Source organism: Acipenser ruthenus, chromosome 36 (assembly GCF_902713425.1).
Source record: "Acipenser ruthenus chromosome 36, fAciRut3.2 maternal haplotype, whole genome shotgun sequence".
Taxonomy (NCBI): Eukaryota; Metazoa; Chordata; class Actinopteri; order Acipenseriformes; family Acipenseridae; genus Acipenser; species Acipenser ruthenus.
In genome coordinates, this window is record NC_081224.1 from 10540492 (window position 1) to 10955491 (window position 415000).

At 44.1% G+C, this 415000-nt stretch overlaps 16 protein-coding genes across 38 annotated transcripts; 8 read left to right on the plus strand and 8 right to left on the minus strand.

Moving 5' to 3' along the window:
• Positions 1-1159: 1159 nt before the first annotated feature.
• On the minus strand, positions 1160-8912 carry LOC131706714 (ral guanine nucleotide dissociation stimulator-like 1). Of its 2 annotated transcripts, none has more exons than XM_059008335.1 (3): positions 8117-8912; positions 2047-2309; positions 1160-1393 (listed from the first exon to the last, which is right to left on the minus strand). In XM_059008335.1, exons 1-3 carry the CDS (start codon positions 8231-8233, stop codon positions 1321-1323), a joined length of 453 nt encoding a protein of 150 aa, XP_058864318.1. In that variant the 5' UTR covers positions 8234-8912; the 3' UTR covers positions 1160-1320. The 2 variants fall into 2 exon arrangements, with proteins under 2 accessions (XP_058864318.1, XP_058864319.1); XM_059008336.1 differs by lacking the exon at positions 8117-8912 and adding an exon at positions 5604-6069 and having other exon boundaries at positions 1162-1393.
• Positions 8913-17906: 8994 nt separating this feature from the next.
• Positions 17907-37219, minus strand: LOC117965603 (outer dynein arm-docking complex subunit 3-like). 2 transcript variants are annotated; one of them, XM_059008144.1, is made up of 14 exons: positions 37005-37219; positions 35213-35334; positions 33941-34018; positions 32810-32992; positions 31749-31784; positions 29591-29692; positions 29164-29289; positions 28112-28234; positions 27497-27634; positions 27244-27404; positions 23950-24106; positions 22416-22571; positions 20981-21065; positions 17907-19235 (listed from the first exon to the last, which is right to left on the minus strand). In XM_059008144.1, exons 1-14 carry the CDS (start codon positions 37090-37092, stop codon positions 19105-19107), a joined length of 1686 nt encoding a protein of 561 aa, XP_058864127.1. In that variant the 5' UTR covers positions 37093-37219; the 3' UTR covers positions 17907-19104. The 2 variants fall into 2 exon arrangements, with proteins under 2 accessions (XP_058864127.1, XP_058864128.1); XM_059008145.1 differs by lacking the exon at positions 31749-31784.
• A 2163-nt stretch (positions 37220-39382) lies between these two features.
• On the plus strand, positions 39383-52381 carry LOC131706609 (tartrate-resistant acid phosphatase type 5-like). Of its 4 annotated transcripts, none has more exons than XM_059008011.1 (6): positions 39383-40115; positions 47172-47262; positions 48006-48205; positions 49488-49615; positions 50156-50501; positions 51028-52381. In XM_059008011.1, exons 2-6 carry the CDS (start codon positions 47172-47174, stop codon positions 51265-51267), a joined length of 1005 nt encoding a protein of 334 aa, XP_058863994.1. In that variant the 5' UTR covers positions 39383-40115; the 3' UTR covers positions 51268-52381. The 4 variants fall into 4 exon arrangements, with proteins under 4 accessions (XP_058863994.1, XP_058863995.1, XP_058863997.1 ...); XM_059008012.1 differs by lacking the exon at positions 39383-40115 and adding an exon at positions 43794-43915; XM_059008014.1 differs by lacking the exon at positions 39383-40115 and adding an exon at positions 44233-44254.
• Positions 52382-53638: 1257 nt separating this feature from the next.
• On the plus strand, positions 53639-72228 carry LOC117409815 (phenylalanine--tRNA ligase alpha subunit). Its single transcript, XM_034016106.3, has 13 exons — positions 53639-54009; positions 55798-55935; positions 56324-56422; positions 56712-56830; positions 58892-58984; positions 62580-62708; positions 63360-63475; positions 64345-64429; positions 66157-66256; positions 66406-66574; positions 66981-67058; positions 68102-68216; positions 71119-72228. Exons 1-13 carry the CDS (start codon positions 53863-53865, stop codon positions 71222-71224), a joined length of 1494 nt encoding a protein of 497 aa, XP_033871997.2. The 5' UTR covers positions 53639-53862; the 3' UTR covers positions 71225-72228.
• A 1315-nt stretch (positions 72229-73543) lies between these two features.
• LOC131706604 (small integral membrane protein 44-like) lies at positions 73544-76083 on the minus strand. Its single transcript, XM_059008001.1, has 3 exons — positions 76003-76083; positions 75221-75456; positions 73544-73943 (listed from the first exon to the last, which is right to left on the minus strand). Exons 2-3 carry the CDS (start codon positions 75453-75455, stop codon positions 73726-73728), a joined length of 453 nt encoding a protein of 150 aa, XP_058863984.1. The 5' UTR covers position 75456; positions 76003-76083; the 3' UTR covers positions 73544-73725.
• A 9090-nt stretch (positions 76084-85173) lies between these two features.
• Positions 85174-92423, plus strand: LOC117409786 (synaptonemal complex central element protein 2). 2 transcript variants are annotated; one of them, XM_059007955.1, is made up of 5 exons: positions 85174-85480; positions 88612-88757; positions 89353-89432; positions 90205-90403; positions 91257-92423. In XM_059007955.1, the coding sequence occupies exons 2-5, from the start codon at positions 88680-88682 to the stop codon at positions 91449-91451; spliced, it is 552 nt and encodes a 183-aa protein (XP_058863938.1). In that variant the 5' UTR covers positions 85174-85480; positions 88612-88679; the 3' UTR covers positions 91452-92423. The 2 variants fall into 2 exon arrangements, with proteins under 2 accessions (XP_058863938.1, XP_058863937.1); XM_059007954.1 differs by lacking the exon at positions 85174-85480 and adding an exon at positions 86941-87494.
• A 750-nt stretch (positions 92424-93173) lies between these two features.
• LOC117409787 (glutaryl-CoA dehydrogenase, mitochondrial) lies at positions 93174-106763 on the minus strand. Of its 2 annotated transcripts, none has more exons than XM_059007953.1 (12): positions 106629-106763; positions 104832-104939; positions 104188-104223; positions 103639-103779; positions 101701-101763; positions 100465-100635; positions 99936-100065; positions 98602-98818; positions 98100-98203; positions 96575-96700; positions 95024-95184; positions 93174-94158 (listed from the first exon to the last, which is right to left on the minus strand). In XM_059007953.1, exons 2-12 carry the CDS (start codon positions 104929-104931, stop codon positions 94085-94087), a joined length of 1323 nt encoding a protein of 440 aa, XP_058863936.1. In that variant the 5' UTR covers positions 104932-104939; positions 106629-106763; the 3' UTR covers positions 93174-94084. The 2 variants fall into 2 exon arrangements, with proteins under 2 accessions (XP_058863936.1, XP_058863935.1); XM_059007952.1 differs by lacking the exon at positions 106629-106763 and adding an exon at positions 106546-106594.
• An 8851-nt stretch (positions 106764-115614) lies between these two features.
• LOC117966859 (choline transporter-like protein 2) lies at positions 115615-150903 on the plus strand. Of its 3 annotated transcripts, none has more exons than XM_059007950.1 (22): positions 115615-115754; positions 127377-127425; positions 128176-128249; positions 131818-131902; positions 132254-132338; positions 132659-132778; positions 132886-132946; positions 133104-133227; positions 133856-133939; positions 134906-135018; positions 136918-137049; positions 138151-138250; positions 138566-138658; positions 139821-139920; positions 140514-140776; positions 141021-141115; positions 141402-141505; positions 141619-141692; positions 142138-142208; positions 142657-142745; positions 143625-143709; positions 144257-144826. In XM_059007950.1, exons 1-22 carry the CDS (start codon positions 115718-115720, stop codon positions 144382-144384), a joined length of 2166 nt encoding a protein of 721 aa, XP_058863933.1. In that variant the 5' UTR covers positions 115615-115717; the 3' UTR covers positions 144385-144826. The 3 variants fall into 3 exon arrangements, with proteins under 3 accessions (XP_058863933.1, XP_058863932.1, XP_058863934.1); XM_059007949.1 differs by lacking the exon at positions 115615-115754 and adding an exon at positions 124443-124682 and having other exon boundaries at positions 144257-144825; XM_059007951.1 differs by lacking the exons at positions 115615-115754; positions 144257-144826 and adding exons at positions 124455-124682; positions 149123-150903.
• Positions 150904-152851: 1948 nt separating this feature from the next.
• LOC131706589 (interleukin enhancer-binding factor 3-like) lies at positions 152852-175212 on the plus strand. Of its 7 annotated transcripts, none has more exons than XM_059007957.1 (21): positions 152872-152948; positions 155548-155711; positions 156994-157123; positions 157726-157988; positions 158614-158794; positions 159810-159957; positions 161236-161327; positions 162362-162457; positions 163195-163306; positions 163961-164133; positions 164868-164979; positions 165418-165531; positions 166243-166448; positions 167022-167195; positions 167343-167480; positions 167597-167737; positions 168288-168414; positions 169529-169576; positions 172654-173106; positions 173442-173573; positions 174312-175212. In XM_059007957.1, exons 2-21 carry the CDS (start codon positions 155551-155553, stop codon positions 174443-174445), a joined length of 3135 nt encoding a protein of 1044 aa, XP_058863940.1. In that variant the 5' UTR covers positions 152872-152948; positions 155548-155550; the 3' UTR covers positions 174446-175212. The 7 variants fall into 7 exon arrangements, with proteins under 7 accessions (XP_058863943.1, XP_058863944.1, XP_058863940.1 ...); XM_059007959.1 differs by having other exon boundaries at positions 163961-164058; XM_059007958.1 differs by having other exon boundaries at positions 157744-157988.
• A 1654-nt stretch (positions 175213-176866) lies between these two features.
• On the minus strand, positions 176867-272482 carry LOC117966852 (potassium channel subfamily T member 2-like). The gene is made up of 29 exons (XM_059007956.1): positions 271943-272482; positions 225292-225371; positions 225102-225204; positions 222943-222999; positions 221665-221713; positions 220351-220410; positions 218679-218753; positions 217091-217174; positions 214953-215047; positions 211572-211752; positions 209372-209536; positions 208906-209042; positions 207828-207891; positions 204175-204283; positions 198517-198625; positions 197572-197724; positions 196882-197120; positions 195898-196147; positions 194402-194507; positions 193326-193498; positions 191573-191644; positions 189376-189510; positions 187929-188040; positions 187510-187611; positions 186783-186866; positions 184499-184627; positions 182478-182784; positions 181243-181327; positions 176867-179076 (listed from the first exon to the last, which is right to left on the minus strand). The coding sequence occupies exons 1-29, from the start codon at positions 272029-272031 to the stop codon at positions 178959-178961; spliced, it is 3522 nt and encodes a 1173-aa protein (XP_058863939.1). The 5' UTR covers positions 272032-272482; the 3' UTR covers positions 176867-178958.
• Positions 272483-274927: 2445 nt separating this feature from the next.
• LOC117409793 (queuine tRNA-ribosyltransferase catalytic subunit 1) lies at positions 274928-284968 on the minus strand. The gene is made up of 10 exons (XM_059008058.1): positions 284564-284968; positions 283945-284013; positions 283588-283726; positions 282721-282799; positions 281458-281573; positions 280257-280395; positions 278326-278401; positions 277254-277363; positions 277017-277101; positions 274928-275686 (listed from the first exon to the last, which is right to left on the minus strand). Exons 1-10 carry the CDS (start codon positions 284867-284869, stop codon positions 275534-275536), a joined length of 1272 nt encoding a protein of 423 aa, XP_058864041.1. The 5' UTR covers positions 284870-284968; the 3' UTR covers positions 274928-275533.
• A 1359-nt stretch (positions 284969-286327) lies between these two features.
• Positions 286328-291051, plus strand: LOC117409809 (uncharacterized). Its single transcript, XM_059008059.1, has 4 exons — positions 286328-286810; positions 289161-289351; positions 289743-289881; positions 290437-291051. Exons 2-4 carry the CDS (start codon positions 289186-289188, stop codon positions 290783-290785), a joined length of 654 nt encoding a protein of 217 aa, XP_058864042.1. The 5' UTR covers positions 286328-286810; positions 289161-289185; the 3' UTR covers positions 290786-291051.
• A 4787-nt stretch (positions 291052-295838) lies between these two features.
• On the plus strand, positions 295839-356677 carry LOC117965659 (dynamin-2). 8 transcript variants are annotated; one of them, XM_059008156.1, is made up of 21 exons: positions 295843-296225; positions 309309-309382; positions 311079-311228; positions 312074-312277; positions 313560-313658; positions 314837-314997; positions 315971-316113; positions 317483-317618; positions 318743-318810; positions 320044-320182; positions 324504-324590; positions 325718-325788; positions 329044-329095; positions 334645-334674; positions 338161-338274; positions 341330-341439; positions 344799-344910; positions 345253-345417; positions 345721-345947; positions 346046-346288; positions 356590-356677. In XM_059008156.1, exons 1-21 carry the CDS (start codon positions 296065-296067, stop codon positions 356630-356632), a joined length of 2589 nt encoding a protein of 862 aa, XP_058864139.1. In that variant the 5' UTR covers positions 295843-296064; the 3' UTR covers positions 356633-356677. The 8 variants fall into 8 exon arrangements, with proteins under 8 accessions (XP_058864142.1, XP_058864139.1, XP_058864137.1 ...); XM_059008154.1 differs by lacking the exons at positions 334645-334674; positions 356590-356677 and adding exons at positions 331975-331986; positions 350366-354040; XM_059008152.1 differs by lacking the exon at positions 356590-356677 and adding an exon at positions 350366-354040.
• Positions 356678-361289: 4612 nt separating this feature from the next.
• On the minus strand, positions 361290-371265 carry LOC117409767 (transmembrane emp24 domain-containing protein 1). Its single transcript, XM_034016022.3, has 4 exons — positions 370967-371265; positions 368268-368365; positions 364503-364686; positions 361290-364240 (listed from the first exon to the last, which is right to left on the minus strand). Exons 1-4 carry the CDS (start codon positions 371147-371149, stop codon positions 364022-364024), a joined length of 684 nt encoding a protein of 227 aa, XP_033871913.1. The 5' UTR covers positions 371150-371265; the 3' UTR covers positions 361290-364021.
• A 7278-nt stretch (positions 371266-378543) lies between these two features.
• On the minus strand, positions 378544-385000 carry LOC117409813 (tumor necrosis factor ligand superfamily member 14-like). Its single transcript, XM_059008328.1, has 4 exons — positions 384656-385000; positions 382382-382424; positions 381438-381476; positions 378544-379727 (listed from the first exon to the last, which is right to left on the minus strand). Exons 1-4 carry the CDS (start codon positions 384851-384853, stop codon positions 379318-379320), a joined length of 690 nt encoding a protein of 229 aa, XP_058864311.1. The 5' UTR covers positions 384854-385000; the 3' UTR covers positions 378544-379317.
• A 12603-nt stretch (positions 385001-397603) lies between these two features.
• Positions 397604-406085, plus strand: LOC117409792 (tumor necrosis factor ligand superfamily member 14-like). Its single transcript, XM_034910490.2, has 4 exons — positions 397604-397927; positions 400671-400713; positions 401624-401662; positions 403180-406085. The coding sequence occupies exons 1-4, from the start codon at positions 397730-397732 to the stop codon at positions 403587-403589; spliced, it is 690 nt and encodes a 229-aa protein (XP_034766381.2). The 5' UTR covers positions 397604-397729; the 3' UTR covers positions 403590-406085.
• Positions 406086-415000: the final 8915 nt, after the last annotated feature.

Sequence of the window (415000 nt, forward strand, 5' to 3'; positions counted from 1 at the left end):
CAGAAAGACAGAGAGAGAGGCAGTTATTCGGAAAGACAGACAGACAGACAGACAGACAGACAGAGAGAGACCAAGAGCTCAGCCCAGAAAAGAGTCCCCTCAGCCAGCTGGTCCTGAAGCTCACTGAGCTGAGCAACACTGACATCAGTCAGCTTCAGGACAGCACTGCAAAAACAATTCCAATTAGTGTAAACCAAATTATAAAACACCTGAAACACTCCTATCTGGACCATTGGGATACAAATACTAAAACACAAAACAAACTAGAGTGCTATCGGACCCTAAATAGAAATTACACCCTGGCAGAATACCTGGTAACTGTCAGAAACACAAAGCAGAGGCAGATCCTGACCAAATACCGGCTCAGTGACCACAACCTGGCCATTGAAAAAGGCCGACAGAGGCAAACCTGGCTGGCCAGGGAGAACAGGCACTGTGGTCACTGTGAGACAGGAGAGGTCGAGACAGAGATTCACTTCCTGACACACTGTGAAAAATATAAAAACATAAGGGACATTTTCTTCCCCAAATTCTGTGATTTAGTCCCAGAATTCCCAAAAATGTGTGATACCCAGAAGCTGTCAATCCTGCTGGGGGAAGACAAACACACAGCCAGACTGGCCGGTCAATACGTGGAGACCTGTCATAGCCTGAGGGACAGACCGTGAACACGTCACACTAGAGAGGGAAAAGAGAGAGGGAGGGAGGGAGGGATTCTGTTTAATATAGAAAGAGGGAGGGAGGGAGGGGGTATTGTTTAATTGAGGGAGGGGGGATTCTGTTTAATAGAGGGAGGGAGGGGGATTCTGTTTAATATAGAGGGGGGAAGGGGGTACTGTTTGATATAGAGGGGAAGGGAGGGATTCTGTTTACTGTATTAATATAGAGGGAGGAGGGATACTGTTAGTATTAAGAAAAATTCTTTGTCTGTATATTTGAGTTGGTTATGCCATGTATGTGCTTTGGCAACACAATTATTTTTATTGTCATGCCAATAAAGCCAATTTGAATTTGAATTTGAGAGAGAGAGGACAGTTAGTCAGACAGACAGGCATTGATACAAACACATAAAGCATATACAGGCATGGTAAGCCATGTTAAACTAATGCATACTATAACCAATGAAATTGCACTGAAAAACTGCAAAATTATTGTGGTAGTAAATTTGTGGTAGCAATGCTTTGTGGAAAACTTCGTAATGCACAGAAAAACCATGGGAAAGCTTAGGCCTATCAACACATACTAAAATAATCCAATTTTGCTGTCGGTTACATCTGGATATGAGGTCACACCACCTCATTCCCACAATGCAGTGCGGTCTCACCTCTTGCAGACTCCGGAGCCAGTCTGGTCAGCGTTGTCATCGTTGTTGTTTCCGTCGAAGCTGCTTGCTCTGCAGAAACACAGACAAACAGGAAAGCATTGAAACACTGCAGGGTGAGGGGGTCACGCTGCAGGGTGAGGGGGGTCACGCTGCAGGGTGAGGGGGGTCACGCTGCAGGGTGAGGGGTCACGCTGCAGGGTGAGGGGGTCACGCTGCAGGGTGAGGGGGGTCACGCTGCAGGGTGAGGGGGGTCACGCTGCAGGGTGAGGGGGGTCACGCTGCAGGGTGAGGGGTCACGCTGCAGGGTGAGGGGGTCACGCTGCAGGGTGAGGGGGGTCACGCTGCAGGGTGAGGGGTCACGCTGCAGGGTGAGGGGGTCACGCTGCAGGGTGAGGGGGGTCACGCTGCAGGGTGAGGGGGTCACGCTGCAGGGTGAGGGGGTCACGCTGCAGGGTGAGGGGGTCACGCTGCAGGGTGAGGGGGGTCACGCTGCAGGGTGAGGGGGTCACGCTGCAGGGTGAGGGGGTCACGCTGCAGGGTGAGGGGGGTCACGCTGCAGGGTGCGGGGGTCACGCTGCAGGGTGAGGGGTCACGGTGCAGACTCTACAGCTGTGGACAAAAATTTTTGTCAAGCACAATGTGTTCATTCTATAGGGTGATGCAAACAGCCATCGCTGTGGCTCCCTCCCTTTGCCCCTGACAGATTGCATCCTCTCAGATACCTGTCAAGCACCATCTCCAGGAGCTGTTGAGTGGTGGTGAAGGCCCGGTACGTTGACAGGAAGACGGTGGTGAAGTGGGGGTCCGTGCCGGGCTCCAGTAGGAGGGACACCAGTCTTTCCAGTGTGGCAGCCTTCACGCTGCGCACCTTAATGGTTTTGTACTGGATGAAGCTGCCCTGGGACTGCTCTACCGGAATCCTCCTCAAGGTGACGCTGTAGAGCACACCATCATCAGACTCATCTCCCCACTCCTGCACTGGGTCCTGTGAGAGAAAGAGAGGCGGAGACAGTAACACACTGAGGACTGAGCTACAAAGAACTGAGTCCGACATTCCAGAGCAAGGGGTAGCGGAGCACACAAACCAGGACCAGAGGGCTGGAAAGGAAGTGGACACAGATATGCATATGTGAAGAGTATATATAATATATACTGATATATTATGAACAGCAGTGTGGAGTAGTGGTCAGGGCTCTGCAGTCTTGACCGGAGGGTCTTGGGTTCAATCCCAGGTGGGGGGACACTGCTGCTGTACCCTTGAGCAAGGTACTTTACCTAGATTGCTCCAGTAAAAACCCAACTGTATAAATGGGTAATTGTATGTAAAAATAATGTGATATCTTGTAACAATTGTAAGTCACCCTGGATAAAGGTGTCTGCTAAGAAATAGCAGACACCCATTTCTGAAAGAATAGTGAATATACATATATATATATATATTGCCTGATTGATGCGCTGCCTGTTACACTGCATTCAGGAACCTGGCAGCCAGTTCAGTTTGCTTCATTCCAGTAAATGATTGAACACAGAGCTGCACGATTTTTTTAAAAACGTCTTCATGAAAAAGACACCAGCTGCATCTTTTAATACCTAGACCGTAAAATAAGGCTTTTTTTTTTACCTTGAAAACAATACAGCCCTAATTATATGTGTTTGTGTTTTTGTTGTTATTTGGAATGTCCAGTAGGTGCCGCTGCAGCGCAATCAGGATAAATAGTCCTTGCAGGTTTGACCTCCTTACCTGTGGAATCCCTCGTGATGATCCATGACATCACAAAGCCAGGGCTCCCCTGACTGCATGACTCACCCCCCCACCGGGCACACCCTTTACCAGGGCAGGCACTGGGCAGATATGTCAAGTCTCACGCCTGGGGCGTAAGGGACGCTCACACGCATTCCTAAAATAATCTCACGCATGCTGATTAAATCTTAGTGGTGTCAATGAATTGCAGTAAATCCGTGAATAATAACATTGAATAAGACGCCGTGTGCTCTGTGGTAACCATGGAGACTAGAGGCGTTCTACACGCTTTTGAGGAGAGGGGAGGCTGCACCGATTCGCATTGCATATTGAATTCTCGCATGCCCTAGACGTTAGTATGAATTAGGAGGACATTTAAGGCTTTCATTTGCAATGTGAAGCAGTGTGCATTTTAAAACTAACTGTGAATTGCTGGTTCGATTAAAAATCTGGACTATTGGATGTCGCCAAGGACCAAAGATGAGAGTCCCTGTCTGAAGCAATGACACGCACCTGGAAAGTCTTACTCTTTGAACTTGAATCTCACTCTTTGGGGCTGTTAAGAACGATGCACACCGGACCCGAATGAAGCGAGCGAGCGAATACAAGGCGAAAACTCTCACTCTTAAGGAAAAGCAGCCCTTGGCATCTCTGATCTGAGATCCTCATATACTATATCATGCGCATTTGTTGGTTGTTAAGAACACAGCACAGGATAAGAAGCACGTGACGTATTATACAAATTCAGAAGATGTGTGTTTGGTTTAGTTTTTGCTGATACCTCATACACGCTGCGTCACCAGACTTTACCAGTTCCTTTACATTTCCTAAAGGTGACCGTTTACATAAGCATCTAACTCCAGATCATTTGTGTGTGTCTGTGTGCGTGCGTGCGTGTGCGTGTGTGTGTGTCTGTGTGCGTGCGTGCGTGCGTGTGTGTCTGTGTGCGTGCGTGCGTGTGTGTGTGTCTGTGTGCGTGCGTGCGTGTGCGTGTGCGTGCGTGTGTGTGTCTGTGCGTGCGTGTGTGTCTGTGAGCGTGCGCGTGTGTGTGTCTGTGCGTGCGTGCGTGTGTGTGTCTGTGTGCGTGCGTGCGTGTGTGTGTCTGTGTGCGTGCGTGTGTGTGTCTGTGTGCGTGCGTGTGTGTGTCTGTGTGCGTGTGTGTGTCTGTGTGCGTGCGTGCGTGCGTGCGTGTGTGGCTGTGCTTACAAAGGTACCACGAAATGTTCCTGTCAGGACAACTGAGGAAGTCTCACTTTTTGGGGTTACACGCGTGACCTGCCTGTTCCGCTGTTGCTAAGGGCGAAGAAAAATGCAATCAGACCGCTTTTAAAAATATACAGACGCGTTCTCTGCTGGGTTTGATTTTGACGTAGTTTTTCTTTCTTTTTTTTTTTTTCCACGAATAACTTATAATTGCCCCCGGGGTTGTTACAACGCAATTGTGGTGGAAACGTGGAGCAAAACAAAGGCGTCTATTTCTGTCAATCACAGCCTCCTTATTATGTTTTTAACATATTTCAGAGTATTTCAAAGTATTCGCGTGACAGAATATATATATATATATATATATATATATATATATATATATATATATATATATATGTCACGCGACATTATATATAATAATAATAATAATAATAATAATAATAATAATAATAATAATAATAATATTTTAAAAAACAAAAAAACTACAACATGATATCGCAAAAGTCTACCGGAAGCCATAATAGTTGTACAATATTTCATGTTAGATTTCGAAATGTACAATTTTTTCCATTTTTTGTCATTTTTGCGTTAAGTACTATGGGAAAACTAGAAAGCGGTGTGCGATTCAATATGTTAAGGTAACATTGTTCAGCAGGGTTCATTCGATTTTATGAAGCAAAATTAGTTCATTCTATAACTTTTGAGACGTGGCTACGTTGTTACTGTATAGCTAGTGGATAATATTTGATCTGTCTACACACATGCACTCTAGGGCTTGTATTGCACAGTTTGATAATATACAGGAGGCTGTGTGGTCCAGTGGTTAAAGAAAAGGGCTTGTAACCAGGAGGTCCCCGGTTCAAATCCCACCTCAGCCACTGACTCATTGTGTGACCCTGAGCAAGTCACTTCACCTCCTTGTGCTCCGTCTTTCGGGTGAGACGTAATTGTAAGTGACTCTGCAGCTGATGCATAGTTCACACACCCTAGTCTCTCTCTGTAAGCCGCCTAAAGGTGTCTTCTAAATAAACTAATATATACAGTAATGCGTCACGCTGAGTGCTCGTACAGGTCCTGTTGCTGGGTCCGCATGGAGATTCGACATCTGAGGATCCTCTCTCATGTAAATTATGAAAACATTAATAAAATATTATGTCAATTAAAATGGAACCATCCTGTAAAAAAATAAATATTATTTGCCAATTTTTGGATCCCAATAATATTAGTATTATTATACTTTAGTGTAATAATACTAATGTTTATTAATGCACATTGAGAACAACTAATAATAATAATAATAATAATAATAATAATAATAATAATAATAATTACCATTGTTATTTCTTTCCCCATCCTCATATAGACGTTTCTGGTGAAGAATAACCTAATTTAAATAATCGTTTCCAAGTTTTTCACGCAGATAAATCCATCTTCAGTTCCTGGGAGTACTCAAAAAAGACTACATCGTTCCAGCGTATACATATATATTTTAAAAAGGCGAAAACTATCTTGTCATATTTTCTTAAAGGGTCCCAGGTTCACATTTAGCCCAGCCTGACTTTCGACAAATTGTTAGTTACTTATATCTTTTTTTTATTCTTTTTAGTCGGTAAAAATGTATTTTCCAATTAAGCAAACTCCGATTTTTTTTTTTTTTTTTTTAGGAACGTGCTCGAAGGACAAATTCGGTCGTGGTTTTTGCTTGTTTGTTTAAGAAAATAAATTAATATATTCCGTGTAGTTTTTGGTTGCTGGTGGTGTACAGTATAGACTCGCACACGGTGATACTGTGTTAGGCTACTGCAAGAAACACAGGGGCGGCCGAGACACTAAACTCACCTGAGTGTTTGCATATTCATGAGGTGGGAGGGGTTTGTGTCAGAAACTGGCCATTTCCGTTAGTGTGCACGGTTCTAAAGGCGGGGCAGTATTCTTGAAAGGCGACAGAATGGGAAAGTACTGTAAGCACATATTTGGTGGACAGAGGTCTAATTTCACCACAAGCTCTTTGATGTGTTTCGCCGCATTTAGTCCACAACAGTGAAGTTTTCAGACCCTTTTGATGATGAAAGACCACACTGAAGCTTGCTGACAGATCTGCACTTAGTGCTTATCTCACATACAGCCACACTCCCATACAGGCTGGATCGCACTGCTATACGAGAAGAGGAAGACTCCGCTTTTAGAGGAACTGAAGAATGGAGGCTGTGTGGTCCAGTGGTTAAAGAAAAGGGCTTGTAACCGGGAGGGCCTCGGTTCAAATCCCACCTCAGCCACTGACTCACTGTGTGACCCTGAGCAAGTCACTTCACCTCCTTGTGCTCCGTCTTTCGGGTGAGACATAGTTGTAAGTGACTCTGCAGCTGATGCATAGTTCACACACCCTGGTCTCTGTAAGTCGCCTTGGATAAAGGCGTCTGCTAAATAAACACATAATAATAATATTAGTGTGTGTACGTTCACCCCTGATCACTTCCACCGAGTGTCCTTCTTAGTCAGCTGGATCAACGATAATTACAGCAAGACGCCGCGTTCGCATAATTAGGAGCGCTGCAGCAGTTTTGTTAATTAACACTAATTAGGAAGCCCTTTCTCTGACGTCAACGCTGCTGAGTCGGCCGCACGGAGTCCTCCTTTTGTTTCTAATGAACTGATTTGCAATTCAACCCGTTTATTATTGCTTCAAAGAGCCGAGCAGAACTGAGGTCATTAGGAGCTAAAATGCAAAAAACAGGCCTGCTTTGCTTATGGATAGAATTAAGACTCCCGTTGCATAGCGGTTTGATCCGTTCCTGGTTTTACCATGCGTTTAGTAAGACACCACCACTGTGGCTAAACGTTCTCCTAATAAAACCTGGGATGGGGGAGACTGCTGTGCAACAGGAGTCTTATTTGCATCCCTGAGATATAGTATTAGCTATTGCATTGATTACAATTGTGTGCAGAAATACAATTTCTTTTTGATATAGAGTCTACTAACCCGTGCACCACATTGTAATATTTCAGTACTGTACAGCAACTAACCCACATTATTATTATTATTTATTTCTTAGCAGACGCCCTTATCCAGGGCGACTTACAATTGTTACAAGATATCACTTTTTTTTTTTTTACATAGAATTCATACAGTTGGGTTTTTACTGGAGCAATCTAGGTAAAGTACCTTGCTTAAGGGTACAGCAGCAGTGTCCCCCCATCTGGGATTGAACCCACGACCCTCCGGTGAAGAGTCCAGAGCCCTAACCACTACTCCACGCTGCTGCACATGTAAACCTGCTAATCTTATGCTTATTTTTAAGCCATAAGGCTGAAATGCTGCAATTGTATGTTGTTTTTAATCTCGAGAGTCTCTTGAGAGTCGATTGGGTTAAATAAAGGGCACTTTAATATAAACCAAAGCAGTGCCAGGCATTATGTTTGAAAAAGGAAAATCCGTGTGTTTCTTTCAAAACTCCACAACTGAGACCTGTTGTAGCCAATTGAAGTACAAAACAGGTAAGGTTTATGGAAATTGCTGTGGTCAGTTTTTAAAAAGGGAATTTGCGGTTATACTCTGCGGTTACCAAAGTTGTAAGGGTTTGATATTTAAATAATAAAAAAATGAAAAAGGAAACACACCAGGCTGTCAGCATGGAAGCTCACACAGGTGATGAAGGTGAGACTCAGAATCAAGCCAGCCTCAATACCTTCAGGCTTGTGTCTCTGAAGCTTCATCTTTTTATTTACCAATAGGTTATAATGATGTGCGTTACCCCACAGCTGCTGTAATACTGTATTCAACTCTGCAGAGACAGACCTTGTTATAATGTGCTTGTGTTAGAAGCTAGAAAAGAGACAGGACTCACCAGATCTCCCTCAACGTCTCTGGCATGGAAACTCTTCAGACAGACTGTCTCCTCCGAATTCAGCCGCAGGTCCGAGCTGCGCCTGATCTTGAATCCCAATCTCCGTCTCTCAAACATTCCCCAGGTCTCCTTCCGAGTCTTTCCCAGCTTTTCCCAACCTCCCAGTTTAGAAACACAGCTAAGCAGACCTAACTAACTACAGCGATTCCACAGCTTGGACAGCAAACATTTTCTTTAAACACATTGTGGTTCTTTTTTAAAATTATAAAGTTACACTTGACTTCAATTGAAGTTTGTACGGTAATTTTGTAAAAAATAATGTAAAACTCAAGGCAACATTCTCCCTACCCACATAAAGAATTTCATCTGGCACACGTTTTAAATTATTTTTAATAGACCTTTCAGGGTTTTTTCAATTTGCCGTTTGCAATTAACAGTTCTCCAGTTTGGTACTGGTTTGAGCTTCTCAAACTGATTTCATTCCCAGTACGCAGGGAAACAAATTTCCACAAGTACAAAAAAAAAATAATATTCAATCAGATTCCATTAAGAAACTATCCACAGAAATGGTGTGAGCCTCAATATAAACACTTAGCATCACTATAAAGCACGCGCAGTTCAAATCCAAGTACTCTTGTGTTACTTTAAATAAAGCTCCTTGCATCTTGCTCCTTCCTCAGCTTCTCTGACTGAAGTTGGTCTCTTCCTGTAACCCAGAGGGAGCTAGATACACACCCCTTTGTTTCTCTGTGTGTACGTTGTCTAAACCATTTAGTCCACCTCACTTGCCTGCAGCTGTCTCCCCCTCCTGCCCTCTCCTGTAGCGTCTAATGGCAAGGGCTGCTACACTGGGATGAGGCTGCCGTTGGTTAGGACAGCACACCAGTGAGATCAATGGTTTCCCAATCCTCACTCAACTGGAGCACCAGTTGGCACTGTTAAACTACTTTTCAGATCCCAGTCCTGTGGCAGGTACAAACAGAGACCGCAGATCTTTCTCTGTTGTGTACACTTGGAGTCCAGCTTTCCTGACACTAAACCCATTGTTCTGCTCTGTGGTTCTCATCTCTGGAAACGGGGTCAGTGTTATGCAAACAAGGCTGCCCTCAGATAGCACAGGGATATCTGGCAGTAGACTCGTGTATTTTGGCCGAGGGTTTGTAAGGAAGCTCACGTGTGTACGATACCAGCAGCAATGTAGCGCCTCGTTACCAACAGAAATCAGACGGTGATTGGTTTCCTAATTCTCTGGGAGAAAGCTCGGGTATGGTGATGGTCTGCGGTCAGGAGAGGATTCCGGTAGCTGTTTCTCACTCGCACCGATGAGTGCCTGTCTTATGTATCTTACCTAAATGCGCGTGTGTGAAACTGAACTTTGTGAACTCTCCTTGCACTCTGTTTTTCCTAGCAATATCAGCAGTGTGGAGTAGTGGTTAGGGCTCTGGACTCTTGACCGGAGGGTCGTGGGTTCAATCCCTGGTAGGGGACACTGCTGCTGTACCCTTGAGCAAGGTACTTTACCTAGATTGATCCAGTAAAAACCCAACTGTATAAATGGGTAATTGTATGTAAAAATAATGTGATATCTTGTAACAATTGTAAGTCACCCTGGATAAGGGCTTCTGCTAAGAAATAAATAATAATAATATCTAAACGCTGTCAGTTTCTTGCTGGGAGTTTACATCGTTGTTCCAGACAATGAACATCCATCTCTTCTACACGAGGTCATATGTGCCCCACTTTATTCTGGGTTCAAATCATCTCTGTTGATAACAGCACAGCTGTGACACGCATGTGAAGAAACGGTAGACAGGAGTGAATCACATACAGGCTGAGAAGGTTCCCATCTGTAACAGTGCTGCAAGATCACAAGCAGCTCCACTGCACTCTCTGTGAAGCTTTAGGGTAGCTCAGACTGGAGAATAGAAGGCTCTGTCGTTTCTTGTGTTTAGTTTATAAGGCGCACACTGGAAATGCTTCAAGTTACCGTACATCTCTGCTGGAGACGTCTCGCTCTACCTGTGCGCTAAGATCAAATGATGCGTCTAATATAAAATCCCTCAGTGTGGATCTAATACAGGCCAGCGTGCCTTTGTATATCCAGCATCTCATCCCTGCAACGCAATGTCTTCAAACAGAAAAACAGCCTCTTCACAACACCCTGTTAAATCACTCACTATTATAAATCTGACCAGGGGTTGCGAATCCTGTAAACATGATACCTGGTACTACTAGAGGTTAAAGGAAGCTCTCAGTTTGTATGCCTTTTTCTCTGGGTATCTGCTTTGCTTGTACTTCCTAGGGCAGTTCCCCTCAGCAGTGTCTTCTGGGTGATATTACTGGCTGAAAGCATGTCAGTCAGTCAGGGCAGCAGCTGATTGGTTACTGAAAGAAACCATTGAAAGGAAAGGGGGGAATTTCACTGGCTGAAACGACCCAAGCAAGTGCAACACTAACCGAAAATACGGCTTGCAAACAGAGATTTCATTAACCAAGTGTAGTACCGGAATTAAAAAAAAAACTGGAGATCTGAGAGTGATCTGGCGGATGAAAGAACATTGATCTTGGAGGCGATCAGCCCCACAGGAAAATAAAAAAAGGGGGTGGCATTGGATTCTTTGAATGCTCCAATACAGCACTGAGAAACTCCAAGAATGAGGGTGATCCGCTCCCCCCCCCCGTGAAAATGAAAGTGTGGAGCGTGCAGAAGTGGTTGCCGTGGGGATGGGTCACATGGTCTGACCTGCCTGTTTGCATGTCAGTGTTGCTTAACCTTCCCGCAGGTTTCACCTTCAAGGTGAGCTCTCTGTCAAACCAGTCCAGCTGCAATTCGAAGCACGCTGAAATGTTCCTGAAGCACGAGGGATTATCACACAGAGTGAGGCTTTGGGTGTTCTCTAGCTCTGACTCAGGAAAGAGGGGAGATGCCAGCTTCTGAACCAGGCGACAGAGTGCCACATTCTGCTTATATTATTATCATTTATTTCTTAGCAGATGCTCTTATCCAGGGTGACTTACACTTGTTACAAGATATCACATTATTTTTACACACAATTACCCATTTATACAGTTGGGTTTTTACTGGAGCAATCTAGGTAAAGTACCTTGCTCAAGGGTACAGCAGCAGTGTCCCACACCTGGGATTGAACCCACGACCCTCCGGTCAAGAGTCCACTACTCCACTACTATAGTATAAAGATATACTATAAATATCTGAAACTATTCTCCAAGACAACACTGATAATAGTTTACTTATATATTCAACAGAAGTAGAACATGGTTACATTTTAAGATATTAACAATAAAATGGTTTTAGCATCAAAAACGGTTTGTTTGTTTTTTTCTATTTGGTAAATAAAGAGCCTGAGTGGAAAAATGGGCAAGAAAACGGCCAGCCTCAGTAGTTCTGTAAATCATTGATGCTTTCTATACTCTGTGTGTCTTATCAGCAACCTAAAGAAAACACTTTGATTTTCTTCTAAATCAGAATGGGCTTTTCTAAGGTGAATAAAATGAAAAAAAAAATAGGAGCAACTCTGAGATTCTAGGGAACCCTGAAAGTTATTTGTTGTGAAAGCAGAACTCTGTTTTTAAAACCGTGCACACAACATATACACGCGCGTTTGATTGAGAAATCGAACCAGGGACTGCGTTCGTGGGTATACACCAGTACATGCCTATAGGGCAGCAGTGTGGAGTAGAGGTTAGGGCTCTGGACTCTTGACCGGAGGGTCGTGGGTTCAATCCCAGGTGGGGGACACTGCTGCTGTACCCTTGAGCAAAGTACTTTACCTAGATTGCTCCAGTAAAAACCCAACTGTATAAATGGGTAATTTTATGGAAAAATAATGTGATATCTTGTAACAATTGTAAGTCACCCTGGATAAGGGCGTCTGCTAAGAAATGAATAAGATTTGTGCATTAACTAAATATTGCATCCCTTAGAAAATTTGTTTAACTTCTTTCACAAAAAAACAATAGCTGGTTCTAAAATATATTTTTGGATGTGATCCATTCCTAACGTGCCATGGGGCTCCCTGGCGCTGTTATCAGCGCCGTGCCTCACAAATCGATCGCACTTCCTTCAAACAGAACATTCCTCTGATGCATTTTACACAGCCTTCCAGCAATGCATTCACCGCTGGTGTGTTTTTTCAGTCAGTTTTTATGAAGGAAAGCTTTTTTTTCAGAATATTAAACTTATTAAGAAAATATTAAAGCACGTCCTTTTCAAACAACTAGATTGCATCTTAAAATGATTTTTTTTTAAATGTCTGTACATTAAAGAATCGTAGTAATTTCTAGATTAACAGATTATCAGTACAGATTCATCTGCTAAGCAAAATCACGATGCTCTGTTGTTGTTGACATTGAAAGCTTTTTTAATTGTCTGCAAGATATTTGTGGTTGAAGTATTTTTTTAAATGCATATGCTTTCTGTCACATTTTCAAATTTATTTTAACACACAATAATTCAATGAAACTGTTATTAACTATGAGGTCTCAAATGTGCAGTTTTGAAAGAAACACATGTTACAGCAAACTTGCATTCTCATTTTAAAACAGGACTCTGTTACCAGCAGTGTAACCTGGGTCAAAGCTTGTCAGTCAACAGGGGAAGCAGCCGATTGGTTAATAACAGCAAAGGGGAGGGAGCTTTTTTTTTTTTACCCTCCAGGTGATTTGACCCAGGAAGTGTAAGACAGTCTAAAAACACAGCTTGCAAACAGAGACTTCTTTAGCCTAGTGTAGTACCAGATATCATTATTATTTATTTCTTAGCAGACAGCATCATCTTCTAAAATGAAAATACCTTCTGTTTCCTTCAAAGCTGCCCATCTGAGAGCTGGCTAATCAATGGATGGGCTCAGCAGAAAAAAAAAAAACGTATGGAACTGTCCCATTCATTTTAATTTCAGAAAAACCAAAATCGCAAAGTTATATAAAGGGATGTCGGGCTGTATTTCCAAAGCATTTAACCCAGTCTGTAATTAAATCCTTTTTTAATTTTATCAAACTGAAACCAAACAACACAGTGATATAATTCTCTTCAGCACCCTCGGTGCGTTTTGTGTCTCATTTTGAAACGTTAACGTGATTTTAATTAATTAGTTAATTAAAGGATGGAGGAAAGCCTGATGCTGGGGGCAGTATTGCCTACGGATGTGGGTTTAGATTCAGACATCTATCAATGTGAACGTTATGTATTTGAGAATATGTTTGTATAGAAAGTTTGCATGTATGTTCGTAAGAAAATGTTTACAGATATTTATATTTAAGCATTTTATTTCTTTGAAATCCACAGCCAAGATATCAACCCCCACAGAGCTACAGCTGTGGCCAGTTCAAGGATTGAGACATCATTTTTTCCGTTAAGTATCTGGAAAACTACAAAGCTGGGGTGCAATTCAATATGTTAACGTAGCATTATTCAACAGGTTTCATTCGACCTTATGAAACAGAATGAGTTCATTCTATAAGGTGATGATGCAACACTTTTGGCCCGAGCTGTAGAACCCTTTTCCTGTGTTTTTTAAGTTACAGATGCAAATCTGCTCCATGTAAATCATGACTTGTTTTTGAGCCAGACAGTAGCAGGGGTCCCCGAGGGTCTCTCCTGGTAAAGGCACGGCCGCGTGGTGTGCAGGAGGAGTCACACAGTCAGGGGAGCGCAGGGGTCCCCGAGGGTCTCCCCTGGTAAAGGCACAGCCGCGTGGTGTGCAGGGGGAGTCACACAGTCAGGGGAGCGCAGGGGTCCCCGAGGGTCTCTCCTGATAAAGGCACGGCCGCGTGGTGTGCAGGGGGAGTCACACAGTCAGGGGAGCGCTGGGGTCCCCGAGGGTCTCCCCTGGTAAAGGCACGGCCGCGTGGTGTGCAGGGGGGAGTCACACAGTCAGGGGAGCGCAGAAATTAAGTGTCAAGTTCACCAACATTTAAAGAAAGAGCAAAGGTAACAGGATATTTCTGTTTACGATAGGCAGCAGGTATGTGTGTGTATTTTGTTTAGATTTTTGAACAGTGGGATTAGGGGTGGTGTTCTCTGCACAGCATGCCATCTGTACACAAGATAAGATACACTGGAAATTTGGCAGATACTGTGATTGGCTGATTTCTGATATGTGATTTATAACAGCTGGTAACTGTTGGTAGCTTAAAGTAATCTCACCTAACAAAACAATTTCATGTCACGCAAATCCATCCATATGCAGGGCCCAGGCGTGCAGTTTCGGATTTCACAAACATGTGGTTTCATTCTAAAGCATGGGGTACTACAAAAAGTCTCAGTTTGCTAGCCTCCCTTTGCAGGAAGCCTGTTACACTTCCTGGGTGATTTCACCTCTGCAGTGCCTTCAGGGGTTCAGAGCATGTTATTGGCTGAAAAGCATGTCAGTCAACCGGGGAAGCAGCTGGTTGGTTAAGGACAGGAAAGAAGCCGTTGAAGGGGCAGGAGGCAATTTCACCCTCCACGTGAAATGACCCTGAAAGGTCAACACTGTCTAAAAACAGGAGATTTCTTTAAGTGTCGTTTTATATTGTTTTAATGTTGAAAACGCATGTTTTCTAAAACAGATTTCGTTCAAAACCACACATTGGAGATCCATATAGTGAACGGCATTGAAAATGCATGGAATAATTGTATCAATTTCAAAGGGCTCTGTTTTCCACTATGCTGTTATGTTATGGTTCTATAATAACACTATCTGTATTTACAAGTGTTACATTTTTCTTTTACTCTTAAAATACATTTGTTTTCATACTGCGTTCCCCATTAAGCTGGCATACAGAACGTCAATGAAGAGGCATATTCAACACAGCATTAATAAGGGGAAGTGGAAAATCTAGAGCATTGACTCTATCTACTTTCTGTGCCAGGTATCACTGAAATGGTTTCGAAACGTAATATCGAGCACAGTATCATTTCACAGATCTCCCAAACCAATACTGCATGCTCTGGAAAGCCGCCAAGCAAACACACTGCTAACGAAAATGTGAACCCACGCCACGATAAGGGAAGAGGACAAACGAAAAGGCATGAAGGGTAATGGCTGGGAAACGGCTTTTGAAATCTCACGCCTCGCGCTTTGCTGAGTTTGTATTATCCGTCTTGTACTCTGCCCTGCAAAAGATAACCAGTGGAAAGTGATTCTGCAGTGTGCCCAGTTTTCTTTTTTTTTAATATTATTATTATTTATTTCTTAGCAGACGCCCTTATCCAGGGCGACTTACAATTGTTACAAGATATCACATTATTTTTACATACAATTACCCATTTATACAGTTGGGTTTTTACTGGAGCAATCTAGGTAAAGTACCTTGCTCAAGGGTACAGCAGCAGTGTCCCCCACCTGGGATTGAACCCACGACCCTCCGGTCAAGAGTCCAGAGCCCTGACCACTACTCCACACTGCTGCCCGCCATAACACTGTCAATGAGGTGAGCAGCCAGGACCGCAATGATTATCATGCCTAAACATTTCTTTGTTTTACCATTAACTGTATTGTAATTCAACACCAAGGAATCCTGTGCACAGTACACCCAGTTCAAAAGTTTGAAAAAAAAAACCCTTTCTTGAGTTGAGGACTGGCTGCGTTCGTACATACTGGACTCCAGAATGTCACACCTAATGGAATTGCTTCCTTGACATACAGCTCGTATGTTTATGGCATGCGTTTCCAATGTGCTACCGGTATGTGACACGACACAGGGGGGCTAATTGTTAGGTAAGGAGAATACAGTGTCACTGAATTCTGTAACCGGACCAGGGAAGTTTGGGAGCCCTTTGTTTTACAGAGCACATCATAAAATAGAAATCAATTTAATGGATTTCCACGTTGATATTTCCAGATTCCTATGATGCAAGAATGGATGCCAGCTGCAAATAATTTAACTTGCCATGGTTTTACAGCGCTGACGGAGGTCTGCGTGCGAAACCTCTTTACATTGTACAGTATATGCTGTATGAGGAAGATATTCTAATTAAATTAAACAGATCACAGGAAAACAAAAACTGTAAATATGTATCATCTTAAATTCAATGTAAAGCATTTTGATTTAAGATTACTTTACTATATATATATATATATATATATATATATATATATATATATATATATATATATATATATATATAGTGCAGTGAAAAAGTATTTGCCCCCTGTCTGATTTTCTGCATTTATGCATATTTTTGACACTGAATGTTATCAGATCTTCAACCAAAACCTAATGTTAGATAAAAGGGACCCTGAGTGAACAAATAACACAAAAATTTGATACATATTTCATTTATTTATTAAAGAAAGTTATGCAACACCCAATGCCCCCGTGTGAAAAAGTAATCGCCCCACTTTTTTCCGGAGGTCTCCAGGAATTTCTTTTGTTCGTGGCATGATGTGCCTCTAGAACAGGGGTGGGCAATCCTGGTCCTGGAGGGCCAGTGTCCCTCCTGGCTTTTGTTCCAACTGTGCTCTAAATTACTTAATTGTACTGATTATTACCAATTATTGGTCTAATTAAGTAATTTAGAGCACAGTTGGAACAAAAGCCAGGAGGGACACCGGCCCTCCAGGACCAGGATTGCCCACCCCTGCTCTAGAACCTGTGTGCTGACAACTTCACTCTGATGGTAAGGGCCAAAGTTAGTCAGATTTATATTGGGCAGGGCTGGCCCAAATGAGGCTTGGTTGTTAACCAAAGTACTCAAACAGCTGACCCTAATTATGCCTTTAAATTGGGTTGAGTTAACTAGGGGGGTGTGGCAATGTGCCCCACCCCTGTGTGTATTTTTGTGTTTTATGTTGTATGTAGTGTGTTAATGTTGGTGTTTTTATATTATTATTATTATTATTTATTTCCCTTATCCAGGGCGACTTACAATCGAAAGCAAATACATTTCAAGAATCACAGTACAAGTAATAATAAAATTAAGAGCAAGATAAATACAAGTAGTTGCTGCACAGGATATAAATGGGTGTGTGCAGCACGAGTTATTTAAAATGTATAATTGTATTTAGGCACGGGGATTGCACTTCACTTCACATGCATTTAAAGTATTTAATATGTGAGCACAGGGTTTTCACAGATTAGTTCACGTGCTGGGATTCAAGTGAATAATTCATTGGTAATTGAATCCCAGCACAATTGTATATATAGATGCATGTTTCGCTCACTCGGGGTTGTGTGTTCGGTGAGTGGAGAACGGGTGTGGAGAGGAGAGAATTTCAGAAACTAAGGAAAAAGTAAATATAAGTTTCTTTGACTCACTGTGTTTGTTTGTCTGTTCGTCCACTGTCTGTTTAGTGTTAGTCCGTTTTGTTTGTCTATTTATTTTGGCCTCGAGTGCCGTGTCCTGTGTTTTGTTCAACCTTTTGTTTCTGTTTGTTTATTAAATGCACTGAGTGCAGCCACTGCGTCTCAGTTTCAACCCCAGTGCTGTCTGTCTGTCTACTCCTTTCTGGTGTGATGTCACCACTAAAGCCAGCTTGTCACGGGGGCGCAATAATTTTTTCACACCTGAAGATTGCATGTTTGATTACCTTGCACACCAAACAAATGAAAGAAGCACCAAACTTTGGTGTCATTTTTTCTCTCAGACTCCCTCTATATACTACTACAACCCACAAAAAAATCTGACCAAATACAATGTGAAAAATGTGCAAAAATACAGAAAATCAGACGGGGCAAATACTTTTTCACGACACTGTGTGTATATATATATATATATACACACACATACATACATAAACATACAGACTAAAGATTTCCAAAAACTTAAAAAAAAATAATAACACTCTTGAAATATATACTATGTTTAATCTTTACCCAACAGTTTAATTTGTACAATTGTAAATTGTTACAGCTAACAAAATAATTCTATGAATCTTACCCATTTTTATCTACAGAAGTCTCACATGTTTTGAATGAAATGTTACAGCACACATGTTTTGTTTTTTTCATTTTAAAAACGTGATATCTGGTACTAAAGAAAGTTCTCAGTTGCTCTTCCTTATTCTCAGTACAGCTTGCACTTCCTGGGTCACTTCTCCCCCCCGGGGCTGTGTCTTCTGGGTCATGTTACTGGCTGAAAGCGTGTCACTCAGCACGGGAAGCAGCTGGAAAGAAACCAGTGAAGGGGTGGGGCCTGTCTCCATGTGAAGAGACCGTGCAAGTGAAGCACTGTCTGAAAGCATGGCATGGAACCAGATTAGCGTGTGTGATTTAAAATATGACGTTACTACAACATTTGAGACATTTACTAGGACTAGAAAACCCCAAGCTAGTATACTTGAAAGCTCTGGCTAACCATTTGCACCTAGACCGAGCTTTGTACATAAAGCAATGTGCCTGTGTGTGTGTGTGTGTGTGTGTGGAGGGGTGCTCCTAGTTGTATGTCCGTGTTGTTCATTGTGTTACTCAGTTTGTGTTGATTTGCCCTCCATTACTATCACCTTTCTATATTGTAGAATTCGCTTCACCGTGGCTTCTAAAGATGACTGGCAAGGCTGGACAAGCAAGCTGTACAGAGGGATGGAATTAAAACTAAGAATTAAAACAAGGTGTCCTTTTAGATATTAAACTATGACAGGACGGCACTGCGAAGGTACTGCGGCTTTACTGGCGCTACTGTAAAACTAGTCAAGGCTGAAGACAAGTTCATGCAGTAGTGCAGTTCTTCAAAGTAACAATAACGGCTGCATTTGTTTAAACCAGGCTCTGCATTAGAACTGGAGGGGTCAAATTAAAAAGCTGTAATTGAATAGTGCTAGACCCATACATGCCTGCATCTTCTCCACATTCACGATGTGCATCCCCATCAGTTCATATACATTGAAGAAGACGCTTGTCAATACCTCAACTGCAGTGTCTTTAGTTTAAGTGTTTGACGTTCTGGGTGATTTGAGTGTAAGGTTCCCTATCGGACAGGGTGTCCCCGAGCCCGAATCCCGAATCCCGAATCCCACCCCCCTGGTTCTCCGTGCTGCCCGGCTGCCCTACTGCTTGCCCTTTTTCTTCTTGGGGCGTGTCTTTCTCTTGGTCCGGGAGTCAATGATTTGCTGGGACTGTCGCTTCAGCGCGGTGCGGGAGATGACGTCCGGGTCCTCATCGCTGCTCACCTCGTCTTCTGGAAGTGAAAAAGGAGACGAGGCTAGAAGGCTTTCGACAGGGAACTCAGGAACATTTACAAACAAGAAGAGGCCCAGCAATGCTCACTCAAATTCAAATTCAAACCTTTATTTAACCAGGTAAAGACATTGAGAACAAGTTCTCATTTAAAATGCCGACCTGGCCAAGAGGCAACATAAATACAATAAAACAACAAGACACAGACAGTTAGAGACATTACAGCAATACGAAAATAAAATAAAAAAGTATTAAAATCAGCGTCTGCTCTGACAAGCACATGAAACAAGGAAAAGAGCTTCAAGTCTAGAAAAGAAAGCACCCTCTGAGATAAAACCAGGGAGTTTAAGCCTTGATTGGAACTCATTCCAATCGTGAGCAGCTGCATATTGGAATGAGGTACACCCAACAGCAGCAAAAACACGAGGGACAATTAAACTCATCAAATTGCTGAATCGAAGGTTGTAATAGGAGACCGATATAGTCAACAATTCTCTTAAATAGAGGGGTAGTTTCCCGATTGGGGTTTTATAAATGAGTCTGTACCAATGACATCGCCCACGTGTTTGGAGTCCGGTGCTGAACAGCTGACTGAATAAAAACTCAAGCCTGGTCTTAAAGTGCATAGAGCTAACAAAATAACCTCAGCAAATCTAATCTGTCTTTCCACGGCGTTGCAGATCTCACATTTTCTTACATGAAGGACGCGTGCAGTATGTTAATACGCGTGTATTTGATTTGAAATCGCGCTCTTTTCCACGCTGTCACCTCCCGCTGAAGGAACGCACCCGACACACGTGAGCTGATTCTGGGACTTTGAGTCCTTGCAGGAAAAAACTATTCTGAACGGACTTTAGGCGATGACAGATTTCTAAATTATATATTTCTCCAAAAAAAAAAAAAAAAACACACATTCTAATGTTTGATATTTATTTTCTTTAAAAATTTCCAGAATCTAGACGCATTGCACAACCTCAACATAACTTTGATTTGTACTCTACACTTCTGTCTCTGTAACCCAGCATTCTGTGTGATTTTAGTATTATTATTATTTTTTAATATGGCATGACGTATTGTAATTGAAATGACCGGAAGCACTACATAACAACTTGAACTCCACCAAATGATTCATGAGCGTTGAAACGATGCGGTTCACAGTTAGCATGAATACATGCTGTAACAAGTGACCTGCAGGACCGCTGCGTCTCTCGCTGCCTTCCACCACCTCCTCAAGACCCCCCTGTTCAGACTGCTCTTGTAGATCTCCTGATCCGCCCCTCCTGCTCTGCTCTGGACTCGCCTGACCTCCGCACCACGTTACTGGATCCTCAGCTGATGCACGATTGCACTGCTAACGTGTCACTGTATATATAACTTGCTGTAATCCTAACTTGCTGCATCCTAGTTCATATTGTATTCTAGTAGTATTATTATTTGCACTGACTGTAAACTACACTGTGTTTCAATATTAATCTTGCATTGTAACCCTGTACTGCCCTGTAACACCTCTGAGTCGCCTTGGATAAAGCTGTCTGCCAGATTATAATAATAATAATAATAATAGCAGTGCCATTCACACCTCTGCAAGGTTAATGTCGAATTCAAAGCCAGCACAGTCCTCTTCAAGGGACTGTTTAAGAGATCCTTCCTGCTGTACGCTAAGCATGTGTAAACAGTGTAAGTGAAGCCTCATAGATTAACACAGCCCAATGTAAAGCGTTCCTCTGGGCGACCCCAGGCACTCACCGTCAAACAGGTCCTGCTTGTGTGACTCTGGCAGTGAGATCCTCATGTTGTATGCCGGCAGCTTGCCTTCAATGCTGGCGTTGAACTAAAAGAAAGACACAGACACAGACACAGACACAGACACACATAGACACACACACACACAGACACACACACACACAGACACACACAGACACACACACACAGACACATAGACACACAGGCACAGACACACAGACACAGACACACAGACACACACACACAGCTGGGTGAGAAAACTGGCTTGGTTGAGTTTGAGTCCTTGTAGGGAAAAAAAGTTCTGAAAGTTTCATTTTTCTTTGCTATTAATTTCCTTTAAAAGAACTCCCAGAAGCCGGAGACACTGGCTCGTATTTCATTATGAAACCTATCGCATGAACAGTCGTGGATTACCCTCTGTGAATGAAACAATATCTACAACTCTTATGTCTGGATATTGAGAATATAACGAAGAGACTGCATTTGGGAGCTATGTTTTCCCATAAGAAATAGAATACAGAAAGCACATATCATTTCTCACTGTGTAGGTACGTGGCATTAAACAACTAGGATATAGCAAGCACCCTGATTGTTATTGCAGGGACTTTGTGGGATTCAAAAAAAAGTTGGCTTAGTGACGGTTTTCAATTGTACAGGGAAGGTAAAACTACAAGAAGACAAGTCAAGCTGGCAAGAGTTCTGCTCCGAACCCCGAAGGAGGCGCTGGCTGAAACGCGTGTCTTCCTCACTTCTGCAGTTTTAACATACGGCTGTGCTTGAGCGTCTTGTTGTGGAGCAGTGTGCAGGTGAGCAGTGTGCAGGTGAGCAGTGTGCAGGTGAGCAGTGTGCAGGTAAGCAGGTGAGCAGTGTGCAGGTGAGCAGTGAGCAGTGCGCAGGTGAGCAGTGTGCAGGTGAGCAGTGTGCAGGTGAGCAGTGTGCAGGTGAGCAGTGTGCAGGTAAGCAGTGTGCAGGTGAGCAGTGTACAGTGTGCAGGTGAGCAGTGCGCAGGTGAGCAGTGTGCAGGTGAGCAGTGTACAGTGTGCAGGTGAGCAGTGCGCAGGTGAGCAGTGTACAGTGCGCAGGTGAGCAGTGTGCAGGTGAGCAGTGCGCAGGTAAGCAGGTGAGCAGTGAGCAGTGCGCAGGTGAGCTGTGAGCAGTGCGCAGGTGAGCAGATGAGCAGTGAGCAGTGTGCAGGTGAGCAGTGCGCAGGTGAGCAGTGTACAGGTAAGCAGTATACAGGTAAGCAGTGAGCAGGTAAGCAGTGTACAGGTAAGCAGTATACAGGTAAGCAGTGAGCAGGTGAGCAGTGTGCAGGTAAGCAGTGAGCAGTGAGCAGGTGAGCAGTGTGCAGGTAAGCAGTGTGCAGTGTGCAGGTAAGCAGTGAGCAGGTGAGCAGTGTGCAGGTAAGCAGTGTGCAGGTAAGCAGTGCTGGCCTCACCTCCGCCTCCTCCATCTCTTTCAGGATGTCGTTCAGCTCTTTGCCTTGCAGCTCCTCCAGTAGCTGCAGCAGCTTCTGCTCGGACACAGACAGCAGCTCCAGCACATATTCCTCTGAAGAGGGGGGGAGCTGGGCTGCTGGCACGTGGCCCCTGGGCTGGGGAGACACGACAGAACCACAGACAACATTAAAAGTTCTGTGTGCATGTCCCAATTTACGTTTTTAGATTTCGGGATACATGCATGTGTCTCTCTGTCTGGACATCTGTCCGTCTGTACGTCACCCTTGCAAAAGTTATTCCACATACTATGATACTAAAAAAATATCCTAGTGACACCTGGTCTTAAATACCACTTATCCAACTTGCATTAAACAAGCTTTCACTGTGCTTTATTACACTTTTACTATTAGAAACTTTCAAAAGGGTAACTCCTTGGCCAAACTCTTTGGTGTTATTCAGTTGTTTTACTTGAACACAAAGACTGGTTCACTTGAGGCTGCTGCTGCATACAAAATATTCAAAGTCATTTACACACAACAGACTATAGATGTTGCCAATACTAAAGTTAAAAGAAAAGCGTCCTATAAACTGTGTTTATTTAGTTGTGTAAATGGTCCAAGGCCGATAATGTTAGGGGGTACAGTGGGGTACATGAAAAATAAAACTCTGTTTCAATATTGACAGCACCAGAACTCACAGCAAACTGCACTCCCCTGAATGTGTGACTCCCCCTGCACACCACGAGGCCGTGCCTTTACCAGGGGAGACCCTCGGGGACCCCTGCGCTCCCCTGACTGTGTGACTCCCCCTGCACACCACGCGGCCGTGCCTTTACCAGGGGAGACCCTCGGGGACCCCTGCGCTCCCCTGACTGTGTGACTCCCCCTGCACACCACGTGGCCGTGCCTTTACCAGGGGAGACCCTTGGGGACCCCTGCGCTCCCCTGACTGTGTGACTCCCCCTGCACACCACGTGGCTGTGCCTTTACCAGGGGAGACCCTCGGGGACCCCTGCGCTCCCCTGACTGTGTGACTCCCCCTGCACACCACGTGGCTGTGCCTTTACCAGGGGAGACCCTCGGGGTCCCCTGCGCTCCCCTGACAGTGTGACTCCCCCTGCACACCACGCGGCCGTGCCTTTACCAGGGGAGACCCTCGGGGACCCCTGTGCTCCCCTGACTGTGTGACTCACCCTTGCACACCACGTGGCCGTGCCTTTACCAGGGGAGACCCTTGGGGACCCCTGCGCTCCCCTGACTGTGTGACTCACCCTTGCACACCACGCGGCCGTGCCTTTACCAGGGGAGACCCTTGGGGACCCCTGCGCTCCCCTGACTGTGTGACTCTCCCCTGCACACCCTGCGGCCATGCCTTTACCAGTCGAGACCCTCGGGGACCCCTGTGCTCCCCTGACTGTGTAACTCTCCCCTGCACACCCCGCGGCCATGCCTTTACCAGGGGAGACCCTCGGGGGCCCCTTTCACAACACGGGTCACTCCTGGCCCCCTGTTAGAAGTGGAATCAGCGACTCACGATCTTGACATGCTGCAGCTTGTCCCCCAGGTGCTCCACTCCAGCCCGCACGGTGCTCAGGACTCGGGTCAGTCTGTCCAGACGCTCTCTGGCCTCGTCTCTGCGCTTCTCCTCCTCTCGCAGGTGAGAAGCAAACTCCTCCAGCACCTGCTGACCGCTGCGCACAGCACAGACACACAATACAGGGTCAGAGCTTGGGCTGGGACAACACCCGCTTATCGGGATGTTAGCACAGCCTTGATGAGTCATTACAGTGCTGAAAAACTGTTGGAGGTCGTTGTGTTTCTGACAGTCACCTAAAGCTATAAAATGGTCAGTGCTACCAAGATGTTTCGCTCCTCTCTCTTGCTGTAGACCAGGGGTGTCCAAAGCTGGCCCTTCCACTCCTGGTCTTTGTTCCAACCCTGTTCTAAATGGTTTAATTCAACAGATTAAAACCCTGAAGTAGTTCATTATCTCATTGGTAAACCTGGAGCGGACTGGCCCTCCAGCACCGTGATTGGACAATCCTGCTGTAGAGATTCCATGGGCCAAGTAATTGAACTAGGCATAGCATACTTTTAAATTCTGTCCTTGGATTAAAAAATAAATAAAAGTAATAATAATAATAATACCACTTAAACAGAAACTGGTGGCAGTCTTCTCCTTGTTTTCAAAACTCCCTGCACTGACTGAGGGTAACACCTACTGGATTACAGAAGTAACTACAGGGAACAGGAACCTAGTTCTGCTGGAATTCTTCAAGGCCGGGACTCGACGGTGCGAAATGCAAGGATGGAAATAGGACTCCCATTCCATAGCAGTTTGATCCAGTCCTGGTTTTACTAGGAGTTTAATAAGACGCACCTGAGCTTGTTACCTATACACCGTGGCTAATCAAGCACATATTAAAACCTGGAATGGGTTAAACTGCTATGCAATAAGAGTCTTATTTTCATCCACTTCATCCAGTTTTTCTGAAGCTTAGTTTTGTTTAGAAGCAACTAGCACAGCCTTGCAATCTGATACAGTCTTAGAATTGACAAACTCTCTGTAAGATATTCACAAAGCCATGGAGAGGAAAGGGGATCAGTTAAAGTTGATTAAGCTTGGCTCCGCTTTGCTGGCACAGCCTGCCGGATCATTTCAATGCCACGTTTCCATGTGGGACCGGGCTGAAATCAAACTGGTCTGAACTGGGACTCTGCCTGGCCCAGTTAGGATTGCAGCTCGCTGGTAATAAAAACGATTTCGCTCATGTAAAATGGGTGCTGGTTTTAAAGGGCAGATGAGCCGTTCATATTGGACTCAAAGTAAGGAGGCTTAAGATTTTGTGTATGGTGATGGATCTGTACAGCTCTGGCCAAAAGTGTTGCATCCCCCTATAGAATTAACTAATTTTGCTTCATAAAGTCCAATGAAACCTGCTGAATAATGTTACGTTAACATACTGAATTACACACCGCTTTGTATTTTTTTCCATGTACTTAACGAAAAAATCGAAAAATGTGACATTTTTAAATCTAACATGAAATACTGTACTACTGCTATGGCTTCCGGTGGACCCTTGCGATATCATTTTGTAGTTTCTTTGATGACATGATGTTAAATAAAAAAGATCTGAATTATGTTCCTATAGTTTTTGTTTTTTTTAAAAGCTGTCTCAATCCTAAATTCCTAGGTGATGCTAAACTTTTGTCCTGAGCTGTACACACTGAAGTCTGATCCTCACCTGATAAGCCTGACATTGATGGCCTATCCTATTTAGCACATCATCTTGGAATGGTCCCAGGTAGTTATCAGTAGTTATCAGGTCTGAGTGGTTTGTGCAAGGCTGTGTGGAGTAAATGCTGGAGCTGGTGATGCTCAGTACCTGGAGAGCTTGCTGTGTGTGTGGAGTGAATGCTGGAGCTGGTGATGCTCAGTACCTGGAGAGCTTGCTGTGTGTGTGGAGTGAATGCTGGAGCTGGTGATGCTCAGTAACTGGAGAGCTTGCTGTGTGTGGAGTGAATGCTGGAGCTGGTGATGCTCAGTACCTGGAGAGCTTGCTGTGTGTGTGGAGTGAATGCTGGAGCTGGTGATGCTCAGTACCTGGAGAGCTTGCTGTGTGTGGAGTGAATGCTGGAGCTGGTGATGCTCAGTACCTGGAGAGCTTGCTGTGTGTGGAGTGAATGCTGGAGCTGGTGATGCTCAGTACCTGGAGAGCTTGCTGTGTGTGTGGAGTGAATGCTGGAGCTGGTGATGCTCAGTAACTGGAGAGCTTGCTGTGTGTGGAGTGAATGCTGGAGCTGGTGATGCTCAGTACCTGGAGAGCTTGCTGTGTGTGGAGTGAATGCTGGAGCTGGTGATGCTCAGTACCTGGAGAGCTTGCTGTGTGTGTGGAGTGAATGCTGGAGCTGGTGATGCTCAGTACCTGGAGAGCTTGCTGTGTGTGTGGAGTGAATGCTGGAGCTGGTGATGCTCAGTACCTGGAGAGCTTGCTGTGTGTGGAGTGAATGTACCTGGTGATGCTCAGTACCTGGAGAGCTTGCTGTGTGTGTGGAGTGAATGCTGGAGCTGGTGATGCTCAGTACCTGGAGAGCTTGCTGTGTGTGGAGTGAATGCTGGAGCTGGTGATGCTCAGTACCTGGAGAGCTTGCTGTGTGTGTGGAGTGAATGTACCTGGTGATGCTCAGTACCTGGAGAGCTTGCTGTGTGTGGAGTGAATGCTGGAGCTGGTGATGCTCAGTACCTGGAGAGCTTGCTGTGTGTGGAGTGAATGCTGGAGCTGGTGATGCTCAGTACCTGGAGAGCTTGCTGTGTGTGTGGAGTGAATGCTGGAGCTGGTGATGCTCAGTACCTGGAGAGCTTGCTGTGTGTGGAGTGAATGCTGGAGCTGGTGATGCTCAGTACCTGGAGAGCTTGCTGTGTGTGTGGAGTGAATGCTGGAGCTGGTGATGCTCAGTACCTGGAGAGCTTGCTGTGTGTGGAGTGAATGTACCTGGTGATGCTCAGTACCTGGAGAGCTTGCTGTGTGTGTGGAGTGAATGTACCTGGTGATGCTCAGTACCTGGAGAGCTTGCTGTGTGTGTGGAGTGAATGCTGGAGCTGGTGATGCTCAGTACCTGGAGAGCTTGCTGTGTGTGGAGTGAATGTACCTGGTGATGCTCAGTACCTGGAGAGCTTGCTGTGTGTGTGGAGTGAATGCTGGAGCTGGTGATGCTCAGTACCTGGAGAGCTTGCTGTGTGTGGAGTGAATGCTGGAGCTGGTGATGCTCAGTACCTGGAGTGCTTGCTGTGTGTGGAGTGAATGCTGGAGCTGGTGATGCTCAGTACCTGGAGAGCTTGGCCTCGCCCGAGTACTTCATCTCCTGGAAGTCAGCCCGCAGCTTCTCCCTCTCCTCCTTCAGCTGCTCCAGAGTCTTCTCATTCTCCACCTTCAGCAGCTCCAGGTGGCGCTGGGTGTCTCCCTGCGAGATGAAGCGCTCCACCACCTCCTGGAGGGGAAGAACAGCACGGCAGGGCTTTCACAGAGGCACGGCCTCCTCACAAGGCAGTATGTGGGCTGGATGGGGTCCCTGTGTGGTACCTGTGTGTTGGTGACTCCAGTTGCCTCTTTGATGCGCTCGAAAGCCTCCTCAAAGGTGGTGATGGTGTTCTCTTCGTCGACGCCGCTGCGCTGAGCCTCTGTGCTCTGGTCGTCTGGCTGCATAATCGCACGCTGGGCCTGCACGCAGCGTCATTGAAATAAACAACGCAATTACTAACATTGTAATGGATGCTTTCTATCTTTAAACCATATGCTGGTTTAGTACTTGCGGACTAAATGGGTTATCAAGTTTATTTCCCTGCAACACGGTATTAATGACATTTTTGTGTTTCAGCTCATTTCAAAACTGCTAAATTTAAAAAGTAGCAACTTTTCCAGCTTTGAAACATCACAAATGTGTTGTTACATGAACTGTTGACTTAGCTCCATATTGCTTATGAAATACTGTTTTGCCAATAAAGCAGAGTTTAATCATATCCATTAGACTGAAAGGAGCTCAATAAATACAATGACTTCGACTGGGTATCTTTAATCATTGTCTTTAAACGTTTAAATGTTTGTCATTGCATTTATTCCTTGAATTGGAGTCTAATCCCACCCTCTCTGAACGTTGTCCCGGTACTGAAGCCTATCCAGCTGCTCTCACACACTCACCCTCCTCTCCACGCGCTCAGCCTGGGCTTTCCTCTCCTCAGCCTGCTTCCTTAACTCGTTCAGGATCTTGTCTCTCTGCCGCCGCTCCCTGTACACCACCTCCTCCTGGTGCTGCAGCTCAGCCTGCCACAGCGAGAGCAGCGAGAGGCTGGCTTAGACACAGCGCTCACACACACACACACACAGCACAGCCTGCCACAGCGAGAGCAGCGAGAGGCTTGCTTAGACACAGCGTTCACACACACACATACACACAGTGCGCACACACACACACACACACACACACACACAATGCTCACACAGTGTTAACACACACACACACACACACACTTTACACCGCTGTCGTTTTCCCTAATGCTTAGTAAACGTACCTGTCTGTGTGCTCTAGCATTCTCTGCTGTCGTTTCTGGATAGATCATGATTTATCATGCTTACTAACGATTCTAACCAAAAAATGACCTTTTAACCACTTTGAAGTCATTTGAATTTCTGAGGCGGTTTGAAAAATGTACAGAGTTGTACAGCTGTCATTTGAAATGAACTTTGTGCGTCTCTCTGTGTCTCCGTTTGTCTGTATGCCTGCCTGTGTGTGTCTCTGTTTCTATATGCCTGTGATTCTGTGTGTGTCTCTCCCCTCCCTCCTCTCCCCTCTCCCCTCCCTCTCCCTCTCCCTCTCTCCCCTCTCCCTCTCTCCTCTCCACACCTTGGCTGCATCCTTGGAGAGCTGTGCGTCGCTGTTCATGTCCTGCAGCTCTCTCAGCTCCTGTCTCCCCTCCCCCTCTCCCTCTCCCCCCTCCCCCTCTCCTCTCTCCCCTCTCCCCTCTCCACACCTTGGCTGCGTCCTTGGAGAGCTGTGCGTCACTGTTCATGCCCTGCAGCTCTCTCAGCTCCTGTCTCCCCTCTCTCCCCTCTCCCCTCTCCCCCTCCCCCCCCCCTCTCCACACCTTGGCTGCGTCCTTGGAGAGCTGTGCATCGCTGTTCATGCCCTGCAGCTCTCTCAGCTCCTGTCTCCCCTCTCTCCCCCTCTCCCTCTCCCTCTCCCCTCTCCACACCTTGGCTGCGTCCTTGGAGAGCTGTGCATCGCTGTTCATGCCCTGCAGCTCTCTCAGCTCCTGTCTCTGACGCAGGATCTCAGCCTCCATGCTGTCCAGCTTATTCTGGAACGTCAGGCTCTCCTCCTGAGAACAAAAACAACCCTAACTGAAAGCAGGGCTTGCAAACAGAGATTTCTTTAACCAAGTGCAATACCAGACGTCGTGTTTTCCAATAAAGTTTACTACAACGCGTTTCATTCAAAACTGGCCACCTGAAACATACATAATGAATGATAGCACACTGCCTGTAAGACAAGTATTTTGCTAGCTGCGATCACTTTAGGAACTACAGAAAAGTTTGGTGAAATGCATTCTGATCCCAAGTGATCGAATCCTGCTGGGCTGGTCTAAGCAGTTCTGAACCCCCATTAGCTGAGAGTCTTACCTGGAGATGCTCCTTCAGTTTCAGGTAGACCTTCATGATGTGCTCGGCTTCCTGGCATTTCAGCTGAGCCTTCTCCAGCCTGTTCTCCAGAGAGCGCAGATTCTGAAACAGCGCAACAGCAAGCACGGGAGATTAAGTCATCTTAGCATGGAGCCAAAGCTGGTTAATACACTCATCGAGCCAGGAAAAGCACAGAGGTTTGGGACTGCGCATTCAAACTAGCATTATGCACGCTATGACTCTCTTTCCAATGAAACATTCTGAAATGACTGATATTAGTCCTGCTGGACTAATACATTCGTCATGTTTGAATACTCTTTCAAAACGGAAACATATATTCTTACATTTCGAATCCGCTGGAAACCTACAGTATATGCAGATCGGAATCTGACTTTCTTTTTATAAAAGGAGTGTGGCATTTATTATAAACTTTTGCAAAGACTGAAATGTGTTGCAAAGACACGGTGGTTCCTTTGCCTGCATTGTGATAGGACGAGGGAGCAGAGTTATCTGCAAGTGGAAGAAGCATTCTGAAAATTGAAAGGGCGACCAAACATGCTCTTATTAAATGCAATAAATGTGTTCTAAGAAACAGTAAGTCACGTTTCAATCTGCCACTGGGATTGACTTGAAAATCGATTTGAAACCAGCAGCTGATTGAGATCAAATCCTTTCAATTGGTGTGTGTGCCTGTGTGTGTGTCTGTGTGTCTGTCTGTGTGTCTGTCTGTCTGTCTGTCTGTTTGTCTGAGTGTCTGTCTGCGTATCTGTCTGTGTCTGTCTGTCTGTGTCTGTCTGTGTGTGTGTCTGTCTGCCTGTCTGTCTGTCTGTCTGTCTGTGTGTCTGTCTGAGTGTCTGTCTGTCTGTGTGTCTGTCTGAGTGTCTGTCTGTCTGTGTCTGTCTGTGTGTCTGTGTGTGTGTGTGTGTCTGTCTGTCTGTCTGTCTGTCTGTCTGTCTGTCTGTCTGTCTGTCTGTTTTGAGGACAGTCCATCAGAGCAGTAAAATTCCACGCTGGCTATGAATCTCAACACACAGAAAATGGAGCTTGATCATCACTGTGGGGAGGAAAACACCAAGACATGGATCATATTTAGGCTTCAGTTTGTTACATTGAGACTTCATTATCTGAAGGGCTGTATTTGTTTGACACTGGGAACGAGATGAGATTGAGTTTCACACACTTCTGATGGAAAGCAGGCAGGAGAACCACCTTGCCAGCAATCTGAGCAAAGCCGTTCATGCAGCAGTTATCCAAGCTGTCACCGATGTCACAATTGATTGCTTAATTGATGCTAACCTGCCCTGGGAAGCAGAGGTAACTGTGGTGGATTAGCAAGGGCCTGATTGCTGCCCTAGCCCAGATCCTGTTACTCACTAGAATACCTTCTCCAATCAAAGCACTGCACAGACACCAGACCCAGTCCTGCTGGATCTGGTATCACTGCATTCCCCGGTACATTCAATCAAATAATAAAAATTAACGTACAGGCCACTGATTTGCAGTAGAAGCCGCCACTACTCATTTTTGGAAAAGATATCAAATGATAATGCCCAGTTATTTTCTCCTGAATTTAGACTGTCCAATTATATTCCCTCACCATCCCCACAACAGCTCAGGAAAACTGAAGGTCAGCGAGTGTCCTCCGATCCCAGGACCAAGCTGGCTGACCCTTTCACACGCAGGAGCGCGAGAGCTGATGTCGGAGAGCTACCGACCCCTGGACGATGAAGGCCAGCCCTGCAGGAGTCCACTTGGGGCTCACCGGGTGCCTGGCTAGTAGATTTCACTGCATCGCGACAAGGAGAAACTCACCCTGCGCACATCTTTATCAGCTGAGCCACTCTGGGACCCCTTGAGCAGTTGAGAGTTCTACTGCAAAATGTATTTACTGATTGATTTACAGTCCTTTTCCTTAAAGCTGCAGTGTCCTATTTTAAAAGGTGTTTTAAACCAGTTAATAAATGATTGTCATTTTTAAAAGAGGTTTTGCTTTTATTTATTGTGGCGCCCTTGGCTTTTTTGGTTTATGTTTGCAATGGTTCAACTCGCTGCGTGGGAGACACAGCGTTTGGAAATTCTCCTGCTTGTCTGGGTGAGGCTTGTGGCTGAGGGACACTGCAGCTTTAATTCCCTGCGTTAATCAAAGATGTGAGTTAACCTGCTGGGGCTGCTCGGCTGGGCTTTCCCCTTCATTCTGTGGATAGAAGCAACACGTCAGACACACAGAACAGCTCATCCCAACACCCCTTCTTAAACGAGCCTTAAAATGATCCATGTGGCGGGTGTACAGCTCTAGACAAACGTATAGAATTATTATTATTATTATTTATTTCTTAGCAGACGCCCTTATCCAGGGCGACTTACAATTGTTACAAGATATCACATTATTTTTACATACAATTACCCATTTATACAGTTGGGTTTTTACTGGATCAATCTAGGTAAAGCACCTTGCTCAAGGGTACAGCAGCAGTGTCCCCCCACCTGGGATTGAACCCACGACCCTCCGGTCAAGAGTCCAGAGCCCTAACCACTACTCCACACTGCTGCCCTATTAATATGCTGTATAAGTATGTAATGTGTTGTACAGTAATGATGAGAATCCTATAGGCTCCGAATACCAGCTGCACAAATCTATCCATGCCTGTCCGGCTGCTAGCTGCTGGTTGAGCTCTTAAAGGATCCCAATGATTCAGCATCAACAACGTTACACACCCCCACCACTCTGCATAAAGAAGTGTCTCCTGCTCTTCTCCTGAGTCTGTCTCCTGTTCATTTCCAGCTGTGTCCTCTGGTCCTGGTTTCTGTGCTGCGCCTAACTTCGCTGACCCCCTTTAAGATTTTAGGATCGCCCTCATTCTTCTTTGTTCTGGGCTAAATAAATTCAGTCCCCTCAAATCTCCAAAGCTCGCTCCCTTTAAGCCCTGGGATGAGTCTGTTTCAGGAGTGGAAATAAGAATCCCACTGCATAGCAGTTTGACCCATTCCTGGTTTTACTGTGAGTTTAACAAGACGTGCCTGAGCCTGTTACCTCTACACTGAGGGCTAATGAAGATGGTTGTTAAGCCTGGAATGGGTGAGGCTATGCAATAGGAGTCTTATTTTCACCCCTGTTGCTTTTGGCTGTACTTTCTCCAAGTACCTTTTGGTACTGCGGTGGACTCGCTTTGTATTTGTGTTCTCGCTGTTGCGGTTCGATGATTTGAATGGGTTTGTTACCTTGGACTCCTCCATCTCAGCCTGGTATGTGGCCAGCGACGCGCCCGGACTCCCCTGCGTCTTCCTGTTGTACTCCCACTGCAGCTCCTGCAGGCGGCGCCGGCGAGTCTCCGTGCTGTGCTTCAGCGCGTTCAGCTGCTTGACCTTGTCACACACCTTGTGATCCACGATCTGAATCGCAGCCTGAAACCGGGGGAGGGAGGGGTTAAAGCTGGATTATCTATCCATATTATACAAGATCCCGGGGGGGGTAACTGTGGAGGGGTTCAGCATGGGCGTCCCCGAATTGCTCCTTATCCACTTGTGTGCATTTTGTGGGACTTTTGCTGCTCTTTGTTGCTTTGACTTGGGTTTATAAGAGCGAGGTGTATCTGTGAGATTCCACTGAACAAACGAAACCGCTAATGTGATAAAGATAACTGAGGGATGTTGACATATTAGAATCACCATTAAATAACTGCATGCAGTTAAGATATCTTTGTGCTATCTGATACTTTTTAAAGCAGCTATAAAGGACAGTGGTGCCATAATAAACTCTTAACAATGCCGGTCTTTAAAGAGGTCTAGGAAAAATAAGAAAACAGAATGCCAGTGCAGTCCACTCGATACAGGCAGCAGAGCCCTGGCTTGAAGATATAGAGATACTGACAGAATCTTTGTGTGATTCATTTGCATATGAAATTATTAGTTAGAGCACACTTGTTTTAGGGTTGGTCAAATTAAACTGTAGGGTTAGTCAAACCACAAAATGATCCAAAACTATGTAACTATATGCCATTTTTAGAACTATCATTTAACTGTTTGACTTGTGGATTTGATCAAGCAACAGATGGGTTTTATTTGAGCATTTTACATTATTTAAGAACCTGCGTTGGACCTATCCTGGGATAATCCCTACAAATAAATGGCAATCAACGTAGATTCCCCGATACTGTAAAGCGCTCTCAAAAATACTACCGCGAGCAGTGATCGAACCTCCATTTGGAGACACAGCGATTGGAAATGCCTTTTCCCTTCCAGTCGCTGTGTCTCCTTTGATTCTGATAGCCAGGAAGAAGAGGCGTGTTTCATGTCTTTTAAAATGCGTAACGGTGTACAAAACTGACTGAGGTTGCAATACCAACAGCCTACCTGTCCGGTCTTGTTCCGCAGTGCGTTTTTCTCAACATTGCGATTACAAAAGGCATCCTTTATCACACGGTCGTCTCCCTGGGAAAAAAAAAATATATCTACTTGTCATCACAGCATGATAAACTCACCACTGAATGTGTAGGTTTACTAATAGGGAGCTCTTCATGCATCTATAAGAAAGTAACGTTTTTTCAACATCCAAATTCCTGGCTCCTGATCGTTTAGATAATATCCATTAATAGTTGAAGGTAGTTCTGAACCCCAGGACTGGATGCAGCAGGTCCAGTGTGAGTTTCAAGCTGAGGTCCTGCATGCTGCTTTACTGCTTGCAAGAAGAAGAAAATGCAATAGAAGTGGATTCACTTCAACTCTTCAACTAGAACAAAATGAATGAACAGAAAGTAGGTTTCTGCAGTGCGGAAGGCAGCGGGTTTGAGGAGCTCAGTGGTTAGAGAAAGAAAGCGCTGGGCTGCAGTGTGGAAGGCAGGGGGTTTGAGTAGCTCAGTGGATAGAGAAAGAAAGCGCTAGGCTGCAGTGTGGAAGGCAGTGGGTTTGAGGAGCTCAGTGGTTAGAGAAAGTGCTGGGCTGCAGTGTGGAAGGCAGCGGGTTTGAGTAGCTCAGTGGATAGAGAAAGAAAGCGCTAGGCTGCAGTGTGGAAGGCAGTGGGTTTGAGGAGCTCAGTGGTTAGAGAAAGCGCTGGGCTGCAGTGTGGAAGGCAGGGGGTTTGAGGAGCTCAGTGGTTAGAGAAAGCGCTGGGCTGCAGTGTGAAAGCAGGGGGTTTGAGGAGCTCAGTGGTTAGAGAAAGAAAGCGCTGGGCTGCAGTGTGGAAGGCAGTGGGTTTGAGGAGCTCAGTGGTTAGAGAAAGCGCTGGGCTGCAGTGTGGAAGGCAGGGGGTTTGAGGAGCTCAGTGGTTAGAGAAAGCGCTGGGCTGCAGTGTGGAAGGCAGTGGGTTTGAGGAGCTCAGTGGTTAGATAAAGAAAGCGCTGGGCTGCAGTGTGGAAGGCAGTGGGTTTGAGTAGCTCAGTGGTTAGGGAAAGAAAGCGCTGGGCTGCAGTGTGAAAGGCAGTGGGTTTGAGGAGCTCAGTGGTTAGATAAAGAAAGCGCTGGGCTGCAGTGTGGAAGGCAGTGGGTTTCAGTTCTGGATAACATCATGTAATTATGGGGTGGGTCTGTCTCCAGCATGTTTAGCACACTCACATAACCCCTGCACTAGAGGATGAAGCACAGGGCTTCCTGGCCAGCCTGCGGGTTCTTATCCGAACAGTCACTTACTGCCAGCGTGTCGGCCAGCTTCTTGTGTAACTTTTTGTTCTCCTTCCTGAGCTGCAGAATGCTCTCCTTGTTTTTCTTGATGGTCCATTGGGAGCTCTCGTAATAGGCTTTCCTGTCACCCTCTGCAAGGCGAAAAAAACAACGCACCCTCAAACACGAAAGCCCATCGCACTGGCAATGCTCGTTTTTTTCCTCTGCCTGCTTTTTTTCGCTTATTGTTTTTTAAAAATATAGCCAGACAACACCAGAGGGGAGACTGAATTAAAGTGATTTTCCGATGCCCAGTTTTATTACATGACACCTACCACGCCCCCAATATCTCATCATGGACCAATCAGCAATAGAGAGAGGAGCAAAACATCTGGGCAGCAGTGTCGCTGATCCACTGTAACTTTCACAAACACGATTCTCGCCGGGAGTAAGATTAGCGATGACGTCACAGTACAAAGTACCACTGCAGGGATGGGAATGGCAATAATAAACCAATCCATCATTCTGCTTTCCCAGCAAATTCATAGGATATTGGATTACCACATCTGTTAGGGCTGTTGACTAGTGAACTGAATTTGTGATGCAATACAAGCGTCAAAAAATATATATATAAAAACAGTCTCGTCTAACGTGTGCTTGCAAATCTTTCGGGTCTGCTGTCGGGATTTCAGTGGGAACACTTTGCGTTAAACACCTGCCTCTGTCTCGTTGCCCCGCTGTGTTCAGACTTTCAGAGCAGTCCTTGTTTTTTTGGAAGCCGCACCAGCAACTCCTGCATACACGCGAGGCGTTGGAAGCACAGCGCTTCAGATTAGGATCAGTACTGTGAAGAAGGGACCGGTCTCAGCTGGTTCCGATTAGCGAGGATCTACTGAACTCGGTGTTCTTAAAGAACACATCCAGCTGTAACTGGGTTCCCGTTTTGGGATGTACTGTACTAATTTAAGCAGAGATCACATTTGACCCCGGATCGCATTTACCTGGGATGACTTTAATACATAATCCGAGGCGGCACGCAGCGGCTAACACAGATCCTCATTAAAAACCCCGTCAAACTGTTATGGTTTCATATCCTGCGTTGAACTGGGTATAGACGCTTTTATTTAAAAATGCAACACGCTGTTTGCGACAGTATGGATCGTTGTTGTATAATATGTCGTCTTTGTTTTATCACATTTACGTCTTTCAAGAGGGTGCAAAAAAACTGCGAGGGCGATCTGTCATCCTTCAGCAAATCGAGTCCAAGTCCAGCATAATGATGTTGTGTTTTAAGAATGCAATGTTGTGATTGAAAGATCAAGGAAACTACTGAAGCCGTGTTAGTTGGTGCTAGTCGTCTTTTTACTAAATTAATTTATTTTCATCAGTAGTTTGTACTTTTGTTTGTGTGTTTGTTTGTTTTTGTGAAATAACAATGCTTTGTGTTTCTGACAATATCTTAAAATGTTGCGGTTTTTCCTTTTATAAAGCATGTGCGACCCGCTAATGTACTTTTTCACGTACAAAAACATCCACTGTGAATCTATTCACGAATAATATTTGGAGAGACGTGACTTTTAGAAAATGTTGAGGATATCTTTGTCTAGCATTCGTTCTAAACATGTCGATTCTCGAAGCCCACCATAAAACTATATAAACAACAACAACAACAACAACAACAACAACAACAACAACAACAACAACAACAACAACAACAACAACACTTACTGAACGTATTTATTCGTCATCTAAATAGACAGCAAACCATGACCTAAACTGCAGTCCAGTTATATCATGTATTAATATATCGTTGTTTACGTACCCAGAAGCTGGATTTTCCTCTGTAACTCTGAAATCTGTTCGTGCAGGGGGGGTCTGATCCCATCAGCGTTGTTTGTAGTTACAGGCATTGCAAAGCTGCTTTCAGAGAGGCGACGTTTTAAACTTGAACTCAATAAATGCAACTTCTAAACTGAGCAAAGACCCTGTCCCGTATCGAGCTGTCGGACTCGGCTTTTCAATCTGTTGCTATGTCTAGTTGTGGTCGCTCGTCGCCTGGCAACCGAGCCACCGTCGCCTAGGCTACAGGTGGAAGTAAACACGCCACACGATTGGTTGCCAGGGGGAAGTGCGTTCGAAGCGGACTCTGGGAGTTGCAGTTTTATTCAGAAACGTGTAGTCCGCGATTAAACATTGGTACGGCATGGTATGTTGTGTATACCAAAATATCAGTTATAAAACAATTATTAGAAACCGCAGGTCCTTGTGAAATGTATATGCATAGCTTGCTAAACATAAATGAAGTCAAAGCGCGGGGAATCGTTTGCATTCCTCTGCTTTGAAGCACAACCCCCGCGTCCCGCAGGGAGATTGGGACCAGACCCTGCATGAGGGTGCGAGGAGGGGGGCAGAGACAGCGTGAACTGGCCCGGCTGCAGCGGGCCGACCCGTCTGCACATCGTGCACATCGGGCGGACAGCCGAAAGTATTGCATCACCCGATAGGATGAACTAATTTTGCTTCATAAAGTCGAACCTGCTGCATCATGTTACGTTAACACAACACATTGAATTGCACATACCGCTTTGTCGTTTCCCTATATATACTTAAAAGAAAAACGGACATGAATTGATAAAATGCGACATTTTGAAATCTAACATGAAATACTTTACTTCTATTATGGCTTCCGGTAGACTTTTGCGATATTTCTTTGATTACATGATGTTAAATAATATATATATATATATATATATATATATATATATATATATATATATATATATATATATATATATATATATATATATATACACACACACACAAATACATGTTGTTTTTGAATATCGCTAACCTTAAATTCCTATATCGTTGGGACAAAGTTTGACCTTTGGAAATAAACAAACTGGACAACCTAAAAGGTCTGTTTGCTGACGATGTAGAAATTCTACTTCCGGTTTTTGGTAGTACAGGCAGGAAGGTAGATAGTATACGTTACCTGGTGTTTTGTTCAAAAAAACGAATTAAATTAAATATGCACACCGCAAATTAATTTTCACTAAGGGATTCTGAATGTAGTTTATCCACGGGGGATACGCTCACAAAACCAACGCGGGAATCATTTATAATTTGCTTTAGTAGTCCGAAATACTAAAAGACGTAAACATTATTGTCAGTTTGTTTTTCCTATGGGCATTGTAACGGCGGTTTTAGCTAATTAGTTATGTTACTGATTGAACTTGTACAGCTGGTTATAACTTTCAACGTGAAAAAACTGAAACAGTAAAAAAAAGTCTTTTTTAAAATAAATAAAGGCATTGTGTGATATGTTACGCATTGCCTTCCTGTATATAAACCTTCTGAATGTGTAATATAAAACCAGTCTCCGGATCTAGATGTAATGAATACGGAGCTTGGACGCTAATTCAGTCGACGGTTACTTTTCATTAACGCAACAATAACTTTATAAGAAACAAGGACCAGGGGTCACAATTGGAGATTAGATAAAGGGGCATTCAGAACAGAAAATAGGAGGCACTTTTTTACACAGAGAATTGTGAGGGTCTGGAACCAACTCCCCAGTAATGTTGTTGAAGCTGACACCCTGGGATCCTTCAAGAAGCTGCTTGATGAGATTCTGGGATCAATAAGCAACCAACCACCAAACGAGCAAGATGGGCTGAATGGCCTCCTCTTGTTTGTAAACTTTCTTATGTTCTTATGTCTTGCCCCAGTTCTAACGCAATTAAATCATTAAGTTTGGTTTTGTGGCCTATACCATTTACCTTAACAAAAGTGCGCCTGGGTTTAATCAGTTTCATTGGATGTGGTACATTATTTCCACTTTGATTTGATTCTTTTTTTTAATTAAAACTATATATATATATATATATATTATATTATGTATTACCAATATTTTAATTAATAACATAGCAAAACAGCGAGGCAAGTGATTAAAAAGACATTTTTTAAAAAAAGGAGGGGGGCGCTTTTGTTTTCTTAAAAAAAAAAACATGAAAAAAACGTGTTCAGATACTAAGGGTTGGTCTTGTGTAACTAAATCAAAGCAAATCTCGCTTCCTCAGCAGAATGCTTTACCTTGACCTTTTGGCCTTTGTCTCCAGCCTCGCCCCCCCCCCCCCCCTCTCCCCCCTCTCCCCCCTCTCCCCCCCTTAAATATCTGCATCGCTGGGGCGTTTTGTTGTTTTGCAAGGATTGATTATCCAATAGGGGGACTGATCAGGAGGAGCCGGCGTGATCAGCTACCTGAGCAGAAGCTTTATCAGAGTCATTTTAAACGCACGTTCCAGTTTTGGAAGTGGAGGAAGAACCGGTGATAAAGAACGAGTCGTTTTAAAAAAAAAATAGAAAAAACATCGCTTTTAGTTACCTTTCGCTTTATTTTAACGATAACAAAACAAGACGCTGTAACCTTTTTTAAACCTGTAGGTACACTTTTAGAGTTTGCATTGTTGTTGTTTTAGTGTTAATGCGTTTTTTTTTTATCTGTGAGTTTAAACTGTTTGAAAACTTTTAAAAATATATTGACTATCGTCATTCGGTTAGCTGTTTGAAATTTTCGTTTATTTAAAAAAAAAAAAAAAAACATAGTCCGTAAGTTTAGGATCTATCCTCGCGTGGGGCTGAAAACGCGTGTTTTTGTGTGTGTTTTTTTTAGCTTTCTCTCCACTCTCGAAATGATAACGTTTAAAACGTACCCTTATCCGCAGCAAATCGGCCGGGGTTTAATCAAATAGCAGTTGCAGATATTTTAAAGTTTTCCGACCGTTCCAAAGTTTGTGAGACTTTTAATTTAACACCGAGCGCAAAACAAACCACACGAGCCGGGAGGCGCCTGAGCGGAGACTGGACTGCTGACCCGAAGCGACCCGACAGACTGCGCTTCTTTACACAGACCCGTCCACTCTCATTCGAGGTAAACGCATGTCCACCCATTACACATTCAAACTACCTTTGCTTTAACTGTGTAGTTTCCTACTGTAAATATTCTGGGATATGCAGTCTATATCTGTCAACTATCAATACTTGCCCGCTTTTAATGGTTTCATATTTAAAAAATGGTCCATTATCTCTGATACAAATGTCATTAATTCCCTGAACTAATGCAGCGTGAATATACACGTGTTTTTGGATCAATATTACGTGTCCCGAAGCTATAAATGCTTCTTCAAGTCAACGCAATGGTTTCCTTTTTGTAATTAACCCTTAAAACACCAGGCGTACCAATACTGGAGACCATTGCCCTAACAAAAACAAAATAATGACACGCCAGCGTGCAGTTTGGGGAGGTTTGCGTTAAACCCGCTGATAACCGCACTGTAGCCTGTATCACGAGGTCAAGGAGTACGATTTCCATGCTGTAAATAATACTTCACTTGACAGTGTTGGATAGATTTTAACCAAATGTGCTCCAGGCCCAAGATGTGACCCTGATTTAGTGTTTTTGTGTGATGGAAATAAGACTCCCATTACACAGCAGTTTGATCCCTTCCTGGTTTTACTGGGAGTTTAATAAGACACACCTGGGCTTGTTACCTGTACAGTGCGGCTAATCGAGCTCCTAGTAAAACCTGGAATGGGTGAAACTGCTGTGCAACAGGAGTCTTATTTCCATCCCTGTGCTGTGTTTGTGATGGTGGTAGCCCTGGCGCTGTAATAGTTAAAGCTGTAGCTGTTTCTAAAGGTAGCAGTTCTGTTATGAGGCACTGTCTCTTTAAATAGAATTGAGGTTTCAAAATAGTTTGCATTCCACTGCCAGTGGAACAGAGCTGTGAATAGTTTCCACACGCCCGTGTCATAGTCATGGCAACTTTTATTCATGCAGCCGACACTGAAATATTGGAGATTTTAAAACGTTGGCTGCCGCTGCGCACAGCATTATGGGTAGAGCGATGCTGTCATGTCACGATAGGCATTGCTGTCGCTAGGCAGAATCGCAACATGTCTCGCGAGACGCGTTGTGATTTCAGCACAGATTCAGTGAAATGGGGAGAGGATGTATACATGCCAGCTATAAAAAACACTTCCTCTTCAGTCAAGCACCGTTGGGTTAACTACATGAGCTGTGTCGTGCTTTTGGTGTGAAGACAGAAACGACGCAGACCTCTCTTACGATATAAGAACATCAGAAAGTTTACAAACGAGAGGAGGCTCCATTCAGCCCATCTTGCTCGTTTGGTTGTTAGTAGCTTATGGATCCCAGAATCTCATCAAGCAGCTTCTTGAAGGATCCCAGGGTGTCAGCTTCAACAACATTACTTGGGAGTTGGTTCTAGACCCTCACAATTCTCTGTGTAAAAAAGTGCCTCCTATTTTCTGTTCTGAATGCCCCTTTATCTAATCTCCATTTGTGACCCCTGGTCCTTGTTTCTTTTCTCAGGTCAAAAAAGTCCCCTGGGTCGACATTGTCTATACCTTTTAGGATTTTGAATGTTTGAATCAGATCACCGCGTAGTCTTCTTTGTTCAAGACTGAATAGATTCAATTCTTTTAGCCTGTCTGCATACGACATGCCTTTTAAACCCGGGATAATTCTGGTCGCTCTTCTTTGCACTCTTTTTAGAGCAGCAATATCCTTTTTGTAACGAGGTGACCAGAACTGAACGCTATTCTAGGTGAGGTCTTACTAATGCATTGTAAAGTTTTAACATTACGTGATCTGTCATTGTATAGAAAGTCTCAAGGTTCAATATGAGGAGTACAAGCACTTAGAAATATTTCAGCACATCTTATGCTTGTTTTGTAGGAAGTCCCAAGCCTTCATTTTTTGTGACTTTTACCATTTTTTAGTTTTTAGTTTGTCAGGCATTTTACTATCAACATTTACACAGGAGGCTGTGTGGTCCAGTGGTTAAAGAAAAGGGCTTGTAACCAGGAGGTCCCCGGTTCAAATCCCACCTCAGCCACTGACTCATTGTGTGACCCTGAGCAAGTCACTTAACCTCCTTGTGCTCCGTCTTTCGGGTGAGACGTAGTTGTAAGTGACTCTGCAGCTGATGCATAGTTCACACACCCTAGTCTCTGTAAGTCGCCTTGGATAAAGGTGTCTGCTAAATAAATAATAATAATAATAATAATAATAATAATAAAAATAATAATAATAATAATAATACTGTGAAAACCGTACATGCATAAAGAAAACATTTCTCTCATCATACGTTTGAGAATCAGCCCTCAAAACTTTCCTTTCGACTAAGTAGTGTGTCAGTGAGGTACGTTTTTTACATAGGAGGACACAAAGCAGTTTCTTCATGTATTCTTTCATACGTTCATGCAGCAGGGGGCGTCAAAGTTCAACTACGCAACCATTAGGGGAGTAGTGAAAACAACACAAACGCTAATACTGTTGCATTACGATCGCTTATCTAAAGTGCTGTTCTTGCGATCTTGACCCTATAGAACACAGGGTTATCGCCACGGTGACCCAACGGAACCCTGTTTCAACCTTTTGGGTCGAGCGGTCAGTGTTTCAGAAGTACAGGTGTGCTTTAACACACTCGCACCCCGTGACTGGGAACTGCTTCCTGCGTCGATCTTGCAGGGAATCCACATGCGTTTTCCAGACGTCTCTCAAACTCCTCGTGGAAAACATGTCTGGTGTAGAGAGGAGCAGACGGGTTAGTGTGGCCTGTGGGGATGGTTGACTTTACTGCTGGTAGACAGTATTGCTCATGGGTCTGTGAGGTTTAGTCACGTACTGTGGAGAGAGGAGGGGGGAGGGTATTAAGAGCTTTGGGGGAAGTAAGTCACTTTCTGGTACATTTTTAAACAGTAATGCTTTGTTTAAATTGGACACTATTATTATTATTATTATTATTTATTTCTTAGCAGACGCCCTTATCCAGGGCGACTTATTGTTACAAGATATCACATTATACATTATTTCACATTATACAGATATCACATTATTTTTACATACAATTCCCCATTTATACAGTTGGGTTTTTACTGGAAGCAATCTAGGTAAAGTACCTTGCTCAAGGGTACAACAGCAGTGTCCCCCACGGGGGATTGAACCCACAACCCTCCGGTCAAGAGTCCAGAGCCCTAACCACTACTCCTCACTGCTGCCCTATGTCAGAATCCCCTTTATTAAGGCTACAGAAAAATAAGAAAAATTCTTATTTAAAAACTAGGGAGGCAGATGAGGAGGAGGATGAGGATGATGAGAATAATGATGAAGAGGAGGATGAGAATGATGATGATAAGGATGATGATGAGGATAATGAGAAGGAGGTACATTTGGAGTAAGACTGTGAAGAGGTTTAACTGTACCTGGCTACAATACATTTGCTAAGCAGCTGTCCTTGACTGAAGGTTGAAGTCAGTGTGGGAGTCCACTTTAATTTCACTTTTGTTCTCGGATTTGCAGGTGCATTTAAGTTTACTGCCTGAAGCGTTACTGATGAAACACGGCCAATTTTTTTTTTTTGTTCTCCCTCAAAACAAAACAAAAAAAGAAACACACAAACTCCTCCTCAGTAAAAGCAGTCCCGTGCTGATCGCGAGCTGGTTTCACAGCAGCTTGAGTCACCGTCCTGTCTGTTAGACCGCTCGCTCCGCCCAGCTGCCTGGGCTCAACCTTTGACAGAGTCAGTTCTGCTTTTTATCAGATGATAAAGCGCGCTGTGTGCGAGCGAGGGAGCTGTCAACAGGAAGGGCAGGAGGGGGACTTTTCTGAGCAGCAGTAGTGAAAGAACAAACAGGACTGCAGAAGTAAGTTGCTTTTTCATTTAGTCGTTTTTCATTTTGACTTCAGTGTTTTTGCCTTTTCCTGTATCTTGGTAAATGTGAACGATGTATTTGAATGGTCATTTTATTTGAAGCTCTTAGTGAAGATAATGCATCCAGCTCTCCTTCCAGATACCTGCATTGCAAACACGTCAGTTACAGGACAGGTACTCAATGTGTCTGGCTACTGGGAGTTTGAGTTTGAGAAAGGAAAAATGTAGTCCAATTAGGATTACAGGACTACATCCCCCAGAATGCCTCGGGGCCAGGATGGGAAACACCTGTCTCTAATGGAATGAGGGACCCCTGCCTGTGGTTAAGCAGGTTAGAAATACTGACGAGTGTGTGCGTGAAGGGCGAGGCCTGTGTGTTCAGACAGGGAGGAATGCATTGAATACTTCTGTTTGTACAAGGGTTGGGTTTTGGTTACTGGTAAATGGCTTAGCCGTCCAGTTTATAGCTACTGGTATTCACAGTGTAGTGAGATATATAAGATTTACTGGAATTTGTTTTAACTCTGTGTAGTCCTTTTTAAACAGAGTCATCAGGGTTAGATCAAAAGTGTTGTATAGCAGACCCCGATATCGATGTGATCCAGCCTTGAAAACCTCTCTGTGTCACATTTGTAACAGATGGCTGTAAACGACACTGTTCAATTATTCAAACCCTAGTCCAGGGTGCGGTGTGAGACGCACACTGTTTTTTTCCCCCACTCCCTCAAGGTCAGAGCGACCAGCCTCTCTGACCTCTTGACCGTGGTTTGGTCCTATTTAGTTGCCTGACCTCCTGAATTGTCCAGTCAACACTATTCCTTTTGGTATCTCGCACAACAGAGGAGTGCCGTGTGCAGAAGATAAGAAATGTGAAGCAAGCCTTTGCATGCGAAGCGCTTCGGGATTAGAATGAGCAAACGCTCGGGAGCACTTCGTTTCACTAAAGACTGTGTTTTGTAATATTTGCATGTGTGCGTGTGTGCCTGCTGCTTTTATATTGCGAGTGATGTGTAGTAGGACAGGTTTAACTGGATCGCGTGGGGCTCCCTCGTAAACGACATTGAAAAAGCAAGGGCTGGACTCGAATCGCAAAACAAGCATTTCAAAGACCAACGTCTCTCCGTTCAAGAGCAAGCCGTGCAGCCGAGAGGTCAGTACCAGATACCTTTTGAGATACTGCTTTCATATTTGCAGGGTTCTGTACGCATGCTGTATGGAAAACATGTAGATCACAACCCGAACGCCCCGAGTTATTGGCTTAATATTTGGTACGGAGCTGTGTTCTATGATTCTTTTGGTCGAGTGCTGTTACCTGTGGTGTTCTCTATCCAGGGTTGCTTGCACCATTATGTATTATTATTATTTATTTCTTAGCAGACGCCCTTATCCAGGGCGACTTACAATTGTTACAAGATATCACATTATTTTTTACATACAATTACCCGTTTATACAGTTGGGTTTTTACTGGAGCAATCTAGGTAACATACCTTGCTCAAGGGTACAGCAGCAGTGTCCCCCCACCTGGGATTAAACCCACAACCCTCCGGTCAAGAGTCCAGAGACCTAACCACTACTCCACACTGCTGCCCTACATTAAGGCCTGCAGGTTTCTGAACGTCCGTTTCTCCCAATCAACCCATACGATCTCGTACATGAAACGAGCTGCATGGGGCTGGAATAACTGAAACGGTTCAGGAAACGCTTAAACATCAGGTCCAACCGCAAAACCAGACTGCTTCCTTAAAATGAGACGTTTCCTGCCTCCTGGTTTTACTGCATGCATTGAAACTGCTGCGTGCGTTCTGTCCTGTGCAGAGCACCACAGCTCTTGAGTAATAATAACAAAAACAAGTCATGTGGAGTTTGTTTTCTATAAAGCTGATTCTGCAAGTTAGGGGGTTTAATGAAGTATTTTTATACTATTAAAAATAAATTATAGTGCCCAATTACTTTACCCGTCTGAATTTGTTCCTCCAATTTTAGAAGGTCCCATCACATTCCCCACAACCGCTCAGGAGAACTGCAGGTCCGTGGCCGTCCTGCGATCTGACCATCATCCGTCTCTTTACATCCAGGAACTTGGCAAAGGTCCACGAGCTGCAGGCCTCCTAAAGGCCGGCCCTGCAGGTGTCCGCTCTGAGGTCACCGGGCGGCTGGCCGGTAGGGTTCGCTGTAGCGCGATCAGGAGAAACAGACCCTGCCGGTTTTGTTTCCCTAACCCGCGGGAACACCAGAACCAATTTCTTATCCCAGTCTTTATCACAGCAGTGTTTTGTAGTAACAGTTTGTTGTATGTTTGTTCTTTTGAATGTTTTGACAAGGTAAAACTGTAATTTTTTTTACCAGAGGCACTGGAACATTCTACATGTGTGGCATTTCAAAAACAAAACAAACGGGCCTGTGTTGGAATAAAGCCTGGGGCTGTAGTGATCCGTCCCTGGGGTTGATCCTGCCCCCAGGAGACCAGGACAATGGCTGTTGTACCAGCGGGGAGGCCCCATTGTTCTGTTGCTGATGGGCAATGCAGATGTGTGAACCCAGGTCTCTGTGTTAATCCACCAGTCACCAACCTGGGAAAGACCAGTAACAAAGCTATGGAATGGGTTACCTAGTCATGTTGCTGAAAGAGACTCTTCTTCACACAGAGAGTGGTGAGGGGATGGAATGGGTTACCTAGTCATGTTGCTGAAGGAGACTCTTCTTCACACAGAGAGTGGTGAGGAGATGGAATGGGTTACCTAGTCATGTTGCTGAAGGAGACTCTTCTTCACACAGAGAGTGGTGAGGAGATGGAATGGGTTACCTAGTCATGTTGCTGAAGGAGACTCTTCTTCACACAGAGAGTGGGGAGGGGATGGAATGGGTCACCTAGTCATGTTGCTGAAGGAGACACTTCTTCACACAGAGAGTGGGGAGGGGATGGAATGGGTTACCTAGTCATGTTGCTGAAGGAGACTCTTCTTCACACAGAGAGTGGTGAGGGGATGGAATGGGTTACCTAGTCATGTTGCTGAAGGAGACTCTTCTTCACACAGAGAGTGGTGAGGGGATGGAATGGGTTACCTAGTCATGTTGCTGAAGGAGACTCTTCTTCACACAGAGAGTGGGGAGGGGATGGAATGGGTTGCCACGCTCTTTCTCTCCGTCTGTATCACCCATTTGGTGTTTGACCGGAGTGTAACATTTACCAGTTGATCTGGTGTTGGTCCCGAGTCCTCTGACGTGCTGTCTCGTTCTGTCTACTCAGATGGTGCGCAGGGAGCTCCAGCTTGCTGTGTTGCTGTCGGCACTTCCCATGATGCTCTGCTTCCCTAAACCGTCCCTGGATCTTGACCACCGTAAGTTTGTTTTGTGAGACGCACAGCAAACCTCCAAAGAGCCGATTGCATGGGGGGGGGGGATTTTACAGAAGCTCAGAACAGTGGTTTTTCAATACTGGGGGAGTACTGGGAGAAATCTCACTGTGTCGGGATCACGATGTGAAAGTAGTTTACTTCCTTTTCTTAGAAATATAGTTCAATACCATTAATTACATATTTAACATCACATACACCTTGAACACACAGGTGTATTGTATTCTAGTATATTTGTTTTCTGTATAAATTAACTAATAATTCATAATCTGTACTCCAGTTCATTATAATTGGCATTTGTAGAATTCATAACCAGTGATTATACAAATAAATGATTGAGCTATATTATTTGTTTATTTAGCAGACGCCTTTATCCAAGGCGACTTACAGAGACTAGGGTGTGTGAACTATGCATCAGCTGCAGAGTCACTTACAATTACGTCTCACCCGAAAGACGGAGCACAAGGAGGTTAAGCGACTTGCTCAGGGTCACACAATGAGTCAGTGGCTGAGGTGGGATTTGAACCGGGGACCTCCTGGTTACAAGCCCTTTTCTTTAACCACTGGACCACACAGCCTCATATATAGTGTTGGTCGTGCTGCAAGGCGAGGGGTACAGTGTGTGTGAATCACGTCTATGTTTGGCAGCAGTTGGTCCATCGCTCTGCGCTGCAGGGCTCTCCTCGCCTCTCTGATCCGGTTTAGTGACGGCCCGTTCCTTCTCTCAGGTAACAGGTCCTCTATCCGGTTTCTAGCGCTGGGGGACTGGGGGGGGCTCCCGTACCCCCCATACCTCACGCCCATCGAAAAGGCGACGGCCCGGGAGATGGGCAGGGTCGCAGAGTCCATGGGGGCTGACTTCGTCCTGGCTCTCGGAGACAACTTCTACTACAGCGGCGTGCACAGCGCTCATGACAAGAGATTCAAGGTGAGGAGCCCCCGTCTGGCGGGGCTTGAAACTCCCTCCCCCTGCACGCAGTCCTGGCCTTCAGAACCACCTTTACTTCAGAAAGGGGGCTTGATGTTAAACTGTTCCTCCCTTATAGCTGCCACTCCTGTTCGTAAACCTACAGGCGTTGCTCATCGATGCTGCGATGAGAGGCGAGATCGAGTCATTCAGAGCAGATTGAACTGATTTGTTCAAACGCATGGCAGCTGGTTGGTAAAGTAGCGTTCTGAACCCAGGGCTGGGTGCAGGGCTGGTGCCAGTTTCAAGCCCTGTGTTTTCTACAGTGGTTCAGGAATTATCAAGTGGTCCCAGCTGTAGATATTATCATGATCACCAGTTGTGTCTTTTACATAATTCTAGAAAATACCAACTCATTTATTATTTATTATTTATTTCTTAGCAGACGCCCTTATCCAGGGCGACTTACAATTGTTACAAGATATCACATTATTTTTACATACAATTACCCTTTTATACAGTTGTGTTTTTACTGGAGCAATCTAGGTAAAGTACCTTGCTCAAGGGTACAGCAGCAGTGTCCCCCACCTGGGATTGAACCCACGACCCTCCGGTCAGGAGTCCAGAGCCCTAACCCCTACTCCACACTGCTGCCCCGATGTTTATTGCCATCACATGAAGACCTCGGTCTTTGTTGGACTCTCTCCAGGGCCACAATGTCCCTTTGTTGTCGTGGGGACCCGAACTGGACACACCATGCAGTCTCACATAATACAACCTCATCCTCGCCTCCTTAAACCCCTACTTTTGTCAATATACCCAAGCATTATTATTTTTTGTGCCGCTGCTCAGATTGATGTTAGTTTTATTTTTGTGTGTGTGTGTGTGATGTGGGACAGTGCTTTGTACTGTTTTGGAAAACCCCGCTGCTTCACAAATTTGCCAGATCTTCTCGTTTCTCTTGCACTTCCCCCATTGTGGTATAAACACCATGACTGCGTGTTTGTGTTGGAATAGATGCTGGAAAATGAACTGTCAGGTTATGTAGACGTCCTGACTGATCACTAATGGTTGTCATGGAGATTACCGGAATACAACTCAAAGTTCCGTCCGTTTCGATAAGGGTGTTTTTTTGTATTGTTTCAAAGCACTTTCCCTGGTTTAAAGAAAAAAGTAAATTGAAATAACTCTGAGCACTCCAAGTACTTTTTATGATTAGAAATATCCAAACCAGGTAAAAGGATAGTGTGAAATGAGATGTCTGCTCCCTGTGCTGACCCTGCGTGCATGTCTGTCCTGCTAGGAGACGTTTGAGCACGTCTTCACTGCAGACTCTCTGGAGGACCTGCCCTGGTACGTCCTGGCTGGAAACCACGACCACTCGGGGAATGTGTCGGCTCAGATCGCATACAGCAAGCTGTCCAAGAGATGGTGAGACCTGACACGCACGCACGCACGCACGCACGCACGCACGCACGCACACACACACTGCACATCTTACAGCAAGCTGTCCAAGAGATGGTGAGACCTGACACGCACGCACGCACGCACGCACGCACGCACACACACACACACACTGCACATCTTACAGCAAGCTGTCCAAGAGATGGTGAGACCTGACACGCACACACTCGCTGCACATCTTACTGTACCTTTTAAAAAAGGGCACCTAGAAACCAAATCTAAATGGAAGAGCACAATAGATAATTCTGATATTTTCATGTGTGTCCCTGGTTAGCTAGCTACAAGAGCCCCCAGAATAGGGCCCCAGGGTGATCAATTGAGCAATGAATATTTCATTTGAGGCGTGCAAACTAAAAGCCACGGTGATCACTAACTCAGTGATCGTCCCGCCTGTGTTTATTTTGTGTGCTGTGCAGTAATAGGAGCAGCAGCCCTAGTCGCACCACGCTCTTTGAGTAGTGACGCAGGCGAGCGAGTCCTTATCGGCGGATGCTGCTGTTTCTACAGGAACTTCCCCAGCTATTTCTACGACCTTCACTTCAGAGTGCCGGGCTCCAACGCCACCCTGACCGTCCTCATGCTGGACACCGTCCTGCTGTGCGGAAACTCGGACGACTTCTCCGACGAGAGGCCCCGGGGCCCCCTGAGCGAGTCCGGCGCGTCCCTTCAGCTCCAGTGGCTCTCGGAGCAGCTCGAGGGCTCCCGCGCCGACTTCCTGCTGGTGGCCGGTCACTACCCTGTGTGGTCAGTGGCAGAGCACGGCCCCACCCACTGCCTGCTGGACAAACTGAGGCCCCTGCTCTTGAAACACAAGGTCACGGCCTACCTGTGCGGCCACGACCACAACCTGCAGGTAAGTTAGGGAGGCTAAACCCCTCGTCGAGCGACGGAGACCCCTACAGGGAGCTCAGAGCAGACCAGGCTGGCCTTTAACCTCCCAGAAGCTGGAAGCTTGTCGCTGTAGAGCTCCTGGGTGTGGGATCGGAGGTTGCCCGCTTTTGTGGGGAGTCGCTGCGGTGAGGGAACGAAATTGGCCATTCTAAATTAGGGGGGGTGAAAAAAAAAGAGGGGGGGTAAAATAATTATGCTTAAATCTCCAGATGTCATCTTGAATGGTGCAGCACAGTATACAGTGTTCCAGCTAGTTCAAATGTCTAGTTTCCTCTGCATGATATCGTTTCGATATCTGTTCGTACAAACTAATGCATCACGGGGTCGTTTTTGCCACCAGATCTGAGCAGCGTTTTCATTTGATGTACAAATGTTTGCCCCAGCGCTGGAATAAAACTATAGGCTGGAGGATTCCGATTTTAAAATCTTGAGATTTTTTTTGAATCCCGCAGTGGCTGAAGCGTGTGCCTGTCTTCTCCTCCCTGCAGTATATTCAGGAGTCTGGGGTCGGCTACGTGGTCAGTGGAGCTGGGAACTTCTTGGAACACTCCCTGAAGCACAAGGGTGACATTCCGGAAGACTCCCTCAAGTTCTTCTACGCCGAACACTCCTCGCTGGGGGGCTTCGCCCACGTGGAGGTCACCCGACAGGAAATGGCCGTGACCTTCATCACAGCCATGGGGAAATCCCTGTACCGCACCACGCTGCCTCGCCGCAGCGCCCCCTAGAGCAAGGAGGAGCACACTGTCCGGAATGACATGACCCCTCCTAATATTTTATATGTAGCTTGAAAATTTTTAATGTTGATTCTATTTCTGTTCGTCCAGAGTTGTGTTGTACCTGTATTGGGTCAGTTTTCACCCAATAGATGTCTCTAAACTGGTCTAAAAAAATCATCCTTGCACAAACTCCAATTCTTTTACTTGCAGGACAAATATCAGAAATGCTAAAAGAAATATTTTGACCGGATTTCTTCAGTGACCAAACATTAAGTGTTTTTTTGGGGTGGGGTGGGGAACCCTGTGCAGTAAACGATATAGTTTCTTGTTCAGTTCTACAGAACTGAATATAGTGGTGCTGGCATGTTAGCAGTTCTTTCACTAGACCTGCTAGAGACAGGAGTTGAGGGTAAGAGTGGAACACTTTTGCCCCGAGGGGTGACGGTGGGCAGTAATGGGTTTTATCTAGCCAAGGAGGAACTCTTCCACTGTAAGGTCAAAGCTGCGGTCGCGATCTGTTTTGACTGCTGACTGCTAGAGTGATTATTGGCTGGTTTGTGGTCAGTAGCACAACTATTGTTGGTCACATGACTCCGTAGTAGCCAATGGGGTTACGAAGGTCTGCTAGTTGACGTCTATAGATGAAAAATGAACCGTACGGAAATTGGTGTTTCTGTTTTGTTTTGTTTTTTACTTCCTTTTGCATTGTGCAGGATTTCATGTTTTCAGAGAAACTGGAAGAAGCAAATTTTCACAAGCTTTGAATTAATCAAGTTATAAAATCAGTGACCTGTTTTACACTGTATAACTAGATGAATACCTACATATATATATGGTAAAGTTAAATCTATCCCAGCACACTGTTAATTTAGTAGAAAAGGCTCATTTTAATCCCACAAAAGATACATAGTTTTATTTTCTATGAAGATGGCAGAGCCTGCAAGTCCTCCAGTCCTCCCTTTTCAATAGGGGGTGCTGTGAGAAACCACCGACGGGGAAGTCTGCCTTTTAAGATATTTATCCTAACATTTTAAATCTGATAAACTACTTGCTGTAATCCTATTTTGCATGTTTATTGTTTTCAAAGGGTTGAATTAAAAGTATATATAACACAATTTAACAATTCTGTGCATGTTGCATGTTTTTTAAAAGGGCTGAATATATACCGAGCAGCAAAAGAAACGTATCACTTACTAGATGTGATTGAAAAATGACAAACTGTTTTCGAGCAGGTGCAGTGACTTTTTATCATGCTCATTAACAATTGACATCACAAAGATGCTGCAGAATGATGTGTCGATCTCGGGCAGGTGTTGTGACTCTTGAGTCTCCCAGTTGGTGGCGCTGTCATTGACAGAGTGTGTCTGGTTATACCGTCTCGCCAGGTTTGAAATCGCTGGCTGTGAGCACCCAAGACGGCGAGCCACAGCACGCTGCCCTCGTCCAGCCTCCAACATGCCGATCGCGTGAAGGCGCTGCTCTCTCGACAGCCGTGGCATACTGTTTTTGTTTTTTTTCTTGTAATTCAACAGCTGAAATCACTCCTTATCCAGTGTCCAATCAACTGTCTCACTAATTAGGTGATTAAGTGCATATGCTTCAGTCACTCAAGCGTGTCATGGTCAAGGATGAATGATAGAGTGATTACAAAGAAACCAAAAACATTTAGTCAATATCCTTCATTTAAATACCTTATTATTTTTTTTTAAAATAAACATGTTGTAAGAGTGATAAGTTTCTTTTGATGTGTGATATATTTCTATTGGTACAAAAAAATAATGTTACAGGTGTTAGGTTCTAGGAATGGACGAAGGGGTCTGTCTGTCTGGATGTCATACTTACATGTCAGGAGACCGGGACCAGAGAAGAGGGGCGGTTCTGGTCAAACCGGGACGTCTGGGACACCCTAGGAATATGATTATTTTTTTAATTGCAATACATTCTTAAAACTGAAATAGCTATGATACTGAATTGTGGGGTTGACAGTTTTTATGGAGAGTCTTTATTATTATTATTATTATTATAATTATTATTATTATTAAATAGAATCCATACAAAATAATACCTCCAGTTGAATTGATATTGGTCAGACCTTTACTTGAACACATCACAATTCAAGCCATATATTGAGTTAATATAAGAACATAAGAACACAAGCCATATATTGAGTTAATATGAATATACTGCAGTAGAAATATGAACTGCTTTACAGCTATGGAAGAATGCATTGCTAGATCATATAAACCAGAAACAGATATCCTATTCCTAAACAACGTCTGGTATAGCGAGACTTGACTTACCTGACTAGTAATAACAGTGACGTCATTGGTTGTGGGGCTGCATTAATACCTCACTCAACATGGCCGCCTCGCCCGTACGCTTTCCATATGTAACCCTTAGCAACGCGGACACAGTGTTATTTTCCTCAACCAAAACACAGAATTGATTCACGAGGGTTGCAACTGTTGTGTTTGCACCCATTACATTTAATCCAAGACGGCACAGAAATAAAAATATATATATTTTGTATTTCTGTTCCGGTGAGTGAGCCGCGTCGCTTCCGCCGCGGTGAGGCGAGTGTTGCTGTGCGGGTTGGTTTGCAGCATGGCTGACAGCGGCGTGGCGGAGTCTCTTCTTCAGCGGCTCGATCAGGCGGATGGCGGCGTTGACAGCCAGCAGGCGGCGGCGAGTCTCGGGGTGGATCATCAGTTGGTGGTCGGTGCCGTTAAGAGCTTGCAAGCGCTCGGGGAGGTAAAGGGTCCTGGCGACGCGGCGCTGCAAAATGAACGGGGAGGGGAGGAAAGTGATGCAATCCGAGCCCGAGTCTGTGCAAGACGCAGCGCTGCTGTACTCTGAATACCGTGCTTAAAAAAACTAACAAATGGGTAAATGATTCAAACAGAGCGCTCTGAAGCCGTCTCCAGTTTATCTAAGTCGGTTTTGGGTGGCGGGCAGCCCATTCTGGAATTGTTCGAGTCTGGTTCTGCGCAGTTCTAGAACGGGTCGTGTGTTCCAGAGCCCTTCTAGAACAGCTTCAGGACGAGGCAGTGTTAATGTAGTTTGAAGCCGAAACGTTGGTCATGTTGTTAAAATGTTACCGAAACGTGTGTTGTCAAAAAAAACAATACGCGGGTGATATAGGGTTTGTTAGCTTGGTGTCACACAGCCGTGGATATTAATATATTATTATTATTATTATTATTATTATTTATTTATTTATTTATTTATTTATGTATTTCTTAGCAGACGCCCTTATCCAGGGCGATTTACAGTCCTAAACAAAAATACATTTCAAGAATCACAGTACAAGTATTAATACAATTAAGAGCAAGATAAATACAATGACTTCGGTTCTAGCAAGTACAAGTATGACAAAACACGATTCAATAACGGAGCAGATAACAGTGTCTGTGATAGTTACATCAGGATATAATTAAAAACAAAATACCACAGATTAAATAACACTTGACAGATTACAGTACTCTAAAGTACAGGATTAAATGCAGTAAAATAGGGGGCAGATAAGAGCAAGTAAAGCACATTTAAGGAAGAGTGATAAAGTGTCCAGAGGGAAAAGAGGAGTTTCTACAGGTGCTGTCTGAAGAGGTGAGTCTTGAGGAGGCGCCGGAAGGTGGTCAGGGACGGCAGTCCTGACTAAGATAGGATGATGTACGGTACTGTATATTCAATCTCACCTCCCGGTCTTTTCAATATACAGTGGAATACTGTAGGCATAAAGTCGTATACACTGTATAGGGTTTCCATCTACAGTGGGACAGTTCAGGCTTTTCAACTCGCCTCGCAATGCAAAACCAAACCATCCAGCAGGTTTTACAGGTAACCTTTAATCATCAATTTCTTAACACCTGGAACAATTTCAGTGTGATCAATTAAGCAGGTGATTTATTAAGTTAAGCCATTTAGAGATCATTTGGTACAAAAAATGAACTACCCTTTTCAGCCCTCAATGGCCTGGATTACATGCCTGGAAAATGTCATGACTTCTCTGTCTACTGTCATGACTTATTTAAGGTGGTACGACTGAATTATAATTTGAGATCGTTTTGGTTTGTTTAATTTAACAATTCCTGCTTTGAAACTTCATGTTGTATTTGATTTTTTTGTATAATGGATTACATTTGTATTCAAACATAAACTAAACATAAACCAATATTGTAATCCCGACCGTACCACCTTAAATAAGTCATGACAGTAAACAAGTCATGACATTTTCCCAGCATGCAAACTGGCCCGATGACCAGAGTTCCCTTAATTGAACAAGTTATTCGCTTAATTGATCAATAACTTCCATGTGTTCCCAGTCTTTAGAAATTAGACATTTAGGGTGACCTACAAAACTTATCGGACAGGGGCTCTCCAGGACCGTGTTTGGGCAGCACTGGTGTAGGGTTTCTTATGATGTCTTTTCTGATGAACGGACGTGCCCAATATGTTTAACACTTTTCTAATCAGACCAATTAAAATGATTGGATTGCGGTGTCTCCCATCTGATTGAGGTTCTGGGGGTTGTGTCTGCAGGTGATCTGCGCTGAGCTCCGCTCCTCAAAGCATTGGGAGGTGACAGAGGAGGGGAAGGAGATCGCGGAGAAGGGCAGCCATGAGGCACGCGTCTTCAGCTGCATCCCAGCAGAGGGCATGGCTCAGAGCCAGCTCATGGTAAGGGCAGTGCCTGTCTGTGTGCTGCGGGGGGGTGGAGGCAAGACTCCTGCTGCATAGCAACTTCGCCCATTCCAGGTTTTAATAAGAGCTTGATTAGCCGCAGTGTAACAAGCTCAGGGGTGTCGTTGTAAACTCATAGTGAAGCCAGGATTAAACTGCTGTGCAGTGGGAGCCTTCTTTCCATCCCTGAGCTACTTGAGGTTAAATAAATCTCTTTGCATTCAGCCTGTGAAAATATATTACAATAAACTTTGTAAAAAGTTTCAGCAAGTCTTCTGCAGCTTGCAAGATGTTTCAGTTCTTTCGGCCTGCCTGCATGTCGCCCTGCTGAGTGTGGATCGCTCTGGCTGGGTCTCGGAGCTCACAGATTTCTCTTCTGTTGTAGACGCTGCCCAGTGGGAAGGTGGGCTTCAGCAAGGCGATGTCTAACAAGTGGATCAAACTGGACAAGACTGCAGAGGGAGGACCTCGAATCTGCAAGAGTGTGAGTTCACTGGCCTCCTGCCTGCAGCCGCGTGCCCACTGAAAACACCTCCTCAGTGCCAGCACTCCTCTGCCCAATCAGAACGCAGTTGTGCTGGCACTGAAATCTTAAAAAGGAGCTGACAAAGTGAATTCCAATTTTGTAAGCGCCGCACAGAAACCAGGACCGGAGATTGGAAATTAAGTAAGGGATCAGCTGTCCTCGACCGCCGTGGGAACTGTGTGTCGAGACGCTGGCTGTGCGCTGGTCCAGCCTTGTGTGTCCCTCACCGGTCTGTCCCTTCTTCCAGGTGGACAGTATTGAGGACACCGTGAAGGACAGGCTGCAGCTCGTCCAGCATGGACAGGCAGGGAGTCTGGAGGAGAAGGAGAAGAACGAACTGAAGAAGAGGAAGCTGCTGTCCGAGGTGTAGGTGCTCACAGACAAATAAAAGTGAAATCTGTTGATGTTTCTTGCCAGTATTCCAGATTGTGAGCAGCAAAGGGCGCTGAGGTCTCAGAAATGACTTTCAGAACATTGCATGTTCCAGGAAACCATGTGGGGTTCCAGAACCTTGAATAATACTGCTTGCTAGTTTTAAGTTGGTCTTAAAGCTGCAGTTATGAAATACATCCATGTGTTTTAAACATGGTTAAAGAAATCTCTGTTTGCAAGCCATGTTTTCAGTTAGTGTTGCAGTTCAAGTTCCCCGCGCCTTCCATCCTGTCATTTTAACCAATCAGCTGCTTCCCCTATTGGCTGACATGCTTGGCAGCCAGTCACATGACCCCCAGAAAACACCGCTGGGGTGAAATGACCCAGGAAATGAAGCAGTAACGGGCATTGGAAAGTGAGAACTTTCTTTAACCCAGCGCCTGACCCAGTGCAGGGGTTTCAAAAAAAGTTATAAACGGATTGCAAAATAAATCGGAAGCCTTCAGCATCGCTTCATCCAGATTCCGAATGGAACAACTCCAGCCCAGCGGGATTACTGGCTTGATGGAAATTTTAATTAAGCAAATGCACAGGGGAGCGCAGGATGGCTCTGGGTGCGTTAGTTTAATACATTGAAAAACGATTTCAGTGATAAACAGGAGCCATGCTGTGGGCTTGGCTGCTGAGAGGATTGGTAGCATGATAAGGAACTGCTTGACCTGATTTCAAATTCAGACAAGGTCATGAAGCCATTACACTGGAGTGGAACTGTGAAACAGAATGCTGGGGGATGGAATGGGTTACCTAGTCATGTTGCTGAAGGAGACTCTTCTTCACACAGAGAGTGGTGAGGGGATGGAATGGGTTACCTAGTCATGTTGCTGAAGGAGACTCTTCTTCACACAGAGAGTGGGGAGGGGATGGAATGGGTTACCTAGTCATGTTGCTGAAGGAGACTCTTCTTCACACAGAGAGAGAGGTGAGGGGATGGAATGGGTTACCTAGTCATGTTGCTGAAGGAGACTCTTCTTCACACAGAGAGTGGTGAGGGGATGGAATGGGTTACCTAGTCATGTTGCTGAAGGAGACTCTTCTTCACACAGAGAGTGGGGAGGGGATGGAATGGGTTACCTAGTCATGTTGCTGAAGGAGACTCTTCTTCACACAGAGAGTGGGGAGGGGATGGAATGGGTTACCTAGTCATGTTGCTGAAGGAGACTCTTCTTCACACAGAGAGTGGTGAGGGGATGGAATGGGTTACCTAGTCATGTTGCTGAAGGAGACTCTTCTTCACACAGAGAGTGGGGAGGGGATGGAATGGGTTACCTAGTCATGTTGTTGAAGGAGACTCTTCTTCACACAGAGAGTGGGGAGGGGATGGAATGGGTTACCTAGTCATGTTGCTGAAGGAGACTCTTCTTCACACAGAGAGTGGGGAGGGGATGGAATGGGTTACCTAGTCATGTTGCTGAAGGAGACTCTTCTTCACACAGAGAGTGGTGAGGGGATGGAATGGGTTACCTAGTCATGTTGCTGAAGGAGACTCTTCTTCACACAGAGAGCGGTGAGGGGATGGAATGGGTTACCTAGTCATGTTGCTGAAGGAGACTCTTCACACACAGAGAGTGGTGAGGGGATGGAATGGGTTACCTAGTCATGTTGCTGAAGGAGACTCTTCTTCACACAGGGAGTGGTGAGGGGATGGAATGGGTTACCTAGTCATGTTGCTGAAGGAGACTCTTCTTCACACAGAGAGTGGGGAGGGGATGGAATGGGTTACCTAGTCATGTTGCTGAAGGAGACTCTTCTTCACACAGAGAGCGGTGAGGGGATGGAATGGGTTACCTAGTCATGTTGCTGAAGGAGACTCTTCTTCACACAGAGAGTGGGGAGGGGATGGAATGGGTTACCTAGTCATGTTGCTGAAGGAGACTCTTCTTCACACAGAGTGTGGGGTGTTGTTTGAAGCGCATGGTAAGCGGGCGTGTTCGTATGTAGGGAGTGTGTCTGAACAGCCCGTGTTGGATTTGTTCACTGTTTTTTTTCTCTTTCCAGGACAGTAAAGTCTTACTGGATCACCAAAGGATGCAGTTTCAGCACCACCGTCACTAAGCAGGAGACAGAACTGACGCCTGAGATGCTAGCCAGGTGAGTGTGAGGCAATGCAATACAATGGGAGGGAAGCAGTGTGGCTCTAGTGGAGCTGAGGAGGGACTGGGAGGGAGGGAAGCAGTGTGGCTCTAGTGGAGCTGAGGAGGGACTGGGAGGGAGGGGAGCAGTGTGGCTCTAGTGGAGCTGAGGAGGGACTGGGAGGGAGGGAAGCAGTGTGGCTCTAGTGGTTAGAGCTGAGGGACTGGGAGGAGCAGTACATTTTCTACCAATGCAGAATGACTAGTGCTGTGTAGAAACTCGGGTTCGAGTAATTCCCTTTTACATGTTTTGAAGTTGTTCTTCAACTTCTCCTGTGTGTGTGTGTGTGTTTATCGGAGTTCGTTTGCTTCTCCTGTGTGTGTGTGTGTGTTTATCGGAGTTCGTTTGCTTCTCCTATGTGTGTGTTTGTGTTTATCGGAGTTCGTTTGCTTCTCCTGTATGTGTGTTTGTGTTTATCGGAGTTCTTTTGCTTCTCCTGTGTGTGTGTGTGTGTGTGTATTTATCGGAGTTCGTTTGCTTCTCCTGTGTGTGTGTGTTTGTGTTTATCGGAGTTCGTTTGCTTCTCCTGTATGTGTGTTTGTGTTTATCAGAGTTCGTTTGCTTCTCCTGTGTGTGTGTGTGTTTATCGGAGTTCGTTTGCTTCTCCTGTGTGTGTGTGTTTGTGTTTATCGGAGTTCGTTTGCTTCTCCTGTATGTGTGTTTGTGTTTATCGGAGTTCGTTTGCTTCTCCTGTGTGTGTGTGTTTGTGTTTATCGGAGTTCGTTTGCTTCTCCTGTGTGTGTGTGTGTGTTTATCGGAGTTCGTTTGCTTCTCCTGTGTGTGTGTGTGTTTATCGGAGTTCGTTTGCTTCTCCTGTGTGTGTGTGTGTGTGTGTTTATCGGAGTTCGTTTGCTTCTCCTGTGTGTGTGTGTGTGTTTATCGGAGTTCGTTTGCTTCTCCTGTGTGTGTGTGTGTGTGTGTTTATCGGAGTTCGTTTGCTTCTCCTGTGTGTGTGTGTGTGTTTATCGGAGTTCGTTTGCTTCTCCTGTGTGTGTGTGTGTGTGTGTGTGTGTGTGTGTTTATCAGAGTTCGTTTGCTTCTCCTGTGTGTGTGTGTGTGTGTTTATCGGAGTTCGTTTGCTTCTCCTGTGTGTGTGTGTTTGTGTTTATTGGAGTTCGTTTGCTTCTCCTGTGTGTGTGTGTGTGTGTGTTTATCGGAGTTCGTTTGCTTCTCCTGTGTGTGTGTGTGTGTTTATCAGAGTTCGTTTGCTTCTCTGTGTGTGTTTGTGTTTATCGGAGTTCGTTTGCTTCTCCTGTGTGTGTGTGTGTGTTTATCAGAGTTCGTTTGCTTCTCTGTGTGTGTTTGTGTTTATCGGAGTTCGTTTGCTTCTCCTGTGTGTGTGTGTTTGTGTTTATTGGAGTTCGTTTGCTTCTCCTGTGTGTGTGTGTGTGTGTTTATCAGAGTTCGTTTGCTTCTCCTGTGTGTGTGTTTATCGGAGTTCGTTTGCTTCTCCTGTGTGTTTGTGTTTATCAGAGTTCGTTTGCTTCTCCTGTGTGTGTGTTTATCGGAGTTCGTTTGCTTCTCCTGTGTGTGTTTGTGTGTTTATCAGAGTTCGTTTGCTTCTCCTGTGTGTGTGTTTATCGGAGTTCGTTTGCTTCTCCTGTGTGTTTGTGTTTATCAGAGTTCGTTTGCTTCTCCTGTGTGTGTGTGTGTGTGTTTGTGTTTATCGGAGTTCTTTTGCTTCTCCTGTGTGTGTGTTTGTGTTTATTGGAGTTCGTTTGCTTCTCCTGTGTGTGTGTGTGTGTGTGTGTTTATCAGAGTTCGTTTGCTTCTCCTGTGTGTGTGTTTATCGGAGTTCGTTTGCTTCTCCTGTGTGTTTGTGTTTATCAGAGTTCGTTTGCTTCTCCTGTGTGTGTGTTTATCAGAGTTCGTTTGCTTCTCCTGTGTGTGTGTGTGTTTATCAGAGTTCGTTTGCTTCTCCTGTGTGTGTGTGTGTGTGTGTGTGTTTATCGGAGTTCGTTTGCTTCTCCTGTGTGTGTGTGTGTGTTTATCGGAGTTCTTTTGCTTCTCCTGTGTGTGTGTGTGTGTGTGTGTGTGTGTGTGTGTGTGTGTTTATCGGAGTTCGTTTGCTTCTCCTGTGTGTGTGTGTGTGTGTTTATCGGAGTTCGTTTGCTTCTCCTGTGTGTGTGTGTGTGTGTGTTTATCAGAGTTCGTTTGCTTCTCCTGTGTGTGTGTTTATCGGAGTTCGTTTGCTTCTCCTGTGTGTTTGTGTTTATCAGAGTTCGTTTGCTTCTCCTGTGTGTGTGTTTATCAGAGTTCGTTTGCTTCTCCTGTGTGTGTGTGTGTTTATCAGAGTTCGTTTGCTTCTCCTGTGTGTGTGTGTGTGTGTGTGTGTTTATCGGAGTTCGTTTGCTTCTCCTGTGTGTGTGTGTGTGTTTATCGGAGTTCGTTTGCTTCTCCTGTGTGTGTGTGTGTGTGTTTATCGGAGTTCGTTTGCTTCTCCTGTGTGTGTGTGTGTGTTTATCGGAGTTCGTTTGCTTCTCCTGTGTGTGTGTGTGTTTATCGGAGTTCGTTTGCTTCTCCTGTGTGTGTGTGTGTGTGTGTGTGTGTGTGTGTGTGTGTGTTTATCGGAGTTCGTTTGCTTCTCCTGTGTGTGTGTGTGTGTGTTTATCGGAGTTCTTTTGCTTCTCCTGTGTGTGTGTGTGTTTATCGGAGTTCGTTTGCTTCTCCTGTGTGTGTGTTTGTGTTTATCGGAGTTCCTTTGCTTCTCCTGTGTGTGTGTGTGTGTGTGTTTATCGGAGTTCCTTTGCTTCTCCTGTGTGTGTGTGTGTGTTTATCAGAGTTCGTTTGCTTCTCTGTGTGTGTTTGTGTTTATCGGAGTTCGTTTGCTTCTCCTGTGTGTGTGTGTGTGTGTTTATCGGAGTTCGTTTGCTTCTCCTGTGTGTGTGTGTGTTTATCGGAGTTCGTTTGCTTCTCCTGTGTGTGTTTGTGTTTATCGGAGTTCGTTTGCTTCTCCTGTGTGTGTGTGTGTGTTTATCGGAGTTCGTTTGCTTCTCCTGTGTGTGTGTGTGTGTTTATCGGAGTTCCTTTGCTTCTCCTGTGTGTGTGTGTGTGTTTATCGGAGTTCCTTTGCTTCTCCTGTGTGTGTGTGTTTGTGTTTATCGGAGTTCGTTTGCTTCTCCTGTGTGTGTGTTTGTGTTTATTGGAGTTCGTTTGCTTCTCCTGTGTGTGTGTGTGTGTGTTTATCGGAGTTCGTTTGCTTCTCCTGTGTGTGTGTGTGTGTGTTTATCGGAGTTCGTTTGCTTCTCCTGTGTGTTTGTGTGTGTTTATCGGAGTTCGTTTGCTTCTCCTGTGTGTGTTTGTGTTTATCGGAGTTCGTTTGCTTCTCCTGTGTGTGTGTGTGTGTGTGTGTGTGTGTTTATCGGAGTTCGTTTGCTTCTCCTGTGTGTGTGTGTGTTTATCGGAGTTCGTTTGCTTCTCCTGTGTGTGTGTGTGTGTGTTTATCGGAGTTCGTTTGCTTCTCCTGTGTGTGTGTGTGTGTTTATCGGAGTTCGTTTGCTTCTCCTGTGTGTGTTTGTGTTTATCGGAGTTCGTTTGCTTTCTCTGCACACAGCGGCGCGTGGCGTGACAAGAAATTCAAGCCGTACAACTTTGACGCCCTGGGCATCATCCCCGACTGCGGACACCTCCATCCGCTGATGAAGGTGCGCACACAGTTCAGACAGATCTTCCTGGAGATGGGGTGAGTGCCTGTCTCTCTGTCTGTCTCTCTGCCTGTCTCTCTGTCTGTCTGGGTGATGTTTAGACACACATTAGCATGAAGGCTGTAAAGGGTTTCTCCAGGCTTGTTTAGCTCGGAGGTCGAGGCTCGGCGCTGTATCGTTCGCTGGAACTCTTTCTACCAGACCAAGCGTTACAAATCCCTGCTGCGTTTTAATTCTGTGGTTTTTATTCTCGCAGTTAAACCTCATTTCTGGGTCTCCTAGTTTACTGTTTCACTTAATTATAATTGGACACTGTGATAGTAAAGCACAGTTTGAGAGAGAGAGAGAGATTATAAATCTGTCATTTTTAAATTCAAAATGAAAATAACATAGAATATAATTACTAAAATCTAGATCTAGTTCAGGGGTGGCTGAAGCGGTCTCTTCCACTCCTGGTCTTTGTTCCAGCCCTGCTCTGAATGGTTTAATTCAATCAACTAACCCCCTATCCAGATCCTGAAGTAGTTTATTATGTCACCTGTTAAACCTGGAGTGGAATGGCCCTCCAAGACCGGGATTGGACCCCCTCTCCCCTGATTAAGATGTTTTCTCCAATGGGGAGGAGGTGTGGTGAGTGGGAGGGGTTAGAACTGCCCTGCCTGTGCTCTGATTGGTCCTTGCCTTTTCAGCTTCACGGAGATGCCGACCAATAACTTCATCGAGAGCTCGTTCTGGAACTTCGACGCCCTGTTCCAACCCCAGCAGCACCCGGCCAGGGATCAGCACGATACCTTCTTCCTGTCCGGTAAGTACAGCTCCAAAAAACCCATCGCATGCAGCGTGAACCGTTTCAATGATTTATTCCAGCAGCTGTCAGAATAGAATAATTAAAAAAAAAAAAAAAAAAAAAAAAAAAACAGCAGTTGTGTTTAACTGAAACGCTCAAGAGGGCAGAGTTTAGGAATACTGAAAGACTTCAGACTTCAGATCAGCTTTATATGCGACCAAAACGCTCTGTGAAAGACCCAGAGTGCAGCAAGCAACAGCCCAACGAATAACAGAAAGCCCTTTGGGAATTAGCACACCACTGCACCAGAATACACAGCCCTGCAGAACTCCTGCTAACCACCATCCTCCCCTACCTTCTCATCCTTCTGCGCTGACCTTTCTAACTCTCTCTGTCTTTATTTCTTTCTACCTCTTTATTTCCCCTCTCTTTCCAATTCTGCCAGCCCCTCCTCCTGTCCCATTGGTGGATAATCAGGACACACCCACCCCTCGTCATGTGACCATTAAGAGACCAGTCACACTGTCAATCGGGCAGGGAGTCCACACCCCGGAATACTATAAGCAGTCCATTATTATTATTATTATTATTATTATTATTATTATTTATTTCTTAGCAGACGCCCTTATCCAGGGCGACTTACAATTGTTACAAGATATCACATTATTTTTTACATACAATTACCCATTTATACAGTTGGGTTTTTTACTGGAGCAATCTAGGTAAAGTACCTTTCTCAAGGGTACAGCAGCAGTGTCCCCCCACCTGGGATTGAACCCACGACCCTCCGGTCAAGAGTCCAGAGCCCTGACCACTACTCCACACTGCTGCCCGCATTGATATAGACACTGAAACGCTCGCCGCTAAACTGGTTTGTTTTATCCTAGACCCGGCCATCGCCACGGAGTTCCCCCTGGACTATCTGGAGCGAGTGAAGAGAGTGCACTCTGAGGGTGGCTACGGCTCACAGGGGTAAGAGGCAAGGGGGCGGGGCGGGGGGCAGCAGTGTTTCTTAACAGTGCAGTACAAAACAGCCTTTCATCCAAAGCGTTTCACTCAAAGAAAATTCACCGCTAAAACCAGTGAATTGAAATACAAACTGAAAAAGACAAACGGGGGGTTTAATTGTGAAACTAGAAAAGAGAAAAGCTGGTTTGTAAAACTAGAACCCTTTCAAAAGATGTCAGATGTAGTTTTGAAAAGCCAGCAGGCCGGTTGACGTTGACCGCTGTGCTTTTAGATCGCTTGCTTATTCCGGTAAGTCTTGCCTCCTAAGACGACACGCTGAAGAGACAGGCAGAGAGCTCAAGCCTTTTTAGACCGTGCTGCCTGGACTAACTGCTTCTGAAGTTTAGTTTTCAAAGAAACAATCTGTTTTATAATGAGACGGACACAGTTTCACAGCCTCCCCTACAGCAGTTCTGTTAGGAAGTGCTAATTGAAAAGGTGTCGGTTTTATCAACGCGCTTGTCGAGGCGATGAGAGGGTGTCGGGATCGCAAGACTGGAAAATTAACTTCACTGAAATGAAAAATGAACTGCATCCTCAAGATGGGCTCCCCAGACTGGAATAGGGGCGTCTCCCAACGCTAAGAGAAAGGGTGCTCCCTCCAGTCCAGGGCAGGCTTGAGGCATGGAGATTGAACTGCTCCCTCCCTCACCCCCTAAGAGAAAGGGTGCTCCCTCCAGTCCAGGGCAGGCTTGAGGCATGGAGACTGAACTGCTCCCTCCCTCACCCCCTAAGAGAAAGGGTGCTCCCTCCAGTCCAGGGCAGGCTTGAGACACGGAGACTGAACTGCTCCCTCCCTCACCCCCTAAGAGAAAGGGTGCTCCCTCCAGTCCAGGGCAGGCTTGAGGCATGGAGACTGAACTGCTCCCTCCCTCACCCCCTAAGAGAAAGGGTGCTCCCTACAGTCCAGGGCAGGCTCAATTGTTGATGTGCTGTTTGTAATGTCTGGCTTCTAACAAGTCAAATGTGTTTGAACGTGGCTAACTGGCTTTCATTAACAAGGTATTAGCTGCACTTTTAAACCCAGTTCCTGTGTATTGAGAACAGCAAGTCAGTGAGGGAGGCTGTTTTTAAGAACATAATAAAGTTTACAAACGAGAGGAGGCTATTCAGCCCATCTTGCTCGTTTGGTTGTTAGTAGCTTATTGATCCCAGAATCTCATCAAGCAGCTTCTTCCCAGGGTGTCAGCTTCAACAACATTACTGGGGAGTTGGTTCCAGACCCTCACAATTCTCTGTGTAAAAAAGTGCCTCCTATTTTCTGTTCTGAATCTCCCTTTATGTAATCTCCATTTGTGACCCCTGGTCCTTGTTTCTTTTTTCAGGTCAAAAAAGTCCCCTGGGTCGACATTGTCTATACCTTTTAGGATTTTGAATGCTTGAATCAGATCACCGCGTAGTCTTCTTTGTTCAAGACTGAATAGATTCAATTCTTTTAGCCTGTCTGCATACGACATGCCTTTTAAACCCAGGATAATTCTGGTCGCTCTTCTTTGCACTCTTTCTACAGCAGCAATATCCTTTTTGTAACGAGGTGACCAGAACTGAACACAATGTTCTAGATGAGGTCTTATTAATGCATTGTAAAGTTTTAACATTACTTCCCTTGATTTTAAATTCAACACTTTTCACAGTATATTGTTTTGATCACAGCTCTTTTAATAAATGCAATCCGCGTGTTTGTTCTGTAGGTACAAGTATGACTGGAAGATTGAAGAAGCGCAGAAGAACATTCTGAGGACTCACACCACTGCCGTCAGCGCGCGCATGCTGTACCGCCTCGCTCAGCAGGTAGGGGGTAGTGTTGTTATTTGCTGTCACTGTGTTTCAATATGAATCTTGCATTGTAACCCTGTGCTGCCCTGTAACACCTGTAAGTCGTCTTGGATAAAGGCGTCCTGCCAAATAAGTAAACCCGAGGTGTGGAATGTGTCTCGCAGGAGGAGTTCACCCCAGTGAAGTATTTCTCAATCGACCGCGTGTTCCGCAACGAGACTCTGGATGCCACTCACCTGGCAGAGTTTCACCAGGTGGAGGGCGTGGTGGCAGACTACGGGCTCACGCTGGGGGACCTCATGGGAGTCCTGCACCAGTTCTTCATCAAGCTGGGTGAGTCCCACTGCCGGGCTGGTCCCGGGTTCAAGAAATCTCACACAATCCGAAACGCTAAGCGATTTTAGCACCGAGAATCCGTGGAGTAGTCTAACAGGCGCAGTGCAACACTTGGAGCAAAACCAGGCACAGTATTTAAATAGCGACAATATATCACATTATTTTTTACATACAATTGCATTATTTTTTGGACATTATTTTTACATACAATTACCCATTTATACAGTTGGGTTTTTACTGGAGCAATCTAGGTAAAGTACCTTGCTCAAGGGTACAGCAGCAGCATCCCCCACCTGGGATTGAACCCACGACCCTCCAGTCAAGAGTCCAGAGCCCTAACCACTACTCCACACTGCTGCCCATATATAAACTGTATGCTGTGTTTCTCTTCTCTTGTGTCCAGGAATCACTAAACTCCGCTTCAAACCCGCGTTCAACCCCTACACAGAGCCCAGCATGGAGGTGTTCAGCTACCACGAAGGTAAGACTAGTCGTTATCTGAAGCGACTTGCAGAGACAAGGGGGTGAGCTGTGAATCATCGTCGCTTCCAATCTCAGTGTGTGTGTGTGTCAGTGTGTGTGTCTCTGTGTTTCTCACTCAGGTTCCTGTGCTGTCTCTCTCAGTGTGTGTCAGTGTGTCTCTGTCAGTGTGTGTGTGTGTGTGTGTGTGTGTGTTTGTGTCTCTATCAGTGTTTCTCACTCGGGTTCCTGTGCTGTCTCTCTGTGTGTGTCTCTCAGTGTGTGTCACTCGGGTTGCTGTGCTGTCTCTCTGTGTGTGTGTGTATCTCTGTGTGTGTGTGTGCGTCTCTCTCAGTGTTTCTTACTCGGGTTCCTGTGCTGTCTCTCTGTGTGTGTCTCTCAGTGTGTGTCACTCGGGTTGCTGTGCTGTCTCTCTGTGTGTGTGTGTATCTCTGTGTGTGTGTGTGCGTCTCTCTCAGTGTTTCTTACTCGGGTTCCTGTGCTGTCTCTGTGTGTGTGTGTGTGTGTGTGTGCATCTGTGTGTGTGTGTGTGTGTGTATCTCTGTGTGTGTGTGTGTGTGTGTGTGTGTGTGTGCGTCTCTCTCAGTGTTTCTCACTCGGGTTCCTGTGCTGTCTCTGTGTGTGTGTCTCTCAGTGTGTGTTACTCGGGTTGCTGTGCTGTCTCTCTCAGTGTGTGTGTGTGTGTGCATCTCTGTGTGTGTGTGTGTGTGTGTGTGTGTATCTCTGTGTGTATCTGTGTGTGTGTGTGTGTGTGTGTGCGTCTCTCTCAGTGTTTCTCACTCGGGTTCCTGTGCTGTCTCTGTGTGTGTGTCTCTCAGTGTGTGTTACTCGGGTTGCTGTGCTGTCTCTCTCAGTGTGTGTGTGTGTGTGTGTATCTCTGTGTGTATCTTTGTGTGTGTGTATCTCTGTATCTCTGTGTGTGTGTGTGTGTGTCTCTCTCAATGTGTGTGTGTGTGTGTGTGTGTGTGTGTGTGTGTGTGTGTGTGTGTGTGTGCGTCTCTCTCAGTGTTTCTCACTCGGGCTCCTGTGCTGTGTCTGCTGCAGGTCTGAAGAAGTGGGTGGAGGTGGGGAACTCGGGGGTCTTCCGACCGGAGATGCTGCTGCCGATGGGGCTCCCTGAGGGGGTTTCAGTCATCGCCTGGGGACTGTCGCTGGAGAGGTGAGTGGAGGGCCAGAGGCCTGGGAGTCTCCACAGTGTGGCCTCATTACAGTCTTTCTGACCATGTGAGTGAACTCACACATACACTGCAGTGTATTCTGAAGCACTGGGTGCTGGGGATCTGAGAGCAACTAATTCAATACAGTCTAGTGTAGAGAACTCAGTGCTGTACTGGAGATCTGAGAGCCAGCTAATTCAATACAGTCTAGTTTAGAGAACTCAGTGCTGTACTGGAGATCTGAGAGCAGCTAATTCAATACAGTCTAGTATAGAGAACTCAGTGCTGTACTGGAGATCTGAGAGCAGCTAATTCAATACAGTCTAGTATAGAGAACTCAGTGCTGTACTGGGGATCTGAGAGCCAGCTAATTCAATACAGTCTAGTATAGAGAACTCAGTGCTGTACTGGAGATCTGAGAGCAGCTAATTCAATACAGTCTAGTATAGAGAACTCAGTGCTGTACTGGGGATCTGAGAGCCAGCTAATTCAATACAGTCTAGTATAGAGAACTCAGTGCTGTACTGGGGATCTGAGAGCCAGCTAATTCAATACAGTCTAGTATAGAGGTCTCCTGTACTGGGGATCTGAGACAGTAAATCCAGTGCTGGGTAGTCTAGAGCACTCGGACTCTGCTGTGCTGTGCTGTGCTGGTGTCTGGGAGCCAGCTAGTTCATCCCTTGAACACTGGTCCTCTGATCCAGTGTATTGATCACTTCACTTGTCATTGGGACGAGGCTGGCGGAATGACCCTGTGCTCTTCGGGTCGATCGATTCCATTAAGAGAGCTGCTGGAGACGGAGGTGCTTCCTGTCTGCTGGCGGGCGCAGAGGAGACCTAGAGAGCTGTCTCTGTTTCTGTGAGCAGACACCGGGCAGTCTGAGAGGAGACCTGCACCACACGCACACACACACTGACACACAGAGACACACACACACTGACATACACACACACACACACTGACACACGCGCACGCGCACACACATCTGATTCCAAGCAGTCTGAGCATTGGACTTGCAATCCCGTAGCCGATGTCCATTGGGATGTAGTGGAGGTGTGCCTACAGACCGGCTCACAGTGGCTTGTGTGATGCCTTGTGCAAACCATGCGTTATTCAAAGACGTCTTACTGTTCAACTGAAAGGCAAGCTCTGCATTGAAGAGGGCAGTGCGGGGTGTGGTGCTGATGTCAGTGTTATTAACTCATCCGCCACTAGGGGGAGCTCCATTAGATCGGGGACAGTCTCTGAAGTCTAAATGAAGCACAAACTACTGGAAATGAAAAACTGCAGATGCTAGTTGCTACTACAGTCGGGTTTTTAGTAAACCCTTTTTTTTCTGGTGTTGTTTTGTTCGTGACTACAGTAGTAATGTTAATAGATGAATGGGTTTCTCCTGGGCTGTGATCTGTGCTTTGCAGTGCGGAGCGTGGGAAGAGGGTTCTGATGGGAAGGAGGTGGGGAAGCAGAGTTCTAATCCCAGGAATTTAAATCTGGGATTGCCGGGTAATCCTGCGTTTTAACAGGAACGGGGAGCACCCTTGGGTCTCGGTGTAAGAGGATTAGCGGGCTCTCTCTCCGTTGACCACCTGTTCTTGAAATCCTCTCTTGTGTAACGGCTTGTTTGTGTACCATTGCGGGGATTGCGTGTGTGTTTTTTCTGTGCCTTGTTTTATTATTTATTATTTTTCACTTGAAATAGGATTGAACCCTTTTTAAGGTACAAGGGACATGCGTGTGTCCCACAAATACAAATTATGCTAACTTTATTGTTTTTTCAATGCGACAAACAAGAGGGGGTCAGTCTCCTCCTCGCGATGCTCGAGTCGCTCTCAAATGTATTTGAAGAAGAAACCGTTTGAACGAGCGCTCGGTTCCTTGTGTCCCTCGAGGGGTTAAAGCCGTAAGCTTTCTCAGTGCAGTCTTGGCTTTTAACAAAAAGGTTTGTTGTTTTTTGAATAATTTAACCGGACGTCATGCAGAGTTACCCCATCCGGAACATTGAAGTGTGGTTTTGACCCGTTGATCTGAGCAGAATGTAGCATCAAAACTCCTTTTCACTTCTTTATCACATTCCCTTCATGGTGTAGGCAGTTGTTCAGAGTAGTTCTGGATTACTTCAATATTATCCTGTTTCTTTAAATCTACCTTTACCTGGCTTTGAACTTCAATAGAAAACTAAAAATAAGCAATGTTATTATTATTATTATTATTATTATTATTATTATTATTATTATTATTTGCTTATTTAGCAGACGCCTTTATCCAAGGCGACTTACAGAGACTAGGGTGTGTGAACTATGCATCAGCTGCAGAGTCACTTACAATTACGTCTCACCCGAAAGACGGAGCACAAGGAGGTGAAGTGACTCGCTCAGGGTCACACAATGAGTCAGTGGCTATGGTGGGATTTGAACCGGGGACCTCCTGGTTACAAGCCCTTTTCTTTAACCACACAGCCTCCAATGCGTGCGTTCGTTCGTTCGTTCTGGTGGCATTTGTATTTTTATTTGTTTCTTTTTCCATGTATATAACTGGGACTATTCTGAGATCTCGTGGCAGCCCATTTCAGTTTGCAGAAACGTATTTAACTGACGTGCTGTGAAGACATTACCCCTGCCTACCTCCACAATGAAAGCACAGTGCGTGCGTATTGTTTGTATGTCTATCGGAGTGGGATCACGTGGTGTTAGCCACTGCGCTGTACACACGCACACGCACTGTAACACGGTGCCCTGAACCTCTTCAGCCACAGTGAGTGACACATGGCAGTGTTCTGTACACTGACGTGCATTCCAGTGCTGCTCCCGTCCCGTTTCAATTCACTCCTCTCCTCCCATTCAGCAGGACAGACCGGGCGTTTCTTCCAATATTTCATTTCTTCTTTCATGTTGTTTTTCTTGCAGGCCCACCATGATCAAATATGGAATCAACAACATCCGAGAGCTGGTTGGTCACAAAGTGAATCTGCAGATGGTCTACGACAGCCCAGTGTGTCGACTGGACTCCTGAACAGGCAGGCGCGTGGACACCGCTGGCCTGAGGACCCCTCGCTCCCCTCCTTCAGTTCCTTGCCCTCGCCAGCGGCTGGGCTGCCCTGAAACAATATTGACCAGGAAGGAGGACTGTGGGTTTCTGCTCTTTGGACTGGTTGCTAGGTGATGGGTCACAAGTGAAATTAGTTTGGTGTCAAGTTTGAGTATAACAAAACTAACAGCTTGAAAAAATTCCTTTCAACACTGCGGAGCGCTCCGGAGAACTCCACTCTCAACACTGCAGACTATTCATAATCTAATATGTATATGCATGCCTGTTTTTGATTTTATGGTTCAGTATAAATCCACTCCAGTGTGTGAAACTCACTCTCCTCTCGTTCCCAGTATCAGACTGGGGCTGCAGCCGGGTCCACCCGCAGTCTGCAATCCACTCTGCACCCTGATCTTACACAAGAGGCAAACCTGTGTGTGTGTCACAATTATTTTATAACTGCTATTTATAAGTTAATTCACCAACCTCCACTATTTCCCTGACGGTATCATATATTCACAGTCGTTCAGCCTACATATTATTGTTCTGCAGTCAGAGATTTTAAACCTGTCTCTCGCGTCCTTCTCATCGGACGCTCATCAGGTAACTTCCCCCATCAGTGTGGAGAGATGCAGATCTGCAGCCTGCAATACTAACTGGAGCTGAGAGACACACACACACACACAGAGACACAGACACACACACACAGACAGACAGGCAGACACGCAGACAGACACACAGACAGACAGGCAGACAGAGACACACACAGACAGACACACACACAGACAGACAGACAGAGTCCCACTGAATTTGATTTGATCTCACATCTGCTGCTGATGGAAATGAACAAGTCCAGTTTCAAACCGCTTTCAGCTCAGTCCTGGTGGCAGGTGGAAACAGAACAGGAGTCCAGGCATTTTACTGAGCCAGCTTCATGACTGTGGAGCCCACGTGTACATAATAACCCTACATTAAAAGGCTTTGCCGGATATCTATGTGTGTTTGCTGCTTTCATGTGTACATATACCCTGCCGCTGCCATTCTCCTGCATTGAGGAGAATCCATGCAGTAGGATCGGCAGCAGTGTGGAGTAGGGGTTAGGGCTCTGGACCGGAGGGGCGTGGGTTCAATCCCAGGTGGGGGACACTGCTGCTGTACCCTTGAGCAAGGTACTTTACCTAGATTGCTCCAGTAAAAAAAAAACAACTGTAAAAACACGCCCATAAATGGAGAACCTGACTTGATCAAATGTATTTGTTTATTTTTAACTCGACTGTTCGACTCTGTTGCCCAGGTTTGGTGTTGCGAGACTTTCTCAAGGTTTGCCGTGAAAGGAACCCTCTTCTCCAGAGAAGTGTGAAAGTCGAGACCCGTTGAAACGACTCAATAACGCTGCCGTTGCACTTTCTTTTAGGATATCTAAATTCAGCACCGCTGCGTGTTTCATTGTTATAGACGGGAGGTATAAAAACACGTGGCTCTGAATCCATTTGAAGTTTGTATTTCAATAAAATAAAAAGCAGAATATTTTTTATTTTTCAATTTACCTTTTACAGGCGCCAAAAAGACTACAAGTTCACTCCTAATGAAGATAATAATAATAACAACACTTTTTAATGTACCAATTACATTTCTAAAATTCTTAACAATGCCTTCATGTTTCCATTATTGTCGTGGTCCTCTACACACAGTAATCTAATAGGAATCTTAATATACAGCATCTAGGGCTGTCAGGTATGTAAAATACTACCTCTGTTAAATTTAATACATTGAAAACACAGTTTTAAAAAAGGCTCAAACTTCAACGACGTTTCTTTTTCTCTGAAGTTATTTGTAGTTGCTCGGTGTCCAGTCGGCACACGCTGGTCCTTTTTTGGCTGGCTTTCCAGGACGTATTGGTCACGTGAGCCAACTAGACCAATAGTTCAGCAGCTTGCATATACAGGAGGTCAGGGGTCGTACCTTGTACCCGACCAGATCGGAATACCTCGCTTGAAACAACTTCATCAAAGTCATTTTTTTCAGGTCCAGTTTGTTCATTCCAATGAACAGCTGTGTTTTTTTTTTTTTCAGCCTGTAGAAAGCCTGCCCCTCCCCTGCTACTGCCTTCCCCACCAATCAGCTTCAACGGAATGTGGGCGGGCAGTTAGCTTCGGCGCTGTGGGTCAGAGTTCACTCTGTGAACCTAAAACACGACTCCTTTTCTGCATGCAGTAGCCTTCGTTGCTGTCTGCGGCCAGGCTGAGGTTTAGGGTTTGGGGTCTTATCGGTGCTGACAGAGATGGAAAGGGCCTTAACTCTCCCCCTAGCCCAGGAGGAGTGCACCTCTCTGGGTCACCAGCTTGTCAAGGTCCCCTCCAAAGCCCGTTACATTGACCTTGTTGACATAATACAGGAATCAATACAGCCAAGGTGTGTGAAGGTGATAGCACGCTTTCTCTAGGGGAAGATGAAGGGGGGTAGGGTGAAGGGTGTAGGGGGTGTGTCTAGGACGCCTGTGGGAGGGGCTGGGCGTGCTCGTGGGCGGGGCTAGGGGGCGGGCTGTCCTCCAATGGCAGGGGGACGTGCACCTCGTCCTGATCCCACACGTGGAAGGCGTTGGTGTGCAGGGAGGAGAACGCCACTGCCGGCGCCTTGGAGGGCGAGATGCAGCTCAAATCAGTGTCCTTCTCCTGCTCCTCCGGGCTGGGACCCAGAACACAGTCTGAAAGCAACAGAGAAAGGACTGGCTAAACTCGCATGGCATTGCACTGCATTCACCCGACCTCAGAGCCACGTTACTGGATCCTCAGCTGATGCGCTATCCTTGCACTATTGCACTGCTGACATGTCATTGTAAATACAGTTTGCTGTAGTCCTAACTTGCTGCATCCTAATTCATATTGTATTTTAGCAGTATTTTGATTGTAAAATGTATTTCAATATTGTTTTGCACTGTAACTCTGAACTGCCCTGTTACACCTGCAAGTCGCCTTGGATAGAGTCGTCTGTCAAATAAATAAATAATAATAAAGGGGTTTAATGGTTAACTCTTTGCTGCCCAGTGTCTGATTATTATTATTTATTTCTTAGCAGACGCCCTTATCCAGGGCGACTTACAATTGTTACAAGATATCACGTTATTTTTACATACAATTACCCATTTATACAGTTGGGTTTTTACTGGAGCAATCTAGGTAAAGTACCTTGCTCAAGGGTACAGCAGCAGTGTCCCCCACCTGGGATTGAACCCACGACCCTCCGGTCAAGAATCCAAGACTCCACACTGCTGCCCTATATATATATATATATATATATATATATATATATATATATATATATATATATATATATATATGACATTGAGGTATAGGAACATACCCTGGGCAGTAAAGGGTTACAGTATTTTATGTATTTATTTATTTATTTATTTATTTCAGGGGTGGCTCTTCTGATTGTTTACGAGCGTTTTCAGTTAAGTTTCAAACTGTAAATTTAAATGGAACGGAAAACTAACAGCCCGCATTAATATTCATATCGCCTGTCTCTCAGATTCTTGGTTATAACAACAAAAAACATCTTTAAAAATGGATTGTGGGGAACTGTTTCCAGCATGCCCCAAGCTTTGATTTCCTACTTACTGAAATCAGCTATGGCTGATATATATATATATATATATATATATATATATATATATATATATATATATAGATAGATAGATAGATAGATAGATAGATAGATAGATAGATAGATAGATAGATAGATAGATAGATAGATAGATAGATATAGATATATATATATAATGAACATAATTTAAATCTCTATCATGTAATCAAAGAAACTACAACATGATATCGCAAGATACAGTATTTCAAAATGTCAGTATATGGGAGAAAAAACTACAAAGCGGTGTGTACCGTAACATTATTCAGCAGGTTTCATTCGACTTTATGACCGAAGGGATTCTATGGAGCCTCTTGCAGCTTGCATGAAGCGCCTCACCTGCTAAGTCGTGCGCCAGGTCCGTGATGAGATGACCCACGATGGCATACGCGACCACCACGATAACGAGCGCGGCCATGAGGAGGTAGAGCACGGCTTTGGGGAGCGGGATGAGGTCCCGCTGCGGCGGCTTGTAGTCCTTGTAGAGCGGCTCGGTATTGGAGAAGGAGTACTGGTACGCGTGGCCTTCCTCGTCCGTCAGGTTAAAACTGGTCATGTTCACCATGAGATCCATGCTTTCAAATGTGGAGGAAAGTGTTTTTTTTTTCAAGAACGTTTTCTTTAGTTAAAGAGTTATATAGTTAGACTTGTGTTACAGATTTCTGTAATTTGTCAAAACAAAAAAAAAAGTGAAACTTTGTTTATGTAATTAAATTGCTATACAAAGTATTTTTGTTATTAATCATGCCTTGTCAGATTTAAAAAAAAAAAATCATAAAATGTATACTACTGAGGCATAAGGAAAATACAGAAATGTTTGAGAATTGATTTGGGAAAAAAATAATATATAACTTTATTCTACCGTTTTTTTTATCCCAATACAAATTAATAATGAAAAATTTGTTTTTTCTTATTAAATAAAAAAATAAGCTTAAAAAAAGAGTCCTTATTTTAACAATCCACAAAAAGCGTCTAATTTATGCTGCGGTAAGTTTGAAGAATTTAAAAAACAAAACAAAACAGGAAGCTCTCTTTAATTTAATGCTGACAGTAGTCGGTTTTCAAATTCCTCTTTCAGACTAGACCTTTTCCTTCCCAAATAAGTAAAATGAAATGCATACTTCAGTCCTTCAGTATCGCGTCACGCTGGCTCGGAAGACGCGCACCCGTTCTGCAGTCGCTGTCCGTGGTGCTGAACGGTCTGGCTCCACAGACTCACGCCTGTCGGTGCCCACGCGTTGCTAAGCTTGCTCAGCCCGGACCCCCCTCTTCGTGATGTCACTTCAGTCGCTTTAAAACCGGGTCTGATTGGCCGCACTCCCGTCGGTTTGCTTTTGCCAGCCAAGCGGTGTGTTGCTTTCAATGCGTTTAGCAGTAAAAAAATAGAGAAGCATGACGTACGAGATCGAATTTCAGGAGTAGTTCTTTGAGACAGGGCGGGTCTTATTGTTACGTCAGCTTTCTAACCACTTTGGTAACCAACTATGGTGGTCCAGTGGTTAAACAAAGGGGCTTGTAACCAGGAGGTCCCGGGTTCAAATCCCACCTCAGCCACTGACTCATTGTGTGACCCTGAGCAAGTCACTTCACCTCCTTGTGCTCCGTCTTTCGTTGAGACGTAATTGTAAGTGACTCTGCAGCTGATGCATGGTTCACATACCCTAGTCTCTGTAAGTCGCCTTGGATAAAGGCGTCTGCTAAATAAACAAATAGTAATAATGATAATAATTATCGCTGGCTCCAAAGCGTTTACAATTGTAGCTGGTGCCAATTGCATCCTACTGAAGTGGCAAGCGGGTTTTCTAAATCAGGTCTGTGTCCCCTACAGTGCAACTACCTTTGGAGAATGTAATCAAACCGGACTGTCAACAGCACTGATGACAAATCTGAAAGCATGAGGGGGGAATTCACAATCCTATCGCTGAACCGTTTCATCCATTCCAGGTTTTACTACGAGCTTGATCAGCAGCCCCAGTGTGTGTAGAGGTGTGTCTCATTAAACTCCTAGTCAAACCAGGAATGGATCAAACTGCTGTGCAACGGGAGGCGTATTTCCATCCTTGTGGTCATAAAAAGACATTTTTTTTATTAAGAATGTGGATAGTCCAAAATTAGGACAGCACCAAATAGTCAACTAATTGCATAGCAAAGTGAGAGTCGAGCTCAGACACGGACTAATCACACGTCACGGGATTGTGAGCAGGCTTTATCAAATACATTCTTATTTGAAGTGGAGTCTAGCCGATCTATTTCACTGTTCTGTTATTCGCCTGTTCGTTCTGCTCGGTGCTGTATTTAACTGATAAGTATGTGTGCGTCGGCACACCAGTCCCACCTGAGATATGCTGTCCACGCTAACATGTATGATTAGGTGACAGTGCTTCAATTTAGATAAGGTGTCGTCGTTAACATTTTGAAATCCTGTTCTTTCTTTTTTTAAGTTTCTAGTTCAGTGAGTTCACAACACTGGGTTCAGGGGAGCTTTGGTTTGTATTGCAGGTATGTATTTGATGAAATGCTCAACAAATGATATACAAATAACTTAGGAAAAGGACAGTTGCATAAACGCATTACGATATTAATATTTATATAAAAACGAACCGCCACTGAGATTATCATTTATTAACTCCCAGGGTTTTTTTCTTTTTTTTTCTTTAACAATTACATTTATTTTCTTTTGATCTATTAAAAAAAAATGCTGCTCCAGTGACTGCCCTCCCCTCCCTCTGCACGCAGGTTCATTCAGGTCTCAGTGTGAGGAATGGGTAGTAAAGCACTGTGCTGTTCCAGTGACTGCCCTCCCCTCCCTCTGCACGCAGGTTCATTCAGGTCAGTGTGAGGAATGGGTAGTAAAGCACTGTGCTGTTCCAGTGACTGCCCTCCCCTCCCCTGCATGCAGGTTCATTCAGGTCAGTGTGAGGAATGGGTAGTAAAGCACTGTGCTGTTCCAGTGACTGCCCTCCCCTCCCTCTGCACGCAGGTTCATTCAAGTCTCAGTGTGGGGGATGGGTAGTAAAGCACTGTGCTGTTCCAGTGACTGCCCTCCCCTCCCTCTGCACGCAGGTTCATTCAGGTCAGTGTGAGGAATGGGTAGTAAAGCACTGTGCTGTTCCAGTGACTGCCCTCCCCTCCCTCTGCACGCAGGTTCATTCAGGTCTCAGTGTGGGGGATGGGTAGTAAAGCACTGTGCTGTTCCAGTGACTGCCCTCCCCTCCCTCTGCATGCAGGTTCATGCAGGTCTCAGTGTGGGGGATGGGTAGTAAAGCACTGTGCTGTTCCAGTGACTGCCCTCCCCTCCCTCTGCACGCAGGTTCATTCAGGTCAGTGTGAGGAATGGGTAGTAAAGCACTGTGCTGTTCCAGTGACTGCCCTCCCCTCCCTCTGCATGCAGGTTCATTCAGGTCAGTGTGAGGAATGGGCAGTACAGCACTGTGCTGTTCCAGTGACTGCCCTCCCCTCCCTCTGCACGCAGGTTCATTCAGGTCAGTGTGAGGAATGGGCAGTACAGCACTGTGCTGTTCCAGTGACTGCCCTCCCCTCCCTCTGCATGCAGGTTCATTCAGGTCTCAGTGTGGGGGATGGGTAGTAAAGCACTGTGCTGTTCCAGTGACTGCCCTCCCCTCCCTCTGCACGCAGGTTCATTCAGGTCTCAGTGTGGGGGATGGGTAGTAATGCACTGTGCTGTTCCAGTGACTGCCCTCCCCTCCCTCTGCATGCAGGTTCATTCAGATCAGTGTGAGGAATGGGTAGTAAAGCACTGTGCTGTTCCAGTGACTGCCCTCCCCTCCCTCTGCACGCAGGTGCATTCAGGTCTCAGGGTGGGGAATGGGTAGTACAGCACTGTGCTGTTCCAGTGACTGCCCTCCCCTCCCTCTGCACGCAGGTTCATTCAGGTCAGTGTGAGGAATGGGCAGTACAGCACTGTGCTGTTCCAGTGACTGCCCTCCCCTCCCTCTGCATGCAGGTTCATTCAGGTCTCAGTGTGGGGGATGGGTAGTAAAGCACTGTGCTGTTCCAGTGACTGCCCTCCCCTCCCTCTGCATGCAGGTTCATTCAGGTCTCAGTGTGGGGGATGGGTAGTAAAGCACTGTGCTGTTCCAGTGACTGCCCTCCCCTCCCTCTGCATGCAGGTTCATGCAGGTCTCAGTGTGGAGAATGGGTAGTACAGCACTGTGCTGTTCCAGTGACTGCCCTCCCTCCCTCTGCATGCAGGTTCACTCAGGTTTTTTAATGGTATTTGTTTCATAGCTCTTGTAAACACTGGAGAACGTTTTATCCAACCGGCGCTTACCGTTGAAGAAACTCATCCGGCAAAAGTGCGTTAGTGGGAGTTTGTGTTCTTCTAGAAAAAACAATTGAGACGGTTTTTTTGTTTTTTTTTAATGCGCCTGCGCTGTCGCGTTATTCAGAGGACTCGGTGTGGGTCCGGAGTCATATATGTAATGTGGTTTACTGCGCAGGCGCACCTGGAGCGCAATCCCACTCTCCCCATCCTGAGAACCGTTAGGTAAGCAGGTCAGAGTGATGATGAAAGCTGAGCGCTTATTCAACCCTAAACAGGGCTCGGATACCGATAAAAAACATTATATGAACTCAATAATACTCCCTGTAATTCACAGAACAGCCTCACTCTCCCGGGGCAGGCGAAATTAAAATCGACCGGATTACCTGCTTCGTGATGTGTAGGGGGCTGTCAGAACAGTTATGTCATGCAAATGAATAGTGAGCGTTGTTATTCCGGCCACTTAAAAGTTGGCTGAACGAAAAAAAATATGTTGACCCGTTTTAGTAAAACCACATGAAACAGGACACAGTCACAGTGGCAATGGCCCCGTATTGCACAAGAGGCGATGCTAGCACACGATTCCAGTCATTCTAATATATCACGATACGAACCCTTGTTTGCTTAACTCTTAAATACAGCTCTATAGAATTAACTCATTCTGCTTCATAAAGTCGAATGAAACCTGCTGAATAATGTTACGTTAACATATTGAATTACACACAGCTTTGTAGTTTTCCATATACTTCATGAAAAAACTGACACAAAATACTGTACTACTATTATGGCTTCAGGTAGACTTTTGCGACATAATTTTGTAGTTTCTTTGATTACATGATGTTAAATAAAATATTTAAATTATGTTCACATAGTTAAAAAAAATGATAGGTGATGCAAAACTCTTAGCCAGGGCTGTAGGGTTCAGAGGTCATGTTGTCACATGATTTGAATGGATTGAGGATGAACAAGGAGACCTTAATATTGCAGCAACAGAATCGCTCTCATTGCACAAAACATTGAGGGAAATTAAAAAAACAAAACAAACAAAAAAAAACATTAATATGACATCTAAAGGGACGAGGATCTGTGAATTATGCCTACAAGTGACGGCCACAAATGACGTATTTCCTGTGGTTCTTTCACCTCTAATGGGAGTTTTGTGGGTATGAACTTGTCTCTTATCTGCCCTCTATTTTACTGCATTTAATCCTGTACTTTATAGTACTGAAATCTGTCACAAGTGTTATTTAATCTGTAGTATTTTGTATTTAATTATATCCTGATGTAACTATCACTGACACTGTTATCTGCTCCGTTATTGAATCGTATTTTGTCACACTTGTACTTGCTTGAACCAAAGTCATTGTATTTATCTTGCTCTTAACTGTATTATTACTTGTACTGTGATTCTTGAAATGTATTTTTGTTTACGACTGATTTATCTCCGCAGCAGATAGATAGATAGATAGCTGCTCCTCCCGGTTACAGGCTGACTCCCGCGGACCCCATCGCTCGGCTGCAGTATTTCACTTGAAGAGATCTTTATGTAACCGCTGTCTGCACATCTGCCGCCGAGTTCTGTAACCTCTGCCGCGGCGGAAATGCTCTGTCCTGCAATGCGGAGTTAGGTTTAGCTGCTGCGCGTTATCCGCTCAAAGATCCGTTATCCAGCAGCCTGATGTCTCGTTTCAGGACGGATTTGAGCTACGATTCTACTGAATAATTGGACACACTACTTATAAAGATATTTTATTTAACCTCATGTAATAAAAAATAAAAAAAAAACTGTTAGATGTTGGGGCAGCAGTGTGGAGTAGTGGTTAGAGCTCTGGACTCTTGACCGGAGGGTCGTGGGTTCAATCCCAGGTAGGGGACACTGTTGCTGTACCCATGAGCAAGGTACTTTACCTAGATTGCTCCAGTAAAAACCCAACTGTATAAATGGGTAATTGTATGTAAAAATAATGTGATATCTTCTAACAATTGTAAGTCACTCTGGATAAGGGCGTCTGCTAAGAAATAGATAATAATAATAATAGATTTTGAAATGTCGCAATTTTGGTCAGTTTTTCATTAAGTAGATGGAATCAGTTAATTCTATAGGGTGATACAAAACCTTTGGCCAGAGCTGTCTGCTCCCACAAAGAGAAGCAGTACATGTCCCTGTGACTGTGTGGGGTTGATGAATTGAGTCCCAGTGACTGTGTGGGGTTGATGAATTGAGTCCCAGTGACTGTGTGGGGTTGATGAATTGTGTCCCAGTGACTGTGTGGGGTTGATGAATTGTGTCCCAGTGACTGTGTGGGGTTGGGTTGTGTTCAGGACAGGCTTGGACTCACCTGGAAATCAGCCAGGAGCCATTAGCAGAGAAGAAGCACACTGAGAAGGAGGTCGACAGGAATCCAATACCAGATGTGCTTTTAACTGATTTACTATCCATCTGTCCTCGGGTTTTAAAGCCAGGCTGGCTGATTGTATAACAAATGGATAACAGCTTGTTCAAAACAGCTGCTGCAATCCTGCAGAAAAAGGGTCAGCCCTGTGAAGATGCAACGTCAAGTTTAAACAAAACACAACTGGGACAAACTTTGCATTCTAATCGCAATTAGCAACACAAACACAAATTCAAATGCCACTTTCAAAATGAAACAACACTGAAAAAAAAAACTGCCGTTTTCTAAACCCTGGAACTACCAGCAAGCCCCTGTCTTTTTTGGAATGACAAACTTTAGCACCTCTTATTTTGGTGTGTAAATGTACACAAACTGGACCGTCAACAAGGTTTCTGTATATGGAGAGAGACCGTAAGGGGACACCAGGAGATCGCGTGACCTTGACTGAGGGACGCTGTCGCTTTAAGAAGCTGCTGTTGCGTTCTGTATTGCGGCCGAAGAGGTTTCTCTAAATGTTTATCTTCTACTGTTTGTCTGCCCGCTCCTTGAGTCTGCGCTGGATGTAAGACGGCTATTATAAGAATCTAAAAAACAAATCCCAGCCCTGGCCTGACATGACGTCTGCTCCAGAGACAGCGAGCGTTCAGAATAGTAACGGTAAAAGAAAACCATTACTCATCTTCCCAAAATAGCTGCTGAAAGGGAGCTGCCTGTCTCATGGGGGTTGCATCAAAACCACTTCCAGGGTTTACTTAGAAGCTGCACCCTTCTACACAAATTACTGAGAGGGGAGCCACCCGGGAGCCCAACTCTTTAAGGGGATTTGCAGTTAACAAAAAAACCCTGCAGAATTCTTAATCTTTTTGTGTACTTCCATTTGTTGCACAGGACTCAGTGTGTAGCTCTCTCATGCAACCTCATGAAAAACCCCTGCAGGCTACAAATACAGCTGTGTGGGAGAGTCCTGTGCAACTATTCAGCAACCCTTATGGGAAAGCAGAGAAAGACGTTTTTTTTAAAGACATTTGTGTTCTTGAGAGTATCAGCACCTGGGGTTACTTTGTATGTCACAAAAATGACTTCAAAGGTGCTGACGAAGTTTACCCTAGCTGACACTGTAAGCACAGCACAGAAACCAGGACCAGAGGACCCAGCTGGAAATGAAATGGAGATAGACTCAGGACAGAGGGAAGGAGACTCTTCTTCACGCAGAGAGTGGTGAGGGGATGGAATGGGTTACCTAGTCATGTTGCTGAAGGAGACTCTTCTTCACACAGAGAGTGGTGAGGGGATGGAATGGGTTACCTAGTCATGTTGTTGAAGGAGACTCCTCTTCACACAGAGAGTGGTGAGGGGATGGAATGGGTTACCTAGTCATGTTGCTGAAGGAGACTCTTCTTCACACAGAGAGTGGGGAGGGGATGGAATGGTTTGCCTAGTCATGTTGCTGAAGGAGACTCTTCTTCACACAGAGTGGTGAGGGGATGGAATGGGTTACCTAGTCATGTTGCTGAAGGAGACTCTTCTTCACACAGAGAGTGGTGAGGGGATGGGATGGGTTACCTAGTCATGTTGCTGAAGGAGACTCTTCTTCACACAGAGAGTGGGGAGGGGATGGAATGGGTTACCTAGTCATGTTGTTGAATCTGAATCACTGGGATCCTTTAAGACCCGACTTGATAAATTTTGAGATCAGTCAGCTGCTAGGAAGCGGACGAGCGTTGATGGGCTGAATGGCTTCCTCTCGCTCGTAAATGTTCTTATGTTCTCTCGTATTACCATTGTTGTACCATTATAGCTGCCCTTGTGCTATCATTGATATCAGTCCAGAACTACAGCCAATGAGCTGTGGCTGCTGCATTGCCATCGAAGATCATTTAGTTAAGATCATTGCTACTATAGCACAATAACATTGATAAGAAATCCACAGGGAACGTTTATGATGTGAAATACAATTCTCAACCGCTGTCAGCAGTCAGGCAAACACAGTAAGACATTTATTTAGAATTTTAGCACGGACAAATACAGCATTAAGAATATTTGTGAATATGATTTCAGCTGCATCGGCTTATCCAAAATATTAATACAATGTAAGAGCACTGTTAATGAATTAAAAAAAAAATAATGATACTCTGTATCGTATTATAATTGTCCATTAGCACAATCCATAAAACTTGTGGATTATCTCTTTCAATTTAGAAATATAATCCGCGCGCAAGCCAAAGTGAATTTGAGACGACTTTAATTTAGGACTGTCATTTTCTGTTCAATTATTTAGACATCCTAATACTTCTGGGGTCACAAAAGGGTATTAAAAGATTTCTGTTAAACCTTTCAGTGCCTTTGATCTGGTCTGGTCATTTTACTGAATAAGAAATGGAAGGAGTAGTTTAGGGAAGATTGGAGCGATATTTAACACCTACAGCTCAGGCCAAAAGCATCGCCTAGGATTTTAGGACTGAGACATCTTTAAAAAAAAAACTATAGGAAGATAATCTTTTATTTAACATCATGTCGTCAAAGAAACTACAAAATGATATCGCAAAAGTCTACCAGAAGCCATAATAGTAGTACAGTATTTTGTGTCAGTTTTTTCATGAAGTATATGGAAAATTACAAAGCTGTGTGTAATTCAATATGTTAAGGTAACATTATTCAGCAGGTTCCGTTCGACTCTATGAAGCAGAATTAGTTAATTCTATAGGGGGATGCAAAACTTCTGTCCAGAGCTGTATTTAAGAGTTAAGCAAACAAGGGTTCGTATTGTGATATATTAGAATGACTGGAATCATTTCCTTGTGTTCTCAAGATGTGTGTAAAAGCTTATGTGTGACACTCAGACTGAGAGATGCACACACACACACACACAAACACACACACACACACACACACACACACACACCTCCATGGATCCACACATGTTGATACACCCAAGAACTACTGCTAAATAAAGTTAATGACAATTTGATAAGTGTAACATAAAGGTGGAAAAATAGACACAGACAGACAGACAGACAGACAGACAGTTTCTTTGATTACATGATGTTAAAAGATCTAAATTATGTTCATATATATATATATATATATAAATGATGTCTCAATTCTAAAATTCTAAGTGATGCTAAAGTTTTGGCCAGAGCTGTGTGTGTGTATATAGATAGATAGATAGATAGATAGATAGATAGATAGATAGATAGATAGATAGATAAAGTGAAGTGGTGATGCGTGATCTAATGCAGGTTCACAATACCACATGCAGAGGACAGTTCTCTTTCAAAAGAAAACTCTCCACGAAAACAAAACCTTATCTCTTTATCCAGTTTAAGACAGAGCCATTTGTAGACAGCTTAGCTGCAGGCTAATTGTGCATGAAATAAACAGCTTTACTGCACCGTGCGGTTATTCATAGCCTCCTGGCACACGGTGTGGTTAAGGAACTGGAAGCCCCAGCTTACTGGAGGCTCACTGGTCTCTGATCCTGTGTTCTTCCCAGTATCTGGATTGAGATCACTCAAGCTAAAATGCACACGTGTGATTCTGCAGGGAAAGTGCTGTGGGCCCTTGCTCCTGGTTTATAATGCTCCCCTCTGCATGCTGGTCCTCAGCTATACTTGTAGATCTCCTGATCCGCCCCTCCTGCTCTGCACTGGACTCGCCTGACCTCAGCACCACGTTACTGGATCCTCAGCTGATGCGCTATCCTTGCACTATTGCACTGCTAATCTGTCATTGTAGATATAACTTGCTGTAATCCTAACTTGTTGCATCCTAGTTCATATTGTATTCTAGTAGAAGTATTATTTGCACTTACTGTAAACTACACTGTATTTAAATATTTTGCATTGTAACAAATGCCCCAAAATGATTATTTTTTTTCTCTTTGTCACTCCCCAGAACGCAGCATGTGGTAAATAGGTTGCCAAGGTAATTACAAAATCACAACTGGAAATAGAATTTGAGATGCGCACAGGGTGTTGAAGTCATTTCACAGCAGCTCAGGGATTGGCTGAGGGCTGCTGAAGATTCTGGAAGTTTCCAGAAGCCCTTTGAACGTTGGAAGTGGGTGGTTGGGCTATTGGATTGGCTGAAAAATGAATGGATAGGACTGTCCTGGGGCTGAGTTTTTTTAGCACCTTCTCTCTGCTTGGAAATGCTGGTGAAGTGAACGCTACAGGAATTGAAAAGTGTGAAGTGTTTTTTTTAAATTTATTTTAACCAGTGAACAGCAGCTTCTTTACAGAAAAAAAGCAATGATATTAACCAAGAATGAAAATGAAACTCTAACCCCTATATCCTATGGCTGCTACATACTTGGAGAAATTATTAAATATTGTTTACTTTGTATTTATCTGAGGGTAGGGTGCACATTTAGACTCATTTATGGTACCCGGTTTATTCAGTCTCACATCCACAATTCTGTCCAAGACTGGCGGGACAGCCGTTTGCCCTTTGACCGTATAAATTAGGACAACTTTTTTTTGTTTTGTTTGCTAGGAATTGTTGAAGAACGACAAGCACGTGATAAAAGCTCACAGAAGACGGTTACTTATTTAGGATTTAGCTTTGTGGATCGAAATATCACATTTTAGAGCAGTCAGACTAGACGTCGTTCGTGGAGTAAAGTTTGCTGTGCATAAGTGACATATTTTATTAAAACATTAAATGACTCCACTTATGCCCTGTCCACACTATGCCTTTAAACCGCATTAGTTGCATTTAAACTGGCTTAAAAGTGCTAAATACGGTTAGCGTCCACACTGCACAGCGTTTAATACCGTACTCGAGAACCGGACTCGAGACCATCTCAGGAGGCAGTCTCGAGTCCGGTTCTAATTACATCACATCAGGTATTGCGGTTTATCACAAGTGTGGACGCTGTAATACCAAAATACATAAAATGTGTATCCTCCAATATCCCCAAATGCTTTGTGGTATGTTTGGCGAAATACTCAGAGCAGGCGCCTGAAGCACTTGCTATCAGTGTCCACTCCGCACGAGGTATTCATTTTTATGCTTCAAAAAATTTGTCACGACATCTCTGTTAAACTAGTGGGGAAAATAACAAAAACACAACGTTAAATTAGGAGACAACAAAAATGAAATGCGAGTTAAAAGTAGGATCGGGGATGAACAAATTACGTAATGTGTCAGCTCTGTTTGAAATAAAATTAAGAGGACCAGAATTAGGCTCAGGCAAGATATTAATGTAAAAACAAATATTGTTTTGTAATTAACAGCCTTTTCTGAGTTTAATTATAAAACAGAATCAGCTCAATTTGTTTAAAGGGACGTCACCTGATTAAAAATAAAACCTGAAAACTTCAAGCCCTACTTGTGTGTGTGTGTGTGAGTGTGAGAGAGAGAGAGTGTGTGTGTGTGTGTGTTCGGATTTACTTTTTCCGCAATACTTGTTATATTTCATTTATGCAATATGGACCTCTGTTAATATGGGGCATAACACATTATTTTAAAATAAAATACAGTGCATGGTGGGATACTATCGTATTCATTTCCACGGTTCGTTGCGCTGCTGGGAATTGTAACTCAACTATTCTAAGGTTGTGTGGACGCACTAAGCCTGAGTAAACATGAAACGGTACTTCAGTGTGGACGCTTTGAGCCGGATTAAGTAGAGCGGTTTCGAGCACGGTTCTGCAGATCGGTGGTGCAGTGTGCACGGGGCCTTAGGCTAGCCCTTCACGCCGCGTGGGAAATGGCACGAGCCGGATCTCTCGGACAAAAAAAAAAGGTTGTCGTTGGTTTCCGTGGCAACGGGCGAGGAGCGAGAGAAAGATGCCGGTTATTTATCAATATTACAGTATCTATCGAAGTGGTTTGTTATTTAATAGCCTGTGTTAATTATTTTTACACGAACTATATACACAATAAATACAATTAGGAAAAGGAAGTAATAAAAATACAACAGCAACGGTGTTAGGTAAGTGGGGTCGTTTCCGCACTGCTTCATTTAATTTAAAATAATAAGCTACAAATGTTCTTGAAATAAGCCTTAATTACATATAAACATATACTATTGTAATTTTTCAATTACATTAGTACTTACGGGTGCTGATTTCCTCCCACGCGAATGAGAAACGAAGACTTGTCCTGAAAAAAAAAATAGCTACCCTTTATTTGTGTTTACATATTTATTTAATTTTAAATACTCCTTTTGAAACACTTGGAGTGCAAATCTACACGAAGGTGTTTAAAAGGGTCGCGCTGGAAAATGATTTTAAGTCACAGGTCGTTGAAGTAGAGGCAGGAAATCCCGATTTCACTTAAATTTCTTTGGGAGAATGTACAAGGATATTTTGTACAGTATCATTATCACATGCTGTAGCATACGACTGATCTACGTATAGAAAAGCTGTAGATTTTGTATTTCCGAAAGTTGGCAGGTATGTAATTATAGTATACAATTGAAATACATGTTGTTTTATTTATTTATTTATCTGTTTATGTATTTATTCATTCAAATACCAGTATTGTGAAAGGCGTTCGCAATGTATAGACGTATTAAGATGTGTATTTGTTTGTTTGTTAGTAAAAGTATCCGCTGTTTTCACACTGTAAAAGGTATTAACAGTAGAATATCTACTGGCAGAAGCCTTATTGAACATAAGAACATAAGAAGTTTAAACTTTAAGAACGAGAAGAGGTTTAATATTACTAGTACAAATTCCACTGCCAATAAGAAACCTCAAAAATACTGCCAGTAGTCTAAGAACACATGTCAAAACTCTCTCTCTCTCTCTCTCTCTCTCTCTCTCTCTCTCTCTCTCTCTCTCTCTCTCTCTCTCTCTCTCTCTCTCTAATTATTATTATTATTTTTTGAGAAAGAGAAAAATCTAAATTGTTAATTAACAATGTGTATTCTGCAACTACTGGATAGTAAAAGTCCTACTGGTAGTAACATCTGCCTTATTTTTTAGTTTCTCTTTGGTCTCTTTGAAACTCAGAAGTTTTAAATTGAGAGAGTCTTCATTTCTTCACCTGTATATTTGAATTCATCCCCCCAAAGAAAATCATAGAGAATGTCTTAATTTCTACAGGCTAGGACAAAACGTGGAGGGACCTACAATCTGGACTGGAGCAGCTGTAAAACCAGGGCAGAGTGAACATGGATCAGTTCTCATTTGAGCAAATCTTATCCAGTTCCCAAACTCCATTGAAACAACCGGACCCATCTGCAAAACAGGTGTTTTCTTTCGCTGTCTGATTTATATGATCTACTTTTGTATATTCTGTATATAAAAAAAAATAAAAAATCATCACAAAATGTAAGCACATGCAAAGCAGTAAGAGTATTCTATCTGAGCTCTAAAATCACGAGAGAGAAAAAATAGGCTTATCAGCATTCTTTTTGCGTGCTCCTCCTCGTTTAAATGAATGTTCTCTCCGAGTTTGAAAGTGGAAAGCCCATCAATTTGACAACAGGATCATCTAACCAGGATTTTTACTTTAAATTCCTGTCTTTGATGCACAGTCTAATCAGAGATCCAAGCTACCTGTTTGAAGAATAAAAGCACAGAATCTTTTAAAATGTTCCCTGTGTTTTAGATCTGTTAGGCTATTCCATGCATTTCTAACTCTCTGTGTAAAAAACGTGTAAAAAAAATAACTTCTATAATGATCCTGCTGGTGTCCCCTCCTTTTAACATTGCTAAATACAACACACAATCAACTGTGCAAGTTCAGTGTTATTATTTTCTCTCCTGCTTGCATTAGCTAATGCATTTTTTAAAGTGTACACAATGAGAAAGCTTGGCCCGTGCTGTGTGATTTGTACTCAGGTAACTGTCAGTGATGAAGGAGCAAACCAAAGGACAGAAGAGATTATTGCCTCTCAGAATACGGACGAGGTACAGATAAGGTGAGGTGAACTAAATGAGTTTATTACAATGCACAGGTTAGAAAGAGATTGTGTAAAGAAATGTTTTACTCTTGCTGTGTAGCGTCCTTTTAACACTGTTTATATGTACGTATACTTTTAGTTGATTCTTTTTTTAGCAAAGTCTGCCAGCATAGCTTTTGTTTGTAATAGTAAAACCAGCAAAAAGGCCTCTGCAGTGGATCTAAGTGAAAATGGTGTAGTCATGCGGTGTGCAGGGTGAGTCACAAAGTGCAGGTTTGTGTCCTGGCTGTGGTTTCAGAAAGGAGCGTTGCATTGGCTCTGGCGCTGCCGTGGGTTAGTGAGGCAAAACCGGCAGGGACTGTTTCTCCTCATCGCGCGACAGTGAACCCTGCTGGCCAGGCGCCCAGTGAGCTCAGAGCGGACACCTGCAGGGCTTGTCCTCCAGGGGGCGGTAGCTCGCTGACATCCACTCTGGAGTTCCTGGGTGTGGAAGAGGAAGCTGTCTCGGTCGTGGGATCAGAGGATGCTCGCTGAACCTTCAGCTCTCCTGAGCAGCTGCGGGGAGCGGTGAGGGGAAACAACATTCCAAATCGGGGAGAAACCCAGGGGTAAAATAATTGGGCACACTAAATTACAAGCCCTGATAAAAAAAAAAATTGTGGGAGGGCTCAAGGACTGAAAGCACTAGCCTAAGATAGAGTTCTATAATTGAAAGGCTCTTGCGTATGTGAGAGTTTTCAACTAAGAAAAACTAAGAGTTTGTTTTCTCTGTTGTTTTCTCTGTTTGAAGCAATTTGCCTGGCATTGAGCTCCCCAGCCACGGTTCAGACAGGGTCCTTAATTATGAGCACTCACGTTATTTCTCTGCTGTCAATGCGAGGATCGAAGGGATAGAGAGAAAAGCACAGGGCCTGATTGATAAGGTCAATGTGAGTCGGAAAAGGGACCTTGAGCTGATGACAAACTTCAGAGAGAAACTCCTGATGAAGGTATTTGGAATTATTATTATTTTAAACAATTAAATCAATTTATATGGGTAGGTTGAACATACAGCTCTGCACAAAAGTTTTGCATCACCCTATAGAATTAACTAATTTTGCTTCATAAAGTCGAATGAAACCTGCTTAATAATGTTACGTTAGCATATTGAATTGCACACTGCTTTGTAGTTTTCCAGATACTTAATGAAAAACTGACAACAATTGAAACATTTCAAAATCTAACATGATATACTGTACTACTATTATGGCTTCCGGTAGACGTTTGCAATATAATTTTGTAGTTTCTTTGATTAAATTATGTTAAATAAAAGATCTAAATGATGTTCATATAGTTATTTTTTTTAAATGTCTCAATCCTAAAATTCTAGGTGATTCAAAACTTTTGGCCATAGCTGTAGTGTTAATTCTACCCCACTGGGCTCAGTTCAGCACAGAACCCTCAGTTAGTCTTCAGGGACAGAAACTCTTATTGGTCCTAATGCACAGAACTCTCCATGCACTAGCAGAAACACTGCTCTATGTTTCTAGTTTCTGAGAAGTTTTGCTGTAGTAAATCACTTTTAGTTTACTGATGGGTGATTTGATAACTCTGTATCCTGATGGGATAAGCCACACGATGGATGGAGTGTTTTCCAGCACCGGGGAATCCACCAGTTGTTTTTAGTCACTAGACAACCACGTATAGGAAGTGGATACAATCCAGGGTGAGCCAGCACTCATGTAATGTGCTTAAAAAAATAATAATAATAATAATAATCCAACTGCGGCTTATCCAGGCACGGTGTAAGCTGATCAAATCCATTTTTAGAAGAAGAACATGGGTATGTTTTGTGCTTTTAAGGTTTCTGAGCTGTGTCACAAACTGGAGGACCAGTTGTATGATATTTACGAACAGGACAACAAAGTCATCCAAGACAAAATGCAGGAGTTGAGCACGATCATGCGGAGGAACGTCCACGTGAGCACGGAGCTGCAGGAAGCCTGCCACAACGTGGTGAGCCTCTACAAGGGCTTGTGCATGCAGCCTGAACTATGACACTGCAGCCCGCACTAATCCAGGTGGGCCCCAGTGCTGTATCTTGCAATAGGAGCTACACGGTTGCGTGTGGATAGAACAGTGGTCCCAAGTTCAAGGGCGTGATGATTTGACTACTTTTCAATTAATAATTCCAAAATGTAAAATGAAATGACATTAAGATGTCTTCGTTTGCACAGAACCAGAGGTTGAAAGCACAGTTTGCAATTACTTTTTTTTTGTTCATCCGCTACAACAGTAGAATTGCAGTATTCCAGATTGTAGCTGGCATGGCAGGCAGTTTTACCCACGTGCACTGGGCTAAAATATTAAACCAGGGTTTGCAGGCTTAGTTTGAGTAGCTTTTCTGTTATCCTTAAGCTAAAGCAAACCGACAACTTGTTTAAATGTTGTGTTATAATAATAATAAGAAAACAGATTTGTATGAATAAAATGCTGTTTGATATTGATGACATTTTTACAGCTATTCTGTTGCCTTTTTTAAAAAAATTTTTTTACAAAGTACAAATGGCAGATTAGTTTTATTCATCAATACAAACTTAAAAAAAAAAAAAAACACAAGGCCGGCTGTTTCTCGGCTTGTTTAAAGAAAGCAGGGCTAGGCTTGTCTTAGAAAGCTGTGTCTCTGTAGCGTTACTGGAAACCATTTTGCATAAGCATGGGCGTTACATGCGTGGTCCTTCGTACCTTTGAAGTTGCTTAGGTGTGTAGACCCAGCTTGAGAAATGTTAGAAAACATTACAGCATGAGGGTTGTAAGCACCAGGATTGTTTAGAGGCGTTGACATGTACAAAACAATCGATGTCAGTCGACGTCCTATTTTATTTTGCATGCAACGTGGGTTTCAGCCATTTAGGAGCATATACTCCACTCAGTTGTATCAAAAGAAGGAACATCTTCAGTTTGAAGTAGTGTTGCTGGTTTGGAGTTCATTGCTATTTATGTGGATATTTAATATGAACCAGCAGTGAAGTGATTCTCAGCATATTTAAATGCTTGATTCTAATAACAGAGAAAGTCTTTAACTTACACTGCTGCTTATTTGTAACAGTTCAAGAGATGTCTAATATTTTGCAGGTTATTTTTCCTAATATGTTTAACTGGCCCAACAGTTGTTTGTAGCTAATCCATGTAACTGATTTAAAAAAAAATAAAATAACATTCTGCCTACTTCAACCACTTGGGGAGGTTTAATATATCCGTACCTGTAAGTGATATAAAATAATGTACTATGAACAGTACACCCTTGTAGATATCAGTACTTGTGTGTTAATGGGATTAGTGGATTCCAGATCTCAGAATCACGTCTCGCCTCCAGTTACACCAGGAGTGTCCCTGACCCTAACCCTGCCTTTAGCGCGTGCAAGAAATACCACTTAGAAAAAAAGTGCCGTGCCTTACATCCACGCGGCCGTGTTGCAGAACAGCAGGTTACCGGCACACTGTGCTGTGCCAGCTGTAGTGCGAGAGGTCTACAGAGGCCACAGAATGAAGGCACGCAGCAAAAGATGTGTGTGAAAATTGCATTACATAAAAACACACCAATGCTAAAAGGTGGTTATGCAGGTTTCCATATATAGACATAGTCAGACACCTACAGTACTGTTAAATGTATTACATCAAGTATTACAAATGAAAGGGTCACATTACCCCCAATTCCGTTAAACCACGTAAATGTCAGCTAAATTCTTTCAATCAAAGGAAACTTTACAAAAGACAAAATCACTGGAAGAGCTTTATTTACCCACAGCAGGAGGAGAACAAATGTTCCAGCAAACGTGTTTCACTCATTATTACAAAAGCAGGACAGATATTGAGCAGACCTTACCGGTATAGAACCGTGTCAAAGGCTAGTTTGTATACAATAGGGGGCCTTTGTTTTACTACTGGCGAGACAGTGCGCAGTTAGAGCTGTGTTACTGGGAGTCCTATGAGGCTGACCTGAGCTTTTCCTTTCTTACAGTTTGTCAAGTTAGATTCCTGAAGAGCAGCCAGTTACACTGACAAACGTTTAAACTAGAAGTCCTTTTCAATGTTCAACGCATTATCAGAAACCACCTTTGTGGACTCGACTTCAAACCTTACAACGGTGATCAGAGATTAAACCCAAAAAAACAGCTTCTTAAATTGAAGCAAACTCCTCACTGTGACTGTAGAATCTAGTAAGAGTTAAGGACAAGGTTCAAGTCTCAAAGAAACTATATGAACACAACTTAGATCTTTCATTTCACAAAAGTCTACCGGAAACCATAACAGCAGTATAGTAATTCATGTCACATTTTTCAGTTTGTCAGTTTTTCCGTTAAGTCTATGGAAAACTACAAAGCGGTGTGTAATTCAATATGTTCAGCAGGTTTAATTTCGACTTTATCGAGCAGTTCGTTCTATAGGGGGATGCAAAACATTTGGCCAGAGCTGTATGATTCTACATCTTGAAGAGTAAATACGTAACACAAGTTGACACCCAAAGGCAAGACACTCATCCTGGTGAGCTCAAAATAAACTACATCTGTTTTTTATTTCTAAAACAAACAAAAGAAAAGTTGCAGCAGTAACTGGCGATTGCTCCCTTCAAATGGCAGAGTTCACTCAGTAGAAGATGTTGGTGTTTCTGGTTGCTGGTAAACCCTGGACTACTTCCCCACAGTGAAGGACTGAAGCCCAGTGATTGCTCTGCCCAGGATCAGTGCATGAATGTCATGGGTTCCTGGGGGAGACAAGAAAGGCAATACAGTTAACCAAGAAACTTTCGCAAGCATTAAAAATGCATTGTGAAATACAGATTGCAGCTGCAGTACTCATCCTGCAGTGAAAAGAAACTTCATACATTTAATGACTTTTAGTCTAAATGTTTGTCGTTTTAATATTTATTTTGGTATTTCTCAATGCAGCGCTGTTGAATGTTCAGTAGTTTATGATGATGTGTATACAGCAGAGCAGTGCACAGTGAGGGTCGATTGTATTTTTAAAAAATGTATTTTCTGTTTACACATGTAGGTGTCGAACATACATTTATTACAAAAACATAAATAGATGACTTGTATTGTGTCCCCTAAACAAGTATTCAATCGGGTTTTAAAATGGCAGGAATCAGAAAACAAAAAAAATCGGAAATAAAGTCAGTTAAAAGCTACAGCTGTGGCCAAAGGTTTTGCATCTCCCTGTAGAATGAACTAATTTCGCTTCATGAAGCCGAATGAAACCAGCTGAATAATGTTACGCTAACATATTGAATTACACACCGCTTTGTAGCTTTCCATATACTTAAAGGAAAAACTGACACAAAATGAAACATTTTTAAATCTAACATGAAATTCTGTATTACTATTATTATGGCTTGTGTTAGGCTTTTGCGATATCATTTTGTAGTTTCTTTGATTACATTAAGTTAAATAAAAGATGTAAAATTACAAAGCTTTTGGCCTTAGCTGTACAATCACCAGTTCAGAGAATTGTTTTTATCAGAATTGTTTCAGGCATCGAGTGACACCTGGTGGTGCGCGGCTGTAACTGCACCCCGCAGTGCTTGTGTTCCCCTGGCTCCGGCGCCGCAGCGCGGGGGCGTGTCTTACCCTCGTAGGTGTTGACAGCCTCCAGGTTCATGACGTGTCTGATGACGTGATACTCGTCCGCGATGCCGTTTCCCCCCAGCATGTCCCTCGCCTGCCGCGCGATGTCCAGTGCTTTACCGCAGGAGTTCCTCTTGAGCATCGAGATCATCTCTGGGGCAGCCCTGTGAGGATGAAGCACACAGACACGCACACTCAGAGCCAGCACGGGAAACGCTGCCTCGAACACGGAGTGGGATTGGAACACACCGACTTGTCAAATGTATGGAACTTATTTTACAAAATAGGTGGCATATTTGATAGCTGCTGCTGTACAATGAAAACAGGGCACTCAAATTTAAATTAACTTCTGAACTAAATAACTAAAGAAAAAAAAGCATTATTAGAGGTAGGTGTAATCAGCAACTAATGACCTCTTGTATTCAAAAATACAACTGAAAACATGCTGTGTTTAATATCACAGTATATACTAATATGAATTGAGAAAACTGGTTTAGAAGAAAAATATATATATACTGTTCCCCTAAAGCCTTTAACATCCTTCTTGTATGCATGTTTATTGAAGGTAAAACACACATAATGTGGCCGGTTTTAATAAAGATAACCAGGGATCCCCCTGATAGCACAGTCATACAGTTACAAAATCAGAATAAAATAGTCAATACAAAAATCTGACTTGGTTTGAAGCTATATATTGAAGCTAGCACAAGCTCAAAGGATTGCCCACAGAAGTTCATGATCATGAAAGCGGTTTGAAATGAGACTAGCTCATTTACATCAGCAGCAGATCTGAGATCAAATCTATTTCAATGAAACTGTGTGTTTGTGTGTGTGTGTGTCTGTGTGTCTGTCAGCCTCAGTTAGGATTGCAGGCTGCAGAACTGCATCTCTCCACACTGATAAGAACATAAGAAAGTTTCCAAACGAGAGGAGGCCATTCGGCCCATCTTGCTCGTTTGGTTGTTAGTAGCTTATTGATCCCAGAATCTCATCAAGCAGCTTCTTGAAGGATCCCAGGGTGTCAGCTTCAACAACATTACTGGTGGAAGTTACCTAATGAGCGTCTGATGAGAAGGATGTGAGAGACGGGTTTCAAATCTTTAACTGCAGAACAATAATATCTAGGCTGAACGACTGAATACATGATACTGTCAGGGAAATATTGGAGGTTGGTGAATTAACTTATAAATAGCAGTTGAAAATAATTGTTACACACACACAGGTTTGCCTCTTGTGTAAGATCAAGGTGCAGAGTGGACTGCAGGCTGCGGGTGGACCCGGCTGCAGCCCCAGTCTGATACTGGGAACGAGACCAGATTGAATTACACAGACAGAAAGAGAACAACAGCAAACGTAACAAACCTTACATTTCCACGGCCCTGCTGCAGATTGTACTGACTTCTGCATTGGCATGTCTGACGTTGTGACTGTGTGAATGTATGGTGAGGTTATTCCCTAGTTAAATGAATTGAAGAGGGTGCCACGTTATGTGTGTGTGTGTGTGTGTGTGCCACGGCATTGCACCCACAGTGATGCTGTGGCTAAGCCTCTTACTTTTTCTGATCGATTAGCCTGCCCAGCTGCAGACAGGACTGCAGCCCGATGGTGATCTCAGTCAGCATGTCCGCCATCTTCTTCTGCATCAGCTGGTTCCTGGCCAGGGGCACACCGAACTGGACCCTGGAGCGAGACAAGCAAGACAGGGAGAAATCACACAGGGAGCATGGAGAGAGGCCAGCGCTGCAGGGCAGGGAGCACAGAGAGAGGCCAGCACTGCAGGGCAGGGAGCGTCACACAGGGAGTATGGAGAGAGGCCAGCACTGCAGGGAGCGTCACACAGGGAGCAGGGAGAGAGGCCAGCACTGCAGGGCAGGGAGCACGGAGAGAGGCCAGCGTTGCAGGGCAGGGAGCACGGAGAGAGGCCAGCGTTGCAGGGCAGGGAGCACGGAGAGAGGCCAGCGCTGCAGGGCAGGGAGCGTCACACAGGGTGTATGGAGAGAGGCCAGCACTGCAGGGAGCGTCACACAGGGAGCACGGAGAGAGGCCAGCACTGCAGGGCAGGGAGCACCGAGAGAGGCCAGCGCTGCAGGGCAGGGAGCGTCACACAGGGAGCACTGAGAGAGGCCAGCACTGCAGGGCAGGGAGCACGGAGAGAGGCCAGCGCTGCAGGGCAGGGAGCGTCACACAGGGAGCACGGAGAGAGGCCAGCACTGCAGGGCAGGGAGCGTCACACAGGGAGCATGGAGAGAGGCCAGCACTGCAGGGTAGGGAGCACGGAGAGAGGCCAGCGCTGCAGGGAGCGTCACACAGGGAGCACGGAGAGAGGCCAGCGTTGAAGCTTACTGTCTGTCTGATTAGTTTAAGATTTTGAACAATAAGACTGTTTAAAACAGCAACCGATAGAGCTACAGTGTTTTCAATAGTCACATGTGTATAGATCACATGTAAAAAACAGAAATTAAATGATGAAAAAAACAATAATATTATTAAACTTATTACAAATGCTCTGGAATTACTGCCTGGTTTAAATGGCTGCTAATGTAACCCTAACCCTGGTAAACCAGCAACAACACAGAAACAGCGGGACAAAGAAGGCTGTTATACTGAGGAACTGGAAATGGAGCAGACCGCTCTGGACAAACGTTTAGCATCTTCTATAGAATTCACTGACTCCGCTTCATAAAGTCGAATTAAACCTGCTGAATAATGTGACATCATCATACTGGATTGCACACCGCTGTGTAGTTTTCCCACAAACTTAACGAAAAACTGACCAACTGAAAAATGTGACATTTTGAAAATCTAACATGAAATACTGTACTACTATTATGGCTTCCGGTGGACTTCTGCAATATAATTTTGTAGTTTCTTTGATTACATGATGTTAAATAAAATATCTAAAATTATGTTCATATAGTTTTTTTTTTTTAAATTAATCTCAATCCTAGAATTCAAGCTGATGCTAAACTTCTGACCCGAGCCGCAGCGCTCCCTCTTCATCTCCTAACCCACAGTGAACACTGAAAGCTGTCAATGAGTTCAGGGGTTTTCTTTCTGCAGCCTCCTCCCCTCCACTCACCTGTCCAAGGTGTACTGGCGCGCAGCGTGGAAACAGAACTCCGCCGCCCCCAGAGCCCCCCACGAGATCCCGTAGCGGGCGCTGTTCAGACACCCGAAGGGGCCCTGCGGAGAGGAGGAGAAGGGCCGGTCAGAGACGCGCACTCTGGAGCTAGAAACAGGACACCCCTTCCTGTCGCGTTTCCAGCTCCACGTACAGTTCACACACTGCTGAAGCAGCTTTCAGCTGTGTGCACCCAGAGTCGGGGTCATTTCCTTACCCCCCCCCCCCCCCCCCAATTCCTTTTTTAAATCAATCCCCAATACAAATTCCCATTCCCTTTTGATCAATTCCCCCCCGACACATCGCTGATGCATTCGGCAGCATTCTGTTAAAACAAGCTTCTCGCTGTGGTTAACAAACGAAGTCACCGCGTTTGTTAGTCAATTAAAATGGTTCAACGGCTTCCATTTGAAACCCCATCACAACAACAAAACCGGGTCTCTAAATCGAAATCGCTCACCGCCAGGCCGGTGACGTGCGGCAGCAGGTTCTCCTCGGGCACCTCCACGTCCTCCATCACGATCATGCCCGTGGACGAGGCGCGCAGAGAGAACTTGCCCTGGATCTGCGGGGTGGAGAGCCCTGGCATGCCTCGCTCCAGCAGGAACCCCCGCACCTCCCCGTCCTCGCACTTCGCCCACACCACGCACACATCCGCCATCGGGGAGCTGGTGATCCTGAGACACAGCAGAGGAGGAGGAACCGTTACAAAGAGACCAGCAGAGCTCGCACGGGTCTGAGGAGCTGGGGGCCACCAGAACTCGGTCCAGTTAGAAAGGATCTTGATGATTCGGCATTAACAACATGACTAGGTAACCCATTCCATCCCCTCACCACTCTCTGTGTGAAGAAGAGTCTCCTTCAGCAACATGACTAGGTAACCCATTCCATCCCCTCACCACTCTCTGTGTGAAGAAGAGTCTCCTTCAGCAACATGACTAGGTAACCCATTCCATCCCCTCCCCACTCTCTGTGTGAAGAAGAGTCTCCTTCAGCAACATGACTAGGTAACCCATTCCATCCCCTCAGCACTCTCTGTGTGAAGAAGAGTCTCCTTCAGCAACATGACTAGGTAACCCATTCCATCCCCTCACCACTCTCTGTGTGAAGAAGAGTCTCCTTCAGCAACATGACTAGGTAACCCATTCCATCCCCTCCCCACTCTCTGTGTGAAGAAGAGTCTCCTTCAGCAACATGACTAGGTAACCCATTCCATCCCCTCACCACTCTCTGTGTGAAGAAGAGTCTCCTTCAGCAACATGACTAGGTAACCCATTCCATCCCCTCCCCACTCTCTGTGTGAAGAAGAGTCTCCTTCCCTCTGTCCTAAATCCATCTTCCCTTTTCAACTGTGATTCCTAGTTTCAGTGCTCAAAGTATTGGTTTGTTAAATTTGTCTTCACCTTTGAAGATTTGAAAGACTTCAAAAATCATGTCCTAACTTTTCCTTGTACTTGGCGAAATAGATTCAGTTCATCCAATCCCGATCCTGGAGGGGTATTCCGCTCCAGGTTTTACAGATGAGATACTGAGCTACTTCAGGGTCTGGATGGAGGTTTAATTGGTTCAATTAAACAATTTAGAACAGGGTTGGAACAAAGACCAGGAGTGGAAGAGCTGGCTTTGGCCAGCCCTGCTTTGGGTCCTGTGATCAGTCTGGTTGCTGGACTCTCTGCAACGCTGCAATGTCATCTGTGTTCTGTGGGGACCTCAGTAACCTCCTTTGATTACTGCTCTACACTTTTGGCTACAACCGGACTCCTGCACAGACAGCAATGGGCCGGCCGAACCTACCAGGTCTTGGTTCCGTTGAGGGTGAAGGTTCTGCTGGAGGGGTTGAAGCGGGCCCGGGTCTCCATGCTGCCTGGGTCGCTGCCGTGGTTCGGTTCTGTGAGCCCGAAACAGCCCAGCAGTTCACCCCGGGCTGAGGAACGAGAGAGAGAAGATCTACAGTAAATTGCAGTATGGATCAAGAAGTCCAATTCTCACCCAGTTTGTGTGCGTAATGATTCACTGTGCCTCGATGAATCGTGATGCTTTCTTTCTAGGATATATCATATCGTAATAGAGGTGATCTGTATCGTGTGTATTGTGACACAAGACCAAAAGCACAGCAGAACTCACTGCAGTTCACCAAGTGCTTCCTGAATGATCAAGAAGTGTGTTTCACAGTTATGGATGCATGCATGATCCCCCCGATGCCTTTAAATTTGTCTTTTAACAAGATAGTCCCTCATTAAATGATCACGCGATCACACAAGCAGCCCCTCGGGACACGTTTCATGTGTCATGTCGAGACGCGAGTGTGCGGTTACACCCTTACCCAGCTTGGGCAGGTACTTCTGTTTCTGCTCCTCGGTCCCGTACGTGTAGATGGGGTGCATGACCAGGGAGGACTGGACACTCATCACTGACCGGTAGCTGCTGTCCACTCTCTCAACCTCCCGGGCAATCAGGCCATAAGCCACATAAGAGGTGCCGGCACAGTCATACCCTGTAGAGACAGACAGGGGGCAGCAGAGTTAATAACGCAGCACCACAGAAATACACAGTCATACCCTGCAGTGACAGACAGGGGGCAGCACTGCAGACACACACACAGTCATACCCTGTAGAGACAGACAGGGGGCAGCAGAGTTAATAACACAGCACCACAGAAATACACAGTCATACCCTGCAGTGACAGACAGGGGGCAGCACTGCAGAAACACACAGTCATACCCTGCAGTGACAGACAGGGGGCAGCGCTGCAGAAACACACAGTCATACCCTGCAGTGACAGACAGGGGGCAGCACTGCAGACACACACAGTCATACCCTGTAGTGACAGACAGGGGGCATCACTGCAGACACACACACAGTCATACCCTGTAGTGACAGACAGGGGGCAGCACTGCAGACACACACACAGTCATACCCTGTAGAGACAGACAGGGGGCAGCACTGCAGACACACACAGTCATACCCTGTAGAGACAGACAGGGGGCAGCGCTGCACACACACAGTCATACCCTGCAGTGACAGACAGGGGGCAGCACTGCAGACACACACAGTCATACCCTGTAGAGACAGACAGGGGGCAGCACTGCAGACACACACAGTCATACCCTGTAGAGACAGACAGGGGGCAGCACTGCAGACACACACAGTCATACCCTGCAGTGACAGACAGGGGGCAGCGCTGCACACACACAGTCATACCCTGCAGTGACAGATAGGGGGCAGCACTGCAGACACATACAGCCAGAGCACAGGGAGGCGAACTAAAATGAGACTTAGGGGCCGAGACCAAATGCACAAGACTAGAGAAACTGTATTGAACTCGAGAGAATTGTGTCAATTTGGAAATGAGTCTGTCCTTAACTAGAAGCCATGTTTTATACAGTAATAATAAAAGACGCTTTAAGTGATTCAGCGATTCTGGCTGACAAAATGTCTTCAATAAACCTCCGTTCGCTACACAGGTCTCGCACGTGCAGTTTGAAAGAAGCACGTGGATTTTCATTTTGAAATCCGTTTCCTGTTTTCAAAACGGAACCGCGTTCATTTGGAACTTTACCTTTAATAGTCGGCCCCAGCACTCCCAGTTCTCCCATCTCGTTCACAATCTCGCGGTGGAACACTGAAAAGAAAACAAAAGAATGATCTCGCAGCCCACTTCCCTGCTTCACGAGACAGAAAGCAATCGTTTTAACACCGAACTGTGTTTCATAACAAGAAACGGATACACCCAAGAGCGCTCTGCAGTGTGGAGAGTGGAGTTCTCTTTCCTATACTGCTAGAGCGCTCTGCAGTGTCGAGAGGGGAGTTCTCTTTCCTGTACTGCTAGAGCGCTCTGCAGTGTCGAGGGGAGTTCTCTTTCCTATACTGCTAGAGCGCTCTGCAGTGTGGAGAGTGGAGTTCTCTTTCCTATACTGCTAGAGCGCTCTGCAGTGTGGAGAGTGGAGTTCTCTTTCCTATACTGCTAGAGCGCTCTGCAGTGTTAAGAGTGGAGTTCTCTTTCCTATACTGCTAGAGCGCTCTGCAGTGTGGAGAGTGGAGTTCTCTTTCCTATACTGCTGGAGCACTCTGCAGTGTTGAGAGTGGAGTTCTCTTTCCTATACTGCTAGAGCGCTCTGCAGTGTGGAGAGTGGAGTTCTCTTTCCTATACTGCTAGAGCGCTCTGCAGTGTTGAGAGGGGAGTTCTCTTTCCTATACTGCTAGAGCGCTCTGCAGTGTTGAGAGGGGAGCTCTCTTTCCTATACTGCTAGAGCGCTCTGCAGTGTTAAGAGTGGAGTTCTCTTTCCTATACTGCTAGAGCGCTCTGCAGTTTTGAGAGTGGAGCTCTCTTTCCTATACTGCTAGAGCGCTCTGCAGTGTTAAGAGTGGAGTTCTCTTTCCTATACTGCTAGAGCGGTCTGCAGTGTTGAGTGGAGTTCTCTTTCCTGTACTGCTAGAGCGCTCTGCAGTGTGGAGAGTGGAGTTCTCTTTCCTATACTGCTAGAGCGCTCTGCAGTGTCGAGAGGGGAGCTCTCTTTCCTATACTGCTAGAGCGCTCTGCAGTGTTGAGAGTGGAGTTCTCTTTCCTATACTGCTAGAGCGCTCTGCAGTGTTGAGAGTGGAGTTCTCTTTCCTGTACTGCTAAAGCGCTCTGCAGTGTTGAGAGTGGAGTTCTCTTTCCTATACTACTAGAGCGCTCTGCAGTGTCGAGAGGGGAGCTCTCTTTCCTATACTGCTAGAGCGCTCTGCAGTGTTGAGGGGAGTTCTCTTTCCTGTACTGCTAGAGCGCTCTGCAGTGTTGAGAGGGGAGTTCTCTTTCCTATACTGCTAGAGCGCTCTGCAGTGTTGAGAGTGGAGCTCTCTTTCCTATACTGCTAGAGCGCTCTGCAGTGTTGAGAGTGGAGTTCTCTTTCCTATACTGCTAGAGCGCTCTGCAGTGTTGAGAGTGGAGTTCTCTTTCCTATACTGCTGGAGCGCTCTGCAGTGTTGAGAGCGGAGTTCTCTTTCCTATACTGCTAGAGCGCTCTGCAGTGTTGAGAGTGGAGTTCTCTTTCCTATACTGCTAGAGCGCTCTGCAGTGTTGAGAGTGGAGTTCTCTTTCCTATACTGCTGGAGCGCTCTGCAGTGTTGAGAGTGGAGTTCTCTTTCCTATACTGCTAGAGCGCTCTGCAGTGTTGAGAGTGGAGTTCTCTTTCCTATACTGCTAGAGCGCTCTGCAGTGTTGAGAGTGGAGTTCTCTTTCCTATACTGCTAGAGCGCTCTGCAGTGTTGAGAGTGGAGCTCTCTTTCCTATACTGCTAGAGCGCTCTGCAGTGTTGAGAGTGGAGTTCTCTTTCCTATACTGCTAGAGCGCTCTGCAGTGTTGAGAGTGGAGTTCTCTTTCCTGTACTGCTAGAGCGCTCTGCAGTGTTGAGAGTGGAGCTCTCTTTCCTATACTGCTAGAGCGCTCTGCAGTGTCGAGAGTGGAGTTCTCTTTCCTATACTGCTGGAGCGCTCTGCAGTGCTGAGGGGGCGGTACCTTCGTTGCGATTGGCCATGAGGATGCGTGGCATGAGTTTGTCTTGGCAGTACGTGCGGAAGGTGTCTCGGATCATCTTCTCCTCCTCCGTCAGCTGACCCTCCAGCTCCAGAGCGTCTTTCCAGTCAAACTGCACCTTCGCTGGGGGGCAGACACAGAGACAGGCGCTTCAGAAGAGCAGGAAAGGACACACACACACACCGAGGCAGGACCACACATGCCAGCCTCCGACAAGGTCTGTGTTCTACCAAATACAATACAGCAAGTAGCTTCAAATTAAACTTGTATTGCAATTGATAAAATGTCATTTTATGGTACATTTATTGATACTGGTGTTCAAGTGATAGAGTAGGAAGCGCCAGCACCATCTAGTGGACAGCAGGGTATTGCCAGCAAAACAAAAGCATACTTGATCTACAGTCACGGATCTGGCCTGTGTTGTCTTTGTCAGACAACTGGAACTGTACTTTGAGATACATGAGCTCTGTCCTTTCAGAACTGCACACGGGACCCCTAAACAGCACACAGAAGCACACAAGAGGTACTTACGCTTTTTGACAGCCTGTCGGAGCTTCCCGTCGCTATCTGTAATACACAAGACAGTCCCGTCAAACAGGACAGATCCAGCAGCGGGACGGGGCTGGAATCTCACCCCCCCTGAATGCCTCGTCAGGGCACTTCTCTTAACCCAGCATTTGAATTGAGTCAAAGAATAAGACAACTCATGCAACGAGAATCCGTTTCCATTCAGAGAGGGGGACAGAGAGGGGCTGCTTGATATTTCAGTTTTTTATTTTTCTTAAAAATATTTCCCAACATAAAACCAATGTCACCTTACAATAATTGATTTTGAGTTTCAGTGTTTTAAAATAAAATATCAAACAGAACGAAATTTCAATGTACCATTTGTAATTCAGTAATATGAGAGAATTGGTCAGGGGTCTGAATACTTTTGCAAGGCACTGTGTATATAATATATAAACAGATAATATGTATGTATTTTTTAATAGTGTAATTTCAGTAAAATTAGAAGGTGAAATACACTTTTATACATGAAAGAAATTGAGCAGCACTTTGCCTTCATATATTTCACAATCTTTTTTCTGTGTCTAACAGGGTAGCACAGCTATGTATTGTCTTGCATTGGTTTCACTGCACACCTGGGTCTTGTGCTCTGTACCTGACCCGCTTACCTTTCTGTGGGGACGCAGTGCTCTGCGTTCGTGCCGCCGTCAGAGCCACTCCACGTCCGTTACAGGTCAGGAGGCGTGCCACTGCGCTGCGTAAAGCCATCGCGGTTCCTGTCAAAACAGCACAGACACCGGGGCTCAGCCAGGCTGCATGCCTTCAAAACAGCACAGACACCGGGGCTCAGCCAGGCCTTTAAAACAGCACAGACACCGGGGCTCAGCCAGGCCTTCAAAACAGCACAGACACCGGGGCTCAGCCAGGCTGCATGCCTTCAAAACAGCACAGACACCGGGGCTCAGCCAGGCTGCATGCCTTCAAAACAGCACAGACACCGGGGCTCAGCCAGGCCTTCAAAACAGCACAGACACCGGGGCTCAGCCTGGCCTTCAAAACAGCAGAGACACCGGGACTCAGCCAGGCCTTCAAAACAGCACAGACACCGGGGCTCAGCCAGGTCTTCAAAACAGCACAGACACCGGGGCTCAGCCAGGCTGCATGCCTTCAAAACAGCACAGACACCTGGGGCTCAGCCAGGCCTTCAAAACAGCACAGACACCGGGGCTCAGCCAGGCCTTCAAAACAGCACAGACGCCTCCTCAAGACACACCTGTTCAGAAAGCACCTGTAAACCTCACAGCTCTCCACTATACTGGACTACATGGCACCCAGCTGTACCAGTACCTGCATCACCTTGTACCTGCACTGAACCGCTCCAGGTGTATTCAGCTACTGCTCTAAACTAGAACTGCTTACTGTATCTTGTGCTTGATTTTACTCTTACAGGTAACCACACTCAGGCTTGTTTTTTTTGTAATTGCTCTTATTTGAAATCATTCTCATCCATTTGTCATACTTCCTATGTGTTCTTAAGGAGGCTGTGTGGTCCAGTGATTAAAGAAAACAGCTTACAACCAAGAGGTCCCCGGTTCAAACCCCACCTCAGCCACTGACTCATTGTGTGACCCTGAGCAAGTCGCTTAACCTCCTTGTGCTCTGTCTTTCGGGTGAGACGTAGTTGTAAGTGACTCTGCAGCTGATGCATAGTTCACACACCCTAGTCTCTGTAAGTCGCCTTGGATAAAGGCATCTGCTAAATAAACTAATAATAAACATGGACTTTACTCATATAAGCAATGGTTTACTATACGATTTAACTGCTCTTAGTCAAGCTCGCTCTTACTTTACAGTATTTTTATTTTATTTTACTCTGGCTTGAATTTGATTTTATGGCACTTTCATAACTGCACTTACCTGGATTATGATATTCTGTAATGTGATCGTTTATAATGCGACGAACCTGTAATGTGATATTTTACAACGCGATACTTTGTACTGTGATATTTTGTAACAAGTGTAAGTCTAAGCTTGCGTTTCCGCATTTTTAAGATTTACTGACACACACACACACAAGTTACAATAACGAACTATATTTGTTAAACGTGTTTTGCAGGTAGTGTTCAGCTCTCTCGGTGTGCTGCTTTCGTCTTATAGTTGCGAGAGAAAGGTCGTTTTAAATCGCTTTGCTGAGTGTTGACCTTCTGAAATGCGTCCCGATTTGGGTCGATTATGCCAGGTTACCGAACCATGAAACGCAACGAGTCGATAACCTTGGTCAAACGATCTGCCCCTTCTTTAAAACGCCAGTGTGTTACACGATCTGTACTCGATTATACAAACTGTCAGGATCGGTCACCCGTCTGACAGCGATCTGCTCACCTGTCAGGGTATATGTGCGCCACGACACGCACATATATAATATCTTTATAAATCGCAGGCTTAATAAAATAAGCAAAACTTACTGGACTTCGCTGGTTGCACTGAGCGCTGGAAGAACACCGCCGCTTGTCACTGGCGATCAGGCTGCATGTGACGTCACGGGGACCCCACTGACGTAATAGGATAGGGTGTTCTGCCGCGCCATTTTGAGTGTGTCAAATCACAACATTCATGTGATAATTTCAGAGCTAGTTCAGTTTGTCTTCTCTCGAATTCAGAATAAGTAGCAGGAGCAGGCTTTTTGAAAATTGACTTTTTGAAAAAAAAACAAAAAAAAAAAAAGCAATTCTCTCCCTAAACTTATTTAACACGTTTTAAATTTTAGATTTAGACAATGATTCAGTGCCGTCAAAAATGCATCTCACATTTTTGTTCGTTTTTTGTATGCGTAGTGTGAAAGCAGTTGCGGTTGAACGGGAGACTTTTTTTTTTTTTTTTTTTTTTTCAATAAGACTCTGGATTTATTTTTTGCCACACACAAAATGGCTGTCTTCGCGCGTCGGGAGGGAGTGCCCTGGAAATACGCGGCTCGCCCAATGGCGTTCGAGTGGGCGGTGGCTCTGGAACTCGGGCTCTGATTGGCTGCATTAGTGGGGCGTGTGTATGCGGATTGGACGGCGTTCAGGCGCAGGGGATCCACATTTTAACCCACTGCGCTTGCGCAGTAACACCGACACGTTTCGGCTGACGTTATGCAAACTTAAAAAACTTTTGCTATGACAGCGCTTGTGACGTCATTCTCTGCATTTAACACAGGGCTATAAGGATTAAACGCATTAGGATTAAACTAGACAGTTTCTAAGTCTTAAAATAAATAAACATTTCAGTTTATACACACATGTATAGCGGATTATGAAAATTACAGATATCAATTGTTTTTAAAAAAAAAAAAAAAAAAAATCAGATACATATTATATAGCTGGTATATATAAGGCTGTAAGAAAATCGATTTATAGGTTCCGCAACTTTTAGACGCGACTACAATGTTTCTATTATTTATATGTAAATTTACTGCACAATAATGCTGAAAAACAAACTGAAACAGAACATGAAACGTCACTCTTACGTTGTCTTTTGCTAGCCAATCAGAGATCTTCTTTCCACATGATTATTATTATTATTATTATTTATTTCTTAGCAGACGCCCTTATCCAGGGCGACTTACAATCGCAAGCAAATACATTTCAAGTGTTACAATACAAGTAATACAATAAGAGCAAGAAATACAATAACTTTTGTTCAAGCAAAGTACAAGTGTGACAAACCACAATTCAATAATACAGCAGGTAATAGTGATAGTTACATCAGGATATGATTAAATAGTGATAGTTACATCAGGATGTGATTAAATACAAAATACTACAGGTTAAACACTTGGCAGATTACAGTATTCTGAAGTACAGGATTAAATGCAGTAAAATAGGATTTTCTGGCAGCCTCAGCTATATGCATTTCCATTGTAACATGCATAATAACAGCGTGTTGACTTCTACAGTGCGTTCTTGCGCATCGTGTATCATTCTCTTGGGCTCATTTGTCCAAACGCTTGTATTAATAACACGTCATTATATTTCAATGTCCTGTGTATCCTGCCGTTACGTCATAATAGCGGAGTTACGGTAGCCACGGAAGGAAAAAAAACTATAACTGTTAACAAAATGTGATTTATACATAAAAATCACATTTTCACTTCGTGATAAATCTTCTCTTAATAATATTCGAAGCAGCGTCCGCCTGAAGGCCATGCAAGACTCGCTCACATACTTCGGTCTGGCCGTGTTGTTTTGTCCGATTGTTTTCGCAGGTAGGATATTTATTTGATCAGAGATGTTTTTATTACACGAATCAACCTCTCTCGATAGTTCAGACATGCATGTTAACGACACCGTGCGCGTCCTACAGACGGCAATGCAACTCCGTGCGTCTGGGACAAATCCCCGAGCCTGATGATTTCTATACATTTATATCCACTTTCCTTACTCAGAAAGCAGACCTAGTTGACTGTCCAGTTTGTTTAATTGCAGCATTATTATTATTATTATTATTATTATTATTATTATTAAAATAATAGGGCAGCAGTGTGGAGTAGTGGTTAGGGCTCTGGACTCTTGACCGGAGGGTCGTGGGTTCAATCCCAGGTGGGGGACACTGCTGCTGTACCCTTGAGCAAGGTACTTTACCTAGATTGCTCCAGTAAAAACCCAACTGGGTAATTGTATGTAAAAATAATGTGATATCTTGTAACAACTGTAAGTCACCCTGGATAAGGGCGTCTGCTAAGAAATAAATAATAATTATTATTATTATTATTATTTTAGTCAAGCAGATGATATCTTGTTAACCAGACTAATCCCAGTGCTCACATGATTGAGCTACAAAGCAATGAGAGAAGTGAATCTGTTTATCATAGAGCTAAGAGCTGCTCTTCATTTTTGTGACAGCTGGTCATGGATGGTATGCAGTAGAATGTCCAGTCGAGGCGAGTTCAAGTGACAGACCACTAGATGGCGCTAGATATCATACAAGTATTTGAGTAATTGCAATAAGAACTATGAATTTAAAAATATTTTAAAAATCTGCCTATGGGAAACCTTGTCTATTATTTACAGTGTAGTGAATTTAGTTGGACTTTTTTTCCCCCAATGCAGATGCACAGCCATCAGCCAGCGACCATGTGGTCAAACAGGACAGGCTATTAAAGATAAGAAAAGACGTCCCACTTTTAAACGAGAGAATAAGAAGGCATGACACAGGACAGGGTAAGAACATCATTTTTAAAAGACTGAACTGCTCCCTCCCTCCCTCCCCCCCTAAGAGAAAGGGTGCTCCCTCCAGTCCAAGGCAGGCTTGAGGCATGGAGACTGAACTGCTCCCTCCCTCACCCCCTAAGAGAAAGGGTGTTCCCTCCAGTCCAGGGCAGGCTTGAGGCATGGAGACTGAACTGCTCCCTCCCTCACCCCCTAAGAGAAAGGGTGCTCCCTCCAGTCCAGTCCAGGGCAGGCTTAAGGCATGGAGACTGAACTGCTCCCTCCCTCACCCCCCTAAGAGAAAGGGTGCTCCCTCCAGTCCAGTCCAGGGCAGGCTTGAGGCATGGAGACTGAACTGCTCCCTCCCTCACCCCCTGAGAGAAAGGGTGCTCCCTCCAGTCCAGTCCAGGGCAGGCTTGAGGCATGGAGACTGAACTGCTCCCTCCCTCACCCCCCTAAGAGAAAGGGCTCTGTTAAGATATCTCGATTGTCACAGCACCCCTGATCATTGTGTAGTTGAACTGCTCACATTGATCAGCATGCATGTCACTAGCTCTCCTTTAAGTCCTGACTCAGAGAATGCACAAGCGAGGGCAGCTGCTGTTTGATGACCCGACAACGACTGCCCCCCCCAAGAATACCCGCGGCAGACCCCCCATTTGGAGCGGGCGTAAGTATGACGTAACGCCTCTGAAAACTGGGGGGGAATTTCAGGGGAAACTACTGGGGGAAACAAAGCTGTGTATTAGTATAGGAAAATACATCCGTAATAGAAAGATGTCTTATAGCGATTGTCGCTTTATAAGCTTCAAATGTTCCCCTATGCATATATTGTTTCCTCAATTATTCGACTCTGTCAAATTGCTAGTCATTCTAGTTGAACTGTGATTCCATCTGCTTGTGGATAATCCAAAATACTGAACGCTGCAATACTTCAGTGGACCAGCAGGTGGAGCAGCGTTCCATTTACACTGATTCATTATGACCAATTCAGAGCTGTCCAATCACACTCCTGGATGCTCCATTCCGCTCCAGGTTTAACAAGTACAGTCATGAACTACTCCAGGGTCTGGATGCAGATTTCATCAGTTCAATTAAACCATTTAGAACAGGGCTGGAACAAAGTCCAGGAGTGGAAGACACCACTTTGGCCAGCCCTGGTCAACGTGATCCGAACGAAAAGGTTTCGTTGCTGTTGACAGTTTTGTTGTTGTTTCCCTTCAGCTTTGGCAGTTGTCTTTCTGATCCTAATCATCTTCCTGATTGGAAAGTTTTTCCATCCCAGGGATCTGTTAAGAGGAAAGATGTACGTACTGCACATTGATTAAACACTGCAGGGTGTATTTCAATAGCATTTTCTGCGCACAGTCTTATATATATATATATATATATATATATATATATATATATATATATATATATATATATATATATATATATATATGGTTTGTTTTCTATTAATAAGAGATGTTATTTTGCACGGTTTGTGTAACCAGTAGAGCCTGAGCTGTTAAAACGAAGTCCTGAATTCAATCAAACATTTAAATCCACTGTAAATGATAGAGCCTAACTAATTAGAATTTACTTTCTTTTTCTTTTTACAGATCAGCAGAGACAGGTAAAACAAACCAAAAACACTTTTCATACACAATATGTTCCCGTTCACCTCATTAATGTTTAGCCAAAGTTCAATTGCTATCGTTGAGTTTCTTGTCTTATATATATATATATATATATATATATATATATATATATATTGTATTTTGTGAATCTCTGGGTTCTGTTCCAGTTGTCTGCCATAGACATTTGTATTATAGTCTAGATCAAACAACGTGTCTTTATAGAAGAGGCAGCGCCATCTAGTGGTCTGTCACTTATTAATTGTTTATTTGGCAGACGCCTTTATCCAAGGTGACTTACAGAGACTAGGGTGTGTGAACTATGCATCAGCTGCATATATATATATATATATATATAGCTTGATAAGAAGAAAAAATATTTTTTAAAACATGCAAATAAAATTAAATGTACACAAAAAGTTTTAAATGATTAAAAAAAATATTTTATTTCAGGACGTTTTCTTGCAGAAGCCCTTCTTCAGCAGTGCAGAAATCAGACACCCCAGTGCAGCGAGCGTGCTGGCTTTCAAACATTCTGAGGATGACGTTCAGATGATGTCACAGTAGAATGTTCATTCCAAGAGGCTCCAAAGCTCCAAGATTGAAGATAAGCGCGCGCCCTCTCTGCTTCAGAGCAGAATTTGTACCAAAACACCGACTGACTCCACCGATGGGGACGTCTCTCCAGCAGTGTGATTATTGCTGTTGAAGTGTCGGGCTACTGGAAACAGGTGTTGATTGGAATGCTTGGTAAATGTGCCACAAAAACGATCTGCTAAACGTCTTTTAGTTTTCCCCAGTGTATGATTGGTTGCATTTTGTGAAAATGATGCAGCATTTATTATTATTATTATTATTTATTTATTTAGTAGACCCCCTTATCCAGGGAGACTTACAATTGTTACAAGATATCACATTATTTTTTTACATACAATTACCCATTTATGCAGTTGGGTTTTTACTGGAGCAATCTAGGTAAAGTACCTTGCTCAAGGGTACCGCAGCAGTGTCCCCCACCTGGGATTGAACCCACGACCCTCCGGTCAAGAGTCCAGAGCCTTAACCACTACTCCACACTGCATGTGAAGGGCTGTTGGATGTGGAGTGATGATTTCAGGGCTCTGATCTCAGTTTGGGAGTTTAATATATTTGCATGTCGTGGTCTGTTGCATGGGACTGTGCCTTCTATAGGATATTAGTGGAGGACTTTTAAAAATAGATGCTGCAGATGGATCTTGCTGTAGAATTTGGTCTTTGCACAGTCTGTATTTCTCTGTTGGTGGGATGGTGAGTGAGGACTAGAGGAATTCTGTTCACTGTGTGTGTTTTTTAGCGGTATGTCAAACATGTTTTCTGTCTAAACACGATATACAGGTGCCGGTCTCTGAGATGCCCCATGTGTATATCACCAGTATATCATTTTTAAACATTTCTATCACAGCTGAGAATTCCACAATCAACACCTTGACATTTCCAGTAGCCCGACACTTCAACAGCAATAATCACACTGCTGGAGAGACGTCCCCGTCGGTGGAGTCAGTCGGTGTTTTGGTACAAATTCTGCTCTGAAGCAGAGAGGGCGCGCGCTTATCTTCAATCTAGTTTTGGAGCCTCTAGGAATGAATATTCTACTGTGACATCATCTGAACGTCATCCTCAGAATGTTTGAAAGCCAGCACGCTCGCTGCACTGGGGTGACTTTTGCACAAAAACTTTTTGAAATAAATGAATCATTTAAACTTATTTTTTGGCATAGGTGGAGATTAAGGAGGGGGGGGGGGTCACTAAAATGATAAAGGGGCCCATTCATAACGGAGAATTCTGATCGAAATCAATTGAAATCAGGTCCGTTCTGATCGCCCCTTCTCATTGAACTCAGTACAGCGTTTCACTATCAGATTCTGAACATGACTAATTTTTAAAAAATATCTTTGAGCTCTTTTAGATTTTGGGTGGTTCTTAAAGTAGCCTCTGGTGGTTTTTGCTTCCCCTTCTCCTGCCCGCCCTGCTGCTGCTGCAGAATATTTAGAAACGCCTCTCGACGATTTTATTTGGAAGCGGTACCCGACACAGGCAGAACATTGCTTCCCCCCTTATTCTCCACCAGCGAAGTTGCTGGATCGCTTATTCTCCAACTGTGCCATTTTTTGAGTACATTAATTTCATTTTTATTTGTGTTTTATTCTTTCATCTTATCAACCTTCATTTTTGTACACTGCCGTTCAGCCTTCTCTGAAACCTACCTACACACACAATGAATACACAGTGCAGGCGTGTTGTGTTTTCTTTTTACAGGTAGTTAACATAGACTACCAGAATACTGAGGTTAGTTGACCGTTGATGAGCCTTAAAAAAAAAAGCCACACATCTACAGTTAATACATTTTTAAAAATATGTTCTTGTATTCTTTTACAGGAGCTTGGAGAATACAGTTGGATGTCAGCTGTGTTGAATACATTATTAAAGTCATAGTCACAGTACTGGCCATCTTGTGGTTTAATGAATGCCTTTTAAAACCGAACAGCCTTCAGTATTCAAATCATGTGACTGTGTTCCCTTTCAGCTCTTTCGCTGTGCTTTATTACACTTTGCTATGCTTTAACTGTGCTAAGAATGCTTTAATGTTCTCAGCTGGGCCCCAGATTGCATGACACTGAACATAAGAACATAAGAAAGTTTACAAACGAGAGGAGGCCATTCGGCCCATCTTGCTCGTTTGGTTGTTAGTAGCTTATTGATCCCAGAATCTCATCACGCAGCTTCTTGAAGGATCCCAGGGTGTCAGCTTCAACAACATTACTGGGAAGTTGGTTCCAGACCACTGGTGTAAAATATAATGTTCCTCTCAAGGATAGGCTAAAGTCAGAGCCCCTGTTTTGAGTGCCTGGGGCTCTGAGCCAGCACTAGTCACCAGCAGGCTGTGCATTATGAATGAGGTGTAACTGCCTCTTGCATTTCACACCACACTCAGTGTATGAGATGAGTGTCGCCTGACAGCTGAAAGAGACGCTGTATTTCCCTGAAGAAACTCTAGCTAGCAGAGCTCAGCCGTGACAATGGAGCCGCACGGCTCAGCGGTCCTGCTAGCGCACTGCCTGCCTGCCTGCCTGTCTGGTACGGATGTGGTGGCTTGCCAGCTACTTCAGTTGTGTTTTTCGTACCACTGCGATACCTTTGATGTCGAAATACAAAAATTCGCCCTCATCCTGCTGTAGTTCCGTTCCTGCCCCCTCAGACCGCTGCAAGACTGGCAGACATCGAGCGCGATGCAGCCTGTGCGCTGGGGTCGTTGCCATGACAACAAGGGCAGCGCCTGCCTGGCCCAGCTGAGGTTGTGTGACATGAGACCCCGAAGGGTGGACAGGCTGGGTCTGAGATGTCACCTCTTTGAGGGGTGGGGTGGGGGGTGGGGGGGAGGATTTTAGGAATGTAAATAGCTCTGTAGTGGAAAGGTCAGCCTCATTATCCCACCCTTTGAAATGTTTGCCATGATAAATCTGCACAGTCATTTTGCAGTTTTTTCCATGTTTGTTTTCATGGCAACACTGTGCATTTACCATGATTTGCCAGTTTTTTTTTTTTTTTTTTTAATATGCTTTACTATACCTCTCTGCGCTTTGCAATGATTTCACTATGCAGCGATCATTGAGTTACTGAGACTGTCACAGTGAGGTACCTGTGTGTCTGTGTGTCTGTGTGTCTGTGTGTGTGTCTGTGTGTCTGTTTGTGTGTGTGTCTGTGTTTGTGTGTGTGTGTGTGTCTGTCTGTCTGTGTGTGTGTCTGTGTGTGTGTGTGTGTGTGTCTGTCTGTCTGTCTGTGTGTGTGTCTGTGTGTGTGTGTGTGTCTGTCTGTCTGTCTGTGTGTGTGTCTGTCTGTGTGTGTGTGTGTGTCTGTCTGTCTGTCTGTGTGTGTGTCTGTCTGTGTGTGTGTGTGTGTGTGTGTCTGTCTGTCTGTCTGTCTGTGTGTGTGTCTGTGTGTGTGTGTGTGTCTGTCTGTCTGTCTGTGTGTGTGTCTGTCTGTGTGTGTGTGTGTGTCTGTCTGTCTGTCTGTGTGTGTGTCTGTCTGTGTGTGTGTGTGTGTGTCTGTCTGTCTGTCTGTGTGTGTGTCTGTCTGTGTGTGTGTGTGTGTCTGTCTGTCTGTCTGTGTGTGTGTCTGTCTGTGTGTGTGTGTGTGTCTGTCTGTCTGTCTGTGTGTGTGTCTGTCTGTGTGTGTGTGTGTGTGTGTGTGTGTCTGTGTGTGTCTGTGTCTGTCTGTGTGTGTGTCTGTCTGTCTTTAAACTCTTCTTTTTAATAATTTTCCCTGTGAGGGCTAAAACAAAAAATACGTACATTAAACAACCATGCAACAGTGCAAAATATATTCTACTTTAATTTTCGATGTATTCAAATTATTAACCTTAGTATTATTATTTAATACGTCTGTTGCAATAAGGTGCAAAACTTAAGGATTGCAATTTTAACCCATAAATCACAGAGCGTGTCGATACTGGCTCTGCATTCCAGCCCAGAGTTAGCGGTTACAAAAACACGACAACATGACTGGCCAATACACCTCCCATAGACAACTGGCTGACGAGGCCATCAATCTTTAAATACTTGACTCTGATTCGCCTGGCCCTTCTAAGCCCCGCCCCCAGTAACCCTTTTAGTGCCAGCAATTCTAGCACTGTTTTCAGTGGCTGGACCTGCCTGTCGTTTTCCGTTATCAACTGAAAAAAACAAAAAAAACATTTTAAAACAAGAACAAATGGAACCAGAGGATAAAACCCCCGATAACAGATATGGTAAGATTGTTTTTTTATTACCGTTATTGACGCTGCATTTTTCTTTTGTCCATATTTTAAAACGCGAAGACGTTTTACAGACATGGGTGTTTTCTTTTCCAGTCTACGCTGTAATGGTATTTAGGCAGAAGACATCTTTAAATGCCCCTGGGTATTAAAACTGTAAACAGGATGCATTTGTTATTAAACTAAGACAATGTGTGACCATTTCAAACTTGCATTGCAATTTGAAAAACATCGTTTGGTCTTAACACAAACACACGCCTAGTAATCTAAATATAAGGACCCACGCAATGGGTCAAATATGATCTCCTATATGGCTTCCTTTTTGAGTGTTGTTTTAATGTAAGCTTCGTGGATTTTACTGTACATTAGTGATGAGCAAAAGTTTTGCGTTATCCTAGAATTAAACTAATTTGGCTTCACAAAGTCGAATGAAACCTGCTGAGTAATGTGTTAGGTTAACATGTTCGATTTTACACACCGCTTTGTAGTTTTCCATATACTTAACGACAAAAAAAACAACTGACATTTCAAAATCTAAAGTGAAATAATGTACTACTATTATAGCGTCTGGTAGACCTTTGCGGTATAATTTTGTAGTTTCTTTGATGACATGATGTTACATATTTTATTTATTTTAATTCTGCCTCAATCCTTAAATTCTAGGTGATGCAAAACGTTTAAATAAAGTGTATGGCTTTGCAATAAATTAAGGGTGTGCCACTAAGAAAAACAGCAGCAGCATAATATAATTACGTGAACTATTGTGCTGATGTCGACGGATAGCTGTCTGTAAGGCGGATACACTGGTTCACTTCTGCGGAAACTTTATTTTCAACGCCTGGACGGATGTTGGTTAGTTTCTGTTACGCGAAAGAAAGATGTGAGGTTTTTCGTTCGCTGTTGTGTTTTGATCGTTTAACGGGATCTGTTTCCTTAACCAGATTAGCTAGCAGTTTTGCTTGTAACAGTTTATAATTGATAGTCCTTCATAGGAATATATTTTTTTAAACGAGGTTCAGAGACGTTAATGGAGGTTTTGACAGCACCACCAGTGTGTATATTATTATTATTATTATTATTATTATTATTATTATTATTATTATTATTATTATTATTATTATTATTATTATTATTATTATTATTATTATTCTGTTTAATTCTCAAACAGGATTTCAGTAAATTCCCCTCTCCACATTGCCTGGGATATGTTTCATGGTTCATCTCAGTATATTAAACCGATTTATAACCGTCCTCAGGGTAAAATTTTTCAAATGAACGTTCTTTCACAAGAAGCACGCGCCCGTTTAAATGCAAGCCAGCTGGGTCTCGTGCGCTGGTTTAACCGTCGTTTTGACGTAACTGTCTTCAGACAGACAAAAACCCGCGCTTTAAGCGCTGACGTTTCTAAAGCTGCCAACGCCCGAGTTATTTAAAAGTTAATTTGTATGCTTTAAATAAACAGCGACCCAGTGGCGTTTCATTCCTCATGTAAATTTCAGCAATGATCAGAACTTAATACAATTTATTAAAAAGAGTCTTTAACCTTTTATGAACGGGCCCAATATTTGTGAAACCGAAAGCGCAGTAGTGTCAGTTTGTTATAAAGATTTCTTGAAGAGTTTGTAATTAACAACCCAATTTCGATTCTGAGGACCCCGTTTTAAAAAAAAATACTTTTTTAAGAGTGGATACTAAAATACTAACCCTACTCAATTCTAGACTTGGCAGGCTGTAGGCTCACTTAACACCACAGCACCAAGCAGGCAAACTTATCTCAAACAGGCAGTGTTTTTATTGCTGAAGTTCAAAGAGATAAAACACTTTGAACTGTAAAAAAAAAAATTAAAAAAATATGTAAATATACCCCAGCATAAGAAATTTTGCATTTTGAAAAGGTGGTCACCCTATGCAAGATAAAAACGTTTATGTAAGTCCATGGATGTTTCCAGAAATATCCGGACCACTATAACGTTACTACTGCATTTTTTTTTTTATTTTTTTTTTCTAGCTCTTAAGAACAACGATACAGTATTTGAAGTTTCTAACATGCTATCTGCAAAGGTTCGCTCGTCCAGTTCCTGGTAGCTGCTTTCTGGTGTTAGGAATTGACACTGAATTCTCAAACCCATGCCCGTCACTCACCAGGCTGTGGCAGAAACAGACACCATTGTTTCTCAATACTGTTCAAACCGATTGCTTCCAAACTAAGACTTTACAGGTTTAGACACTTAAATATTTTAATGAGCAGGACATCTCACAGGCAGAACGCTCCTCTGAAACGTTCTCCCTGTTCTTGGAAAGCAGCACAGCTGGGGATGGGGAGTTTGTTGCTGGATAACTTCACACAGACTCCTTGCTCACTAAATATCCAAAAAACACATTAAATACAGCAGGTGAAATCTAAAAACAAAAAAATTATAGTACTATCTGAATGTTATAAACTGTGCCAGATACATTACCAGACAGTACACGGCTGGCTTCAAGCTTGGACAACAGGAAACAAACAAATAAGTAGCGCTTTTGAATAGAGGCTTTATTCAGAGCGTGCGGAGCACACTGTAATGCACTGTGCGTTGTTAGTGATGCACAAAAAGTCAGACAGCCTGTCTTACCATTGCAGCCTTGAGACAGACTGCTCTGCACAGTACAGAGCATCACAGTGGAAACTCAGACCAGCGCTGCGTTGTTGCTTTTGGCATCCTCAGGGCAGTATAGTGGAGACGCCATTGAAGTTCCCCTCTGGGGAATTAAGGGGAGGAGGCGGTTGAACCTAGCATTTGGGGGTGTCAGATCTCGGGGGATACAGTGGGGTTTTTCTGTGTGCCTTTTACAGGGGCGCATATTTTCTTTGACTTTCTTAAGCCACGTGAAGGCAGAGATCAGAGGGTGATGGTTTCAACGGCACATGTTTTAGGGCTGGGAGTCTTTACAAGACCACAACAGAAGCCAGGCTGTCGTCCTGTGCAACGATCTTGAGATTCTACTGAACAGCAGGGTGGAAATCCCTTTAATGAGGGCCTGCTCACCCACCATGCTAAACACGATGCCTGGCATCGCACCAAATTAGAGACTTGCTTTGAAAAGGTTTGCAGTTCTAAATATAAGCATTTTTTTTTTTTTTTTAAGTCCAGCAATGCTCAGTCAGGTTTAACTTTACACTGAACAAGCAGCCCTTGCTGTCGAACACCACATTGTTCCATGCAGTTTAGCGTGCCTTAGGAGTAAGATGGCAGGCCTTGTTGCTGGGTTAAAAAGCTAATACATTGTGTGCAGGGTGTATTTTTATCAGAGATGTCTCTGTTTGGGAGGGAGAACTGAGCTGCTCAAACTGTCTCTTATATAAACCCTGCAGGCAACATATTCAATTGTAATAGGGCTTCTGATTTCATCACCTCTGATGGATGCGATGCTTTTAATATTTTCACTTTACCCAGAACTGTTGCTTGTCGGTGGGAAGTTGTGTTTTTGGACAGGCACACCCTTGCCTTTGGGCCACACTTCCTGTTTGATCCCTAAGGAACAGGAAGTTGATGAGCAGCACAAAAACAGGAAACCAGGTATTCTGGGACAGAACAGGGTGTGTGCAGTGGGGGGGGGGATTCTGATAGGACAAGATTGAAAACTTCATAGAGGATCTCAGGGATGGAAAACAAGACTCTTGTTGCATAGCAGTTTGATCCGTTCCTGGTTTTCTTACGAGTTTAATAATAAGACACACCTGAGCTTGTCACCTCTACGCTGTGGCTAATCAAGCTGGTAGTCATGACGATCCAAAAAACACGGTCTTCGGCAGAGAACATACTGCCAAGAAGCTTGCTCAGCACACGCGTTTTAAAATCATGTTTGAAAGATGTGATGAAAAATCAGTGTTGATGTAAGCTTGAAACAGAACTGTCATCGTTATGGTTGTCGGTTGCAGTCAGGTGGGCGTATCATGTGGAAAATAAGTCAGCACAGTGGAAAAATAACAGGAAAGCGCCCTGCATGCCAAGATGAGCTCCGTGCCAAAATATCCGAGTCAAGAAGCTGTCTAAAGGAGAGAGGGGCAGGTTAAGATATTGGATTAGGTATGGTGTCTTGTTCCAGCTATAACACAGGCTAGGTCAGCCAGTGTCTTTAGAGATGTGATCTAGCGATCTGCCAGTTCTGAGGAAGTTTCTTAGCTGGGAGTTATAACTGGGCTCAAACATGCTTCAAGACGTTAGACTCCTAACTACATTCAGAATCGATTTTTAAAATGTTCTCACGATCAGAATATGTCTCGAACAAAATTCGCATGAGTTATCGTTTAAAAAAAATCATTTAATAACTAAAATGTTATCAAACATAACTATAAAATCCTTTGGTTTGTACAGTAACCCCTTCACACCACATAGTACCCTGACATGACCCTTTTTCACTGTCGTTTTTCACTTGGTTTCAACAGATGTTCCCTCAGTCTGTTTTCATTTCCCCCTTTCTGTTTAACGGTATACAATCATTGTATTTTAAAACTCCTCTTGACTGACGGTGAGGTCGTCTGGAGAATCCTAAATGCCGGGAGTGAACAGCCTTCCTCGTTCCATTCACATCATGTCACCTTTCAACTCTGTCAGCCCCGGCCCCTCTCTGTCTTTGTCTGTAGGTAAGCCTTATTTACCTTATATATAGGCTATCTGAGTCAAAAGTGCCTCTTCCTTTTGTTCAGTACACTGAACATTTTCAGAATAAATATCGGTCTTGTATTTTGTATGTTTCACAGCCAGATTTAGTTTTCTCTTTGCAAGTTCCTGTTTGTTTTGCTGTCAATACACAGCAGTGCACTAGATGGCACTGGCTGATCTAGCCTGCATTATGTCTGTCTATGGCAACGCCGCTGAAGTGAAGAATTATTACACAAAGTCACGTTTTATTTGTCTGCTCAACTTCTCGTAACACATGTAATAGGTGATGCGTTTCAACAAGAATTTTCAGCTTGTCAGAATGCTGTGCTTTATTGACGTGTGTGTGTGTGTGTGTGTGTGTCCGCAGTCGTTTGCTGTCGTCTTCGTCAGTATCTGCAGCCTTCTCAAAGAAGCAGCTGGTAATTGAAGAAGTTCCTAATGCTCTTTCCATTGCATCAAGAGGACTGACTGAGTGAATCAGTGTGGGAGATGGGAGTCATGTGACTTAGCTTGTCACATGTCTGATGTCTGATGTCATCTGAAGCTCTTGCCTCTGCTGTTGAAGGCTCCTCACTTCCTGTTTCTCTCTGTCCGTTTTTAGAACTTATGTCTAGCTTGTGGTTTGTTCCTATTTGTGGCTTTGAGACCTAACCCAGCGTTAATGCCACAAAATAGTGACAACTGACAGGGTTGACTTAATCAGTTCACCAGACCACACCTCAGTAAAAAGACCACCTCGATACTAAGAACCCTTTTTTACAGATCTGGCCAAACGGTTTGTATCACCTAGAATCTTAGGATTGAGACGTCATTAAAAAAAAAAAAAAAAACTATATAAACATTATTTATATATTTTATTTAGCATCATGTCATCAAAGAAACTGCAAAATGAGATTGCAGTGTGTAGGGTGATGCAAAACATTTGGCCACAGCTGTACAGTAAGCAGGTTTGTCTGTTTCGAGTACACTTTGCATGGTGAGATCTGCCAGGTGCTGTCTGTGACAGCAGTCTCCTGCAGCTGTGTTGTATGCAAAGCATCATGGAGCAATTCACACTTAGTCATTACAGAGCCAGTTCAGTCTCTCATCTCGCTGCTCTCAGGCATCGGAGACCGTTTAACTCTTTAAGAACCCATCTATTTGGGCTCTGTTTGTGATTTCGAAGTTAAGGATGACCTCATAAGGATGACGTCACAGTATTAGCCAGTCCTGGTCCTGCTCAAGCTGTGATGCGATCTGAACCAATGCATGGTTCATCTTGTTTGAATCTCCACGTACAGACAGAGTTCTGTGATTCAGTCAGCATGTCAGTGGAGCTCTATGGAAAAAGTAAAGATACAGAAAATGGTTCACCAAGTGATTCTAAACAGGATGGGTAAGAAACTCAGAAAGCATGACAACAGAGCATTTTAATAATAATAATGTCTCTTATAAAACTTGACCACGGGAAATTTAAATTGCCATAGCTTACCATGTTTTTTTTTTTTTAAATGCTTTATCATACTTTTCTGGCCTTTACAGTGCTGACCTGTGCTTTACCATGCTTTCACTATGCTGTATTCCACTATGGGGAACATAAGGGATCGGTCTCAGCCTCATACCATTCTATCTGTCCACCAGACAGTGGCAATGGAGGAAGTGGACTCAAAGTGCTGCTGACCTTATTATCTGCAAATGAACTGATTGTGAGGCACTTCTGAGCAATGTGCTTATCCAGTCCTGAGGCGATTGTTCCAAAGGAAGTGGTTCATTGAGACAGCAGGAAACGGGCAGGTTTTAATTCACTTAACCCAGTGGCAGCCAGCCTAGGCTCTGTTTCATGGGACGCCAGCACGCGAAAATAAAGAAAACTGTTACTGAAATGTATTTAGGAACCGCGGTTACAATGGAGAGCCAAGCAAAACTGAGAGGGAGCTGTGAGGCAGGTTACGTTGCTCTCTCTGGTTACCTTTCTCTCTCTTGGTCTGGCAGGGAGCTTTTTGGCTGCAGAATATTTCCATTTTATAATTTTTCACAAATCCAAGGGGAGCAGCCAAACACTTTACTGGAAAATTAGACTCGACCAAGGAACTTTCTAAGAGATGGAAATGAGAAAATCCTCACTCGAAATAAGCATCTCATTTTCAAGCTCCATTTTTCTAAAAGACGAAAAAAAACGAACCTTGTGTTTGAGGTTTCAAAGTGCATAAAATCCAGCAGGTCGGGGCTGAAGCTGATTTTTAGCAGCAGTGTGCAGTTCTTTCGTTCCTTCAAATCCTTGAAAACTGTCTTGTTAATCTATCAGGTTAAAGTCCTGTTCTTTTACTGGAAAAATAACTTCCACCATGTCCATCCTCCAAACATGCCCCTGTAAGCTTTATTCTAAGTGTTTTGCATACTGACTTTAACTCGCTAACCTAAAAAGTTACGACTAATAATGAATCACTTGTTAAAAACACCTGCCATACCATTGTCAATAGGGTGTAGGGCCACCAGGTTTAACGTGACAGTTTGCAAGGTGTTGAACATATTTCACCGTTCCAGCTACACATTTCTCAGCCAGGTCTCATGCACAGCCTGGTCACTTTATTAGGTCCAGCCATTCATATTTCAGTCGGTACAGATGACAGCCGTTCAAGCTCATCCCATGCATGCTCAATCGGAATTGGGCGATGCCAAACCCAGCGGGGTAGACAGGTCCTAATAAAGTGTCCAGGCAGTGTGTATGCAGGGATGAGACTCGGTTCAGGGAGCACTGAGATACTAGTTGGTAAAGTGGTTCACCGCTACAGCATTTGTTATAGGGGTGTTTATATATTTTTGAACAGCAGGGGGAGGTAGCGCACACCTTGCCATGCCACTGCAGCCTTTCATTCTGCTGGGAGAGGCTGTTAGCTACTTTGCCAAAGAGCTCGGAGACACAGCCCACATCTCTGCTTGGCACCAAGCCAGCCTGCTCGTGGTTCAGAATGACATTAGGATGCTCCTTCATAAATAATGGACGAGAGCAAAGCAGACAGAGCTAGCGTGACCACACCCTGCTTACTGGAATACATTACAGACTGGAAGCAGAATTAGCTACCATAACTACACCCTGCTTACTGGAATACAATACAGAATGGGAACAGAATTAGCTACCATAACTACACCCTGCTTACTGGAATACAATACAGACTGAGAGCAGAATTAGCTACACTGCCATGGATATTTCTCTGGTGTCTGTTTACACTGTGTGCCGTATTCTTTAAACATGCTGAATATTACCTGTCCTACACTTCCATTCGTTCTATTGTGTTCATTATCGTGAACATGCATTTTCCTTTTAAAAACATCATCTGCAGCCCTTCTTTCAAGTAGCGTCACACTTCCTTGGTCACCCGGAGCGTGGGAGTGTTACTGCCAGTAACAGCCCTACAGCCAGTAGCACGACCCCGAAAGCACTGCTACAGTACTGAGCTGACTTGATCAGGAGATACAGTAAGCGCTGAAACACAGACGAAGGGCTGATAAACATGCCTGTGTTTTTATTTTCACCGTTTCAAAAGGTGTAAGCATTTGTAGCACTTTGAGCAGCTCAAACCCCTGTCATGGTAATATGGGGCGTTTGATTCAGAAAGACATGGCATGTTCTTAGCTGTGTGTTTCTGGACCCTTTCTCTAAGGGTTGTGATCATTCAGAGTGCTTCTTACTGCGTTTGCAATGACTCAAATACTTGGATTTGTTTATATGAATGCCTGTGTTGTGAGCTGCTCTTCAGTTCAGTCTGCCACAGACAGACAGTGCATAGGGCAGCCAAAGCATATTAGGAAGCTCCAGCACTATTTAGTTCACAAAACTAAAGGAAACGCGATCCAAAGTGACACACCTAGAACTGAAGAGCAGCTGCTGAGCTCAGCGTAAGCCAGGGGATGAGGGAGGAAAATAAAAGTGTTTCAAAACAACGGACTTACACATCACTCAGTAAAGGGCACTGTGTCTTTAAATACGCCTCCCTTTGTAAATTAACTCAAACAATTGGCACCTGAGGGGAGAGAACCCAGCCTAGCCTCACCCCTCCTCCCCCAGTTGAATTCCAGGACCAGGTGGGTGTGTGATTGTTGAGAGAGAGAGGGAGGGAGGAGGAGGCTGGTTTTGTTGAGGTGCACCTGAATCCTGTTAGACTAGTTCCAGCAGGAAAAGGAAGTCTGCACTCGACCTGAGAGGGAAAGTAAGAAAGGGGCCAGCTTCCATCAACAAACAGCGTCAGCCACACTGCACAAGAAATGGGGTCTGAGGGAGAGAGCTACTTTGGAAAGCATGGTACAGTACAGCACTTACTGTGTGACACGTGTGAGAGAGAGAGGCTGGAGAGGTCAGATACAAACCAGAACGTGTGCATGCAGGCCATGGCAATCTGCTGAACAGCACTGCGCAATACACAGCTTCATTACCAACCCTGAGCTATCGGGGGCCATCAGTCAATATTAAAAAGAAAAAAGGATGTTCTACTGCAAAGTTTCTATCTCTAATGATATTGTGATGGTAATAATGATAAATGAGCTTCCTCTTTTTCAGTAACAAGTATGTTTTAATTTTAGAAATGTATTTAAGAAGCAGTCAGTTTTGCAATTCAAAGTGTGTTTGTGTGTGTGTGTGTGTGTGTGTGCTGCGTGCGTGCGTGTAGGGCAGCTTGTGTAGTCAGCTCTGACCGCTGCCCATAGCACACATCTCAATGGGATAAATCCACATTAAACTGGGTTGATTTTCAGCCTCCCGGGTCGTTGTGTAATGAGCTAAACCGATAATCCTCTGCTGCTGTTTTTGTGGTTTACAAACAGGAGTGGTGCTTGCAAACAGTTTTGCTGTAAAGGGAAGCTGCCTGTTCCACCTGCACGCATATCTAATGCTTGAATGCTTCCAGTTTCTTGGTAGTTTTGCCTCGTTTCAAAGGGGCTGTGAATTCAACTCTCCAGCTCTCAGCACAACGATCACCACGGCTTATGGGAACAGTACAGACTAGTGTAGCATTACAAATGGGAAAGAATTGAATGGGAATTTGATTAGTGGCTTAGAAGATCTTTAGGTACGGAAATGTGTTCACAAGATCCATGAAAAAAGGTGACATACAGACAGGGAGACCGCTCCGTATGCCCCAGAGTCTGATATTGATAACTTCTGTCAATAATGCCAAGTTTCCTGACACTCGGATAAGAGATGCAGATCATGAAATAGCGTTTGCCTTTGCCAGTAGTGTGTTTTAAACCAATACATTTGTCAAGCAGACTCGAGTTTCTGGTTTACAACAGAAGCTACGAAGCACTTTTTCCAAATCGTCTGAAATCCATGGAATAGCCTCTGCTGTAGAGATGGCTACACTGTGAGCTTTAGAAACGGCTTGAGTCTCTCTTAATAAATGCGATCGCTTCAGTAAGGGTGAATGGGTATTGATATTGCAGCCTCAGTTGGGAGTCAAGTCCGAGATGTTTGGTTTTAATTTTGCGAACGCTGGCTGCTGTGAGAGCGCAATCCTACACAGTGTGGAAAGCGACTCTCGTGAGACCAGATTCCTCTTATTGAAAAGACCATCACAGCGCTTGTGAAATCCAGTTCATTCGTGGGTTCAGCTTCAAAACGAAGACTCGGCGGTGTTGAGCAATTTTGAGGTTTTTTTTTTACGTTAAAACATCACTAACTCCTGTTGTCCCGGAAGAAATGAAATGGCGGGGATCGGTTTGTGCTGGCATTTGAGTTTGCAGATTGCGGTGTCTGTCTGTGTGTCCGTACTTATGTCGTCCCCCCCCCCCAGATCGGATGGACACATGGAGTCGTCTCTGCCCGTCTGTGTGCCACACTTACATGTTATATCTTGACAACGCATGCTCATCCACATACTGCAAATGTCATGTACTTTACCGTGATAATAACACCTAGGTCCTGAATGCCACTGCAAAAGCATTTCCTAATATTAGTCATAAATCAACAGCAATCGATGCACAAATGCTTAGTATTAAAAAAAAAAAAAAGCATGCAATTTCATATTATTGTACATAATAATATAATATATTCATGAGGAAAATATTATTCAAAGACTTCATTCGATTGTGCCATTTCCAATTGCAAAACAAATACGCTGCCCTCTGGTGGGTAGGTTGTGTCACTGCAGGGCTGTTTCCTGCAGACGGAATCAGAGGAAAGGAATTCTGAGGGTTTCCACAGGGTGTGGCTCGGCTCCAGAGATTGACTATTTCAATACCATTGAAATGTCAGACCACAGCAGCTCTGCCTTCTGAAAACAGACTGGAGAGAAGCTGCTTGCAGATTGGGAACAATGGCATATTATCCATTTGTCTAGTCTTTTGTCTGTATTATTAATAGTTGTATTCTTGCAGGTAAGCGTGTTTCTCACGGTCAGGCTAAACAGATCAGCGGCACAGCTACTCTGAGATGTTCCTCTCTCTCCCTGTAGGGAAGCATCCATTAAGACATGCTGAGGGGGTTAAGTGCCATGTCATTAAACTGGGCTTCAGAAATGACTTGAATTCAGTCACCCCTGTACTGTGGGAGAGAACAGGAGTGTGGATTTATTATAAAAAGCCAACAAGTCTTTACACTGAATATAGAGACCACCTCCCAATTGAAGCCTGTTAGCATAGTCACCCCTTTAATAACGCCCGCTGTTTGCAGAGGCAGTCGTATTGTTCCTCTGTGAAATTGCCTCTGATGAGACCAACATGCTGTAATCCAGCCCTTCCTTTAAAACCCTCTTCAAACTGGGGTGTGTGGAGACACTGCGTGCATGCTGGGGTGTGTGGAGACACTGCGTGCATGCTGGGGTGTGTGGGGACACCGCGTGCAGGCTGGGGTGTGTGTGTGGGGACACCGCGTGCAGGCTGGGGTGTGTGTGTGGGGACACTGTTTGCAAACTTGTTTTTGCTCCAAAAGGGAAGTACTGCTGAAAACCAGAATGTAAATCTGATGTATTAATCAATATTCTCTTCTGCCTTGTCTCTCCAGGAGAACCACAGAAATATGACCCAACGTTTAAAGGTCCAATCCACAACAGGTAAGCGGTGCCTAAATCTGGAAGAAGCAGTGAAGTCTTTGGGGTTAGAGCTGAGGAGGGACTGGGAGGGAGGGAAGCAGTGTGGCTCTAGTGGAGCTGAGGAGGGACTGGGAGGGAGGGAAGCAGTGTGGCTCTAGTGGAGCTGAGGAGGGACTGGGAGGGAGGGAAGCAGTGTGGCTCTAGTGGAGCTGAGGAGGGACTGGGAGGGAGGGAAGCAGTGTGGCTCTAGTGGAGCTGAGGAGGGACTGGGAGGGAGGGAAGCAGTGTGGCTCTAGTGGAGCTGAGGAGGGACTGGGAGGGAAGCAGTGTGGCTCAAGTGGAGCTGAGGAGGGACTGGGAGGGAGGAAAGTAGTGTGGCTCTAGTGGAGCTGAGGAGGGACTGGGAGGGAGGGAAGCAGTGTGGCTCTAGTGGAGCTGAGGAGGGACTGGGAGGGAGGGAAGCAGTGTGGCTCTAGTGGAGCTGAGGAGGGACTGGGAGGGAGGGAAGCAGTGTGGCTCTAGTGGAGCTGAGGAGGGAGGGGAGCAGTGTGGCTCTAGTGGAGCTGAGGAGGTACTGGGAGGGAGGGAAGCAGTGTGGCTCTAGTGGAGCTGAGGAGGGACTGGGAGGGAGGGAAGCAGTGTGGCTCTAGTGGAGCTGAGGAGGGACTGGGAGGCAGTATTGCCGGGTTGTTAAACAGTAACCCTATTGATTTAGTCGTCTACTCTGTACAGCGGCTCTGCTTGGTTAATGTGCCTCTGTTTTGTGTACAGGGGCTGCACGGACATTGTCTGCTGTATTCTCTTCATTGTCGCAATAATTGGATACTTTATTGTGGGGATTGTGGGTAAGTATCAGAGCAGATCAATGGTGAGCTCATAAATACAGAATCAATGTTTTAATGCAAACTGCCAGTGGGAGACTTCAAACTGGGATCTAATTTGATGCATCAATATGTGAAGCTCTGGGAGTGTAAGGACGGCTGATCAGGGAGCGATGTATTGATATGTGAAGCTCTGGGAGTGTAAGGACGGCTGATCAGGGAGTGATGTATTGAGATGTGAAGCTCTGGGATTGTAAGGACGGCTGATCAGGGAGCGATGTATTGATATGTGAAGCTCTGGGAGTGTAAGGACGGCTGATCAGGGAGCGATGTATTGAGATGTGAAGCTCTGGGATTGTAAGGACGGCTGATCAGGGAGCGATGTATTGAGATGTGAAGCTCTGGGATTGTAAGGACGGCTGATCAGGGAGCGATGTATTGAGATGTGAAGCTCTGGGATTGTAAGGACGGCTGATCAGGGAGCGATGTATTGAGATGTGAAGCTCTGGGATTGTAAGGACGGCTGATCAGGGAGCGATGTATTGAGATGTGAAGCTCTGGGAGTGTAAGGACAGCTGATCAGGGAGCGATGTATTGAGATGTGAAGCTCTGGGAGTGTAAGGACAGCTGATCAGGGAGCGATGTATTGAGATGTGAAGCTCTGGGAGTGTAAGGACAGCTGATCAGGGAGCGATGTATTGAGATGTGAAGCTCTGGGATTGTAAGGACAGCTGATCAGGGAGCGATGTATTGAGATGTGAAGCTCTGGGAGTGTAAGGACGGCTGATCAGGGAGCGATGTATTGATATGTGAAGCTCTGGGAGTGTAAGGACGGCTGATCAGGGAGCGATGTATTGAGATGTGAAGCTCTGGGAGTGTAAGGACAGCTGATCAGGGAGCGATGTATTGAGATGTGAAGCTCTGGGAGTGTAAGGGCGGCTGATCAGGGAGCGATGTACTGATATGTGAAGCTCTGGGAGTGTAAGGGCGGCTGATCAGGGAGCGATGTATTGATATGTGAAGCTCTGGGAGTGTAAGGACGGCTGATCAGGGAGCGATGTATTGATATGTGAAGCTCTGGGATTGTAAGGACGGCTGATCAGGGAGTGATGTATTGATATGTGAAGCTCTGGGATTGTAAGGACGGCTGATCAGGGAGTGATGTATTGATATGTGAAGCTCTGGGATTGTAAGGACGGCTGATCAGGGAGCGATGTATTGAGATGTGAAGCTCTGGGAGTGTAAGGGCAGCTGATCAGGGAGCGATGTATTGATATGTGAAGCTCTGGGAGTGTAAGGACAGCTGATCAGGGAGCGATGTATTGATATGTGAAGCTCTGGGAGTGTAAGGACGGCTGATCAGGGAGCGATGTATTGATATGTGAAGCTCTGGGATTGTAAGGACGGCTGATCAGGGAGCGATGTATTGATATGTGAAGCTCTGGGAGTGTAAGGACGGCTGATCAGGGAGCGATGTATTGATATGTGAAGCTCTGGGAGTGTAAGGACAGCTGATCAGGGAGCGATGTATTGATATGTGAAGCTCTGGGAGTGTAAGGACAGCTGATCAGGGAGCGATGTATTGATATGTGAAGCTCTGGGAGTGTAAGGACAGCTGATCAGGGAGCGATGTATTGATATGTGAAGCTCTGGGAGTGTAAGGACAGCTGATCAGGGAGCGATGTATTGAGATCTGAAGCTCTGGGAGTGTAAGGACGGCTGATCAGGGAGCGATGTATTGAGATCTGAAGCTCTGGGAGTGTAAGGACGGCTGATCAGGGAGCGGTGTATTGATATGTGAAGCTCTGGGAGTGTAAGGACGGCTGATCAGGGAGCGATGTATTGATATGTGAAGCTCTGGGATTGTAAGGACAGCTGATCAGGGAGCGATGTATTGATATGTGAAGCTCTGGGATTGTAAGGACAGCTGATCAGGGAGCGGTGTATTGATATGTGAAGCTCTGGGAGTGTAAGGACGGCTGATCAGGGAGTGATGTATTGATATGTGAAGCTCTGGGAGTGTAAGGACGGCTGATCAGGGAGCGATGTATTGATATGTGAAGCTCTGGGAGTGTAAGGACGGCTGATCAGGGAGCGATGTATTGATATGTGAAGCTCTGGGAGTGTAAGGACGGCTGATCAGGGAGCGATGTATTGATATGTGAAGCTCTGGGAGTGTAAGGACGGCTGATCAGGGAGCGATGTATTGATATGTGAAGCTCTGGGAGTGTAAGGACGGCTGATCAGGGAGCGATGTATTGATATGTGAAGCTCTGGGATTGTAAGGACGGCTGATCAGGGAGCGATGTATTGATATGTGAAGCTCTGGGAGTGTAAGGACGGCTGATCAGGGAGCGATGTATTGAGATGTGAAGCTCTGGGAGTGTAAGGACGGCTGATCAGGGAGCGATGTATTGATATGTGAAGCTCTGGGAGTGTAAGGGCAGCTGATCAGGGAGCGATGTATTGAGATGTGAAGCTCTGGGATTGTAAGGGCAGCTGATCAGGGAGCGATGTATTGATATGTGAAGCTCTGGGAGTGTAAGGACGGCTGATCAGGGAGCGATGTATTGAGATGTGAAGCTCTGGGAGTGTAAGGACGGCTGATCAGGGAGCGATGTATTGATATGTGAAGCTCTGGGAGTGTAAGGACGGCTGATCAGGGAGCGATGTATTGAGATGTGAAGCTCTGGGATTGTAAGGACAGCTGATCAGGGAGCGATGTATTGAGATGTGAAGCTCTGGGAGTGTAAGGACGGCTGATCAGGGAGCGATGTATTGAGATGTGAAGCTCTGGGAGTGTAAGGGCGGCTGATCAGGGAGCGATGTATTGATATGTGAAGCTCTGGGAGTGTAAGGACAGCTGATCAGGGAGCGATGTATTGATATGTGAAGCTCTGGGAGTGTAAGGACGGCTGATCAGGGAGTGATGTATTGATATGTGAAGCTCTGGGAGTGTAAGGACAGCTGATCAGGGAGCGATGTATTGATATGTGAAGCTCTGGGATTGTAAGGACGGCTGATCAGGGAGCGATGTATTGATATGTGAAGCTCTGGGAGTGTAAGGACAGCTGATCAGGGAGCGATGTATTGATATGTGAAGCTCTGGGAGTGTAAGGGCGGCTGATCAGGGAGCGATGTATTGATATGTGAAGCTCTGGGAGTGTAAGGACGGCTGATCAGGGAGCGATGTATTGAGATGTGAAGCTCTGGGAGTGTAAGGGCGGCTGATCAGGGAGCGATGTATTGATATGTGAAGCTCTGGGAGTGTAAGGACGGCTGATCAGGGAGCGATGTATTGATATGTGAAGCTCTGGGAGTGTAAGGACGGCTGATCAGGGAGCGATGTATTGATATGTGAAGCTCTGGGAGTGTAAGGACGGCTGATCAGGGAGCGATGTATTGATATGTGAAGCTCTGGGAGTGTAAGGACGGCTGATCAGGGAGCGATGTATTGATATGTGAAGCTCTGGGAGTGTAAGGACGGCTGATCAGGGAGCGATGTATTGATATGTGAAGCTCTGGGAGTGTAAGGGCGGCTGATCAGGGATGTATTGATTAGTTGCTGCTTTGTCTCTTTGCCGCCCCACAGCCTGGTCTCACGGAGACCCGAGGAAAGTGATCTATCCCACTGACAGCAGGGGGCAGTTCTGTGGGCAGGCTGGCACCGAACTCGAGTGAGTATCTATCAATTTCTAAATCTAACATGAAATGCTATACTACTATTATGGCTCCCTTCTGGTAGACTTTTTTAGCGATATCGTTTTGTAGTTTCTCATTGCATGATGTTAAATCATTTTTAATTTAAAATTCGAGGTGATGCAAAATTTTGGGCTGTAGCTTCACAGGGTGAACACAAGTTTGACTAGTTTTAGACCTGTAGCACGTGATAGCAGCTGTAGAGAAGTCACTCGCTTCACATCTTTTGAAGAAAAAAAACCCCAAAAGTGTGTTCTTCATCTTCAGTTCTGTTTTAAAAAGCACAGATGATGCAGTGACTCCCCGGTGTGTTTGCTCTCTCCTGACAGGAAGACTCCCTTCCTGTTTTACTTCAACATCATGAAGTGTGCCAGCCCCCTGGTGCTGCTGGAGTTCCAGTGCCCCACGACCCAGGTGAGTAACACAGGGGCCCGTCCTGCTTAGCAATTCCCAGTCCCTTTTGAGTCCTTTCACGAGACAGGCTTTATTGAGCAGACGTCTATACAGCTTCAGTACACGTTGTATTGCAGTTGTGTAACTGCGTGCGTTGTAGTGTGTTTGACGAGCTGTGTGCAGTCCCTGCTGTTCATCTGTTCAAATGCATAGCAGATCCAGCCCAGGCTTTCCTGCCCTAAGCTGAAGCGCTGTGCCCTGGGAGTGGAATTGACAGCCGATCTGCTGCTCGAGCGCTCTGAGAGGTGGCGGGTGACCCTGGCCGTGTCGTTTTGTTTCAGATCTGTGTGGAGAAGTGCCCGGATAAATTCATGACGTTATTGAAGGCGTATGCCAATCCCTCAGACATGGACTATTACAAGAAGTTCTGTAAGCCTGAGTTTGCTGGCATGACCAAACTGGTGAGTGAGGAGGAGTACAGAGCACAATTATAACTCTGTCTGTGTGTGTATCTATAGCTCTGTATTAAATGGTTCTCGTATCAGTGATGTGATTGTGTTTGTTTCAGAGTGCTCCGGAGGTTCTTCGAGATGGATACTGTCCAGCCATGCTGATTCCCAGCAGACCATGTAGGTGGCCAGCCCGCTTCACGTCTTTTATGACTTTTTTAAAATCTAAAATAATCAATGAATCGATTTGAATTGTTGCATCTCTAATAGGTGTATGATGGGGGTGGGGTCAGGGGATTTGACAGTAACCCTAAACAATCCTGTCTCTCTTTCTCAGTCACACGCCGCTGTTTCCCGGCTCTCCGGGCTAAGAAAGGCGTGATCACCGTCGACAACCACACCACGTTCGACGACGGGATGGGGGAGAGACGCAACGTTACAGATCTGCTTGAGGGGGCCAAGTGAGTGCCGGGCTCGGACTGTGTGAACCCGAGCCCTGGGGCTGCTCCTCGGGGGCAGCTGCCTGCCCTAGACGTGTGAAACAAATGCTGGATCAGCCAAACCTGGCTTTGTAGAAGTGCGAGCCAGCGCCATCTAGTGGTCTGCCGATTTGGAGCGTCATTTTTGTCAAGACCAGGGCTGTGGTCAGTTTTGTTTTAAAATCAATCCCCAAGGATATATTTCAGCTTTTTAGAGACATTAATAATTGCTGTGATTTTTCAGCTGTTCAGATTTTTAATTTACTAACAAACAGGGACTTCAGTTGAAGTCATGTGCTGCCCCTGTGTGAAGCTCATTTTAACAGAATGCTGCCGATTGCAATTTTGATCAGTGATGTGCTGGAATTGATTTTAAAAATGAATTCAACAGAAATTGTCCCCAGCCCTGGTCAAGACACTGGCTAGCCTACAGACATATATTTAGCAGCAACTAGAAATGAAGAGCAGCTCTTGAGCTCTGGGGAATGCTGCTCGTGATGGGGGGGGGTGAGTCCGCTGAAGGACGGAGAGACGCTGACGTTTGGGTTTAAACGCAGCCTTGAGTGATCAACGCGCTGCTCTGCTCACTCCACTGCCATGTTTTTTTCAGGAAAGCCAACGTGGTGCTAGAGGCCCGTCAGGTAGCCATGAAGATATTTGAAGACTACACTGTGTCCTGGCACTGGATTCTCCTGTGAGTATCGCCTGCCAGAGCCTTCCTCTGCTCCACAGGGCCTTGACTGTCCGCCTGTCGCTCCAGTCTTCAGAGCATCGTGTTAGTGCTGCATTTTACACACGGTGCATCTGCAGTGGAGGCATCGCACTGAATGGGGTTTTGATCGTCCCCATTGCGAACCAGCCAGTCATTCTGCATTGGTAGTAAATGGAGTTTCATTCAGATCTCTTGTCTAGTATTGAACACTTCTCTGTTGAGCAGTACCTAGAAGTTTACTAAACAAGGCTCTGTTTGGGGCTGAAACACCCCATGCTTAGTACTTCATCATTCTGAGGAAAGTGGAGATGGTTTTGGGGTACTGTTGCTCTTGCGAGATGGTTTGCATATTATTATTAATATCACTGGTGTATAATTGATCTTTTCAGGAATGCCAGGATGTAAGAGGTCTATGATGTCTACATGGAGCAGGGATGGAAATAAGACTCCTATTGGAGAGCGGTTTCCCCCATTCCAGGTTTTACTATGAGCTTGATTAGCCCACAGTGTGTCTAGGTAGTGTGGAGTAGTGGTTAGGGCTCTGTACTCTTGATCGGCGGGTTGTGGGTTCAATCCCAGGTGGGGGACACTGCTGCTGTACCCTTGAGCAAGGTACTTTACCTAGATTGCTCCAGTAAAAACCCAACTGTGTAAATGGGTAATTGTATGTAAAAATAATGTGGTATCTTGTAACAATTGTAAGTTGCCCTGGATAAGGGCATCTGCTAAGAAATAAATAATAATAATAATAATAGGTAACAAGCTCCTAGTAAAACCAGGAATGGATAAAACTGCTATGCAAGGGGGTTCTTATTCCCATCCCTGTAGAGGCTCCTGTAATAAGTTTGTATTGTCTAGTAATAGTTAACCACACACCTTTTTGATAGGACACTCCTTTGTTCCAGTGCTGTGCTTGACTGCTCTGTCTGTCTGTCTCTGTCTTCGCAGTGGCCTGGTCATCGCCATGGTGATCAGTCTGATCTTCGTCGTGCTCCTGCGCTTCCTGGCTGGAATTATGGTCTGGGTGATGATCGTGCTGGTTCTCTTGGTCCTGGGTTATGGTGAGGAGCAGGACTCATTGCTGTTAGCTGCAGGCCCATAGCTACACAACAGGCAATGGCAGAAAAGGTTGTAATACTAAAAGAAACTACAAATTCATAAAATTAGAGAATCCAGGAGCGAGAGGAGGCCATTCGGCCCGTCCGTGCTTGTCCGGTTTCTAGCAGTGATTGATCTCAGAACTTTAAGTCGGGTCTTAAAGGATCCCAGTGATTCAGCATCAACAGCATGACTAGGTAACCCATTCCATCCCCTCACCATTCTCTGTGTGAAGAAGAGTCTCCTTCAGCAACATGACTAGGTAACCCATTCCATCCCCTCCCCACTCTCTGTATGAAGAAGAGTCTCCTTCAGCAACATGACTAGGTAACCCATTCCATCCCTTCCCCACTCTCTGTGTGAAGAAGTCTCCTTCAGCAACATGACTAGGTAACCCATTCCATCCCCTCCCCACTCTCTGTGTGAAGAAGAGTCTCCTTCAGCAACATGACTAGGTAACCCATTCCATCCCCTCACCACTCTCTGTATGAAGAAGAGTCTCCTTCAGCAACATGACTAGGTAACCCATTCCATCCCTTCCCCACTCTCTGTGTGAAGAAGAGTCTCCTTCAGCAACATGACTAGGTAACCCATTCCATCCCCTCCCCACTCTCTGTATGAAGAAGAGTCTCCTTCAGCAACATGACTAGGTAACCCATTCCATCCCTTCCCCACTCTCTGTGTGAAGAAGAGTCTCCTTCAGCAACATGACTAGGTAACCCATTCCATCCCCTCCCCACTCTCTGTGTGAAGAAGAGTCTCCTTCAGCAACATGACTAGGTAACCCATTCCATCCCCTCACCACTCTCTGTATGAAGAAGAGTCTCCTTCAGCAACATGACTAGGTAACCCATTCCATCCCTTCCCCACTCTCTGTGTGAAGAAGAGTCTCCTTCAGCAACATGACTAGGTAACCCATTCCATCCCCTCCCCACTCTCTGTATGAAGAAGAGTCTCCTTCAGCAACATGACTAGGTAACCCATTCCATCCCCTCACCACTCTCTGTGTGAAGAAGAGTCTCCTTCAGCAACATGACTAGGTAACCCATTCCATCCCCTCACCACTCTCTGTGTGAAGAAGAGTCTCCTTCAGCAACATGACTAGGTAACCCATTCCATCCCCTCCCCACTCTCTGTATGAAGAAGAGTCTCCTTCAGCAACATGACTAGGTAACCCATTCCATCCCTTCCCCACTCTCTGTGTGAAGAAGAGTCTCCTTCAGCAACATGACTAGGTAACCCATTCCATCCCCTCCCCACTCTGTGTGAAGAAGAGTCTCCTTCAGCAACATGACTAGGTAACCCATTCCATCCCCTCACCACTCTCTGTATGAAGAAGAGTCTCCTTCAGCAACATGACTAGGTAACCCATTCCATCCCTTCCCCACTCTCTGTGTGAAGAAGAGTCTCCTTCAGCAACATGACTAGGTAACCCATTCCATCCCCTCCCCACTCTCTGTATGAAGAAGAGTCTCCTTCAGCAACATGACTAGGTAACCCATTCCATCCCCTCACCACTCTCTGTGTGAAGAAGAGTCTCCTTCAGCAACATGACTAGGTAACCCATTCCATCCCCTCACCACTCTCTGTGTGAAGAAGTCTCTGTCCTAAGTCTGCCTCCAATTCCAACTGGTCCTGGTTTCTGTGCTGTGCTTAATGTTTTAGTTAGGGTTCACTTTATCAACTTTTAAGATTTTTAAAGATTTCGACCCTCCCCCCCCCCCCCCCCAATTCTTTTCTGTTTCAGGCTAAACACATTCAGTGCAACCCTCTTGTCCGGAGCAGCAGGTGCGGTCTCTCTTGAGTTTGATTTGTGCTGTACTCTTTGCTGCATGTGAGTGACAGCCTCCTTGTCTCTGCAGGGATATTCCACTGTTACATGGAGTACGCTGCTCTGAAACAAACCCCTGGGGCTGACGTCAGCATCAGAGAGCTGGGCCTGCTGACCGACTTCACTGTGTACCTGCAGCTGAGACAAACCTGGCTGGCTTTCAGTGAGTGCCACAGGCTTTCTGTACTGTGCTGAGGGCTAAACACTCCATTCCCAGCTCTGCAGCGCTGTCCTTACCAGCACCTTAATAATAATGAACGCTAGTCTACACACTCCTCTCTCAGCTCTGTCATTACCAGCACCTTAATAATAATGAGCGCTAGTCTACACACTCCTCTCTCAGCTCTGTCATTACCAGCACCTTAATAATAATGAGCGCTAGTCTACACACTCCTCTCTCAGCTCTGTCATTACCAGCACCTTAATAATAATGAGCGCTAGTCTACACACTCCTCTCTCAGCTCTGTCATTACCATCACCTTAATAATAATGAGCGCTAGTCTACACACTCCTCTCTCAGCTCTGTCATTACCAGCACCTTAATAATAATGAGCGCTAGTCTACACACTCCTCTCTCAGCTCTGTCATTACCAGCACCTTAATAATAATGAGCGCTAGTCTACACACTCCTCTCTCAGCTCTGTCATTACCAGCACCTTAATAATAATGAGCGCTAGTCTACACACTCCTCTCTCAGCTCTGTCATTACCAGCACCTTAATAATAATGAGCGCTAGTCTACACACTCCTCTCTCAGCTCTGTCATTACCAGCACCTTAATAATAATGAGCGCTAGTCTACACACTCCTCTCTCAGCTCTGTCATTACCAGCACCTTAATAATAATGAGCGCTAGTCTACACACTCCTCTCTCAGCTCTGTCATTACCAGCACCTTAGTAGTAATGAGCGCTAGTCTACACACTCCTCTCTCAGCTCTGTCATTACCAGCACCTTAATAATAATGAGCGCTAGTCTACACACTCCTCTCTCAGCTCTGTCATTACCAGCACCTTAGTAGTAATGAGCGCTAGTCTACACACTCCTCTCTCAGCTCTGTCATTACCAGCACCTTAATAATAATGAGCGCTAGTCTACACACTCCGTTCTCTTCTGCGTATTAAATTGTCGTGTGTGTGTCTCAATGCCTCTCCCTCTCTCTCTCCTCTCTCTCTTGCTCTCTGCAGTGATTATCTTGTGTATTAAATTGACGTGTGTGTCTCAATGCCTCTCCCTCTCTCTCTCCTCTCTCTCTCGCTCTCTGCAGTGATTATCTTGTGTATCATTGAGGTGGTCATCATCCTGCTTCTGATTTTCCTTCGCAAACGGATTGTCATCGCCATAGCCCTGATCAAGGAGGCCAGCAGGTACTGAGATCTGACAGAACTGAAAGCGTGCGAGTCACTGAGGAAGAAGCTTCACAGGTGCAGGGCTTTGAGATCACAGCGACTGAAGTATAGGGAGGAGAACCCTGCTGTGATCAAAATGAGAAACACTTGCCATACCACTGTCAATAGGGGCGTAGGGCTACCGTAGTCATACTGGTAGCGAGTCTGTGAGGTGTTTGCTACAAATGACAGCCTTTTTTGTAGTTGTGCCCTTTGTATGATTTAAACCCTGCCAAAAACACACACAAAAAATTCAAGTGGACATGAAATATTTGTTTCTGTGTTTTTTTTCAGGGCGGTCGGTCACGTCATGTGCTCCCTGATCTATCCCCTGTTGACCTTTGCCCTCCTGGCTCTCGTCATCGCCTACTGGGCCATCACTGCGGTGTATCCTTGGGCTTTCTTTGCATGCAAGGACCGCCAAAGCTGTGTATAAAATATTGCAAGTCTGTCTGCTTCAGAAGAACACTGTGTACAGAAAACATGAAGAACCGAGTAAAACAATTCTGTTTAGAAGTATGTGGTTGTTACTGTGCTAATAGGGACATGACAGTTGCTAATGACAGTTTTAGTATACGTTAAGTATTGGCAAAAAAACTATAGCCTGACAACCTAATACAAAAACTGTTTTAATGTAAAGTGTAAGCCTACATAGATGACCACAGGAGTCTGAAAACATGCTGTTGGAATTCTGTCATCATTGCTTTCCAAATGGCTACAGAATTGTTTAAAGAAATAGCCAGCACACGGAAAATAAACCTGGTAGTGTTTGTGCATTCCATCCACAAGGCTACGAGCGAGGGAGAGAGTGGGGAGGGGATGGAATGGGTTACCTAGTCATGTTGCTGAAGGAGACTCTTCTTCACACAGAGAGTGGGGAGGGGATGGAATGGGTTACCTAGTCATGTTGCTGAAAGAGACTCTTCTTCACACAGAGAGTGGGGAGGGGATGGAATGGGTTACCTAGTGATGTTGCTGAAGGAGACTCTTCTTCACACAGAGAGTGGGGAGGGGATGGAATGGGTTACCTAGTCATGTTGCTGAAGGAGACTCTTCTTCACACAGAGAGTGGTGAGGGGATGGAATGGGTTACCTAGTCATGTTGCTGAAGGAGACTCTTCTTCACACAGAGAGTGGTGAGGGGATGGAATGGGTTACCTTGTCATGTTGTTGAAGGAGACTCTTCTTCACACAGAGAGTGGTGAGGGGATGGAATGGGTTACCTAGTCATGTTGCTGAAGGAGACTCTTCTTCACACAGAGAGTGGGGAGGGGATGGAATGGGTTACCTTGTCATGTTGTTGAAGGAGACTCTTCTTCACACAGAGAGCTCTGATGGTTCGAATGGTCTCCTCTCGCTCATAAATTTCTCTTCTCAGCTGCTAGTATTGTAATGTTATTGTTTATTCCCCTTGTCTCCTTGGAAGATGTTTTGCTTCTGAATTTAAAACCTTCACATGTTTTGCAGAAACAGAGGCTCCTATTAAATGGCGCTTGATTGTTGAAACGGTCTGAACTTGTTGTAGGAAATCCTTAACTCTTCTCCTCAGCTTCTTATCCACCTCCAACGAGCCTGTTTACAAAGTGTTTCCAAACAACACGAACAACGAGTCATCGTGCATCTACTCCAGAAAAACATGCGACCCACAGGTGGGTGCAGTGAAACGGAAACACCACCACCTGTCTGCATTTACACCAAGTACTGGAAACTCACCTTAAAGTTCCTCCATTCTACCATCAGACCACACTCCTCCCTCCCAGACACTCCTCAGCTCTAACCACTAGAGCCACACTGCTTCCCTCCCTCCCCAGCTCCACTAGAGCCGCACTGCTTCCCTCCCTCCCAGTCCCTCCTCAGCTCCACTAGAGCCACACTGCTTCCCTCCCTCCCAGTCCCTCCTCAGCTCCACTAGAGCCACACTGCCTCCCTCCCTCCCAGTCCCTCCTCAGCTCCACTAGAGCCACACTGCTTCCCTCCCTCCCAGTCCCTCCTCAGCTCCACTAGAGCCACACTGCTTCCCTCCCTCCCTCCCAGTCCCTCCTCAGCTCCACTAGAGCCACACTGCTTCTCTGCGAAAAGTAATAACAAAAAAATCATCCTGCAGCGCACCACTCTTCTTTAAATGACACGGATCACAAATCAGCTGAAGTTGTGTCTGTTCAGCGGTGAGAGTTGGCCGGTGGAGTGCCAAAGCCCTGAGGAGGGGTTCGAACAATCCTCATCCGTTTGTCTTTTTTTTCAGACTTTCAACACCACCAACATGACGAAGGCGTGCCCGGATGCGAAGTGCTTGTTTGCGTTCTACGGCGGCGAGACGTACTACCACAAGTACCTCATCTTCTTCCAGTTCTACAACGTCTTCCTCTTCTTCTGGTGCGCCAACTTCGTGACGGCCCTGGGGCAGGTGACGCTGGCAGGAGCCTTCGCCTCCTTCTACTGGGCCTTCAAGAAACCCGACGACATGCCCGCTTTCCCCATCTTCACCTCGCTCGGCCGGGCGCTCAGGTAACCTCCCGCCACCAGGGGGAGCCGTGGACTTCTGAACAGCATCCAGATTATTAATGAGTCCTTCAGCAGACGATTTTATCCAAAGCGACTAGCAGAGACCAGGGGGTGAACTATGAATCATCAACAACTGCTGCTGCAGATGCAATAGGACCTCGTTTGTTTTACGTCTCATCTCAAGGACGGAGTACAAGGAGGTTATGTGGGCTGCGTTGTGTTGATTGTATTGGTGTTGTTCCTGCAGGTACCACACGGGGTCGCTGGCATTTGGATCGCTCATCCTGTCTATTGTGCAGGTCATCAGAGTCCTGCTGGAATACCTGGACCACAAACTCAAAGGTGAGGATCAGCTGCAACTGTTTGGAAATGGAGCTTCTTGTTTCACACAACTTGGTCAGCGTTTGAGTCTGGTTCCTATTTCACTGGACTGTACAGGCATGGCCAAAAATTTTGCATTGCTTAGAATTTTAGGATTGAGACACAACAGACACAGCTCTGGCCAAAAGATATTCTATATGTTTTTATTGTGTATGTGTCTCCAGTAGTCATTCCACCGCTGTGTAAAGTCTGTGTATTTTTCTCTCTTGTTTTGCTTTTAATGGAGATGTTTAACTGTTTCCCACAGGTCACCAGAACAAGTTCACCAAGTTCCTGCTGTGTTGTTTGAAGTGCTGTTTCTGGTGCCTGGAAAAGTTCATCAAGTTCCTGAACAGAAACGCCTACATCATGGTGAGACCTTGCAGTCTGTTCACAGCACATCTCCTCTTCATCAGCTCAGCAAAACTCTGAGCCTTGTCGCTCACATCTCTGATCCATTTGCTCTTATTTATTTATTTTTTTAGATCGCAATCTATGGAAAAAACTTCTGCACCTCTGCTAGGAATGCCTTCTTCCTCCTCATGAGAAATATTGTTAGGTGAGTCGAAACAGTGTCTTTACCTGGACTGGAGGGAGCACCCTTTCTCTTAGGGGGTGAGGGAGGGAGCAGTTCAGTCTCCGTACCTCAAGCCTGCCCTGGACTGGAGGGAGCACCCTTTCTCTTAGGGGGTGAGGGAGGGAGCAGTTCAGTCTCCATGCCTCAAGCCTGCCCTGGACTGGAGGCAACACCCTTTCTCTTAGGGGGTGAGGGAGGGAGCAGTTCAGTCTCCATGCCTCAAGCCTTCCCTGGACTGTAGGGAGCACCCTTTCTCTTTGTGGTTTTCAGTATTTGGTGGGGTTTGTTTTGTGTATGGAGAGCTAAGCTCAGACCACCCAACTCTTTTGACTTGTAACCTCAGAAGCCAGACTCGAAGCCTGAGGTCTGTCATCTCATAAGATTGTGCGGCTCCTCGTCTCAAAGCTGTCTGTTTCTTGTTTTATAGGGTTGCGGTTCTGAACAAAGTAACAGAATTCCTGCTCTTCCTGGGGAAGCTTCTTATCGTCGGAAGTGTTGGTGAGCTCCCATACAGAGTCCAGGGATCCCAGTGCAGCACCCTGAAGAAACGCCAGATAGCAGACCACAGCATTGCCAGCAATGGCAACGCAATGAGAACGAATATCACACCGTGCTCTATTCAGTTAATGGCAGATCTAAACACCACTGTTTACTAAAACTAAATAGCTGAGTGAATAGTTAGACATTGAACCAGACTGCAGATGACACAGCCTCAGTGTGCCAGTTGGCCTTGTATTCTTTCCAAACTCATTAAGAGTCTGGATCTGGTGCCTAGTATGGCTGTGCTGAAACGTGTGTTTTCAGAGTAATTTATCAATTGGAATTCGAATGGAATGAATGGATCTGACCCGACCCTGATTGCTGGACCTCTGGTCTGGTAACAGTGGGATCGCGGTGGGATGAACACACAATGTAATGCCTGTGTTCTTTCTTCTCTCGTTTCCAGGGATCCTGTCTTTCTTCTTCTTTTCAGGGAAAATAAAACCCATTGAGGACACGGCCCCGACACTCAACTACTACTGGGTCCCTATACTGGTGAGTGCACCGCGTACTGGGAGTACAGATTCTTCAACCAGTACCAAAAAAGACCGTGGAAGAGACCGCTAGCCTTCGATGAGAAACGTTTCGACTAGAAGGATTTCCCCAACGCCTTCCAACAAAGACGTTTACAAAGACTTCGAGTCGACATGCTTGCCATAGAATTTTTGTATTTTCTTTTTAGTTTATAATTTTAAATGTGTTGCAGGCACTATTGACATTTGACCACAGGTCATAAATAAACAGGGCAATGCGTTTCTTAAAGTTTGCACGGGCGTGTTTCACCAGGAGACAAAACATTTCTCTTGTGCGGACCGCAGTGCACCCAGATCACGCTCCCCCCTGCAACGACGCTGGTTTTCTGTTCCCACGTTACACCGCTTGTTTTAATCGGAGCGCCTGCATTGTTGCAGGAGGGAGCGTGATCTGGAAACACTGCGAGGTTTAAAAGATAAAATCTCTTTTATTCCCTAGTAAATGTTAAAAAAAAGGAGTTTGTTAGTTGATTTAACAATGACGCGTGATGAAAAAAAAGAATTAATCAAGTTAAGTCTAATCAATATAATTCAATAAATCCTGCGATATGTACAGCACAGGATACATCAAAGGTAAATGACATGTTTCTTGTAAACCATATTACTGTTATCAGAGCTAATGTTGATCATGCTGGTTCCAGAAACAGTAATGCTGGTTATAAATCTAGCCACAGGTTCAGAGAGAAGTCAGTTTGAAAGTCTCCTGACTGTAAATTCTAAAGCCAGGTCATTCTGTCCTCACTCTGGCTTGTTGTTAATCGTTTTTTTGTGGCACGTCAGCACTGACTGCGTTCCCATGGTAACTGACCTGTGCTCCCATGTCTGTTCCGTGTTCTCTCAGACGGTGGTGATCGGGTCGTACTTCATCGCTCACGGCTTCTTCAGTGTCTACGGCATGTGTGTGGACACGCTGTTCCTGTGTTTCTGTGAGTACACGCCTCTCCTCTCATTTTAAACATACTTCTGTATTTTGTTTGCTTTTAAAAATGTGGTGAATATTAAGGGGGATGAGGGAGCAGTTCAGTCTCCATGCCTCAAGCCTGCCCTGGACTGGAGGGAGCACCCTTTCTCTTAGGGGGGGGGGGAGGGAGGGAGCAGTTCAGTCTCCATGCCTCAAGCCTGCCCTGGACTGGAGGGAGCACCCTTTCTCTTAGGGGGGGAGGGAGGGAGGGAGCAGTTCAGTCTCCATGCCTCAAGCCTGCCCTGGACTGGAGGGAGCACCCTTTCTCTTAGGGGCATTCTGTAGCCAATCTCAAGCATGAAATTGCACTTTTAACAAATCACTCTGCTGAGGGACTGGGGGTCTGGGCTTTCTGCTTGAGCTGTCTCCTCCTGACATGAACTCTACTCCTTCTCGCTGCTAACTTCTTTTTTCTCTTTCTTCCGTTCTTGTTTTCCCACCTATCCTTGGTCCTTTTCTGCCCTGGTTCCCTGCCATACCTCCCCTCTTGCCTGCCTGCTTGCTGAGGGAAGGCGAGGACCTGGAGAGGAACGATGGCTCTGAAGAAAAACCGTACTACATGTCCATGGAGCTCCATGACATCCTGTCTAAGAGCCACGTCCTGGAGACTGAGGACAAGAGTACAGAAACCCAGGAGTAGCGAGGATAGGGAAAGAGATAGGGAGGGCAGTGCTGCCCCCTAGAGGACTGGTGGTGTATAGAGGTCTATAGGAAAGAGAACTCAACACTGCAGAGCTGTATAGAGGTCTATAGGAAAGAGATCTCCACTCCACACAGTTCATCTCTAGTCAAGCTTACAGAACTGCACTGCAGATGTTTCAGAAACACAACCGGTGCTGGATTTGCCCTCATGTAACATTTCCGTGAATCTCTGTATAAGAGACTGAATCTCTGCGAGGTGATGCTGCTGTACAGTAACTGCGTGTTTAAAACACTCTGGCTCCACTGCCTCTCTTGCCTGTTACGATGCTAACCCACTGACTGCTGTTTGTGTAAAGTGGCAAAATACAGTGCCTTGCGAAAGTATTCGGCCCCCTTGAACTTTGCGACCTTTTGCCACATTTCAGGCTTCAAACATAAAGATATGAAACTGTAATTTTTTGTGAAGAATCAACAACAAGTGGGACACAATCATGAAGTGGAACGAAATTTATTGGATATTTCAAACTTTTTTAACAAATAAAAAACTGAAAAATTGGGCGTGCAAAATTATTCAGCCCCTTTACTTTCAGTGCAGCAAACTCTCTCCAGAAGTTCAGTGAGGATCTCTGAATGATCCAATGTTGACCTAAATGACTAATGATGATAAATAGAATCCACCTGTGTGTAATCAAGTCTCCGTATAAATGCACCTGCACTGTGATAGTCTCAGAGGTCCGTTTAAAGCGCAGAGAGCATCATGAAGAACAAGGAACACACCAGGCAGGTCGGAGATACTGTTGTGGAGAAGTTTAAAGCCGGATTTGGATACAAAAAGATTTCCCAAGCTTTAAACATCCCAAGGAGCACTGTGCAAGCGATAATATTGAAATGGAAGGAGTATCAGACCACTGCAAATCTACCAAGACCTGGCCGTCCCTCTAAACTTTCAGCTCATACAAGGAGAAGACTGATCAGAGATGCAGCCAAGAGGCCCATGATCACTCTGGATGAACTGCAGAGATCTACAGCTGAGGTGGGAGACTCTGTCCATAGGACAACAATCAGTCGTATACTGCACAAATCTGGCCTTTATGGAAGAGTGGCAAGAAGAAAGCCATTTCTTAAAGATATCCATAAAAAGTGTCGTTTACAGTTTGCCACAAGCCACCTGGGAGACACACCAAACATGTGGAAGAAGGTGCTCTGGTCAGATGAAACCAAAATCGAACTTTTTGGCAACAATGCAAAACGTTATGTTTGGCGTAAAAGCAACACAGCTCATCACCCTGAACACACCATCCCCACTGTCAAACATGGTGGTGGCAGCATCATGGTTTGGGCCTGCTTTTCTTCAGCAGGGACAGGGAAGATGGTTAAAATTGATGGGAAGATGGATGGAGCCAAATACAGGACCATTCTGGAAGAAAACCTGATGGAGTCTGCAAAAGACCTGAGACTGGGACGGAGATTTGTCTTCCAACAAGACAATGATCCAAAACATAAAGCAAAATCTACAATGGAATGGTTCACAAATAAACATATCCAGGTGTTAGAATGGCCAAGTCAAAGTCCAGACCTGAATCCAATCGAGAATCTGTGGAAAGAACTGAAAACTGCTGTTCACAAATGCTCTCCATCCAACCTCACTGAGCTCGAGCTGTTTTGCAAGGAGGAATGGGCAAAAATTTCAGTCTCTCGATGTGCAAAACTGATAGAGACATACCCCAAGTGACTTACAGCTGTAATCGCAGCAAAAGGTGGCGCTACAAAGTATTAACTTAAGGGGGCTGAATAATTTTGCACGCCCAATTTTTCAGTTTTTTATTTGTTAAAAAAGTTTGAAATATCCAATAAATTTCGTTCCACTTCATGATTGTGTCCCACTTGTTGATTCTTCACAAAAAATTACAGTTTCATATCTTTATGTTTGAAGCCTGAAATGTGGCAAAAGGTCGCAAAGTTCAAGGGGGCCGAATACTTTCGCAAGGCACTGTAGTTGTCTGATGAAGTCTGCTTTCAATATTTAAGTGTAATGCAGAGATTAATCATGCCGGAGGGGATTTTAACTAGTGTTCTGTTTGACAAGATATTTGAACGCTTAGTTGGTCTCTAGTGACTTTCTTACCCTATATTGTGTATTCATAATTATGATGAAGGACTGTTATCTCCCAGTGTATCCTGGGTTTCTCCTTGCTGCAGTGCCACAGTGCCATCTACTGGTCGGAATTTACTGTACCGCCAGATCTGTGCGATTTGTAACCACACCCCAAACCCCATTACTTTGTTGGCTCTTTGTACCTTAAGTGGTGATTGGGATTACTGTAGATTGAAATCCCGGTTCTTTAGATCATGTAAAGAGCCCGTGTTTCTCTTGACATGTGAGTGAAGGATTGCACTGCTGATCAGCACTGTGTACTTATTTATAGTGTAGAAAACGGCTTCAAATCTCAAACAGGACTTCCCCTAGCGTGAGCTGTCAGGATGAGAATTAAAGGATCTGTCTGTACACGGACCTGTGCTGTAATGTGCCTAATATGTATTGTATCAATTTGTATCCAGTCACTGTATTAATGTGTGTGAAGATAGGACTGCCACTGCTTTCATTGTAATAACATTATAATGAGGGATCTGTCCTTTTTTAAATGTTTTACAAGCGGCTCTGGGTTTCTCCAGCAGTGAATTATTATAATTTCTCTAAATCTGTCTAAAGCTTGTCTGGAGAATCTTAAATGCCGGGACTGAACAGCCTTCCTCGGTCCATTAAAATCATGCGACCTGTCAGCTGTCAGCCCCTCCCACTGTGTCTGTATGGAGCAGGTGGGGCTGGCAGAGTTGTCACGTGATTTAAATTGAATGAGGCAGGCTGTTCGGTCCCGGCATTCAGGATTCTCCAGACAAACATATTAAAGCCAAGTAAAATCAATTTGATATCATTATTAGAACTCAATATTGGAGCATCATAACCCAGGACCACTCGGAACAAAATTAATGAACCCCTTGAGGTACACAAGGAATCGAGCGCTCGTTCAAACGGTTTCTTCTTGAAATCCATTTGAGAGCGACTCGAGCATCGCGAGGAGGACACTGACCGTGTGGATGACCGGATCCAAACCCGTCAGTACATTTTAAACTCTGTTTCGTGCTCCTTGTACCTTTTTTAAGGGTTTTAAAAACAATTAAATACACTTTTAAATGAGCAACTTTAAGCAGCGGTCAATGTGGTTTTGTCCACGGTCTTCAGTCAACCAAATAAAAAAACCCAAATGCCTTGCTGGGAATCCAGAGATATGTGTGTCTTGTGTGTTTTATGCAAACTTCGAACCCAGTAATCCTGCCCGTTGTTTAACTGTGATGACGATGGTTTTAAACACTCTGCAGTAAACCCCATCCTTGTGTGTTTGCACATTTGTCTCAAGTGCCTCTTTTGGATGTAGCTGGGTCCCATGAGATGAGAAGGACCTCCTCTTCACTGTGTCGTAGTGGAGGTCTACTTCACAGTGCTGACCAGGCTCCATCTGCAGTTCACCAGAGCACAATTCCCTACTCTTTACTAGGGCTGTTACAATACACTAACGTGACGATACGTGTATCATGATATGCATGTTGTGATATGATATAAGCGATGGTCCAGATTGGATACTTGTGTGATGCATTATAACATTAAATTGAACATCTTCTTGTTAAATAATAATAATAATAATAATAATAATAAAAATAATAATAATAATAATAATAATAAAACCTGGATGAGATAGGGAGATTATGTATTCATACCAACTATAAAAACACTACTTCATCCAATAACTATTTGGTGAACTGCATTGTGCTGTGCTTTTGATCTGGTGTCAAGATACGAACGATACAGACCTCTCTCATGGTATATATGATGTAAAGAAAGCCTCACGATTCCTTGATACATAGTGAATTGTTACACCCCTGGGGTTTGCTGCTACGCCTTGACCTGTCCAGCTTTCTGAGACCTGAGCAGATCACAATCCAAGATGAAGACATTCTGACCCAACTGCATAGCTTAGCTTTCTCAAATCTGACCAGAACCCCCATTCCAATTCCGGAATGGAGAAACGGCCAATGGCAGGAATCTCGGGGTCTGATTGGGTCAGTGTAGGAATGGAGAGCGAATGGGAGATGGTTAGGGTGGAATTCCCTGCTGTGATGAATGGAGGGTGAGCCGTTCCTCAGAGTCCAGGCTGTGCTGCTCAGTGTGTTACACTGCGGAGTGATGCAGTCTCTACACTGGGCTGGTGGAATATGCAAAGCCTCTGAAAACACAGTAAGTGTGTCAAAGCTTGCCACTTCCTACCTGTGCTAGGCATGGATTTTACGTTCCATGGTCAACCGCAGCTGTTGCCTCCACTTTGCATATCGCTAAAGGTAAATCATTTTCTCCAGGTGCTTGCTAAACACTTGGACTTGCTTATAGATACTTCTTCCCAGGTGTAGGGTTTGCTCTCCCAATAGGTAGTCAGTGTGGTTTTATTTGTAGTGCTGTGTTTTAAATGCTTTTATATTGACTGGGAATGGCAGTCTAGAGGTTTTGTAGCACAGCTTGACAGAACCGACCAAAAATCCTCCCCCCCCCCCCTTCCAGACCAGCAGAAAAGTGACGTCAATCTGCTTCTAGGAAGCGGCCAAGCTTTGGGGCCTGCTGTTGTTCATCAGTGTGCTGTGGAGTTGTGTCTTGACTGTGTGTGTCTCCTCTCCCCTCCCTGCTACAGTGGAAGACTTGGAGCGCAACGACGGCTCCCAGGAAAGACCCTACTTCATGCCTGACACCCTCCTCAAAGCTCTCAAGAAAAAGAACGAAACGAAGCCCAGCGAATAGCCACCCGGGCCAGCGGCTTCGTCTGCAGCAGGGCGTGTGGACAGCAACAGCACCGCCCCTCTCGTCTACAAGAGGAATTCTTTACTGTGGAGGCAGTTTCATCTTTAATGGAATTGCCATAGCATATATCTGCAGAATTAGATTTTTTTCGCCCATGTGTATCGATTTTAAGGTACAGTACTTTGCATCCATTTTTTTGTATTATTGGGAGTGTTTCAAACTTCAGTTATCGGCGTGTTATTTAGCATTATGAGACGTGATACATATTTTAAAGATTGATATTGTTTTAAAATGGAATCTGCAAATATGGCAGCTTAAAGGTGAAACAACTTCCATGGTAAATATTTTGTTTTTTGGACAACGTCTGTCCGACCGTTGTCCTTTTGTCTGCTAATGCCTCCTCTCCACAGCCTCTCCCCAGGTGTAACTGAGCTGGCCGGCCTGGATGAGGTGTAGTTAGACGGCTGTCTGTGTTACCTGTCTGTCAGGTGTAGCGACACAGGAAGTAAAACGTCACATTGGATTGTGGGATTGATTGAAGATAGACGAAGTTAAACAAACGTGTGTGGCTGTTTTTTTTTTTTATTTTTTATTATTATTTCTGGTAGTCTTACTAAAGAAAAGCGTTGGAAAACGACCTCACTGGAAACAGCCTCCAGCTACACCTGTCCCAGACCGGCCAGCTCAGCTTACCTGTCGAGAGACAGTGGAAACGAAGCATCCACTTCCTTGTGTGCTGCGTTCCATGGCTAATTCCCTCAAACCATGTGGCAAGCGTCTAGACCTGAAGCGCGTTACTAGATTTCTAGATTCAGTTTGGGTTTTGTTAGGTTATGTAGTTCTGCAGCGTCATTGCCAGGCATTAATCCTGATTGAGGGAAATTGTCATGTGACCGTCAAAAAAAAAAAAAAAAAAAAAGCTATATATCTTGTATAAATAAAGGACCTTATCTCATTGCTTCGAGCTGAGGGTCTGCTAGAAGAAAACCTCTCTGTGCAGGTCTGTGAGGAGCCGTGGTTGTGAACAGGATGTATTGAAACTCATGATGCAAGGTGAAGTGTACGTTTTGAAATGCCTTTAGTGGCCTGTTCAGAGATGGAAACAGCACTCCCATTCCGCGCTTTAATGCGAGCCCCGGTGTGTAACGGTAACAAGCTCAGGTGTGTTATTAAATGCTAGTAAAACCAGGAATGGATCGGACTGCTATGCAAAGGGAGTTTTATTCAGGGATGGAAGTGAGTCATTTTTTATAGTGAGTGATTATTACAGTAGCACTAATTCCACTGCCTGTTTTTCTCTTCAAGAAAGGTGCAACTAATTATGAGCTTTAAGACACTGCAGGATGTTTTAAGCAGTTGGTAATAGTGTACGATGCTTGTTACATCAGTGTACAGCTCTGGCCAAAAGTGTCGCATCACCCTGTAGAATTAACTTTGCTTCATAGAGTCGAATGCAACCTGCTGCATAATGTTACGTTAACATATTGAATTGCACACCGCTGTGTAGTTTTTCATATACTGAAGACTTTTGTGATACCATTTTGTAGTTTCTTTGAGAACATGATGTTAAATAAAATGTGTTTTTTTTTTCTTTATTTTGTACATTTAAAAGGCATGTTTTAATGAATATAACAGCTTTTGTACTGTTTTTAATGAATAAATAACTTCCTAGTGCATGTGTGTTTTTTAAATGGCATTTTCAATCTATTGTAATAAGTGTTTATTGATGTGCTTTCACCGAAGACCAGGAGCTGATCTCTTTACTTCAAGCTAAACTGGATTCGCCACAGAGCGAGCCAGCGCCCTCTAGTGTGTCTCTTTCTTACTGCAGTACACTGTGCCGGTAAAGACTGGCTGATCTATCCTTACATGAAGAGCAGCTCCTGTACTCAAAGCTCCTCAGCATTGACTTTGCACATTACTGCAGCAAAACTGAAGCTGTAATTGAACAAAACAGCCTTAATTGCAATTTCAGCAACCAAAAAAAAAAAAAAAACAGGTTAAAAACACCTTTGATCGCAAAGATCATACAAAGTAAAAGGATTTGAAGATTCTTGCCCTGAAGATTTGAACTCAACTCGCATTGAATTATAAAGGCGTGTTTCATTCAATCGAAGTATTTTTTTTTTTGCAAAAGTACATTGTGTAATATAAACTGCAAGGCAAGACGACAAAGCCTGGTTTCCGTGAACGCAAGCTGCGCAGACGGCGTCTGTTGCCTGCGGATCTGGTTTCAGTGTTGCACTTATTATTATTATTCATTTCTTAGCAGACGCCCTTATCCAGGGCGACTTACAATTGTTACAAGATATCACATTATACATTATTTAACATTATACAGTTATCACATTATTTTTACATACAATTGCCTATTTATACAGTTGGGTTTTTACTGGAGCAATCTAGGTAAAGTACCTTGCTCAAGGGTACAGCAGCAGTGTCCCCCACCTGGGATTGAACCCACGACCCTCTGGTCAAGAGTCCAGAGCCCTGACCACTCCTCCACACTGCTGCCCATGCACTGAGCAGGAGTGTGGACCTGTGTGTGCAGCTTCGATTCTGCACCGTGCCTGCACCTGGTTGCGTTAATAAATGATTTTTTTTTTTTTACAAAGAATCCGTCTGCTTGTCTTTTCAGAGCTGTTCTGGTAACTTTTGTTGTTTTCTCTAATTGTTAAGCTTTTGTGTGTTTGTCTGTCACGGTGCGGCTTGTCAGTTTCAGTGAGACTCCGGTGACTGCGTGCGCTCCAGAGAGGAGACGCACAAGCAATACAAGGAAAAGGTGACCCGCGTCCACCCCCGAGTCTAACACTGCTTTAATATCAGCAGACACTGAGCTCTGTGTGAGACCCGCAGCAAGATATGCATTCAAAGGGAGATATCATGAAGATACGGCGGTAGTGGGGGTTGAGAAGGGGCGGGCGACCGATTTGGGGCATAATACCCCAGCAAAATGAAAACCATTAAAAAAACCGTTACCTTGAAATCATAATGCACTAAAATATCCACAAAGGCATACAGAAAATATACATTTAAAAGAATGAATACACTAAAGTGATATACAGTGTATCTATCTATCTACTATAATACACAGTTATATATATATATATATATATATATATATATATATATATATATATATATGAGTGTGTATTATAGTGAGTGATACAGTATTAGACTGTGTAAAGGGACAAGGAAACACAAGTTTATTCATGCTAAGATTATATATCTAGCTAAGATAATATCGATTTTTGTTATTTCAATGTATTGCACATGTGACCTAGCCCGTTATCTGTTATAACTGTATTATTACTTGAGATGAAACTTCAAAAAGATAATGTTACACCGCGTATAATTGAGTGGTGACATTTTACTACTACGACTACTACGACTACTACTACTACTACTACTACTACTAATAATAATAATAATCATAATAATAATAATAATAATAATAATAATAATAATAATAATAACACACTTTTCAAACCCCAGCTCCTGCTAAATGTAAATTGGTCAATAAGAGGTTAATTTAAGACCCGCCTTCTTCTGGAGCGGCGACCGGGATTGGTGCATTCCGAGCGGGCGGCGCTGAACACGAAGCTGATTGGTTGCCCCGGCTCGCTCTCACGTCGTTGTGTTTTTTGGGGGAGGTTGCGCGCTGACGCGAGCTCTGCTTTCAGACTCCAGCGGAGGGACGGACGGGATCCATAATCACAGTAAGCGACTCAAACTAATTATTTAATGGGTTTTATTTGGTTAAATTCAGGATTGTAACTCGAAACCAGCGTGAATGTGGCGTTGGTGTACCTTATATAATAATAATAATAATAACAGGCGAAACGCGTCGTAGCGCGCGAGTCACTTGCTTATAAACCGTTAAAAAAATATTTAAATGCTCGAGATGTTTTGAAACACGAAATGAATTTATGTACCGCTACTCCTAATTTTTTCTTTTTATTCAGTAGTGGGTTAAGGTTCAAACTACATTTACTGGAACCGCCGCTGTTTGTAATCCGTTTATAAATGCTCCTTTCTTTACCTCACGTTTTAATGTTTGGCTGCGGTTCGTGTCGCTATGCCGACACTTGATGTTAATTTGTAAGTAACTGTGGGGTAAAGCTTTACCTTGCGCACTTGGGTTAATAAAACACGCGTGTGCGTGTTTTTCTGTCTGTTTAGTGCTGCTTTCAGCCTAGTGTTTTTTTGACAAAAATGAATAAAATGGCGGCGCTGGCGAAGCACACGAGGGGGAGGATGCAGTGAACCGGGAGCTGCACAATTTCTCGGTCCCAAATTCAGAATGACCAGCCCCTGTTTCGCTTTAATATAAAAATAATAATAAATAAAAACTCGATTTTGATAGTTTTATTCTCTCTCTCTCTTTGTATTGCTCCCCGAGTCTCTCTGTTCTTTTTGTGCCCTTTGTTTTGGGGGAGAAGATGGCGGATGGCGTGCAGCGCAACGCGCCCAGGCACTGAGAGACTGGAGCGCCACCCTGTTATTCGTGTCCTCCGGCAATTGCATGCTCGGTTCGCATGCCTGCTGTATTTTAACCTTATTTAGTCGGATGCAATTAAGGGTAAACTCTTAGATGACTGCATTGTAACTTAGTTGTCAGGTGCAACCATTAAAATATCCTTGTCCCTGTCATTTTTTGTTGAATATAATGTGTAAGCTGTGTGCAGTGACATTGGGTACATGTCATGAATGAAACAGGATTTGCTAACACAAAACTGGTGTAAACTCGCCAAACTACACTGTACACAAAGGGACGTGAAACGGATTCTCTTTTAAAAAAAATGCTTGCTAAAAAATCACTAGCTTCCAATTTTACTACGAGGAGTAGTTTTGCGCTGCTTGCTCCACAGTTTAACTCGAATCTCCCTAGCAATGCCCCCATATATCGATTTGCTTATCTGATCTGCACAGCTGCCGACTGACACTTGTTTTTTTTTTTTACTGTTTTTGAGACCCTGTGAAAGGGGATAGTGTTGCCGTTTCTATGGCAGCGAATGAGTCTTTTGTCTGGTCTCGGCACAGCAACATAAGCTGGCCTATGTTGGAATAACATCAATCCCGCAGCTTTGAGTTTAACACAGAGGTGTCTGTTTTACAGTAGGGTGCTTGTAAAATAATTATTTGAATATCGATCGTGCACGCTAATCTTTAAATGTGGTCCAGCTTGTGCCCTTTGTACGGTATTTAAACGCTTGACATGTAAACGGCATCAATGAATCGCATCTCTTGCCTAAACCAGACTGGGCAATGTAAGAACATGACAAGTTCAACCCGCTTAGAATTAAAATACTCAAGTTGTGGTGCAGAGTAGTCTGGCTGTAGATCGGTGCTCTGCAAGACCATGTGCTTTTTGCAGATTCCCAATTTGCCGTCCATTCTGGGTTAGGTATTCAATTCCTGGTGGATACTGGGTGATGTACAAAGGCCTTGGTATTATTAGAAGGGTTGCATTCACACAAAGTGCCCATTGTAGTGTGGCACACAGAAAATCCCATTGTCCAATGACCAGGCCCCTTCCCGGAGCCCACCAAGGTCATGTTAGTCTGCAGCACAGGCAGTTTTAGAAGTCTGTGCTGGTGAGTAATTTAGTATTTTTGTTAATTGCTTGCTTAAACTACCAGGTGGCAGGTTGCTAGTATCAATAGCTTATGAAGTAATTCTCCCTGAAATGCACACAAACCCTCCTGCTGTTTTTTTTGTGTTTTGGCATTGGGCAAAGGGAATGCAAGTTTAGTCTTAGCAGTGCCCTCTTTTTCATTAGTTTTTTGTCTAAACTCCTGTCTTCTCAAGCTGCACTTTGCCAAGTCCAGACCGGTAAAGCGACCCCCCCCAGTTGGTCTGGAAAGCTTTTTTTAATGGTTTGTTTGTCTCCCAGTTCCTTCCGGTCGCTAAAGTGGGAATGTTCTTATTTGGCCTGGCATTGTTCCGTAACCTTCCAGTACCTTTATTTAAATCAAACGTTACTGCACTGGCTTTCCAGAGATAATGTATCGAGTCTCCCAGCATGCTCGGAAGAGGGCTTGGAAGTGCAGGGTGAATCTACAACACACAGGACGTCTGGATATTTAAACATCAGATCAGGGATTTGCAGCCAAGCTCGGCTTTAAGTAGGTTGTGCATTAAAAACACAGAGACGAGGATGAAGTCCTTGAGCATTCATTAACACAAAGCACTGTGTTAATGTGCCACCTGTATCCTGCATTGGGGGCATTGCTAAGATTAAAAACACAGATTAAACCGTTCCTTGGTTGCCTGTGCTGTACTCTGTGGGTTGAAAGGCTGACCCTTTAATTGCAGGCAATGGGCAGAGTTTGCGGTGTTCAGAAAAGGGGTGGTAAGGCAAACCGAGTCGAGCTGGGGCCAATGCCTGCTTGGGACGAGCGGCTGGCATACGAGGAACTCCTTTACTGGGACAGTCTGGTTCACCTCGGCGGGCGCCTTCACCCACAAGACTACAATAGGTAACTGCAAGGAATTTGTAGTGCTATATTATGGGGGTGGGGAGCCCGGCAAAAAAATAATTCCTAATCTCTGGGCTGCGGGAGAAGTGGGTGGTCACTTTGCGTTGAGGGATCTGGGACAGTACGCGATTTAACGGTGCTTCAGAAGCACTGCGTATCGCTGACGAGCGTGGGTTGTTTTTGAAATTGGAGGTTGTGGTCTTGACCAAGGAAAACCTGAGGGCTGCGTTTTAATACAAGCCAATTAGCTCCCTGTGGTTTCAACTGAGCAAACGGCTGCTTAATTATTATTTATTTCTTAGCAGTCGCCCTTATCCAGGGCGACTTACAATTGTTACAAGATATCACATTATTTTTACATACAATTACCCATTTATACAGTTGGGTTTTTACTAGAGCAATTTCGGTAAAGTACCTTGCTCAAGGGTACAGCAGCAGTGTCCCCCACCTGGGATTGAACCCACGACCCTCCGGTCAGGAGTCCAGAGCCCTAACCACTACTCCAAACTGCTGCCCATCACCTTCAGGATGCACACAACACAGTTGCATAAATCTACACTTCAACAGGCTCTGAATGAGAATGGAAATTGACTTTTGTCTGGCCCTGTCTTGCAGCTTTGCAGTGAGGTGCTGAATTTGGGGGGGGGGTTTCTTTGTTTTATACGTTTAATTTCTCCGCATACGAGATGTAGTTTCAATAATAGGCCTGTCCTTGCTTGCTCAGGAACGTGATGTTTTTAAAATTCATTGTACATGAGTACTGTTCTCGAAGAGTGCGGTCTGGAGGCAGGATGAATTGCCTCAACTCAGTTTAATGAGATTTCGATGTTATGCTGTGTTCGAATGTGCAGTAAGAAGCGACTGTTAGGAACCAGCGCCGTCTGTTTGTTCCCAGCACAGGCTGCTTGCAGCTGGTATACAGCGTGACCTGGTATTCTCTTCAGTGGAAATATGGACTGCAAGAAGTTTGTGGTCAAACACTCGGTAGAGATAGCAAACTTTTTTATGGTCCGTCTGCATTATGGAAGGAAATGTTAAAATAAGAGGGAATGGTCCGTAGCAGAGTCCCTGAATTGTGCGATCACTGGTGGATTTAACATTGATTTTCAGGTCAACTTAACCGGCAGACTTCATTGAAGTCTGTTAATTCTGTACAGTGGTGCCTGAAGTGTTCCAGAAATGTGCTTAAGGATTGTAATAGGTTTTTATTCTCTCCTCCGCCCCAGCATTCACCTCCTTAAACCTGCGGGTCCATTTTAAACCTGCGCTCATGTCGTTTTAGATACGAAGAACTGCGCTACTGGTACGACTGTCTGTGTTACGAAGAGGATCTCCGACTGTATCAGCATTACACCGCACCGTTACCCAGACGGGATCCCCAGGAAGGAACCTCAGAATCAGAGTCAACCATGGTATGTTACTTTGCTTTGGAATAAATGAATTGTGGTGACACATGTGTAGGTGGATTTATTGCAAACTGCTTTTACTGACCCTGAGCCACTAATGCAGAGCTTGCCAGGTCAACTGCATCTGCTTTGTATTATTCATCTGCATCTTAGTCATCGGCAAAAGCAGCAGTCGTTTCTGGTACTAATTTATTTTTGTTCGTGGCCTGAATCGATTGCTGAATGACGTTGGAATTGTTTTGGTAAAGGTGTTCAACATCTTCAGATCTTAAGTGAGCGTATTCGAGATTACCTGTAGGTTTGTTTTGAAATAAATACAAAAGGAAGAGATTACTAGGTGACAAAATGTGTTTAGTTTTAACTAAGGCTTTATCTTAAATGTAGATTTAGAGCCTCAAATACTAGAAGAAAATTAAATTCAATGACAAATGTTTTGACATTGAGAGACTTGTAGTAGAAGCAGCTGTCTTTTGAATGTTTTTATTTGCATTTCTATCTTTGGCAGTGTTGAGTGTTTTAATAGTCCGTAGAAGATTTGCAGACTGATCTAGCAGTACGTTCTGCAATGCTTCCTCTACTGCCTCTCCGTAACTAATGCTATGTGACAGTCTCCTCCCTTTCGGCAGCGCCCCATCCGCATCTTCGTGAACGATGACCGCCACGTCATGGTGAAGCACTCGGCCGTGTACCCCACTCAGGAGGAGCTGGAGGGGGTGCAGAACATGGTGTCCCACTCGGAGCGCGCTCTCAAAGCCGTGTCAGACTGGCTGGACGAGCAGGAGAAGGGGCCCCCGAAGACGGCCGAGCCGCAGGAGCAGGGGGAGGCGGGCGCCGAGGAAGAGAAGGAGGGGGACGAGCCCGAGGAGACCCCGTGAGTTTAATGCACTGCGGGCTTGAGGAGGAGCGGAGCGCTGGCAGCTTGCACCCAAACCACCCAATTCAGTGGCAGAGCACTTTAGTTACTGATCTTGTGCTGAGCTGGTTTGCATGGATTAGTGGCAGTTTGTCTTTTGAAGGGATATAGTTTAGAACAGTGTGTGTGTATGTATGTGTATTTTATATATATATATATATATATATATATATGACACACACACGCACGCACGCGCGCGTTTAGTATATACACACTAGGCTTGATGAGCAGTGGATGCAACAGTTTGCCATCCAGGTTATTTATGGCTGCTTGCATCCAACACCTCTTAAATGGATTGGAGATCAGTTTTATTTTCTCCTCTGGCTCTATGCTATAGACAGTAGCAGTTTCCATTTGAAGGCTTGTTCAGGCAATCTCCTTCCTCAACAGCCTTCTTACTAGTTTGTTATAAGACGATGGTCTTCAACGGTGCTTTTAAATTGTGTAACAAAAAAATTGAATGAAACCTAAAGCAGAGAAGAAAAACCTTTTAAATTCAGAATTGTGGTGTTGATGCTTGAGCAGTTGATTGGGACCTGTTGTGTAAGGTGCTGACGTGTGCCGTTTCCTGTCTGTGTTCCAGTGAAGAGAGGGCTGCAGACCAGGCCACCAGGACCCTGCGAGGAGTGATGAGGGTGGGGCTCGTGGCAAAGGGGCTCCTCTTGAAAGGGGATTTAGATTTGGAGCTGGTCCTCCTCTGCAAGGATAAACCCACCATCACTTTGCTGAAGAAAGTGGCTGAAAACCTGGCTGTGCAAATCAAGGTAAGCCTTGTAGTTTAGTCTGCTGTGCAGCTACACTTACTGCAGTTGATTGTGGCAAAAAAAAACATACCTCTTCGGACAAACCATGACTGAAAAAATTACACATTTCTTCAATGTGAAGCTGTTTGTTCAAACGGCTCCAGTTTTGGTACTTAATAAATTAATGACTTTTTTTTAATAAACAGAAATATGTAAGTTTCAGTTGGCTACTGTTTTGCAGTATTTCTGTATTTAAAATGTTCCATTCTAGTCTCGGACATTTGAAGATTTAGACATGTGCTGCATTACTGCAGTATGAAATGTCTCATCCCCTGCTGGAATGCAGATCTATAGGCTGTAGTGTCCTAAAGAACGACTCCCCAGTTACATAACTGCTTTAGGGATGTGTGAATAGCCATGCTGGTCCATGCACAAGGTGCACAAACAAGGTGTTTTGGTAAAATCGGCTAAAATGTGTAAATATATTCACTAGCTTTCGACTGTCAAGCTAGTATGTTTTTTCTATTAAAGGGCTATTTAAAAGAGGTTTTCATAGACTTTGGACATGCTTTACCACAAGTTGACTATCACTCTTTGTATGCATGGAGTCTGCACTGGCGTTCATTTTTTTAAACGTGTGGGTGTGTGATAGGAGGCTGTGTGGTCCAGTGGCTAAAGAAAAGGGCTTGTAACCAGGAGGTCCCCGGTTCAAATCCCACCTCAGCCACGGACTCTGTGTGACCCTGAGGAAGTCACTTCACCTCCTTGTGCTCCGTCTTTCGGGTGAGACGTAGTTGTAAGTGACTCTGCAGCTGATGCATAGTTCACACACCCTAGTCTGTAAGTCACCTTGGATAAAGGCGTCTGCTAAATAAACTGATGATGATGATGATAATAATAATAATAGTTGCAGGTCGTGGTGTCCTGTTCCCAGTACTGAAGGCTGATCCTGTTCAAGCATCGTCTCTATCGTGAGATATGGCGATCTTAACAACGGATGCTCATTCATATATTGTCATTTTCCTGTTTGCATTAGACCGTCACAGAGGAGAAGTACGAGGTCATACAGTGCATCAGAGAAGCCGCCATCGTCGTCAAGAGTACGAAGGAGCCGGTTCTGACCCTCACCATTCACCTGACCTCCCCGGTGGTGCGGGAGGAGGCGGAGAAGCAGGCTGCTGGAGGTAAGGCAGTCTGGAGAGGGGACGCGCTTCAGCCCACGAGACCACGCCATTGTTTATTGGGCCTTCAACAGAGCTGAGTCCTGTATCTGTAATGTAGTGAACCCTGCTATTTTTAGCCTGTAACACTTTTTGTTTTAAGTGTAGCATTTGATGGCCCAATATACAGTAAGATTAACTATTATAAACTCTTGTAACTTTCTTTTTCTCGAGTAAAGAAATGCTTTTGAAGGCTTTTTTGAGAAGTGGTAAAAAAAAAAAAAAAAAAAAAAAAAAATTACTTGATTGCATGTGTTTTTATACTGAGATTGTATTAACGGTTTGTGTTGCAGCAAAAATGAGTAGCGAGGGTTCTCTGTTCTGGTTACTAGCTGGCAGACGGCTACATGTTTGTTGTAAATTTGTTTTAGGAGGGAAGCATGGCTTTTAGATAAAGTTGGCAATTTCTCTCTTGACTCTCTCTCTTGGCTGAATAACATTTGCCCAGTCACAGTCAATCAAAAAATAGATAGGGTCAGGACTAAGTATTGCGTATTTTATTTATTTTTGTTATTTATAGAAGCATATTTAAAACCTGCAGTTACTTAATCCCAGTGCATTTTCCCCTTTTTTTAAAATGACACCTTTTTATAGTGGTCCGATACAGTGGTAATACTGCCCACTTAGTTCAAGGCAAGGCAAGTCCGGTCCTAGATTTAGTTTTATACTAACGCTAGCCTTATCTAAACCCCATGCTCAGACTGAAGCCATCAGTTTTGCTGCAGTGCAGACATGTTTTTATACTGTGCATCTATTTGATTATTAATGCCTGTGGTTCCGATCTGATCTTTTCTATCAAGCCTTCTAGTTTGTCAATTTTAGGGACGCTGGACCTTTGACCAACTGGACGCTCTCTGTCTCGGGAGGGGCAATGCAGCACACCCATTGGAGTGGGAAAAGGGGGGGGGCGATTCCCCTTTTTAAATAATGCACATGAAGGACTAGTCTACCATAGGCAAGATGCAGTACCACCATTTTAAATGAAGGCAGCTGCGGCACTTTGCTGTAAAGTGTAGGGGCAGTATTTCTTGCCTCAGAAGTACAGGCTTGTGCACCAAGCTGTAGCTCTTCAGTCTAATCAGGTTTTAAATGACCTGCTGTAATAGAAAGCCAGGCTATTACTTTTAGGGACCCCCCCACCCCCCTTTTGCCCAGTTTGGGAGGCTGCCTCTTCCCCCTCTCCGCCTGACAGAACACCCTTGGTCAAACTGTGCCTTGTCTTCTTATTCCACCTGCAAATAGAAACGCTAACAGTCAACGATCCTCCGGATGTTCTGGACAGGCAGAAATGCCTTACTGCCTTGGCGTCCCTCCGACACGCCAAGTGGTTTCAGGTTTGCATCTTGTTCTTATATTTGTCTATTTTAGTTTTTTTAAAGTAGTGATTTTTGTGTTTTCTGTACTGCAATGTTCTACGTTGAGACAGAATAAGGCTAACTGGTTTAACTTTTGTAGTGCGGTACTTGGTGCCTGTCTTTGGACGGCTGCTAAAGAAGCACTCCGATTGGAAAGGGTATTTCATACATATAGGTTAGCGTTTTACTCCAATCTAGTCAGGCTTTTTTTTTGTTTTTTGTTTTTTTTAGTTGCTGCTTTGTTTTAAGAGTAATATTTGTTTTGTTTAATACATTTGTGTTGTATATTAATTCTGATAGAGACAATTGCATTTTTTACCCTTGACAAAGTAGCATTTACAAGTTCAAACATTTACAGTACTAATATGTCTCATGTCCCAGGTACACTATTCCTTCTGGCCTCTTGCTGTGAACTGTGATCAAAATGAAACTAAAAGCAGATGCACATGGACTCCTTTGTTTCCATGGAATGACCAAGCTGAGGCACTCAGACTTGGCTGAACTGACATGTATTCTGCTCTGGCTGTGCTCATTAGATAAGGGCGCTGGTAGTTTATCATTGCGCATTATTCCCAAACTACCCTTTACCTAACGATGGACTTGCCCACCCTCCCCACCCCAACACTACCAGCTGTGTTCCATGGTGTCTTGGAAAAGGCCTGCTATGAAAGGAGTATTGCACCTGATCTTGCCTTTTTAACTTTGTTGTATTCTTACTATGCTGGTATACTTGTTCACATATTCTACAACCAACTTGGCTACAAACACCCCCACGTATGTCTACAAAAATAAGTTCTGGATAACATACATTGCTGTAAATGTATTGCTGGCGACCTGTTATCCTATTGAGGCAAGCCCTTAAAACGTATTCATTTTCAATCCACAATAAAACTCAAATCCCTGTGCAGTTGTTGGCCAGCATATTTGACAAGTATGCCTGTAAGTTGTCAGGACAGCGTGCGAGCCTCTGGCTGGGTCTTGTTAACGTGTCTTCTCCGTTCCTAATGTTTTAGGCCAGGGCAAACGGGCTGAAGTCTTGCGTCATCGTCATCCGCATCCTGAGAGATCTGTGTTCGAGAGTCCCCACCTGGGCCCCACTCAAAGGATGGGTGAGCACCTTGCATGTCTCCACTTCGGTTTCTTCTCTGTCCACCAGAAGAGAACCTGCATGCTTTACCTTCATATACAAAATTGCTGTAAAAATATGACAATACATATGCTTTGTCACACATTCTCCAAACGCTCTTCACAATAAAAGAATATGACACTGTTTGAATATTGTTAGCTTCAGCTAACTGGTGCTCCACAGACGGCCCTGAAGCTACTGTGTGTTTGCATCCTAAAGCTGACCAATAAGTGTATCTGTTAAGAGACTCTAATATGGCATTTAATGAAACTGGTGGTAGCTTTTTAAATGGATTTAAAACCGTATCATGCCAATCTCCTCCCCCCACACCACCCAATAAGATGAATCAATCCTGTGTCTTGCATAATTACTAAAAGTGCCCCATTGATGGATTTGGTGCAGCACATAGAATTTTAGGATTGAGACATTCATTTAAAAAAAAAAAAAAAACTTCATAATTCAAAGAAACTGCAAAATCATATTTTAAAAGTCTACCGTGAGCCATAATGGTAGTACAGTAGTATTTCATGTTAGATTTTGAAACGTTACATTTTTCAATTTTTTCGTTGTGTATAGGGGTTAAAATAGAGCCGTATTTCAAAATGTTAACATTATTCAGCAGGTTTCATTCAACTTTTGAGGCACAATTAGTTAATTCTATAGGGTGATGCAGAGCTATAGATGGTTTCTGTTGTAACTCTTCACATTGCTGTCTCTCAGCCCCTGGAGCTGCTGTGTGAGAAGGCGATTGGAACTGGGAACCGACCAATGGGGGCAGGGGAAGCTCTTCGCAGAGTTCTAGAGTGCCTCGCTTCAGGAATCCTGATGGCAGGTAAATACCAAGCTGCTTTTACAATGAGCCCTGTCTTGTACACCTGCGCACACACACACACAAGAACCGCTGGGGTACTGGAACTTCATCAAACTAAATGTAAATGCAGCACAGTCCAGTTCACTTGGGGTTCAGTCTTAGACCAGTTTGACAGTGTTGTCCATGCTACTAAAAATAGGATTTAGAAGTTTCCCCAAAAGTAATATCCTGGCTTTCTATTCCATCAGGTCATTTTAATCAAGAGCTACAGCTTGGTGCACAAGCCTGTGCTTTTAGGCAAAAAAAAAAAAAAAAAAAAAAAAGTAATCTCATGCCTACCCAACATTAGACACCTGTCTACAGCAAACTTGTTCACCCATTACAATGAAAAGATCTATAGCCCCTTTCACACTGGCATGCTCTACCCGGGTGGTGGCCCGGTGTCATGATATTTTGGTCTCGCTCGACCCGGGTCAAAGCGTGCCGACCCACAGAGGTGGGTTGCTGTCGACCCCAGGTACGTGGTTTTACACTTTGCAGGATTGCGACCTGGGTACGAGTGACAGTGTGAAAGGGGGCTTATGAAGGTGCAAGTGGTAGTTTTAAAAAAATAAAAAAAACTTACTATTTAAGGGTGGTGTTAAATAATTCCTCCCTGATTGTCTTTCTTTCCAGATGGTCCTGGCCTCTCTGACCCCTGTGAAAAGGACACCACTGATGCCATCAGCCACCTGGACAGGCAGCAGCGGGAGGATATCAGCCAGAGTGCTCAGGTGAGCTTTTCTTCCACTGATGTCATCCTCCATTTGACCAGACAGCAGAGGGAGGAAGTGACCCAGAGTGCTCAGGTGAGCTTTGCTGCTGAAACCGGACTGCAGCTTCAAACTGCTGCTGAGTTTATATTGCTTTGTAATCCCGAAACCGGAAACAATCGCATACAAATTAAAAAATACAACTGTGTACAGTATCCAGTGGGTTTTAAAATTCTGTGCACCAAATCATTTTTGGAATCCCAGATTGGAAAAACAATAATTTAAACAATGTATCAAATTTGATGTTTTTTACACTATACCTTTTCTTTCAAATCACCCCTAATTGCTCCCCTAATTGCCAGTACTACAAACTTGCATTTTAATTACTTTTATATGCAAGTATTTTAACAATTAACTGGTGACAAGTTTTAATGCTTTAGTTAAGGGATCTGTAATAGGTGATTTATAAAAATGTTAATTGCTGTTCTATATTCTGTAAATGAGACCTACTCTTTTGCCATAGTGTTTTTTTATTTTAAATTTTTTTTGCTATCTGTAATCTCTCAATGGATATAGTCTGTCCTTTCAGGTCTGTTTTTTGTCTCTGTCTGTCTGTCTCTCTCTGCCTGTCTGTCTGTCTCCACTAATTGTTTGGGGCTGCTTTGCTTTTGCAGTAGTTATACACTTTTTCTATTTTATTTATTCCTGTTTTATAACCACTTGTATAACTGATCCCTAAACTAAAGTGTGACCAAGGGTTTTACATGCTGTAGGTTGGCTTTTCTAATTTTTTAAAAGCAGTTGGTTGAAGGTTCTCTCTTGTTATCCAGCATGCCTTGAGGTTGGCAGCTTTCGGACAGCTTCACAAAGTGCTAGGAATGGATCCTTTGCCTTCCAAGCTGCCCAGAAGACCAAAAACGGACACCCCAATCGATTACACTGGTGAGGAAGGCATCTGAGCGGCTTTATTAAACTGAATGCGAGTGAAATGTGTGCTGTAGCTGCTTTGTGTCGCAGTTCATTAATTCACTAGAGGGCGATTCACGTTGAGACCACACCGGCAATACGTTTGTGTTCTGTACTTTACTGTATAATGGACCTTCACTAGTGCGCTGTTTTAGTATTTTAAGATTTTGGTGCAAGTAAAGAGAGCACTGTAGTACTTGATCTGATTTCCCTGCTTCCCCCATAAGTAAATACAGCAGTCCTGTGTGATGTACAATTCCTGAAAGTGGACCATTTGGAGAACTGAAGTCAACCTTGTGTTGATATCAAAATCGTAGCACCCGAAGTAAATTCACACTTTCAGGGTTTAGCCTAGAGTCCTGTTAGACTGGTAGCTACGGTTTTTGAGTGTTGACTTCATCTGTTCTTCTGCAGTTCAAATCCCCCCCAGCACCACCTACACGCCCCCAATGAAACGGCCAATGGAGGAGGAAGACATGGGAGATGACAAAAGCCCCAACAAGAAGAAAAAGAAGCTGCAGAAAAAAGGTCAGCCAACCAGAGCTGCACTCGTGCCTGGTCTGTCTCAATGCAAGTTCAAAGGATTGTAGAACAGTTTTCAGTCTTTTTATATTGGCCTTATTGACTTTATTGGTCCACCCTTTGTGCTTAGAATTTACGTTGTTTCGTGATATACAGGTATTTCAAATACAATGCTCTAGATCAGGGGTCTCCAACCCTGGTCCTGGTGAGCTACTGTGGCTGCTGGTTTTTGTTTGTCAATTTCTCAATTACTTAAGTGAACCAACTATTGGCTTAATTAGTCAAGATTAACATGTGTTCCAGATATTTAGCCACTGATGATGTAAAGACACCTATAAAACCTGCTGGATAGGGGCTCTCCAGGACCAGGGTTGGAGATCCTTGCTCTAGATAAGCCATGTGGCCGACAGGAAACAGGACACAGCAGTTTGATAGCTGTTTAAACTGAAACAACGTCATTGTGTTCTAGGAAGCAGCGGTCTAACATTGTCTTTTGAAATAAACCATTTCAAATTGAATTATAAAACCAAAGCAGCAAAAATGAACAGTAAAGAGGACTGGTGATAATAACAGTGCTACTATGTAAGGAATTTGACTTTTTTAATAACCTTGGTTAAAGCTGATTTTATTCAGTAACCTGGACCGCCTTTTGATTCTTCCCCAGGTTGAAGTCTCTTGTACACGTGTCTCATGGTAGTTTTGTGTCTCCTCCCTTAGCCCCTGAAGAGAAGATGGAGCCTCCCCAAGCCATGAACGCCCTGATGAGGCTGAACCAGCTGAAGCCGGGCCTCCAGTACAAGCTCCTGTCCCAGACCGGCCCTGTGCACGTCCCGGTCTTCACCATGGCAGTCGAGGTCGATGGCAAGACCTTCGAAGCATCCGGACCCTCCAAAAAGACAGCGAAGCTCCACGTGGCTGTCAAGGTACTGGATTTCTCTGCATTTGGAAACCAAGTTCCTGCTTTATGTATTGGAATCTGACACTAACCAGCTAAGTGTTTGATCCGCGCTGTCGATTTTTTCTTTTCTGTGCTTTCCGTATGTGCCACACTAAACTTTCTCTAACCTCTAATGTAATACTAATTGAATCAGTATATTGATGTTACTTTTGAGCTTGGTTCGTAAAGCTTCTTTCTCCAATGCAATTTGTACAGATTGGAAAAACTAGACCAATAGTTTCCAAACCAGAAACAGAACTGTGTTTTAATGTGGGGCACTTTCTTAAAAAAAATTCTCCACTTCAATAATGTGGCAATTACTCTTTGCACTACTGATCTTATATTGCTGTCTTTTAAAAAAAAAAAAAAGATTTTTAGCTTGACTGGTACTGGGAAATGGTGAACAAATTGCTTTCAGATCCAAACTGCTTTAACACAGTTACACATATGCTGGGAGGCCATGCTCATCCACGTTCGAATTCCTGTTAACTCTGCAGCTTGTGATCAAAGTTATGTCAAGCGTGGCGTCCTACTGTCCTGTCTCTGCTCTCAATCGCAGGTTCTACAAGACATGGGTCTGCCGACGGGGATAGAGGTGAAATGTGCCGATCCTGTTAAAGTGGATGAGGTGGTGAATGACGTGGTAATGAAGCCTGCTTTTGTAGCTCCGGCAGTCGCTGTGGAAGCGGTTGACGCTGGGGCGCAGAATCCCGAGCTTGGGGACGGCACAGAGGTTCGTGAAGCCTGAAGCGTTTGCTGAGCAGTCCTTTCAATAGACGGGCTTTCGGCAAATGCAGGAAATAAAACTTCTCTTTTTGAATTTGAGGTGTGACGTTTGTTCGTTGGCTTTTCTAACTGCTGTATCCCATTCACTCTGCAGAACGCCCGGCAGCAGGGCCCTATCCTTACCAAGCATGGGAAGAACCCAGTGATGGAGCTGAACGAGAAGAGGCGAGGGCTGAAGTACGAGCTGATCTCAGAGACGGGGGGCAGCCACGACAAGCGCTTCGTCATGGAGGTGAGATGGGCAGGGAGATTCCTGTGAAACCAGCTAAGCTTTTTGGCCGAGGCTGTGCAAGCTGCAACCTAACCCCCTCCTCCCCATTCGGTACTGACCTGGTCTCCCTCTCTCAGGTTGAGGTGGACGGTGAGAAGTTTCAAGGCGCTGGTTCCAATAAGAAGGTGGCGAAGGCGTATGCTGCTCTGGCTGCCCTGGAGAAACTCTTCCCCGAGGGCCCAGCAATGGACATGAAGAAGAAGAAGCCCCCTCCAATGGTGCGTGTGACCCCACAACCTGTAGCCGTGCTTCAGAAGCGTTTCCCATGTGTTTGTATTGCACTTCAACAGGTCCCCCTAAACGTGCCACCCCAATACTTCCATTAAGGCCTTGCCCAAATCACTTTTGTGGGGATTGGCTTCATCTTCAGTTGAGAATTTTTATGAAATGCTCAAGCTATCTGTCCTAACTTTTTTTTTTTTTATAAAATATTAAACATATTTGAGATTATGCTTTGAGTCTAAGTTTTTAAATGTATATAATTTGCAATTACCAGGATCCACTTGTGTTGAACTATTACAAACCTTTCATAGCCATGTCCCTAGTGTAAATCATGAATACAGTTGCACTAATGCACAAGCACCCGTTAAATACACAGGGTTTAAAAAAGTACATCAATAATAATAGATACAAATCTACAGAAGTTTAAGATTTCTCTCCTAGTTGATCACAGGTTTGGGTATTTGGAGATGCCTTTCAATGGGCTCAGCTGAATACCTATATATAATAGATGAAGGAAGTCTGACCCGGTTTCATTTGCCCACACAGCACAATGCTGGGTTTGGTTTGATGGGAGGGTCTCCAACAGACGGCTCCATGAACCCCCGGGGCCGAGGCAGAGGCCGTGGCCGAGGGAGGGGCAGAGGCTTCAATAACGCTGGTGGATACAACCAAGGTAAGGAACCGGCCGAGATGTGGTAAAAGCCACGCATACTTTGAATATGCTGTGTCCGGATCAACTAGTGCTGTGATCCGCAGGTTGCTTTGTGATAGGCATCACGATGGGCTGCTTGTATGAGGCATAAGAAGATCCAATGACCATCTTAATAACCCTGTTGAAAGCATACATGGGATAGGGAGAATATATATATTCATAGTAGCTATTGCGCGACTGTATTTAAGAACAGTTTGATCTACAGTGATCTATGTTGTGCTTTTGGCCTTGTGCTTTCTTTATACGATATATTGCCTCTTAACCCTTTGCGGTCCATTTATTAATCGCACGTCAGGTCTAATTAATTTTCACACGCGCAGTTAGTTTTAGACGCGTTGTTTAAAAGTATTTTTTTCCAGTGTCAAACGGGTTAAAATGGCCCTGCATATCAACAAAGCACTCACTAGGCATCTCTAGCCCCGCCCCACCCTTTCGTTCGCTATAGCTTTCACCTATGTAAGAAATAAATAATAACAATCGTACATACCGATCGATCATCTCCTGATCACTCGTTTTATCACCAAACTCCTCAATAATGCGATCCAAGTCATTATTTTATTACTATAACATCTCAAAAAAGCTCTGCAAATGTCTGTGTTGTCTGTGCGCTGATTCAGTAAGCCAGCTTGTTTACTTACGACCCGCCCCGTTATCTGATACCAGATACCATGTAGATGAGATACGCCTTTTTTTTTTTTTACTTGTCTCGGCTCCTGTCGCTCCCACTCAGCAATTGAATGGTTTTCTCGGCTTTTTCCTGAGAAGAAAACGACTAGAACCCCGTTTTTTGCGTTGCTATAATGGTGTCGGACCCAGTCCGACAAAGGACCTGTCAGGAATAATTGCAATGTGGGACCCAGTCCGACAATGGACCGCAAAGGGTTAATAGAGGTATGCGTTGTTGCACAATGGATAGTTCTACCCTTAGTATTAAAGCTTGTTATCCTTCTGTCTGGGTACCACATGTGACTGGTGTCCTCTGCACTATGCACTGTAGCTGGCATGTAAAGCAGTGTTCGATGTGGGGTTCCTCTGTGGGGGTGTGTGCTGACCCTGTGCTCTCTTCTTCCCGCAGGAGGATACGGCAGTTACGGTTATGGATCCAACGCCAACGCTGGATACAGTAAGTCTCCCCTTTTTTTTTTTTAATGTCAGTTTTGAAGAATACATTTTTAAAGTCTTTAGTTCTGCAAGGGGGCCTTTTGGCTTCCATTGGGTGACTTGGAATCTCAGACAAATTCCAGTATAACCCATTTCAGTTCCTGCACATGGCTTTATTCCAGGTATGGCTTAGTGCTGCTGACTGACTGGATTTCATTCAGGTTTCAGCTGCATGCGTAGATCTAAACTAACTGCAGTCTCCCCCTAACCACACACAAGCCTTCAAAACATTCAGATTGAACAGATTACAGCACAGATTGTAGGGCAAACTGTCTTCAGAATCGCTAACCCTTGAATATCTTTAGCATACAGGATTCTGTACCCTGCATGCTGTTCGCTTGCAGTGAGTTTCATTATTAAGTCCACACTTGATTTAATTGTAGCTCTCTTGTTGGGGTATGTAATAGTTCGTATTGCATTGAACAGAGCATTTCTTAATATCCATCTTTACCTTTCTAAACACAGTGATCTGAAATGGCTGCTTATGCTTGAATTGGTGTTTTTGGAGAATCCACACTGATCTCGCAAAGGGAATATAGACGCGTTGTCTTGGTTTTATTGCTAGATCAGTATTCCAATCACAAAGGCGTGTTTTGTGAAATATTCATGCCAGATGCCAGAACTCTTGCCTCCTGTAGCTTCACTATAGGACAGGCAGAGCTGGGGTCTGTGAAGGTCAGGAGTATTTTAAAAAACAATTTAACCAGAACTCCTATTGCATGCAAAGTTTTTGGTCAAGCGGTTGTGAATATTTATGAACCCAGTTAGACTTTGACCCTAAACTTTGCTACCTCTAAATGGAGGGGGTGGTGTCGACTGATTTGGTCTGAATGTCGTAGGTTCCTTGAAGTGCCCCTTGTATGGGGTCTAAATATCTCTTGTTGTTCTCTAGCAGTGCGAGGTAAGCGTATTTAAGTCCTCAACTATTTGAATTGAATGAATAGACCCTTTTGTGAACAATGCTTCAAGGCAATGCAATATTGAGGAACTTTACAAACAGACTGGAGAACCATGATAATCCTGTACTGGGTAATTGCTACCTCTGTGTAGCCAGAGAAACAACTCCCAGTGTGTGTGCTCCTGCTTCGTCTTTGCAGCCTCATTATGCACAGTCCCTTAGCCTATCCCACCTCCCTCCTCGCCTCACAATTTTACATTTCTCTGCTTTTAATCCATAGACAGGACACGATCCGTCACTTTTTTTTTTTTTTTTTCTATTTTGATTCTAAACGGATTTTTCCGAAAAATATCCAGCAGCTTGTTCAGAGAAAAGGCCGTCTATCTTTGAGGACGTGTGACAGGAGCAGAGAAATCTAAAAAAAAAAATAAACTAATTTTTAAATGAAAAGGCCATCGTGCCACAATTAAGTCATCTAATTTTTTTTTTTTCTCTGCTCTGTCTCAATCTGTAGGTGACTTTGTCTCAGACTGCTATGGCTACCACGAATTTGCATCTTAGACGATCCAAAAGCGTTGCACACAAACAAACAAGAATTGTATTCTCTCCATCCTTACTCCGTCAACTTCAAAACCCAGTGTGTGTTTAAACTGCCCGTGACGATACGAGCACCAGATCGACAACATCTCTCCTGGACTTGCACAAAAGAACTCGATTGGACAAAAGCTTTAATCAAAGATGGATTGTATAATAAAATGCCTTTTTTTGGGGGGGAGGGATGGTTTTTAAAGGTAATTTTCCCAGGAAGAAAAAGACTTGGATTAACTATTTTTAACTTGCAAGGTCACACATGCTTGTGTTCCATTTAAAAGAAAAATAAGGGGCTAACCTCCCTTTATAAACTGTTGTGTACCTACCTGGCTGTTCCGCCTTCAACCTAGTTTTTAAAACGAACCCTTTCATTACTGTGCCCGTAGGGATCAGGGTTTGCTGTTCTGACTTTCGATCTGAAATGTGCTGCAAGCAGACAGTGTTTTTAACAGAGTAGTGTTCGTTCTTGAGAGCTACACCCCAGAATATGTACTCGCTGTCTTCAGTTGCCCCTTGTAACAGTTTTAAGAGTGACAATGCTGAGTCTTGCACGATACTGTGATTTTTATTTTTGTTTTTCTTTTAAACAATTACTGTACGGAAGTAGTCATGTCACTTTTTTTATACTAAATAAACATTTGTCTCCTATTCAGGGGGCATAAAAAAAGCCTTTAATTTGTGCGTCATTTTGTTACATTACATTAAACAATCATGTTTAAACAATCAGATGTAATTTTATAAAAATGCTACAAGATCTGCTTTTTTGTTTGGGGCGGGGGTAGATTACAGGAAATTATAAGTGGCACTGTCCAGTGTGTTTTCAATTTTATTTGCTGAATTTAAAAAGGAAAAAGATGCCCCTATGAATATTGCAAGCTTATACAATTACATACCTGGTCTTCCAGTGGAATATTTCTTTGAGGTCAAGTGTAAAATACAGTACAACCCCTTTTTAGCTGGGAGACTAGTGTATTTATGCAGTAGGACACCAATCTGTCTTTGTGTAACTACATAATCTCATTGCTCCAGTAGTCTGAACATCGGCATGCTGGATAGTGGGCTTGCTTGTTAATGCATACTAGCTATCAGTTTTGGTTTTAAAAGAATGTGCCTGTCTTGGTACACTTCAAGAACTGGACTTCCAAAATGCGGTGGGTGAGGGAGGACACATTTATGTTGAAGCATTGCTGTACACCTGGACCTGCTTTTAATCTGCTTTTAATGAAGTGACCTTGACATGTTTGTGTCTGTTCATGTAACAAAATATACAAAGGACTGTTTGAGATATTGCCTAATGGAATCCAGTGGATACATCTCTCAAGTGACACGCAGTTTTGCTCGCTTTACTTTCAATAGATAGATTGATGGGATACCAGCTTTCGATTTACTGCAATGTGGTTCCAGTTACACTTCCGATAATTCAAAATCCCAACTAATCCCACATTTTAAAATGGCACGATTTGTTTCAGGTAAGTGTGTTGCATAGAAAAGCTTTCTAAAACCCTGATCACATTTAAGTGGGGTGTTTTGTTTTCTTTCTCTCCCCCTAGATAATTACTACAATAACGGCGGGTACTCTGGGGGAGGCGGTGGCGGGGGTGCAGCAGGGGGTCCAGGCCCGGGAGCTGGGGCAGCGCCAGGAGGTGGAGGAGGAGGGTATGGCTCTTACTATCAGAACGATGGGGGCTATTCGGCTCCACAGGCAAACCCCAAACCAGCAGGCAAGAAGCCTCCCCACCACCAGGCTGCCGGGCTGCCCAAGCAGCCTTTCGTCGCAGCAGGAGGGGCTGCAGCCAGCGGCCCGACGGGAGGGTACCAGGCCCAGCAGGGCTCCTACACCCAGGGGGGACAGTACTCTGGATACAACCAGGGGGGCAACCCAGGCAAGAAGAACTTCAACCAGGGAGCAGGGGCAGGGGGGTATGCCAGCTACAGCACCGCGTACCCAAGCCAGGTCACCGGGGGTGGCACGGGAGCAGCCAGTCAGGATTACAGCTACGAAGGTGAGCCCTGTTCAGGAGGTGGGGAGGGGGAGCGACTTACTGCAGGAGTTATTTTAAACAGCTGTGACTAGAATGCTCAATAGTGCTAAATTTAGAAACTTAATACAGTCATTGACGCTTGGCAGTCCTTCAGCGTCTCCAAGTTTATTTGAGTATTAGTTTGTCAGTGAAATAGTTTGTGGGTTTTTTTTTTTTTTATATACAAATAGTGTTTTTTTTTTTTTTTTTTTTGTCACAACCACAAAAGGATTTCTTTCCTGGCGAGAGAGAGATTCAGGCGACTGGATGTTTTTGAAAGCACAGTATACCTAAAATCTATAACTTGCATTTAACAGGGTATGGAAGCAACAACTCCTATGGCAGTGGAGGGGGTTCCTATCCTCCGAGCACCCCGGGAGCAGGTGGGGGATATGGGGGGGCAGCGACGGCAGCAGCAGGGCCCGCTAGTGGAGGGAGCAACTACCAAGGTGAGACTTGAGATTCAAACTGGAGAGGGGCTGGTGCAGGCGACGCTGTAATGCTGTGTCTGGAGTGGCAAATGTGCTCCATTTCCCAGTAGGTGTAATAACACCTGACCTTGGTACTGTCTCCTTTTTCTTTTGGTCTTGTATGAAACGTGCAATTGCCTGCATCCTCGTACATCTACTAACTAGCATGTCAGTTTAAAAGGTGTTCTGTCCGCTTTTGAAAGTGGCATGGGCTCAGAATGTGTGTGTAAATCCCAGCGCTTGTTCAGGATAAGTTTATGCAAAGTAAGTCTTGGTGTTTTGTGTGGTGATAAGTTTTAATTGGCGGAGTGACATAGTCGCAGCTCAGTTCATTACCTTATTCAAATTTCCATATTTAAAACCCAATTTCAAATAGAAAATCATTGCCCCCAATTGAAAATATACATGCATGGAAAGAAAACTAATCAAATGGACATTTTAATGATTATTGGATGACCCCTTCAATGTGATGGGTATGCTGTGCTTTTCACAATACAAATGATGCATACCTCCTGTTACAATGCAGTGGATCATGCAAGGAAAGTATTGCGATTTTCATTGATTTGCACAATGAATCGTTTTGCCCTTAAATATACAAGGAATTAATTTAAACTTTGAGAATACAGTTGCAGCACACACAATCGCACCAGGTTTACTGACAGCATATCTTGTGTCTCTCTTTCTCTCCCCATGCCCCACCCCCCCCTCCCCATTTAGGCTACAACGCTCCTCTGAACTACAGCGCCCAGGGTGGAGGCACCCCGAGTTACAGTGCTGGCACCCAGTCCTCGTACTCCAGTCAGGGTGGATACGGCAGAGGCGATCAGAGTATGAATTACCAGTACCGATAAACTGAACACAGGTTTCACAGCACCACCCCCCTTTTCTTCTTTTCAAATGAGCAACAAATCACACTTTTTTTAAGAACTGCCATTTCCCTTGCATTTTCATTTTTCACACAATCTCTCGGATAACCTGACTGCTGTATAATCATGGGAGATTAAGACAGGGGGGCTTCTTAACTATTTGAGGCTTGAAGTTCTGTGTTGCAGCATTTTTGTTGGATCGTGTGCAGAGTTTTCGTTTTCTTACATATTTCAGACCAAAAAGTTCACGCTCGTCTGCAAATAAACTCAGCAGTTGACCAGAATCTTTGAACTCGCCTGCCCTGTAGTTGCAACATTTACAGCTCTGCCTGAGATTACCACTACATTTTTAGCTCCCAAGTTCCTACCGTATGTACAGACTCTGTTAAACCCATCATTGGAAGGGATTCCTTGGGTCCGGTGACTCGTTTCTGATCTGGTCTCCATTCAGCAGGTCTGTCGTCTGTTCACTTCTCATCCATGGCAGTGTGTAGAAATGCTTACTGAACCAATGACAAACTTGACTGAGTTGCGGAGAAGGGGCACAGTTTCCTAAAATGTAATATAAAGGCTTGTTTGTTTTTTATTTTGTGAACCCCCAGCGTTTAAAGGTTTTCAGAAAGGAGGCTGTATCTTGCACACATTTTTGTCAAAGTATTTGTAAAGAAAAACAAAAATGGTGTCATTGTAATTTTAAGCTATTTTTTTTGTTTTGTTTACTTTGTTTTAACAATGACGAGGATTGTGCTGTGTTTGTTTTTTTTTTTGTTTTTTTTTGTATGTCTAATTTCTGAATATTTTGGCCGGTCATCCTTACTAATGAATTGTAATTGACTGGGAACAAAAAAAAAAAAAAAAATATTGTAAAGTTGTGTCCTTTTTTTAAAAAAAAAAATTGTGTGTGTGTTTTTGAGATTTGGGTCTGTGGCAGACACACTGCTTAACCAGATTTTGAACATTTTACATATCCGTCCAGCTCAATTTTGTGTGAAGCGCAGATCTGTTGGAACTTTTGATTACACAGTTTCACCACACTGTCTGTGTGCGGTCTTGCGGTCCTGCGCTCTGTTCATGTGTCCGGACAGTCTGCTTTTATCCTCGAACGTTTTTGTTTCTGAAAGTGGCTCACCCAGTTGAAGCACAGCAGCAGGGTGAGTCGCACAGACAGGTGAGCGCAGGTTCGTTACACAATCAGTGGTCTTTGCGAGAGATTCTGCAGGGAGTATCGTTTTCTTAGGGTTAGGGATGGAGAGTAGCCCCATATATGAGAATAGGGGCCAGGACCTTGTTGCTGACACCTGCTGTTCAGCTCCTTGGTGGAAACTCACTGGCCATATCAGTGATGGATCAGGCACCTATTTAACATGTTCTCAAATTACTCCATTTTCATTGTGCTCCCTGGTGTTGCTTTGTTTTTATTCACAAGAACATACTTTTCCTGAATTCTGTTTTGTGGTTTTTGTAGGATATTAAACAGGCCAGATGTACCTTTTTCATTATATTGTTACAAATTATCCTTGTAAATAGGTTCTCATTTTATATAAACAGTACTGTGTACCATGTTTACAGAGTAATTAACCCTCACTGGCAACCAGTTTAGTGAGCCTCCCCTGCCACCATTGTAGATTCAAAATTGCAAACAGACTTACAGGATGCCTTTGTTCTGAACTTGCACTAAAAAGTTCTAATTGGATAAGCAGTTCTCTAGAATGATGTGTGATAATGTAAGTGTGACGTATCTGCTGGAGATTGAGACTCAATTTTTGATGATGGTTCTTAGCCAATCGTCTCAATTTGTTTAATTTTTATAAATTAAAAAAATTATAAAAAAGAAAAAAAAAGTTTGAAGTTGGACAAGTAGGACAGGTGCTTCTCTTTGTGTACAGAAGAATGAAGTGTTTTCCGTTAGCAGGTCTCGCTCTCTCCACCCATCACCCCTCCACTCACCTGTTTGAGGGTCTCTCCCCTCATCAGTGTTCTTGTGTTTGCACATCCTGTTGGGACCAGTCTCGTTTCTCTTGAGCCGTCACACAGAACTGACTCGCTGGGTATGCACAGGTTTGAGCCCAGTCAATCAAGTGCTTAATTAGACCTTTTTAATTGTTCTTAGTTCCTAAAAGGTTATTTATACAATTGTATAGGTAACTTGAAATCTCTAACTGTTTAAAAGCGGACAACAATAAAGGTCTAATTAAGCTAATGAATAGTTCAATTAAGTAATTGAGAACTCTGTTGGAATGAAGCCCAGCAGACACAGGGGTCCCCCAGGACCAGGATTGGGGACCCCTGAACTAGAGCACCACACTACCTTGGCTATTGTGGACACTAAGTATTGTGTGGTTCTGTCTCCATTGTGTGGTTCTACCCGATAGTGCATTAACACAGCTTACTGTTTGAATCCTCACACTCTGCTCAGACGTGAAAGAAAAGCCAAGACAAAGGCACTTAGTATTTCTTTAATGTATTTCCCAATATGTTTTGTTATAAATACAGTATGCAGCATCGTCACAGTGTAAATCCATAAACGAGAAGCTCAGGTTTTAAATGTTTAAGTATTTCCTTACATTCTCTGATCTTTACAGTTTTTAATAAATGAATGACACTCCTTCTGCACAGCTTGATAGTAGATGTAAGCTGATTATCTCAGAGCCCTATTCGGATGAGATGTAAAACAGAGGTCCTATTGTCAGTGACTCTGCAGCAGCAGTGGTGATGGATAGTTTGCCCCTTGGTCTCGTAAGTTTCTTTGGATGAAAGTGTCTGCTCAATGACCAATAAAATAAAATATTAAATACATAAATAGGCACGCGCGTTCTTGACGATTTCTGCCCTTGGGCCTTTGATTTGATGTGGAATGTTCCATCATAAAAAAAAGAAAGAAAAAAAAACATGCATCTTCACGTTTGGCACTAATGAACAGTTTTCTCAGAGAAAGCAAGGACTGAATGGCAATGAAGACAGAATTGCTCCCTTTGTCGCCCCTCATAAGAAAGGCATGGAGACTGAACTGCTCCCTCCCTCACCCCTTAAGAGAAAGGGGACTCCCTCCAGTTCAGTCCAGGGCAGGGCAGGCTTGAGGCATGGAGACTGAACTGCTCACCCCCTAAGAGAAAGGGAGGTGTCTGTCCTGAAAGGTATTTGGCGTTAGTGATGAGGCTGATCCCTAGTCTAATATCCCTATTTAAAACTGACCATAAGATTTTAAATATATATATGTATAAGATTTAAAAGAAAATTTGTGTTGCAGGAGCTGATCTTTCAGAATGAGTGGATCTCCACAGAAATCAGGTTCAGACAATCAGGTGAGGGTCATTGGTGTTGATTGGGCTAATTTACTATTCTAAGTGAAACATGTGAAGAAACAGCGGCTTGGGTTTGTGATGATTTAATGCTGCATTTCTTAAGAACAGTAATTGTTAATTAGCCCAATCAACACCAGTGACCCTCGTCTGGTTTCTGTGGCGAGCTCAATCTGACCAGTCAAATAAATCTGTCCTTGCAGCGCTATTAAAAAGGGGGTCACCGTAACACATTGTGAATCGCTGCTAATCACCTAGTGGGTGCTTCTTAACGTGCAGACAGGTAGTAAAGACAGCAGGTACAGCATGCTTGTGCAGTTCAGAAACACATTCACCTGGGCCATAGGGTATTTTAAAACAGTCCTTCCACAAAATGGTGCTATCGTCCCAAAACTTGAAAGATAACTTCAGGATCCCCATTCTTTGTACCCCCGTGTATTGAAACCCCCAACTAGCAGAACCACACCAATGGCAACACGATGGGAACTGCACAGCACAGTGATCCTGATAACATGCACTGACCTGGCTCCTGTGAGAGATTGTTCAACAATGGAGCAGCACAGCTGTGATCGTTTGCCACTGTTGTACCACCAGCCTTCTCCCTCTTTGTAGCTGCCCTTGTGCTACCCACTGCCTCTGTAGTACAGAACCACTGACTGGAGATCATTTGAAATGGATGAATAGAATAAAGAGCGCTTGACAACAGGTGGCAGTTGCACACTAAGGCTTTTCCTATGATGAAAGAACGTGCGTTTTGGAATTTTAATTAATAATTCAACGGGAAACACAGGCGTTTCCCTGATGGAACTGCATCTAAAAGACAACTTGGTGTTGGCTGGTCCCTTTTGATTTAAAAAAAATCTCAACGGTGCTCCTTGTTATAAATAAGGCTTCCCTTTGTACCGCAGAACAGGTTCTGAGGAGGTTATAGCTCCCGTTTGCCTCCCAATTGCATTAGCGGGACATGAGTTGCAGAGTCTCTACCTATAGCTCCTGACCACAGTGTTATGAAGAGGGATGCACACTGAATTGGAGGGGGAAAGGCATTTAAAAGCACATTTCTGCCACCAATTGTAAGTTCTGGTGATGTTTGTAAACTTGTTGCCATTGTGGGGACCGATCAAATCTGAACCCAGAGCCAGGAGTCTCCTGCCTGTCCAGTTTGTGGACGTCGGTCCCCCTGTCTGTCTCCGTGTCCCTCACAGGTGGGTGCTGTCTTGTGTGTTGAAGCGGTACCCGTCGCTTCTCCCCGAGCTGCCCGTTCGACTGCCCGCCTGGCTGGACACCAGAGACAGAGGGTCTGGTCTGATCAGGTACCTGTCAGGGGCACAGCAAACAAGCCACAGTCAGAACATCGGAGCGCAGGACAGTATGGTAGCAGTAAAATAATGACAGCAAATTCCAAATGAATCCTGGCTGTGTTCATGCGATCAACATCCTGTGTTACAACACGGCATGAACACGGCTACTTAAATCCACAGAAACTAACAGGGCTGAATTCAAAATGAATTACTTCATTCCATCCCCTCACCGCTCTCTGTGTGAAGAAGAGTCTCCTTCAACAACATGACTAGGTAACCCATTCCCTCCCCTCACCACTCTCTGTGTGAAGAAGAGTCTCCTTCAGCAACATGACTAGGTAACCCATTCCATCCCCTCACCACTCTCTGTGTGAAGAAGAGTCTCCTTCAACAACATGACTAGGTAACCCATTCCCTCCCCTCCCCACTCTCTGTGTGAAGAAGAGTCTCCTTCAGCAACATGACTAGGTAACCCATACCATCCCCTTACCACTCTCTGTGTGAAGAAGAGTCTCCTTCAGCAACATGACTAGGTAACCCATTCCATCCCCTCACCACTCTGTGTGAAGAAGAGTTTCCTTCAGCAACATGACTAGGTAACCCATTCCATCCCCTCCCCCCACTCTGTGTGAAGAAGAGTCTCCTTCAGCAACATGACTAGGTAACCCATTCCATCCCCTCACCACTCTCTGTGTGAAGAAGAGTCTCCTTCAGCAACATGACTAGGTAGCCCATTCCATCCCCTCACCACTCTCTGTGTGAAGAAGAGTCTCCTTCAGCAACATGACTAGGTAACCCATTCCATCCCCTCCCCACTCTCTGTGTGAAGAAGAGTCTCCTTCAGCAACATGACTAGGTAACCCATTCCATCCCCTCACCACTCTCTGTGTGAAGAAGAGTCTCCTTCAGCAACATGACTAGGTAGCCCATTCCATCCCCTCACCACTCTCTGTGTGAAGAAGAGTCTCCTTCAGCAACATGACTAGGTAGCCCATTCCATCCCCTCCCCACTCTCTGTGTGAAGAAGAGTCTCCTTCAGCAACATGACTAGGTAACCCATTCTATCCCCTCCCCACTCTCTTTGAAGGTGTTTGTTCCCCCCATCCTTCCCAGCTCACTCTTTTAAGCCCTGGGGTTAGACTGGATGTGCTGGACTCTCTCCATGGGCTTTAACACCATACTCCAGTGATTTGTTCGCTACACCTTTCACTGTATAACCGAGCATTCTGGTGTGCCTTTTCATTGCTTTCATCACACTCTGGCACAGTAAATACTCTCTTGATATTTTATGTCAATAAGGGTTGAAAGGCTTGAAAAGCCCGTGGATTCTTGACCTCGGTAAAAATGTCCTTTGTAGAAAATACGCCTTTTGATGCTTCTCGGAGCTCTCTCGTGAAACATTGTCAAAGCCAGGGTGCCGAGAAACCAATTTCCGACACGCAATGCCACAGAGAAGAGCTGCAGACAATTTCAAAGCATTATTTTTCTATGAAGGTCACATTGTAAAGTGGGATCGAAAAAAAAAAAAAAAGCACAGTTTTGAACGCACTTTTAGCTAAAATAATAATTCAGTTTTGCAATTGCAACAGCTACGTAGGTCTCAGATGTGCCGTTTGGAAATAAACAGAAGGAAGGAAGCTAGGGACGGGGCGGGGACAATTTCAAAGCAAGGCAAGCAAACCTAGAACATCAGGGTAGTACCAGGTGCCTGTTTTTAAAATGAAAACACATGTTTGTAGTATTTGTTTCTCAAATAACGTCACATTGGACTGGATTTATGGAATTCTTTTGCCAGCTACAATTACTTTAACCACCTAGATCGTTTAAAATGACCCCCATGCTGTATGCTCTACCTTGTTTATTGGTTATATTTGAATAACATCTGTTGTGTGTCGGGGTCTGTCGTACAAAGAGTGCAAGAGAATGACATACACTCTCAACATGAGTAGAGGTAGTCACAGACAGAATGCTAATATTAACGCAGTCTGTGTCTATAGAACCTGTTGTGGTCTAAACGTTTCAAATGCTTTATCCCTGAGTGCGAGACCAATCCTTCTCAGTGAAATCTCAAGTGTAGGTTATGCTAATAGATTACAACTGGGATTTGTAATAATATGCAAGTCTGTGTCCTAAAATAGAGCTTTTTTTTTTTTTTTTTTTTTTTTTTTTCCTCTCTACTCACACGACGTCGTGGAGTTCCAGCTGGGTGTCGGGGGAAGGGTTGATGAGAATGTAGGACAGAGTGTTGCCGTGATCCGTCATTTCATCTGAAAATATAAAAGGCAACGGGAGCTTAAAATCCAGGGAGTTCTGCACTGCAAGGAAGCTGTGCCTCTAAAACAAGCTGTCTGTGTGTGACCTGGCAGGTGATACAGCAGGTGCAAAACATTTGAGAACGTACATAAACCAGACAGTCAACACATTTCACATGAAGTAGATTGTGTTGACTAAAGGCACAATCACTGGATTTTGACCAGGAAACCTCCATTGATTTCATCCACCACTTTTAGGGGAAATCCCAGGATGATTGCGATGAGGTGGGTGATGCAATCTGCCTTACAGCTGCATGAACAACTCCTCATAGTAAACATACAGACCTACCAGACACCTCTGTGCTTTACAATGCTTCCCTATGCTTTACCAGACCTCACTGTGCTTTACAATGCTTCCCTATGGTTTACCAGACCTCTCTGTGCTTTACAATGCTTTCCTATGCTTTACCAGACCTCACTGCTTTACAATGCTTCCCTATGCTTTACCACACCTATCTGTGCTTTACAATGCTTCCCTATGCTTTACCAGACCTCTCTGTGCTTTACAATGCTTCCCTATGCTTTACCAGACCTCTCTGTGCTTTACAATGCTCCCCTATGCTTTACCAGACCACTCTGTGCTTTACAATGCTTCTGTATGCTTTACTATACCTCTCTGTGCTGTACAATGCTTGCCTACACTGTCCCTGTGCTTGACTACACTGTGCTGTGCTGTCCCTGTGCTTGACTACACTTTCCCTGTGCTGTCCCTGTGCTTGACTACACTGTGCTGTGCTTTCCCAATGCTTGCCTACACTGTCCCTGTGCTTGACTACACTGTGCTGTGCTGTCCCTGTGCTTGACTACACTTTCCCTGTGCTGTCCCTGTGCTTGACTACACTGTCCCTGTGCTTGACTACGCTGTCCCTGTGCTTGCCTACACTGTGCTGTGCTTTCCCTGTGCTTGACTACACTGTCCCTGTGCTTGCCTACACTGTGCTGTGCTGTCACTGCTTGACTACACTGTCCCTGTGCTGTCCCTGTGCTTGCCTACACTGTGCTGTGCTGTCCCTGTGCTTGCCTACACTGTGCTGTGCTGTCCCTGTGCGTTCCCTGCGGGGGGCGCGTGTATTCGGGGGTCTCGAGGGGCGGGCTGGGTGCGTACTGTATCCCGAGGGGGAGAGGCCCAGGTGTTTCATGCGGTTCTTGACGAGGGAGTTTAGCTCCTGCCTCTCGGAGCGTCGGAACAGAGACATGCGCTGCTGCGTGATGCGCTCGGCTGCGCTGGTCTTGTTGGAGTGCCGACCCCCCTTCCTGCTCAGCCGGCGTGCCCACTGCATGCTCTTGCGCCTCAGCAGCGGGTGATCCGACTGGTCGCTGGAGGTGGAGTTGCGGTGGTTCACCCGGCACATGATTGGCTCTCGGGGTTCCCTGGTGTCCTCGCAGTCCTCCACGCTGATCGAGACCTGAGACTGCGGAGAGAGGGAGAGAGTGGAGATGTCTGCCTTTAACCTGAGCTCAGGAGCCGCTCTGTCATGCTCCTGTCGGTGTGGTGAGGTGAGGATGAAAGCTTTAGAGCCACGAAAGCAGACGATCCCGGCGCTTTGGCACTGCGGGGAAGCCTCAGCCCTCTTACGCGTAGATTCATGTAATATAGGCTGTTTAGTCAAAGCCTCTCGTAGATTCAGGAGGCTGTGTGGTCCAGTGGTTAAAGAAAAGGGCTTGTAACCAGGAGGTCCCCGGTTCAAATCCCACCTCAGCCACTGACTCATTGTGTGACCCTGAGCAAGTCTCTGAACATCCTTGTGCTCCGTCTTTCGGGTTAGACGTAGTTGTAAGTGACTCTGCAGCTGATGCGTAGTTCACACGCCCTAGTCTCTGTAAGTCGCCTTGGATAAAGGCGTCTGCTACATAAACAAATAATAATAATTCATAGACATAATAGAGACACGCACTCCACTGTGTCTTGTGCAGACCTGTCGCACACAACGGCCGCTCTCCGGCACTGAACACTAACTCTGTAAGAGTAACTCAACTGGAATATGATCCTTGGACTGGAGTCACAACTTTACACAAGAGCCAGGATCATTGTGATTCACTGGCAATGGACAGCTGTGCACTAGTTGAAACTGCTTATGGGACTTGCTTATGTAAAATACCATTTGGGCTGTTTACTCCAAATCGGACCCAATAAAGTAATTAAAACAGAACAGTGCACGGTTTTTAATATGCTTTACCGTACCTCACTGTTCTCTGCAGTGCTTGCCTGTGCTTTTACCCTGCTTTCACTGTGCTTTATTACACTTGGCTGTGCTTTTACTGTGGGAAACCTTTATAAGGGTTGCAGGCAGTCTTCATTGCCATTTTGAATCTCAGTTGGTGTTTCTTTCAGAAAGAAATTGTGCACGTGGCTCTTTGTAGTAAATAGCTTTTAGAATGCAACACTGGCTGATAACATCCCATATATCAACGGCAGGCAACTCAGACTGAAGAGCAGCTCCTGAACTCGGAGTCAAAGCTGACTTGAGGCGTTTTAGCAACGTTTATAATACAGGGTGTAGCGATTAATCGGGCATCAGTGAATCAGGATACCTTCTCTACATGATGTATCTTAACAGAGGTCTGTATTGTGTGCATCGTGATATGCGTCGTATCGCGACATCATAATGCACATGGAAAATCTCTTCATTGATTTTTGGTGGAGATAATTACATTGCTGTAAAAATAAGCAAAAAATAATAGCAGGTCCCCATGCTTGTATTTTTTAGAAGAAAAAAATAATAATTAATATTAATGTCTATGAAAAATCATAGCTCATGCATTCATAGAAAATTGCACATGACAAAAGCATATACCGGTAATTTCATATGCAAGAAAACAAAACAAAACTCTTATCATCCATAACTATCAATCAATGAATCAATATTTAGAAATACTAAAAGAAACTCAATTCAATGACAAACATTTGGATGAGAAGTCTGTGTTAATGTGCTTTCGTGCAGCAGATGGTGCTGTTTCCTGTAGGAATATATGTGCAACATGAAATATCAGGGAAAAAACAAACAAACTTCTGGTCAAACGCTGTGCCGGTGGATTTAAGCTTCTTTTAGTACGTCTAGGTTAAAATGGACTGATTCCAAACTCCTGGATTCTCGGGAATTCCAGCGGTTGTGGGAGCCTCCCTACCTCGGAGGTGGGCAGGGTGTGGGTCTCGGTGCGGTAGATCCCGATGGGAATGTCTCCGGTGGAGGAGCAGAGCTTCTGATAGAGGCGTCCGTACGTGCGGATCCACAGGTCATCCTCACTGATCTTCATCTGGGAAGAGAGACAGCTGTCAATCAGATCATCTCACGATAAAATCGCCCCCAAAGCGCTTTATAGAGATAAAAAGTGTTGATAAATATTAAAACAGCAACAGTTGGTGCTTCCCTTACTATAGCTTCCAATCATTTTCTGACTGTCTCCCCTCCCCTTTCTATAGGGGCAGCACTGCACAGTCAAACAGCCGACAAGTCCAATAGAAGTGTCACTTTGTTTTTATTTTGTTCATGCCAACCTCAAGGCAATGGCAAGCTTACTGGCAACCTTCCATTCGTTCTGGTTGTCGGTTGGAATAATTCGATCCAAACCTTCAGTGTTTAAGGCAAAGGCAGTTACTGTAGTAATGTTTAGGGTTCATGTCAGTCGTGCACTGGCAGTGACAGTGATTGCATTGTATTCAGCTGAACTGAAACTCTGAAATGGTGAAGCGAACGGGTTCAATCAGTTAACATGTAAATGGCGTTTCAGAACATTAATAAACAGTTTTTTATTCCAAGCAAAATACAGCGTGCCAACAGCAAGGTGTTGCGCTACAGCACGGTCACAAACAGAGCGCTACAGCACGATCACAAACAGAGCGCTACAGCACGACCACAAACAGAGCGCTACAGCACGATCACAAACAGAGCGCTACAGCACGGTCACAAACAGAGCGCTACAGCACGATGACAAACAGAGCGCTACAGCACGGTCACAAACAGAGCGCTACAGCACGGTCACAAACAGAGCGCTACAGCACGATCACAAACAGAGCGCTACAGCACGATCACAAACAGAGCGCTACAGCACGTGCACAAACAGAGCGCTACAGCACGGGCACAAACAGAGCGCCACAGCACGATCACAAACAGAGCGCTACAGCACGATCACAAACAGAGCGCTACAGCACGATCACAAACAGAGCGCTACAGCACGGGCACAAACAGAGCGCTACAGCACGGGCACAAACAGAGCGCTGCAGCACGATCACAAACAGAGCGCTACAGCACGGTCACAAACAGAGCGCTACAGCACGGTCACAAACAGAGCGCTACAGCACGATCACAAACAGAGCGCTACAGCACGATCACAAACAGAGCGCTACAGCACGGTCACAAACAGAGCGCTACAGCACGGTCACAAACAGAGCGCTACAGCACGGGCACAAACAGAGCGCTACAGCACGGGCACAAACAGAGCGCCACAGCACGGTCACAAACAGAGCGCTACAGCACGGTCACAAACAGAGCGCTACAGCACGATCACAAACAGAGCGCTACAGCACGATCACAAACAGAGCGCTACAGCACGATGACAAACAGAGCGCTACAGCACGGTCACAAACAGAGCGCTACAGCACGATCACAAACAGAGCGCTACAGCACGATGACAAACAGAGCGCTACAGCACGATCACAAACAGAGCGCTACAGCACGGTCACAAACAGAGCGCTACAGCACGATCACAAACAGAGCGATACAGCACGATGACAAACAGACCGCTACAGCACGGTCACAAACAGAGCGCTACAGCACGGTCACAAACAGAGCGCTACAGCATGATCACAAACAGAGCGCTACAGCACGATGACAAACAGAGCGCTACAGCACGGTCACAAACAGAGCGCTACAGCACGGTCACAATCAGAGCGATACAGCACGGGCAGAAACAGAGCGCTACAGCACGATCACAAACAGAGCACCAGACATTACAAAAAACATTTTAGCGAGTCTATTGGAAACTACTCTTATACTTTCCAATAGACTTGCGATATCATTTAGTTTCTTTGGTTACATGATGTTAAATAAAATATCTAAATTATGTTCACATAATATATATAAATAATATATATATATATATATATATATATATATATATATATATATATATATATATTTAATTGTGTCTCAATCCTAAAATTCTAGGTAATGAAAACTTTTGGCCAGAGCCGTACAGCAGGTTAAATAAACACACGGTAACCCTTGCCAACCAGGGCGTGATATTAACCAGAGTGTGATGTTATCAGGAGCTCTCCCCCATTTACTCCCATTATATCCCGGTCCTTTCAGTGCGGATGATAATAAGCGGTGGGTTGCTGTATTAACAGCAGTGATATTAAGCAGGTTCCTCCTGCACAGCAGATCCGTAATCAATAGATTTTAATACTTACAGCACAGAGGAAACCAGAACCAGGCATCGAGTCCAGACCCAGCAGCAGCCTTGTGATGGAGATCATGTAGTCTTTAACGAAGGACTGGAGAGAGAAAGACAGCTTCAGCAACATGACTAGACAACCCATTCCATCCCCTCACCACTCTCTGTGTGAAGAAGAGTCTCCTTCAGCAACATGACTAGGTAACCCATTCCATCCCCTCCCCACTCTCTGTGTGAAGAAGAGTCTCCTTCAGCAACATGACTAGGTAACCCATTCCATCCCCTCACCACTCTCTGTGTGAAGAAGAGTCTCCTTCAGCAACATGACTAGGTAACCCATTCCATCCCCTCCCCACTCTCTGTGTGAAGAAGTGTCTCCTTCAGCAACATGACTAGGTAACCCATTCCATACCCTCCCCACTCTCTGTGTGAAGAAGAGTCTCCTTCAACAACATGACTAGGTAACCCATTCCATCCCCTCACCACTCTCTGTGTGAAGAATAGTCTCCTTCAGCAACATGACTAGGTAACCCATTCCATCCCCTCCCCACTCTCTGTGTGAAGAAGAGTCTCCTTCAGCAACATGACTAGGTGACCCATTCCATCCCCTCACCACTCTGTGTGAAGATGACTCTGTGGCAGTATGCATGTATCTGTGTCAGTGTGTATGTATCTGTGTCAGTGCATGCACGTTTCTGTGGCAGTGCGTGCGTGTCTGTGGCAGTGCGTGTGTGTCTGTGTACCTGGTACAGCAGGGTGTCCAGCATGCTCACACTGAACACCTTCCCTGCAGCGAAGGGCAGTCGGAACATGAAGACCAGGTTTGACCCTTTCTCACGCTCTTTCTGGAAACGACAAAAACAATTGAGCACCAAATCCATAAACAATTCAGCACCATGTTCTCTAGTTTGGAGAGCGCGGGTGAGTAGTGGTCCTGCTCTTACCTTCTCTAGTTTGGAGAGCGCGGGTGAGTAGTGGTCCTCCTCTTACCTTCTCTAGTATGGAGAGCATGGGTGAGTAGTGGTCCTCTTACCTTCTCTAGTTTGGAGAGCGCGGGTGAGTAGTGGTCCTCTTACCTTCTCTAGTTTGGAGAGCGCGGGTGAGTAGTGGCCCTCTTACCTTCTCTAGTTTGGACAGCGCGGGTGAGTAGTGGTCCTCTTACCTTCTCTAGTTTGGAGAGCGCGGGTGAGTAGTGGTCCTTTGCTTTGAACTGCATGAAGCGCATGTTGGCCGGGTGAGTCAGCTCTGTGATGATGCTCAAACTGGGGAACAGTCTGCAAACAGGGAGGACAGGGAGGTGTGTCTGGTTGCTGGATCTCTATCAGGGTTTTTATTTTTTTTAATAAATCATCTAGGAGTGCCCATTTTTCAAAGTCCCATCACATCTCCTCACCACAGCAACTCCCCACAGCAGCTCAGGAAGACTGAAGCTTCAGCGGGCATCCTCCGATCCCCAAGCCAATCGCCTTTGCACAGCCAGGAGCTCCAGAGCGGATGTCAGCGAGCTACCAGCCTCAGGAGGACAAAGGCCAGCCCTGCAGGCGTCCGCTCTGAGCTCACTGGACGCCTGACTAGCAGGGTCTGCTGTAGCACGAAGAGGAGAAACAGTCTCTGCCAGTTTTGCCTCCCTGACCCACAGAAGCATCACATGTGACGCTTGCTCTGGAATCCCCAGTTTGAGTGCGTGTGTTGCTGCCGTTGAACGAACACACCCAACTGAATCGCAAACCACTCCATCAGTTGTCAAGCAGGTTAAACAAGCTTCAGATCTGTAGACTGGTTAATGTGACTGCAGCTAACACAATAACTCCACACATTTTACCCACGCTGCATTGCCATTCGCTTCGTAGGTCTCCAGTTTGCAGTTTTGAAAGAAACTTTAATTTTAAAAACAGAGATCAGGAAAGAAGCCAGTGAAGGATTGGGGACAATTTTACCCTCCGGGTGATCAAAGAAGTGCCAGTGCCGACTATCTGAAAGCTTGGCTCGCAAACACATTTCTTTATCCCTCATAGTCCAAAACGGCCTGATATTTGTTTATCAATTATTCATGTTTTTATTACCTACATTACATTTTTGGTACACAGCAGTTTTCCTTTTTAAAATGAGAGAGCGCGAGAGAGAGAGCGAGATATATATATACAGGTGTTTACCACATCAATGCACCATGTCATTGATGTGGTAAATGTACTTTCTAAACACCCTGTATATAATCACCCTATGTATTCCGTCGAATTTAAGACTCACTTTTTAAAAGTACCAGCTTGGACAGATCGGAAGTGTATTTTTCGACAGGCCGAGCAATACCACAGTTCACAAAAAGGGAGAAAAACAGGCGTGAGTAATCGCGACTGGAACTGAGAAGCAGCGCATAACTGACAGCAGACAGCCACCAACTACGTCTTAAATTCTAAGGAATACAGTACATTATATATAAGCACGTGTTTCTTTCAAAACTGCACCATTGAAAGGCATGGAAGTGCAGTGCAATTGTAAACTCCAGTCTGTTTTAAAGCTGTTGATGCGGCAGTGGTAAACTGTAAAGCACAGAGCGGGCAGGGGGCGTTGCTCTTCAGATCAGCGTGCTCCGGTGATGGCATTGCCGTTACCTGAACAGAGTCTGCACGTTGACGATGGTCTTGGCGTCGGCCATGTAGTCCTCCTCTGCAATCATGGAGCTCTCCTTGTCCACCACCACCATGGTGGCAGCGAAGGTGACCCCACAGTGGAGCAGGCTGTCCAGACTGCAGCCAAACAAAGAAAGAAACACATTGCTTATCAGAGCCCGCCCTCCAGTGTCTGTGCTGCGCTGAAATCACTGGCCGTCTTTACCAGCTCCGTTTAAGATTTTGAAGACTTCAATCAAGACCTCCCACCCCCACGCTAAACAGATTCAGTTCTCTAAATCTGTCCTAGCTCGTTCCTTTAAGCCCTGGGATGAATCATCTTGGCTCAAAAAATAACTAAAATCAAATGCTTAATTAAAAGACTACTCCAAGTAGCTTTTAAAATTGATTTTTCTTCATTCCCCTCATTCTCCCTCATTCTAAGTGCTTCTGGGTTCTGCGGCTACAGTATTAGTATAATTTTCCTCTGAATCTGCTTTTACTTTACCTGGAGCTTTGGAGCTTGTCTGGGAGAATCCTAAATCGTCAGGACCATTCTCATCAAGTCATGTGACTATGCCACCTTTCAACAGCCAAGCCCACCTCCTGTGTCTCACTAAATGTCTGTAGATGAGGAGGGGTTGGCAGAGTTGAAAGGTCACGTTATCACATGGTTTGAATGGAACGAGGAACGCTGCTCAGTCCTGGCAATTAAGATTCCCCAGACAAGCTCCAAGCAGCTCAAAACCGGGTAAATGCAGAGAGGGAGAAATGATATTACAGAACCCAGAACCACTCGGAATTATTACCCCAGCAGTACAGGAATGTAAAAAAAGAAAAAAAGCATAAGGATACATTGAACCAGTTAGGACCAGGCCTTAGCAAGTGTCTGCCATACTTCAAAACATCAGAAACACCCAATCCAGGACGGACACGCGCACAGTAATGACATTTCAACAAGCCATTTCAAATAATGACAGCGCTTCATTGCTGAGCTTTAGTCATTTTCACTCGGCCATTAAGGAGCTTCGAACAATTTGCGAGCGATTTGAAGTCCTGCTCAGCGTCGCTTCTTCACTCCCTTGCTAATCAGGGACGGCAATTATACACTCCCGTGAATTGAAGAGGCATTTGCAGGAATTTCGTGTGATTAGTCGTCATTATTTAATTTAATTTTTGTTTAATTGTCATTATTTTTTTTTTTTGGTGTGAGAGAGGGGTAGGCACGCATAATATAAGAGTTACTAATGGATCAACTTAAAGTACTCCCCAAAAACTCTGTATTCATTCTATGAGTGAAATCACAGCTTACTTGCAGATTTAGCTTTATATAACATCACAGAAGTGCTGCATTCAACACACTGGACTGTTAAAACATGCTTTTAGAACGGTAGAGAGCTCCTTGTTAAATGACAGAATCAGATCTCACATCGTTGACCTCTTCTCTATGAAAATAAAACCATTCCATATCCGGCACTACTAAACTCTACACACAAGCAGAAAAGTAGATGATTGATCTCAGAACTTTTGTCAAGTCGGGTCTTAAAGGATCCCAGTGATTCAGCCTCATGACTAGGTAACCCATTCCATCCCCTCACCACTCTCTGTGTGAAGAAGAGTCTCCTTCAGCAACATGACTAGGTAACCCATTCCATCCCCTCCCCACTCTCTGTGTGAAGAAGAGTCTCCTTCAGCAACATGACTAGGTAACCCATTCCATCCCCTCACCACTCTCTGTGTGAAGAAGAGTCTCCTTCAGCAACATGACTAGGTAATCCATTCCATCCCCTCACCCCTCTCTGTGTGAAGAAGAGTCTCCTTCAGCAACATGACTAGGTAACCCATTCCATCCCCTCACCACTCTCTGTGTGAAGAAGAGTCTCCTTCAGCAACATGACTAGGTAACCCATTCCATCCCCTCACCACTCTCTGTGTGAAGAAGAGTCTCCTTCCCTCTGTCCTAAGTCTATCTCCACTTCATTTCCAGCTGTGTCCTCTGGCCCTGGTTTCTGTTCTGGGTTTAATGGCTGGAGTTAACTTAGTCACTAAAGATTGTAAAGACTTCAATCAAGACCCCCCTAATTCTTCTTTGTTCTAGGCTACATCATTTCAGGTCCCTCACCCTTTGTTCATATATAGATGTCTACATGCATGTACACATGCATACACACACACACAGCTCTCTGGCATCCTGACTTACTTATCGATGGACCCCACCGTGTAGTACACCATGGGGAACCAGCAGATCGCTTCCAGAAAATGTGCTTCTGGTCTGGAGGAGAGAGAAAATATATTTCAATAACAGTTTTATTACTTTAAACCAGGGAAGACCCTCGGGAACCCCTGCGCTCACCTGACTGTGTGACTCCCCCAGCACACCACACGGCCGTGCCTTTACCAGGGGAGACCCTCGGGGACCCCTGCGCTCCCCTGACTGTGTGACTCCCCCTGCACACCACGCGGCCGTGCCTTTACCAGGGGAGACCCTCGGGGACCCCTGCGCTCCCCTGACTGTGTGACTCCCCCTGCACACCACGCGGCCGTGCCTTTACCAGGGGAGACCCTCGGGGACCCCTGCGCTCCCCTGACTGTGTGACTCCCCCTGCACACCACGCGGCTGTGCCTTTACCAGGGGAGACCGTCGGGGATCCCTGCGCTCCCCTGACTGTGTTACTCCCCCTGCACACCACGCGGACGTGCCTTTACCAGGGGAACTCCCGGCACATGTATTTGTAAAACCGGGAATTCCTTTGGGTTGCTATTGGTATGGTCCTGGCTGAGATCAGACCCAGGCTGTGCTGGGAGCTGCAGCGTTGGCTGCGCAGTGTGGAGGGAGCAGACTCATGAGCGCGGCGGGGAGGGAGCAGACTCACGAGCGCGGCGGGGAGGGAGCAGACTCACGAGCGCAGTGTGGAGGGAGCAGACTCACGAGCGCGGTGCGGAGGGAGCAGACTCACAAGCACGGCACGGAGGGAGCAGACTCACGAGCGCGGTGCGGAGGGAGCAGACTCACGAGCGCGGTGCGGAGGGAGCAGACTCACGAGCGCAGTGTGGAGGGAGCAGACTCACGAGCGCGGCGGGGAGGGAGCAGACTCACGAGCGCGGCGGGGAGGGAGCAGACTCACGAGCGCAGTGTGGAGGGAGCAGACTCACGAGCGCGGCGCGGAGGGAGCAGACTCACGAGCGCGGTGCGGAGGGAGCAGACTCACGAGCGCAGTGCGGAGGGAGCAGACTCACGAGCGCGGTGTGGAGGGAGCAGACTCACGAGCGCGGCGGGGAGGGAGCAGACTCACGAGCGCGGTGCGGAGGGAGCAGACTCACGAGCGAGGTGCGGAGGGAGCAGACTCACGAGCGCGGCGCGGAGGGAGCAGACTCACGAGCGCGGCGCGGAGGGAGCAGACTCACGAGCGCAGTGTGGAGGGAGCAGACTCACGAGCGCAGTGTGGAGGGAGCAGACTCACGAGCGCGGCGGGGAGGGAGCAGACTCACGAGCGCGGCGGGGAGGGAGCACACTCACGAGCGCGGCGTGGAGGGAGCAGACTCACGAGCGCGGCGGGGAGGGAGCAGACTCACAAGCGCGGTGCGGAGGGAGCAGACTCACGAGCGCAGTGCGGAGGGAGCACACTCACGAGCGCAGTGCGGAGGGAGCACACTCACGAGCGCGGCACGGAGGGAGCAGACTCACGAGCGCGGCGGGGAGGGAGCAGACTCACGAGCGTGGTGTGGAGGGAGCAGACTCACGAGCGCGGTGTGGAGGGAGCGCAGCGTGGAGGGAGCAGACTCACAAGCGCGGCGGGGAGGGAGCAGACTCACGAGCGCAGCGTGGAGGGAGCACACTCACGAGCGCGGTGCGGAGGGAGCACACTCACGAGCGCGGTGCGGAGGGAGCAGACTCACGAGCGCAGTGCGGAGGGAGCACACTCACGAGCGCGGTGCGGAGGGAGCACACTCACGAGCTCTCAAGCAGCAGCACGATGGGGTTCAGCTCTTTCTTGGGCCGGTAGTACGCTCTCAGAGGCACGATGAAATTGTAGAGGCCGTTGCCAGCTTGCTCCGCGGACACGATGATCAGCTTGTTTCTGAAGCCGTAGGCGCGGGCATCCTCGTAGGGGATGTGGTGGCAGCCCTGCACAGTGCAGAAGAACACGGACACGGTCTTAGTGTCCAACATTCACATGTTCATGACATGTTCAGCTATTCAGGCAATGCACAGAAGCAAAATAACAGATTATGATTAAGCACAGAGATCAGTTATATAACATATTATACAGATATACACACATGCATACTGTAGATATACTGCATGTCTCATTCATATATATATAAAAACAGCTTGGGAACGAGAAAAGGCTGTTCTGCCCATCAAGGCTCATCCCTTGTTAGCGCACCACTCTCCTCTACTGGGGGGAACTCATTTAAAAACACAGAATCTGCTCTTTATTTAAATGTTCCCAGTGTTTTAGATCCCACTGCTTCACCTGGTGGGCTATTCCATGCATTTCTAACTCTCTGTATAAAGAAGTGCTTCCTACATTCAGTTCCACACACTTTTACTCAGCTTCACTTGTGCCCTCTCGTTCTTCTCTCTGCCGAATTTGAAGTCGTGTCTTACATATTCATAACATTGCGGGAGCATTGCGTTAACTGGATGGGAAGTGGAGGATGGCATTCAAAGGAAGAATGTCTATGACAGAGACACTGTATAAAGAGGGTGGGTGTCAACGGTACTCACAGCCTTCTCTGTGCGAATCATCAATCACTTCTGAATCAATTATTCTGTGTTTAGCCCTGTGTGTGTGTGTGTGTGTGTGTGTGTGTGTGTGTGTGTGTGTGTGTGTGTGTGTGTGTGTGTGTGTGTGTGTGTGTGTGTGTGTGTGTGTGTGTGTGTGTGTGTGTGTGTGTGTGGGTTCTGAATTCAAAGCTTGGCGAAGCTGTTATTGCGACATCACTGTGACAAGCTGGTCATTGATATCGCAATGTGGTACAGCTCGGCTCACAGCGCCCCCTGTGGTCGCTCTAGGACTCTCACCTTGTCCAGACGTAGGCAGCAGAATGGCACCTTGTCCTGCAGGAGGTGGCACAGAGTGGGGGAGCTGCCGATGTAGGGGGAGTTCATGGGGTACCCCTTCACCCACCTGCCACTCACACCACAAACAACAAGCAAACGAACAGCAAATCAGAGCCGTTAGTGACGCACGACACAGAGACACAGAGACACACACACACACACAGAAACAGACACAGACACACAACACACACACACAGACAGACATAGACAGAAACAGACACACACACACAGACAGACAGAGACACACACACACAGAGACAGAATCAGACAGACACACACACACACACACAGACAGAATCAGACAGACACACACTGACAGAGACACACACACACTCACAGACACAGACACACAACACACACACACACAGACAGACAGAGACACACACAGACAGACATAGACAGAAACAGACACACACACACAGAGACAGAAACAGACATAGACACAGACACACACAAACACACACACATTACAATAGTAGATTCAGTTACGTTGTAGGGAGCAGTTTGGCCGTGAATAGAAGCTGCTCAAACTGCGTGAAATGATTTGTGTTTTTATAAGAGACGCCCTGCACACGACGTGTTACTATAAATCATGAAAACTGTTATGATGCAAGCTCTTCAAGACGCTAGGTGGTGCTCTAGGTGTAAGGAGTTAAACCCTTTCCTGCTGTGCACTCTGCGTTAGCAGACACATGTTAGAGACACTGTGAGAATCAAGCCGCATTAAAACTCTTAATAAAGCTAATCAGTTCCTGATCAACATCAAAACAAAAACGAAGCCCTGTTCTGTGCAGAGGATGACATCAGCACACATGACAAGACGAACTGCAAGTCAGACAGGTTGAAGTCTCGTGTGGGATTTATTACAATGCATTCAATAACGTGATCAGCAAGAATCAAGATGTATGCAAAACCCACAAGTTTGATGTTAGAGGCCAGCATTGTAGTTTTGGAACTGCTGAATCGCACAGCGCTGTGTGCATGATGCCATTTACACGGGGGGCGCGGGGGGGGCATGTCCCCCCCCTCAGTTTCTCAACGATGGGGAAATGTCCCCCTCACTTTGCAGCAACACTAGAACGTGTGTTTCTCAATAATTTATTTGTATAATCACTGGTCAGTATAGAGTCTCCGCTAGGACCCAGTGGAAACGTCAATCTACAGAGGCAGCGTTGGCGGGCTGTGCATTGTGGGTGATCTCAAGCAGAGAGGACAAAGCACAGCCCGGTAGTAAAGAACTGTTTCTATGAGTTTTTAGTTATCTCTTTTCATTGTGAAATTTCTCAAATCGTGATACCATTTCCGATGTCTATGGTCTCAATTCTATAAAAAAAAAGGAAACTGCTCATCTGTCCATTCTCTTTACAATGACCTCACGATGACCTCACAATGCTGCGTCGTGTGATTGGCCCGTTTGGGAGTTGAGGTTTGTGTCTGGATGTCTGAACAGCTCTTACTCGCTGGTGCCCCCGCAGTCCGGCTCAGCCTCTCTGCCCTCGGGTCCGGCCTCGTCCTCAGACTGGTCACTCAGCAGGTCGAAGGAGGGCGAGGGCACGTTGTCCATCAGCTCCAGCACCGGGGCGATGCTGTGCCGCCTCTCCCGGGCCGGGTCTGGTACCGGCAGCGCCAGCGTGTTCCCTCCCACCCTGGCGCTCTCTGGACTGCCCTCACTGCTGCCCGAGTCCTGCAGGTCCATCGCCACGGTGCCTGCAGACAAGCACCGGACACGGGCTCAGCAACCAACCACAACTCATGTGGGCTCCCTTCAAACAACACTTTCTTTTTGGGATGTTCTTGTAAGGTGTCAACTTCCCTCCCTCCCTCCCAGTCCCTCCTCAGCTCCACTAGAGCCACACTGCTTCCTTCCCTCCCAGTCCCTCCTCAGCTCCACTAGAGCCACACTGCTTCCCTCCCTCCCAGTCCCTCCTCAGCTCCACTAGAGCCACACTGCTTCTATCCCTCCCAATCCCTCCTCAGCTCCACTAGAGCCACACTGCTTCCCTCCCTCCCAGTCCCTCCTCAGCTCCACGAGAGCCACACTGCTTCCCTCCCTCCCAGTCCCTCCTCAGCTCCACTAGAGCCACACTGCTTCCCTCCCTCCCAGTCCCTCCTCAGCTCCACTAGAGCCACACTGCTTCCCTCCCTCCCAGTCCCTCCTCAGCTCCACTAGAGCCACACTGCTTCCCTCCCTCCCAGTCCCTCCTCAGCTCCACGAGAGCCACACTGCTTCCCTCCCTCCCAGTCCCTCCTCAGCTCCACTAGAGCCACACTGCTTCCCTCCTTCCCAGTCCCTCCTCAGCTCCACTAGAGACACACTGCTTCCCTCCCTCCCAGTCCCTCCTCAGCTCCACTAGAGCCACACTGCTTCCCTCCCTCTCAGTTTCTTCGCTCTCCTCAGCATGCAGTTCCCCTCCACCCCAGTGGGTGTCTCCCTCTCTCACCCATGCTGGCGATGATGCTGTGCACAGGCAGGCGTGTCAGGCCGTGGTAGATGCTCTGCGGCGGGCCATGGCTCCCGCGCAGCGCCTCCTGCTGGTTGAAGATGAAGGCGGAGTTCTCCTCCTTGGAGATGTTGATGTAGAAGCAGGTGTCTGAGCCGCTCATGATGTGGCACGGCCCCGGGTTCAACAGGATGTTGGCGTTGTCCACCCTCCGTACTCCGATCAGACACACCCCATACCTGCGGGAGAGACAGGAGCTGCACTGGACTTCAATACACTAAGGAAGGCACCACAGCGCTGGACAAACGCTGTGCATCACCCTACAGAATGAACTCATTCTGCTTCATAAAGTCGAATGAAACCTGCTGAATAATGTCACGTTAACATATTGAATTACACACAGCTTTGTAGTTTTCCATACACTTAACGAAAGACTGACGAAAATGAAAAAATCGAAATCTAACATGACATACTGTACTACTATTATGGCTTCCGGTAGACTTTTGAAATATCATTTAGCAGTTTTTTTTGTCTACAGGATAAATACAATATCTCAATTATGTTCATACAGTTTGTTTTTTAAATTATGCCTCAATCCTAAAATTCTAGATGATGTGAAAGTTTTGTCCAGGACTGTACAGAGGTACTGACGGCACAGTGTGGGGAGGGGGGGAGGGGGGGGGTCCTCACTTCTTGTGGGCGTGGAAGGAAGCATAGGTGAAGCTCTTGCCCTGGTACTCCCCGAAGAACTTGCTCTCATCCAGCTGGATGTGATAGATCTCGTTAGCAGAGCAGCGGCCGTACGAGCGCTGCCACCGCTCAGCTGAGCCAGCACCCCCCTCTCTGAGAGGAGAGAGAGGAGAGAGGAGAGGGGGAGAGGAGGAGAGGAGAGAGAGGAGGGGAGAGGAGGAGAGGGGTTAGGGGAGAGGAGACAGGAGAGGGGGAGAGGAGAGAGGGGAGAGGAGGAGAGGGGATAGGAGGAGAGCGGAACGGAGAGAGGAGAGGAATGGAGAGGGGATAGGAGGAGAGAGTCGAATGGAGAGGGGAGAGAGGAGGGAATGGAGAGGGGAGAGAGGAGGGGAGAGGGGAACAGAGAGGGGAGAGAGGAGTGCGTAGAGGAAAGGAGAGAGGAAGGGATAGGAGGAGAGGGGAGAGGAGGAGAGAGAGGGGAACAGAGTGGAGAGGAGAGGAGATCAGAGGAGAGAGGGGAATGGAGTGGGGAGAGAGGAGAGGACAGGTGAGAGGGTAGAGGGTGAGGGAAAACGGTAAGGAGTGGGAGAGAGAAAGAGAGGGGGGGGGAGACAATTAGATACTGTGTTACACATCTTTTAAAACATTCTCATATGACACCAGTTCATAACTGGAGACAAAACACTGCATCAAGCAGCAGAATAGTTCACTAAAACGCAGATCCACCAAATAGTGGTGAAAATGACAAAACAGCAGCAAGCATGCAAGCTAAAAAGCGTGAGCCGTCGATCCTTAGTGGTGCTCAGCTTGTGTGCGGATATCCTAGAGCTGTGAATCCACCAGGCAGATCGGCCACCTCCCTGTATGAGACACACATACAAACCCCCCACCCCACCCCACACAGAGACAGACTGGGGGCCGGGGGGCCGCCGCTGGGGTACGTACTGGCCTCTGGAGGTGTGAATGAGCAGGGTGATGAGGGTGGAGGTCGCCGGACACACACAGTTCAGAGCCAGCATGGCATACTTGAACTCCTCCTCACACACCACGTGATCTGAAACGACACAAAGACAGGGAGGCTGACGCAGACACGGAGACAAGCGCACACACACACATACATGCAGAATGTTTTTCTCCCTTATTTAGGCTGTCCGGTTGCGTTCCCTGACCACAGCTGCCCCTTGGCTCAGGGGAAGGTCAGTGGGCATCCTCCGAACCCCAAGCCACTCGCCTCTTTACACCCAGCAGCTCCACAGCGGATGTCAGTGAACTTCTGCCCCCTGGAGGATAAAGCCAGCCCTGCAGGCGTCCGCTTGCTCTCACTGGGGCTGGGGAAACAGTCCCTGCTGGTTTTGCCTCCCAAAGCGCCAGAGCCGATGCGACGCTCCCTCCCAGTGAAAACCGGCGACCTCGCACAGCCTGGAACCTGCGCTCCCCTGAGCCTTACAGCGTTTAACCTCATTTCACCAGCAGGGGGCAATATGTGTGCGGCCCTTTACACTGACGCACACAAACGCACAGAGACACTCCAGAGCCTGGTAAACACATAACAAACCCCTCATTTCTCCTCGAATGGAACGGCACGCACACACACACCAACCACACTGACACACACACACACACACCAACCACACTGACACACACACACACACACACCAACCACACTGACACACACACACACACACACACACACACTCACACGTTCTCATGAAAAGCTGCTTAACTAGGGAGCCAGTTTTCTTGCAGTACTCCTGAGATTGCTGCCTCATTTGCATGTATTTATTCACAGTCCCCGGGCTGCAATTAGCGCCGTTGTAAAACGACAACCAACATTCAGTTTGGCAGCAATCTAATTAGTCAGACAAAATGAAGAAAAAAAAAAAAATCATAATAATAGTAACAATGCCACTGGTCATGAGAGCAGCTGTGAGTGGCCGCGTGTTGATAGTGTCTATATTCCTGTAATCCGTCTGCCAAGAGGTGTGCAAACAATGTGGAATGTTAAGGATAACCTTTTAAAATCCATTCCTGTAATGTCCAAGAGATTTTCATTACTTGTATTGCTCATTAAAGTCGCTAAACCTCATTATGATTGCTTTAGTATTTCATGGGGTTTCCTAGCAGGGGTGGCCCCCAAAAGTCAGCTACCCGAAACCCCGGGACTTAACAGACGTCCCCATTCCACTGAAATCATGTGACGATGCGACCTTTCAACTCTGCTTAGCCCCGCCTCTCCTGTATATTTACAGACAGAGAGAGGAGGTGGAACTGATGGTCACATGATGTGAATGCAATGAGGAAGGCAGCTCAGTCCCGGCATTTAGGATTCTCCATACAAGCTCACAGCCAGGTAACGGCAGAGACAAAGGATTCAATATGAGAGCAACACAATCCAGAACGACTGCAAACCTCGTCAGAGAGGAAGGAAACACAAGAGACATACGATGAGGCAATACGTACTACACTGGATTCCCCTTTAAGAAAACATGTTTGAATTGAAATCAAGAAGGCATCTTCCACACCGCTCTGTTTCCTCAGAGCTGTAAGAAACGCGTCTTCAGGGACTTCCAGCAGCACAGCTTTCTGCTTATCTGCACTTGGAGATACGGAGCGTGATGGGAAGCATTTACAAACTGGTACAGATGGAGATGAATCATTTACCAGCTCCCAGCCCGGGCCTCTCCCTGATTAGAGCTGTTTGGAGAACGCTCAAACAATAATAAACTCAGACAAACAAATGCACCAGACTTTTTACGATCTGTCTGTCGCTGAGATAACCGCTTTGGGTGTTTATTAGGGTTGCAATGGCTGTGAAATCTCTGAGCAATTTTCCAAAGAGCTGAAAAAACAAACAGCTTCTCTGTTTATAGAGGAGAGTTGTTTTTTTTTTTTTTTTACTATTGACAGTTTCATAATGCTATTAACTCTCAATAATTAACTACAGACTCTGGAGGACAAAGGCCAGCCCTGCTGTTGTCTGCTTGAGCTCACTAGACGTACTAGGGGGCGTCCCGCACGCCACACGGAGCGCCTTTACTGGACGTGCCGCTCGGGGGACCCCGGTTCCATTTCTTGCTTGTTCTGTGTACCACATGATCGCAGCTACAGCATCCAAAACATTTGATTTTCTGGCAGACTGAATCCAAACCACAGTACAGCAGACAGCAGCAACCTTTCATCTGTAGTGTATTCTCTGATCTGCATATTCCAAATTCAAAAGCAAAAATGTATCATCAAATCTTGAGAGAGATGAAAGGGGGTCGATGACAAGGTTACTGATGCTAATGAGAAATAAGCATTGGTTTTCACTTCTTGGCAAGAGCTCCTTTGCTTGCCTGTATTTGTTTTTTCTCTCCTCTCCTATCTCTCTCATCAACCCTGCTTCTCTCTTTCTCCCCCGCTGAGAGAAATCAAAAAGAAGACACGTGGACGAGCGTCTGAGAGGACAAGGGCCGAGCCCTTGCAGTGATTAATGGGCGAGGCATGTGTGTGTTTTTGTGCCGGGTGAAAATGGTTTATGGAAAATTAAGATTTCAGTTTTGCCAGCGCTGGAGGGAGAAACACAGCGTGGAGGTGTCACTCACAGTCTAGTTATTAGTTATTAGTCCTGTCACTGCCGATAAGGCTATTAGTTTCTCAGTTTTGAAATGTCTTGGGGCTTAATAACAGTTTAATATTTCCTGTATAGTGGGTTACCAGCAAAAAGCAGGTAAGCCCGTCACATAGACTAGCTGCTGTCAAATTACATGTCAATGTTTAAAGTGAAGGAGGCCTTCTCAAGGAAACATTAAGGATCCCAAGGAGGTAACCTATTCCATCCCCTCCCCACTCTCTGTGTGAAGAAGAGTCTCCTTCAGCAACATGACTAGGTAACCCATTCCATCCCCTCCCCACTCTCTGTGTGAAGAAGAGTCTCCTTCAGCAACATGACTAGGTAACCCATTCCATCCCCTCACCACTCTCTGTGTGAAGAAGAGTCTCCTTCAACAACATGACTAGGTAACCCATTCCATCCCCTCCCCACTCTCTGTGTGAAGAAGAGTCTCCTTCAGCAACATGACTAGGTAACCCATTCCATCCCCTCCCCACTCTCTGTGTGAAGAAGAGTCTCCTTCAGCAACATGACTAGGTAACCCATTCCATCCCCTCCCCACTCTCTGTGTGAAGAAGAGTCTCCTTCAGCAACATGACTAGGTAACCCATTCCATCCCCTCCCTACTCTCTGTGTGAAGAAGAGTCTCCTTCAGCAACATGACTAGATAACCCATTCCATCCCCTCCCTACTCTCTGTGTGAAGAAGAGTCTCCTTCAGCAACATGACTAGGTAACCCATTCCATCCCCTCCCCACTCTCTGTGTGAAGAAGAGTCTCCTTCAACAACATGACTAGGTAACCCATTCCATCCCCTCCCCACTCTCTGTGTGAAGAAGAGTCTCCTTCAGCAACATGACTAGATAACCCATTCCATCCCCTCCCCACTCTCTGTGTGAAGAAGAGTCTCATTCAGCAACATGATTAGGTAACCCATTCCATCCCCTCACCACTCTCTGTGTGAAGAAGAGTCTCCTTCAGCAACATGACTAGGTAACCCATTCCATCCCCTCCCTACTCTCTGTGTGAAGAAGAGTCTCCTTCAGCAACATGACTAGGTAACCCATTCCATCCCCTCCCCACTCTCTGTGTGAAGAAGAGTCTCCTTCAGCAACATGACTAGGTAACCCATTCCATCCCCTCACCACTCTCTGTGTGAAGAAGAGTCTCCTTCAACAACATGACTAGGTAACCCATTCCATCCCCTCCCCACTCTCTGTGTGAAGAAAAGTCTCCTTCAGCAACATGACTAGGTAACCCATTCCATCCCCTCCCCACTCTCTGTGTGAAGAAGAGTCTCATTCAGCAACATGATTAGGTAACCCATTCCATCCCCTCACCACTCTCTGTGTGAAGAAGAGTCTCCTTCAGCAACATGACTAGGTAACCCATTCCATCCCCTCCCCACTCTCTGTGTGAAGAAGAGTCTCCTTCAGCAGCATGACTAGGTAACCCATTCCATCCCCTCCCCACTCTCTGTGTGAAGAAGAGTCTCCTTCAGCAACATGACTAGGTAACCCATTCCATCCCCTCCCCACTCTCTGTGTGAAGAAGAGTCTCCTTCAGCAACATGACTAGGTAACCCATTCCATCCCCTCACCACTCTCTGTGTGAAGAAGAGTCTCCTTCAGCAACATGACTAGGTAACCCATTCCATCCCCTCCCCACTCTCTGTGTGAAGAAGAGTCTCCTTCAGCAACATGACTAGGTAACCCATTCCATCCCCTCCCCACTCTCTGTGTGAAGAAGAGTCTCCTTCAGCAACATGACTAGGTAACCCATTCCATCCCCTCACCACTCTCTGTGTGAAGAAGAGTCTCCTTCAGCAACATGACTAGGTAACCCATTCCATCCCCTCCCCACTCTCTGTGTGAAGAAGAATCTCCTTCAGCAACATGACTAGGTAACCCATTCCATCCCCTCCCCACTCTCTGTGTGAAGAAGAGTCTACTTCTCTCTGTTCTAAGTCTACCTCCGCTGGATATAATGTCTGCCAATTAAAGTCAAGGGAGTGGATTCTGAATGTGCACAATGTATCTGTGTATCACACTGGGATTAAAATACCCCACTGTGCTCCCGTTCCACCAACAGCTGCCTCATCCCATTGTAGATGTCCTTGTGCTCCTGTTGTCCCAGGACAGCACTGGTCCAGTAGATGATTTTGCTCAGGATTTGTCTGGGCTCTGAAGAGATTCTCAGTGGGCGTGCGGTCTGTCATTGTTCATTTTGACCATGCAGGTATTTCAGTAAGATCGCCCTTCGCTTCAGCGACTGTGTACTGTCTTACTGTGTTCAATCTGAGAGACCCAGCGGCTGATTTGTTTAGGAGAAATGATTCATATTCTTAAACAAAACTGCAAGCTATGTCCCTTTAAACCCCACTGTATGCTGTAAATGAATTGTATTTGATCTCAAATATAGTACAGTTTATGACTTGATTACTTGACCTGTTTTGTGGGTTTAGTCACTGACTGTACGTCGTAATATATATTTTGTTATTCCTCTATTTATGAATGGCATCGTGACATCAGAGCATCATTACACCTCCCCTCTCTCTGTCTGTATAGAAACGCAGAGGAAATGCGACTGGCAGAGATGAAAAGAACGATTTAGTAAAAAATTCAGAACCCGGAAGCACTCGAAACAATTGCAAATACCATAACCAACCAATATATATATATAAATGAATTTATCTGTCTCTTTAAAATCCAGATTGTACACAAGTTGAAAGCAGTGAAATGATCTATTAACCCTTTCAGTCCTGGTGGGACCTTGTCTTAGCTCCGTTTGTTAACACACGCTGTCGGAAATCACATCGGAGCCTCGCGGGACTCCTAGCTCCCAGTCCGAGGTCTTGTAGAAGTATATGTTAAAAATAAATAAACGATGTTTCGTCCTGTTCTCTTGGACGCTCAATAAAGGAGTTCCTTCTTCAGGACTGGAAGGGTTAAACGCGATTAAACGCTGCCTGCTTCCGGTTTCAAGCAGCTGAGACACGAGCCTCGAGTTTACCTGCGAACTTGACGTGGAATTTGTTCTCTGGTTTGAGGATCTGGACGTACAGAGGGCAGTTGGGGGCGAAATCCTTGACCGCCCAAGCCCTCAGGATGGTCTGGTGATCCTGAAACACAAAGACAGCAGCGTGAGGGAGTGGCATGTAAAGCCATCATTTCATAAACCTGACCTGCTCTTCTGCCCTTCTGAATCCACCACATGGGTCTCAAAATGTTTTGAAAGAGACGTGTGCATTTTTGTGTGATTGCTGGTTCTGCGTCAGGTTAAAGGAAGCTCTCGGTTTCTAGGCCTTATTCTCCGGTTATCTGTTTGCACTTCCTGGGTCATTTCACCGGAGCGGCGTCTTCTGGGTCAAAGCAGGTGACTGGCTGAAAGCATGTCAGTCAATAGGAGGAAGCAGCTGATTGGTTAAAGACAGGAAAGAAGCCAGTGAAGGGGCGGGGACAACACTAATTGAAAGCACGGCTTACAAACAGAGATTTCTTTGATCAAGTATATCACGTTTAATAATATCTATCTATCTATATATCTCTCTCTCTATATATATGGAAGCTGCTCTTTGAGCTGATAGATAGATAGATAGATAGATAGACAGATAGATAGATAGATAGATAGATAGATAGATAGATAGATAGATAGATAGATAGATAGATAGATAAGATAAGATAAAGATATAGATAAGTTTATTACAACTACTCTGGCCGCTTGTGGAGTGGGTATCAGTTGAGTGGTACAGCACACTACACGACACTCCCTGTAGATTTAGTAGATTTTTGGAATGAATTGTTAAAAAAAAATTTTTTTTGACATTTTCTTATCTGGCATCCACTGCAGCTCTCCCGGTCTGAATGAATGAATGGCCAATCAGAGAGGGCTTATTTAATCTCATTACAGGAGATCTGAAAATGTCAGAAGAAAACAGAACCGAATGGAAGAGCCCTCTAATGAGAAGGCATCAGCGATCGATGGGGAATTGAAAAGGTCAGGCTCCACGACACCGTATCAAACCTAGGGGACCGCGGTTCAAAGCACCGCCCCCTCCCCCTCAACCCTCTCAACCTCTCTGATGTCTGCGCAGTTCAAACCTGCCGTGGAGGAGAGATAGGCACCCGCGAGGAACTGCCTGTCTTTCAAAGAACGCACCGACTCTTCTCTTTAATAAGGCTCCCTCTGGGCAGTTCAACAACATCTGATAGAAACTGAACTTACTGTGAAGGAGTATGAATTCTTTAAAACTCCCAAGTCCAAAGTCTGTCTGCAGTTCACATCCACTGCCTGGATATTGCACACCCCCTTCAGTCACTGTGTGCAGCATTGTGCCACGTTGAGTTTCCCATCAATGTATCTATTTTATAACGCAAATATGATTATGGTAGGGCAACTTCTCGAACTCCACAGAGTTCTCAAAATGCAATATAATTTGTGACTGAATCAGGCTGTAGACCTGTCTACCTCGTTGGATTTGGCATCGCGCTGGCATGGGGCATGTTCTCCTGGTATACCCTGGGCCCCTTGATTACTGAATTTCATAGTCCACTTAAGCATTACCGCAGACGAAGTCTCCCATCCACTGAATGGTTTGAGGAGCATGGCAGAGAGACTTCAGGGTTCCTCCATGGCCTCCACAATCCCCTTGCTTGAAGGTGTCTTGAGGGATGACTTCACCACACTGCTAAGACGACAAATCACTCAAGCTCATCCCAGATGTGTATAATCGGATTGAGACCTTGGGGATTGTGGAGGCCACGGAAGAACCACAAGCCTGAAGTCAAGGATAGCACTGAACAACAAACATTTTGTCAAATCCTTTCCCTTTACCTTGGCTTACCTGAGCTAGGCTTACCATACGACTCCATGTACACTGGGACCATTTGGGACAGTTCAGGCTTTTCAACCCACACCCCAGTGCATTCTGGTACCTTTCACAGCAGGACTACGTTTACCAGAATGCATTGGGGGTGTGAGTTGAAAAGCCTGAACTGTCCCAAACTGTCCTAGCATACCTGGAGTCATAGGGTAACCCTAACCTGACCATTTCAAATATCCTTACCAAGTTTGATCTCAGATGCACGATCACGTCTCAAAAATGCAACACAAATGTAAGATGCATGGGGTGTTACTATGGGCCTGTTTCCAGGGCGGTAAGCATGTGTGACTCATATCTCTGGAATCCATTTGCCTTCATTACGCTTGGAAGCTAAACGCTTTCGTGGGAAGGAATTCAGAACTGCAGTAAACATGAAGCTGACGTTACGCTTTCATCCTGAAGCGGATTAAGATCATGACTCAGCTTGCAAACCACAGTAAACAAAACCTCCTCTTAATTGCAAGCGTTCGTATTTTCACGTCAATTCAATTAATGATCATTATTTTAAGTGCAGGGCTCCTCTGGTGCTTGGATATTTCACATAATAAAATGATTCTAATTGAAAACCAAAGAGGAAGCTTTTGGTGTCTGGATTTCCTGTTTCATTCAACGCATCCTGGTGGTTTTTAAAAACCGCCTTCTATTGCAAAGCAGTGTAGCCTTGGGGCTCGTCCATCAAGAGCTTCCAGTCTGACAGCTCCATTACTGCAGCTCACACGCTGCTCACCGTGTCTTCAGAGCTCTCCACTCACCTCCTGGGTTATCAAAACAAGACCCTTAGATAACGTTACACAAACAACGAGAAGGATGCACGACTACTGTAAAGCAAGCTTCACGCTAACAGGAGAGCTTAACCAATTGACTTATCAGACTTTTAACAGTAAAGTATTAATCATGTATTATTATTATTATTATTATTATTATTATTATTATTATTATTATTATTATTTGTATACTGATTTATTTTTAATATTTTATATGAATTATTATTTTTGTAAATATAAATGTTTTATCTAACTAATAATTACTGTTCTTGAACGTATTGGTCTAAATAATCTTACAGCAGTGTGATCCATTCCAGGTTTTACTAGAAGTTTAATAAGACACACCTGAGCTTGCTGTAGGAGTCTTATGTCCATCACTGTACCAAGCTGCTATTTAAAATATACAGCAGCTTATTAAGCTCCAGAGTTATACAGTAAACACTGCTCCTGTTACATAATGCTGGTTAGCACATTTATAGAGCATCATATATTCATATGAATCCTAATTTAACGAGAATTGTGAGGGTCTGGAACCAACTCCCCAGTAATGTTGAAGCTGACACCCTGGGATCCTTCAAGAAGCTGCTTGATGAGATTCTGGGATCAATAAGCTACTAACAACCAAACGAGCAAGATGGGCTGAATGGGGCCTCCTCTCATTTGTAAACTTTCTTATGTTCTTATGAGCCAGGACTGGGATAAAAATATCTTTTGCTACTTGATGTTTCAAAAGAGATTTCTAAACTAGTTATTTCAATTAGTTTTTTTTTTTTTTTACACACAATTTCCCCTCGTTGAAAACTCTCCACTGGGTCTAAATACTATTTCTATACTTGCCTTTGAATACTCTGAAAACGATTTATAAAAAGGAAAAGGATTTGAGGAACCAGAAGAGTGTGCCAATGCAGTAAAACCCACTTCATTCAGAACCAGCAGTCTGGGCAGAAGAGGCAGTCAGGGCCCGGAGGAAGCACACAGACGAACACTTCAAAGGGATTGAATAAAGGAAGAGGACCTACGGCTGCGATGCGGTCCACCTCAAAGCGATTGCTGAGGACAAAGCAGGCCTCCGCATCATCCATCCTTCAGCCAATAGCAAAGCAGGGGCGGGGCCACAGCGTGTTAGTGGAAAAGACAAGGGTTTCAGTTAGTAACACACACAGAGATGGATGCAATAAGGCCTGACACATTGAATATAGGGACGCCTCGGGTCTGTGTCTGAGAGGGGTGGATAATGTGAAGTCTGAGTTTTCCTGTAGCGTTTACACACCGCTAAAAAGTGACAAAGTCAGGGTGACTATAAAGACAGCGATTTTTTTCCCCCGTATATTTCTGTTTTGCTATCTTCCAGTTCATTTAATTGTTCTTCATCCAAATCTCACGTCTGCTTGCTACTGTTGGGATTTGTTTTGCTAGTAATTGGTCACTCAGTTTGATAGTTACTGTACATTTGTAACTGTAAACAAGATGGCTACCGTTACTTTAAATTCTGTGAGGCAGCACAGTGATTTAGAATATGTGACAAGACTCCAGCTGTCCGTATCCATCCAATACACGGACAGCTGGAACCTTGCTAAACCAATCGCATTGCTTGTTTCAGGTTCCATTGCCAGCCCTGGATTATATATATATAACGCCACTAAAATATAGATATTATTAAATACTAATTATTATACAAATCCCAATTTTATTTGCATACTGAACTTCTCGTAACACATGTAATAGGTGATGCGTGTATCTCATTTCTACAAGGATTTCCACAAGGTGTCTTTCTCCGTCAGAATGCTGTGCTTTATTGATGTGTGTGTGTGTGTGTGTGTGTGTGTGTGTGTGTGTGTGTGTGTGTGTGTGTGTGTGTGTGTGTGTGTGTGTCAGCGGCTTCGTTGGTGTTTGTGTCCACAGTCATTTGCTGTCGTCTTCGTCAGTATCTGCAGCCTTCTCAAAGAAGCAGCTGGTAATTGAAGAAGTTCCTAATGCTCTTTCCATTGCATCAAGAGGACTGACTGAGTGAATCAGCGTGGGAGATGGGAGTCATGTGACTTAGCTTACCCATTAGTTCTGACCCGTCTACACCACTGCTGCCCAGTGAAGACTTACTTGGCTCTCATGAGATCCAGGTCTTTGAGTGCGGAGCCCTGCAGGTAGATGACTCTCTGAGACCAGAGGGGGATCTGGAGAACCCTGCGCACCTGGGCATCAATCTCTGTTGGGCACAGAATCACCACGTAGTAATCCTGCAACACAGTCCAGGGATAGAGGCTCAGGCCTGGGCTGCAAATCTACCCTCAGTGCAGTTATTGAAATGATCAGGAGTTTGAGCAATCAGCTGTTTGAGCAATCTGCAGCTCAGGACAGGGTTAGCAGAGCCAGCTCCGGCTCACCCGACAAAGTTTTGAGATCAATCAGCTACTAGGAACCGGACGAGACCCGATGGACCTGAATGGCCTCTCGCTGGTAAACTTTCTTCTGATTGAACAGCGCTTTAGAAGAAGGGAGTGTGTGTGTGTGCGTGCGTGCGTTTGCGTGTGCGTGCGTGCGTGCGTGGGGGGGGCGGGGGATGTACCTGCAGGCGAGGGTGTGCGTAGAACTCATTGAGGAAGTCCATGAGCAGGTCTATCTTGAGGCAGCTGACACACAGCACCACGTGCTTCTCAGTCTGGGCGCGGTAGCGGCTGTAATTCCCTCCCGATTTCTGACGTTCCATCCACAGGTAAGCCAGCTGCTCGAACTGGAGCACAGAAACACAGGCAGAGTTCTTAAAATGTTTCTCTAAATCTGCCTTCAATTTGGGGGAATCCTAAGTACCACAACTGAACACCCTTCCTCGTTGCATCCAAACCCTGAGACAGGCCCCTCTGCTAGCCCCTCCCACTCTTAGCTAGCGAGAGTAGCTGGGGCTGACGGAGTTGAAAGGTCACGAAGGTTGAACCGCCCCCACTAAACCCACACGTGTTATTTTTTTGGTTTGTTTTTTTAAAGACTGTTAATTGTTTTTAATTGCTGAAAACATGACCACTCTGCAAAGCAGGTATGTTACTAAAGCACTTTTGATGGATTCCTTGAGCATTGAGAACATCACGCAGCTGTATCAGTTTACACGGTTTTATCAGCTGCATTGATAAAACACAGCTGCATTCAGGGCTCCAGAGAGCCTAGCCTAGCCCAGAAATCAGCATTTCAACAATGTTAACATACATTAGAGCCATCAGTGTGATGAAAAAGTTCACGACCAGGACTTCATATCAGCAGTAGGTACAGAATAGTACAGAATAAGAATTGACCAAGTTTCATGACAATTTGATAAGCGATTATCCAGATATAGGCGAGTCTGACAGACAGACACCCCCCTATATATCCACACAATCTGATACTCTCAAAAACAAGATAATGTTAATACACAGTTTCGTGACGTGAGAGAATCAGGGAGAATGAAGTGGGCTCCTTCGCTCCAGCTGAAACCACTAAAGAGATCTGCACCGCACTGGAAATGTGAAATGTATTTTGAGATGAAAGGATAGACAAGAACAAAGGAGGCATGAATGCCTGTAGGCAGGTCCGATCATTAATGATAAAAAAAACAAGCAAACGAACAAAAGACTGGGGAAGGATCGAGCCAGCGTCCTGCATCTTCAATCAGCACGCCGGGGGTCTGCCTCTGCCTCCCTCTGCCTCCCTCTCTCCCTCTCCCCTCCCCCTCTCTCCCCCTTCCTCTCCCTCCCTCTCTTCCTCTCCCTCACTTCATCTCCCTCCCTCCCTCTCCCTCTCTCTTTCCCTCTCCCTCCCCCTTCCCTCCCCTCCCCCTCCCTCTCCAATTTCCTCCCTCTCCCCTCTCCCCTCTCCCTCTCTATCCCTCTCCCTCTCTATCCCCCCCCCTCCCCTCTCCCTCCTCCCATTTGATCAGATTGTCCTTTCATCCAGACAGGGGCGGCCAAAGTGGTCCTTCCACTCCTGGTCTTTGTTCCAACCCTGTTCTAAATCTTTATATCATCTTACCTGTTAAACCTGGACTGGAATGACCCCAGGTGTCTTATGAGATCAGTTCAGAATAACTACTGAGTGTGTGAGATATGCCAAGATTAAATACTAACTCCCTCTGCTGGGGAATCCTGCTGGGGAATTAGTTTATAATTAGACAGATGTATTTAAAAAATAATAATAATTGGGCACATCGTTGAAATGTTAGCAAGGTGAATCCTTAAAAAAACATGTTTAACTCTGATGTGACCTTTGCAAAGAGCTCAAGACACTGTGAGCCACGTCGCAACCTGTCAAATGCAGATTCGATTTCAATTGAATTTGCAAATCAGAGACGTGAAATGAATGTCACTGGCTTGGCTCTCTGTAATGCGTTGACCTCACATCCAAACAGTCTGGTCTTTTTAATGACTGGTGATTTTAAAGTTCAAATTTCAATCACACCCCCCCCTTCTATGTTCCAGGCTAAACAGATTCAGTTCTTTCAGCCCATCTTTGTATCTCATTCCTCTAAGCCCTGGGGTTAGTCTGCTTCCTCTTCATTGTCCCACTCTGGTGATTGAAAAAATCACAAGGTCACATGAATGGAAGAGTCTGTTCAGTCCTGGCAATTAGGATTCCCCAGACAAGCTCAAAGCAGCTCACTGGCAGATACGCCAGTAAAGCCATATCGATGCAACAGAACCCAGAAACTCTCCGGAAGAGGATTTGGAATGTAAAGGGGGAATGTAAGAAAGCAATTCTAACGCTGGCGAGAGTCCCGCTCTGTCGAGCGACCGTGGCGTCACCTGGATGGGCAGGACGATGAGGGCCACACAGATCATGATGACCACCAGGAGCTGCGAGGGCCAGATCTTGGGGGTGACGTCTCCGAAGCCCACAGTGGAGAACGTCACGATGCAGAAATACAGCGAGTCGAACAGCGTCAGGTTGTTACCGGCTCGCTCCAAATGCTGGATCCCACAGATACTGCCAGAGAAACCCAAAGAAACAGCCTTTATTATTATTATTATTATTATTATTATTATTATTATTATTATTATTAATTTCTTAGCAGACGCCCTTATCCAGGGCGACTTACAATTGTTACAAGATATCACATTATTTTTACATACAGCAGCAGTGTCCCCCACCTGGGATTGAACCCACGACCCTCCGGTCAAGAGTCCAGAGCCCTAACCATTACTCCACACTGCTGCCCCATTTCAGCTTGGTTCAGGTCTACAAACACCGTACTTTTCATCAACTAATGAATTATTTTAGTATATATATATATATATATATATATATAAAATTCAGATCTTTTATTTTACATCATGTAATAAAAGAAGCTACAAAATGTTATTCCTAAAGTCTACCGGAAGCCATAATAGTACAGTTTTCATGTTAGATTTTGAAATTTCACATCTTTCAATTTTTTTCAGTTTTTCCATTAAGTTAGATGGAAAACTACAAAGCGGTGTGTAATTCAATGTGTTAACATCACATTATTCAGCAGGTTTCATTCCACTTTATGATGCAAAATGAGTTCATTTTGTAGGGAAACGCAACACTTTTGGCCAGAGCTGTAGATTATTGTAGTCAACACATTCTTGTCTCTCTTTTACGTTTAAAGCTGCCCTGTGTCTTCTATAGAGCTCTTAAACATGTCTACTCTCTGAGAACAGCGGGCACACCAGAGTGTCACCACTAACCTGCCCCCCCTGCAACACACTCCCAGTGCATTTGTAAAAAATACAATATTTGCTAAATGTGGTAATTGTAATGGATGTACTGGCTCCAATCACAAACACATATTGTCAAAGGAGTGTGTTGCTAGGCAGATTTGAGATGCTGACCAATAAGATTTGGTTTTAAATGTATGTAGCTGCGATTTATTTGTTCTTGTTTGTGATTGGTTTGCAATTCCTGGGGCACAGTTGTGCCAAACTGCCTCTCGGCTATCGTGTATAAAAGGACAAGAAATGTATTCAGGTAAACAAGTCGTTCAGCTGATGTGTGAAATGGTCTGGAGCGTGCGTGATCATATTTGGTCTGTTCTTTAACATGCTCACCTAAGATTTTCCCCAAATTCTACTGTGCTTTTGTACACTGCTCTGTGTTCTTTGTAAACTTTGTTTTTTCAGTCCGATTCAGAATGTCCAATTATATTGCCTCACCACAGCAATCCGCACGACACCTCAGAACTGAAAGTCAGCAGGCGTCCTCTGATCCCACAACTGCCTCTTTACACTCCAGAACTCGAGAGCAGACGTCAGCAGGATACAGGCCTCTGGAGGACGAAGGCCAGCCCTGCAGGTGACCGCTTGAGCTCACTCGGAGCCGGGTGTTGCCTCCCTAACCCGCGGGCGCGCCAGTGCCAACGCAACGCTCCCTGTGGAACAGGCCTGCTCTGCCCTGACTGTACGACTCACCCTGCACACCACGCGGTCATGTCTTTGCCAGGTGAGCCACTGGAGCCTTACGTACTTAATAATATTCACAAGGCATGTTGTTTATTCCATACGATGCCAATGTATTTTTATCTCTCACTTTGTCTCACTCTGTTAGCTGACTGGATGTGTAGCTGTTGAATTCAATTATTCTTTCTTTCTTGTAAGGGGTTCTTTCTGGACAGGCGAGCGCGGGTCTGTCTGTTTTCATTATTTTGTATTGGTACAATATAAAACTCTGAAACTGCTACACACTCCATTACAAGGTAAAATGTTTCTCCAGTATTAAGGGTTTTTTTTGGGGAGGGGTTACGTTTTACTCATCTATGTAGAACTCAACTAACCACTAAGTAATATAATTGGCCTTTAATGTTTTCAGCTCAATCTCATCTCGTTTCCAGTATCACACTGGGGCTGCAGCCGGTTCCATCTACAGTCTACAATCCAATCTACAGAGATCGTCATTTTGTATAGCTGCTGTTTATAAATCAATTATAAATCAACCTGCACAATTTCCCTGGCAGTGTAATATATTTACAGCTGTCATGTTCAGCCAACATATTATTGTTCTGCAGTCAGAGATTTTGAACCCGTCTCTCGCGTCCTTCTCATCGGACGCTCATCAGGTAACTTCACCCATCAGTGTGGAGAGATGCAGTTCTGCAGCCTGCAATCTTAACTGGAGCTGACAGACACACAGACAGACAGACAGACAGACAGGCAGGCAGACACACAGACACACACACAGACACAGACAGACAGACTGGCAGACACACACACACAGACAGACACACACACAGACACACACACACACACAGACTGACAGACAGACACACAGACAGACACAGACAGACACACACACAGACAGACACACAGAGACACACAGACACACAGACAGACAGACACACACACACAGACAGACACAGACAGACACACACACAGACAGACACACAGACAGACACACAGACACACAGACAGACACAGACACACAGACAGAAAGACACACACAGACAGACAGACACACAGACAGACACACACACACACAGACTGACAGACAGACACACAGACAGACACAGACAGACACACACACAGACAGACACACAGAGACACACAGACACACAGACAGACAGACAGACACACACACACAGACAGACACAGACAGACACACACACAGACAGACACAGACACACAGACAGACACACAGACAGACATACACACAGACAGACACACAGACAGGCAGGCAGACAAACAGACACGCAGACAGACACACACACAGACAGACAGACAGACACACAGACAGACACAAACACACAGACAGACACAAACACACAGACAGAAAGACACACACAGACAGACAGACACACAGACAGACAGACAGACACACAGACAGACAGACAGACAGACAGACACAGACACACAGACAGGCAGGCAGACACACAGACAGACAGACACACAGACAGACACACAGACAGACAGACAGGCAGACAGACACACACAGACAGACAGACAGACACACAGACAGACAGACAGACAGACAGACAGACAGACACACAGACCGACAGACAGACAGACAGACACACACAGAGACAGACACACACAGAGACAGACACACAGAGTCCCGATTGAAATGCATTTGATCTCAGATCTGCTGCTGATGAAAATGAACGAGCCCCGTTTCAAAGCGCTTTCAGCTCAGTCCCGGTGTCAGATGGATTCACAGCCTGAACCCGAACTCACCATGTGAACATGAGGCAGACCAGTGTGCAGATGAGGATCAGGACCTGGTTGAACATGGCCGAGTGAGTCCTCTGTATCGCTCGGTGGAGATCATTCTGAAAGAGACAGAAGCACAGACGTGAGAGAGGAATCAACACTGAGAGGAACGAGGAGCTGAGAAACATACAGCTGTGAACAAACACTCTGCATCACCTAGAACTGTAGGACTGAGACACAACTAAATATATATATGAACAGAATTTAGATCTTTTATTTAACATCATGATATCGCAAAAGTCCACCGGAAGCCATAATAGTAGTACAGTAGTATTTCATGTTATATTTTGAAATGGCACGTTTCAATTTTGTTCAGTTTTTCGTTTAGTATATGGAAAACTACAAAGCGGTGTGTAATTCAATACGTTAGCGTGACATTATTCAGCAGGTTTCATTCGACTTTATGAAGCGAAATGAGTTCATTCTATAAGGCGATACTGGGTTTAACCCAGTATACCTCACTGGGTTAAGCCACAAATGGGATTTATTGGAGCATTTTTCTGCAAAGGGGAATCACGCTGGCGTTCTCCATATGGAAAGAAAAAAAAAAAATTATATTGAAAAATATCCAGATACTTCTATAACACATTACAGCGTTCCATACACTGATAGGCTGCCCATATCGTAATGGATCCGCGTCTCTGAAACATGTCTCGTTTTGAGTCTCCTTTGACTTATCCAGTAGCGGTTTTAGGAGAGAGGAATTGGACACATCTCATATAATTGAGATTCGAATGAGAACTAAATGAGATTTTAAAAGCACTTCTCAAAGAGGTCAAACAGACAGAGGCGGACAGTGCACTCTCCCTCTGGCTGTGTCGCGTAACATTCACAGGAGCGTAGAAAAGGTCACTTTGAGTTTCTTATGGCTTTCTCCTCTCCGTTGCAAAGCACTGGATATTGAATAGGATCAATCGCCAGGCTCTACCTACAAGAACTCGGATCGATCTCCAGCTACACGACTTGACCTTTCTCCACTGAATTCATGGCGAGCAGACACCCGTATTCAAGTGGGACACAAAAAACTAAATGACACCTTCCTTCTGTGACCTTTTCCATCCCTTTTATTATCATGGTTTGCTGCGTTTCCTCTGAGGCGACGCTAAGCTCGTGATGAAGGTATGTTTAGGGTGCCCCACACCTCCCTCCCCTTCCCCACAGCGAGTGTGTAGGAAAAAAAATAAAACACTCAGCTAAGCTTTATTACAGCAATCATTGCAAACTAAACATTATCCTTACCTGCTGTGCACTTCCATTAGCTACATGGGTCTCAAAAGAGTGCAGTTTTGAAAGAGACACACACAGCACATGTGGATTTTCATTTCAGAACACTGTATCTGGTGCTATTTTAGCTTAAAGAAAGTTCTCAGTTTTTGGCTGTGTGTTCCAGTGGTTAAAGAAAAGGGCTTGTAACCAGGAGGTCCCCAGTTCAAATCCCAGCTCAGCCACTGACTCATTGTGTGACCCTGAGCAAGTCACTTAACCTCCTTGTGCTCCGTCTTTCGGGTGAGACGTAGTTGTAAGTGACTCTGCAGCTGATGCATAGTTCACACACCCTAGTCTCTGTAAGTCGCCTTGGATAAAGGCATCTGCTAAATAAACAAATAATAATAATAATAATTTTTGCTCCAGGTTCCTGTTCCTGGCTTGAAAGCATGCTGGTTAATAAGAAAGCACCCGTTTTCTAGCTAATTCTTTTTATAACCACACTTCTGGAGATCTCAGTACCCAATCGAGGTGAGATTTATAGATCTGTTTCGTTCGCTCCTGCCTCTTTAAAAGGATGGCCTGTGTAAGCACAGGTAAGTCTCAGGAAAGGTATTCCAAGTATGCCTGCAAAAGCTCTTCAGCTGAGATTCGTATTGAGATGGCGAAGAGGACAAGAAAACTTCTGAGCTTCATCCTTCTTTCCTCTGCCCGGCCGCAGTGATTTCTCTGGGCTATATAGTGTTATAACCTCCCCAGACTTGTAATCAACATCACAGGCAACCTAACCTAACATTGTGTGCATGTGAGCATGTGTGTGTGCGTGTGTGCGCGTGTGTGTGTGCGTGCGTGTGCATGTGAGAGTGTGTGCGTGTGCGTGCGTGCGTTTTACTTACTATCATGTTTTCCAGAGCATGCTTGGCTAGCCAGCAGTTCAGAAACACAGGGATGAACAGGTTCCTGAGAGAAGGTAAAACAACCTGATAAAAAAACACAAGACACAATATTAACTGGGATACGTCTGTTAATCCCAGCGGCACAGCGGAGATACTGTACCGTGCAACACCTGTTCCATGCTGTGATGTGCCAGTGACTTTTCAGACAGTTTGTGCAGTAATAATTAACAACGCTGCATATACCATGCCGAGATTCAGAGCGTGAAACAGCAGAACTATCACAACAAATGTATTCTTCTTGTTCAGAGTCCTGCTTTTCTGTTCAAGTCATCGTATCCTGGTGACTTTGCTGTCCTCTCTAGAGCTCTCAAACATGTCTACTCTCTAAGTGCATCCGGTACACCCGAGTGTAACCATTAACCTGTCCCCCCTGCAACACTCTGTCAATGTGCAGCCTCTCTGTTGTTTCCTCCCGTTATCCGTGTCAATGAAAGGGCTACAAGCTGTTTGGATAAGCCAGGCGTGGGCATGTCAGTCGAGTTCTCGACTAAACTCATCCAGAAAGGAAATCAAAACAGCAATAAGAATTGGAAATTAATTTCAGACATTTTAAAGTGGTTATAAAACCCGTCTCGGGGGCAGTTTTGTCTGAACTCCTGCCACGCAGCTCCGTCCTGAGTTTCAGCACCACAGCGCTGGATTGAAATGGAAGCAAAGACACACTGGGAACCGGTCAGCACGCTATTCCACTGAAGTTATTCCTCTGAAGTGAAATAACGAAAGTGGATCCCACGCTAGACAGACCCACACTTGTGGCATAAAACAAAGTTAGGAAAGAAGAAGACTGCATTGGTGATATTTCAGGTCGTTACCAAGTAAAATGTGCTGTCTCTGTATATCTCTCCATAAACGGTGGTCTGTCAGTTAGTTTCAGAGTCCCGTTGACACTTAGCGCTTGAAGCCAGGAGACTAGTTTTCAGTGTTGCAATAAAAGTCTGTCACTCACCCTGACTGACACCCTGTCACTCACATTCAGCAAAAAAAAAAAACTGCAAGACTGACAGGAAGTCACACGTGGCTGATAATGCAGATCCAAACAAAAATGATACAGAAGGCTTGGTTTAGAAAGTCCTCGGACACGTCTATAGGTCAACAACTTACCCCCCATTTCAACCCAGTTTCAACTTGCCATGGGCATTAAATACTAGAGCTCTCTTGCATGTTCTTCTTCTGGTTTAGATTCACTTTGAATCAGCTTCTGTTTCAGTTTAGAGCTGCCTCAGCACAGCTCTGACAATCATGACTAACCTTACGTCTGGCACACCAGAGTGCAACCATTAACCTGCCCCCCCTGCAACACTGCCCCCGGTGAATGAAACAAACACTGTTTTGAACACACGTGGCTATTCCCTACGTCCCCCATAAGTACTGAACACTCAGCAGTGCTAGATTTAGAAACTCTGAAAGACACCCGGTGAATTAAAACGACACACGTTTCGACTAGAAGTCTTTTTCAATGTGTTCAATCTGCTGTGCGAGGATGCACGGCATAAAAGGCTGTCTCCTGCCAGCTGCTGCAGACACTCACTGTAATCATGAAGGGGACAGCACTGATCATCTCCAGGATAAACGGGACCCGCAGCACCTGCTCCCACACGTTGCCCTGGAAACGAGGAGGACAAGGGTCAGGGGTCAGCTGAGAGCACAGACTCTGTTTATTACAGAAATCACCTTTCTGATGAGAAGTGATTTCAGGTCGAAGGCACGTGTTCCAATGTAATTGCAGGGCAATCGTTTGAAAACCGCAGTTTGACTGCAAATGGTTTCTTTTGTGCCTATGGGACAGCGTAGTGCATTTAATGGATTGAGCACAGAGAGTGGTGAGGAGATGGAATGGGTTACCTAGTCATGTTGCTGAAGGAGACTCTTCTTCATACAGAGAGTGGTGAGGAGATGGAATGGGTTACCTAGTCATGTTGCTGAAGGAGACTCTTCTTCACACAAAGAGTGGTGAGGGGATGGAATGGGTTACCTAGTCATGTTGCTGAAGGAGACTCTTCTTCACACAAAGAGTGGTGAGGGGATGGAATGGGTTACCTAGTCATGTTGCTGAAGGAGACTCTTCTTCACACAGAGAGTGGTGAGGGGATGGAATGGGTTACCTAGTCATGTTGATGAAGGAGACTCTTCTTCACACAGAGAGTGGGGAGGGGATGGAATGGGTTACCTAGTCATGTTGCTGAAGGAGACTCTTCTTCACACAGAGAGTGGGGAGGGGATGGAATGGGTTACCTAGTCATGTTGCTGAAGGAGACTCTTCTTCACACACAGTGGGGAGGGAATGGAATGGGTTACCTAGTCATGTTGCTGAAGGAGACTCTTCTTCACACAGAGAGTGGTGAGGGGATGGAATGGGTTACCTAGTCATGTTGCTGAAGGAGACTCTTCTTCACACAGAGAGTGGGGAGGGGATGGAATGGGTTACCTAGTCATGTTGCTGAAGGAGACTCTTCTTCACACAGAGAGTGGGGAGGGGATGGAATGGGTTACCTAGTCATGTTGCTGAAGGAGACTCTTCTTCACACAGAGAGTGGGGAGGGGATGGAATGGGTTACCTAGTCATGTTGCTGAAGGAGACACTTCTTCACACAGAGAGTGGTGAGGGGATGGAATGGGTTACCTAGTCATGTTGCTGAAGGAGACTCTTCTTCACACAGAGAGTGGTGAGGGGATGGAATGGGTTACCTAGTCATGTTGCTGAAGGAGACTCTTCTTCACACAGAGAGTGGGGAGGGGATGGAATGGGTTACCTAGTCATGTTGCTGAAGGAGACTCTTCTTCACACAGAGAGTGGGGAGGGGATGGAATGGGTTACCTAGTCATGTTGCTGAAGGAGACTCTTCTTCACACAGAGAGTGGTGAGGGGATGGAATGGGTTACCTAGTCATGTTGTTGAGGCAGAATCACTGGGATCCTTTAAGACCTGACTTGACAACATCAGCTACTAGGAACTGGACAAATGGCCTCCTCTCGTTCGTACATTTTCTTATGTTATTATGCATTAATATGCTTTTGTTCACCTACTAATCTTCAGTAAGCTGGTGATGTTATTAATAGCTTTTTTATTTTTATAACTGACTTTTTGGATTAGTCTTCTGCTAAGTGGATGCGCCAATATTCAAGCATATACTGTACAGGGGACATGGTCTTATATTCCAGATTATATGGTAGAGCTAAAATAAAACATTCAGCACATATACCTTATAGCTGAGATACACAAGCAGCATGGTCTCTGACAGGCTGATCAGTGCCACTAAAACCTGGGGAGGAAAAAAGACTTGAATTGTGTAAAACTAATACAAAACAGATGTTACGAAGAAGTAAGGTATACATGGCTTTTAAAAATTACAAAAGTCTTAACACCAATTTTAAAATAAAACGTATTCAATAATAATAATAATAATAATAATAATAATACCTACGCCTGCAGTTCCAGAGCATGAAACTCACACCCAGTCCTGCGTTTCTGAACTCCCCTTGTTTAAATACAGTATTGAAATGACCATGTGCTCTGAATGCTCTGATCTGCCGTCTCATCGCAGCATGAATACGCTATCCCCGAGTCTGCAGGGTTACTAATAGGAGCTGTCCTGCTGATAACAGGCAGCTGCAATATATTTAACATCAAGCTCCTGGCTCCTGATCTCAGGTAGCTCTGAAAGCCGGGGCTCCTGATCGTTTCAGTAATACACCTCATCTCAGGTAGCTCTGAAAGCCGGGGCTCCTGTGAGTTTCAGTAATACACCTCATCTCAGGTAGCTCTGAAAGCCAGGGCTCCTGATCGTTTCAGTAATACACCTCATCTCAGGTAGCTCTGAAAGCCGGGGCTCCTGTGAGTTTCAGTAATACACCTCATCTCAGGTAGCTCTGAAAGCCGAGGCTCCTGTGAGTTTCAGTAATACACCTCATCTCAGGTAGTTCTGAAAGCCAGGGCTCCTGTGAGTTTCAGTAATACACCTCATCTCAGGTAGTTCTGAAAGCCGAGGCTCCTGTGAGTTTCAGTAATACACCTCATCTCAGGTAGCTCTGAAAGCCAGGGCTCCTGTGAGTTTCAGTAATACACCTCATCTCAGGTAGCTCTGAAAGCCGGGGCTCCTGTGAGTTTCAGTAATACACCTCATCTCAGGTAGCTCTGAAAGCCAGGGCTCCTGTGAGTTTCAGTAATACACCTCATCTCAGGTAGTTCTGAAAGCCGAGGCTCCTGTGAGTTTCAGTAATACACCTCATCTCAGGTAGCTCTGAAAGCCGAGGCTCCTGTGAGTTTCAGTAATACACCTCATCTCAGGTAGTTCTGAAAGCCGAGGCTCCTGTGAGTTTCAGTAATACACCTCATCTCAGGTAGCTCTGAAAGCCAGGGCTCCTGTGAGTTTCAGTAATACACCTCATCTCAGGTAGCTCTGAAAGCCGGGGCTGCTGTGAGTTTCAGGTCCTGGGATTCTGGGACCTCATTATAAGGGACCCCAGTGAACATATAAAACCAGAAGAAGAAAAAGAAAGTGACTTCTCTACGTTACCTGCAAAGCCCACAGCGGCAGCGGTCTGTTGACCCAGATAATGTGAACCCTGAAATAGTGAGAACACGCCAGCTTACTCCGGGCAGCACGTCAGTGATCACAGCTGACAAAATAATCCCATTGCTCTCACAGGCTGTGAACTTCCATTCGTAATATACATAGGTCTCAAATGTGCAGTTGTGAAAGAAACACATGTTATGTAAACTGTCTTCACCTGACCTCAGCACCACGTTACTGGATCCTCATCTGATGCACTATTGCACTGCTAATCTGTCATTGTAGATCTAACTTGTTGTAATCCTAACTTGTTGCATCCTAGTTCATATTGTATTCTAGTAGTATTATTATTTGCACTGACTGTAAACTACACTGTGTTTCAATATTAATCTTGCATTGTAACCCTGTACTGCCCTGTAACACCTCTGAGTCGCCTTGGATAAAGGCATCTGCCAGATTAATAATAATAATAATAATAATAATAATAATAATAATAATAATAATAATAATAATACACGTGCTGCAGCTATCAGTCCCACTGTCAGCGGTGATGTGTTTGTTCACACAGAGCCTTCGGGTGTATTGATCTGCTTCAGTGAGGCAGGAGCACGTCTGCGGGGGAACACAGGGCTTGAACCCACGAACCGGAGATTAACGTTCATCTCTTTGATTGTCTCAAAGTTTGCCACTCTCTGACGCTGTGGCATCGATCAATCTTAAGTCAATAACATTGTGGCAGTGCAGGGCTCTTCCCTAGTAAATACTGGCAGGGAGGGGGTTAAATTCTCCTCCCTGCCCAGGTTGATTGCGTCAGGTGGGAGCAATCAATCAATTAATTATTCAATGATTACTCAGCCACCTGGCATAAAAGGAGGCCTCAGCCTCCCAGTAGGGGGGGGGGGGGAGTTCTAGAGAGAGGAGAGCAGCTGAAGCAGCTGAAGCAGTATGAGTGGGGTGTTTGTGTGCTGTCTTTTGGTTCATGTGTTTTTTTTTTATCCAGTGAAGGCAACGCCCAGCCTGGAAGCCTTATTTGTTGTAAGTTTCGTTTTGTGTGTTAATTGTTTGTGTTTTAGAAACCTTTTGTTTGGCCCTCGTGCTGGTTTATTTTGTATTTTTTGTATATTAAAAGCTTTATTTTGAACTTTTCACACTGTCTCTGAGTCTCAACCTCTGTCGTCCTGTCACAAACATATTTACCAAACTAGACCTTGCATGTTAAAATATATACATCTATATGTCCCGGCATTGATCTCTAGTCCTTGCAGAGAGAACGGCACTCACCAATCAAACTGGCTGTGCTGGTATGTGGCGTTGTTCTGCTGCTTCGGACAACCCCAGCTACAAACAAAGGCAGAAAGCACAGTTATTTCAATCTCAAGGTATTTCAATGCATTTTGATTTCTATAGCGCCTTTCACAACACAGTATCAATGGGTTTCAACATAAAAATAATTTAAAAAGTCTGAAATAAGAATGTTAGAAATAAATAACTATATATATATATATATATACATACTGTGTGTATATATATATATATATATATATATATATATATATATATATATATATATATATATATATAATGTGTGTATATATATATATATATATATATATATATATATATATATATATATATATATACAGGGCAGCAGTGTGGAGTAGTGGTTAGGGCTCTGGACTCTTGACCGGAGGGTCGTGGGTTCAATCCCAGGTGGGGGACACTGCTGCTGTACCCTTGAGCAAGGTACTTTACCTAGATTGCTCCAGTAAAAACCCAACTGTATAAATGGGTAATTGTATGTAAAAATAATGTGATATCTTGTAACAATTGTAAGTCGCCCTGGATAAGGGCGTCTGCTAAGAAATAAATAATAATAATACATATATATGAATCTCAGTTAACAATCATATTGTTTAAAATAAATCTGGTTATTTTAATAAAACAAAGCTACAATGTTAACTCCACTTTGCAACAGCGCTGGTTATAGCATCATACTGATCTTCATGGGTTTGCAGTGATCCTGAATTTCTAAAAGAGCGCTCTGACGGGTTTCGTTTGTTGCTGTGTTGTCGTCTGTAGCAGAAGAACTAATAGAAAGTGTATTTTGAGACGTGAAAGCATGTTCAGCAGCATGCAGGTGGTACAGCAGACTAGATGCACGTCTGTGATACTGGAACTCACTGTGACAGCAGATCCAATGAACCGTCAGAAAGTTTAAACAAAAATAAAACTTCCCATTCACAAGTCCTTCAGTTTGAGTGCTTTGTCACATAATGTGGTTCTGGCTGCACCCATTCGGTCCTGGCATGCACTAAAATGCTGCCGCAGGAAATGAATTACGGTATGCTAAGAAGAGGGGCAAGACGGGAGTGAGATTAAGGTGCGTTAAAAAAAAAGAATCTCCCAAAAAACGTACGCGTTAATCGCAGAAGTGAACTGCAATTAACTGACAGCCCTAATATCTATCTATCTATCTATCTATCTATCTATATACACACACACGTGAAGCTCTAAGAAGAGCAGTTAAATCAATCAATAATTAATAAAAGCAATCAATAACTGGTTAATCGATTAAATGGTGAATCTCTATTTTTCTTTAACCTGTTAACCTTTGACATCTCTGCTGCCCTTCTTCATTGCAGATGTCCCTGGTCCCTGAGCAGAGTCTCTGCTGCGTCTCCAAGGCAACTGTCCATGAAAGGGTCTGCCTCATGAACGCATGACTGCAAACGCATGCTTTACAGAAATCAATGTGTGTTCGGTTTCGTGGGCCATTCTGCTTCACTGTTTTATTGACAGGTTGGTTTGTCTGCGAATGACCACAAGAATCAGGTGTTATCTTAACCGTGATCCGCTGCCTGCCATACAGGCTTCAGCTGCAGCCCAGCCCTGCTGCACCCAGTCCTGGGGTTCAGAGCTCCCCTCAATGAAGTTTATTAATATTGAAATGATCAGGAGCCAGGAGTTTGAGCAGGGTTAGAAACACACACTAGCCCTGCTGCTGCTGCTGCTGCACCCAGTCCTGGGGTTCAGAACTCCGCTTGCTCTGTTTATTATTGAAATGACCAGGTAGGTGCCAGGAGTTTGAACAGTCAGGCCCCTGGTAAATCTGCTCTGAATCAACAGATTCTCACCAGAACAACACCTGAGTATGTAGGTTTACTAGTAAGAGTAATTCATGCAGCTACATGAGAGGCACCATGTATTTCTAAGCCTGATTCCACACGCCTGTCTGCAGCAACGGGCTCAAAACACACAAGGTAAAACGTGAAGGTAATGTGTCAAAGCAAAGCCAGTAAAGTTTGAAATCACGCACATGTTGCAACCAAGCCCAGATCATTTCAATAACATCCTTATTGAAGGGGAGTTCTGAACCCCAGGACTGGGTGCAGGGCTGCTGTGTATTTCGAACCCTGTCTACTACGATGGGAGAGTCTCACCAGCCTCCGCGGCCCTCCCTCGGGTCGTCCAGCAGCACCCTCACGATGTACAGCAGGCAGCTCAGCAGCTTCAGGGAGAAATTAAACAGCCGCACCCGCAGACCTGAAACACAGCAGCAAGTAGAGGTGGGACACAGCGACCCAGAGCACCACCATTGCACTTAACATTGCAGGAGAGTCCAATGCTTACTTGATCGCTGGTTTTTGATGAAGAACAACTTCAGGCGCTCCTTGAAAGTGTTTTCATTGACGTAGAACTCCACCTGCACCCTGGAATAGAAAAAACACACACACGACAAGCTTGTAATTAAAACACTCACTTTCTACACATGAAAACCATTACATCAGGGCCATCTCATGCCAAACCCAATGCGACAGTCTGAAAGACACGCAATGTTATAACTGGTTCTCTCAATAACAGGTCTGTGTGCTCTGGGAGGGTTTGCTGTATAAGATCAGAGTTGGGTATCTTCATTCATCTTTGAGGGAGGTGACTTCTTTTGGTTTGCTTGTAAATTGTGCAATCCAGCGATACTCCAGATCTCCGTGGTCGCCTGTGTGGTTAAGGTGGCGACTATCACGTGGTGGCAGCGGTGGGATGTTGCCTTGCTACCCAGAGGGGAAACTACGCCTGAATATAAAATAATAGCACATTTGCTACAGATTTTATGAGACTGGCTTCTGGAGAGCTGGGAGTTGGAGAAAGTGTTGTTCTCACCCAGATCCTGTAGAAGACAGATGTAGTTCATGTTACAGAGAGAGAAAATACGCACACCAGCGGGTAAAGTTAAGAGATTTATTTAGAAAAGGAACAGTGATTTGTCATTCTGTCGTTGGATTTGAACGCATTTCGAAATACTAAAAGACTCTTAATAAAATCAAAATACAGAATTTCAAAATACTAAAAGAAACTGAAATTCAAAGACACACGTTTTGACCGGAAGTCTTTTTTTTCAGCGTCTTCTAATTTATGACGTTTCTTTTAGTATTTCTAAACTCAACCCTATTGGATAACATACAAAAAAAACGTTTCTTTCAGTGTTTCTCAATTCTGCACTAAAGCGTGTTCAGCAGGTTTTGCATGAATGCAATCTAGAGTCCAAAACTATTAACTCAGAATACAAAAAATATACCTCCGCACATGTACTTGGGGATCCACTATATCCCCCACACTGGCTATATGAATCCCTAGATGGGGTAATAACTCTCTTACTGTGAAGCCGTTTAAACCATTAAGAGGTTCAATTAGTCACTCCTGAGCTTTTCAGCCACAAACAAAAATGAAATCTGACAGCTCAAATACGCGGGATCCTGCCAGGTTTAATTATGCAATGTTTTCAATCCACTTCAGTCCTTGGGGAGAATGTTTCCACAGGGTAAGCATGTATGCTCTCGAAGCCTCCTCTTTATCATAGCTTGAAAGCTGCCTCATCTGCTGGTTCAAGCAGTAATCAAAGAAGAGAGATGGTAATGCATTTCTCTTTTGTCTCGGGAGCACTTGTCATCGTCTCTGTGTGCTGTAGTGGACTCTCATCTTTCACAGCCACAGACGGCAGTGATAATCCAGCGGCATGCGCATGTGTGTGTGTGTGTGTGTGTGTGTGTGTGTGTGTGTGTGTGTGTGTGTGTGTGTGTGTGTGTGTGTGTGGAGGGGGCTGTTTACAAGGAGACTGGAGCACAGGGTCCTTTTCAATTTATATTCTCCTAATTGCTCTTCTCAAGTCTTCTTGCTACAGACATGGAAAGCTAGTCCGTGGGGATTGCAGTCTGCAGGAAGTGCTCACAGAGAGACTCAGCGTTTATGCTGTTAAAAAAATACAGGGGGAATTTGGATATGCGAACATGTCAAATTATCCTCAGGGATATTGATCTAAATGAACGAGGAAGACAAGAACTGGCTAAAATACATTTAAATGAAATGAGTATCATTACAATCCTGTGTTCCCTTAAGGATCAGGGACACACGCGATGGGTAAAGATTATGAAATCTAGACGTTTCAGTGCCTGGCGCCAGCAAGAGTTTCAGCCTCAGAAAAAAAAAAACACCCTAAAAATATTTTCCTTCTTCAAATCTCTTCAGCTTTGACTGTCCAGCACCCGACCCCGCGTGTGATAATGTTAAGAATTCTTACCTTGCATATTCTTCCGAGCAGTACTGGAACGACCCCACGAATGTGGTTCCGAGTGCTCCTGCTCCTGCTCGGAAATGAACCCAACAGCAGTGTGGAGTAGTGGTTAGGGCTCTGGACTCCTGACCAGAGGGTCGTGGGTTCAATCCCAGGTGGGGGGACACTGCTGCTGTACCCTTGAGCAAGGTACTTTACCTAGATTGCTCCAGTAAAAACCCAACTGTATAAATGGGTAACCGTATGTAAAAATAATGTGATATCTTGTAACAATTGTAAGTCGCACTGGATAAGGGCGTCTGCTAAGAAATAAATAATAATAATAATAATAATAATAATAATAATAATAATAATAATAATAATAATAATAATAATAACAAATACTATAATAACGGAATATCTTTGAATGGACTGTCTACTAACTATCTGTCTAGCAGGCTGTACCGCGGGGATGTGACGCTAGCACCTGCATGTGCCTCTGGTGGCCTGGCAGTCTGTGCAGGAAAAAAAACAAACAGAAAAGGCTTCAGATGCAGGATGTGCTCTATAGCCTGGACGTCGCCGGTTCGAGTCCAGGCTATTCCACTGCTAACCGTGGACAGGAGCTCCCAGGGGGCGGCGCTCAATTGGCCGAGCGTCGCCCGGGGGGAAGGAGGGTTAGGTCGGCCAGGGTGTCCTCGGCTCACTGCGCACCAGCGACCCCTGTAGTCTGGCCGGGCGCCTGCGGGCTTGCCTGTAAGCTGCCCAGAGCTGCGTTGTCCTCTGATGCTGTAGCTCTGAGGTGGCTGCATGGTGGGTCTGCAGCATGTAAAGAAGCAGTCGGTTGACGGCACACGCTTCGGAGGACAGTGTGTGTTCGTCTTCGCCCTCCCGAGTCAGCGCAGGGGTGGTAGCGGTGAGCTGAGCCTAAAAATAACTGGCTATTCTAAATTGGGAGAAAATGATTAAAAAAACAATTGGCGACTACTAAATATAAAAAAAGGCTTCAGATGAAGTTCAAAATTCGGTACACACGATCAATTTGTGGCGATTCTGTACCAAAGTTAGAAATGAGGTACTGTACCAGCGAAATCGGTACAGCTGGAGGGTATGTTATTATACAACAAATGTTCCTAAATATTTAAATGCTGACCTGAAAAACAGTAAACGCTAAATTGTAGAATTTTTTTTTTTATGTTCAGCTTTTAAAGACATTCTATTTTCATCGTCAGTGAATTATCAAACACAATAAAAACTTAAATAAATGTAAAAATACCAACAGACACATAAAAATATCCCCTTCTTGTGCTGGACAGAGGGATCTTTAGTAGAAATATTTCCGATCTTCGATGCAGCTGGTGTCTTTTTCATGAAGACGTTTTAAAGAAATCGTGCAGCTCTGTGCAGTGTGTGTTCAATCATTTACTGGAAGGAAGCAAACTGAACCGGCTGCCAGGTTCCTGAATGCAGTGTGACAGGCAGCGCATCAATCAGACAAACGTTTCTTGCATTTATTTCTAAGTGATAAAAACGATGTGTATTTACCCTATCCTTTCAGAATGGGGGACTCCATATTACACAGCAATGGATACATTTCACGGAAATCCTGAAATCCGTGAAAATTATAAATCACGAAAAACAAAGATTGCACTCAGGAACTAATATTAAACACAGCTTTGGTGTTTTTTAACTTTTAGAATGGTGTCATACTTTACATGCAGAGGGCGATATCCGTACACACGACATACAGAGCGCTCAAATTCTTGTCCCAGATTTAAAAAAAAAAAAAGTGATATCCATTAAAGACCGCAGTAAAAAAAAGGTTTTCTGATGCAATTCCTTCCTGTGGGGAAGCTGTTAATTACAGGTTTGTGACTGATCTGGCTGACAATTTCTCTCTAAGGGGAATCCTTGGCAGATTTAACACTTGTAAGCAAGCTGTGCCCCTCAGTACAGAGAAAAGGTTTCCATGGTGACTCACCAGCAGTATCTGCGATCTAGTGAAGTGCCACCCTGCCAGATGCCCTCGTGAATGTTTGATGTGCCCAGCATCTTATCTTGCAGTGACCGTGTCAGTACTGCAGGAGCCCTTTCTGCATGAGCACGGCTCTCACAGCCCGCCCTTGCTGTTTTTCTCTCGCTGTCCAGACTTCATTTGCCACGCTGTAGGTAACCAGACCTGGTCACATTGATCAGGGTTCCCACACGACCATACTAAGGCAACTCTGCATACAAAGTAAAGTCAAATGGTCTTCATACACAGCTGTGGCCAAAAGTTTTGCATCACCCAATAGAATTAATCCTGCTGAATAATGTTACGTTAACCTAAGTAATTTCATCATGCTTTGTAGTTTTCCCATATACTTAACAATCTATTATTATTTATTTATTAGCAGACGCCCTTATCCAGGGCGACTTACAATTGTTACAAGATATCACATTATTTTTACATGCAATTCCCCATTTATACAGTTGGGTTTTTACTGGAGCAATCTAGGTAAAGTACCTTGCTCAAGGGTACAGCAGCAGTGTCCCTCCACCTGGGATTGAACCCACGACCCTCCGGTCAAGAGTCCACAGCCCTAACCAGTATTCCACACTGCTGCCTTAATGATACACTGACAATTTTAAAATGTGACATTTTGAAATCTAACATGAAATACTGAAATGAACAGGACGTGGTGAGAGACGAGGGCTTTCAATTTATCTAGGTAACCCAAAAGTACAAAAAACTGACACGCGAGGCTTCGTATAATCGTGTGTGAAAGGGATGAGGACCAAACCTCACGTGACGTTGCTTCTTGTGGGACCTTAATACCTGCTGCACAGGAAACAAATCTGCAGTGTGGTGGCTGGTAAAACAGGCTTTAGCAGAGTCCAAGTGAAATTACAGAGAGGCCAAATGCTAGCTTTCAAGAATTGCCAAATGTAACGTCAGCTCTAATGTGAATGGGTCTGTGTCTTTCCCAGCTGAGACACTGCTGAATATGCGACACTGGCTCCAGACAGTAACCTTTGCTATGAGACCTTTTATAATCCTGTCTACGTTATGCTGGTCTTGTCATTTTGTATTACTTACTCACATACCCAACGCCTCGACGTTCATACAGGAAATCTCCATAGAGCATGACCTCACTTTTCTATTTGTTAGATGGTAGTCAACAAAGCTGCCGGCGATTGAGAATGAAACAATAGCCCTGTACGCTTATGAGATTTAAATCGGAGATACATTTGCAGTTTCCGACCACTACAGCGAATGCTTTCACCATAATCCTGTTTTTATATCAGTCATCGGTAAATGGCAGCTTCTGAACTCGTTTTAGATTAAAACAAAAAACCTATTCCAATCTGCCAGCAAGTTCTTCTTGAAACACAGCAATACAATAATTCAGCATCTTTTCTAAGTGAACATTTACTTTGCAATGAGCTGCTGTACAAGGAAACATCATTATCGAAATAAAAAATACACAGAATGCCGTGGCCCACTCTGGAACCCGAGGGGTTAAATATCAGCCGAATATGCAAATCAGCTTTTGATTGGACGAGGTGACCCCTCCAGGTCATTAAAACATGTTCCTCTCAAGCCGATCCTTAATTTGCACCATTTAGTGTGTCTATGCGTGTAAATAATTGGCTGCTAATCCTGCCAATTGACCTTGGTAAAGTCTTGGCTAAACTGTGTGAAACAAACCGTGGCATTTCCAGGGTAATAAGAGGATAAATGATTATTATTCCAAAAGACTGAACCCATGCACAGAGCAGATGCAGTGTCTAGTCGTTTTTTTTTTTTGGACCTTTTACATCATCGTGTTTAGAAATGGCAGATCAATGGGAAGATGTCAGTCTCCATGCCTCAAGCTTGCCCTGGACTGGAGGGAGCACCCTTTCTCTTAGGGGGTGAGGGAGGGAGCAGTTCAGTCTCCATGTCTCAAGCTTGCCCTGGACTGGAGGGAGCACCCTTTCTCTTAGGGGGTGAAGGAGGGAGCAGTTCAGTCTCCATGCCTCAAGCCTGCCCTGGATTGGAGGGAGCACCCTTTCTCTTAGGGGGGTGAGGGAGGGAGCAGTTCAGTCTCCATGCCTCAAGCCTGCCTTGGGCTGGACTGGAGGGAGCACCCTTTCTCTTAGGGGAGAGGGAGGGAGCAGTTCAGTCTCCGTGCCTCAAGCCTGCCCTGGATTGGAGGGAGCACCCTTTCTCTTAGGGGGGTGAGGGAGGGAGCAGTTCAGTCTCCATGCCTCAAGCCTGCCCTGGACTGGACTGGAGGGAGCACCCTTTCTCTTATATATATAAGTACTCCAGAGATTTAAAAAAAAAAAGATTCTAAAAGAAACAGCACTTAAAGGTTTTTCAAATGCAAATTCTTCCCCGTTCAACAATTCAGTTTTGACGAGCCCTCTTTTCCCTTTACAATTCTGAAGGACGCCTTTATTTTAATTTGTTATCTTTGAGAGAGCTGTTGTTTGTTTTGTGCATATTTTGTGATGAGGGAGGGAGCAGTTCAGTCTCCATGCTACAAGCCTGCCCTGGACTGGACTGGAGGGAGCACCCTTTCTCTTAGGGAGTGAGGGAGTTGTCTCCACGCCTCAAGCCTGCAGTTTTGACTATTGGCCCCCCCTACAGTGTTAAGGTGAGGTAACCACAGAGCCTGGAATAAGAACATGGGTCTCCATCTAGGCCCATGCTGTGAAGCCATCAACACCTGCACTCTCTCTCTCTCTCTCGCTCTCTGCCGGAAGAAGCGTTGCACTTCTCCGAGGAGAGAGGAAATAGATTTTCACACTCCCAGCCACACCACAGATTCCCTTCCCTGACACGTTTCGACGCCGAGCTAAATAGAAAACTAAAGTTTGTGCTTCCAGAGTAATCAGCGACCTCGTGTCCGTGCAGCGCTCAGCCCCGGCTGAAACCCCTGCCTCCGCTGAGACTGCGTTCCCAAGTTCATTCACCCAGCCCGCATTGGCTGCCCATCAAGTGACGAGTGGGCGTAAACTTTTAATCCACATCCGGGACGAGCAGGTTTCTCTGTGCTTTAATATTCTCGTGTCTTTAGGAACACCAAGCTCCAAAAAAACTGTCAGGGCTGTCAGAAGCAAAGCACCCTTTCGGTTGCATCAACAAATGCATGGGAGCTCAGCCGCAAGGCTTGCTGGGAAAGAACCGCCAACATCTGCCAGTAACTCATATCGCAGCTCGGGGTACCAGCGGGGGCTCAGGAGGGAAGCGGGAGAACCAGGTCAAAGGGATCCAGGGTAGACCAGGAGAACTGGTTACAGTTCCTAGCTACTCATGACCTCGTCACATGACATTACGGTGTAGATCACATAGACTTTGTCATGACCTCGTCACATGACATCACGGTGTAGATCACTTAGACTTTGTCATGACCTCGTCACATGACATCACGGTGTAGATCACATAGACTTTGTCATGACCTCGTCACATGACATCACGGTGTAGATCACATAGACTTTGTCATGACCTCGTCACATGACATCACGGTGTAGATCACATAGACTTTGTCATGACCTCGTCACATGACATCACGGTGTAGATCACATAGACTTTGTCATGACCTCATCACATGACATCACGGTGTAGATCACATAGACTTTGTCATGACCTCGTCACATGACATCACGGTGTAGATCACATAGACTTTGTCATGACCTCGTCACATGACATCACGGTGTAGATCACATAGACTTTGTCATGACCTCGTCACATGACATCACGGTGTAGATCACTTAGACTTTGTCATGACCTCGTCACATGACATCACGGTGTAGATCACATAGACTTTGTCATGACCTCGTCACATGACATCACGGTGTAGATCACATAGACTTTGTCATGACCTCATCACATGACATCACGGTGTAGATCACATAGACTTTGTCATGACCTCGTCACATGACATCACGGTGTAGATCACATAGACTTTGTCATGACCTCGTCACATGACATCACGGTGTAGATCACATAGACTTTGTCATGACCTCGTCACATGACATCACGGTGTAGATCACTTAGACTTTGTCATGACCTCGTCACATGACATCACGGTGTAGATCACTTAGACTTTGTCATCGCAAACGTCGTGGATATTATATATTTGAACAGCAAACTAAGTTGAATTCAATGTAACCTAATGTGTCTAGCTTTGCCTAGCGATAACGATCGATCTAACACCTTGAATGCATCAGGCACTCAGGAAACAAAAGGCTGATCAAACCCGTCTCTGCGATTGAATTACCCAGCCTAGTGAGGGAAGCCTACAGTAAGACGAAAGATAGAAAGAGGAAAAGAAAACTATGTAGTTGAAATCAGCTTACATTCAGATTAAAATCAGAATGATTCAGCAGACGTTATGTAGGTTTAAAAGTTTCCCCTTTCTAAAGTACGATAATGAACTCATCAAGCAAGAGAAAGGGGGGAGCAATCGAGGTTGCAAGCCCATTCAGGCACAAACTAGCCAATCAGAAAGTGCGGAGGGAAATTTTAAAAGATCCCTTTGTTTAAGAAGTATAAAGCCGACTGTAAACATTAGCTCCTTGCTCCCTGATCTCTGCCCACCTGCTCTCTCGGATTCAAAGAAACAAGGAAACTACAAGACTGCACCTGGAGTCCTCAGCTCTCCTTATCTATCCATCGAGGTCAGGGGCCCGGACACTCTGAGAAACACAAGGTACCAGAACGCTGAGAGTGACTTCTATCCAGGCCAGGTAACAATACTCTTAAACATCTATTCAGGTATTGTGCGATCCCTTGTTGTAGTGTCAGTATGTACTAATATTTCATCGGTAAATTGTTTTTTAAATGTTTATTGTAATGCTTTTATTATTTAATTCTTAGCAGACGCCCCTTATCCAGAGCGACTTACAATTGTTACAAGGTATCACATTATTTTTACATACAATTACCCATTTATACAGTTGGGTTTTTTACTGGAGCAATCTAGGTAAAGTACCTTGCTCAAGGGTACAGCAGCAGTGTCCCCCACCTGGGATTGAACCCATGACCCTCCGGTCAAGAGTCCAGAGCCCTAACCACTACTCCGCACTGCTGCCCTCAATTTAGTGTGATATTAAATGTGTAACTGTTTTGTGTGATTTTCAAACTTATTTTGGTTGCATGCTTAATAAATACCATCTTTCTAAGAAGAGATTCCCAGTATTGATTCATTCGCTCATGTTGAACAAACATGATTTATGAACTTTTGAACAGTCTGGTCTATTTCTGTCTTGTTGTAACGCGTAGATCCCGCTATTGTTTTCAGAGAGCGATATGCACATTATAATAGGACGCGGTTAACTGTCAGCGATATTATTATTATTATTATTATTATTATTATTATTATTATTATTATTTATTTCTTAGCAGATGCCTTTATCCAGGGCGACTTACAATTGTTACAAGATATCACATTATACATTATTTCACATTATACAGATATCACATTATTTTTACATACAATTACCCATTTATACAGTTGGGTTTTTTTACTGGAGCAATCTAGGTAAAGTACCTTGCTCAAGGGTACAACAGCAGTGTCCCCCACTGGGGATTGAACCCACAACCCTCTGGGCAAGAGTCCAGAGCCCTAACCACTACTCCACACTGCTGCCCCTACAACGCTTTGACATGCATGTTGGAAGCGCTTTCTGAACTTCATGTTGTGAATATCCGTTACCACATTTCTTTACCCATTTGAAATGAATGTACTCAGGTGACAGTAACGCGTTTCCTGTAGTTGCTATCTGTTCCATCCCCAGTACAGAGGGTCAGTTATATGCCAATCGCGCAGAATTTGCAGTATTGTCATGTGGTCATTTATTTTAAGTTGCGGTAGAAAATAGATTCCAGGCAGTACCAAGCAATCCTGGGCGTCTGGAGCCAAAGGGGTTAAATAAAAAGAAACGAGCAGGTGTCAGTTTGCTTGTCTTTCATGTCCATCTGCAGCCCCTAGGAAAGGGGCTGCCTGCTCCATAGTGCTGTTGTCGAAGGGCAGAGTGCACCCGGCTCCCTTTCTTTCTCTCTCCTGGCGCTCCCAGGGTCTTGTCCGGGGAATGCTGCAGACTGTGGAGGTCACAATGGCAGGCAGGTGTGGAACCTCACAGCTAGAGCAGGGTCACCAGGATTTCATTCTTGGGGCTGAACTCAGAAATGAATTAAGATCTCTGTTGTGGATAGCGTTGTGAGCGTGGCGAGAAGCGAGGGGGTTCCAAGTGCAGTTTTGATGAGATTAGAATCCTTTATCAAACAGCCCAATGCTTTCTTTATCTAACCACTGAGCTACTCAAACCCCACTGCCTTCCACACTACAGCCCAAGGCTTTCTTTATCTAACCACTGAGCTCCTCCAACCCACTGCCTTCCACACTGCAGCCCAGCGCTTTCTTTATCTAACCACTGAGCTCCTCAAACCCACTGCCTTCCACACTGCAGCCCAGCGCTTTCTTTATCTAACCACTGAGCTCCTCAAACCCACTGCCTTCCACACTGCAGCCCAGCGCTTTCTTTCTCTAACCACTGAGCTCCTCAAACCCACTGCCTTCCACACTGCAGCCCAGCGCTTTCTTTATCTAACCACTGAGCTCCTCAAACCCCACTGCCTTCCACACTGCAGCCCAGTGCTTTCTTTATCTAACCACTGAGCTCCTCAAACCCACTGCCTTCCACACTGCAGCCCAGCGCTTTCTTTATCTAACCACTGAACTCCTCAAACCCCACTGCCTTCCACACTGCAGCCCAGCGCTTTCTTTATCCAACCACTGAGCTCCTCAAACCCACTGCCTTCCACGTTGCAGCCCAGCGTTTTCTTTATCCAACCACTGAGCTCCTCAAACCCACTGCCTTCCACACTGCAGCCCAGCGCTTTCTTTATCTAACCACTGAGCTCCTCAAACCCACTGCCTTCCACACTGCAGCCCAGCGCTTTCTTTATCTAACCACTGAGCTACTCAAACCTGCTCCCTGTTAAATGTTTGGAACTTAAAAGAAAGCTACGCATTTCCGTTTAAATAACAGGCTAATATGCAAATAAGCTGTCAAATGAAGAGTTTTGATTGGAGGAGGTGATCCCCCCCTCCACCCCCCCCACCCCCCCCCAACACCCCAGATCATTAAAACATGCTCCTCTCAAGCTGATCCTTAATTAGCACCAACTAGTGTGTCTATGCTTGTAATTAATTGACTGCTAATCCTGCCAATTGACCTTGGTAAAAAGTCTTGGCCAACACAGTCTTGTGTGAAACAAAGTGCCATTTCCCCGTCAGGCAGCTCTCAGTGCATGAGAAATAAAACACTTTGATGACTCTCTTTCAATACTCCCTGCACTGATGACTATCCTCATATAACCTTCATGGCTGAATCTGGAGAATCACTGTCCCTAAATCAGCCTCCACACCTGCTTAGCAACGCAGCGTAATTTGAAACGGAAAACTAATTTCGCCCCGGCCATGCTTGGATTTGAATGAATGCAAGAGTTCACGATGAGACCCAGTAAGAAAGCAGTGGGGTCCGCCGCATGTGACAGGCTAGATATCTCAGCGCTTGCTGTATAAACTAACAAAGCCATCTACAACGTTAGTTAATGATGAAAGAGTTCAGTAAAAGTTGGAAACCTCCCCCCAAAAAATATATTTTTCATAAGCAACTTTGTTTGTTAGGTCCCCAAAAAGACACAGACACAGACACACACACACACACACACATCACACAGGCACACACCACACAGCCCCCCCCCCCCACACACACACATGTACAGACACACACACATACAGACACATACCACACAGGAACACACACACACACACATGCGCACACACACAGTATCCCCAAATTTTGATAAGCCTACCTGTTGTGAAAAGTCATTCTTTTTTTTTTTTTTTGTTCTCCAGATCCACGTTAAAAATACAGGCCAAAAAAAATAAAGACTGGGTTCCCCTGGACTCTGAAAGACACTGTCCCAGCTTGCTTGCAGCCTCCTGTTTCCCTGTCCTCTGCACTCAGCCCTGTCGCCTGTCTGTCCCCGTGCCCCGTCCAGCCCCTCGCACGCTCGCACGCTCACGAGGATCCTCGTGTGCTCAAAGTGCTTCAGCACCACCTTTGAGAGCTCTCAGGAAAAAAATAAATAAATCTTCAGCGGTTATTGACTACAAAATGAAATAATTAGAAGGAAAATAAAGAGGTCTTTTTGCTATTTTTTTCAATTTTCTTTTTTGTTAAAATCACAGCCCCACAGTAATAGGTTTGAAACCTGTGGCACTAAGGCGATGTGACATCATTATCACAACAGTGTGGCTGCCTCAGAGATGTGGAAGTACTTCAGCTGGAGGGGTTGCCATGCCGACGGGCCTTGTTATCTCCCATGAAGGCTTTCGTCGCAGTGGGAATGTAAAAACAAATCATCCAAAAAACATGAACCGCACGTGTCGCGCAAAACGAGGCTTACGAAGGCGCAGTGAGGAGGGGGGTTAATCAGCAGGGGCCTGCAAATTAGACTAAAATATAAAATAAACGTGTTCTCAGAAAATAATGTGCTTGCCTGGAAGTACAAAAATAGCAGCATTTTGCCAACTGTCAGTAAGTGGGATCACACAGCTTACCCTCCCAGTCCCTCCTCAGCTCCACTAGAGCCACACTGCTTCCCTCCCTCCCAGTCCCTCCTCAGCTCCACTAGAGCCACACTGCTTCCCTCCCTCCCAGTCCCTCCTCAGCTCCACTAGAGCCACACTGCTTCCCTCCCTCCCAGTCCCTCCTCAGCTCCACTAGAGCCACACTGCTTCCCTCCCTCCCAGTCCCTCCTCAGCTCCAGTAGAGCCACACTGCTTCCCTCCCTCCCAGTCCCTCCTCAGCTCCACTAGAGCCACACTGCTTCCCTTCCTCCCAGTCCCTCCTCAGCTCCACTAGAGCCACACCGCTTCCCTCCCTCCCAGTCCCTCCTCAGCTCCACTAGAGCCACACTGCTTCCCTCCCTCCCAGTCCCTCCTCAGCTCCACTAGAGCCACACTGCTTCCCTCCCTCCCAGTCCCTCCTCAGCTCCACTAGAGCCACACTGCTTCCCTCCCTCCCAGTCCCTCCTCAGCTCCACTAGAACCACACTGCTTCCCTCCCTCCCAGTCCCTCCTCAGCTCCACTAGAGCCACACTGCTTCCCTCCCTCCCAGTCCCTCCTCAGCTCCACTAGAGCCACACTGCTTCCCTCCCTCCCAGTCCCTCCTCAGCTCCACTAGAGCCACACTGCTTCCCTCCCTCCCAGTCCCTCCTCAGCTCCACTAGAGCCACACTGCTTCCCTCCCTCTCAGTTCCATTTCTTTATTTAAAATGATCTGCTGAAGATTGAGAATTGGATTCAGCAGTTGTTCCTTTTCTGTAATTGTTTTAGGGTAAACACATATTGATTGATGAAAATGCTAAGAAGCAAGCTGCATGAAAAGGACAAACCCGAGAACACACCGGAACGGCTCCTGATAAATGTCACTGCTTGCTGTTTCTATACACACAGAGAAAAACGCAAAATGAATAAACACGAAGAGACTGAAACGAAGAAGCTCTTCTTAACTCGGCATGGCATTGCTGGATGTGATGTAGAAATTAAAGTGCCTGGCATATTAGAGTTTGTCCGATACCCAGATCTGTCTCGGAGCTCACCTAATCCAGTCGTACAAAAGATAATTACATTACCAGAGCACTGCCTTAAAGAAGTCCTCGCAGAAATTCCTTGTTTGCTGGTAGAGCTGCCACAGAACTTAGAAAGGCTTCAGCTTCTTCACAACGCAGCTGCCAGACTGCTTTCTCACACTTGTGTTTCTCAACATATTCCCCATTGCTCATGTAATCAAAGACACTACAAACTGATATCGCAAAAGCCTACCATGACTCCCCAGTAATGTTGTTGAAGCTGACACCCTGGGATCCTTGAAGGAGCTGCTTGATGAGATTCTGGGATCAATAAGCTACTAACAACCAAACGAGCGAGATGGGCCGAATGGGGCCTCCTCTCGTTTGTAAACTTTCTTATGTTCTAGTATTTCATGTTGGATTTCGAAATGTCACTTTTTTTTATTTTGGTCAGTTTTTCGTTAAGTATATGGGAAAACTACAAAGCGGGCTGTAATTCAATATGTTAACAGAACTTTATTCAGCAGGTTTCATTCGAATTTATGAAGCAAAATTAGTTCATTCTATAGGCTTGAAACCTGGTTCCGGGAGACCTAGTTTGAGGTTTGCTGTATCAAACCCCAAGTCTCCCCTGGTGTGCCGTGCTGCGGTCTGAAACCTAGTCTCCTGAAACCAAGTTCCAAACCACAAAGTGGCTTTGTGTTCCCTCAGCTTTAGTTTCAAGCCCTGTGATGGAGTACCCAGTTTATTTTTCAGCATTTTTTTTCTTATCAAGACATTATTTCAGCAGGGATGTGTCTCAGACCCTCTCACTGCTCACACAGAGATAAGAGAGAGCTTTCTGCTGGACACAAGGCTTTTTATGAGGTGGTCCTGCTTTCTAACAATAGACAGGAACGGTCCTTGTCCTTTCCGATTATCCACCTCGCTGTTGTATCTTGCTGTTCATTACCACAATCCACACTCTCCTTTGAAAAGGGTTGAACTTGCACAATGGAATGAATAAGAGGTCATTTTCACAGACTGATAGAAAAACATCTCCTCCTCTTGAAACGGTTTCAGGTGCAGTTACAGCGTTTGCCCACTGGTGGCGCTGTGAGGAAAGCATTGGCGCCCTTTATTCATTTTAATATGATGCGACAAACGTTGATAATGTTGATTGTTAGATTTTTGTGCCCAATTACTGAAGGTCAGTGGGAGTCCTCCGATCCCTAAGCCAGGCACCTTTTTACACCCAGCATCTCCGCAGCCGTTGAGCCAGAGCCAATGCTCCCTGTGGAAGCTTCTCACAGCCAGGACCCTGCACTCCCCTGACTGTATGACTCACCCTGCACAGGAGCCATAGAGGTTCTTACTCCCTAGTGATGTGCAAAAGTGTGTTGAAAGCAATGCTGCACAGCGGATCTGAATGATCAACCAGCATGCCTTTCCTGGTTCAACAAATTAATGATAAACTAGAGATTATTTCCATCCATACCTTCACAAACACTGAATCGGAAACGTAAGGTAAAACACAGCACCTCATTGGTTATTTCTAACATGGACATTTCCCATACAAGTTGAAATCAGCCACCACCAAATGCTTACAAATGATGGATTGAGAATGCTCAATGCTTTAGGTAGCAGGGATCCAACTGAGATAGACTTGCAGCTTCCATGCATGCGGAGCAAAATGACAGAACAGAACTTATTAAAGCTGTCATAATTTGTCATAATTTGCAAAACATAATTGTTTTGCATTGTTTTTAATTCTACTTAAATGTTGACATTATTGTGAGACAGTGTGTCTCAGAGTGTCTCTGTGTGTCTCAGTGTGTCTCAGAGTGTCTCAGCCTGTGTCTCAGTGTGTCTCAGACTGTCTCTGACATGGACATGTTTCCTTTGCACGTCACGCTCCATGTACCCTCCAGTTTCCCCGAGGCTCTGACAATGTTGTGTGAATTAACGCAGCCTTGTGGCTTGATGATGCACCTTGAAAGCAACCCCCATTGTTTTAATGGAAAGGTGACTCATAGCAAGCGGTCAGCCTTGTGCAAAGACGTGAGACTCGCCTGTAATGTCTGACAACATCGGCAAAATGAAGCTTCTGGAGTCGTGTGTTGATCCAAACTCCTCAGGAATAAAGAGCCATGCCTGTGCTTACAGCCCCAGAGCACACGCTGCGTCCATGCAAACTCCTCAGGAATAAAGAGCCATGCCTGTGTTTACAGCCCCAGAGCACACGCTGCGTCCATGCAAACTCCTCAGGAATAAAGAGCCATGCCTGTGCTTACAGACCCAGAGCACACGCTGCATCCATGCAAATCAAGGGGAGATATTTCAAAAGCATCTTCAAGTGCATGTAAATGAGCTGGGGGTGGGCAGGATGAATCGCAGCTGGTGTGCTTATGGAATCAGCCCATGCAGTTGTATTTAACCCCTTGACTGCCGCCTCTTTAAAGTTGTTTTTCTTTTACGGCAAATTTTATTGTTGATTAACACCTGACCATTGGCCGTGTTGAAATGTATTGTCGCTTAAAATTGTTTGTTGCCGGGGAGATGCCCCGTTTTGTTGCCGGGGAGACGTCCTGTTTTGTTGCCGGGGAGACGTTCTGTTTTGTTGCCGGGGAGATGCCCCGTGTTGTTGCCGGGGAGAAATCCTGTGTTGTTGCCGGGGAGACGCCCTGTGTTGTTGCTGGGGAGACGCCCTGTGTTGTTGCTGGGGAGAGGCCCTGTGTTGTTGCTGGGGAGAGGCCCTGTGTTGTTGCCGGGGAGACGCCCTATGTTGTTGCCGGGGAGATGCCCTGTTTTGTTGCTGGGGAGACGCCCTGTGTTGTTGCCGGGGAGATGCCCTGTGTTGTTGCCGTGGAGACGCCCCGTTTTGTTGCCTTGGGCAGCCATCACCGGGAGTGTCAGGCAGTGGAGACAGGGCCCTGCATCAGCCACTAATCTGGGCTCTATTGCTCACATCACCATCTAAAATGAATCAGAGAGCTCTCTTGCCGTGATGTGTGTGTGTGTGTCTTTCTATCTCAACAATGGAGGGTCTGCACAGGGACTGATATTACTGAAGGCACCCAACGAAGCCACTGCTGGAACATTGTAGAGCATTTCACAAAACCAAGGAATTCACCGGGACCTGACTGGAACCAGAGCTGGATCGGGCTCTCCAGTGCAGTGAAATGCTCTTAAGAAATTCAATAAACTTGAACAGCCTTCGGATGAGTGGCTTCGTTACTGAAGTCACTGCCGGGGTCAGTGATACACGTCAAAGCTGCAAAACAGCATCGCTGGTCTTTTTCTCACTCCGATGAGAATGTGTTTCTGCACTGACTGCCAGTATCCCTCGCTGTCATTAAACACACACTGTGGTTTTCACCTCCCTGAACGCACACTACTGAACGACTCAGCATTGGCAGGATAATATGAATTCTGCAGACTCGTTTTTAAACCAGGACATCGTGTGAGACACGGCTGCCAAACACGAGCCCTACTCCCAAAGCTTACACTCCGGAGTTTTGAAAGTTTCCTGGACACAATAGAAAATGAAACCGTGGCTGCCTGCCATCATTTCTGCTTCACTTCCAAACGAAAGCTGCGTGGAGCATTTTAATCTAAGCACAACAACCAGAAGCAAATCATAAACAACGACTTTCTAGGGTCGTTAAAAGGATGTGAATCCTGCTTGAAACATTTTTAATTCAAAATATTATCGCCAGCTGTCACTTACATTCCTCCTCATAGCAATTATTATTATTATTATTATTTATTTCTTAGCAGACGCTCTTGAGAACAATTTAAATTGGCTGGTAGCGATTTATTTGAATGAAACATTAAGGAACCGATCTGTCTTGCCACACTTTACATCGTTGAAGGAGAAATACATCTTAATATTGTCAAGCAAATAACAAACAAAGAGGTTAAATTAATGACATCGAAAAACAAACGTAATGTAATTCCCTGAGTTATTTGTTTCTTTTTATTTTAGCAGACGCCTTTATCCAAGGCGACTTACAGAGACTCGGGTGTGTGAACTATGCATCAGCTGCAGAGTCACTTACAACTACGTCTCACCCCGAAAGACGGAGCACAAGGAGGTGAAGTGACTTGCTCAGGGAGCGAGCTGGGGTTTGAACCTGGGACCGCCTGGTTACAAGCCCTTTGCTTGTAAGCCTAAACCTGTAGAATGAATTAACTTTGCTTCATAAAGTCGAATGAAACCTGCTGAGCAATGTTAGGATAACATACTGAATTACACACCGCTTTCCCATTACTTAACAGAAAAAACATACACAAATTTCTTAACAATGTGCTTCTATTATGGCTTCCGGTAGACTTTTGTAGTTTCTTTGATTACATGATGTTAAATTTTTTTGGCCACGGCTGTACATGTTAGTTCCTACACGATTATATTGGAATTAGTGAGTGAGTTCATTTGAGCAATTGGCTACATTTCTTTGACAAAACCAGAGGTGTCAGTTGAATGGGATAATTGACCAGTGAAGATGTGTCATGGCACAGAATCTAGAACAATGTGATCCTCGCTGTACTTGTATCAGCACACAGGCGTATTAAACTAAGTAGCAGCTCCTTCACATGATGTATTTATAATGCTGTGTCTCTCTTCCAGAAACACAGTGTTCATCTGCACTCAATTTACTGGCGATGTCGCTCTCCCCGTCCCCCATCTCAGTTCTTTTACACTTCAATGCATGTGGTCTCCAATCTTTAAGAGGACGAGAAATGAAACCGCTGTTTTCATTTTCACAGGCTATTGTGAGACATGTAATATCCTGTGGTAGAGAGCTCGTTGTTTGAACAGGATTTCATTTGCAGTCCTCGGAAAAACATCACAGGTTTTGCATCACCTCAAATTTTAGGCTTGAGACATAATAAAAAAAATTATAAACTCCATGAACATAATTTAGATCTTTTATTTAATATCATATGATCAAAGAAACTACAAAATGTATCTTGCAAAAGTCTACCGGAAGCCATAATAGTAATACAGTATTCTATGTTAGATTTCTGAAATGTCGCATTTGTACATTTTTGTCTGTTCTTTAAGTGTATGGGAAAACTACAAAGCGATGTGTAAGTCAATGTTAACGTGACATTATTCAGCAGGTTTCATTTGACTTTGTGAAGCAGCATGAGTTCATTCTATCGGGTGACGCAACAGTCTTGGTCAGAGTTGTACATTACCTGATTATCAAGACTCCCCTGTTGAGAATCGGTACTCTAATGATGAGGATGAGAATCAGCAGCCTCAGCTCTCAAGATCCGGTTAAATCTGCACTGCATAAACTCATCGCAAGTCTCACCCGAGTGTCCAGGTCTTGAAAGGACTTTGATGAGCTTGTACAATGCTCTGGTGAGATTGCACTTAAGAGGAGTGCGTTCAGGTCTGGAACCCAAAGACATCTGGAGGAAGTCAGGCGAAGAACAACCAGGCTAATCCCACGGCTAACCGACTGAGAAGACAGTCAGAGGAAACCGAATCGTAAGAGTGTTCGAAAGGTTTGGGAACGAGAAAAGGACGTTCACCCCCTCAAGGCTCATCCCTTGTTAGCGCACCATTCTCTCCTGCTAGGGGGAACTCATTTAAAAGCACAGAATCTGGTCTTTATTTAAATGTTCCCAGTGTTTTAGATCCTACTGCTTCACATGGTGGGCTGCTCCATGCATTTCTAAGTCTCTGTGCAAAGAAGGGCTTCCTCCCTTCTCTTCTAAACTCTACTCTTTCCATTTACACTCTCTTGTTCTTCTCTCTGTGCTGAGTTTGAAGCAGCGTCTTGGGTTAATCTAGACCATTTCTGATTTCAAAGACTTCAATCAAGTCCCCTCGTTCCCTTCTTTTTACTCGGCTGAAGAGATTTCATTGTTTGAATCTGTCCTCATCGCTCATGCCATGAATCTATTGAGACGAGATCAAAAGGAGGATCCGGAGGCGGCTTGAGGGAAGTCTTTAAAATCCTAGCAGGACATGGCAAAGTTACCCCAGCCCTGTGCAGCACAGAAACCAGGACCTTGTGTAACAGGATACCAAGCCACGTAGCTGATGCTGAATCGGGTGGGCATTCATTTCTCACATCACACACTGTCCCGTGCACTGTTCCCTATGATATTATTATTATTAGACCTCCCTCCCAGGACAGACTGAGATGGGAGTTCTCTCAGGCTCCTCCCCCTCCCTTCCCAGGACAGACTGAGATGGGAGTTCTCTCAGGCTCCTCCCCCTCCCTTCCCAGGACAGACTGAGATGGGAGTTCTCTCAGGCTCCTCCCCACCCACCTCCCTTTCAGGACAGACTGAGATGGGAGTTCTCTCAGGCTCCTCCCCCTCCCTTCCCAGGACAGACTGAGATGGGAGTTCTCTAAGGCTCCTCCCCCTCCCTCCCAGGACAGACTGAGATGGGAGTTCTCTCTGTGTTACAAAAAAAGAAGGGGATTCAGAAGGGGAACCAATATTCCCAAATATTGATTCCTAGGGGGAACATGAATATAAGCGCAAAGGTGTTTTCACCACATCCTTTTTACATTTTTGAGCAGCTTTGAGCTTGTCTGGAGGGTCCGAAGTAAAAGCAGATTTAGAGAAAAATGATTATAACTCAGCATGGTTACTTTACTAACAGCATAAACCACACAGCAGTAAGGGAATGTGGAAAAACTAAATCAAAGCCTTTTACTCACATACAAAAAAAAAAACAACCAGATGATTAAAAAAAACCTAATAAAAAGACATTAACATCATTTCTCTTTCATTTGCAACGGAAAATGTGCAACTCTTCCAGAGAATCTGGATGCTTGAGGAGAGAGCGAAACTGGCAGGGGATGGAGAGTGAGAGGAGTCTTTGGTTGCTTCTCTTTCAAAAGACAATCTTTAAATTAAAGTGACAAGGTCAGGATTCTCAAAGCCTCTTTTATTTTTTAAAATGACTCCAATTACTTTTCCCTTCTCTGTAACTTGCTATACTACAGTATGTGCGGCATAATGGCGCTTTTGTCCAGATTTCAAAAGGGTTCATTTTTTTCACTCTGTTTTTGTGCAGCCTTTATACAGAGTTCCAGCTTCAATGTGGGGTTTATACAGCAGATTCACTAAATAGAATTCAAATGCATTAAAAAGAGGCCAGATATTCAAGATCATTTCAAATAACGGCGTCTAATTTAGTATCTAATGCTCTTTTTAATATTAGCTTCGTAACTCGAAAATTAATTTAAGTGGAGGCTGGTTAACAAATAAATGGGCCCTGAAGTGAATACACATACACAAACGGACCTCAAGTTATAGCGATTGCACAACAAATGCTTTCAACAAACCTTTTAAAAAAAAAAAAAAGTCAGTTATTTATATAGACTTCTGAGACTTCACAGAAGTTTTGCATCGCCTAGAATTTTAGGATTGAGACATGGTAATAATTTAAAAAAATATATATATATGAACATAATTTATTATTTAACATCATGTAATCAAATAAACTACAAGATTTATCTTGCAAAAGTATACAGTATAGTAGCACAGTATTTAATGTTAGATTTTAAAATGTCACATTTTTGTCATTTTTCCTTGAAATATTTGGGAAACTACAAAGTGTTGTGCAATTCAATGTTATTATTATTTGTTTATTTAGCAGACGCCTTTATCACTTACAACTACATCTCACCCGAAAGACGGAGCACAAGGAGGTTAAGTGACTTGCTCAGGGTCACACAATGAGTCAGTGGCTGAGGTGGGATTTGAACCGGGGACCTCCTGGTTACAAGTCCTTTTCTTTAACCACTGGAACACACAGCCTCCTATATGTCAATGTAACATTATTCAGCAGGTTTCATTCGACTTTGTGAAGCAAAATACATTCCATAGGGTGATGCAAAACTTTTTAGGTCAAAGCTGAGCCTTCAGCAGGGTCCTTTTTAAGCCTCTAGGCTCAGGTACATTGTTTAAACATGTCCAATAGTATCGCATATGTATAGAAATGTACTTGAATTATTTATTTAAAGTTATTAACTTTTTGGAAGAAAAAAAGGCCCCTTTTCATTTTTAAACAGGAGGAAAATAATTAAACATATCAATGATTTAAACATAAGCCCACCTTTCGTTGGCTTGAGAAATGGTCACGTTTTAATGGAAACTACAGCAGATTCTATTAAAAGAAGAGACTGAAATAGTATTATGGTCTGTTCTTTTAAAAAAAAAACTGTTTCTAACATTAAAGGCGAGCTAACCAGTGCTTTTAAATCCATGTCCTCCCTCTTATAAGCATTTAGGAACCTTATCCCTGACTGATTTGCTTGCTGCTTCAAAATGTATTTCAATTGCTTTATTACACTTCCCTGATTGCAAACGCGTCCATGTTCTGGTATCTGCGACCATGCTGAGGGACTCTGAGTTCTGTCGCTCCAGTATTGACTCCTCAGTTCTCTCACAGTCTGCCTTCACTTCACCTAGCTTTGAGGTCACATGGTTAATTGCCTTGCACAGCCTCACTCGATGTCTTCAAAACACGTGACGGGTCAACTCCTAGCCCCTCCTACAGACAAAGTGGGCGGGGCTGACAGAGGTGTAGAGTCGCTCTGTCACGTGATTTAAATGGAACGCGAAAGCCTGTTCCGTGCGGGCAATTAGGATTCTCCAGACAAATGAAAATAACTGGGCATCACAACCCAGAAGCACTCTGAATGATTGCAAACAACATCGAATAGGAAGAGGGATTTAAACCAGAAAAAAACTGCCGTTTGAAGCTACTGACAGACAAGTCAGTAGCTTCAAATGGCAGTTTTTTTCGCTGGTGTTGTTTAGTCCACAGTCCAGCCCCCCCTCCCCCCAAAGTAACGAGTCTCATTAAATTTAAACATTTATTTACTGAGTTGCTTTTCTCTTTAGTTCTTGAAATAATTACAGATAATATATATATACTCCAGTACTCCAGAGATTTAAAAAAAAAAGATTCTAAAAGAAACAGCACTTAAAGGTTTTTCAAATGCAAATTCTTCCCCGTTCAACAATTCAGTTTTGACGAGCCCTCTTTTCCCTTTACAATTCTGAAGGATGCCTTTATTTTAATTTGTTATCTTTGAGAGAGCTGTTGTTTGTTTTGTGCATATTTTGTGATGAGGGAGGGAGCAGTTCAGTCTCCATGCCTCAAGCCTGCCCTGGACTGGACTGGAGGGAGCACCCTTTCTCTTAGGGGGTGAGGGAGGGAGCAGTTCAGTCTCCATGCCTCAAGCCTGCCCTGGACTGGACTGGAGGGAGCACCCTTTCTCTTAGGGGGTGAGGGAGGGAGCAGTTCAGTCTCCATGCCTCAAGTCTGCCCTGGACTGGACTGGAGGGAGCATCCTTTCTCTTAGGGGGGTGAGGGAGGGAGCAGTTCAGTCTGCATGCCTCAAGCCTGCCCTGGACTGGACTGGAGGGAGCACCCTTTCTCTTAGGGGGTGAGGGAGGGAGCAGTTCAGTCTCCATGCCTCAAGCCTGCCCTGGACTGGAGGGAGCACTCTTTCTCTTAGGGGGAGTGAGGGAGGGAGCAGTTCAGTCTCCATGCCTCAAGCCTACCCTGGACTGGAGGGAGCACCCTTTCTCTTAGGGGGTGAGGGAGGGAGCAGTTCAGTCTCCATGCCTCAAGCCTGCCCTGGACTGGAGGGAGCCCCCTTTATCTTAGGGGGTAAATTGGGTAAACTGAAGTGAACTAAAGAAAATATCTGAAGCAGTCAAAGGCAAGAACATTAAGTAGCTGTTTTAATTTTATTTTCTTTAGTTTTAAGTTTGAAAGGTTCTGTTTAATTCAATAAAAACCCGGCTTTTTTCCCATTCTTTATCTCTGAAGTCCACCTGGTCTTTTTTTTTTATTTATTTATTTTCGTTTGAGCTTCTTGTTCTCATCTTTATCTGATCTACACAGGCCAGTCTGAGCCACTGTGATCTTTATGGAGAATTGAAACGGCCCCACAAGCTGGGAAAGATGAACGTGTTTAACCCTTTAAGGGACACAAGGGCTGTACAGCTGCGGCCAAGAGGCTAGCATCACCTAGAAATGTAGGACTGAGACCAAATTAAAAAAAAATAAAAAATACTGTATCAACAGAATTGAGATCTTTTATCATGTAATCAAAGAACCTACAAAATGATATCGTAAAAATCTACAGGAAGGAAGCCATAATAGTAGTACAGTAGTATTTCATGTAAGATTCTGAAATGCCACACTTTTCAATTTTTGTTAAGTATGTGGAAAACTACAAAGCGGTGTGTAATTCAATATGTTAATGTTATTCAGCAGGTTTCATTTCGCCATCGCTGTATGTGTCACACAGTCAAAAACGATGCTAACGTGCTTATTGTTGCAATGAGGTGCACGAAACACCAGGGTTTCAAATGTACTGACAGGCTGGATCCGGTCATCCAGGTTATCAGTCCCCTCCTCGCGATGCTCGAGTCGCTCTCAAAAATGTGTTTGAAGAAGAAACCGTTTGAACGAGCGCTCGATTCCTCGTGGACCTGAAGGGGTTAAAACAAAGATCTATAATGTTTGACCGGTTTTATCAACGTTGCGTTTTCTTTCGTTCGAAAAACAGAGGCCCTTATGCACTGCTCGTGTCTGTCTGTCAGTCAGCCCGTCTGCCACAGTGAACACAAAGAGCTGCCTGGATCCTGCACCAGTCCCTGCATGTGTCTGTAATCTGATAAACTCTCGATTCTAAATGAATACGTGTTTCAGGTACTGTGTGTTTATTACATGGTTATGAGGACTCTCTGAATGGGAATCAACGGTTACATGTTATAATAACTGTTAAGCACTCAACAGAGCTGCATTTAGAAATATTAAAATACACGTATTACATTCAATGACAAATGTTCTGACTAGGCCATTTTTTAAATATTTTTTGATATTTATATGTTGAGTATCTGTTGCCATAGACAACTCAGGTTCTGGTTTCTCTCGATAGATTTTCTAATTATATCTCGGCCACTACACGCACCTGCTGATTCCACCTATTTAACATCCGCAAAATACGCCCCTCCATCTCTTTCTCTGCCGCTAAACTCCTGGTTCATGCTCTCATCTTCACCCATCTCGATTACTGCAACTCCCTCCTCCTTGGCCTTCCCTCCTACGCCTTCACACCACTACAGCAAATTCAAAACGCCTCTGCCCGTATCATATTCAACCTCCCCCGCTCCTCTCATACCTCCCCTCTTCTCCTTCAGCTACACTGGCTCCCTGTTTACTATCGCTGCTAATTTAAATTCCTTACTCTAGTCTATAAATCCCTCCACGGTCTCGCCCCACCCTACCTGGCTGCACTTATCTCTTACTATGCTCCCCCCCATCCCTTACGCTCTCAAACTCTGTTGTCCCTCTCGGTCCCACCCTCGCCCTGTGCCCAATCCCGTTTCCGTTCCTTCTCCCTCCTGGCTCCCCTTCATTGGAATAAACTCCCACTCCATATAGTCCCCTACACTACGCAGTTTTCGCTCCTCCCATAAAACACATCTTTTCACCCTAGCCCATCCCACTGCGTGTCCTAGCCCCTAACCCCCGGTCAGGACCCTGCTTGCTTGCCCAACCCTGTCCTAGCCTCTGTTCTCACAGAAGCACCACTCTCTACTTCCTCACCCTTGCTCTATAAATGTACCTTCTTCCTTTCCGCCATTTCTCTTGATTGTACCGTTTAGCTTAATAATTGTAAAGCGCCTTGGTCAAAGGCGCTATATAAATATAAATAAATAAATATATATACAGTATATATTTTTTAATTGTTTTTATTTTATTTCATATGTGAACAGAAAATGTAATGCTGGTTCAAAAAATGGTTGAATTTACAACTTGGAAAAACAAAATTCAAATCAGTTTTTTTTAATTTGTTTAGTTATAGAGGCAGTAAAATAACTATATCACAAATCAACACAAGCACGGCCAATGAATCATTTTGACTCTCAATCACGTGGGTGAATCATTGCTGGTTTTTTTTTGTTTTTTTACTGGTAGACACACATCATTACATTATTATTATTATTATTTATTTCTTAGCAGACGCCCTTATCCAGGGCAACTTACAATTGTTACAAGATATCACATTATTTTTAGATACAATTACCCATTTATACAGCTGGGTTTTTACTGGAGCAATCTAGGTAAAGTACCTTGCTCAAGGGTACAGCAGCACTGTCCCCCACCTGGGATTGAACCCACGACCCTCCGGTCAGGAGTCCAGAGCCCTAACCACTACTCCACACTGCTGCCCCGATCATGGCAACGCATTGCCGTTGGCGAGAGGCAAAGAAACTGTGAATTTAGGAACTGGAAATGATGTGCTAATATTTATTGCTCATGCATCATTAAAAAGAAAAGACCTTCAAAATGCAGCGAGTAAAACAACACCACAGAGATATCTGACTGTCACAATTACTTGTTTCTCCATTTTAATCCATGTGGGCCCATGCCAGCAACTAACACACAATGCTGAATTAAATATATACATAGACAGATAGATAAAATACATATTTATTAAATGCTTGTCCGAAACGTCCTTTATACACACACATGCACATTCAGCATCAGCAACATGACTAGGTAACCCATTCCATCCCCTCCCCACTCTCTGTGTGAAGAAGAGTCTCCTTCAGCAACATGACTAGGTAACCCATTCCATCCCCTCACCACTCTCTGTGTGAAGAAGAGTCTCCTTCAACAACATGACTAGGTAACCCATTCCATCCCCTCACCACTCTCTGTGTGAAGAAGAGTCTCCTTCAGCAACATGACTAGGTAACCCATTCCATCCCCTCCCCACTCTCTGTGTGAAGAAGAGTCTCCTTCAGCAACATGACTAGGTAACCCATTCCATCCCCTCACCACTCTCTGTGTGAAGAAGAGTCTCCTTCAACAACATGACTAGGTAACCCATTCCATCCCCTCACCGCTCTCTGTGTGAAGATGAGTCTCCTTCAGCAACATGACTAGGTAACCCATTCCATCCCCTCCCCACTCTCTGTGTGAAGAAGAGTCTCCTTCAGCAACATGACGAGGTAACCCATTCCATCCCCTCACCACTCTCTGTGTGAAGAAGAGTCTCCTTCAGCAACATGACTAGGTAACCCATTCCATCCCCTCACCACTCCCTGTGTGAAGAAGAGTCTCCTTCAGCAACATGACTAGGTAACCCATTCCATCCCCTCCCCACTCTCTGTGTGAAGAAGAGTCTCCTTCCCTCTCTCGGTCCCATGTCCATCTCCAATTTCTTAATACTGAATACAGGGAAGCCTTAAAGTTGCTTTAAAAAAAACTTTATTGTTCCATTTTTTTCCCTCTGTTTCTTACTTTGAAAATAGATTTCTCCAGCAAAAAGTTTGAATTATTTCTAAAGATAATACATTTTACCACTGCAGCGATCTACCAGTGTAAAGCAAACAAACACCTGACCGCAGAGGACGCGCTGAGCTCAATTACTGCACACTTCCTCCTGGTAATGATTCCAGATTGCAGAAAGACATACTTTATTGAGCAGCTGTTGACGCCTGTGGTTCAGTAATGTGTCTGCTCAATAATACCGCAGAGATGTATCCATGCAATATCCACTGGCATTGCCAGCTCTATTCATCCACATTCACAGGAAGACAGAATTCAAATGAAGAACAGAAACACCACTCTGTTTCTAGCAATTGTACAGCTCTGGCCCAAAAGTTTTGCATCACCTTATAGAATTAACTCATTTTGCTTCATGAAGTCAAATGAAACCTTCTGAATAATGTTACCTTAATAGCAGCAGATTGGAGTTGTGGTTAGGGCTCTGGACGACCAGAGGGTCGTGGGTTCAATCCCAGGTGGGGGACACTGCTGCTGTACCCTTGAGCAAGGTACTTTACCTAGATTGCTCCAGTAAAAACCCAACTGTATAAATTGTATGTAAAAATAATGTGATATCTTGTAACAATTGTAAGTCGCCCTGGATAAGGGTGTCTCCTAAGAAATAAATAATAATAATAATAACATATTGAATTACACACCGTGTTGTAGTTTTCCATTTACAGTTCTATTTCTGAAGAGGGGATGGGTATTAAAATCCATGTTTCTTTAAAACACTGCACTACCAAGCTGAAGGGTTGTTTAGGGATACCAGTGGACTTAGTGAACAAGGGGTTTGATAGGGGTTGTCCGAGAAAATGGGTACGCTATGGGGTCCCCCATTGTGGCAGATCGGACTCCAAATGACAAAGAACAGTTGACTAAAACTGTGTGTAAATGAGCAGTTTCATGCACAAATCCCATTGGCCCAACCTTATAGGCACCCAGCCCATCTCCGTTAAAAACAGGAGGGAATTAAAGCTGGGAGTAAAGGACTATGCTGCTTTTAGTTTCCTCTCCCCTTTGATTGCTGGTATTACAGGACTCAACAGAAGAGGCTCTTGAGACACTTGGGCATCACTAGATGGTCAGCGCTGCTTGGCTGTAATGAATGGTCATGTATGAGACTATAAAAAGAAAACCTCCAGCAGGTTCTTCAGAGGATACTTAGCAGCTGACTTCATGCTCACAGGAGAGAGGGGATTGTCACCGCGCTGTAGGATTGGGAATGGGATCGCTCCAGATTCTCATAGGAAAGTCTCACTCTTACCCACACACCAGCGGCGCTGTGCGGTACTAAACCTGAAGGTACCTGACCTAAAATATTGATTTTCTTCAACAGGAATCATTTTTATTTGTATGCTGAACTTCTTGTAACACATGCAATAGGTGATGCGTTTATTTCATTTCTACAAGGATTTCCACACAGTCTCTTTCTCCAGCTTGTCAGAATGCTGTGCTTTATTGATGTGTGTGTGTGTGTGTGTGTGTGTGTGTGTGTGTCAGCGGCTTCGTTGGTGTTTGTGTCCGCAGTCGTTTGCTGTCGTCTTCGTCAGTATCTGCAGCCTTCTTAAAGAAGCAGCTGGTAATTGAAGAAGTTCCTAATGCTCTTTCCATTGCATCAAGAGGACTGACTGAGTGAATCAGTGTGGGAGATGGGAGTCATGTGACTTAGCTTGCCTGTCATGCATGTTCCAGCTCAAGACCAATAAAACAAATGTGTTTATTGACTGATGGACATGATACAGTGCACTAGTTTTGAGGCCCTAAATTTTGCTGCATTTAAAAGGTTTATCTATAACCTGACATTTCTGCCAAAAGATTGCAGTTTGTGTGAAATCTGTGGCAAAGTTGTGAATTTAATAAACAGAATACAGAACAGGAAACGATTAGGTGACAGGATTAGGTACATCTCGTGATTCTTTCTGCCACCGGGACTGAGCTGAAATCGATTTGAAATCAGGCTCGTTCATTACCATCAGCAGCAGATCTGAGATCAAATGCATTTCAATCGGGACTCTGTGTGTCTGTCTGTCTGTCTGTCTGTCTGTCTGTCTGTCTGTCTGTCAGCCCCAGTCAGCATTGTGGGCTGGCAGAACTCCGTCTCTCCACGCTGATGGTGGAAGTTACTGATTGACCAAAGTACAGGACAAGAGAGGCGAGTTTTAAATCTACGACTGCAGAACAAAACAAAAAAACCTAGGCAGAACATGAAGTCAATGAATATATTATCCTGTCAGAGAAACATTGGAAGCTGATGAATTAAGTTATACAATTATATGAAAACGGGATATATATGAAGCTGATCTTTGCCTCTTGTGTAAGATCAGGGTGCAGAGTGGATTGCAGGCTGCGGGTGGACCCGGCTGCAGCCCCAGTCTGATACTGGGAACGAGAGGAGAGTGAGTTTCACACACTGGTTTCAGGGTGCTGATGGAAAAGTGACACAATAAACCAGCAGGGAGATAATACAACAAGTGCTTCATGAAGACCTGTATTAAACAGGTTTCTGTATTCAGTGACACGCTGCTGCCTCTAAATCTAGGAGCCCTGTGCTTTAATACAATGTGTGTCTGTGAAATCTCCATGCACAGCCGTTCTGCATATTGCTTTGAACTGCTCTGGAATGAACACGCCCCCACTCTCCCGTGTGAATAGGAGATCTCAGCTCTGATTAGGCTGCGTTGAGTTTGTGGGCTTGACAGAGATGAACGAGTTCTTTGTAGTGGACTCTTATTAAACAGAAAGACAAGGGCTACCCTGCACTGTGATAGTGATGTGTTCGCTCCCCCCCTGCATCTCCCTAGAAGTGGAAGCAAACCAACCGACATTTTCAATGATGGGGGACACTTAACCCATGGAAAGATCTCCAGTTAGAAAAACTGATGTATGGAAATAGATTATTCCTATATTGTTAACATTGAGGATGTCATTGAAAAAAAACCCATCAAATATGGAATTGATGTCACGGGCAGACGTGGCGGTATCAAGGCGAGCTTCTGGGCACGTTTCTATAGCGCCTTTCATCACAAGGGTCCCCAAAGCGCTCCACACACAAAGAACAATACAATTGTCCAATTAAAAACAGCGGAATACGAAACTGAATAACACTGAAATTAAAACAAGACAAAAACAATGGTTTTAAATGTCAAATTAAAAAAAAAAAAAAGCCAGTTTGCAAAACTCCGTTCACTGACAGAAGGAGGCAGAGCATTCTATAATCTCGGAGCTTTACAATGTGGGAGGACAGGAAATGGAGTCTTCTAGCTAAGCAGCAGCAGCAGCAGCAGCAGCAGTCAGTGTTATTTTGAAAGCAGGTGATGCAGCCAGCAGACAGTGTAATGGGAACATTGCCCCACAGCCATTTGCGTTGTTTGATATGATTTGTGCTTCCAGAACACAGGTCTGTGCTCTGTGGTGCAGTGTGACCACTCGCTGACAGAGAAATTAAAGGCTGGTCACAAATCTGCCTGGCTTTCAAAACACAGAATCAGAACTCGGAATCAGAACTCGGAATCAGAACTCGGAATCAGAACACAGAAGAACGCAGAATCAGAACGCAGAATCAGAACTCAGAATCTCTCCTGTCTAGGCAGGTCATTTGATGGTGTGTTGGTTATTTATTTCAGTTTGGCAGGGATGGGGTTAACTCCATCCCTGCCACACACGGGTGCGGAATGTGTCTGGATCTTAATTGAGTAATTGATCATCAATCACGCCCCAGCCACTTGGTGTAAAAAGAGGAGAAAGCCTTTCTTTTTGAGGCGTGGTTCTGAATTGTTTAGTGATGGCGAATGCCCAGCAGGAACGCTGGTGTTTATGTCCAGATTTGTTCTGTGAATCTTTTTATTTTGGCCCCTGCCATCAGCATTGTTTAATTAAGGCCACGTAAAACCCAAGCACACGAAGATTAATGTTTACCACTATCTGACAATCTGATAGCAACTGAAGCTTAATGCCAGCCTCTCCTGATTAGAAAAAAACTCAGATGAGCTCCCCTAATAACGAAGGCTATTGTCATGTGTTAATTAAAATGTTTATTAAGGGGGCTTCCAATTAGGACTCATTCAAGTTCATTGTTTTAATTGAAGAGTAAGAAGGTGCTTGTCGATGGATATTTGAATTCAAAGGTTTTTCCAGCTCGGTGGAGCCTGGACCATTTCAGAAAGTTATTGTATAACGAGCGACTGTACATCCCAGCTGACTCCTTTCCACAAAGACAGAACAGCACTGTCTGTAGAAATCAGCTCAGCCGCTGTAAATAATCCAAATTCAATTGAATTTCCTCTAGATCACCAAACTAGACAGAATGTTACAGTTATCCCAGATGGAATATGTGCTGTATGCAGCTGTGATGGACGATTTATCTGAACGATGAGTGAAATTAATTTTACAGATCCATTCTACACTACCAGACAGGTGCAGGCATAGCCAGATTACTCAGAAATAAATACAACATGTTTTCATTTCGGTTTCATTTGCCAGAGATTCACGAAGCCAGCAGGAGACAGTGTGATGTATTTGAGCGATTTGGGTTTAGTTACAAAGACTAAATCCTTTATGTACAGGGACAACGGTCTCAGATCCCCAGTACAGCACTGAGTTCTCTATACTAGACTGTATTGAATTTTGCTGTCTCTCAGATCCCCAGTACAGCACTGAGTTCTCTATACTAGACTGTATTGAATTAGCTGGCTCTCAGATCTCCAGTACAGCTCTGAGTTCTCTATACTAGACTGTATTGAATTAGCTGGCTCTCAGATCTCCAGTACAGCACTGAGTTCTCCATACTAGACTGTATTGAATTAGCTGGCTCTCAGATCTCCAGTACAGCACTGAGTTCTCTATACTAGACTGTATTGAATTAGCTGGCTCTCAGATCCCCAGTACAGCACTGAGTTCTCTATACTAGACTGTATTGAATTAGCTGGCTCTCAGATCTCCAGTACAGCAATGAGTTCTCTATACTAGACTGTATTGAATTAGCTGGCTCTCAGATCCCCAGTACAGCACTGAGTTCTCCATACTAGACTGTATTGAATTAGCTGGCTCTCAGATCTCCAGTACAGCACTGAGTTCTCTATACTAGACTGTATTGAATTAGTTGCTCTCAGATCCACAGTACAGCACTGAGTTCTCTATACTAGACTGTGTTGAATTAGCTGGCTATCAGATCCCCAGTACAGCGCTGATGTTTACAGAATGAAACTGGTATAAAATTAAGATCTAGTACTGCATGTCTGATTCACAAGAGTTGACGTTAGCTGAACCTTTACCAGTTGTAATAACTATAGTTCTGCATTTAATAACTACAGTATATGCATACCTAGCAAGAGGAGGATAATATCTGAACGCACAAGTCCCCTTCGGTCTCGAGTTTTTAATTTCATCTGTAAACATTTTAAAAACAGTTTGTGTGAACTCTATGGAGTTCAAGAAGCTGCCCTGCCATAACTGAAAAAAAAAAACTCCAACACATACATGCATTATAAAACAGATACAGAGATAGGAAACTTAACCCGTCACAATCATGCACGCTCTGACCGAAGGGGGCTACATAAGAAAGCAAAATAACCGTACAGACCTGGGCGACCAATCCCAAGAAGGCTCTTTCCTGAGCGGTGAAGGTGTGACGGAGGTCCGGCTGCAGGACACTAGTTTGGAAGACATGCCTGTCCTGGGCTCCGGTCTCTCCTCCCTGTGTTTGTGTGTCTCTCCTCCAGCCGGTGCTGAGTGCCCAGCTCGTTGCCGGTGCTTTCCCTTCTCCACGGTGCGTCTCTCAAAGCGAGGAGCTGCTGCCTTGTCTACACTTGTCTCGATGCGCCTCTGGCCTCTAATCTAAGCCGTCTGAGCTGCTCCCCTGAGGTTGGGAGCATCAGAGAGAAATATTGAGCTACTTTGCTGGGGAAATGTCCCCCGACGCAGAGCTTTTATGGTGGCGCTTAACTCAAGAAAGCCAAGCGGTCGCCTGGGGAAAGGGGATGGGGGTATTGTTTATAAATGCAGTCAGACACCGCAGTCAGTACTGCAGCTTGGGTTTTATGCTGGAACGGCATAGCATCTAAAAGGTGTTAAATCCACACTTGTTTTCATGAAGACACTGAAAAAGACTTCTAGCCGTTCCTCGTTGCATGTTATTTTTCTTTTAGCGTGTCTAAACTCAGCACTGCTGAGTGTTTAATAATTACAGATGACACTTCTTTTCAACGGCAGGTCATTGATCTGTTCCTGATAATATTGTCACCATGCATGCTCCCTTTGAAGCGATAGTAAAAGGAGTTGACTGTAGTTGTAACAAAACACTAATGCAAATTATTATTATTTATTTCTTAGCTGACGCCCTTATCCAGGGCGACTTACAATTGTTATAAGATATCACATTATTTTTACATATAATTACCCATTTATACAGTTGGGTTTTTACTGGAGCAATCTAGGTAAAGTACCTTGCTCAAGGGTACAGCAGCAGTGTCCCCCACCTGGGATTGAACCCACGCCCCTCCCGTCAAGAGTCCAGAGCCCTCACCACTACTCCACAATGCTGCCAGATCAAAGAAATATTAAAGAATACTGGGATGTTGTTTAAAACATATATATTTTCTCAAGTCTTAGCTTGAAACTCACACTATCCCTGTACCCAGCCCTGGGTTTCAGAGCTCCCCTCGTTCAGGTATAATATTGAAATGATCAGCTGCCAGGCGTTTGAACAATCAGACCCTGCTGTGAATGATCTCACCTCTCACCAAGGCATCATTAAGTGACAGCTGTAGGTTTACTAACAGGAGTGGTTCATGCAGCTGTAAGGGAGGGACAGTTTATTTAACATCAGACTCCTGGCTGGGGTACAGAGACACAAGTGTAGAGTACAAATCAAAGGAGGTTACGAGGGGGTTGTGTAATGCACTGGTGAGATGGCTCTTAGTCCAGTTCTGGTCACCACAGTATCAAAAGGACAGAGAGTCCAGCGAAGAGGAACCACACTAATCCCAGGGCTTAAAGGAATGAGCTACGAAGACAGGCTGAAAGAACAGAATCTATACAGCCTGGAACAACAAAGCATTAGCTGGGACTTGACTGAAGTCTTTCAAATCTTAAAAGGAGTTGACATAATTAACCCCAACCAATTTATTATTAGTATTAGTTTATTTAGCAGACGCCTTTATCCAAGGCGACTTACAGAGACTAGGGTGTGTGAACTATGCATCAGCTGCAGAGTCACTTACAACTACGTCTCACCCGAAAGACGGAGCACAAGGAGGTGAAGTGACTTGCTCAGGGTCACACAATGAGTCAGTGGCTGAGGTGGGATTTGAACCTGGGACCTCCTGGTTACAAGCCCTTTTCTTTAACCACTGGACCACACAGCCAACCAATACTTTAAGAGCAGCACAGAAACCAGGACCAGAGGACACAGCTGGAAATGAAGTGGAGATTTTACAACATTCAGCAGAGCGGACTGCACCAGGAGCTCATCAAGAATCTGACCGCAAGCATTAAAACACAGCTTTGATAAAAACAAACCTGCCTGCTTTGTGCTGGGTATTGCACCCACTTACTCAAATGAATGAAGCCTTGAGGCACCCAGGGCCCATTCCAGGCTCTGCTGGGCTAAACGATGGATTGCCGACCCCGGGTTCAACTGCTTCAACTCAGGCAATTGTCCCGACTTTGAGACCTAAGGGCATAGCTAAGAGAGAGCAATAGTCACTGCTGGGTGAAGACGGCATGGCTGTGTATTAATGGTCCATTATCAATGAGGCCAATTCAATTGGCAGCAGGACTATCACCCAGGTCACATGTGAGATGACCCCTTCTCTTAAAGGAGCAACAGCATTATTTGGCGGTATTGTTTGAATATTTAGGGGTGGATCAATGCACTGATTTGTCATGATTTCTAGGGGCTTGCGTGTTTAGTCTGGCAGCGCAGGTCACAGGGCAGTTAGCTAGCTTCTAGAATCTCGGCAAGTCTTCATTACATCTGAATCTACAGCTAAGGCCCGATAGAATTAACGGATTCTGCTTCACAAAGTCGAACGAAACCAGCTGAATAATGTGGCAGTAACATGTTGAATTACACATCGCTTTGGAGTTTTCCATATACTTAACGAAAAATGTGACATTTCGAAATCTAAAATGAAATACTGTGCTACTATTATGGCTTCTGGTACACTTTTGCGATGTCATTTTGTAGTTTCTTTGATTACATGTTAAATAAAAGAACAAATTATGTTCATATGTTTTTTTGATTTTGTCTCAATCCTAAAATTCTAGGTGATACAAAACCTTTGGCCATGGTTGTAAAAAATTAAACAAAATACCTTGTAATAACATTTTGACAAAGAAGTCATTTTAAACTGCAGATTTATCAAGGTCTTTAAACAGAAATACAATTTTATATCTTTGTAAAATAAAGTCTTCTCAAAATGTCATTTTGGAGGCTGTTACTAAGTGGTTATATTTTACTTTCAAAAAAAAAAATTGTGATAGGGCTTTAATTCTGGAGTTTTCTTTTATTTAAAGAAAGGTTTTCTTCATAAAATACAGTTTGATACTGGCCTATATAAGACTCTTCCATTGATCTCTTACCACGACAGCGATACCTGTGTCTTTTCACAGCTACTCTCTCCGCAGATCCCTGGGGTTGAAATCTACAAGCAGTCTCACCTTTTCGCACTTCTGTCTAATAAGCAATTCCCATCACTGACTTCAGCAAAAAAAAAAAAAAAAAGGGTTATTCGTGTTTTGGGAAATCCTCTAATTTCCTTTGCAACGAAGTGAGTTATTTTTAACATGCTGTGAATTCCCTTTCCTCGCAGCGAGAACCGTCCCTGTTAACAGCACAAACCCAGCCGTGCCGACTCGCTGTCTATAAGGGCTTGTTCATGCTGCCCTGATTTCAGAAGAGAGTGTGTGTCTCAGTGTGTCTGTGCGTGTGTGTGTGTCTGTGTCCATCTTCTTAAAGCCCAGCTGTATAGTATCTGATCTTCCCACGCTAGGTTCATTCATTCATTCAGCAGTGCACAGTGTATTTCTAGCCAGCCTTTATCGAAGGGCTCCACAGACACCGCTGTATTTCACAGAGCGCAGGGGGACCAGGTCTGGAAGACTAAACTGCCTGCGTGACAGAAGACCTTCATTTGTATGGTAATCCCTGCTTCGGGTAAGAGCTCTGCTGAGAATTGCATTTACGCTCCCAGACTGGAGGTTGGCATTTTATTAAATGCTTGCTGTTCAGAAAAACACCAAAGCATCCCTGATTGTTCTGGCGCTGTGATGAATGCATAGTGTCGTGTGTCTCAGTGTGGCACACAGTGTGGAGGGTGTGATGCCATTTGCACGTGGAACATGAGAGCGACAGGAAGCCATTCAGCCCACCAGCGCTCGTCCGATTCCTGGTAGCTGATTGATCTCAGAACTCAAAAGTCAGGTCTTAAAGGATCCCAGTGATTCAGCATCAACATGACTAGGTAACCCATCCCATCCCCTCACCACTCTTTGTGTGAAAAAGAGTCTCCTTCAGCAGCATGACTAGGTAACCCATTCCATCCCCTCACCACTCTCTGTGTGAAGAGTCTCCTTCAGCAACATGACTAGGTAACCCATTCCATCCTCTCACCACTCTCTGTGTGAAGAAGAGTCTCCTTCAGCAACATGACTAGGTAACCCATTCCATCCCCTCCCCACTCTCTGTGTGAAGAAGAGTCTCCTTCAACAACATGACTAGGTAACCCATTCCATCCCCTCACCACTCTCTGTGTGAAGAAGAGTCTCCTTCAGCAACATGACTAGGTAACCCATTCCATCCCCTCACTACTCTCTGTGTGAAGAAGAGTCTCCTATCCTCGGTATTAATTCTGTCTCCACTTAATTTCCAGCTGTGTCCAAACTATTGGATAGTGTAACTTAGTCTATGACTTCCACTCCTGGTCTTTGTTCCAACCCTGTTCTAAATGGTTTTGATTGAATCAATTGAACCTCCATCCAGACCCTGAGGTACTTCATTATAGCATTGTAGCTGTTAAACCTGGAGTGGAATGCCCCTCCAGGATCGGGATTGATTGGAAACCCCTGGTCTACGCTATAACAACATAAGAACGTTTGCTAATGAGAGCAGGCAATACAGGACACTACACAAGGCTTTTTCAATTGAAGATGGTCATTCCGACACTGGGCTTGAATATATAGTAACGTATCGCTGTTAAAAATGAGAGTGTGGAGCTAGAGACATTGAAGCTGATGACTTCCCAGCGGTGATTCAATTGTTAATGAATGCATTCATTAATGTGGAGATATTGGTCCTTTATGAAGAGGATGAATGAAATCTAGGGCAAATTTTGGCTCTCAGGATATTAAAATAAAGGTAATATCCTGTCAGGGGACTTGGTTTGGAGAGTTTTTTTTTTTTTACATCACAGCTATCATGCGAGAAGCTCATCCGCTCCCCTAATAAACAGAGCTAGATTATAGCAGGGTTCTGCTCACAACGTCTTCCTGTGAAATCTTCTAACCCATTCTGATAAAGCTAGACCAAAGGTGGCAGCTGTTCTGTTGGGACTGCCTAGTTGAGAGGAGCTCACTAAAATGATCAGCCATCTAAAAGAAACTACAGTCCTCATTCAGTAAAAGGGAGGGATTTTTCCCTTTTCACTGGCTGTTAACTGTGTGGTATGTGTTTTTCCCAGATTGCTGTCGTATTCAATCAAAGTTTTAGCTGGAAAAAAATACCACACACTAAATACCTCATTAGCACGCACCACCCCCAGTTAACACGTGGTATTTTACTGCACGTTACCACAATGCTTCCCATTCAGCATCTAGTAAAGGCCATTAATTCAATGCAGATGAATGAGGATCAGTAAAAACTCCTGCGTGTTATTTAACCCGAGATAAATCCCATTTACTGTGAGGAATCAGGAATAGTTTAAAACAACAGCAGCGCCCTTTAGTGAACGAGGACCTAGAAATCAATGACAAACGCTTCGACTGAAAGTCTTTTTCAGTGTCTTATGGATGGATAATATTCATCTCATCCCGTGCACAGACCCTATGGCTTAGTTAGAAAATGAAAAACCTTTTTTTTTTTAGGTTTAGTCCAATGTTTTTTTTTTTTTTTTGCAATTCATGAGAAGTTAAGCTGTGCTGGGTCTGGTGTGTCTTGCTATGACAGATATGACTTCACACAGTCTGAGCAGCCAGGACCCATACTGTAAGAGATGACGTCTCTTGTAATAACAGGCAGCCTACACACAACGTAGTAATATAACCCGAACAAGTCTGTAGGTCTGCGGAACAAGAACAGAATCCAAGTAGCTGATCTGATCCCCGCTTTCAGAAATGTCCCGTACCAGCACACAGAGGCAGGGGCGTAACTGGTTTTGAAGTGGAGGGACACTGCCTTCTCCTCTCTGCTTGAGATCACCCACAATGCATTGCGCTCCAATGCTACCTCGGTTGATTGGCGTTTCCGCTGGGTCCCAGTAGAGACTCTATACTAACTATACAAATAAATGATTGAGAAATAAAAGTTTTAGTACTGCTGCAATGCGAGGAGGGGACATGTCCCCGTTGTTGAAGGCGTGAGGGGGGACATGTTCCCCTCGTCCCCCGTCTAAACTAGGTTAAAGAAAGTTTCTGCAGGGAATTTCTCAGGAAGTCGTTTACTGCATCACGTCCTGGGTCACTTCCCCTCAGCAGTGTCTTCTGGGTCATGTCACTGGCTGCAAGCTTGTCAGTCAATAGGGGAAGCGGCTGATTGGTTACTGACAGGAAAGAAGGTATCGAAGGGGTGGGAACAAGGTCACCCTCCAGGCGACCTGAAAGCACGGCTTCCAAACAGAGATTTCTTTAACCAAGTGCACCATATCGTGTTTCATAAAAAAAAACTGCACCCTGAGACCAATACAGCTGAAGCACCCAGTTTAACAACCCGACGAGAAATAAATGGCAAAATATACTTTGCAAACAGCTTTCAGCGTCTACAAACGAGAGGGAGGGTGGAGAACGTCTGTGGCGAAGTTAAGAGCCCCGAGCTCTCTGGTGTGTTTGTGTCGATTTGTCGGCAGAATTAAACTGTCAGGATCGATTAGAGGGAGTTTATCTGTTGATTCACAGACAGGGAGAAGGAAGGAAAGCCACTTAACTTCAGGAGGAGATGATGTCTTAAATCAGGTTTAACCCTCGCTACACTTGTAAGCGAGTGTGTTCTGGTTGTGACAGTCCTCCTCCGAGCAGCTGATGAGTTAATAATGCTGCCAGCATAAGGCACGTACTTCTCTCTCGACTACAGAGCTGGCTCTTTTGATTAATGAAGATGTAATGTGTTTGACGCCCTGCAGATGTCTTGGGCGAAATACAGATTCCATTAGTAGCAAAAACCATTGCAGAGCGTCTCTACTGAAATACTGACAACGTTGTACTTTTAAATAGACCAGACACTTGCATAACTTTTTGTTAAAAGCTCCTTACACATGCTAGTTTATTTCTTTTGAACTGACAGAATAACAGGTTGTAATGTGTACATGGTTTCAAAAAGTAATCCTATACAGTTCCAAGTTACTTGTACAAAACTGTATTTAGCTACCGTAACCTCTCCCTGAAGAAATCTATCTAATTCCAGTTATGGTTACAAATACTGTAGTTACTTCTCAGACACAGTGATATGTTTGTTTCGGTTTGGTCGGGCTGCAGCTTGAAATATTCTCTGAAGATCCAGCTGTCGAACCCACTCGCTTCCTCCTCCGACGTCATTTTCTAGCAAGACGTTGTGAAAAGCACGCTTCTGTCACATGGAAGGTTTGGCCAGCACTGTTGAAGCCCTTTCTGATTTCCACGTCATGCATTAAACGTAATGCGTCAGATTACAGCAACGAGTTACTTGTTCAATTACATCCCGAACCGTCCACTGCTTTGAAAACCCGACAGCGCGGATGTTCCGTGTGATGTCATCATGTCTACTTTCACACGAGTTCAGAGGCAGCTCCTCGGTTCTATTTGCATGCCACAGATGCAGCCCAGTCGAGATGGATCACAGTGACCTTATCTATGGTGCCATCTAGTGCTCTGTCCCTTTGGATTAAGTTTCCTTTTGCTTTGCTGGCAATACACTGACTGTGCACTAGGTGGCGCTGGCGCTTGCTAATATGTACAGACACTCTGGCTCATCTAGTCTACCTGTCTATGGCAGGAAAGTAGAGCTGAAGAGCAGCTCCTGAACTCTTTACCAATGCATCTTAACACAGACTGAAAAAAACAAAAGCAGGATTTGGGTAAAATTAGCAATAAGAAACAAGCAGGATGCTTACAGAGGCAAGGAGGCAACTAAGTAAATATAAAAATAACTACATATGCAGCTGATGCATAGTTCACACACTCTAGTCTCGTATCTTGTAAAGCGCTGTGTGATGGTGGTCCACTATGAAAGGCGCTATATAAAATTAAAGATTATTATTATTATTATTATTATTATTATTATTATTATTATTATTATTATTATTATATAATTAGAAGCAATATTCGTATCTTTTATACCAGAAAACAAAAAACATGTCATTTGAAGGTGTTTTTTTTTTTTTAAACAAAGCTAACAATCTCATCCTATTAAACACTCAATAGTTCTGAATTTAGACCAAGGAAAACAGAATAAAATTCAAATGACAAAAGTTTTCCCTAGAAGTCTTTTTCAAGGCTTCCGGTCGACACGTTTGTCCTTGGGTTTATTAAGTTTCTTGTGCTATTTCTAAAAGCTAATAATAATATGTTCACTTATACACGCTCACCACGCTAAACCTGCACAGTAATTTTACAGTTATTTCATACTTTCCCTGCGCATTTACGCATACCATGGTGTGCCGTGTTTTTAAATATCCTTTACCATAGCTCTCTGGGCTTTACAATGCTTCACCGTGCTTTATTACACTTTTCCTATGGTAAGCTTTTATGAAACTTGTATTTGAATACCCCTGTGTGTTTTCAAACACACACAGAGAAGATATACGCTCAGGGGCGCACGCTGCGTTGATAAATCAGGGCCGATGTTTCAAAGCTGAAGAGGAGGTGAACGATTTCTCCAGGCAGCTCTGAAGAGACGCGGCATTAATTTGGCAGACGTGGTCTATTTGTGAGCACGCCCACCTCATGGCCAGATTAATCCACCCTACACTGTTCCGCAGACCCCGGTCGATGCAGAAACAGCCACCAGAGTCTCGTTTGTATACTCTGAATGTCAGCGCATTACTCTACAAGTCAGTAATAGCGACAAAACACTGTCCTGTAGGCTGTGCTGGAGATCATTAGGGCGTTGTTTGGGACTGCTGAACTAATGTGCCTGTCATTCTTAGCGCCGTGTGTGTGTGAAAGAGTTTGAGTCTGTTAAAAAGGGGCATTTTCTTCTACACGAATTAGGGGCATATACTACGAGAATGATTACGTTTTCGGCAGTGCGAATAGTCAAGTTAGAAATAGGCGACCAGTCGTCCCTTTAAAAAATAAAACGTAATAAAAAATCATGTGTTTGATCATGTCAAAAAAGGTGTAGTTTTGTAAGACTGATTTCTGTGCAAGATGTTTTAACAGTGCTTCAATTTTTTAAAATTTTTTTTATTATTAAAGTTTTCAAACGTATTTTACATATTAAGGGATTGAAACCGCGACTGCACTGCCGTCCGTCTGAAACCGCGCGCCTCACCATTTCACTGAGCTTCAATTCAGCTGAATGCAAAACAAACACAGACACTGCCCAAAAATACTGCACTGCTGCGATTAGTCGACTACCAGTTTGTGACTTTTCTAGTCGACTATTCGGTGTTTTCCCTGGTTGGTCATGTTTTATTTTAACCCTATGTTGCAAACTTCAAAACTAACATCTATCTATCTATATCTATATTATGATGATGATGATGATGATGATGATGATGATGATGTCTCTCAACTCTAACATTGATAGGTGATGCATCACTTTTGTCCACAGCTGTATTTGATAAGGTCTGGCGCTCTTTTTGTGACGATGCTGTTTCATGACACTTTTTCTCAGTTTATTGCTGTTCTAGAATATCGTGTTAATAGTTTGGAACATCACTCCCGACGTTCTGAAACGTGACGTGGAGTCCAGTCCTCCAGCACCGGGTTCTGAGATGGACTGTCGCTTCACTATTTGTCTAGTCCGTGTTACGCCTGCTTCGGGTCACAGAAAGCAAACAAGTCATGTTGTGAGATATTTGCATTGATTCCTTTACGAGCTTGTCTCTGCCTCAACCGATTGCAGCATCGTTGCACATGAAAGGACATCGTGTTAGAAGCAAATACAGTGTGCAATTAACCTTTAGATAGATAGATAGATATTCTTACTTCCCCTGGGGCTAAGAATCAAAACAGAATATATACTAGAACCCAGATATTGATACAGTACAGTATAACAGAAACCACAACATTTCCTAAACATCCTGCCTGTGTTCTTTCCCAGAGCAATAATAATATTGACGCAGCTGTTTTTGAACCATGTTTAAAACCATTTCATGCATGAAATATTGAAAATGTTCTGGACACATAAATATATGTTTTTATTGAATTTATTTTTTTTCCCCCCAATGCTGTATATGCGGAACAAATGGCATCCTCAGTTTGAGGTCATCGTGCATTTGCGTGTGCCGGATATTCCCATATAGAGACTAGAAGAGAGTGCTTTTCATCGGTCCCCATATGAGTGTGTCCTGCATGAAAGAGTTAATCTGACTCGATTTCGCTGGAACCCCGCGGTGAGCAAACATCAAAACCAACAGGGGCTCGGACACTAATGTTGAAATCGGGTTTAACCAGCTCCATTCGGACCCGGGCCTCCCGAGGAGACAGGTTTGTGAAGCTGGTGAATTAGCCCCGTTACGCCACCCTGCCTGCTAAATCACCTGACTGTGGAGATCCGCGAAGGGGCTGGTGCGACACAGCCCCGTGTGCTCGTTTCAAGCCTCGTTTCATTGGTGTTTAATCATTAACAGATGCGGAGCGCAGCGCTGCTCAGTCGATGCAGTGTAGCTGATGTCGGTCAGTCAGTGACCCGGTGTAATATACTTTTCTTTAGAGTTTTACCCAAACCTAACCCGCATTCCTTTAACCAATGATATCACTGCAGAGACACCTTGTCTGAAAAATCCTTCTTATCGCATATTGTATTCTAGTAGCATTTACACTCACTGTAAACGACACTATTTAAATATTGTGTTTGCACTGTAACCTTGTATTGCCCGGTGACACCTGCAAGTCATGAATAAAGGCGTTTGCCAAATAAACTAAACTAATAAGAACATAAGAACATAAGAAAGTTTACAAACGAAGGAGGCCATTCAGCCCATCTTGCTCGTTTGGTTGTTAGTAGCTTATTGATCCCAGAATCTCATCAAGCAGCTTCTTGAAGGATCCCAGGGTGTCAGCTTCAACAACATTACTGGGGAGTTGGTTCCAGACCCTCACAATTCTCTGTGTAAAAAAGTGCCTCCTATTTTCTGTTCTGAATGCCCCTTTATCTAATCTCCATTTGTGACCCCTGGTCCTTGTTTCTTTTTTCAGGTCGAAGAAGTCCCCTGGGTTGACATTGTCTATACCTTTTAGGATTTTGAATGTTTGAATCAGATCACCGCGTAGTCTTCTTTGTTCAAGACTGAATAGATTCAATTCTTTTAGCCTGTCTGCATACGACATGCCTTTTAAACCCGGGATAATTCTGGTTGCTCTTCTTTGCACTCTTTCTAGAGCAGCAATATCCTTTTTGTAACGAGGTGACCAGAACTGAACACAATATTCTAGGTGAGGTCTTACTAATGCATTGTAGAGTTTTAACATTACTTCCCTTGATTTAAATTCAACACTTCTCACAATATATCCGAGCATCTTGTTAGCCTTTTTTATAGCTTCCCCACATTGTCTAGATGAAGACATTTCTGAGTCAACATAAACTCCTAGGTCTTTTTCATAGTTCCCTTCTTCAATTTCACTATCTCCCATATGATATTTATAATGCACATTTTTATTGCCTGCATGCAATACTTTACACTTGTCTCTATTAAATGTCATTTGCCATGTGTCTGCCCAGTTCTGAATGCTGTCTAGATCATTTTGAATGACCTTTGCTACTTCAACAATGTTTGCCACTCCTCCTATTTTTGTGTCGTCTGCAAATTTAACGAGTTTGCTTACTATACCAGAATCAAAATCATTAATGTAGATTAGGAATAGCAGAGGACCTAATACTGATCCCTGTGGTACACCACTGGTTACCTCACTCCATTTTGAGGTTTCTCCTCTAATCAGTACTTTCTGTTTTCTACCTGTTAACCACTCCCTAATCCATGTGCATGCATTTCCTTGAATCCCTACTGCGTTCAGTTTGAGAATTAATCTTTTATGCGGGACTTTGTCAAAAGCTTTCTGGAAATCTAAATAGACCATGTCGTATGCTTTGCAGTTATCCATTTTCAATGTTGCATCCTCAAAAAAGTCAAGTAGGTTAGTTAGACACGATCTCCCTTTCCTAAAACCATGCTGGCTGTCTCCCAGGATATTGTTACCATATAGGTAATTTTCCATTTTGGATCTTATTATAGTTTCCATAAGTTTACATATAATAGAAGTCAGGCTTATTGGTATGTAGTTACCTGGTTCGATTTTGTCTCCCTTTTTGTGGATTGGTATTACGTTTGCTATTTTCCCGTCTGTCGGTACAACCCCTGTGTCAAGAGACTGTTGCATGATCTTGGTTAGCGGTTTGTAAATAACTTCTTTCATTTCTTTGAGTACTTTTGGGAGGATCTCATCTGGCCCAGGGGATTTGTTTATTTTAAGAGCTCCTAGTCCCTTTAACACTTCTGCCTCCGTTATGCTAAAGTTATTTAAAATTGGATAGGAACAGGTCACCATGTGGGGCGTGTTGTCCATGTCCTCCTTTGTAAAAACCTGTGAAAAGTAACCATTTAATATATTTGCTATTTTTTTTCTTCATCTATGATTTTTAATAATAATTAATGTAACGTATTTCTTGTTTTCGTGTATACAGACCTCTCTAGATATTTCACAGATCTTATAAAGCACTCGTTTGGTTAATTCGCTGTACAGGCATTCTGACGGTACATTGTAAAAGTCCTATATACACTGATTTTATTTATATAAATATATATATATTTTTGATGAGTAGAAAAATACAGAGGGGCCGCTGTGTATGAAAACAAAGTAGTTTGAAATGCAAGGCTTCTTGTATCAGTTAAAGAGGCGTTTTCTGCCTGTTATTTCATTTTAAACGTGTATGACTCTCAGTGGCTGTTTTACAATCCGTGGGATTTGTTCAGAAGCAACGTCCTCACACAGCAGCGCTATTAAATGCTGGTGTATTTATGCGCTTCAATGCGATTTTATTACACTTTCCTTAAAGACCGCGTGTTTGTTCGGCTTCAGTTCGAGGGATATTCTTCCAGCAATCACAGTTAAACTGCACTGTTAATGGGACGGAACTGATAAACACATTTACACGCTGTAAAAAAATAACCACACATGACCGCTCCGGTTACCCTGTTTATTATGAGCACATTTGATCCGAACCTCCCTGGTGATTCCAAGATATAGCCGTCAGTAACTCAGCCAATCAGCTGTCAGATAGGTCGCCATGACTTCTGGTATAACATGTGCACTTAAGCCCTAACAAATTAAAATCTATTTCGCATCAGCACATCTCAAAGCTAAAAATCGCAACGTGATGTACCGTGCGTACAAACACGTCTACGTTTTGCAGCACAGACTGGATTTATTATTCTATATATATATATATATTTTTTTTTATCACTAACGCGATCGATGAAACAGAATGTTAGCTTCTCGCACAAGTCTGACACACACCGAGACGAATCTGTTTGTTTCGCTCGTAAACAAGCCCGCAGACACACATAATAAAAACCGTGGTTTATGTGTTTGTGTTGTTGTACTTCTGCCTTCTTCAGCACCACGATTTAAAGGACGGGGCAATTAAACAAAGAAACAGCCGCCGTCATATTGTCAATAAGGCGACACTGTTCGGTCAGCACTGAATTTGAAAGCGAGAAAAGTTTAAATTGACGGAACATTGCTACCGTTATTTGCTTTGAGTGATTTGTTGAGATGCAGAAGCACCTACCAACCAAGCCCCCATCACCTGCTCTCTATAAAACCCACATAGGCTGTCTTTGCCCCAGTGACAAAAGAGGGCAGGTAAATTCGCCTTTTTTTATATAACAGAATGCATGCTTTATTTAACAAATGCATCAGTGTGTGATAATGGAAATCGTCCCACAAATAAAAAAAACGATGCTAACATTTTTTTTAAACATTATTATTATTATTATTGCAATGAGGAGCACGAAGCACCAGGGTTTAAAATGTACTGACAGGTTGGATCTGGTCATCCACACTGTCAGTGTCCTCCTCGCGATGCTCGAGTCGCTCTCAAATGGATTTGAAGAAGAAACCGTTTGAACGAGCTCTCGATTCCTCGTGTACCTGAAGGGGTTAAAAAGAATTGCAGCGATGAAGGGAAAGCGCCGGGTCTCCTTTCCGCACCATCAAACACACGTCGCCGGTGCCCCGAGAACGGGCTGCCCAGCCGGCTCAGTGCTTGTGGGGGAGACCGTGGCTGTTTCAGCCCCGCCGGTCTCTCTCAAGGCGAGACGAAATTAAAAAATAAAACGATGGGATTTATTTAATCCAACGTTTTTACAATTACCCTGCGCAGTATATTTCATTAGAACAGGAATTATATTATAAACAGTGCACCCCCTTTAACAAGTTCCCTACCTGTCGTCCGCTTGCCAGTCTCCAAGCAGCAGGTCTCGGAACCGGTACCGCGGCGGCAGCGGCAGAACCTCCTTCTCCAGTTCTGCCATGGTTCCCCAGGGACCGGCTTCTGCGGCTAGCAACACGCCGCTGGAGACAACACACCGCTCCGGGTCTCCAAAACAGCCGTCGACCGTTTCCTGAGGATTTTGAACTGGGGGAAGAGAAGCGAGTCTCGCAGAAACAAACACACACTCTCTCTCACTTCTTACGCGCTCACCAGTTGCTTACCCGCGCAGCTTTCTGTCGTGCACTGGATTCGTATAGCGCTTAAACCGGTCCTAGAAACAACACAGACAAACAGAGCGACCCCCCCCCCGTCCTGTTTTTACTATTGAGTGAAAACCGCTGCGTTTATCCTGTCGGCTGTTTGGGTTCAAATATTAGCGGTAGTTACCATGAAGCGCAGCAGCTGTTGCGCACGGAGTGTCTGCAAAGAGTCGACGTGTTTATTTAACGGTATAAACGACTGAGCGGCGTTATCATCTCTCAGATACACACTTCGGGATCATAAAAAAAAAAAAAAAAAACTAAAGCTGTTCAAATGTTTGCCAGACACTGTCTCCGGCTGTAGTACTATAGTGAGTGTGAGAAGAAAACACACACACCCCAGGATGCTGTGAATGTATCATCATCACCGCGTCCTACTCGTTTCAAATCCACACACACACACAGACATGCACACACTGTTTACATTGTAAAATACAGATGCATCGGCACGTGATTTACTTCATATATGTAAGTAAACACACACACACACACACACACGACGTCGTTTCTTACATAGGAATGGGTGCAAGACCTTCCAGTGAAGTACTAAGAGCTACAAACTGATTTTTATTGGAGTTTCAAAAACAGACTTTCAGTTAATAATAATAATAATAATAATAATAATAATAATAATAATAATTTGTTTTAGTGTTTAGAGTTCATCGCGTATAATATATAGGCTATAATCCTCAGAAACAGCAGTTTATATATATATATATATATTATAAAAGTACGTATTCCATTGCATCGACTTGCAAAAAGTAGACTACTTTTTAAAATGATTTTTGTTGATGTATTTCAGCACCTTTTCTACAGTGGACAGCGCCGCTGATGTGAAATCATTCGGTTTGTTGATACAGTACAGGATTTTCAGATCCGGTCTGTTAACATTGATGTACAGTCACTTATATCAATTAGCCATCATTAGCAGACGCTTTTATCCAAAGCGACTAACACAGAGCCTAGGGGGTGAACTCTGCATCAATTGCCGCTGCTGCAGAGTCACTTACAACAGAACCTCGGTTTTACGTCTTTTGGAAAGTCGTACAGACCATTTTGCCACGCGTATGAGACCTGAAATCGCATAGGGTCGGATAATGTTGAAAAATGTCGGAGTTCAGTTTTTACAGCTGTCTGCGCCTGACGTGTCGCATTCATCTGCGACAGAAGTATGAACCAGACCCTCATCCGACTGGGATCAAGCCTCTTTCTTTAACCACTGGCGCACCACGCCTACCAAATCGTCCTAGCTTCGTTGCACTTCGGAGACTATTTACAACGGAGTATTACAGGGAGTTATAAATGACACTTGTTTTTAGAATACCATATTCACTCAATAGACACATTTCTCCCGAGCTGTATATATCGCATACTCCTTTGCGCCGATGACCCATGGTTGTATGTTTGACACACCTTTATCTGAAACGGCGCCTCAGTGATTTAGTGAGCAGAGAACAGGCTACGTATAGCGACAGAATATATTTTTTTTATATCAGTATTCTCTTACTAGATCTTGTATTAGTTTTCCTCATCAGACAATTAACAGTTGAACATATTTACGAGACTAATAATAATAATAATAATAATAATAATAATAATAATAATAATAATAGGCGTATAGCTTAAAATTCAATTAACATTAATTAAAATTACAATTATGTAATGTGGTTTCTTTTTTTATTACTCACAAATCTGACTGGCACTGAGGTCATTGATTTTGCTGCATCTTTAAACGTGTCACATATTGTATAAAGACTGTATTTATAAAGCTAAAGATACAGAAAGGCCCCCGAAATTTGATTATGTTTTATGCTCTGGTCCTTGCAGGAGCAGGAGGTTATAAAGCAAAGCTAATTGAAAATGTCATTTTCAATATTTGCATAGAAAACTAAGGCTCGGTCCTGCAGCATAAGTACACAGAGATAAGTGACAAAATGGAAAAAAAAAAAAAGGCTGAAAAGAAAATGCCGCAGCGTAAATCAAACTGTCAGCAAGGCACCCACATTTCAATTTAAAAGTGAACGTAACCTGCCGAGGCAGAGCGCTGTGCTTTACAGGTCCCCGGTCTGAAATCAATTGCAAAAGTTTAATTAGGACTGCGTTGAAAATGCATGAAGCGAGAGGAGGCCTTGCACGGCGTCACACACGGGTTCCCATAGCAACCTGTCCGAACCCAAATAATAATAATAATAATAATAATAATAATAAATAATAATCCTCTAGACAAGACAACGTTATTAATTGAAAAAAAGTAGATTATTTCCCCCTATCCATGTTCATTTAGCAATGGCCATGTTGTTTTTTGTAAGGAAACGTTGTCTGTGTTTATATTTAATGTACGAAAGACGAATTTCCTTATATAAATGACCTTTTTTTTTTTTTAATTTGAGGGAATATGAAGCTGATCCTGAAAAAGCGGCTTCGTGTCCCCTCAGCATTACAAATACAACCTCATAACATAACCCCAACCCTAAAGAGCACCTCAGTAAAAAGACGACGTCACAATTAGGGCCCCCTCTTTAATTTAATCTGCTTCCATTGACGTCGGTATAAAGACATCCTTCGATATCAACGCCACTATCTGCAGCCCCAAACGAGCCCCGGTTCAATTACTGCACTACCACGGTGTTGAAACTGTAGTTTCAGGTTTTTCATCGACTGACACGACAAGAAATAAAAGTTTTAAAATCCAAAAGTTTATTTAAAAAACGCATTAAAAACCTGGATCAACCCTAAAATAAAATTCACCTGAATGTGTAATACCAGTTCTGAGCAACAGGTGGCGATACAACATGGTATAGATCAGGGGAATTAAAAAACAAAAAACAACATTTGAAGCAATATACTGCGCTAACAGGGGCCCAGGCTGGGGTACACGCGAGACTTTCTGTAAAAATCAAAATCACTTTTACCATTTCGTTTCCCTACTCGGCGCTGGGTTTGGGAACTGTATGGTGTTCTGAAATTTGTACAGAAATGGTTGCAGATTTTGTCACATACTATGTGTAAAAATATCGCGTGGTTTTCTTGATAGGGCTGCTGTGTGTGTGTGTCTGTGTGTGTGTCTGTCTGTCTGTCTGTGTCTGTGTGTGTCTGGATCAGTCCCTCAACGCCTCCTCACTGTGTGTGTGTGTCAGTGTATGTGTGTGAGTGTGTCTGGATCAGTCTCTCAACGCCTCCTCACTGTGTGTGTGTGTGTGTGTGTGTGTCTGGATCAGTCTCTCAACGCCTCCTCACTGTGTGTGTGTGTGTGTGTGTCTGGATCAGTCCCTCAATGCCTCCTCACTCCAGTGTGATGCCCACTGATGCCAGCGCCTCCACGGCCCAGCTCGGGTACTTCTCCTGGCTGCTGTACATCCTCTCCATGAAGCGGCGCACGAAGGCAGGGAAGCTCTGCTCCACGATGCTCTGCCGGACCGAGCGCATCAGAGACATCTGAAGAGAGAGGGAGAGGGAGAGGGAGAGGGAGAGGGAGAGGGAGAGGGGGGGAGAGGAAGAGGGGGAGAATGGGAGAGGGAGAGGGAATGGGAGAGAGGGAGGGAGAGGGAGAGAGAGAGAGGAAGAGACGAGGAGAGGGAGAGGGAGGGAATGGGAGAGACGGGGAGAGGGGGAGAAAGGGAGAGAGGGAGAGACAGGGAGAAGGAGGGAATGGGAGAGGGGGAGAAAGGGAGAGGGAGAGAGACAGAGAGGGAGAGGGAGAGAGAGAGACGGGGAGAGGGAGAGGAAGAGGGTGAGGGAGAGAGAGAGAGAGAGACGGGGAGAGGGAGAGGAAGAGGGGGAGGGAGAGAGGGAGGAAGGGAGAGGGAGAGAGAGGGGGGGCTGGTAAAGACTAGCGCGGACAATGAGAAACACGTGTGTGCATTTTACTGCTGTTAATGACTAGGGCAGGGGTGTCCAATCACCGTCCTGGAGGGCCTTTCCACAAGCACCACTACACACATGAAATACCCAGGACCAATTCTGAACTGATCACTTACCACATGGCTAGAGTGAGTTTCTAAGTCTGTGTCGTCCTCTAGTGCCCAACCCTGCAATTACTTGAAGCACCAGACAGGACAGTGTGTAAGAGGTGCAGTGCCACACAGATCCAGATCTGGTACAGGACAGTGTGTAAGAGGTGCAGTGACACACAGATCCAGATCTGGTACAGGACAGTGTGTAAGAGGTGCAGTGACACACAGATCCAGATCTGGTACAGGACAGTGTGTAAGAGGTGCAGTGACACACAGATCCAGATCTGGTACAGGACAGTGTGTAAGAGGTGCAGTGACACACAGATCCAGATCTGGTACAGGACAGTGTGTAAGAGGTGCAGTGACACACAGATACAGGTCTGGTACAGGACAGTGTGTAAGAGGTGCAGTGACACACAGATCCAGATCTGGTACAGGACAGTGTGTAAGAGGTGCAGTGACACACAGATCCAGATCTGGTACAGGACAGTGTGTAAGAGGTGCAGTGACACACAGATCCAGATCTGGTACAGGACAGTGTGCAAGAGGTGCAGTGACACACAGATACAGATCTGGTACAGGACGGTGTGTAAGAGGTGCAGTGACACACAGATACAGATCTGGTACAGGACAGTGTGTAAGAGGTGCAGTGACACACAGATACAGATCTGGTACAGGACAGTGTGCAAGAGGTGCAGTGACACACAGATACAGATCTGGTACAGGACAGTGTGTAAGAGGTGCAGTGACACACAGATACAGATCTGGTACAGGACAGTGTGTAAGAGGTGCAGTGACACACAGATACATACCTGGTACGCAATGTTGTGCACTGTGATGTGGTGCATGGCAGCCGTGTCACTCTTAAACAAGGCGTGAAGGAAGGCACGGCTGTACCTGGGGGGGGGGGGGCAGAGAGGGAACAAGAGCTTAATAAACCAGACTCGCTGACAGAGGAGAGAAAGAAGAGAAAGAAAGAGAGAAAAACAAAGGAAGTATTTTGCTGCTGGTTGGAGACCGATGGGGAATGCCCTGGCGATTCCTCTTACCTCCTGCAGGTGGCGCACTCGCAGTCCGAGTCAATGGGCTGGAAGTCTTTTGCAAACTGCTTGTGTTTCAACTGCAGGGAACCCCAGGGGACCAGCGCTGAGCCAAACCTCTGCAACAAAAACACGAAAAACAGCCGTGAGGGCCGAGCTCTCCCCCGACAACAGCGGTGCCTGGGGGACCCCCCTGTGTGTCTTCTACGCTTCATTCCATCTGAGCTCTCAATTACTAAGCCCTTAACTGAACTAACAATTAGTGTAATTACACCTTTTTTTAATTGTTCTCAGCTCCTAATAAGTTGTAGATTTCAAGTTATAAATAACATGTTCAGTTAAGTTGAAATCCCCAATGTTTAAGAGCTGAAAACAATTAAAAATACCTAATTAAGTGAAGTATGAGTTCAATTAAGGGGATAGTTAAGTAATTGAGAGCTCAGTTGGAATGAAAAACAGCAGACACAGGGGTCTCCGAGGACCAGGGTTCAAACTGCTCTACAATATTCATACCTCTCTCTCTCTCTCTCTCTCTCTCTCTCTCTACATAACAATTCTAACAGTGAAACTACAAATCCCATCAAGTCTAACAGTGGAACTACAAATCCCACCAAGTCTAACAGTGGAACTGTGTGGAGGCTGTGTGGTCCAGTGGTTAAAGAAAAGGGCTTGTAACCAGGAGGTCTCTGGTTCAAATCCCACCTCAGCCACTGACTCATTGTGTGACCCTGAGCAAGTCACTTAACCTCCTTGTGCTCCGTCTTTCGGGTGAGACGTAGTTGTAAGTGACTCTGCAGCTGATGCATAGTTCACACACCCTAGTCTCTGTAAGTCGCCTTGGATAAAGGCGTCTGCAAAAAACCCCCCAAAAAACTACAAATCCCACCAAGCCTAACAGTGGAACTACAAATCCCATCAAGTCAAACAGTGGAACTACAAATCTCATCAAGTCAAACAAACAGTGGAACTACAAATCCCATCATCCCCCAGAAGGCAGTGGTGCCTATGAGACTGCAGGCATGATTATAATGCGTGTTATCTGGCCCGCATGTTGGTTTCAGTTCTGCTGTACGGTACTCACTGCAGTTCTGGTGGGAAAGACACAGTCGAACATGTCACAGCCCAGAGCCACACACACCACCAGGTCCGTCGCGTACCTGAAACGAACAGGAGCGATCGTGAGAACGAGCTTCTCCGCACAGGGACAGCACATCACTTAAACTGAAGCCGCTCTTCTGTTCGGTCAATGAAACTGGCTTCAGGTGAAAGCAGCTGAATGATTATTACTCTGAAGCATCAATGACAATTCCTCATTTTAACAGAACACTGCGGGCTGCAATTTTGACCAGTGGTGCGATTTGGGTCGGCGCCACGCTTGACTCACAGTCACACCAGGGCTCTGCAGATACTCACGCTAATTCCCTCTCGTTTGGTTGTTAGTAGCTCATTGATCCTAGAATCTCATCAAGCAGCTTCTTGAAGGATCCCAGGGTGTCAGCTTCAACAACATTACTGGGGAGTTGGTTCCAGACCCTCACAATTCTCTGTGTAAAAAAAGTGCCTCCTGTTTTCTGTTCTGAATGCCCCTTTATCTAATCTCCATTTGTGACCCCTGGTCCTTGTTTCTTTTCTCAGGTCAAAAAAGTCCCCTGGGTCGACATTGTCTATACCTTTTAGGATTTTGAATGCTTGAATCAGATCACTGTGTAGTCTTCTTTGTTCAAGACTGAATAGATTCAATTCTTTGAGCCTGTCTGCATACGACATGCCTTTTAAACCCGGGATAATTCTGGTTGCTCTTCTTTGCACTCTTTCTAGAGCAGCAATATCCTTTTTGTAACGAGGTGACCAGAACTGAACACAGTATCCTAGATGAGGTCTTACTAATGCATTGCATAGGTGAGCATTGTAAAGCTCCGTGAGGTGTGGTAAAGGACATTAAAAAAAACAGCCCAAACCACGGTAAACTCTTCCATAAGGGAAGGCATGCCAGAACGTTATCAATTCACTATCGATGCAGAACCACTGCGTGGGATACCAGAGGTGCTCAAATACTCCAACAGACGCTGCTTCAAAATGCATTTGGTGGCAAAACCGACCGCTGTTTTCATTCGTTCCCAGAACAAAATTTATAAATGGGCTGGATCAAAAAAGACTCAAAGGAAACCAAAGCACGAGTGAAGTCTGAAATAATGAACACACTTACTGTACAGAAGAGCGTTCCTCTCCTGTCTTTTAACAGGGAAAGGGAGGGGGGCAGGACGGTGTTTACCGTATAGTGCGAATTACACTTTTGTCTTCCAGCCAATTAATAAAATCATTTTTAACCCTTTCCGGTCCATGTCGGACCCTGTCCGACATCATCAAATAGACGCAAAAAGCAGGTCTCTAGTCGTTTTTTCTCCGGAAAAAGCTGAGAAAAACATTCAATGGCCGAGTGAGACCGATAGGAGCCGAGAGAAGCCGAAAAAAAAAGGGGGCGTATCTCATGAATACAGATCGCCCCGACACCACATAGATAACATGGACATACACAAACAAGATAGCTGCTTCTGCATCCAGCGCTCAAAGAATATCACAGACATCTGCAGAGCTTTTTGAGATGTTATAGTAATAAAATAATGACTTGGATCACATTATTGAGGAGTTTGGTGATAAAACGAGTGATCAGGAGATGATTTATCGGTATGCACGACTATGAAGAGGTATGTGAAAAATACAGCGAACAAGGAGCGGGGCTGGAGATGCAGTACTGAGTGTCCTGTTGATATGCAGAGACTTTTAAACCTGTTTTACTGTGAAAAAAAATACTTTTAAACAGCGCGTCTAAAATAAACTGTGCATGTGAAAATAAATTGGACCTGACGCGCCTGAGACGCACTGAATAAATGGACCGCTAAGGGTTAAAAGAAGACCCGAACACACACGCAGGCGAGACATTAGTTGTGCATTTGTTTGCAATGGCGCTCACACGGACTGTCTCGCTGAACCCTACAGAGCAGGCAGTGTTACCCGACTCCCATGAGGTATCGAGGTTTCTCCCGGGGAAGGTGGTCTGTGCTGAGGGTCACCATCTTCCAGAAATGCTCCTTCTCCTCCCCGCCGCTCAGCCCCCCGATAGCGAAGCCAGGGACCGCTCTCTTCGTCATCTCTACGGAGCAAAGAACAGGAAAAAAAACATTCCAGCCAAGAATTCTGGGGTTCCAACTAAGAACAGAAACAGTTTAGGGGAGGCTGTGTGGTCCAGTGGTTAAAGAAAAGGGCTTGTAACCAGGAGGTCCCCGGTTCAAATCCCAGCTCAGCCACTGACTCGTGTGACCCTGAGGAAGTCACTTAACCTCCTTGTGCTCCGTCTTTCGGGTGAGACGTAGTTGTAAGTGACTCTGCAGCTGATGCATAGTTCACACACCCTAGTCTCTGTAAGTCGCCTTGGATAAAGGCGTCTGCTAAATAAGCAAATAATAATAAACTATATTCCAGGGCTGGAAATAATGCTCCCGCTGCACAGCGGTTTGATCCGTTCCTGGTTTCACTAGGATTTTAATAACGAGACACATCTGAGCTTGTCACCCACTAATCCCCTACGCTCCCCTGCCTCCAGAGCCCGCTCCTTCTCCACCCTTGCTCCGCAGTGGTGGAATGACCTTCCTACAGATGTCAGGACTGCCCAGTCCCTGACCACATTCCGGCGCCTCCTTAAGACTCACCTCTTCAAAGAGCACCTGTAGAACTCCTCTGTTTGTATCCTGGGACACTATCACCCTTCATTTAAATGTGCTTCATTTTGCTCTTACCTGCCCCCTATTTTACTGCATTTAATCCTGTACTTCAAAATACTGTAATCTGCCAAGTGTTTAACCTGTAGTACTTTGTATTTAATCACATCCTGATGTAACTATCACTATTATCTGCTGTATTATTGAATTGTGGTTTGTCACACTTGTACTTTGCTTGAACAAAAGTTATTGTATTTCTTGCTCTTATTGTATTACTTGTATTGTAACACTTGAAATGTATTTGCTTACGATTGTAAGTCGCCCTGGATAAGGGCGTCTGCTAAGAAATAAATAAAAAAATAAATAAAAATCAGCTGGTAGTAAAACCTGGAATGGGTGACTCTGCTGTGCAACAGGAGTCTGATTTCCGTCCCTGCACTCACTTTGTAACAGTTCTCATACAAATCTCTGAAAGCAGCCCAGTGATTGGCACGCACCTTCCAGGCACGTCTTCCTGAGTTCTGGGTCCAGCCCCCCTTGAATGATGGCAAACAGGTTCTGTCTGTCTGGGTTTCCATTGGCCTTGATGCAGCGATCCAACCACCGGATAGATCTGGGGTGAAAACGATATTTAAAAAAAAACCAAAAAAAAAAAAACACCTTCGTCAGAAGCAGTTTTCAAAATCTGCAAAACTCGACACGCCTTCACAGGTGCACAGCTGGTGCGCCACAAACAGCTTTATCAAGGTCTTCTGCACAAATTCAATACATTTTTAGTGAAAGACAAACAATGGCCTTTGAGTCTTATATTAGCCTTTAGCCTGCAGGGAGCACCACTGTGGCACGCTGCAGTAAACGATGGCTTTGTTAGTCCTCACCTGCTGGAGCTGGTTCTGATATGAGGCTAACAATGCTGCTTGAAACTGTAGCTGTCATTCAGAAATGATCCCGGGTTTCTCATCTCTCAACAGTAAAGGCGTTTCATTATCTACAGCATGCACTTAGAGCACAGGGTTGTTGAGGGTAGGTTGAAACACACGGGTCAGACTTCCACAGTGGCGAGAAGCAGCAGGATTAGAAATTATATATATATATATATATATATATATATATAAGGAATTCTCACATTTTAATGAATCTTTAAGGGAACTGACTCCTAGGTCTGCAGTGCGACACACAGATAGACAGACACATACAGAGACTGACAGACAGACAGACTGACAGACACAGAGTCAGACAGACAGACTGACAGGCAGAGAAAGACAGACTGAGACAGACAGAGAGACAGACAGAGACAGACAGGCTGACAGACAGACACAGACATACTGACAGACAGACAGACTGACACAGAGATAGACTTACAGAGACTGACAGACAGACACAGACAGACAGACAGACTGACAGGCTGACAGAGAGAGAGTGATAGACAGACAGGCTGACAGACAGACACAGACATACTGACAGACAGACAGACTGACACAGAGATAGACTTACAGAGACTGACAGACAGACACAGACAGACAGACAGACTAACAGGCTGACAGAGAGAGAGTGACAGACAGACAGACTGACACAGACATAGACTTACAGAGACTGACAGACAGACAGACACAGACAGACAGACAGACTGACAGGCTGACAGAGAGAGAGACAGACAGACAGGCTGACAGACAGACACAGACATACTGACAGACAGACAGACTGACACAGAGATAGACTTACAGAGACTGACTGACAGACAGACAGACACACAGACTGACCTGTGCATCGCCTCCTCCACACGGGGTCCTGTCACAGTGCTGCTCACCACATCATCCAGCTGCATCATGATATCCGAGCCTGACCACAGAGAGGAGGAGCGAGGCACTCAGGTAAAGACAGTGCAGTCCGAGCTGAACTCACTGTGACCCAAACATCCCACACGCAGGGGAAGAAACCCACACTACAGCGCTGGCCAAACGCTCTGCATCACCCGACAGAACAAACTCACTCTGCTTCATAGAGTCGAATGAAACCTGCCGTTACCTTAACATAATGAATTATTATTATTATTATTATTATTATTATTATTATTATTATTATTATTATTATTATTATTATTTATTTCTTAGCCGACACCCCTTATCCAGGACGACTTACAATTGTTACAAGATATCACATTATTTTTACATACAATTACCCATTTATACAGTTGGGTTTTTACTGGAGCAATCTAGGTAAAGTACCTTGCTCAAGGGTACAGCAGCAGTGTCCCCCACCTGGGATTGAACCCACGACCCTCCGGTGAAGAGTCCAGAGCCCCTAACCACTACTCCACACTGCTTTGTAGTTTTCCATATACTTAATGACAAACTGACATAAATTGAAATAATGTGACATTTCAAAATCTAACATGAAATACTGTACTGCTATTCTAAGACTTTTGCAATATCATTTCATAGTTTTATTTTATTACATGATGTTAAATAAAATATCTAAATTATGTTCATGTGGTTTTTTTTTCTGGTTTTTTTTAATTATATCTCAAACCTAAAATTCTAAGTGATGCTGAACTTTTGACCACAGCTGCGCCCAGTCCTGGGTTTCAAAACTACCCTCAATTAGGTATATTATTGTGATGAAGGTACCCAGAGAGTTCTGAATGCCGATGGACTCTTCGGGAGTGAGCAGGATCTCTTTGCCGTCGTACGGGGAGCGGAAACGCACCCCCTCTTCCGTCACCTCCGACAGCTCCACCAGGGACACCATCTGGAACCCTCCGCTGTCCTGGGGAGGGAGGGAGCACACACGCACCCACGCACGGACACACACACACACGCTTATTAACCAATAGTGCTGGGACAAACATCCAATTATTCCAACCAACTGTTTCCATAAATCCTGCTGCTCGATGTGGTTCGATACTCTCTGTGCCTCGCATGCAGGCATCGCTGCCCGGCTGACCCCAGAGGACATTCAGAGACTTTAACTGAAGCCCAGCTCACCGTCAGGAGGTTGCGTTTCCAGTCCATAAAGCCGTGCAGACCGCTGGCTTTCTTAATGAGCTCAGGACCCTAAAAAAAAAAAAAATAAATAACTGTTGGTACTGCTGGGCTGCATGTACAGTTTTTAAAAGCAGATTAACACAAGCAGATTAGACCCGTTTAAAAACAAGATGGAATTGAATCCTGCAGTTTCTATGGCTTATCTCTTTTCCAATGTTCTGTTTACAGCCTCCTGTGCATCATACCTTGTAGGCGAAGTTCGGTATGTTTATATTCCCCAAAAGGTACAGTCATTTTAGCTGTAGGTACACAAGCTTGCTCTCCTTTGAAACCCGTTTGAAGTCCACCCATTTCCAGTCCTGCACTTTTTTTAAAATGCAGGACAGGAATCAATTGCAAAAGGGTCTTCGCGGCTTGAAACTCACGCTATCCTTGCACCCGATCCTAGGATTCAGAACTCACTATATTACTGAAATGATCACGTGGCGGGTGCAGTTTGAACAATCAGACCCCTAATAAAAACGTATGTTATTTTTTTTTTTGGTTGTACCTCACCCGAAACAGTGTCAGATTAGCGGGTCACCTGCGTGGTCAGCCATGCAACACCACGTGTACATACCGGTCTCATGCCCAGATGGTAGGTGTTGCCGAGGCATATCTGACAGCCGAGCGCTTCCAGCTGGCTCGACGTGATTCCCTTCAGCGTGCCCTGCGTCCCCACCGGCATGAACACCGGGGTGCTCACCGTGCAGTGCGGGAGAGTGAGCTCGCACGCCCGGGCTTTGCTCACCGGACATTCCGCCACGATGCGCAGGGCGAGCGGGGCTGCTGCAGCAGAAGCGGCGGCGGCTCTCCCCGCTGCCATGCCAGAGCTGAGGGCTCCTGCACCGGCTACAGAGGCGGCAGACACACCGCTAGCAGCCATGCAGGGAGGAAAAAAGAGACACGAAAGTAAACACACGTGGTTGGGGAAAAAGAAGAGGGCGGAAGTAAAGCGGATATGCACGCAAGGGTCTCGCTGACGCACGCAACTAATGGCAACGAAAGGTTCCGTGCCCAACACGGCACGGTTTAACCGTGAGTCGTTTTTACCCCCCAAAATACGTCGTGCATGTTATATTATTACGACTCGAGGGTTTCCACCTGCCCCTGTTTTCCCTGGATCGTCCTGGTTTTGAGGAACGTGTCCCGGGATTGCAATAAGCCATCCCGGGACAGTAAGAGAAGAGAACGCTTTTTTTAAATATCTAAATCTTACGCTGTCAGTGCATCAGACGCACACTATGAATTGGCTGTCAATACTATAAAAGTAATATTATCGCAATATAATCGACTGTACGATTTCTAAATAAACTTTTAACACACCAGCGTGACTGCTCTAGATTGAGACGAGAAGCACCCCGAGTTTAAAGATCCCAATTCGTTTGAAGAGACAACGGCAGTCGGTCGGACTCTTTAGAATCCAATCCAGTCAAAGCTAATACATAACGGTGTTGTATAATTATTAAAATATACTTTTCTTCATATATATATATATATATATAAATCAATATCTGGGTTCTAGTATATATTCTGTTTTGATTCTTAACTCCAGGTGAAGTAAGAATATCTATCTATCTGTCTATCTATCTATCTATCTATCTATCTCTATCTATCTATCTATCTATCTATCTAAAGGTTAATTGCACGCTGTATTTGCTTCTAACACGATGTCCTTTCATGTGCAACGATGCTGCAATCGGCTGCGGCAGAGACATGCTCGTAAAGGAATCAATGCAAATATCTCTCAACATGACCTGTTTGCTTTCTGTGACCCGAAGCAGGCGTAACACGGACTAGTCCAATAGAGAAGAGACAGTCCATCTCAGAACCCGGTGCTGGAGGACTGGACTCCACGTCACGTTTCAGAACGTCGGGAGTGATGTTCCAAACTATTAACACGATATTCTAGAACAGCAATAAACTGTTAAGAAAAAGTGTCATGAAACAGCATCGTCACAAAAAGAGCGCCAGACCTTATCAAATACAGCTGTGGACAAAAGTGATGCATCACCTATCAATGTTAGAGCTGAGAGACAATAATAATAATAATAATAATAATAATAATAATAATAATAATAATAATAATAATAATAATATGAACATAAGGCAGATATTTTATTTAACAAAGAAACTACAAAATTATATCGCAAATGTGTGCCAGAAGCCATAATAGCAGTACAGTATTTCATGTTAGATTTCGAAATGTCACATTTTTCAATATTTGTCAGTTTTTGTCTTATTCAGCCAATCGCCGCTCTGCAACACCAGGGTCGAAATGAACCAATTACCTATCAACAATTAAGAAACGTACTTAAAAAAAAAAAAAAAAAAACCTCTTAATCTTGGAGGATGCATTAGTTAGACCTCCTGTCTGTGTTAATTTTAATCCGAGATGCACTACACCCATATTTAGCCCGGCGGAGTTTCAAATAGACCCTACACGCAATTTGCAAGGATCGCAAGTTTACAATCTGTGTACAGAAACATATTAGCAGGCCGCGTTTGATAACCTTCTAAAAGACAGGATCGTCTGTTTGCCAAAGTGTCAGGCAGTGTTTGCTCAAGCGCTGGGTGCGATTTACACACGATTCCTGCAAACTCCCCCAGTCTGGATTACCTGCCTGTCAGCGACTCTCGCCTCCCGGATGGTTTCAAACCGGTCGGCACGGTAACGGAGTGAAGGAATTGCGACAGTGAGTTCCTCTGGATAAATACAGATCAGGACTTCAGAAGTACGCTTCAAAACTCAAGAGTCACTTCAATTTGGAACTTATTTTTTTCAACTGGCTGAATCAGGTCGACTATCGCCGCTTCAAGAACTCAAGTAAGTCTTGGATGCTTTTACCTGTGCAGAATTTTATAAAACACCCGAATGCACTGTAAGAAAACACATTTTAAACCATAATTTATTTTTAAAATGCTGTTTTATAATGATTACAATACTCTAACTAGTTTAGCAAGAAAACACATCTAAGGAACTACAATAATTAACACTAATATGAAGTATTGTGGCTAAAAATTTAATAAATAAATCCAGTATTATCTTTTTATATTTATTCACGTTATACAAAATTTAGCATCACCCTAGAATTAACTTCATGAAGTCGAATGAAACCTGCTGAATAATGTCACGTTAACATATTGAATTACACACCGCTGTGTAGTTTTCCATCTACTTAACGAAAAACTGACAACAATTGAAAAATGTGATATTTTAAAATCTAACATGAAATACTGTACTACTATTATGGCTTCCGGTAGACTTCTGTGATTTCATTTTGTAGTTTCTTTGATTACATGATAAATAAAATAGCTAAATTATGTTCATTTTCATGCTATTTCAGGATCCTAGCACCTGCTGTACAAAGAGATGGCCGATAGTGTCTTAATTAAATTAGCAACACACATCCCCCGCCAGATTAAAAGCTATATCCGCGTGATCACGTTCTGTCAGCAGTATGGACTCAATGCTATAGAATGAACACGTCACTGCGGATTATTAATCACAATTTAATTTAAGGAAACTCGTGTGATGTCTGGAATGAGTGCGCACGATACCAGCTGCTATGTTAGCGAGCTTTCATTTACCGATTGCATTACACTATGGAACACAATTTTTGTTCCTGGGTAGTAAGTGTTATTTCCTAATTGCTTATGCCTCAAAAGTATAGAAAATGGCTGTTATTCCCCACAAACTTTGCTTTTGTGACCAGGACAGTGATATTTTGAAATGTACCTATTTCCAATGAGAAAACATAAAGTCAGAAAAAAACAACATATGAATCCAAATTAACATGTATTCATACTAAAGTAACACAAAAATGACTACAAAAGATTTAGAAGTGAGTAGTTTTTCGAGATTTACGATTATACTGTAAATCACTTTCACGAATCAGCCCCCAAATGTAGTCTCCCATCATGTTCTCGTTATACTGTCCTTGGTAGCGATGTTCAAAGTCCAGTATATCCTGGTGGAAGCGCTCGCCTTGCTCCTCCGAGTACGCTCCCATGTTCTCCTTGAATTTATCAAGATGAGCATCAAGGATATGGACTTTGAGGGACATCCTACAGCCCATTGTGCCGTAGTTCTTCACCTCAACCAGCTCCACATAGTTTTCGGCCTTGTGATTGCCCAGGAAGCCCCGAACCACTGCGACAAAGCTGTTCCAAGCCGCTTTCTCCTTACTAGTGAGCTTCTTGGGGAATTCATTGCACTCCAGGATCTTCATCTGTGTTCCGATGAAGACATCGGCTTTGACCTTTGCCCAGACAGCTTAGAGAAGAAGTCTTGAAGGTACTTGAAGGCTGCCGACTCCTTATCTAGAGCTCTGACAAATTGTTTCATAAGGCCCAATTTGATGTGCAGTGGTGGCATCAGCACCTTCCGGGGGTCCACCAGTGGCTCCCACTTGACGTTGTTCCTCCCCACAGAGAACTCGGTCCGCTGTGGCCACACACCTGTAAACAGGTATCGTTCGACACAGCAGTGTAGCGCCTCCTTATCAACAGAAACCAGACGGTGATCGGTTTCCTAATTCTCTGGGGGAAAGCTCAGACAGGGCGATGGTCTGTGGTCAGGAGAGGATTCCGGTAGCTGTTTCTCACTCGCACCGATGAGTGCCTGTCTTATGTATCTTACCTAAATGCGCGTGCGTGAAGCGGAACTTTGAGAACTCTGCTTGCTCTCTGTTTTTTCCTAGCAATATCTAAACGCTGTCAGTTTCTTGCTGGGGGTTTGCATCGTTGTTCCAGACAGTGAACATCCATCTCTTCTACTAGAGGTCATATGTGCCCCACTTTATCAATTCCATACCCCCCTGTGCGCTCCAGTCGTGACTGAGGAGCGTGACGTACAGTATTTAAGTACGACCGCTTCCCTCCGCTATATCCCCACGCACAGGACTTCATCCCCAGTGGCAGAGATTAGCAATCTGGCCAACTGCAGTAAACTACAGTAAACTACAGCACGCTGAAATACTACCAACAAAAGGTAAAGCCTGGTTGTCGGTACTGCCTCCATTGTATGGTTTATTATCGCGCTAAGTGTGTACAAGCAAACTGGAGAAGTGTATAAATCAATCTGTGACAGCTTTGATAAGATCATTTATTCTATATTTAAGTATCTGTGGAGTTTCTTGCGCTCGCTGCAGTCTCGCTGTGTGTTTCTGCTCCAGCTTCGAGGCGCGGTGAGACTGAGAGATGCAGCGGGGGCAGCGCGCCGAGCTGGCGGAGAGGAGGAACAAGCACGCGGAGCAGAGGCTGAGCCGCAGCCTGAGCTCCCTGGAGCAGCGCTGCGGGAGACGCCTCGCCTTGCTGCAGGAGGAGAGGAGGCAGCTGAGGCAGGAGCTGCTGCAGATACGTACGGGTGAGGAGGGGGCTTCGGCACAGCTCTGGGGGGAAATGTCCAACAGCATTGGAAATGGCGCACGAGAGTGGAAATGTAGGGTCTGTACTGAAATATTAGCTGGTGTTTATCAGCTGAAGACCCCCCTCTGTTCTTGGTGATATTATTATTATTATTATTATTTTACTTACAACCGTCTCACCCGAAAGACGAGCACAATGTTAAGTGACTTGCTCAGGGTCACACAATGAGTCCGTGGCTGAGGTGGGATTTGAACCCGGGACCTCCTGGTTACAGGCCCTTTTCTTTAACCACTGGACCACACAGCCTCCTCATATATAAATTGTGAGACGGGGTTCCCCGATTTGGATTTTCACTTGATTCCCATCTCTTGTCCTCCCATCCCGAACAGAAAAGACCCCCTCTTTGGAGAATCTAGCTGTGGAATTCCGTCCCGACTTTCCCAAACCTCACCTCTTCCGAAAACGCCTCTCGCTCCCGTCCCTGCAGGTGGCTCCCCTGCTGAGCTCCAGAGCAGACTTGCTGGCCAGGTAGGTCTGTTCAAAATTCTAGCTGCTGCAAAACTTTTTTTTGCCAGAGCTGTATTTGATAAGGTCTGGTGCTCTATCTGTGAGCGTCCTGTTTTGAAAGATTATTCAAATGCATTTGGCAAAATACAGACTGAAACTTCACATCGATAATTGCAAAGGGAACAATCAAAAAGGGGCAGCTTTTCTTGATCAATTCAAACTGCTCCCTGTTTTAACAAACTCCTTTCATCAGGCTCCTCGTGTAATCAGTTCTGAAATGACTTCAGACACTTGGAAGTTCTTAATTAACCTTGCGATTTGCTTCAAGGTGTCGCAAACCGCTGTGTGGTTAATTGCGCTTGGATTTGGTTACACGGTAGCGCTTGCTAAAGGCATTTGATGGATTGTTCAGATGCATTTGAAATCATTCAAATGCGAATACTGTGTAATTCATGATTTTGCATTCAAATGCAGATGCACTGGCACTCGAACCCAGCCCTGGTCGAGATCCCAAAGGACTGTGAAACCATCAGACTGGGAAATCCACACTGATTCCTTGGTTTGATATTTAAACAGGCGGCGCTCCTTGATTACCGTCCCAGAGGACTTCCAGAAGAGAATCAACAGCTTCCTGTCCGACCTGGACCTCCTAAAGGGGGGCGTGTCCGAGGAGTGCGTTACCGTGGCTACGGAGGAGGGGGCGGGGCAGGAGCAGGCGGGAGAGGAGAGGAGAGGGAGGCAGAGGAAGGATTGGGCAGCCGCGCCCCTGGAGGAGGCCCTGAGAGAGGTGCGATACTGCAGATACCTCCGTCACGGCGAGAGACCCGACTGGGAGCGAGAGCTGCGGCTGGAGGAGATCTTCTGTAAGGAGGAGGGGAGGTCGGAGCCGGCTGGGGAGGAGTCGCCCGGTCTTCAACGTGACTAACGTGTCAAACTGAGTCTCCGACAGGCATTCCGGAATATATGACATCTCCCTTTTTGTCATGATGGGCTAGACAGCGAAACTAAGCTTGAAAAAGGGCTTTATTATCTGTATTCTGTACGTTTTGTTTTAGATATTTTATAAATTCTATCATCCATAACTGTAGCGCTGAACTGAGATATGCTGTACATTCTAAGGCAAACAAGTCTTTTTCAATGTCTTTTAAATGTTTGAATGTGTTCAATAAATATCCAGTTGTGTTAATTAAATGTTTGTGAAATGGTAGTTCAGCCAAGCAGTAAGTGTAACTCCATGAAAAAAGACTTCTCGCCGTGAAGTTTGTATGTACTGATAAGGTGAAAAAAAAAACAATCGAGAAAGCGCATGGATGTTGTCATTTTATAGCAAAAGTCAAAGTCTCTGCAGCTTACAATTCCAGCAACTGTCAGTGGCCGTGTGTTATCACTGGCATCAAAGAACACACAGACTCTCACACACACTCTCACACACACACACACACACACACACACACACAGACTCTCTCTCTCTCACACACACAGACTCTCACACACACACTCTCACACACACACACAGACTCTCTCTCTCTCACACACAGACACACACACACACTCTCTCACACACACACACACACAGACTCTCTCTCTCTCACACACACAGACTCTCTCTCACACACACACACAGACTCTCTCTCTCTCACACACAGACACACACACACACTCTCTCACACACACACACACACAGACTCTCTCTCTCTCACACACACAGACTCTCACACACACACTCTCACACACACACACAGACTCTCTCTCTCTCACACACAGACACACACACACACTCTCTCACACACACACACACACAGACTCTCACACACAGACTCTCTCTCACACAGACACAGACTCTCTCACACACACACACACACACACTCTCACACACAGTCTCTCTCACACACACACTCTCACACAGACTCTCACACACAGTCTCTCTCACACACACACTCTCACACAGACTCTCACACACAGTCTCTCTCACACACACACTCTCACACAGACTCTCACACAGTCTCTCTCACACACACACACAGTCTCTCTCACACACACACTCTCACACACAGAGACTCTCACACACAGTCTCTCACACACACACACTCTCACACACAGTCTCTCTCACACACAGAGACTCACACACACAGACTCACACACACACACTCACACACACACACAGACTCTCTCACACACACTCTCACACACACTCTCACACACATTCACACACACTCTCACACACACACACTCACACACACACACAGACTCTCTCACACACTCTCACACACACAGACTCACACACATTCACACACACACACACACATTCACACACACAGACTCACACACAGACTCACACACACACACTCTCACACACACTCTCACACACATTCACACACACTCTCACACACACACACTCACACACACACACAGACTCTCTCACACACTCTCACACACACAGACTCACACACATTCACACACACAGACTCACACACAGACTCTCTCACACACACTCTCACACACACTCTCACACACATTCACACACACTCTCACACACACACACTCACACACACACACAGACTCTCTCACACACTCTCACACACACAGACTCACACACATTCACACACACACACACACATTCACACACACAGACTCACACACAGACTCACACACACACACTCACACACACACACAGACTCTCTCACACACACTCTCACACACACAGACTCACACACATTCACACACACTCTCACACACACAGACTCACACACACACACACACACACATACACACACAGACTCTCTCTCTCTCTCACACACACACAGCTGGTGCTGGAGCCCGTTATCTCTGGTAGTAAACTGCTAGGTTTTATCAGTGCGAGATGTGCCTGGGCTTGCATCAGCCCTAGTGATTAAAGATTATCTCTAGAACAGGCTTCTCCAACTCGATTACATTCACACGATGCACTTGACCTGTAGTGTTTGAAAATGAGCGTGGAAGCACAGAGATACGCTAAAGCATAGTAAAAACAAATCTATAGCAAACCGTGGTAAACTATGGGAAATGCACCGGGGAATACTGCAGCATCAGTGCAAGTCTGACCCTGTGTAAACTTTTAGAAGGGTCAAGGTCCTAAGATAGGAATTGTAAAAGATGGAGCTTGCATTTACAAACAACAAACGACCTTCAAACCAGCCAGATTACACACGTGGGTGGGTCCTGTTGTAGATAGGATTCAATGCACACGCAAACAGCAAGAACGCAGCCACGGGCAAATTCATTTCTGAAAGTAAACTCTGGGGTAGTTCCTTTAAACGTGAAGCAGCTTCCAGAGGAAGCATTTCATTGTTTTTTTTGGACGTTACTTGTGGGGAAAATGAACTTTAAAAATAAAAATTAAAAACCCAGAAACACTGTGTCAAGGGAACTTTTGTAATGTGTAGCTTTATTGAGACAAGTGTGTGTGTGCGTTACATGCATTTTGTAATTCTTTCAAACCCCATCTCCCTGCAGCGCAGAGCGATTTATCTCATATGGTAACATAATAATAATTAACAAGATTCCCCCTCCCCTCCCCTCCCCTCTCCCTCCCCTCTCCCTCCCTCTCCTCCACTCCCTCCCCTCCTCCCCCTCTCCCCCTCCCCTCTCTCCCCTCCCTTCCCCTCCTCCCCTCCCTTCCCCTCGCCTCCCTTCTCCCCTCTCCCTCCCTCCCCTCCATCCCCTCCCCCCTCTCTCTCCCCTCCCCCCTCTCCCCTCTCCTCCCTCTCTCCTCTCTCCCCTCCCCTCCCCTCTCCCTCCCTCTCCTCCACTCCCTCCCCTCTCCCCTCCTCCCTCCCCTCTCCCCTCTCCTCCCCCTCTCCTCTCTCTCTCCTCCCCCTCTCCCCTCTCCTCTCTCCCCTCCCCTCTCCCTCCCCCCTCCCTCCCCTCTCTCCTCCCCCTCTCTCTCTCTCCCCTCTTCCCTCTCCCTCCCCTTTCAAAAAATGTTCAGCTAATTAAAGACTGGAGGAAATGAAAATATGGCCCTGTGTGTCATGCTGTGCCCCCAGAATATACTCAAAATCAAGATCTCAATGAGGCTTACCTGGTAAAACATTTGAATAAATAATAATAATAATAATAATAATAATAATAATAATAATAATAATAATAGATATATTTTTTCAGTCTGACATTCAAGGGCAACATCGCCCTCTACTGGCTTCTCGTGAGATAACACTGACTTCCAGACACCGGCGAATCAAGGTGATTGAAATCATGTGCAGGATGTGGGATGGAATGTAAGAGATTTTTAGTTTAGTTCATAACGCGTATTCCAGGATTGCTTGGAAGAAGAACACGCTACACACCGATGAGGTATAACCTGAATTACCGTTGATTCTTCAATTAGAGATATCAAAACTATCAGTAATTCAATTCTTGATATGAAAAATGTGTGGATAATGTTATTTCAGTATTATACTACTACGACTGCAATAATAATAATAATAATAATAATAATAATAATAATAATAATTTTCTTTTTTTTTTTTGCTAAGCTTTCTTTTGACACATTACCTTATAAAGCTGAAATGAAATTGTTTGGTTGTAAAGGTCACAGAAATAGAGCAACACGCACTGCTTCCCGCGTTGTACTGATGAAAACCCCAGCCTACTATAACACTCCACTACAGGGTGTAATCATGGTATCAAACGAGTTTCACTTCTTTATAACGCGTGTAAACGGCTCCGGAGGGTATCAAACGAGTTTCACTTCTTTATAACGCGTGTAAACGGCTCCGGAGGGTATCAAACCAGTTTCACTTCTTTATAGCGCGTGTAAACAGCTCCGGAGGGTATCAAACGAGTTTCACTTCTTTATAGCGCGTGTAAACAGCTCCGGTTAGGGCTCTGGACTCCTGACCGGAGGGTCGTGGGTTCAATCCCAGGTGGGGGACACTGCTGCTGTACCCTTGAGCAAGGTACTTTACCTAGATTGCTCCAGTAAAAACCCAACTGTATAAATGGGTAATTGTATGTAAAAAATAATGTGACATCCTGCAACAATTGTAAGTCGCCCTGGATAAGGGCGTCTGCTAAGAAATAAATAATAATAATAACAGATGGACTTCAATCGGTGGTCCTCCGCCGGTTCCCTTGCAATGCAGACTGAGTTTTGAATTTTTTTGCTTCGTTCTGCGCTTCAGGTCCCCAAATCGTTTTTGGACTTCCTTCACCGACCTGTTTACGGTTGCATTTATTTCGTCGTTTATTTTATTCCGTATTATAAATTTGTTGCGTGGCCTCGGACCTTTTTGTGCCGTACAGAACAGTTTGGTGTTGCAGAACGCCCTCGAGCAGAAACTCAGCTTGTACGGGCTGAGAATTTCTTTTTTTCCTTTCTTGTTTTCCCAGTCTTGCGACGAATAAACGTTAAACGGGGAGTCCGGGCTATTTGAAATATGACTAACTTGCCTTGTTTATGAACCTGAAATATTACTATGTTATAATATTATATAAATACGACCCACAATGTGAATGGACTGTCAATACTATACAGTAGTCATATGATCAAGTATTGGTTGAATACAGCACTTCTAAAGAGAGTTTGCGCTTTTAACAACCAGTATTGCGTGTGTTTTACTACCAATTTATTGAAGGAAGATAAACACGTTATATTCAGTTATCTTAAACAGATGGATGACGTCATTGTGTGTTATACAATCCCCAAACAATAAAAACGAACAAACCAAAAAAATAATAGAGTTCTTCTATCACGTGACGAGCGCAAACAAAAGTCTTGGGAAAAAAAAAAAAAAAAAAGAATCCGCCCGCCTACAAAATCAAAGATAGCCAATCCAAAGTTAGAAAAGCCATGAGCGACACCTATCCCGACCAATCGCCGTCTTTGCGGGTTGGGCTATAAAAAATTATATTTCTCCCCGCCTTTTCCATCTGACGGATTAAACCGCTGGCCAATCAGAATCTCAGCTCTGGTGACAGGCAGGGCTCCTGGCCAATAGCGGCGAGCGGAGATAGACGGTTGTCAGCGAGCGGAGGTCGGGTGTCGGCTGACCGGATGAGAAGTTGTGTTTGTGGACTTTCTCGTTCGGTGTAGTTTTTATTCCGCTTCCTTTAAGAGCAGAGAGAGGGAAGGAAAAAAACAAAACAACAACAAAACAGACCAGTAAAGACTTCCTCAAGACATCCGCAGAGCCGCTCTAGAGCCAGAGACAGCCGAGCGCAGCCATGGGGAACCGGGGCATGGAGGATCTGATTCCCCTGATCAATAAACTCCAGGACGCCTTCAGCTCCATCGGGCAGAGCTGCAACCTCGACCTGCCGCAGATCGCCGTTGTCGGCGGGCAGAGCGCCGGTAAGAGCTCCGTGCTGGAAAACTTCGTGGGCAGGTGAGCAACCAAAACTCAAAAATGTTTATTCATTTTTCAAAATTCATAATAGAATCGAATCCAACTGCTCCTTTTTTTTTTTTTGTAGTACGACCCGAATTAATTCTCTTGTCCGGGGAAGGGGGTGTCATTCATAGAAGTTCACACAACCGGGGGAAACGTAAAGGAGGCTGTGTGGTCCAGTGGTTAAAGAAAAGGGCTTGTAACCAGGAGGTCCCGGGTTCAAATCCCACCTCAGCCACTGACTCATTGTGTGACCCTGAGCAAGTCACTGAACATCCTTGTGCTCCGTCTTTCGGGTGAGACGTAGTTGTAAGTGACTCTGCAGCTGATGCATAGTTCACACACCCTAGTCTCTGTAAGTCGCCTTGGATAAAGGCGTCTGCTAAATAATAATAATAATAATAATAATAATAATAATAATAATAATAATAATAATAAACGTAAACTGGCTGACTGTTCTTGGCTGATCTGAACTGGGATCCACCCCAGGCGCCTGGATCGTAGCTTACGCCAAATCCGTAGCGTACCGACACACACACACACACACACACACACACACACACACACACGCACACACACACACACACACACACACACACACACACACACACACACACACACACACACACACACACACACACACACACACACACACACACACACACACACACACACACACAGAGCCGGGCTATATCGGGACACGGCGCGTTCAAATAGAAAAAAAAAACCACGATTGTTTGCAGAGAGAGACAGAGAGGGAGAGAGAGAGAGAAAGAGAGAGGGAGGGAGGGAGGGATGAGAGAGTGCGGAAATCCACTGCGCCATGACGTCATTGTTGTCTGTGTCCGTCCCGCCGGAATAAATAACTCAATTTAAGAAGTTATAAGACTAGGAGTCTAATTTCTAGCACTTACAAGCCATAGGTTTGAACGAAATCACATTTTTTTTGGTCACTGCTGCTGTCTGCAGTTCTGAAAAAAAAAGCTTCGTTTCAGGAAGTGCTTGTATATTAGGAAGTGAACTGACGTCAACAGACCAGAATGGAATGAAATCACACGTTTCCTGATATGCTGGTATACCTGGTGCGCCAGGTAACGCCGTGTAACGTCAGCAATCTGTACTGTTTTTATAACTGGGTGGGGACTGAACAAGTGACACGGTTTCACGATCACGATCACACCCAAACCCTGCCGTTGTCATTTTTCAAACGGTAGTAAACGACTCTAATAGTTTCCCTTTTGTTCCCAGTCCGAGAGACAGACAGCTACCTCTGTCTATGTAAATACGGAACTGGCACAGTCGCTGTATTTATTATTTATTTCTTAGCAGATGCCCTTATCCAGGGCGACTTACAATTGTTACAAGATATCACATTATTTTTACATACAATTACATTATTATTTACACATTATTTTTACATACAATTACCCATTTATACAGTTGGGTTTTTTACTGGAGCAATCTAGGTAAAGTACCTTGCTCAAGGGTACAGCAGCAGCATCCCCCACCTGGGATTGAACCCACGACCCTCCGGTCAAGAGTCCAGAGCTCTAACCACTACTCCACACTGCTGCCCTGTATATAACAGACACGAATTACTAACGCGCATACATGGACTCAAATCAGTAGAAAATCTGCTGACAGAAGCTTTTTTTTTTAATTAACATTTTTTATTTACCACTGAGACCAGTACAAAAAAGGGCAGTAGTTTTATATCAAGACGGAATCAACGTTAATGTTTTTTAGACCTTAAGTTTAGAGAGAGAGAAAAGTGGGGGTCGTTTACAGCAGGGAAATAATCTGCGTTAGTGACGTTAATAATTATTATTATTATTATTATTATTATTATTATTTATTTCTTAGCAGACGCCCTTATCCAGGGCGACTTACAATCGCAAGCAAATACATTTCAAGTGTTACAATACAAGTAATACAATAAGAGCAAGAAATACAATAATTTTTGTTCAAGTGTGACAAACCACAATTCAATAATACAGCAGATAATAGTGATAGTTACATCAGGATATGATTAAATAGTGATAGTTACATCAGGATATGATTAAATAGTGATAGTTACATCAGGATATGATTAAGATAATACTGATAGTAACCTTTTTTATCACCTTGACTATGGTGCCAGGTTACCATCGTGTACTAACTGTCACCTTTTTGCAATAGCGCCACTTCTCCAAATAAATACTCAATTTCGCCAGCTGTAAACAGACCGGAAATACTTGGGCAACCTGGTTTTGCAAGTCCTTCTGCCGAACAGCTTCACTGAGAGAAACAGCCGGAGAGCGAGTCGATTTGAGAATCAATGTGAGCTTACAAGAATAATAACAGTACCCCCCCCTTTCTTGATCCTGTCTAGACGATGCTGTTTAAACTGTGTTTATAGTGTTTAACTGTAGTTGTGCTGGAGTTTGAAGATTTCACACATTCCATCCTGCAGAACAATGATAATTGAGAGCTTCGTTTTTTTAAACAGAGTTGAAGGAAACCAAAAAAAAAAGTGACAGAAAATTATAAAAATGCAAACTACCGTAAATACCGTACGTATTTCATAAAATGTCAGTTTGTTCAATCCTGCACTGAAACTGAGGGACAGGCGAATGCAGCGTTTACTCTTTTCCGCAGACGCTGTTTCATTTCTTGCAGTTTTTACTGTGCGGTCTGTGCAGCGCACTTGGTCCTGCTATCTAATTAAACGGAATATAAAAACCTGGGATTTCACTGTGTTTGTGTTTTTGTGGCCACCACAGACAGCAGGGATGGAAATAAGGCTCCGATTGCATAGCAGCCTGATCCATTCCTGGTTTTAGTATTAAGACACACCTGAGCTTGTTACCTCTACACACAATGGCTAATGGAGCTCTTAGTAAGAACTGGAATGGATGAATACAGTAAGAGTCTTATTGCCATCCCTGGACCGCTTGCATTTTGAAAATTTGAAGGAAAGCAGTTGTTATTTTCTCCGCGTGTATGGAGTCCTTATTTTGCCTGCTTTGCATCCAGTTTGTAATGCGAGCGCCCTATATTAAACAGCTCCAGACTTCAGCATTGAAGGGCAGAATGTTTTAAACGGCTGTTCAGGGTTCTTGCAGTCTTCTGCTTTTGTAGCACACCATGGATCCTGGACTGAGCTAAAACCACAAGCTCCTGTGCTTGCAAGGTTTTGCAGGCTGAGAAACGAAACTGCAGGGTTGAAGATTAAAACAGACCGTCTGTCTCTTTCAGTGGTTTTAAAAACTGCTATTTATGTAGTCTATAATTGTCGACCGCTTCTGTGGGGGGAGAGAGAGATACAGCTTTCAATATTTCACCTTAGACCGCAGTGTATTCAGATCACTCTCCCCCCCCATGCAACAACACTGTTTCCCGTTTCAACGCTAGCATTGTTGCAGAAGGGAGCATGAACGGGATGCACTGCAAGGTTTAGAAAAGGAAAAAAAAATTCATTCTTCTGGCAAAAGAGTGAAAGTTGAACAAAAAGTATGGCCCTTTTTTGATGTGTGATTTTAAAAAAAATAACAGAACAGTCATCAAAGGTAATTGGTTTCCTGTAAACGCTGCAGGGGGTTCTGGGACACTAAGTGTACTGTAAAACAATGCATGTTATAAACGAGTTTAGCAGCTGGCTGAAAACCTAGCAGACACTTGAGGACGAAGGTAGAAAACCATTCAGTTTAGTGCTGTATAATTCTACCTTGCCTTTAACAGAGCTTAAAGATGGTCTATAACCTCCTACTGCTGGAAGTGGTAGCAGCAGCAGCAGCACATCCCGCAGAGTGTGTCGCCTTAAACTGCTGAATAGTTTGTGAGGAAGTTAAATCTGTACGTTGTGTGTCACTTATTCTAGTGCAGGTCAGCTCTAGAATCGTGCAAAATGATTTGTGTTCAAATAAGAGACGCTCCACACCCCCATGTGTAATAATCACAAAACATGTTTGATTTTTACTGAACTGTGTTTTATAGACGGTGAGGGGAGGACTGGAACAAAAAAAATAAAATAAAATGAACCAACGCATTTCCACTGTGGATCGTGTTCCTTTCAGAGTTCTGTCGTGGCCACACAATACTAAGCAGACTGTCCTTGCATTATTCAGCTCCGCCACATGACGCAGAGCGAGGCCAGGGAGCACAAAGCTGTTTCTGAACTGCGTTTACAATTCATCCAGAAACAAAGACGCTTTCTCAAGCTGCGAAACATGCACAGTTTGTTCGAAAAGTCATGTTTGATGCAGCACAGCACAGTTAAATCCATTGACCATCGCTACACTACCATTATCTGGAGAGCTGCTTATCCAGTCGTCCTGAAACGTGACTTGGCATAAGTTACTGAGCATATCAGATTCCGGGGATATAGAGGGGTGTCTGTCTGTCTGTCCGTCCGTCCGTCTGTCTGTATATCCGTTACATTTTTACATGTGTCTGCAGAGCTGCTCATGCAGTTGCGTTGAAACTTGGTGTTCTGTGCTGTTCTGTACGCACTGTTGAGACGTGTCACGCAGGGCTCCAGACAAACTCTTTGCCCTAGGAGGCAGTGGCTGCATGTGTGCAGTATTTAATTGTATATGGACTAGGCAGTGATGGAATATTAATTTTGAAATCAACTGACCCCGCTGTTTACACTGTACAGCTACAGCTGTGGCCAAAAGTCTCGCACCACCCTACAGAATGCTGAGTAGCTGGAGTAGTGGTTAGGGCTCTGGACTCTTGACCGGAGGGTCGTGGGTTCAATCCCAGGTGGGGGACACTGCTGCTGTACCCTTGAGCAAGGTACTTTACCTAGATTGCTCCAGTAAAAACCCAACTGTGTAAATGGGTAATTGTATGTAAAAATAATGTGATATCTTGTAACAATTGTAAGTCGCCCTGGATAAGGGCATCTGCTAAGAAATAAATAATAATAATAATAATATGCAGAACTTCTGGCCAGACCTGCACATTGGCAGGCGTGCGTTGCAGATGTTTCACTGTGTGTATTTCGAATGACACTGGCTGCACGCCCTACTGTCTCTCTCTTGGGCTGTTTTGGCTTTTGAAATGAGGCAAGTGCTGCTGTTGAGCCATTTTGAGCTCTGACAAAGGGAGGAGCGCCCTGAACTGTACAGTACACCACTCTGTAATATTTCAGCTAATCGTAGGTCTGTGAGGAAGCAGCCTGTATGGTCAGGGTTATAGAGAGAGAGACTGTCCTGGGGAAATAAATCCCTTGCACTGTTTGTCTGTCTCCTGCATGCTGTGGGGTTTGTGTTTTTATGAAGCACAGCTTCCTCACACGATAAAGTATTCGCCCCCCATTTTAAATGCTGCGAAACTTGTTAGGGATGGAACTAGGGGTGCAATTATGAATCTTGGACTGTGTTGCTGAATCACTGTATCATATCATAATAGATTCGTGGTATCGTTTGTATTGTGAAGCGAGGCTGAAAGTACAGCATAGCTGTATGGAGCGCACCAAGTAGTTCTTGAATGAAAAATAAGTATGCTTTAGAATTGGTAGGGATATGTACCCTCTTTAGAGAAACTCATTTAGCTATTATTATTATTATTATTATTATTATTATTATTAATCAACGAAAGTTGGGTTTCTGACAGTCGTTTTTATCTCCTGAAACTGCTTTACATTTACTTAAAAAAAAAAATGCTTCTTTTTGTATGTCGTGTCAGCCAATAGGAGTAGCTGATTGGTTATTGACAGGAAAGAAGGGGCGGGGACAGTTTCACCCTCCATGTGAAATGACACTGTTCCAGATATCAAGAACAATGGAGGTGTGTTTCTTTCAAAACGGCACACTTGAGACCTCTCTAATGAACGGACGTGCATGACGTGGTGTCGGCTTCACTCAAGGTGTGTTACCTATTGAGTTACATCCTAATGGATTCACTCGCATGGATGCTAGCAGGGATCGTCCATTAGGACAGCTTCAATTTATAGGGCTCTGTTTTCCAAAGTGCAGTGGAACAGGTCAATAAGACAAACGTTTACTGTGTCTAGATTTGCGATAAAGAATATGTATTTTTTTGCCCTATTTTTTCAGAAATAGGTGTTTTCACAGGGAACTACATATTACACGGCAATGGGTCCATTTCACTGAAATCGTGAAATCTGTGATAACCGTGAACAATCATCCAGCCTCAGGGCTCGCCCATTGGGTCAGCTTCTATGTGTCAGTCATTCGTTTTGTAGGAAAGGCTTCAGAGGCAGTCAAGTCAATTGGAAATGTTGTTTATTGGAGCAGGCAGCAGAAAGAATCCAAGATCTGCACCCAAGTACCTGGGAGCGCGATGACCAGGACAGCGCCACCAACAGGCGCATTTTACTCAACTCTTTCACAACAAGCCCCTGTTGATGTTGACGTCCCCAGTTGGCAGGATAGCGTCCCCAGTTGGCAGGGTGTCGTCCCCAGTTGGCAGGGTAGCGTTCCCAGTTGGCAGGGTGTCGTCCCCAGTTGGCAGGGTAGCGTCCCCAGTTGGCAGGGTAGCGTCCCCAGTTGGCAGGGTGGCGTCCCCAGTTGGCAGGGTAGCGTCCCCAGTTGGCAGGGTGGGGTCCCCAGTTGGCAGGGTAGCGTCCCCAGTTGGCAGGGTGGCGTCCCCAGTTGGCAGGGTAGCGTCCCCAGTTGGCAGGGTGGGGTCCCCAGTTGGCAGGGTGGGGTCCCCAGTTGGCAGGGTGGCATTCCCAGTTGCCAGGGTGGCGTCCCCAGTTGGCAGGGTGGCGTCCCCAGTTGGCAGGGTGGCGTCCCCAGTTGGCAGGGTGGCATCCCCAGTTGGCAGGGTGGCGTTCCCAGTTGGCAGGGTGGCGTCCCCAGTTGGCAGGGTGGCGTCCCCAGTTGGCAGGGTAGCGTCCCCAGTTGGCAGGGTGGCGTTCCCAGTTGGCAGGGTGGCGTTCCCAGTTGCCAGGGTGGTGTTCCCAGTTGCCAGGGTAGCGTTCCCAGTTGCCAGGGTAGCGTTCTTGCTCCACCCAGAATGAACTCAGTCTCACCATCATAACCGCAGACAAGAACAACGTATAATTATAGATTTCTTCAGAAGTTACAGGAAGCTAGTCTTGAGCTAAACTTCATTATTTTTGCCTGCAGAGATGAAATGTCAGCATTTATTAAATGCCAGCTTGTTCTCCCTGCAGGAGAATGAAGGGTCGCAGGATCGCTGGTCCAGATCACTCACTCACTCGCAGGGTTTTTTTCTGCCCCTCTCTGTTGTTTGTTTAAAGTGTTGAGATAAGGTCCAGACAGACCCGCTGTGTGTCCCAATCCCCGTGCAGGTGTAATTCGTGATGTTAAAGGGGGTTGATTAAAGACCAGTATTTTAACAAGGTGCAACGTGACAGAAAACCATTTACTTTACATGGCATCAAATGCAAAAAAAAAAAAGATCTGAAATACATACTGTAGTTTACTACAGTAGAATTTTGTGACATCAGAAAAAAGCGCTGACCGTTATTTACTCTGAATGTAAACAAATGCAAACAATTTATATATAGCAGTGTGGAGTAGTGGTTAGGGCTCTGGACTCCTGACCGGAGGGGCGTGGGTTCAATCCCCAGTGGGGGACACTGCTGCTGTACCCTTGAGCAAGGTACTTTACCTAGATTGCTCCAGTAAAAACCCAACTGTATAAATGGGTAATTGCATGTAAAAATAATGTGTACAAAATAATGTGATATCTTGTAATAATTGTAAGTCGCCCTGGATAAGGGCGTCTGCTAAGAAATAAATTATATATATATATATATATATATAAAAACACGTTTGCATCACCTAGAATTTTAGGCTTGAGACATTCATTAAAAAAAAAAAAACTATAGATGAGCATAATTTAGATCTTTTATTTCATGTCATTAAAGAAACTGCAAAATGATATCGCAGAAGTCTACCGGAAGCCATAGCAGTAGCACAGTATCTCATGTTAGATTTCGAAATGTCACATTTTTTGATTTTTGTCAGTTTTTCCTTAAGGATGTGGAAAACTACAAAGCGGTGTGTAATTCAATATGTTAACGTCACATTGTTCAGCAGGTTGCATTTGAATTTTGGCCAGAGCTGTACAGTGCAGATTTTGACATTAGAAAGAAAGATTGTGACAGTGAACGGAGAGTGATAGTAAGCGAGGGGAGTTCCTCTGAGCTGGCACTGCAGGGCAAGGGGAACTCAAATAGCAGCGGATTGTGCATTCGTGGATTAGAAACGTCTGCAGACAGTTGGTTTTAATTTGTGCTTTCCTAAGGGGGTGGGGGGCAGCGGGTGGGGGAGGGGGGCTGCTCACAATGCTAGCTGAACATACAGCTTTTGGCCATAGCTGTACACTGTGCAGTTTGACAAGACAAATATTGAAAACAGATTTGTTTGGTCCGGTGATGGAAAGTGTTATGCAGCTCTGACTGACTAACCATTACAAAGAGACAGTGGGTTGGAAGATGCCAGATGTACAGCTCTGTTCGTTTCCGTTTCTTGTGCTGTACGATGCTGCACATGCTGTTGATCTACATCGCGGTTGTCATTTTTTTTCATCAGACTGAGGACTTGTAAAAAGTGTTTGCTGCAATCCGCTGTGATCCCACCCCCTGAGCTGAAAAACGTTCTGAAAAATCAAGCTGGGTTACAAATAAGAAACCAACAAGTTTATCAAGAAGCAGAGAGGTCGGGTGGGGGTGTAGGGAGAGGTGAGGGTCTGGAGGTAGCTGGGTGCAGTCTGGTCAGGGCATCTGTAGGCTAGTACAAGAGTCTTGAACTGGATGCGAGCGGTGATCGGGAGCCAGTGGAGTAGCGTGGGCGAAGCGAGGCAGAGAGAACACCAGGCGAGCAGCGGAGAATTCTTATTAAAAAGAAGCTGTTGTCCATTTCTCATCACAAACAGCTTTAGTCTAGGAAAGCGAGCTCTCCCTTAACAGAGTTTCCTAGAGTAAATGCACAGCAGAGTGTAATCAAGCACAGTGAAAGCATAGGGAAGCATTGTAAAGCACAGAGAGGTGTGGAAAAGCATAGGGAAGCATTGTAAAGCACAGAGAGGTGTGGTAAAGCATAGGGAAGCATTGTAAAGCACAGAGAGGTGTGGAAAAGCATAGGGAAGCATTGTAAAGCACAGAGAGGTGTGGAAAAGCATAGGGAAGCATTGTAAAGCACAGAGAGGTGTGGTAAAGCATAGGGAAGCATTGTAAAGCACAGAGAGGTGTGGAAAAGCATAGGGAAGCATTGTAAAGCACAGAGAGGTGTGGAAAAGCATAGGGAAGCATTGTAAAGCACAGAGAGGTGTGGTAAAACATAGGGAAGCATTGTAAAGCACAGAGAGGTCTGGTAAAGCATAGGGAAGCATTGTAAAGCACAGAGAGGTCTGGTAAAGCATAGGGAAGCATTGTAAAGCACAGAGAGGTATGGTAAAGCATAGGGAAGCACTGTAAAGCACAGAGGTGTGGTAAAGCATAGGGATGCATTGTAAAGCACAGAGAGGTCTGGTAAAGCATAGGGAAGCATTGTAAAGCACAGAGAGGTCTGGTAAAGCATAGGGAAGCATTGTAAAGCACAGAGAGGTCTGGTAAAGCATAGGGAAGCATTGTAAAGCACAGAGAGGTATGGTAAAGCATAGGGAAGCACTGTAAAGCACAGAGGTGTGGTAAAGCATAGGGATGCATTGTAAAGCACAGAGAGGTCTGGTAAAGCATAGGGAAGCATTGTAAAGCACAGAGAGGTATGGTAAAGCATAGGGAAGCACTGTAAAGCACAGAGAGGTCTGGTAAAGCATAGGGAAGCATTGTAAAGCACAGAGAGGTCTGGTAAAGCATAGGGAAGCATTGTAAAGCACAGAGAGGTATGGTAAAGCATAGGGAAGCACTGTAAAGCACAGAGAGGTCTGGTAAAGCATAGGGAAGCATTGTAAAGCACAGAGAGGTCTGGTAAAGCATAGGGAAGCATTGTAAAGCACAGAGAGGTATGGTAAAGCATAGGGAAGCATTGTAAAGCACAGAGAGGTATGGTAAAGCATAGGGAAGCATATAACCATGGTGAACTATGGGAAGCTGTAAAATGACTGTGCCCATTTACCAGTAAACCTTTATAAGGGATACAAGGCTCCAGAAAGGGGACCAGGGTGATGTTTAATTAGTTTGTAAAACAAAAGCAATCATTAACTAATTAATCCATGACTTGTGCAAATTGCATTTTGGTCTGAAGACGTTGACAACAGGCGCTGTCCCTTCTCCCAATCAGCACCAAGCAGAGAGGAGGTGGAGAAGCTGCCTGCTGTGATGGAGGTGCAGAATTCATTAGAGGAGAAACTGGAGACCTGCTGGTAGACTCTGCACACCTCCTCTGTCTATTCAAACCATTAATAATACAAGAGTGTGTGTGTGTCTGTGTGTGTCTGTCTGTGTGTCTGTCTCTCTTGGTGTGTGTCTGTCTCGGTGTGTGTGTGTGTCTGTCTCAGTGTATGCGTGAGTGTTTGTCTCAATGTGTGTCTGTGTGTCTCAGTGTCTGTGTGTCTGTGTCTGTCTCAGTGTGTGTGTGTCTGTGAGTGTCTATGTCTGTCTCAGTGTGTGTGTGTCTCAGCGTGTCTGTGTCTGTCTCAGTGTGTCTGTGTGTCTCGGTGTGTGTGTGTGTATGCAGTGCCCTCCTGTGTATTGAATGCTACTCTTTGTAATTTTGATCAGTGATGTGCTGGAATTGTTTCAAAGGGAATGTGGATTGGGAATTGATTTTAAAAAGGAATTAGAATTGAAAATCATGAACTGCCCCCGACCCTGCCCAGCACACAATAACAACAGCAGCATTTTTCAAACGACATTTCAAAAACAGTAAAGGGGTGGGGGGGGGGGGGGGGGGAGCACGACAGAACAGAACCGCAAAACACAATCACTTCTTATTTAATTTCAAGTGCTGTGTGTGTGCCATGTGAGCCACGAATAGCTTTCTCTAGCACGCTTCCCATGAAGTAGAATGCACCCGGGTTAATGAGGAATTCCAGGCAGGCTTATTTCAGACGGACGGCTCTCCTTTCTTTCTCTGCGAAAGCACGCTTCTGATGGCAAGACTTGGATTTGTTCTGCGATGGACGCCCACACACAGTGCTGCTGTATTCAACTTGCCCTTTTAATGAATTTGTTTACCTGTTATGATGGCTGCATGACTCAACTGATAATGTTCTGAAGCAGGAATCACATTCAGATTTCCACTAGCATTAAAGCTATTGCATCAGAATAGGCGCATGTTAGTAGAGGATTACTAGCTCCTTTATAATTGTTTTTGAATGTAATTCAGTGTGGTGGTTGCACAGCAAGTAAAAAACAAAAATGCATTCATGGATTCATATGATGTTTTTCCCCCTTTTCTCATAACATAGCCCAATGCTTATGTCTTCATCTAGACAATGTGGGGAAGCTATAAAAAAGGCCAACAAGATGCTCTGATATATTGTTAGAAGTGTTGAATTTAAACCTAGGGAAGTAATGTTAAAACTTTACAATTCATTAGTAAGACCTCACCTAGAATATTGTGTTCAGTTCTGGTCACCTCGTTACAAAAAGGATATTGCTGCTCTAGAAAGAGGGCAAAGAAGAGCAACCAGAATTATCCCGGGTTTAAAAGGCATGTCGTATGCAGACAGGCTAAAAGAATTGAATCTATTCATTCTTGAACACAGAAGACTACGTGGTGATCTGATTCAAAATCCTAAAAGGTATAGACAATGTCGACCCAGGGGACTTTTTCGACCAGGGGGTCACAAATGGAGATTAGATAAAGGGGCATTCAGAACAGAAAATAGGAGGCACTTTTTTTACACAGAGAATTGTGAGGGTCTGGAACCAACTCCCCAGTAATGTTGTTGAAGCTGACACCCTGGGATCCTTCAAGAAGCTGCTTGATGAGATTCTGGGATCAATAAGCTACTAACAACCAAACGAGCAAGATGGGCCGAATGGGGCCTCCTCTCGTTTGTAAACTTTATGTTCTTATTCGATACAGAATATCTGAAAGCTGTCAGGATATAAGGAGGTCTGTACGTCACATTTTTGCATGAGTCTTGTGAGCACAGGAAGTTATTCCAGGCACTCTGCATCAGTCAATTTTAATAGACCTCATCGTGATGCCTCATTTGCCTACCAAATGCACCTCCTTAAACACCAATGCCATTTACATTGCCATTTCTCATTCAGCAGTGTCACGATCATCTCGCTGACGGCTCTAGCTTTGCATTTGCAGCTGTGGCAATGGGGGAGGCATGCTACTGAAGTACTTGTTTCAGCTGCGTTTTCTCAGAATAGGTTGCAGATGAGCTGAATTTGAATGCAAAAAAAAGCTGACACTCCCTTAATGGTCTGATTGGTTATCTCCAGAGAAAAGGCACATTGCAGCCTTTTGCCTGTCGCTGATAGAGTGGGCTGCTCCAGCCACGCTCCGCCCTGTGTCTTCTCGTTTGTAAGAATTCACACAAAACTACAGCTGTGGCCAAAAGTTTTGTATCCCCTAGAATTTTAGGATTGAGACATCATTTAAATAACTATATGAAAATAATTTAGATATTTTGTTTAACTTCAAGCAATCAAAGAAACTACAAAATGACATCGCAAAAAAGAGTCTACCGGAAGCCATAATAGTAGTACAGTGTTTCATTTTGAAATGTCACATTATTATTATTATTATTATTATTATTATTTGTTTATTTAGCAGACGCCTTTATCCAAGGCGACTTACAGAGACTAGGGTGTGTGAACTATGCATCAGCTGCAGAGTCACTTACAAGTGCGTCTCACCCGAAAGACGGAGCACAAGGAGGTGAAGTGACTTCCTCAGGGTCACACAGAGTCCGTGGCTGAGGTGGGATTTGAACCGGGGACCTCCTGGTTACAAGCCCTTTTCTTTAACCACTGGACCACACAGCCTCCACACATTCTTTCAGTTTATGTCTGTTTTATACGGAATACTGCAGAGCGGTGTGTAATTCAGTATGTTCAGGTAACGTTATTCAGCAGGTTTCATTCCACTTTAAAGCACAGCTGGATGTCCAAGTGGCTTCCGTTCGACTCTTGTGAAGAGGGGATATGAGGAGGGAGCTGCCTGATGCGTTTGCTCTGCTTGTGTGTTTCAGGGATTTCCTCCCTCGTGGCTCTGGGATTGTGACCAGGCGCCCCCTCATCCTGCAGCTAATCAATGCAAAAGCAGGTAAAATATCCATTAAATTATTATTATTATTATTTATTTCTTAGCAGTCACCCTTATCCAGGGCGACTTACAAGATATCACATTATTTTTGCATGCAATTACATTATTTTGTACACATTATTTTTACATACAAGTACCCATTTATACAGTTGGGTTTTTACTGGAGCAATCTAGGTAAAGTACCTTGCTTAAGGGTACAGCAGCATTGTCCCCCACCTGGGATTGAACCCACGACCCTCCAGTCAGGAGTCCAGAGCTCTAACCACTACTCCACACTGCTGCCCCAGCTGGAGTATCAGGTGGAGTCTGGAAATATGGGTTTCCAAACGAATGTAGATCAGCTAAATCATCTTCATGTTAGTAAGCGTCGACACCACCTAATGTTTATCTGGCAGGACGCCTTTCCCCAAGGTGACTTACAGGGGTTACAGGGCAGTGCAGGGTTACAATGCAAGGTCAGTATTTAAACACAGTATAGTATACAGTAAGTGCAAATTCTACCATTAAAATACAATATGAAAGAAGTTAGGATTGCAACAAGTTATAGCTACAGTGACACATTAGCAGTGCAATAGTGCATCAGCTGAGGATCCAGTAACGTGGTGCTGAGGTCAGGTGAAGACAGTGCAGAGCAGGAGGGGCGGATCAGGAGATCTACAAGTGCAGTCGTCCTTCTGTAAAGACACTTCAGTCGATCTAGCCTGTGTTGCATGTATCTACAGCAGGCAGCGAGAGCTCGGTATTATCTAAATGAAAAACAACAAAGAAACTAGTCCAGCGATTGCAACCCTACTAATGATAAGGGGAGCAAAAACTCAGAGAACAGGGCTCCCGAGTGGCACATCCAGTAAAAGCACTCGCTAGAGTGCAGGATGCGCTCTATAGCCTGGACGTCGCCGGTTCGAGTCCAGGCTATTCCACAGCCGACCGTGGACGGGAGCTCCCAGGGGGCAGCGCTCAATTGGCCGAGCGTCGCCCGGGGGGAGGGAGGGTTAGGTCGGCCAGGGTGTCCTCGGCTCACCTCACACCAGCGACCCCTGTCGTCTGGCCGGGCGCCTGCGGGCTTGCCTGTAAGCTGCCCAGAGCTGCGTTGTCCTCTGATGCTGTAGCTCTGAGGCGGCTGCACGGTGAGTCTGCAGAGTGTAAAGAAGCGGGCGGCTGACGGCACACACTTTGGAGGACCCCTCCCGAGTCAGCGCAGGGGTGGTAGCGGTGAGCTGAGCCTAAAAATAATTGGGTATTTCAAATTGGAGAGAAAATAATAAAAACTAATTGGCAACGACTAAATTATTAAAAAACAAAACAAAACAAAACAAAAAATAAACTCTGAGAACGGAAATTATTATTATTATTATTATTATTATTATTATTATTATTATTATTATTATTTAGCAGACGCCTTTATCCAAGGAGACTTACAGAGACTAGGGTGTGTGAACTATGCATCAGCTGCAGAGTCACTTACAACTACGTCTCACCCGAAAGACGGAGCACAAGGAGGTTAAGTGACTTGCTCAGGGTCACACAATGAGTCAGTGGCTGAGGTGGGATTTGAACCGGGGACCTCCTGGTTACAAATCCTTTTCTTTAACCACTGGACCACACAATTGAAGCCGCTTCCTTTGTAAGTGAGTGTGCGGGCTGCAGATGTGCTCGCCTTCAGCACGCTGTTGGTGTCTTGCTGTCTCGCTCACAGAGTATGCCGAGTTCTTGCACTGCAAAGGGAAGAAGTTTGTGGATTTCGAGGAAGTCCGGCAGGAGATCGAGGCGGAGACGGACAGACTTACCGGCACAAACAAAGGAATCTCATCCGTTCCCATCAACCTGAGGGTCTACTCCCCCAACGGTAAGAGGAGGGGCTTCGTATCCATGACAACAGTCCAGAGAGTTCAGTCTCTTCAGAATAAGAGAGACAGGGTAGCTGGGGCTTAATAAGTTTTTATAAAGTCAACCCAAGGGGCTGCTTCAGATTCAGAGAGTATGATGAGAGAGCAGAATTGGGAGCTGAAATGCTTGGAATATCAGATAGTGGTAGCATCATAAACACCAGATACATTAAAAAAAATACATTCTCTGACCTACGGATCATTCATGTTGTTTGGTTTCCAATTCTGAAATATTAAACTGAGCTAGTAAAGGGTCTGTATACAGTAACATATAGGAGTCTTACAGTTTCCTGTCAACACGACCTGACGGTGAATTAAACAAACAGTGAAATACTGTATAAGGGAGCTCTGTATCCAGAGTACTGAACTTTGAACTTGCTAACATAATTTTTTATACATATAGATCTTCAGTGTACTTCAGTAGGCACCAGACACGTTCTTTTATTATTTAATAGATGATGATTATTCGAATCAGCTCTCCACAGGTGAGGATCTGGCTGATTTACCGTTCCGAGTGAAACGAGTGAAGAAACAGCTGCTGGGGTTCGTGTGGGTTGCTGTTCTCCACGGAGTCTCAGAAAAGCAGCGATTGTCACAAACCCAAGCAGCTGTTTCTTCACCTGTTTCGCTTGGGTTGGTAAATTAGCCCGATGACCCTCGCCTGTGGAGAGCTGGATCCCAATACTCTAATGACCGCACTAATTGTAACTGACCGCTTGGGACTTCTGAAGGGCACTCTTAACGCTGTGACGATGTGCAGGTACACACCCAGCCTCTCTGTAACGCTGCTCTCTGTCCTGTGCAGTGTTGAACCTCACTCTCATTGACCTGCCTGGGATCACCAAGGTGCCTGTGGGAGACCAGCCGGTGGACATCGAGCACCAGATCAAAGACATGCTGCTGCAGTTCATCAGCAGGGACAGCTGCCTCATCCTGGCTGTCACCCCGGCTAACACCGACCTGGCCAACTCCGACGCGCTCAAGATCGCCAAGGAGGTGGACCCGCCAGGTACAGTCTCAGAACAGAATCTCCGTTACACGTTCCTCTTGAAATTCTGTAGCGTCTCCAATCAGAATCTCCGTTACACGTTCCTCTTGAAATTCTACAGCGTCTCCAATCAGAATCTCCGGGACACGTTCCTCTTGAAATTCTGTAGCGTCTCCAATCAGAATCTCCTTTACACGTTCCTCTTGAAATTCTAGTGACTTCCCTGGTATTATTATTATTATTATTATTATTATTATTATTATTATTATTATTATTATTTATTATTTACAGGACCCTGGTTTGTACAAAGTGAAGCCCGGGGACTATCATCATTTATCATAAAACTAACATGAAGCTACTCTGAACGACTGATCGACTCCTTCAGTTTATTTTTTTAAGTCTTTTAATAAATCTTTACGTTATCAAGGGATTCAGGAAGTAAAATCAAATGTCAGCAGCTGCTTCAGCTAAATATACAGACAGGAAATGACATGCTTTTGTCTATAAAACAAATTAAATAAACACCTGCCATAACACTGTCAATAGGGTGTAGGTCTCGGATTTGAAGCGATTGTCACTTCATCTTTTTTTCAAGTTTCATCGAGGGGGGAAAATGGCCAGCATTTTAACTGCCTTCCTTGTAAAATAGTATTATTTATTTATTATTTATTTCTTAGCAGACGCCCTTATCCAGGGCGACTTACAGTTGTTAAAAGATACCACATTATTTTTGCATACAATTACCCATTTATACAGTTGGGTTTTTACTGGAGCAATCTAGGTAAAGTACCTTGCTCAAGGGTACAGCAGCAGTGTCCCCCACCTGGGATTGAACCCACGACCCTCCGGTCAAGAGTCCAGAGCCCTAACCACTACTCCACACTGCTGTGGAAAAGGCACAATATTTTGTGATTGTTTTTCTTTTTTTTATTCTAAAAGATGATACCTGGGTAAAGAAATCAGATTGCAAGCCATGCTTTCTGATCCCCTTGTTTAGCTGGTGGGTGAAATTGTCCCTCATCCCTTCAATGGCTTCTTTACTGTGATTAAGCAACCAGCTGCTTCCCCGACTGACTGACATGTTTTTACTAAGAGTCGTGCTGTCAGGGCCGCGCAGGCTGCTGGCTGTGCTGGAGACTTCACAGGGAGCGCCTGCGCTGGGTTAGGGAGGTGAAACCCACAGAGATTGCACCCGCGCTACAGCGGACCCTACTGGCATGATAGTAACTGGAGATTCGAAACGAGGGAGAGGGAACAGAGGGAAATGGACATGTTTTGAAATGTCTTTTTTTCGATTTTTCAGGCCTGAGGACCATCGGAGTGATCACAAAGCTGGACTTGATGGATGAAGGGACCGACGCGCGAGACATCCTGGAAAACAAGCTGCTGCCGCTGAGGAGAGGTGGGGTAGAGACTCTTTAGAGGACTGCGCTTCAGTGCCGGGGAGATACTTCAAAATCCTCTTGGAAACGAATTTCAGGCCAATCGCATGAATGTTGAACGTCTTTGTTTTAGTTGTTTTATATTCCTTTGGGGTGAGGCGTATCTTGAGAACCAGTCGTGTTAATTGCGATGGAACTTGGTACGGGCACTCCTTTTGGTTTTGGAAGGCAGCAGAAACTTTTTTTCTTTTGCGAATGTCTCGTCCTCCAATGTCAGCTCCTTTCTCATGAATTATAAAACACAGGAGCTCTGCAGTAATGTGATGCACTGTTTGAAAGAGGACAGGTCTGTGAGCCCGAGGGAAGCTGGAGAGTTTATTAATGTTTCAGTGCATTCACCCCCAGAGACCAGAAAAGCACGAGCTGAAACAGGAATGTTTGGAGGCTGTTTGTAGAGATAGGAAGCAGTTCTTAGGATCCGATATTCTTACAGATAGCCATAAGTTACTTTTAATTTGCACTGTGAAATACTGCAGTGGAAATGCTAAGCATACCGTGCATCATTCAATACTGATGTTTTAAGATGGAAGTAAACGTTTGACCTAAATTTTAAACAGACTGCCTGATCTTATTTATAGTAAATGTTATCACCGCACCCGCCCATAACAGCAATACCACATCCACTATCAACAATTCTTTTATAAATGAGGGTTTTCACATTTCTTTTAATGGTTTAAGCAACACTATTGAATCAGGTGCTAGGAAATCTGCTTTTATTTAAGCTGCCCAAGTGTGTAGGATGACTATAGAGGAGCTGTAAGGGAAGAACAGTTTATTTAACATGAACAGCAAAGCCAAGAAAACATAAAAGGAAGCGCGTTTCAAACTCTGGTTAGCACGCCTTTAAAAGGGCACGTGCTCATGTTTCTTGAATAAAAGAAAGTTGGATTTTAAAACCATGGCTGGCTCGCCTTAAAGGCGGCTGGTGACGTCTGCTAAGGGAAAAGAAAATGGGACAGGGACAGATTCCAAATTCCAGTGTACAATACAGTCTTCAAGAGGGGGAAACCAGTGACGTAATGGGTTTGTAAAGGCGAGTTTCTCAACCCGTTTCATATTGCTCTGTGTCTGTGCAGGCTGTGTTAAAGGCGAGAGTTTCTAGCCCTGGTTTGTAATGTATTGCTGTGTGTGTCTACAGGCTATATCGGAGTTGTCAACAGGAGCCAGAAGGATATTGATGGCAGAAAGGATATCCGGGCTGCCATGGCAGCAGAGAGGAAGTTCTTCCTCTCGCACCCGGGGTACAGGCACATGGCAGAGCGCATGGGCACCCCTCACCTGCAGAAAACCCTCAACCAGGTACGGACGCCCCCTGCTGGCACAGCCAATCAGCAACACGCGTCAGATGACGTTTCACTGCTAGTCTTTTTTTTTTTTTCCCCCTTTCTGATATTTACCCCGGGACTAAAAAGCCCAATTTGTCTTGCATTGCAGCCCTTCTTAAACCGTGTGCAGGCTTCAGGTTAATTTTACTACCAGCACAACAGAAGAGTAAACTCAACTCTGAGTCCCCAGCCAGTTCACTCAGTGCATTACTCATCTGCTTATCATTGCTGGAAACGTTTGTAGTGGAGGCTGCTGTCTGTGTGTTTGTGGTCCTTTTAGTCTCGTGTCTAGAGAGAGGCTTCTTCAATGGTATTGAAACTTGTTGAGGACATTCCCTCGATCAGTACAGTAGTTCTCAGAGTGGGGGCAGTCCAAAGGTTTCTGGGAGTTGTTCAGTCAAACTCAGACCTACTATAATGGCTGCAATGCAGTAGCTTGCCTTATAAATAGACTTGTTCTTAAAGTTTAAGAATTGCAGCTTTAGTGCACTTCCTATTTTTACTGATCGAATGTGGGAACCAGTATTTCTTATTTAGTACCACGTCAGTTTTTGATTTGCATGTACAGCTATGGGCAAAAGTTTTGCATCACCTTCTAGAAGGAACGAATTTTGCATCATAAAGTCGAACGAAATAATAATTACCGCTGAATAATGTTACCTTGACATATTGAATTGCACACCGCTTTGTAATTTTCCATAAACTTAATGAAAAAACTGACAATTTAAAAAAACATTTTGAAATCTAACATGACATACTGTACTACAGTTACGGCTTCCGGTAGACTTTTGCGAAATCATTTTTGCAGTTTCTTTGATTACATGAAGTTAAATAAAAGATTTAAATTATGTTCATATCAGTTTTTTTTAATGTCTCAATCCAAAAATTCTAGGTGATGCTAAACCTTTGGCCAGAGTTTTTTTTTAAAACACTGTTTATCTTTGTAGCAACTGACCAACCACATTCGAGAGACTCTGCCTGCGCTGCGGAATAAACTGCAGAGTCAGCTGCTGTCACTGGAGAAGGAGGTGGAGGAGTACAAGAACTACAGACCCGACGACCCCACCCGCAAAACCAAGGCTCTGCTGCAGTGAGTCCGCATCATCCATACCTGCATTGCATTGACTGAAGCCTTTCAAATCTTAATAGGAGCTGATCTAGCTAGCCCTAACCAATACTGTAAGTGCTACACATAACCCAGGACCAGAGGACACACAGCTGGAAATTAAGTGGAGATAGGGTTAGGACAGAGGGAAGGAGACTCTTCTTCACACAGAGAGTGGGGAGGGGATGGAATGGGTTACCTAGTCATGTTGTTGAAGGAGACTCTTCTTCACACAGAGAGTGGGGAGGGGATGGAATGGGTTACCTAGTCATGTTGCTGAAGGAGACTCTTCTTCACACAGAGAGTGGGGAGGGGATGGAATGGGTTACCTAGCCATGTTGCTGAAGGAGACTTTTCTTCACACAGAGAGTGGGGAGGGGATGGAATGGGTTACCTAGTCATGTTGCTGAAGGAGACTTCACACAGAGAGTGGGGAGGGGATGGAATGGGTTACCTAGTCATGTTGCTGAAGGAGACTCTTCTTCACACAGAGAGTGGTGAAGGGATGGAATGGGTTACCTAGTCATGTTGTTGAAGGAGACTCTTCTTCACACAGAGAGTGGGGAGGGGATGGAATGGGTTACCTAGTCATGTTGCTGAAGGAGACTCTTCTTCACACAGAGAGTGGTGAGGGGATGGAATGGGTTACCTAGTCATGTTGTTGAAGGAGACTCTTCTTCACACAGAGAGTGGGGAGGGGATGGAATGGGTTACCTAGTCATGTTGCTGAAGGAGACTCTTCTTCACACAGAGAGTGGGGAGGGGATGGAATGGGTTACCTAGTCATGTTGCTGAAGGAGACTCTTCTTCACACAGAGAGTGGGGAGGGGATGGAATGGGTTACCTAGCCATGTTGCTGAAGGAGACTCTTCTTCACACAGAGAGTGGGGAGGGGATGGAATGGGTTACCTAGTCATGTTGTTGAGGCTGAATCACTGGAATCCTTTAAGACCCGACTTGACAAAGTTTTGAGATCAATCAGCTACCAGGAACTGGATGAGTGCTGATGGGGGTGAATGGCCTCTTCTTGTTCATACATTTTCTTATGTTCCTATGTAAATCTGCTGGGTGGCCAACATGATCATGTTCATATTGATTCATGGAACAGAACCTATTAATGACTGTATGAAAAAGATCACGCAAAGCAAACCAGAGCGTGATGACCTCTGAAGTCTGTGGCACGTTCCACTGCACAGAAGAGCGTTTCTGTCCTCTCTCAAATCAGTACTGCGATTGGGGTGCTGCCGAGTTTATTGTCCTGTACTACGGGACAGACTCTCCTTTCATTTTCCAGCTCGGCCCAGGTCAACGAGGCCGTGTTTTAATGCTTTTGTCTTGTCTCTCGCCCTGCCAGGATGGTCCAGCAGTTTGCAGTGGACTTTGAGAAGAGGATCGAGGGTTCGGGAGATCAGGTCAACACAATGGAGCTGTCAGGAGGGGCTCGAATCAACCGCATCTTCCACGAGAGATTCCCCTTCGAGCTGGTCAAGGTACAAGCAGAGGGGCTGTGCACATCCCAGGGGCTGAGGCTCTGGGCAGCAGCATTTTAAAGTGGAATGGGTTACCTAGTCATGTTGCTGAAGGAGACTCTTCTTCACACAGAGAGTGGGGAGGGGATGGAATGGGTTACCTAGTCATGTTGCTGAAGGAGACTCTTCTTCACACAGAGAGTGGGGAGGGGATGGAATGGGTTACCTAGTCATGTTGCTGGAGGAGACTCTTCTTCACACAGAGAGTGGGGAGGGGATGGAATGGGTTACCTAGTCATGTTGTTGAAGGAGACTCTTCTTCACACAGAGAGTGGGGAGGGGATGGAATGGGTTACCTAGTCATGTTGCTGAAGGAGACTCTTCTTCACACAGAGAGTGGGGAGGGGATGGAATGGGTTACCTAGTCATGTTGCTGAAGGAGACTCTTCTTCACACAGAGAGTGGGGAGGGGATGGAATGGGTTATCTAGTCATGTTGCTGAAGGAGACTCTTCTTCACACAGAGAGTAGGGAGGGGATGGAATGGGTTACCTAGTCATGTTGCTGAAGGAGACTCTTCTTCACACAGAGAGTGGTGAGGGGATGGAATGGGTTACCTAGTCATGTTGCTGAAGGAGACTCTTCTTCACACAGAGAGTGGGGAGGGGATGGAATGGGTTACCTAGTCATGTTGCTGAAGGAGACTCTTCTTCACACAGAGAGTGGGGAGGGGATGGAATGGGTTACCTAGTCATGTTGCTGAAGGAGACTCTTCTTCACACAGAGAGTGGTGAGGGGATGGAATGGGTTACCTAGTCATGTTGCTGAAGGAGACTCTTCTTCACACAGAGAGTGGTGAGGGGATGGAATGGGTTACCTAGTCATGTTGCTGAAGGAGACTCTTCTTCACACAGAGAGCGGTGAGGGGATGGAATGGGTTACCTAGTCATACTGTTGATGCTGAATCACTGGGATCCTTTAAGACCCGACTTGACAATTTTTTTAGATCAGTCGGCTACCAGGAACCAGACGAGCGCTGATGGGCTGAAAGTTTCTTTTAACAGGGCTGACGTCGCCAGGTTTGCATTTATCTCCTCGTATCAGTCTGTTCCAGTCTTGTGAATTGTATTGTCTTGGTTTTCTTAGATGGAATTTGACGAGAAGGAACTCCGAAGGGAAATCAGCTATGCAATTAAGAATATTCACGGTGTCAGGCAAGTATCCTAAAGATTCTTTCTGCTTTTTTTTTATATTTATAATAAACAGAAATATTGTATTTTGCATTCTTTCTCCTACTTAATGACTGAATTCAAAATGTGCAACTACAAAACAATAGATAATCAGTCTATGAAAACTCGGTGCTGTGTATAAAAATGTAATACTATAAAAAAAAAAAATTGTCTATCGTTTAAATATAATACACTTGAACAAGCATCACTACGACCAACCACCTCCCAGTCCACTACCTCTAACCAATGTGCTCCTCTGTTTTCCCTGTTCCTCTGTCGGTTTTACATCTGTTTGTCTTCATTTGTTCCAGGTTCCGCACAGTACATAACCTGTTGAGCCGGCTATGAACTAGTTAAAGCCTGGCTAGTCAAACTCTCTTTGTGTCTAACCTTCCCTTTTTTCAGGTTGTTTAGTACAGCACACTACACTACGATACCAGTGTGATTTTATATAGCGCCTTTCACGCCATGGCGTCCCAGATTGTGCGGCACGACGTTACAAACAAAACGACGAGAGCTCGTATGCACAACGCGTTTCTCCTTTAGTCAGACTGACTTGCTGAGCAGATTTCTACTGAATTTTTGTCGTTCTGTTTTAAAATGTTGTTTTGTGAAGCAGGGCAAAATAACTGGGACTGATTTGCTCCACAGTCATTTTAGGAACACAGTTGAACACGTAAGAAAAGTTCGGGAACGAGAAAAGGCCTTTCAGCGCACCATTCTCCTCTACTGGGGGGAACTCATTTACAAACACAGAATCTCGTCTTTATTTAAATGTTCCCAGTGTTTTAGATCCCACTGCTTCACCTGGTGGGCTGTTCAACACAGTACTACACTACACGCTACTACAAATTAACAAATAACCAGGACTAGGTTAAAGTAGAATACCTTTCCTTTGGAGGGAACACAAAGCCACCGTTCCTGAAACAGCGGCTTGAAACCTGGTTCCAGGAGACCTAGTTTGAGGTTGCTATATCAAACCCCCCAAGTCTCCCCTGGTGTGCCGCACAGCGGCCAGAAACCTAGTCTCCTGAAACCAAGTTCCAAACCACAAAGTGTCTCCGTGTACCCCCAGCTTTTCTCCAGCTCACATTTGAAGATGTCTGTGTGCGTTTCATTTTGTGTCTGTAATGAGTTATAAATGTGATTTCTCCCTTTTCATCTCTCCCCTGCCCCCCCCCCCCCCCCCCACACTCCCCTCTTTCTTCTCGTGTTCAGAACCGGCCTGTTCACTCCAGACCTGGCTTTTGAAGCCATCGTCAAAAAGCAGATTATTAAACTGAAAGAACCATGCCTGAAATGCATTGATCTGGTCATTCAGGAGTTGATCAATACGGTCAGGCAGTGTACCAGCAAGGTATTGGGAGACGACGTTCACCCGACCGGACGCCTGCACTTCTGCAGGGCTGCACAGCGAGAGACACACTTTGGAAGGAAGCTGGTGTAAAATCCTCATTGAAATACCGTTGGACAGCTAAAAGTAATCTCACATACTGCCTGGTCACTAGAGCAGGACCAGACTTTGGATTAGGCATCGCCCCTGAAATAGAGACTCTATTTAACTTGATCCCTGCAGCACAATTGCAGATTGTGTGTCAGATCAGCGAAACTCTCCTTGCTTCTTTCCAGTGTGTCTCCGCACAGCGTGTCTGTGCTGCTCTGTGCGTCGGTGCTCTGCAGGGGCATGGAGTCTGTACTGTAGTGTGCACTGAAAGAGTGGTGATACTGTCTGCTTGGCGTATGCGATGATCACACTCCCAGCTGAACATGCTTGTTTCTGAAGTTCCTTCTTGGATAGTTCTAGAGCATTAGGTTTGGCACGTGCCAGCTGAGTTAGTCTGTTCGCTTTCATTATCGATACCCTCGGGGAGGCATTGGGGGGGATTGTAGGTATTTTGGTCACAAACTAAGAAGGGACAAGTGGTTTTAAAATGAGGAATTTGGATCACAAGTGACGACCGGATATGAAATATTCGCCATGGAAGTTGTTTCACCTCTATATCATAGGATGGGCTGTTTTTTTTTTCCACTGTGAAAAATTGCTTTTCGCGGTTTAAAAATAGATTTCAAGATTAAACATTATATTTATTGAAGAAAAAAATACTCTTTGTCACCTTTAAAAATGGATAGTTTTCTCTAGAGTTATTATACAACAAATGTTTGCTAAATATTTAAATGCTGACTTGAAGAAACAGTAAGTGCTGAATTGTAGAATATTTTACCATCGGTGAATTAGCACAGATTTTCAAGAAATTGTGCAGCTCTGTGCAGCGTGTTCAGTCATCAACAAACCAGTTGCACCAATTCCTAATGCAAACGTTTGCTGTATTTATTTTTAAGTGAAAATGTGTTAATTGAAGACATTGACAGACTTGTAGTCGAAACGTTTTCTCGTTGAATTTGAAGTTTGTTTCAAAATGACTGTAATGTTTTATGTATGATTCTGTTTAAAGATGGCGTTCACATTCGTAAACGGATGCACATAACAGGGCCTACGTAGGATTCGATGAGAAAAAAAATTCTAAATAATGAACAATGAGGCAAAAGTAAATTTCATCGTTGGTCGTCACTTGAAGGCAAAAAAATTCCCATCTTCGAGACCCTTGTCTTTTCAGTGCTGTATCTAAAAGAAAGATCCCTTTTCTCCTGCGTTCAGGGCCTGTATAGGGTTAATCCAGTCAGCTGTGTTGAAATATAAAAACACAGTGAAACTGGTGGAAGCCGTGGCCAGCGGTTTTGCAAGGTCTGTGTAAACTGGTGGAAGCTGTGGCCAGCGGTTTTGCAGGGTCTGTGGATATGTAGTTAGGCTTAACCAAAGAACTTTAATGAAGCAAGCATCCTGCATGTGTTTTCATTAATTTTGCACGGACTGGCGTAAAACTAATTGAATTCATTGTTTTGTCTTGACCTCTCTCTCTCTCTCTCACTTTGTTTTCTCTTTCTTTCTTTCTCTCACTCTCACACGCCCCGCGTGCCGTATGTCCCCCCCCCATCGTCGTCCTCTCCTCCCCCTGTCTCTCACTCTCTCTGCCCCCCCCTTTCTCCACGTACAGAACAGGGCTTTTCACTCCTGACATGGCGTTTGAAGCCATAGTGAAAAAACACATTCTTAAGATGAAAGAGCCCAGTTTGAAATGCGTTGATCTTGTGGTGTCTGAGCTGACAGGCTTAATCCGAAAGTGTACAGAAAAGGTAATGAAGGAACACAAATGAGAATTAAAAAGAATACCCCAAAAATACCTCTTTCTTTCCCTAACAAACCAATGTTAACCCTTGTACTGTGATTTAAAAAAAAAGAAAAATTCTGGGGAAAATCTCTGGAGTTTAAAATATAAATAAATTGCACAGTGATGACACAGTACAAGGGTGAACCCGTCTCTGTTTTACCCAGACCTGTCTCCCTTCCCCTTATTCATGCTTCAAGGTGATGCATTTATCACACCTCGGGACCATTTCACATATTTTTTTCAAGACTAGGGTTGGGGATTGCGTTGCCCGTGTTTCCTCTCTCAGACCTCTTACTTACTAAATACCCCGGTATCTCTGAATAGATAACCATCTCCTGTTTAAAAATATGCTGAATATTTTAATTATTGTTATTATTATAATTATTATTTATTTCTTAGCAGACGCCCTTATCCAGGGCGACTTACAATTGTTACAAGATATCACATTATTATTTTTACATACAATTACCCATTTATACAGTTGGGTTTTTACTGGAGCAATCTAGGTAAAGTACCTTGCTCAAGGGTACAACAGCAGTGTCCCCTACCAGGGATTGAACCCACGACCCTCCGGTCAAGAGTCCTAACCACTACTCCACACTGCTGCCCTAATGAGCAGGACATCTCACAGGCAGAATGGTCCCCCGAAATGTTCTCCCTGTTCTAGGAAAGCAGCACAGCTGGGGATGGGGAGTTTATTGCTGGATAACTTCACTCGGACTCCTTGCTCACTAAATATCTTGGTATCCCTCAATAGAACATGGTGTATTCAGAGATAGCAGGGAGTTTTGTAAGTAAGGGCTCTGAGTGAGGAAGCACGGGCAACGCAATCCCCAGCCCTAGACTTGCTGGAAATCATTGGCTGTTTCCAAACTTTTGATCGCTTCTGTAAATTGGCAGATCATTTAGCAGGTCTTCCTAGAAGACATTTTCAATTATTTTTTTTTATCTTTGGTGTCCTTTAAGGGGAAAAGACAACAGGTCCTGCTTTGAGGGCTGAGTAATTGGAATAATTCATAATCACAATCTGGAAGCTGTTGGCTATACTGTAGCACCCCCCCCCCCCCCCACCCCCCCACCCCACCCCCTTTTATAAATTGTGAGTCGTTCGCTTCCGATACTGGAGTGTGAGAGAGGGGGTGCAAAGCAGAGACTAGAGAGAAACGTACTGGTAATATGAAACCCTAACTCTGCTTTCCTGTCTAACGTGATGCTCACTGTCTGTGCTCCGGCTGCACTGCTGCACGCACTAATGCTCCAGTTAACGGGGTTTTTCTGGCTTTGTGATGTCATAAACAGTCCATTTACAGCAACCACTGATCTAGGGTTATTTTATAATCCGATATTTAAAGACAGATAAACTAGAAGTGGCTCCGAGTGATATTGTCTCGGTTTGACTGCCTCGTACTTTTTTATGATGTTTGCAAGCAGTTCTGTGCTGTTTTATTTTATTTTTATTATTTTTTTATTTTTTTTAAAGTGTTAAGATCACTAGTGGTTGGTTTCAACAATGGAGGGGACACTTTCTGTAGCTGGGGCATGCATGAGTAAAATTAAAAACAAACGCTCATTTGATTCAGATTGGCGCCTCTCTGCGGTCGTGAACTCCGTCTTCGGAGGACCGGAGGGGGTATTTCGCAGCCGCTTGACGACAATCAGATCCCAGTGTGTGCACGTAGAAAATGTTCTTTATCGTATTGAGACCAGAGACGTCGGAAATGGTGTCACGCTTGAGAAATTTAACAACGAAAAGAACAACAAATGATAGAAATGGTTCTTTACTACTGGGTTCTGCTTTCTCCTCTCTGCTTGAGATCACCCACAATGCATTACACGCCAACGCTGCCTCGGCTGGGTCCTAGCGGAGACTCTGTACTGACCAGTGATTATACAAATAAATTATTGAGAAATTCAGTACTGCTGCAAAGTGAGGGGGGCCATGTTCCCCGTGTCCCCTGTTTAAATTACACCTCTGAAAGTGACTCAGTTCAGGAGCTGCTCTTCATATAGACAGCGCCATCTAGTGCCACAGCAGTGTACTGCCAGCAAAACAAAAGGAATCTTGAATCCAAAGTGGCAGACCACTGCTGCCGGCTCTTTTGATAAAGACATTTTGGCTGATCCAGCCTCTTATATCAGTTGCAGACAGCTGGAACTGCAGAGCAGCTCCTGAACTCTGAAGTGTTGGGGTAAATGGAGTAAGAATCGCTCAGAGTGATTGCAGACATCATAACACGGTTAGGGTGCAGGGTGTGCCTTTTTAATGAAGCGTATTAAAATGGAGTAACTCTTTAGAAATCCACGAGAATGGATGGCTCTAGCGCTGGTTGCTGTCGGGTGGTCTGCGTGTGTGTGTTTGTGTGTGTGAGTTTGCGCTCTCGGAGGTAAAGACACACGCCGCATTGCTCTTTGCTCTCTCTCTCTCTCTCCCCCCTCTCTCCGCGTTCTCAGTTGGGCTCGTATCCACGGTTACGGGAGGAGACGGAGAGGATCGTCACGACGTACGTCCGGGAACGGGAGGGGAAGACCAAGGATCAGGTGAGTGAACCTCCTCCTGTTTCATCACGCTCCCATGGAGCCTCTCTTCACAGTACATTCATCTTCACCATCCTCTGTGTGGAGTACTGATGACTCCGTGGGGCTCTGGAGACCCCTTCCAGCACCTTGCAGTTTGCCAAAGCAATCTGTCGTGTGGCGTACATGCAATACGCCCACATCCACTGTGTCTCCTCTTGGACTATTATTATTATTTGTTTATTTAGCAGACGCCTTTATCCAAGGCGACTTACAGAGACTAGGGTGTGTGAACTATGCATCAGCTGCAGAGTCACTTACAACTACGTCTCACCCGAAAGACGGAGCACAAGGAGGTTAAGTGACTTGGCCTCCTGGTTACAAGCCCCTTTCTTTAACCAGCCTACTATAGTGGAAATATCAATCAATCAATCAATCAGTCAATCAGTCAATATTTATTTTATATAGCACCTTTCAGAGTGGACCACCATCACAAAGCGCTTTACAAGATAGTGAGGAACAATTCATAATACATGAAATACAGAGCATAGTACATTTAATACAAACGGTAAAATAACTATGCAAGTACACTGACACTGAAATTGATTTATTTATTTTTTATTTTGTGTTTTTTTTTTTTTCAATGATTGTTTTAAGTGTTTTCGTCCTGTTTCGAATGATTTGCCTCTCTTTTTTTACCACTGATTTTTATAATGCCTCCTTCTCATGTCAGGACCCCCTTGTAAATGAGCTCTCTGGCCAAAAGCTTTGCATCTCCCGACAGAATGAACTCCTTCTCCTCCATGCAGCCGAATGAAACCTGCTGGAATAATGTGACGTTAACATATTGAATTACACACCGCTTTGTAGCTTTCTACATACTTAACCGCAAACTGACAACACTTAAAAAATGAGACATTTTGAAATCTAACATGAAATACTGTACTACTAATATGGCATCGCGATATCATTTTGTAGTTTCTTTTGACATGATTTTATTTAGTAGGTGATGCAGAACGTTTGGCCAGAGCTGCACATCTGAGGGGTTCAGTCCTGGTTCAGTAAATCCATTTGAAATGGGGTTCGTGCTGCAGCTCTGTGTGCACGAGTCCCGACTCTGTGATCACTGCCTTGTCTGATGCTTCTTCTAGGTCCTCTTGCTGATTGACATCGAACTGTCTTACATCAACACAAACCATGAGGATTTCATCGGCTTTGCCAAGTACGTACTGCCCCCTGCCCTCTGCCCCCAGCATGCACACTCAAGGAGCCTGCCCAGCTGGTCTGCTGTTCTCTAACTCTGTTCATTCACTCATTCATTCATTGACTGAAAGCCGATGGAGAGCCTTGACTGACTGTGATGCCTTGCCTTGTGTACAGTGGCGTGCTGGTGACCGCATTATCAGCTAATCAGTCCCTAAGCAAGCATTCAGAAACCATCGTTCGCCTCTACAGTCAAACCTCGCTGTCAAGGGGCTGAGAAAATGCTACTACCAAAGGTGTAAAGAGTTAATACTGAGGGATTTTGAGTTAAGTTAGGTAACTGGTTAGCACAGTGTAGCCGTTCTGGGTGCTTGTTGTGTGTTGTGTTTATAATGAAAATAGTTCTTGCTTATGGTTCAAAGTTTTTTTGTTTTAAATCAAACGTGCAAATGAGTTTCATCGTTATGCATCCTAGTTTATCTTCTATTAAGTTCTCCCCTGGTAAAGGCACGGCCGCGTGGTGTGCAGGGGGAGTCACATAGTCAGGGGAGCACAGGGGTCCCCGAGGGTCTCCCCTGGTAAAGGCACGGCCGTGTGGTGTGCAGGGGGAGTCACATAGTCAGGGGAGCGCAGAGGTCCCCGAGGGTCTCCCCTGGTAAAGGCACGGCCGCGTGGTGTGCAGGGGGAGTCGCACAGTCAGGGGAGTGCAGAGGTCCCCGAGGGTCTCCCCTGGTAAAGGCACGGCCGCGTGGTGTGCAGGGGGGAGTCACACAGTCAGGGGAGCGCAGGGGTCCCCGAGGGTCTCCCCTGGTAAAGGCACGGCCGCGTGGTGTGCAGGGGGAGTCACACAGTCAGGGGAGTGCAGGGGTCCCCGAGGGTCTCCCCTGGTAAAGGCACGGCCGCGTGGTGTGCAAGGAGAGTCACACAGTCAGGGGAGCGCAGGGGTCCCCGAGGGTCTCCCCTGGTAAAGGCACGGCCGTGTGGTGTGCAGGGGGGAGTCACATAGTCAGGGGAGCGCAGGGGTCCCAGAGGGTCTCCCCTGGTAAAGGCACGGCCGCGTGGTGTGTAGGGGGAGTCACACAGTCAGGGGAGCGCAGGTTTCTATGCTGTAAGAAGTCGCTGGTCTTTGCACCTCTGCGGGTTAGGAAGGCAAAACCAGCGGACCCTACCCAGTGAGCTCAGAGCGGACACCTGCAGGGCTTGTCCTCCAGGGGGCGGTAGCTCGCAGACATCCGCTCTAGAGTTCCTGGGTGTGGAAGAGGAAGCTGGCTTGGTCGTGGGATCGGAGGATGCTCGCTGAACCTTCAGCTGTCGTGAGTAGCTGTGTGGGGGATTACTGCGGTGAGGAGAAAACAAATTATTTGACATTCTAAATTGGAGAGAAAATCGTGGGTAAAATAATTGGGCACTCCAAAATATAAATAGAAAGTCCTTAATTGCGAAGTGGTCTCGAAGCGAGGTTTTACTATTTTTGAAGAAGATTATTTATAATATTTAATAAGCAAGCATTCATGGGTGAAAAAAAAAAACAGGCTAAAGCACCACAAACTTGAGTTTGATTTGAGAATTTTATTAAGAAATCAAAATAAATATATTGTGATATTACTGTAGAATATTATTTTTAGCAAAGAAGACTACTTGGGTAAATGCAGTTGCCAGCAATCCACTGTACATACCTACAGCACACACACACACTTGTGTAGATGTTCACACACACACACACACACACACACACACACACACACACACACACACTGCTACGGTTTGGAGAAATAGAACTAGCAATTAGAATGTACGGAAACCTAATGCAAAGCTTGCTAATACTTCCTGTATGCATTAGGGTTGGACGATAATACAATATTTGATTATTATTGTCTATAAAAATGATCACGATAATCCCAATTATCTCAAAGGGATTGTAGTTCAAATACTTTTCTAAGTGTTCACTCCATGCACACCCGTGCACTAAATCAGCCTCAAATGTGCAGGTTTGAAAGAAACACATGGTACGACTCTAGGTTAAAGTAAATCTGTTTGCAAGCCATGCGGGGTCGCCTGGATGGTGACACTGTCGTCACCCCTTCTTTCCTGTCGATTTAACCAATCAGCTGCTTCACTTATTGACTGATCTCCTTTCAGCCAGTAACGTGGCTCAGAAGACACCGCTCAAGTAAAACGAGCAAGGAAGTGAAGCAGGAACAGACTTCCTGGAAGACAAGACAAGCAAACTGAGAACTTTCTTTAACCTTGTGTCGTAAACTGCAAATCTTATGACGTGCGTTTTCTTTCAAAACTGCACATTTTGAGACCTTCAGAGCCAACGCAAGTGTGAAAGGGGTAACATTTAGGGAATGATTTTGTTGGCTACAAGTACTTTTACCACCAGCATCTTTCTGTGGGCAGAGGAGTCCCCTGCAGGATGAGAGAGGAACATCTCGGTAGCAGCGGCTCGGATTTGTTTTAGCTTGACTGTTAAACATGATTATCGGTCATCTTTGAGTACAATAAATAATCAATACTTAACAAATTATCGATAATATCACGGTAATCAATTATTGTTCCAACCCTAATGTAAAGTGTGTGCAGGGCTTGAACCTCCTGGGTGTCAGGTATATTACTGAAATGATCAGGAGCCAGGAGTTTGAGCAGGGTTAGAAACTCACACTAGCCCTGCTGCTGCTGCACCCAGTCCTGGGGTTCAGAACTCCCCTTATTCAAGTATATTATTGAAATGATCGGGAGCCAGGAGTTTGAACAATCAGACCCCTGGTAAATCTGAACCGATGGCACTTCTCATCACAGCACGAACAAGTCTCACCTGAGCCTGACTTTACTAAATGTAAAGAGAGGAACAATTGATTTAAACTCCTGATCATTCAAATAGTTATTGAAGGTAGTTCTGAAACCCAGGACGAGAGCTAGTGGAAGTTACAAACCCTGACTGCTAAATGTGTGTGTGTGTGTGTGTGTGTGTGTGTGTGTGTGTGTATTTGTACGCATGCTCGCATGTGTGTGTGTGTGTGCTGTAAAGAACAGGTCTAATTGTCTTCTGACATCACTTTCAGTCTAGACTTGCAGAGGTTCAGAAAGCAGGAAGAGAATTTGACGCCAGGTTATCCCAGTGTCAGGTGGGGCTCTCCTCAGCGCTGTAAGAAACGCCTCCCAGTTTTCTCCCATGTCTTTTCAAATAGGAATTCACCCTTTCTCTTTAGAGGGCTCGAGTAGACAGACACAGAATCACGCCTCTTTTCTTTTGAATTGTTTTCTGATCCAGCGCTCAGCAGAGGAACATGCAGGCGAACAAGAAACGAGCCATGCCGAATCAGGTACTTACATCGGAGGGGTGGAAGGGGGAGCCTGCAACTGCTGCAGTCCTCCAGAAGGGGGCAGAGTAACACCAAACGGCAACGACAGGAGGACTGTCTTTTAAAATCAGTTTTCTTATATCGGCAAAATTATCACTGGCCCCCGGTTCTGTTCTGTAGATTCTGGCACCACTTCCTTCTGCTGTAGGTCACACGTTCTGATTGTCAGTTAGACCGGAGGTTTTGTACTCCAGCAAGTGCTGGTTGATCAATAGAGGTATTCAAACATCTGGCATGTTCTCAAACCTGATACTCAATACATTAACAGCAGATGAGACTCCTGACAGTATCTTAGTTGCTGCTTGTAAATGTATGAAGATTTATTGTATTGTTTGGTAAAGAATCATGATTTAATTCCTCAATCTCTAACGCACAGATTGCAATGCAGCGTGCTGCAGAAAGACGCTCGTCTGAAGAATACATACAGTATTTGGGTGAACCTAGTAAAAGATATACAGGAATGCAGATATTTTTGGTTTTGTCTTAAAATTGGAGTAAATCTGATCAGGAGTCTGGAAGCGGTTAAGTTAAGTGAATATAGAACTCTATCTTAAGGGACCAACAATAATCTTGCTCGTTCAAATAAGAAAATTGATTTTAAAGCTTTGGAAAACAGTGGGAACAAAGAAACATGCCTGGTTGCAACTAAAATGTCTACAGTGTTGATTTGAAGGTAATAATTTTCAGTTATGGGACATACAGTGGCATCAGAATTCTTTTAATATATAGTTAATATTCGGGGTGTGTACGTAGAGCCAGCATATTTTAATGCTGCAGTGTTTGCAGATTGACTCTTTGCAGATTCATTTTTAGTGCAATTTTGAACTGTTGGAATGCTAGTGTAAATGCACTGAGTTGATTCATTTTCTTCGATAGTGGCTACTTTATTAGGAAGTTAGGTCGTGTCTATTCAGCCTAGAGCAGAGAGGAATTAGGAGTGACTTGATTCAAGTCTTTAAAATCTTAAAAGGAGTAGACAAAGTTAACCCTAGGCAATACTTTAAGCACAGCGCAGCACAGAAACCAGGACCATAGGACCCAGCTGGAAATGAAGATAGACTTAGGACAGAGGGAAGGAGACACTTCTTCACACAGAGAGTGATGAGGGGATGGAATGGGTTACCTAGTCATGTTGCTGAAGGAGACTCTTCTTCACACAGAGAGTGGGGAGGGGATGGAATGGGTTACCTAGTCATGTTGCTGAAGGAGACTCTTCTTCACACAGAGAGTGGGGAGGGGATGGAATGGGTTACCTAGTCATGTTGCTGAAGGAGACTCTTCTTCACACAGAGAGTGGGGAGGGGATGGAATGGGTTACCTAGTCATGTTGCTGAAGGAGACTCTTCTTCACACAGAGAGTGGGGTGGGGATGGAATGGGTTACCTAGTCATGTTGCTGAAGGAGACACTTCTTCACACAGAGAGTGATGAGGGGATGGAATGGGTTACCTAGTCATGTTGCTGAAGGAGACTCTTCTTCACACAGAGAGTGGTGAGGGGATGGAATGGGTTACCTAGTCATGTTGCTGAAGGAGACTCTTCACACAGAGAGTGGTGAGGGGATGGAATGGGTTACCTAGTCATGTTGCTGAAGGAGACTCTTCTTCACACAGAGAGTGGTGAGGGGATGGAATGGGTTACCTAGTCATGTTGCTGAAGGAGACTCTTCTTCACACAGAGAGTGGGGAAGGGATGGAATGGGTTACCTAATCATGTTGCTGAAGGAGACTCTTCTTCACACAGAGAGTGGTGAGGGGATGGAATGGGTTACCTAATCATGTTGCTGAAGGAGACTCTTCTTCACACAGAGAGTGGGGAAGGGATGGAATGGGTTACCTAATCATGTTGCTGAAGGAGACTCTTCTTCACACAGAGAGTGGTGAGGGGATGGAATGGGTTACCTAGTCATGTTGTTGAAGGAGACTCTTCTTCACACAGAGTGGTGAGGGGATGGAATGGGTTACCTAGTCATGTTGCTGAAGGAGACTCTTCTTCACACAGAGAGTGGGGAAGGGATGGAATGGGTTACCTAGTCATGTTGCTGAAGGAGACTCTTCTTCACACAGAGAGTGGGGAGGGGATGGAATGGGTTACCTAGTCATGTTGCTGAAGGAGACTCTTCTTCACACAGAGAGTGGTGAGGGGATGGAATGGGTTACCTAGTCATGTTGCTGAAGGAGACTCTTCTTCACACAGAGAGTGGTGAGGGGATGGAATGGGTTACCTAGTCATGTTGCTGAAGGAGACTCTTCACACAGAGAGTGGGGAGGGGATGGAATGGGTTACCTAGTCATGTTGTTGAAGGAGACTCTTCTTCACACAGAGAGTGGTGAGGGGATGGAATGGGTTACCTAGTCATGTTGTTGAGGCAGAATCACTTGGGTCTTTTGACTTGACAAAGTTTTGAGATCAGTCAGCTGTTAAAAACTACTCTGGGGTTTTTGATGCCACTGTATGCATTCACAAATGCTTGATCCAATAACAGCAGCACGTGTTATTAAATTACTCCCCTCCAATGCTGCATGAAGAATAATGTTGAGTAACTTTTTTAAAAAAAAGTTTGTTTTGCATGTTTTCTCTTTCGATGAAAGCTTGTATTAATATAACCACGTTGCTTCAGACGTGAGCAATGCTCCTTTAAGAGGATGCGTTAACAATGTGAATATGATCTAATTGCATGTCATTCTTTTTGTTTTCTGTTTCCGACTCCTCCTAATTTTGGGCATGCCTCCTTCCTTTCCACTTCCTGTGCTCCTGTTTTTTTTTTTTTCTTCTACCTCGCTTTCCCGCTCTCTCTCGTTTCCGTAACTTTACTCTCAATACAACCACTCCGAAACAAAGGGTGAGATCCTGGTAAGTACATTGGAAGCGATCACGTGGAGAGAAACTAGGACTGGGTGATAAGGATGTTCAAGCAAGGGCTGGTACGTGGGAGAATGGCAGTGAAGGCAAGCTGGGAGGCACATCGCTTTACAACTGATTTTTTAAACGTACAGGACTGCAACACAGCTAGCGGGATACACACACACTTTGACCTGAGATGACATTTTAAATATGGTCCCGCTAAATTAATATCATTATGAGTACCCCCCCACCCCCCCACCCCAATTGGTGGTTTTATTGAGTTTAACATCTAATCTAATTTTAACAAAAGCTAAAGAAACCATCTTATGATAATCGGGAGCTTAAAATGAGTCGTTCTTCTTGCGCTCAGTTATAGAATTGCTGCAAGTCTGTACCCAGGTGCACCGTTCAGGAGCTGCTCTTTAGTTCTGTTTGTCTGTAACACAGGCTAAATTACAGTCACTTCATGAAAAACAATGCATTTCACATTTTTCATCTAACTGATTTCAAGACAAGCGACATCCCTATAGCGTAAACCACTTTCATAGAGGGTAGCCCTGCCTCAATCCTGTAATGACAATGTATTAACAAGTTGAATCAATCATTTGAAATTGAAATCCAAGTTATGTATCTCTAAATTCTCCGAACGCCCCCCCCCCCAGTGTCTCATCGTGGTACTCCCTGCTTTCAGTGCTGCCCCCCCCTTACCAGTGCCAGCCCTTCAGTCCTTATTGCCCATCTCTAGGTGTCTGTTTTGGTTTGCCTTGGGGAGAGGTCCTTTTAGAGGAGGGGGGGGCAGACTCCTCATGAGTGGTGGCAGAAAATCACAAACAGGAGAGATCAAACTGATTTTTGTAATTGATTTTAATTTGAATTGCATTTTGTTTTTTGTTGCTTGGATTAAATTTGGTTGGATTTAGTTAACGTTGTTCGCCGGTATTTTTTCTATAAAGATTGATTTCTTCCGTTCTAAAATGTGTTTAGAGATTTGATAAGGATATGTATTTTATTACATGTTATGACAAACCTTGATGAATTAAGCCTGGTAAACAAAACAGCTTTGTATAAATCACAAAAATAAAGCCTCTCTCATGCCTATTGTAAGTTTTTCACAGCTCAGATCGTTCCGTTCACGCGATGACGTCCGTACTGGAGTTTTGACAAACTGAATTTCTTGTGTGTTGTATTATTCTCTGCTTTGCCCCTGTGGTGTGCAGTTTTCATTACTGGATGGTTTTGAAAATTAGAGCGCTCAGTTTAATATTGTCTTTCCCGGGATTAAACTCATTTTCAATTGCAAATATTTAAATCAAAATGGTTTGTACATACCTGAAAATGTTGACCCATTACCGATTTTGAACCGTGAATGATATATTTCTATATCCCAACCTGTCCGTTTGGAGTCTGTGTGCTCTCTCTCTCTCTCTCTCTCGTTGGTTGTTTTCGTGGATGTTTGCTTCTGAGGATCGCCTTTGCTATCTGGCGTCTGGTGAATTAGTGATCAGGGAAATGAGAGATTGATATGGTTTCTGGTTTTGCTAGTTTGGTTTTAATACTGTTGATTTGTGTTCGTATCTTTGGTTTAGGGATACAGGAACAATTATACACTAACGGTGAAAGGCCAGTGAAAAGACACTGAAGAATATGTTTTTACTGTGTTCCTATTAATGGCAATGCAACGTTCTTTCAGTGTGAGGGTCCTGTATTCAGTATTAAGGCTAGCGGTCCTGAGTGAAGTACAGCTAGTTTATTTATTTTATTTAGTCTAGTTGACAAACCTTCCAAAAAAGCTCAATGGCTTGTATATATTAATACACAGCTTTACATTATATAAATATGTGCGATTTAACAAGCATAGAAATGCTGTGATTGCCGCTTAATGTTCAATATGTGTTATTGTATAGTTTAGCATATTGTAGAATAGATTAAAATCTAGTTTATGAAGAACAGAGCTTTAATAGATGGTGGACGTCCCTAAATGTTGTAATCAACATGTATTAACGACATTGGTCGCCAATTAAAATTGGTAATTGAAAAATAGCTAAATTGAAAAAAAGACCTAAATTATTGACTCAGTTAATCCAAATTATATAACTACCTCTGTTGCAAATAGATCTGTCTGTTCACACTGAAAATACATTTATCAGTTAGATCGACAATTCTGGTTACACTTTAAACAAAAGCCACAAATCTCTGTGAGTTTCACTACATCAGCTGCTGTTCCGATGCTTCTCAACTTGAAATTGTAATGTTTTTTATGGACTAGAAAAATCATTACAAAATAACAAAGGATTTGTTATTCAGGTCCTGCTTTGCAATGCTTTGAAACTCTATTCAATTCTTCTGAGTCTGCAGCCATTATTTTAAAGTGATACAGACTACGCTTTAGTTTTATTTATGGATGTGTTGTTTTTGAGGTTAATTGCTCTTTATTAAGGATATCGATCTTCTCCAGCCATTAACATAAAATGATCATTTTCTTCGTTTTAAATCTAATTTTAGATTAAAGGGTGGTCTCTCGCTTGTTTCTATCTTCTCTTTTTTTTTTCAATTTTTTTTTTTCTTGACTCACTTCTCCAATGAATCAACCTTCTGAACTTTCCAAGCATCATAATTTTATTTTATTTAAAAAAAAATGATGATTGATTTAATTTTTAATATTTCCAGAGCTCGGGCCTTTCCCACTCAAGGCAAACTGTATGAGTTAAGTTTCTTTAGTCTTAGCTGTTCGCTTCTGTGCAGCATTGTGTACCTGTCAGAGGAAAGCCAGGGTTATCCTAGAACTAGCGTCAATGCAGCTGGAATTGACTGAACTGCCCCACAGCGGCTCCCCTGGTAAAGGCACGGCCGCGTGGTTTGCAAAGGGAGCGCAGGTTCCTGGCTGTGCAGAGTCGCTGGGGATTCCACAGGGAGCGTTGCAATGGGTCTGGCCCTCCTGCGGGTTTCTCATCGCGCTACCGGCCAGGCACCCATTGACCTCAGAGCAGACGTCTTCGGGGCTGGCCTTTGTCCTCCAGGGGGCGGTAGAGTCCCTGGATGTGGAAGAGGAAGCTGGCTCGGTCGTGGGATCGGAGGACGCTCGCTGAACCTTCAGCTCTCCTGAGCAGCTGTGTGGGGGATTGCTAAGGCGAGGGAACGTAGTTGGAATTTTCTAAATTTGGGGAAAAAGTCATAGGGAAAATTAAATTAAGAAAAATTTAAATGCATGCAAATTTAGAGTTGAGACTTTATCTCTGAATTTACTGTCAGACTCTATGAAATGGTAACCCTGGCAACAGTACTCTGGACTAAAACCAAACACCGCGCCTCTTAACACGCCCCCCAGTGTCACTGACTGCAGAGGACTGTCTGCACTGCCAGCCAGCCAGCAGCTTCTTACTAACCTGGAGAGTCTTAAAACAGCTTCCTGTGCTCCACTAAACCTAACAGTGTGAACTAACCCAGAGTGCAGCCTTGCAGAGTGCCAGACCCGTCCTTGTGCTTGTGTGAGATTAGCGTCGACGTCTGTGCTCTGGCATTCGAGTCTCTGAATTTATAGAGCTGGAGACTTCACCTTAGAGTACACGGAGGTAGCAAAATAATTTCACTAAATCTAACATGTATTACCTCTTAGATGTCACATTCTCCTGTGTTAAAAGAGCTTGGGCTGTATTTTCAAAGCATTTACTCCAGTCTTTCATCGGCACCTGTTTTTTTTTTTTTTTGGCTGGAGAAAAAAGAACATATCGAAACATTGGGCAGCTGGCTCTTTGAGCTAAAATATATAATATATTTATATATATATTTATTGTTATTATTATTTATTTATTTATTTATTTATTTATTTATTTCTTAGCAGACGTCCTTATCCAGGACGACTTAGTTACAGTTTTGTTAGCACCGTGGAATTTAAATAAATTAGTCTGACAAATGATCCAGTGTTGATTATGAGGAAATGATTAGCATTATTCTTCATGGTAAACATCCATTGAATCCAGGCTAATGCGCTTTCATAGCAACATGTGCCAAACAAGGACGTTTTCTTGATGACAAAAAACAATTGCTTTTACGTTAAAGACCCTGTGTAATGTTTGCATCTGTGAAGCAACACACTGAAGACTGGAGAGATTTAATGATAGCGTTCACCTTAAAAAAACAGATGAAAAAAATTAAAATGAGCCAAATTGCACTAAAAAATTCTAATAATTACAAGGCCAGACATTTCTGTTCGATGTTACGGTAAAGGTGAAACTGCTTCCATTTTTGGCTGTCCCTTGTAGACAAAATTCCCCTCGGGTAGACCCTCGACCTTTGCTTGAAGTCAATTTAAAAATTACAAGACTGCTGTGTGTGTAACAGCATTATCATATTAAACAAATGTGTTTAGGTTTGTGCTAAATATTTGGGTCTACAGCCCTACATTCCTTGGCAGAAACAATATGTTTTGAACAATAAATACCAAAGCAGTTATTTATTTTGTATTGTTTCTGTGCCAGTGTTTTCTTCCAGAACCACATTATAGCTCTCCAAATTGCCAGAAAACTTTTGATAAATTACAAATTCCTAGAATCTCTGCCCAAATACAGCTTCACCCATCATGAGAAAGCTGCATGCTGCTGATGTATTGTTCTTTACAGCAGTCCATTTAGAAAAAATCTTTAATATCGGACAAAAAACATTGAAACGCTTGCCACATGTAGCACACACTTTTGTGTCGTTGGGCAACGTGGCTGATTTTTAACGCGCCATGTGTTCTGGAATGTATAAAAGCTGCATATCGCTGTCACAAAGAGAGGTATTTTTCGTTGTCGGAGCTTACAATAGCTTACAAACTTTATAAATGGGTAATTGTATGTAAAAACAATGTGTAAAAAAATAATGTAATTGTATGTAAAAATAATGAGATATCTTGTAACAATTGTAAGTCTCCCTGGATAAGGGTGTCTGCTAAGAAATAAATAAATAAATAATAATATTTCACAAGGAAGGCAGTTCAAATGCTGGCCATTTTCCCCCCTCGATAAAACTTGAAAAAAAGACGAAGTGACAATCGCTTCAAATCCGTGACCTACACCCTGCACCCTATTGACAGTGTTATGGCAGGTGTTTATTTAATTTGTTTTATGGACAGAAGCGTGTCATTTCCTGTCTGTATATTTAGCAGCTGCTGACATTTGATTTTACTTCCTGAATCCCTTGATAACAAAAAGATTTATTAAAAGATTTTGAAAACTAGCAAAAAAAATAAACTCGATCAGTCGTTCAGAGTAGCTTCATGTTAGTTTTATGATAAATGATGATAGTCCCCGGGCTTCACTTTGTACAAACCAGGGTCCTGTGAGACGGGGTTAACCCATTAACTCCCAAATTCAATCATACAGAAGCTGGATTTATTTGTCATTTGATACAATACATTTAGACTTGTGGTTAACAAAATCCGAGTAAGTTATCATAACAATGTAGTTCAAGAGAAGATTAATGTAAGAGATAGCTGCTTTTTCCTCAAATGAGGACAATGACACTGAATGGGTCAAGGAAAGATTCCCAGATCAGGGCTTTGGAATGTGAAATCCGGAATCCAATGTATTTCATTTCCCAATCAAGACATGCAATTCAAAAAGGGGAGTGAAAAACAATTACTGCTGTTTTTACTTGAAATCGGCAAATGCTTTTTTTTTTTTTTTTAATTCAATTAATTAATTTAATTCACACAGAAATTGTAAATATTTGAAAACAAAAATCGGATTCTAATACAGCTTCATAAAAATTTCTTGTGATTTTTTTTTAAAGTGCTAATAAATATTGCTGTTGAAAATCAATTCAATCCATGCATGGGACACAATATTTGCTTCTGAGCTACAGAATACCATGTGATTAACGTGGTTTCTTTGCCTGGATGAGTGGGGATTTGAAGACGGCGTCCCTCTCCACTGACGTGTCTCCCTCTCTCTCTCTCCCTCTCTCCCTCTCTCTCTCTCTCTCCCTCTCTCTCTCTCTCCCTCCTCTCTCTCTCTCCCTCCTCTCTCTCTCTCTCCCTCTCTCTCTCCCTCTCTCCCTGTCTCTCTCTCTCTCTCTCTCTCTCTCTCCCTCCCTCCCTCTCTCCCTCCTCTCCCTCCTCTCTCTCTCTCTCCCTCTCCCTCTCTCTCTCTCCCTGTCTCTCTCTCTCTCCCTCTCTCTCTCTCCCGCCTCCTTCCCACAACGCAGGTGATTCGACGCGGGTGGCTGACCATCAACAACATCAGCATCATGAAGGGGGGCTCTAAGGAGTACTGGTTCGTGCTGACCGCTGAGTCTCTGTCCTGGTACAAGGACGAGGAGGTGAGAGACCCGCTTTTACTCTCCTGTATGTCTCTGAGTGTTGGACGGTGTCCTCTAAACAAGCAGAGCGTGTGTTTCTAGTGCACAAGATCCCCTAATCTGATGCACGCTCTCAGCTTGATTAGAGGCAGCCACTGGACACTTTACAAGTCATTACATATAAATCAACGGCCGCAGAGTCAGTATGTGATCTGCTTGCACAGAACCTGTTGTGGTTTAAACGTTCCAGAATGCTTTGTCGTTGACATACCGAGTGCCAGGTCCAATAGGGATGTGGATTTTATAATAATAAACTTTGTACGGCATGGATTTCAGCTGGGGGGGGGGGGGGGGGCGTTCGATTTCTGTTTTAATTCCCTGAACGTGGAGATTAAAAAGTGTTTTAAAATGGATAGCCACTAACTCAAAGCAAGAAACGCTTCATTAGTTTTTAAAAAACAAAAAGGCTTTCGATATGAGACTACAGTAAAAGACTCCAGGGGTGTGTCGCAGTGTGCAGGGGGTAATACGAGAAGGATCACCATACACGAGTCCTGATGGGTTACTTGAAGAAGATAAAATGATAATTTATATTTATTATTAATTTAATAATTCATACATCCGCACATTTTTAAAATCCAGTTAGGACTCTCGCAAAGAAAGAACATGCAAGGCAGTTTTATATTACAGATTCTGAGAATCTAAACAAACCGGACCGCCAACACTGCGTTCAGTTGATGTTCATGCCACCACGCTTGTGATCGTCTAAACAAAAAAACTAAAAAAAACTCCCTTGAGTTGAAACAGAAAGTCCTATAAAGAAGCTCACTCCATCGCACTGCATCGCTATTGTGAGTCTTGTTAGTGGGGCGGTGTGGCTCGGTCTGGATGGGTGGAATACACCACAGTGTAAATGGATCTCCAGTGTAAATATTGAACAGGATTGTGACGTCTCTAAGAGACTTTATCAATCGGGACTGTCCGCACCCCTAAGCAATATTGAAGGAGACTTCTGCTCGAGACGTTTCGTCATTGAATTGCAGTTTCGTTCTCTCCTGGTGCAGCAGCGTTGAGTGTGTGAAGTCCAGAGCTTCCTGTGTCTGTCTGTGTAGCTGCCTGTCCCTCCCAGCCTAACCAATGTGCAGACTACTGTACACCTGCAGCATCATGAACAGGTAGTCTGAACACTGGGCAGACAAGGGGGGGCAAAGGGGTCCTCCTCTTCTCTCCCTAAAAAAAAAACAACAGATCTGAAACTTCAATTCAGGGACAGGTGTCTTTTTCAAGGTCTTCAGACGCTGGTTGGAGATGGACTGCGTATACTGGGCTCCCCTCCTGATTTTGATGTGTGAATCGTCTCTTAATGGTCACACTAAGAGGGGTGGGTGTGTCCTGATTATCCACCAATGGGACAGGGAGCTTGCGGAGGTGGGAGGGGCTAGTTAGAATGGAAAAGAGAGGAAAATAAATACGCAGAAATAAATAATGTCAATGCAAGAGTGAAATAAAAATAAAAAGGATGAGAAGACAGGGGAGGATAGTAGCTAGTGTGAGCTCTTAAGTGGGACCTCTGGTATAGCAGTTTTGTTAATTCCTAAGGAATAGCCCAATCAATAAGATATAGTGAATCTCAAACCATGCCAAGATTTAAAGACTGGCACCAATAAATTCAATATGCCTTAAGCAAAAGGCCCTCTCTAAAGCTGTTTCGTTGTCCCTTGACTGACGTTAATAGCAGAGCTGATGGTCTGTTTTTGAAGGATATCCAGTTAGCAGCTCTAGTAAAGTAACTTTAACTGAGCTTAACTAATGCTTACGATTGTAAGTCGCCCTGGAGAAGGGCGTCTGCTAAGAAATAAATAATAATAATAATAATAATAATAATAAGCATTAAAAAAAAAAAAATGTAGATCTTTTATTTAACATCTATGTAATCAAAGAAACTACAACATGATATTGCAAAAGTCTACTGGAAGCCATAATAGTAGTACAGTATTTTATGTTGGATTTCAAAATGTCACATTTTTCAATTTTGGTCAGTTTTGAGTTAAGTATATGGAAAACTGCACAGCGGTGTGCGATTCAATATGTTAACGTCACATTATTCAGCAGGTTTCACTCGACTCTATGAAGCAGAATCAGTGAAACCAAATCTCCTCGACCACCCCTCCCCCTTCATTTTCAAACCAGCCTTGTGTTCTTTTTTTAAAAAAGCACAGATTTTTATTGGAGTCATTTTTTTTTTTTTAGAGAAGAAAAAGTTTCAGACAACTTACCAAGAAATACAATTCTGAAAGCGGCCACAGAAACTAGCGGCTCCTGGAATCCGACCTGTAAACTGTGTCTGGAGAGAGGGCTGTGCGAGTCCTGTCTGTTCAGCGACGTGGCAGGGCAGTTCAGATATCTTCTGTGGAAGAAATGCTCAACTTTTAGCTTACAGGAAACTGTGGTGGAGGGGGGGCGGGGGGGTGGGGTGGGGTTCTGCGCTGTGGCCTTTGTGCTGGAGGATGACATCATTGTGTGTGTGTGTCTGCATCTGGAGTTTAGGCTCTGGCAAGTTTACATATATAAACACTTCCAGATGTTTCTTGTCCGTCTGAACACAAGCTGTGCCCAGACCCCACCCCCATCTCTGGCTGGGTGGTCTTTGAAAAGCCGCTTTTTCCATCCTCTGTTTTTCTGCGCTCTCATTGGTGGGAAGTGTTAACCACGCCCCCCTTTTCATCGGGAAACATCTTCCCATTGGCTCATAATGCACAGAGGGTGGGGCCAAGGCTATCTTTTGCGGGACATATTCCAGTTGTTATATCTACACATTTTTTTTTTTCGAGTGAAGATAATTGAGATGTTTTATTTGTAATTCAATACGTTAACGTCACGTTATTCAGCAGGTTTCATTCGACTTTGTGAAGTAAAATGTGTTCATTGTGTCGGGTGATGCAAACCGTTTCTCCAGAGCTGTGCATGTGGGTGTTGCTGTGGTCAGCGCTGTGCTGTCCGGTCTTGTGTGATCCCAGCTGCTGGTGACCCTCCCAGCGTTAGTGACCCTGCTGTCTGTGTTTGTGTCACTCTCCAGGAGAAAGAGAAGAAGTACATGCTGCCGCTGGACAACCTGAAAATCCGAGACGTGGAGAAAGGGTTCATGTCAACGAAGCACATCTTCGCAATCTTTAACACTGAGCAGAGGTACAATGCAATACAATACAATACAATACAGTGCAATACATCACAGTGCAATACATCACAATACAATGCAATGCAATACATCACAATACAATGCAATGCAATACATCACAATGCAATACATCACAATACATCACAATGCAATACATCACAATGCATCACAATGCAATACATCACAATGCAATACATCATAATACATCACAATGCAATACATCACAATGCATCACAATGCAATACATCACAATGCAATACATCAAAATACAATACATCACAATGCAATACATCACAATACATCACAATGCAATACATCACAATACAATACATCACAATACAATACATCACAATGCAATGCAATACAATGCAATGCAATACATGACAATACAATACATCACAATACAATACATCACAATGCAATGCAATACATCACAATGCGATACATCACAATGCATCACAATGCAATACATCACAATGCAATACATCACAATATATCACAGTGCAATACATCACAATGCAATACATCACAATGCAATACATCACAATACATCACAATGCAATACATCACAATGCAATACATCACAATACAATACATCACAATACAATACATCACAATGCAATGCAATACATCACAATGCAATACATCACAATGCATCACAATGCAATACATCACAATGCAATGCAATACAATACATCACAATGCAATACATCACAATGCAATACATCACAATATATCACAGTGCAATACATCACAATGCAATACATCACAATGCAATACATCACAATACAATACATCACAATGCAATACATCACAATACAATACATCACAATGCAATACATCACAATGCAATACATCACAATACATCACAATACAATACATCACAATGCAATACATCACAATACAATACATCACAATGCAATACATCACAATGCAATACATCACAATGCAATACATCACAATACAATACATCACAATGCAATACATCACAATGCAATGCATCACAATACAATACATCACAATGCAATACATCACAATACATCACAATACAATACATCACAATGCAATACATCACAATGCAATGCATCACAATGCATCACAATGCAATACATCACAATGCAATACATCACAATGCATCACAATGCAATACATCACAATGCAATGCATCACAATGCATCACAATACAATACATCACAATGCAATACATCACAATGCATCACAATGCAATACATCACAATGCAATGCATCACAATGCATCACAATGCAATGCATCACAATGCAATGCATCACAATGCAATACATCACAATGCAATACATCACAATGCATCACAATGCAATACATCACAATGCAATGCATCACAATGCATCACAATGCAATGCATCACAATGCAATGCATCACAATGCAATACATCACAATGCAATACATCACAATGCATCACAATGCAATACATCACAATGCAATGCATCACAATGCATCACAATGCAATGCATCACAATGCAATGCATCACAATGCAATACATCACAATGCAATACATCACAATGCAATACATCACAATGCATCACAATGCAATACATCACAATGCAATACATCACAATGCAATACATCACAATGCAATACATCACAATACATCACAATACAATACATCACAATGCAATACATCACAATGCAATGCATCACAATGCATCACAATGCAATACATCACAATGCATCACAATGCAATACATCACAATGCAATGCATCACAATGCATCACAATACAATACATCACAATGCAATACATCACAATGCATCACAATGCAATACATCACAATGCAATGCATCACAATGCATCACAATGCAATACATCACAATGCAATGCATCACAATGCAATACATCACAATGCAATACATCACAATGCAATACATCGCAATGCATCACAATGCAATACATCACAATGCAATACATCACAATGCAATACATCACAATGCAATACATCACAATGCAATACATCACAATGCATGCAGGTCCGCTAACGAGACGCACAACAGCAGAAAAAGCTGATGATTTAAGATGATTCTTTGGAACAACTAAAAGCTGTGCACTTTGTGATCTCAGAGAACGAGTCGGGATATACAGAGTTGGGAGTTCTTGCAGGTAGGATGGCCTTACTCCAGACACTGCGTAAATATGCATACGTATCACTTCAGAATAAATACAGCAAACGTTTGCCTGATTGACGCGCTGCCTGTCACACTGCATTCAGGAACCTGGCAGCCGGTTCAGTTTGCTTCCTTCCAGTAAATGATTGAACACACACTACACAGAGCTGCACGATTTCTTTAAAACGTCTTCATGAAAAAGACACCAGCTGCATGAAAGACAGGAAATATTTCTGCTGAAGATCCCTCTGTCCATGCAAGAAGGGGACTGCTGTTATTTTTTTTTAATTTATTGATATTTTGAGTTGGTTTGATAATTCACTGGTAGTAAAAATAGAATGTCTTTAAAAAGGTGGACATAAAAAAAGCGAAATATTCAACAATTTAGCATTTACTGTTTTTCAATTAAGCATTGAAATATTTAAGGAATGTTGGTTATATAATAACTAGAGAAAACGATCCATTTGGAACCCGACAGCTCTATTTTTGGACTGCTTTAATAAATATTATGTTTAATTGTGAAATATCGTGCTATTTTTAGACCGTGAAATAAATACAGCTCTAATAACCACTAATAATTTCATGTTCTAATATTCTATCAAAATGTTAAACCGATTCTTTAACTTTGAATTCGCTGTGGAAAAAGATGTTGTACCACATCACAGTAAAAACAAATCTCTCGGGGCTAATAAACCTGGTGTCTCGTCATCACCTATTAAAGAAAGCAGAGAAACGCTCTTCTCTGCAGTAGAATGTCATTTACGCATTGCTTACCTCCCATGATATTTGATACAGTCATGAATCAATTCTGTTGTATCGGGGGTGGTCAAAGTTAACCCTTCCACTCCTGTCTTTTGTTCCAACCCTGGTCTAAATTGTTTAACCAGTTAAACCCCCCCCCCATGTAAACCCTTCTCTCATTTCACCTGTAAAACCTGGAGTGGACTAGCCCTTCAGGACCGGGACTGATTGGACACCCCTGTGTTAAATGAACAAACACATGGTTTGCCACCGAATAAGCTTCAAGCCGCTTCAGATATTGAATTCATAAATGCACGGGAATTTTGTAGGGTTATTTTCTTTTGTAGCTGCGTCTCCAACAGTGGGGTTGCCGGTTTTATTTGAAAAGACGCAGCGTTGTTTGTGAGCGGCGAGCGTTTCCTGCGATGTCGGGTGGGGGGGGGGCTGTGTCTGCGTGTGTCTCTGACAGCCTCTCTGCTTGTCTTCAGGAATGTCTATAAAGACCTGCGACAGATTGAGCTGGCTTGCGATTCCCAGGAGGATGTGGACAGCTGGAAAGCTTCTTTCCTCAGAGCTGGGGTGTACCCTGAAAAAGACCAAGTAAGTGTCGCTGTCATTGATTCGTGAATTGAAAGGACTTTGTCATTTAAAACCTTCGCTTCATCACACTTTGCTTTTACAAGGATATCCATATTCTAACTATATCACTCTACGGGGTCTATAGTAATTTATCTAGAGAGTGGCTGATCTTCAATAGCCTTTAAGCGCAACGAGCTTCAAATGACACATTCACATTTTTTTTTCTCTCAGCTTTTTTTTTTTTAAAAAGATGTTCTGATGACTGCCGTTGCTCAGAGAGGTTTCATTCTGTGTATCTATGACCTGTATGACTCTTCTGTAAAGCTCTGGTCCCTTCTCACAGCCCTGTTTTGTGATTGGCAGGCAGAGAACGATGAGGCGGGCCCAGTCGACACCTTCTCAATGGACCCCCAGCTCGAGAGGCAGGTGGAGACCATCCGCAACCTGGTGGACTCCTACATCGGCATCGTCAACAAGTCCATCAGAGACCTCATGCCAAAAACCATCATGCACCTCATGATCAACAACGTGAGTGTCCTGCTGACCGCTAGAGCTGGGGCAGCTCCTCCGCCCCCCCCCCCCCCCCCACACCCAACTCCCAACCCATTCCAGACGGTCGCCATGCTGAGGCGCTAGGGGGGCCACACTGGAGCCAGCATCGCTGCCAGTGTGAGTGCTGATGCACCAGGGAGGCCTTGAATAGGCTGATTCAATTCAGCCATCAATGTCCCAGTAAACCACGACCCCCGACAGGCGAATTAAAAACCGTAGACCCCCCCCCACCCCCGATGCCATCGTTCAGTATCCTCCGTTTCTATTGGCCGCTTGCAGGCGAAGGACTTCATCCACTCGGAGCTCCTGGCGTACCTGTACTCCTCCGGGGATCAGACCAGCTTGATGGAGGAGTCCGTGGACCAGGCGCAGCGCAGAGATGACATGCTGCGCATGTACCACGCCCTGAAGGAGTCGCTGAAGATCATCGGTGACATCAGCACCACCACCGTGTCCGTGCCGGCCCCCCCGCCCGTCGATGACACGTGGATGCAGAAAGACCCCAGGTCAGCCCCCTGCTTCGTTTCAAATAAGGGTTTTTATAGCACACAGCTTTGTTGACAGCTCGCGTATACTAATGATAAATTGCATATTTGTATTGCAGCCCGAACCTTCAGCACAGACCTGCAGGGGGCGTTCCGCCACCCAGCCGGCCCCCCGCAGTGAGGGGACCCACCCCCGGCCCCCCCCTCATCCCCACCCCTGCCTTTGGGGCTCCTCCAATCCCCTCGAGGCCTGGCCCCCAGCCCGCCTACGGCTCGGCCAGTCAGGACCCGTTCAGCGCCCCGCCTCAGATCCCCTCCCGGCCGGCGCGTATCCCTCCCGGCGTGCCCCCCGGCGTCCCCAGGTAAGACGGGCGCTCAGCGGGAGACCAGCGGTCTTTAGTGGCTGCAGCTGAACACAATCCCATTCCTCTGACCTGTTCTGATCTGAAAAGGAGTCGACCGAAGTTAACGCTAGCACAGAAAAACCAGGACCAGAGGACACTGTGGGGAAATGAAGTGGACTTAGGACATGGAATGGGTTACCTAGTCATGTTGCTGAAGGAGACTCTTCACACAGAGAGTGGTGAGGGGATGGAATGGGTTTCCTAGTCATGTTGCTGAAGGAGACTCTTCTTCACACAGAGAGTGGGGAGGGGATGGAATGGGTTACCTAGTCATGTTGCTGAAGGAGACTCTTCTTCACACAGAGAGTGGGGAGGGGATGGAATGGGTTACCTAGTCATGTTGCTGAAGGAGACTCTTCTTCACATAGAGAGTGGTGAGGGGATGGGATGGGTTACCTAGTCATGTTGTTGATGCTGAATCACTGGGATCCTTTAAAATCAGACTTGACAAAGTTTTCGAGATCAATCAGCTGTTAGGAACCGGACGAGCGCTGATTTGACTGAATGGCCTCCTCTCAATACAGTTTCTTATGTTCTTCATATAACAACTTACAATCTAGAGGAGGCTGTCTGTGTGAAGAAGTGTCTCCTTCCCTTTGTCCGGAGTCTATCCCTGCTTAACCCAGCCCTGTCCTCCGCTCCTGGTTTCTGTGCTGCATTTAAAATATCGACTAGATATTCAATCATGCCCCCTCCCCAATTATTATTTCACTCCGAAGCTAAATATATTAATTTCTTTAAGCCCTGCAATTAGACTGGTCTCAGAGACCTGTCCTGTACTTCCATTCACAGCACAGGTCCAAACAATGTGCAGTTTTGAAGGAAACAGCAAACCCGTATTTTCATTTCAAAACACCTGGTACTGCGCAGGGTTAAAGAAATGTGTGTGTTTTTAAACCTCAGCTAGTATCACACTTCCGAAGTCTCCTCCAGGGCTCTCCTTCCTGTCACTAACCAACCAGCTGCTTCCCCTAACAACTGACATGCTTTGCAGCTTAGCATGACCCCGCGGACTGGGGAAATGACCTGGGAAGTGAAACAGCTACTCCCTGAAAGCAAGGAGTGCAAACTGAGAACTTTCTTTAACCTCGTGGAGTACCAGTTTTTTTTTTTTCTTTTTTTTAATGAAAATCCAACGTTTGGTATAACGATTTCAAAACCACGCATTTGAAACCTGTGCCGTGAAGTGCACGGGTTCAGACTTCTGAAATGATTCTGTAAGCTGCAGCCACTTTTGATATTCCAGTAATGGGGCTGGGGGGGTAGACCTTGTGTGTTGATATTTCGAAGCGTTTTGCATCTAACTGCGTACTGTGTGGGACCTGCTTCAGTTTCTCAATGTGGATAACAATTTGATGGCTGTTTTTACGTCTGGGGGTGTCTGCCACAGATTTGTAGCCTGTGCTGAGACCAGTTCTGAAGCTGCCTGGTCTCAAACATATATAGTGAGGCTGTCCTGGAAGACTTTCAATGCACTTTCTATCAGGGGGTGGGATGATTCCTGATGAATCGTGATACTGTCATTACACGCTGTATCGCGATAGAGGTACGTATCGTGACACCAGACCAAAAACACAGCAGAGCTCATTGTAGTTCACTTAGGGGCTTTGTAGGGGGTTCTGTAGTTGGTATGGGTGCACACCCTCCCTGTCTCGTTTTCAATTTGGACTCCAACATCATTAAAAGGTCTTTTTGATCTTATTATGCAGCAAACTAGCACCCAATCAGAACCATCGCATGTATCGCGATACACATTTTATCCTGACCTGTATATCGCAGTACGTGTCTCATGGCGTGACATTACTGTATCGTTCCAGCCTGACTTTCACTAACTTATTTCACCTTTTTAGGCTCGTTATCGTTTATTGAAGACCTTCAATAAAGTTAAAAACCCTCGGTTGTCCCAATACAATTTTTAAATAATAAAAAGTAACAAAATGATTCCAGTAAATCTGATTTTATATATTACCACGAATTTGCAGAGCTCGCATTTTCCTATGTGAAAGACGCACACGTTATGTTAAATGTGTATTTGATTATTAATTTTTTTAATGGAATTTTTAATTGCGATTTTTTTTGCGCTTCCTGTTGAAGGAAATGATGGCCGTATATATATTGGGTAAAATGTCCTGGCATCATTCCTTTAGCTCCCTGTACGTTGCTCACAGTCAGACCGCTGCTCTCTGTTTTAAATATACCAGAGATCTGCCTAATGCGTTGTGCTTGCCCTGGGGGGTGTACTAACAGCCCAGCGCCTCGTTGTTGCAGGCAGCTCTTGCAGCCTCACAGGCACAGCGCACTCGCACAGAAGGCTGTGGGCTTGATCCTCAGCACGGGGTAAATAACAGTCTGTTGAGCAGAGCAGTTTGCTCATTGCAAACCCTTGTTTTGTATGTGCATGCTTCTGCAAGCGCGTTCTTGTGAAGTTTGCATGCGTCGTGGTGTGTGTTGCTTTTGCCTGCTGTTGGATCCCTTCTCAGAGTTCACCCTGGTATTGTTCCAGACCCTATGTTTTTATCACAGTGTAGTTTGCCATGTTTTTTTTAATATGCTTTACCGTGCGGCTCTGCGCTTTGCAATGCTTACCTGCGCTTCGCTGTGTTAAACCTTTCTTTTATAAAGGCACCATAGGGTTGTTGTTGATAACTGTGCGTATCCGTGGGTTTATCAATGTGTGTGATTCACGCTTGGTTTTTTGTCTGCGTTGCGTGTGTACGCTGGGCTCCTGTTTTGCTTTTGGTTTTGAGTCCCTGTCTGATTGGATGGTTTGAGTCCCTGTCTGATTGGATGGTTTGAGTCCCTGTTTGATTTGGATGGTTTGAGTCCCTGCCTGATTGGATGGTTTGAATCCCTGCCTGATTTGGATGGTTTGAGTCCCTGTCTGATTGGATGGTTTGAGTCTCTGTCTGATTGGATGGTTTGAGTCCCTGCCTGATTGGATGGTTTGAGTCCCTGCCTGTTTGGATGGTTTGAGTCCCTGTCTGATTGGATGGTTTGAGTCCCTGTCTGATTGGATGGTTTGAGTCCCTGTCTGATTGGATGGTTTGAGTCCCTGTCTGATTGGATGGTTTGAGTCCCTGTCTGATTGGATGGTTTGAGTCCCTGCCTGATTGGATGGTTTGAGTCCCTGTCTGATTGGATGGTTTGAGTCCCTGCCTGTTTGGATGGTTTGAGTCCCTGTCTGATTGGATGGTTTAAGGTCTGCTGGTTTGAGGATACAGCCAGGATGTGTTAGGGTTAGTTGCTCTGCGGGAGGGTTGGATAATGGCATTTTAAATGATTGAATATCCACTAAAGGTGATTCTTTATCACTTTCTCCCTCGTTTTAGTAGTTCTTCCTCTCTCACACAAACTTTTGAGCTTTGAAACAGACTTTAAAGTCCTAAGTGTAAAAAGTTGTCAGGATGTTAACAATGAAAAGAAAAACGACAGGTCCGTTATTTAAACAGCTGCAGCAACACATAATTAATGCGATGGTTTTGGAACATGAAAAGCTGCCTTTAGCTTACATATACAATACAATTCAGTCCCAATAAGTAACAGTTAACTTCCCATTTTTAGGTGAATTTTCCTCTCTCCCTGAGCTCTGGTGTTTTTATTGACAATGAAAATGTTCTGCCAAACTAGTAACCGATTCATCACATCCCACAATCCACTGCAGGAGGTGTGACACATTTCTAAGGAGCTCAATGATTGTGTAAGCAAGGGCAACTGAGGGAACACCTTGTTCAGAGCAATTATTCCAAATTCATTCAGTGTAATTAATACTTAATTAAAAACTTCATAAAAGGGAATTACTCTGAAAATCTGAGTGTAGTAACACCCCTAGCTAAAATATTCACAGCATGGCCAAATTTCTCTTGGCGTGTGTATGTGTGTGTTCCACTGCGTGTGCATGTGTTCATCTCTGTGTGCGTGTGTCTGTGTTCCTGTGTGTGCGTGTCTCTGCGTGTTCCTGTGTGTGTGTCTCTCTCTCTCTGTGTCTGTGCTCACTCTTGTTCACTCCCAGTCTCTCACTCTCTTATTTCTCTGCAGCCGAAGACCTCCAGCTGCTCCCAACCGCCCAACCATAATCCGGCCGGCAGAATCTTCCTTACTAGACTAAACACTGGGAGACCCGCAGACAGGCAGGCAGGCAGACAGACAGACAGACAGACAGAGCTGTGCAGACCGTGACTGGACAGGAGGGCCTCAGGGACCTCCTGGTTAAAATCACTGCTGTTTTGTTTATAAAGTGGGTTCCAACAAATAAAATAAACAGTTCAATGAGATTTGAGCTGCATACATGTCTTCAGAAGACCAGGAAATTCAATACAAATAAAACATTTTAAAAAATATCTATTTTTAAACCCGAAATGCAAAAAAAAAAAAACCTTCTGTTTTTTTTGTTTTTTTTACATCAGATTTCCTGGGAATTTTTCAGTGTTTCTTTAAAAAAAAAAAAAGTGAAAATTAAAAACTGGAGGAAAATAATGAAGTTTTCCAGGTGAATAAGCAGCTTACCTGCTGGTATGGTTTGTGAATGCACTCCTAGGTTATGTTAAGCAGCCAGCCCAACAATATGTTAAAACTATTTTCTTATTGACCTGAATCGGTCAGGATTTCCTTGGTTGAAATGATGCTTGGTGAGCTGGGCCAAATTCTTGGTGAAAATCAGTAAATAACGACAATAGCCTTTTTATAAAACCCAGGAATTGTTCAGTCAAACAAAAACTAAGGCAGCCTTTAACCCTGTTGCAAACGCACGTTTCCAGCAGTGTTTGTCCAAACATGAGAATTATGAGAAACGCTGTGACCTACAAACAATACAGAGCTTTTGAATTGGGCAAGCCAGCTGGAAGCCAGCATGCCCGGATATTTAAAGCTGCCCTCCCAAGGCGTGTGTCTGCCAGCCCTCGTTAGCAAGACCCCCGATCTGATAACCTGCTAAGCGTCTAGTTCTGTGAAGCTCTCCCCACCGTTAATTGAACATGAAAACACTTTAGCGACTTCAGCCTTCAATTCTTGTTGATACTGTGTTTTTTTTTTCTAATCAATTGAACATAGGTTATAATATTCATTTCTACAATTTTCTTCCTCCTTTTTTTTCTAGCTTTAAGGAATTCTATATTAAATAAATACACAGAAGCCAGCATCGCAGAAATCAACACATGATAGAATCGCGATTTTGTAAATCTGAATCTGATCTGATTTTATGAAAAAAAATCACGATTTTAGGGAATTCATTTTCGAACTGGAGATTTTTCGGTCAAGTGGATTTTCAAAATGCATCTGCAGTGAGGATATGAATTTTAGAACAGCAAATGTGAAGCGTTCTCAGTTTTTGAACACACTGCAACCCCCGCCCCAAAAAACAATTATATAGCTGTCTTTGCAGAGCAGCCTTTGCAGTAGTGCTATTCTGGATGAAAAATGTAAAATACTGTATAATAATAATAATAATAATAATAATAATAATAATAATAATAATAATAATAATAATAATATTTTTTAATGGTCATGTGCTTTAAAAACTACACCAAGCTCTTAACACACAGAAAGGACCTGAATAATAATGTGTTATTTTCACACAGTGCCTTGACATAGTGAGTTTGGATTGAGTTAGATTGAAACCCAACTTCAATTAATAAACATATGCATCAAATCAAAACAAAATGTGCGTGTCCGTGTTAATGCACGTTGCTCATTTTTATTATTATTATTAAAATGATTTAAATGAATAATTAAAAATAGATAAAAAAATAAACTTATTTGGGGAATATACCCTTTTTTTAAAACGTAGAGAAATGGGGGAGATAATATGTTTAGTTTATCTTAATGTGATCTTAATGTGACAGCACTCCAAATTTCGGTCATGCATAGCAGTATCTGTTTTCATAACAATGTAATCGGGTGTATATATTTTCAAAAGTACCGGTATTTTCTTTTGACTTTCAGGATAGCCAGTGTAAAAGTAAAGCTTTTGAGTTTATTTTTCAAGTCAGTTTACCTCAAGCAAAAAAAACACAAAACATTGCAATTGTACAGTACTTACCAGAGCAGAAAACTTGAACATTCAGCAGTGAGAGAGTGTTATTGCTGCCTTGCGACACAGGGGGGCGCTGTCTGCATGTCACAACCTGTCTAGGTGCTCAGTGTGGCCGCTCTTGGGATGACATCATCATCCACGTGGAATTGCAAGCGCTTCATGGCGAAGGACAACTTGATCTGGATGATTTGCACCCGTAAATATTACACACCCGACAGCGCTGGGTGTAGAAATGCTGAAAGACTTCTTAACGAAACTCCTGTCATTGAATTTCCTTTCGTGTTTCTGAAATGGGTGACGTACAGGTTGTTTGTTTGTGTCCAGGTCGAACCTGCTATGCAAAAGACTTGCGACACAGCGCCCCCTAAAGTATGACTCGAAATAACATTCTCTCTGGCTATTGCGTTTTTTTTTTAAGTTTCTAAAGCCTTGTTGTTGATTTTTAACTTTTAGGCAGAAATAACACCTACAGATTATCAAGGGCTGCTTTTTATGCAATAAATATACCTGTAATAAGTATTTTTGCTTGACATTTATTCAATTGAGAATGACTACTTTGAGTTAAGGGCATTTTTAAAAAAAAATGTTGATCCCAAATACCCACTAGATGTGCAGTAATCAAATTCGGTATCTGTAGCAATCGCTCAGGCACAAGGCTGCTTTTGAAAGAGATTTTTTAAGAGGGAGAAACATTTAAAATAAAGGGGGGTGGGGTGGGGGTGGGGGGGGGACTAATTCAGTGTGTTCTGTTTTTAAAGCCTGGTATTTATTAAAAGTACTTTGAGACTCTTTTGATTATTTTTAACTGGGGTGTTTTCTTTTTGGAGTAAATGAGTCATGAACAGCATACAGATCTGGAAATGGATTGTATTACAGGGGACTGGGGGAAGCATCTTGCCACAGCGAATTCCAAAACGGAACATCGGGAGATCCGGAAAAGTATCCCAAGTACTGACAAAGTGATCTGAAATCTTGACTACTTGAAAAAGATGAATCATCTTTACAAAAAATCATCTTTATAAATAAATAAATTCTGCTTTTAAATTGTGCAACCCTAAATTCTAAACGTCTAGGAAACACGTTTAAATTTGAATCAATCAGAAATGAGAAGATCTCTTTAATATAAAAATATGTTCCTCAGACAGTGGAGAAATACTAGATGCGAAATGAATTGGTCTGTTCGCTCACTGCTATGCAAGGGTGACGCCTGCGTTTGACCTGCGTGTTTTTCACAATGGTTGACCCGCTTGGACAAAATGTTGAAAGGTTTAAAAACTTGACCCACCCCTAGTTCTCCCCCAAAGCCCAGTTTCTACAGAGCAATGCAAACCTAATGGGGGTGGAAAGCACAGCCTTGCCTTGTGTTCTGTTCACAAACGCTCTGAGGACTGGCCTTGCTGTTCATTGACCATGGAGATGTCTTTAAAAAAAAAAAACTAGCTCCCCCCTTCCTCTAGGTATTGTTTCTGTGGCAAGATCGCCCCCCCCCCCCCCCCCGCGTCCTCTCACAATGTGTAGAGTATTGAGATGCCTCCTTCTCTCCCTCCCTCCCTCGTTCTGTTTCCTCACTGTGTGTATTTTGATTTGAAATCCTTCACAGGTGTCTCTGTTTGAATAAACTGTAAGTGCCTCTGTAGCTATTAATAAAAGCATCTATAATAAAAGGGAATGTCTCTGTGGTGGACGGTGTCTCTCCTTTTTTTTTGCTTCTCCTTTCCCTTCAGTGTGTCTCCCTCCCTCCCATCACAGTCAGCAGCAGCATTATTTGGTAACACTTCACAGTGGCAACGTCACCCGTTATGAAGACAAAAGCACGTTGTTCCTGTTGAAATTATTGTTATGATGTTTTCAACCATTATATTTCTCATCGCAATGTCTTTTATAAGTCTGTTTTGCTTCTGACTGGAGCTATGATGCAGGTCTAGTTGCCGTGTGTAGCATAAGCTCCTCAGAATCGCGTTTATATCAGTGAGCGCCAGCGCCATCTAGTGCCCGGCTAGTGTATTGCAAGCAAAATGAATCAGAACTGAAGAGAGCCGAACAGAAGATTAGCAAAACAAAACTGAACGTGGCGTTGCAGTGATTGCGAACGGCATAGCAAGGTAAGGGGGACAGTTGAAGAAACAAATGAAATTTGAAGTCTTTTATAATTTATCACCGCAAGACAAAAATATATATTATAGTAAAAGCATTTTACTTTTTGAATTTGTAAATATTACAAATTATATAGGCTATTTAATGAATGAATGAATGAATTAATTAATTAATTACCTCGTAAAGATTCGTGAAAAAAATGATGGTTCATTTTAAATGTTTGAAACCGGTCAAAATATTGCTGCACAGAACTGGAGATGGATGGATGGATGGATGGATGGATGGATGGCATGGCGCTTGGTGTTGGATTGTGGTCGAGTCCTCCCTTGGGCTCAGCGCTTTCGTAGTAGAGCGGATATGAAACTGCCTACCAGCGCTCGCCATTTTGGATCCCGCTGCCTGTTGGTTTGTCATACAGCGCTGGCTCTATGTTGAGCCGCAATGGCGTCAGTTTCATAACCGCTGCTTGTTTTATAAATGTGGCTGTAGATTGCTTCAGAATCCGCGGGTCCCGGTCTGTTACCTCCCTTGTGGTGCAGTTACAGCTTTAAGCCACGGGGTGGCATGTGTTCCACAGGAATGGAGACAAACTGATTCAGTAAAACTGAAGTTGTGGGACGTGTGTGAAATCGGAAAGCACAATTCCAGGTGATGATCATCACTAACCGATGCACGGGAGACTTGAGTGGTCTTGAAACACAGGGCTTCAACCGCAGCTGAACAACGCATGCGTGTGTGCATTATTACACACAGCAATCTCTCTCACACACACACACACACACACACACACACACACACAGGGTTTGAGAAAGTCTAGCTGTTAAGAGGAAGGACTCTTCCCAGTTTTGTTTTTCCATTAGATATATATATATATATATATATATATATATAGAGAGAGAGAGAGAGAGAGAGAGATTTTGAGAAAAAGGAAAACTGTTGTGTACCAAAATGATCAATAAGAAAAAAGAGAAAAGGATATTTCAGGTACTTAAAAAGGTAGAATAATTGATTACAAATCAATTATCTTGTATTCAGCCGATGAAGGACTTGTAGTCCGAAACGTCCTGAAATTGATTTGTAATCAATTATTCTACCTTTTTAAGTACCTGAAATATCCTTTTCTCTTTTTTCTTTATCTATCTATCTATCTATCTATCTATCTATCTATCTATCTATCTATTTATCTATCTATCTATATAACAATTCGCAAATGTTAACATTTTGAAGACGATGGATTGAGAGGAAGAGCCTCTGTCCATAAAGCAGACCTTGTTCGCTGACCAGTTTGTGTAGAGACCTGTGTGTACCACAATGTAACTAAAGAACTCATTCAATTGTGATGGGACTTGGGTGGGCTGTATGGACGCTGTCTGTATGTTACACCTACATCACATTTCAGTACATCTTTACAGAGAGTGTAACTTTAAATACACACACGTACAGCTGTGGCCAAAAGTGTTGCATCACCTAGAATGTTAGGATTGAGACGTCATTAACAGTATTTCATGTTACATTTTGAAATGTCATTTTCATTTTTAATGTGTCAGTTTTTTGTGAAGTATAAGGAAAACTACAATCTGATTGAGATCAGTCGATTAAATGGGACATTCACGCAAAAATCATCCCATATGAATGGGCCAGTAGGTACCTACTAGCCTACTAACCCCTAAATCTGCCCCCTACCCCTAAACCTAATGCCTACCCCTAAACCTAATGCCTACCCCTAAAACTAATCTCAATCCCTAAACCTAACTGTGTTACTATTCGAGTGATTGTAGTATTATTTCAACACTGCTTCTTTAGCGCCCTCTAGCGGCTGCTACATCCGACGTCCATTATAGCGCTTGATCCGGACCTACCTGTTGGGATGCGATAGATACCTACTGGCCCATTCCTGTGGGATGATCTTTGCTTGATAACATCCCATTGAATTGACTGATCAGATCGGGTGGCTGTACACTCACATACCATGCAGTCAGTAACCCCAATGTTCACCTATGAATGAATGGTTGATTCCTGTGGACTTTTCCTGGTATAATAATAATAATAATAATAATAATAATAATAATAATAATAATAATAATATGTGATAAATGAATGTGTTTTTGTTTCTCTTCTTATTTTTGTATGCATACAGACGACCAACACCTACCAATCGAGGCAGACCCAACCACTACTGAGAGCCAACACTGCAGCACCCCCCACTCCGAGAGAGAGAGAGAGAGAGAGAGAGAGAGAGAGAGAGAGAGAGAGAGAGAGAGAGAGAGAGAGAGAGAGAGAGAGAGAGAGAGAGAGAGAGAGAGAGAGAGAGAGAGAGAGAGAGAGAGAGAGAGAGAGAGAGAGAGAGAGAGAGAGAGAGAGAGAGAGAGATCGAGATCGAGAGAGATCGAGAGAGATCGAGATCGAGATCGAGAGATCGAGATCTATTACTCTACAAAGGAGATTCGCACACCTTTGTGTCTGGCCCAGAACTTGGGCATACCTGCAAGCTAATGCCTACTGATGTAAAAACAAATGCCGCTTTAGGGTGTTAAATTAAAATGAGATGCCAAAAAATATTGTCAAATACACTGCAACCTCCTGTTTTTTTTTTTTTTTTTAGCACCGGGCAGTGTACAGCCTTTATAACAGTTTCCCGCAGTAAAGAAGAGGCAAGCATTGTAAAACGTGCACTGAGATTGAAACCGCTTTCATTAGAAGTATTTTATTTCAGTTCACTTGTAGGCGAACGTCCTGTCTTCTATAGACCCCAGTCCGATGTCTGTGCGGCAGGACAGTGAGCTAAATGTATGGAGCAACTACAAAGAGAGTTCAGCTTTAAATACTTAGAATCCAGAGTTGAGGTGGGGAGGAGTGACGTATTTCATTTCTGTTCTTAATATAATCGTGTAAACCCAATGCTTTTGAAATAGGAGAGACTGACTAGAGGAGATGCAACTGATTAAGGTGCAAGTGGTCTTTTTTTTCCATGGGGGGAAAATACCTTTGACCAAAGAATTCAGCTTCATTTTGCAGATGTCCTTCTGTAGACGTATTGTATAAAGCATGCACCTGCTGGTTTTAAACTCAAAGTTGTAATAATGATAATTTTGCGTGTTTGTAATAAATTCAGAACCAAACATTGTTTTCACCGTATCCCATATTAAGCAAATAGCAATAATGATGTTTCGTCCTCGTGTGGCATAATGAAACAGAACATGAAAGATGAATTGCCGTTTTAAATAACTATTTTAGTTTTTTTTTTAATACGTCAGTCAATTTTCTTTTTTGGTTTTGGACATTAAAATCGGGATCTCGTGTTCGTTCCTCTCAGACAGAAGCTGTCCCTATTTGTCTAACTCGAAGCTGGACTTTCCAACGCGTTTGTCTTGTAAACACAAAGCAATGGGTTACTCAAACGCTCCTCTCATTTCCAGGGTGATTCGTAAACCGCACCGCGTTTGAAGACAGAACCGCACGGAGGTTCGTTCTGTTGTCCTAGCTCGCTGTCAAATGTGCACAAAACTGTGCAGCTTGGGTTTGAGTGAAGTTTCTTAACATCCTAAATGGTATAAAGTTAAACTGAGCCGGTACTTCAAAATTATCACAAGGCGCAGAACGAAGCATTAATGAAACCAAAGCAAGCTCAGAATTGTTTTTACATAGAGTTATAAATGCATGATAGAAACAGTCTACCCGGCGAGGTATCTGAAACACTGGGAACATTTCAAACCAGCGAGGCGGTCTGCTATTAGACCCTGCTAGTCGTGGTGCATGGTGTTTTAAGAAGGGAAAAGCCGTGACGGGCCGAACAGTCTCTTCTGTAAGGTTACCATGTGGCTCCAGATTAACCGGACGCTGTGAGACAGAACGGGATTTCAAACTTGCCCCTAAATTGAAATAAATGAAGGTGTAAATGAACCATCCTTAGCTACAATTAAGAATGGTGCTTAAATACCCGCATGCGCGTCAAATAATTGTATTAAACTAAGAATGAATTGCAGCCAGTCGCTATTTTTTTCTGTTTGTTAAAATTCAATCGCCCATATTATTCTGCAAATACAATCGCATCATCATCTCGTTGCTCTATCGATAAATTAGCTATTCGTTCATTAAGATCTGATCAGAAGCAGCTGATCAGTGTGACTTGTTTGCTGCGCCCAAGCAATTCCACCACAGCAGGATTAATCTCAGCAAAGGTGGAGCTCATTTATACGTGAATTACTTTCAATTTAGGGGGAATTTTGAAATCCCGGTCTGTCTCAAAGCGTCCGGTTAATCTGGAGCCATATGGTAACCCTATTTCTGGCTCCAAAACGTTTCTTCCGTTCGTATGTCTGATTCCTGTTCACGGGAGACTGCGGCATTTATCCCATGACTTGAAAACAATAATCAGACACCTTCGTCAATAACGAGGGTTTCCTCTCAGCCATAAATATCTGGAAACCGTAAAGCAAAAAAAAACACAAAAAACTTCTGTAATAATAATGTTATGTGTGTGTGCGTGCGTGCGTATGTCTATGTGTATGTGCGTGCGTGTGTGTGCGTGTGTAGATATGTCGTGCATTCATTCAAATCTAATGACACTGTGAGTCGCTCTGTACCTGATTACGCTGCGTTGCTAAACAGACACTGAATCCAAGGAAAGCCACGCCAGCTGTTAACTTAGTTTTAAGCCCTCTTTGTCTTCCTTGCATTGCACCCGAATGCCTGATGCGGGTACCTGAGAGAGATCGTCGGCGTCTGAACCCGCTTTCTGACCCGTCCAGCACTTCCAGGTGTGATAAAGGACTCAAACGCGCACGTTTGAAAAGAAACACTTGCATGTATTTTCATGTTTAAATCTTGCTATCTTGTAACTATTCAAAATGCCACTCCCTGGGCGCTATTTTGAAGCCTAATTTTAAGAGAGGAACAAACTCTAATGCTAAAGAGCTGGCACAAAACTGCTCAAAACAAGAATCGCTTCAGGCTTGTTTTGTACGGCGTGGTGCTCAAGTGCTCTCTGAAAATACGCCTTCAAAACAGGGCGCATTATTTACCACTCTGTTTGTTATTTATGAACTCAGCCAGCTCTGTAGGTGCCTAGTAGTCTCATGTACTGTAACAAAGACGCGTTACCTCGACGCAGGGCGCTTCACTGCTGTCGTGAACTTCCAAGCTGCTCATTAATAAGACGTTAGCACAACAGCAGCAGGAGTTTTGGATGCTGGACTGTGCGGGAGTCCGAATCCCTGCTGCAAAGGGAAAGAAGTGAACTTCAAACGTATCCTAAACGTTTGTGTTTTTTTTAAATCTATAGATCTACATAATTTGTAAAATGTAGATGTCTACTCTAAAGCACTACAGCACTGTGTGTGTGGGAGTATATAACGGCAATATATATTGACGCATGGAGATCGTGTAATGCGCCTCACAGCACAGGCTCTATAGTCCACGGCTAAATGAATGCTGAACTGGAAACCTGTGTTTACTGAGCAATCCTTAGAAGAGCCTTCAATTAAAAGCCAGTCTTCTTTTGAAGCACAAATCCTGAACGAATGAGGAAATATAGAATCACTGCGCAGCTCTTCTGTGCGCTAACCCACGAGGAATAATGCAGAATTCTTTTTTTCAGGTTTTTTTCTTTGGGAGATTTCTGGATTCCTTTTAGATTCAAACTGGATTATTTTTATTTAGTGATTGCTTCAAAGGGAGATTCTTTGATATTAGAATGGCATGGTTTTCAATACAACAGTAAAATAATACTATAGCTCTCTAAAAAAACAACAGGCATTCAATTCCTTTTGAATGTCAAAAGAATCCTTTTAAATACAGAAATATTCTTAAATGCTTTTCCCTCTGTAGATTCTGATAGTGATAGGAGGGGAGGGGCATTCCTGAAATCTTAGGGCAGCAGTGTGGAGTAGTGGTTAGGGCTCTGGACTCTTGACCGGAGGGTTGTGGGTTCAATCCCCAGTGGGGGACACTGCTGTTGTACCCTTGAGCAAGGTACTTTACCTAGATTGCTCCAGTAAAAACCCAACTGTATAAATGGGGAATTGTATGTAAAATAATGTGATATCTGTATAATGTATAATGTGATATCTTGTAACAATTGTAAGTCGCCCTGGATAAGGGCGTCTGCTAAGAAATAAATAATAATAATAACAGGGGGTTTGTCATCGATACACGCGTCACGGAACTCATTATTCTGTCAGAGTTATAAAGAAGCTATCTTTATCCTTTGGGGTGCCATTCACCCGTTTTCTTTTTGTGTGTCCCTCCCCCCCTTCTAATTTAAATACAAACCTGTAACAACAAATGGAATTATAATCTTAAAATTTGCAATAAATTCTTCACCTGTTAAAAGACTTTGCTTTTTTTATATGCTGTAAACCATATGTGTTATTCACGTCCTATTTAATGCTAATCCACTATATTATTGTTATTGTTCATAAAGAATACGTGGCTCGCGTCTGTCTGTCTGTCTGTGACACACATGCACACGATAACTGCCTCGGCTTTGCACCAATCTTTTATCACACACTCCAAGCCTTCCAGAAACGCTTCAGATTGCAGTTAATAAAACGATCGTGATGATATCACGTGATGATGAGGACCCTCTGTATCTGTGCGCGCTGCATCACCAAGGCTGTAGCTTGAACCCATTCTCTTCATTTGAGGACGGGACACTATTGTCATCTGTTGGAGCATTTTGAACGGGTTATTGAAAAAAATGTCCCTGTAAGTTAAGTCTAATTGTAACTGTTAATTCTGCAACTATAGCCCTTCAGCTGCTTTTATGACGAATGAATTTGGTACTTGGTGAGTTCATGCAAACTGCGCACGGTCACACAGAAAGGCAAACAGGTCAGCTTTACACCAGCAAAACATTTTATTTGGGTCTTAAAAAGTACACACAAGGTTGGACAAACACAAAATAGACCACGGCAGCCAGAATGCCGCATTTGAGAACCTCCTGTCATTATTCAAAGACTGTGTGTGTTTATTTCCTGACTAGACTTTCCACGTGGTGTAGTCTGTACACACAGGACAGTCACAGCGCGACTCTTCTGCAGGGTTACAGTATCGTGATGCAACTGCATTTTAAATGAACTACCCCGTCTTTCCGCTAGAGGGCAGTAGAAACGAAACACTATAAAATATGAAATACACCTGTTATTTAAAAACACACAAAAACATTAAACTTTAAAAATGATTTTATAGAAAATTAAATCTCTGATCACCATTCCGACCCTCACAAGAAAATAAAACAAACACACACACACAAAAAAGTTTCAGCTGTAGGGTTACAAGTTGGCACTGTTTTCAAATGAATCGACTCGGATCCAGTGTATTTGATGAGCAATGCATTTGGATGTATAAAAACTGTGCCAGCTAACTTGTCATGTTTCAGGGACGTGTTTTTGTTTTTTTAAATCCTGACGAGTTTGAGCAGGTTTTAAAGAGACTGGATCGATTTGGAAGCTCTTGTTTTCATTCAGTTAACAAATAAGTTTTAAACAGCACACAGTATTAAAAAAAAAAAACTAACAGTCATTTCTGTTCCTCTTCGTTTTGATCACTGAAAGCGTCGAATCAATAAGCAGCGAGTCAGTTGCCTCTTCTCCGCACAATCCGATTGGACGCCAGAGCTACGTGAAGAGTCGCTTCACAAACCCTCTGTGATCTGCACGTTAACCCAGCTGGAATGGTTTCAAGATCACAGATTTAGACACACGATTCCTCCGAGCCCCCTCCAGTTTGGAATAAACCCTGCAGATTTGTTTTCAGATTCTAAAGAATCAATCCTAGAAGGATTGATTCCTTGTGCAGACAAACGTAACACATTTAATACAAAGCCAGTGTGTTTGAACCCTGATCCTGGGGACCCCCTGTGTCTGCTGGTTTTCATTCCAACTGAGCTCTCAATTACTTAACTAGACCCTTAAATGAACTGATCATTTGATCAGTTACTTCTTAATTGTTTTCAGCTCTTAAAACATTTGCAGATTTCAAGTCAGCCATAATGTTTTAGAAGCGACTTGAACTCTGCAAGTTTTTAAGGAGCTTGTGTGTAAGGAGCTACCCTTCCTCCTTCAGTGACCTGCCTCGGTGCTGTGCTTTCATTCTGCCGTTTAGACTGCAGACAAGGAGACAGATCTCTTCCGGGTGTAGGAAACGCACACAAGCTTATAGAGGGACAGCCTGATCCCACCAAGAGGTGTGTGCTGATTCTACAAATGAGGTGCACAGCTACGGGAACAGGAACGGAATTTATTACAAAATCTCTTCAAGCAACCCACGACTCTACTGAGCATGTGTGATAATATAAAGCATGCAAAAATATGATTCAGGTATTTTCACAGTACAAATACTGGCTTTAATCTACACCTCCCTCCACAAAACTACAAGTTAAAAAAATAAAAAGTACCAATCCTCTGTGAAGACATTTCACAATGCAATAGAAACTATTTTCTTAATCTTCGGACAAAAACCAGAGAAGACCTGCAAACTTCACCAACAGAGCTGTTCAATTGAACCAGGATTAAAAATACGAGCGCCTGCTCGCCGAGGAGAACATGAAAACGTGTTGTGTTGAGATCCTGTGATCGTTTATCATGTGATCTCAACATAACCCCACTGTTCTGACCCGCTGTAAATTCAAAAGGATTTTGAATGGCTGCAATGCTCCACAAGAGCCCCAACATGGTGAAATGTTTTGCATCACAGCACCATGTATTAGCAGATTCTTGAATGTTCATACGAACCGCAACGAAGGCACACCATCGGCTCACTGTCTCCTAGACGCCCTCCTCCCTGCACACAGCCCTGTACCTCTGTTACTAAATCCGCTTTAAAAACAGGAAACTGTTTCCCCATCATTGGTTAGCTGCATCTCTTTCAGACCGGCTGTGAAATTTGCTATTGCAGGTTGGGATCAAACCCTGTAATTGCGAGCAGCGCCAGATCCCATCATTTAAATGACGAAATCGTATTAATAAAAGGGTCTGCACATTCATCACAGGCTAACTCCCTCCTTCATGGTAACTGTATTCCACGCAGATGCTGTTTTCCGTTTCCTAGTCAGATCTTAAAACGTTTCTGCTGCAGTTACTTCACTGTGTTGGTCTAAAAAATGCAGTTTTGAAATCCAAGTTAGGATCGTAACTAAGAAAATAATTCCATACAGCTATGGCCAAAAGTTTTGAACCACCTAGAATTTTAGGACGGAGATCGAATTAACAAAACAAACAAAAAAAAGAAATATGGACGTAATTTTCTAGAACATCATGTCATCTCAATGATATTGCAAAAAAAATATTTCATGTGAGCTTTTCAAAATGTTGCATTTTCCAATGGTCAGTGTTTACATGGGAAAACTACAAAGCCGTGTGTAATTACAATATGTTAAGGTAATGTTATTTCAGCAGGTTTCATTCGACTTGAGTTCATTCTAGGAGGGTGGTGCAACACTTTTGGTCAGAGCTGTATGGAATGATTGCGTTGTGCGGAACCCCCCTGCTCAGGGTTCCGATAGGAGAACGCAGTGCGCGTGGACGGTCACTAGGGTCCAGCTCACAGCGCAGGGCTCGGCTCCACTCTCTCTACGTGCGAACCTTCCTCTTGTCATTGAAGAGGCTGCGGAGCAGGTAGACCTGCACGAGGGCCACCACCATCATCACCAGCATGTTGAGAGAGGACCAGAAGGTGACGCGGAACAGGTTGTCCTCTTGCAGGTTACGGTCCCGCGCCTCGAAGGCTCTCAGCATCGTCTGCATCTGCATGCTCCTCTCCAACCTCCGACGCACGCCATCCATCGAGTCCTGAAACACAAGAGGGGGAGGCAAAACGCGTTGGCCGCCGCTGTGTTTGGAAATCGTGAAATGTTTTTTTTTTGGACAGCTGCTACATACTGGACCCTTTTAATAAAAAAAAGTGCACGGGAAGCTAAACTATAAATAAATAGCTGATCTAGGACTAAGCGGGATTGTCGGACGCACGGTTTTCAAGCTCTGTTTTATTTAGGGTGGTTCTGGTTTCTTTGCTGTGATGGTGTCACGCAACAGAAGAGCCCGCGAGGGTTACCCTGATGTCGTCCAGTTTGAAGTCCACCAGCTCGTCTGGCTGCACCACCTGAGCCCAGTCCTCCACTGCCGTGTCCTGCAGTAAGCCCTCCGTGATGACCTCGAAGAACACCATCTTCTCAGACATCCTGCTGAACGAGTTGTCGAAGCAGATCTCGTAGTCTCCATCGGCCATCGTCTCGATCCTGCACGGAAAAACCAGGACGGGAGTCAAATTCCAATTCATATTATCTATTTGGCTGATGCCTTTCTCCAGGGTTGACTTACAAGGGCACTACAGGGTTACAATGCAAGATTCGTATTTATATACAGCGTGGTTTACAGTAAATGTAAATCACACTACTAAAATACAACACGAACTAGGATGCAACAAGTTAAAATTCCTTTTTAAAAATCAATTCCACCGCCCCCATCCCAATCCCTTCAAAGGAAGTTCGATCCATTCCTGGTTTTACTATGAGTTTAGTAAGACACACCTGAGCTTGTTATACCTGCACACACTGGGGCTAATCAAGCTTGTAGTAAAACATGGAATGGGTGAAGCTGCAAGGCCAGGGATAAGAACATAAGAAAGTTTATAAACGAGAGGAGGCCATTCAGCCCATCTTGCTCGTTTGGTTGTTAGTAGCTTATTGATCCCAGAATCTCATCAAGCAGCTTCTTGAAGGATCCCAGGGTGTCAGCTTCAACAATATTACTGGGGAGTTGGTTCCAGACCCTCACAATTCTCTGTGTAAAAAAGTGCCTCCTATTTTCTGTTCTGAATGCCCCTTTATCTAATCTCCATTTCTGACCCCTGGTCCTTATAAGAACATAGGATCTCCAACCCTGGTCCTGGAGAGCTCCGATCCTGCAGGATTTCCATCATCAATGGCTATAGATCTGGAACACCTGTTCATCTTGACTAATTAAGCCAATAATTGGAGCAATTATGTAACCGAGAGTTCGGTTGAAACAAAATCCAGCAGACCCAGTAGCTCTCCAGGACCAGGGTTGGAGATCCCTGTGCTGTGCAATAGGAGTCTTATTTTCACCCCTGCAGTAGAAAGCATGTTATTTATTTTAGAAATAACTGTGGCGATTGTTCAGCTGCTTTCATTGAAGCCGATTTTTAATTGACTAAGAAACAGGGACTTCAGTTGAAGTCATCTGCTGCCCCTGTGTGAGGCTCATTTTAACAGAATGCTGCCGATTGCAATTTTGATCAGTGATGTGCTGGAATTGAAAATGAAGAATTGGCTCCAACCCTCGGAAAACCCCATGCTGTAAAACCTCCATCGTTCCCAACCAGAGGTGGTAATTAATCCCCTAAACCTAAATACAATGGATTGACACATGGTTTCCGAATAGATCTTATTTGACGTACATGCAGTGCCCTACAGCTGACTACACAAACTTTCCAAACAGCACAGCGCGAATAGTTTTCAACACGCCGGCTGAGGATCAACACTGGAACTGAACAGCATTCTCTCGGACAGAACATCCCTGCACAGTTCCGAAGAGGTGTAAAAACTAAACACTGTGTACAGCCCTGCCTTCCAGTGAATTCCAGCAGGTTTAAACTGGATTACTCAGAGGCTGCTGTGCTGGTTCAAGCTGGTCAGGCCAGTATAACAGGATGGCTTCTTACCCAAGGCTATATCAATGGAGTAGAATGTATTAAAAGGAGGAGTGTTAGATTTTGTAGGTATCCTAACTCTTTATGATTTAACAGGTTGAAAGTTGAACACACTGGGGAAGTTAACTAGGGGTGTAACGATACGCCAGCGTCATGATTCATGTCACGATATGAAATGTATCACGATACTAGAGACGGTCGACAAGGGCTGCCTGCACGATGCATAACAAGACTTTGTTTAAGACAGAAATGTAATGCGATAGGGAGAGTATGTATTCATACCAATTGTAAAACACAAGTATTCTACATTCAGAATCCACCATAACAAGGCTTACTTCCTCACCATCTTCACATCACAGGATAAGAACACAGCCCCCTCCTCAATTACTTACACATGAATGTACTTACAGTAACAAGTCATCTCGCAAGAGTAACCTGCTCACAAACACCGAGGTCTGAATTTAGAAACACTAAGAAAAGATACTTTCAAAGAGAAACGTTTTGACGAGATGCCTTTCAAAAGTTTTCAGTTCTACTTCTTTTTCCCTCTTTTCCGTTCCTGCCTTCGTGACAAACTAGCCCCTCCCACCTCTGCAAGCTCCCTGTCCCATTGGTGCATAATCAGGACACACCCATCCCTCTTCATGCGATCATTCACACTGTATCAAATCAGAAAGGGGGAGGCCACACCCCTGAATAGTACACGCAGTCCATCTCCAACCAGCGAATGAAGACATGGATAAAGACTTCTAATGGAAATGTCAGCCATTGAATTGAAAAGCTACTCCCTAAAGAAGCTTGCTTGTAAAAGCCTTTGAACAATTTCACTGATGCTTTTATTAAGAATCGTCACTGTTTGGAGCAGTGAAAAGACTCCCATTGAATGCTGCTGCACTCAACATTGCAGAAACCCATCTAATAGTGCATGAGTATATATACATGATATATACATAGGAAAATATAACAAACCGCCAACCCCTGGAGATTCCAGTTCTCTCACTAGCTTGTGTTAAATAATACCAAGTAGAATTAGCAAGGCAGTCCTACTGGACAGAGGAGCTGCACTGACTACCTGCTGGTCCCTCTGCAGTGTGGGCATGTGGGCGTGTTTGTTATCGAATAGGATCAATGGACACCTTTATGTGAAGGGAGAAGACAAGCTAGCATGAACAGCCAGTTATGAAAAGGAGTGCTGAATATTCACAAAGTGCACGAGGTCATCTGGGGGAATAAACGTAAACACACGCTGACCCACCCACAGACACACACACACACACACACACACACTGACCCACGCGCACGCACCCACACACACACACACGCACACACACTCTTTCCAGTTCATTTTATCCGAGACATTTCATCTCTGTAAATGCATAGAAACCTGAGTGGCGGTGCGTAGGCAAAGGGCTGCTGGTATTCAAACTGTCTCCGTGATTCATTTGTCACAAAGACGTTTCAGATGGCTCTATCACATCAATATCAGAGTCTATAATATAACACACAGTTTGGTGGGACCTGAATACATTAAAAAGGCTAGGTAACTCTACAAATCTCTTAGCATCAGGTTGAAACCTTCAGTCTGGAGCTACAGGCTCCATTGAATTGGCTCTACAGCAAACACACGTACTGCTTGGAAACGTTCAACCCTCTGTAAGAATGAAGCGTCCTGAATCCACGTCCACAAAACGCTGACCCCAAACAATGATGTTTCTTGAAATGAAATATACAAATACGCAACCAATCTTAGGAACATAAGAGAAGTTTGGGAACGAGAAAAGGCCCTCAAGGCTCTTCCCTTGTTAACACACCATTAAGATACTGGGGGGGGGAAACTCATTTAAAAGCACAGGATCTCGTCTTTGTTTAAATGTCCCCAGTGTTTTAGATCCCGCTGCTTCACCTGGTCGTTTATTCCATGCATTTGGAACTCTCTGTGTAAAACACGGCTTTCTAACTTCTGCTCTAAACTCTTCTCAGCTTCCATGCATGCCCTCCTCTTCTTCTCCTCCTCTCTGTGTTCATTTTGAAGTAGTGTCTTGGGTTAACTTTATCTATCCTGTTGCAAACTACAGCACAAGGGCTCCACGTGCCCAGGAATGCTTGCTCCTGTATTTGTACACCCTCCTCTTTCTCAGCCCGACTCACGTGTGAATCCCGTCGGATTTCCTGAAGTCCGAGACCAGCCGGAACCCCTCGGGGTGAGAGATTGTGAAATCGACATCCATGCCAGCGCCGGCGATCACCTGGGCAAAAACAAGCAAGCATGAGCGCCGTGAAACACGCCGTGCCCACCGCACCGCCTTCACAAGACCACCGACATTTAATAATGCACCAACCCGGAAATAATCAAACAATCAACGAACACGAGTGTGGTGAACACTGGTGTGAATACAGCACTTCAAAAACCTACGACACGTCTAGAAATATTCTTAGATTTTAAAATTGGTACAGCAGTGTGGAGTAGTGGTTAGGGCTCTGGACTCTTGACCGGAGGGTCGTGGGTTCAATCCCAGGTGGGGGACACTGCTGCTGTAACCTTGTGCAAGGTACTTTACCTAGATTGCTCCAGTAAAAACCCAACTGTATAAATGGGTAATTGTATGTAAAAAATAATGTGATATCTTGTAACAATTGTAAGTCGTCCTGCATAAGGGCGTCTGCTAAGAAATAAATATTATTATTATTATTATTATTATTATTATGAATAATTGTACCATATCCCAGTACAAAAATATATCTCAGACACCCCGTGAAATGACCTATTAAGGAGAGAAACACTCTTCTGTACAGCAGCAGCGTTGGAAATAAGATGCACAGATCTTGTACTGTATCAGACATGCTCAACTGAACAGACCTGAAGATCTGAATTCTACTAAACCTCTCTGTAGGGTGCAGACCAGCGGCAGGCTGAGTGTTTCAGTGGAACAGGACAGGGAGATTGCGAATTACAGAGCTCAGCCCTGGGGAACTTCTCTAAGTTACACAAGCAATTCCTGTGCAGGTAGGTGGAGTTGTGATGAGAGAGGGGAGCGGGGCGTGGCCTGCAGCTCAAATCGGGGTTCAAAAGGGCAAAGCATTTCAGCTATCAACGCAATCTCATGCGATTCCTCGGTGTGCGTTCACACTAATGTGACTCGAAGACCCAAACACCAACAAGAAAGCACGTCACCATTATTTATTTATTAAACCTAAGTGTCAGAATCTGCTTTTTTGTTTTAATCAACATGCTGTAAGCTTTAATAAAAGAACATTCTAGAACGTGTAAATCCGTTCTGCACCTTGTTTGCTGAATAAATATACAGCAGCAAAACATATACAGTGCTTTTAATTCTGCTGAGCCTATTCCAGAACAGTAATGCGAACGCCTGGAAAACAAACACTCTAACAGCACTTTAACTGCGTAACATCCTCCAGGGTTGCAGCTCCACTCTAATCTCAATGAAACTTCAGGGTGGAGGCTCAGTCTGCAGAATAGAAGGCTCTTTTTCTGTGTTTAGTTTATAAGGTGTACACAGGAAATGCTCCAAGTTACCGTGCACCTCTGTTAAGAGACACATCCTTTACCTTAAAATGACTCCACCCTTTTCTCAAGCCATTAAGACGACTTAAGCAATTAAACCAGACAGTCAGGTAATTATTATTATTATTATTATTATTATTATTATTTATTTCTTAGCAGACGCCCTTATCCAGGGCGACTTACAATTGTTACAAGATATCACATTATACATTATTTCACATTATACAGATATCACATTATTTTTACATACAATTACCCATTTATACAGTTGGGTTTTTACTGGAGCAATCTAGGTAAAGTACCTTGCTCAAGGGTACAACAGCAGTGTCCCCCACTGGGAATTGAACCCACAACCCTCCGGTCAAGAGTCCAGAGCCCTAACCACTACTCCACACTGCTTTCTGAGGCCAGGTGTGTTGACTAACGCTCATTAGTTTTAAAATAATAATTTAATTGTTTGTAACCCCCTTCCTTCTAAATGTAGACTGTGGTTTTAATCAGTGTGGGACTGGTAAAGCATTGTAAAAACGACAAAATAAATGATGAAGCTTTGGGAAGAATTGCTGCACATACTTTATAGCACACTTTTTGAACGTAAGAATTCTTGTTATATATTCCCAGTATTTTATTATGGGTTATTTCGGTTACATGAATTACTAACAGTGATATTTCTTATTAGGAAGATCCCGTTTGGACTCAAGATCGCAATAAAGACACAGTCCAGCACCAAATCTAGTGGACTGCGTTCTGTCCGGTGCAGCGCAAGCACTCGCGGAACCACATCACGCTCAGTTCGTGTCGGGGTACGCAGCCTTTGCCCTGACTCAAGCCAGGATAGTGAAATAATAATATAAAACCAGCCAGGTGCGTTTGGAGACAAAAAACAAGACAGTACGAAGCTGCAGGGAGAATTCACTTCCGCACACGCCGGAAATTAACAGTTCACTCTATGCAAACCATTTCTCTAAGTTAGTAGAGCGTAGCGAGAATATTCAAACAAAACAAAAAAAAACTAATATATAATATTAATAATAATAATAACATAATCAATTACTGTACACTCGATTTAAATAAACGAAATGCGTGCATTGCATAATATTGACCGGGTGATTCTCGCAATCGCTCAAATAAATCGAAAGGATTTTCTTTTCTTTTTAATTTTTCGACTGTGATGCGGTGCTTCTGTGTCAGTATCAGTGATTTCACCCAACCCCCATCCTCCGACTGCGACAGACAGGTCGCTTTTGTGAAGTAACCTTCGCCCAGCGCAATCCACACGCACACGCACACGCACACGGAGCCAGGTTCATCCCGCTGGCTTTACCTGGTACTCCACTTCAATGGTGCTGTTCTTCAAGGCTTTTTGGTAAAAACATTCAACTCTCCCTGCTGGCAGAATAAATGTAAACTCCGTGTCTCTGGGTTGCTCGAAAGCCGTCCCCCGCTCCAGGCAGAAGATGAAAATTAAAAGACAGAAAGAACCGACGCGAGCACAACTAGGCTCCATGATTTTTACCAGCCAGGTCAGAGTTTAGAAAGAGAAACTTTCCTGAAACAAACTATCTTTCACTTCCTCGTCGGCAAGCCTTCCCTGCTTTCGGATTGGTTGAAGGGCGTTTACAGTGAGTGGACCTTCCTGGAAGGCAATTGGTTTTTCCTGCACTCTTTGACCAATGAGAGCACAAGAGGTGGGTCATAACTAAGGTGATTTGTACCAATCAAAAACGAACAGCTGTGTGCACCTACAGCCTTGTTTGTATACACGTGGGTGGCGGGATGGTTTGTGTGTGTAATATTGCTCGGGTGTAATATTTAAGGTTGATGGTACCACTGCTAACGTCCGGTTTTAAAAAGTGTACATGAACACAACGAAACACCGTCAACACCAAAACAAACAACAACGGTGCGCGCATTTAAAGCTGTATCTGCAAAAGACAAGGAGACACTTATGGAAGCAGAAAAAACACAAAGAGTACACTTAGAAAAACAATAAGCCACGTGTGACAGAAATGACCTCAGCCATGTGCCTCCGTGAGATGTTAAAAAAAAAAAAGAAATACTGCAGTTTAAAATGAATTGTTAAAATTCTGTTTTCCAGCGTTGTTCTCAACACTTTTTCACTTGCTAAAAATAAAAAAAAAACTGCTAGTTCGGAATTTTGTTTCCTGATCTGTCACCATGCGTTTTAAAAAATAATAGACTCAGGACAGAGGGAAGGAGACTCTTCTTCACACAGAGAGCGGTGAGGGGATGGAATGGGTTACCTAGTCATGTTGCTGAAGGAGACTCTTCTTCACACAGAGAGTGGTGAGGGGATGGAATGGGTTACCTAGTCATGTTGCTGAAGGAGACTCTTCTTCACACAGAGAGTGGGGAGAGGATGGAATGGGTTACCTAGTCATGTTGTTGAAGGAGACTCTTCTTCACACAGAGAGTGGGGAGGGGATGGAATGGGTTACCTAGTCATGTTGCTGAAGGAGACTCTTCTTCACACAGAGAGTGGTGAGGGGATGGAATGGGTTACCTAGTCATGTTGCTGAAGGAGACTCTTCTTCACACAGAGAGTGGGGAGGGGATGGAATGGGTTACCTAGTCGTGTTGCTGAAGGAGACTCTTCTTCACACAGAGAGTGGTGAGGGGATGGAATGGGTTACCTAGTCATGTTGCTGAAGGAGACTCTTCTTCACACAGAGAGTGGTGAGGGGATGGAATGGGTTACCTAGTCATGTTGCTGAAGGAGACTCTTCACACAGAGAGTGGTGAGGGGATGGAATGGGTTACCTAGTCATGTTGCTGAAGGAGACTCTTCTTCACACAGAGAGCGGTGAGGGGATGGAATGGGTTACCTAATCATGTTGCTGAAGGAGACTCTTCTTCACACAGAGAGTGGGGAGGGGATGGAATAGGTTACCTAGTCATGTTGCTGAAGGAGACTCTTCTTCATACAGAGAGTGGTGAGGGGATGGAATGGGTTACCTAGTCATGTTGCTGAAGGAGACTCTTCTTCACACAGAGAGTGGTGAGGGGATGGAATGGGTTACCTAGTCATGTTGCTGAAGGAGACTCTTCTTCACACAGAGAGTGGGGAGGGGATGGAATGGGTTACCTAGTCATGTTGCTGAAGGAGACTCTTCTTCACACACAGAGTGGTGAGGGGATGGAATGGGTTACCTAGTCATGCTGTTGAGGATGAATCACTGGGGTCCTTTAAGACCCGACTTGATAAGGTTCTGAGACCAGTGAGCTACTGGGAACCGGATGAGCGCTGATGGGTCAAATGTTCCACTTTTTTTAACTTCAGTATTGTATATGCATTGGGTGATTTCTTTACATAGCAAGTAGAATTATGAGAAACCCTAACAATCAAACATGATTTCTACAATGATTTATCTGGGGATAGATGGAGGCACTTTTCCATAAACACCTATGTAAGTTATACTGTGCTGAATTATTTTCCATATACATACAGTGGATGCATCATAATCTGTGGTAGCTTTTCATGATACTAACAGCACAAAAAACTGCAGCTTTATTGAATGGAAAGCACACATGCATGCAAAGACCCTGTGGCGGAGTGTCCCGCCCCTATTTATTATTATTTGTATTTTTGTTTGCGGCGCGGGTAAAAGCGCCGCGTCTTTTGTTATTATATTTAAAAACCCCGTGAGGATGCATGGCTGATCAGCTACTGATTATTTAACTAGCTGACAGTCATGCATCCTTACCAAACGCGTGCAGACTCTGGCCGGGGGATAATAAGATAATTACCAACTAGTTAAATCCCTCGGCCAGAGTATATAAACCAGCAGCACTCTGCACTCGGGGTTGAGAGTGTAGAGGAGAGTACGGGAGAGCGGAGAGCGAAAGCCATATTTAGAAAAACAATTGCTAAGACGTGCTGGATTTCCCAGCACATCACTTACTTGTTTGTTTGTTCATTCGTTTGGCCCTCGTGCCCTTTTGTTTTGTGTTTTGGTGTTTTGTTAAATCTTTTGTTTTTGTTTTGTTTATTAAATACGCTGAGTGCACCAGCACTCAGCTTCAACCGCCCATCCACTGTTTTGGTTTCTACTTCCTGGTCCGTGACGTCACCACTGCGAGCCAGACTGTCACATATGGTGTCAGAAGTGGGATAAACAACGCCTCCAACAGCCGGACCAGGATTGAAAAGTGCGTTTTTTTTGTTTGTTCGTGTTTTTTTTTTCAAATTAAAAATGGGGAAAAGTAGCCGGAGGAGAAAGCAGCAGCAGCAGCAACAACAGCAGCAGGAGGCGCAGCAACATCAGCCTTACCTTGCCACACTGGATATCTGCCTCACCTGCCTGAAGGGTGAGGAGTGGTGCTTCGCGGTTGGTGAGGTTGGGCACGTGGCACCAGACCAACCCCCTCCATGGCAGGAGAAAGAGGAGCCAGAGCGTCCAGTGAGGGAGGACCTGCATCCTCCAAAGAGGACGAATGCACTCTCCTCTGAGGGAGTCTGGGACTGGCTGGTGGAGCCGGGGAGGGATTATGAGGAAGCCCTCCCTGCAGTGATCAACCTCCTGTGGGCAAGAGATGGGGAGCGCTGGGAGGCCTGGGAACAGCAACACCACCCAGCTTCCCTCCCAGACATCGCAGCCATGGTGTTCAACTACCTGGCTGCGGATATGGGAGAGACTCTGCTGCTGCCATCTCCAGCATCAGAGGGAGAGGAGCCATCGCTGCCGTCTCCAGCGCCAGAGGGAGAGGAGCCATCGCTGCCGTCTCCAGCGCTAGAGGGAGAGGAGCCATCGCTGCCGTCTCCAGCGCCAGAGGGAGAGGAGCCATCGCTGCCGTCTCCAGCGCCAGAGGGAGAGGAGCCATCGCTGCCGTCTCCAGCGCCAGAGGGAGAGGAGCCATCGCTGCCGTCTCCAGCGCCAGAGGGAGAGGAGCCATCGCTGCCGTCTCCAGCGCCAGAGGGAGAGGAGCCATCGCTGCCGTCTCCAGCGTCAGAGGGAGAGGAGCCATCGCTACCGTCTCCAGCATCAGAGGGAGAGGAGCCATCGCTACCGTCTCCAGCATCAGAGGGAGAGGAGCCATCGCTGCCGTCTCCAGCATCAGAGGGAGAGGAGCCATCGCTACCGTCTCCAGCATCAGAGGGAGAGGAGCCATCGCTACTGTCTCCACCAGCAGAGGGAGAATGCCTGCTGGTTTCGCCTCCACAGCCTGGGGAGGAGCCCGAACGTCCTACGCCCGAGTGGGAGGAGCCCGAACGTCCTACGCCCGAGTGGGAGGAGCCCGAACGTCCTACGCCCGAGTGGGAGGAGCCCGAACGTCCTACGCCCGAGTGGGAGGAGCCCGAACGTCCTACGCCCGAGTGGGAGGAGCCCGAACGTCCTACGCCCAAGAGGGGGGAGTCGGTGCGTCCACAGCCCAAGAGGGAGGAGTCGGTGCGTCCACAGCCCAAAGAGGGGGGAGTCGGTGCGTCCATAGCCCAAGAGGTGGAAGTCTGCGCTTCCACAGCCTTAGGACCCAAGCTGCAGTCCCAAGAGCCAGAAGGGGAGGAGTTACAGGCTCAACCCCCTGAATTTTTCTGGGGGGGAGAAGGGCAGGATGCTGGTGTTCCCCAGCAGCCTCTATTTATGCTGCTGAAGGGAGCACGGCACACACCAGCCCAGCCGCCACAGCAGAGGGAGCCAGCACCGCCACAGCCTCCCTCTGAGTGGCCAGCATCCGCCCCATCGCCTCTGCCTCCACCACCACCAGGAGCAGAGCAGCAGGAGCTGCCTCTGTCTCCACCACTACCAGGAGCAGGGCAGCAGGAGCTGCTTCTGTCTCCACCATCACCAGGAGCAGAGCAGCAAGAGCTGCCTCTGCCTCCGCCACCTCCACCAGCAGAGGGTGAATGCCTGCTGGTTCCACATCCACCGTCGTGGGAGGACTGCTTGCCCCTCCCACCTCCACCAGCAGAGGGTGAATGCCTGCTGGTTCCGCCTCCACCGTCGTGGGAGGACTGCTTGCCCCTCCCACCTCCACCAGCAGAGGATGAATGCCTGCTGGTTCTGCCTCAACCGTCGTGGGAGGACTGCTTGCCCCTCCCACCTCCACCAGCAGAGGATGAATACCTGCTGGTTCCGCCTCAGCCGCCGTGGGAGGACTGCTTGCCACTCCCAGCTCCACCAGCAGAGGGTGAATACCTGCTGGTTCCGTCTCAGCCGCTGTGGGAGGACTGCTTTCCCCTCCCACCTCCACCAGCAGAGGGTGAATACCTGCTGGTTCCACATCCACCGTCATGGGAAGGACTGCTCCTGCCCTGCCTCGCACCACCCAGGGATGCCTGCCTCGCATCGCCTGGGGCTGCCTGTTCCACATCGCCTGGGGTCGCCAGGGATCCTGCTTCGCCTGGGGTCGCCAGGGATCCTGCTTCGCCTGGGGTCGCCAGGGATCCTGCTTCGCCTGGGGTCGCGAGGGATCCTGCTTTGCCTGGGGTCGCCAGGGATCCTGCTTCGCCTGGGGTCACTACACTGTGGTCGGAGCCCCACGGAGGGGAGCTGCCGGCCATGAAGAAAGGGGGGGAGGTCAGGAGACCAGCTCCCCCAGCCGCACTTTCGCGGCCGGAGATCATGTGGTCAGAGCCCCACGAAGGGGAGCTGCCAGCCATGGAAAAGGGGGGGGAGGTCAGGAGACCAGCTCCCCCAGCCGCACTTTCGCGGCAGGAAATACTGTGGCTGGAGCCCCGTGAAGGGCAGCTGTCAGCCATGAAGAAGGGGGGGGAGGTCAGGAGACCAGCTTCCCCCGCAGCAATTTCGCTGCAGGAGAAAGGGTGGCCAGAGCCCCACGGAGGGGAGCTGTCGGCCATGAAGAAGGGGGGGCAGGTCTGGAGACCACCCCCAAAAATTTTTTGGCCAGAGGAGCTGGCCGGTGCGCGGGCCATTGGAACACTACGGCTGTTTGGGTGGGAGGAGGACATCCCACCGTGGCCGCCACCTTTGGCCCGTTGCTGCCCCTGTTCCTGCGCCGGGACTGCTGACCGGGACTTTGGGGACTAAGGGGGGAGGTGGCCGAAAAGGCCATGTGTGCTGCGCACAAGGGGGGGCATGTGTGGCGGAGTGTCCCGCCCCTATTTATTATTATTTGTATTTTTGTTTGCGGCGCGGGTAAAAGCGCCGCGTCTTTTGTTATTATATTTAAAAACCCCGTGAGGATGCATGGCTGATCAGCTACTGATTATTTAACTAGCTGACAGTCATGCATCCTTACCAAACGCGTGCAGACTCTGGCCGGGGGATAATAAGATAATTACCAACTAGTTAAATCCCTCGGCCAGAGTATATAAACCAGCAGCACTCTGCACTCGGGGTTGAGAGTGTAGAGGAGAGTACGGGAGAGCGGAGAGCGAAAGCCATATTTAGAAAAACAATTGCTAAGACGTGCTGGATTTCCCAGCACATCACTTACTTGTTTGTTTGTTCATTCGTTTGGCCCTCGTGCCCTTTTGTTTTGTGTTTTGGTGTTTTGTTAAATCTTTTGTTTTTGTTTTGTTTATTAAATACGCTGAGTGCACCAGCACTCAGCTTCAACCGCCCATCCACTGTTTTGGTTTCTACTTCCTGGTCCGTGACGTCACCACTGCGAGCCAGACTGTCACAGACCCCTTATGCATTCCTGTGTGGTTTCTGAGCAACACTGTGTCAAATATATTTAAAGATACACAAACGACAAGGTAGCGCTCAAACATCATTTCCATAAGTGTTTAAACCAAAGAGGCTCTGTTATCAGATAGAAAACTGCACAGACTGATTTCCTGTTCTCAGATAGAGTAAACTTTTGACTTTGGAGACATTGTGAAGAGCTTGTGGTCTCTTGTTTATCTCGGGGGTGTGATTCTGTTGATTTGCATGCACAGACATTTAAGCAATGCAGCATTATTCCACTGTGTGTGTGTGTCGTTGTGCGATATCTCCACACATCGACTGCATCGTGAGGCGCGAGGGGAGGCCCTGGAGTGCCATTTTGCGATTTATACAAGGGCTTTGAGGTCCATTAAAAACAATTGAAGTAAATGGGCCTAAAGAGAACCGTGGCAATGTTCTGAGATCTGGCCACGGTTGTGACATCATGTAGACAACTGAAATGAACAGGAGTGTGGTCCTTGCTGTTGTATAATTAGGATAGCCACAGAAATGCATCCCGACTCATATGTGTCACGTGACATAGTGTAGAGCATAGGTCTGTTTCAAACTGCCCACTCCATAGTAAATGTATGATAGGTCTGTTTCAAACTGCCCACTCCATAGTAAATGTATGATGTATGATTTGCCCACAGTGGAACATCAGGCACATATAAGGACACTAAATCCCAAATGCCACTAACTGCCCATGTGCGGTACAATCTACAGCACCATATAACAGGACCTTGTGTCCTTTAAAACAAATGTGAAGGAAACAGAAAACATGCTTTAATTTACACAACAACCACAAGTGCTTCAGTATTTCCAGTCGTCAGCGTTTGATGAAATGAAGTGTTTTCAGTTTGATGAAATTAAGTGTTTTCAGTTTGATGAAATGAAGTGTTTTCAGTTTGATGAAATGAAGTGTTTTCAGTTTGATGCTTTGATTCTACTGTATGCTCATGGTATGTGATCCTGTTTTATTTGGGGATACAATGGTAGAGTTGAATTCATGTTATTAATATACTGCCATTTATTGTATTTTGTAAATACAAGTGTGATTAGGAAAAAGGAAAGCTTTTCACACAAAACAATGACAAAGCTGAAAAGTTTTTATTAAAGGACATTTTCATACAGATTCAATGACTTCATACACATATCTATTTGATAATATATATATATATATATATATATATATATATATATATATATATATATATATATATATATATATATTTCTAAACTATATTATTATTATTAATTAGCAGACGCTTTTATTCAAAGCAGTTTACAGAGACTAGGGGGTGAACTATACATCACAACTGTTGCTGCAGAGTCACTAACAACAGGACCTTGGTTTTATGTCTTATCCAAAGGATGGAGCACAAGGAAGTTCAGTGACTTGCTCAGGGTCCCACACAGTGAGTCAGTGGCTGAGCCAGGATTAGAACCGGGGACCCACTGGTATTGAGCTCTTTTCTTTAACCACTGGACCACCAAGCCTCCACACATGAAATATTTGGCAAAGTAATCTAATCTTAAAGCAGGCTATCACAGAGATTGTGTTCCATTTTTTTTTCCTTCCATCAATCAAATATTCAAAGCAGCAACCACAGATCATAACTGTACTGAAGAACATGAAATACAGATCAGGGTCATTGTGAACTTCACAGATTCCACAAGAGATTGCTTGATTTGACGAATGTCAAATTGCACGTAAGTCTAATGCAACAAATTGAGAAGAATCACTGAAGAACTAGAGAAAGAAAATGGTACAGTTCAAAAATTAAAATAATGCAGAAATTTGAAGCTTGAATTTGCGAACAACTTGTTGGATTGATTTTAAAATGTTCTCCACCTGCATTCTGCTGGAGGAATGCAATGTGAATCTGTTATAATAAAACATTCCTCCAAAACACCAGCCCCACATACCAACTGGCTATCAGTAGATTTATAAGCATGACCACTCCTGTACTCAACCAAACTACCTTGAACACCAGAATACATCACCTTGATGAGTGATGATGTGTGGTACAGACGATACAGGTTAAATCAGGAAGGCGCCAAAGAAATTTTCAGTGCCCCCCTGCATTTTAAGGAGACTCTTTTCATTCACCTTCACAAAGATCTGGTCGCCTTCCAGTAGGTGGAAAACCCCTCCCAGGAAACTGTTACCCAACAAGGAATCCTGGGAGCTGCTGCAGAAGAACTTCCTGTTCTCCATCAGCCCCAGTTCTCCTGAATATCTTTCAGTCTTCTTATTGACGTAGTGCTTGAACATGCGTTTTTTTCCCAGGCACTCAATTTGTCCGTAAAAGACTTTGGAATAGATGAAGTAGTGGCCCTCCTTTCTGATAACCAGGGCTCCATCCTTGTAGTCAATATCGAAAGTGAAGGCGTCTCCATTCTTAGCTTCCCAGTGCAGTGGACCATCGCCAGGGGTACTGCAGTTACACCCTGGAGACCAGGAAGCATTCTCATTAGCTCACTTGCATTTCAAAACGTAGGCATATCATCTACCCTGTACCTAACATTATATATGAGAAAACACAAACGGGGCCTTGCATAGCTGTGCTGTAGTTTGCAATGCGTTCGTACAAAATGTATTCTGCGAATGAAGGATATGAACGGAATTCGTGTTTAATGTACACGAATTCCACAGAACATATAGACGGCCCTGCTTACAAAACGTTCCTCGTTCCATTTACATTTAAATAATTTAGATCATCATTGATTCACACAACAAGAAAGAGCAACAACGCACTGCAATAAGTGTGCGCAGCAAAGCAAGAGACAGCCGCAGACGTGCAAGAATGGATTAGCACAGAGCCCAGAGTTTGCACAGGATGCTTCGTACCACAAGCTTCAAGGCTGAAATACACGCTTGATTTAGGGCTGTGCTGATATAAGCGCACACCACTGTGGTTCTAGCACCTCCGGTCTGTCAGCAGAGAAGATGAGACGGAGAGGAAGATGTAATGGCAACTTTAAAATGTCTCACTCTTGGTAAGCCCCCTGCACTTCACCCTCTGTACTGTACATTGACAGAACTGTGATTGAACCAGTTACAAACTTCTGCTTGCAGATCATTGTAAACTGACTGGTCCTAGTGCAGGAGTCTTTACCCAAATTACTTGGTCCACCGTACAGTACTTTAAGTTAAAGTTTGGATCAAACCCAGTGGGATCCCCATTGCATTGCCTTTGCAGTGCCGTTACTGCATTGCTGTTGAAGATCATTGATACATAGACTTGCTTTCTCCCCACCGCCCTATTGGGCAATAAAAAGTGCTTAAAGCTGCTTGAAATACAGCAGTGTGTCTGCAGAATGACATTACCACAACTAGACACACACAGCGTACAGTACAGACATACAGCCCTGTGTCTGCAGAATGACATTACCACAACTAGACACACACAGCGTACAGTACAGACATACAGCCCTGTGTGTGCAGAATGACATTACCACAACTAGACACACACAGCGTACAGTACAGACATACAACCCTGTGTGTGCAGAATGACATTACCACAACTAGACACACACAGCGTACAGTACAGACATACAGCCCTGTGTCTGCAGAATGACATTACCACAACTAGACACACACAGCGTACAGTACAGACATACAGCCCTGTGTCTGCAGAGCGACATTACCACAACTAGACACACACAGCGTACAGTACAGACATACAGCCCTGTGTCTGCAGAGCGACATTATCACAACTAGACACACACAGCGTACAGTACAGACATACAGCCCTGTGTCTGCAGAATGACATTACCACAACTAGACACACACAGCGTACAGTACAGACATACAACCCTGTGTGTGCAGAATGACATTACCACAACTAGATACTACAGTGTAGAGTACAGACAGCTCGTAAATAAATAGACAGAGGGGACTGTTTATTTGAACTCAACACCTTTGGATCTCCATTCTGCCATAGTTTAAATCATTATAATAGGATTCTGAATGCCTGGCTTGTTACATATTGTTACTGAAAGAGATACACTGCAGAGTGTCACTTGCTCTGTGTGATTTGTGATTTCCATCATTCTGATCTAGACCCCACTGTCTGCAGTGTCCAAACAATACACTGAATCCATGTCTGAATCGTGGATTTCTGAAATACTGCGATTAGATGTTTGCTGTTTCCTTACCTGTGATGTGAGCGGAAGGCTTTCCCGGTTCTTTTTTATCTGAATTGAAAAAAAATATATACATGTGGATCAATATCATTGTTAAAGAGACTGATTACAATTATAAAGCAGGACTAAAATATAATCAGTGCTGAAACTAAGAGGAAACTAAAAAGACATGAGAACAATGTTTCAACAAGAAATGTCTTTTATGGTGCAAAAACTGTTTTGCTAACCTTACCACATTAATCATTTTCGATTGTTCCTAATTCATAACCCTCGCCTCTATACATCCCCTTTGGTCACACATTTTTAATTACATTTTTAGAAACATTAAAACAGTTTGTGTGAACTCTGTGGAGTTTAAAAAGTTGCCCTGCCAAACAAAAACAAAAAAACGAAAATACATGCATTGTAAAATACATACATAGATAGGAAAACATGGTGCAATTGTGCACACAGTGACTGAACGGGATATAACACTGCTGTTAGTTATATGACAGGGCTGTTGGTTTGTGTATCTATGTGAATAGCAATACCCATTTTATATCTTTTTAGGGGAATAAGGAGTAATGCTGTTTTTGAACTGAACACCGTGTAGAATTCATAACATCTCCAATAAAGACTGTTAATGTGCAGACGTGCTCATAAGAGATTGTTTAAAACATTTCTTACAAACCAAATGCACTGAAACTGGAGAATTGCTGTAAGAAATGAATGAGCTTGAAAGCCATGCTGGAGGATGGTCCTGCAGTTGGACTCTGTTGTCTGTTTCAAAGTGTTGTGAATCCTGCCTAGTGTTCCATTCAAATAAAGTGGACCCACATCATGCAAAGATGATAAATGATCAATTGTTCAATGGAGGTTTATTTCTGCGGGGTGTGGAACAAGCCTGGCTCAGGGTTATGTGAGTTTCTTCAAGTGTCAAGCCACTCTTACTGTGTACACATTGGGATGAACTTTACCTTGAATCCCAATCATTTTCTCAGTGTTGCTGGAAGCTGTGTCCTGCAATAAAAACATGAATTAGTAAACAGCATCTGATCGTGTTGCTGTTGTGTGTGTCAGCATGGCACTGCACATTCACACACCCATGAAGCATTGACATGTTGTAATGTACAGCTCTGGCCAAAAGTGTTGCATCCCCCTATAGAATGAACTAATTGTGTATCATAAAGTCTGAGACCTGCTGAATAATGTTATCTTAACATATTGAACTACACATCGTTTTGCAGTTTTCCATATAAATGTGACATTTCGAAATCTAACATGAAATACTACTGTACTGCTATTATGGCTTCCGGTAGACTGTTGCAATATCCTTTTGTAGTTTCTTTGATTACATGATGTGAAATAAAAGATTATGTTCATATGTTTTTTATATATATTTTTGTAATTATGTCTCAATCCTAAAATTCTAGGTGATGCAAAACTTTTGTCCAGAGCTGTTCTCTATCATGTCTTCATATCACCTTTTTCTGAGTTCAGTAAAGTGCCCACAGTCACACTGTCACAATCACAAAAAAGCATCTTGTGAAGATCACACATTCAAAGCAACCTGCCGTGCCAAATTACAACCTCAACATTTCAAACATGACAAGTAGAAAGAAACAGAAAATGAAAGGAGCAGAACGAAAATGCGAGCAAAGAGGAGCAAAAATCATCAAGCACTGGGGCCAAAAATCGCTCTTCCTTTCAGAGGCTTTCTATTTTTACATTTGAAATGCTTCACCAACGCTTTTCTCTGTGACTGGCTGGGATTAAATTTCAATGCTGGCACTGCTATTCTTTAAAAAAAGAATCTAAAATGCCATTGTAATTAGTTTTAGTGCAACAGAATTGGAATTGTATTACACATATTTCTAGTGATTTGGAACCTCTTTCAATTCTCTGTGAGTATAATGGAGCCATAGTTAAAATGTAATACACTGTCAAAATCACCTACACCTTTGGCCAAAAGTTTTGCATCACCTAGATTTTTAGGATTGAAACATAAAATAAAAATATATATATATTTATATATATGAATGTGAACAAAGAAACATGATTCTTTTAGCAGCTACATTAACCCTTACAAAATCCTTTAATAGCTCAATAGTATCCTCGGTCATATACCGCGGTAGAGTTAGCTTGAAGTTTGATGTTCGTCTGATATTCGACCCGACATGAATGAAAATGGCTGGATCTTCCCAACCACAGAAGCTAGAGTGCTCAAACCAACTTTAATCTAAAGGAGACCAGTTGTGAATTGTTTCACAGCCTCTGTTTTACATGTGAATCCTAAGAATAATTTGTGAAAAACAATAACATACCACGTATATGTCCTGGCATCAATGAAAAAGGCTTTATCTCCCCAACCACAGCAGCTAGAGCGTCCAAACCAACTTTAATTTAAAGAACAGTTGTGAATTGTTTCACAGTCTCTGTTTTACATGTGAATCCTAAGAATAATTTGTGTTTAATTTAACAATTCCTGCTTTGAAAACTTCATGTTGTATTTGATTTTTGTATAATGTATTACATTTGTATTCAAACATAAACTAAACATAAACCAATATTGTAATCCAGACCGTACCGCCTTAAATAAGTCATGACAGTAAACAAGTCATGACATTTTCCCAGCATGCAAACTGGCCTGATGACCAGAGTTCCCTTAATTGAAGAAGTTATTCACTTAATTGATCAATAACTTCCATGTGTTCCCAGTCTTTAGAAATTAGCCATTTAGGGTGACCTACAAAACTTACTGTATAGGGGCTCCCCAGGACCGTGTTTGGGCAGCACTGGTGTAGAACAAGGCTCGTGGTTGTTAAGACCGTTGCTAAGGAAGTGACATATTCCCTTTTCTAGTGCAGAAGCGCATGCAATCTCCAGGCTATGCTAGGGGAGCCACTGACAGCTGACAAGTGAAAACATTGAGAACCGCAGAACAAGATTACTGGAACGGCAATGCATTTCAGTCATTGTTCTGCAGCTCGCAGCTTTGCACACGGAGCAGCTGCCCGCCTCGCCCAGCCCTAGTTACCGCTCTGCTATAAAGAATTACAATCGTAATTAGCATTTTTTTTGTTTTTTGTATATGAAGAACTGCTAAACACTTTTATGTTTGCATGATCCTAACATCTAACTCCCTCACTGTCTCAGATAAATTCCGCTGCTGCTATTGTGGAAATCGTTGACCTAAATCAATCTAAATAAAGAAACTATAGCAAACACGCTTTTCACGCAGAGCTACTCACAGAGATGGCTACTGTTCTCCTCTCCAAGTCCCAGATAAAGTATCCCAGAATTCCCACTCCGGAGAGAGCCAGGAACACAAGCATGAAGAGCAGCCACTGCGCCGCGTTGCCATGGCGTCGTCTCCTTCGCTCCGGCGGGAGGTCTGCTTTCCGGTCTACGAGAAACACGGACGGGTACACCACGTTACTATCCGTCATTCTTCAAGCAGAAAACAGAGCTCCAAACCAGATGCCTTGACAACTCAATCAATGAACAGCAACACAGAAATCTAATGTCTGCAGGGCTCACGTTACTGCTTGGGACTTGGGGCTGTGCTGCTTATACACCCGTAGAGAAATTCACAGTTTCTGTGGACGTCTGCATTATTTAAAAAGGAAGCCTGTGACGCCCACATTGTCGCTTGTGTTATACATACTGTGGTTAGCCTTCACATGTACTGGCCACCCTTTCTTCCTGCCTACGTGCTTACGATTGAAGCGACTGCTAAAAAAAAATAAAAAATAAAAAATAAAAGGTTTCCAGTTAATAACTAACACCCCGTCTGCAGCTGTAACCCGTTCTGTGAGCTCTTTCTCAGGCTGGGTTTCATTGCATGGTGGCGCTTGGCCAATTGTGTGCCGCCCCCTGGGAACTCCCGTCTACAGTCGGCAGTGGAATAGCCTGGACTCGAACCGGCAACCTCCAGGCTATAGGGTGCATCCTGCACTCCACGCGGAGCGCCTTTACTGGATGCACCACTCTGGAGCCCCTAGAGATCTGTTGTTTTAATATAGATCTGTAGGGGCGTCTCTTCAAACTGTGCTGCGTGTGAAATGAGTAAGAGGCACTAACACGAGCACACAGTCTAAACGTTGGTGTGTTGCCTCATTCTGGCTCTCATCTTGCTTTTTTAAGATGTCTGTACTGTCCTCATTCCTCAATATCTGCACTAAAGCCAGACACGCTAAAGTTTTGCTAAAGGGGAATCCCCTCCAGGGTCACAATGTGGTGACCAGAACACCACAGCACTCTAAGACCCGGCTCACCAGTGCACTACACAACCTCAGCATAACCTCACTGGATTTGTACTCTACTCTTGTGTCTCTATACCCCAGCATTCAGCTTGATTTTTCGTGGTGGGCCTGTTCTAGCTCGTTGTTTAGGTACAGCAGAACCAAGGTAAAGCTGAACTCTAAATCCTGTTTATTCAATTGCTGTTCAGTGTGCCCTGTTTGAAAATGTCTACGGCTTGTTAATAAAACATTAGTAGAGCTGGCGTGACTTCTAAACCACTTGGGTTTCTCATGAATTAAAGAGACACGTTAACCAATGGTAAGACTTGCTTGACGTTGTTCCACGTTTGAGATAGTCACGATTTTAACAGCAGCAGCATCTAAATAGCGCCGCCTTTTAATACAAAGAGGAAGTGATCTGAGCTGCAGTGTTGGCTGATCTTGCATTCAAGCCACTTCTTTCATTATGCTTCGAGTTTGAGGTTTTGATGAGTCCCTGTAGGTGCTCTGAATGTGCTATCTTCACAACTTTGTGCGTGCGTGTGCGTGTGCGTGTGCATGCGTGTGCGTCACACTCAAAAGGTGTTATGAATAAATGACACGATCAAAAGTGGGTCGCACTTCAGTTGAGGTGTCCATTATTATAAACAATCTATAAACGTGTTATTAATTATTATATAAACAATTCTAGAATAAGACTATAATACTCTTTTGCCATTTTTTTTGCTATTGTTTATAACCACTTCTGACAGATACCTTATTTAAAATTGTTAAAGACCAAATATCCAAGAGTCAGTAGAGACTCCCCTTCCTCTCCTGTTTCAAGCTGCTCCATCTCAGCCACTTGCTTTTCACAGAAGTATGTGGAAATAGGATTATGAAAAGGTTACAAGTACACAGCTATGACTGAGGGTGCAGCTGTGTGTATGCTGCTAGAATGCTTTACTGCCTGGGAAAGGGGCTGTAAAATGAACTGACCTCATTTGACCTGGTGCAAGCAGGAGTGATTTGGTCAGAATGTTGCTGACACACAGAGATAAACCAGCAAGCTAGCTTTGTACTGCTCCTTACACACATTGGTATCTAATTATTGCTTCATTTCTGTTAATAATTAGTGGCCTCAGTATTGTGTCTAATGATAATGATTAAACTGTAGAATCGCGTGTACAGCAGGTAAATTAGTGTGCATTTTGATTGAAAATCAAGTTTTCTTTTTTTAGATTAAGTTTGTGCTAGATATGGCAGGGCATTATTATTATTATTATTATTTATTTATTAGCAGATGCCCTTATCCAGGGTGACTTACAATCGAAAGCAAATACATTTCAAGTATCACAGTACAAGTAATAATACAATTAAGAGCAAGATAAATACAATGACTTTGGTTCAAACAAGTACAAGTGTGACAAAATACAATTCAATGATACAGCAGATAAGTGTCAGTGATAGTTACATCAGGATATGATTAAATACAAAATACTACAGATTAAACACTTGGCAGATTACAGTATTCTGAAGTACAGGATTAAATGCAGTAAAATAGGGGGCAGATAAGAGCAAGTAAAGCGCATTTAAGGAAGGGTGATAAGTGTCCCAGGCGAAAAACAGAGGAGTTCTACAGGTGCTTTCTGAAGAGGTGAGTCTTGAGGAGGCGCCGGAATGTGGTCAGAGACTGGGCAGTCCTGACATCTGGGCATATTCCAATCCAGCTGCCTAATTCCAATCCATCTGTGGAATGTGGACAGGTGTTGATTGACTAATTGGATGGGATATCCAGGGACAGTGAACAGTGAATATGCAACCTCGGCTGGTGATATTTAATTGTATGGGGTAATGCAAATCTTCAGACCAGAGCTGTACAACGTGTTGAAATTACACAGGACTTTAACACCATGGTATTGGCTGAAGGCTGTAGGCTGTGGTTTTGCTGACCTCTAGTGGCAGTACATCATTATGCAGGTTCTCCTGTTCTCTTTTTTAAATCTCTCTTGCGCCCTCTACTGCCCTAAGGAGACGTCTGCGCCAGTATTTTATTAAGTCATATTTTTTGAAAGGAGAAATACAGATTCACGGAAATGTACTAAAACTTTGGGAGAGATTAGGTATGATGTTTTTTTTATTTTGTTTTATTTATTTATTCTGCTGTAGTCATGCCAATAAACCATCTTTGAATCGAGAGAGAGAGAGAGAGAGAGAGAGAGAGAGAGAGAGAGAGAGAGAGAGAGAGAGAGAGAGAGAGAGAGAGAAACACTCCTATCTGGGCCACTAGGATACAAACACTAAAACACAAAACAAACTAGAGTGCTATCGGACCCTAAATAGAAATTACACCCTGGCAGAATACCTGGTAACTGTCAGAAACACAAAGCAGAGGCAGATCCTGACCAAATACCGGCTCAGTGACCACAACCTGGCCATTGAAAAAGGCAGACAGAGGCAAACCTGGCTGGCCAGGGAGAACAGGCGCTGTGGTCACTGTGACACAGGATAGGTCGAGACAGAGATTCACTTCCTGACACAGTGTGAAAAATATAAAAACATAAGGGACATTTTCTTCCCAAATTCTGCGATTTAGTCCCAGAATTCCCTAAAATGCACGATACCCAGAAGCTGTCAGTCCTGCTGGGGGAAGACAAACACACAGCCAGACTGGCTGGTCAATACGTGGAGACCTGTCATACCCTGAGGGACAAACCGTGAACACGTCACACTAGAGATGGAAAAGAGAGAGGGAGGGAGGGGGGATTCTGTTTAATACAGAGGGAGGGAGGGGGGCACTGTTTGATATAGAGGGGAAGGGAGGGATTCTGTTTACTATAGAGGGAGGTACTGTTTAATATAGACTGAGGAGGGATACTGTTTAGTATTAAAAAATTTCTTTGTCTGTATATTTGAGTTGGTTATGACATGTATATGCTTTGGCAACACAATTCTTTTTATTGTCATGCCAATAAAACCAATTTGAATTTGAATTTGAGAGAGAGAGAGAGCGAGAGGGAGAGAGGGCGAGAGAGAGGGGGAGAGAGAGAGAGAGAGAGAGGGAGAGGGAGAGAGAGAGGGAGAGGGAGAGGGAGTGCAGTTCAGTGGAGACCACCATCCTAACTTCACTATTGACCTGAGCCAGATTCATAACCAGACCTCCACCACAAAACCTACAGCCACCGGTAGAACATTAGTTTAAGGCTCAATTAATAAAAATCTAACAATTAAAGGACTAGCAGATAATTAGAAGAACACTACAGTTTCTTATGCATCACATGGTTTCTTTTTTTTTTTATTGTGAATTCACGAGTGGCGCAGCGATGATGACAAAGAGGAAACAGATTTTAATTTTGAAACACGATATCTGGTACTCAGTATATGTGTTAAAGCTCCACTTCCTGGGGGTCATGTTACTGGCTGAAAGCACGTCAGTTAACAGGGGACATGACTGGCTATTGACAGGCAAGAATCCATTGAAGAGGTGGGGCCAATTTCACCCTCCCGGTGGAATGACCAAGCAAGTGCAAGACTATTATTATTATGATTTATTTCTAAGCAGACGCCCTTATCCAGGGCGACTTACAACTGTTACAAGATATCACATTATTATTACATACAATTACATTATTTTTTACACATTATTTTTACATACAATTACCCATTTATACAGTTGGGTTTTTACTGGAGCAATCTAGGTAAAGTACCTTGCTCAAGGGTACAGCAGCAGTGTCACCCACCAGGGATTGAACCCATGACCCTCCGGTCAAGAGTCCAGAGCCCTAACCACTACTCCACACTGCTATCCGAAAGCAGGGCTGCAAACAGAGATTTCTTTAACAAAGTGCAGTACCATGCATCATGTTTTATCATAAAAAATACACTCACTAAACACTGCTGTATTAAATAATATTACAAAACACAGCTAAGGGATAATCAGACATTGTTTTATTACCAAATTAGACCACGTGAATATTTCCACCAGTGTTCCTAGTCAGAACCTTCCAGTTATTGGTAAACCTCTTGTCATACCTGAAACCTTGGTTTCCAGAAATATATACCACGAGCAAGACCCCTGACTGTCTGTCTTTCCACTGTGACAAAACCCAGAGAAGCGGTGTGGGTGACTGCGAGAGTTTCCTGTTTGTATTTATTTGTATTGTTATTTCCGTTCTCATCAGTTAAGGTGGTCTTTTGACTTTCTTTTGTACTTTGAAGTTCCTGTGTGATGTTTTTCATTTCATGATTACTCAGAAGTAGAGGCAGGAAAATATGCAAAACAACAGCAGACATTTCCAGTAGATATGTGTGGAATGATCTATGGAGCATCTTGTGTGCTGAGTGTTTGTATTGATAATGGCTTCTAAAAATGGAAATCAAGCAAACATAATCATATCAAACAATTCACAGGTTAAGTGCTTCCAATTTAATACAGCAAGTGTTTTCATCACTGAAATCTTTAGAAACTGACAAAAAAAAACCAAAAAAAAAAACCCATCACATCACATATAGGCCACATTTTCAAAGCCTTAACTCCAGTCTCTTTCTGAAGCTCTGAAGCCTGCGAGTTTCACAGTTTCCGAGGACTTTTGTTATCCGTAGAGTTGGACTGCCTCTACTTGTGTGGTTCTGCTCTGCTGGGCTGTACCGTGTTCCCCTGATAGCACGACCCAGCACTGGATCTGCTGGCTTCATACGCTAGTTTGAGAGTTTATTTTATGTATGGGTTACCTAGTCATGTTGCTGAAGGAGACTCTTCTTCACACAGAGAGTGGGGAGGGGATGGAATGGCTTACCTAGTCATGTTGCTGAAGGAGACTCTTCTTCACACAGAGAGTGGGGAGGGGATGGAATGGCTTACCTAGTCATGTTGCTGAAGGAGACTCTTCTTCACACAGAGAGTGGGGAGGGGATGGAATGGCTTACCTAGTCATGTTGCTGAAGGAGACTCTTCTTCACACAGAGAGCGGTGAGGGGATGGAATGGGTTACCTAGTCATGTTGCTGAAGGAGACTCTTCTTCACACAGAGAGTGGTGAGGGGATGGAATGGGTTACCTAGTCATGTTGCTGAAGGAGACTCTTCTTCACACAGAGAGTGGTGAGGAGATGGAATGGGTTACCTAGTCATGTTGCTGAAGGAGACTCTTCTTCACACAGAGAGTGGTGAGGGGATGGAATGGGTTATCTAGTCATGTTGCTGAAGGAGACTCTTCTTCACACATAGAGTGGTGAGGGGATGGAATGGGTTACCTAGTCATGTTGCTGAAGGAGACTCTACTTCACACAGAGTGGTGAGGGGATTGAATGGGTTACCTAGTCATGTTGCTGAAGGAGACTCTTCTTCACACAGAGTGGTGAGGGGATTGAATGGGTTACCTAGTCATGTTGCTGAAGGAGACTCTTCTTCACACAGAGAGTGGGGAGGGGATGGAATGGCTTACCTAGTCATGTTGCTGACGGAGACTCTTCTTCACACAGAGAGTGCTGAGGGGATGGAATGGGTTACCTAGTCATGTTGCTGAAGGAGACTCTTCTTCACACAGAGAGTGGTGAGGGGATGGAATGGGTTACCTAGTCATGTTGCTGAAGGAGACTCTTCTTCACACAGAGAGTGGGGAGGGGATGGAATGGGTTACCTAGTCATGTTGCTGAAGGAGACTCTTCTTCACACAGAGAGTGGGGAGGGGATGGAATGGGTCACCTAGTCATGTTGCTGAAGGAGACTCTTCTTCACACAGAGAGTGGTGAGGGGATGGAATGGGTTGCCTAGTCATGTTGCTGAAGGAGACTCTTCTTCACACAGAGAGTGGTGAGGGGATGGAATGGGTTACCTAGTCATGTTCCTGAAGGAGACTCTTCTTCACACAGAGAGTGGGGAGGGGATGGAATGGGTTACCTAGTCATGTTGCTGAAGGAGACTCTTCTTCACACAGAGAGTGGGGAGGGTATGGAATGGGTTACCTAGTCATGTTGCTGAAGGAGACTCTTCTTCACATAGAGTGGGGAGGGGATAAAAAAAAACATATACATATTTTATTAGTAGTCCTGACTTTTTAAACCACAGCTACCAGGTTTCTCAATAATAATAATAATAATAATAATAATAATAATAATAATAATAATAATAATAATAATAATAATAATAATAAAATGTTAAAATAGTTGCCAGCTTGCTTGGTTTAACACTGATCAAGACATTGGACTGCATGACTTTTTAATTTAACCTAAAAAACAGACATGGAAACTCTCCCCCCACCCCCACACACCTGATTTATTTATTTGTTCTGCGGGTGGAATTGCAGTTTATCTCAATAACAATACAATGCCTTCTCATGATGGTATTCGCAAGCAAGCAAACACGCTGCCTCTTGCATTACTGTAAGCTGTAGGCGGCTCTCCTTGTGAGAGGACAGACTCTCTCTGAGTCAGTGATTAATGCTGCTTTCAGAGCCCGTGGGTACAAACCTGACACCCTGAAGCTGGGATTGATACCAAAGGAGCAAAAGGCAAACCACAGCCCAAAGGGACGCCCCAAAGCTGCTGAAACACCAGTGTGGTAATCACCAGAGAGCTACTGACAGACTGGGGCTGGGCTGAACTAATTTGGCTTCATAAAGTCAAATGGAACCTGCTGTGTAATGATACGTTAACATATTGAATTACACACCGCTTTGTAGTTTTTCCATAGACTTATAACTGATAAAAATTGAAAGATGTGACGTTTCTAACATGAAATACTACTGTACTACTATTATGGCTTCCGGTAGACTTTTGCGATATCATGTTTCTTTGATTACACGATTATAAATAAAATATCTAAATTCATGTTGAATAGTTTTTTAGTCTCAACCCTAAAACTGTAGGTGATGTTAAACTGGCCAGAGCTGCATATTTAACAGAACAATCCTTCCATTAAACAGTTGCTGTTTAAAATGTAAATTTGATTTTAGTGTTAATAGTCATTATTATATTTTATATTTTGTGACATTTTGGACAATTCGATTTTTGCACAACTTAAAAAAAACCAAAAAAAAAAACATCAATGTAATATCCCCATAAAACAGGACACTTTCAGTTTGTAAAATGCCCTTTTCTGGAAATGTATTTTCATTTATACCTTTACAGACTTCAAACTAAGGGTTGATTTCCGGTACTTTTCTGTCTATCAGTCCACAGTTTAGCTGCTGCGGTTCACATCACAGTGTGAGCGTGTCCTATCTTTATCTTCTCTGTCCCATGATATATAATAAGACTCAGCTTGATTCAATACTGTATGAGAAAGGCTTTGTGGTTATTCACACATTCTGAACCCTTCATTATTTCCATACCAAACAAAGAACGACTCTGTTCTGTCCAGATACTTTCTAGTTCTCTAAATGACAGGCCTCGGTCTTGTGAAACCCACGATTGAGTAAGGATTGTTCTCTGCTCTACACACCGCAATCACATAGGGCCACTCGTTTTTTCTTCCAATCATTTTTTTCAAGCTCAAATATATTTCGAATAAAACAGAAGCAGTAGCTGGCCTCGTGCCAGTGTAAGGCTTGTGTGTTAACTGTAGATTCACAACACGTGGGTTCAAAAGGCTCAGCTGGGAGGACGCGGTATTGAGAGGTGTACAGTGTAAAAGGGATAGTGCAGCTGTTTAGTCTTGCTTACAGTCTCTCTCACATTCTCACTTACTGTATCCGCTACATCAAGGTCAACCCCACTACATGCACCCTAACAGCCCTGCATGCAAACTTGCATTCATTCAAACCTGAAATGTAAAGGTACAGACACCTCATTTCTAACATGGAGTCACCAATACACAAGTAAACCAACTCCAATGAACTTCAATGAGATGAAAAGGCTATTGCTTGCCAGTGTCGAGGGTTTTTTTTTTTTTGGCGTGACACCACCTACCCCCATAGCAAGCTGAGACTGATCACCCTGCCCACACTGTCTCACCGGAACCAGCAGAGGCCAGCAGTGGAGGGTTTACTCTTCCCACAGGGTTTACTGGAACATGATGCACTTTTTTTTCTTTTTATGATTAGTAGAAAGCCAGGATTAGAATTGCTCCTTTTCCTCCGGTCATCATCAGTCCTCCCAAAGTGTGGCCGCTATAGTCATGGAGCAGAACTGCCTGTGACACGGAACTATCATTACTAAATGCAGAACACTTTGTTCAACTTGCTCTGCGGTTGATTCATTTCCTGAGAGGGGTTTGAGGACAGTACAGAAATCTTAAAAAAGCAACATGAGAGCCAGAATGAGGCAACACACCAACGTTTAGACTGTGTGCTCGTGTTAGTGTCTCTTACTCATTTCACACGCAGCACAGTTTGAAGGGCCGCCCCCACAGATCTCTATTGAAACCATGGATTTCTGGTTGTCTTTCATTCTTCAAGAAGTTACATAGTTAATCAGAGTTGATAACTGACATTTCTATTATTGACAAACGATACTTATTGTACAGATCTGCCACACGATCAAGCAGCTTAGTGGGTGAGAATTGAGCTGATGTGTAATAATACGATAACATAAACTAGAGATCGTTGCTTTGGGGATATAGGGTGATCCAGATTAAAATGCTGAAGCACAGCTGTGTTTGTTTTAATGCAGCAGAACCTTAGGGCTTCAGGTTTCAATTCTCTATTGTGGTGATTTAAAAGGGTGAGCTTTGGAAATGAAGAGGTAAAATTTCACAATATAAGGGAGTAGAGTTTTAATAGAGTACAGCTGTGGCCAAAAGTTCTGCATCATCTAGAATTTTAGGATTGAGACATAATTTAAAAAAAAAATACATGAACATAATTTCAATCTTTTATTTAACATGGTGTAATTCAAAGAAACTACAAAATTATATTGCAAAAGTCTACCGGAAGCCATAATAGTAGTTAGATTTGAGAGATACTCCGTGGCCTGAACTTTCCCTTGCCATAAAAGGTCAGTCTATGAGTAATACATCAGTGAGTGGGTCTTCCACCTCTGTGGTAGTACATGATCCCAAGATGAATCACCAGAACTGTTCTGTGTGACTTCGTGGTCTGTGCATCACACAGAATGGATGATCTCTGGAGGTGCTAAAGACACAGATTGCTAGCAGAACAAGAACAAAACCTCAGAATAACCATACAGAGCAATGCGGAAGAACAGTGGCCTGCAAGGTCTACTGCAAACAAGGCTGTGGTCTAACATGGACCTTTCTTAACCCTTCCTTTGCGCACACTGTACAGTAGGGCTCGATTCTCAAAGCTCAACAGAGTATTGTCAGCATGCCCGGAGTGGGGGTCTCTCTCTCCATTGGGACCACCAGGGTTTCCTCCCACAGGGGGTGTTTTCCTCTCCACTGAGCGGTGAGACTAATCTTTAACCTTGCATTGGTGGCACAGTTGCAGGGACCCGGGGGTCCTCGTTTGGGACAAGTGAACCTTAGAGGCACCTGGTCCCCTTGCATGTCTATTTAGTTTTCTCTTTCCAGCGTTCCAGTCTCCCCCTCGAGGGAGCCACGAGCCAAGGGCAGTCCTACTTTAGGTTAACACCACGGCAGTCATTTTGCGTGTGTGAAAGATACACGGTTGTCCGTTCTTGACTTTTCCTAAATACATGTATTGGTAACACTTTATATGAAGGTGCTGCTTATTAATGTTTGATAAATGTACAATATATGCTTAATATCTATTATTATTATTATTATTATTATTATTATTATTATTATTATTATTATTATTATTATTATTATTATTATTATTATTATTTATTTCTTAGCAGACGCCCTTATCCAGGGCGACTTACAATTGTTACAAGATATCACATTATATATTGTTCCACATTATACAGATATCACATTATTTTACATACAATTACCCATTTATACAGTTGGGTTTTTACTGGAGCAATCTAGGTAAAGTACCTTGCTCAAGGGTACAACAGCAGTGTCCCCCACTGGGGATTGAACCCACAACCCTCCGGTCAAGAGTCCAGAGCCCTAACCACTACTCCACACTGCTGGCATAAAGTGTTAATAAAGCATTATAGATGGTTTATAACCATGCGATAGCCATAGATTGAATTATGTTTAAACATCCCAAAGTACAATAGGTGGCTAAAATGGTCCCCTTTATAAAACTGTAATTTCTTCTATGGCTATTGCATGGTTATAAACCATATATAATGCTTTATTAACACTTTATAACATAGTCATTAAGCATCTATTATATATTTATAAAACATTTATAAAACATTAATAAGCAGCACCTTACTATAAGGTGTTACCCGTGTATTAAATAACCTGATGGCATTTGAAAGGCAGGATCACAGTTATAAAGAAGATATAATCTCCTCTACCTAGAACCGCCAGAGAAGTCATTTTGACTGCCTTTTACAATACATGTTTTTATTTTGAATATAACCTGCAATATTCTATTTTATTTTTATATACAAGCCAGTTCTTATCTCTACTGCACCTGGCAATCCATCAATTATTTAGTTATGTACAGGGAATGCACCGGGGAAAATATCAGTAGGAGAGATTTCATCTTGAAGCTAGCCACAGCGATTTGGCAGAAACATTTCGATCAGAAAACTGCAAAGCAGCAGGCTGCAGCAGCTCAACCTGGATTCTGTGCTGCGAGTGGCACACACACGCAAGAGAAAACATGTGTGATTTTCATTTTAAATTAGTTTCTTTTGAAATGTTTATTTTATTCTCGTTTTTTTATTTTTTGAAGTAGTGCTTTATATGTGGCAATTTAGAAAATAAACCCTTTTATGATTAATTGTTCATTTAAATACGACGTTTTGGCTGTGCAGATGTTTGAATAAAACTTTTGAGTTGTATCTGATAGTTGGTCTTTCATTTAATATTGATGTTGTTTAAAATGTAGCCATCATAATGACTGCCGGTGGTGGTTGTAGTTATGAGTATAACTACGGCAGTTCTAGTGATAAGGGAAGCTCTCCGTTTCTATGCCTTATTCTCGGGTTATCTATGAACACTTTCTGGGTCGTTTTACCTCAGCAGTGTCTTCTGGGTCGTGTTACTGGCTGAAAGCATGTCAGTCAACTGGGGAAGCAGCTGGTTGGTTAATGACAGGAAATAAGCCATTGAAGGGGGCGGGGACTATCACCCTCCAGGTGCAACACTTCCTGAAAGCAAGACTCGCAAACCGAGATTTCTTGAGCCAAGTGTCGTAGCAGATATCAACACAAAATGAGTCAAGTTTACTGTAACATGAGTTTCAAGACTGGACAGTTGAGGCTTTTAAAACGAATGGAAGTACACGACCTGCAAGAGCAATGGAATTATTTTATGAACTACTATCACTTAATATATTTTAATCACAGCCTGCCGTGCATGAATTACAACATATATATTTTTTCTGTTAAGAATAGAGCCTTTTAAAAGGAGTTTTTGTCCCGACCCAACAGAAAACAATGATTCGCCACTCTTACTGTTCTGCTAGAAGTCTAGTATGGGCTTATCTTACATACAGCTGCACCTCACACAGGTAACCTTATTGTGTCCTTGTGTCACAGTAGAATAAAACCAGACTGAGCCAGCAGTGTTGCCAAAGCCTCACACGTCTTGTTTGGAATCGGGACGCACAGACACGCGGCCCAGCAAATTCTCCAAGCAAAGCCTTTTATTAACACGCAGAGCAACAGAGCTAAAAACAGATAAAACCATGGACTGTAATGGAATCAGAATATTGTGAACCACTGTGCTGCCTGCAATGAAACCCAGCCTGAGAAAGAGCCTGAGAAAGAGCTCACAGAACGGGTTACAGCTGCAGACGGGGTGTTAGTTATTAACTGGAAACCTTTCTTTTTTTTAACAGTCGGTTCAAGCATGCAGGCAGGAAGAAAGGGTGGCCAGTAGATGTGGAAGCTAACCACAGTATGTGTAGCACAAGCGACAAGTGGGCGTCACAGGCTTCCCTTTTAAATAACGCAGGCGTCCACAGAAACTGTGAATTTCTCTACGGGTGTATAAGCAGCACAGCCCCAAGCCCCAAGCAGTAACGTGAGCCCTGCAGACATTAGATTTCTGTGTTGCTGTTCATTGATTGAGTTGTCAAGGCTTCTGGTTTGGAGCTCTGTTTTCTGCTTGAAGAATGACGGATAGTAACGTGGTGTACCCGTCCGTGTTTGTTGTAGACGGGAAAGCAAATTTCCCGCTGGAGCAAAGGAGACGGCGCCATGGCAACGCGGCGCAATGGCTGCTCTTCATGCTTGTGTTCCTGGCTCTCTCCGGAGTGGGAATTCTGGGATACTTTATCTGGGACTTGGAGAGGAGAACAGTAGCCATCTCTGTGAGTAGCTCTGCGTGAAAACCGTGTTTGTTATTATAGTTTGCTTAGATTGATTTAGGTGAGCGATTTCCACAATAGCAGCAGCGGAATTTATCTGAGATCGTGAGGGAGTTCTTCATATATAAAAAACAAGCCAAAAAAAAGAAAAAACCCTGCTAATTATTATTGTGCTTGTATTTTTCTTTATAGTATTCGTTTCTACTTTCTCCTAATTAATTTTTCCTTTTTAATCAGTTTTCAATTGTTTTAATTATTTATTTAACTCTCTGAAATATATCAAGTATTATATATATATATATATATATGTACAGTATATATATATATATATATATATATATATATATATATATATATATATATATATATATATATATATATATATATAACATTTCAGAGGACCCTTCTACCTGTGAGATGTCCTGTTCATTAAAATATTGAGCATATTTTGTAAAGAGGAGACGGTTATCTATTCAAAGATAGCAGGTATTTAGTAAGTAAGGGCTCTGAGTGAGGAAACACGGGCAACGCAATCCCCAGTCCTAGACTTGCTGGAAATCATTGGCTGTTTCAATAATTTGTGCCGGTACTGTGCATATGAATGTGTCAGTCTAGCTCTGTACCGGCTCTTTGGATGTGATATGATAACAGACAATGTGATTGGATTGGGTATAATGCAAAGCCATTCATTATATTATGTATAGGCAGAATGAGGGTAATGGTTGATGGAATAAAAATCAAGCTGCACTGTGCGTGCGTGCGTGTGTGTGTGTGTGCGTGTGTGTGTGTGCGTGTGTGTGTGCATGTGCATGTGTGTGCGTGTGTGTGCGTGCGTGTGCGTGCGTGTGTGTGCGTGCGTGTGTGTGTGTGTGTGTGCGTGTGCGTGTGCGTGTGTGTGTGCATGCAGCAAACACACACATAAACACTGATATAATAAGAACATTATCTGCTATTATTAGAGCCTAATAGAATGTGATGTCACAGGACCACACTAGGATACAATAATTGAATTAGAATGCAAGTTAAATCAACAAGGACACAGTGCATGTAGGGGTCAGCTTTTACACTGACAATCTAGTGAGTCATCTTGCTAAGGAGAGCGTGCTCAGATATATATATATATATATAAGCCCTGATGGTGTAACAATGTGGTGTATCAAATCAGGGAGTACAGTAGTACTGTCATAAGCAGCAAGAGGTGGAATTTCACTCTCCCTAACTCATACATTAGAATTTTTTTTGGAGGTTGTACATCTTAATTACAAAACCAAGATCCACCTAGTTTACTCATTTCATTAGTAACTGTACAGTAACTTGTGGGAGGGGGGTTAACCAAAAATAATGCTGCACTCATTCTCATCTCAATAATGTGTTCTAAGAGCAATGCATCCAGCTGCAATTACATGTGAAATACGCATGGAATCATTTTCAGTGACAAACTTTACTGTATCGCTCTGGCCAAAAGCTTTGCATCACCCTATAGAATGAACTAGTTTTGACTTCATCAAGTCGAATGAACCCTGCTGAAATAATGTGAAGTTAACATATTGAATTGCACACCGCTTTGCAGATTTCCGTACACTTAACAGAAAAACTGACAAAAATAGACAAATGTGACATTTCGAAATCTAACAGGAAATACTGCTATACGACTACTTTGGTTTCTGGTAGACTTTTGCAATATCATTTTGTAGTTTCTTTGATCAAATGATGTGAAATAAAATATCTAAATTATGTTCATATATATATATATATATATATGTTTCAATCCTAAAAATCTAGGCGATTTTTGGCCAAAGGTGTAGGTGATTTTGACAGGGTATTACATTTTAACTATGGCTCCATTATACTCACAGAGAATTGAAAGAGGTTCCAAATAACTAGAAATATGTGTAATACAATTCCAATTCTGTTGCACTAATACTAATTACAATGGCATTTTAGATTCTTTTTTTAAAGAATAGCAGTGCCAGCATTGAAATGTAATCCCAGCCAGTCACAGAGAAAAGCGTTGGTGAAGCATTTCAAATGTAAAAATAGAAAGCCTCTGAAAGGAAGAGCGATTTTTGGCCCCAGTGCTTGATGATTTTTGCTCCTCTTTGCTCGCGTTTTCGTTCTGCTCCTTTCGTTTTCTGTTTCTTTCTACTTGTCATGTTTGAAATGTTGAGGTTGTAATTTGGCACGGCAGGGTGCTGTGAATGTGTGATCTTCACAAGTTGCTTTTTTGTGATTGTGAGAGTGTGACTGTGGGCACTTTACTGAACTCAGAAAAAGGTGATATGAAGACATGATAGAGAACAGCTCTGGACAAAAGTTTTGCATCACCTAGAATTTTAGGATTGAGACATAACTATATATATATATATATAAACATATGAATATAATCTTTTATTTCACATCATGTAATCAAAGAAACTACAAAAGGATATTGCAACAGTCTACCGGAAGCCATAATAGTAGTACAGTAGTATTTCATGTTAGATTTAGAAATGTCACATTTTTCTTAAGTATATGGAAAACTACAAAGCGGTGTGTAGTTCAATATGTTAAGCTAACATTATTCAGCAGGTTTCAGACTTTATGATACACAATTAGTTCATTCTATAGGGGGATGCAACACTTTTGGCCAGAGCTGTACATTACAACATGTCAATGCTTCATGGGTGTGTGAATGTGCAGTGCCATGCTGACACACACAACAGCAACACGATCAGATGCTGTTTACTAATTCATGTTTTTATTGCAGGACACAGCTTCCAGCAACACTGAGAAAATGATTGGGATTCAAGGTAAAGTTCATACCAATGTGTACACAGTAAGAGTGGCTTGACACTTGAAGAAACTCACATAACCCTGAGCCAGGCTTGTTCCACACCCCGCAGAAATAAACCTCCATTGAACAATTGATCATTTATCATCTTTGCATGATGTGGGTCCACTTTATTTGAATGGAACACTAGGCAGGATTCACAACACTTTGAAACAGACAACACAACAGAGTCCAACTGCAGGACCATCCTCCAGCATGGCTTTCAAGCTCTTTCATTTTTTACAGCAATTCTCCAGTTTCAGTGCATTTGGTTTGTAAGAAATGTTTTAAACAATCTCTTATGAGCACGTCTGCACATTAACAGTCTTTATTGAAGATGTTATGAATTCTACACGGTGTTCAGTTCAAAAACAGCATTACTCCTTATTCCCCTAAAAAGATATAAAATGGGTATTGCTATTCACATAAATACACAAACCAACAGCCATGTCATATAACTAACAGCAGTGTTGTATCCCGTTCAGTCACTGTGTGCACAATTGCACCATGTTTTCCTATCTATGTATGTATTTTACAATGCATGTATTTTCGTTTTTTTGTTTTTGTTTGGCAGGGCAACTTTTTAAACTCCACAGAGTTCACACAAACTGTTTTAATGTTTCTAAAAATGTAATTAAAAATGTGTGACCGAAGGGGATGTATAGAGGCGAGGGTTATGAATTAGGAACGATCGAAAATGATTAATGTGGTAAGGTTAGCAAAACAGTTTTTGCACCATAAAAGACATTTCTTGTTGAAACATTGTTCTCATGTCTCTTTAGTTTCCTCTTAGTTTCAGCACTGATTATATTTTAGTTCTGCTTTATAATTGTAATCAGTCTCTTTAACAATGATATTGATCCACATGTATATATTTTTTTTCAATTCAGATAAAAAAGAACCAGGAAAGCCTTCCGCTCACATCACAGGTAAGGAAACAGCAAACATCTAATCGCAGTATTTCAGAAATCCACGATTCAGACATGGATTCAGTGTATTGTTTGGACACTGCAGACAGTGGGGTCTAGATCAGAATGATGGAAATCGCAGATCTCACAGAGCAAGTGACACTCTGCAGTCTCTTTCAGTAACAATATGTAACAAGCCAGGCATTCAGAATCCTATTATAATGATTTAAACTATGGCAGAATGGAAATCCAAAGGTGTTGAGTTCAAATGAACAGTCCCCTCTGTCTATTTATTTACAAGCTGTCTGTACTCTACACTGTAGTATCTAGTTGTGGTAATGTCGCTCTGCAGACACAGGGCTGTATGTCTGTACTGTACGCTGTGTGTGTCTAGTTGTGGTAATGTCATTCTGCAGACACAGGGCTGTATGTCTGTACTGTACGCTGTGTGTGTCTAGTTGTGATAATGTCGCTCTGCAGACACAGGGCTGTATGTCTGTACTGTACGCTGTGTGTGTCTAGTTGTGGTAATGTCATTCTGCAGACACAGGGCTGTATGTCTGTACTGTACGCTGTGTGTGTCTAGTTGTGGTAATGTCATTCTGCAGACACAGGGCTGTATGTCTGTACTGTACGCTGTGTGTATCTAGTTGTGATAATGTCATTCTGCAGACACACTGCTGTATTTCAAGCAGCTTTAAGCACTTTTTATTGCCCAATAGGGCGGTGGGGAGAAAGCAAGTCTATGTATCAATGATCTTCAACAGCAATGCAGTAATGGCACTGCAAAGGCAATGCAATGGGGATCCCACTGGGTTTGATTCAAACTTTAATTTAAAGTACAGTACGGTGGACCAAGTAATTTGGGTAAAGTCTCCTGCACTAGGACCAGTCAGTTTACAATGATCTGCAAGCAGAAGTTTGTAACTGGTTCAATCACAGTTCTGTCAATGCATGAGTACAGAGGGTGAAGTGCAGGGGGCTTACCAAGAGTGAGACGTTTTAAAGTTGCCATTACATCTTCCTTCTTCCATCTCATCTTCTCTGCTGACAGACCGGAGGTGCTAGAACCACAGTGGTGTGCGCTTATATCAGCACAGCCCTAAATCAAGCGTGTATTTCAGCCCTGAAGCTTGTGGTACGAAGCATCCTGTGCAAACTCTGGGCTCTGTGCTAATCCATTCCTGCACGTCTGCGGCTGTCGCTTGCTTTGCTGCGCACACTTATTGCAGTGCCCTGTTGCTCTTTCTTGTTGTGTGAATCAATGATGATCTAAATTATTTAAATGTAAATGGAACGAGGAACGTTTTGTAAGCAGGGCCATCTATATGTTCTGTGGAATTCGTGTATGTTAAACACGAATTCCGTTCATATCCTTCATTCGCAGAATACATTTTGTATGAACGCATTGCAAACTACAGCACAGCTATGCAAGGCTCCGTTTTTGTTTTCTCATATATTATGTTAGGTACAGGGTAGATAATATGCCTACATTTTGAAATGCAAGTGAGCTAATGAGAATGCTTCCTGGTCTCCAGGGTGTAACTGCAGTACCTCTGGCGATGGTCCACTGCACTGGGAAGCTAAGAATGGAGACGCCTTCACTTTCGATATTGACTACAAGGATGGAGCCCTGGTTATCAGAAAGGAGGGCCACTACTTCATCTATTCCAAAGTCTTTTACGGACAAATTGAGTGCCAGGGGAAAAAACGCATGTTCAAGCACTACGTCAATAAGATGACTGAAAGATATTCAGGAGAACTGGGGCTGATGGAGAACAGGAAGTTCTTCTGCAGCAGCTCCCAGGATTCCTTGTTGGGTAACAGTTTCCTGGGAGGGGTTTTCCACCTACTGGAAGGCGACCAGATCTTCGTGAAGGTGAACGAAAAGAGTCTCATCCGATTGCAGGGGAGCACTGAAAATTTCTTTGGAGCCTATCTGATTTAACCCCCTCCCCCTCTCTCCTCCCCCCACAGCGCTGGTACAGTACCTTCTCATACTGACTTGCCATGTATTCCTCTTGTCTTTTGCTTTCTCGTTTCAAAGAGAAGCCGGTAAAGCTCTGGGCATCAGAGGATATCACAGGGACCTTTGTAAGTGCCAGGCAGAAGCCTGCAAGACCCAATTTGACGTTAAGAAAAAAGGATCAGGGCCATTAAAGGCTCTCCTGTAAAGATGACTGTAATCTGATGTTACATCTAAGTAGGAGTGAAGGTTTTGACTGGCGATAGTTACTGTATGCTGTGTCTATTCACACGTGGTAAGGAACTTATCCCCTGTATGCCTCGTGCCTCTTCATGAAACTCAAACTGGGATCTTAGTCCAAATGAGTCTAGTCGATACGTACATTAAGTGCACATCCTATAAGTTAGCAATTAAATGGACATACGGAGCTAAGCTACAATGAATTATATAAAACAGGGTTTACATTTCAAGCTGAGGGAACACAAAGCCACTTTGTGGCTTGGAACTTGGTTTCAGGAGACGAGGTTTCAGACCGTAGCACGGCACACCAGGGGAGACTTGGGGTTTGATACACAATCTCAAACTAGGTCTCCTGGAGTTAGGTTTCAAGTCGCTGTTCCTGAAAAAGTGGCTTTGTTTTCCCTCAGAGTAGAAATCATTTCTACCTGTGTATCCCGTAAAATTCAGATAAATTTTTCTAACATTTTGAAGATTCTACCAAGTTGCATCCAGTGTTTAAATCATATTTTAAAGCAGCTTTTGTACAGAAAGAAATGACCTTTGGTGAACCATCCTCCCGGGACGGCTTTCAGTCAAACTAGCTCAAATGAAGTCATTTTATTTAAATTATAATTAAGCCTGTTATCCTACAATCATAATTCTATTAGCAATTTTTCTTTTTTTCCTTCTATTTATTTTTTCTTTAGCAGAATAGTTATATCTCTGCATTTAGTATCTATTTATCTATACAAAATGAACATTGTGTGTACAGGGGTTAGCTGTTTTAAGAAAATAGTCACGCTTTATGAATACAAGACAACAAAGTAATCTCAGCTGAAACTCGGCTTAAAAAAAATTAAGAAATAAGAACTAAACGGCATTTACATTGATAACTAGAGAGGTAATGTTCAGGGAGATCAAATGATCAGAAAAGAAGGTTTTAAAAAACATCTCTGTCCTCCGGATAAATGCTAGTCCACAGCACAGGGGCCACTGAGGACTGCAATGTTTCTTCATTCGTAACATTGTAATTCCTTGAACTGTTTGTTTCTGATGTGTCCAGATTCAATCACTTTGACAAGTAAGCTACTTAAAGTGCTCCAGTTAATCAAAAAAAAATATTTTTTTAAGTTTTTAAATTGTTGCCTTTTAGTAATGAATCCCTTATATGCTTTCACTGTGCTTTATTACACTTTGCTATGATTTTACTATGGGGAACTTATATAAGGGAATAGGTAGACCGACCCTCGTGCTGTACATTTCAAACAGATTCACTCTGGTTAGAGCTAAGCCACACATGCCCCACAATGAGGCTTGTCAGCTCGGTTCATTCTCAACAAGTTCTCAAGCAAGCGGAGATCTGGTTTTGTACTTGCCTTGAATGTTTAAACTCGTGTAACCTGATATTCAGGCCATTTATAGTGTTGTTATTACATGTATTATTATTATTATTATAAATATATATTTTTATTATTAATATTATTATTGATATGTTTGTATTTTCTTTTTTTTAATTTAGAAACGATACTCTTTAGCGTCTTTATTTGAGTGATGACATAGAGCTCATTTAAAAGTGTTTGCACTGAAATGGAGTTTTTCTCATTGGTAATGACATACTGATGCTGTTACTGATATGAATCATAATACAGGTACATTAACAGACACATGGTTACACTGCACTTAGTTTTGACTGGTATTTAACTACATGATAAAAGCCACAGAATTATGTGATAGTGAGGCTGGAACTCCACACATTAATAAAACACATTAGACAAAGTTGTTTTCCAGATAATTTTGTTGTACTTAAAAAATATGGCAGAACTCCAGCTACAGTGTAGTTAAGTGTACCTGTGTTTTGAAGTGTATCCTAATGATTATCAGAAGAAATCGATTTTATAAACAGCCCCAAATACTATACAGCTACAGCCAAAAGTTTAGCATCACCCTGTAGAATGAACACATTGTGCTTCATAAAGTCGAATGAAACCTGCTGAATAATGTTACCTTAACATATTGAATTACATACCTCTGTGTGGTTTTCCATATGATGTTAAATAAAATATCTAAATTATACTCATATATTATTACTATTTTATTACTAAAATTCTAGGTGATGCAAAACCTTTGGCCAGAGCTGTAGATAATGGAGGTTTTAGTGTAATACAAGGAACGGCAAACTACAACGAAGTAAAAAAAAAACCTTCAATTGCATGTGCCGACTCTCATATAGAGAATCTCTTGAGCACGGACTCATTCAATGTATACTGTAGATCGCAGCTTTGTGAAGTGATGTGCAGTCTGATTGTAACACAGACTGTGTGGATATTGGCTTCTAGTTTCAATAAATTGTGTTTTGTAAAATAAAGAAATAAAGACGTGCGCAATGATAAAACACTGTGTGGGGACTTGTTTCTCGTCTGGTCTCACCAGGTAAGCGTTACCACGCTGACATCTAGAAAAGAGATTTCAAACTTTACAGCGTTTCGTTATCAGTTAAACATTCACAGAAAACTCCCCCCCCCCCCCCCCCGCCCCCTACTAATCCTCTGCATTCAAACATTCAGCAGTGAGAGGAGTCCGTTCAGCCCGTCTCAGCGCGTCCGGTTCCTGCTAGCTGATTGATCTCAGAGCTTTGTCAAGTTGTGTCTAAAAGGATCCCAGTGATTCTGCCCCAACAGCATGACTAGGTAACCCATTCCATCCCCTCCCCACTCTCTGTGTGAAGAAGAGTCTCCTTCAGCAACATGACTAGGTAACCCATTCCATCCCCTCACCACTCTCTGTGTGAAGAAGAGTCTCCTTCAGCAACATGACTAGGTAACCCATTCCATCCCCTCCCCACTCTCTGTGTGAAGAAGAGTCTCCTTCAGCAACATGACTAGGTAACCCATTCCATCCCCTCCCCACTCTCTGTGTGAAGAAGAGTCTCCTTCAGCAACATGACTAGGTAACCCATTCCATCCCCTCACCACTCTCTGTGTGAAGGAGAGTCTCCTTCAGCAACATGACTAGGTAACCCATTCCATCCCCTCATCACTCTCTGTGTGAAGAAGAGTCTCCTTCAGCAACATGACAAGGTAACCCATTCCATCCCCTCAATACTCTGTCCTAATTCTGTCTCCATTTTATGTCCAACTGTGTCCTCTGGTCCTGCACTTAAAGTATTGGTTCAGGTAAACTATATCAATGCCTCTTAAGATTTTAAAGACTTCAATCACGCTCTCCCTAATTCTTCTTTGTTCCAGGCTTAACAGCTCACTCAGCACCGCTCACTCATTTAAACCCTGCTGAGTTTATCATTAATAATATCTGGGCTGCCACTGCACCTGTGGGACTGAATAAAAAGGTTTGCAAGTTTCTGAAGATGACACGGTCCCTTATCTATTCTGGGATACCAAGATAGTTATTGAGTAAAGGGGTCTCAAGAGGGTGAAACTAGCAAATGCCCAGCCCCAGTCGTTCTGCAGTACAAGGACAAAAGCACATCGGAGAGAACTGGGCGACAATCTATTGAAGAATACCAAGAAGATACTCTGAGCAAAATGGGTAAAGGTGAGCAAATGTATAAATACATCTATTTAGGTATCTGTTTATTTTTCTATGTATTGTATATCTATCTATCTATCTATCTATCTATCTATCTATCTATCTATCTATCTATCTATCTATCTATCTATCTATCTATATATATATAGTTCACCCCCTAGTCTCTGTAAGTCGATTTGGATAAAAGCGTCTGCTAAATGACTAATTAATAATAATAATAATAATAATAATAATAATAATAATAATAATAATAATAATAATGATTTCCATTACACAAGAGCAGATGTTAAAACTTCATGCTGATTTGAACTCGGATCTCGCCAAGATAAGCTCCAACTAAGACGTAGCTTTACAGTAAACTAATGTGATCCATCTGTGTCTCCATCCATTTGCATTTCCTTCCATATGATGATGTAGATATCCTTCTGTCTGGTGTTGATGGCTGAAGTGTAATGCTGGCTCCAGGGATCAGCTTATTTGCCTCCCTAGCGCATAATTTAAAATGTTTGAGTATACAAATACTGTACAGGATTGTTGATTTTTCTGAGAATCTTGGGGCGGGTGTAGTGAAATATCAAATTGCCCTGACGCAGGTTCATTAGCATGCTAGCCTTGGCGTGCTTGAGCAGGTTACAGAGCGGATACTGGCAGAAGCATTGCATTTGAACCTCAGACCCCAGAGATAAGAGGTAATCAAAAACAGGATGCACACAATGAGCTTTGAGGTTTACAGATGAGACACAGAAAGGGCAAGAGATGTGAGAGGCGGGCGGTGCACAAGTCAAACCACGCTGGCACCAGCTTAGATGAGTCTGACCATATTATTATTTAACCAAATTGTATTTACCAAACAAGAAAACAATTCCACAACCAAAAGGGACGAAAACGAAATCCATATCGTTAACCACATACCGCATATCCCAAGCAGAGATCACTCATTATTTTAGGCATATCGAAAGAAAATATTAAACTTCTGCTTTCAGAAGATGGGACATTTGCATAGTTTTAAAGTCAGTGAATTTATGCGTGACACGCAGAGTTGTAACAAGTCACCAAAACTGGGACTCGAGTCAAGTGGAGTCATTAGTTCTGATAGTTCAAGATATCTTGATTTAATCAGATTAGTTTTACAGGTGATTAGCAATTTATACATTTAAAAAAAAATCTGTTACAAATACAAAATTAGGATGCACAATAATGTGGTCATACTTACCCCACTTTTGCTCGCCATTAAAAGACCACAGTTTCTGCTTTGTTTTGTCCATTTCAGCCAATTTGATTCCTTGATCTATTTACAAGCCACTGTATAAAGACCCATTTCTCTGTGCTCAATTGGGTTGTTTAGTAAAGAATGATATCACAAAACAAAGAACATATCTAAATATTTTCTCACTTCAACACTGCCCCTTATAGTTTTGTTTCAGATACATTAACCAAATGAAAGGAAATCTGGTGGCATTTAATTTCATGTTGAGATATTACTTCAAGGTTTTGACACATAGGAGACAAATAGAAAAATAAAGAAACTGAGGCAGCATTTTATATAATTCAGTTTTAAGTAATTCACAGGTAACATAGAATCTGTACTACATATCTCTCCTCTTGGTGTCAGCTGAGCTATGGAGTGTCTTTTTCCATTAAATGTCAACGAGACATTTTTTAAGCAACAGATACTGTTTCACAAAAGCACAAAACATTATCAAAAGGTGTCTATTGGAGTCCTAATGGCAGAACAAAACAAAATACTGTACTGAAAAAAACTTTTAAACTTTCTCCCCAGTCACGCCTTAGCCTTTAATATACATATACAAAAAAAAAACAACTACCCATTTTGGAAAAATACAGCTGTTGCTTTGTGAGTTTTTAATGAATTCAGTCATTTTAGCCGTTGAAAAAACTAAAAACCTACCGATATAAATTAGTGGCAGTTACCGGCGCTATGTTTTGAATGCAGTTTATTCATATGGTCGCTTTACAGTGCTGGCAGGATGCAGCCTGCTTGTTTCTCTCTAGGTCGACTGTATAATTATTAAAAGCAAACTCCACCACCGCAGGTACTTTTAGTGTACTCTCCATGCTGTTGTTGTTTTGTTTTTTTTCGTATCTGTGACAAAACTCAAAAATCACTCAGGATTTTCCACAGGATTTTCTGTGATCAGTGATCATAAATCTATTTTTGCTTCCCGCCTACACATTTTGATTCCCGGGCTCCCTGCTGCTTGTGACGTTATGATCACAGAACGGTGCTATAGGCTAGGAAGGTGTTTTCTATTTCCTTAGCAACGGTCTTAACCACCATGGCAGGAACCTGTTTATGTGCAAAATGACAAGATGACTGCGTGTGTCAGAGAGGGGCTGCATGTATTTAAAATGAAATAAGTTCGTTATTGATTTTATCATTTAATCACTCAAGTCAGATGGAAACTTTTTTGAGTGACTTGAGTCGAGTCACGTCTTTTGAGCAGGAAGTCGAGTAGAGTTGAATCTTTTGAGCAGGAAGTCGATTCGAGTCATGTCTTTTGAGCAGGGAGTCGAGTCGAGTCGAGTCTTTTGAGCAGGGACTCGAGGCGAGTCGAGTCTTTTGAGCAGGGACTCGAGGCGAGTCGAGTCTTTGCTTGCAGGGACTCGAGTCAAGTCGAGTCATTCGATGGCAATGACTCGAGTCGAGTCGAGTTGAGTCACGAAAAATTGCGACTTGATTCCGAGTCGAGTCATTGATTCGAGTTATTACAACTCTGTTGACGAGTGATCAGAAATGAATCTGGGGTTGGGGTCTTGACCATCATAGAAATCTAAGAGGTTAGCAGGTATATAGAGGACATGTCATGAAAAAACACCCCATTAGGTTAAAGAAGCTCAGTGTCTAGGCCTTAGTCAAGAAGGGAAGCAGCTGATTGGTTATTGACAGCAATGACGCCAGTGAAGGTGCGGGGTCAATTTTATTGTCCAGGTGAAATGACTCTGGAAAGACAAGGCAGTTTAAAAGCCTGCCTGGTAAAACGTAGTTTGTTTGCAATAAATACAAAAGACCAGTGTGTGTTTCAAAGACATTCTACACAATCAGTAATGAAAACAAATGGAAACTCAATACGGTTAACAGAAGATTTAGCACCTGGAGCTTATCAGATAAAGTACAGCATCGAGTGTCGTATCTCTCCATTGGTTTGTGTGACCTGGTTTTGTAGATCCGGTTTGATTTCTATCAGCCCAGCAGGATGTTTGGAGTCATATTGCTGCAAACTGGCAGGTCATTAAGGTATCAGATATAGGAGGTTTATTTTGTCAATAGTAATATATATATATATATATATATATATATATATATATATATATACGACTATTTAAGAAAAGGTGTCTTTTTGATAAATGACTAGAAGTCTTTCAATAATATAAAAACTGTTTGACACATTTAATTGCTGTTTAGTATTTATACATATTTTACAATGATTTTTTTTTTCCAGTAATGAGTATCTAGAAGTTTTGCAGAATTACAAGCAGAACAGTTCATCCACACATTATCCCTGGCGTCTACGCCCTTTCGAAACATGCCAGGGTTGCGTAATCACGCTAGCTGCTTTATTTTTGTCTAAGTGACTCATAAATTGCAAGAAAGTAAAGGAATCAGATTAGAAACACACTAAGCAATGAGAAGGGCAGAGGGAAGGGGCGCTGCTTCCTGTACCAGAAGGTTTTTAAAACCCTGAGTCATGACTCGTTACTTAAAGCATCTCACAGAATCTAACCGGAACCCCACCTGACCGGAGCGAATTGTTCCTGTAACGTGCACCAGACCATTACACACGCTCCAGAACCTGATACTGGATGTGTAGAAGAAAGTTCTGGTCACCTCGTTACAAAAAGGATATTGCTGCTCTAGAAAGAGTGCAAAGAAGAGCAACCAGAATTATCCCGGGTTTAAAAGCCATGTCGTATGCAGACAGGCTAAAAGAATTGAATCTATTCAGTCTTGAACAAAGAAGACTACGCGGCGATCTGATTCAAACATTCAAAATCCTAAAAGGTATAGACAATGTCGACCCAGGGGACTTTTTTGACCTGAAAAAAGAAACAAGGACCAGGGGGTCACAAATGGAGATTAGATAAAGGGACATTCAGAACAGAAAATAGGAGGCACTTTTTTACACAGAGAATTGTGAGGGTCTGGAACCAACTCCCCAGTAATGTTGTTGAAGCTGACACCCTGGGATCCTTCAAGAAGCTGCTTGATGAGATTCTGGGATCAATAAGCTACTAACAACCAAACGAGCGAGATGGGCTGAATGGCCTCCTCTCATTTGTGAACTTTCTTATGTTCTTATGTTCTTAAGGGTTCCCTGGCTACCTCTAATAATAAACTGTGTCAGGACCGCCAGCAGCATTAAAGTATATCATCTGTTTATGCAGAACCTGATGTGGTTTCATATGCTTAGAATACTCTATCATTGACAGAGGGCACAATCTTCACTCCTGGCGAGATTACAAGTGTACTTGCTGTTAATATGATCCAATTGGGATGTGACTTTATATCAAGTTATATTATTATATTTTGTCAAAAATGTAACAAAATAAAATATGTAGGAGAGACAGGCACACTGTTATATACAAGAATACAGAATCACCTCTCAAGCATAACACACAGAAAAAGTAAATGAACCAATAGTTACAAAAAACGACCATAACATGAATGACCTACAATGCGTAGTTTTAAAAGGAATTTAATTAGATAATGTACAATACACTGTGTGACCCTGAACAAGTCACTTAACCTCCTTGAGATGGGGCAGCAGTGTGGAGTAGTGGTTAGGGCTCTGAACTCTTGACCGGAGGGTCGTGGGTTCAATCCCAGGTGGGGGACACTGCTGCTGTACCCTTGAGCAAGGTACTTTACCTAGATTGTTCTAGTAAAAACCCAACTGTATAAATGGGTAACTGTATGTTAAAAATAATGTGATATCTTGTAACAATTGTAAGTCGTCCTGGATAAGGGCGTCTGCTAAGAAATAAATAATAATAAAAAAATAATAATGAGATGTTAAATCAATGTCCTATTGTAAGTGACTCTGCATATAATGCGCAGTTCACAGCCTACCTCTGTAAAGCGCTTTGTGATGGTGGTCGGTTAACGCAGGCAGGCGCATCACACAGGGCGAGGCAATCCACACACAGGCGGAGGGCGGGCGTGAACCCGGGACCTCTCGCACTAAAGCATAGTGCTGATACTGCTATACGAAAGAGCCGGATCCTTTGCAAGGAGCGTATATCGGGCTTCGTGTGTGATTACGTCACCTACCAGCCCTGCTGCTGAATTCCCCCCGTGCACGCTACAATATTATATTATATAATACGTTTTAGTGTGCTGATATTTCTCGTCTCTGGTACATTGAAATATACTATAAAATGGCGAATGAAAAGGTTTTTACAGAAGGGGCATTTCTGGCAGCTGGATTTTAATGTAAAGGTTTGTCATCTAACCCTAATGACCTTTAGAATTTCCATAAACTATTAAGGGCATTGCTTCTCATCCCAGTTCAAAGAAAAGAATAACTTTTTTTTAAATAGAATATTTGATTTGGTGACAGTACACTCCTGCCTCCAAAGCAAGACGCATGACTCAATCAGACTTTCCCAGTAATCATACTAAATAGCTTGAGATAAAGCCCAGTGAAATTCTTGAGAATTCTGATGCATTAAGTTAATTTACTTAGTACCTGACTATTTTTTAATCGATTATGATGTAGCAGCGGCTTCTCAATAGTGTGTCTCTCAGTGTTGCCAATTCTCACGAGAAAAAAAAAAGCCGGCACTGCCTTTCAGAACAAGCCCAAAACAAGCACAACCCATGTCAAATACCAACACGCGACTCTCAAGAAAACAAGCCCAATCCTGCTTGTTATAAGCGGACATTCGCGCATTTGCAAAATCTCGTCAGACAGTTTCGCTGCCTTGCAGCTGTGTGTCTACAGCAACGACAATGGACAACGTTCCTTACAGGCATGTCTCGTACTTGACATTATGAGTACTTATTTGACTCATATTTTTGTTCACGTTTATCAAAGATTTCACGATTTCTGGGAAGTTTCATGCTGAAACTGTAGAGAAAAATGATCGTTTTTGAATGTGACAACGCTAGTTTCTGCTTTAAAAAAAAAAAAAAAATTGTTAAATCGTGATATTTCTATTTTTAAATACAGCGTGATTAATCTACAAGATTTTAAGCAGGGTTCTTTTATGCAGTTGTCGCACCTGCATGCTTTGTCAGCTGGACCGATATAAAATAGAGAAACACTTTGCTCTTTAACCAGCGATATGAATTCGTTCACTCAAACACTCCATCATAAAATAAACACAAAATAATAGGCCTAGCAAAAATATTTTTAATTGAGTAGAGTTTCGAGAGGAGACTCAAATAATGTTTTCACGGTGCTAATTCATATCGCTGTGGCTCCTCTATTCTACCAGGGCCGGTCTCATTTGATCAGAGCTGACCTCGACTAACCCCCGTCCTAACCCCGAACCGTTGCCACGGTAAAGTCGCTGTAACATTGCTATTAAAGATCATTAGATTAAGTGCGGTTTCTCCCTTGAAACAGGTCGTGTACTTTAGATTCTTTTTTCTACACAGACACCCATCATTGTGACTATGCAAATATTCAGTGAGTGTGGTTGCTTCATTTTCCTTTTCATGGTTGAAGAGACACCACATCTTGAAGCAGGAAAGAGTGAAGGCTTTTTTTTTTTTTTCCAGTCCTTGTCAAACATGTAGCGACCCCCGCAATTTTAATGCGATGCAGAATAGAAAACTGTGTGGGTTAAAAAATGCAGATTAAACTAGAATCAATTTTTATTTCTGCAAAAATGTTGTTTTGATTTCATATATATACTTGTATTTACTGTATATACCACAATAAAAGTTACTAGGAAAATATGACTACATGAATATAGAATATCAGTCATCAATTATACATGACTTTATAATATCCAGTACATTTATTTTCTGATTGCCTTTTTATAATAATAATAATAATAATAATAATAATAATATGATTCTTATAGTTGGATTTGAAGCTAAATCCACTGCATTGTTCAATGCCTGCTCGAAATTTGTTTATTAATGCAAACTACCAATTTAGAACGACGCGCCCTGATTTTAAAATCAAAATGCCCTAATATTTAAAAACACAAAACAATCCCAAACATATTTTACCAAAGTTAGAAGCTTAAAAACATGTTACGTCTAGTAGAAATGTAATTATACAGTTGATAACACTTTATATTAAGGTTCTGCTTATTAATGTTTTATTAATGTTTCATAAATATATGATAGATGCTTAATAACTGTGTTATAGAGTGTTAATAAAGTGTTATAGATGATTTATAACCATACAATAGCCATAAACGGGATTACATTTAAGCAAGTACAATAGGTGGCTAATCCTGTCTATGGCTATTACATGGTTATAAACCGTCTATAATACTTTATTAACACTTTATAACACAGTTATTAAGCATCTATTATATATTTATAAGACCATCTATAAAACATTACTGAGCAGCACCTTAATATAAAATGTTACCTCTGATTCATTCTCAGATTTAATAATTTGTTTGTATGTGTGGCTTGGCAGAAG

Bases quoted from the DNA above. Each gene is read 5' to 3' on its own strand.
- LOC131706714 (XM_059008335.1), bottom strand. From the start codon at position 8,233: ATGTTTGAGAGACGGAGATTGGGATTCAAGATCAGGCGCAGCTCGGAC. The intron at 2,310-8,116 runs GTGAGTCCTGTC...TTTCTCTCACAG, and splicing joins GAGACGTTGAGGGAGATCTG to GACCCAGTGCAGGAGTGGGG. The intron at 1,394-2,046 runs GTATCTGAGAGG...GTGTTTCTGCAG, and splicing joins CTGGAGATGGTGCTTGACAG to AGCAAGCAGCTTCGACGGAA.
- LOC117965603 (XM_059008144.1), bottom strand. From the start codon at position 37,092: ATGCCTGTAACTACAAACAACGCTGATGGGATCAGACCCCCCCTGCAC. The intron at 35,335-37,004 runs GTACGTAAACAA...TTCGCCTTGCAG, and splicing joins GAGGAAAATCCAGCTTCTGG to AGGGTGACAGGAAAGCCTAT. The intron at 31,785-32,809 runs GTAACAAACCCA...TTCTATCCACAG, and splicing joins CTGAGATGGAGGAGTCCAAG to AATGAAGGGGAAAGCCCAGC.
- LOC131706609 (XM_059008011.1), top strand. From the start codon at position 47,172: ATGGTGCGCAGGGAGCTCCAGCTTGCTGTGTTGCTGTCGGCACTTCCC. The intron at 47,263-48,005 runs GTAAGTTTGTTT...TCCTTCTCTCAG, and splicing joins GTCCCTGGATCTTGACCACC to GTAACAGGTCCTCTATCCGG. The intron at 50,502-51,027 runs GTAAGTTAGGGA...TCCTCCCTGCAG, and splicing joins GCCACGACCACAACCTGCAG to TATATTCAGGAGTCTGGGGT.
- LOC117409815 (XM_034016106.3), top strand. From the start codon at position 53,863: ATGGCTGACAGCGGCGTGGCGGAGTCTCTTCTTCAGCGGCTCGATCAG. The intron at 58,985-62,579 runs GTGAGTGTGAGG...CTCTGCACACAG, and splicing joins ACGCCTGAGATGCTAGCCAG to CGGCGCGTGGCGTGACAAGA. The intron at 67,059-68,101 runs GTAAGACTAGTC...TGTCTGCTGCAG, and splicing joins GGTGTTCAGCTACCACGAAG to GTCTGAAGAAGTGGGTGGAG.
- LOC131706604 (XM_059008001.1), bottom strand. From the start codon at position 75,455: ATGGATCTCATGGTGAACATGACCAGTTTTAACCTGACGGACGAGGAA. The intron at 73,944-75,220 runs GTGAGGCGCTTC...TGTTGCTTTCAG, and splicing joins CCTGGCGCACGACTTAGCAG to ACTGTGTTCTGGGTCCCAGC.
- LOC117409786 (XM_059007955.1), top strand. From the start codon at position 88,680: ATGGATCAGTTCTCATTTGAGCAAATCTTATCCAGTTCCCAAACTCCA. The intron at 88,758-89,352 runs GTGTTTTCTTTC...ATTTGTACTCAG, and splicing joins CGGACCCATCTGCAAAACAG to GTAACTGTCAGTGATGAAGG. The intron at 90,404-91,256 runs GTATTTGGAATT...TGTGCTTTTAAG, and splicing joins GAGAGAAACTCCTGATGAAG to GTTTCTGAGCTGTGTCACAA.
- LOC117409787 (XM_059007952.1), bottom strand. From the start codon at position 106,579: ATGTGCGTGTCGTGGCGCACATATACCCTGACAG. The intron at 103,780-104,187 runs GTAAGTACCTCT...TCTGCCCCCCAG, and splicing joins CCGACAGGCTGTCAAAAAGC to CGAAGGTGCAGTTTGACTGG. The intron at 94,159-95,023 runs GTAAGACACGCC...TGTCTCCCCCAG, and splicing joins GGCTGTCAACACCTACGAGG to GAACCCATGACATTCATGCA.
- LOC117966859 (XM_059007950.1), top strand. From the start codon at position 115,718: ATGGAACCAGAGGATAAAACCCCCGATAACAGATATG. The intron at 115,755-127,376 runs GTAAGATTGTTT...TTGTCTCTCCAG, and splicing joins AACCCCCGATAACAGATATG to GAGAACCACAGAAATATGAC. The intron at 143,710-144,256 runs GTGAGTACACGC...TGCTGAGGGAAG, and splicing joins CACGCTGTTCCTGTGTTTCT to GCGAGGACCTGGAGAGGAAC.
- LOC131706589 (XM_059007957.1), top strand. From the start codon at position 155,551: ATGGGCAGAGTTTGCGGTGTTCAGAAAAGGGGTGGTAAGGCAAACCGA. The intron at 158,795-159,809 runs GTAAGCCTTGTA...TGTTTGCATTAG, and splicing joins ACCTGGCTGTGCAAATCAAG to ACCGTCACAGAGGAGAAGTA. The intron at 163,307-163,960 runs GTAAATACCAAG...CTTTCTTTCCAG, and splicing joins TTCAGGAATCCTGATGGCAG to ATGGTCCTGGCCTCTCTGAC.
- LOC117966852 (XM_059007956.1), bottom strand. From the start codon at position 272,031: ATGGCAGAACTGGAGAAGGAGGTTCTGCCGCTGCCGCCGCGGTACCGG. The intron at 220,411-221,664 runs GTAACGTAGAGA...TTTCCTCCCCAG, and splicing joins TGCCGCTGTGGGCTTTGCAG to GTTTTAGTGGCACTGATCAG. The intron at 188,041-189,375 runs GTAACGGCAATG...CCCTGTTTGCAG, and splicing joins AACGTGCAGACTCTGTTCAG to ACTGTTCCCCAGTTTGAGCA.
- LOC117409793 (XM_059008058.1), bottom strand. From the start codon at position 284,869: ATGGCTGCTAGCGGTGTGTCTGCCGCCTCTGTAGCCGGTGCAGGAGCC. The intron at 283,727-283,944 runs GTGAGCTGGGCT...CTCCCTCCCCAG, and splicing joins GGAAACGCAACCTCCTGACG to GACAGCGGAGGGTTCCAGAT. The intron at 278,402-280,256 runs GTAACACTGCCT...TGTTCGTTTCAG, and splicing joins CGATACCTCATGGGAGTCGG to GTACGCGACGGACCTGGTGG.
- LOC117409809 (XM_059008059.1), top strand. From the start codon at position 289,186: ATGCAGCGGGGGCAGCGCGCCGAGCTGGCGGAGAGGAGGAACAAGCAC. The intron at 289,352-289,742 runs GTGAGGAGGGGG...CATCCCGAACAG, and splicing joins GCTGCTGCAGATACGTACGG to AAAAGACCCCCTCTTTGGAG. The intron at 289,882-290,436 runs GTAGGTCTGTTC...ATATTTAAACAG, and splicing joins AGAGCAGACTTGCTGGCCAG to GCGGCGCTCCTTGATTACCG.
- LOC117965659 (XM_059008152.1), top strand. From the start codon at position 296,065: ATGGGGAACCGGGGCATGGAGGATCTGATTCCCCTGATCAATAAACTC. The intron at 312,278-313,559 runs GTACAGTCTCAG...TCGATTTTTCAG, and splicing joins CAAGGAGGTGGACCCGCCAG to GCCTGAGGACCATCGGAGTG. The intron at 316,114-317,482 runs GTGAGTCCGCAT...TCGCCCTGCCAG, and splicing joins AAAACCAAGGCTCTGCTGCA to GATGGTCCAGCAGTTTGCAG.
- LOC117409767 (XM_034016022.3), bottom strand. From the start codon at position 371,149: ATGGAGCCTAGTTGTGCTCGCGTCGGTTCTTTCTGTCTTTTAATTTTC. The intron at 368,366-370,966 runs GTAAAGCCAGCG...GTTTTTGCCCAG, and splicing joins CCATTGAAGTGGAGTACCAG to GTGATCGCCGGCGCTGGCAT. The intron at 364,241-364,502 runs GTAACCCTCGCG...CTTGTGTTTCAG, and splicing joins TCAAACTGGACGACATCAGG to GACTCGATGGATGGCGTGCG.
- LOC117409813 (XM_059008328.1), bottom strand. From the start codon at position 384,853: ATGACGGATAGTAACGTGGTGTACCCGTCCGTGTTTCTCGTAGACCGG. The intron at 381,477-382,381 runs GTAAAGTTCATC...TTTTCAATTCAG, and splicing joins GAAAATGATTGGGATTCAAG to ATAAAAAAGAACCGGGAAAG. The intron at 379,728-381,437 runs GTAAGGAAACAG...CCTGGTCTCCAG, and splicing joins GCCTTCCGCTCACATCACAG to GGTGTAACTGCAGTACCCCT.
- LOC117409792 (XM_034910490.2), top strand. From the start codon at position 397,730: ATGACGGATAGTAACGTGGTGTACCCGTCCGTGTTTGTTGTAGACGGG. The intron at 397,928-400,670 runs GTGAGTAGCTCT...TTTTTATTGCAG, and splicing joins GGAGAACAGTAGCCATCTCT to GACACAGCTTCCAGCAACAC. The intron at 401,663-403,179 runs GTAAGGAAACAG...CCTGGTCTCCAG, and splicing joins GCCTTCCGCTCACATCACAG to GGTGTAACTGCAGTACCTCT.